Source organism: Streptopelia decaocto, assembly GCF_964273445.1.
Source record: "Streptopelia decaocto genome assembly, chromosome: 2".
In the NCBI taxonomy this organism is placed as follows: Eukaryota; Metazoa; Chordata; class Aves; order Columbiformes; family Columbidae; genus Streptopelia; species Streptopelia decaocto.
The window spans coordinates 87,885,343-88,462,058 of record NC_138655.1 but is presented as its reverse complement, the minus strand read 5'-3'; the positions used below and the strand labels follow the sequence as shown (position 1 = coordinate 88,462,058).

The following is a 576,716-nucleotide window of genomic DNA, read 5'->3' as shown; positions in this document are numbered from 1 at the left end:
CATCGACCCGGCCAGCGAGTTCATGTTCGAGGAGGGCTCCTTCCGACGGCGGCCCCGCGGCTTCAGAAGGAAATGCCAGGCGCTGAAGCCCATGTACCGCATGATGAACGGGCTGGGCTTCGGCGCCTCCATCCTCCCGCAGGGCTTCGACTTCCAAGGGCCCCCCGCATCCCTCGCCTGCCACTCCAACGGCTACAACCTCGACATGATGCCCAACGCCATGGCCAGCGGCTACGAGGGACTCAGTGGCGGCCACCACGTCCCGCACATGTCGCCCAACCCAGGCTCGACTTACATGGCCAGCTGCCCGGTGACTGCCAATGGGGACTACGGTCCCGACAGCAGCAGCAGCCCCGTGCCCTCCTCGCCGGCCATGGCGAGCGCCATCGAGTGCCACTCGCCCTACACGAGCCCTTCGGCCCACTGGACAGCCTCGGGGGCTTCGCCCTACATAAAGCAGCAGGGCCTCCCAGCCGCCAACGCCGCCTCCTCCGGCATCCACTCCAGTGTGCCCTCCTACTCCTTGGAGCAGGGCTACCTGCACCAGAGCCCCCGCGACGACCTCTCAGGTAGGGACCCGGGGGGCGGCAGGGAGCGCGACGCTGGCGGGGCTTTCTCTGGCGACGAGGTTTTCGCGCGGGGGAACCCTGACCTCCACGACGCAGGAAAAAGAGGGATATTGTCTGCGAGAGGGAGAAAAATACGCGTGGGTTGGAGCCATTCTGTTTTGGGACAGGGGGTATGTCTTGGGGGTCTGTGAGTAGGACCGCGAGCATCCCTCCTTCTTGTCCAGAACCAAGAAGGAGCGCTCCAAGGAGAGACAGGCTCCTTCCCGGCTTCGTCCCGACTCGCACGTCCCTGCCGGTGCCAGCGACATGTGCGCCGTGGCGGGACGGGGGGCAAGACCCGCCGCACCGGGCGGCGGCTTGGCTTAGCGGGGAGCGCCACCAGGCATTGCCGCCGCCTCGGTAAACCGCGGTCCGCGGAGACGCGTCGCAAGAGTAATCAAAAAAAGGAGTTAAATATTATCCCCTAAGGTCTGCGGGGAAAAAAAAAAAAAATAAAAAAAAGACAAAATACAAAAACAAAGCCACGAAACTGCTTATCTTGAAAAATGCTAGAGAGATTAAAGCAGATCCAGTGTATTTCTGCAACCGGAGGAAAAAATTTTCTGGTCTCTGTCTCCCACCCCCCCGCTCCTCCCGGCCGGTGATTACAGACAATGTCTGCTTAGAAAAATCCGAGCACAAAAATGGGTAAAAGATGTTGGGCTCTTACGGGGAAATTTTCCAAATAGCCCTTTTAAACGTGGGTCCCGGAGGTTAAGCAAACAAAGACAGTCTGGGCTGGACCACACCGAAGAGGATTTTAGCCTGACTTAACCCCTATGAGAGCGGGGTCTTGTTCAATTTTATGGGAATTTCAACAAGTAACAAATACAGGCGACCCTCAGCTCTCAGTCCCCTCCCGCCCCCTCCTTGGGCGCCTGTCAATCACTCCCCTGTCCTTCTGCGAGTCGCGCAGCCTGCCCCGGCCTCCCCACAGCCTGCTGCCGCCGCGGGGAGGGAGAGCTGGGAGCCCAGCCGCTGGGGAAGCCGCTTTGCCATCACTGAAGAAGGGACTTGGGGTGTCAGGGAAGAACAAGCGGTTGCAAATTTTCCTGCCTTAAAACAAAAAACAAACAAAACCCACCGCCTAAATAGCCCTGGTGTGATGCCTGGGAAGTGACGGCCCGCTGAGAAGTGGCGGCTGCGGAGCGGGTGGCTGTCTTGCCGGCGTTTGGGCGCAGTGAGGGCTGGGGGAAAGCGGTGCGTCCCCACAAGGTCTGCTCCGTGCCCACGGAGTTTAGGGTTAAACTCACTTTTCGGAGATTCAGATAGTCTTTCCACTTGGTTTTGCGGGCCGGAGACAGAGGCCGGCGGATTTAAAAGGGCATCCCCCGCCAAAATAGGTACCTTTACCGTTAGGAAGTTCTGCTTTGCTTTGTTGTTATTGCTGTTGTTACTTGGGGTTTTTTTTGCTTGTTTGTTTTCTTTTTCTTTCTTTTGGATTTTTTTCTCTGTTTGATTTGCTCCTTGAGGGCGCCGCGGCCTGCAGCTCGGGGCCCACGAGGCCATGCGTGGCGCGGGAGTGGGGCTGGTCCGGGCAGCGTGTCTGGGTGGCAGCTGCACCCTTCTCTTGACAGAAACGCGAGTGGCAAAGGAGATTCCTGGAAGATAAATTTTCATTTGAAAGCAACCCGAGAAAAGCTCTTCGAAACAAAAAGCAGGAGAGAAGGGTTCTGGTCCACCCGAAGCCTCCGCCGCGGTTTCCGAGGATGAGGGCGTTTAAACCCGAATTATTTCTGTTCAAGGACGGATATACACCCAGACAGACAGATGGACGCTTTCTTAATGCCGAGGCCGAGCGTCTGTTTCCAGCAGCTCAGATTTAATGCCATTTTGCAAAACTACGTTTCTCCGCTTATTTTCTAGAGCTTCACGATCTGAGCCCCGGGCTTTAGTGGAAGCCATCCCCATTCCTTGGTTAACTAAAAAAAAATACAACCTTTTACTTTTGTGCATGGGTCCAATTCTCATTCGTGTAAAATCTCTGTGGAACGACCGCTTTAGCAGACTGAAAGGAGATGGGGAAAACCAATTCGAGCTCCTTCATTCGTAATTATTACCAGCAATAATCTTTCTCCTCCTTTCCCCACAAAAGGAGTAGCAAGTGAATTTGACCTTTCCCTTTCTCTTAGTTAAATGCAAAGCAAATTCGGTGGCAACCGCTTTTGATCGGTCAATAATCCTCTAATCATGACAGCGACAGGGCGGACTTAAAACCTTGAATTTGCATCAGACCCAAGAAAAAGAAAGGAAAAAATTGGAAACAGGAGGCTCGGTTGTGCTAAAAGGATTTTGAAGCTGGGGAGTGGGGGGAGCTAGATTTTTTTCGCACACTATTAAATCCTGCTAAATGATTGAATCAGGATTGTAATAAAGTGCCCCGGTTTATGGCGAGCATACCAGCAGGGTTATTAGAAAGCCGAGGAAATCCAGCGAAATAATCACTTTTATAAAGTGAGCTCTGCGGGGTGAAGGAGGGGACAGCGCCGGAGGACACGGGCCCTGCGCGCCGCCTGCGCAGCCCCGCGGGCCACAGCCGAAGGGGTCGGCTCCGCTACCCTGGGGAAACCAGGGACGTTCCCCTCTTTTTTTTTTTTTTTTTTCTTTTTTCCCTCCGCCCCCTCACTCTTCTCCTCTTTCTTTTGCTGCATTTTTTTTTAATTGAATCTCAGTCAGATTTGACGGGATCCCGCTAGCCGAGTTTGACATCCACGCATCAAATTAAATCCCTCTCTGGCTCTATCCTGCAGGCCTTGTTCGGGCTCCCCTCCCCAGCGGATCCAGTAGGAACCCTGCCAGACTGAAGATCCCAGCATGGCCCTCCAGCGCGGGTTGGAAGGGAGGGTGGTTCTTTCACGCGGCCCTTGGACCTAAAAGCTGCCTTAGGCTGTGGGAAATTAAAATAGGAATTTGCGAGGTCATTTACATGTCGGTGCCGCGGATGTACTTCGCTTCTTGTTGTTGATGAACCCTAGGGTGTCCTCGGTCTGTATCTCACGTTTGTGAACGCATACCCGCGTATAGACGTGCACACTCGTACACACATATACATCAATAAATACACTAGTCAGCACACAGTGGATCGTGGTTAGAATTCAGCCTGCAGCCGTTCAAGTCAAAAGCAAAAACGTCCCAGAGACGTTGGGAGGATGGGCGGGGTGGGGAGCGTTGGAGACGAGGGAGCAAAGATGGGAATCAGATTCAAATAGCTGCGGCGCATCCAGAAAAACACTCCAGTCGCATCCTCCTCTCGCACACACGCACTCCTTCATCTACCCCACGACAGAGGCTGACCTAACCCCGTACGCTGCCAAACAGGCAGGGGGGCAGGCAGCAGTGTGTGTGTGCCCACACAGGAGGGGTGCCCTGCGATATGTGTGCGCTCGGGATGCGGCCACGCGTGTGTCCGTGGGCATCCGCCTCCATCTGCTGTCCTCTCCCCAGCCTGTCTGCCACACGGTTGTGTAGTTTGTAACGTCCTTGCAGAGCGGGCACGGGATGCTCGTACAAGCACGGGTACGGCGCCGAGCCCACACGGTGACGATGAGGCACGCCGGAGATCCACTTTCCCTTCTCGCTCGGGTCGGTGGGACTCGCCGCTCTGTCTGCCCTGCAAGTGGGGCAGGCTATGCGCCGTCGGAGCATCCAGTCCACTGTCAGGACAGCCAGAGAGGAGCTCCCAAACTTTGCAGGAGGAAGCCCAGACGAGGAGAAAATAAGTCGTGTGTCAGTCCTGCTATAGGCATCCTCTCCTCTGCGGGTGAGGGAGAACGGGCTGCTCCGCCCGGGCAGAGCTACCAGACTTCTAAGCATCTCTTGTTATTTCCTTCTCTTGCAGTGGGATTGCCTCGCTACCAGCATCACCCCTCTCCAGTGTGTGACAGGAAAGATTTTGTCCTCAATTTTAATGGCATTTCTTCGTTTCACCCTTCCGCTAGTGGATCTTACTACCACCATCACCACCATCAAAGCGTCTGTCAAGACATCAAGCCCTGCGTGATGTGAAGGCAATGCCCCAACAGAGACAATCAGGTGGCATAGAACAGAGTCGAGGTATAGACGGACCCACGCCGATTAAATATAATGTGCACTCTGATAGCATTGATAGAACACGAGTCACTTAGCAAAATTACCTAAGGAAGCAGTGTTTTCGGTCCCACTCCATCCCTTGAAGGACACGTACAGCCGATAGAACGGTTCAAAGCTCTTCCTAAAAGAAAAATACCTTATGTAATGTGTTGGCTTAGGTGGGACCTAAGTGTCCTTATGTCAGGTCTGACCACCTTAATAATAAACCTCCTTTCTGTGATGTCCTAAAGAATCGAGCTTTGAGAAAGGGAATAATTCCATATATTTTATACGAGAAAGTGGTTTTGAATAGGAAAAATAAATCTAGCTCAGCACCTGCGAAGACTCCCCCTTTCGTTGCTGTGTTAGCGGGAAATTTACTATTTTTTTCTCTATTCTCCTTTTTCCTTTCCCTAAGCCCCACCAAGGACACTTTGTATGGAATTCAGCACCGACCAATTGATATTATTAAACCAGTATGGTTTAGCCCTTTCGTGTATAGACTTTAAGAAGAGTTCATTCTTTTTTGTTTTGTTTTGTTTTGTTTTTCAGTATTGCAGCAATACAATGTTTTGGTTTTTATTTTTACAAAAGTTGTTTTCTACCACAATATTTTTTAAAGAAATATTTTAAATAAATCTCGTGTATACTCACACACTATTGCTTTAAAAGGAGAATATATTTGCACTTATGTATACTTTTTACAGTTTGCCAAAATATTTTGATGTACAAATTTTTTTTTTTTTCAATAAAATGTATATAAATGACCATGCACTGGACAGGCACTTATTTTCCCTCAGTTCCTTGTGGGAAAACACTTCGACCCTAGGATCCGAGATTGTTCAAGCTGCAACCCCAAATCCTTCAGCCGCTGGAGGCAGAGGAAAGGAGAGGAGAGAGCAGTTGACCCGAGGGGGCCAGTGCCGTGGTCTCTGCACTGCACCCCCTCCCCCACTTCCTATCCTGCTTTTGCCCGCTGCTGGATAGACTTTGAAATAACCGGGAGAGTGGACACAAAAGCATCTGGAGCTAGACTGCCTACTTCTGTCTTGGAGGGCTCCTCCGGGTCCCAAACCCCCTCCCCACTGTTTAAGGACTATGTCCAGGTGTCCCCGCGTCCCCGTCCCGCCTGCCCACGCAACTCATCGTAGTCTCTCTGTGCCCCGATGGGGTTTTGCAGGTGCGCGGTCAGGAGCCCCCGTGCAACACGGGATTGCACCTGGTAGCGCACATCACGGTGGGGTGGACGAGAAGGATCCACAATAAAACCGTGGCTTGATAAGTGTTTGGGGAAAGGCACCGAGAATGGCATGACCAGTGAAGACGGAGGGGAGTGGAAAAAAAAAATGAAAAAGAAAAAATAAAAAGAAAAAATAAACAAAATAGAATAGCAAAGGGCCCCCAAAGCACTCCAAGCAAAACAAACCTTGTCCCCGAGATGCCACCGTGCCCGGCGGGGGCTGAGCGGCCGAGAGTCGGAGCCGGGCGCCGGGAGCCGCTCGCCGACGCCTCCGGCCGCGCCGCCCTCCCGGCCCCCGGGGTCTCCCGAGCTGGGGGATGCCCGACAAACCCACCCAAACCCACGCCTCGGCCAGGGGTGTGCACGGCCCCGGCTCAGCCCTGCGCGGCGCCGCCGACGGGGGCATCTCGCCACCGCCCCCCGCGCAGCCCGGCCAGTCCCGCGGAGGGGACAGAGGCATCCCAGGTACCCCAATGCGCCCCGCAAGCCGGGGTACCCCCCACGCCTCCCCGGCTGTCCCCGGCCCCGCGGCCAAACGCTGAAAAGCTCGAGAATTTCAGTGAGATGGTGTATGTAAATGTGTACATACGTATATACATGCATGCGTTCACATATATACACACATGCGTAGAAAATGATATCTATGTAATTATATATAGAGAGATAAAACTCTTCATCTTTTAAAATATATATTTATGCTCAAACATGCCCTTTTCTTCCCTGAGCTTCTCAGGGCCTGTGATAAATTATAAAGTCAGTTTCGGAGTTTGCTCCGACCACAGTGCTGTGTTTACATTCTTTCCGAGGCAAGCCTGCATGGTCGTAATTTATATCCTAAACACTTGAACGTAACTTGTTTATACAGGAATGACAGGACCTCAAAGAGAAAAAAACTGCCTGTGGCCTCCCCGGCGGCCGAGCGCGGACCGCCAGTGCCCTCCAGCGGCACAGGCCCGACAATGGCCGCCCCAAAGCCACGGGCTGCGGGGCTACTTGGCACTGCGATTTATGCGTGTGTGTGTATATATATATATATGTATGTATATATATATATGCATATATATACACGTATATATATATTTTTTTTTCCACCTTATGAATGCCATTGTATCCCAGAAAACGTGAGCAATACTCGCACTAGCTGTTTTCCTAAGAAAGGGGAAGGATTTGCTAGGGTATCCTTTAGTTTGGGGCTTCTGTGTTCTCCTGTAATGATTTAGGACTATTCTTGTTTAACAGAATAAGATTCCCTTTTCCCCGTGAAAACTACCTAAACAAAGGGCGTTTCAGAAGCAGTACTCTTTAGACATCGCTATGTTTCCAGGTACTGTGAGAAAAAAGACCCCAGCCTCTTTCTTCTCAATTTAGAGGTGACCAGCATATGATAGAGAGGAAAAAAGTGGCCAGATTTTTAAGTTAATTTGATCTGATTTTGTTTTGATGTTTGATTTAATTATAATACCTTCTACCCTAGGAATTCAGCTCTTGTTTAGTCTAAAGTCCAGTGGCCACAGAGCCAGTGAGAGTAAAGATGAAGAGCTGTGCCACTGTGAGGGCAAGATACTTGTGTTTTAGCCATACAGTTTAAAATTATTTGCATCTTTTTACATTCGTTAGTAGTCACTGGACACACTCAAATACTTCATATTTTGGAAAAAGGAATTATTTCTTAGAGATCCCACACACTGAGACTTGTAATCATAGCAGCAGTGATGCAGTACTTGACTCTGAGGCTCCCAGAGACCTACAACATGAGACAAAGATGAAATTTCTTGTGCTAAAAACCCCCCAGAAATCTATATATGTCTATTTAGCCTGAGCATTGTGTAAGAGCCCAGTAAGGCATATCCAAATTTGAGTGTGTATTTTCTAGTCACCCTGTAGTTGCTATGCAAAAATGAGCATCAGGTGGTATCAAACACAGGAAGCTCCATCTCTCTGCAGCTTTCTTAGTTCTTGCTCTTTTTTATGATGATGCTTTATTATCTTCCGCTATCATTTGTTATCTTTTCATTCCTTGCCTGTTAATATGTCCCTGACTGCTTTGTCTTCTATGTGTGGATTGCAAGATGCCTAAGCAACCCCTTGTTTTCTTTAGCAGCACTATAGTCAAAGTAGCACCCAACAAAAACTGCCCACCTCTGCTGAGCCTGAAAATATGGTCACCGCTGGCTCTCAGCTTAGAGCTTCAGCCTGTACAACCACTCTGTCCTTATAGGTGAGCACAAAGGAGGAAGAAAGCAGATGGCTTCTAGGTACACTTCTGGTCTAGCCCGATGAAGAGCTTGCGTATCCAAAAATCTGCTGCTATTTTTTTTTTTCCCAACCAGATCAGTTGGTCTAATGCATTACTAATGTGTCTCCCACAAACTTCACCTCGCTAATGACCTCAACTGCCACAGCTACAAGAAAGCTACAACTACATTACAAATACTTAGTCATCTAGACTGATGGCGTAGCTCACATTTGGTGAGGCACGGAGGCAAATGGATTGAATGTAGACTAATCCAAACATTGCCATTATTAGAGCACACTAGACAGAGTTTCCGCAGGATGGGAATGAAATCACACTGGAGCGCCTCAAACAGTTTGCCGGTGATCCACTATAATCTTATATATATATATTTTCTCCATTCTCTGGTTTCATCACAGTCTTACTGCCTCAGTGGAGGGATTTTGCTTGTGAGGGTGTTTATGTTACACAGAAAAAAAACACTCAACCACTCCAAAGCTGGGATCATTTGAACAATCAATTTAACACTGGCAAAATTAGCCAAATACAGAGGTATCTTATGTGGGATGTTGAATTTCTAGCTGGTAGTTGACCCAAGCATTCTTTAAAACAGTCAGTTTGTTTATCTCACTAAATCCCCTTGCCCATTATTCTATTAAACATCAGATTAATATCTTACGCTGTTTTGGGTCAGCTGGCAAAGTACTTTTAGCCAATACAGTGTTTCCAGTGTAGTGTGAGAGTTTTAACCTGCTTTGGAGGCCAAGATTTTACTCAGTAACAATAAGCCTAATTTTATTGAACTAGAAAGATTTGTTCGTAACATATGCATGAGGTAATATTTAAATAGGCCTGTTCAATAAAATGCTAGGTATGTCACTTATGCCTCAAGAAAGCAAGGTACTGCTTTCAATTACAATTTTAATATACCTGAGCATGTGAGCACTCCCATTAAAGTCAATGGGATTATGCAGATGGTTAAGGTAAAAAGTGCTTTGCTGAAGAAGGATGACAGGACTAGAATTAAACACTACAGGTTCCTCCTATATGCTGCAGCTGAGCCCTGTATAGAAACTGGAATAGAATATACCTGATTCATATACAGGATGAAAATTAATTCAAAACATATTCCAACTTTGAATAGAGATGTATTTTACAAAACCTGCTGGCATTAATCTGCATGAAATACTGCCTTAGCTAATAAGAACACCCGGGCTTTATTTATATATTGAGCCATTTGATAGATACAAATGAAGAAAGAGGTAAATAGAAGCCAACATATTTTTGAATAAAAGCCCAGAGGTTCTCTCAGAGTTCAACAATATTTGTGTCTAGATTATAAAGAATTCAGAGCAGCTTCATGTGACTTGCCAACTACTGAATAGAGCTCCAAACCATCTGTAATATTAAACAACTTCAAGCCTCCTTTTTATGCTTGTTTTCATCCAACAGTGATTTATAGAAATCTATTGGCTTCTCCATTGGTCATTTCTGAAGACAAATATGCTGAGAGGAGGAGGAGGTTTTAAAATTTGTTGGGACACCACTACATGCTGCATCTGGAATTAGAGGTATTTTAACAGTGGATTTAGATTTATTTAGGAGATTACGGAGAAATGTTAACTGTGTTACATTGGTTATTTTAACCATTGCAAAATGACATTGCAGTGCTTTGCAAAGAACCGTTCAGCTCACAGGTAATTTGATGTTTTCAAGGTTATTCAAAGAGACTGAGCTGCTGTTGAGGAACTGATAAGGACAGATTTCTTGGACTAGATCCCCACTGGTAACATTTTTCCTTGCAGTAGAGTTGCAAACCATTAATTCTTACTGTCCAAATATAGGCAGCATTAGTTTAAATTAGAAGTTTTATAACTGATTTAACTGAGCTACTGAAATCCTTTATGTACACAATCTTATCTCATTTTCAGAGATCCTCTTTGGATTCGTTTATACCTGTTCTGATTAACATATACGAAACACATTTCACTAGATGAAAAATCTCTTAGTTTTATTTTTTGTATCATCTTAAATTAGTTTAAAATCACTCTCTGAGACTGGATCTCATGCACAGCAGTTTTCTGGTACGATGAAAGGTGTGATTTAGTTTAAACTGCATGACTGATGCTTATGGATGATCCATCACTGTAATCCCTCGTTTACACATGTACGGCTGCAACCTACACCAATATGACTAACTTTAAAGTAGTATCGACTCCCCAAAGCTGATTTCAACTAAACAGGACAGTGTCTGTGGCTAAGCAATCTTTGTGTTAAAGGACTGCAGCTTTTCCCTGTGAGATAGCTCAATGATAGAACCTGGATCTAAAGCATGAACATATTGGAAGCTCCTGGACAATTTTACTTCTGGAATCAAGGCTTCAGAATCACACCTTGGGCCTTCTTGCATTCATGTTTTTTTTTCATATAGGGGTTTCCCTGACAGAGATTTGTTCACCACTGTTGGCTTGCAGAGCATTTGCTGGTGGCTTAGGGCAGGTATTTGGTTACAGGACAGTGCCTCTCATCCTTTGTGGTGGAGAGAAAATGAACAAAAGGGAGATGGAAAATGCAGGGAAGATTAGAGTCAGCAGCATGATTCACTCTTTTAAAAAAGGAATAAAATGCTTTCAACATTAAAACTGCTGAAACACAGAAATGTTTCTAGCCTCTGCCACGTCTCTTCTGGCACATGGTCTCTTAGTGCTGGTAAGGCTAGATGGTCTCCTGGCCGTTAATGAAGAGCAGAGTTGCTCATTAGAGAGGAACACCAGAAAAGCACTGGAGGAAGTGTACTTCAATCCCAGGTGACTTAACAGGCAGAGCTGTAACAGAGAGAATGCAGATACCAGGGAGCTATGTGAGAGTTCTCAAGTTGGGGTAATCATTGATAAAAGAGGTGCAAGAAGAGGGGTAACTTCTGCAGCCATCATCGAAAGCTCCACTATGTAACTATGAAAGACAGAATTAAGTCCCTTAAAAATAGGCATTGACTTCCACTTCTCATATCATGCACTAAACCCTGCTTTCACACATGAGAAGTTCCCCTCATTGCAGTGTGCCCAATTTTCCCTTCTGAGGCAGAAACAGGGCTGTACTGCAGTGATTCACAAACACTTGTATGCTGATCTGGGAGCTGGGACACCTAAAAACATTAGTATATTGGTTTCATTTAGTGCAAGGCAGCAATGAGAAGTGGACAGGAAAAAAGCAATAGCTCAAGATAAATGACCTTCAGTAAACAAACAGAGGCTTGTCCCAGGACAACAGAGGAGCAAGGGGTAGGAGGAATTTGGCTTGACTCCCCGTTGAAAGTGTCCGAAGTAGTCTGAACAAGCACAACCAGGGTGCAGGACTCAGCCAAGTTACTCAGCAGGCTCAGAGGCTCTGTGAAGAAAGCAGTAGGAGCTGTTTAGGGAAACCTCTCTGAGACACAGGCATGTGTGAAGCAGCCTAGCCTTGCTCAAGGTCCCAGCAGTAGGCAACATGGAGACAAGTGCAGATCTGGTAGTTTTTAAAATATATTTTCTTTCTAAAAGCGTTATATCTTCCATGAAAATCAACAAACAGTCTCGATTTCAGAAGGCTACTTCATCCCTGTCTATTCCCAGTTGCAGGATCCCCCAAAGATGGCAAATGCCCAGCGCTGTAGGCACCCCGGGAGGTACAGCTGGCACACTGCATGTCACTGCAGCCTCCAGCCAGTGAAGCCTGGTCTTCCTTTCAGGAGAGGAAAGAACCACAGCTCTGTGCTTGCCCTCAGCAAGACCATAATGAGCACAGAAATGGAGCTCAGCTGTAGTAGTTGATGTCTGATGTCAGTGTGTTTGTGATGTGAATATGCAGGAAGGTGATGACAGCAGAAAGAGTCTAATCTGGCCAACTGAATGCAGAGTGGTATTCCCCCAGAATGCTTTAGCTTTACATGTCTGATATTTTTCAACCTTTTTTCACTGTCCCCTCTCACCTTTACATGCCTGTTGATTACCCCAGAAGATTCCTCCCTCTGCCAGGCAAGTTTTCGCTCAATCTTTGGACACAAGCCTTGCTCCCATACTACTTCAGACAATGGTCTTTGTTACCAAAAACATGAGGGCAAGAAATGGCCATGAATGATTCATACATTGCTCCTTCTGTTCTAATATTATAACACCAGATATACAGATTTCTGCAAGCCTTTGACATTTCCGCTACATTTTTCCCACTGATTTCCTCCTTATTGTTACAGATGAATTGCTTGCCCTGCAGCCCTACTGTAGAACCAGGGCTTAAAACTATCCCTCAGTAAAAGAAATGACATCCACATATGCTTCTTTCCCAAATACAAAAAGAAGTACTAGGATTCATGAGACTTTTTCTTTTACTGTAGCCTGCTGATTTTCTCCTCCTGAGTTCTCATTCCCTAAAGAAAATACCAGAAACTCTCCAACTCAGTTCCTGGAGGAAGAAGTCAAAAGAGAAGATGGCCACAAAAGATGAGGGTAGACTCATAGTAACTCAGCAGATCAGGCCACCAGGAGGCATAGGGAAGAGGAAAAGAAGGACAAACCTAGTATTTAGCCCAGCAGAGCTGGGCAAGTTCTTCTGTCAGCCAGTACTGTGTTTGATTAGATCATTCTTGGCCCCGTCCTTCAGAGGCAGATGTGATCAAAAGGCCATGATGTCATAGAGTAGAAAAGCACCTGCAGTAGGCAGCTGACATTTGTCCATCCCAGGTCTACTTTTTCAGTCACCACTGTCCATCATAGGGGGCTGGCTGCCTCCCCAGGGATGGCTCTAAGAGCAGTACAGAAGGGCATGAGACATCTGAATAGTTTCCACCTGCCCATAGTTGGTTCTGGATCTAAGTACCACCAGGGTTCCCAGGCAGGAACCACACTGCAAGGGTGAAAAACAGAAAACAGATGCTCATATGAAACAGACCATCCTATCCAGAGGCAGCTCAGGACACATTTATTAGTCTGGAGCATGTACCATAGCAAACCGTAGTTGTCCTGCGTGGAAAGCCTTTGATAATTGGCTGCTAATGGCTAAAAATGAAGCAAACCCATAGTCCAGACATGCTTTAGATATGCCCAAAAAGACCCATGTGCTGGCAAACTCACTATTCAGTAATTCATTTCCTGTAGGCTGCTTAAAACAGCCAGAGCCCTTTCTCACTATTTAGTCCTTTGAATGCAGAGTAAAATAAAAACAGAAGAAGAAACATGCAGCTAACAAAAGTCCCAAGCTCAGCAAGCACTTCAGGAGGTACTTGAGCACGGAGAGAGCAGAGAGAAGACCCCCCAGAGCTGGGAAAGCCCCCACTTATAGCATGTGTTTTACATAACCTGATCTGTGGAGATGATAATAAATTCCTTTCTTGCCTGCTCAAATGTCATTCACAAGGTCGATTTCTTCTACCAGAAAGAGAATCTGACACAGCTCTTTCACACCCATACAGACACAGGCAGTAGGTAGAAGCCTAGGAAAAAGCCATCTGCCTCATAAAGTCCACATTCTTTCATGTTCTTTCAGGTGGACTCATGTCAGTAAGGAAGTATAGCAAGCTTCTCATCAGTCCACGTGGTCCAGAATCCTGTGTTTGAAAGCGGAATAGAAAATTGGAGGACTTAAAAAAAAGTGGTAAGGTGTCTAGCATCCCCTGCTTGCTCATGGTGAAGTGTCTCTGGAGAATGTGGTTGACATCCTGAATGTCATTAATTGTTTTAGAAAGATCAGTTGTTGTATCTAATTTGCCAGGGCATCCATTTCCCCAAAAAAAACCTTGACAGTCTAAGAACTGCATACCAAATTCAGCATGAATTTCTTTTCCAAGCCCACAGGTGAGTGCTACACAGACAAGAAGATACTTTTCAAGCTGTTCTGCTCATTTCACCAGCACCAGATGCTTCAGAAGGTGCAAGAAATTTTGCAACAGTCAGGTGTGGGATAACCTGCAACCACACCAACCACTCTGACAGGGAAAATTGCACTCAGCTTTGAACTTAGCTCTTGGCCTCTCTGGCATTCTGTGCAGGGGAGTGCCAAAGGCTGTTTAGGTGGTATTTAAAAGGTTGGGTTTTTTCTGTCAATTCTGTCTGTGTTTCTTTTAACTTCAATGCCAAGAGAGAAGCTCCTGATTAATCTTAATTAGTTTTTTATTAATTTTAAGTGGTTTCACCATAACTGCTCTTTCTCCATCCTGAGGCAGTTAACCATCTTCAGACTTTCTGGCCCCTAGCATCTTATTGTGATTCTTCTTATTTCCCACCTCGCAAGAAGTGCAGTCTTCTATAGCACAGACATCAAAGCTCATTGTCAAAATTGTTTTTACACAAAAAGTAGTCAAAATAGGCCTCAGAGGAAGAGTGATGTGGCTTCTTGGAGATCACTGTTCTAGGAGAACATGAACCTTAACCTCAGCATGCACATTTCTCTCCATTAGCTGTAAAAAAGTTCAGGTGATGGACTCAGGTGAAGACATCTGCTCTGTAGTTAGGTGAGATGAATCCTGTCCATGATGTCAGGTCCTGAACAACAAATAATAGACAAGATTGCACTACTGGCTTTTAGCATGATGCTGTACAGTCCTCATTGCTCTGCATGTGCAGTGCACAGCTGCACAGGGAGCAGAATTTTCTATTAAGCTGCCTTCAATAAATCCCAAGTCTTTTTCCAGAGCTAATTTCACACGCTCCCAGACATTTTGCCTTCCCCTCCAGTACATCCAGTTTTGCATGTGCCACCGATTTAGCTCTGTCTGCCATTGTATTGGTCGTTCACCTGCTTTGGCTAAGTCCCACTGACATGCCTCCTCCACTGAAGTACCAAGATTTGACTAACATAAATAACTTCACTGATATTTAGACATTTCACTTCCTTATTCCCATTCCCCTTTCCAGGCTGCCAATATCTATGTTAAACAATACCAGATTTTGGCACTTCTCTGCCAACCTTTTTTCAGGGGGAAAAAAAAAAAAGCCTTTTATTCTCATAGCCAGTTTTTGGTTCATGGCTCCTCATCATCTGACAGTCTTATTTTATTTAGCAAAGACCTTTCCAAAGACCTTTAATAGAAGGACAATGGATGCTGAAGTGCAGAATTTTTTTTTTTTTTTTTTTTTTTTTTTTATGGTACAGAAGTCAGGCTGGTAATATTTTGATGTAATTGGAAGATTAGTACCCAGAGTGCATGCAAGGCATTTCAAGCTCATGAATAAACTTCTTCTCATCTTAGTTACACTAGTGCAAACAAGCAAAAGCTTTATTAGTTTTGATTGATTACTTGGGGAGAGCTAGCACAACTGAAAGAAAGAAATACTATAGAAGTTTTGATAAGTTTACTGTCTGATCAGATGCTATATTGTAAATATACTAAGCTGTATTTGCCACTAACAATTTTATTCATAAAATCACCTTGTTCAGGGCACTGGAAATATACTTGCAGATATCAGTATTTTGTTACTGAATACATCTCTTAGTAATAGAACCTGACAGTGATCTTGAGAACCAGGTAAGAAGAGATGAGAGTGAGAGACAAAACCAACCAATAAGAAGACCTCGTAGAAAACAGAAAAAATATTTGGTATGAGATCTGGCGCTGTGCCTCTCACAGAATCACAGAATGTTAGGAATTGGAAGGGACCTCGAAAGATCATCTAGTCCAATCCCCTGTACAGAGCAAAGTAAAGGAGGTGGGTAGGAAGAAACACGCTGCAAATGAAATAAGGATGATTGTAAGATGCCTCTAGAAATGGTAAGCAACACCCAAGGGACTGGGAAGCAGCTGGTCCTCTCAGTGCTGACCTGTTTGGCCAGTGAGTTGGTATGTCAACCACCCCATCCAGACCCAGAGCTGACAGACACTCCCATCTAACACCGTTTCTGACAGAAGGATAGAGAGCCATGTCCTGCCTCTCCCAGCCTGAGCACCAAGGTGCCAAGACTACATGGAACTTGCCTGAAATTTGTGAGGGAAGAATGAAGCTTAAGTCACATTCATGTGTGTGGGCCTTCTTTTGTTATTTTAACCAAGTTATTGGAGCAGCGTGTTCCTGTTGGTTTTTAAACTTGGTTCTGTTTTGAAAAGACCAAATGGTGTTGCTGAACGCATTGTCTGGTTACAGAGCTCTCGAGAGGTGGGCATTCCAGCTGAGATCCAAGTCAAACCAGCCCAGCAAAACGAGTCATGGGGAGACCCAGGGGTTTGAAGCCAGGGATCCAGTTTGAAAGGAGTGGGCCCAGTCTGAAAGGATGGAGAGTGCAGGGCAGGCAAGGAGGAGGGTGACTTTGCAAAAAGTGAGCCAACAAAGAAAGGCTTTTGACCTATAGAATGGGAAAAATACATGCAAGATCAAGGCTGGGAAGCATAAATGAATTCAGCTGCATAAGAAGTAGATAAAAAAGGACGAAAGAGAGGTGGCTGGAGTCACTCTCACAAGGAAAGAGAGTGGGAAATCTGAAGCAAGGAAAGCGTTAGGCAAAGGGCAGTCTAGGACAGAGGGAAGCCAGAAAGGCTGAAAGAGGTGAATAAAAGGACGAACCTGGGAAGACCTTTCTGAACGAAAGAAGGAAGCTAAGATGGCTGACCTGTGGGGTGGGAAGTCTTTCCTATTTGGTACACTACAGGAGGGAAACAGCAATCAATCCCTGAAAGCTCAGCCCAGAAAAGAAAATGCAGAAATGCATGAAATGGAAAGGCTGCAGGGGATGGGGAAAAAAGAAATATACATGGGGATGAAAATGATCTGTCATTTATCCTGGACAGGTGATTTGCTGTTTATCCCCTCAAGCTTTTTGTTGTTCTCTCTCTAAAATATTTTTAGGTAGCTGAAATTATTACTACAAGCATATCAGCTCCTTACTGAAGCTCACATGATTTCTCTGCACAGAGGGCACATGGAGATCTCAATATATGATATCTCTGATGAAAAGCATTTTCAGCTATCAGATGGAAATGAATTTAGCTCACACATGGGTAATATTTTCACATTCTTTCAAAGATGAGCTTTAGCTGTCCTAACTACCTCAGTATTCCTGTTTCCCTTATACCTGTAGTCTGTCTGTAGAGATAAAGTCACTGAGAAAGAATATAGATTTTCTCCTTCAGAAAAGCCTTCGTTTTGTCTTATCAGTGAAATAAGTACATCCTGTGCACAGAGGCTAAAAAAAATTAAAAAGTCAAAGTTCCTTGGGACCTCACTATTGGACTAGACTGCCAGAATATTATAAAATGGCTTAAGTAAATAAATAACATTGCATTGTCCAAAAACTCCTTCTTTGGAAAGTTTTATATCCAAGCTCTTTATGCAGTAAACGTAACATTAACATCTTCCTGGTCCTTTAAAATGTAGTCCACTACATTGCCATAAAAATGTGGGGAAATGATACTCCAGAATTATTCCAAAGAAGGAAAATATGAAACATAATTTGTTACAGCCATAAATTCTCATGTAAATGTCAGCAGCCAGTAGATCCAGGACTTCAGGGATGGCAACTCTCCTAGTAGGAAAGACGGAGTGTTTAGTTGGAGGATGTAAAAATGCTCATCTGTGGCCTTTGGACAACCAGTACCTAGAAACTGCCTCCAAGCCATAGAAAGATCCCCATCAGGATTTAGCGTCACAGCAACAACCATCAACAGCACGAGCAGTCAGAGTGGGACACTGCATGTTGTGTCTAAAGGTGAATCTCAGCTTTCATCTGGGAAGACCCACGACACCTTTCCTATGGGAACCACCACTTCAGCATGATCAGCTGTCACTCGAGTCAGAAGCTGGCTGCCTAAAATTGAAGGTTGTTTGTCAACCATCACTCCCAGGGCTTTTGGGATCCAGAATATCTCAAGATGCCCAGTTTGGAGAAGAGGACTGGTTTGACCTCAACTTGGCTGCTTGGAGCAGAGGTACAGGAGGAGCAGCAGGGCAAAGGCAAGCAAGGTTTTGAAGCCAGGAGCCAGTTTCTGCCCTTGGGCTGACTCCTTGTGTGTTTTTCATTTGGCCAGGCCACCATTTTCTACGTGTGTTCCCTCCAGCCCAGAGAAGCAGAATCCTTGCGTCCATGGCCACTTGCATGCTTTTCTCCTTAGGTCTGCTCTGCCCTCACCTCAGCTTGTTCCCTGGTATGCCTGAAGCGGCCTTCGCCTCTGCAGCAGGCTGGTTCAGATGCAAGACAGGAGGTCATTTATAACATAAAGCAACATTGAAGCTGGTCCTCAGAGCCTGAACTGTGTTCAGTTGTAACTGCCAAAAAGCCTTGGCTGACCCATACACACATGCCTATCAAGGAAGGCCATGATATTATAGCACTAAGAGCTGTTCATGGTTTTGCTAAGGCAAATACTTACAGATGTGTCATAGTTAGAGATGCTGTTTATGTTTAAAAATAAAAAATAGGTTATTAACAGGATGACCACATTCTCAAGGTGAAAAAACAGAGCACATATCCAGTGGAAGGAGAGATGTTAAACATGGCTGGAGTGAGGAACTAGGATGCTATTTTTGTCTTCCTTTTCTCATTTCTCATTTCTTTTGCTTCAGGCCTCTTCTCTTCCTCTCTCTACTGCACTCTCAGCTAAATGCGAATCCCTTCCCTCACACCTGCTCTCTGTTCCCTCTCTCTACAAGTCCCATACCTGATCCCAACATCACAGCTTCCCAGCAGTACCAGGAAGTGGCAAACAGAGGGGATGGCCCACAGTCACAGCCCGCAGCCCTTTCCCAGGGCTGATGCTGGTGCTGGCTCTGCCAGCACAGCTGGCCCAGCTCTCAGGCTGTGGCCAACCTGTTTTATAGGTCAAATGGCATCTTTGGAGCAATTATCCTGGAGGTGCCTTCTAGACACTTTGCATTAGCAAAGCATAATCTCTCTGGGGCAACTTAACCTGCATTGGAGAATGTGCCTGACCACACAGTATCATGCCATTGACTTTGAAGTCAAATTCCTTGCTGATTACTCTTTTTTTAAAAAATGCTAAATGTTTACAGGCAGTAAGGCTGCAGTGCTCAGTCACTACTGTGGTTCTTTCCCCACACACTGAAAATGACAGAGAATTTTTCATTGAGGACCCTTTCATGTTAGTAGGTGCACAAGAACATCAAGGGAGCATGGGGTATGATGTTTTTTTATTTGCTGTAAAGATACCCCAAACTAGAGCAAAGATCCAGGGAGAGCTAGGGACAAGAGGAGACACTGTGAAGGTAGGTGATGTAGGGAACACCCTTTGGAAGGTTTTTTGGGCTTGTACAAGTCTCAGATGACTTTTGGCACTCAGTGAAAAAGGTCTTGTCTGAATCAGCCTGTTACTGATGTGAACAACTTGCCAATCACGTCAGCCTTAGGCCCTGCCAGGCACCCAGGGTCATGTAGGCAGAAGAGTTGTGCTCCAAATCTTCCTATTGGAAAGCAAATGGAAAGGTGAAGCTTTAGGGAAGAATTGGTCCCTAAACTCTAGAGGAGTGATCAGGTGCTGGTCCTGCCACTGTCTTCACAGGATCAACCTTTCTATACATTTAAAAGCTATACACTTAGATGTGATACCTTAGAAAAGAAAGGAGTTTTGTTTTAATTATCATTCTAATTTCTGACCACAGAATCACAGAATCACAGAATGTTAGTGACTGGAAGGGACCAAGATATTTTAAACCCAGTTTCCTCAGAAAGTGAGTATAGCCTGAGTTAAGATATTAATCTTTTTATCCTTTCTTTTCCACTTCCCCTTTCTGCTCCTGTCTAGGGTGGCTCTGCCTGCTTCAGCCTTTCTTTTGATTTTTAAAAACACAGATGTAAGCAGATAATGAGGCCACAGGAGGAGGATCCTTCAGGATGTCTTGTTTGGTTTGGAAATATTTAAATGTCTGCTGCATTTCCTTTGAGCACAAGGCAGGAGTCTGTAAAAGAGCACTGCTCCTTCTGCTACCCACTGTACTACTAGGGGTGGGAGACTGTGCGTGCATGTAAGCATGTGTGTGAATGTGTGCATGGGAGGGTTTCTAATGTTTTCAGCATGGCTCTTTTTCCTGGTATAATGTGAAACATTTCTCTAGGTCACATTTCCCTGGAGGAAAAGATTTTAACTCCAGTAATTCAGGTGAAACTTGGTCTTTCTAAATAACCTGCCAGTTGCACATGATTGCAGCAAATACATAATTTTCTAAATAACAGTGGTTTGAGGAGTGATTTTTTTGCGGTTTGGATAGGTTTAGATGTTAGTGGCCATTCTGGATGATGGTTGGTTGTTTTAGATTAAGAGATCATAATCAAGATGAAAATTATGTTGTTTTGTTATGTATAAAGTGGTGAATGGCTGCTAGGCAAATTATATGATAAATCTGAGGATCGGAGTCAATCAGCTTTGCTGTGAGGGTGGCACAGAACAGGTGCCTGAGAGACCCTAATACAAAAAGAGAAACCTTCCTCATTTAATTCCATGAAGTCAAAACTGCATGTTGCAGGCTGCTCTAGACTTTCTGCTGGCAAACACCTCATGGCCTGGCTACCATGGATGGGGCCTGGGCAGAGGTGGAATACAGCTCTGATTAAAAGGCAAGGATCGGAAAAGGGCAATTCATGGCAGACAAACATGCACAGAAGAACAATGGCTTATACCACTGAAGAATAAATAAAACTAGTATCTGGGGGCTTTTCCTAAGGTATGAAGTTAGTCACACATGAGCCATGCTTTTTCTGGATTAATCCAAAGGTAGCTGAGGTCTGTAGAAAATATTAATAATAAAGAGCTACATACACAAATATTCAAAGGAAGTTGTATTATTCATGCTAGAAAGAGCTATGTCATTGCAAAGCATGAAAAATCTCTTGTTGGCTTCACTAAACACGTTTGACCACTACAGCCCAAAGTTAGGATATACTTATAAGTATGAAGAGCAGTAGATTAAATCTGCAACAAATAGAAGAGAAAATTGCAGCCTGATCCAAGAAAATTAATCAATGTGAAAATACCTTAACCATGACAAATACTTATGAAATTTTGATTGTTTTGGATTTTCAGAAAAAAGATTGTGTCAAAGAAGCATAAATTACAAATACTATTGCACACTGGCATTGGTCTACATACACTATTCCAAAATGTGCATTTAAGTCTCATCTTAACTATGAATTTTTCAGGTGCACTTTAAAATATCAGTCTTTTATTGCCTGTACTATTGTATGTTATTTTGAGCATTGCATACTGACATATTGATGGGTTTTGAACCCACCATAAAAAATTCTCAGCTTCCTTTTTTAGCTTACATAACAACAAGTTTTCAAAACAAACTAGTGGAAGGATGAAAACCTTTCAAATTTTTTAACTTAATTTCTAAGGACACAATAAATATGATGAAATATTTGTGACATAACTTGTTATAAGAGCGGAGAAACTGTCATGTAAAGAGCATTTTTTTCTATTTCAGTTTATTGGGCAAACAGTTGTGTGATGCTGCTGTTAAAAATAGTACTACTAATACAAGTTTAAAGCAGAATACCATGAAATGCACTCTACAACCACAAATGCATTCCAGAATACTATTTCTAGTAAATATGTGTCTTGGGTTTGCTTTGTGGGCAAGTCAAGATTGGGATGAATTCATCTACTAAGGATGGACATTAGATGTAAGAACAGTGAACACACATACGCATACAAGCATACACACACTCACACACATATATAAAAGTAAATATTTATTAAATGGATGTCTCAGTGTCAACCCTGCTCTATATGTTGACATGATCCTAGTCTAGAAGTCACAGCTCAAAACAAAACAACCTATGAATACTTGACCTGGAAACAGTGAGAAATTCTTTTGCAATTTACTGATCTTCTAACATTTAACCCTTACCGTTTCCACTTCTGGCTTCTGGGTGAATGGCTGAGAGAGAGCTTGAGTGGCAGCAGGCGAGATACGATATAATTACGTATCTCCAGTAGATAACTACCACTGGGGAGCAGGGCCAGATGAAGTAGGATGTGCTCTGAACAAGCAGAGAAACAACTCTTACAGCACATGCCACTCCCAGAGGGAAAAAACAAAAGAAAACCTTTGAAACAGCAAAGATTCTTACATTCAAATTGCTCCTTTCCAAGTCTGTAATTTCTCAGCTAGGTCAAAACAGAAAATGAGTGATTACTGTTACAACTGGCATACACTCTGCACTTTGGCTGCATTTAAGATACACAACATTTTCCAGAGAATCATGTCAGATAATTTGTCTTGTGCATTTTAAGCTTTTTTCACATGTCCTGAAAGACATAAGCAATAAAATACCTTAAGGACTGCAGAGGCTGAAGAGGGGAGGCAGCTTGGGCCCAGTGTCAGGGCACCCGGGTGCTTTTCCTGGCTGTGCTGCCCATCTATCATATGACTCCAGATGGGTTGCTTACACCAATACTCCCCAGCTTGGCTGCATAAAGTTCAAAATCTCTTTGGCAAGTATAATTTCCAATGTCAATATTGCCGTTTATCTTCACACAGGCAAAAAAAAAAAAAAAAGTGCAGCTAGACGTGCAAGTCTAGATTGACAGGCAGAAGTAAGCACTGTGATTTGCAGAACTAAGCTCCCATGGGGTCAGCGTATGGCACTGTACCTGCTTGCAAATTTGTGTTGTCTAACTTGCATAGTTTTGGAGGCGTAGTGTAAGGAGAGAGTGTTCTTGAAGGAATTTCACAGCAGGAACCACCCTTACGTTCTCACAGGACCCCACATTCCCAATGCCCCAAGAGTCCAGGCTGGTCATCTGCTGAAAAGGGGCTCCTTGCCCAGGCTACTTTCTTATGGAAAACAGATCATGAGAAGGAAGTATTGAGTACTCAATCTCACCTTGTGTTGAATCTGAGTGATCACACACACATAGAGAAAACCGGATGGCACTATTGAGTTCTCCAGAGCAGACACAAACTTGTCTTCCCCAAGGGGAATCCTGTCTCTCCCCACTGACTCCACACACTCTAGGTACACTCAGCTTCCAGCCTCAGCACTTATTCAACCTAGGCAATGAACCTATTTCTTGTCTGCGTGTACCTTACCTACATTCTAAAGGGCACACCAAATAGACCAGTATTTTCTTTACTCCAAAGTAGGTGATATATTCTTCTCTTTCAATGAAATTTGAACTGTATTCCCCCCTCACTTCTTCTGTTCTATCAAAACCAACAAAATTATTTTAGATAATTCCCAGTTTAGTTGATGTGTGATCACACTTATAGAAGCAACCACATAAAAATATTAAACATTTTGATCTTCTTGTAAGAGCATTTTTATGCACTTGCCAAACATATCTTCTACTCTTATTAAATTCAATATCCTTTCACTCTGTCATAAATCAATGATCTTTCTCAAGATAATTCCTTTTTAAATTCAGAGTCACAGACATTTAATTCCTTGGCTTAAAGTTAGTTACTACTATTAACATAGAAGTGGGAAGAAAATTTTAATTCTACTTTGATAAACAGAATTTCTAAAGTGTGGTTCTAGCCAGAAGAATGAATAGAAAAATAAAACTCTGAGTTTCACTGTTGTGGTAGTCCCTGTGAACTCTGCTCCATTTACCATCGTGGCAAATTCAGACCAGCACTGCAAACTAGAGTTGTCATGTTCAGGGAGTGGTGAATCTTTAAGGTCAGAAAGGACCTGACACTGATGGTCAAGGGGCCAATGAGGGGAGATGCTCTGCTGGACCTGTTACTTGCAAATTAGGAAGAACGGGTCATGGATGTGAAAGCTGGGGGCATCCTTGGCTGCAGTGACCATGAGGTGGTGGATTTCAGGATCTTAAGAAAATGGAACAAGGCAAAAAACAGCATTGCAACCTTGCACATCAGGAGAGTTGACTTAGGCATATTCAGGGATCTGTTTGGAAGAAGCCCATAGACAATGATCTTGGATAGCAAAGGAGTCCAGAAGAGATGTTTGCTTTTCAAGGATCACCTCCTCCAAACTTAGGAGTGGCCCATCCCAACAATTCAGGAAGCAAGTAAAACCAGCAAGAGGCCTGTATGGATGAACAAGGAGATCCTGCATAAATGCAAACATAAAAAGTAAGTGTGAAAGAGGTGGATGAGGGGGCAGGTGGCCCAGGAAGAATACAGAGACACAGTTTTAGTGTGCAGGGATGGCTTTAGGAAAGCCAAAGCCCGTCTGGAGTTGAATCTGATGAGGTACATGATGTGCAACAGCAAGGGGTTCTACAAGTGTATGAACAGCAAAAGAAAGACTAGGGAAAATGTGGGTCCACTGCTGAGTGGGCCACAGGACCTGGTGGCAAAAGACATAGAAAATACAAAGATACCGAGTGCCTTCTTTGCCTTGGTCTTTATCAGTACGACTGGCCTTCAGCAATCCCAGGTCTCCAAGACTGATGGAAAAGTCTGGAGCAGGGAAGATTTACTTTTGGTGTAGGAGGATACTGTTAGGCAATATTTAAGCCAATTGGACCCACAAAAGTCTACGGGCCCTGACAGGATGTACCCACAAATGCTGCAGGGTATGGCAGATATCATTGTGAGGCCACTCTTGGTAAGCTTTTAAAGGCCATGGCAGCTGGGGGAAGTTAGAAAAGACTGGAAAAAAGTGTCATTGCTAGCTTCAAGAGGGGCAATAAAGATTTGGGAATTACATGCTAGCCAGCCTCTCCTCAGTCCCTGGGAACATGATGAAACAAATTATCCTGGAAATCATTTCCAAACACATTAAAGGCAAGAAAGTGATTGAGAGTATTCAGCATGGATTTATGAAGGGCAAATCATGCCTGACTGACCTGATGGCCTTCTACAACAAAGTGATTAGCTTGATGGATGAGAGAAGAACAGTGGATTTTGTTTATCTTGACTTTAACAGGGCTTTTGGCACTGTCTCCTGTAACATCCTCATTGACAAACTGATGAAGTATGGATTAGACAAGTGGACCGTGAGATGGAGTGAAAGCTAGCTGAACTGCCAGGCTGAAAGTGTTGTAATCAGCAGCACAAAGTCCACCTGGAGACTATTCACTAGCGATGTGCTCCAGGGTAAATGCTGGGTCCAATACTGCTAAACATCTTCATTAATGACCTTGACAATGGGATACAGAGTGCACCCTCAGCAAGTCTGGAGATTATATAAATCCAGGGGTAGTGACCAATACACCAGGTGGGTGTGTTGCCATTCAGAAGGACCTTGACAGGCAGGAGAAACAAGCCAACAACACCCTCATGAAGTTCAATAAAGGGAAGTGCAAAGTCCTGCACGTGGAAAGGAATAATCCCATGCACATGCTGGGTGCCAATCAACTGGAATTGGTGGACATATGACCAAGAATTGGAGCCAACTTGCTCTTTCAGCCTACGGCAAGTTAAGAAGGGCACTGCAGACTGCTGGACCTGAAAGTTTGCAAGAGAAAAGTTGATCAGCTGAGTAAGAAGGTACTATTTTAAAGGTTCTTTTCAAAGTAAAGTTATCCTCTCTTGAATAGAGGTTGACAACCAGAGGTTGACAAAGTTCACCTGTCTGAGAAGCACTCCAAGGGTGGCTGGCCAAATCCCCTTCTCCCAGTTTCCCCTGCAGAGCCTTCCTCTGTCTCCTTCAGTGCCCTGGAAAATTTCCCATGCTCAGTAGTTGCAGACCTGGAGCCTCTTGCAGGGAATGAAACGTTGACTAGACTCTGTGCACTGGTGATGTGCCTAAAGATCAGAAATTAACTGTCTGATAGGGACAGCACGTATATATTGTTTTGTCCAAAGGTTGTTTTACCTGCCTTTGAGAGCTATATATCATTTCCCACTCATCAGAACTGAGGGTACCTCTACTATTTGGAAGTATGTTGTTTCAACGTATTTTTGTGGCACAAAGGTACACCCTAACCCACTGTGGAAATTACTACAATAGCAGCTCACATTTTCACTCCTCATACTGTACTTTAAAACCAAGATTTCGTATTTCTAGCACTCTGCCATCCTGGTTTGGCTGGTCTCTACCACAATACTAATTTTAGCTAATCATCAGCATTTTTCTTTAAATAAGCCCACACTAACCAAAGTGGTGAGAGAATGAAGCACACAATTTCTTTTGTAGCCCAATATCTCCATCTTATGGTCATGCCATGTATAAGTGCTAAGCTTTTCAGTATTCATTTTACCACGACTTTTAATGGAGACTTCTGTGTAGCAGGTAATACACAGCTTAGTATTTTATCTGAAACAGGTGGGATGTTATTTTCAAAACTTTTAGGATTTTGAACAGGATGCTACTGCTGAATCTTTTCTGAGGGAAGGGGTGGTTTAAATTACCAGTGACTGATACAATCCCAGTCTCTGCTCTTCAACACCAGTGCTGCATGTCATAAGAAGACAGAAGCTATAACAGACAATACCTACCCATCTATGCACCAGCAAACCACAGATTTTCATCAATGTGCCTTTTTTTTCTTTTATTCCTGCTGTGCGCCTCTCCTCCCCCTGAAAAATTCCTAAAGGAAAATTAGGTAATGCAATATTAACAGTACATTTTCATTAATGCTTCAAATCAAGGTCACAGGAGACCAGGCAAAGACAGAAACAGACACATTGCTAAACTCTGTATAGTGAATGGTCTGTGTGCTTTATAGCTGTCCTGGATCGGCTGCTCATGATTTTCACAGCCTAGAAAGACACAACTGAGTAGACAACAGTGGAGATCTGCAGGCAACGAGCCTGGCAGGAAACAGCTGCTGCTAGAGAGACGTGACAGACAACAACACTGATTGCTCTCCCAGAAATGCACTCCAGATGGTGATATGGCACGCTGTCATTCACTGAGAGCAACTTTCTTTGTATGGGGCTAGAATATCAGCTCCTGCCTCCACTGAAAAAAGGGGTATGAATATGCTGAGACCTCAAGATCAGATGGAAGTAAAGAAATCAGACTAGCATACTAGCCAGACTGTGCCCCAGGAAACATGCACTACACATCAAACTTACCTCTATTAATGACGCAATTGATAGTACACCTCTATGTGTCACACAGTACCCCTATTCTGACACTGAATGGCAACACTACTTGATTTCCTGCAGAGGAGAAAAAAACCAAACCAAAACAAACAGAAAAAAAATCCCACAGTGATATTGAGCCTAGCTAACCTCAAAACATCAACTATTTTATTTACCCATCTATGACTGTCTTGGCACAGAGAGGGTCAGAGAATGTGCAAGTAAATCATGTCAAAGAAAACCAATTCCTGCCTCAAAGGTTTCCTCTAATCAGAGAACCAGGCAAGCAGCAAACTCTCCTTTGCTTACATTGTCTGCTTTGGACTGCTGCCTCTTCACATAATTCTGAACAGCAAAACCTGCTAACCACACTGCATCTCTTCCTAAGACCAAACATTTCCTCACACACAAATTAACTCAAAAGCCTATATTTATCAATACCACCTGGCAAAATCTGCAACAACAGCACATTTTGGTGTAGAAAAACTAATAATTTTGCCAGATGTGTAAAGCATTTTGTGTCAGTCTTAATGCAGCTTAATGATAATGGCAAATGAACAGCAGCCCATCCAGCCTGTCTACCCACTGCAGCTCTTCTGTTGGGTCAAGTGAGAGTCTGTCACCAAGCATATTGTCAATACTGCCTCTAATAATTTATGATGGATGTGATGCTCCTGTAATACTCAGTTGTTGTGTTTTGAAATAATGTCTACTTTTTTCCCAGACTGTTCTAGTTAGCTTTATTCCAAGCACCATTGCAAAAGGAGCACAGAGGGAAATCGCATCATAAGGAGCTACACAGGTCCCTGCTCTCATACAGTGACTGTATGGGCTCAGGAGTAGGAAAGGCTCTGTAAGTGGGATGTAAGACACATGCTTGCTTATTTAAAAAAGCACCCAACTACTGAAAATCTATGCAGTATGAATCACATTGAATTGAAACCTGTCCAATCCCACATAAGCAGGAAAGACTACAGAATATCATACCATGGACTGAGGGACCACACCCAAAAGATGCAAGTGGCATACACCTGTTATCAGCAATGCAGTCTTTCCTCTAAAATGAGACATCGCTACCCAAGCCATATAAACAGAGTCATGGCAAAGTGAAGGAATGGGAAGCCACTACTTCATACTTTGCTTTGTCCTGTATTTTTCAAGGAAAATTAAATCCCAGCAGTCTTTATTTAGTCCAATATTTACCAAAAAACTTGCTTTGGATTTGTTGGCTAGAGTAAACGCATGGTGAATGCCAGAATTTGCTGCTTTCCCAGGTCTCTGCATAGCAGCTTGGGTTCCTACTGCTCTGAATGCTGGTGTGGGACCATTCAGCCAGGCCAGCATGGCAGTCCAGGTGGGACCTTCTCACTCAAGTCACTCTTCATTATGTACCTGTGGCTGACAAAAAATTTAAATGCTCTGTGCATTATTTCTGGTCATGTTGTCCACACTGTGTCTAACAATGCACTTGGCAACAGTCAGGAGTAGAGCTGGACCGTTGCAAGATTCCTTTTTAAAGGAAAACAAAACAGGAGACTCAAGTAACATAAAGTGGAATAGAAATAAAGAAAAGTAGATCTAAAAAAATATGAGAGGCACGAGAGAAGAACAGTTGTCCTTATTGGTGTTTCTCAATTGTAATACTGGTAAATCATAACGTGATGGTAAGTTCCAAAATAAGCTCACCATACATACCACAATCACAAACTAAATCGTAGCTGCTACACCCACACAATTAAGCAAAGTCCTTCAGCTTAGTTTCCAGTATATTAATTACTGAAAGTAGACAGTGGCCATTTACCACTGGGAGGAAAGCTGAAGCATTAACTCACTTTTGCCCAGGTACATGTTTTGAAGCAAGACACCAACCACCTTTCTTTGACTGCATCAGGAAAAAGAGGTAGCTGAACTTCCTAATAGATAGTGATGGTCATCATCCCATTTCCAAATTAGGTCTGATTTTCTTAATTCATTATCTGGAAGACTCATCTGGATCCCATAACACAGAGTCCTGCAGTCTCCCTGCGAGGTCAGGAAAGATTTTGCAAAGTTTATAACTGGCGTACTGCACGGCAAGATAAAGCCCAGGAGAGTGAGTTTTAAGCTTACAATAGGATAATACTTGCATTTAATCACAGCACTTTTCCTTCTGATCCCAAAAAAGTTGTTCATAGTTTCTGGTCTGAATTGAAGGGCCAGTAAATAAATGCATTTTCCATTTTTTTGTCGTTCTTTATTCTCGGTCTGCCTGTAGCATCCCCACAAAAATGCTCAGGAGTGCCATCTTCACAACTTAAAGAAAATTAAGAATGCTGCTTCCCAGGAACAGTGGACTATAAAATATCACTGCAGAGATAACAGAACAGTGGAACTGCTGTATATAATAGTACTTGTAGTGTCATAATTAAGTCCTTTCCCTGCCCATCAACAGACAAAACTCCAGCCTGTGTGTCTTAATACAATGTGCATATCAGTTCAGACTGCCAGAATGATACTGTTAAGGCAGATACATCTTCCACATCTTCCATAGTAAAAATGGCTGTATAATCAACCATTTCATTTATCCACGGGACATTCCAGAGTTATCTCAGGAACAAAAACAAAACAAAAAAAAGATGTTTTCATAGAGAATAAACATCCCTGCACCTGCTCCAGCGTCAGTGGCAGCAGGATTCTCACAGATGCTGCTTTCCTTAGAAGACTCAAAACGTGTTTGAATGCTGCTTGTGATTTCAAAGACTTTTAACCTCACATATCATTAAACTTTCTGGGCATTTAACTGGTAATACTGAATTTTGTCTTGCAATGCTAAAAAAAGTAAATAAATAATATGGAAAAGGTAAATTTTAAAGTAGATGTGTTACAAGATTCCAACCACTCACAAACTCTTGCTATTACAGAGAAGGTACAACTTTTGTTCTACTTAATAAACAAGAGATCTAGAAAAAGTTAAGTAGAACTGTTGAAACAGCTTTCTTCTGTGAGGTCTTACAGCTCCAGCAAAACATGTTTGTGGAGTAAGATTAAAACTGCTCCTTCAGTTCGCAGTACATTAGAGAGAATACTATGTGTGCATCATACTTAAATAAAACATGAGGGATGCAAAACACAAGTAAATCTAAGGAATGCCCCCATGTTCAAAGAACAATCACCATCATACCCCTGAATGCGAGAAGTCATTGCTTTCACAACTGCTGAAGCAGCATTTACAGAAAAGTCTTTCCCCAGGAAAAAACAAGGTCAGCAGGTAACTCTGAAGGGCAGGGGCCATGACCACACACTGAATCACCAAGGGCATGCAGCTGAGCTTTCACAAGGTTTCTCAGCACCTTCATTTACAATGGTGAGGGTCAAGGGGGATTTGCCTTCCAAAGGGAGGTTTTGCTGATCACTGGTGTATATCTGAAGCTGAATCTGCTCAGTTTTTTACATAAGAATTGCTTCTGTAGTCCACAGGCCAAGCACCATCATTGCACTAGTCCTGGGGCAGAGGGGACACGTTTGTCACCCCAAGCGATGCCAAGGCCAACCTCACAGCAGCACCAAAGGGCTGCCTGTACAACCTGAGTTCTTATACAGGCCAAAGGACATGGTGTCCAGCAAGGAGCCACCTTTCTGAAGGAGCCTTGGGAGCAGCAGAAAGAAGATTCTGAAGAACTGGGATCCATTAGTCCTTGTCTTGACATTACCCACAGAAGAAGGACATAACCAGAGAAATGGGCCACACTGTCCTGCCATTTTTGAAAATCCCCTTATGTCCTCTTGGCTGAATCATCTAGCAGGGAGCTGTAGGCAAGGCACAGCCTCTTCTTTTTGCTCCCCCTGTCTACATCCCCACATTCCCTGCCCTGAGGGCAAATCTGACTTGAAGGCTGGATAAAAGGCACAATGTTTGACACTGGGAGACTTAGCAGTACACAGTCATCCCTTTACAAGCAGTGAAGAACTACAAATAGCTCAGGAGACATACAAAGGATTTTTCAGGAATATAATTAAATATAGATTTTGAAGTTCTTTAATGGGACCTAAAGCAAATGGCATTGTTTCCACACACCTAATGTGTGTTTTGCATTAAGCATTAATCACCATCCTTGAATATTTTGGCACAAAGAATTCCTGTGTTTTCTAGACACATGTGTTGATGTTGGATTTATAGTTAAGATATTCTAAAGATTAAGTGCTCCCCTTAGTGTTAGCAATTTAGAAGGCACATAGCTATTTCCTCTTGCCTAAACATGTGATGATGCAACAGCCAAAATAAATACCTCCAAACACAGCCAGGTTGAAGGGCCTATAATATCAATGAGACACAGCTCAATATAAGTAAAATACTGCTTATAAGGGGTTGGCTGGATTAGAGAAAAGAAAAAAAATGTAAGACTAAATCCAGTATATACTCATAATACATTGCATAGGAAAAGGGATAATTGCAACTTAGTTTGGGGAAATTTGCAAAGAGCTGTGTTTAAATTAAAATTATTAAATACAAGCAACATAATTACACCCATAAAAATAAAATAATTCAAAAAGCATCATCATTACTGAGTTATTAGAGCTAATCATATTTATAAACCACCGTAACTCTGCCTGCCACTCTTAGAGAAGCACAATACTAAGCACAAAATCAAAAGCTATGCTTTGGTCCAAAGATCCAGTCTCCTGCTTGGACCATTTGGGCCTCCTTCCATGTGAAGGAAATGCCTGCTCAGCACAGGGCCTCTGAGGTGGCAAGAATTCAAACCCTTTAAACTTTTCTACCACATAGTGTGACTGGCATGTCTGGAAGAGAAGTAGGGAGGAAGGCAATAGATTATGGCAGCTGGGGTGATGGCTTGTGTGGTGCAAAGTTTCAGTGATGCAGCCACAGCCACTCTTCCTCATGCAAGCCCAGGAAAATAGGGAAGTGCAGAAGCCATCAAGCTGTTTTCCCTCCCTTGCTTCTCAACACCTTAAGGGATGACTGTGGCACAGGTGAAAATCAGCACTACAGAGCTTGGTATTGCAGCAAAAGGGGTAATGGTGGCTATACCAAGTATGAAAGCAATGGTGGTACTGGTTTTGTACTGGCTTCATGCCATCAAATAAGGTGGAATTGCTCCTTGCCAGCCCCAAAGAGCAACTTTTAAATGGTTGCATTTTATGTAATAGGTGGCCTTTCAAGAAGTGATTTGGAGAAGGAAATGGAGGGCACTGACACACATTAATCAGAAGGCAGCATGGAAAGGGGCCCTGAGGCAGAAGTGGGGAAAGCAGACAAAAGGAACAGTCACAGCAGATCACCAAGGGCAGGAAAGAATGCAGCAGAAATAAAACCACTATTTTAGGCAAGGTATGAAGTGCCAAGGGCTTAAGGAGTTCAAACACCTCTGAAGGGAAAAGAAGAGATGAAGACAGCACAGAGACGCAGAGCCAAGAAGTCAGGGAATGAATGGTACAAGGTAGTGAGCTTGCCAGAGAGATTTGGAACAGGCCAAGGGACTGGGAGCAAAATGGACTGTGCCCAGAGACTGAGATGTGATAAGTGGAGCTAGAAATGACCAGAGAAAGGTTTCAGGTGTTGGCAGAGGGGATAGCAGGAGACTATTCTTGTTTGAGCGCTGGGGATGGAAAGAAAACACAATTTACAGCAGTCCAGAAGCAAGTGGAAAGAGAAAGCTCCCACTGAATAATACTGTCATTTAGCCACTTAGAAACATTCCTACTTTCTTTAAAATGAAGGAAAAATAAGGAAGCAGGAACGTTAGGGTAAAAAGAGAGACAAGGAAATAATTCAAGATTAGAAGTGCTCAAATAAAGTGCAGAAAGGGGTTAAGTGAAGAAAAGATACACATATATGCAGAAAAAGACTTAGAAAAGAGAAAGACCTTTTAAACAGCAGGAATAGAGATACCGGCAAAGGCTTATGGGACATGTAAGCTTCTTGCCCGGTCTCTGCCACTAGATGCAGCCCATGCTCTTAGCTGTATGGGCACTGGGTGGGTGCATGGTTGCACATACCTGTGCATCCTCTTCCCACTCCCCTTTCTGTATGTGGTGGCTGTGCCCTGCTCCACTTAGGAACTGAGCTGTGGCAGAGGTCGTGTGTCCAAAATGCCCAGCATGGTTACCCAAGCATGCTGCTAAGCACTGGAAAAACAAGAACAACCCACAGAAAAAGGCAAACCAAAATGGATTTTAACGTAGAATCTCAGCTGGAAACCTTAGGCCAAGTCTTCAGCTCATATGAGCTGGGGTTGCTGGAGATGCTTTGACTTACAGAAGTGCTGAGGAGCTGCCCCTCTGTTCCCATTGTTAGTGGGAAAGAGAGTGTGTATTTCTATTCTGTGAACAGACTCTGGGCCCAGACCCTCACCAAGAAACAAACACATCACTGTATTAACAAAGAAACTTCCCACTAGCAATTCAATAATATAAAATTCCATATATTTTCTTTTTAAGTCTTTAAAATAACTACTGGATGCAATTTTCTTCAAATCCTGCTGTCTCTCCATCTCCACTTTGCATTTTCCCTCCCAGCCAGGATGAGGTCTTAACAGTCACAGTGCCTCATTTTTAAATTTCTGTTTTCTGATTTCAAGCACATGTTTTCAGAAGTAACCTTTTTGGCATCCTCCTATAGTCAGATTTAATGGTGTGTTTACATTTTCATTTAAAATGTTTCCCTATCTTAAATGAGCAAGACAAATAGTTCATCATACAATGGCTTTCATTTTATGGTGTTTGTGTGCCACTTCGTATCAGTGGAAATGCAGACATGTTTCTTCTTCAAGCATTTGAAAATAAATAGTTGATGTACATCTGTTTAAGTGTAATTTGAACCTGTGGGTTTCAAACCAAAAGTAAAAAGGAAAAACAAAACAAAAGAACTTTGTGTGCGTGTGTTTGGGTTTTTTTAAGCAAGTAATAAAGCAAAATTCTCTTTTATTTCTTATTCCCTCACGTAACTATTAAATCCCCCCAACATTCATGAAAGTCTTTCTGAAATCAGTCAGTTGCTTTCAGTCCAATATTTCAATTTATTTTATCTTTTTTTTCTCTATGGCTCCTTAGGGTTCTGTTATGCTATATATTCTTCCTTGCAGTGCATATAATATTAATTCCCCCATCAAACGAAACCCTGTAAAATGTAATTTTCCCCTACAACCCCCCACCCCCCCAAAAAAAGCTTTGAGTTTTAAAATTAAAATCCAGCCAAGTAAACAGTAAAGCTCATTTTCCAGATTGGTGACTTAGAAGCAGCCCAATTGCATTACAGCTTGTTCCTGCAGCAGCCCCAGCAGCAGCTGGGAGCTCCACTGCGCTTGGGAGCAATGGGAAGACAAGATACCCTCACCAGTTCTTGCAAAAGCTCCCTATGTCACCACGAGCAGCACAGCCATGGACCTGGGCTCTGGGAAGACCCGAGAGAGCAGGAGAGATAGATGTGCAGGTGAAGCCTGAACTTTCCTCCCTCACCAGGTCTGTTGAGAAAAGAGCAGGTACACAACAAGGCATTTTCTTCCCCTGAAGCAGCAGTAGGTCAAAAGCCCAGCTGTTGTGCCCACAGCAGACATTTCCCCCTGCTCCTTCTCCCTTGCTAAGTCAGGATAAATGAGCAACCTGAAACATGATTAGAAACACTAATCACCAACCAAAACTACTCTTGATTCAGCAGTAGACTTAGAAGTTGAAGCAACCCTGGGCTTTTTCTCGCATGGCACCTTCTGGCTGAGTTTTGGAGGTGGTGGTTTCCCAGGGTGAGGTTGTTCAGCTTTTGCGAATAAGAGCAGTCAGGTCTCAGACAGTCTAAATATCCTTCTAAAGGAATGAGCACCCTACAGGGACAGGCTGAACAAAGCTTTCATGACCCCTTTCTAACAAAACCAGCCTCTGACTCAATTTTTGGCAGGAGAGGGAGAAAGGAGGGATCCTTCTGAGACAGGCTCAGTGGGAGAGCTTCGGCGAGGGAACATCAGAAGGACCTACCAGATGGATGCTTGGACTACATCTAAAGCTTTCTCACATTTCTTTTCCTTCCTCCCCACCCTCCTTCCCCCTGCCATGGACTCAATTTACCTCTTCCCTACACGTCTACAAAGTGCCTGTTCAAAGGACTGGGGATGGTGGTGGATGCCCACACGTGCAGGCAGAAGCACAGCGACTGATGCTTGACACGTGCTGGCTGCTGCAGGAAAGGTCCTTTGAGTGCAGGGCCCGGCTGCAAGGCATGCTGGTGGGAGCAGCTCACAGCATCCCAGGTACATGGTGTCCATTAGCCCTTTGGACCAGGTTCATCTGGGTCCCCTACAACCAAGCCTCCTCCAAAGCCTCTTCAGGCACAACTTGGGTGGAAAGGGACCCTGTACAAATGTGCTGCCACCAACAGCCAGACACCACAGCGGCAAGACACAGGGCGTGCTGCTCAGATAGACATCCCAGTGCCCCCCTTTCAATGTAGTGAAGGTGGTGGAGCGGAAGCAGAAAGGAGGAGTGGAAGGAAGGCTCTGTGTTGATTGCAGTGGGATTTGGCGTTGATTTAATGAGGACACAAAATCATTCCCAGCTCTTAAATTGCCATGGTTTCCTCTTCAACTGAATGTTGGTATTCCTTTAAGATTTCAAGGCAGCAAATATAATTACAATATGTGTTTGATAGCATTCTAGTTCTTTTCCATGTCATTTACCTCATTAAACTTTATTCTCTCTTTTTAGAAGTAAAGATTTGACTCTTCCTCATATTGAGGGTATTATTTTGCTAACAGGCCAAAAATCATCACTTTGCCATTTTGAGCAGATCTGTTTTCTCCAGGTTCTTGGCAAGAAAAAAATCTCTTGCTTTAAAAGACTGCAAAATGTCCTGTCTTGTCTTGTTTTTCCATTGGGAACAAATTATTTTTTTATGTATGCTTTGATGTTGAAATAAAAGGGTCTTTAAATACTATTTCACTGTACAAGTTATAAAAATGCTGTAATTTCCTTGTTATTTGTCTTATTGGAAGTAAGTCAGCGACAAAAGCACAAATATCATATATACAGAAACTTCCTAAATACCCCTTTTATCCACAGTGCTGTGTTTTATTTAAGGCCTCCAATTCTATTGTCTGTGAATGAAACTCCATTGTTATTGTCTACATGTTGTTATTCTCACTCCCATTCTGAGTACAGATATTCACACATTTCTGCATTAACCTGGTCATTATGCAGCAATCACATCCTCACTCAGGCATGGATTTAACAGGAAAGGCTGAATGTGGTGGGGGGTGCATGTTCCCAATTATGTGTTACACAAGTGGCTGTTCAAGGCTTCTGTATTTGGCCTTACCAACAGTAACAGTCTTAGATAATACCTCGATTCAGAGTTGCTAATGTCCTACTTGTGACTCCAGTGGCAGTTATGCAGCAAAAGTCAGTGGATACACGTGTGAACATTTACAAGTTTTGCATTAAATCCTACCTGGATGAAACCTGCACACAGCATGAATTCAGCCCAGCATGAATGTCTTGAGTCATGAATGCAGTTCATGCCAAGAAAACTGCAGGCTATGAAGAACACCTTTTATGCAAAATTCAAAACACCAACTCTTATAATTCACTTGCACTTACATAACTGCATTGACTCCATGAAATCTTCTCCCCACTTAGTCCAGCAGAAGCAAGAGAAGGATGCGGCCTTGCTTTTAATCCTCATTACAGGGCTGTACAGAGGTTTGTTCAGACCTGACTTTAAAATAACCCAGTGCAACAGAGAGCGTGTTGTTCAATTACCCCTATGACACCATTCACAGAACGTGTTAGCACTTCCACTGCCAAAAGTCAGCATGCCTCCCAACTGAGCCATCAAGTGGAAGATGGCTCATTATAGGAAGAAAGGCAATCAGACTGCTAATTCTTAAATAGATCTTAATGAAAGGCAACAAAAAGACTGTGTCAGGAAGAACAATAACTACCAAAGGAAGAGGAAGATATACCTTTTATTAACTTTGCTCAAAACCACAAAGAGCTCCTCTGCTGTAATCTGCTGCTATTCATAGAACATAGGTTAACTCCTCAGACATTCATTAAACAGCGTGATACATTTGTACTGTTGACAGTACAAGTCAGTAAATGTTGGACAAGATGCATGGTGAAATCTTTTATAAATTATGGTTAAGGATATGTATTGATCATGGGCATAAAACAGTCATTGAAAAACTATGACTACCTTAAACCATGGAAACAGGACTGCACATGCTGCTGCAAGACCAAACTGTGAGAAATTCAAACAAATCTTTTCTTTGTTTTATGGTTAAGCTTGTTTCAGAATAACTTTGGAATTAAATGAAATAATCAATCAAGATTATCTCACATTCAGCTCCACAGAAAGGCCAGAAAGGTATGGCTGTAAGAATCCATAGGAGAGTAGTAGAACAGGTAGAGTGACAGATTAGAAATATTTCTGAATGCTTTGCCTTGCTCTACTCTTGGAAATCACACCCTGAAAATAAAACCTATAGGCAATTATGTACTACAGGCTACAGGGGGCTGCCAAGGAGCATACAGGATCAGCAAAGGTGGAGAGTTTTACTCTAATCTGCATTTGAGATCAATAGACACAAGATCAGTGTACCAAGGAGGAAAGACATTTTATTCTTGGCTTTTCAAATACTCTGGATGAAAGACCAAATAATAAAAACTTAGCTACGTAACAAGTAACTCTATATTTTACAGGTCTTTAAAAAACACTTAATAATGTTTAACTAGCAACCTAAGCCTGGTTTGAGTACTTTGAGTACAAGACAGAAAACCTTTCCACAGCCAATTCTAAACATGAGAACCTGAAATACAAAAGAACTCCAACAAATTTCAAATTGAGAACAACGTTGCATTGTCAGGGACTAGATTTAATAGGTGCTTTTTGTATTCAGTATCCCAAAATCTACATGTCTCTTGGCTTCCTGAGGGGCTGGGCTGCATCTGAAGCAAGTAGAGGCTTCCAAATTTGTGGTAAGGCAGAAAAATTCTAGATTTCCAAGTGCTTTAGCTCACTGAACGGTACTGTCTCTTCTAGCTTGCTCAGTTTTTCTCTCCCTTTGGAGGGAACTTCAAATCCAAGAGCAGAAGCAATTTGCCTGATCTCTGGACTTTCAGTTGACTTTACCTCAGCCTTTCCCCCTGCTTTCTTCATTTCCCATCTACAAGGGAAAGCACCATACTCTTACAGGCAGCTACCATCAAGCTACTCAAAAGGTACGAGTTTGTACTTGGTAGCTTGTACTGTCCACTAAGTTGCAGCATAGGAAAGAGCTGGAGCTGCTTGTCCTTGCTATTGTTCTTTCTCTTTTGCTGTTTTTTATCTATTTTTGGTGCTTAAAAGAAGCCTATAAGAAAGATGGGGACAGACTTTTTAGCAGGGCATGGTACAACAGGACAAGGGGTAATGGTTTCAAACTAAAAGAGGGGAGATTCAAGCTAGGTGGGAGAAAGAAATTTTTTACTCATCGTAAAAAGGTGGTAAAGCACTGGTCCAGGTTGCCCAGAGAACTGGTAGATGCCCCATCCCTGGAAACATTCAAGACCAGGCTGGGCAAGGCTCTTAGCAACCTGATCTAGTTGAGGATAACCCTGCTCATTGCAGAAGGGTTGGACTTTGAAGGTCCCTTCCAATCCGAACTATTCTATGATTCTATGATCTCAGTTGACTGACTCTTTTATACATCATAAATGTCTGAGACCTATCTTATACATAGCATTAATGCAGAAATAATGTTCCCCTGGAGTGCTTGAGGTATCTTCTGATACCTCTGCAGGCACTGCTAACATCTTCCAGAACTTGTGTAGGCTTCCAAGTTTGGAAAAGCAGGACAGGCTCTGCAAGCAGCATGACTTCATGTATCTTCCAGTAAAGTGAGGATCAGGCCCAGGAAGGCAGTGCATTTCCTCTGGAAAGGAAAGCCCCCCAACCTCTTTTGCTATAAATATACTAGACTTGTGTGCTTTGTTTTGATACCAGTTTCCTAAGGAAACAAGGTCTATGCAGTCACACTGTGTCTGTCTGTCTGTTTCTGTTCCCCGCTCCAAACTCTCATCATTCGTCTTGACCAGATTTGACAGTGGGGGTTGCAGTCTGCAGTACATTGAGCTTTTTTGCTACCTTGGTGACCAAGATGAGAAAAGCATTTGTTGTTCTTTATGTCTTGCCTAAGAGAAAAGCTTTATCATATGCTTTTTCTGTCTGAGACAGAGAATCCAGAAGAGAAGACACCTTGTGAGACAGGTTAGCAGGAAACCAGGTTGTGTTAGTTCCTCTGCTCCGGGAACTACGTGCTTAGTTTAATCTCTGCAGGAAGCATCCAGCATAATAGATACCACGCAGGCTGTGCCCCACAATACCTTTTTGAAGCTGGACATTTCAGTTTTCAAAGGTTACAGATCTTTTTAGAGATAAGAGAGGGTACTGCGTTAGTCTTCAAAGGCTGAAGAAATTCTGATGTTTCTTTGTCACCCATCTGCCTGTCTTCATGATGTCTTCACCTTCTTGGGGCAAGAAGACTTCAGGGTGCACAGGTGGATCTCCCTTTCACAGGCCCCCCCCTGCCAGCACAAACCAGGCTTGACTCCCATGGCCTGGCAGATCATACAGTCCTTTGCACTTCTGCAGATTCAGTGGACGGCGGGGGACCAGGCATGGTAGTGATTTGTATTCACTTGCTCAAGTGAATTCAGCACAAATTAGAGGAAAATCAAACCTTAAGGATCCAATAAGAAGGCATTTTATAGCCATTCTGCATAGCAGTGAAAAATGCACGTAACATGAGGCAGTAAGTCTGCTCTCCAGGGAGTCTTATTTGTGTTACAACCTTCTATTAATCATAGTGATAGCATTCTTCTGTTCTGTATAAGCATAAAATTGTCCCCTTTTTTGGTTTAATGATGCTGCTTTATCTATTGCCTCTGCAGCTACATGTAACAAGCACAAAATCTGTACTTAAAGAATGAAACATATATTAACAAGAAGAAAATACCATAATTCAGAATTGTGTTACAGGTTCCATACAGGAACTTATTTCCTCTTCTTTATTTAACAAACATCATGTAGACATGTCTGTCTTAAGGCAGACATGATTATTCATTGCAAAAATGACAGCTATTTTTATGTAAAGCAGAAACTAATGAAATAAGAAAATGTATTGAGAGATTTTTGGCTACACATTTTTGGATTGAGAGTGTGGTGTTCATATGGCAGCTGCTTGCCTGGATACTGCCTCACTGATGGCTTGTGGCATTGATTTATTGACATGCCCAAAGTAGAAATTAAGGCATCCTCAGGGGAGGATATCAACTGACCTGTAAATTGGAACATGTGTTTTAGGTTTTTTTGTTGTGCTTTTTTTTCATTGTTTTTAACAAGACTGCTGCCACTGACTTCAACATTTTCCATTTAACACAAAAAAAATTCTTCCACATCTCAGATGTATTCAGACCACTACAATAAATTAAGACAATGGACTCACCTTGACTTCTGCCGGTGGATTATCTAGCTCCTGTGGTTAAATTATTTTTTTCCTGAACAGCAGTAGAAAGAAGAGCTACCTTTTTTTTTTTTCACCAACTTTTTCCAAAGTCAAGATTAATCTTAAGTAACAAACTATGAGGTCAGTGAATACTGAATTCTAGCCAGGGTATTAGCAAGTTGGTGAAAGAGCATCCTCATGAAGCTGTCTGCCACATCTGCTGATGTTCAATAACAAAAGAGGCTCCCCAAAGTCCCTGTCTTGAATTACTCCTACACCAGATTTCTACCATTCAGTCAAATTTTATCTGAGTCATTTACATGCCCACTCAACAGGAGCGTGGGAGCGGCAAACAAAGGGCAGGAATCCACCGGGAGCCCGGCCAGAGTGAAGACTGACAGGCCACACTGGGCCCAGATGATTAGATACTACATTTTCGTAACAAAATTGTGAGGCAAGGATGCTGCCTGTCTCTATGCTGGCAGAGTTCCTCCCATGACGGAACCTGATACTGTGTGGAAAGAAAATGATGATGATGATTCTGTCATCTGGGCTACTTATGAAGCATCTGCTAGGCATTTTTGTGGCAGAAACAGTGTTTCTGGAGCAGCAGAACCCTAAGCCAGGATAACGTTTAGGGGAACAGTTCACATTGAGGAGCACAGTTTCCAGTGGGTGTCAGCACCTGGTCACCAAAATCCAGCCAAACTTCAGCCAAACTTCAGCCAGTGCCCACAGGAGGCAGCATGTACATTCCACTGTGTGACCATCCCACATCCCAGCGCTGGCTGGCAGACCCTCTCCAGCTCCCTCCCACAGCTGACAGGGTACCCTTGCACCAGGAACCATTGCAACCATGTCTGCACCACAAATTTTGGCTTGCACGGGGCGCTGGCAGCTCATCAGCAACATGGTTACTAGCATGATGTGCCTGGGGTCTAGCTGAGAAGGATGCATATTTGGTGGCAAAACACAGTGTTGCAGCAGTCATCATCCCAGGAAAGTGCTTCACGGTACTTGCACTCTGTCTTTTATCCTGGTCATCTGGCCTCATCAGCTGGGTCAACTCCTGCACCCACATGAGAACACAGGAGAAAACCACCTAGAGTTTCATTTTTTCTTTCTGATGGAAAGGCTAGTCAAATCCTCACAACCATGTTTTCCCTATTGTTTTTTACTAAACCCTTTGCACACACAGCTACACTGCCTGACTACTCTCAATTACCTTAATCTGATTTTCAGGCTCTGTAACATATGACTATATTAGCAAGAGTTATTTTACTGAAAGGTTGAGTTCTGGCATCACTTTACAATTTCACTGCTGGCAGATGTGCTAGTTGGTCCTCATTCCTTCCAAGTCCTTCAAAATCTGAAGGAAAGTCCTCTCTCTTTTGAGATTCACTGCCTTTGCACCACTTGCAGTGCAACACAGTGGGAACATGAATTGCTTCTAGCAACTGCTTTGACATGTCGTGCAGTCTAACTTTATGGTAAATACCTCACTGGCCTTGAGCTTCTCTTCCCACTGTAGAGTTAGTGTGTATATGTAACGAGGAAATTGCAATAGCTTTCAGATAATGTTCAAAACCACGTTCTGTGAATTAAAGGATTTATTATTTTCCCTTCAGTTTTATAGATGTCTATAACTGTACCCACACCAGGTATTTTTTTGCTTCCACTGGTGTGGTTTGTTCTGAAAAGCAGCCATTTGAACAAGCACTGGAACGAAAGCATTTTATTTACTCAGTAAGCTCTGGATGCGTTTGAACTGAAACTAGAGTGAAAGGAAAACAATGGCCTTGATCTCTCCTTCAGCCACCAAGACCAGAAGGCAGAGGAAATCCATGACCTGTTCCTAGATCTCCACCTCCAACATCAGACAGAAGAAAACAATTGCCTTCATTGGAGACCCCACAAAGAATAAAGCTGTAACTAAATAAAATTCTCATGCCAGCAACTTTGGGAATTACTATGTCGTTATTGTTACAGCAAAATCTCCATTGACTCCCAAGGACTTTCATGTGAATGGAAAAGGGCCTGGAAAAAAAGCTTAGATGACAGCAGGACACAATTCCTACATTGCTTCTGTTGTCGCTGATCCAGGGCCTGGAGGTTCAACCAATGTTTTCTCCAGCCTGATGACACTAGGCTTTCCTTGCTGTTTGCTCTTGATTTTCACAAATGACTACAGCCTACAAGGATGGGCATGGCACAGACGTTGGTACCGCAGTGCTCATGACTGAGTGGATGCAGGACATTAGGGTCTGAAGAAAAGCTCATGGCAAGCATCACATGTCAGCTGTTATTCAGTCATTATACATCACTAAAAAGCAAAGAAAAAGTCAATTTCACAGCTATTCAGACTTTGTTATTCTAATAAAAGCCACATCTTTACCCCAAAAATGGTTGTGCCATTTAGAGCCACAGCTCCAAATTTGGCCTCCAAACGCAGGGTTTCTAAATATCCAGAATAAGTCTGGATGGCTATGCTTTCCAGTTCACAAAAACAGTTGTCAAGGCTCCTTGCAAAGACTTGTACCCTCTCCAGCTCTGTTTCAAGCCAGCCAGCTTTTGTCAGCTCCAACCCAAGCTTCTCTGAACTTGCACGAAGGCTGCCTGCTCTTCCTAAATGGTGTGTGGATGGATTCAGACTGTCTTGTGGTGAGAGTATGAGGGAAACAAGTGTAACTTCCTCCTTGTAGAAAAGAGACTGGAGAGATTTATTACAAGCTGATGTAAGAGAAAATACTGGTATCACAGCAATGGCCATGCTGCTGGGATGGAAGGCAAAATGTGCTGAAGGGAGGAAAGGGGGAATGCTCTAATTAAAATATTTATAATTTGTAGGTCAGCAATAAAGGTATTTTACTAGTTCAGAGCATCAGTAGGAGTCAAGAAACTGAAGCTCTACCCATGATTTGCAATGTAACCCACAAACATTTAACTTCTGCAACACTCAGCTCTCATACTTAAAAAGAAAAAAAGAAAGAATTAAGAGCAGTAGGAGAAACAATACACTAATGCTTGTAAAGTTCCTTCAGATATTGGCTCTACAGTAAATTAAAACATAAATTTTAATGATCTCTTGCTTATTGTGAGTGAGATAGACGGAAGCAAGGCCTCTGGGTAACCTTAAGCTATTGCTTTCATTGCACACTAACAATTTATTAACATTCTTTCATTTTCATTTCCCAAATCCATTGTAATTAATTCTTGAACTTTTCTGAGTATACACAGACTTTTATTTAAAGAGAGGTGTCCTCTCCCCAGCAGGCCCAGAAATGCTGGCCTGTGACTAGAGAGGCAGGTTTTTAACAATTTATAAAATGTTCTTCTACAGTTTTAAAGAGATTTCTCAGTCACCTCTACTTCAAAAATTCTCCTCACTTCAGCAGCAGAAGGTCCCTGGCCGTACCTCCCGGCACAAGCCTGGCAGGCGTGCATTTATGTGCTTAGCCTTCACTACGAAGCAGAGACTGCCAACTGTAGTGTGCTGTACTTCATTAAGTAGTAGTTTTACGAGGTGGACTGCAGCACACGGGGGACAGGCACGAGACCACCAGATTTATGGCGTTTCCATGTCGAGCTGACAGTGCGGCATTATTCACACACAAAAGCCATATTACAAGAATGTTAATGTCACAAGACAGCCCCACAAAAAAAACAAACCAAACCAAAAAATGCAAAAAAAACCAAAACAAGGTAGGAAATTCAGAGGTAGGCATTAAACTCCAGTATCCATCATAGCAACATTAAAATCGTGAGTTCACCTCTGCCTGGCTGCTGGGGTTTTTAATCCTTGTCTGTGGGTTAACAAGTCTGGATTTTAAGGCTGCAGAGGTGCTGGGCTCCACCACCCATGTGTGGGAGGCAGGTACCCATCCTACCAACACTGGCTCCTAGCCCCCACCCCCAGGACATCTAGACTGACTTCTTAGAGCAACAGCCCAGAGAGGTTATGATGCATTCAGTAGCCAGATGGATATCTATCAAACAAGAAGGGAAATATGGAAGGTCTTTAAACCTGTTTTTAAAATTGCTTGTCTGTCTTGCCTATGTCTCCCACCAATGAATGGGTCCTATTTGTCTCAGTGGGAACTACCATTTCAGAGGTATTTTCCAGGAAAAGCCCAGAATTATCAGGAAAAGTTGGAATTAAATGGCTACAGCATAAGCGAACAGATAACTAAGGTTTTGTGTACAGTCAAACTTTTAAAGTTCTGGATCACAAGGAAACTCAGACACCCTCACAGTAACATTTTAGACCTGTTGAAGGGATTATTCTCTTACTTTGGCCCAACATGATATTAATCCTGGTGATTATGGGCTTGTAGTGTCAGCTCCACATATCCATAACTGATTCCCAGTCCCACAGAGGAGGGCAGGAACTGATATCTCATGGGCATTTCTCTACAGGGTTCTGTTCAGGAGAAATTACTCATGAATCCCCTCTGAGAGTGAATTATGCTCACCAGAACAAGGAACTTTCTCCCAAAATTAAAGTGCTCACATGTAGAGTTAACAGATGTTGCACTTTAACCTAACATCTCTGCATTAATCTATAATGTAGATGAACTCAAAATCCTGATGGACACCAAAGGTTGGATTGCTCAGTCCAGCCTCTTTGCATCCTCACAGGACAGAGGTACACACATACAATTTTATTCTGGCTGCCAGGGAAGTCTTCTGACATAAACCAGAGCTGCCTATTGCTCAGACCAGGGAGGGTTTCTTGGGGTCAAGGGGTACATGGCCTCTGGCTTTCTGGGGCACCCTTTACCATAAGTCCTTTCCCACAGCAAGGTCCTCTGCAACACAGCAGAAAGGGGCAGCAAGAAACCCCCGAAGCAGGCACCTCTACAGAACAAAGGGTCTTTTGACTTCTCTGATATGGACTAAAGTGGCTCTATGCTACCAAAGGGTCCTGAGCCACTAAAAGAGGCCTTAGATCCAGCCCCAGACTGCAATAATGCTATGGTTTGACATCAGTTCTGGGCTCCCCAGTTTAAGAAACATAAGCATTTACTGGAGGGAGTCCAGTGGCAGGCTACGAAGATGATTAGGTGCCTAGAGCACATTTCTTATGAAAAGAGACTGAGAGAGCTGGATCTGTTCAGGCTGGAGAAGAGAAGGCTGAGAGGGGATCTTATAGATGTTTATAAACATCTCAAGGGTGGATGTCAAGAGGATGGGACCAGACTCCTTTCAGTGGTGACCAACGATAGGATGAGGGGCAACAGGAACAGGCTGAAGCACAGGAGGTTCCATCTGAATATTAGGAGAAACTTCTTTACTTTGAAGGTGCCAGAACACTGAAACAGGCTGCCCAGAGGGGTTGTTGAGTCTCCTCTGGAGACATTCAAGACTCGCCTGGACACATTCCTGTGTGATCTGCTCTAGTTGAACCTGCTTTAGCAGGTGGTTTGGAGTAGATCATCTCCAGAGGTCCCTCCAAATCCTAACCATTCTGTGATCAAGTAGATTTGCTTCAGCAGCCCAAGTTTGATTATCTCACCCAAGAGCAGCGTAAGGTCATTGTAGTGTGATAAGGAAACACTTTGCACTTTTGCACTGATGCTGTGACTTGATCTTGTTTGCTATAATCAGGTTTAATGCTGTTCCAGGGAAATTTGGAAAAGCTCAGATTTATTCACTAGCACTTGCTTTCAGCAAAACAAATCCAGGATTCTGGCTATAAGTATCTCCATTCTGGCATCTCCTCCTAGACAAAATTAGCCCCACTGCCAGTCATTTTATATCTGTCTCTTGGCTGTCCTCTGCTGACCTGGGAGCTCTACAAGGCATGATGAGGAGTCCACACCTGTCACACATGTCTACAGCATGGCCAGCTCCCTCACCAGACGTGCACTCACAGCTATACACAACATTTCGTCCCTGTGAGGTGCCACACAAACTGCTCATCCAGAGCACCTTCAGAAGGCCAATAAGCTCCAGCAAAACACAGTGCTAATGGGACTCACCCTCCTAATTCTGGCTCTTGAATCTAAACCTACTCAAAGCCAATTCAGGTACCTCCCACAAGTCACTCCACCCAGGTGCAGCTTCAGGACTCATCCAAACAAGAAGCCATTTCATGCTGAGACCATCAGGCTGACGTCAGCACCAGAACAGCCCCATGGCAAGGAGAAGCTATGATGCTGCTGCCCACCATGTCTGTGTCAAAATGCAGGACCTCTGGCAGGCGGAAGAGGGTCAGGGTGCTGACAAAAAGTTCTGTAAAGAAGCAGGGGCTGCTCGTGTAAGTTGGAGTCACTGTGTACAATGTCCATGTACACACTATACAGTCCTTGCTGCTCCCACCATTCCCTCAGACCAGAGCTTGAAGTTGTGCTTCAGCTCACAAAAAAAGGCTTACAAGACAAGGACAGTCCAGTGAAAACTCACTGCAATAATGAAAACAGGTATGAGTTTTACAAATAAACAGACTGTTGGCAGAATCTGGCCAAAGCACAACCATGACAATTTGTCTTCTGTGAGACAAACTGACCAAAGAGGACTTTAGTGAGCTTTACAGCTAAAATCCACTGCTCGACCATTAGAAATATTTTTCTCTAGGTACCAAAATTGACTTTAACTAACAAGTTTGTTTTCTGGAAAACCACATCTCAGCAACTTTGGTTTTCTTCTTTAAAAACTGAGGATAAAAACTTCTTGAAAGAATTGGAAGGCAAATGTCCTGCCCTCAATGTGATATTTTGGTACACATTTTGGAGCAGCTCATGTGCAGCTCTCAGTGCAGCTCAAGACCATCTCAGCATTTAGTCAGTCCCATCTATAGCAAAATGAAGATGACCAATGAAGGTTGCATACAGATCTGGAATCATGGGTGGATCAGGTAAATCCAGCAGTATGATGAGCTTTTAAAGTTAGATGTTGTTTGGGGCCATTTGTTTCATATCACAGGACTGAGAATTTATAGGTCAAGCCCCTCTAAAGTGTTTTAGGTACCTGACTTCTGTCAGTCATTCTTTCCATGCTTTTCTTTCATTAACAAAACAAGGTTAATTATGTTCAGCCTGGAGAAAAGCAGGCTTGGGGGAACCTCATCAATGTATATAAATACCTGAAGGAAGGGTGCAAAGAGGATGGAATCAGGCTCTTCTCAGTGGTGTTCAGGGACAGGGCAAGAGGCAATGGGCACAAACTGAAACACAGAAGGTTCCCTCTGAACATCACAAAACACTTTCTTACTGTGAGGGTGACTGAGCACCAAAACAACAAGGCTGTGGAGTCTCCATCCTTGGAGATACTGAATAGCCGTTATAGTCTGGAAAATAAAATTTGCCTAGGGCAGGGGGTAGAGTAGGATCAGCTAGTGTACAGGATCAGTGCAAGTGTGCAAAATAAAACCCATCCTGCCCCAAAACAGCCAAATCACTGCATGAACACAGACATGGGCAAACTACACATCTGCACACCTCAGGCTGCAAAACGACAGAGAGAAAAACAGCAGCACCACAAATACAAATGAAAACTGAGGATTGTTGGTATTCATGGACCCGTCACCCTTCATTACCTCTGCTTCCCCAAAGCCTGCAGATACAGCTCAAAAATAATTTTCTCCCTTACAGGCAATACTTGGGTGAAACCCCGCAGCACCGAGCCCGGCGGCTGCAGCCAAGGAGCAAAGCACTAGAGGGCACCAGCAGGATAGGGCCAGTCCTGCTGCTGCTGGAGCCAGCCCTAAACAGGAATTAAACACTTTTTTTTTTCCCTTTAAAAAGAAAAAAAAAAAAAAAGAGATTTAACTCACTCCCAGAAAGCAAAACATGTCCCTGTCCTGCACAATCACAAGGGTCCTTTTGTTAAAGAGAAAAGCTGGGTACAAAGTTCTTAACAGAGAGATTTTGCAACTCTTCACAGCTCTGTAGAGCAGCATATGATACTCCAAGCACAGAGCATGAGGGGGACTTCAGACAGCCCAGGTGGTACAGCATCCCTCCAAAGCAGGAAAACTGCTCATTTCACAGAAGTTGAAGTTCATAGTATTCAGAAGTTGATGTCAGGAAAGGCAACCAAGGAAAAAAAAAAAGAAGAAGATGCAAGATGGAGCTGTTAGCTGGTCACCCTCTTTTCCCCTCTCTGCTCCTGGAATGTACATCAGCATCCGCAGCAGGTGCTGCCCTGACACCCTCAGGACCCAGGGCTCCCCCCCTGCTTTGGGGCATCAATGGCACTGGACGTCCCACCATATCTGCACACAAGCAGAAGGACCAACCACCCCAGAAAGTCCTGTGCTGGCACCCTTTGGCTGTCCATAGGGACCTCCTGAGCTGCTGTCACCTGTTCAAGGTGGCTGCTCACCACTCCAGGTTCAGTCCAGCCACTGTGAAGCAACCCCTGTTTGTCACCACACATCCCCAGCTGAGCCACCTTTGTCAGGATGCTACCGTCCTTCCACAGGCATCACCTGCACTGCCAAGTCTCATCTTTTCTTTCTTTACATATTTGCTCTCCGTGTGGGATATCAGCACCAGGAATGCCAGGCTTCTCCATCCTCACAGGAAAGCAGGAGGGCTGCGCTGGCAGCTGAAGCTGTCCCCCCTCCTCCCCGTCACTTCCAACTTCCACCTTCAGGGACCAGGAGTGGGTTTATAAGCTCACTGCTGGGCCTGGGCTGAGCAGAGACTGCCAATTGTACTGCACTGTACTTAATTATGTAGTAGTTTTATGAGGTGGACTGCAGCACACCGGGGACCAACATGAGACCACCAGATTTATTGCACTTTAACTTTGAGCTGACAGTATAACAGGCTCTAAGAGGTAAGTACTCAGTGCTTTATTCACTGATCTTTTGCCCTCTCCCTACATTTTCATACAAGGCTTCAGAGCCTGTTTGGGACTATGGGAAGAACCTGGAACAGTGAAAAAGAGAATGAGAAAGAGAGAAAGGCAAGCAAGGCAGAGAAAGAGACCCAAAGAGCAGGAGAGGGATGGAGAGAAAGAAGGAGGAAAGACAGCTGCTTGGTGCAAACCCACAACCAGCTGCTCCAGACTCTGTAGCTCTGGGTTTTTATATTGTTTTATTTGTCATGAAATCACAAGCTAAAGCCTTGTCAGCAGAAGTATCTCTGCTGGAAATGTTAATGGCTGCATCCCTGCAGGATCCCTACCTCAGCACCGTTTCATAACAACAGCAATGCTTATATTTTAACAAAACAAGAAGAATAACACTTTAGGAGTTTTTGCTTGGGAACAATTGGCCATCATCCCCATCCTACTGAAAAATTACCAAAGAATCACACAGAGAGTTACTTCAACAGGAGCTCTTCACCCACATCCTTCGACAAGACAGACTGGACTTAGCCACATGTGCTCAGGATTTGGGGGAAAGAAATACAGCCTGGTTTTGAAACGTGGTTGGCTATATACACCAGGAGGATGGAAAAACCATCATACACTATTTTTTTTATCTGCACTTGTGCGGTATTTAAAATATTGCTTTGAATTTATACAGATTTTCAGTTATTGGACGTCAGATTTTTAAACCTCACTGACTCTCAGCCAGATTGCCTCCGTCTGCATTGAAAGGAGCCATTCTTCTTCTTCTTTTTATTTTTTTTTTCCTTCACTGAAACTGGAGCCTTTCCCTTCCCGTAACTTTCAGCTGGCCGAGCCATTCCTAGATCTCTGCATTTTTCACTTTTCAGCCTGACCCCCAGGACTTCGGGAGACTCATAAGAGAAGTTATGTGACACATTGGCTGCAGTGAAAAGCTGCGCAGATGAAGGGGAAATGCTACAGATGTTAAAAAAAAAAAAAAAGAAAAAAGAAAAAAAGAAAAAAGGAAAAAAAGAAAAAAAAAATTTACATCCACAAGGAGAAAGCAGGGTGAAAATGTTTAGTGAGCAATAGTGTTAGCTACAAACTAGTGGAAAAACACCAAAAATATAGCAAGGTTGTACGGTGTAAGGCAATAAAGTACATGTACCATTGTTCATTATACCTACTTTTTTTTTTCCAGAAAATCACTAGGAGCAGTGTTCTAACTGTTTCAAACCTTTTTAAAAAAACAAATTATCAAGGAATAATCACATTATTAGAAAATAATCTAGTCAGGGTAAAACTGTAACTTTAAACTAGTTCAAATTAACAGATGTGAATTGTTACAGACACTTTATAGGGAACAGCAAATTTGCTTGGAAAAGTAAATATATAACATTATTGAAATGGGGTTAAAATTATTAGACTGCTGTAGAAAGCTTTAAAAAAGTCCCAGGACATGCTATCAAATATGTGATCACACAATCCATTAAACTTTTCATGAGACATAATGTTTGAGAAAGTTTAGTAAAATCCCCAGGATGTGTTATGGTTTTTCATATTGATTCATTGCAAAAATACTGTTGAAAAAGGAGGTCTTAGTTTATATGTTACCATGCGTAAAAGATTCACAAAATTAATTTCTCAGCCAAACACAGTGAAAACACAGCCTTGAACCCTACATAGCCCAAATGTCAAAACTCACATTTTTGTCCGTACTTTTCGAGGAGCAAACACTCTTAGATGCTATTCCACCTAGAAGAAAGAAAAACCTCTCCATCATACTGACTTAATAGAAGATAGAAATACTTCCAGGATGCTTTTTAATGTAAGGTTTTGAAACACTTCTCCATTAAAAACCTGAACACCAATACCATAATTCTACTTTTAGAATTATCTGGGGAAGGACCATCACTGAACCTACCATAAGAGCAAAAGATGAGGTGCTTTTAAGCTTACAGAAAACTGATGTCAAATTACTGCCAGGATATTTATATTGTAATGGGTTTGGGCTGGGAGCTGCCTCTCACTACGTGTTTATATCGTCTGTAGCACAAAAGAACTGATTTGTGTGGGGCACCTGGCTGGTATAGGAATATGAATGATGAATAGTAAAAATAAACTAAATGCCTTGACAGGTGATTCTATTTCACTGTGAAGTTTTATGGCAAAGCTGCATATTTAATATTCTTCTGTCTCATGTTTACATGTTTTTCCTTTTTTCCCCCCACAGATCTGCTATTAATGAAATATAGATATATTTTTTAAAAAGCTAAATGTTTTATATTAGCTATATAAGAAGTTGGCAAACAAAATAACCTTCAGTCTTTGCAGGTTTCTTATTTTATACAACTTTGCACAGATTACAGTCACAGACACAGTTTTACAGGAAAAAAAAATAGAGACGACAAAGAAGACTGGAACAATTGACCATGAAAAGCGTTTTTAACCAAAGATCATTAACAGACATTATTTAACTATCAGTACGCAACAGATGAGAAGCAAAATCTTCTAAATGGTGGTGAAAAAATCTTAAAATTTCCATTCAGCAACTTCACGTGTGAAAAAGGCTGTGCTGCACCTTGCTGTTGGACCCTTCTGTCATTAACACGCATTAACGTTGCCCAAGCACACAGAGCTCATGTTGTATCAGCTCTGCATACCAACCCATGTACGTAGGACTTCATACCATCACAACTGGAAGATTTTACCTATCCATCAATGGCTAGGAAATGCAAGATAAGCAGACAAAGGAAAACTCCAAAGTGCAATTAGGTAATCTTTTTCCTTACAAAATGGTTTCTTGTGCTCGGAAGATGAATGGGACTCCAAAAAGCATGCACCCTCTCCTGTCAGTAGCAAAACTTTTTTTTTTTTTTTTCCAAAAGCAGGCATCCCACAGCTTTCAAATTCCTGGGTACAGAGGTCGCACTTCCTGTTGAGAGAATCATGTTGTTGGCCATTCCTATCATCCCACTGCTACTTTGTACCCCTCCTACGCCTGTCTGCTACAGCAACGTGTTGTTTCTCATCTTCCACTTGTCCTGTTGCACTCGCTGGGACATTTGTGAACTATTTGGATCTGCACCTCAATGAGATCTTTCAGCACCATCTATAAAAATTAATTGGATGAATCATGCGCAGAGGCTATATGTTTAAGGCATGAACACTGTGTCTCCCTAGTAATTTTTCAACCTGTTTTCCAATTTCAACCAAGTTTGACAGAGGGGCAAACACCTCCTGAGACTCAAAGTTCCCACAAGCTCCATGAAAACAGATATCCAAATAGATGGAATTGGCAACACAACTGTAGGAAAAGCAGTAGGCTTGGCTCTGCTCTCATGAGACCAGAGTAAACCCTGCAGACACCAATCTGCAGGAAACCAGGTTTTACTGGGTCTGCAGCTCATGAAGATACTTGATTCAAAGATTAAACATGTCCATGCATGAGTGGTGGGGCATCTGCACTGTGCTTTTCCTGCTATGGCTGCATGAACAGCAAGGTCAGGCTCACACTTTCCATTTCCAGAGGTACACTACATTGTTCAGCACCAGAAAACATGAAAATATCTACTCCTGCAAAAAGGGAGTGAATACATGTCTGTTGGTAGGATTTGGAGGAGCCCCAAGGTGACACTAGGACGTGCACCCCTTCCTCTTCCCACCTGCATGTGGCCTGACTTGCACTGCTGCCCAACTTAGCCCAGCAGGACTCCAAGTTCAGATTGCTCCTCCCTAAATCCTGCTCTCTCTGCATCGTGACCAGGTCCCCAAGCTTTCTCCTTTATCCAGATCCATCCCCAGGAATTCAGGAGATATCTCCAGCAAGAAGAAAACAGAGCAGACATCCAACAAACAAAGTTCTCTGAAAACAGAATACGTAGCAAATATCACATGGGCCAAGGCATCAATGTACAAGTCTCCTGGTGACATCTTGTAATTCTATGTTCATGTCAATACACCCAAGCAAATCCCACGCTAGAAATCAAACACAAGTATGTGGATCATCGCTCACAAATTCAGGCCTGTTTCAGGTCAGACCTTTGTTCAGTGGCTCTTCCTCCCCACTTTTCTCAGGACTATTTTAAACACTTTTCACTTTCTAAGACCTTGTTTCTTCTGTCCATGCTCCTGAGGAGCTCTCTCCTTTTCCTCTGCCAGAGAAATGTAAATTTCCACAAATGATTCAGTAGCAAAACTCCTCTGCACATCAAAATCAGTTCAGCCCTTTATTGTGGACAATACCTGTTTTGGGGAAGGTGATGGCTATTATTCCAGTCAGCTCATTTTTTAATGAGGTCTAACTCTTTCGAGTTTTCACTTTTTTAAAATAGCTGTGGAGAAGCAATTGTGCCTGAGCCACAAGACCATGCTGTGTGGTCACTTTGTAAATACACCCAGCTTCACAGCTGTCTAGCTAATTGTACATGCAGACCAAGACATTTTTGTATACAATCACAGTGAGAAAGAATAAATCAACTACACAATTATAGACATGCTCTTCTTCTCCAAAACTGCCCAGAAAGCTTTCTTCTACCTCTGTGCTAGTGTTTTCTGTGACTGCACAGAAAGAAAAGTATACCTTACAGAAGAGAAGTCATCTGCTGCATGCATCTCCATGATTCTAAGAATCACCTCTACCGTACACCTATGCCATAGGAAGAACTGATCTCTGGGTGTTCACCTCCAAATCCACTCATTTTCCACCCTTTACCTAAAGGGGAATCATGGTCCCAGTTGCATGGATAAACCAGAGACCAGAGGGAAATGCAGATGGGAGCAGGTCTGACATTCTAACAAGCAGGAGGCAGTGGTGATCTATATACCCTTGTCAATACATTTCACAAGGAACTGCAAGTCGCTTCAGCAAAATATGACTCCTTTGATACCTTCCTGTTTAATTTAATACAGACTTTTAGTATCCAAAGAACCCCACTGCTTTGAAATGAGGAAACTCTGTCAAAGACTTAGGCAGTCAGCCCACAGCTGGCAAGCAGAGTTCAGGGGCATAAAATACAACTGCTCACTAGGCTTGCACTCAGAGACAATGGAGCTTTTAAAATTAAGGCTTGTATACACAGGCAAATTTATCAGCCTAATTATACTGGCATAATTAGGCTGATAAATTTCCTTGTGTAGACAAGTCTTGAGACTCTCAAACTCATAACTAGGCAGGTCTTTCAGAGAGAGAGAGAGAGAGAGGGAAAAAGAAGGGGGAAAACCAACTCCTGGAATATCCAAGCAATAAATTTTTTCTCACTCTCTTTTTTTTTCCCTCCAAGCGGAAGGTGCATGTCACTTCCAAACTGAGATCTGTATGAGATGTTGATAGGCATGTTTTTAGACAAATTAGAAACAACAATCACAAATAATCCTTTAACAGATAGGGGTCTGTCTCTGGTGTCAGACAAAACCCTTGGCATCAACAGAGCTCCATGAAGCAGGCCATTTTCAGGCTTACAGTTTAGAATATAGACTGAAGCAGATTGTTCACTTTTTAGGACTGTGCCTCTGATGTGAGATTCTCAGACATCCTGGTCCCTCCACAAGCATTGTGAGAAGCCCACGCTGTCGAGAACAGCGGTCCAGACATGCCGAGAGCAACTCTATTGTTAACTCTCTTCCTTTCCATCCCTCTCTTGCCAATCTTTCCATACAAGAGTATCACGTAACTCCCCATCAAAGCTGCCAACTCCACAGTGACATAGATCAAACCTAATCTGGGAACAGTGTGAGGCACCTGACCAAGACAAGTCCTCTCTGGTCTGCGTATGGATAGGAAGAGTCTCTCGTCCCAGGCACCTTCTGCCTTTTGCTCTTCCGAAGCATCCTTGTGCCTTGAAATACTTATTCTGTGACAATAAAGGTCATGGCAAGATGAAGAGTCATGGCAGGACAGCCACACTGAACCTAGGCCCAAACCCCTTCCTAGTAGAGAGCACTGCCTGCACTCTCCTTGCTTCCCATCATTTGTGATTCCAGCCCTGTTATTGCTAATATTAAGTGACTTGGGCTGCATGAGAATTCTGCCAACACAGCTGTTACCAAAGTTTATCTGGAAGTGCTGACTTCAGATTCTCATAATCTCCCTCAAAACAACCCTCCAATGAGCTCAGAAGATCCAGCCTTCAACTTCAGCCACTTCCCCATCCCATCCTTTTATCTTCTCCCTGTCTTCAACTTTCATCTTCTTCCATACTCCTCCTAGTCAGGAACACAGGTTTCTGCCATGCCAATAGCAAAGACTTTCTTGATAACCTAGCTTCCTTCCCAGTCTCTCCCTCCCCTTTTTCACACTGGTGTCAGCATAACACCTAGCAGCTAGGAGAGTTGGGGCCCACATTGTGCCAGTCACTGCATATGCACATAGTGGAAGACAGACCTGTCTTCTCAACCTTACAACATAAACAAATAATGCCAAAAGAAATGTTATTCCCATTTTACAGATGGGAAACCAGGACCAAAGATATTAAATGTCTAGCCCTAGGAAGTCTGCAGCTGAGGCAGGAACTGACCCTTCGTTTCCTGAGAGCTAGCATTCAGTGTCTAATCGCACATGATCCGTCTTTCCTCTTTACCTCCCTGTAGACACGAGGAATTTGTGCTCTACATCTCCACATGTTTCTCTTGTGCTGTACTGTGCGCAGCCATACACACCTAGATGGAACTCCTTAATAAATAATTGGATGTGCGTTCCTCCACTTTTCCTTGTCAACCCATGCCTCCCTTATAGCACAGGAATGAGGCTTTCCTTCTTGTATTCCCAGTGCAATTATCAAACAAACTTTCCTTCTGGTGTAGTCTTCCCACACCATGGACACTTTAAGTCTCATATATAAATCTCTTTCATTTCAGCAGGTCTCTCTCCTGGAGAATGACATTCAATGATGATCTTTTTTTCAAACAGCTTCGGTCCCCTGTTTCCCACCCCCATCTGGTGGAAGCAACTTTCCGCTTATAGAGGAAGTCAGTCTTTGATTTCATAAATGATTATAAGAAGATTTAACATCCTCAGGAGCACAACTATTTTGATTAGTACATTTTTGCTCCAATTCCTTTTCCAGCTGTCCATTTCTTGACACAAACCCCAAGATAGAGAAATCCTTCAGAATTCACCTGTAGACACTACTGCTGTATAGACAAACCACTCACTCTCTTGATACTTCCACTCTGGCTCTGTGTAACACAGCAGAATAAAGCAGGGAACTATCAGCACACCCACCAGCTGCTGGTCTCTACCTCAAGCCCTGGCAGGCAGTTTGCCGAGTACGGATGTGTGTGGGCTTGTTTGCTTTAGTTCACTGACCTCCACTTTGTTACTGCAGCCCTACAGCATGTCGAGGCTGCCACCAAGAAGAACAACTTGTGTTAAAATGCAGGAGAACCAGACAGCTCAAGACTTCATAGGAGTATGCATCTGCTGTCATTGCTGCAGGTGGGCTGGTATGAATATAATCTTACAGGCAATGTCCATTTGGGCACAACCTTCTCCCTCTTCTCACTGTGGCCCACTGAAGGAAAATATCAGATGCTGTGTGCACAGTGCCATAGAGGACTGGAATTTTCTGTCTCCAAAGGCAGATTTAAGCCGTAAGATATCATTTTCCCGCCGCTTTCAAAGACTTTGTACCATTTTTCCTTTCAAATGTGTGTGCACATGTAAAACAAGATGGTAACAGGAGGGCCACAGTCCCAAGTCACCCTCTGGTGCTCTCAAAGGCTTTCAGAAGCTCAAAGAGCTCTCTTTAAAAATCAGTAAATGAGATTCTGGTTCAGAAAGACAAGCTACGTAGAAATGTTCTGCTTAGGACTTTTCAAGGGTGTTTCTTGCTCTGCCATGAAGTCCAAAGGGGTGGGATCAGAGTAAGAAATTGTTTTATGATCAGTCTTCAGTGGCTTACCCTGCCTGTCAGCAGCTGAGTAGCTTCATTTCAGCAGCACTAGCTGTGTGAAACAGTGCACAAACAGTGAAGCCAACTTCACTTGTGAAGACCTCACTCCTTTTTTAAACTATCATCTTCCAGATTCAACCTGTTCTCCAAAGAGTCTCTTCTGAGATTTGGGTTGCCCAGCTGCACTTTGCAGGTAGCATACCCATTCAGGAATATGTTGACTAAATGCAGCCTGCCTACATTTCAACACCACAATCAGTACAGTCCCTCTCAGACCTGGTTAGCCTGTTTGTATTTGAGCTGGTGTGCTTGGAGACTCAAACCATTACAAGCCTTTCCTTTCCATAATACCATCAGCAGCCATGTCAGTGACTGTGGCTGTTGTGCTAGGATGCAGAAATAAACTTCCCCATACTACACAAATGCTTGGATGCTAGGGCCAGAGTGACTTATTAAGATCATTTTGTCTGACATCTAGATCAACCTGGTCTATAAGATTATGCTAAGTAATTCATACCTGAAGTTCAATAGCTGTGGTTGTACAACAACCACAATAAACATGCAATCATGGAAAATCTACCACAATCCTTAGCAAGTTATTCCAATGGTTAATTACCCTCATTGTTAAAAATGTGCACCTGGTTTTCAGGCTGAAGCTTCTTAGCTTCTACTCCTGGCCAACACATATTTTTTGTTACACCCATGTCTACTGAACTGCAGAACCCATCATTGCATTGCTGATCCTACTGAGTTATCTTTAGCCCATAAGAAGTGACTTGTTTGAAAATTAAATAAGTAGAACACTCCTCACATCTTTTGCTGTCATGAGGGTTTTTTTGGTTTCTTTTCACTCTTTCAGTTGCCTATGTAACTTTCCTCTAAACCTTCTCAAATTTTTAATAGCTCCCTTGAAACCAGCTGTGGAGTTTGCTGAGCTGTACGTGGTTCTCTCAACGTTCACAGAGCTAAACTACCTCCTTAGATTTTGTTCCAAAAATTTCCAAATGCATTCACAAGGTCCTTCCAGGCTGCCATGTATTTTTGACGAGCCCTAGAAGTTACAACAGCATTTCCACATCTTTAAGACCAAACCCATGTTAAGGGACATTAAGATGAAGCAACAAGCCCTTGAATCCCCACATAAGAACTTAGAGAGAAGCAGTCTCACAGCAGGATGATCTGTTGCTCCTATTGTTTCCCTATGTCGGCAAGAGCCTTCACAGTGACTGTCTGCTAATTCAAGCTCATAGCTGCCAGCTCACTGGAGCTTTGCTGTTGTTTCAGAGTTTTAGCTCATTTCTTTCTATCTGCCACTCAAATGGCCTGAGGAGAGACAACATATTCCAGAACAGCTTTCCTTTTTAATCAAAAAGCAATCAAGTCTGCCTACACATAGCTTGTTCATGCCCACAACACTGACCCTGCCTAGCAGAGCCAGCAGAACTGACAGGTCCTAGAAATAGCATCTGAATTTGCAGCTGCAGTATCCTTGTAATAACACATTACAGAAGGACCAACACCTTTCTGAAAGGATGCATGTCAAACCTGTGTTTTCCAGTGGAAGGAAACAATCCTATCTCAGCTTTTTCCTTGGCAGAGCATCATTGACTTACAACTAACAATATAATCCATCCTTCTGCTTTGAACATCATGACTCTGATCCAGAGCTTAAGAGTTTGTCCTCTTTTATCCCCCTGCATTACAACAGCACTCTCATATAACTCTGTCAGTCTTTACAAGCAACTTCATAACCTACTGATTGTGCAAGTAAAACCCCAACCTGTGGTTGCCTCTTAAGCAGAAGAGCTACCCTGGTCTGCCTGCATGGGCTGTCTTTGCTTAAGGAAGGAAGAGGGGAAGAGAAACACCACCACACCCCAAACTCTGTCTTTCTCCATACACAGTACCACTGCTCTCAGAGTGTTAATAAAGAAGGTGTTGAAAGAGGGGCTCAGCCTGAGGCATGCTCAGTAGTACACTTGTTGCTTGACCCACCTCCTCATCCCAGGGATTAATTAGGCCTAGCCCCTCCCTGTTAAATTGCCTTTCAGGCACATTGCTCAGTCTTCCCCCTCCTGCCTCCGGCAGATTCACTCACTAACTTTTTATTTCAATATTCATGTTTTCCAGTTTGTAAGGCCCTCCACTGATTTTCATTAGGCTGCCCCAAGGACTCTGCTCCAGCAATGGGATTGTGGGAGGAAGAATGTCTGGAGTGAGGGAGGATGAGTGCAGTTGTCTTGGGTTGGGAAGCTGGAGCTTCCAGTCTTCTCTCTGTCCACTCTCCAAGACTTTCCCATGATGCAGTCCCAGGTGAAATGTACTAGCTGGGCTGAGAGACAATGTGACCTCTTGTCAGGTCCTGAGGATGCTCTCTCACCACTGGGTGCTCGTTTGAGAGATGCAACTTCAGAGGTCCCCAAGCAGTGGTAGGGCATGTGGTATTTGGCTCCAGTAAAGGCCTCTGGGCTTTGAATCCTGCCTGGGAAAGGGGGAGAGTCTGACAAATAAACCTTCCCTGCTTTTTACCAGCTATCTGGCACGGTGCTTAATATGTTTGCTGCTGCCATTCTTTGTCTTAAATGCCTTGTTCTTTATGTGCATCACCTATGAATCAAAGCCTCCTCACTCAGAGCTGAGAATCCCACTTTGAGCTCAGCAAATCCTTGGCAGAGTTTTAACATTTGCTTCTGTCTCCATCCTTGGTTCATTTATGCCATCTCGATAGACTGGAAGCTCTATGGGGTAATGCCTGCCTTTTGCTATATGTGTACAGCCATAAGTTCAGTGGAGCCTTAATTAACATCTCTAGATGCTGTTGTAATACAAAAAATAAATATTAATTAGTAGGATCAGCAGATTCACATACCAGACATATTGCAAGACACGCCCCCGCTATATTTATACGTGCTGATATGTGAATGTGCCTGCAATGGTTAATACCACTGTATATTTGGCTTGTCTGCACACTGTATGTTTTTCATGTAATATCCTTTCATAATCATATGTCACTTAATATCCTGACTAAGACAGAACATTCTGTAACACAGTAGAAGAGTGAAATGTAGCACAGATGGAAAGATCAGATGACAAGTCTCTTTTCCATTTCTCTTAACTTGCTACTGTGGCTACCTGTGTTTTAAAATTCTAAACCATCAACAGGTTCATTCTTCATGTTCGTGATGAACTAAGTCATAATTATGGCTATCTGATTTTTGCATGTGGGTTGCACATTCCAAAGAAAATCCATAATGGAAAACATAATTGCAGTAACAAGCACCCTACAGGGATGCAAAATTCCTCCAGAGGATCGTCGGAGGTTAATAGGGCTCTTCTTTGCACGGTTCTGCAGACCCTATTCATATCGACTGAGCACTTGAGGGAAAGCAATAAAATTACCAGCAAAAGCCCAGGTTCCTGCCTATTCAGAATACCATGCTAACATCTAAAGACAGAGCTCTGATTGTATGGCTGAGCCAAACAGGACGGCTGTTTTTAACACCATTCTAACTTATGGTAACCATTAACTACAACCTGACTTCCCATTACAACATACCACTGTGAACACCTATTAGCAGCTAATTGAATCATCTAAAAATGGTCATAATTCAAATCTATGTTAGTATTTTTGTTATGTTTCTTACAGCTTTTGCTGTAGTACAGGAGAATATGCAAATCAAGGCTCTGTTTAAGAGCTAATGGTAGGATGGAAGTTGAAATGGAAATCTAATGGAGTGACAAAGGGGAATAAAGCCATATTGTATTTTTGATGTTACCCATGAGACATGATAGGAGAGACTAATAACAGGCTAACAAGGCTCCCTATCTCTAAACGTTTTCCAGCTGTGAGACACTGAAGAGCCAAAAGACCTCTCTGAGTCAACACCAACAAATGCATATACTCACATCGTAATTTTCTGCAATTTCTATTCATAATTTCAAGGCTGTATGGCATTTTTCATTCTCTTTTTTATTTAAAGAAGTAAAAGTATTTCCTCTCAGAGGCATCACGGGTTGTTTTTCAACCCACTATATCCCGCAGTCTTCAATTTTGTTGTACTTCTTTAAACCTGAGTATGTTTTTATTACATTATGAAAGGCAACAAAGTACTGTTTGCACAACATTATTGACAGGTTTGTGCATATTTGCTGCCAGGGCTTTTTAATTTAACTTAGAGCCTAATTTCTAAAGAACTTTTATTAAATGTATGGAAAAGTTGTTAGCTGCTCTTTTGGGTTGAAATATGACTACTTCAGATTAGCATAAATTAGCTTGAACAAGAAAATCCATTTAAAGCATCTACTCAAACTGAAAGAATATATTTCACCAATTGTATAAGAACTGTTAAGAGCAGATTAAAAATGTACCACACTACAGGTAGAGGTTACTGCCTCTCCAGGGAAAAGGTCTGCTGTCTTCTGCTGAGTCACAGCAATGTGGTGCTTCCAGGCCGTTACAATGCAAAGTAAGGCGCAATCACTTAAAGCTCACTCAAGGTGTCATTGAGGTTTGCATCACTTAAATAAATCCAAAGTGTGTGTATGTGTGTGGAAATAAATTAGACAAAACTTTTGCAGCTCCCTGCAACAATGCAGGACTCAGCCACTGTCAAGTCTGTCTAATGCAAGTATCTATTTGCACAAGGAGGTGTGAATTTCCTCAATATGTATGTGAAGCACCAAAATGTTCCCATTGCACCCCTTTTCCACATTATCCACTGGTCAGCCCAGAAAAGGGCTCTTCAGACCGGCAGGCTTGGCTTCATTGTGGGACCCAATGCCTGGCTGCCGAGGTTGGTGTGAGGTGTGACCCACAAGCTGCAGTCTCTCTGTGGGCTCGCACATCACGTCCATCATAGTGCCCAGCCCTTTTATATTAATTAGAGGGGTCATATACTTACGTCCCTCATCATCATCCGACATAGACTGCTGCCTGGTTGGAATAGCCATCAGTTTTCAACTGATACTAAAAAAGTTTGAAATCACCTGCCATTCATCAGACCATTTCACATTGGATTAGCACAAAATGTTTTGTTGGATAGGGAACAGCGGTTTCCCTCTGCAGTGAATGTATAATAAGAAGGATGTGTTTTACATGGGAGAGGGGAATTCTTCCCCGCAGACACACATGTGCAGCACTGCTGGCTTTCTTGGAAGCTGCATACATACTTCTGAACAAACAAACAGCCATCACATCACTTCTCCCAGGCTCAGAGATTGTGCTAGCTTTCTCCAGCAAGCTTAGTAGTGTGCCAGAAATAAGCAACTGAGCTCTTATCCAGGCAATCCAAACAACAATATTTTTAATGTCCAGCCTCCAGATCTTTGATTCAATCCTTACTTCAAAAATTATGAAATTTGCATTTGTTAAAACTACCAGAATTTTCGGGAGCAAGTAGCATGGGGAAGGTAGTGGCTGGGGCATGTGTGGCAAATGCCCTCTGGCTGCCAGATGGGCTTGCACATGTTTGTGTGTTTCTCCCTGGTTTCATGAAGCCTCTACTGCCCTTGTCACCACCAGAGCTCTAAGACATTCTTCCTCTGCTCAAGCCACAGGGACTTTATCTGGTTTTAAAACAGAAGCCCTTGCACAGTTGTCCTTCCCATGCCAGCACAGTGCAGTTAATAACCAAGGCATCTGTGCTGCACAACAAAGACATGATGAAGTTGCCAGCACTGACCTACTGAGCAACACAGCAACAGCCTAGAAACATGTGTCAAGGAGGAACCTGTTTGCCCTATAAAAGCTCTTGGCATTGGGAAAAATATCCTTATCTCATTTCCTGAACTGTAACAAGCTACCAGCATTTGCATTTTTCATTTCAGCATAGATGGTAAAAAAACAGAAACAAACAAATAAAAAACCTCAAACATTAAACAACAACAACAACAAAAAAAAAACAAAACACAAAACCAAAGAAAAACAAAACAAAACAAACAAAAACACCTCCTGTAGCTAGGAAAATCGAGGGCAGCAAACAGATTGTGTGCCTGTTGCACTCTCATTCAGTCTTCATTGCACAGAAGAAAGGAAATTAATTTTTTTTTTTTTTTTAAATCCTCAACTCTGACCTACTAAGCTTGTGGGTCATGACCCCCATTTGGGAAAAGCTGCACTTTCTCCTCTTCCTCCTGCCTGTCTCACACACACACACACATACAAACCCCATGAAAACTTTACCCTAATGACAAAACAATGCCTGAAGGAATGTGTCAAATATAAGCATCCAAATAACAGAGCCAACAAAACATGTCAGTCTCTTAATTTCAATTTCAAACATAGGTTAATATTAAAAAAAAAGTCCCCAAAAGCTATATATTTTCAGTAGACAGCCAGTTCAGCATTAAGTAAATTGACTGAAAATGACTGAAAATGAAATAAAATGACAGCACCTGAGAGTAACCATTAATTCTACATTCTTTCCTTTCCAGGTCTTTATTCATTTTTCTTCCCCTTAACATAATACTTGGGTTTTTTCCTCCCTCTTTTTGATACTATCTTGGGCTATTTCTTTACATCTCCTTTCCATATATGCTTGCCTTTCCCCTCATTTTCTGTGGAGCCTGACTCTGGGCTCCCCATGGAGCTCATTCACAGTCAAATGTTTCTTAGTCAGGGAAACCTTCCACATCATCACGTTTGTCAGTGCGGTTCCTCCAGCTTTCATTATACCCTTGGGCTAAGGACCATGTGAGCCCCGGGTCTGGGGAAAGGAAGTTCACTCTTCCTGCCGTCCATGACAGCTGCCTTCAAGCATCCCAGCTGGATTTCTTGAACCTAGAATGGGAAAACTCCAGTTTAGGTTCAATCCATGAGTAAATTTCTTTCACCTCTCAGATAAAACATGCTCTTCAAAATTTCTGTCCTGGGTCCATTACTGGGGTCCTGTTTAATGTTTGCAGAGAAGTACTCTTTGCCGAGAGGTAGCAACAAATAGAGACGTACCTTGTGCTCAGCCCTGGCACACCCAGATACACCATAAGTTCAATGCAGGGATCTTATTTACTGACTTGTTTTACCCTTCACTTTCTGCATCTGTATGGAACTGCCACTGCTGCTTTGAAAAAGAGCAAAATGTTAGATAGCATCCCTGAACAGCAGTTCAATTTCCTGAATAAATTTCATTGAGAAAAAATGTTCCTGCTTGTCATGTTACTGAAATATTTTGGCTCCATTCAAATTCTCAGTCCACTAATACTGATTCCATAATATTTACTATCTGGTAACATTCAGGCTCTTGGTTCTTCCCATCAATGCTGATGGTACAGAAGTATTTTTCTAGGATGTTACTTTACTTGACTTTCTAGCATGTTACTTGACTACATGCCGTGTTCTCTGTTCAGCTGCTTTTGGAATGCATTTTTCATTTAATGCAATTCAGATTGTTCGTCACCCTCACTAATCAAGAAACACTGAGTTTTCTAGCCTACAAAACATCCACTGGCCCATGAAAAACCACGGCCATGCAGCATCACACATGCTAAGAATGTATTCTTGCCAGTCCTAGCAGGGACTCACATGCAGGTGCAAGTCAAACACTCATTTTGGCCCTTTTCACCATAAAGCATTAAATCTTGAGATCCCTTAATACTCCCACCCAGCCTCACAGCAGGCATGTCTGAAGAGACATGAGTGTAAGCATCTCATAGTGCTGGTGAGGCACTTAGTTAAGCGTTCCCCTTTTGGGCCTCACTTTTGCTACTATGCACAATAACGCTCAAGGCTATGCAGCTGCACTCCAGTTCATGCAGGATCAGGTTCCCCTGCCCTCTTTCTCCTGGCTTAGCACTTTTTTTTTTTTTTTTTTCCTTTTTTACCCTGTACTCATGCATGAACACTTCAGAGCACAGAGCACCATTAAGCTCAAAGAGAACATGCACGAGCACTTCGTAGCTCTCCACATGGCCCTTTTGCCAGACTTTCCCTTCAAAGAGGCTGCTCCAAAAGCTGACTGGAGCCAGCGAAAGTCTCCCCGTTGGCCTTGGATCAGGCCCAAAGCAAGGGACACAATTAGACAGGAGCAGAGGCACTAACGAAAGGCAGCTTGCTTGCCAGCAGACAAAACTCAGGGAGTCCTACAAGTAGAAAGCTGTATTTGAGGGCCAAACTTGCAGTCCTTTGAGAGACAAGCCTCTGCACAGGGGGTGCTCTGCCAAGCAATCTGTGATCTTCGTGACTTCCACTCGAGCAGCGTGCTGAAGCGCTCAGCCGTAGCTTTGAGCTGCCGAGGTAAAGACAGTGTGTGGCAACTGCCTCGCTTTTTTTAAACCCGTCAGATTTATTTGTTCGATATATATTTTTATTGTCTTGTTTACGCTTTTTATGAATCTTATTATTACAAAGCATTGTTTTTAAATGGCAGTGGAAAATATACCAACTGAAGATGTTTGGGAGAGTCAAAAAGAAACCCAAATAAAAGCTTGCATCCAAATTTCATGAGGAAGCAAATGGGTATTATTCTTCTTATTCCCCTTTTTCTTCTGCATGGACCAGTCTGCCCAGAAAGAGATGTCTCAGAGCAATTCTCTCCAGACCTCTAACAATAAATAGGGCAATACAAGAGTATTCACAGTCCAACAGTTCATACTGACCGTTACTCAATAACTTGTGGTGTGTTAACACCACACAATACGAAATAAAGTCCACAGTCAATACAAGTTGTACATAGCTCTCCATTTTTCATGCTGCTCTTTTTTGAAAATAGCCTCATCGTAACAACTTATCTACCTAATTTAGATCTCAGTGCTTTCTACTCACATTAACATTGGTTGCAATGAATACAAATGTACTATCTCATCTAAAAGAAAATCCAACAGATCCTTTTATCAGACTTGTAAGATGATATGTTTGGATGAAGCGTCTGGCAGAGTCCTGCCAGAGCTCTGGTTTGTTTAACATTTTCAGCAGTTATCTGGAAGCAGAAGTAGAAAAAAAACATTAATTATATTAACAGTTGACATCAAGACTGGGGGAGAAGAGGGAAAACAATAAGTTTATAGGGAAAATGGAAATCAATTTACAAGGACTTGAGAATTAGACAAGCATGATCCAAATGATGTGAATTTACAATTACTTTATGTCAGCAAGCAGACCGGCTTCTTATCATGTCTGGATAACCTAATGCTACCTTGGAAGATACTTAGCACAGAAGGACAATGGTAATATCTTGCACCCAGAAAATGGATTGTCCATCCTTTATACAGTATTTTAAATGCTGTAGAAATTCATAGAGATCTGGAGATCACAGAAGGAAAAAAGTACTTACGTCTGAACAAGAAAACAACACAGATGACAGAAATACTGAAACCATTATTGCATGTGCAGTTTGCCCCTTTAGCCTAATGAGAAGAATTAAGTTCAACTATTTAATGACCACAAATCATCTGCAATGCTCTGTGCTGCTTTATTGTGTACATAAATTATGGGTTACTACATTAGGTGTAAAACACAGTTTACTGCAACCCAGATTTATTTGCATGTGCAAAGGAAGAAGACAAAGCTAGACAAAAGCAGCTGTCATGCATGACAAGATATTATAGCTCAGGACTATCGATTCATGACAGGGTCTTTGTGCATTGCAGACTGGGCTGTATAGGTGCTGGATGCAGAATTAAGCCTCCCTGCTGGAAGAGCTTTCCTCAGCACTGTGAGCTCTTGCACTATGAGCTACTGCAAGGTCCCAGAGACATGCAGATATGGGGTGAGACGCAGTGAGTATTGTGAGCCTCTGCCTAGCTGAGGAGAACCCAGCACATCACGGCTGGTATGCACAGGAAATGGACCCTGTCCCGTACCCAGCTTGAAGGCCACCAGACAGACATCAAGTTAATGCCTGACCCATAAAATGCCTACAAAACTTCCTTACTCTGGCTGCAGCCTATTATTTGTCTCTGGCTCCCCACCACCAGCTCATACTCCCTTTCTCATATATAGCCTGGCTTCCCAGTCCTCTGTTTCCAGTGACAATACTGCAGTGGCTCCTGTCCCACGCTCACTCCCTTTGCCTCTCCCTCCAGCCTCACACAGGCTCCCTGCCTCTAGCAAAACCCCTGAGCAGATTCTGGTCTTTCCCTTTCTGCTCTCTGCATCTGCAAGACAAAAGTAATGATGATGTCTCCTTTCCTCCAAAACATGCTAGATCCTTGTCCCAGATATTCATTTCACCCTTGACTAAGCACTAGCTGGAAACCAACACATCTCTGAATATTACAGGTTATTTATGTTCCAGCTTCTAAGATACTCTGTACAGTAAATATAGCAATACAACTCTGGAGATGTTAAGATGATGAAAGTACAAAAAATATGTCAAAACTTAGGAACGCAGTCATGAGGGTCAAGGCATGACACAAGTGCCTCAGCACATTTTGGACAGAAGTCTTGAGCCTAGCCTCATTAGGTGGATGTTCTCAGAAACCTTCCTGAGGTGCTTAAGCAGGGATGGCACAGTCAGGTTTCCAACTTGGTGTCATGGGCAAAGTATCCCAGCTCTGCCCTTGTCTATAGGAGCACCTCTAGGAATGTGATAGCACCATGAAAAACTCACTCCCTTTATGATTTTTTTCCTTCTCATCATTCTGTGAATCAGGCAGGATTTGTGCTCATTTGCAAAGATCCCGTCTTGGCAAGGACCAGCTGAACACACTCGGGCTTTGGGCATCTCTACACTCCCCCTATTAGTGTGTTCCTAAGTCTCACCATGACAGAATCTGCCCCCAGTGTCCCACCTCTCTCTCCTCCAAGGTAACAAAGCATGAAAGTCGAGGAGGTTTACTGACATATCTGCTTAGGTCGTTAAACAGCTAACATGCTCCATGCTGAATTCCAATATGGCACATGCACATTCCATGCTGGGTTATAGTCAGGCTATATCCATACCAGTAAACTAGACCATTATCACATTAGGACCAAATATCCAGGCCAGCTGACAGACAACAGTGTACTAGTGAACTAGTCTCCTAAACAAGGTGGCAGCAAGCAAACTAGCTACTGGATATGGTCCTTGGCACACTCCAGTTGCTAGATCAGGCCAAAAAAATGGTCAGAGAGAGCACCAGCTGCAATGGGCCACGTTCATGCCAGAGCATGTGCTGCTAGTTCACTAGCATAGACAGTCATCTTCCAGGACTCAGGAAGGCTGCCAGGAGAGCTTGGATTTACTGACATGGACTCAGTCTCAGCACCTGTCTTTTCCCCATGTGACTAATAACACAACGACATCCCAGAATATGGCAAACATGAAGCTAAAAAAGGTTGAGATTGAATCTTCCGTGTGTAAGGTGGAAAGGTCCGTGCTGAATATTTCCTTCCTACTCGATCTCCCCAAGGTGAGCTGAGACTGATCAGCATATTTGCCTTTATCCAAGCTGCCTGAGACAGGTACAAAAATATATTTTATTACTTTCTTCAGTGCAATTTACTCAGTCTTAATATTACTTCTGATGTTTGCTCAGATTCTTCAAGACTGCTTCACACACAAATTGTTCTCAGTGTAAACATGTTGTTTCTAATAACATGTTTTAGTAAATGGCATTCAGAGTTTGCTTCCCAATCCACATCAAAGTTTAGAAGCATCTGAATGTTGCTTTAGGTATAGACTTTAAGGACAAAAAGCTTCCTTCCGAGGCCTGCAGAGTTACACATAAAACAAAATACATGGCGGATAATAATTATTGCCCTCATCCTCTTCACTTCATTGTATTTCAGGAGTGATTCTTTCAACATCAGAGTTGTCTGCTAGCATTAAACTAGTATCACAAGAGGAGCAGTAGGTCCATAAATGTGTCTGACTTTACAGCCAGTTCTGACCATCTTCTGGCCTCATCCAGCTCCAGCTGTGCCCTCCACAAAGGGTGCAATCTCCAGTCCCCTTATCTACATGTCACTGCCAGCAATTACTGTCCTGTCAGCTCAAGGGAGTCATCAGCCATCCTTCCTACATTGTGCCTGAGTACCTCAAATGGTTTAAACTGCAGGGCTTACCTAAACCAATCCATTTTGACTGAAATGATTCAGGGAGCTTTTACTTAAGCAAATCTTCCAGGAGATGGAAAGGGACCTTCAGAAGGTAGATAGCAATCTGGAGTTGAAAACGGCAACATCTCCCATGAATGCAGCTCTTTGTAGAGCACCTTAGTTATAAACACAGAGCAATAGCTTTGGAACAGATGCTAAGCAGGGATAAAATGTGTGTGCCTTGTGTCAAATGCAGACATTAAAAGACAAAGCTGACTGTATTAGGTGCATTCCCTCTGGCTATAGCTTCAGGGATTTTTTTTTTTTTAAAAAGGAGAGTATGATTACTTGGGAGGTTCAAACACAGACTCTGATTTAACCTCAGCACTTGATTTTCACAGGCAAAGATTAAGTGGAAAAGAAGACAAGTCACTGAACAACTTCACCTAGAAGGGATCTCTGGAGATTTCTGGTCCAAGTCCATGCTCAAGGCAGAAGTGACTTCAAAATCAGATCCAAGTTCTCAGAGCCTTATTGCATAACTAATGTCTCTAGGCAAATGTCCTTCTCTCACTAAGTCCTTCTCAGCCCAGCTTTGAGGATCTGCCCTTCCCAGACAGCAGACAACTTGCCTGGAGGACCACCTCCTGCACCTTCCTACCACTTGGGGTGGAGGCGGTGAGGAGAGGAGGTGCAGAGCAGGAGGGCACACCTGAACCCTGTTGCTCCCTCACATCCCTTTTGCCACTCTTCTGAGCCTCCTCTGGCTTTGTTGAGATGCTGCTTACCTTCCCTCCCACTACCTGAGCTTCCTCAGGCCATTGCAGCTGCTCCCAAGGAGACCTGAGCCTGGGGGGGTATGTGGGAAGGACAAGAGCAGACCCCAGATAAACAGGGCTCAGTCTTCCCCTCCCTTCCTGCCACAGCACTGATAACACTTGGCATCACAAATAACACATCCATGATCTGCTCATTCCCCTGGCTCCAGTAATGGCTCAGGTGGTTGCAATGGCTGAATAAAAGGGTTTAAGGCAGGTAGGAGAAAGGGGAATGCATCCAAGGACTGACAGTTTCTACCTGCCAACTCAGACTTTACTGACAGAAACCCCAGCGATGGTTCAGCCCAGCAGGGAAAGTGAGGGACCCAGAGGTGATGGTAATGCAGTCAAGGAACATAACCTCTTTTTAGGCACAGAGGAAGAGAAAAAGGGAAGATGAGCAAGCCTGAGACCCCAAAGCAGCATCTTATAGATCTGCCTTCTCTCTTCCCACATCAATTTCAAAATATTCTCCTTGAGCTAAACTCACCCCTCAGAGTGGGAAGTGGCTGATATAAGTGTGAACAGAAGTGCCCATGCTACATGTGGCGGTCTGCCACTTCTCTCCCCTTACAGTCTACCCACATGCTGATCTGCCATTTGTCGCTATAACACCATTTGCAGCTCAGAATATCTCCATCACTTACCTAGCTTATAAGCTCAGGAAAACAGTAAATGTGGTGCCAGGACTCTGCTTGCTTGCTTCTATCCAGCACTATTGCCAATATAGCTGGCATAAATGGATAAAGGGGAATCCCACTGTACTCCTAGCCACTGAAATCCTACAACCCTGTTGAAGATGAATGTACTTCTTGAGGAACTGGAAGACAACTTGGTATCTGAAACCAAGTCCTATTCATCTGTATTTCAGACTAACATGACACAGTAAAGTCACAGACCAGACTGAAAGGTTTGGATTTGTCTGCTTGCTGCTGGCAAAAGAATTGGTGAGTAGGTACCACACTACAAGCCAAATGCTGCATTGCTGACTCACGCACAGAATGGGATTTTCAAAATACTTAAAGAACGCACATCCCAGATGAAAAGAACACTTATACCCACAGCCTCACTCAGAGTTTTGTTTGGCTTCAATAGCAGGTAGGGACAGAAAGTCCAAGTTCTCAGACTCACACATTTGTGTCCTGTCACATAGACATTTAACCAAGGGAAAAAGTCACCCAGAGCCTTAAGACACAACCAAGAGTCAGCAATAATTTGTAACAAAAGACTGGTCACCCTGACTTCTGAGCAGCTCACAAATGTGGCTATATTTTGTCCTTACACCAGTGTCAAGAGACAGGGAGGTATAATCGAACGGTGGACACTGGAGCACAGACGAAGACCCAATTTAAGCGGAAGTCACAACTCTCTCTTAAATCTTCAGCATTGGTCTCCTGACTTCAGTCTTCTCTGGACTCTTTTTTGACCTAGGACGTAGGACAAAGCAGCTGTGCAAGTGAAAACCAGAGTACTGTAACCTTGTACACTGAGTACTATCAGCAGCAAAACTGCCTTGACAAGTCGGGTGTGCTCTCTCACACTGCCAGATCCCAACTTAAGGTTTTATTGGTCAAAAACAGAAGGAAAAAGATAACAAGCCACCTGGTCAGCAGGTACAAGTGAGTATAACTACATTAACATCTCACTAGGTATATCATCAGTAGGCATGATCCTGTTGGAGGATAACCTACAAGTGGCTATGTAGTTTAAAACATTTTAAAGAATGAAACTGGAAATACTTTTCTCCTTTTCTCTAACTTGCATTATTTTTAGCTCAAATTGACATATACTTCGGACTATCGGTTGAACAGTGAATTCAAAGATGACAGAGACAGAGCAAAAGCCAGAGTTTCAGCCGTGAAATCAAGTCCCATGGGATTATGGAAAAAGACAGGACTGGAGGGTCAGCTGGTGCAAAGGGCCTTCAATCCTTTGAATCCATCAACTTCTACCTTCTGAGGAAGGTCTTCTTCAAGCCCCTTGTGGACTGTTAGGCACCTAATGTTAGGGTCACAAAAAGTTCCTGGGCTTAACTAGAGCTCACAGTAGCACTGAGAGAGAAGAGAAGAAAAAAAAAAAAAAAAAGAAAGAAAAAGAAAAAGAAAAAGAAAAAATCTAGAAATCTAAGCGAAACCTTTCCCATCCTGCAAAATGCAGAAAGGACACAGAAAGAGCACAGAAATAGAATAAGAAATAGCCTCCCTTTTCACTGCCAGTGGGGAAGGCTGAGAAGAGATCACCACTCCTGTGACAGCTGAAGTCTCTAAGAGATGCAAAACAGCTTGTGGCAACAGACTGAAATTGTCTTGCAATATCTGTGTCCTCATGTTGCCTGGACAGATGATGAAACCGTATTGCATTAGCTCGGTGGCTCATGGTGGGCATTGTGCTATGACTCCGTGGGCTGCCAATATGCAGGGCGCTGCCTCTCACCTGTGTTGCCTACATCTTCAGGGCAGAGTATTGGGGCCAGTCGAGGGCCAAACTTTCACCTGGCATAAATTGGTGGACCCTCATCAGCTTTCCTGGGACCCCATTGATTTGCAGCAGCTGAAATTCTGGCCCCTGCTTATGCTTAAAATCTGAGACAGGCTTTCGTTGGACACAAAATAATGCTCTTTGGGACACTCTGAAAGTCGTGCTGTGTGCGAGTGAGGAGCTAAACGATTCCCAAGATTTTCTGCGAGACATGTACAAGCACACATAGTGCATCGAGTGCGAGCAGGCTACACCAGACAGACAGACACAGAATACGCTCCCTGGGATGTGCCAGGGTGAAGAAGAGTTTTCTAAGTCACTTCATTTTTACTGGAAACTCTGCACCAGTCCCCCCACATGTAATGCACTGTGCACTCCTCGTAACCAGCATTGTCTGAACTTGTGGTATTTTAATAAACGTTTCTGCCAAGCCAAAGACGCTCTAAGACACATCACCTTTGTCCAGAGGAGGACCCCAGCTGAAATGAAGTCCAGAGAGTGTGACCTCTGCTGCAAACCAACACACAGGTATGTTAAATGAGTTCCTATTAAAAATAACTGCTCTACGTACTTCCTGGAGTAGAAGGGGGCACAGGCTGTCTAGAGAGTGCACATGAGGGTGACAGATCGCAACAAAAAATCCTTTCACTGTATGCAGAGGAAAATGAGGCGGTACAAATGAATGCTTCTTTTTTATTTCATAGGGACAGGTTGGCAAAAGTAGATTATTGGGTTTGGGCTGCACGGAAAATAATAATTTTCTCTTTTTTTTTCTGAATCCTGATTCATCTTCATTATTCAGTCACTCAAGCTTCCTTGGAAACAGAGTGCCCCTGAGTTATTATGGCAGTCATAGATGAATTCAGCAGAAAAATATATGTATAATAATGAAAGAAAGTAAAACTGCTCTCCTTGTGCAGCCCTACAGAGAGACAGCCAGACAAAAGCATGAAAAAATTGACTGTCTGGCCAAGAATGAAATTGCTGGCAAGTCTGGTTTCAACCCTGCTATTAGCTTTCTTGCAGCTGCTTCAACTACCCCAGCAGTATGGAGATAAGTGCATTCTCTGAAGTCCTTTTCTTTTAATTTGGGATAATGTATTTATTTGCATGTTAGCCTACTTCTGATTAATACCTCATCTGAAAGAACTTAGGAGCTAACAGTCAGCCACCATAAATAAAAACAAACAAACAAAACAAACAAATTAAAAAAACCATACACAAGGGAAAAAAAACCTCTCAGAACTGTTCCTGCATTTAGGGATGAATGTCGTGCTTCCTCTGCGGGCAGAGCCCTCTCCAGCTGCATTGCACATGGGGCAATTCTGCTGTGCCAAAGGGGCAGGACTCAGGCAGCTGGACAAGGGGGGAGGCTCTTGCAAACTCCCTGCTGCTGACTTGTGCAATGGGCAGAAAAGAGGGCCTGGGGTGGATCTGCATCCACGCGACTCCTACCCTGATGCCGCAGCCACATCAATAGCAGCGGGGACTGTGAGTGCAAACGTTACATTTCTTCTGTGAGGAAAGGGAGTGCCCAGAGTAAAGGCTCACGTTTCTGTCCCAGGAAGATGGCTACTGAGTGCTGATGGATCCAGTCAAGGGAGGTCACTCTTTGGGTCCAGACCTCAGGAACGTATTTGGGACCTGATGTCATGATAAGGCATGACATTATGCTAGCCTTCAGACTCGCCTGCCTCACAGGCATGTTAAAGTTTTTTCTCTTCAGAGGTGTAAAGCACTTCTGTTGCAAGCCAAGTAAAAGAAGGTACTGTCTAAGGGTGGAACATAAAAGGTTATGGAAGATTTGCCAAGAAAGTGCCTGTGCTTTTCTCATTCCAAAACACGGTAGGCTTAAAAAAAAAAAAAAAAAAAAAAGTATCAAAAGGCACCCAACGATTGTTTTTTAGGAAACAAAAGAAACACTTATGGGTTGGCTTTTCCAAGTTGCTGCATTAGTAGATACAATAAACAGACAGCTTGTTTCAGATGAGTCACACGGCAGAAGAGGAACAATGACCTGTGTGTTTCTCCAGTAAAAAAATATTCATTTTTCTCTGTCAATAAAGATTTTTTAAAATATAATTGCATTTGGGCAGCCAATCAGAAGGGTGTGGCTATCAGAAGATCACCCCCTCCCCCAGGGAGTCAAATCTATTTGGCAGAGTGTCAGAATCTCAGGATACCCTAAGGCAAGCCACAGCATCTTAAAATAACTTAAACACACCTCATGTCATGCCTGGATGTTGAATCAGCCCAGAGATGTCAATCACATACTACCATTCACAGCAGAGTCAACTCAGTTGCTATGATCCTCACTTTTGAACTTATAACTTCCCTTCACAGAAATCAGAGGCGGGTGTGGGTATATGTGTATATTTGTGTGTGTGCTTATGTGTGTGTGTGTAATTCCCCAGTCTCCACAATAACAATTGCACCCTTCGAGCCTCCTTGTTGGGAAACAACCCTTGCAGAACAGCAAGTTCATCTTTCCCAACAGCTAGTTGCTGAAAGGAGGCAGCACAGCTTGACAATGGCAGTAAAAGACAGCAAACCTGGGCCTTCCCCTAAGAAGTTTATTGGGCTTTTGCTGCCAACAGGCACACTGATGTGATTTAATTCCACTGAGCTATTCTCAGCTTGGCCCCTCTAACTTGTTCAGAAGTATCTGCTCGTCTCAAAGGTGTCAGTTCTCTGAGAGCTTGGCTTGAGACACTAGGTCTGGTTTTCAGAGAGTCTAAGGTTCCTCTGCTATTACATTATAGGGCACTGTTGCTGCTGCTGTGGTGGTTATTTATCTGCAATGGAACAGTATCCCACAGATCAGGATCCTGCCGTGCTGGATCCATACACACTCTAAATCCTTACCAACTTCAGTTAACTGCTCAGCTTCTCAGGAGAACAGTATCTACACGCAGCACCCGAAAATTAGAGTTCAAAACAGATACTATTTAACAAAGTGTCTGCCATACTCCCTCATACCTTATTTTCTCCATCTGTAAATTAAGGGTGAAAATACAAATCTGTGTAAAATACTTGGGGATGCATACACAGGTGCAGAGCACTTCGTATATGTAAGGCAGTGCTGCATTGCATTGCTTTTGAAATTAGGAGCTCATGATCTTGTTCTCTGCTTCACCTTGCTGTCATGGGACCCCTGAACTTGCAGTCTAGCAAATTGCATTTATGCCCACTGAAATAGGCTCGAGAATTTACTTGAAAATAGAAAAACAAACAAACAAAAAACCCACACACAAAAACCCCCACAACGGATTATTTTGTTATTATTTCTGGGATAAGAATAATCATTTGCTACATGTTAGGGCAAGACACGCAGTTTCAGAAATTCGCTTCACGCTTTTGTTCCGCGACTTAGAAGCCCCCAGGTTGAAGAACGTGCCTTATTTTTTGAAGACCGCTAGGTGGAAGTGCTGCTCCATCTCAGCCTAGCCAGCCCGAAACGCTCTGAAAGCGGCAGCCAGGGCCGAGGCAGCCCTTGACAAAGTTTTTTTCATGGGGAAGAGAAAGATGAGAAACCAGAAGCCTCGGTCCCCTTTTTTTCCGAAGCTGAACTTCGGTTCCAGTGCACACAGTATTGCGGGAAACATATATTAAAATCAATATATTAATATAATGGAATCAAAACAACAAAGCTTGTGACAGCAAGGCATAAAACCTGGAATGTGCCTTCAGAAGGAGAGACAGATGAATTTGCCAAGCATGCCATAACACAAGCTTTTTATGAATTATTAGTAATTTATAATGCACTTTTAGAGGAGTGGGGAGAACCTAGGAAAATGAATGGGCTTTCTTGGCTTTTCTCTAAAATGACAAATGTCTTTTTTATTCCATTTGCTCTCTCCCAATTCCCAGGTTCCAGCCTCTGCCTATTAGCCCACTTAGCACAAGGTAACTCTATACCTCCTTCTTCTGCTCTTCCTGAAATGAATTAACTCCTAGAGCAGCTTTCCAGGGTAGCACCTGTCAGAAAGCAAGCTTGGGGTCCTAAGTTTGTCTGTCCAAAGCCATTTGCCCTGCAGCCTCACTCAGAGCTGACCTAGTAAAACCAGACAAACAACTCGCAGCGATCTCCCTCCTCCCTGCCTCCTTCTCCCCCTCCCCTGTTTGTGCCCTCTGTGCTCTTGCTCTCTCCCCTCAGCAATTTAAGTTTGCTCACTCTTAAGCCTGGGACCACCAGGTATTTCGTATGTCCTGTGCAGACCAAATGCAGAGCAGGGTACTCCTGAAGGGAGAGACAAGAAAAATGGCAACACAGGAGGGTTAAAGGCAGGCTGAGCCTAGCAAGAATCGTCTAGACTTTCAGTCTCATGATTCAGTGTGTCTGATGTAAAACTATTTAAATAAGAGTTATGTAAATAATGTGGCAGACAGATAGATTATTTAATACAATCAAAGTGAGATAAGGCCCGGGCCCCAATCCTTCCCTGAAGTAAGGCTGCTTTGTGCCATCCTCACAATGCAAATAGCCCTGAGGCTGGAAGACCCAAACGAGGGAGGATCACCCCAGTGCAAGGGCTCAGCCTCCCGGCTTACAACCAGCACAGCAGCTCCTACACAGCTCCTCCATCCCTCAACCCAAGCAAAAGGGAATTCATAAGAAAACTTAGTATCCAACAGGTCTCTGCTGCCATACTAATGCCTCCATGCCACTGTAATTTGGAGTCACTTGGATCAGACTTCCTCTGAGCTACGCTGGAGGATTTGCCTTCAGCTGAGCTAGTTGGGGACTGTGACTGGAACAGAAGCAGAAGGATAATAAAATGAACAAACTTTTTCTTCACCTCTTTGCCTTCTGGCAGGGTTAACTTCAAAAATAGAGTTGAAAATGGCCCATCATGTAGGGTAGCACTTCCCTGTCATCTTGTTACCACCTTTAGCATATTCATCTGGGTTTTACCCACTTTTAAACATCCCGGGGCATGTCTGCACCACAGGAATTGCATGCAGGATAGGCCCAGCTGAGCTAGCTTCAAATCACCTCACTTGGGGACCGATAGCAATGTAAACACAGGATCACAGGGCTTGCTATGGGCTGCAAAACCTGCTAGAGAAGACAGCCCTGTGCACAAAAAGTCAGTGCCAACAGGTCCACGAGAAGTGCGAGGCTGGCTTGAGTTTGTTGACAGGAGTGGGAGTTGTTGCAGTGCAAATGTGCCTTTGTGTAACATGATTTCCACCAGTTCCCCTAGGACACCCAGCTTCACCCTCATTCAGTTTGTTATTATTTCACAGTGAGGTAACACCACTTTCTTGACATTCACCTTCTCTTTTCCTTTACACATATAGGCCTGACTTGACTGTCCCTAAAATCAACGTGCAGGCAAGTTTAAGTAAGGACTGCGCTGCTGGCACTTTCCACACTACCACACCCTCTTGCCTCTTCCCATTCAGGTCACTCACATCTCTTCTAACTACACCTGTTTTTTTCTCTCCTCCTTTTTCTTAAGTTACTTAATACCTGCTCAATCTAATCTTCTCATCCACTTTGAATAGGACCAACCAGTTCTGCTTCCAGACATGGCCTGACCCAAGGATAATCTTTGCGGTTGCATGACCCTGTCAACTAAGGACAGTTTGTTTTGTTTTTTTTTTAAGCCAGAAGAGCTAAACCTATCAGGGACAGGTTTATTCAGGTATAAATATTCTCCCTATGGATACAACATAGCCTCCCTCCCACATGGCATTGCAGGGGAGTTAAAGCAATACAAATGAAGCCAGCGCTGAACTGTTTTACATACACACATCAAGAACGCATGGCTTCTGCACACACACAGAACCAAGGTGAGCATACATAGGGCCTCTCCCTCTCCGTCACAGTCCCTTAATGGTAGGCAACAATTTAATGCATCTTCTTTCAGCTTGCAGATGACTGTAACCATCTGAAGGCAACTTGAACAAGGAACACATTTACTCAGACTTCCTCCACTCCTACCTTCTACTTAAATTAATGTTGGAGTAGATAAGGCTGGATAGCATTTCCCTTCCCTTTTTTAAACCTTTCCTCAGTTTAAATGGTCTGACTCATCAGCAACAAAAAGATGACAAAATGTCTATTCTCCTACCCCCTCCCCTCCAATATTTTGGCATGATTTTGCTGTCAAATTAGGGTACTCAATCCATGCCAGCTGGAAGAAAAAAAAATGGGCTCCTAGCACACTCATTGTATATGATTAGGATTTCGGGAGGGTGCGGAGCATAACATCATCATAGGCAGAAAGTGAAAACAGCCAAAGGAAACGCCTACACTCTTCCTTCACAAAAGCTGCTTGTTGTGTCTGTCTGAACAATTGTTAAAAAACCTGGAGGGGAATTAGAAGGAAAAAGATAACTGACTTTATTAAGAGCAAAAGATTGATTGAGAAATTGATTGTACTTAATTGGAACTGTGCAAGCAAGGGAGAGGATTTCGGGTTGTTTTTTGTTGTTTTGGGTTTTTTTTTTTTCCCCTGGTCTTGCAGACAGTCCCGCCACAGAGCTGCACAAGCAGAAGACTATGTTACTGAGCTCAAAGCTTAGGTTTGCTCCTTCTCCCAAGATATGGCTTGCCTGGAAGGAGCTGGCTTTGAGAGTTGACCCCATCCACAGCACTTCCAATTGCAATATCAAGGCCTTAAAAAGGAGGAGGAAAAAGAAGGAGTCACGAGGTTAAACTTCAGAGGTTGGCTTGTGCACGTATTTCTTTCCAGAGCTTTTTTTCTTCACTTCTAAGGTGTGCTCACATTCATAGGGTGTTTTTCTCTGTAACTATAAGGTCTAGAAACTTTTTAGTTTTTGGGGTTTTTTTTAAGAAAATGGTAAGGTTCACATCTCACCAATTCATTTCAGGAATGGAGTCCTTAAAAGAAAATGGTTATCCAATTCATAATAACGAAATCTGGAAGAATTACATGACTAAACCTCACCAGCCAAAGTGTCAGAGTGTCACTGTTATACGGCATATTTTCACTGAAGAGAAACTTAGTTTTCTGGAGTTATGCACATAATAATGAAGCTGCAGCACAAGAGAGATCTAGCTCAGTTTCACAATCTTTCCCCTCAAAACAGTGCTCAAGGGGAAAATGATAATGTGCATGAACAGTTAAAATAAAAGCAAAACCCAAGCTAACCTCTTTGAATAAACCAACTCCTGTTAATGTATTGTTGTTACCTTACAATATGTATTATCTTAATTTTCCTCTTAGGCAGCAGGAAGGACAGATATTCATACTGCACAGATAATAGTGTGATTTTCAGTGAAAACGAGGGTTCCAGAAATTAGGTTTGGATTTGCTTTGTTTAAAATCAAATCACAAGATATGTGGGCCTCAGACTTATCTAAACAGTACAGTCAGTACACAGACCCACAGAGTCTTTGGAACTGGGAGAGCCCAGACCAACACAGCCTTTGTTTGCCTGTGTGATCACTACATTAATTAATATAAAGTTCTTTTGCCTCTGAAGGCAAGGAGCTGAGCTGGATGTTCAGGATACTTTACCTTCCCAGGTGCAGGCAGCTGGTACCGTGTCGAGCTATGTACTCTGATGATGTATTTCACATCCACTAATCTCATTTGCCTACTCTAAGCAAGATCAGAGGCTTTACCTGAGTACTTTTGGATAAGCAAACTCATTTGGTAAGAAAACAAAATAAGAGAGATGTTGCAAGAGCAAGTGGCCAGTTTTTCAGATAACGGATGGCCACAAAAATGGTAGGACTGAACAGCTGTCTTATATCCTTCCTCCTCATAAAAAAACATCTAAAAACAAAATCATTAAAAGTAGTCCCAATTTCTCCACTACCTCTTCTAGTCTTCCAGCCTGAGACAAGAGCCACATAGATAGGACCAGAAGGCTGAGGCAACTAATAATATCTTTTACACTGAGTCTTTCCATAACAAGTTCCATAGGACTGAGAGGCAAACCAAAGGAGGAAGAACCAGCATGGGCTCATCACTTTTTGTCAGACATATATCTCCTGTGCCAGCTGCCACAGTTGCCAGCATCCTACAAGCCTCTCCATAGTCACCTTCTTTTCTGCCCACCTGCCAGGAGTTACCGCTTTGCTGAGTCTGTCAGCTGAGCTGCTCATCTGAGCACTCCCTGATCCATTCCAGTCAAAACAAGCCAGGTCAGCTAAAGTGGCTTACTATATAGGTCTTTCCTAACCTGGTTCACTAGGAGTGAAATGGGTTGGGAAACTGTAAGGTGAGCAATTCCACCAACAGACCAGAGGAGTCAGTAACCTCCAGCAGGAGGGTAGCAGCCAGTGATAAGAAAAAAATCAAGTCTGGCAGCCAAAATAGCCCATGTCATTGAGCCTTTACAGACCTACTTGCACTGTGCCCACCTTGCACAGGACCACTGGAACAGTCATGCACATGATTCCCCTCTTTTTGCAAATGGACACATCACTCTGCAGCTACAATTACCTGCAGCCAGTACTCATCAAGTGCTTTGAAGATTAAAAGCATAGATACAAGTGTTAAATATTGTAATTATTCTTACTACATAACATTGCTGCACTGAAGGTAGGGAGGGGTTGTTTTTCCATGTTTGTATGTGGGAATACCATGACAGCTGCTCCTTTCTGTTAAGTGAATTGCTGCCAAGAACCTTGATAAGGGCTTGTGCTTGAAGGAAAAGGACCGAGTCTGGGAGTTTTCTTGGAGTGCTGCATACCACAGTGAAATTAAACCGTGCTCTTACCAGGCTTCCACTGTCAGAGCTTATTCCTATATGTGCTGATTACCCTGAGCTGCCTCTGGCTCCACGAGGAGCAGCAGTGACTCTCGGCAGCTTACCAGGGCTTGATCCTACAAGTAGCACACGGAAGGAAACATGCTCACCCGAGAATTCGGCTCAGACAAACAACTTCTGAGTAGTCCCACAAGCACCAAATCCCCAAGTCTGCACTTCTGTTTTATTCAGCTCACACCTGGGGCTTTAGGACAGAGCTATTTTTGAATGAGGCTGAGGCATCCAGGGGTTTGGGCTCTTCTTTCTATTAAGGACACCTTCTGATCTTCCAGCACTGTAAAAAAGGGTGAGCCTGAATGTGGTTTCTGTATACACTACACAATTCCTCTGCAGGGTTTGGCATTGCCATCACTTAGCTCACATGGCCAGGAGGAGTAGCTGGGGTAAAAAAACCCTGAGTTTAGTCCATTTTTCATTATTCTCAGAAACAGGTGGGAGAAGGTTTTGAGAACAGCATATAGTTCATTACTGCCTTGCAGGTGCCCCAGATTATGCCAGGAGTTGGGCTGGCACCTAGCTGGCTCTAGGTAGCCAAGCACAAACAAGGCTGTGCTGAATTTGGGTCATGTCCAAGGACAAAGCCATGAGTGACCACTTCAGTTTGTGGCACAGAGTGAAGTGCATTCCTGTGTACCTCTGGGCTCCGTGAGACAGCATGTACAGCTGAGGGCTACAGCATTTAGACAGGGAGTGCTTCTCTGCATGTATTGGGAGTTTACCTGAGCTAAGGCTGAAAAGAAACCATATGACTTGCTGTTTCCATGTCTCATCCTTCCCTCATCCTGCAACAGCCCTGACGAGTTTTGAACCTCTCTGCATGAGAGGGCAAGCAGACCCCACACTCCGAGAAGAAATGATTCTATGACCCATCTCCTTCACACTATCAGGCAGCTTTTGTGAATAGGTGGGAACTAAGAAAGCCTGGGGAACACAACTCCTGCAAGAGCAAGTTACTCACTTTGCCTCCCATTTCTGCACTCACACACACAGGCAATCCTGAAGAGGTGAAGCCACAAAAAGGGTGGACAGTTCCTACCAAAACAGAAACTATCAAAGTGAAGCAAGCACCTGAAAACCTCTCAAAGAGAATGGGGCATAAGCACAGGAAACAGCTGCAGCTGATAGCATAAGGAGGAGACGTAGACAGGCACCAGGCTGACAGTACCCAGTTCAAAAGGTGTTCAAGTACCTACCCTGAATCCTAAGGGGCTTGCAGGGGCCTGACACCTCCGTGAGAACCCATGGTACGTATCCACTATCTTGCTCCAGCCCCACAGAAGTCCTTGTCTAATTTTAAACCTACCAACAGCAACAGCACTGATTTTGGGATCCAGGAGATCATTTGTGGCATGCTCTTGTAGCTTCAGTGTTCTGTGTAGAAAGATTTGTCTGTAGTCTTTCTGAAGGGGTGAGAAGGACAGAAAAGCATTAAAAATATATATTCTTTCTATAACACTTTTAATTTCATTTGGTGACATGGGAGAAGGTAGTCAAGGATGGAGAACTAGCAAAAAAAAAAAAGCCTGGGTGTGTCACAGGGGAAGGGAAATATTGTAGGAGGAAGTGTAGGAGGTGATGCAGACAAGCTCACTAAATTGCAAGGCAAAATGTGGATTTTGTCCCCAAGCAAAACACCTCTGTACTGCTGTCAGGTCAAGCTAATAAAGACAGCTCTTTAGAGACTCAGCCGTCTGTATTTCCTCTCTCACCAAGAGGAAAAATAATTAATAAGCAACTTCTGTCTGGCAATCAGCAACTATTTGCATCATCATATATGGAGATGGCAGCCTTCCTGATTGTGAAACACACCTCTTTAGCAGTGGAGCTTCTGCTCATTCAGCCCAGTATGTAGCTGCCATCTACACTGCTGCACACAACTATGCTCAGAAGGGACTGAAGGTGGGCAGCACCCGCTGTACGGGCTATGAAGTGAAAATCACTGAGGTTTCTAAAGTCTTGGGAGTCTGGCCACAGGCATGAAAGCCAAGTTCCAGTATTTGCAGTTTTTACAACACAGGATTTGCAATAGCAGTGTTGCTGGTGAGATGCAAATTTCCAGTGAATTCAGTAACTAATAGAACAACTTCCTTTGTTTACTACGTAGAGGATACAAGAAAATTAAGCTAATCTGGTGCTAGCCCAACTCACTGTTAAAAACACTTTTGACAAAAGCTGACCTCTTTGCTCCTGCATAAATATTAGCAATTTGTTTGCGCATTGTTCAGCCAGTTTCGTAGACAGGCAAAGAAAAATGAGCAAAGAACTTATTCGGTCATTTTTTTTTCCCCACCAATTGTCAAATAAATTATTCACAAATACAAGCTTCCATCATTCATCTAGCACTAGACTAAACACTTTCTACTAAACTTGGTTTTCAGCATCGTGTTTCAGTTTATAGTTACATTTTTCCCTGGGCAAAGTGAGCCAGTCATTAGACAACTCTCATAGGTTTCTACTAAACATGCTTGATTAAGTCTTTCAAGAAGGAGGAGATGGAGGAAATTGTGCTTTAAAGTCAATGGGAACATTTCCATTCATTTAAATGGAAAACGCACTGGAAGAGATAACATTATTTTGAAGAGTTAATGAGCATACTTAACTCTGAAAAACAAAACAAAACAAAACTCTGCCACCATTGCACACTGCACTTTCTGATGAACAGTTTTCAACCTGAACAGAGTAAGAAACTAATCTTTATGCTGGAGCCACCCAAAGCAGAAGCTTTTCCTACCAGCACCCCATGGTGCTACCTAGCACATAGTATATATACATGAAATCTAACAGCATCATCCAAGCTCTAGTCTTGCTCACTCTCCAGCAACTTCTTTCAGTTCATTCACCATGGTGGTGCTGAGTTGGCACAGGTGTTTGCCTTTAATTTCTCCAAGCCAGAGTCGCAGCTGATGCAATTCAGCAAAATGGCTTGAGGATCTGGCCTCATTTGAAAGGGAAAGTAGAATATGAAAAAGAAAAAAAAAAAAAGTCAAATATGAATCTCGAACATTAATTCAAACATGAATTTCTGGACTGATTTACTGCATGCTACACAGCTGTGCAAGGTCAGGGTGACACACACACAAGAGACCTCTGAGATGAAATAACTGCATGAAACTACTACATTTGGAATTTCTATGGGTACACATATTGAAAAGTAGGCACACCTCAAGAGCACACCCTTGCTGCAGGTCAGCAAGAAAACTCCGTGTCATCTTTTTCTTCAAAGAGGTTTAGACTGTTGTTGCCATTCCCCTAAATTTAGAAGAACAAGCGACACTATGTACTTATTCAGTCTATGCAAATCCGTGATGAACACCACTGAAGGCAACACTTGTGTTCACCTGTGCAGGGAGCCATTGTTTTAACTGAGTGGTTACCATAAGCCCTTCTCTTCCAAAGGGAATGGTCTATTTAATCCCTCGTCAGATCAGTTTCAGGTGAATCCGCAAAGAGTACCCCCAAGATAATTATGCTTATTAATTATTAGCACATCAGCTCAAGGTGCTGGACACAGGAGCTAGACAGTGTACAAATGTAAAACAGAAGGCAGTCCCTACCCTGCTGAGATTACAATCTTAAAAGTCATAGCGGGGGGAAATAATAGACAAACAGGCTCAGCAAATGTTGAAAGCTAGAGGTGTGGTGGAGAGCTCGCATTCCTTCCTTCATTCAGTGTGTAGATGCAAGACAAGCCCAGCCTCTGGAGGGAAATAGATGCATGAAGAGACACGAAGATCTTCTCATGGTCCAGGGAGGCCACCCCTGTCCACTGCAGCCTCCTTTCACAGACCTCTCTCCTAACCAGAAGAGTTGCTTTTGTTGTGGCTGTGCCCATGGTGAATATTAAGAACTGCACAGTGAGATGTAGGCCTAACACTCCTCTCTCCTTCACTCAGCACGCTTGACAGGTTCAGCTCAGGGTTTTCAAAAGGACCAGTGTTTGGAAGTCTTGCTGTCTGCATTTTTTTTCCTCCAGAACCTGTGCTTCAGACCTTCAGACTCAAGACCTGAGTAACAAAGAGAGAGTCCATGGCTTTAAAAGCTATGTGACTACTGCCAAAACCTGTCACCTCAAGTCACTCCATCCAAAAACCATGAATGAGACTCTGGCCAGAGCTGAGACCCGTAAAATACAGAGGTATGTAGTGCAGAGCTGATAAGGACCTTCCTTTCAAATTTATCCCAAAGCCCAAGACATTATCTATTGTATCAGGCCCTGCGGCTACTTAGACGCCACTCTGCCTACTTTTTGGATCTAATTGGGATTTAGGCTGAAAACAGGTGCCAAGGTGCTCTGACTCAGGCAGTTGTGGGCATGCCCAGCAGCAGAGCTACCGGTGCCTTGGGAACACGCACGTAAAAGACGGAGGCACCGACCAAGGCCGGATGCCTTCAAAGTTAGATAGTTGCTCAGCGTGGGGTAAAAGAGGCATTGCTGTGATTTTGGGCTATGTGGTCTGAACCCCACTTATGCTCTGTTGCAAGTGACGAAGTCCCCCCCTGAAGTTGGCCCTTATACAATCCATCCACGTTTCCTCCACACTGTTCTCTCCATTTAATTTAAGTGCACCTAATCAGGAAATCTACCTAATTGGAATATCTCTGTTAAAAATCAGGGATGCTTACTAACAATGACTGCATCTTGATCGGGATGGTAATATCACTTAATTGGGATGCCTTCAGGTATCTTAGTGGTTTGGGTTTTTTATGTCTCAAGCTGAAGCTAGTCTTGTCTGTCTGCTCCTCATAAAACAGCTTTCAGTTCCTCCTTAGTAATGATACAGGCAAACGATGATGTAAGTTACTTTAACATTTTTTGCTTCTGGCTGTTAGTTGGTGTAGGAGGGGCAAATTACCTGTTTTTGTGGGTGTTCTTGCCACAGGGATGGTTACGGTAGCTTCAGTCTCCATCCCATGCAAACCCTCCTGCTACCTCTGTGGGCCTCCCTGTCATGCCCAGAGTGCCCAGAAGGCTTCAGTGAATAGGGAAATGCTGTTTTCTGCTACCTGTCTGCCTGTTGAAACTGGGGGGGAAGCCACCAACGAAAGTGTCCTACTGTGAGTGTTCTGTTTGTAACTTACTCTTTCAATGTTTGCAGCATCCACAACTCTGAGAGCAAAAATGTGTATTAAAAGAAAGCTGTATATCTTCCTATCCACCCAATCAACCACACTTATATCCCACAGTTGTACACATGCAGTTATTTTTAAATATGAGTCTCAGCTAAGAATCTCTGGCTCTCCTTAGGAGCTATCAAGTTAAACAGAAAGCTTATTTTTTGTAAATAATCCCTCAAGTGTCTTTTCCTTCATGCTACACCATTTTAGAAGAACTGTATTTGTATTTATCAGCTGAAGCACCTCTAAATTGATTGTTTAACACTGGATATAAGTTTGCAATTTCTTCTGCTTTGCAAAACAGAGAAATTGACCTCGTTTGGCTTAGCTAGTGCCGTCCTCACAAGCAAAGATTAGTCATGTTGCCATCACAGTTGGCCAGCCAGTTTCACTGGGACAAGAACTGGGGCATGTGAGGTGCAGTGGGGCAGGTGGTGTGCCAGACCCACGCATCCAGCACACAATGGTTGAGTAAAAGGGGCTAATGCCATCTGAATGAAAAATAATGATCGAAAGCTTTGCTTTCATTTGGTTTTCAAGAACAAAGAAGTCTGTCTGAAGGAACATTGAAACACATACTGCCAGAACTCTTTTCTACTTCAGCACTAATATTCTCTTTCAAATTATGCCTACCAGCCTTTTTAGAGATTTTCAGGAATGGTACTACACATGGCCTTGTGGAGGCAGGAGAGAGGGGGAAAGAATAGGAAACTGCAGAGATCACCTGGGAACCGAATTCTGACCTCTTTACCTTTAAACGGTACACTGGTTGGTTTTGAGGACAGAGCCTGACTAGAAAGAGGGGTTTGTCTAGGGTCACAGCCCATGGGACTCCTGCAAGTTACACGTGTTTGTTGCACAGGGCACATTTGAAAATCCATCTTTTATATGCATTCCATGTGTTCATGCAAAATAACAGATACGTCTTGAGAGCTCTACTTTTTAAACTATTATTTCACCTCTTTTGATTATACTTTACTTTTTTGCAGAAAATATTGTTTTCTGTATGCAAACAACTATAATGTGTTATTCCCAGCAGTGCGCAAATAATTGTGCAAAGAGAGCATTTATGGTTTCATGAAAGTGTGTATGAAGATATCCAAGTTTTACTACTTGTATTGCCATAGCTCCTAGGAACCTGAAAGGAGACTAGTTCTTTGGTGCGATTGTACTTAATACGCATAAATGCCTTATAAAACTCTGAAAACCATGCATGCATCTAGCTATGCATATATATTAGTGCGCGCATGTGTGTATTTACACATCTCTATAACCGTACAACTGTGCAAAAGCGTCTGCCTCTGGTATTACCAGTTTTATGAAGCTGTTCTTCGGAGGTTGAACACATCAGTAATTAGACAGCAAGGGGGAGGTTAAAAAACAGAAGTACTTTTCCTGGAAACCAACACTTTTTCATTCGCAAGTTTTATTGGCAAACCTGGCAACCAGTAAAGACATTCTTTGGCAGAGGGGAAGAAAATAGTGGCCTCGGTGGAGCTGGCATTGTTCTAGCGCTCACCTCCGACAGAAAGACGGGTCCCGAGAAACCGGCACCGCGTGGCCGCACTTCCAGCAGCTCAACGGCGGCGAAAAGGCGGCGGGAAGGGTTTGGGTGGGTTTTTAAATCCCTCTTCCCCCTTGGAGTGCGCAAAGGAGAGAGCGCGGACGCTCTCTCCGCGGGGGAGCCGCTCTGCGCGGGCAGTGCACCGACAGGTGACGTGCCCGGCGGCGGCAGGAGGCTGCGGGCGGCGGGACCCGCGGAGCGGCGCGGAGAGGCGCGGAGCGGGTGGCAGTGTCACGGGCGGCCCGGGAGGGGGCGCCCGCGGCCCGCAGAGCGCCTGAACGCCGCGCAGGTGGCTGCCGGCCGCGGGTGCGGTGCGGTGCGCGGCGGCAACGCCGCACCTTCCCCGGGGGATGAAGCGGCTTTGTGGTGTCCCTTGTTTGTGCGCAGTCCCGCTCAGGCACCCGCGGCCTGAGGGCCGGGAGGGGCGGCCTCCCCCCGCGCAGGTCTCCGCGGTGGGCGGGGGGCTTTCGACTTTCCCCCGCCAAGGGCCGCCTGCAGTGGGGCAGCGCTCGGGCGCGGCTCACAGCAGGGCTGCGCGCCCTTACCACTCTAACCCCTCTCCTCACCCCCACTGATGCCTCGCCCCCTCCCGAAAAACCTCTCAGCCCTTAAAAACGAGTGTTCAAAAGGCAGGGAATAATGTATCCAGGGGCTGATCTCTATCTGCTACCTAATGACTTGCCAAGTACTTATCACTTCCCAGACTAGGAACTGTCGCTTCATTCTAATGTAAATAAACCCTTTATACAAATAAGTCTCTCTCTCTCTCCTCCCGTCTACTAAGGCAATAGGTGGAGATGGAGCAGGACAGGGCTGCAAAGGTTCATGCTCCCAGTTTTGTTGCTCTGTATGTGTTTTCATCTATATGATTTCAGAGAATCCAATGGATTCGGCTCCCCTCCGCCCTCGCTACCCCTCCCAGAGAAAGGAAGGAAGGAAATAAGGGAGGAAAAGGAACACAAAAGGGACAAGGGACCTTGGAAAGTAAAAGAAAAAAAAAGCCATGTCTGGCTATCTTCTTGTCGTTTTAGGAGAGAGTTTTTAACACCCCCATTTCCCCAGCTGTTAGTATTTTATTGTGAGATGCTAAAGCAAATTAAAGGTTTCTTATGCGCTTGCGGTTTTTTTTTATTATTTTTGTTTTGTGTGTGTGTGTGTGTATATATGTGTGTGATAGTACTCTACCTGAATAACAGAAACAACACAAGTCGTTTCCCACAGCCTGGTTTTTGTTTGTGTTCCTAGTGCCGCGACATCTCTGAGACGCAACCTAGGTCACAGAGACGAATTATATGTATGACTGCGGTAATTGTCGTGGGAAGATGAAACGCGCGGGCTCCGACATCTTTATGGTCTCGTTTCTCCCTTGTAAATTAAATACAAAATTATTTTGTAGATACCAAATGTGAAATTAAGGTATTTTTCTTGTGAATTAGACGAAGCCAATGACCGCTGCGGCGTTTACAGCAAAGGATAGTTTATTTCTCATTCAAGAACGAGAGCCTAAAAGAAGACAGAGGGAACGGAGCACTCATTTTCGTATTGTGTTATTTATGTCTTAAGATAAAAGGCGCCCTGGATTGGAAAACTACCTCGGCTTATTTATGGAATTGTCAGCCCACGTAAATAAAATAACAATCACATCTGTTTGCTTAATTGAGTGCCACGCAAACAGACTTTGCATTTAGAGCTCAGTTTAATTGCACAGGCTGAAATTGCAGAGGTGCTGGATGGGAAGACGAGGGAGAGACAGGGAAGGATAGCTGTCACCTACGTCCAGCGGCTAAGAACAGAGAGGGGGCTTTCGGCACAATAGATTTTTCTATTGGTGAAGCACATATTTGATACGATCACTTCCCTCCCTGCGCCTCGAAAGGATGTCAGCAGTTTTCTCCTGCGGTGTCGACCGCTGTTTAAGGAACATGGAAAGCTGCATCCTGAGATGCAAAGACCCGGGCTGGGTGGCTGGTTTCAGAGTTACAGGGATACTGCTGTGATGTTGGAGCCAAAAGAAAGATAGAGAAGCGAAGCTTTGACTAAATCTAAACATAAACAGCCCGGGGCTGGAAAGCGGTTCACCTCCAGGTCTTTGAGAGAAGAGGACAACCCACAGCGGATTGTTTGGGTCCACCTTGGGCTTTGCCCAGGTCAAATGGTAGCCCCTCCGCCTACCGCTCCGATGTCATCTTTCTTTCTGACATCTCCGTAAATAAGGTTGCAAATGACCACACACGCGAAACTTCGGCGGGTTTCAAGAAAAGCGCAGCTCCCCCTGGCCTGGCGCTGCCCGTCGGGGCTTCTGTCCCGCTGCCGGCGCACCTCGCCCGGCTTCGGGCAACAGGCGGCAGCGGCCGTGCCCGCTGCCCGGGTGTCCGCACGGACGGGGGGTTGACGGTGGCCACGGCTGTTGCCGTCCTGCTTCGTTTCGGCGGCAGTCTCGGATGAAGCGGCTCTCCCATCCGGAGGCCACACGGCAAAAACACACGGCGGTGGGGAAAGGCAGCTCTGTAGTGCGGCCGGGTGAGAGTAGCCCAAGCGCCAAGTGTCCTTCTGGGTGGTATCCAAACACACCGGGGGGAAAACTGATCTTTCTGCCTCCCCTAAACCCGTTGTTTCTCCTCAACACGCACACATGCAAACCCCAAATCACTCTGTGAACCTTCACAATGGTGACTTTTGTGCCTCGACTAGAGAAACCAGAGTCCTGCTGGTTTGAGGTATGTAACTTAACACACGTTAGTAATTGCGTCAGGTCGCAATTATAGCATCAGAGTGGCTATTGCAAAATATATTAGATGCAAAACACAGCGGATTAATGGCCCCCCTTCCCTGTGCTGAAACTTCTCGTTGTTACTCCAGCCTCTGCCTGAGAAACAGCTTCGCTACCGTAAACGTTGCCCAGATAAAATGAATTAGTCAGTAAAGGGTCCGGCTCCCGGAGCGGCACGTTACGGCCGCTCATGGGAGCGAGCGGGAAGCCCATGGAAATTGTTTTTAACGGCAGGTAACACCGTGGGAAAACCGGATGACCTGGGCTGCATGGAAACGTGCTAAAATGGACTCTTTTCTTTCAGCAAAGCAAGAAAGTTTTTGAAAAGATAACGTGTTGGAATTGACATCTACTGTCTAGTCCAGTGCTTGCACATTTATTAATTCTGCCGTGGTGGGAGGAAAGGGAAAAACGTGTAATTAGGCAGGAGCAGGTGAAAGATTCCAGACGATGAAATTCAACAGGCTAAACGGGATAATGTATTCACCATTAAAGGACTGACATTTACTACTAAAAGGAGACCTGTTATGTTTGAATATGACAAGGAGCAGATATTAGGCTATATAAATTAACTCCTTCACATTACTTGCATCTTATTTAAAACACTTTTTTTTTTTTTTTTTAACCAACGGTTTGGTGTTTCAGAGGAAAAGCCATACCTGCTAAAATACCACCAAGAAAACGATGCGCCTTTAACACGCTCCGAAGACACGATCCCCAAAGTAATCGATCACAGTAAGAAGTGAGGAAAGGGGGTTTTAAATCAGTGAATCCAGAACAGTTTTTTGACGTATTTGTAGTGTCACAAGATCAGGGTAGGTAATACATCTCACAAACACACACATGTCTTTCCCGTACAAATTCCACACCTTAAAATAGATTTCAGCTTGTTCCTTTCAACTGATCTATTATTAACGCTAATGAAGTTTCAGAGGCATAGGCTGCAAAATGAATGAAGAGCACTGGGTTGCATTTCCAATACTACTGTGCAGATATGTATACGAGTCTCCTCGTGCTCCAAGTATATATAAAAAAAATCCATTTTAAAATATAACAGAAAATTAAAAGGAAAATTTTAAAAATAAATAACCAAGTCCTCGCTTTCTGCTCCCTTTGAGCTCCCGTTAAAATGTTACTCTGATTAGAGCTCAAATATTCTTTCAGGTATTTAGACAAAGGCAAAAGCAACGCAAATAAAATCTTCACAACAGAACCGGCCAAACGGTTTAAGGAACATTTTATTGTACTCTTTTTTGTTTTTTGTTTTTTCTTCTGACACACCTGACATGACGCGGAGTCCACTCTGAAGCAGATTAGGAACAAAAGTATGCCGTCTCCGTCTTAAATAAATAAATAAGTAAACCAAGGACCCGCTTTCCGTAACACACCCCGTAAGGTCTGTAAAGATTACCTGAACGGTCGTGCTAAAGAGCCCCGTACAAAAAAATGCGCCCGTGTTTATAAACAACCGAGGCAGCGGGCGCTCGCTTTGCAGACGGAGAGAGGAAAGCCCTTGATGGCTGATTAATAAAATGGAGCTTTGGAGGACTCGTCAAAACCTTGTCAACCGGAGGAATGCAATCTCTTCAGAAGCGTTTGGTCAGGCAGGCGGGCAGCTGGCTGCAGGCAGGGTTCTGCTGCCGGGGCAGGGGCATCCCACCCCGCACGCACACACACATACAACCCCCTCCCCACACCACACACACACACTTTCCCCTCCGTTCCCGCGGGCGTGGGGGGTGGAAGGCAGCCGGGGTGAGGCAGAGCCTCCTGGCCGGGCAGGGCAGGGGAGGGGACAGACGGACGGCAGCCTGCGGCGAAAACAGACCAACGAAGGAATAAAAAAAAAAAAAGAGAAAAAGTTAAAGTGTGGGAGAAACACGCGTGGTGGAGCACGGGGAGCCCGCGTGGGTGGCAAGAGTTCCGTGGGAGCACATATATATATATATATAAATATATATATATATAATATATATATACACATATACATTGGCGTAGAACTGCACGTCGTGCATGTGCGAGGATGATCGCGCGCGCACAAGGACACGGGGAGGTGGGTGGGCAGGGGACGGCAGGGCTTGCGCGGGTCGGCGCGCAAAATGCGCGGGTGCGGGCAAGTCCCCGCGGGTGCGCAGCGGCCCGAGCGAGCCAGGGGCTCCGCGGAGCTCAAGGCGCCCGTGTGTGCCGGCAAGCGTGTGTGGCCGGTCCCCGAGAGCTGCAGCTCCCAAGGCTGCTGCGGAGATTTTTTTTTTCCCCTTCTTTTTACCCTTTTTTTTTTTTTTCTCGCTCGCTCCTTTTTTTTTTTTTCCCTCCTCATTCAGAGCCCCGGGTGTCTCTCGGCTCTCATTGGCCGCTCTGGCTCGGAGGGGCGGAGCTGGACTGCCTGCAAAAGGAGGAAAAGAAAAAAAAAAGAGAGGAAAAAAAAAAAAAAAGGAGACCGAGTGCGGAGAGGGAAGAAAAAAAAAGGAGAAAACTGTAAGTGCGTAAAAAAGTTCTCGCCGTGGTGACGGATGCTCAAAAGTTCAGGAGTTTTTCCGATGCTTCCCAAAGCAGCCCGCGACTGAAAAAGAGACTGAAAAAAAGCGAGAGAGAGAGAGAGAGGGAGACTTTGCACTGGGAGATCTGGAAGGTGGATTTTTTCTTCTGCTGCTCGCTTAAAAAAAGCCAACAAAACATATCCCTGTACTTTTGTCCCTCCTTTGCAGACAACTTGTTGCAGATCCCCGTGGAACAAGGAACTGGGAGCGTGGGAGCCTCTTTGCAAAGGTTTTATTTTCTTAATACTCTTTCTTCGTTTGGAAGTTGCTTTCTCCGCTGCGATTACTTTTTTTCTCCCCCGTTTTCTTTTTAAAGTAATTTTTACTCTTTTTTTTTACACCCCCCCTCCTATTTTTTCCCTTTTTTGACATTTTTTTTTTCCTCCGTGTGAAGTGCGGGAACTTGCCAGTGGGTTTTCCTGGGCGAGGAAGAGGAGACTTTCGGCGCTGCCGTCGTTATTCTTCCTCCCTTTTTCCGCGCTCCGCCGGGGGGGTGGGGGGGTGGGGGTTGCCCGGCCGCCCGGTCCAGCTCGGTCCGCGGAGCGGCGGAGGGGTGGAGGGGGAAGGGACGCGCTGTTTGGTCCGGCGGGGAGGGTGGGGGAAAGCTGACGGGAGGACATGCAGGCTCGCTACTCCGTGTCCAGTCCCAACTCCCTGGGAGTGGTGCCGTACCTCGGCGGAGAGCAGAGCTACTACCGCGCCGCCGCGGCGGCGGCCGGCGGGGGCTACACGGCCATGCCGGCCCCGATGAGCATGTACTCCCACCCGGCCCACGAGCAGTACCCGGCCGGCATGGCCCGAGCCTACGGGCCCTACACGCCGCCGCCACAGCCCAAGGATATGGTGAAGCCGCCCTACAGCTACATCGCCCTCATCACCATGGCCATCCAGAATGCACCCGATAAGAAGATCACCTTGAACGGGATCTACCAGTTCATCATGGAGCGCTTCCCTTTCTACCGGGACAACAAGCAGGGCTGGCAGAACAGCATCCGCCACAATCTCTCCCTCAACGAGTGCTTCGTCAAGGTGCCCCGCGACGACAAGAAGCCCGGCAAGGGCAGCTACTGGACCCTCGACCCCGACTCCTACAACATGTTCGAGAACGGCAGCTTCCTCCGCCGCCGCCGCCGCTTCAAGAAGAAGGACGCCGTCAAGGACAAGGAGGAAAAGGACCGCCTGCACCTCAAGGACCATGCCCCGCCGCGCCCGCCGCCGCCCGCCGCCGCCGAGCCGGAGGGCGGCCCCGCCGGGGGCAGCGCCGCGCCGCCGCCGCCGCCCGTCCGTATCCAGGACATCAAGACGGAGAACGGCACGGCCTCACCGCCGCAGGCCGTGTCCCCCCCCGGCGCCGCGCCGCCGCTGGGCGCCGTGCCCAAGATCGAGAGCCCCGACAGCAGCAGCAGCCTCTCCAGTGGCGGCAGCCCCCGCAGCACCCTCCCGTCCAGCCGCTCCCTCAGCCTGGAGGCCCCCGAGCCACCGCCGCCACCCCCACCGCCGCCCCCACCGCCGTCCCACCACCACGGCCCGGGCTTCAGCGTGGACAACATCATGACCTCGCTGCGGGGCTCCCCGCAGGCCGCCGCCGAGTTGGGCGCTGGCCTCCTGGCCCCTGCCGCCGCTGCCCCGCGCACCGGTATCCCGCCCGCCCTCTCCCTCGGCGGCTACTCGCCGGGCCACAGTTCCGTCTACGGCTCGCCCTGCAGCCAGGCGGCTGCCGGAGCCGCCGCCGGCACCTACCACTGCAACATGCAGGCCATGAGCCTCTACGCGGCGGCGGGCGGCGCCGACCGCCCCGGCCACCTGCCCGCCGCCGCCGCCAGCCCCGCCGAGGACCCACTGCCCGACTACGCCATGCCCACGGGCGGCGGCGGCAGCGGCGGCGGGGCGGGGGGCGGTGGCGGCGGGGCGCTGGGACACGGCGGGCTGAGCGGCGCGGCGGGCGGCCACCAGGAGGGGCACCACCCGCACCCGCACCAGGGCCGCCTGGCCTCCTGGTACCTCAACCAGGCTGCGGCGGCGGCGGCGGCAGCGGCGGCGGCAGCGGGGGAGCTGGGTCCGCTGGCGGGCGCGGCGGGCTACGCGGGGCCGCAGCAGGGCTTCGCTGCCGCCCCGCGGGAGGTCTTCGAGGCGCCCCGGCTGGGCCTCAGCGCCTCGCCGGGAGGCGGCGGCGGCGGTGGCGGCGGGGCAGGGGGAGGCGGCGGCGGCGGGGCGGGGGGCGGCGGCAGCTGTCAGATGGCCTTCCCCGGCAGCCAGCCGCTCTACCGCACCTCCGGAGCCTTCGTCTACGACTGCGGCAAGTTCTGAGCGCCCCCCCGCCACGGGGGGACCGCGGGGACACCGCGCAGCACCGCGCCGGCGGCCCCTCCCGCGCCCGCGGAGCGAAGGGAGCGCACGCGAAAAGGTTTTGTACAGAGGCAGCCCCAAAGCATGTCTCGGTTTGTTAAAGGACAGTGTTACTCCAATAACACGTAAGTTTTTTTTTTAATTGCTTTGAGAAATACTTCCCCTCCTCTTCCCCGTCCCTTAAGGTATTGCCATGCCCCGTGTTTAAAAGGGGGCGAAAAGTCCAGCGTAGAGTACCAGCTTCTCATCCCCCCCTCTACTTTTACAAGGACTTGTTTTAAAATGTAAATTGCGACATAGTAATTTATTTTTAATTTGTAGTTGTATGTTGCGGACCAAACACCTGAAAGTGTTTCCCCCTTCCCTGAAAAGTGACGTTAAAATTGACTGATACGCTGATTTTTTCACTATATATAAAAAGGGAAACTGTATTAATCTTATTCTATCAATATTTTTCTTTTTTTTTGAAAATATTCTGAAGGTATTGCATTGTTTGTTTATTAATAAATTACCATTCAGTTGGAATGATCCTTTACACGTCTGTATATTTTAATACTTTCATTTAGAGAGCGAGAGAGAGGGAAAAGGGATTTCATAACTAACTTTGTCGCTGGAACAGCTCGTTCCCCTCTGCACAAATTCCAAAGACCATTTAGGAAGTGCCAGGTCGAAAAATCCCTTTTCAGTCTCTTCTGCAATATGTTCCACTTAGTCAGCTCGCCTTATCCGCTAGGAAAAAAATACTTTCCCATGGCAGCTCTGAGTTGGCAAATAAACAAACACGTTTTCTTAGCAATTAATGGGCAAGACCTGGAAACATTTGACCATACACAGTAGTAAGACAACATTATGGCTTTTTAAATAATATGCCTATGTAAGGATATATTAAGCGATAACTCGGAGGTAGAAGTACATGCACTAGATTCCTGCCCTTGTTTAACTGTGTATATATCGAGCTATCGATCTGTGTGTGTGTATTTTAAATGTATTTATAGATAAGATTTACCTATGTATCTAAAAAAGGATTACGTATTTATTTATAGCTTCATATACACATTGCATATGTTTCTAAACTCCAGAGTGTACACGAGATGCCAGATATTCTGTAGTACATATATTCCTAAATATAATGTAAGCATATATAAATCACTGCTTCATAGAATTGATAGCAATGCACGCAATCACATCCATGAAGCCACTTCTGTAATACATTTTCAAAATGCTATTTTATTTCAGAAAAAAAAAAAAAGAAAAAAAAAGAGTAGTTGGATTAAAGGGTGCTTGTAAAGTCTAACCTGACACCTTTATAGCTCCACTTTACTCCTGTCCTTTAGGGACATTACTGGTCTGTTGGTAGTGCCCTAATAGCTCGAGCTGTAGTTTTTTAGAAATAGTTTGTGTTGGAGAATTTTTGTTTTTTCTTATATAGTTGTGGGGTTTTTCTCTGTCTTTTTTTTCCCCTTCTCTCCTTGCTTCCCTCCTTTTTTCTTAAATCAAAAAAAAAAAAAAAAAAAAAAGAAAAAAGAAAAAAAAAGAAAAAAAAGACAGGCTAGTAGCTGAGTGCTGCACAGACTGACGTCTTGTCAGATCAAGAATCTCACCTTCTGGACAATTTGCAATTAAGAACCTACGGGCAATGGGCATCACCTTCCCCCTTTGTAAATAACGACCGAAATGCAATAAATTCATTAACTTGAAGGAATCTGCCTTGTCAGTCAGACTTGGGAGGAAGATTATTTGATTACAGATATTTAAGGCCTAAAGTTTGCTTTCAAGATAATACAGTTTGTTATCAGTATCTCTTATCTAAAGGCAACACTTAGCAGTAATTGCTATTGCATTGTTAAGGATTACACTGTAAATAAATACAGAGGTAGTTACAGTTAAACCTTATTACCTCACTTTCGAGCGGCGCTTCCCCTCCAAAGCAATACTCTAATATACAGAAAACACCTTCAGCAGATCGAATGAACAGGGGGGCTGTCATTTTGTAACGTAGGCTTAAAATCTGTTTATTTAAGTATTGCGTAGTCTTTTTTTTTTTTTTTTCCGTGCTAGTACCTCTAAAGAGATTACCTGCCTTATTGATATTTATTTGTTTGCTAAGTTGGATGAGAGAAACTCAAAACCGTCGTCCGGTTATGGTTAAGTTGAAGCGAAGGAAGAGCGAAGCTGAACGCCTTCTCTCTGGGGACACATTTTAATCGCAGCTCCCTATTTTTCACCAGTAAAGGGAAATCAAATGTTACCTGTTCCCGATCGGGCTCACCTTCTGCTCCCCACCGACCCTGACCCGGCACAGAGCGGGGGTCAGCTGAGCTGGCGGCTCCTGTCTCCCCTCTGCTTGTGACCGGGGTTGCCGGGCCAGGAGCACGGCGGGGCTTTCACCGCCTCCCTCCTCCGCTCCCCCTCCTTGGAAAGGGGAGCCCCGGCGGCGATAGCTCCCTCTGCCCCCGGCAGCTGGGTTTACCAGCGGGGTGGCTGCACGGTAACGCCATTCCCTCCTCACCCCCAACCGGTATTTAAAATAAAACTAAAAATTAAAGAAGGGAGAGGGTAGAGAGTCGATTGCATGTGCTTTTTGCCTGTTACTTTTGTTGCAACCAGGCGCCGGCTTTCCTGTATTTTGGGCTTTCTCCGCCGTCCCCAGCGGCAGGGCGTTTGTGGCGAAAATAAATCGGAGGGAAAGCAGTTGCTATTTCGGCTTGTTTAATCACGCGTTGCATTGTCAGTGGTGCTGCTTGGTTAGGGGACCTGGGGGGACTGTGCGGAGCTTGAACAAGTGCTGTGTATAATTACTGTTAATGCTCCGGCCGCTCCAGGGCGGCCCGCTGCCCTCCGCGGCCCCGGCACCGCGGGGCGGCCGCGCAACTTACGCTCCCCGCGGCCCTGGCTGCAAAAGAGGAGGGTGGATGGGGCTCGTCTGGCCGTGAGATAGCTCGCAGTCAGGGAGGGGGCGAAGTGAAACGTCCCGCTCGGCTGCCAGGTAGGTAGTGGTGGGATCCTCTCTTCCCAGAGGGGAACCCTTTCCTGAAGTGACGTGCGTGGTGGCGGCGGAGGTCACCTCCCTGTTCTCAGTGCGACGGGCTGGCTCACCGCACACGCGTGCATCAGATGGGTTTTAAAAATTATTATTTTATTATTATAATAATAATATTTCCCTCGCGCTCCGCAGAGAAATTGTTCACAACGAAAACAAGATGGGCAGTGCTGTGAGTCCCCGCGGTAGGCAGTGAATCTTGCGGGCCTGACAGCGGGAGGAGGCCCGCCCGGTGCGCAGGCCGGTGACACAGGGTCCCTGCGCGGCGCTGCGCGGAGGTGGGTTGGCCGCGCCGCGTTCCGCCGGGCCGGGGTCTCCGGCGTGACACATTGCTGCTGCTGCTGCTGCTGGGAGGAAAAGGCCCTGTGGGATTGCTAGAAACCTTCCCAGGATGGAGCAGAGCAGCGGGGCGGGCGCGGAGCCGGGCGTCCGCCTGCGGACAGCGCTCCTGCCTGCAAGGCACGAACTGCGGGCAGCGGGGCCAGCACGGGGCCCTCGTCCCTATTGCGCTTCCCTCCCCTTGCGAGCAGGAGGCAAACCCGAGTGTCCTTTCTGACCTGTGATTGTCTCCCAGCAGAACTGGGCCTGCCCTGAACGCCAAAGAGATGCGGTCCGACCCTGCGCGGAGGTGGGCACAGGACGTGCGCCCAGGCAGCAGCTGGAAGGTGCCTCCCCAAGGCCTCTGCATCTTTGGTGGCAGTCCGTACAGCGAACGGGGACACTCGGCCCCATCCTTGCCTGCAGAGCGGTCCATTAGGTGACAGGTTAGCACGGCACTTTGTGTTGTATTTTTAGCTCAAGCTGATTTTTTTTCCCCAAAAAAAAACTATTGCTTTGCTCTTCGTCTAGGGAAAACACCCTTTAAAAATTTTTAATTAATATGAGGAACCTTTCTGTTTAGCTGTTTTTGTTGGTTTCTTGTATTTGCTCATCTGTCACTTACTTAAGCTAAAGAAAACGCAGAGAAAAGGAATATTCTCCCTTCTAAGTTTTCTTCTCGGAATTTCTTAAAGCGAGTGACAGTTCATGTTATGTTCTGCAAAGGTCATAACCAAAAATAGCAGATAAGTTCATGCAAATAGCTGAGAGGACATGGATTAAAACCCCTCCCCTACCTCTACAGGCCAGGTCAGAGAGAGAATATGGTGTTGTGGATGGCGACGTTAAGGGAGTGTTTCCAAACGGGCATTTTACGATATCTGGGGCCCTTTCTGAAAGCCGCCACGTTCGGGAAAGGCTCTTCGAAGTCAGCACGGGGGTATTTTTATAGTCGGGTTTAACTTCATAACGTTTTTGGTAACCGCTGGAGTTGCATCGTAGTGACAAGCCGCCTGTATTCGGGCTGTCCTCCGCTTTCACCTCCACAAAAATACGCTGATTAGAGCGGGGCAAGCTTAAAGTTTCGCTCTGGGTTCTGGAAGCTTTTCTTGCTCATTGCGGGGGAGTCGCAAACTGCTGTGGGTTTTAAGGGAGGCAGCGTGGTGCCGCCCCGCAGAAAGGAGCGGTCGCGCACGGTCGGGCGCTGAGCGCGTCTCGGCGCCCACGTGAAGATGAACGTGAGGTAACAATGCTTTATTACGTCGTATTGATTGCGTAGGCAAAAGCGTGCAGGGCTGAGGCGCGCACATGGCTCCGCTGCGCACAGGCAGGTACAGGAGCACTGCGGTAAAGAGCGTACAAACGCTCCTCCATCCTCTTCCCAACCGTCACCCATTTCAGCGGTAACCGCTAATTGAACATTATCTTTCAATGAATTTCGCTTGTAAAGTAATTTAAACCCCTCGCCGTGGTCAGTCTGTTTTCCCCGGTTCCTTGTGTCGGCCGGACATGTTGGCTAAATGCTTCGTTCTTTCTAAGAGGCACACATTTTGGAGTGGTGAAGGGCGTGTGTTTTGGAGCTGTTGAGCCCCCGGGATGCCGGAGGCCGAACTGTCGCTGAGCGGGCCGCAAGTGACACACCCATGCGCGCAGTCGGGCCAGTGCGGAGGGAGAGCACAGGTTTACGCGGCAAGCTGCGCAAGAGGTTCTCCGCGTCGACTTAGCGGGCCTAAAGTGTGGCGTAAAGGAGCTGCTCGGTGCTCCCCTGGGACATGCATGGGTTTCGGTCAGAATCTCGCACACAAACTCACGGGCTGAGAGGATCCCACTTACTCTTCCCGTGTGGTGTTTTGTTGTTGATTTTGGTGTTTGTTTGTTTTTTTTGGTTGGTTGGTTGGTTGTTTTGTTGTTGTTGTTGTTGATATTGTTTTGTTTTGTTTGGGTTTTTTTAATTATTTTTTCTTCCCCTTCTACTTCGCCTCCCCGTCGGCTTGTCTGCATTGTGAATACGCCCCAAAGGTGGTGTGGTGCCGCGGTGAACGTAGCCCTCCTGCTTTAATTACGCTGAGGCTCATAAAGCCATTCGCTTCTTTCCAAAGTAATAAACAAACGTCGCGTTAGGTCAAGATTGATGGTGTCCATGCAATAAAAACGGGCCAGGTCAGGAAGGAATAAAATTCAATCAGAGCTCGCGGAATCATTTTTCAGGGGACAGAAAGACAGAAAAGGAGACGGGCTTCAAGGGAGACGATGTCGCCGTTCACAACACACCAGCCGGGAGAGAGGAGGGCGAGGGTTAACGAGCGATTGTTTTTTATCAAGCGGAGGCTAATTGAACGAAACAATAGCCGCATCGGCGGGGGAGGGCCGGCTCCTTGCGCGGGGGAGCCTCTGCGGGGCCAGCCTGTAGTCCCGCATCCCGGCGGGTACCGGGACCCCCTCTCAGCATTCCTGCACTGTCCCCCCGCGTTAAAACTTTACACACGCACCTGGGGCAACGGGCAGGTCATCCGTGCCCCAGTCTGGGGTCTGGCAGCGCAGACAGCGTTAGTAAAGGGCCGGGTGCTTAGAGAAGGATGGCAGGACTCTCTCATTTTGCAAGAAGGCGCTCTAAAAGGCCTGCTTGGAGAGCCGGAAAAGCAAGCCCCAGCTCTCAAGGGTCACTCCGACGGGAGCAGGGGCCCTCGGTGTGATTTGCATCTAACGTCTCTCCCCTTGGGTTTAGATTGGTGGGAAAGCTGCTGGCGTCCCAAGATTTGGGAACCGGCTGCGGAGCTGTTATTTGCTGGACACCCGGCGGGCGGTGGGGGGTTCGTGGAGCAGGGCCGCCGCGGGGCCGGGGTGTGCAGGGAGGAGGCGGCAGCACAGCCCCACAGGGAAGCTCCCGTGGTCCGAAGGGCTCGTTTTCGTCCTTCCCCAGCCTCACTTGCTTCACCAGCCCGCCGGTGTTTTGTGCTCCGCGGGCCCGGGAGGCAGCCGGCAAACTCTCCCTCCCTCCCAGGCATGGTGTTTGGGGGAGGGTTTCTCCCTCGGGCCCCAAGCAAACACGTCTGTTGTGCGTACCTCTGCGACCTTCTAGGTCCACAGCTTGTGTCTTGCTTGGTATGCGTGTGCCGCAAAATAACTATTAAAAAGCACTAGGATGGTGGGGAAGGAGGCCCGGGCTACCGGTAAAAGCTCACAAGCTCTCCGGCTAAATGGGAATTGGGTGGTCGGCGATTTTTTTGCCCCCTAAATAAACACAGCTTGAAACGACTTGGGTGGGCAGAAGGGAACAATTTGTGAGCCAGAGAGCAAGTGAGCTGGGCAGGCAGCCGGCCTGAGACGTACCTGCTGCAGACTTTCACCTGACCTTTAGGTGTCAGGGGGCTTGGTTGTGCAGTGTATTACCCCAAATTCAGGTCAGCTGCTTTAGGCTGCGTTCAGGATAATTAACAACAATGAAACCCCCAAACTGGAATCCCCCCTCCTTTCCAGCCCCCATCACCTCTGGGGAGAATGCAGGAAAACCAACGCATTTAGAACCATTAACTCTTAAAATAGCTGAATTTCCTTCAGTAGAAAAAACGCAAATTATTACACTCATGAGTTCAGAATATTTATATATTATATGAATCGATGAATAAACAGGTCATATCGCTACAGCCGTTCGTCCCTCGGAAGGCAAGCTCTTGGTTTAGAAGGAACGTCACAGCCGTTTTCCCCCCATCGTTCCTGGAATTTATTTACTTGCCAGAACATTTAAGCAGCCGAGTTTATTTTTTTTAATAAATATTTGAAATAAGAAAAAAAGAAGAAAGTTTTTCATTGAAAGATAATGTTAAAGTACTGATAATATCATTCAAATAAGAAGAGAATTGTTTAAACAATGTCGGTGCTTGCAAGATTGCCCAGTATAAATACATTCGCTCTGCCTTTTTTATGCGAGTTTCTGCTGGAACTCCTTTTTTTTTTTCTGTATATATGTGTGTGTGTAGGTATGTATGTATTTCCCCGCTCCGATTGTGTTCAGTTGTTCTGCAGCTGGTAGCTAGCGGAGGGGCAAGTCACCGTGCCAAGCCACGTCTCCCCGGGACGGGGGTTCCCGGCTGCTGCGCTGCCGTTGCGGGCTGCACGACGGGGCGCACGGCGCAGACAGCGGGCAGGAGCAGGGCGAGAAAACTACTCGCCTCTTTCCTTTAGTGAGGATTTATGAAAGTACTTGCGGCCAGCGCTTCAAACCTCGCCTCTCAAAGATGGGATGGCTTTAAAACCGAAGAGCGAATTGCAGAAAAATTACTGCTTTATCCCGACGCCATTCTCCGCCCCCCAAGCGCTCCTCCGGGGGGACGAAGCGGGGGGGTGGGGACGGAGGGGACGGAGCGCGGAATGAACCGGTGAGAGCTCATTAGCAAAGCAAAGGTTGCAATTAGAGTCTGCTGCTGCGAACCGACCTCTCCCCCGCTCGCCTCCCCTAGCCCCCATCACCAAATAATTGCAAAGTATCTGTTGATGTTTCTCTTCCACCCGTCAAAACGTTGGAGGTCTGCCTGCTCCAGCGCTCCTTTCTGGGATTGTTGTGTCTGGAGACAATGCTCCGCCAGCGAAGTACCAGAGGTGAAAGAGGGTCACGCGGGGAGGCAAGGAGCGCGGCCCTGCGAGGCGGCTGGGAGCCTCCTACCCCCTGCAAACCTGCCTCCCAGAAACGAGCTGGGGGGCGGGCCCGGAGCTGCGATCCCCGGCCGGCGAGGCCGGTGTTCCTCTCCCCGTGCTGCCCCGGGGCAGCTCCGTTACGGCCGAGGGAAGGGAAGAGGATGTGACCCTCATGTCCGTCTGGGGGGACGCGGCAGCTTGATGTGCAACGGGCTGCGGGGAAGGCGCTGGACTCCTCAATTCCCCAAGTTACATTTAAATTTTATTTTTTAAATACACTTCCAGAAATCGATCAGTCTTCCATGCGCGATCAGAGCTGGCCGCGGGGCTATTTCCGATCACATACCCATCCCCGCGTGTGCGTACAGGAGTAGCGGGTCTGTTCCTTCCACCGCCACCCCCCTTTCTTTTACCCTTTTACCCTTCAGGCTGATGCTGCGAGCAGGAGGTGTATTTTTAGATGGCGCTGGCGGTTTTGCTCCACGACCCCGAGGAAACCCCCGTCGCTTTGTCTCGCCGGCCTTTCGCGCCGGGCCGGGGAGGAGGGCGGCGGGTAGGCCGGCTGCGCCGCCGGCGGGCCCTGGGGCAGGGCTGACCCCCGCCCTGGCTCTCTTGTAGAAGTCGCGGGGGCTTGTGCGCTGGTGGGCGACCTCATCACAGGCCTCCGCCGTGCTCCTTGCACCCTGCGGGGATTTTGCAGCCCACGGGTGGCTGGTGGTTCCAAAAGCCCCTGAAAGGCTTCAGATGAGGGAAAAACAATTGGGGGGAAAAAAAAAAAAAAAAGGGTTTCGTGACGGTTTTACCTTTGGCAAGACAGGCTCCGGGGGGTGGGGAGGAGGCAGCGGCCCGCACGGCGGAGGCGAGGGGCTGAGTTACGGCTGCGGGATGTGGGGCGGCGGCGCTGACAGGCGGCAGGCGAAGGGGAGCGCGCCCTGCCTTAGCTGCTCGTAACTCCCGGCGCTGCGGAGCGCGGAGCCGCAAGCAGGGCCAGGCCGGCTCTCCCGAGTGGGCCCCAGCCCTCCGCAACCATCTGGCAGGAGCTGGACCCTCTCTCCGCTCCCTGCACGCCTGAAATCCCCTCCTCCCGACAGGGCGCACACCCGGGCAGCCCCACCACCCAGCGCTGCCGTTACCATTCCGCTTCTCCCCGTAGTAGTAGTGCAGGGGTAGCCTTCTCCGCTTCCTACGACGTGGTGGGACAGGCTATCCGGGCGTTGCCCTCCAACCCCCCCCCCCGCAGGCTCCCGGGTTTGTCCCGGGTCCGCGCTCCCTTCCCCGGCCCCTGCCCGGCGGGCGGCCGCTCGCTGGCCCCGGCGAGCAACCGGCCTTCCCCTGGCAGCGCTGCCGCTCCGCAGTCGGCAGATTCGGGCTCAGCGGTGCTTGGGCGTGCCGGGGAGCCAAAGCAAAACCCACCTTGCCGGCTGCTTTGTTCGCTGCTGCCGCCGGTGGGTCGCTGGGCACGGTGGGCACGGGAGACTGAGGGCGTGCTCCGTTATTTACTTCTGGAGCTGTCCTTCTAAATTCACGAAGCTGTAATGACCCATAAATGAGACATGAGATGGAGAGAGGAGAGACGTGTCTTTCCGTACCTGCACGCACTAAACGCTTGACATACACATTAAAACGATGTACAGCACTCTCGGCTGCAACTGGTGTCTTATGTACATATATAGATACCTCCTTTATAGCCGTGGGTTTTTTTTTTTTGTTGTTGGTTTTGGTTTTTTTTTGTTTTGTTTTTTGTTTGTTTGTTGTTTTGTGTTTTTTTTTTTTTTAATTCGTTTTCAATAAGTGATCTCGTGGTCATTGCAAAGAGCGGTACTTACAGGAATTCAAAATTGGGCAGAAAGGTGGTGGTGAGGAAACCGAGAAGGAGTTCAGATCTTTGCCAAATTGTAAAAAGCAGAGGGGCAGGACTGAGACATCGGTTTTGTCCTGTCACGACCAGTAGTGCTTTTTTTCTTTTCTTTTCTTCTTTTTTTTTTTTTTTTAATTCTTTTTCCAAAGCAGCAAAAGACATCCAGCACAAGGCCACCGCGGAGGGACTGCTTGGTCTAGAATACTTTTTTTCCTTCGCATCCCTTTTCCCGCTTGCTCCTCAATGCAGAGACCGAAAACGGCGATTAAAAATGCTTCTCTTGAGTGCGCCACAGTTAGAGATGCCAAAGAAAAAACCCCTGAGGTCGAAGGAAAACTGGCAGCTTATGTAAAGGTTCCCAGCCCTTTTGCAAAGATGTGTGAACTAATATTCAGATGTACCAGCAAGTCTCCCAGTGAATCACTGTAAGCAAAAAATAGTTCCCAGCAATATAAAAATATCTTCCCATAAAAGCGCTTTTTATTTTTATTTTATTTTTTTTAAATTTCGTGCCCCACCAAAGATCCACCAGCAGCAGCCTGTGACCGCTTGTCCGAGGCGCTGCAGGGGGAGCAGCCATCGGTGCGGCTGGGCAGATGGAGCTCATCCCTTCCCCTCTACCACCCGCCGCGGTCCTGGGGGTGAGGGAGCACCGCTGGGCACGGGGGGAGCCCCTTGGCCGTGGGGGTGTGCGGCGGCGGCGGCAGCCCGAGGAGTCGTACCCGTTCAAGAGGAAAAACACCCCAGGAGGCTTTATATAAATATACCCACGCGTGGAGGTGCACACGTGGGGCTGGATGGCAATGTGTGCATGACTCCGCGCACAGCCCGAGCCGCAGGGCGGGACGGGGAGCTCCAAATCTCCCCACGGACGGGGCGTTCGCGCCCCGCTTGGAGTTGGTTTGTGCCGGACGCGTCGCGGAGACTGTGCATAGGGGCTGGAGAGCCTCACACGAGTGGGGCGCTGCTTGGAGCGAGTGCGACAGGGACATCTCTCCCTTTCCGCTGCTCCCCTTCCTCTCCACCCTGGGAGGGCGTATTCTCCGTGCACCTGTAGGAAGAGATCCCAAGTAGATGCTGGGCTCCCGCGTTTCTCTTTCCCCGTGTGCTGTGGTGGCCGCCCTCCTCGCTCCCGCGGGGACAGACCCGGAGGAAGCGGCTGCTCCGGCTGCCCGGGCGCGCACCGCTCCGCGCCCCTCAGAAACCCAGGGCTGCGGCCACCAGCACCTCGCACATTTTCCACTTCACCTCTGGCAAATGCCTGCCCTGTCGCGCCAGGAGCACAAAGAGCCCTCTCTCTTCGGCAGCTCGGCTCCTCGCAGGCTGCTCCCGAGACCCGGCCCCCCTGCACCACTTCCATCACGAAACCGCTCCTGGACGCAGCCGGAGCTGCTGTCCCCAGTTTTGCGCTCAGCCTCCCCACCCTATCGCTCCCCTTTTAACAGCGTTGTCTCCCCAATACAAACAAAAAAGCAAGAAGTGCACTCGGAGAAAGTATTTCTTCCCTTTGCTCATTTCGAGGCATACAGATAAAATATGGGAATAATTGGTGGGTGGAAGATCCTAAACCAACGGGAAATGTATGGGCTCGACAACCTCTGGATAACCCGGGTACCTTGGCACGAAAAGTGCAAAAATATTTACTCACCTTGAAGCTTCTATTTTTTTTAGCTTTTTATTTATTTTGTTTTTATTTTTTAAATCATCTTTTGAGACGGTTCAAGCTTCTGTCCGAGGTCTAATTATAGTAAGCAGGAAGAGGATGGAAGGGGAATGGGTTGATTCTTGGGGGGCAAAAATCAAAACACCCTAAGCTGCCAGACTGGGAAGGTGCTGGACAAAAAAGGCCTTTTGTGACTCATGCACACTCTGAAATGAAGATCTGAAAAACGCTTACAAGCCCCCTCTGACTGGTTTGAAAGTGATTCCAGCAATTAGGAATTAATTTGGCATGGTCAAAAGGCGATTTCACTGCAAGTTATATCAAGTTATCCAAACTTTTACAGAGTTCAAGTGGTGGAAATGGGCCGCTGGGGTGGAGGTAAGGCTGCAGGAAAGAAAAGGAGTGTTCAGGAAAGGCAGAAGAGGGGAAGCTGTGTAGCAAGGATTGGAGGGGTGGCAAGCCCATGTTAGTGCCAGAAGTTTGCTGCTTTTGTTGCTGGAGGAGCGGGCAGGCAGGGGACTGGTGACACTTTTGTTTTTCAAATGGGAGAAAGTACTAAAAATGTGCTGAAAGTCCTAGGTAATAGAAAGATGAGTTTTAATTCAAAAAAGGAAATCGGGGGCTTGCTGGCCCATCAGTACTTCAGGTATGTTTTCAGAGAAAGGGGAGTGACTCCTCCTCACTTAATGGCAGGAGCCAGAGTTAGTCCAGGCAGGGCTGACCATGGGATGATGTGTGGGGTGAGAGGCACCGGGAGGGTGTGGAGGGGTGCATAAAATCAAGCTTTCACGCACAGTCAGGGCAGCAATAAAACCACCACAGGAAGGGTGACTGCTGAGCCCAGCCAGGGCTCACGCATTGGGGTTGTTCTTCATGAGCTCCACGTCAGCGTCCACCATCTCCCTCACCAGCTCCTGCAAGGAAGGAGAGTGACAGATGAGGGCTTCAGTGCAGGGGATGAACAGGCAGCACCCTGGAGCATGACAAGCCCCCTTGACACCCCCGCACCAGGACAAGGAGGGGACAGGGCTTTGCTGGGCTCTTCCTGCAGCGGCCCAGGCTCTGGAGCAGCAGGACTCACTGGAAACTGGCCTGTTCAAGTCACAGCCTATGTCTCCCAGCTGGCACCCCTGCACAAGCGCCCACTCTTTTCCAAAATGCTGATAACTGCCAGGCCCTTTTCCAGGGAGGGCTGGCAGAGTCACCAGGGATGTCTTGTGCTCCCACGGCAGCTGCAAGAGCAGCAGCCCAGGAGGTCACTGAAAATAAGATTTCTTGGTGTGTCCAAGTCACTCCATGCAAAGGTCCCCCTCCTTTCTTCCCCTCCCTGTGGATTGCTTTTAGGGTACACAAACACACGGCAGGTACAAAGCATGCCAGAAAGGCCACTCACATCAAATGTGACTCTTGGCTTCCAGTTCAGCTTTTGTCTGGCTTTGGTACAGTCTCCTTGCAGAAAATCCTGTGGAAAAGAAGAGAGAGCCCCTGTGAGAAGCATCCATCTTCCCTAACCTGGTGTCTTCCCTGTTGCTCAATCTTTCCTGTGAGCCAAGTACGGCTGGAGCCACCGTTGGACTCTTCCAAGGACAAAATATTTCTCTTTAAGATGCGATTTTAGTGGAAGCTTGTATGCCTGTAAATCACCAGGAGGCAGCATCCTTTCATCAGGCTATTTCAGGCTGAAAGAGTTATTCTTTGTTTTCTTGTGTGCATGGGGTTTGAACTCCAGTGTTACAGCTCTATAATGGTGAACATTTTGCAAGAAGTTGTCATATGTCTTAGTCATGCTATTGAATGAGCTGTTTCAAATTCTTTCCCCCCCCATTTGTTTAAATAATGTAAATCACAGAGCAAACACGACAACTATTCTCTTTCAAATAAAAACGTGATCACAGACAGATGATGCTGAATGACTGTTATGAATACGGGTAACCACATGCAGCAGTAGTAAACATTCAGCTTTTGAATGCCTACATCTTTTTTCTAGAGTATTTTGAGCATCTACATGGAAATAAAAATCTTAATATCTCACAAACTAAAATAAATTATCTTGAAAACATTACAGAAACCAAGACTTTGGTCATATTCACTTTACTGTTCAAGTATTCTTAAAAGTGCTGCCACACCGAAACAATCCCACAACCAGCTGCCAAAAATAATGTAACAAAATTAAACAAAGAAAAACCTCCTTTGACTGTATTTCTAATTGAGTGAAAAAACTTGACTGCATCTTCTTTTAAAATTTGAATAGTGTTTAAATAGTTAGCTTTTCCCAACTGTATGTGTTGATTTAACAAAATATATCACCTCTCCTCACAAACTTCGTTTCTCTGTAGCAGTAAATGCTAAAATGATATCTGTCTAGCTTTAAAGAAAACCAAACAAAACCAACTCTGTTAAAGAACAACAAGGCTAATGCTGAATTCCGCTCTTGCATTTGACTTTATGGTGGTACCAGCAGGCTTTTCAGAAAAACGCATGGACTGTCTGTCTTCTCCCTCCCCCCGGCTCTGACCAGCGGTGGAGCTAACGAGCATTTTCTGGCTGTAGTTTTTTTATCCGTACTGACGGCACACTACATTTTTTCAGATGCTATCTTTTGTGCATGTGTGGTTCAGGTCATATTAACTTCCAAAACCACCTCATCCCGTGCAGTAAAATGTAAGAAATTCTCCTTCATAACTGTGCTCCAGAAAGCTAAACAGCTTGCTTCCAGGAGCAGAGGAAACCCACCAAAGGAAATATTGCACCGAAGAAGGGGATGTGGAACAAACACGTCTGCCGAGACTATTCCAGGCAGCAGTTTTACTAGTTCAGTCTTCAGGCTAAAAACATTTCAGCCTGCCTTCAGAAAAGAGTAAACAGATGGATCAGAACAAAATGATATGAAAATAAAAAAATGCCATGATTTCCTTAAATTACACTAAATTATTTCCTACTGCAGCCCTATAATGGGGTTTTTAGAAGCTGCAGCAGACATTTGAGGCCAAGTCATGCAAAACCGCATCAGCTCGAGGGATCCCCTGGAGGGTCGTGTGAATATGGATTGCAAAATCTGGTTTGAAATGGGAAATACTCCCACTAGCTTTGATAAAATTTGGATCAGACCCTAATGTACTCATGGAGGTATGCTTTTTATCTGGAGTTGGGTTAAATTTACGTTATACATGTGTGTATATATGTGCCTGGAAACCAGGAAATCCTTCTTAAAATAATAATTTCAGTATAAAAACAATTGCCTTTTATTCAGTCCTAATTCAAGTCACTAGCTAGAAGTGTTTAGTACCACCTAGTTTTACGTCATAAAAGCCATATAATAAAACTCAGAGTTTCATTTTTATAAATGCTGTGTAAATCATAATTTTATGTCCACAATCCTTATATCATAAACATCATTTAAAACTGAGCCTATCTAGGATACCGGCTTTCCATTAGAAAGAAAAAAAAAAAAGGACCGGGAAGACCAAAATGAATTGCCATCACCTGCTGTATGTAGCTGCATTCTGCTTTGGAACAGCTTGGGAGCAGTCTTTTAATTTTATAGGACAAATGCTTTTTGTTAAAACGGTTTATCTAAAAAAATACTTTACCTAATTCCAGCCCTTCATTCAAAAACATAAACACTCAGCTGCTGAATAGGCCAAAATAAGGTTGAGTGGAGAGGGTTGCAAATCAGTAAAAGTGAAGTTACTTGCAGTGCTGGATTACACATAGAGATAACTTAAGTAACGATGGTATTAAATCAATTTCAGTATTAAAAAAGGTATTTTTTCTTTAAAAGTTCACATGCTTTATTAATGATGCAGGAAAGGTATTGTAACATAACCTGTGAGCAAAATAAAAGAGAAGATTTAATATATATGGTAATACAAATTCCCCATCTGACTTAGGTTAAAAGATTTTAAATGGCTGTTGTGAAGAAGTTTATGTGCTTCTGAAAAACACGCCTTTTAGTTGAATTTACTTGAAAACAACATTATGGACAAAATGTCACTTAGTTAAAAAGTGCCTCATAGAAGTTACTAGTGCCTTATAGAAGTTACTAGGTACAGAGATCAAATGAAACCATAATATTAACACTATATTACATTGAAATTCAAAGTTTCATAGTATTCTTATTAGTCAAAATTTCAACACTGAATGGAAATGGTGACTGGAACAAAGCTATTCCTGATTAAAGGATTGTATTGCAGTCATGTTTCCTGTATTTTTCTACAAGTAGCTCATAATATGAAAACAATAAGGTAATTACAATAAAATAAGAATATTAAAAAAAGCTCCTCTTGGAACAGAGCGACTGCTTGTTTATATTATTCAAGTCTTTTACTGAAATCAGAGATGCATCTGTGAGGCTTCCAAAAGAAAAAAAATCCACAAAAAACCCGCAACCCCAAAAATACTCTGACATGCCAATCATGAAAGTATATTGATTTTTCAGTGTCAGGGCTTCACTTTCTGGAGGTACAATCAGATCAGAAAGCAAAGAAACAAGAGGTTCCACTGGAGAAAACCTGGATTCTTTTAGGGCATGTGTGGGGTGAGATGGGACACTGTTCTTGAAAAACAGCTGCTGCTGCTGAGCGTACATTACCCGGTATCTTTCTTACTGATGGAAAGGTACCCGATGAAATGGCACCACTTCAAGTTTTGTATTCCTGCAGGATAACTTTTTCTGTGGCATTGTGCTTTACATACTGACAGGAAACCAAAGCCCTTTGACTCCATGAAAACCCTGAGGATTTAGATAGTGAGCCGAGAGTTTGCAAACCTGCAAACACTGATTAAGGCTTTCTGTTGTTTTTACAGTATTCAGATCATAAACATAAAATTAAGTCTTTGCTTTTAGTTATTCACTTTGGGAGGAACAAGCCCTTATTCTCCATGCAAATACAGTTAACATCAGTGAATAGTAATGACAAGTTTTACTGGCAAGCCAGGTTGGAAACAACATTCAGGTAAATATTTAAAGGGCAGGAAGACAGAAAAGACAACAGTCAAATTCTTTGTTGCCACTTAATATGAGAGTAAACTCTCCTATGGCTTTATGTGCACCTTCCTGCCATAAGACTGTCTCTCAGAGAAAAGAATGTTTTTATCCAATGCGAGTTTTTCTGTTTTATCTTTTCTGTAACTAAGGGTACATAACTGCATAAAAATTTCCCCATTATTACTAACCCTGATTTTATGATGATTTGTTTTTATTGTCTGAATGCACATACAGAAATGCACATAGATAAGCAGAGAGAGCAGAGAGAATTTTTTTGTGCAACGTGGTAAGGCATTTTCAAATTTGCTTTTAAAACCATGAGACAAAAATGTGAAATATTTTAATGTAAATATCACATTTCCCAAGCTCTTGTTCCGAGTGTCATCATGACTCCTATTTTGACTCACACAGTAATTGATTTGGTTTCACTGTGCAGCGTATCACTGTCTCATTCAATTAACTTTAACTCAAATTTAAAGCCTCAGGACAATGTGAGAAAATGGAGATAGCATGGCCTGAAAGAAGGCCAAGGCTTCCTTTAGTCTTACAGCTCAGCTGATTCCCTTTAAATGTGCCTTCACTGACGCCAGCACCGAGCGCCAGCTTTTGCTTTCTCTTGCACCAGAATAAAACTGAGATCAAATCCTCAGTAAAACACCTGCGATGGAATTGTGCCCATCTCCACTTGCTGCAGCAGAGACAAGGCTTTACCTCTAAAAATAAACAGATTTGACCTAAGGACACAACAGTTTTGCTGCATCTGAAAAGCATCCAGGGTTACATTCACAACCAGCACGACCCCTTGGAAGATTATTTGTTACATCAGAGCTCCCATAAGCAAAGAGCACAGACCCAGCTTGGTGGAGGCTCTGGCTTGCGTGTTAAGTCTTGCACTCTTTTGCCTGAGAAGTTTTATCAGGAAGGATTTCAAGAGTCTAGGGGCCAAAGTTTCCTTGCCTGTATTTTATTTTCCTTATTTCCTTCTTCAGACTGTCGCCTTTCAGCTTTAATTCATCCCATTAAAAGAAAGAACAATAAACATAGCTACTTAATTAGACAACATTAGCTTGCTGTTTTGCATTCCCACCATTATATCTCAGTAATGTGTATATCAAAATTTATCTTATGAAACAGTCTCCCCTTTTGTGCTCTTTTTGGAGAATTTTTCACAGCAGTTTTTAGTAAGGGTTCTCATAGCACACCTCAGTAATGTCAGGCCCACAGTATATCTTGATACCTACTGCAGCTCATTGCTTGGAAAACAGCCTTGTTAAAGTATTTGCTGCAAATAGTCAGGAGACTGCATGCATTGCTCACAAGGCAGTTCTTCTACTATCTGTTATCCCCCACTCCCTAGTGTTCTCCTGTACTTGCCACCAGGCCCTAGGACGTCATGTCTTAATCCAGATGCAACAGTGGAGACCAGTTTTGTGACTTCAGCTAAGCTATTCCTTGTGCGCTCTGTTAAGAAAAGTTGTAAGACTAAATCAGAGCTGTAGAGCCTGTAAACATGCACCTTGCTTTTCCAAAATTCAGTGCATGGTTCAGCTAAGCTCAGATCAAACCCCAGGAGTCACAGGAATAATCACTGCATCTGCTGTACGCTGCTTTGTAAGTGCTTATGGAGATCCAAAAGACAGAGAGCACTGGCTGCGTTTATTTGCAAAGGGTAGTGTTTGTTATAATATCGATAGTAACAGGGGAAAAAAACCCTAGTATAAAGCAGGAGACTCCTATCTCCACAGTAAATATGAGGAGATTGAGGATAAAACATGTCAATGAGCAAAGCCTAAGCCTAAAAAGGAACACAGTAAACATCTTTAGGAATTTAAGAAGAGCTGTAACATGTTGCTCAGTTTTTATTTTTTCTTTCCACTGTTCTTAGAAAAGCAAAGTTGTTGAGCATTTAGGGTACCAAGGGAATAGAGGAATGCCAGTGAATTTGGTTCCTGATCTAAATTTGTTTTAATGCAGCATGAACAGACTGCTTTCCACTCTTGGGTCAGCAGTCTTTTGCAGAAAGACAGTATTGTTTGCAAAGAACCACAGGAAAAGGCAAAAGCAACCGACAGGCTGAAACTCACGTATAACAAAATGCCATTTAAAATAAGAGGCAGAATGTTTTTTTTCCCCTAGTGTGTTTTCCTATGCAAATCCCCTCCCTATTCAGAAAGATCAATTTTTACTAAAACCATGTTGAAGCAGGACTTGAGGAAAGGGCTGATTCTGTGTGGTGCTGAGCCCCCACTCGTTTAATGGACCTCAGCAATCTGCAAGTTCCCGGGCACCTTTAGGGTAAAGTTTTATCTCGGGATTCCACTGTACTCCAGCAGTAAGGTGTCAACACAAGCCACACAGTCAATAAAACTTGAGCGCAGCCTTTGCTTTTCTGCCAGGAACCAGGGGCATTAGAACAGTGCCTTTATCTTATCGCTTTGATAATCTTTAATTTGAGCTGCTTCCAAAGGGTTAAGGCAAATGAACTCAAAGCAGCAATAAACATTAGGGTGATAATAACAGTAATGGAACTCCTCTCTCTCCTCCGCCTCTTCCCCTCCTTCGCCTGAGCCTTTTCCACTTCGCTGCTGCCTATCAGCCCAAACCGAAGCTGAAGCCAGACCTCTCTTTCAATGACAGGGGGTGATAAGGGATGTGAAGAAAACAGTAAGCTGTCTGGTCTGTTCAGGAAGTCGGGGACGGGCGGTATTGTCCACCAGCGGGGCCACGCGGCGGCCGGAGGCCGGGAACAATGCTCCACTCCAGGGAAATGGGCTCACTCAGTGCCAGCCCTGGCAGCCCCACTGACACCCCATATAAAATGGTGAAGCAGGGGTAGCTGGTCTCGGGTGCCTCTGAAGCCTTGTTGCCCGGCCCTAATCACTTTGATGGAGGCGGTGTCCCGGTGCGTTGAGATGTCACTGGGAGGAGCGCATGTGCGAATCTCAGCCAGCGTGCAAGCACGAGTGGAGCTGCAAGCACAAGAGCCCCTTGCTGGGCTGAGTCTTACTCAGATGTATTAACTTGCCAAGTGAAGCCTAAGAAAACATCTTGGCCAGCACTGTCCCTTGAGTGAGATAAAATTCCTCCCAAATTACAGCCCGATATCCCTGAAGCCAGTGCTGAATTCCACTCGCTTTGGATCTGCAGCTGAGCTCGCTCATCAGAAGCCATCCCACATGGGGATCTATGTAGCTCCGCACCAGGGCATCCTGCTGCATACTATCCTTGTCCGAACACCTCTAGTTACAAAGCAAGCAATGGCCCACACAAGGGTTAAAATAAAAACAAGGTAGGATAATTTCTGATTCTGAGTACGTCCCAAATGTATTCTCCAGTGTGCTTGATAGTGAAGGAAGTCCAAGCAGTGGCCTTTCACATGACATCATAAAAGCCTAATTTATCACCAGCCACCAAACATCTAGAAAATCATAACATCCTTTCAGGAAAACCATGTGCAAAATAATCAGATTTACTTTGATGAAAGCTTTAGTGCTTGAGCCCAAGTAGGACACTACAAAGAATAACCCTTTGCAGGTACTGGCATACAACAAAGCAGGTCATATTTAATGCTTCAAACTCATACTTTATCCATTAAAGGGCTTGTGCATTTCCTGTCCATAAACAAACGTATTCCTACTCTGCATGTGTGTTCAACCAAGGCTGCTAAGACACCACACTGGTGACTGGTAAGTCCAGGCAAGGTAGCCAGCTGAATATTTCCTTTACGGATAAAAAATATGCTATTGCTGGAAATACAGGCACTGTGCTCCCCACTTGCTTGTCTCACAGTCCCTTGAAAAGGCGTTAGGGATGTGGGTTGAGTATTGCCACGGCAGCTTACGGCTTTTGAAAGAGTGCTCTGCAAGCCACAGCAGCCTCTGACAGCCTGAATTTCAGAAGCATAAATCTGGTAGAGTGGTAGATTTACTTCTCCTCCTCCTGCCTTTTAAGTTCATTTCATGAAATCCTGAGAAATGTTCCTAAGAATGAACTGTTAAGCATATCCACTTCGTTTTCACTGGAGAATATCTGAAGCTTTTGACTATCTGTATTAGATGTTGTGCATATTGCTGTTTCCAGTTGGGACAAAAGATAGTTGGGGTGCAAATATTTATCATCAAGGCTAGTTGGAGGGCTGCTATCGCATTATTATGTTAACAGATAATGGGGAAAAATTGAACTCCATTAAACTGGAACTCTATATATGAACACAATAAAGCCCTCTCAGCACACTCAGCATCACAGCTTCTCTGAAGCAAGGGGTGCATTCCACCTGACAACCTCCAAAACACTTTGCAAAAGACACTCTTCTCTGTCTATCCAAAGCTGTCACTGTTCTGGTTCTTCTATGTTGTTATTTTTTGGTGGCAAGTGTAACCTGACTGTCTTGACGGGAAAATACTGCTCAGCAAGCAGTATATTTCCATAAAATCAATTGGTTTCACGTTTGCAAATATAAATCAAACAAATCCACTTTTTGTGTTGATTTGATAGAAAAAACAGACCATAAAGCAATTAGTGAATGGCTACAAATACCAGATACATGGCATTCAAGATTTTATTTTCTTTCTTTTTGCCTGCAATGTAAGTTGGTTGTTGCATATTAGAAGATGCATAGATTCCAATAGCCATTCAGTTCACTGATCCTGCTGCTGAATAATCTGACCCTTAGGCTCCTGCTGGTCAATGGCCACAGGTTCTTCTGGTCTGACTGGAAAAATAACCGGATTTTCCACACCATTCTTGGTAGATTGTTGTTGCATGTTCCCTGATCTTGGTTAATAAAAATAACTTCCTATTACATTTCCTGCACAGGAAAGCCTGGGAAAAAAAATAGTTTTCCTATTCCATCTTTCACTTTCTCTCAGAGCAGACATCCAACCCACCACAATATCTTTCAAGAAATCAATACAACTAATAAAATACTAATAAAATATTTTATTTTTTTAAAAAAAATCAAGATTTTGTTCTCTTTCATCCTTCCCTTTCCTTGGCTTTTTAATTTATCTAATTTTCCTTGCTGTTTAAATATTCCACATTTTTTTGACTAATTTATTTTCCTGTAAAATCTCATTTCTCTCTTTTTATTGTAAGACATTTTTCTTTCCTATTTATGTATCTCCCAGTTTCTCTCACTCAAGATCTTCCCATTTCTCTTTTGAGCATCATTCTCCTGTTCCTCACAAACATCCTCTTAAACTTGGCCGCACTTCCCCATCTCTCCTTCACCCTCAAAATATGTCACCTCACGCTGAGATTTTGTTATCTTCTCCTCATTTCTGCTATGGCGATCTTCTCACTTGAACGTTTTTCCATTTTTTCCCAGGTGTTTTCTGTGCATCCCCACAAACTTGTTCCTCTTTCCAGTGGTTCTCCATCACATACCAGAACCAGCTTTCTTTTCACTCAGGTTGTGAATTTTGTGTAGAATATTTCAGGATTTGGGAGACAATTTATATTACCACTAACACAGCAGAGTTTGCTGACAGGGCTGAAACTATGTTGAAATAAGTTTTTAAAAAGCAAAAAAAGATCTCATAAATCTTACAGTGCCAGTTTCAGTAGAGGTAAAAAGCGGATTCTTTTACTGCTATTGCAGTTCACAGTAGTTGCCTATAAAATTCCACAGATTTGGCAGTGCATTCACCATATATACTTTAAAGGCATACATAATATGCTCTGTTTCTTTCCAAACCATCACCAAATGCAAATACTACTTCTTGAAATCTGTCCTCTCAATGACCTTCTTTGCTTAAACACTTTCAATTAAACAAGAAAGGAATTTTTGATCTGTTACCAAAAAAATCTTTATTATTTCACCCTGCAGCAGTAAAATATGAAAAAGCATTCTAGAAAGAAAACAGCATTTTCTAATGGTCCTGCCCTACTTCCCAAACCTTCTTTATTCCACAGTTAAAAGGCAAGCAAACTACTCAGACATACACAACAATAGGCATGGGCTCAGAATACTCCAATGTTTCCACCTGTACAACGTTTAAAATGCGAGATGCCTCATTCATCACTTGAGTCCTTTACAAGGAAAGTGTCTCTTGAGCCCATTCACACAGGAATTGTCTATTGCCAAGTTTTTATATGAAAGACAGACCTCAGACAAGCAATCCTATTTTTCATTCACATTTTGGCAGCACAGAGACGCCAGGTAAGGGTTCCGTTATACATTGCACAAACACAGAAATGGCAGTCCTTTCTCTCAAAATCTATCAAAGTCAATATTCTGTTAGAATTCATCTACAGCTCACATCTCTTTTCCAGTGCGAGTCACCCATAAACTTTATTTCTTGGTTTATTTCACTTGATGTATTCCAACATAATGGGCAATGTGTAGGAACACATAAATCCATGAATGATGGAATTATAATGTATCTGCTGAGAATCTAAAGAGCAGCTGAAGAGAGCTAGATAAACATCTTGGCAGCTTCATTCCACTTGTAACCTGAGCAAGACTTCAACTAGATGTAATACCACCAGACAAAATGGAACTGTTTCACAGCAGCACTGCAATGACTATGAAGGACCTCCAGAGAACAAAGATACCGATTTTATATAATTAAGCAATAGGAATGACATTACAATGGCAAGAAAGCACTGTCATCCCAATTTTACAAAGCTGGGAAGCAGAATGATTTGGGGACTTGACCAACCCCTTGGAATGAGAGGAAGAAGCAAGAAGAGAACCCAGGCTGTATCCCACCACTTCTTTCTGACATATAGCCTACTACAGATAAAACAGCTGAAGTATTCACATCACAGTGCATCTGGCATCATTTGCCCTGAGTAAATCCTTGCCGCTGATTTGTAGTGAGCAGCCCCCCAGCAGCAAACTACTCCAAGTATGAGTGGACATAGAGCACCCTGATGCAACAGGTGACTTATTTAACCACAAAATTACTGTTTATCTAAAGTTTAGCTTCTATTTCTGCCCTTGGATTTTCTTTTATAGCTTTATTCACTTAAAAATCAAATACTCACTCCAGTAATACAGGGTATTTCAAAAAGATGCACCCAACCGAGAGGCATTTGGGATGAATTCAACTATTGTCTCGATGTTTTCCATACAAGAGGTGGATAAGTCATTAAACCATTTGTAAATTTTTGTGTAATTGTAACAGGTTGCCATCATGAAATTTGGTCCATGTTTTTGAAACATCCTGTATTAAAAAAAAATATCACTTGCTCAACTTTTCCCCTCCAGGCCCCTATTATTGACTTGGAAGTAACAGAATTAATGAGTTTATTGGTTTGTCTTCTGTGCTCTAAAGACTTAATTTTCATATTTTCAAAAATTTTCTCTACATATACAAAGTCAGAGCAAAAACTTAACATGTCAAAAACTTGAGATTTGTGTAATCACAAGATCCCATAACTCTCTGGTTTATGAAAACCATCAAAACACCAAGGGCTTTTTTGCAAATATTGGCAACACAGAACAAACAGAAATTTATTTCACTTCACTGTCTTTCAGGCAGGAATTCACTCTGTCCTTTGCAAGGAAGGACACTGCAGTGCACTGATGCTGTAGCCTAAAGCAGAATGTTTTCCTTTGCCTTGATTTCATTTTCACTCCAAAAGACATCAGACTTTATCAAAACTTTTCAGAATACATCATCCTGTGCGTTTTAAAAAGAAGAAATATAAAAGCATTTGAATGTGTCACAAAAGCTGCTCCATGCTTTATAATCTTTTGCCAAGGTATCCACAAATTAATAATTAAATATCCACTTACTATTAAAAAGTATCAGAAAACATTTCACGTTTTGATGATGTACTACTACCTGTTCAACAATGCTACCCACAACATCTCACTGCAGTAGCACATAACTGAAGCATGGAACAACCAAAAGCTTTAGTAACCAGAAAAACTCAAACCAAAATGATACTACAACTTCTAAATGAGTTTTACAATACACTAGCACACAGTATATGACAGAACTGCTAATTACTGTGGTCTTGCGGTTTGATTTGAAAATATAAAGACCGAAATTGTTCACTGGTATATAAAAAAAGGATCATATTAACCTAGTTGGGCTGTCTGGCAGTTTACACTAAAAAAAAACCAGTTGGATAAACCAACTGTATCTTTTAAAATTAAACCAGTATGTATTTTAATAGCATATATTGCAGTAAAGTCCCATTAACTTACTATTCCATGCAGGCAGTGAACTGAGAGAGCTCTGACTTTTCATAGCACCTTTTGGCACTATTTATATTTAAATAATAACAGTCAGGATCATTTTCTTCAACATGCAAAAGAAATTCAGATCTAATCAAGAGACAGCACTGTCTCCTGACACTGCCTGCTCTATGCTTGCTTGAGCACGTAGGCAGCAGCTGGCACTTCCACAGCTTGATCATTACTATTGCTTTTCAAATTATGCCTGTCACACAGGTTAGGAAAACATGAGCAATTAAACATAAACAGTGTCATAAAATAATAGTAAGAAAAAAATTAATAATCATCCGAAAGAGTGTTTTGGGCACCTCCCTAAACCACCTTGGATTTCTGCCCCTTCTGCTCAGACAGTTTTCCTCTGTGTACTTTTTAATTATTTCCTTCATGAGTCCTTTAAGGCAAAGAAGTTTGTCGAGGCGGGAAAAAAACCATGTATTAGAACTGATGAGAACAGCGATATGCAAAAAAGAGAAATACCAATTAAGTATTTTCTGAACTACTGTAGCCTGGTTTTGAATTGCTTATGGCAAAAGCTTCTGCCTCACTACAGCACTGCTAGTGCAAGATGTGTGTATTTTAAATGCAAAATTTCAGAAGCTGCTCGTTCCTTACTTGAACCATGCACCCCAGCTGGTCACTGGGTGCAGTATCTCTCTTCTGGCCCGTGAGTTCAGGATACAAGGTTCAGTATTTAAACCATATGCAGATCAGTGCAGAAATTCTGCAGTCCTGCAGCCCCCGCAGTACCTGGAGACATATGCTTCCTTTTGCTTGAATAATCAACAACCAGAATAATTCCTAGCTCAGTTACAAAACCAGCATAAAACAACACAGCAATAAAGATTCAGACTTTGGACCATATTATTAACAATCCTAAGCAGGTTGTTGCAGCCTATTTTTGTGCACACGGTTACTGGAACTGAGCATGCAATTCTGGTAATTACATACAAAAATGACCAGCTACACGAGTAACGGGACATTTGCCATCCGCAATCATTACTGTGTAGGAGCTGTGTGAAATGTGTGATCCTTCATGTTAGCAGACATGCAAATATTAGGTAAAAAGAGCATAATTTTCAGCTGCTTTACATCCAAAATAATTATTCACGTATCTAACCAAAAGGTGCAACAAACTCCTTTTCCTCCTACTTGGTCTGTGCTTTGTGTGGGTATGAATTAGGCTGAATACAATGTAGTGAAGACTTGTGCCTTTCTACATTAGAAGAAAAATAAGTGCAGCCACATACATAATGTTTAACACATTCAAATCCACATTAAAAGCACTTTTAGAGATGGTTCTTGTTCTCATTAGTTAATTTTTGCTCAGGTGTGTGCCTTAAGTTATGTATTTTCATACAAACTTCAACACATTTCTGAAATAAAGCTCTTCTTCCCACAAATCTAAGTGTTTCACTTTCTGTATTCAAGATTAAAATTATTTAGCTTACCACATCATAGATCCTAACTAGTGTACTAAAAGTATGCCAGCAATTCAATACGCGTGCTCAAGCTATCTAACAGAACACTTTGGTGGGGAATTTCCATTTCTGGGGAGGAGGGACTTGCATGTTCATGTGCAAACTCCAACTGAAATCAACAGGAACCTGACCAAGCAGTGGCTGAGTGGGCTAAATACACACAATCTTTGTAATGTTCATCATCATTGCTGGTAGCATCCCACCAGGCCAAACTCACAAATTTGACAGTAGGATGAAATGAACCGTATCTGCCATTGTTCTTGCTCTTTATATATGTCCTTTATTTAGTCCTCTTTCCACTAGCTTGACACAAAACCCACTAAATTCAACAGCAAACTCTCTCCTTGACTTCAGGCTTCAGTTTAAGCTCTTTTTTCTTGACATCAACCGATAACATAGGATGTGTACCCAGCTTGGTTCCTCCTTGGACTAAACATCTGCAGTTGTTCTCAGTATCTCCAATTAATGATTCTTTCTATATTCCCTTTGATGTTTTCACCATTACTTTCCTCCCCATCTCCTTAAAGGCTCCACCCCTTGTCTTCCTGTTCCCCAGCCTGGTGCAATCCCCATCTTCTGCTTTCCCAAGGCTTTTCTGCCTTTCACATATATGAATATATACTTCAGTCTTTGGTCACATCTCTGGAAAGGGTGTTCAGTTAAGTTGTCTCTCTCCAATAATCAGCTTTCCAGCAGGGTTGGCTTGCTAGGACTGGTAGGACTAGGGCAAATTATACTCAGACTCATTAATTAAGATATAATAAACTCCATTTACTATTTACCCATGTGCCATATCTGACAAAAAATTTAAAAAGTAAAGTATATGAAACCAGGAGATCATCTGGCTGGTTTAGGGACCCAAAGTCTTTCTGGGAAGGTCACAAATCTTCAAGATATCTCTGCGCATTAAGTTTTGCACTTGGATTTCTAATTCAGCTGAAAGATGTGTAAAAACACATGCAGTCAGACAGCTCCCTGGCTACACATCTAAGGAAGCTTGAAGCATAAGTTATTACTTCCAAAGTCAATTGTAACTTATGCTCACTAAATTGGCTCCAGATCCACCCTTTTCAGACAGTAGTATAGGAATAATTTATTCTTTTGGTGAAAAGCACCCATTTTAGCTAAACCACACCCCCAGCTGGGAGTCTCACCAGCAGAAGTGCCAAAGGCAGAGGGATTCAGAGGTGCACAGGGCTATTGGAGGCCAATGAAATGGGTGAATAAAGTACAGTATGTAATAGTGCCTGTCAGCACGCTGAAACGTATAACCTCTCCCTAGCACAGGGCGTTTGCAGCACAAATCCGAGAGGGAAATTTGTTCCTGTGGTTCAATCATCACGTTAGACAAAGAGGTTTCCTTGCTTTTAACATCCAAGCAATTTATACCAGAAGTCTTACGGATCGTGGTGAAATTATTGCAGCTTTCTGGGGACCTAATGTTTTGATCTATGCCCTCAACCTGTCTCTTGTTTTCTCCCATCAAGAAAACACTGTACATAAATACTGCACTAGGGGTTTGAAAGCTGTAGTTTCAGACATGTAACCCAGATGCCAAATTAAGAGCCTAACCCATGCAGAGATACAAAAATCTACATTAACGAGGAGCTTTTCTCTCACTAATTACACTGGAAACCTGAGTTAAATTAATTCAGCCCCTCCCAATGGCAGCAGTGACTTGGAGCAATTTAACTTCCCTGTGAGAAATTGCTTCACTAGCTATCTACAGAAACACTGACCTACATATCTTGCAAAGGCTTTTCTTTCCCCAGGTGAACTCCCGCATCACCAGCTATCCAACAGGAACCTCCTCGTATGAGAACTTTAATAGTAGCAGCTGCTGAAAGCAAGGGAACTGCAGAAACACACTTTGTTGCCAAACTGTGCATTTAAATGGAAGGAGGAGAAACAGATGGGGAAATCATTCTTCAGACAGTGTTTACTAGCACAATCAGCACCTGAGGCAGCACTTATTCAGGTGCTGAAATTACAGAGGTAAGTTTTATGATGAGAAATCTATTCCTCATATGACAGCTATATTTTTCATCAAGGATCATAAAAAGCAGATGATCCATCAGATAACTACTTGATTGTAACGTGCATCACAATAAAACCGTCAACCTTCTGTTTTGTTTTATGACCCTGCTTACATCTGGAATGCTTTCAAGAAGAATGCTGATGTTTGCTTTGGGTACAAACTGACTCAAGGCACTTCTGGATTCCTACTTATATGGTAGTAGATAATAAGAATAATAAAAAATGATAGCAAAATTACCTCCAGTTTTGCTACCAGGAAGATCACAATATTATCACCAATATAACTTTATAGAATATTTTTCTTGGACTGGACCATAAAGAGGATTCTTAATTGCCTAACGCCTTTGTCTTCCTTCTCAGTCAAACAAAACTATTTCTTTCTGTCCTCTATTTTCTCTAACATTACAGATTTTTCCACAACTACTAATTCAATAATAGTAATGATAGCAATAAAATAAGTATTTGTAGTAACACACAAAATTCCATTTACCTATAATAACAACAGTGATTTCTTATCTTTACACAGCATTTGTTGTCAGGTCATTTCTAATTCTTAACCTCTTAGAGGCAGACAAAAAGATGAAACTACTTTTCCAAGGTTGGAGAGCAAGAGTCAGGTAAAATTCCTGATTTATCTTAAGAGTGTATAGTGGAAATATGAGCTTTGCTGTAATTCAACACCCCAAAGGTACACATTACCAAAAGCAATTTTAGAAAAGACTTGTAGATCTGCTCCTGAAGATTCTTGTGATCTCAGCAGAGTACTAAAATGGGAAACAAGTTGTCCTTACTGATGTGAAGTCTGCCTCTTTGCTTGGCAAGGTTACAACCCCATTACACAAAACAAAACAAACTAACCCTCTGGTCTTGCACAACTCTGCCAGGAGGGCTTGCAAGTTCTCTGGACAATTGAGGTTGCTGTTAAATTGTGGGGTTGATCCATCACATGTTGAAATCAACAACACTGAACCATAGCTCAATATTCAAATCAGTTCTGCATGGAGGAACAGCATTTCTGTAACCAGCCAGGACACTGTGTCACTTCATTCTTGACCTTAACCAAATGGGTTAAAGCAATATACACTTCATATTGCCCTGCAAAAGCTCATCTGTGCTTGGTATTAGTGAAGATTTTAATTCGTTCCAAGTACCAGACTTCAGCTACTTTTTTTTCTGTCTGCATGATAAAATTCAGATGTTTTAAAAAGATTCTTCCCTGCATGTGCCCACACAAGCAGCAGCAACAGGGTTTCTGCTAAAACCTGACAATGAAATTTGCCTTTGAAGAAAGACCAAGTATGGAAAACTTTAGTGTAAACAACAGTTGTTTCAGAAAATTATGAGTGCACCAGCCTGGAGTAGGGGAATTGTAAAAGGACATATTTTGCCAGCTCAAATTCAACAGACTCTATCAAGCTCCCACCTTCTTAATGCACCATGAGTACAGACCCTTAAAGTCTCTTATTGTAGAATCCAATCTCCTCCACTGCACTTATGATGGTCTGACCCACCCTTCACCTCAAATCTCACCCTTCCTCCAAGTGGCAATACAGAGCTGTTGAATTTGCATCTAGAATCTTATTTCTGCCCCAGGTGATGAGAAATCCTGGCTGTCCCTCCACGAGGCTGGTGGAATCACACACCCTGGACTGAGCACCAAACTCCCACTGTGTTTTGCTCAGTTACACAAATGCATTTTCCTTTTGCAATAGTTCCAATAGAGATATAGCCATTTCCTAAGGGGACTCTAAGAGGCAGATATCTGTCCCCAAAGCCAACTGTGGCCATGTGTCTGCTGAATCACTGAGATACTTGTGCTGAGTAGCTAGAAACAGAAAAGAAGGGACTGAGCCCACCTTTTTTCCTTGGTATCATACCCTACAAATATAGGAGAGCAGCATGGAGGAAGAGAAACAAAGATTAAATAATGGAGAAAGGTGCTGTGCTCTGGATCCATAAGGACAAAATGAGCAGGAATACTGACTGCATTTACAAAATAAATGGGATGTCTTTTGCAAGTTCTCACTAAAGGTCCTAGAGGTGCTTATATCTCATTAAGATGATGAAAGGAGCTTTAACACCTGCCTGGTTGTGCGTAAACAATGCCCCATCAATACCTAGATCAAGCTACGTGTAATAAAGTAGTTATTGGATAGAAACATACACTGGTGGGGTGAGGTAGAGCCTGAATTGTGGAATGGAAAACAGACAGTCAGCAATACATCTTTCCTCCTCCTTTTCTGATTAAAATTACAGTATTTATACTGAGGGATGTGACTAGAAATGGGAAGTATAAAAAATGCAATTGATGTCTTACCTGTATCCACAGAAGGTAAGCAAGATGTGTGCAAGTGTTGCTACTGTGTTTCTAAGATCTTCAGCTTATCTAACAGGACTACTATTTCATCCTGCAGATGAAGCATTGCTATTTCAAATCAAGAAATATTTCTATTTAAAAATTCGTATATCTTTGCAAGTTAACCACTGAAAAATAGGCCTATATTTACAAAATCAATAAATACATTGGAAGCACATGCTTTTAGATGTTTCTGTTACTGCGAGTACCAGCTATCAGAAAAAAAAAAAAAGATAAAATTAGCCACCTTCCCTTTTCTTTAATATGGTTATTAATTTTTGTATTCCAATAGTTCTCTATAGTATGTAAGCAGTGTCCTCATGTGTAGGAAGGCAGAAGCTCCTCTATTTTATACACAGAAAATCTTTTTGCCAGAGAGTCAAACTGGGATTTCATGGTTGTTAAGGAGCTAGCCTCCATTTATCTGCTTATGTCTTTAATTGTTGATCCAATAGAAGTTTGGATCCTCTCTGATCAGCGCCAAGAAAATGGAAATAAATTTGGATATTTTATCAATCAGGATATCGCCTGATACTGCATGCAGCTGGGGAGGGTCCTGCACCTTTCTTTTAGTATAACATTAAAAATCTCTCTTTCATGATAGTTAATTTCAATAACAGGGCCTACATTTCAGTATCTTGAGATTCCGCACAAGGGTTTACTATTACACTTTTCCCTTGAAGGCCATCTTCCCACCTCTACAGCAATATCTCTCTACCAAACTAGCCTAAAGTTCTCATATTTTAATTAAGGCTAACTGGATCCGTCTGCTGTGTGACTTATGGGTTACTCTGAACCTTAGAGAAAAGTCCATACCTATGCCAGATCTCAGAGATTTCATCCCTGCTTTAAGAGAATGCTGTTTTCTGTTAAAGTTTTATATAATGGAAGTTTACATTTTAGCACAAATGTTTCCACAGTAGTGGAGAGCTGAATGAGACACTTGACACATCTCTGCCAAGCAGCCTAAAGTCAAAGGTAACAAACGTAAGGGCTGCTGCTCTCTGCCTCACAGCTTATTTACCCTTATTCTTGATACTGAAAGGTCAGTCCACATTTTTACAACTTACTACACTTTTGTCAAGGCCTAGATCTGAAAGCATGCTTTGGTTATCACAGAGATCATTGCTGTCCTTGTGCACTAGGATGGGTAGTGTTTACAAATGCCTGCAAACGGAGATGGGAAAGACTTATGCCAAGTAAGTGTTTAAAATGGACATGACTTTTCATTACTGGCAGCCAAAAAGAAGGCAACATTTAATAAGCAGGACCTGTGAGTGGGGGGTTGTGTGTGGGAGGAACAACGCTCAAACAATTTGGAGCTTATCATTACTTTTTCATTAGCAACTGAAGAATCACAGTATCATTTTGACATAGTTTGGCCACTGATATATTTTTAACTGAGGCATAAACACATAATATCGTATTACTTCAACTGCTATTATAACATTTCATACAAGTAACTCCTGCTGATTTAACAGTGCTTGGAAAAAAGAATATAGCATTTGTCTCCATGGAATAAAATTCTTAAAGATCCTGGCAATTAGATGAATGAAGCAACAGAAGCAACAAAAATACTGAAAGTGCTAAATAACTAATGGGAACCAAACTCAAGTATCTTCCCCCGTGCCAAGAACCATAGTGACCTGGTCTTGACTTTTGGCAGTTCTGCCTTCAACAGAGCTCCTAGTGGTTTATATTGGTCTAAAAATTAGGATCTGTTTCCATGAGTTCCGTCTCGTTCTTCTTCCTAAAATGCAGTTGGAAGCAGCAATGAATCCAAATAAATTGTACATTATGGGGGTACCAATGAATAATTTGCTGAAGGTGTGAGAGGTATTTGGCACATCCTGCTAAATGCCTTGGTCTGGATAAATCATAGGTGAAGAATTTCAGGTCTCTGTCAAGTGCTGAGCTATTCCACTCAGCACTAGAGATCTGCCTTCCATACTGTCCCAAAGGCTGAAGTCCAATGACAAAACATGACAGATCCCTCCATATATTTAAGCAACAGAGAACAATGGTAAGAGACAATACTGCAAGATAGTGTTGCATGCAGGGAGTGTTGCTGGCCTTGAAGTCACCTCTTGAAGTGTGGTAACACCCTGGAGTGTCTCTTGCCATTGTATCATTCAAATATAAATTGGAAAAAAAGAAACTCCAGACCTTTAAAGAATTTTTTATTTTTTTTTTTTTTTTTTTTTCCCCTCCAGTGATTCCTGTGCAATCTGCTCTGGTGAACCTGTTTTAGCAGGTGGGTTGGACCAGGTGATCTCCAGAGGTCCCTTCCAACCCCAACCATTCTGTGATTCCGTGATTCTGTAGTTCTGTGATTATTAGTAGAAGGAAACTGGTGGAGAAAGGACTTTGATTTCTGCAGCTTTAATTCCCTCTTGAGTTCCATGTATGTTCAAAAAGGTGGCATCTCCTGAAGGAAAGGCAATGTGTTAGGAGATTTCTCACCTAACAGTCACTTCATCTTCCCATTGAACATGTCCCGCTTTGGGGTCATCTGCAGACCACTGCAGAAAACTCCCTAAAGCAAAGTAGACTTTGGTCACTTTTACCCTGTGTCACTTGCATGGTCTTGTGGCTCTGATCCACCACAAAGCTTATACTAGTATTAGTATAAACCCTGAGGTGAATCTAGCCAAGTATTTCAAATGTCTTAATTGCACTGAGCAAATATTTTCAGATATCAACCTAACTCAAAAGTTTTCCATGTTTGATTCCAAATGAATCTTTTCTATAACAGTGTTTATATTTGGCTATCTGCTGAATCAAACCAGCAGGTTTCTACGGAGCTATGCTGGGAAGGAACTTGGCTCATTCTCTTTAAAATATATTGTGCTTGAAAAGATGTGACATGTCATGCCAACTGGCTCTATTTTATCTTGAGCTGTTTCAGATAAATAGGCCCTGTTTTCTAGGAGGCTGAAGTACATCCATTGGACCACAGCTTCACAGGAAGTGGAAAAGAAATGTTTGCCTTTCAACTGCAGCCATCTTACTGTGTTGAAACTCAGACAATCTGAATGGTACTGTAATCAGAAACAGCAGACACACAAGTTTAAATAACATGTCAGATTTGAAATAGATGTGCAGTGGGTCACTTTGATTAAGAGAGCCATATTTCACCTGTTAGCAACTGAGGATTGCATTCCTCATTCTTCTGCAAAGACAACCCTGACCGTGCCTTATGTTTGCCAAAATCATTACTGAGAACACCTACTCTGCAAGAGGAATACTGCACATCAACTGGAAAGTAAACTGCTGCTTCATTGTGGGTGTCCACTGCTAAACACTTGGAAAGGCACAGAGCATGAAGCCCCCATTGCTGTGAATAGCATCGTTATCTGATACAGCAACACGTGACACAACCGGTCATGGACAGGGAATAAATGTTTCATCAAACACCAAAAGTACACCTAATAAAACTAAATGCTGAGATGTCTGTTTAAGTGTGATTTTTAAATCAGGCTTTTAAGAATGTGATGAGCTAACTTTATTTTGCTGACATGACTTGCTTCCAAGAGATGAAGGTTGACATCTTTGTCCAAACACCTACGGGACTGGTGGATTTTGCTTTAATGCCTTTGCACAGTCAGGAACATCTGACATCATGCGCTACAGAACCAGAGCTGAGTACCATGACTGCAACAGGTCCGGATTTTGGCTTGATTTCAAATACAAAGTTTGTCAGGCTTTCAGGTATTTCAGATACATTATAAACTGATCTTACATGATATGCTATTTCAGGAGCTTAAGCAGTTAATTGATGCACCAACTTCTTCCTGAAAACTGATTCAAAATTGTATGTAAAGATACTTCATGGTACAGGTTGGCTTTTTGAAATCCTTAAAGTCATTTAAAGTGGTATCATTTCTTGTTAGGTTTAAAAAAAACCCAAAAACCAAACCAAACCACAAACCGATAGGTCTTCCATTTAGCAGACTACACAAACATTAACATGAGCGAAAGAAGAAATGCACTCTGTATCAGAGTCATACGAGGATACAGGCATGCACAAAGGTATAATCAAAGTAGTAAAATGATGCAAGCATGTTTTAGCATATTTCTGTTTCACTTGTCAGGTTTACTAAACATCAGCTGTATATGTAATGAAATACATTGCTTGGCTTCAGTCTTCATTAGCTACACATACTTCTTAAGAGTATCAACAAGTCAAAAAGCCATAGTATCATGACAGAAAAGTTACTAGCTAGTACTTACACAGTAAGTGGTACCAAGAAAAGACGTTATTTACCTGAAGCTGTAACAGGTCAATAGTGTTCTTTACAAGGGGGCCCTACGCAGAGTGGAAATTTTACTTATGTTTACAAAAGTATTTAGAGTTGATAGAAAATAATTTCCCATAATAATTATTTTTATGCTTCTTCAGTTTTCATTTGTAAATAAATAATGAATGAAAGTGTGTAACGTACAGTTGTCTGTGGACTCTCACCTATTAGCCATTAACAGATATAGAAGGAGGCATTCTATTTACAGAGAAAGTGCTTGAAGAAAACGGACCTAAATTATTTAATTGTCTTTGGCATGAGAAAAAAAGATTGCTGTGAACTCCAACATTTATTTGCAAACATGCTGGCAGTCCTGTATGACTATTATTTGTATGACATCAGCATGATTTTACATTGTAAAATATATGAATGAACGACTTAGCATATAAAATAGTCCTAAGATGTCATTAGGAAGCTATGACAGTCATCCCCCTTTTAATTTTCCACAAAAAACACCGACAGCCAAAATGGTTTTGAGGCAGACGGCTATGAAAACAGAATGGCAGTGGGAAAGCCCTCCTTTTGAACTCGTGTGAGATAAAAGATAATTATACTGGCTGCACTTTTTTTTTTTTTTTTTTTTTTAACTGCTTGCTTAGCATACAAATAGTGTAGCTGAAATTAAGTTTGCTGTCACCCTGGTAGGCGGACAAATACATTGGCTGTAGAAAACATACAGTTTCTGGCCTGTCTGCTTGGATTAAGATGGTTCATTGCATGTTGAGACCTGCATGGTCTTTGGGACACACCTTTCTGTTAATGCCAAGGGTGGCAATATGCTCCATTTCATGTAAATATGATACAGCCCTTGGGCTTCTGGCAAGCCACCAGGGCAGCCCACAACTCTTTTATGAAGATAATACTACTGTGATATTCTACAGAAATCAGTCAAAATGCTGCAGCTACTTTAGAGGCAACTGTAGCATGTGGGATGCCCTAATCTAGAATTCTTAAGTGTGATTAAGATTTATATATTTATTGTAGCCACATGCACATACAAATAAAAGAACTGGAGCAATGTCACTAACTTCTCCTAACTGAAAGCTGAAATGAAAAGATGAGTGCAAAGACTTGGAATTGCATTTTAACTATACGGTGTAACAGGCTAGTGGGACCACTTCCACCACTAACAAAGGAGTCCAGTCCTGCAAATCTGTCTTGCTTACTACAGTTTTCTGGTAGTCCGTATGTGATACTGGCAGGTTAATAATTTCTTTTTGCTTATTCTCCAGGAAAAGCCATAAGTTTCTGTAATATCACAGTGGGTTGTCATGGAAATTAGCATACTACAAAATGCATATGGCAAACAACTCAATTTCCAAATGCTATGTTCAACAGCCAGATGTATTAGCGGATTTGGCAGCATTTGCCAGCTCCTTTGCACATGAATAATGCTACCCACATGGTTTAAACAAATGAAACCAGGATAAATGAGATTAATTTGGCAATAGCAAATTACATTCTGTTTAAAGATATGAATAGGCCTGTACAAAATCCACATGCTTTTGTATATTTCCCATATAATTTTAATGAACAGAAACACTACAGCAGACTATTCAAGAGTACAGGCTGCAGTAGACCCAAGTAGCTGAAAATGAGAGGAGTGTCCTAGAGTGAAGGTACCTTTCCAAAAGCCTGAAGACCACAGACAGGCATGTCGCAGGGACCTGGCCCAAGGAGAAAGAGCAACCATGAACCTGTTGCACAGCTCATGCCACTTTGGAGAGGAAAGACCTGTGTCTTAGAGCAGTCTTAGTCAACATGCCCAGCATGGACTGAGGGAAACATAGAGCTGGATTAACCTGCTCTTGTAGATTTTGTTACCTATCTAGCCACAGCTGGAGATACTGGTTACTCTCTCCACTGGAAGGCAGAATCTGTTGTAAACATGATGTGAAGCCCAAACAGGTTATTTCTCGTATCATCTTCTTTGTCCACCACATGTTCAAACTGGTCCTCCAAACTCCATTTTGTCCTCAATTATTGCTATATAAAGTTAGTGTAAGCATGGCACTTCAGCTATCAGTGGTGGACAGTGAAGATTTTTCGATTAATGTAACTTTTTACTTCAGTGCCACAAATATTGTTAAAAATGTTTCTGTTCCTCTCTCTCAGATCTTTATGTATCTTCCCTTTAAAGAAGTCATGTTCTCTCCTAATCTTCCCTTGTCTGTTTTTGTTTCCTTTGTTGTATATCTCTTTTCCACTTGCAATATTTCTCTCTAAATCACCTCCATTTATCTACTCCTCTCCCTCATGTGCCTTTCTTTTACCACCTGTTCCATTCACCCTACTGGGACTTTCAGACTCTTGCCATTTCTCACCTTTCCCATTTCTCTGAAGGGTTTTTTCACTCCCCCTTAATGAATCATAGAAGCATTTGGTTGGAAGAGACCCTTGAGATCGTCAAGTCGCACCATTAAGCTAACACTGGCACTAAACCATGTCTCTAAGAACCTCATCTCTACATCTTTTAAACACCTCCAGGGATGGTGACTCCACCACTTCCCTGGGCAGCCTGTTCCAGTGCTTCATGACCCTTTCCATGAAGAAATGTTTCCTAATATGCAATCTGAACCTTCCCTAGTGCAACTTGAGACCATTTCCTCTCATCCTATCACTTGCTACTTGGGAGAAAAGACCAACACCCTCCATGCTACAACCTCCTTTCAGGGAGTTGTAGAGAGCAAGAAGGTCTCCCCTCAGCCTCCTTTTCTCCAGGATGAACAGCCCCAGTTCCTTCAGCTGCTCCTCATCAGACTTGTGCTCCAGACCCCTCACCGGCTTCATCACTTTCCTCTGAACTCTCTCCAGCACATCAATGTCTTTCCTGTACTGAGGGCCCCAAAACTGAACACAGGATTCAAGGTGAGGCCTCACCAGTGCCAAGTACAGGGGGACGATCACTTCCCTGGTCCTTCTGGCCACACTATTCTTGATATATTCTTATCCACTGGGACTTCTTCTCTCACCCTGGTTTTTGTCCCATCACCGTTGCATAGCAAGACTGTATGCTAGCTACTCCTCTCCCAAATACAAAGCCTTCAATATGGGGCCTAATGCCAGTGGAGGCAGAGAGAGTATGAAGGCTGCCTTCTCTCCTTGGTCCTTCACCTAGGAAGAGACACTTGGAGCATAAAATAAGAAAAGGGTCAACAGGCTCTCCTTACTTGGAGCTGACAGCATCCTTCCTGCAGGTAGCTGCATGGCACCATTCACCACGGGGCCAGTTGCAAGACCATCCACCACAAGCTCTGACTACAAAGAAGGGTAACTGAGAACACAATTACTCCCTCTAGTGATGAATCCCTCCATATCTTTCAGGGCTGGCAAGACTTGGGGATGGATGATGGCTTCCTTTGATAAAGTCAACTAGCTTGGAGGCAGGACAGAAGCATCCTTCTCTTGAAAGAAATAATAGGTCTGTTTCAAAGGTTATCACTTACCACCAGGAAAATTACATGCTGGCTATTTAAATACTTCTTCTTGAAATCAATAAAAAACAAATAGCAGAAAAGTGATGTAATTTCTGACATTGTCACTGTGGAAGCCCCCAGTAGGAAGTATTGTAAACGTTTTCCCAATTTGTTTTTGTACAGGCCTAGGAATTAAAAAGAAAACTTTAGTGTTTAACGCTTAAACCAAATGTTTAATTGTGAACATCCCCATAGAGTCACACTGCAGTGTGGACATAGCAGTTAAAAGCCCAGATTCCTTCATCTTCCTGTCGTTGAATCTACAGTATAACAAAAACATTTTGAAACTAATGTAGAAATAGTTCTAACTGAAGCATTAACATAATTTACTTCAGTCGTGTTCATCAGGATCATTTATGTCTTACACATGTGATGTGTAAATATTCACCCTCCCTACACATATACAGTCGGATTCTATATATTATATATAAAAACACTCCCTTACAACGTATGATTCTTTGGTTTAACAGATGGTATTTTAGCTTTTCCAGTATGTTCAAAAGAAGTTTATACATTCAGAAGTATGATGTATATAATCATTACTGCTTTGAGTAGGGTCTCATCCCATCTGTATGAGAAAACACACTACATGTGCTAAGCTAAGCACTGAACACTACTGAGACAATTCAAAGCTGTGGAAGAATTGTGAGCCAAGCTTTGACTGAATGTTTTCTGTGCTATGAGAAAGTGGTTTACTACCTTATTTATAATTATGCACAGTGAAATATATGTATCCAAAAGAATATGTATACAAAAGAATGTAAAATGCTACCTGTTACCATGTACAAGAGCTGGTCCTGTAACAGAGTGTGCCTTGGACCAGGAGCAGGACTATGCTACCCCATGATTAGAGAGCAGGTCTGTTCTGCCATTGAGTAAGTTGCCTGGTCTCCTTGGGTTCTGATTCCTCAAAAGGAGTAAAAAACCTTATCAACCAAACCTGTATGTTGAAGTTTCTTACTTAATGAATGTCTGAAAACCACAGAGATTTGCTGGCTGCCAATAATTATCTTATTTCTGTTTGGCATGAAAGAAAGGTGTCTCCACAGAATACAAACTGAATATCAGTAAAGCCAATGTAAACACACAACATGGAAACAATTCACACGCATGCCCAGAGAAAAATATAAAAATGCTTGCCCAGAGTAAAGCTTGTGCCATATGTGATTATAAGGACTTGTAGACTGAAATTAGACAAAGTACTCTGAGTGTATTCAATATTTGGGTCCCACATTGGCTGTTATGGATCTTCTTAATGTTGTCATTCACAGACGGCTCACCCACACGTGCTCTTTGAGACAAAGATGAGTATACTCCTTTTTTGGGTGACAGATGCAACTGAGAATCTGCTTCCTTGTTTTGTGTGCAGCCAAAGAAAATTTCATGGGACCTTTGTTGAAAACAGTTAGGTCAGATAATCACTGATCTGCTAGGCTTTAAGTCTATACTGCCTCAATGTAAGAAATATACTTTGGAACAGAGACAATGTTGATTTTCTGTACCAAGCAGTTCCTCTAATCAACAGAGAACGCCGTGTGTTGGCTCAGATTCATTCAATTCAACTTGAAGGTGTCGGCAGGGTGGAGGGAGCATGCTTGATGATCCCCAGAAATAACACATCTCATTTAGCACCATCAGAAGCCTGAATATGTTGAATAGGAATTGAATATTCTGACGTTTTACTGGAAAAGTTAAAGACTTTCCACTAAGTGAGTGTAAACTGTGATTTCTTTCTAAATCTCATAACATGCAGTGATTTTCACAGGAAAAAGAACGTATGTCAATGACATGCCACAGCATTGCCACATTTCAAGTCCCCACTTCAAAGCAGGGTGTTACAGATGTCCATTGGCAACAACCAGTTTCACTTTCTTTCCAGTAATGATTATTGGAAATTATTTTGGCAGAAATTTCCCAAATTCTTCAGTTTGGGCCAGACATTTAACACAGAAAATTTCATCCAGTGTGGATCCAAGTCTAGAAACTTTCTCAGAAAAGAAATAAAAATGATATGATATAGGAAATTTTTATAGGACAAATAAGGCAGAAAAAGCAATATGTTTTTGTTGACAAACTTATTTCGCTTGCAAAACCAGACATATTCTATATGCAAAAGCACTCCTTTGGGTCTGAATGAAGATCAGCAGGCTAGACTTGCCTATGATTAAAATCCCTCAGGATGTCTTTGGTACCTACGTTCTCCTAAAAAATATATATTTTGGGGCCTGCCTGGCAGTAATCTTGAATATTTAGGTTGCCACACACCAACTAGGTAGTAGGAGACAGGAAATACATAATTGAACATTATGCTTTCCCACATTAGTAGAGCAGTCCCATTCGTTATTCTGTCTAGCCCATTTCCTCAGCGTTGTCCTGGGTCACTCGGCACTTGCTGAAAGTAATGTCTGCCCAGTGATCAGCCACACACGTCTGCACTAAGAAACCATGAAACTTTGTCCTGGACCTGACATCCCCCCCAAGCCCTTCCAATGGACTGCACTCCTTCCTTCAAGGAAGACATCTCTGTCCAGGTTATGCTGGAGAAAGGCTCTTCATCAAATGAATTCATAACAGGGTTGATCAAAGTCTGGCAGCCATATCTTATCTATCGGGGACCATAATTCAGGAATGGAGCTGCCCTTCAGTTTGCTCCTCCCCATCATTAAATTACATTCAATCACTGCACGGAGAATGCAGCCCATGCGCTCGCAGCCAGATGTTATCATTACAGGCCTTTTCTTATAAACTGATGCTGAAACCCGAGTGGTTGATGAGACTAGCTAAGCAGTTGTACCTTTGACCTGATTGCATTAAACTTGCCCTATCAATTTAAGCTTAGTATAAACACCATTTCCCAGAGTCCCTCATGACTTCAGTAGTGAGAAGAAGCTGACTAAGCCTAAACATTTTTTAACAGCAATCTTGTCTTACAACACCAAGGGGATTTGCCATGTATCTGGGGCTTTATAAAACCATATGAACATGCTGAAAGAATTAAAGTCCTTTAAAAAAGCAAAATTGATGGTGACAGTCCTTTTAGAAAACTAGTTTGTAGAATGTCAGCACAAGAGGAGCTGGAAACAGGACGAAAATAGTTTAAAAAATACAACAGATTTGTGTTTGTTTCACGCAGTTGTTCTTGAATACTGAGATTTAGAGTATTAGGAAAAATCTCTCAAACTGAATTCACCACCAATTAAAAAGAACTTCCCCCCCCGCACTCCATTACTCAAAACCCTTTCAGATATCTTACTCGTCTGAGATCTCACATAAAACATTGAGCATCTTTACCCTGCCATTTCAGATTTATTTTTAATAAAGCTTGGTCTATTTCACATTGAGGATAATTCCATTAATCCTATCAAAAGTTTCTGTGGAGCAGCACATGAGCTATAGCATATGGTGCAGCATATGGCCAACAAAGCTTGGCTTAGCTGAATAAAGGGCGATGTGTTTATAAAGGTAAGTAGAAGAATGAAAGTAACATCACACTTAAGTCAGCTGTATTGTTGGCTATGGAATGATATAGCAGTGGTTTGGTACTGCAAATATTGGTAAAACAATGAGAGATCAACCTACAGAATGTGGATCTTCACTTCTCCAGGTTGCAAGTGCTCTGGCCCTGATGCAGAAAAACTACGTTGAGCACAGGAGTATTCCTGCTAATTTTAGCAGAAGTGCAGAAGTAGTCAATGGCCTGCAAGACCAAACCTCAGACTGAGAATTAGAAAACAAGAAAAAAATTAAAGAAATATCCAAGACTCCACTAATTTTAAAACAGAAGCTTTGTGCTGTCTGTTGGCTAAATTAATGTAACAAACCAGTCAGTGGAACTGCTGCTAGAAGTGCAAAGAGGAAGAGCATTAAGCAAAACGTAATTATTTCATGCTCATGGATATTCATGTAGAACATGACTCAGAGCACTGAAAAATGAAGCAAATAAAAACCCAACAAAATGTTACTAACTTATTTTACTGTTTTGATTTCTAAAAAAGTAAGAATATGCACGTAAACCCCAAAAAATCCTCAAAACAAACATACAATCCCAATCCAACCAACAACTACTGCTACTTAAATAATTATGGAGAAGTTTTTTCAAGTATTAATTTACCCTCAATTACTCTTAGCAGCAGCAGTAGCAGCATCTGACTTGTTAAATTAAGCAAATGCCAGTATTCCACTGAGGGAAGAAAATGCAAGTAAGGAAAAAAGGTGTATAATTTTATATAATACAGAGGAAGAAAGTAATCTAGAACTTGATGCTGAGTTCTTTTGTGATTCAAATTAAAGCAGGGTCTTTTGGTGCAAATAAGTAAAGTACACACTTAAATTACAAAAACTAAACCCAGTGTTAAAAGAAGACTTGCAGAAATTGCTTGCCTTGCAGAAAGCATCTCTGTTTCTCTCTTTTGGGGATCAGATGTGACAGAATAAACCAGTGACATTGACTCTATCCAGAAATAATAAAAAATGGAAGAATTATCAACTCTTTCTTGCAAACATCGATTTACTGAGCCATGCTGTCACTACAAAAGATATTTCCGTCTCATAGCTTACAGCACAATGTAGAAGCATCTGAGTAGCTTTCACCCTACATTTGCTATTAAGAGTGTTCTAGCTGTGACATGATAGGGCACAATATAGGATAATTTATCCTTCCAGCAATAGCTACGCTGGAGAAGGTACAGCGGAGCAATAATAAAACATATAAAGAGGGGTGGCAACTGGTCACAAAAGGGGAAGTCTTAGGTTGGTATTAAGTAACTGACGGCGTTTGTCTTAATTATCATTACAGGCACTTTCTATAATGTCAAAAATATTACAGACAAGCTGAATAAAGTTTGTGATGGCTTAAATTTGAGAAACATCAGTACAGAGGAAGCTCAGGTTAGAATGAAACAACTGGCTCAGCATGAAGGCTGCCATCATAGAAAGGAGTTGAGAGTCAAGAGGAAAAACTTGAGACAATTCACTTAGAGACTAGAAACAAAAGGCTCATTGTATTTTGAAATAAGTGGCGTAAGGAAGAACCTAGAAGTACCTGTTCATCACAGGTGACTGTGAATCAGAAGTGTGATGCAACCATGAAGGGAAACACAACCTTAGCATGCATAGTATGAGGTGTCTCCAGACAAAGTAGACGTGTATTACTGCTAGTATGAGAGATACTGATTTTTGTGTCTTTTATTTCAAATACTGTGTAGTATTTAAATACTACTCTTGATAGTGTTGTTAAATGAAAACAAACTGGAATTGGAGCATACACAGACAAAACTTACAAGAAGGGTCAAAGGGTGCAGAAACATCTAAGAACACAAGGATTAATTTTGTTTGTTTAGTCAACCATACTAAAACTTGGGAGGTGATATAACTGCATGCTTTACAGTCATTTGGGAGAAGATGTTATTGCATCACCAAAGGAAAGAACTATTTAAGTGAAGGCCAGCGGTATAAGAGCAGATAGAGCTTGCCAAAAATGCCATCACGGTGGGAGGTTAGAAGAAAATTCCAAACTATAAGATCAGGAAGGTTCTGGACTGCTGTACAGTGGGATTAGCTGGGGCTAAACATCCTCATGACTTTTAATGTGCAATTAATGAAAAGGGTTTACAAATGTAATACCTGCACCAGAGGTGAAATGTAGGTGTCTTCCAACTTGCTGTTAACAGCATGGCTATAACATGAGCGTCAGTATCTGGTAATGTTCTTATTCTTCTTAATGATTTAATATCTTAAATTTATACCATACATTTCAACCCACAGGAACCAAAAGCACTTAAAAAATTGCAATTGATGTGCAGTCTGTGAAAGAGGGCTTCATTCATTGCAGAAATAGAGTTACAACACAGGTGACAGGGAACAGCTGTTTAAAGTGTGGTTATACTCAAACTATAAAGTATTTACTTTTCATAATAAGGAAGACCAAAGTGGTCTTTTGGGGGAGAAGATATTTTCACTGGAAAAATGCAAGCACCCTGTGTTTCCTATTTTCTTCTCCAGGCAGGGGTTCTGCTGCTGATGTCACGGAGGCACAGAAATCCTAGTAGAATGAAGACAAAAATATTTCTCCCATTCACGCTTCTACTACCAATGAAAATAATTTTGCTATGTGTAATGTTGCAAACCTATCACTACCTTCTTATTTTAGGGACTTTCCTGCCTTCTTCAGGGGTTACTATCTCAGGAAATTCATTAGGTCTTGATCAAATTTATCCCTTTAAATGAAAAAGGATAGTGAAGTATGTTCATGCAGGATTCCCCAATGGGTGGGACAACTGCAGGCTACCTTCCTTGCAGTGCATGAAAATCCCCAAAAATCAGAATGGACCTTTGCAGGCTATATACAAAGGCTTGGCCAGCTGTCAAACCCAAACCTTTAAAAATCATAATTTATGAGCAGAATGATGCTATGGTCCCTCCAACTTGACTTTGGGATTGTTTTGATTTGTCTGTGTTAATAAAAACTGATTCTTTTTTTTTTTTTCAATGAAGGCATGACCTATAATCACATTGGGTAAAATACGGACATGACTCTTAAGACTTGCCATGTGGCTATCTTTCACCAAAAGTGGCTGCAAAGAAATGTGTGAGCTTATAAGAGAAGTAGTTGAAGAGTTTAAACTTAGCATCACCAGATTCTGCTTGGCTTTGGAAAACAGTCAGGACATCACATTGGTCATTCCATTATCTGATATAAGTGAAAAAAGACACATTAAAGTTAGTTCTTGGTAAAAAAAAAAAATCCCAGTGCAATTGTGATTCTTTACAGCTATAAAACAGAAGTAACATACAGAAACTGAAGAGAGAGGACTATTGTTACTGGTAACATCTGAAACAACAGGCAAGTTACTAGCTATCATAGACTCAAGGTCTGTTTTCTGGAAGCTGCAAAATGAGCAGCAAAAACAACAAAAAAGAAAAACTCTTCTTGAAGTATTTACAGTAAAAGCTCAGCATACTTGAATGTTCAGAACAATCTGAAATCCAGATAAGGAGGAATCAATACCATGTCAAACTTGGAAATAACTTCCTAAAAATAAGCCCAATAGGGTCATTTCACCTTTAATTGTAAGGAATGAAAGTTTCTCTACAGAACAGCTGAAGTAGTCATAGATGTGTCTCTTTCATGGCTTTTTTCCTTCCCCCCCACCTTTATTCTGCATTCCATAGTTCCGAATGGAGAAGTCATCCACAGGTCACACTACTGCCTCTGGTGCAACTTAAACAATTAAAAAAAATGTATCTTCACACTGGCGACGTGCACGACCCTTGTAGGTTGGATTTCCATGAGCGGTTACTACCTGAGCTTCCCCTTGCCACCTTGATCCCCTATCCACTTCTTCCTGGCTCCTGAGCTCCCAAGGCTGGTGGGCTCAGCTGCTGGGCTGTCACAGCACTGCTATGAAGCCTGTGGAAATTTTAGACAAGCTCTCTCCTTTCCGGGAGGCTCTCCACCCAGTGAATACACAGCCCTGAGATGACTTCAGGCTATCAACTCACCTGAAGTATCTGACACGGCCTTCCTTGTAAGAAGCAGTAGTTGGCAGGAGGCCCATAAGGACGGTAGTAAGCACCGTGTCACTCAGCAGATTAACAAGAAAACTCCTTACAGGAAAAGCACTTGCTTGTTTCAGCTCAGCTTTCTCCTATCACAGGGCTTCTGGGGCCTCAGCCAGCCTCTAGCAAAGGCCACGGCGGTGTCCCAGCAGCCCTGGTGGACACATGCCCAACCACGTCTCCTTTTTCTCTTCCTTGCAGGACACTGAGTCAAAAGCAGCAACCTGACACTTCATGCATCAGAAAGGTCCCTTTTGTCCCCTGGCCCCTTTTTCTACCAGTCCAGGTAGAAATGGATAAAGAACAAGACCTGGTGGCTCCGTCCCCAGCTCTTGGGTGCCTCCCTTGGGGCACTATTTCTCCATAACGCTTTGGCTGTTGCCAGATAGAACTGTGGACTCTTGAAAGATCTAGCTGTCCTGTATTTTATAGCTGGGACTCCAAAAAAGCAGGATTTTGGTAGCTTTGCCAGGTATATCTGTTCAGCTGTCCTGGTGAAAGCTCAGCCCAGCTTAGTCAACTCATGTGCCTTTGAAAACACAGAAGTGTGGCAGGTTGCATGTGCCCAGCAGAGATCTGATAGGGCTGAGCAGCTTACATTTCTGGACAGTCCAACCTCCCTGAAACATCTCACATACTCTGGGTATTGGTTAGACAAATCAAGCAGGTAACCTCTCTCTCAACATATGAAGAAGATAGCCAAATTAAGATCCTGAAATGCTTGCATTACCTAGCTTCAAAATATTTGTCTTTGTACATTAATAAATTTCCTTTAACTCATGTGTGGTTTCTGTTTTTTTTAATTTCTGATTTTCCTAGTGTATAATACTCTGTGTATACAGACAGATAGGCAGTTCCTGTTTTGTAAAGCAAAAGATTTCTGCCTGCTCTGCTTGCATTGAAAAGAATCCATATTCAAGAAGGAACTGGCAGCCAATTCAGTTCGTTGGTTCATAATATAACTGGACTGCAAGGGGAAGATAGGAAATCAGTGATTTTGCCTAAGGGAACAATCTTAAGTATAAAAAGAAGAAAGGTGAAAACCAGTCTAAAGACCTTCAAAAAGCCTTCATTTTTGAACCAGAAAAAGAAAAGGAATCACAAACCATCAATTACTGGAGCATGTGAATAGTATTTAGAACACATTTTAAAATTTAAAAAATGAAATACCTTGGATCTAATTTTAAACAGGTTTTGCATGGTGTAATACCATTGATGTCAGCAGAATAATTTCCAAGTTATAAATTTGTTAACATAAGGTTAGTGCAAGGTTGCAGTACACAGTGGATGAGAATCGCTTTGAAAGTACAGTACGAGATGGAAGACTATATGCTAATGTTGAATAATCTGCTAGGAGTTTATTTGCTTTCTGCCGACACAGCCAAGCTACCTATTAATTAATGCTACCACAGAGACTGTCATCTCCTAAGGCATAAAGCAAACCAGTAATATTCTAACATTATTAATAATTAATATTCTCTCTTATGAATATTGTTCAAATAAAAGGATGTTGTATTTTAATACATATATTTACCAAGACTGTGTAAAATACAAAGCACCTATTTTACTTGATGTTCTTCTGCCAAACCCAGACAATGATTAGTAAATACCTTTGAGCTGATGAACAAAGATAGGGGGTCACATCTCTAGAAAGCAATAGCAACCTCCTCAGAAATTTAATTTGGCTGTAGTTCAAAAGCCAATGTAAACAGCTTGGACACCCATCTTAAACAAGGTTTATTCACACTTTCAGCCAACAAGAGTTGATGAAACAGTCTTATAACAGTCTGGTTTTGCCTTCTCAGACACGCACACGTGCAGAATGAATTGTTAAATATACAGCAACAGACTTGAATCAGGCAGGGTCAGGCAGCACCTCTCTACCATAGGCATCAACTGGCTGGCTGTTTTAGAGGCCGCTGGCTTGGCTGTCTAACTCCTTCATGGCTTTGGGTAGCTGCAGGAACACTTCCAGTTCTTGCAGACTTCTACACTGAACCAATGAATTACCACTCAAAATAAAACCTTGGCAGAAATACTGAACACTGGAAAAACTCCTGAGAGACAAGTTGGACCATGACCTGCTGTTCAGCTCCAGAGCCTAGAGGTGATGGCTGAGCATGGGACAAATACTAGGCCACAGAAACCAAATTAAGAATGGAAAGTGGAACAGAGGCTCAAAGCTCAGTTGTTACTGATGTAAACTAGGGCTGCAATCATTACTTTGGAATGAGGAAGAAGGTGGAAGGACTACGTGTCCACCAGTGCAACAACAAGCAGAACTGGGAACAGCATATTGACCTTGCAGGGTAAAACATGTACAGGAGCAGGGAGCACAGGGCAATCTTGTAGGCTGGGGTGCTCACAAAAATGTCGCAGTAATTAAAAATACATAGCAAAGAAATCATTAACTTATGTAAAGTGAGAGGGCAAAGCAAAAGAACAAATATCTGATGCCAATGCTATGGGAGTAAACAGTAAACACATACATGACAAGATAAACTGAAGAAGAGACAGGCTCATATGATGTTTAGTATAATAATTTTTGCATGGTGGCAATGGCATTTAAAATGAAAGATAGCTGTAGTCACAATAGTACATATAAAATTAGCACTTCGAGAACTGGAGGACATGTAAACAAAGGACATTTTGAGAACAACAAAAACTGGCACATCTGACATGCCAATAATATTACAGAAGTCAGGATGTTGGAATACGATGAAAACTGGAGAAGATTTTTCCTTCAAAGAATCATTCAGAGAAATATAAAAGACTCAAAAACATAAGAAAAAGAATTAACTAATAAAGACTAGAGAAAAAATAACATTCTCACAGAAGATCTGAAAAGGCCAACAGTATTATTGGATCAAGAGTACTACAGTGCCCAACGTGATACACTAGATCCTAGGGAATGAAAAATAAAGAGAAATTTAAGAAGCAATGGATAAATATGTTGAAGAATGGCATGCAATACAAAGGTTCAGAGAGGAACAAAGCTATAAATCTGATAGAAGCCAGAAAGCAGTGGCAAGATTTCATTTCCACCCACCACTACCACAAACAGTAATTGAAGTAAACAAACAAACAAACCCCTCTTCAATTATTCAGACCAGTTAATTTAGAGTTGTTTGTTTGTGGCAGAAAACTGAGATCTTTTCTTGATATAATTGAAATCGTGCCAGTTAAAGGTTAAATCCTGCCTGCTAGACATAATTTAGGTTATGGAGAATCATGTTACATGTCTCAGAGAAAACTCAGGCCTTCGAACTTCCCTCAGAGATTGCATGGCTGGCAAGGGTAAATCATATTCTCTGCTGCACTCTTCTTCTGAATTCGTGCTGCAGCCCCTGCTTCGAGAACACTGCGATCCCAGGTTTTTCTGATGCCTCAAGATCTTGTGTCCCCTGCAGTACAGGGGCTGTAGTTTCTCCTAGCACTTTGATGGTTAAAATATATTTATTTTTATGATTCCTCCATTGTATTTCAGTGTTGCCCTAAGTTACCATTCATAATTATTTTCTCCCTTCCTCATCTTTTCTATAGGTAACTGTACACTGCATATGCTGCAAGCTCGTCAAAAATAAATATAATGTCAGAATTATATTCAATACTGTCTTTGATTGGAGCACCATACCCTGGCCTTATCAATGACATCAAGTTCCTACTTCGTGATTTCTCATTCCTAGTTATTGACTTCTGATGCATATCTGCTTTTTGCACTGAGAGATGGTTTGGTGAATACACCTCAGTTTTCTTGTGAGTTGCTAAAAATAGCAAAGAATATCTGAGTCTATCTGGCAGAATCACCCCATTCTGGTGACTAGTCCATCTGAGAAATCTTCTTGCAGATAAAAGAACAACTCCCGTATTTTCACAATGGACTTGTTAGTGGGCATGATTCACCATTTCCCCATTCCATCTTTATGCCAGTGTAATTATGTTGATAGGGGTTACATCAAGATAAAACTGAAGAGCATAATGCAAAGATGAGTCAGATCTCACATGCTACAAAATGTAAAAGTACCGTTTCGTAGCAGGATTATGAGAATTTGGAACTTGCTTATCAGAAAACACGTGCTTCAAAGTGATTCCTGATCGTTTTGGAATTGCCATTACAAAATCAGCATAGGTTGGTTCCATTGTTAGTCAGATTGCAATTGGGCAGGAAACATGCCAGTGCAAACCTCCTGAAAGATACTTCACATTTACTCTCGAACAATGAATTGGTCTTCCAGATGGAAAAAAAATGCAAGACTGACAATGGACTACATTGTTCTTTGATGTTGCAGCATGGACAAATCACAGGTGTATTGCGTAAATACCTGTCAAACTGACAATTAATATCAATTAGGCTTTAATCTGACATATTACATTGGGTGCAGCAAATACAAAATCTGTTTAAAGTAGATCGTAGATAGGTACCCTTCAATTAGACGTGAGAGAGGAGGAAATTCTACTCTCTGGGAAAGCACAGCATTTAACTCCTGAACTGCTGTAGATCTCTATTGATTAAATTAATCCTTGAGGCAGTGGCCAGTACAGAACTCTTTTGAGTGGTAGCAATTTCAAAAGTGTAGAGTGGCATTTAAATAGTCAGAAGGAGATGTTCTTCCTACCTCTACATATACACATACTCAAGTGCACAGTGTTTATCAGCTTCTGTCTTTGACACATAAAAAGGCCAGAGTAGAGGAAATAAGAGAGAGAGAGAGCTCTCTGGATCCAACCTCCTGAAACAATCACTTTGGAGTCAGAAAGTACAAGAGTACTCACAAAGCTACACAGGAGGTGAAAACAGGCACTTTGATGATGTGTCTCAGAGCTGGAAACTGGTCTAGAAGAACATACATTTACATAGAGAAGACCTACAAATATGGTTTCTCCAGACTAGGTATGTATGTGTGAAGAGCTCCCTGTATGACCATGTTTGATACTCCTCTGTGATTTTTTCAGGCCTTACAACATTGAACAGATCCCTAAACCACTACAATGGGAATACAGTAAGCTCTCCTCAAACTGCAAATACTTCACCAAAATTGACCCACAAGATTATGCTACAATGGCTTGTCCTGTGGTTAATCAGACACAGAGGTAAAACAGACAGTAGATTCTCAGGAAGATTCACAAGCAAGCCACAACTGCTGTCATTACTTAATACCTCAAAACCTCAAAAGAAAGCAGACATGACTAAAACATTTTGTGGCATATGAAGAACACATAAATGAAGCAAAAAGCACATTACTTGTCTTCCTTCTGGAGAAAACATCTAACCCTTGCAATACTATTTCTATTGTTTCAGAGCTTTCCTTCATATATGCTGCACCTGTTTGCCCATTTTGAATGAACCTTCTCACTTTATTTTATTTATTATCTTGTGTATTGCCTCCAAAATAGGATGCCATCTCAATTTTTCTACAGCACTATTTGTTTTAGGCGATGTAAAGCTTTTCTTATTCATGGACTTTTCAGAGAGCTGCCTGAAAGAAAATGCTCACATAACTTCTCATTAGTCCTGAAATATGCAGATAGAATTCTGTCTCTTGCCAGCTACCAACACAAGCTAAAAATTTCATTGACCTGACATCCCGCTAGGTATGCCTCAAATTCATGAGATTTACAAGAGCAAACATTAATCAGGATGTCTTTAAATCAGCAGATATGCCCTGTAACAGAGATTTGCAAAAGAATTACACTTTAAAATAACTCTACTCTCATTTAATAAACATTGAACATAATCTCAATAATTTTAATCAGGGCTGCATTAATTATTATTGAAAAGTCTCTCCTTTCATTTAAGAACATAAACACTGGCTCTTCCATCCAGTGATTTCATAGTCTGAGATGATGCTACACATTACTTTTGAAGCCAAAGATGGGACTGACTTTGTATCTACCAGATGAGAGGGAGTGAAAGAGGAAATACAATGGAAATATATAATAGCTTTATCTTCAATTTAAAGGAAGGAAAAAGGGAATGTGATTCCTGGCAATTAATTGATAGAATTTATTAGATAAAACTAGATTTAAAAAGGGAATAAAATAAGAACTTCACACCTGAACAAGAAAGCCACTGCTATTCAATAATATGGGACTCATTTTCAGATTTGTGTTTCCATAACAGAGGCTAAATTCTGCTCTCTTTGCTTATGCAATGAAGTACTGTTGACTTTGGTGACCTCCTTATGTGAAGGAAGTAAACCTCTGAAGAGGTTTAACTTATGTCATGGGTAACTCAGACAATCATTGTTCTGACAGTGATTATGTTAACAGCATTACCGCATGACTTCTAGTTCCCCTGCTTTTGGTACATACAGGCTTTTATTCACCTTTACAATAAGCCTTCTACTGCTGCCATACGGCATAGTATCTTTGACAAAACATTCAGGAACAAGAAAATCCCTCTCCCTTCTTCTACTTGGCATTCCTAACTGCACTGTTGACTTTCAGTCAGGTAGAATACCTACTGAGATATTATTTTTTCAGCTTTTTAGGATGTAAAGCTCTGGGATTTCCATACAACTGCCAAGGGAGAGCATCTGCACCCCTTGCACTTGTGAACCTGAAAAGCATTGGGTAATTCCTGGTACCACCTTTTGGAGACATCCCTACTGCAGCATTTGGAAAGCCATGGGAGAAGCTTTTCTTTTCACTTTGTATTTTCACAAAGCATTTCAAGCTGCTGTCCTGACATGTCTGAGTGAAGCAGAAGGAGGCCTCCTGCCAGAGAGCTACCCCGTGGTATGCAGCTGCCCGCCGCTCCCTGCTCCGGAGCTGCAGCGATGTAGTCAGGTGGCTGGCTGCAGCCAAGGGTGTGCTCGCCTTCCAGAGTGTAGAGATCAATGAGAGGACAAGGAAGGAGAAACAGTCCATCACTTAGTTGTGTCATAAATTCATATGGAAAAAAGAAAAAGAAGAGGAAAAGAGGAAGAAAAAGAAGAAGAAAAAGAAGAAAAAGGAAAAAGAAGAGCAAAGAAGAAGAAAAGGGAAAAAATGAAAGGAAAAAGGAAAAAGAAAAAAGGAAAAAGAAAAAAGGAAAAAGAAAAAACAAAAAAGGAAAAAGAAAAAAGAAAAAAGAAAAAAGAAAAAAGAAAAAAGAAAAAAGAAGAAAGAAAAAGAAAAAGAAAAAGGAAAAAGAAAAAGGAAAAAAGAAAAAAGAAGAAAAAAGAAAAAAGAAGAAAGAAAAAGAAAGAAAAAGGAAAAGAAAAAGAAAAGGAAAAGAAAGAAAAAGAGAAGAAGAAAAAGAAAAAAGAAAAAAGAAAAAAGAAAAAAAGAAGAAAAAGAAAAAGAAAGAAAAAGAAAAAGAAAAAGAAAAAGAAAAAGAAAAAGAAAAAGAAAAAGAAAAAGAAAAAGAAAAAGAAAAAGAAAAAGAAAAAGAAAAAGAAAAAGAAAAAGAAAAAGAAAAAGAAGAAAAAGAAAAAGAAGGAAAAGGAAAAAAGAAAAAATGGAGGACTTCAATAGAAGCAGACGTGTCTTAGAGTCCCCTTTAAATAAAAACCCCATTCAAATAAACAGTGATCCTCCTAACAGACATTTGCATAAATAAGAACAGTTCTAGTTAATCTCAGGGTCCCAGTCCTGGTCACATTGAAGATAATGACCATATTTTCAGTAAGAGTAGTAGCAACTATGTAGTATTCCCAAAATCCTTGCTTTTCCAAAGCCATCATTATTTCTCTTTCTGTTCAGTTTCTCTCAGTATTATTTTCCAGTATAATGACTATGCTGTTACTGATCAAAGTTGCACTAAAAAAAAAGCTAAGCCACATGTACTTTATAGTCTTTAGATGTTAAATGAAGAGAAGTTACATGATACTGCACCATGAAAGCAGTCTGATGGAAACAAAACTCAAAGTTTTGATACATTTGTTAAAGCGATGTACAGCATAACTATTATTACTGCCTAATTCCATGGCCAAAAGGTAACCTGAGGAGGATTCATACCACATACCTCACATGAAACATGAGCACAAGTCTAGGTAATATCCACCCTTCCACCCCATGAAGAACAGAAATTCTAGGATTCCCAAAGGCTCCTGAGTTTTGCTAGTGAGCCAAGAGTCCAAAGCAAATGGCATTTCCAGGAAATACAACACAGGACAGGCAGTCAGGCCTGATGCCATTCCCCCCCTTTGCCATGACTGTAGCTGAGGTATGCCGTGCATTAGCCATTGATGGTAACATGGAGAGAGAGCAGTGGGAAGGCCTGTCACAAGAAGGAAAGAGGGGACTGGGTAAGTTTGGGGAGGAGAGGAAAGGGCTTCTTCTGGGCAAAACAGATCAGGGTCCACCTGTCATTAACCCACCAAAAATACAGCCAGATCCTTGGATCAACACCATGATACTGTGTAGCCATTAACCATTTTTACAACATTATCAGCACATAACAACACCATGCAAAGACATGAACAGTGCACCTGACTGGCCTCACCTTAATCTGAATTACTGTGTTTATATTACTTTTTTTTTACTGTAGTACTCATATTCTGAGTCCTTCAGTTGCTGTGTGTGTCAAGCATGAGCTACATTTTTAAACAGTTCATCAAAAACATCAACAGTTCAGCACAGATGTTCTTTTATGTACCTTTCCACAAACTATGACATATATGTCAACTGGGTTATTTTACAAGACCTCTGTTATTTGGGTTATTTTAATCCTTGCTCCATAAGCTTCTCATAACTTCATCTGTGACTTTGCCAGTTTAATTAGGTAAAACTGCAAGAACTGCCCTTCCATGTTTTGAACAAGAGATGCTCCTGTTTAACTCGGGATTCCCCAAGAGCTGCTGACACTGCTTCTGCAGAGACCTACTGTGCCTAAAGGCAAGGTGGTCATCTTATTGGAAACTGCATTTTCCTTTGAGGCGTCTTTTCCTTAGAAGAACTTAATCAGATGCCCAGACTATTGATTTTCTTTTAGCTGACATAAACTAGCCAAAACGTTATATAATTTTTGACTGTACAGATCTAAAGACATGATCCGAAATGATGGATTTAAAGTAGACATCCACTGAGCTGAGCAGTGGTTCCCAGTAGAGGATCCTCGCCCACACCAGTAGCTAACTAAAAAACATTCACCTAAAACAAATTCACATTCTGAAAAAGAGTTTGGAAGGAAACGTGGTTAAAGTTGTTACAATTAAGTTCCCTTTTAGCATATTTTAAATACACTAGCAGGTAACTTTGAGCTACTTAACTGGTATCACTAGTTCAAACGTTCACCTATTCTGTGGTTTTGCATGTACATCCCACATCCCTCCAAAGCTTTTAACCTTTTACTAGTTATTGTTTTAGAGGAATGTGATACATAAATTTAAACATGTCAGATACAGTGTTCAACACTTCTAATGATCTATTACCCTCAAATTATTGAAGTCCCTGAGGAAGTTTGGCAGACGTCATTCAATCATCAGGCTATCATTACTATGTTTTAGCTTTAATCTAAAGTGCCTAAGAGCTTTGTGCTTCTTAATTCATATTCTATCACTCTTAGGGAAAAACAAAAACGGTGGGAGGATGAGTGGAAACAATTCACCTTAACTGGCTTACAGTTTGTCATATATGGGGAACAAATTTTAGTTTTCCAAACTAGATTACTTGTTCTTGTTTTAGCTATGAATGTATTTCCTCTAAAGTTCTAGTGATAACTCAGTAATTTACTTAATATATATCTGGATTATGTTATGAAAAAAATAACATACTATGGTAACACCAAGGACTTAAAAAACCAAGACTTGTTGATCAAAGTCTTCCACATATGTGAAAAGAAGTGCAAAGTTAACAGCTTGTGCACAAATACATTATTATTTATGATTTTGTTTTACAGTACCACTGCATTATTATTAGTATCTCTGTTTCTGATTACCTCTCCCAGGCAATTCAGAAGCATAATATTATTAAGCAACAGTATGGCTTTATGATTACCTTACTGTTGGGGTACTTTGCTGCCTCTGTTGAAGACAATATTCAGACTGTTTATTATAGGCAATAATACCTCAAGCAGTGATTCAGGATGTCTATTTTCCAATGTCCTAAATTCATCCAGGCCAACGTGGGTGTGTATGAGCGCAGTTGCACTTCTGTGGGCTGGAATATGTCCAGTTTGCAGCGAAATGCCATCTTAAGATAGGTAAGTGCCTAAATATAAGGACCTTCATGCCCTATGGCTTATATGCACTGTGGGCATGCGCTGACCAACTGGAAGCCAGCAGATAGCAGTTGCTGTGGCCACAAGAGATGATACTCAGATTGTAACAGCTGAGTAGTTACAATGCATTTCAAAAGACATGGGAAATCAGGGTTCAGTACCCTTAACTTCCCAGGCAACCTTGCAGTGGGTAACATTTTTCTTATCTAATTTGAACCATTTTTGCTGCAATTTAGGCCATTATTTTTTGTCCCATTCAGTCAATCCAGAGATTGACTCCCTTCAACTTTAGAGCATCCTTCTAGCTAGTGCAAGACCTACCATGTTTCCTCTCTGTACTAAATTAATTAGTACCCCACCTTTCTTTAAAACTTACATTTTCTAAACTTTCAGTCATTTTTGTTACTTTTCATTGCATCAATCAACCTATGTCCTCTGCAATGTAGTGTGCAAAACCAGACACCCTCCTGTTGTTGCAAAACTGGAAACGATCCTGCACCTTGCCAGCACTGAGTAGAAGGATCACAGAATCACAGAATGGTTGGGGTTGGAAGGGACCTCTGGAGATTATCTAGTCCAACCCACCTCCTAAAGGAGCTTCACCCAGAGCAGTTCGCACAGGAATGTGTCCAGACGGGTCTTGAATGTCTCCAGAGAAGGGAACTCCACAACCTCTCTGGGCAGCCTGTTCCAGTGCTCTGTCACCCTCAAAGTAAAGAAGTTTCTCCTCATATTCAGATGGCAAATTCTGTGCTTCAGCCTGTGCTTGCTGCCACTCATCCTATTGTTGGGCACCACTGAAAGGGGTGACATCTATCCTTGAGATATTTATAAACATTGATGAGATCCCCCCTCAGCCTTCTCTTCTCCAGGCTGAACAGTCCCAGCTCTCTCAGTTTCTCTTTGTAAGAAAGGTGATCTAGGCCCCTCATAATGTTTGTAGCCCAAAGGATCACTTCACATTTTAGGCACAATATTCCTGTTCATGATTTCTAGTAGGATGTCTACTTTTCCACAATACTGTGACAACACTGACAGTTTCAGATGGCAATCCCCTATGATGTCCCTAAACTCTTTTCTGGAAAATGGCTTTTTGAGTCTTGTTTTTCATCCTATAGTGGCAGATTTGATATTGACATTGATTTATGCACAGTATTCTCCATGCATTCTCATTGTATCATACCCTATTCATGTCAGACCATTTCTCCAATAGTCAAGATCACTTTGAACTGAGCCCTTCCTTATAAGTTAGTGTCAAGTGGCTTTTTGGCCTTGAATGTTAAGCTAATCCTATCTAACGCTTCTCCAATTCAACAAATATGCCACCTATGCCATCACACTGAATATACTGAAGAGACTTTCGTAAAATCCCATTTGAAACTTGTTTGCAGATTGGAAGTCTATACAAAAGCAGAGTATTGCTTAAATATTTCTTTGTATAGATCTACTTTAAGACAATACAACTTCTGCAGTAAACCCTGTTCCAGCCTACACCCTCCCCTAATCGCAAATGACTCAGGATGCCACTTAGTCAACCAAAAAACAGATTCTGGCAAAAAAAGAGACAGGATTTATTTTTTCTTGATGGAGAACATTCCTATGCAGGGTAGAAAGCTAAGTCAACAAAACAGTACAAAAGCCCCGCTCTTGCCCACAACTATCATTTATATACAGACAATTGACACCAGGGTGTGATTCTCAGGAACGGCCCACTGGATTTGGCTCCCAGCCAAGCCCAAGGAGGTACAAACACCTTTCATACACTTTGTCTTCCAGAGCAGTGTACAAACAGGCGATGCTTCACAGATCCTCTCTTGCCACCATCACTTCCTTTTAAACAACTGTCTTACTTTGCTCTCATAACAGGTATACACACGCAGCCTTGAGACACATACACACACACACACACACACACACACACACACACTCACACTCACACACTCACACAAAAGTAACATGTTGAACATGGAAGATCTCTTCCTGTGTCCATTGCAGATAATGACAGGGTTCCCACTCACCTGACAGAGAAATTCACAGAGCCCTGTAAAGCTAGCTTTCATGTTTAAATTGCAATCGAAATGGAAAGAAGACAGCTGTTTGTGTGTTAAAGATCAGCTTGAACTCCATCTGCAGCAATTAGAAAGGGTACATTGCAAGGGAAAGAGAGAAAAATCCAAGTGCAAACTGCTTTCTAGCAGCAAGCTGTGTAAGTCACGAGGATCTCTGGGGTCTTCTGGTTTCCAGTACTTTTTATAATGATTCAATTAATTGGAAATTAAAGAGAATTGAGACTTGTTATTTGAGTTGCTGAAAATCGTAGAAAATAAATTAAAATAATGGGTTGGATGTTGTTTGTTTTTTTTTTTTTCCTGTAGGTTGATCAGTCTGAGGCAGTCTCTTAAGGTTGCTTCCAGCATCCAGTCCCTTTCAAGTCTTTTTGTGTGTGTGTGTGTGTGTGTGTGTGTGTGTTAAATTATTGCATTTATATTTTCAAACCAATTAGATTGTATTATAGGATTAGATTATTGGGAGGTGAGGCCTATTTGTGGCCATAGAGAATTTATTCACATAGAGTGTGAATATAATTTACATTTGACTACAATACTTCCTATATGTCCCTTCATTTGTCATGTTACCTTTGTCTGCATTCATAGCATAAGTTCTTTAGGGTGAAGACATTCTTTACTCTTGCCTTGTGTGGTGCCAAATACATTGCCGGTACTTAAAATAAATAGCAGTAATACAGGCTCATTATCATGTGATTTAAGCCCTGGCAATCTATACTTGATCCAGGAAAGCCAGTTTTTTTCTGACACTATCTGTGCTATCTGGAGAGGTACTGTGCTAATACCTTCCATGTGTGCTAAAACAGCCCTTGCTAAGAAGGTTTTCATGCTGGCTCTGAGTCTGATTTCACATACGCCATTTCACACTGATGTAACTGTTTTCTTCAATACAGTTGCACTTCATACAGGGCCTTCTCCCAGTGACCCTCCATGAGCCAGAGGGAAAATGTGAACCATTGTTTCTTGGGCTAATGTGAACAATCTTCATGTGACTTTATTTTTAAATATTTTTTTAAAATAATAGATGCTGCAGTTTTGTGATTACTTTCCAAACACCAGCTTCATATTTCCTCTGGGGCCTGAAGAAATTTGCTATTTTTTTATTATTCCACTTCCCACCCAGTGCACTGGTAATTTAGGCAAATTTTGCCTTTGTAGTATTTAATTTAAACAATTGGAAATGTGTCTGTAGTGTGTGGATTGTGGTGGAGCACAAACATGTTTGCAAGAAAATAGGCTTTACAGTGCCTTGGGTGCCCTCCGGCCACAGGCTCCCGAGACAGGAAATCACAGCATTAACCCAATGATCAAACCACAGACAGCAGCATCTATGTGCCACAAGACTCCTGGTATTCTAAGCGAAAGGCAGAGGCAAGGAAAACAGATTAAAATACAGAAATCTGACAAGCCAGAAGAAATTTGTCTCATGCCCCTCTGTCTGTGTGCACATATACAGCCATATACAGATTTATACAAACTTATCCTCTTCTATATGTAAACAAATAGGGATGGTATAAATACAAATAGGTTTTCAACTTCTCACAGAAAAACTGCATTTTGAAATTATTCATATTACCTTGTGGTGTAACAGCATATTCTTTAGTAGTGGTATAAGTAATATATGCTCTGAAGGGGCAATGCTTGCAAGAAGAGCTTCTTTCAGAGTCAATTGCATTACATCAGTCATGGCCACATGTGAATGTTATTTGTGTATGTATTCTGAAACAAAATAAGAGGGGGTAGACAAAGAGATATTCCTCCCACACCCTGCATGCCAGAATCTCGTTTCCTATCCTCAGCTGGTGCTCAAGCATCTGACTCCAGCAATAACAGTCTCCCACTGAGATTAAAGCACTGGCAAACACAGCTTATCTTGGTTAATGTATACTTAAGTTTTGTGTGTATTTTACATACATATATTTACATATATAGGCGCACACACACATATGTATATATTTATATCTCTTTCTGCCTCTACTGATACACATATTGTGTTTATACACGTTTGTAAATATGATATGTAAGAAATCTTTTCCAGAGAGGAAATAGTCCCTGGGTGGGAAAACACTAGTAAATTTGAGTCCAAGCAGATATGAAATTTGACTTCAGCAGCTGCCCCTTGCTCTTCTGCAGCTCGATGGACACAACCGGTCTCAGAGATCTCTGGCTTCTTCCTGCAGGGAATGCTGGGCTCTGTTCCCGCTGCAGAGCTGTGGCTCCCACCTGGCCCATCCTGGCCGCTCTTGTCAATACTGCTCATTGCTTCACCTCATACAAACTGTGCCGAGGATGTCATAGAGCCCAAAAGATTCAGTGACCAAAGGCAACCAAAGCAACAGACCACATTTTTATGGGATCATTGAGCAACTGGGCCTGAAGTATGCAGGACAGACCCTGAAGATGTTGCTTGTTGACTAGTTTGTTCATCCTTTCTTGAGGCATTGCAACATTTACCAGATTTCCCCATGGGGCTAGTCATACTGATAAGTATGGTTCACTTAGTGATCCTCTTTAAATTTAAACTATCCTAGGCAGACAAATTTAGCAAGGGAAAAGAAAAGAGAAAGTGATCCAAATTTTGTGTATCATAAGCAAATAATTATTGTGGTCTGTGACCAGTAGAAGATTTAGTGGGACACAATCAGCTCTCACTTACTCCAGAGTAAAGCAATAATAATGCTCCTGAAAAAAAGAATAAAAACCTCTGCTAGCAAATGATAACTCATTAGGAGTACAAAAATATAAGTACATATGCCTATGCACGTATAGTTGCAGTAATGAAGGGTTTGTACTTCGGATTTATGTGACACCTGTTCATTACCAGAGAAAATTAATTTTCCCTGAAAACTAAATGGATCTGTACAATGCATGTACACTGGTGCTTAGAAGACACAAACAAACCAGGAACTTTCATACAACGGAAATGCTAAAACTGCCAATTCTTACTATTGCATCATTTTGGCACAGAAAAAGGGAAGGATGTGATGTCCATAAATAAAAGCTGTTATTTTAAATCTACTGAAAACTCAGGTATAAATATATACCAGTGAGTCAGAAAAGTCAGATGAAAGCAGGTGGAGTTTGATCATGCCCTGTTTTACGGGCAAGCCTAAGCCTATCAGTCCCTTGAAATGGTGACTGTGCTCCCATTTTCTTTAGATGTTTCCCTGAGCTTGGCCACTAAGCGAAGCCTCATTCTACTCAAACAACCATTTAATCCTGGCAACAGTATGTTCACTTCAATGGGTATCTGTTGGCTTAAGCACAGACCAAAGTCTGCTGTGGGGAAAGCACCTAGGAATGAAACCTGTGTTTCACCACTCATGAAAATTCCTAATTCGAAAAACTCCTGCCCACTCATATTTTCAAGAGAATTTAGATGTCTATGAGCTTGTTTTCTGTGAGGCTCTGAAACTGAAACTTGGCCTAATGTAGATTACTTTTCTCCACTGAAAGGATTATCAAGCACTGAAACAGGCTGCTCAGGGAAGTGGTTGAGTCACCATCCCTGGAACTATTTAAGAGACGTATAGATGTGGCACTTAGGGACATGGTTCAGTTGTGGACTTCGTAGTGTTAGATTAATGGTTGTACTCAATGATCTTAAGGGTCTTTTACAACTTAAATGATTCTACTTCCTCAGGACATTTGGGAACAGACTTTCTGAGGGTGTAACCTGAGCAGCTCCTTGGCTAATATGTCTTTCTGTGATGAGTACCAGCAGAGAAGCCTTCCACCCACCCACTGGTTGGATCTGTTTTCTTCCACTTGGTAGTACAACAGATTTTGTCCATTAGTCTGCAAAGGTGAAAAACCATGACAAAACTTTTCTACTCAAAACTTTTCAGTTTGTTCATGTTAGCACCTCAAGCCAGCCACAGCACTGGGAAAAGGGACCTTTAGCGGTAATTCTCAGTTCTAATCAACCTTGTCTCTTACAAGCCCTACAGCTCTTCCATCCTTTGGGATGCTCACAACCTACTTTGAACTCAGCAAGCCTGCTCGTGTAGAGAAGTACTGCCAAGTTAGCCTATGATGTCATCTCTTTACACAGCTTTTCACAGGGTTTCCTTAAGGTTCTGATTCTTCAAGTGATAAAGTGAAGTTGCCAAGGAGAAAGGCCACATTGAAGTGAAAATCCCAGCAAAGATATGGGAAAGATGTCTGGCTTACATACATGGAAACTGAGGGGCAAGCACAGAACTCAGAAGCAGACATACTTGGTTGCACCTTCTGAAGGCTGGAGGTGTATTAAACACAGCCAGTCCTCACAGTTTGCCTCAGTCAGATCTGAATTTATCAGCACACCACAATTCAAGTAAAGGTTAGCTTTAACTTTCATTCTTAAGATTCGTGTTGCCCCTTGAACAGCACTTCATTCTGGGCTGAAAATGCAGACAGATATGCCTCAAACACTGTAATTTTACATTGATGACTTAATTTATTTAATTCTGAAAACTGGAAATCTGAAAATATTAGCACATTTAGAGAAATAACTGGATTAAAGCAGTAAGGGCCAGCAGGGATGGAAGTTGTCTGTCCTGTAAATAAATCTTAGTGACAAAAGCGGAATGTGTGAAAGGCATTTAATGCTGCTTCTTTGCTGCAGCCTAGCCATATGAAAGGGAACTTTCAATTTTACAATGGGCTTTGCATCATCAGAGAAATGATGGAAGGGAGTGGGAGTGAGAAATGAAGCTTAGCTAACTAATGAGTTAGGGCTATCCGCTGTTTTTGGCTGAAGAGCTGTTGCTCAGTTAAATATAGCGGTTATTCTCCTGGCAGTGCAGAGGTGAACACCTCATGAAATGAATTAGTGACATTCCTATGGTTTGATTTCTCATGATCTGTTAAAATTTTAAAACTTATCCCAATTCCCAGATCTTATTTTTTGTGCCAGATTCACCAGACAGGAAAATATTAATCTGCTGAGATTTTTCAAGGAATTTTCTACATCTAGGGATGCTGAGAATATGTTCCTCCAGAATCAAATAATAGCAATACTGCTCTCTTCCTTGCCCTCAAAAACAGTTTTAACCTCTGCAAGTCTACAGTGCTTGTACCATTCAGTCTCCAATAGCTTTTGAAGGACAGGAGTGGAGTTAAAGCTATTCCAGCTCTTCCATTAACACATCCCTGCACAAACCTTATTTCTCTTTCCTCCCTTGAGGCTAATAAGAATCTTCCCTTTTTGCTAGTTCTTCTCGGTGCTCAATCCAGCAGGGGAAAAATGTTGTCTCTGCAGAACAGGAGCACTGCAACTTCAGTGAGACTCCAAGTGAGTCCTGCTTGGGACTTTCTGTCACTGCTTTGACTGTCACTACCCTGGAGTTGCCTCACCCCAGGGAGAAATTAGAACATGCAGCAGGATGGGACAGCTCAACATGCATCTCTGCAGGCTGGGACTTCAACACAAGTACTCACATGAAAGGAAGGACAAGGTGTATGTGATACAATATACTGAATAACGGAGGGGCAGAATGAGCTCCCATTTCTGTGCTCAGAACCAACTTCAAGAAGTGTCAAAAGAAAATGGCTGAGTCTCTGTAGCTGTGGCAATCTATCATCCCATGGCTGCTTTGGATCCTAAGTACACTAATCTGATCCCTCCATATTGTACAATAAGGAAAAAAAATGTAATAAATATGGAAGAAGTTGACGCCTAAACACTTTCAGGAGGAGACCATCCAGTACAACCAAGTGACACTCTAACATTTGCACAACTGAGAGGAGGCATAATGCATTTAATGACAAGGTTCACAAAGTTTGCTCAGCCTGTGGATATTTTCTGGGAAGAAGATTTCTCTGAATGGACTGTGTTAACAAATCTATCTCAAATCCTTATGCATGCCTTTAAAACAGCACTGAAAAACAAATGAAAGAAGGCATAGCAATTAATGCCAGCTAAAGATCCTCAGATCTCTTCAATACTTGATTACACTTTGCTTTTTCATACTTAAGGTGATACTTAAATGCTGCCGTCCATATAACATTGAGAATTGATACAGAGCAGTAGCCAGAGTGACTTTTAAGTCAAACATGTCCATCTGAAAATAATATAAAAAACTAGCTAAAGGTTAATCCTGATAACAACATTTTGCCTCCTCAAGGCAGACATGATGTTATGAATGTAAAATTTCCAAGTTTTGTAGGGTGTGGGGGATTCCTTCAAACTGACGCATCCTTCCCCTTGGGCATTGTCAAATATCAAACTGAACTGAGAAGCCAACACTACTCTTCCTACACTAGACAAACTCAAAAGAGAAAAGATTCTGCTGGAAACGTTGATGTTAAGCTCTGCCAAGAAAGTGTGTTTTTTCAACAAAAAATGACACTCTTTATTTTCTTTGTCCCAGACAAGTAAACAAATTATTAACTTGATTATTTCACATTTTGGACATGGCACAAATCACAGCTTTGATAATGAAAGTTCCCATTCACTTTGGAGGTTTTAGCTTGAGGAGCCCCATTAAATGCATAATAAAATACTTGGGAGCCCATAGAGGGAATTCAATACAACAAATACCTGGAGCAAAGATTATAATCTATTTCCCCTTCTGAGAGTCAACAAGACTAAAGACTGCCCACTTGATTGTGTCCCTTTCCTCAGGGCAAGTCAGAGATGCAAGTCGTATTTACTTGTTTGACAGAAAACACAGGAAGAAACAAAAATAGTCTGAATTTGCAGTCTGGATGGGTCTGGTGGCAGATGTGGTGGGCTGGTGGTATATGGCATTTCTTACTGTCTGACTTTGCATGTGTTGAGGCTAAGAGCCCAGAGTCTGGACCTCTTTCTGAGCAAGTCAAATTATGCTTAACCACATAGCCACACTGCCCCATTTGTGACCTCTTCTCCTAGATCTGGAACGACCCACACTCTCAGTAAAAGACAGTTAATTGCATCGCTGTGATAATTTAGCCTGAAGACTGCTGGTAAGTAGAGGCTATCAATTGTGTTGAAGTATGACTGCTGCTTTTTGTGTTCCAGATTACTATCCACCAAGGATTTCCTAACGCTGTTGGACTCAAGCCCACATACGCAAAGACAATCTGAAGTGTTAAACAAGATGCTTGAATTGAATCGTAGGCTCTTGCTAAGGCCAATGCAGATTATTTCCACTGAGGAAATCACCTCCTTTCTTAATTGCAGGGAGGCATTTTACTTGCTCATTTTACATCCAATGTTTGCATCGCACATGGAGATAGCTGTGAACTCACAAGTGTAAAGTAAGAATTAAAATGTTTCCAAGGTTGCAAAGACCACAGTAACTTAATAAAAACTTGTTTAAGAAGCCAAGCATATGTTATGTTACACTGATCCTAGATCAAGAGTTTAGGACTGAATAAACAGAGAACTTTAAAGTCACAAAAACCTTCTTAAATTAAAAATTTTGCTGAAGCAATAATTATTGTTTTTCCTTCCCAAAGAACATTTTTATTTTGGAGAAATATTAAGCCTTTCACTTCAAAATGCGAGTAAGTTGGACACTGAAAAACTTCAACCAGTTTAACTCTGAAAGTGTACAATGACTCTTCCGCTTGTCTGCACAGATGTCACATTTCTCCATCCCAAGGTCAGAATTGTTACTGAATAAAATAATGGTCTTGTACTATTCCGTGTCACCTAAGTAGAATTGGTTATTCTTGGCTCATAGCACCCCCAAATAAAACATCAGCATTTAATCAGAAGAAAACTGAATCATACAGTCAACAGAAAACACCATTTATTTGCCACCTTCATCACTACTGAAGAAAGTCATGCTTGGGCAAGGTTACTTGCAGTAAACATACTGCTTTCCTTTATCATGTCAAAAGTGCCTGGCAGTCAGTACTAGCTGATTTGGAAAAGCAAAGTCACTTCTGACATTGAATAGTGTAAGACTGGTGAAATAAAATACTTGTTTTCCAAAGGATGAAAATTTACAGCTAAAGTAAGCCTTTGCTCAGTGTCTCTGTCTTCCCACTGATCCTGGCTGTGGGGGAGTATTTATACCACAACCCTGCTGAACTGCAGAGCTTTTCACAGTGCTCTAGCTTTGCTGGCAAGCATTTCAAGCCTAAGGGCCAAGACACCAGCCACCCCTTCCTTCCTCTGTGAGTAACCCTGGAGGGGAGGCCTTGCTCACAAATTCCACCCTGAAGCAGGACTCACAATCCCAGGGATATGTCTACAAGTCTGAGGTCCAGCATCCCTCTAAGCCTCTCCTCCAATATTAGGATGATTACTGTCAGCTATCAAGGTGGGACTGAGTTTGGGATTGAACTAAGCATGGAGTCACTTGTTTTTTTGCTTCAAAGCTGACTTTTGATTGGTCACGGGAAGTAAGTGAAAGCATCTGAATGGCAATGGAGCTATAGCACTCTTGTAGTCACACAGAAGGGGACAGCTTTATAAACCCATTCTTAGAACCAACACTTCAGAGCAGCTGTACAGTAATACTCGTAAGCCTTCTAAGTGAAGCATTTAATCAGAAAAAAATAGATGAAGAGGCAAAGGTTTACAAACGAACAGGACAGGACAGTGTGTGTATGTGTAAGACCTTCTTCAAATTAGATTAAGAAAATAAAACACATTGCAACTGCAATTCCCTTTCTTACCCTGCCCAGAGGTGGGGTGGGATTCCCACTCCCTCCCCTTGCAGTCACCCCACTGAAAACCCTCACTGAGGGTCATAAAGCATTTTTTTTGAGAGCATGAACTCTCCAGGCATTGGGATCCCTTTTGTAAAAATATACCATGCAAATGAAATCTAGGCTCTACTGAAGTCTGCTGCAAGGATTTCAGCCTCCACCTGACTGTGATCACTTCTGTACTTTACCTCTTTGGCCTCTGTATGCTGCAAGGTGCTCTATGACAGGTGCCAGCACCATAGTATAATAAAATCAATTCCACTTCAAGAACCAATGGCTCCATTTGCAGTTTATGTCAAGTGTTAAGGGATTTGTTTCACAGCTCACATCCTACAACCATGTAAATTCAACGTATTTTCCTATGAGGACGTGCACATTTGAAAGGCTACCTTCTCATTCTCCTCTAACAATAGTTACCAAGGTTGTAATTTCATTAATATTTTAGCATGCTACTTTGGCAAAAGATTACAAGCAGGAAGGGTAAATAATGGGATGTATTTAATTTGAAGATGCCAAAGTCCAAAATCCTTGTAGCTGGGTTATAGCTCATAGCATCATCAAATATTCCCTAGATCTGCTCTACTAAAACACAAATATCAATTACTTTGTTATTTTTGAGCATAACACTAAGGAAACCAGGCAGGAAAATGTAGTAATAATAACCACTCACAATTATCTGTTGCCTTTAACATTTTCTGTTGCTGAAGCTGTCACTGCTTAGCATCTTTTTTTAGCATTCTACTCGTTAGCCCATACCTATAAAGAGAGGTATTTATTTTTAATAGTGCTCCCTATTAAAATTCCCTTATAAAATTCTACAGTCTTCTACGCTAACAGTCCCTAGCTCTCTGTTTTACAGAAGTGTTAGGATAGTGCTCTGGGCAATGACTCAATAGTAGTGGAGTACAGGAGTTGTTAACCTGAATCAGCAAGGCTATAAATATACCCTAACACATTATTTAATTAAAAGAACGGTAAACTTCCACACATCTGTGCTTCTTCACATAACCTTCTGCAAATACATGCAGATAGGGACTTTAGAGGTGGATAATAGAAATACACACCAGAAGCAGAGAACCAGGTAGAAATATTCACATTGCTGTTGATTCTTCCAGAGGGGAAAAAGTTTTCTTCAGTAAAAAGCAAAAGATTTTGTTTTACTTTCTATGTAGTAAACAGCAGCTTTTTATATGTGCTTTCAGTCTACTCTGAAGCTGTGTGAAAAACCCTGTCAAACAAATCTGAGAAAGTACCAATTTGGCTGTGAAGTTCTGTCATTTTCTGTTTTGTAGTCTTGTCCCTGGCTAAGCATAAGAAACTGTACAAGATACAGATTTTGTAGCTCTTAAGAGAGTGTAAGAAACACTTTCCAAAAGGCACTGGCTCTTTTGTGAACCCCTTTTTCCCTATTTTATGACTCCTCAGCAACTCAGCTGGTTGCAGACCACTTTGTAGAGCTGTCCTTCCAGCTGGTGTTTGCCTCATGACAGAGCTGCACATGGATTACAACTCCCAGCAGCCACCAAGCACTGTTTAAATGGGATTTAAACAGAGAAGAGAGAAAAAGCACATGTATGTGTATGGCACACGCATCTCATCAAGAATGAACATCAAATCAAGTTCTGTTTCACTTACTTACCAATATGGGGGGGGAGTGAAGTAGAACTATATCTTTTTTTGTTTCCTTTTTTTTTTTTCTGGGTGAGCACAACTTGGGATTCTTGGAGATCTTTTTAAAAGGATCTCCTAGAATAAAACCTAAGGTTCTGGTTTTGCAGGATGAAGAAGACACTTGCATGTTCAGCTAGCTGGGCAGCAAAAGCAGAAAGCAGCAGTAGGCACTGGGGAGTAATGGCAGTGGGGAATTTGTGTTCTGGGGCAAGAGACTCATATTTCTTTTGGGGGAAAAAAATAAAACAGAAGTATTTTCACTCTGAAGAGATGTAACTGAGTAAAAATGCAATGTCTAAATACATTTGAAAAGGCAGAACTGATTGATGACAATTGTGTGGAAAGAGGAAGGAAAATACTGGAATGACTAAAGAGGATATAGGAAGATGAGTGGTTAGATGATCACAATGCAGAAAGTTAAGTGGAAGGCTAGGGAGAATAATAAAACATGAAGACATTTTATCTCCATAGAGAGGTATATTCTCTCTGTGCACAAGCACATGGTGAGAAGAAACAGGACAGGAGACAAGCCTCAGCCCCACAAAAATACTGTACAGTCTCCATATGACATGTGCCAGCAGCAGAATTAAGATGATACCTGAGCCTTTGCTCAAGTAGTTTGATAATAATAAACTTCCCCTGTAAATCCCATTTTAATGTAGAAGAAGTATAAGAAGGTCACAGTGTAAATGAAAATGAGTTCTCAATCTCTCTACACAAAACCTTCTCAACCTTTAGTGGCAGAAAGTGTATATAACTCACTCAAGAGGACACAGCAAATCTGACGTTAAACCACCTGAACCCTATTCCTGAGTTTGCCATTTTTAGTACAAAAACTACAGGATACTTCTATATGGATCTATTAGATAACAACTGCATCTTTTTGAAAGAAGAAAAAGGTACCATACAATCCACATAAGGGCTAGATGAAACCACATTTACCTCCTACAATGTTATAGTCATTTTGACTATAATATACATATTTTAAAAGTATGCCACCAGGAATGTTTGTAAAGATACCTTGCAACTGCTGAACATGTGCACTTGTTTGAAAGGTATTAGCAACACAGTTACCAGTATAACATGTGTATGATATAGCCAACAAGCCACTAAATCATAAACTTTTTTCCACATGAAGTCTAAATTCGTAAAGTTGGCTAATGAGCTGATAGTGGAGATGATGGCTATATGCCAGATATTCTCATTTTATTTGGATCTTCCTTTAATTGCAGGCACATGAGCGCTTTATATTTTAAAAATGTGTCAGTACAAATACATGAGTTTACAGTTGCAGACCACTAATTTGAAACTGTGATGCAAAGAAAGAAGGGTCTAAAATTTCAGAACAGGCTCCCATTGATCCACCTAAGTGTGGAAAGTACAAATAAAAATAATGTAAAACATTTAAAGATGGTATCCAATAAGTTTCCAGTAAGAGGATGAGCAGCTTGAGTCTCAGGGCACTGAAAATTTGTCTTGTTATCCAGCTAGTATACTTGCTTCAGCCTTTGCGTGCAGGTGGAATTCTGCATTTATGAGTCAGAATCATAACAAATGTAATAAATAGGTTCCCACATATATTTCTCTAAAATCTTAGTAAATATATATTGGTGATTATTACAGCTTGTGTCTGAAAACTCTGCCATCATCAAGGATCTTCCTTGCTCTAGCTGTGCTGCAAAAAAGGACCAAAAGAAATTCTCACAAAATGTTCGTAATCCAAGGCCATGCTGCATATTACTGAACTAGCTAACAACATGAAGCCATATTGCTACCGTGACAAATGCAGGGTTTTATATGAGCTAATTTACCCTGCTTCTGCTGCACTGAAGCATTTCACACTCCTGCAACTAGATTGTTTCCTTTACTCAACCTAACTCATTAGGTCAAGTTGCATGCATATGCCCTCAGTACATGAAACGGAGTACAAATAAATAGAGATACAGGACAGTGCAAGGAGACAACAACAAACAACATCAGGACAAGAAATCACAGCGCATCACTAGTATAGTGATTTTGGAGGGCAAAAAAAGAGTTTTCAGGAGGTATCTGAGGGTACAAAAAGAAGAATGTTTGCTTTCTTTGCACCAGCCATCAATGGGATGCTTTGCAGAGGGGGCAATAAAGAAGCAACAAAACACTCGTAAGCTCCCCCTCCCTAAAGCATCACCTCATTAGGCAAAATAAAAATGAATTTGGGGGATGAGAACAAATGAAAGCAAAACAATATTTGGGACATGAGCAAATTATTTTGTCGGAATGCTTGGAACTTAGTTTTGGAGGGAGCCATTTCCATATCCATGCCTAAAGCCATGTGAATATACAACACTGTTTGCCAACATGATATTCAATGTATTCATTTTAGTTCAAGTCCACATGAGGTCTATCAGGCTCAAAGCCCGATGTATTCTTCTCTTTTTTTTTTTTTTTTTAAGAAGCCTAAACTGTATATTAGTCCTTTTCGTAGTGCTAGGCTTAACTGTACAAGTGTTTCTGGAAGTGTTTAATAGAACAAAAGTATGTAGGAAAAAAAAAAAAAAAGAAGAAGAAAAAACTGCAGGCACAGCTGATGTTTGTGATTTTTTATTTTTTTTAATAATCATTTTTATGTTGCCTAAATCCCTAAAGTCAGTGTCTGGACTCTGTCTGGAGGCTTCCCAAAAGTCACTGCTTGTCAACACCCTTTCCACAGAAATGAGTCTGTTGTTTACCTCCACCAGTGTATTGTCAAGTCATCTCTTCTCATTTTCATTACAGTTTAAATTGGTATCCTTATAGAAAAGTCTAACCCTCTCTTTCCTTATCCATGAATCTCCCTAATATCTGAAGCCCATATTAAAATAATTTCTATCAACAGAATGCCTTTCTTCAAAGTGCGTCTCTACTGAGATAACTGTAAATGTTTAGATGGTACTGACTGTAAGAAGGTCAAAATTTGGCCAGTTGATAGCAATGAATGCAAGGGAAACCCCAAAAAATCTAACTGGATATTCGTTCACTTTGAATTCTGATCCAAAATGAACATTTTCCTGTGAAGAAACTTGCTAACAATCTCCTTCCTCTGTCTCAACAACCTACTCGTGGCTTTTGAAAGAGAGACACAGGTGTGATAAATCTGCTGGAGTGTGCCAATCTCCTGAACTGTCTTTGACAGTTCACACAGGATCCCTGAGAAAGCCCTCACATCACCCAGTGTTTGAGGCCATTCTGAATATACCACGTCTTGTGAAGTTTTGCTCACTGGCAACTGCAAACAGTGTCAAGCTGTGTTATTGGCAGTTAAAAAAGGGACTGGAAGAGCTGAGGGACAACACAACTTATTCAAGCTTTACAGAAGAAAAAGTAGTTGGTAATGAGGTGAATGTTGATACGCAAATGAACACATTTAGGTCTTTTTGTCTCTAGCAGTCACTGGCATCCATTGGTGTTCGGAAAACAAGTCACTGACTACATGCCTCTTAGCACTGTGTATATTCCTTCAGCAGAACTCTTCCTCTTGCCACCATAAATGGGACAATCCTTGGCAGTCCCAGCCAAAAGCAACGGTGACTCCAGCTGCTTTGTCACATTTCTATATGGTCCCTCCCAGCTCAAAGTCCTGGTAAGTCAAACCCAGGTGCATGAATAGCAGCTGTCCATGTTGTCCCAGTGCTGCAGCTAAACCTTTCAGTCATTTGTCTGTATGTCAATGTACAAAATGCCCACTTGATGAACTCTGGCATATGATGCTGATTCTCACAAAAACCATAGCAAGTATATTAATTGCCACGTACCCCTGCATGTGGATAGTTTCTCCCAGAAGTTTCCACCCAGCAGCCATGGCCCTGACACCTGCTTCCTCTGCAAGTGAATCACTAGCTGAAGTAGCTGTTGGATACAGATGTTTGCATCCAGGGTATTCTCAATCACAGCAAGCTATGCTATCAAAGGTATCAATCCAGGCATTAGTCTGGAGTAGGAAATCCTTCACAAAGCCATATTTAAGAACTTAATTAAGTCAATAATGTCTTTTATTTTATTTTTTTTAACTTCATCCAGCAGCTAAGCCAAAGTAACCACTAACTGTGGTCACTAAGACTGGAAGACAAAAATAAGAATATTTCTTGTGAGCTTTCCAGCACACAAACTGCCTGTCATCCATCACCAACTCCCTTTGGCTGTTCTTCAAGCGCATATGAGTCTTCACTGTTGTGAATCTCTACAGCTGTGAATAATGCACCTTCCTGTGTTTGTGTTTTCACTCCCATGTCCACCTTCCCCTTGCATTCATTATGCCACACAGTTATTGAATTATTATAGACGTGGGTGGCTTACCTTTAGGGCTAGTCACATTCTAATAATGTCAGCTTTTTGTTTACAGTGACTGAGGTGTCCGATTCTTTTAGGATTTACTTCATCACTCAGGATTGATTTTGGTCTTTATTTTAAAAGTCTAGAAGCCATTCAGAAGGCATCTAACAGATACAAGAAATGCAGAAATAATATCAATAGGCACCTTAGGGAGGAGACAGAGAAAGAAAGGTCAGGAAAAACACCTAAATATTACCTTGGATACTCATCTCCAAGCCCTTTCAGCCAGCTACATGCAAGACAAAAGACTGCTGTGATCTTATAGGATTAGCACTACAGAAGAATTGTTTAGAGCAAGGAGCGAATGTCACAACGTGATCAGTGGCAACACTGCAGTATAAGAAGAGGCCCCAGTAGGTTTTTTTCACTGCTATGAAAACAGTGCACAGAGCAAACTTGGCCCTATCATTCACCTGAGCTTTTCCTAAAACCTCACATTTTCTCTGTTTCCAATTTCACCTTCATAACCCACTTTTTAATCTCCCCCAACACATGGAAACAGAAACCAGGATCAAGAGGGAAATGCTGCCAAAGATTAGAGGTTTGGAAATTTACAACTGTTATCTAAGTGAAAACTATAGTGGGAGCCAATTGCTTTAGTCAGAAGTCCTTGTTATTGTAAAGAAGCTTTAATATATGTTTTTGCTTTCTAAAGCAGAAGCTGGAAGTGTAGTATTTTATGGGTCAAACAGAAAAAAAAATAAAAACAAAAGCAATTCAACGCCTAGTCACCAAATCTGGAAATTTGTAAAACTAAGGTCTGCAAATCTCTAACTTGGTAACAGATGTAGTAAATTATAAACATGAACTTGTCACAGATTACTGTAAAAGAACAGGCAGGAATCCTATTTTAAAACACATTTTTCTGTTTTCATTATTGTTAATCTTCCTTTGCCCTTGCAGCTATTCAACACAAAGCATGACTGCAAAGTAGTACCATTTGAGCAATCTGGAGGAAGGGGGAAAAAAAAAAGAGTGTTTTCAAAAATTACAGAACAGTGTTCCAAAGAGAAAATTTGATTTAAAAACTCCTTTCTGTTCAGCAGTCAAGTGGTCTGTTTTGAATTTCAATGGCTATCTGTAGTACTGAGGTTTCTGTGTCATTGCATAGAGAAAAAGCTGACAAGGAATGGTGCTGTCTTACTTCATTCTCAATCACAACCCAGTAGATAAAGTCTGAAGTCACAAGTCAGCTGAGAGCTCTACCAAGACTATTAAAATGTGCTGGCAAAGCTGGAAGGAAGAAATTTAAATGAGGCCTGGTTAGATTTTGAAAGGGATGAGTGACTGATCCTGTTTTATGTTATGCCAGACAATGCTAATAGTTTAAACACTAGCTATGTCAAGTAAGAAATAGATGTATTATCGTCTGTGAATTATTAAAATTGACTTCACCTACTCACCTTCAGACTTCTCTAGCTGAAAGGAAAAAAAATCAAGAAAACAAAAGTACTGCTAGGGAGGCATGCACTCTTAATCTATTACTAATGTCGTCTTGAATCCTGTTAATATTTTTCATATTGTCTGCTTTGGTGAGCTCAGACACTATATGTGAGGAATGAGCAAAAATTCCAGCTGATCCTAGGCATAAAGCGCTTTAATGTTTAAGCCTCCCCTGCCCTGCAGATAATTACTGTCTCCTCCTTCACTCATCCAGCTGGGACATCAGACAACTTGGGGAGCATCCAAGACAGGCATGAAGAACTATTTCCTGGTTCACGACAAGTACTGTAATGTTTATGCCACAGAGATAATTTTCTAGGGTTTTATTAAGCAACAACAACAACAACAACAACAACAACAACAAACTTTTAAAAGTTGTTTAGATCTACAAGGCTCAATTTCCCCTGCAACTCAACCATACAAGCTCTCCTTGAACACAAGGGAAGTATTAAGGATACTAAAAAATAATTAACAACGTAAAAGGTTTCTAAGTTCTGATAAGGTCAGAATCATTGCTACAGGTTTTTAGTGGAATACAAGGATGAGACATGAAGATATGGAAGATGATTAAGTACCCATCAACATCATCATCACAGGGCAGCAACAATAACAAAGGTCCAAGCTCTTTATGCCTCCATCATGAAGTTGTTAATTTACAAATGATTACTCTAAGGGTGATAGAGGGGAAAGGTGAAGGCTTATTTATTTTTTAAACAACCACTTCCAAACCACTTTCAACCATTTGGCCCTTTGAGAGAAACTGTAAATGGTGAAGGACAGATATAAGCCTGAACAAAGACTTCTTGTGAATTTTTTGAGGAGACAGAAAACCTTTAGGATCAATCTAAAAGAAAGCTTGACTACCCCAGAAAAGTACTCTCCTGCCTCCCAAATTAGGCTTTCCACAGAAAAACTGAAAAGCCAGTTTTGATCTCTTTTTTTTGAGCAGAATACTTTTTTGACTTTTTTTCCCCATGGGTAAAGTTAAAACATTCCACATTTTCTAGGGGAATAAACTTCAAATAAATAAAGAAATAAAAGAAGAAAGTGAAAGAAACTTACTGGCACTTTTGGACAGTGAAACACTTGAAAAACCTGAAATGAAAGGTTTTGGAGACAAATCCTCAAACTCTCCTGCTTCCTTGGACCTTGCTACCACTTTATGCATTTCTCCTAACCTGGTCTATGTGGCCCTTTCACATTGCCCTGGGGCGTCCCTTAGAGGAACAACTGCTCCCACTCTAATAACACCTTCAGCAACATTAAAGTGATACATCTTTTCCAGGAGGCAGCATAGAATTTTGAGAATCAGTGGCTTTGAGAACCATCTTTCAAGCAGGAAAAATATTAGGTGCCATAACATACCCAGTCTCAAGACAGCTATGACTCCAGCAAATGACTGACTGGAAGACTTCATGCTGAAAAGGCTGATGCTGACCCAAACTCAGCAGAAGCTTCTTTTAACAACACCAAAACCATCTCATGGCTTCAAAGATGAAACACATGAATGCTCTCTGGCTGTCATCTTCCTTTGTGCACCCACTCACCCATAAAATAAAATACAAACAGCTGAAGGCACGCAAGTGCCTGCGAAGGCTGAAGAAATTAGACAGGAGTCTAGCTCTTAATTCCAGATTTGCTGAAGGAAACCTCACCTCTGTCTCATATCCTCTGTATTCAAAAGCCATTTTTATTTTCACATAAATCATGTCATTTACAGTTCTGTGCTGCCATTCTAAAACCATTGCAAGAGTTGAGTTGGCACAGCACACTTAAAAGAAAAGGTTACAACGTGGTGGGAAACACAGTTAAAATGTGAACAGTATTGTTAACGTATTGCTTGACTTTTAAAATCCCATTGTAAAATAAAATAAACAGCTTCTGAAAGGGAGACAGATCTTCAGACATGCTCCCACTTTTGAATGTGAACCAGCAATCAGGCCTGTAAGTGACCTCAACCACCTCTGACACTGAGGTCTTTAGAAAGCCCTGGTGGGAACAGTTTTGTGCTGAGCTGCTCTGCTAGCATTCCAGCCTCACTGAGCCCTACAAAATGAGGTCTGAAACACAGTTCAGCTCTTTTGAATGTCTGATCTAATGTAGGAAACGGGGAATAGGCGGTAGGTGGTGGAGACCGCTGGCAGGAGGGAATACTTGGTAGGTGTGACAAATGTGTCTTTGGTGATCCCTGAGGCCTGGACTTCTGTCATGGCTTTTGCCTGATCCAGGCTTTTCCCCACCCCCCGCGACTTCCCTCCAGAGGCTTTGCATCTCCCACCACATGTGCTGGAGTACAGGGAGTGTTTGTGTGGAACAGGCATAGGACAGGCACTGATAAGAAAACAAGGGATGGTCCAAATGGAGGAGGCCAAATGGCAGGCCAAAAGAAGGAGGAGGCAAAGGTGTAAGAGGTGAGAGAGAGACGTTCTGTGCATGAATAAACATGAATAAGTGTAGAGGTGGTCATAGGACCCCCCACTGCCAGGAAAGCAGAGAAGAATTACGGGCAGGAAACATCACTGCAGGAGCAGTTGATCAAAACTACAAACTGCATGAACTTGGTCTAATTCCATCTTGCCTGTGAAGCCACCCTAAGAGAACCTGGCTAAAAAAAACTGTCTTGAGCTATTTCAGCATCTCCATGCCCAAGTACTGTGCTCACGTACAATAAGGCAGGCAAACAAGAATAATCAGCTGGCACCTCTTGAGTTCTCACAAACATTTGGGCTGGCCACCTCATTTCCCATCACAGATGAATTGCTCTCCTTCATATTAAGATGCAGCAATGCACGTAAGCACACTCTTACTTCCAAGTATGGAAACTGTCCCTATTAACTATTCATGCCCTTGAAGTGAAGCACTTGCTTGGATGCTTGTCTGAATCAGGGCCTAATTAAGGAGGTAAACAGCCTTCTGTCCTCACTCACCTCTTCCTCAGCCTTAATCCTCCAGTCACCTAAATTTAATTTAAAAATCTGTTTTCAGGAGTTGAGCCTGGATCTGTCACATCCAAGATTGTCACTAATTGCTATGTGTCAACAGCGTTTAGAAAAATGAGCAATGAATTAAAACCACCAACCTTTCTGCTTGGATGACAGCTTTATCTTTACACACTAGTTTTTCAACAGGGTTGCAATCTCTTTACTCACCCAGAGTGGAAAATTGCTTTGCCCAAAGTCAGTCAGAGATTTCTTCAGCTAGTCCAAACATTTCTAAAGAAAAACTACTGATCTTGTAAATGAACATATGGTGCAACACCCAGAGTACAAAAGCACTCCAACTTAGACCCCAGGAGGTAAAGACACCCTCTTCCTCTGGCTAGTCTTGTTGGATAGTTGTGGTATTAGGGGATCAGAAAGCAGACTCAAAGAGACAGGCTGATGTTCTCAGGAAGATCAATGAAGATGTGAAGGTCACAGATGACACATGGCTGATTTCAAAACCTCAGGAATGACAGCAGGGAAAGAGGTGGCGAAGGAGGAGGGGGAACAGAGCCAGCTGTAGAAGTTGCCAGAGAAATATTTTGTTGGAGGCACAGCAGAGGAGGAGCAAGATGACGCAAAGACAAGCAACTGAGTGAAGCACAGCGTATGAGGACTGCAAACAGTGGTGTCCAGAGGGATTCCTTTACTGGATGTGCCTGTCTAATACTGATGTAATGAGCTAGTTATGAAGCAAAAAATGAGAAATGTGTGTGGGAGTGTTGGAGGTGCACATATTAGGTATCTGCTCCCACAAGAAAGGAGGTAAGCGAGGGCTCCTGCTAAGAGTCTCTCAGGAGGATTAAACAAGACAGTGAGCAAGACTGGATACGAGCCTGCTGAAGCTTCTCAGGTTTGGTGACATATTGAGCCGAAAACCTGATAGCAAAAATGATCTTCCTATCTTCTAAGGAACAACTAAGATGAACAAAATCAGAGCGAGATAAAAAAGTAGAAAGCCACCTGTGGAGGGATGGTTGTGTCCACTGGGAACTGCAGCAGAGCACAAGGTCATCAGGCTCTCCTCCTAACTTTGCCGCTGCCTCATGATCTCAGTCTGTCTGTCTGCTCTGCCATACATATTTTTCAGAAGCAGAAACACAGTGACACTATTTTTTTAAACCTTTTTCACATGCTTGATGAGAAACATTTAAGATATGTTAAGTGCTCAGTGCCTTGCAGATGTTATACAGAGACAAGTTCCTACTAATCATTATCTTACTTAGCTGAATTGGACATGTATGTTTTCAGAGATGCCTCCAAAATGCCTGTATGTAAGGCCTTAACTAAAACAAACCAATTAAAAAAAAAATCTACGGCAGGTTTTATTAGCAGGAGGGACAAATAAAAGGAAGAGCGTGGCAAAGCAATGCAGAGATAATGTTGAGTTTGAAATAACAAAAGATATAAACAGTTCGTCTGACACAGCAGCAAAGTCATCTTCAAGGAGAATTAAGGACAACAGAGGTAATAATTTACCAAGGCATTAGTTTTCAGATGTTGACATACATTTTCAGAACAAGGAGGAAAAAAAATATATGAGAAGACTGTCAGAATTATGACAACTTGCCTGACTGCTTTACCTCACTGTCTTTACCTGACTGCTAGTGAGGAAAATAGGAAAACCATCTGAAGATTACTCTTCCTTGAATGCTCCCATTTAATTTTCATGAGTATTAATACAGGCCATATATTGACACTGATGAGCAAAAAGATCCTTGAGGAAGGGAAGCACGTGTTTCCTCATGCAGACATCTGAGCAGTTCACAGTCACAGGCGGCTCTGAACTGAAGAGTAGGAAATGAAGCCTGTATGAAAACTAAAGTGGAAGTGTGGGGCATTTAGGGTTTTGTGATCACGGTTTCATTAGACTTTAAATGCTCTTCAGGGCAGGAACACTTAGAGGAGTTCAGAAATGTTTTTGACTTTAAGAAAGCTGACTTTGGGAGAATGTGATATGCCCCAAGGAATTTTTACTGGAATCCTATGAAACATGGGAAACGTAGAGCTGAATTTTTAAAAAACATCTGAAGGGACTGAAACTTAAAGCCATCCTGCTTAATTCCAAGTAGGAAAAAGGGCAACTGAGGCCAAATGCAGTTAAGATGTACAGTTTACTGTAAGCAACAAATAGAAGACTTCAGATAGTTCTCTTATATATAAACATATATATATACATACATATATCTGTAGATATTTAGAGACAACAAACAATCCTTTGGAAAGTAAACAACCTAGTCAGGAGGGATACAGAACATTTTTGGAGTTATAAAGAGCAATTTTAAAGAAAAAATTCCAGGACAATTAAGTATCTTTTGACACTGCCATGATTTTTTTCTCCTAAGCATTACATGGAATTTAATTTATATCAGTGCTAGAAAGGACTAGGAGAAAAATCCTTAGTTGCTTAAGGCATATAACAAAAGGAAGATGTTGGCAAGTTAGCATGCCCTTTTTTCTTTGAAGAAGAATAATAAGAGGCCATATGACTGCTTAAATACTAGCATCACATTGTGACAGAGTTTCCAGCGCTTGCTTAAAGAAAATTTCCATTGATGTATGTACATCCTCAGAGTTATAGCCATGCCAGCTCATAGCAGATGTGATGCACAAATACAACATGCAGTTCCTATCCTAGGCAAGCTGTAGGACAACTGCAGAAACAGGTGAGACAGAAGGGGAAGGATTCCCTGTAATACATGCAAAGCACTAGATTCAGAGAAAAAACAACATTTACATGATGGTTGAAAGATTTTTTTTTTTTTGTTTGTTTGTTTCCTTTAAAAAGCAACACAAACTTCTGAGACATATAAACATCTTAAGTTCTGTGACGAAAGGACAGACCAGTGAGACCTGGAGTTAGTATTCATTGTTGCGGAAAAGGACAATGAAATGAAGCAAGATCCTATGGAGCTGCTAGCTTAATATCTGCCATGCAAAAATAATAGAGACAATTTTACTCAAACGCCTTAATGGGCATAATTTGATTAGAAGCAATTGTGCAATTCTTGGAGGGAAATTTCTGCATACAAATTAATAGTAATTATATTGCTGAAAGATAAGAAAATTAAAGATGGGCCTTAATTCTCTAAAAATTACGCAGCTTCAGGAGTTGAGAGACCTGATGCTTCTGACATCCCATGCTGCAGGGCAGCTTGTTTTCAACTGACTGAGGTGGCTCATTGAATTTCAGTTTTAACTTTAAAAATAAATTTAAAATTAATTTTAATATTATTTTTGTGAACACCAAATAGATTATTTAAATCCAAATATAGAATAAGTTGCTTGCCTGCAATATGAACATTCTGATTATAACAAAAGTAGAAAAGACTAGAAGTATCTACATTTTACAGGAGAGTAAAGTGTGGCAGTAAGTTATCGTTATGTGCCTAGGGCAGTGAGTATAAAATATGACCTTATCAGCCATATGCTAAAAAAGCCTGCAAAATGTGTGAAAGCATCTTTCATAGCGTATCAGTTTCAGTATAAAAAGCAAACTTGTCATGTAAGTCCTGTGAAAACTGCTGATTTTAAGAAAGGCAGAAGTAGTAATTTTTCCCCAATTCTTGCAGCAGATTAGAGTCTCCAAACACAATTTAAAAAGGGTCAGAAGAAATACTGATAGGAATTCGACACAAGCCAAAAGAAATGGCACCAATAGGTTTGTAGATGGTAAGATGCAAGGAGGGAAGGGAAGAAATAGGCATTAGAAGCATTAGCAGGAACAATTCCCAAGGCCAGTAAATATCAAGGGGCCCCAAAGCAGTCAAAAGCAGAGTGAAGAGATTTAGAGTCAAGGCATTCAAAGGGTCTACTTAGTTTCACCAGAAGACAGTCTCACATTTCAAGGTTTCTTCTTCAGTACAGCTAAGCTTTTCAATGGGAGGCCTTGACCCCAGGGATCACTAACTGAAGAAAACAAATGTGTTTTCAAATGAATGTGTTGGCACTGTCAGAACTGACTGTACACAAGATTAAATGATATTTATTTTCACTTTCCTGAATACCATGTTAAATTTTAGAGAGACAGACAGACAGAGACGTTTCCAAATAAGACATGAGAATCTGAGCATCAGATTTTCTGTGTCAGCTGGGATTCAACAGCAGAATTCCTGTTAACTGATCTGGCTAAGCCTCCTTCCAAAATGTCAGCCTGAGGCTTTCTTGCCTTCAGCAGTCTTAATGATGGTGGCAGGAGGGGACACGTGTTGTCAGTCCATTTCAGTTCTCTCATTGCTTTTCCTCGCTTTCTCATGATGGATTGGATTTTGGTCTGGCATTTTGGAATTGCACACATGTAATTCTCTGACTGAAACAAACTGAAGTTTGCCTGCCTTTGATAAGAAACAAAAAAAATCAGAATTTAAAAAAAATGAAAGTGATTCTGAGATGCTCTAGGAAGGAAACTTTGATTGCAGGAAGCATGTGCCACAACTCCTCATAGAGGATTTTGCTCACTGTTCATCTGCATATTTCTTAAAACAAAGGTACTTCAAAACTAATTTTGTACTTCTACCTACATCATGCTTGATGCTTCACAGCTTTCCTGGGTTCCACAGGAACCAAGTAGGGACTGTGTTAAATGCAAGGCAAGATGGGAGAAGTTGAAGAGAGAGATGGAGCGCAAGGGAAGGTGGCCCATGAGAGACCAGATAATTTCTGATAAACATCAGATGTCTACTGAGTTTATACACAGCACTATTTCAAGGCCACATTCTACTCTGTATGTGAACATATCTCTATGCACATGTATGGACCCACTAGCAATTGTATGAGCATTCCTGAGGGACCTGTGCTTATGCACTGCCCCAAAATGGAGAAACATATAGGAAGCTGAATTTAAAATCCAGAAATTGTGTTCCCAAAAGGAGACCAATAAGGACAAAGAGGAGACCACGGGCACTGCTCTTTCCACAGAAAAAAGTCTGAGCACACGAATATGGTGGAACTACAGCAAGGGCTTCAGAATAGCTATGTACTACCCGTGAATTTTGAGGAGTGAATATGTACTTGTTATTAAGAGCTATGACAGAGCAGGAAAGTGGGTCTCACAAAGCACAGACTTGTTGGGTCAAGTGTCCTTTTCCTGTTTGGCAAGTCCTTTTGTCTCTGTGTTGTCCTTATCATCCCGACACCTTACCAAAGCACAGAATGACAGACAGCTCTTAATGACTTCCTAGCGTTTGATTCTGATACGCATGCCCAGCCCTTTTTTTGCATAACACGAAAGTCTCTGTTCACCTCTGAATTTCCACTTTAGAAGCCATGTCCACTTCCACACGTGCAGCTCCCCACTCCCACTCTGCTATCCGTGTCAAGACAAATGAGCTCTCATCACAGCTTGCTTGAATCAAGCAGCTGAAGACAGCACTTCTGAACGGACAGACTGACAGTCGATGCTGCATCAGCAGCTGGCGGGGCTGGTATCACCCTCCCCAGGAGAGGAAAACATCCTCTCCTGGACACACCCACTCCCACATCGCACAATTGGGGCTATTGTTCCCTGTGTCCAGAAACCAGGTTCAGTGCTGTACCTTCTCTGGGCATTGCCACCATCCTGCCTGACTTGAAAATATTGTGGTTTGTTTTGTTCTGGTTTTGTTGTTTCTTTTCTTTTCTTTTCTTTTCTTTTCTTTTCTTTTCTTTTCTTTTCTTTTCTTTTCTTTTCTTTTCTTTTCTTTTCTTTTCTTTTCTTTTCTTTCATTAGGGTATCTGAGCACAGAGGTTAGTGGTTTGGTCCTGCCAAACCACAAAGATACTAAAAGTGTGTGCTAGTTGAACACCCCCAGTAAACTTCACTGAGGCATTCCTGAGAGTAGAGATGTGTTCTGCAAGTGAGCATTTACTGAGTGGGACTCTGCAAAGCATCTGAGAAAACAAAGCACATGTGCACTCCTAAAACTGGCATTTTGTGGTACACACAGTTGCAAAGATCTAAGCTGAACAGGAGATACTCACTGGATGGAGTTGAAACACTGTTATGGAGACACAGAAGGAGGTACTTTAGAAATCAAGCCTGTTAGCACCCACCTTCCTCTGCCCTCCCTTCTTGGGGCTGGAGGAGAGGTGACCACATACCCCTTTGGGACCAGTTGGTTTACACTTTGTTTTGTTTCCCATAAGGTGATGTCTCACCCCCTTAAGCATCCCTTCTCTGATTCAGAGGGGGTGGCTGAAGCAGAGAAGTGTCTCTGTGACAAGACAAACCCACTCCTCCTGGGCAGTGCTGCCTGTTCCCAGGTAGCTGGCTGTGAAAGGGCCAACAAACAGGCTAATTTGAGCTCTAAAAGCTGCCAGCAGGAGCGCAATTAAGCCATTTTCACAGACTGCTGGCCAAATGCAGCAATTTATTGGCTGAGTGATTGGATTATTCATTTGCAAAGCTAAGAGAAAGCATTTTCTTACCACTTCAGTTGGCCTGTAGTACTTGTGATTGACTGTCACATGAATCTTGCCAGTCTCTTTGCAGCGTCCTACTTCATTTTCATTCTTCCCTTCCCACCTGTAAAGAAGATAAACATTTAATCAACCCATAATTACTTTAGTGCTCTGATCTTACCAACATTTGGCCTGCTTTCATTTACTTGAGGCTGGTGTCAATTCTCCCTGCAGGACAGTATAAACTCATTAGCTATAGGAACAAAGGCAGAGTTCAGACTTGAACAGAGCAACAATGGCTTTTGAAGTCTCTTTGTTTTGGTTTTTGATTCAGTGAAAGGTCTAAAATACAGGACTTCCAAATTAAACACATAATGCTAGGGGAAAAGAAAATGTCCTGATTTCAGAATGTCTCATGTATCTGCAAATAAATATGACAGTGAGGCTTTTCAATTGTGGATTGATTCAAAGTTGGTTTTTTTTTTAAATATTTTTAATTCTTGTATTTTGGCCAATAGTTTTAGGAACTCTTTAATCTGTTAGTTTTATGGATGTGAAGCTCTGTTTGAATAGCATTAAACTGCATAATTCAATTTGTACTTAACTAGGAAAAGCAAAACAAAACCATTTCTTGAGTTTTCAGTCCTAGCTTGACATGGCACTTTGCATGCATGTACTGTAAACAGTACTTACTACCTGTGAGCTGAAAGCCAGTTACTTTGTCCAAATTTGTTTCATATGTGTTGAACAGCTTGCAATTTGCTCTAACTTATATGATCTGGTTGTGCCGTGAACCATTTTGTCCTGGTCTGAAATTTTTGGGAGCAACAGAAGAGGTACAGTTTGGTGGGTGATGAACTTTGCCTCTGGAGAGGCCAGCCTGCAGCCTGGAAGCCTCAAGATGATGCTCCCTCTCAAAACAAATGTTTCAGGTGACATATGTAGGAATGTACGTTGGTGCATCAAACCTAATCCATTGAATGTACAAAAGCTAAAGTTATGATTGAAACTTGATGCTTTCCAGCTTTCTGCCTCAAAGTATATACCATGGGGCTCTGAAACTGCTTGGCATAAAAGTGTAGTGATGAAATACTTTTTTGTATTTGAATAAAATCTATATATTTAAATCATCACTGTGGTTTAGACTATTTAGCCTTAGTCACCAGCAATGAAAGAGAAGCGCCCTTTGCCTCCCACCTACTAATTGTACTGCCACCTTTTGGGATTTTGTCACAGATTTGATTTCTTCTTGCTCTCCCCCACTCCCGATTAAGTCCCTCAAAGAATTTAATTCTTTGACAACCTCAGCCTTCATTTTTGAGTTTCTAGCCCTGAGGGCTAAGGAAGAAAGTCTGAAAATGTGACCTCTGTGTACTCATGAAGGTTAAAACACCAAAAGGCAGAAGGAAATACCAAATGTGCATTATTACTAGGTTTTAAATCCCACGACTTTTTAAGAATAACTCATAACTCAAGCCTGTAGGATGCTTGATACTGGGAACACTTCACACTGAAATAATTTCCAACAGATAATAGCCACAGTGAAGTCAGTTGTTAATAGTCATGCTATGATGCTAAAGGTGATTTATAATTTAAATCTTCTTTCTTTCTTTTTTACAGTTGCTCTGTTTGAAGCCTGAACTGCAAAGTTTCCATTCAGAAGCCAAAACTAACATTAGTCCCTCCCTTTAAAGGGCAGAGGGTAAAAATGTGCAGGACTCAAATGAGCTTAATAGAAAACTAACCGTCACCAGTAAAACAACAGGAAGCGTTTAGATCAGGAGACGTCAGTTGCTGTTGGAGGTCACTGAGCAGAGAACCCCATTTAACACCCAACAGGCTCCAGAAGGCTTGGCCGAACCAGTAAAGATTCACTTAATGTTGCTATCGAAGTTATATAACAATAGAAATCACTTAAGAAGAAATCTCCACCCATTTTGTTCAGCACAGTAATGTGAAAAGTTCACAAGGAAAAAAAGACTATTTCTCATTGTGAACAAAGTAGCATTTGATAGCTGCATTTTTAATTACTCCTGGCACCTAGTGCTCACAGCTGGGGACACCACAGTGCTGATAAAAGGGATTGCGTGGGGGCCAGCCTGACACCAGGAGCAAGACATCCATTTTGCTAACCAACTCCTCCTCCCCTCTTCCTCTAACTACAAGGGGAAAAAAAAAACAACACACACACACATCGACAAAACCCCCCTTAATTTGTGGTAAAATTGCAGTCAGAATTGTTAACTGGCAAATGTAATGCCAGATTATCCTGAAACAGGAGTGTGGTGGAAGAGGTACAGGGAAGCCTCAGGTTGCTGTGGTTCTAGCTCCAGCCAGCAGGACTGCCCAGGTTTCTGCTCCTTAGGGAAGATGCCAAAGTAGGCAAGAAAACAGCCCTGTGTAGTTTGGGAGAAACACAAAGCATCCCTGGCTAGACAGTTTGGCTAATCAGGTTTGGACTACATGTACAGAGGATGGGCAATGGATCCCCCTGACTCCCGGCTGGTGCCAAAGCCCAGCACTTCCAGGCAGGTACCTGCTGACTTTTCATAAAACGCTGGTCCTAGAGCCTGCAGGCAATGAACCTCTACAGCAGGGGTGTCACATTCATTTTCACCGGCAGCCACATCAGCCTTGTGGTTGCCCTGAAAGGGCTGAATGTAATTTTAGGACTGCATAAATGTACATACTCCTAAAATTACATTCAGCCCTTTGAAGGCTGATGTGGCCCCCTGTGAAAATGATTTGACACCCCTGCTCTACAGTGAGACCATTGCTTGCCTCACACTGAGGAGCTTCATCCTCTCACTGAAGCAAAGGATGGGTTTGCTCTCATGGCTGACAGCATCAGCCATATGCTGGAATGCTCTGCGCTCTGATAAGGATGCATGAGACCATGCATCTGCTACTGGCAAAGGGGGTTTGATGCTTCCACGTCAAGTGCCTCACTGTTGGAGATGGGGCCTTTGGGATTGCTTAGGACAACAGTTATTGTCAGCTCTGCTGGATATTATTACTATTACTGACCTCAGAAATTTCCTTAAAAATACATTAATCGCATTTCAAATGCATGTGCAAATTTACTTGTTTAAAAGGTTCTTCACCTCAATGGCTTTTACATTCTGGATTTACAGCTGATTTGATTGCAGTTAATTTAAGGCTAATTCCATATCTGCAGATAACTAACTGTTATAATACTTATTATTAGCAGTGATGAATGCTTCTTTTCCTCATCAATTCTGGAGATTCCAATTATTTTTCATTTCTTGTAAGTATTGAGTAAGACAGCAAGCAGCTTCAAGCTGTAAGGTCCCCACCTGGTGGGGTGTGAGGTGGGCAGGGAAGGACACAGGAAAGCCAGGATAATCGAGGGGGAGGAGTGGGAACAACACTGCAATGGAACAAATGGTCCAAATGGCTGTAATTGAGAAGCAAACAAGGCAAAGTACATATATTTTTGAGGTGGTGAAGAAATCAATTAAAAATGAAACCTTTTATAAAAGATCAGATAAACTGAACAAGTATATGCATTTCATCTTCTTGCTTGATCTTTACACAGAAACAGAACAGATAGCATTTAAAAAAATATTAAAAACCACTAGTAGCTACAGCTGCTCAGTCTCTTTACAGAAAATAAATGTATCACATATCCCTTTTGAATAAAATATATGCCAATAGAAAATATTTTCACATTTGAAAATGAACAATTAATGGAAAATAAAATTTTAGGAAAATTTCGCTCTTCTTCTACAGCTAATACGAGATACCATTTGTGGAGACTTCTGGGACTTGTGGCTAAACACACAATTAAGCCAAAGCACTTCATTCTGCTCTAGCACTTTATAAACAGTAAAACTGACACCATATAACAGACCATTAATGTCTTTTGCAAGTAATCATTGCAGGGAAACTTTAAATATAACTCTTCATATGTGCCTCTGTCACCAACTCAACCACCAACCTTGGCAGCAGCTCTGATGCATCAAAGCAATCAAGAATATAGGCATTGCTCAACCATGATCTCAGGCTTAAATCTAAAGAACAAATATGCTACCATAGAGGGATGTACTTAGAAATTTTTTCAAATGCTCTGATGAATCAGCTCTTGAGGGTTTGTTCAGTGAAAGAACATAATTAGAACATTGCTATTGTTGTTATTATATTCCCAGCATTGTCAAGCTCAAGTTCCAAAAATCTAAACTGTGATGCCCCACATTATGAGACTTTAAAAAAGAATATATGCTAGGCTCCCTATTTTTTTTTCAGTTTATTTAAAATCTTTTGAAGCTCTATACCTTTACTTCAAATTGTGAAAGTTGGTGTTGAGAAGAAAATGTGTTCTCAAAGAATATTAATGCTTCTGTGAAAATCAAAACATTCTGGAAATCATAGTTTTAGTTTCAAGTAAGTTCCATTACTGTCAACCTGAAACAAGACTATGTTAACAATATCTAACAAAGATGTTTTGACATTTTCAGAATGGAAATTTTTTATTTTATTTCTTTTTCTTTCAGAGTGGCTTTAAAAATTCTGTTGAAGTTATTATTTCTTTAAAAGGAGGACAGAAGAGAAACAGAGCAGTCTAGCTTACCTGAAACAAGATATTTTTCCAAACTGTATTTGTGAGAACTATTTTCATTTCATTTTTCATTTCATTTGGGGGTGGGGGTGGAGGGGTGCGAAATGAGGAATTTCCCATGAAACACCACATTTAATTCTCACCCAGTTTTCCTATAGGAGAAACTCTCATACCTCTTTATGACATATGAAATTAGATAATTAAATTGTTAGAGTCTTCAAGCCTTAATTGAGTTCTGAAACAGTTACTAGGTCTGCCTATAGATAAAACCTTGTATCAATAAGAAAGTAATAAAATCCTGCTCAGCTGGAAGAGTTAATTCTCCAGCTGAGGTGAGTTAAATGCCCCCCTAAAACATATATTCTACAGTAAGAGTGGTGATAAAGTTGTTGCAGTCCTAAGTGAGGACTCATGCTTGTGGGGGCTCACCCAGGCCAGCATTCTTCACTGAACTGGCCGAGTTCCTTTCAACCATCATTGTTCAAAATGTCTCCAATTTCTATGTGATATTTCGTTCCCTTCCCCTTCATCTGAAAGCTTCTGATTTTCTGAGCTGTTAAATACAACAAATAGCACCACCCAGCCAGCAATTTTTGGTGAGCAAAAACCAGACCTGGAAATAGCAGCTGTTTTGATGATGACTTTCGATGGCTCCTCTTCCACGTCCTCACAGCACTATATTGTTGGCTTTACATTCTTACAGCAATCCTTCAAATTTCATGTTTTCTGTAACCCAGCCTTTCATTATAAGGTAAAATAAAAAAACCCAAGCCACAGAACCCCTTCTCTTTCAATCTCAGTTCAACATTCACTGTCACTGAAGAGGCCACTGTTCCACTTCTGCTAGTAGTTCACCTCATTAGACCTTATAGCTTACCTGCAAACTTTCTCTTTTTAGGGTGATCTTTTGTAAGACCAACTGCAATATTAGTTAAAATAAAATTTGTATGTAGACTCAAATGATTAGAATAAAATATTCATTTTTACTGAATTAATTCTGATCCTGGAAGAAATGAATAATATTTCTGTAACAAATGTGCATGTGTTTTTATATGAATAAAAACCACAATAAATTTTTCCACTGCTTGAAAAGTTTCCTTCCTTTCCTTTCCTTTCCTTTCCTTTCCTTTCCTTTCCTTTCCTTTCCTTTCCTTTCCTTTCCTTTCCTTTCCTTTCCTTTCCTTTCCTTTCCTTTCCTTTCCTTTCCTTTCCTTTCCTTTCCTTTCCTTTCCTTTCCTTTCCTTTCCTTTCCTTTCCTTTCCTTTCCTTTCCACATTTGCAGACAGCAGTCTTTGTAGCACTCTGCAAATAACTCTCAGGGCTTGTCGTGGTTTCAGGCTATCTTTGCAATCCTGTTCTAATTTAATAAGATTAATGACAGAAAATTAGTCAAGACAAGCATTTGCCTGTTTCATTTACCCTGCTGTAGTTCTACTTATAGGAGTGAAGTGTTTCCCCCAAGTACTACTTAATTAGTAATAAGTAGAAGGGAAAGTAAAAGAAAAAAAGGGTAATCCTTATAGGGGGAAAATATTTGTAGCTCTGAGGCTTTCCTGTTTGTACAAAGGACTGAATTCAAATGATTCAGGGGACTATATAAATATAATTTGAAATTTCTTCCTTGAAAAAGAAATGTTACAAGAAAAAAACCACACAAGGTAGAAAAAACTCAGTGTACACAGTCAGTTTCAGAGAATCATTCTTATTGCAGCTGTACATTTCATTAAGTACACACATGTAATAAAGTTTCTCTCTTATTTTGGCTAGAAGACACAGTCCTAACATGTGCTAATGACTGGAGACAACAGAGGATTATGTTATCTTTTTGGAAAGACTTTTTAGGCTATCCTGGATTTTCAGCTGTATAAGTTAATGTGAATTGTTAGGAAGATAAAAAACCAAAACAAAAAATTTTTTTTAGTTGGTTGATGGGGTGGCCAGGATTGTTTTTCTTCCTATTCTCTACTGCAATATCAAGATGTGACAGCTAAGATTTCGTTACATTTGCAACTTTTCCTGCCAAAGCACAAAGTAGGGATGGTTAAGAACCCTTGCTCATGCAACCTGTGTTCTCAGATGCACTATGAGGTGTGCCAGGTTCTTGTCATGACACCTCTCCTGGTCCATCAATTTTGAAAGGTGCATTGTGCAGCAATGCTGGACATTGTACAGCAGTGGAAAGGGGTGCTGGAAATTTCCCAGGTAAGTTTTTGAGATTGCAAAATTTCATGACCTGCAACAAAACTCCCAAACAACTCAACTAAACTTTGAGGAAGGGAGTTAGGAAGAAAGCAGCTGTCCTCACAGGAACTCATTTAGCAATTGCACTCTGGTGTGTTGGTTCTTAGGTGCCTCATAAATTGTAAAGAAACAGATCAATGGGACTCACCAGTGGTGTCCCACAAAGTTAAAAGGGAGGATTTTGCTGCCAGGCTACTCCCTGAAGAAGAAATATTGAAACTGGAGGAGGTGGGAGTAGAAAGCCCTTGAGGGTTTCAAAGAATGTGAGAGGTTACCACCAGCCTGGTCAAGAAGCCAGTGAGGGTAAGGAGATCATGTGTGTGCTGTAAAAGCATGGGCTGGGCCGACACCTAGAAAAATTATGGAGGTTCTTAAGAAAACTTTACATTTTACATCAAGGGCAATTTGAAAGATGAACGACGGCTATGGGATGAGTAGTGGGTCTGTTGTGACACTACTCTCACCCTGGAGTAGGGGGAATGAATGGCTGATTTATTTGGCTAAACTCTGTCTAAAAGGATCAGAATTTCATCACCACCAAAATGATCAGAAGCAAAATTATCATTAACACCTAAAGTGTCCCTTCATTCCCCATATGTACAGCTATTTATATATCACCTGTAAATGGCTTAAGGGGTTAATAACTTATTCACTGTGAAGAAAAATTTCAGAAGGACCATGGGGATTAGCAGGCCAAGCTCCATTTGTAAAGCAATTTACGTTCCTAAAAATTCATGTCACTAGATGTCATGTGGACTCTTGTACAATTTTTGAGAATTATTTTTATTGATTAGTACAAAAACCCACAACTATGCCCTTGTACACACAAAATACCTGTCCTACCTCATCACTTGGAGTAATAGTGTTGAGTTTCCCTGAGAGAGAAACTTGTGACTGATTTGATCCAAACACTGACTGCAGTAATCACCAATTTGGATGATATGAAGTCCACCACGTGGAGTGATATGTGAGCAAAAATTAAAAAAATAGGACACAAAATTTTGTGTTAGGACCAACTAAATCTAAAGTAAGCCTTTCATATTCTCTCTATAACAGAAGCTGTTCATAAAAGTACTTTGACTTTTATTTGTGTAATTGTTCTTTTCTTTAGGCTTAATTTGTTTTCTGAAAAATACGTGCTGGTTTGTCAGTCTTGGGAAATGCTGAGACTTCTTTGGCCACACCAAAGCAGGGAGTTGAATTTTAAACTAATGGATAAATCTATTGACATCAAAAGAATCTGCGATGTTGAGAACATCTGCAAATAAAGACATTCAGCTAGGTACTGACCTATATGTTTCATTTTCTGATTTTAGGTTATCAAAAAAAAAAAAAGTTCAACAAACATTCATTCTTGCTTTTGCAAACAGCACTAGACAGGGACAAAGCAGTTCCCAAAATCACAAGAATTCTTACATAAATAGAGCAACTGAATCCACAGCATATTTGTATCAATACTCATTAGGGAGACTTAGCTTATAAAGACAAGAAATAAAAGTATAGAAAAAGAGGGGGAAAAAAGAAAGACAAAGCAATTAGTAGAGATCCTACTACTTCCCCTTTACCCTATCAAACCTCACTACTGTTAAGGCATATGGGACAATGTGTGATCATACAAGGACACCTCACTATAAAGAGATGCTAAAAATACAGAGAGAAACTTATTCCTAAAACTGAGGTTTTGGGTTAGAAATTCTATTTACAGAGTCTCTCTCTCCCCCAACAGATTTTTTTCTGGAAGTTGATGCCAAAAATTGAAACCAGACTAAAAACTCATTGAGGAGAAAATGTTATTACCTCCCCAGCCACCCACTGGCTGTTCAAATAATACGGTATATATCTGTGCACTTCTGCATATTTATTGAATTTGTCAAGTTTTTGTTCCCAAGTAAAACTTATTGGCCCTGTCAAAAGTTCACCAGCTGCACAAGTGACTTTGATGGCCTGAGGAACAGCCCTGGCGCTAGCGTCATGGAAGAGCCTGTGGCTTTCCTCTCCCTTTTCCAGCTGAGATCGGTATGTTGATGCATGGGGCCCAGAGAAGATACAGAAGGAGGGAAATTGAAAAAATAATAAACAATAAAAATATAAATTACGGAAAGCGCTCACCAAGCCATCCTGGTTTTATTATATGGCCTTGAGAAGGAATTTTGTATTTTCAATCAAAGTATGTGGAATATGCATTGTAAAGATTCTGCACCGACTGCTCAACATTTTTATGGCTTGTTAGGAGAAGAGCTAATAGGAATGTAGAGTGGGCTGCTTGCAGTGTGGCTGATGGGCTGGCACACAGAAAGAACAGGCTTGGCAGGTGTCACCTCTTGAGATCACAGAGGGTAGGAGCAGGACTGTGGGGATACTACAGATCCAGGGGTGCAAAATAGAGAGTTGGGCAGAAAAAACCCTTTTTCAGCAAGGTGATGAACAGCACCCTGGTACTAACGTCATTGGAGTGGCTTCTGTTCCCCAATGTAAGGAGTGAAAGGGAGAACAGAGAATGAAGACTTGGAATATAAAATCAAGATGTACTCACTAACATGTTTTTTTTTTTTTTAATGATATAAAGGGCAATACTGGATTTATCCGTTGTGGCAGTCATTCATGCCCAGAGGATTGTGCGTTACAAAATTAGAAACTGAGAGGGAAAAAAGAAGAATGTAGAGAAAAAATGCTCTGTAACACAGCAAACAGAACAGGCTAGAAATGTTCAAACCATGGCTGCTATCTCATGTTTGTACTTACACAATGGTTTTGCCAATGTGCTTAAACGACTTCTCCACAAATTCACGGACACTATGGACCTCCCCAGTGGCTATGACGAAGTCCTCGGGCTCATCTGTTTGCAGCATCAGCCACATGGCCTGCGGAAAGACAAACAAAGTCAGATTCAGTACACATGTACATGATATTATGTTACTGCATTTTTGATTTGGAGATAACTACACACACCCCAAGCTGGGGAAATTAGCACTTTCCTAACATGGTGGCTGTTAACCAGTTCAGTGTAACTCTGAAAAGAGTTGAATTATTTCTTATTATAGAAAAAGATGCTGTATTTGATTTTCAATTTGTTTCACAGCAGGGATTTCTGCAGGGGAGACTTTAATATGTTTACTTTTGAACACTGAGGCTTGGTTTACTGCTCAAGAGCATGGATTCGCTTGTTTAAAGCACTGCATGAATTGACACAGATATGGGGAAAAGAACAAAATCTTGTAATATTTCAATCCAAAGTGCTGTTGTCTGTCTGTTATAAAACAATGTCAAACAGACTGAATCATGAAAACATGCATCCTTTTAGGTCTTTCTTCTGTCATGTTTGTTTTGGTTGAGATTTTAATTAAGAGTAAGTAATTAAAAAGGTAGCTAAGAATAGCCAACAGTGTATTTAACCAAATTAATCTGTTTTTCCTGCTGAATATGTGCTGAATGTTACATATTAAAGCACTGCAGCAGAAACTTTTTATGCAGGAACACAGAAAACACTTCTAGAAAAGTGAGACAACCATTAACATCTCTTTCAGAGAACTGTTTGCACAGTGGCAAAAATGCAGTAGATTTTAAAGTAAAAGTTCATGGGATTGTCAACATATTTGCATTTCACGGGAGCAGATTTGCTTCCCACAGCAATGTCTTTCCCAAAGTCCCCTCCCACAAACAAGTAATGATGGATGAGCAACATCTCTGGGGGCTGGCCAGCTAAGCCAGCATGAAAGCAAGAAAGCAGATGGAAAAAGTGGCAGGCAAAGACATGTGTAACCTGTCTGTGGTATCACGGCAGGTACATTTTAGTTTTCTGATGTGCAAGCTGCTGCACTAGCAACTGGACTATTCAACTGCCGGGAAGCTGTAGGCAGACAGAATAATTATTACTTTAGATCAATCAAGATGATGTAAACACTTCATTTCCTTTGGAGAGGAAAAGGGAATACCTGTATGACATGAACCTCATTTAATAAATAACTAGAAAAGGAAAACAAAATAATTCAGGTTTGTCTCCATATGGTAAAAAGGACTGTCATCTTCTCACAGTGTAATCCACAACGCTATTTGCATTGACCTCTTCACATCAGCTTTAAAGAAAACAACTTTAGTAGGTCCCTTGGTGGTAGTGGATACTCTGCAAATCAGATTAATAAAAGCTTTGGGACAGCTCGCTTTCTCTTGGTAAATACCACCTGAAATATTCAATTTCCTCCCCTTATTCTTAATAAATCAGTGTCCAGCATAGCAAGGTGATACATTCCACTTAAATGTTTCTATCTGCAAGTAATTTTTCTTCCCAGTTATTATTTTATGCATCTTCCAAAGTTTTGACAAGATTTTATTAACATGTTCCTTCTGAACCTTTCTGCTTCTTGAACGTGCGTGGAAGGCTGGGTTTTGGGCAACTGCTGTGTAAGTCCTTGACATTAATTGTGCTTTAGGGATACGACCTGCTGGGCAGGACAATGGCAGCAAATTTATTTTTCCTTTCCAGGGTTGAACATCCTAGACAATGACGCAGAAATACCCGACTGGCTGATGAAACTCCTCTTGTGGGGAGGAGATGTCTTAACTCGTATCTCTCATATGGGCTTTCTTGGAACACTGGGGTTTCCCTGCTGATTTGAGAGGTTGCCATAAATCACCAACTCCTGTTTCTTCATGACTGGACAAGCTTGCAGGATTCACAGTAGTAACAGCTTCACAAAAAGGTAAAAGGAATATCTGCTATAAAGTAAATCATAGTTCTGGTTCTCCTAGCCTAATCCCTGATTTCACAGACCTTCTGCTTTCATTAAGCAACCCAGCTGAAAACAAGAAACTTCCTCATATGAAAAGGCATTATTTGAGTGAAAAAGGATTTCCAAGGTTAGACAGTCAGTCAGAGTAAAAATTTATAGCAGTCCTCCTCCTGACTTTAGTGGATGTTTGCTGTGCTTAACAAAATCAAGGTCTCGCCTGCCTTTGTTTGAAATGTACACAGCATAACTGATATAGATGTAACGATCAAACCTCACTTATTGGTAAAAATCACTTCCCATCTGCAAACGCCACACAGGTTGACTGAATATGTAATATTAGCATAAGGACCTTCTGTTTACAATGCACTTTTGTAAAGTGAAATTAATATGTCTACATAAAAGGAGGATCAGAATTACAATTTTTTTAACCATCCTTCCACTTTTAAACACCTCGGTATTGTAATTCATTGGACACAACTTTAGATTGTGGGTGGTTATGCTGAGACATTCAACATCCAGTGAGTATTTTGAATATTTACACATTAATTTTGTGTATTAATATGAAATAGTGTCAGAAGTTTCTCTCTACTGTAAAACATGCACTACATTGAAGTGATGGATACAAAATATTAACAAAACTCCAGCCTTTGACAATTGGTCCCACTGGGTTTTATACATTTGGATGTATCATCTCTTGCCTACCATTTCAAAGAGCAAGCAATCACCGTCTTAAAAATACAACTTAAACCGCAGTAAGTTTCTAACGAGTCAACTTAGCAATTATCAAACAATGAAGACAGAGTTGCTAAAAGCAAGTTTTGCCTCAGCTCCTACCAGGAAAGAATGTTTAGATTAATTATTACTCGAGAATCTATCACTGCTGGTTCTTCTATTTTTTCTGGCATTCACAATTGTTGGCACTTGCAATTACCTCAATCAAATCAGGTATGAAAAATATGAACATGCTAAAAATTGCAAACAAAGTAAGTGATGGTTCTGTTTTGCTTTGAGGAAGGCGACCAAATGCTGTTGCTTTGCATGGGTCTGTATAAAAAAATGCAAAGGCAAGCCAGAGGATAGAAAAATCCTTGAACAAGCTCTGCATTCAAGTCTTTATTTCCACAGGTACAGCTTGTGAAACCAATGAGAAATCTGTGTATGAGCAGTAGCTATATGCTTTCCCTACAGCAAGCACCAGGAATGTGCTTCCCCCCACATCAGACTAATAAAGGCCCTTGACCTATCAATTTCTAGGCATTTCCTTTAAGAGTTCATATTGTACCAGACTCTGGGCTGAGAATGAGAGGAAAGGGGGACATACAGCTCCAGGTTTATTTGTCATTACTGAATGGCTTACTGGTTTTAACAGAGGGGAAAAGCTTTGTTTAAATTTCCACTGAAAGTAATTAATGGTTATTGACTGGCAAATGAAGAACAGGTGACACTCTGAATTAGAAGATAAATGATCTCATGTTCTAGCGTGATAATGGGTTAGTAATTGCTACAAAGCCTCAGCCTAGTGCGTCCCATCATAATGCTAGATCATGTCCAGAACACAAAGGCCTCTGTGTGAGAGGTATTCAGCCATTCACCTCCCGATACAGCTGTGGAGTGATTTGCTCCATTTATTCTCTGATGGACTGCACAACTGAGGCAAAAGTTCACTCATTCTCACCTTCCTGTTCACATGCTGAACCACATGACCCATGACATGGCTGAACTGGGATAAAATCATTGCCCAGCTTTGGCTCTTGGCTATCTTTTAACCATCGCAAGGTCATATATTTTAGGAATTTTTGTGGTGCAGAAATGGAGAATAATGGATTTTCCTGTATTTCTTTGTAAAGGCTTTCTTTGGATGAGCTGACAGCAAGTAAGGAAATTACTTTTTCCAGTTCTACCACCCTCTCCTTAATTTTTTTGCTTAATCCAGTTAACAAAATGTGGGCAAATGTTGAAAAGGAGGAGAAAACTACTTTGGAAACAATTCAGGCTTTGGCTTTCTTGGAGTAAGACTATTTCTTTAATGGCAAATGTAACAAAACATATTTTTCATATTTGAACTCTTTTTGGCTCTGGTCTAGTGAATCACAAAGTCTAAGGGCAATACTATGTCATCTACATTCAGAGACAGAAACCTAACCAGAGAGAGATACATAGCAAGTCTAGCAAGCGGACACACTTTTATGATTATGTGGACTAGGATATCTGTTCTGCATGCCTGAACCACAGCCTCTGCCAAAATCTTTCCTCTTTCATCTTTCCCCTCTTCCTTCTTCTGTGTATAAACCCTTGCCAGAAGTCAGCACCACTTTCAAGCAACATATTCAAAACATGAACCAGTCTTCTCCCTGCCCAAGTGTCTTTGCTTACATAGTATTTGCACCTGGGCTACTTCAGGGGAAAACCCAAGCTGGACTAACACAATTCCCCTATAGGAACATTCTGTGCATGCCACTGTCATTATAGTTGTGATGTGTCTCCTTATCTTGAGCATCTGGAGTATGTTGTAGATATGCTTCACCATTAACTTCCAGTCCAGCATCCCAGGGAGAAAACATTTATTAACTGGGCTGTCATCCATGGATAACAAAGACTTAGTAGTTGAGGTTGTTTAACTCTATATATTTGATACTTTTCTTTCACTGTCTGCTCTAGCACTGTATATTGTTAAAACGGGCTCGTAATCAGGTATCTGCCTGTTTAAGAGAAAAAAGAAATGCAAATCCAATTTTCTGAGACTTGAAAGTACAACCAATGGTTTCTGCTCTAGAAATAAAAAAACATTTTTCAAGAGCATGAGTAATACCTTTTCTTGCGTCTCATGTGATGCAAGACCCACACCAGATATGACTGAATAGACACACAATGTGATATATGAAAAACATTCCTGTTGCTACTAATTACTATTGACTTGCACTGCTACACAGCATTTTTTCCCAAGCCCTATACTGTCAAAAAAAACTTTCATACATATTTCTAGATATTATGCACAGAACTAAAGAAAAAAAAAAAGAAATCAAACCAAACGAGTTATGTTTACTTTAGGAGACAGAACAGACTGTTGCAGCCTGATGCAGGGTGCATTGTCCATGTGTTTCAGAGACAAAGAAGCAGATGCTGGTGAATGTCTAGCTCTACTTATCAATGGCAGAGGGCATGGGTTACCTCAGGACTGTCAACAATCAGGGAGCAATTTCTGACTAAGTCAGAAAGCACTACCACCCAGAGACACCCAAGAGTACATTATCACCATGTATAGAAATTCTGTCTTTACAGTATTCCATACTCTACTGTCTAGAAGTAGGAAGAAGAATTCAGTGGGTTGGACATGGTACTCTCTAGTGACTCTAAACCTAGCTATCCTGCTGGGGTCACCACTGAGAAGTAGAATTGAGCATTTTGGGCCAAAGCATGATGAGCCTTTACAGGGATGTGGCAGCAAAGGAGAACCTTCTCCCCATATGGTGACCACAAAGACCTGGCATGACTGCTGTTCCTGCATGCATCATGAAGAACTGTTCCCTTTGTGCCACAGAAGACAGGGCTATTGTAACACCTCCTTCTCTGCATTGTCCCAAACTCAATTGCACTGGCATGGAAAGAAGCTGCTTGGCATCCTCTGTGCTGCACGACATGGGGAGATGTCATGCCCACACACTTCCTGCCTGCTAGGATGTGAAGCAGTTCCAGATGCCATCACCCAGCTTCTCCTGACACAACCCAGCTGACTGGCTGTGGTTTCTCAAGCTGCTACAGAAATGATCACAATTGATGATCGTGCCTTAGAGAAGTGGACTGGGGACATTGACTTGGAGATCTGAACCCAAACTGACTTCCAGTTTATCTATTTATTTACTTTTGTAGGGGCAAGGAAGGAAAAAGAGATGCTACAATGGCTGAGTCACCCACATCAGATTGACTTCTGAGACTCTTAAAAGTCTAGGTGTGTACTGGGTGTACCCGGTAGGCATGACAGTGCGTTATATAAGGAGAATATATAATGAGACAGCAATACATACATATAATACACAACAGATGAGAAAAAAAATCTCCTTATGCATGTTCTGCACACAATAGAGGCACAGCACACATGGCTGGAAAACACTAATGAAGCTCAAGGGCAGCAGAAAAAGTCATGCGATCAGAGTAAAGTATAAGCCAGCCCTGCCTGAAAGCCAACACAAAAGCATTGAGTGTAATCCCATGCTCCCTGCCACAACGGGAGTTCAGTCTAAGTAAAGACTGTTGCTTTAGTACTTGTTTCTGATGATGTTCTAAGGCAAGGCAAGCACGGCAGGGAGACTCTTGCCAAAGAAAACCACAGGGATGTGCTGCCAGGCATGCTGATACTCCCAAGAAGCCCATGACAGCAGGAATATGGGAGTATGCATAATCAATGTAGTCCTATGCTTTTTTTTTTTTTTTTTCCCTGAAATACAATGCCTCTTCGGTTAATCAAAAAGTAAAGGTGCACACCCAATGAGCAAGAACCTTACTATGCTGTTAGAGTTTGTATTTGAAAGGCAAACTGAAGTTCATGACTGAGGTCACTGTCTATCATTGCAACAAGAGTGACATTTTTCATAATCTTACAGCAAAAGAGGTACTACCCAAGAAATGCAGGACACATGCTTCTTCCTTTCCCCTGAAGAGTCATCATCCTGTTTTCTCAGATCACCAAAAATCACAGCATCAGTGCAAGATCTGTTGCTAAGGAACCTCCCTTCATGAAAAACCTTTCTGAACACCATTTAAGTATCTATCAGATCTCATCAGTTTAAATATATTTTTATATCCTTCTTCCTTAACGGTGTAATGTTGAACATAAGGAACCTGGTGTCTGTGTACAAAGCTTTTGCATTAGTGTTGTCCCTTCTGCTCATGTAGAGGAGACATTCACTACTCATGGCATGGCAGCTGCTTCCATTCAGAAGAGCGATGTTTGCAAACCATAGGCAGTTACAGCACCAACAGAAAAGGTATAAAATGAGAAGCGATCCAAGACAAAAAAAATTTTCCTCTGAGAGGAAAAACACATAATTTGATAAAAACAATGGAAAATTCACATTAAGAATCCCAAGGAAGTAAACAAACAACAAAAATAACTTTTACTGATATACATATTAGAAGTCTCCTAGGCTATAGTTACAGAGATAGTATCTTGCGACTCATTTTATAAACTTTCTCACAGATTTTCAAAGTTACAGTTGGTAAATTGCCACAGCAATTTGAAGTATGCTTGCTGATTTAGCCAAATCCTATGGTTTGGCTTTAGATGTGAACTTGTTCTGAGTTGAACTGTGTTCAGATCCATGAGTTTTTTTTCTTTCAAGTTAAAAGGGTATAGTTGATATACTTAAAGATAATAATCCAACAATTATAAAGTTACTAAGATAATAAAATACCTGATAATCTTTGTGGAGCATCTTGAATGAAAACAATATCAATGTCTTCTGAAACAAAAGCCCTCACATCTGTAGGAAATACTGTCTAGCTTTTCTCTTGTAAGCAGATAGGCCAATTGTTTTACAGATCTCAGTGAGGACTCATGAAACTTTAGTAGGCAGTTTTATTAATAAAAACCACAAGAATTATAATCCAGATAAACCTTAAAGGTCAGCCTTCCCTGTTAACGCAACACGATGTTTCTCACATGCACCTCAGTTGAACACAAAGTTCTCATTGTGTTAACAAAAACTAGATTACTGCTTCCTTTTTTTCCCCTTCCTTGTGTCACTGAGTGTCAAAATATTGTTCTTTCAATACATAGAAGTATTTGTATACAGTTTTATAACTGATCTTTAGTTGCTAGCTAGAGGCAAGAAAGAAACAGTAAAGCTGCTTATTGGGAAACCTCACCAACAATGAAAATTAATATGGTCCTTTTTTCCTGCCAAAAAAATCTGAACAAATTTTTTGGTCCACAATGGCTTGTTTATTCTTCAAATGGTTAAATTGAAAGTGACATGTGTGACACAAAGTAATTTAAATGAAAAGATACAGAAAGGACGCATACATGCTCTGTTTCTTTCGTTTTAATTTTGGAGGATATTGTCACAATTGCTAACAAAGGGGTGCCTTAAATTCTGTTTAAGAAAAAAAGGAAAGAAATTCAAAGTTAAACAGAGAAAAATGTGAGAAGTTTGAATTATAGAAAGTACATGTGAGTTTTAAGCACACGTACTTACAGACAAGACTATAGAAAAAATACGTTTCCCAGGCTCCACCTAGCAGACAATTCTGAAAGATATATGACCCAGTTCCCCCTCCCTTTTTTCTTCCTTCCAGAATTAATTTTCCCTGCTATTTTTATACGAGTGAAAGACAAAATACCTTTTCACAAAGAAGCAGACTCCCATTTGACAGGATTACTCACTGCTAAAGTAAAGGGTTGTACCCAGGTTGCGGTGAGGGCAGAGAAGGCTTAGGAATCCATGCCAGGAAGAACTGACGGGTTGGGGCCATGATCTAACCACAAGAAAACAGACTAGGTTTTCAAGTCGAGTACTGGCATGTTTACTGGAGCAAAATGATCAGCCCCCAAATAATGATCACAGTGTAGATATTGATCACAGAATGTTTACAGTGCAATATTTGACTATGAAAAGATCCTTGTTCATTCTTCTGACACCTGTTTGCCTCCTATTTCTTTCCTGGATTGCTGAGACATTAGCAGCTGAGCACAAGCTGTTGTGCTTCCTTTGACAGAAGTCATAGGAGCAGCATGACCTATAGATCAAAGTACTACCTATTTCAACACAATCAAAAATGCTGTTATCTTTACCATGATTCTGGCAGTTGCTTTCTCTCTCCAAATCTTAATTTCCTTTCACAGAATCATAGAATGTGACGAGTTGGAAGGGACCCACAAGGATCATTGAGTCCAACTTCTGTCCCTGCATATGACAACCCCACAGTTCACACCATGTGTATGAAGGTGTTGTCCAGTCTCTTCTTGAACACTGTCAGGTTTGGGGCTGTGACACCCCCCCGGGGAGCCTTTTCCAGTGCTCCACCACCCTCTGGGTGAAGAACCTTTTCCTCATGTCCAACCTAAACCTCCCCTGGCACATCTTCCTGCCATTCCCTCGGGTTATGCTGTTGCACTGCCTCTTCAGGTTGCTAGACTCTTCACTCAAGGTTTGTAGGTTTGCAGGGACCTGCCCAGTGTCTACCCAGAAAAGGTCCCTGAGTCAGGTTAAACCACTAGTAGTACTGTAAAAAAATGCCAAGAACAGCAGAGAACTATCAGAGCACAGGCAGATAGGCTCAGAGAAAATCAATCATTACTTCATAATGTTTATACACGTTTGAGGGTATAATCGGAGAGGAATAAGAACAAGCCTTTAAGATAGTGAAAGTAACAAGGCAAGAGTACTAAGATAAAATTAATGATTTTTTTTTTTTTTTAGAAAAATAGGAATGTAGAGTGAGTTAATAACATAAAAATAACCTGATTTCTATTTTATAAATTACATCCTTACCGTCCCAGTTCTCAAATTTCCAGTATTCTTGTTTCATGCTTTTGAACACTAAGGCATTTTCTCCTCAGACTGCTACCAGTTTCCAAAGAATGTTATGGTCCTGAATAATAATCTAAAGCAATTAACTTGAAATGTTAACTCATTCTGAGGAAAACATTTACTATTCATTGTGTTCTTATAAAATTAGAATTACCCTTGTCTGAATAATCTGTGTAAATAAGACCATGCTACCTTTAACATATAATCGACACTTCACCTCCTGATTTTATTCCATTTTTCATTCCACTGGAGATGGAGGTAAAAAAGATATTCACCTATAAGTCATCATTACTTATGAGACAGTGGTAAAAGTACATATCAAACATGGTTTTACTAACTATGAAAAGCAAAGTATCACCTGAAAAAGTATCAAGATGTTAAAGTAATCTTATTCCTGGTTCTGTGGAATTTTTCTTTTCCTTTACCACAACATTTCAGGTGACAAAATTTTGGAATTTGATGCTAAATTATTTTGGTTGAGTACAGACAGAGACAAGAGCACAACTTGATGCCTCGAGGATATGGTAACGCAATACAGAGGGATTTATTTTCTTTTTTATTTTTACCTCATGTCACAAGTTCAATTTTAGGCCAACAGTACCCAAAACCACCACCATGTGCTACAGCAGCTTATGTAAAGAGTCTGGTGGTTTTAACTCAAGCCCTAGGACAGAGGAATCCACCTCACAGATTTGCTGCTACAGCGTTAAAGTTACTGTTGCTCTGACCATGTTCCTTCATGCTCAGGGTTGGATACCAGCTCATGGTCTATGCCATCTCAGATCAGGCCATGGGAATTTCAGCTAGAACAAGTTAATGGTAAAATAATTCCAGAAACAAAGGGATGTATTTTAGAAATCTGGCTGTGCAGCCCAGATGTGAAAAGGCAACAGGAAGATTTATATGAGCATGCTCAAAAATACACTTGGAGGGCACTTTGCACTGACCTTCCCTTGGCTTGTTCTAGTCATTCTGATTACACCATCACTAGCAATTACTACTTCTGCAATGGCAGTTACTTGCACCGAATCCTAAGTCAGGGAAAGGGAAGGGTCTGCATTAAAACTGTAAATATGGCTGCTCTCCATGGGCTAGTGTCAAAATGGAGTAGAAAATTTTATTCAGTTTGTTCCCAGCAATAAATACAGTCCTGGCATCCTGGATAAATCCTTCACATAACAGCATGTGTTCTTTTATGCACCCTGGGAGCGATTCTATTTAAAGCCATGGAATTGTGGGTGTGAGACTGTAAGCACATCCACTTACCCAAAACAAAATTAAAACCTGTCTTATATTAGAGTCAGGAGAGCTGTTACAAAAAATGCAAACCATATGAAGTTTTAAGTATACTTATGTTTTTTATCTGTCTCTGTGTAGCATATACAATTGACTTTCACTGCCTGAGATGAAGTGCTGACAAGTGTTTTACCATATTATTACAGAATACCCCAGTAGCATTATCACACTTCAGCTTTTGCTTGCAATAAATCACTGCTACATGCGTGTCAAAAGTCATCGCTCATATCACATCCAGACAAAGTAAGGGCCCTCTTTCCCCAATGGACATGAACGAGACTCTATACACACTAGGTATTCTGCCATTAAAACTGGAATAACTCCCGCAGGCCAGACACCGGGAACAACGTTCCCACAAACATTACTTGGCGGGGGCCAGAGGTCTGTTCTCAGGCAAATAACAGTGGCACAGGCATGAGTCATTGCAGAATGCAATGGATTTATCACCACAATGACATTATCATCCCTTATGTGCTGGTTTCCATGTGCAAGTCCCTTTTCTTTTTTTTTTTTTTTCTTTCTTCTCAGAGATTTATAACTCAACTGCTGAAACAGGCTGGGACAGAAAAAGAACACAATTTCTGCTCTGCATATTTTTTTTACTAGCTATACCATAAAACATATTCTAATTGCATAGGTCCAGATTTAGGTCCAGCCTGTTTATTTGTTTCAGTTTGGACAAAGCAAATGATTAGCAGACACCATCTCCAGGGTCCCAATCTCAGCAGTGAAAATGACTCTCTTTGTGGCCTTGACTAGTAATCATATCTCCTAAATTTTGCGCTCTGTAAAACTGGAGTGATAATATTTATGCAACTAGAATGCTGTAAGAATGTTAAGGGTAACACAGACCTTTCAATTTGAAGTGCATTATTTGTTACAGAATTAGATGCCTTTGGCTGCACTTTTATAGTGAAAAAAAAAATATTTTTCCCACTAAAAGGTTGGGAATGCAAGCATTTTTCCTTAATACTAACTAGCTCTGGACTAACTAGAAAACAAATTAAAGGAACAAGGAAACCCAAGAATGAGAGTGCACGGGAATGATTATGAGATTACACATTCCAAAACTCAATGAAATAGATATTTATTGAAATACAGCACATTTCTGTTGTGATGCAAAAGTTAAGTAATAACTACTCAGGTGATCAAGATACTAATAAGCAAGCTACAGTGGTTTCTTGGTGTCTTTTTATCTCTTGTCTAACCTTCAGAAAATGTAATTTTTTCCCCTTTTGCACAATAATTGAGGGAAACCTGGAAATAAACTCTTTGAATCTTTCTCCATACAAATGAGCTTCCTCCTGCAAACCTGCCCAATTCTGACTTCAGATTAGATTAAATTTAATTAATTTCTACAGCCCGTCAATGTGTAAGTAGCTCTCTGATACTGCAGCATTTTCTACATCAGAACCAAGAGGTAGCTGTAAACCCAGGTGAGAAACAAAGTGTTGCATCAGCGGTGAAGCCACTAAACTTATTAAAACTCCTCATGTAGTATTCTTCCCCTTTCCAGCACAAAGAAAAAGACTGAACAGTGAGACCATGTGGGAAGGGAAGGAAATAAAATCATCTAGCTGCACATCCCAGAGAAACATCTAAAGCTTGAGACCGTGGCGGTCAGACCTCCCTTGAATCCTGCTCTCTCTAGCTGCCACCTCTCCTCAGTCCCCATGCTGACCCCCTGAATCAAGCCAGATGGGACTGGCGGAGACATGTCAAGGAAGTGCTGAAAAGGTGACTTGGGTCTCTGGCAGCTAGTCTGGAGCTCGTTTCTATGCGAAATCTCTGGGGGCCGCTGCTTTGCAATTTCTCAGGAATGTTTAATTCTCCTCATCCCTTTGCTGAGTCTCTCTGGAGAGGTCACGGAGGCCTGTGACATCCCTGGAGGGCACTGCCTAACTAAATTAGCATGAGATAACTTTGGACTGTCTTCCAAACAAGAAAATACAAGGGAGAGAATTTCATTAAAAGCAGAAGACTAGGTGATCCAAGTTAATCCCAGCCCAGAGCTGCTGCAGAAATGTTCTCTGTTTATATTTTGACTTTACTCTCTGTCACAGAGTTCACTGACTATAATGGAAGCTGTGTTAAGTGCACAACTTGACCTCAGTTGACCAAATCTTAGTTTCATAAGAAAGACAAAAAGTGGGTTTGGCGGCTCTAAAAGGTTTGATCAGTAGCTTTATTGCCTGTTTGTGTGAGACTACGTAGGGTGCTGAGTAAATGGTAAAAGATAAACACTGATGTGCTTCTCTCTTTATATGAGCTTTTTAATCAGGAAACATGAACTCTTTAAAATGCAACAGTATTATAATTCATACATATACGTGTGTAGGCTTAGCATTCACTAGCAAAGCAAATATAACCAAGTCCCAGACTTGCAATTTTTTTTAAAGACTTGTGTACACAAAGTTTTGTTTAGGTTTCCTCGGTGGATGAAGGAAAAAAAAAAATACCCCAGGAAGTAAAAAGAAAAATACAACTTAGAGTGAGGGAACACCAACATCTGCACACATTTCTGCAATAATGTTTCCTATGCAACTCAAGGGCAGGGTAAGACACAACGGTAGCTCAACACACCCAGCTATATTCCACCTCATTTTCCAGCACTGAGAGAATCATAGCCAACACCACACCAAATACCTCCAAACCAAGGATTTGATTCTCTGTATACAAATAGGATGGGGAGTGAATTAGAATTTTTTCACTCAGGCTGAGATTATAATTGCTGACTCTAGGGAAACAGGAGATGAACTAAAATGCACCCAAAAAAACCTCATTGCCTGAGCTTGGTCTATTGGAAAAACTGAGTTGGTGAGACCCAGGAATTCACACTTCAATGTATTATTAAATATATTGGTAGTAAGAAACTGACACCTAACTTAGTGCAATATGAATTAAAACCATATTATCCTTACAAACCTGAAAGTAGAAATCTTTATTAAATGCTGTTTATAAGCCAGTCTTGTATAACAGCATATTTTGGATATATTGGGACAAATACTTCTGAGAAGACAAGAAGAAAAGGATAAGGTACAAAAGTTCATGCAGTTCACATTAAGGACAACCCAACATGCTCTCTCCCTTCAGGAAGGAAATATTAGCATGGCCTCTTAGCTACACACTGAGAGCAACAATCTGCTGGAAAACATGACTTCCAGTTGACAGATCTTGGGGCACAAATAAGCTAAACTAGGCTTCTTACTCTTGTCATAATTGTCTCGTTTTCACAGAATGACTACTGCTTTTCCATGGGTTCCACTGAGTTTGTACATGCACAGTTGAAAATCAAAGCAAATTTTCCTGTGTAGCTTTTCCAGAAGAACTGAGTGTCTGTTTAGTAAGTGGTTTTTCTAGTCAAAGATGAAGAGATACACCAAAAGAGAAAGTTACAGCATGGGAGAGAAACTGGAGAAAATGCATGGAAATTAACTTTTCCTTGCACAGCGAGTACTCCTTCCCCCCTAATGTTTATTTCACCAGCAGAATCATACACTGAAATCAGGCATGTGGCCCAAACCCTGCCTCATGGAGTCAGTAAAATCTTTGCTATAGACTTCTGTGAGGATGGAATTTCATTCCAAATGTAGGAGCCTATCATGGCCAAAGGTGAAAAAAGGGTGTTTTACACACAGGCTGTGCTTTTCTACTTTTGTGCCCCTTAGGTAACTGGTGCAATTAGATCCCTATTATTATATACTGGAAGGGCACATTTGGCACTCCATGTGAGTTTATGTACTTTAAAAAGTTTATGTACTTAAAAAAAACAGAGGGAAAATTTAAATATAAGTTACATTCTTTCAAACTCCAGACTTTATATATAAACAGTTCAGAGCTGTTGTAGTCTGGTAAGTGAATAATTATGAAAAAAAAAAAAAAGCATGTGAAAGATATGATAAACTGGCAGAGAAAGATTGCTACATAAGAGTCTTACCTCTTTTTAATGCCAGAACAAGAGATAACAATTCATATTTGCATCCAAAAAAATAATCAAACTAACTTCAAATATTTGAATGATAACCACAAGGAAGGAGACCTAAATTTATAGCTATAGGCTTTTGTCTTTATTGTAGGGCTTCCTGGAAAGGTGCAAATAGGAAAATTAATCCAAACAAACTAAAGGTGTGATCTCAACAAATCTACTTATAACTGCATTAAACGCATCCATTGTCAGAATGAGAGTCCTCCCTTTTATCTACCTAAATTCAGAACATGTCAGTCCTGAAGACAAGCCCGCACTGGGATTTGATGCAACTAAGCTGATCTGCTTTACAATGTCATCCAGGCTGACCCATCAGTGTACTGCACTGTGAGGAGCAATGTGCATGGTGAGTGATAACTCTTGGAGTTCTTACTATAAACACCGATTTTTTTTGCTTGTATTCAGATCTGAAGACAGCTCAGCTTGTGTTCTGCTTCCTCTCTTCCTTGTGTTCTTCTACTTTCTCCTTCACAAGTTTTAAATGGATACATATAGTCTGCACTGCCGTAAATTATCAGCAACGGTATTTTGAAGTATTTACCAGATAATCTGTTTTGTCTCCTGAGAAAGCAGCAAGTCAATGGTGAAAAAATCCTTCCATTTTCAAATATGCATGCACAGAAGGACATGCATGCATGCACACTGTGTATCCACCCTCATATATCATATGCATATCTTATTATGTCAATTATTCTTTAACCTGCTTTCAGTTATTTCTGGGTAAAGGCAGCATAGAAATCTAAAACATTTTCATCATATCTGAGCTTGTATGTACCTTAACAGAACTGACCTAGATAGAGAGGAAGAATTTTGTCTTTATGTCGCAGGGCAAAAAAGGAAGATACTTTTTTTCGCAACTCCTCCAGCAATTCAATGTCTGGAAGAGCAACAGGAAAGAAACCATGGTGACCTCTCTGAACTTATGGAAGCAGCTGCCAGCTCAGCAGGAGGAGCACTGTGGATGGACGGTAGTACCTAATGCTGGAAGAAGTCTTTAAGCCAGTTTTCTCTCTCTTTTTTCACACCTCTACCCCTAAATTACACAAATGGAAGAGCAAGAGAGGACTTTCAGAAATCTGATGAGTCAGCTTGTTATTAGACTGCATAAAGAAGTTGCCAAGTTAAAGTTTACAGTTATCCATACAAAATCAAAACAATATAACTATTGTATTGAGCAAGCAAGGCATAATTTTAAGATATGATTTATGTATTATTTCAACCTTCTCAAACACTTTGTCTCTCAGCATACTGATGTTCTTGCTCTCTGAATTTAAACTTCTAAAAATAATTAGACTTCTAAAAAAATTTAAACTTGGCAGATGTGAAAAAAACTTTTGTCTCATATGTAAAGAAAAATAACATGCAAAAGGAAAATGCTGACTTCTATAATTCTAGTTTTAAAGGTACCTTTGAAAGTCTTGTAGCCTGTTTTCACAATGGAGTTGAGCAACAACTCATTTCCTCTACCTTTGAGAAAATGAAGTTATTAAAAGAAGAGCAAGTAAAGTAAACAGAGAAGGTGAGTGGAATTATTATTTTTTAAGATTTAAAGTGTGAGAATGTCAGTGAAACCAGAACACAGCTGACATCCTGATTCTGAGCACTTTAACACTCACATTTAACTTTAGGCATCAATGAGGTCTCATGCACATATAGGTTGGGGAAATACATACTCTTGTACCAACATCACACAGAGATACCACATGGTACTGAATCATGACAGGTGGTCAGTTAAGGGTTTATTTTTTGTTTCTCCTGTTGTGAAGCCAATGGTGTTGGTGGGATTTTTTGTTGTTGTTGTTTGGTTTTTTGTTTCTGTGGTTGTTTTTTTTTTGTGTTGTTTTATCTGGTTGGTTTTTGTTTTGTGTGTGTGTGTGTTTGGTGGGGTTTTTGTTTGTTTTGTTTTGTTTCAGCCCAAAATCTAGGACAGTCAAGCAGAGGCCCTGGTTTTGCAAATACTTCAAAATGTAGGGTATACACCAAACGGGGCTCTGCCCAGAAGCTTCATCAAACTCAGATCTTTAAAGAAGTTGCTCAGGCTCTGGTGCTTCAAGCAAAAGGCAGAAGAATAGGGAGGGGGAGGAGAGAAGGTGAACACTTTCTGGCATCTGACCCAGGTTTAAAACTATGTTTCATTTTCTTAAACAAAACCAAAACACTCCTCCAACTTTGGGAAATCCCTAGAAAAACAACAGAAAACATTGTTTCAGAAGGCAATTACAGTTGCTAAAATGACACATCATTTATGAATTAAAGTTCTTAAAAGAGAGTAAACTAATTTTTAAGGACAACAGCAAACATGCATTGGACCTAAATTTACTGTTCCATTGGCACTGTTACACTGGCATTGAAATCCTTGAAGATTTGCACTACTGTAACAAAAAGCAGAGCCAAGCCCATTATTTCTCTCAGTGACAATGAAACACTATAACTGTGCAAAAGTCTTAGTAAGCCACAGAATGAATGATTTAATCAGTAAAATGAAAATATAGACTGATCAGAAAATTCCTAATAGTAGTATGAGTAGTAGTAATAATAATGATAATGATAACTATGTGACCATACATTACAGGCATATATTATTCAGCTTCAAAAGGATGCCTCTGTCTATCAGTTGTATAAGCCAAGAGTTTTAAAGTTATCCTGTTAAATGATATCTACAAAAGCACAGAGCTCAGCAACTGGATATGTGCCATGCAAAACTCCTGTTGTTAATTCGTAAATTTACAAGGGCTAATGTGTCCAGTCTAACAGCATCCCAATAGTAGCGATATGGAAATCAAAATAGTAACCACTAAAAATCAACCAGATCACAAGTCAGACTTAAGACTGTATGTTGTAATTAAAAACTCATTCTTTAATATGTGGTAAAAGTAAAGTGTTTATCATCAAAGTCAGATTTAAGGCTTTCCCTGCTGTCACTTTTAAACATTCCAGTTTTGAAAGCAAGAGTAAAAAAACTTCAAACTGCAATTTCCCCCAGTCACATCTACTGTACACTAAACCAAGTTCACCATAGAAAACCTTTCCTCTCCTGTTACATATTTAGTGTAAAATAGACACATCATTAGATTTTTAGTATTGTTTACTGATGAAACAAGATTTTTGCACTTTACATGCACATGGCTGCATGTCAAATAACTCCTGAATTCCTACTGGCTTGTTTCAACTGAAATTTGGCAAAGAGACAGCTGTACCCAAAATATTAAATGACTGCAGGTCTTGCTGAAACAGGAGTTGTCAAGGGGAGACATACCCTGTCAGACCACTGAGGGAATGGCCAGACCTGAATGTAACACAGAGGAAGGAGCTATATTACAAAGGCTCAGAATACATTAGAAACTTCAAATAGAGGTTGCCACTTATTAGGTGCTAGAGACCTAAGCATGTGTTATAAAACAAATGGCTTGCTTAGAGAATTAGATCTTCAAAAAATTAAGTTCAGATTTGCCAGCTTTGGAGCAAGATTTACTGTGCAGGAACACGATCTTTGATTTTTTTGTTTCATTTTAAATGCTGTTGTCTTGCATAACAACTAACACATAATAATTGCAAATGGGCAGGCTGAGGTTTGCTCTACATATCTGAGCAGCAATATGAAATATTGTGTGAGTTTCCCCATCAGCTGCTCCTATCCTTACCAAGGCAAGTGCATGGGATGCTGGCAGGGAAATTCTTTGCCCTTCCAATCAGGTGGATATTACAGCACCAGTGTCCCAAACAGCAGATCAACCTGGTAAGAAGCTGAGGGCTGACCGCGGCTGGTCTGGAGGGCCACAACAACAGTAAATTGCTTCTCACCAGGAACAAGGGTTAAACCAGGAAGCACAGAATCACAGAACCATTGTGGTTGGAAGAGACCCTTAAGATCATTGAGTCCAATCATAACTTAATGCTGGCAGTAAAACATGTCCCTGAGAACCTCATCTATATGTCTTTTAAACACCCTCAGGAATGGTGACTCACCCACATTCCTAGGCAGCCTGTTCCAATGCCAGACAACCCTTTCTGTGAAGAAATGTTTCCTAATGTCCAATCTGAACCTTCCCTGGCGCAACTGAGGTGAGCTCCTCTCATTCTATCACTTGTTACTGAAAAGACCGACACCCTCCATGCTACAACCTCCTTTCAGATAGTTGTAGAGAGTGATCAGGTCTCCCCTCAGCCTCCTTTTCTCCAGGCTGAACAGTCCCAGTTCCCTCAGCCACTCCTCAGAAGGCTTGTTCTGCAGACCCCTCACCAGCTTTGTTGCCCTCCCATCTTACTGCAGTTCATGCCCAGGTCTGCTGACAGCATCTACTTGCTGCCCTAAGTCAAAGCAGGACTGCACATCGATGGTGTAGCCCCAAATATGACAACAGGTGGACACCCAGCTCTCTGCTTTTCCAAGGGAATTGACATATACAAGTTAGTTTGATCAAGGAAAAGATAAAATGTGAATGCTGAAATATAGCCCATTCAGACCATTTTTCATTTCCTAGCACTCTCTGATGAAAACGGTTCAGAGAAAGTATTAGCCTTGTGCTCCCCATCTCAGCCCGGATGTACAGAAAAGGTCTTGGTGACAACAGTTCTACGGGTTGTACCCCTGCCTTTCGCTGCAGAGCTTGTCTGGAAAACAGGAGCCTATGACATTCTTCAGCCACAAGAGGAGAATAACTGTCTGCTAAAGTCCCAAATAAGCTGTCATCAAGGCACTTGTCGTAGGTAGGCCATGATCTTACCAGCAGGTATTGCTGCTCAACTGGAACACAAATTTCTTTGTACATATGCCAAGACATTTCATGTCTTAATTGATGTAAAAATGTCCATATATGGAGGTCTCTAAAGGAAGCCATTTTTTCCTTGTGCTCCTTTCTAAATACATCTTCAGTTATAACTCAGACCCGGGAATGACACTGAGGAAGCAGCACAGCACAGACACTTGCTAATGCAGCCAGATTATTGTGGGCTATTGGGCAGGCAGAGACAGAGAAACATCGAAGAGTATATCCCATCTTTGGGCTAACAGAAAGCTGGCAGATCTTCTATTTTATATCACATTGTGGTATCTACCAAAATCCCTTTGAAAATTTTTACAATTAGATTCTATATAACATTTTACCATACATCAACAATGTGAACAGAAAGTTTTTATAGCTGTTTAGAACACTACACTATATTAGTCCTATGAAAAGCATTAAGCCATCATCTTTCCATAATAATTTCACAAGTAGGATCATAAGCATTTTTCTTCAGATGCTGTTTGTGTGTGTTCAGTTTGCCGCTCCATGCCATTAAAATCATACAGATGTTCTTACCTCTTGGTAAATACTATGTAAATTTGTTCCTATTATTACAGCACTTGCTAAAATGAGTATAATAATTAGGAGGCAATCCTTACTTTATGAATTTTCCATAGTAGGTTTGATGCTCCAAGATAAATCTCCAGTTCATCAAAATAGCTGTGTATGTTCTTAATTTTAAACATACTCTTACTCCACCACAATTAAGCAAAAAACTTAAGTACATGTTTGTTGCTTGAAGGGGTTTAAATCTGTTGACTTTAATTAGATTTATGTCCAGACTGAAGTTCTTCCCTGAATTGAGACCTGTGAAGTAGCATGCTTTGAAAGGGAAAATACTGAATGAAAACTAAGAGAGACTATTCTGATTATCATTTTAAAATGAAATAACACTTTACATTTTTACACACTCTGTATGCTTTAGCTATTTAAGACTGACATCATCACCCATAAAGATAGTAAATGGTTTTACTTTATTTTATATTATCCAAATCCATTGTAAAAAATCTCACACTTATATCAAGCCTCATAAATAGCAATTCAAACTACAAAAAGCAAACTCTTTTCCTGTGAATTAGTCCTAGGAGAACAGACAGAAAGGCTGTTATAGATAAAATAATTCTATGCTTCTTACGCAATTACTTGTGGCATTTCAGGACAATGTCTTTATGGACACATGCATATATTTTTAGTGGTTTGGTGGTAAGTTTTCTAAGCACATACCGTATTAAGCCTTTGTAACAATTTTATTTTAAAAATGCATTCTAAATAATGATCAGTGAAGCAACCTCCATAAGAGAAGTAGATACTAATCACAATTTGAAATCAGACAGACAGGAAATTGCCACACCCTACATTAGTGAATGCATCCAGGTCCCATGGCAGTTTTTATAGTAAGTTTGGATTGTCTATGGGAAATGAAATCATGTGCCAAAGCCAAGTAAACCCAAAATTAAAATTCACAGTAATGTCTCCCAGTTGCATTTATAATCCTGCTTATTACCTCTTACATCATTATGAAGTGTTCTCCAGAATAAAACAACCCACTGCTGCGCTATGTATACCACTAATACACTATAGGCTGTCCAAGTTCTTCTTCGAAGGCCAAAAATCACCCACTCAGTTTTAAAAATTGTGCTCAGGGTCATCATTAATGTCTATGTGGTGGTCAAACTCTGGGATACCGTGTGCCTTGGAATTATCTGCTGCTAATTCCCAGGCTTGTTTTATCACAAACCTTCTAATTCACTTTTAGACATTATATTCTATATAATTCCAAGAAAGTTATCACTGCAATTACTTGTTGTGGTGTTTCTGGACAGTGTCTTCATGGACACATACATATATTTTAAATGACTTGGTGCTTTTATTTTACATGGATTTGTAATACCTACCATCTCTCCAAAGTTCATATTCAGTGGTCTCAATTCCCTTCACTGTTATTTGCAAGAATGGGAATTAGAAACTTTGATCACCTGGCAAAATCACTCACTCAAGAAATTAAACCAAACAATAGAACTAAGTAGCCTCAATATCGTTTAGCAGAAAAATGGCACCTGCAATCCATTACTGAAAGAAGAACTCAGTACCATAAAATGTAGTGATCAAGTTTTCAGATAGTGTAAAAGATGTTAGTGGAGAATGAAAATAGAGTAAGTTTATTTTCTTCTGGCTTCTAACTTCATTTAGATTTTGTAGTTGGCAGCATGTCAGGATCAACAGGCTTCCGGCAGGAGGTCATTATTTTAAAACATTAACTCCCATGTTAATGTTTGATTTTGCTAATGTTTAAATTGGGATATATTTCTGAGCAGGAGAATGAAGGGGGAAAAGGATCACACACACCGCTTTTTCTACAGGAAAAGAAGCCAGAGGTGGGTTACAGAAGAAAAAAAAAAAAAAAAGAAAAAAAAAAAAAAAGAAAAATCACCCAAACCCAATTTCTTCCTTCCTTTGTAAGAGACAATGCCTGCTTAAAATTAATTGCTGACATTACACTCAACCTCATCTTTAAAACATACCTACTTAAGCTAACATAATGTAACACACATAATACAATTCACGTGTGTAACTGCTAAATCCAAGGTACAGGAAAGGTAGGAAAATACAAAGAAAGGCTTTAGTGATAACAAACATTTTATTGGGCATAGCAGTCTTTGCCAGATTTCTGCTATGCCACTGTTTGAGGGAGGGTTCCTGCAGTTTGGCAGCCTTGAAGATGTGTGTCATCAGAGATGCACTGTTCTGTAAGAGACCTAGATCTCAGCCCCTGACTATGGGAGGTCATCAGAGATGCCACCACACTTTTAATGAGAAAAGAGGTATCAGCTCCTGGTCAAGTAGTACCTGGGTTGAATAATTGGCAAAATGGCATAGGGAATGTGGGAGTGCATAGACAGAGATGAATCACAAATAAAGGCAGATTGTACAAACAGAAATTCTTGCCTTTTGGGTTACCGTCAAACTTAGCTCCATAAAATAGCTGATGATCTTCCATAAGTTCACTAATGCACTCTTCAAAATAAGAGACTAAATTTTTAAAGAACCTCTGCTGATTTTAGTGACAAGGCACCACGGGATTCTGAAGCATCTGAGTTGGATACCTCAGGCATCAGAGCACACAGGATCCAGTGTGTGTAGCTCCCTGCTATGTCATCCACTCCTGCAGCCACAATGATCCTCATCTTCCTTGCAGTTCTGACTGCATTGCATATATTTCATTCTCTGTTGATAGTCTTGTGTAATACTACTGTCATGACTTAAAATTCAGTTCACACCTCATCTAGTTTTCACATTTTTTCATAACAGGAAATGTGATTCATACATATCTTTAATGACATGTATCAAATGTAAACCACTAAGCTGTTGCAATAGCAAAGCCTGGGCATCAAAACCTTTCCAAAAATTCAGAGTGGTTTTACAGAAGAAAGGATTTCATGTCATGGTTTTCCAGTGACACTCAATGGGCTCTTCAAGGATACCATGTGTCCAGTATTGACATCCAGCTACCAGCATTAGTGAATGGTTGTCCTCTGCAAGGAGAACTTTGATCAGAATTCCATACTTCTTTTTACATAACAAAACACCCTACAGAGACACACTAAATTTAGATACAAATGAGGTTTCACAGGGCTGATGTTGCTCAAGCACTCTTACAGGCAATCTAACCAATAAGAGACTGTACAAAATAGCAGATTAGAACAACTTCTGAGATGACACAGATTATTTCCATTAGTTTAGTCAGCATAATGCAAAACACAAAAACATACATTACACTGAGAGCAAGAAGAATAAATATTATAATCTTCTTTCTTAGTGCCTAAAAGTAACAATGCAGATTTTCTTTCCAGGTGTGCACTTGCAAAATGAGGTGGCTGATTGTTCATTGTACAAACCAGTGAGAAATTACAAAAATAAAATTAAAAAAATAGAGATTAGATAAATACAGAATTCTGTCATTTTTGAGGACTTTAATTGCCAGAGGTATAACATTAACAAGCTGTCTCTACTGTAAAATAATTGGTTTGCATGAACGCATTTTGTTAACTAGTCAGTAGCTCAATTACTACTTTGTTGTCTTGGGTCTAAATAATGGAAGCAGAAGTGTAACTTAAAACAAGAAATATCTGTCAAGCAGGAAAGCTCAAAATGCCTTTTAATAACGTACCAGAGAGCTGCTTTACTGTGCTGCTGCTTCTTTTGAACTCCTAGATAATATCAGCTGAGAAACATTATACTGTTCTATGTACATTTCCCTCATCACCAGAGTATCTGAAAAGCTTCCAGTAGTTCATTAAGCAACATGACTAACCTCTCTCATTTGTGGTTTCTCCATTCTCCCTCTCATCCTCTCCCCAAGGGAAGAGCTCTGTGTGTGTGTGTCTGCGTGTGCAGTGTTTTGATTTGTTGTGTTGGGGTATTTTATTTTATTTATTTTTATTTTAGATTTTATTATATGCATGCTACTCTGCATTTATAACAGAGAAATACATGGTTTTACCTCAATTTCTGGCTTTGCTACTTGCGTATTATGGAGTGTAACCTGAATTCCTTGCCCTATCTCTTTGTTTCAGCACACGCTACCCTCCTGCTCTTCCATACGCCTAAAGGACATAGAGCAAGTTGATGCAAAGTATAAAAGAGATCAACTAAGTCAAAGAAAGAGAGTGGAAGGGTGGGAGAGAGGTTGCATAAATTATGCAGGCCATGACTTCAGAGGTGCTGGAAGGCCTTGAGTTTTGTAAGATGAGCGACCACAAAAATCATTTTCTGTGCTATTAAAGCAGAGAGTGAGCACATGAGAATCCTCAGTAAGGCTGCACATGGATTTGCAAAATTTGTCTACTCTACATGAGGTGCGTATGTAGTTTTTTTTGTTCCTGCTATACATTTGCGGGAACGGAGATGGCTTTTCACATATAAAATGCAGATATGAAAAACTTCAAAAAATTAAGCCCATCTCTTTCCCTCCATTAGGCTAGCATATGCGGAGCATACCCCTGTGCAAGAAGAGACTACATCTTGGTAGCATATGTTTCATGTTTTTAAAACCCAGACTGAAAGATATTATGACAGGTAAAGTATTTAAGCTAGAGATAGACTATAATGGGTATTGTGGAAAGCTGTTTCACTTTTATTCATTTATCAATTTGGTATCAAAACAAGTTTATATGCAAGTCTAGCTGTAATAAGCAATACAAAAATGCCCTCTATATCTGTAATGCTTTTCCCCAGTACGTCTTGAAAATTGATATCTGTTATTATTTTGTTGATGGGGAAAGTAAGAGAAAGGAAAATGAGAGGACTCGTTCAAAGTCAGTCAATAGGTCAGGGCTGCGGCCAGAGTGAAACTTCATGGTTTGTACACGCCAGTATACTGGTCTGTTTCCAAGGCAATGTAGTCACACAAAAGTCTGCTAATTCTACAAAATCTGTTTTACAAAGAAAGGAAAAGTTACACTAATATTTGCTGGTGTATGCACAAGATTAGCTTTTTTCTTTTTTTAAAGATAAACTTCTGTTATCAAGTTATCAGAGATCCAGCCCAGCACTATCTGCTACATGATTTCTGTCATTCAGAATAGTTGCAGGTGACTTGAGACCCCTTCCTCTCAGGTGGAAGTGGACAGCTACCAAATGATTGTGTCTTTAATAATGTGTTGAGGACACTTCTGGAAGACTTACTATCCCAAAACTTAGAAAACAAGAAAGCCAGAATAAAGTCTAATCCATCTTAATACAAAAAAGACAGGGAACAGGCCAAAGGTCTCTGACTGATGAGCACGAGCCTTACATGCTGTGAGACTCCAACCAAACTCTCCAGGGTTTGCCTGCTGTCTCCAGACAGCAATGTGTCCAGAAATGACAGCACAGAGCTGAGCGCCAGCTGTCATTGCAAGGGTCTTGCTGAACCTTAAAATACTCCCTGTATCCAGCAAATGCAATTTCTGGCGTAAAACTAGCCACTCAATTCCCATTCAGCTTCCTGCTGCCAGTGAGAGGAAAAGTTGGGGCCAATTTTTCCCCCTCAAAGTGGCTTCCTTGCTTGGGACTTAGCAAACAGAGTACAGATGCCACCAAGTGCCACTATAAACTCAGTGTGGCTGTTTCCCATAAGCCAGCAACATCATTCTAACACTGCCTGTTTCCAAAGAACATGCAAAAATGGTATATATCTTTGCAAGTTGCTTAATTGCTTAGGGATTTTTGGCTAAGCCTTCTGATAATTCAGTTTGATTTTTACCTTGAAACAGTTTTGCCTCTGAGATACTCTCCTGGTCATAATTTGTTATGTCAAGTTGTTTATTGTTGTTGTTGTTGTTTTTCTTTTTAATAAGTTTTCTTGGCCAAAATCCTTTTTTAATGGTTTTAAGCTGCTGCCACTTATCTGAGAACTAAACACAGTTAAAATTAAAGATAGCTGCTTCTTAGGACAAAGAGGGAGTTTGATATGCAGCAGGTATGATGCAGACTTCCACAGCTGGCTTGGGTCCGGAGGATTTTTTTTATTTTAACAATAGAGACGTAATCATTTTTCCTACAACACTTACAACACCTCCACCACTTACACGTTCTTTCGGTCTGCACAGACTGCAGTGGGTAGGCCAATTCTGTCCTCTTATTTGCAGAACAGACTTTTGCACCTAAAGGAAAGCATAGCACTACCTCCACTGAAGGTATCAGGAGAGGATGTTACAAAGATGACAAAGAAAGTACAAGCCCAAATGACTGAGTGGAAAATGTGTGTTGCTATAAAGCAATACAATAATAGATGCAAGAGCAATTGTTCTCATAAACAAGTAGGCAGAGAAAGGTTCAAACTATCCTGACCAGTGGTGGTTTTTTGTTTTGTTTTGTTTTTTAAGAAAAGAAATAACAAGTTAAATATTGTCCAGACATTTGCTGGCTTAAGCTTTAGGGCCTGTGCACAAAGTATTCACACTGGGACTCCACTCTTGTCTCTCAATAACATTATTTCAAACTATTGAGTCGTGCTGCCACTGGGAAAATACGCACATTTCAACAAAGAAAAATAAATTGCATTTGTGTTCTCACTTCAGCTCCCAGTTTCTTGCTGGAGTGGTGCCAGGTCAGTGTTTCAAGGTGCTGACTATCTCTTTCTAGCAAACCAGAACAGATGGGACAGAGAGCTAGGCTGGAACTCAGCAGCTAGATGCAAACACATTTAAGGCCCACATCAGAGCAAGGCTTATCCTCTCCACTTTGAGTCCCATGTATTTCAGAATACATACATCTAAACACAGCAGCTAGGAGGGAACCATGACACATTTGGTTCATGCATTGCTCCATGTTTGGAGACAGCTGGGAAAAACAAGGTTTGCTTCCCTCCTTTACCACATGCAACCTCAGCAGAATCCCTCCACCTCTCTCACATATAGTTTCCCTCCAATAATCCCCTCTTTCTGGGATAGTTATATACCAAAGGCTCCATGATGTCCTGATACTAACACTTCAATGCCATGTAAATGAGGTGGGCTTTATAATTTGTGCCTGTGTGAGTGCACTTCATGTCAGTGGACCCTGCCGCTCTGCCAGCTTTTAGGAGAAGGGTACAACAAGCATATTTGTAAAAATAACCTTAGTGTGTATCCATGCAAACTGTTCACAGAAGCCAGTTAAATAAAACATGGCATTTGGTGGCTGTGAGCAGTGAAGGGAGGGAGGGTGTGAAACATGAACCTGATCGGAATTGGGGTGCAGGGGTGAAGAGGGTTACAATTCACATTTGCAGAACACTTTTTGAATACCAAAAGCTTTCCTCTTTATAACACAAAAACTTCGTTCACTTCAGTTCACTCACCATGAATAATGAACTGGGGAATTAAAAGCTTTAAACCTGTTAAAGAAGTAATATTAACTTAGGTATAAATATAGCTGAAATAATCCAGACAGTTTTATGACCTTACACCCCCAAATGAAGGTGAAACACAGATTTTTTTCCCCAGGAATAGCAGTAAACACAGCTAACAGATGGAAGACCTGAATGGAAATTTCAATAAAGTGGGCCACAAAGAAACATTTGTAAGTGCAGGGGTGCTCACTTAAAAAAAAAAAAAAAAAAAAGACTAAAAAAATGGAACTTTGTTTTATTTTGATAGAGTGCCAAAACAGTACTGCATTCCTTAAAGAGCAGAATAAAGGATCGAGTTAGACTGGCCTTCTCAACACCTCAGCAAAAGCCCCCATGGGTCTCATTTTGCTAGGATGACTATTTATATGACAGGTAAGGGAATAATTTCATTGGATTCAGTTACACTAGGCTTCTGTGACCTCTGGGTCAAAAGAGCAAATGCAAAAGTGACAATGTGGATAATTGCCTGCTTAGGATAATGGAATACTGATTGAGGGTCAATTATTATAACACCTGAAAGATAAATGAGCTGATGTGAAAGGTTCAGCAGAGATAGCAAACAAGGAGAACTGTCTGCATGTACCATGGCTAATAATACAGAGTACAGACTGCTGCATTTGATAGCAGGGAAGCATATTTCCTGAGCTGAACTACTGAAGCCAAGCAGTTTCCAAGTCCTAAAATATTTTAGTTTGTAAAATATGCCATAAACCAGAAATTCAGCTCAACTGCCTAAAGCTGCAGGATTAAAGTAATATTATTTAACATGCTACCCAATTAATTTCCATTATAGCCCTTGTCTGTGCCTCACGTCCCAGACTCGTTCTTTCTTCTGTCTCCTGAGTGAACTTTCTTCCATTGCTACACAAATAAAGAAAACCAGCTTTGACATTCATGTTTCTAAATCCAAGCAAAGAGAAAACACTATTTGGGCTGCTACTGCAGAGGGGCACTGTGGTTCACAGGATTTTTAAAGAACTGAATTTTGCCCATAAAATCTTTTGAAACTTGTGTGCATGTGGCTAGCCTGGTTACCTTGCTCTGCATTGCTTTATGGTGGTGTGATTCTTAAATGCTCATTCATCACCTTGGTTTTCTTCTTATTTCTTGTGCTCAGGAAAAGGGGAAAGGCCCTTCTTTCCCTCTCTTTACACAACATATTGTTTGGGTAGGGAAAAGGCATTTTCAAAGGGAAAGCACAACAGACCCCTCTTTAGGTTTACAGTCCAACAAGAGATCAGTCACTCTACTGTCTGAAGGCAGATCACCATGGGCAGTGTTTTGAAAAGCAATATGCTTAGAAACTGTCTTCCATGGAAGTGTACTGAAGTAAATAGACAGTTAGTGTCCAGACACCTAAAAAGCATCCTCTGATGTGCAGAATGTATTTCCAGATCATTTGTAAGCCCATCTTCTTGTAGCATCAGACGAAACAGCAATAAGAATCTCATCTCCATGAACAGCAGAGCACTGTTAAGCTGCTCTCAACATGAATATTCATGGCTCAAAAGCATGGCACAGCAAAAAGTGTTATTTAGAAGAAAAACCACTCAAGTGAGATGAAAAGGACTCAGGGAACCTTCTGTAATAAACTCACAGCTCAATGTGAGCATCTCTCAATTTTCTTCTTTAGCAGCACATGAGGGCCTTGACTGCACTTTCTTCACAGCCTCTGTGTGAACATGGATCTTGGGAAAAGCAGAAATAATGTATGTCTGGATCTCTATAACACTGTCAATAGAATATGTTAGAATACAACAAGGTGCTAAGGAAATGAAAATATGAAACAAAATCACCTTCAAGGGGAGCTGATCACTGCCCGAGTATACTGCTTGGGGCTGTCACCCAGCTTGGCTGCAACAGTGTGGATCATTACTGTCCCCATCTGCCAGATACCACTTTTCCCATAGTATCACAGTATCACAGTATCACAGTATCACAGTATGTTTGGGATTGGAAGGGACCTCAAAAGATCACCTAGTCCAATCCCCCTGCTGGAGCAGGAACACCTAGGTGGGGTCGCACAGGAACATGTCCAGGCGGGTTTTGAATGTCTCCAGAGAAGGAGACTCCACAACTTCCCTGGGCAGCCTGTTCCAGTGTTCTGTCACCCTCACTGAGAAGAAGTTTCTTCTCAAATTTAAGTAGCTACATGAGTGTTAGTCTCCCAAACTCATAATGTCATGTTTTAGCACAAATCTACCTCTGTAAAAAATTCAAGCTACAATAACTATAAATGCAGTAGTAAACTCATTTCCACTCTCCCCGCCCCTGTTTCCATCCAACTAACATATCACACTGTTCCAGTTCATTTGTACTCATCGTGTAAGCTGGGAAAATGTGAATGACCAAGACCATGAGAGGAACTTTATTTATTTGATGGGAACACCACTACCTCTTCTGAAATACTGTCGACTACAGGAAGAGTATCTTTGATGCTGACCAGGAGTTTCAAATCCACAATGAAACTCCCTTATCTGCAAAGTAAAGGATTAAAACTAATTGACTTAAGAGCCCAAGTGTCCCACTAGAAGGACACTAGTAGGAACAACAAGGATGGAGAGTAAGTCATATGACTTTGAGTAAGAAAACAAAACAAAAAAATCCCGGCCCTGGGCCACTGATCGAACACTGTCTCACAGTGACTAATTTCTGACTAGAACCCTACTGCTTTGGTTTTCCTTTCCCTCAGACAAGATGAATCACTGTGTGCAGGCTGTCAGAGAGAAAGAGAAAGCATCCTTTTCCTTTAGCTGCCAAACCCCTCATGATTTTCCTGTATGACAACAGTCAATCCAGCAATGATGAGAGATTTCTGAAACTCCTTGAATTCTTCAGTACTTAAAAGATTATTGGGATCTCTTCCAGTGTGGGGATAAACTAGCTCTTATTTCCAGTATGTCGTGTTTTCTTTTCAACTGCATTTAGCTCCTGCAGGGAGCATACCTCTCAAGCGTTCCACATTTTAGGAATGTCTCTCATTTTAGTCTCAAAGCTATTTATCTTCTTGCAGATATGCTACCTCTCTGTTTTTATTATTTAAAACTTTTAAGAGCAGGAAAAAACAAAACAAAAACTTCTACAAGCTGAGCTTACAGAAAAAGCCACACACTTAAATGAATAAATCCCATAATGTTTTCAGTTCCCATGCAAACCTATGTTTTCTCTCTCTTTGTCCTACATTTGGGTGCTGGTACTCTAAGACACATACAAAAAGGTTTCTAGGACAGAGATCCAGTGCAAGTTTCATGGAGGCTCAGAAGTTCAACGCAGGACTCCCTCATTCCCCCTACCCATGTATGAGGGACCCACATAGCCACTTGGGCTATCCTGACAAAGCATCCTCAAGCAAAGCTTGTTCCTAAAACCAGCTGTGATGAGCCACACTGAATATTTCAAATTTGCTTAAGCTGTGCTAACTGTTAAACATGGGCTTGAATTACAGGAACTGATTGCTATCGTAAAACATTGCAGAGCCCTCTGGAAAGCACCATGCAGTTTCATTCTTTCAAAGTCCTGAAGGGCATTCTTGTTCTGAGGCTGCTTGTACAACATAATCAAGCTTTCAAGAGCAGCTCTGTGCATGACTACTGTGTAACATCCACCAGGTAAGATATGGAAAGTGACAGTTACAATTACATATATCACTTGAAAGAAATGCTGCTGTTGAATGAATAGAAAACCAGGTGTGAGAGCAACACCTTACATTAGCACACCTCAAAAAATTATGAATCGAACTTTCTTGCAACAGAGAGACAAATACCTTAGCCCCAAAAGGGACCAGCAGTGATTTTGCAAAGGATGAGGGAGTTGGCAGTGCTCTGATTTGGTGTAGCTCCCTTTAAAACAGCCATCCTACCTACCAGCCTGTTCTAAAAAGGCCATTGTCCTGGAGAAGTGGGATATGGAGGAAGCTTGTAAAACCATAGACTTGGCTGGATCTCTCAGGGACAAATGTAACATCCGGTTCCACACTTTGTTTTTTTGGGAATGTTAGATTCTGCCTCCTTACACCTTACTTACTATTTGTGTAACTTAAAAGAGATGCCACTTATGCTGAGGGCCTCGGCACAAGGACCTGGGTCCACAGGAGCTGGCCCTGAGGTTTGCCATTTGGACTGGTGTTGATTTCCTGGCTTGATAGTTCCTCTGCATAGTACAGATGTTGCAAAGAAGCCACTGGCTAATGTCAGCCTGCCTGCACAGAAGAAGCCTCATCAATCTGAGCAAGCTCAGATTCTCAAGAGATGGCCAAAATATCCCTTCCACAGGAGGAAATCTCATTAAGTCCAAATGACTAAAGCTTTTATCATTCTATCAGAAAAAAACACTGAAGGTATCTTCAAAGAGATTCAATAGAGATTGTGTGGAAAAAAGAACAAACCTGCAGAGTAAAGGAAAGAAAATCTGGAGTGACAGTGAACTAGAAACCTAGCATATGGAAGTATGGATGGCTAAGGAAGCAAATTAATCTTTGGCTTTTTTAAATGGGAAGAATATCTGCCATTTAATTAAGAATGAAAGAGGAACATGATGTGTTGTATACAAAATCCAACTCCAATGAGTATCTTCAGAAGAGGTTGATAGCAAACACATTTGCAGTAACAGTCAAAATAACTAAGGTAGATCAAGTGCTGGAAAGCCAGCAGGAAGATAGAGGAGATGTTCTGCATAATAGAAGTAAATTCCTAATGTTATCCCATCTTCAGCTAACTTACATAGCTTGAAAGATGGGAATAAATCAAAATAAAATAATTTTATCAGCAAAGAAGTTGATAAATCTACTCTGTAAGCTGGCAAAGTTCTGAAGAACACTCATGAGGATGTAACTCACTAGACGTCAACTAAAATAGCCTCATTTTTGAGGGTTTGCTCAGTATGCTGCAAAAGACAATTGCGTAGTGTAGTTTTGGAGAAGACTTTGCGGAATGATGGAAAGGTAAAAGGGGCTTTTTCCTTAGGGAGCAAGCTGGGAAAATTCATCCCCAATAATGATTTTAATACAGTTGGGCTCCATTGTTATACTAATTGTCATGATGTCAGAAGTGTTTTGTTTTTTAATGATTTCCTCTTCTTATTTACATTTCACTAAATGCAAACATTCTGGGATGCTAAAGCTGAGATATCGAAAAGGACATTACAGTAATTTAGATAGTACTTCCTGGAAGGAACCTAGAAAAAGTTGCGAAGAGCTGATGAGATGTATGTACAGGAAGATGGGAAAAGACCTTTGAAAAACATTGGTTTTGTTTTGTTTTCTGTGGCTTTTGTCATTGATGTTTTTTTTCTCCTGGAAAGAACAATTTTGCAAGCATCAGTAATGTTACTGAAGACATAACTGAAGCTTCACAGCCTGTGTGATTAAAAGCAAACTTGAAAGTAGATTCCTAAACAAAAAAACATGCTGTATTTATTAAAAATTAAAAAGGACTGAAGTCAAACAGTGTTCAGATTGTTTGTAGACAGGCTGCCAGTCCTCTCTGTTTTTCCCCTTTTTCTTTGTGAACTGTTCATATGTTGTTACACTGAACAACTAACATAACCATGATAAAATGACAGAGAAAAGATGCATGCCTGACTCAAATGAGTCTTGGAGACACACTCACACTCCTTATGTGAAACCAAAAAGCCAACTGCAGGCTGCAGTCAACCGTGAGAATTCTCAGTCAACACCACCATAAACAGCACATGCACTCTGACAGCCCTCCGAAGCTCCACCATACCAAAACCAGATCTGTGAATAAAGAGAGACATCCTGAACAGCATCCTAATTCAGCTTTGGCACTGCAGCTTAATATTTGGCATCAGTGCTGGCCCCAGGCTCATGTGACATGATAACTTTCCCTTCTCATTCTGATCCTTAAAACCATACACACCACACTCACATAACTCCTCAGCTTCTTCCCAGCCTGCTTCCTGTGACCCTTGGACGAATGAGGAACCCAGAAGACAGGATGGACAAGTGTGATGGGGAAAGGAGGGTTTGCCTTGCCATGTCTTGGAGAAGTCAGGAGAATAAGCTTGAATTGAACACCTGAAACCAAGTTTTCTGTTGTTTTATGTCATTTTATGGGTTTGGGGGTTATGGTAACTGGGAGAAGAAGAAGCAGCAGCATGAAACATCACATTTCAGATGAAGAACTAAAATTAACATCCATAGCTAAACTCTCTGATTAAAGGGAGGCTTGCAAGGAAAAACATTAATTAGCAGGTTAAACGAGTGCTTCAGACTTTCAAGTTTTATTACACAGATTACAATGAAGTCATCTTTCCTGCTGTTCTCTGCGAGGTTAATATGCACAGAGATTAAAAAAAAACACGAAACAACTGGTGACCTACTCCTGCTTGGATGTGCCACACAAATGTTGAGGAAATGTAGGACGCGGAAAAAATGAATTAGCAATGAAGGAGACAGTGACAGCAGTAGAAAAGTCTTCTGAAAAAGGGGCTTAAGTTTTTACTGAGAAAAGATTAGGGCTCTTTTCTTCTTTCTTTTTCAAAACATTATATTTAAATAGTTTCTGAAATAAATAGGAGATTGTAACATCTGAGATGTGGAAAGTATGTGGTCTCTATTGAAACATCTGCAATGGATAGGAAACTTTAAGAGAGAAGGCACAGGTTCCCCAGCCATGCTGTATACAATTTTAATGACACAGGCATGCCAAAGGGGAGCAGACCCACTGATAGATAGTGACATACTAACTTATACTTCATGCAGAGTTTAATCTGCCATACCAGAAAATGGATGTCCAGTTTTTCCCATAAGGAGAAAAACATTTAACAATAGTCATTTACTTCAACAGGTCTGTATCAATCCCCTTCCGTATTTACAGAGAAATAAACCACTTGCTGTTTAGATAACATTCTCTTCAGGCCAGGCATAGCTTATCGGAGCTGCCTGCTGTGAGCTGAGTCCAGGTTACAAACAATACGCTTTTACCAACTTTACTGCCTTGAAATCCGACAACAAAAAGTAAAGCACAAATTAATTTCTGAGTTTTTCTTTAGCTTTCCTCAGCCTAGCTGGGAGACACTTGGCCCACTTATACTAAAAGTGAGAGAGAATGAGAGTGTCAACTGGTTCCTCCAGAAAAAACCCTAGCCATGGGATGGGCATCCTGTCCAGGAATTTAAGCAGTCTTTTACCATGGTGTGACGTACTCTTCGGATGGACTTTTCATTCACTTAATAGCATGCACAGAGAGAAACCCAGCAGAACTTGGGAGCAAGAAACTCATATTTAGCGCCACTCTGCTCTTTCATTTGCTTGCCATTCACTCACCTGTAACTTATCCTCCCCTGCTGACTTAGCACGTATCACTGTAAGTTCAACACATGCTTCAGGCAGGTGAATCAGCTTTTTTTCAGTTCCTCTGTATTTATATGCACATGGAAAAATGCTAATCTGGTCACTCACCTGCCTTAGAGGACCTGTCTTCCCTGCCTGTCTCCAGGTTTTGAGAAGCCTACCTCTCTCCACCACTGACACCTCTATAATGTATCTCAGAAAAAGAAAAAAACCCTGGATTGAAATTCTGGAAGGAGGGGTGGGCTGGGAGGTCTCTAGTTCTGCTAGCATTAAACCAAAAACATGTCACCTTTTCTGTCAGGGAAGTCTAGCTCTAAAGCCCCTGGAGGTCCTGCAGCAAGAGGTGCTACTTCAGGGCAAGGTACAGGGAGTGAGGACAGCCACTCTGTATAGTTCTTCTCCCTTCTTCAGCAAACAGCCCAGTCTTTGCACCTCCTGTATGAGACTAATAAACTATATAAAATATAAAAATTACCATTACCAAGGGATACATGAATAATCTGGGGATTTCTCTGCTGGTTGTCTAGTGGCTTGGTGTGCTGTGAACCCACTGCTTTCAAAATTATAATCCTTTCACTGAATGAGACACAATTAAAAATAATATAATATTTCAAAGGACTAAGTGCTCCCATATGGAGATCTGTTCTTGAAGTGTTGTAATTTGCCAACTATAAATATGCTGGAATTGTTTTAATGAAATATCCTGTGTTATTATGCAAGTACAGTATTGTTTCCATTCACACTTCTGTTCTACACAATTATTCCAGATGTTCTACCCACCATCTCAATATGTTCTTTAGGCAAAAAAATGTATGTACACACGCATACATATTTAAATATGTATGTGTATAAACACATATGTGCATAAAAATCAACTTAAGAAAATAAAACCTAATATTAAATGTTTTTACATTTAATAGACATTCTCTGGGCATGTCTTAATCTTCTTTTTACAAACCTGCAATCATGTAATTCAAACCCTTAAACTGTCATGATCCTAAGTTGTAATATAAACAAGAATAAAAGTTTACTAGAAGGTCAAACCTGTCAACTATGAGCAAGAGAAAATACAAAGATGCAGAAGCAGCAGAGAGGTCAAGTGCTTCTGAAAAAATTCAGGTACTGTACCTCCAAGTATATTGCAGCAGTAGGTGACTGGTTACTGCTGTTTTATTTAATAAGACTTCACATAAATTCCAGCTGCTAACCATGTGATAAGTCCATCTCAGAACAGAAGGGCTTCTATTCTCCTGCCACGGTACAATCCTGACTTCCACCCACCTCTCTGGAAGTTACAGCTCTACTGAGGGCTGAATAGATCCCATGGACCATTTTCCTGTGTTCACATTTGATTATAATACGTGAGCTCTGTGACTGAACAATCTTCAGATTTAAGGAAAAAAACCACCTCATTTTATGTAACCCTATATGTGGTATGGTAATAATCCTCAGGCTTGACTGTACAGCAATTTTCTCAGTGCTTTAGTGCAGTGATGGCACTTTTTTAGAACAAGAAGGAAGAGAAAAAAAAAAAGAAAATACACTCAGGAAGAAGAAGAATGAGATTAAAAGTTTAATATCTCTGACATCTCCTCTTGCTCCTTCCCCCATTCTCTTTTTTTTTCCGCTGTATTTCAGTTGTCCTGCTTTTTATTAAATAACTCTTGTGCACTTGAATTAAGGGTCCAATCCTTTGCAAAATGCTGAGGACACTAGACATTAATCCTTTTTCAGTAATTTAACATAGGCAAAATACTTATTTTCTGGGCAGTCTGTGCAGCTGTTCCATAACTCCTACTGCAGCCTCAGGTGCTGGTAGGTTCTGCCTTAGAAACAAGTATTTCCCTATACAAGGAAGAGGAGGTGGACTGGAAGATCCACATGGCAATTTGTTGTTCAGACCTGGCACTATGTGGCTGATACGCACATCAACGGAACAGGAATAGGGGAAAATAAACCATGCAGAAGCTGGTTGATTAGCCAGGCATGATACTCTTTTTTGCATTTTTTCCAGGGTCTGCACAGTGAGCAACTGCAGACCATGCAGTGGCCTGGTGAGGACACATGTGGGGAAGGGGTGGGAAAACTGAAGGAGGCTCACTGAAAGGGTGACCACAGTAGCTTGGGATGATTATACAAATGGCTCTACATCTTTTGATGTTTCCTCTTTTCTAATAATAAGATGGTCATCTGCACGCTTTGCTTTCTGAGAAACGCTGCTTCATTTCTCTCCCATAAAAACAGTCTGTTTCCTCTCAGCAAACAAATTAGAGGAAGAGACCTACAATAACTTACAGTATATTAGACAGTTATTACTGTGCAATGATATAAAATTGTGATTATACCAAGTGAGAATTTTGGTAAAATTCATATACTGGAAACGGAACGGTAAATTCAGGTTTGGTACTGCATGTCTGAAGTCAAACCATCCGGGGCAACATATAAATTCCAAATCCCAATCACCTTACTCATTCATGTAGTTTCATCATGATTATTCAAGCACTGACAGTGTGTTCATGCCATAATAAATAAAGAAGATGAGAAATTACGAGGCTGACTTGTGTCAATACGACAGGCACCATTTGGTCTCCTGTGCCAATACATCATAGCGAGACTGTGGGTCTCACTATCGTGACCTTTGCACGTACCGAGCATTGCTTAGAACTGGAAAATGAGGACAGAGAACTTGTTAGTTTCTGCTTACCACCCAAAATATGAGAGGCAGAGCTCTGTTAATGGGACCTATCTCACAGAGCTGATAAAATTCAAGAGTTCAACAGTGTCACAGCCTGGCATCCGCATTAAACCTTATTTTTTATTAGCTAATGCATGTGTTACATTTTAATGGATGCTAATGTAAATAGATGTGCTTATTATTACTTTAGTGCATTCACAACAGCTTAATAAAGCATTTTTATTGTCATCATTTACTGCCACATTCTTTTCGCGCTTAGAGTGGTGTAAGTCCAAAATAGCCCCCTAGAAGTCATGGGTTTACCTAGGTGTAAATCCATGGTTACTTTAGATGTTTATCAGCCTGAAAGGAGACTCTGGCTCATACAATCTAAATATCACTTTGACTTAAGCACTGCTGAGTTTAAGCAGACTGTAACCAGACACCAAAGAATCACTGTCGATCAGGATGAGAGGAGTAATAATTTTAAGTAGGGGAGAACTCTATTCCTTTATGTAGCCTTTTGAAGAAATTATTTTTAAAAAAAGATGTTTTGCTTCCCCTATGAAGTAGCTATGAAAGGAAATTAACTTTCAGAAGGCTATCAAACCATTCGTCATCAGCTCGCGGGTCCTCAGTGCCTTTTACTTACTTTACACTTGGGAAAGCAAAGTCTGCCACAGTCCCTTTTCTCTCTTCATTTTGCAGATCAACTATCAATGTCATTAACAGTCTGACACATTGAAATACTGAGAATTTTCATCCCAGGAAGGGTTTGTAGATGAGAATATGTGATGAAGGATGTGGGGAACACACAAACCACTGCTGAAATGCGACTGCACCTTAAGTGGGCACAGCTAGGTACAAGAGGCTGAAGTGATGTCAGAGACAACATTATGGCCAGAAGAGAGAAATTAGGGGACCTTTCAGAGGTATGGGGAAAACCAGGAAGAAGAATCTAAAGCATGGGAGATCATACAAATGTACAGCTGCAGCTATGAAACTGGCTTAACGTTTTACAAAAGGTGATCAGATTGTAAGCAGTCAAAAAAATGTTATGTACACATTACAGAAAAAAATAGGCAACTCTAGGAACACCGTTCGCCTGAGCCAGAGCTGGTGTTCTGATCAAGAAGGACTCAGTGACAGAAGATCAGGTGCTATGAAAGATGCCCCCTAACTGAAAGCACAACTCAAGTTCTGCAGTACACGCTTCTCGAAGGACACAACCGACCACAGCTGAGCACGAGACCTGAATGGAGATAAGCTCAGATTGGCAAAGTCCTTAAGAGTATATAGGGAGACAGATGCTGGAACAAATCACCCCAGCACAAATGAGGGTATATCTCCATAGCACACCATCGGTACCCTGGTAACAGCACATACATGCAAAACTGCACAGAAAACGCTACATTGCATTTATCGCAGAAAAAAACCCCTACATGGAGGCATTTACCACAGAGCAGCTGAAATGCTGTGAGTATCTTCTGGTAATGCATTATATATCCGAGAATGGTGTTTTCCCCAAAGAGTTTTTCCTTGTGTCAGCAAGCTCAGACAGGAGAATGTGCTTTCGCTCTAATCAGTCAGGGGTGCTTTGTGCCTTTTTTCCACCCAAGCTCACTCAACTTAATAGCTCTTGCTTAGAAGACTTCACCATGACTCAAAATTTATGAGGGAAGTTTTCTAAGGTAAAAGGGCAAGCAGGTGCCTGGTTTCCACTGACTACCAGCACCTTGCTCCTACATGTGCTGTTGAACACCTCCCCAAACTGGCTTTGTGAGTGCCTGTGAAAAGGAGGTTGAAGAACAGGCAATCCAGCTGGCACCTGCTGCAGCCAATATGCCCACAGAGACATGAAAAACTTTTGCAGTGAGCTCCCAAATACCCTCTGGATTTCGGCTTCATTACAAATACAAATTTCAAGCCAAGTTTGCCAAAAGGTTTGCAAAGATCTATGTAACTTTCTGCAGACTTAGCCCAAATTATGACTCCAGGTGAAAGCCATGAGAAAAATTCATGGTTATTGTTTCTTCCCAAAGCCAGGCAATTGCTGGCAGTTTGGCACCAAACTAAAAAGTTGAACTCAAAATGCAAGACAGGAACAGTAAAGGAATATTTCCTATCAACCTCTGCAGGCTAGAGCTACATATTGTTACATGCCTAGTAACATCAATTTGGAAGGCAAGGATAATAATGAAATACAAAAGAAAGACAGGAAGCTGGGGTGAGAATCTCCTGATGTGCTAATTAATTCTTGATTCATTCTTCGGCTGTAGGCGTATAAGAAACTGTTACGGAATTGCACAAATGTCTGTGCAAGCTGTGGGCCCAGATTCTGGTTTCTATTAATCTGGCAGAAACCTTTTACGCTGACTATGGCAGAAATAAATTATTTAAAGTGATGTAAACCTGTGAGGTGCAAACATGCCTTACCATTGACAGAAAAAAAAAAAAAAAAGAAAAACCCACAACAAAAAACAGAACAAAACAAAACCAAACAAAACTACCAATTTTTCACTATTTTTTAAAGTTCAGAATCCTGAATGTAAAGTAATGTGAAACAATGGGAAAAAAAGCATGCTTCCAACAACATTCTCAGTTCACTGAGCTCAGATTACTTTTAGGGAAGCTAACACTGAAGCAAGACTGAACCTAACTTTCTTTTCCAGCATTTTTCAAATGTAGCACAGGAATATTGGACAGACAGACAATGTTGGAAATCCCCAAACGCTTTCAGTTCAGCATCTTGGGGACCTATACACAGTTCCTTTCCTTGTTGGTGGACTGGGGCTGCACATCTCATCAAAGCACTCATGTTGATTACAAGGTCTTATCATCCCACTGCAGTCAGTCATCTGTCAGCAACGCAGAAGGTCGCACCTCTCATCTGTCAGTAAGTGATGAGTCTGAGGATTTCTTCAAATGAACGATCTCCAGTCCCAAATGGAAGCAAGCCACGGAGCGCTGCTTTGAACAGACCATTTTCCTTGCATTCCCGTTGTCACACCACCAGCGCCTCGCCTCTGGAATGCCACAGAACCCTGATTTAGACCTACTACTGGTAGCACGACTTGGAGACTGCCCTGGCTGCAATGTATGTTGCATCAACACATGCAAATAGTCTCTTTGGCAGAAAACCTAAATGCTGCTATCCCACAGCACAATTAACAAATCCAAAGTGAAAAATTTTGTATCGATTCCGGGCTCTCACACCCACACAAGTTTTTGTGGCTGTAGCTACTGAAGGTCTACCTCTTCAAGGAAATACTCTGTGCCTGAAACCTGTGCTGCCTCAGAGGCACATTTCACTTCCTCAAAGGCCTACGAAAAAGCCAGCTTAGTTACGCCCACACAAAGCTACAATCACTCCCTAAGTCTTTGGGAATCCTGGCCTTGGCTTGGTTTTGTACAAAAGTTCTTGAGAAGGCTGCCATTAAAATGGAGCATCCACTTTTCAGACACCCAAGCTGGGGCCTGAGGAAACAAATCTTCACTTTTCTGTGCCCAGACAGAGCCTTAAATATGACTACTATGTTTCAAAGTACATGAGCACACCCCACAGTAGTATTTTGCTCACAATATCAAGAGAAAACATGTAATTTTTTCACAGATTTGGCAATAATAATTTCCCAGGAGCATATTTTACCATAGCACAATACAATACTTCTTTCTTGCAAAGAGTCAGTTGTGAACTGAATGACTGGAAATGTTTTCCAAAATGCCTACTTAAAAATACTTCCACTGGATGACTACTGTTCAAATAATGTAAACAAAGGTTATAAAAGGCATCTTCATAACATGGGGTATCCTTTAGCAGAGTCACATGTTTTCAAGCCCAACTTTAGGGATGGTTCCTGAGATTAATTTTAAGAGCAAAAACAGGTGGTGTGATGTCCTTTATTTTTTAAGACAAAAAAGGAATGGCCAGATAGGGAGCTGCATACCACAGAAGTCTCTTGCATTATATAAATCTACAACCTCACATATATATTGAACCATACCTAAGTAAAATGAAGCTACAGGAAAAAATGTCTTTTTCATCTCTCATCTGTTTCATAAATATGACACTACCCCTCCCCAAACCCACAACTAAAAAAACCAAACCCACTGAAGCCAATCTCCCAAAACCCTGGGTTTGGATATCACCAAGAAGAACCTCCCTGGTAGTACTTTTTGTCCCCATGGCTCAGCAGTAAGAATTCAATCACACATTCTGGTTTTCTCCCATGTCTGGGCAACTTTCCAGAACTTCTAAGCTCAACAGACAACTTTTAGTCCTATCTAGGTTGCATTCCTTTGTGCTACTCGTCTGTTTCCTCTCCGTTGACATTTGCACAAACTACAAAAGCAATTGCAATGAGAGATTCCTTCACAAAAAATGCTGCTGCAGTGCTGTCATTACAAACACTGAAAAACTGAACAACAAACAGAAAGAATAACAATAATCTAGGAATCCAGAAGACACAAATTTGCACACTGAGTACAGATACAGCTTTTTTAAACAACTGAGCCCTCATTTTGAATAATTTCTAGTCAGAGACCTCCAGCACCTCCTCACCTGACCAGATGGAAGGATGCAAAAAATTGTTCTACCAAGTTTTATCTCCTTGTCATCTGATTCTTTTAGGATCTAACTAGCCCTTGTATAGATATGAAAAGGTAGTGTGCACATAAGCTGACAAAAGACAGAAAGAAGGAACAATCTTATTTTTATAAGAGGGAAGAACCTATATAACTCAAAAGAAGATGTTATGTAAACCCAATTCTTTACTTTTGAACAGCTCTAGAATTTTGGAGAGAACAAAAATCTGCACAGAACCACAACATAGCTAAGGAATTTTCTTCATCTCATGATTCATCTAGTTTTTCATCTTCTACTCCTCCAGCTTCCTTATCAGGTTTCCATGTGCCTGTTTCACTTTTTAAAACTCCAGTCATTACAATAAATACCATTTTGTTTACAAACCATGTGCCTAAAACCTGCTTTTTTTTACAGCACGAAAAAAAGACCAACATAAAAAAAATACATTTCTCTATATCCATTTGCTTCTAAGATACTTCCTACTCTTTGCAATGGTTCTCTTCTAATCCAAAACCCTTGAGGCATTTTTAGAAGGTAAATGAGTGATTAGAGGCATTCTTACTGTAATTTATACACTTTGTAAACTCTAATTGTTCTGAGTCAAAGATTTCATTTTTCCTCAAGTGCCAAGTTTAGTAGGCTTCAAGACTTACAGTAAGATGCATCCAAATGGTCAGGCTTTAATAAATTCTGGCCCACCTTGATGTGTGCTTTACTTAATATTTTAAATTGCATAGATTACAGCTGTTTGAAAAAATCCCAACAATCTTTTTGATTACAGCCTGAAAAATGTTTTTCATCAAAATGAAAATTACATTTTGAATTTAAAAAATCTTTACCAACTCTAAAGTTAAGTCATTTCCTTGGGTCTTTTTAGATGCTTCTAAAACTTGATATATCTTATAGCAAAGATGAAAGAATACAAATAATAGCTCGAGTAATGTACTATTAAAATCAAACAAACATACAGAAACAGTTGCATACGTACCAGTTGCATACAGATTCACTGACTGCGTGATGGTGTAGCATAACATAGGGGTTTCAGTGGCACCATCTTGGAATGACCCATAAGAGCTCATGTATAGCTACTTATAAAAATTTTGACCATTTTAAACTCAGAGCTAATAAGAAATCTTCATACTTTGTCATCATGTACTATACATATTCATGCACCAACAACCGAGGAGAAAACTCTGCAGGCACGATAAAACTGTGCAAGTCAGCAAAACTAGGTGGTGGCTCTACAGCAAGAAGGAAGTAGTCTGAATGGAAGAATTGTACATATAATTTATGTACATAAACATATACTATATATAGAGAGGTGTAATAAGCATATCTCAAACTAATATGCAGGAAATGCATACAATTTAAGTTTTTGCTTTAGGTACAATATACTTTTCTTTCTAACTACTAGGCAGCTGAAATCTTGTTTCCTCAGCCCAACGTAATTTCATGGTTAATTTACAGAAAGAGAATACCGAAAGACAGTCTGAAGAGGCAGAAAATTTAGATAGTATAACATTAGTACAGGGACCTACTACTCTGTTGTTTGGCAAGCAGAGGAGCCTGTATAGTTTCTACCCTTCAGTGTATCAGAGTAAGATTCCAGCAAAAACACATGTTAAGGGGGGAAGAAGGGAGGGCTGGGTGTTCAGCTGAATGAACTTACTGTTACCTTTTTTTTTCTAACATAAGTCTTCTTTTTCCCTGATACTGTCTGAATTTGAAACATCTAATTTAATCCATTGAAGGGCCCCGTCTTCCTTTTATTTCCTGTCTGTACTGGAGCAGTCGCCTGTTTCAATTATGACTTTCTCCAGCTCCTACATTTTTCGTGCTCCAGCTGGCTGAAAGTGCACTTCCTTGGAAGGTAAAATGCACTAACTGTGCTGATCAGAGACTGATAGCTGCAGAGCCACAATATGTAATAGCTGAGCTGATAAGAGGAGGGGTTAACAAAAAAAAGCCCCAAAACATCTCAACAACAAAAAAGCTCACGCCTTTCCCCTGCTCCCCCCCAATAATTTTTAACCTAAACAAAAGGATACTATATAGCTGCATGTTCAGTTTAGGATGCATTTAAAATATAAATACATAGAACTGCAGACTGCTTGCATAAATTCATACTTTTATGGTAAATTTCATCCACTTCTATGTATGTGTGTTAAATGTTTCTTTCCTGCTTTTCTGTCAGTTAGTGCTGACTGGGGACTAACTTGGTGCAATTATTTCAAAGAACAGGATTGTGGGATTGATATGGCACTACCGCAAAACCCTTTCCAGCTAAAAATAAGATTGTTTTGTAGTCAAGACGGAAAAAAAAAAAAAGTCTCTCGGCCGTAAACACCAGTGAATGTATTTTTTCTGCTTTATGAAAACCACAAATCTTTTTTTTTTTCCCTTTTCTTTCTTACTCACAGGGCAGTTTAATTACAGTTTAATCTCTCTCAGTAAGCACCCCTTGAGACCTTATTGTCCAAGTACTGTATTATCAGTGCTACAGCTACAATTTACTGCAGTAGGTGGGGGCTCCCTTTAGGAAGGCCAGAAGGTACCAAAGAATTCAAAAGAAAAAAAAAAAGAAAAAAAAAAAGTAGTTCAGTTACTTTATTACAAACTAACAGTGTAAAGCTTTACTGGACCCTAGAGGTACTAGTTCAATAATTAGAGGAACACTGCAAAGACGGTGGCCAACACTCCCCCTCTCTGACACACTTGCGTCACTAAATCTGAAGGAAAACTTGAAGTTGACAAAGTTGTTCAGTGCTGCAGTTGCTGCAGCAGCCTAGATACATGGGGGTGGTGAGGGCAAGGGAGGAAGTTAATGAAGAAAAGCAGGTTGTTAGGTATGAAATGCAGAGCATGGATATTTTGGTTTATAGGGCAGTATTGAAAGCAAGCAGGAACTAGTAATTGAAAGAAAAAAAAGTCTACAGACCTTTGCCAGCTTCATTTTCAAGTGAATTTGAAAGCATTTCCCTGAGATGTGAGAATAACTTTGGATGTAAAAACCCAAATTTAATTCAATCTAGCAACATGACAGACATCTAAACAGCTAGTTTCTCCTGCTGTTTGTACTGGTACAAGCACTGTGAAACAAATGCAGCTGAGAAAAGAACTGGTTCAGTATGAACTTACTTATGCTATTGAGAAGAGCATAGCTACCTGATCTTTGAGGTAGGGTTTAACTGTAGGTCTGCATAGGCAACCAAATTTTATCCCAGGCACACAGCACATAAACATGGTGTAATGAAAGCTAAGTGATGCACTACTAATATCCAGGAAAGATATTTTTCTAAATATTTCTTGTTAAACACCCCAACTCTATTTTGCCCTGTCTTTCACAATTGTTTACTGCACATGGCAGGAACTTATTACCAAGCACACAGATATGATACGGTATGTAGACAGTGACCTAAAGGGAATATTTATTTCTGTGCAGTGTAGTAGGTTATGGTTACAGCTATCAAGCTGTTTCAGTTGCTGATTTATTCACCCAGAAGGATAGATACAATATTTTTCTAAATGTGTTTCCTATTAACTTTTCCTCTCCCCTGCCACGGCCACCCCCTTTCAAGATTCCTAAAATGGATAAAGTCTCTTCTTTTCTCAGCCACAAACCAAGGTATACTGTATATAAAAAGTCCCTCATCCTTGAGGCGACGATCAAGGAACAGGATATCCTGGTTAATACTAATGCGGGAAGAAGGCTTGCTCATTCTCACAGACTTTTCAACCCACTGGTGCCTTCTGAACCAGCCTAAGGCACGCTTTCCTTTTCTTCTCTGGGAAAAAAAGAAATTTCTTTTTTTTTAAAAAAAGCAGAAATTATTTTAAAAGCAATATCTGCCACAGGATGAGGCAGCAAGACACTGCAAATTCATGCTCCATGACAGGAGATGCCACATTGGGTGACATCAAGGAGCCATACCCCAAGTGCCGCATGTTTCCAAAGAGCCGTGCTCCTGTAGAATAGAATCATATAATAGAATAATTTTGGTTGGAAGAGACCCTCAGGATTATCGACTCCAACCATAACCTAACTCTAGCACTAAACCATGTCCCTAAGAACCTCATCTAAATGCCTTTTAAACACCTCCAGGGATGGTGACTCCACCAATTCCCTGGGCAGCCTGTTCCAATACCTGACAACCCTTTCTGTGAAGAATTTTTTCCTAATATCCAATCTAAACCTCCCCTGGCACAATTTGAGGTCATTTCATCTTATTCTATCACTTGCTACTTGGGAAAAGAGGCCAACAGCCCCCCATGCTACAACCTCCTTTCAGGTAGTTGTAGGCAATGAACAGGTCTCCCCTCAGCCTCCTTTTCTCCAGGCTAAACAGCCCCAGTTCACTCAGCCACTTCACATCAGACTTGTGCTCCAGGCCCCTTACCAGCCTCATCGCCCTCCTCTGCACTTTCTCTAGTACCTCTAGTAGCTCGCACCACTTCTGGACAGAACTACGTTTTGAAGCAAATATTACTTAAAGGAATAATAACAGCCATGATGACAGAAAATATTCAAAAAATCTGTTTGCAGAATGTAAAGAAGCTTCCAAACAACCTGCAATTGCAGATGACAAAAAACACCCACAAAACCAAGCCACAGAAATAGTAAATGATCTTCTAGCCCCTCCGCTATTTCTCACAGAACTGGTCTCTCCAGAATGGAAAAGCAATTTATGCAAAGTGAGTAGTACACACCAGTGCAAACTATGCATTTTAACACATACAAACACATAACTCCCCGTTTCAATATCCACTATCTTGTTGTCTCCTGACTTCTGTTAAATTACCACTGATTAAGATGGATGTTGAGCAGATAAGGTTTTTAATAACTACTTTTATTTCCCAGCGTAAATGTTTATGCAAGTAGCACAACACCTTGTTCTTTTAATGCGTTTTAAGGTATTATGCAAATAGCAAGATCTAATCAATGACAAACATGTTAGCCACATGAATAACTGAGCAGCCTTTGGTCTTACACAGACACAGGTGGGCCTTGGTTACGCTTGTTTTATATTGGTATAATCTCACTAATTGAAAGGGAAATAATACTAATTTATATCCATATGAGTCAGGAGGGCAACAAGAACCACAATCATTTAAGCATTAAAATAAAATAACCAACAGAAAAGCTTTTCCTGCTAGATACAAATCACTGTGAAAGAAATAAAGCCAAACTTATTTACCTACACACACAACTATGAACTCATGTAATGAGATTGTATTAATTCCCTACAGTGTTACAAGACTTCCTTCCAGTGAGTCAAACAACTTTATTAGGAGAATTTAGTCAGGGAAACAAAGAAATTAAACCTCCACAGTCAGTTCAGGAACAACACTAAATTCAGTTTTGCTTATAGAAGGATGGTTTTGCAGTAGTAACTTTTTTTTTTTCTTTTTTTCTTTGTTTTTACCCTCAATGCTATATTCTGAGATTATTTTTATGCCAGTGTAAGCCACTAATATTTCAGCCATTTTCTCCACTGCCTGGACTGACTAAATACCATGCCCTATAAAAGAGAGATTTAAATCTTCCCAGAATAAATGCATGTTATTTCTCACACTGCCTCCTTCTTCACCCAAGGTTTCTACTATAAATGGCTGGTTACAGCCCAATCAAGAGCATAAAAGCAATTGAAAAAATACAACTATGAAGTAAGTGTAAAATATTAGTGTCCAGACATGGAAGATGTATGCAGGTACTATGAAACTTCCACAGCTGTATGGGCCTGGAGCTCATGTGGTGCCACAAGTTTAACAGGACCCACTACCAATAAGAGTTCTATTTGTTTAATAAATTACATTCAAAAGCACAATAGTCTGGGCTCTTAGCTGTAAAATTGCCAAATATTGTCAATGACTTCTTTTTGGTTGTAAATAGTAAAATAATGTACAACTCATTAGATTTTTGATTCCCCATGCATTTCTTTCTAACCATTACTCAGAAACATAAAAAGTGACTCTACATGACATTTTATAGAGGTTATAAATTGCTATGAGGAGATGACATGGAATAAATTTGTAGGCAGGGTGAAAGGGACCCAGCCAAGCCAAATGTGTAAATTAAGAATTCGGGCAAAGTGTGGGGCTACATAAAACAATACTGAAATCATTAAGATAGACAGATAAGGATTAACTACAGCAAAAAGAGGTTTATACTGATGAAAAAACACTAACAGACCTCTCCACTGCAGACAGATAAGTTAACTGTGCCTGGTAGTATATAAAAATCTTAAAATCAAATCCATTTCAAGTAACTTTAATGTCCAAAGTAAGACTAATTAAACCTGGAGATGCAGCGTGCAACAGCCATCTAATTTAGATGAGGCAAAGATGCAGGATTTTCTACTTAGTTTTTTGGCAGCTCTACAATAATTTTACTGGACCATAAGGAAGATAAATGTTTCACTGGACAGTGTTCCCAGATCTCCTTATTTCTTTTAAATATAGGAGCATTATTATTATTATTATTTTTTTTTTTTTAAAGACACCCATAACAATGTTTTGGTTTTTTTAAATTTTGATTACACATTTACATATGTAATCAATATATGACAAAATACTTTGAAACTGCCCAAAAAGGCTTGCAGGACTCATCACAGTCATCACATTTCATTTTTAGCATTAGGAAATTAGGTAGAGAAGCTTTTCCTTCACTGCATATCTCAGTCTCATTGAGGGATGCTAACATTCAGAGGATACTACATGGCAATTTTTGCAACCTTGTGAAATTCTGGCTGCTTTCCACAGGCTAGAATTGCCTCAGCTCCCAGGATAAAATCCTGAACCTGTGATCATTCTTTCACATTTTAATGGAGGTCAAAGACAACAGTGGCACATCCATGAGGTTCAACAAGAATAAGATTTCACCTCAGCAGCTGAGACACTCAAGTCACTTGCAGCGTGAAGTGCTGATGTGGGTCTATTTGGTTCTTACTAAATTGACTTAATGCAATGCAAGGCTTGCCAGAGCAACAACTATGTTGTCTCCCATGTTTCTCACAGAGGCCTTCAAAAAAGAGGTTTTGCATGCTCCATCAGTGCAGTATCAAAGACCTCTTTGCTAGAGCTGAAGCTGGCATCTCCTGTCAAAATGGCCCCATATCCCCAGTGGAGCAATAAAATTTGATTCCCCATGCAATTCTTTCTAACCAGTGCTATGCAATAAATGTGTACCTGAACATCTCGGTATATACATTTCACTGCTGGGACAGTATCTCCACTAAGAAATGTGCTAATTCTTTTGGACAAAAACCACAGTAGAGAACTGTGATATTTTTGACAGCCTCTTCCATGACAAAAGCCTCCATCAACTAACATCCTGACAGCTGTACTGATATAAGAATAAAGCAAGATAAAGTTTTTATGGAGAAGGTATAGATTAGAGAAGCCAAATGATAAAACCTGAAAAAAAAACCCAAGTGTTTTCACACATAGAAGTCTTTTTTTCAGGTCTTGATCTACTTCAGTTAGTGCAACAAATGGTTCTACCTCCTCCTTACAAACTACACCTCATCTAAAAGCCTTCAAACAAATGCACTGTCTCATGCACTCTCCTCCTTTATTAAATAGGGGGAAAATGTCTCACAACACCAAACATTTCCCTCTGATAAATTAACATGGCACAGGAAAAGTGGCCCCAGTGCAATCGCAGCAGCAGGGTAGGCTATTGGCAGAATATCAGGCTGAATGTCAGGAGATGTTATCCTCTGTGTAGCCCTGCCATGATTTGACCTTTGGTACCTTTCTAACCATTCCCTCTTTCATCCTTTATCTCGCCTGTCTATAACAGATTGACAGCCCTTTGGGGCAGAGTCTACTCTGCCTACAGATTTGTCTAGTGCCTAACACAAAGGAATCCCAATCTGCTTTTAGCACTGTGCAAACACACAACTAAAAATGCAGCTTCTTCCTCTGGGACCCTGCAATCTCAGGCAAGAGGCAACAGAGAGATACATCAAACACATGAAAAACACCAGTTAACTCACAGCTCCAGCTGGTCTGTCTGAAAATCAGAAGCTGGTTTGCTTTGCAAAATATGGCTTTTTCCTAATTCCAAAGGCCCCCATTAAAAGTCTCAGAACTCTCCACCACTGGTCATTTTTCTATCCTCTTTAAGTGAAAATAAACCAACTTCATGGTAGAATAAATGGGTTCCCTTCTCAGGAGACTTTTATTGCTTATAAATTCATGTAGTGGAACCCCAGAACTGAAAATGGGATATGGCCAATCTTTTTCCATTTGAGCAGTTTAGTTTCAGCACTTACTTTTACTATGTTGGCGGTTGTTTTAATCTGTTGTCTCTTAGATCTAATCTTCTGAGAACAAACTATCCTTTTGTTGTACATGTTGTGACTATAGACCAGAGATCCTAGATTAGGAGATAGGTCCCAAAGTACTACCTCAACATAAAAAGGAAAAGACAACAGTTTATAAACAAGCTCAGTGAAATATCAACCGCCGTTCTTGTCCATATGGATGTGATAGGGGAACTACATTGGGTTTCTGTCACCTAAAAGCAGACACACAAGCATTTGAATTCCCAGTGAGCTACAAAGGTTATCTAAGGAAGTTTAGAAAGCCCAAGATATCTGACAAGGGAGCTCATGAGGAACACATGATAGATTCATCCTAAGAAAAAAAAAAAAAACTGGAAGAATATCTGGTGTGAGCTGGGACGTTTCCTGTGCTTACACATTTGCCATGAATCTCAACTGAGTCAAGGGCAGCAATAAAGACATTTCCGAGGGAAGAATTTTGCAACCTCCTAGTTGGTTAACATATTTTTCATGTCTGAATGAACTGGGTTCTGTCACTCTGAGACTTCAAAAAATCAGGACCTTGTAGAGCTTGCTAAATGACATCTCTCTCATTCATGAAAAGTGTAATCTGCTGGGCCAGTAAAGAGCTATAAATATAATTTTTGCTCTGTTTCTTTTTCATATTCCTGGCTCCTGGCCACCTGGATTTGAATAAATCCATCACCGGAAGATTCCACATGTTTGCTATTTGAGCAAACATCTGTTGGTTAAGCTGCTGTTCCCTTGGGAGTATGGCCTGGCTGCTCCACCAGTCATTTTGGTGGCTTCGTTTCCCTTGTATGCAAATGCATGTTGTTTCTATTAGCTCTTTCCTTTTCTCTCCAGCTATGGCAGAATCCACATTGCACCCTGACGTAACCTCAAAAGCTTGGTGCCCTTTTATTGCTCTGCTTAGCTCAGTCCCATTATTCTTTTTGAGGATTGCTAGCTTGTTGATCAGTCTGCTAAGGACTTAACTATTATTTCTTCATCAAGTATTTTCAGAAGGATTTTTCTTTTTTTAATGTTAGGGAACGGTCTAGAACAGAAGTCTTTCTGTCAACATAATCCCTCTTTTTTTTTTTTTAATTAATTAGGAGGACCTAAGGATGTGCCACCCTCAGTCTGCTTTCATGACTGCTCCTAAGATCTTTCTTCCCTCTTATGTTTCTCCACCTTCTCTTTTGTTTCACTTGAGGCTTTTCCACCTTATTATCTTTCTGCTCCCTCCTTTACTTTCCTCATAGCCTAGCCTTTCATTAACCATCTTCCACCATCTGAAATAATTGGTAATAAAATAAATAAGAGTTGATTACAAAATCAACAGTTGCATAGCAAATCCCAAATGAAACACACACACACACACATACATATATATGTCTTTCTGAGCTATAGCTTCAGGCAGTTTGCAGAGTCAGGAAGAGTGTGGAATTGGTTATAGGCTGTGCATTCATGAGTCATTTCACTGGTCTAGACACCGCTGCTTAAAACTTTCTTCTGAAGATTCAGCTGTCTGCGGATGAAGTTAGTCCCTGTGTACAGGGAAACACTAGTTTTATGGTAAAAGAGATAGGGCCCAGTGAGAAGAAAATGCTAATTTTATTCTTCAGAATGATTCTGTCCTCTCTTCCACTGAATAATCTGTATTTACTGTCAACATGCAATTTCTTTCCCTACGCATTGTAACTTTTTCACATGTGATTGTCCATTTGAGAAAGCTCTTCTGCAGAGGATTGCAACCAAGTTTCTAAGGATGAGATATATAGAAGACCCTGTTTCAGACAATAGATCCTCCATCTCCAATTACGCAGCATGATATTCGGTTTAGAAACACACTGGAATATTTGCACATTAGAACTGGTTTGAAAGTGCTGAGATTGTCTTAAGTGAAGAGAAATTTTTTAAAATGTGATTTTTCTCTTCATGTGGAAAAGCTGGTTATTGTAATTTCAATGACTAGTATTTCTCAGAGCTGCTTCTATTTTATTTTAAAAAGCAGCAATGGCCACCTTCTCTTGACACCTGGAAGGGAGGAATCCTCACAACAGGAGTCCCAGAGGGGTCCTTGGATCAGCCTGCATGGGAGCAGTTGCAAAATAAGGCCAGAAGCAGTGAATGCAGAATTCGGTCCACCAATCAGTTCATCAAAACAAACTCTTATTTGAGCTTGAGGAAGACCAAGAGCAGGATTTTATCTTTGTTGAAGAACTAGAGGGTGTTTCAAAAAGATGGACCAAATTTCAAAGACAGTGAGTTCAAATCGGATCCATCTTTTTGAAACACCCTGTATTTTTCTGTTTGTAATTTTTTTGTAGTAGAGCAATATCTGAAGGAAAGCAAATCAATTAACATCAGTTTCCCTTTTACTTTTCCTTCTACTTTCAAAACTTCAGCTTTTGTATTTCTCAGGTGGGAGAAGCAAACCAGGGGGAAAAAAAATCCACTTGGGATTCACATTTCCTCTAGCTATCAGAAGACATCTGGTAGCAGCTTGGAAAATAGGGCTCGTGCATCTGTATGAAGACTGAAGCAAGAGTCTCTGAGACACGTGTGTCCCATTGAGAAGGATGCTTCCCTGCATGATTCCTCAGATTCATGGCCTAATCTGCTGTTCAGCAGGGAGGGAACTGTATCCAACTTCAGCTGATGTCTGCTTGTCACAGTTTCCTATAAGGAGTCAACAGCTTTGTCTTTCTGGAGGCTCTCCACGTTTCCTCTTTTTCACGTTAAGTCGCTTTCTGGCAAAAGGTCTTATGATGGAGCAGAAAACTGCAAGAACCAGACAATTAGCTGAATTCCACAAATGACTGAGCAGGCAAAAACGAAATCAGAAGTCTTCACCACAAGCAATGCATTTCGCAAGCAGAGTTGTCCATTAAGCACTGTGGCCACCTGGGCTAAACTGCAATGAGTGCTCACTGCCAGCTGGCCTTGTCATCACTTTCCCTCTGTGGGCCACAGGCCATACAGCCAGAGGAACAGACAGATGATAAATTGCAGAAGAAATTAGAGGACCTGTTGTCCCAGCAATTGAATTTTTTCAGACCAAATAAATGGACATTTTTCTCTTTGAAGGAAGCAAGGCAGCACACATCTGCTTCAACATAAGAGCAAGAATAACTGGAGAAAACTCACACCCTCACCAGGCATACGGGGTGTGAGGGGAAGGGGGGCGCATCCATCAGTCAAATGCAGCTGTCTCTGCTGAGGGCAGGAAGCTCTGGTGACTGGCTCAAGGAGTCTTTTTCTGAATTTTTACTAGGTCTTATAGTATTTTAAATAAGACCATGGTGTCCGTGTGAGTTGAGCAGCTTTAAACCTGTTTGGCAACATTTTCCCTCTCCACCCATTTAGGACCAGACTCAGCAAAGCATTTCTGCTTGCCCTTTTCTTTAAAGGTCTCATATATGTTCTCTTTGAACTCAGCAGACTATTCCTATGCTTAAATGCTTTGCTTTCCAGCTGGAGCAGCACCAGCTCAGCACTGACATGATCCTCCAAGGGCTGCATGGGTGTAAGCATACCTTGCCTGCTGGCATTACTTTAGATGGACTCTCAGTCATCCCTACCAGCATGAAAAGTCATAGGGAAGGCAGAAGAAGAGCAACTAATCTTAAGGGTTACAGTTATACGTGCTTAATTGGTCACTACTCACACTACACCTTACACTGCTGTCAGACTGCTATTTTTTTGCCCAGTCTTCTTTCTTTGAAAATGCTTTGGCAGAAAATCTCGCTGAATGGAAAGAGACGCAGAAGCAGCAGGGCCAAACTCCTAGAATCCAAATTCCTAAAAGGTGTGTTATGGAATGAAATCTTAGAATAATAAATGAGCATGGCTGCTTTGGAGATACTTCCCCACAGCTTGAAACGGAGATGTGGGAATGTCTACACTTGTACTCAAGCTGTTTGCATGTACATTTAGTAGAACTCTAATATTTATCACTCGACAGAAATTGGGCTGATATTAAAGCAAATATATCTAGATAAGATTTATGCCCAAATCTGCTTCTACTTAAATTGTTTCTAAAATATGAGTTCATTCACCACATGCCTAAAGCAAGGACCAAAATGAAACAGCTGGTGCATGGACCAGAGGAGGGAAGCACATGCTTGATGAGATGTGCTGCATCAGCACTCTTTTACATATGAATCTGCACTAGTGAGAGCTCCGACACAGACATCAGTGGTGTAAACTCAGGCTGCTTCTGCTCCTCTGATTTCATTAGAAGGTGAGACGGGAAGCCAGAGAGCACAGGAGGAAGGTGCCACTATCATCCCCTCCTGACACTGAAGCATAACAGAGAATTCAGGCCAGAAAGATTCATACTCATTGCCAAATGATGGACTTGCTCCTGCTTCCAGCTGAAATTGATGCGAATGATTTCATCCCCAACAAGACTTGTTCACTCAGAATGAGCAGAAATCACCTCATAACTCCCTTGTGGTGGTGAGATTTACAAAAGAGACATAAAACGTGCATAATACGCCAGGTTCTTATTCATGTAAGCAGGACTTAAAACCTGGCAAATGGTCCCAGTAAGTTCACGGGGCTGCTTGCCGAGCAAGACAAGCCGCAGGACAAGAAACTTGTCTCACTTCTTGCCCTAAATTATCTTGTACTGTTTCATTATTCACAGCATGCCTCCCCTCCCCATGCCCACCACTGGTAAATCACTGGCCAATTCATCAGATGTGCATGCTGTTCTACTATATTTAATAATTATTCTCCTCAAAACATCCACCACCAACAAAGTTTTTCCAGGTTACAAGTAAACCACCTGCTGAGTGACCAAAATGCTGGCCCAAAACTTCAAACACATTCCATTACTTTCATATGTGAGTAATTTTATGCTCAGGAATAATGTCACATGAGTCATAGTATCCTTTGAATTCACTGTCTGAAGGATCAGAGCCCAGAAGTATCCTCAAGTTCAATAGTTGCTATGTTTTCCTCTCAAAGAAAGAAAGAAAAGAATGCACTGCCTGTTTGACTTTTTCATGAGGTAAGATGGCTAGAAATACTGAGGTTTTTTATATTTGATGGGTAAGTCATAACTAGAAAAATTTACCTTGTACTTGGAAAATTTTCCCCTTTTTTATATGGATAAGAAGTCTTCACAAAGAACAAATTTGATTGCTTTTCTTTAGCAGCATGAAACTCAACTCAATTTCACATATTAACACAAAAGCAATTTTTCAAATTAATTCAGGCACACATTTAACTTATAAGTGATTTTGGTGTTCTAGTGGAAAGAGTTAAATACATTTATGATATAACATACTGGAAAATCAGAACTATGCATGCTTGTAACCACCTTTATTTATTTATTTTTTATTTCCTGACACTTATTTGACAAGCTGGAATAGATCTTACCCTATTTAAACTCACAGTAGGTGTAGCTGATACTTCCTTCTAAAGAATTACTCTTCTGGTAGGTGTCTTCTCTAATACATAAATATTCAGTGTTATTTCCAGACTCTTACTACTACAAGTTCTACTGCAAATTTCAAAGCAGAAGTGAGAAACTGCAATCAATGGGAAAAAAAAAAATATAACAGTATTGTTCATGTGAGAAAAACATTCCAGCATGACCTGCCCTGGCTACAATTCAAGTAAGTCTTCAAACACGCATTTAAGTACAAGCACAGGTGTTGTTGTAAATAGGAAAGGGGTAGGGTACCCCATGAGAAACAAGAAAACTCTGCATTACTCAAAATTAGAAGCACATAGACTCCCTTCACCTGCATTTTCACCAATCAACACCATTGCAAATACAGAAGCTGGCCACCTGGGCCTCTAAGCCAGCCAAGTCTCCATAAATCAGATGGCCAAGTTGGCCAGCAGACCATCGTAAGAAAGCTTCAAGGTTTAGTGACGCAGTCAGAAGGACAGCCCATGCTACAGAAACCACATGCCATGTCTAGTCAAAACTACTACACAGCAGCCATTCTTTGCAAGGGTTATTCTGCTCCTGGCACAATTATGCTGTTACCTGTAACAAAGATATGACTTATACGTTCATTAGCCATGCATTCTTTTTAATATCTCCTTGACAAGCAGTAACGAAAATAGTTATAATTAACTTAGTTACAGGATCCAAAGCAGTCTCCTAAACCAGTCATCGGGAACACACCTCACAGCTTAGCTCAAATATGTCTGGACTCTTTCAAATACAGAAGGGTTGAAAAAATCAGCTTTGCAATGTGTAATACCTTGAACCAAAATAGCTTTCCTTAAGGATTTGTTTTCTTCTCTTTCACCACAAAATGTACAACACAACTTGACAAAAGGAAGACTCCCCTGCTTAGGATAATGACTTGTTATTCAAATCTCCTGAGCCAAACTGCAAGAAGGACTGCCAGGAATGAGAAACAATCTTGAAACAATAGTTCCGTGATTCTGTGATTTTTCTCATTTCTTTTCAGAACTTACATTAAGTATTTCAAGAGATACATACTTCTAAATGCAACACAAAATAAACACACTTGATCCTTGCTTACAGGCTGAAGATCCTGCAAGAGACAATGTGCTTCAGGGCAAAGTTATGGTTTATTCTGACACTGGCAATTGAAACAATATCCAAAACCCATAATAATTACAAACGAAAACTCATTACAAACATTTTATTTTTAGTCTAACTGCATAGATTCTGCTCATTTTTGGATAAAGTTCTTACAAGCCGACATTCACCAGTAGCCCCAGCAGGCATGCCTAATCAGTCCTAATACTCAGCTGTGACATCAGCTTTCAGCCTGAAAGGGATGATGTTACTGTCCAGTGGATGCTTCCAAACTTTTACAGCAGCCCATAGGTTCAAGTCTGGCACTGACCAATAACTAGACAGTTGTATGAGACAGGCACACTGGAAGTTATTTACAGTGATGCTAACAAACACTAATGTGAACATACACCAGGTTCTGGAGGAGGCACAAGCAAGGACCATTAAAGTCATGATTGTGGTAAAGCTGAAAGAAAGGCAGCGTGCCAAACACTTCCCATTTCTCACGGTGTTTTTCTCCAAGGCAGAATCTACCCTCATGTTAACCAACATAAACTTAATAGGCTGAATAAAAATGTTGGTATCACGCATTCCAGATGTAACACATGCCAATTCTGTGATGCAAGCCCAACTGATCTTTTAAGAAATGATGGAAGGACAGGGAATGACTAAATACCCATCTAGCATTCTTTTCCTTAAAGCTAAAAATGACCTTCCAATAGAAATGAACTTTTGATCAAATTTAATGATCAGCTGCAGCTACTTTTTACCTAGGAGAGAAAGGAAGATGTATTTGGAAATAATATAATTTGCTTGTCTAGATGTAGTATTTGAATGCTGCCAGTTCCCAGGGTTTTCCTAAATTTAATGATTGTTCAACACAGCTTTTTTTGAATGTGACATCCTCTGAAATTTGTACATATTTCTGGGTTTTAATCAGCGCATTGCTGGATCAATTTTTATGTGTTTAATACTAGTTATATTCAACGCTACTTTTTCTTGTCTTCTAAGGCAGACTAACTACCAAATACAGACAAGAACATGACTTCATAGGTGGCTAGTAGGCTAAATTATCAGATGAGAGGTAGCAGCAGAACATATGATCAACTGAATATCAAATTAATTCAAGTTGTCTTGCTCTTCCCAAAATTCAGGCTTCACATTAAATAAAGGATTCACATTAAAAAGTATCTTTAAATAAATAGCTATACTACCATGGTACCCCTTCAGCTATGTCAAGTCAAGGTATTGTACCCTATGCAGCCTTCCTGGCTATGAGCTGCACCATCAATACCCAAGTTAGAGCAAATATCACATTAATTACACCTCCATGCAATTTTAATGCCTTCAAAACCATTTTCAAACTAGGTCCACATTGAATGAACAGCTAAATTTAAAATACATTTTCTTTTCTGTTGATATTAACAAAACTTAAGGTGGAGGAGAAGGGCCTCCCTTTATGCTCCAGAGCCCAAGCTTAACGCTCTCATGTCATATGGTCCATTAACACTTGTAGTAGATAATAACAACCTTAAAAATCAATACTTCATGCATATATGCTAGCATGTAAATGTTCTACACAAAATGCAACAGTGCCAGGAAGAACAAGTACCTGCGATTTAAAAATTGAAATTATCTGCTTGAGCTGGGGCAGAGATTTGCACAGAGGCAGTACAAATAAAAATGCAAGACTCTTGATTTCCGTCTTAGCAACAAGTAATGGAAGAATAAAGCATGTTCAGATCAAACTGCACAAGAACTTATCTTATTCTTCCCCTTTGGTCTCAGTGGATGAAGAGAGATTTTTGTGATCATCTAGAAAGCTCTTGTTACTATTCTTTGCAGACATGTTACATATACTTTTGATGGTTGTCCTATAGCTGCTATTCTGTCTTTGTCTCCTTCATTTATTGTTTGTCTGTATCTACCTGTGTTTCTATTCCTTGTTTGTAAACTTTCTGGACTGTATTTGTTCTTTTGTATTGAGTTTAACAGTGCAAACAATGGAATTTGGTCCAGGAATGGGTTCCCAATACTACGGCAAAACAAATAATAAATTAGGCTGACTGAGTAGAATAGTGAACTGAACAAAGTTATCTCCATGTCCAGGATGTGGCCCATCAGATGTAATGCAAAATGAGGTAGGATATTTTACCATTCTTTACAGTAAATTATTTCTCTACCCTCTGTAAAATATGACTCTTAAATTGTTCTCTCAGAAACTTGAGAGATTTTCCGGGTTATGCAGGAAAAATCCATATGAAATGCTTAGAAAGTTAAAAATTTTATAATTTTTGAAAAATAAAAAATTGGAATGGAAGCGGCCTTTTGAAGTACAGTCCCATTTTTTTTTAAATGTATGTCCGAAAAGATCACTAATATTACAATGTTTGTGATAGAGCCAAACTTTACATGTAGTCAGAATGCAGTGGCTCAGAGATGATGGTGATGATGTTGGTAACAGTTGTAGGTAGCAGTTGTGGGAACTTGATGATCAGGCTAGGAAAAGAGGTGGGGTAGCAAGGAGGGGAGAGGGAAGATATGGAGAAGATGCAGGAGGAAAAGAACTACGTATTTTTTGATAAAAAGAACAAGGGTCAGACTTTATAGACTATAAGAGATTTTGTGAGAAAGTAAAAGAGGTAACTGTTCACATTCCAAACATTGTGATATATAAACTGTGCAACCATTGCCCATGAATAGCTCAGCTGTTAACAATCTTTTCCTTTTTTTTCTTTTTTTTTTTTTTTTTTCCTTTCTTTCATTCTTTCTTTCTTTCTTTCCCAAGATAATAATCAAGCTTCATGCCAAGCAACTTTTCTCCAAGTGAATGATATTTTGAAAGTCTGGTCAAAACATAGCTGTGACATAATAAGTTTTTAAAGAGCGCAAATGACTCTGAAAACATCCCAGTCTGGGTTTGAAAGAAGACCCAATTTATAACCCAATTAGGAAGAAAGCACTTTCAGGCTTTCACTCTAGTGGAATTCTCAGAGGCTCTCCCAAAAAAAGCCAGTCCTGCACGCACATCTGTTTCCAGTGCAATGCTGGTATGCAAACTATTGTCTATTGGAAGTGTGTTGTGGTAACGTTTGCCAGGGTTAAAGACTGGGTCAATTTGATCAAGAAGCTAAAATTAGCTTCTGTGTGTTTTCCTGAAAAGAAAAAAAAAAAAAGAAGAAGAAGAAAAAAAGCAACTGTAAAGCTCTTTGTTTTCCTTCAAGCCTTGTTCTCAAATTTCTGTTCAGCTGTGTGAACTACTATAAAACCAATGGTTCCAAAACCTACTTCTTCCTTACTTGTTCTTTTCAATTGATGCAACAACAGGAGCAGCTATTAGCTTCTAAAAAACCAAACAGTCTGATTCCTTATTTCATTCATCACAAGAGTTTAAAACTCAGCAAGGCACTCAAAATCCCTACAGTAAGACAGATGCAAAAAAAAATTTTGTCTAGTGAAACTAAAACAAACGGAAAAATTTTAGCTCCTAACAGAATTTAGAAAAATACTTTTTACATTTCTGACAATGATATAAAATTGCACATGTTTCTGGAAAGGTTTAGTGCTTTGTCTTTCACTCACTTGCACCTTTAACTATCCATCACTTGTATCTACTGTAATACAGTTCATATACACAGGAACATTTTTATGTCTATTTTCAGAAGAAAAACAGCAGCTAATTTATTCTTAAAGCATTTAATTAAAGGAAACTTCTTTACATGGAAATATTTACTAAATTAAATACTGGTAACACTGTGTCCTTTTATGAAAGCTTTTAATTAAAAATATTTTAATTACTTAAAGGTGAAAAAAAAAATCACACTAAAACTGTACCTGTCACAGATCATTGGGCTCTACCTTTACTGACTTCAGAATAGCAGGTTCAGTTTTGAAAGAGGATCTCCCTCCCTCAGAAAGTAAAAAAAACATGAAGGAAAAATAACCTTCACACATTTTTCTTATACGCACTCTCTAAGTGAGGTTCCTACAGTGGAAACACTTGAAATGTTCATTTTAAAGGTTTATAAAGACAAAGGTGAGGATGAGAACATATAATAGAATTAAAAGAGCCCAGGAAAAAAAAAAAAAAGTCAATGAAGGCCCTGATCCTGAAAATAATGTCCCATGAATACTTTTGTAACTATGAATAATCCCAAGAACTCCAGTGGGAACTACTGTACCTGTGTAAATGTTTTTAAGTTTGGTGCATCAATACACAGAGTATAACAGTAAAAAGCTGCTGTAAATATTTACTGGTTGGAATTTCTGTGAATTAGGAGACAAAAACTTTATTCTCTAGGATATACCACCTTAAAGAAATTGTGTTTAAACTGGCTTGAATTTTGTTAATATTGGTGGTCACAAAGGTCCAAGGTATCAGACTTACACCATGAGAAAAATCAAAACATTATTACATTGGCTCTGGGAAATAAATTACTGGAAGTGTCTTTTGTTTCAGCCACACTGTACAAAGCAGCCTGTGACCAACACAGTTTCTTTGCTGTAGATTCTCTTATATCCACAGAAATCTCTCTTCTTTTACTAAAGACTAGCTAATTTTTTAACACTTAAAAACTGATAGGTTCTCATAAGGCACTGTGGAATGAAGTGTTCGTTTCTGAATAAGCAGTAATTTTAGAACTAATTTGCTAACTTAGCACCAAAATGGCAAAATTAGAAAAAAAAAGCTAGCTTGATGCATTATCAGTTTTTAATGGGCTACCTTGAGTTTAGCGAATGTTTTCTATTTAATCAGCTATAGATGCAGAACTAAAGCAAAGTTAGTTGAGCAGAAAATGGGTCTTTTTGAAGATTATATGCTTATTACCAGGTCTTTGATTACCTTTGTTTTTGCATTACTTGCACAGATTTGCCTACTTTTGTTGTTCCAAGAACAGACTTGTCCCACACACACAAAAAATTTCTATGAACTTTCCTATAGTCCTTCAAAATTTACAGGAAGTCTGTCTTTTAAAGACAGAGAAAGCTTAATAGGCAAGAAGTTAACATCTACATTTTCTGGATTTCAAAATGTATATGCTACATTTTTGTATTTTTAATTCTTTTACTCTACTTTATGGATATTTAAATCTAGTCTACAGATGTGATATGATATCTATGTTACTGTCATCATCCTTGACAAGATAATTAAAAAAAAAAAAGACAAACACAACACACACATACTAAAGCTTCACATCTATTCTAATAGACTGGACTGAGAAAAGTTTATTGGTATCAGAGGTAAGGATCCTACATATGATATTGTATTTCTGCTATTTTCCCCTCCATCTCCCGATAATAAACAATAGTTTAATTTTCTGCAAAAATCTTTTTGTGATGAGAATTTTATGGTGTACCTTCCTCCATTTCTTAGATACAAGTTATACTCTCTGGAGGTGATCACATAAAGTCACAATATTCCTAGTAAAATCAAAGGCCACTTGCTTAAGAGCTTAAAGCATCTGGCTCTACATGAAAGGCTTTCATGCAGAGTTTTCCCATGGGCTCTCTGGGCCACAGATTTTAGCTGATGGGAGCTTCTCCTTGGGAAACAGATATACAGGCAGCTTTTTACTTTCATGGGAACGTTCACTGTGTCCCTGGATTTATTGGAGATAAGCCTATGAAAGTTAAGAGAGATTGAAGAATTCTGCACTGTAGTGAGTTCAACTACATGCAAATACAGAAATATAGCAATATCTTTCAGTTTTGCAATCAAGATGAATTTCAAGCAAGAGATGAACTTTATTTGTCCTTTCTACACCTGGGTCTAGCTCAGAAAGAATCCTGAAAAATATGTGTACCATCAGAGACCTTTAGAGCTGGTTTTAAGAAAAAGAGAGTCCATCTTTATTGAGATGAAAACAGGGTGTAGCACTGATAGAAAGCCAGGAAACCAAATGCACTCTTTCACATTTTGGAATGAGTTTGTGTACACGAGTGATGTACAACCCATTTTCCAACACAGTCTCAGTTTATATATCTACCTCCAACTGGGCTAAGGAAATCAAGGGGCTTGCCCGTTTCTTCCATTGATCTCATCACTTCAGGTCATCTCAAGATCTTTACTAGTTTTCTCCAGGGACTGAAATCGCTCTCTGGGAATGGGACCAGAGACAGCCGTGGGCACCCAGAGCACTCCACGGCTGCTCAGAGAGGGCAATGCATCCTCCTGCACAACCCAGGCACTGCAGTTGCACAGCCAAAACAACACGGTGGGATTCATCAGCTTAAATTCATGGAGCTGGCACTCAGGTGTTTTCTGGTTGTACACCCTGCTGCTCATCTGTCTTGAGAAGTATGCTACACCAGTGAGTTTCTAAGACTAACCATAACCTTTACAGAGATTTTTCAGGATCATCTTTTCTTCTAGATGACACAAATCAGGTAGTTGGATATGCAAGCCTTAATTACCATTTGTGAAAACATTTTTTTCTACTGAACAGGGAAGAAGAAACCTTAAAACAAGACCAAAATCTTCGCTTCTGCTTCCAAATATACTAGGCTGCCTCAGAAGAACTTACCCATACACACAGACCTTGTCTAAGCTTAAGTTAGTGTTTTAGCTAACAAGACATTCCCTCATGTTTTGTCCTGCATTTCATTATACATTGCCTCTTTTTCAGCTACCGAAGAGTATGCAGCCATTATTTGTTTTGGATAAGATACCTTCTTATTGTGCATTTCTCATTGTGTGCATTGCCCTGTTATTAAGGAAATTTGAAACAGCCACGTGCAAAGTAACAGGGGAAATCTCTCAGCTGTATGTCTCATCCTACGAGTGCAATTGTGTCCACATTATGCAAGCTGACTATTATGTTATTACAGAAATGTTCTTGTTCAAATGAAATTCAGTATTTTTTCTTAAAACAGGCAGGTTATTAAAAGACAGTGTTTTGGCACTCATATATAAACACTAAAAGGAAGAAGGAAAAAAAAAAAGCGTTTGCTAAATTGGGTGTTTTGTATTTAAGCAAAGTAAAACACAGTGGAGCACCAAAGGGAAAGCTAATGTAAACCCTGTTGAACACCTTCTCTAATAGTACTATTTGATCAGCTCCTTGAGAAAAAAACATTCTGGAAAAACATTACGTGTGCTCCCCGGCCAAAAAAAAAAAAAAACAAACAAAAAACAAAACCAAACACAACAGACAAATAAAAAAACCCAACAAAACCAATCCAAAACACAAACAAACAAAACCACAAAACAGAAGAGGAGATAGTTATCACTTTTTAGGAAAAAAAGTGAACATTTTCTGTCTCCACAGGCACAATACAGATCACCCATTTACACAGTAAGGTGTGAGGGCCACACAAGGAAGGAAGTCTCCAGCTACTGAAGATCATTAACAGCAATGAGGGGGGCCGCTGTCATTTGCTTTGGACTAGTTTCTCTCGATACTCGTACAAAGGATGGAAAATTATCAGCGGCACTGGGCCCCTGCACAGGTCATCCTACAGCTGAACACACAAAACGTTGTGCCATGAGAACAAATGCCCTGGAAGGAGCCAAGGGGTGGTTTGAGCCCCTGCGTACATTAATCACCCTGAATGTGGTCTCACGCTGGGATTCACAGCCAAGACAGCCAGCAAGGTTGACTCCTCTGAGAAGGGGAGGCATCAGAACAATATTAGAAGCATCAAATGTCCTCCCTTTCCCCGGTATGGAAAGCTCATCTAGGAGGTGTCAGGATAAAACATTAGAGCTGCAGTTGTACTTAAAGACATGAAGGAGTGATTCACTGTTTCATGGCACAAGTGGAGGAGGAGGCTGCAATAAAAACTTTTACAAGGTGAGATCTAAACCTTGAATGCAGCACAGGATTACAAAGCCTTTTTTGTCTTTTCTCTCTCTTTTTTTTTTTCTTTCCCTCTCCTGAGACAGCTGAGTGTGTTGTAATTAAACTGTAAATTTCTTGAAATGAAAGCACAAACGATTATGTTCCTGACACACCTGCTTTGTGAAAGTACCTACACACACTCACGTGCATTTTTGTTGACCTGTTCTCTTTAAAAAGTAATCCAAAAGACTTAAGCAGAAAAAGTAACCTGGAAGCTGCTACACGTGAATGGCCACCTTTAAATTATTAAGTAAGATAGTGAAAAAGACGGAATGAAACAAAGATAGTGGCATCTCCTCCACAACTCCTGGGGAAAAAAACATCAAGAGCAAACGCTTGGTAAATATATACTTCTGAGAAAAAGTAATTATTAAATTTTATAAATATTAAAGTACAACTGTGCTGATATATTAACTCTTTACAAATATATGTTAATTAGCATTTCTTGTCTGAGTAATTTTTTGGAAGGTACTAATAATGGTAAGACCTCTGATAGGATTACTCAAAATTTAGTAGGTCAAGGAAGAAATACATCTGCTTGACAAGACATGATGAGCCAATAATAACACATTAATATTTCACATATACATTCTATTCATTCAGGAACTGTCATATAATGACGGCTAAAAATTGAAGGAAATAATCACAAAATGACAAATTACATAATCAAAGCACTAAATTTTCACAGAAAAACAGAAGAACCAGAGAAGGAAAAAAGCTTTTCCTGTGACCTGAACATGTTCACTCCTCCAGCAACAAATTCAGGATTTTTTCTCATTTCTGCTGTTCAAGCAATTCCAAATTTCAAACAGTCTTGCCCAAATGTAACAGAAGTTTAATGTGAAGCCAGATATAACTCCCTGACACCCACTTAAAAACCTAAAGCTAAAATGTGATGAGATCTCACTTTGAACTCTCTAGTATAAGCATTTGCTGATGAGAGAATACGGCTTTTAGGGCTATGTAAGACTGCTGAGAGGTAGAACTAAATCATACCATTCTGTACTTCCCTGAGTTGCTTAGGGTGCTCTACAGTGTTCATTATGGTTAAAAAAAAAAATAAATCTCATATTCAGCATTCATTGCATGCATGCCATATTTCCCCAAGATATGTACTATACCTACTTTTGGCTTCATGGCCATGTCACTCAGATAAATAGAATATCTTATTTTACACAAGACACTCCTGCATCTGTTTTCCCCACTTAGATAACCTTCCAACATCTTGGCTACAAACAATTACGTCAATTTTTTTCAGGTAATCTCAGAGATTTCGAAAAATAATTCTGTACGTAAGCGCTGAAACAAAGTCAGGCCTTGAAAAATTCATAGGTATTGAAAACCTTTCTCCTTTCTCACTGTGGAAGTTGGGAAGGATCACTTATAAGGCTTGCCTTGTTCCTGTGCTCTTTTTCCAGACTTCCATTATTGGTCACTGACAGTAGGAGGGTGTTAGCAAGATGAAGTTCTGGTTTGAGCCAGCACAGCAGTTCCTATGAATAGTTAATATACTGTTGAAAGTTCAGTATTTTCATACTAGCTACTCTCAAGATTTCCTTGTAATCCTCTCTGATGGCACATTTCTCCAATCCTTCTCACTCCATCTGTAGACCAGCTGGAGTCTTAACCTGATATATCCTTGGTCTGATGTTTCTTTAGCATTTATATCAACTGACTCGCACACAAAACTTTTGCTGACTGTTTTTATTCACCTCTCTGTATTTTCCCTCTGGGTAGGAAAGCATTGGCACTTCATGTCTCTCACTCTGCTGGTCTTGGTTCAAGCAGGTTTTCAGAAGGCAGCTGCGGAAGCCAAATGACTTTCTTTAACTGCAGTGAGTCTTGCTTGTACCTCCTAGCAAAAAACAAACTCTCTCTCTCTCTCTGACTTTTTGTGTTTCCTTCCTGTTTCCACTTAATGTTTTTAGTAAGAACATTCCAACCTTTTCAAGCTGTCACTTGCTGTGGTGCCAGGACCAAGAAGACTTAGTGGGCCTAAGCACAGAAACCTCCTTGATGAATAAAGATTTATGGGTTCCAGCTGAACTCCCCTAGAAAAAGAAAGCTGCTTTGGGTGATTTAGGACACCTGCTGTCCCTAAGTCCAAAACCTGTTCCCAGCAACTGTAAGGACCCAGACTCATCTGACAGAGTCGTCTTCTCCCTCTAAATGGGAATTAAGCACCCTACAACAACAAAGAAGAGCAGAGTGCAAGGAAAGCCTGAGATAAACAGGAATTTTAACAAAATGGAGAAAATACAAACCAAGAGATTGAAGTGGTATGGATTGCAGGATTGTCATCCTGACAGAAGGGAACAAGCAATTCTAAAATTACTTAATTCTTTTAAAAATAGGACCAAGACAGAGATGCACTGCAACATTTTCAGACTTCAGAATCTCTCTTTGGGTGTGATTGCTCTTTCTCAACATTCTGGACTTTGTCTCTGAAGACCTTTAAAGGCTGGAGAACTGTCCTCAAAGTCTGAGTTTGAAATGACAAAGAGTTTCAGAAGAGGGTCTTGGCCTCAAGTAGTTTGCAGCTGGAGTTTGGCAACCATCAGACCATAACACATACTACATCTGTTGAGTAAAGTTTTCAAATTAATAGATGTAAAATGGTAGTGTGGAAACAAAGCAAAGCTAATGCAATACTGATCATCTGGCCCCTACATGATGACAGTATTATGTATTTTAATTTTACGAGCCATACAAATACTATTACATATTTTAAAACATGCTAGAAAATAAAAGTAATTACACTATGATGGTGACAGTTTATTGTTTGCAGGTGCACAGCACTGGAGGGTCTGGATCTCTGGAGTAACAAGTGACAGCACTGGCAGATACAGACAGCTGCCAGTCATCTTGCCTCAACGAGAGAAGTACCCTAGAGATGATGCAACAAAAATGATGCAACAACCAGAACTGAAAACCACAGGTGTAGACTGCATAGTAGATACACAAGAATCCAAAGCTCTAGGAAACATCTTTTAAAAAAAAAAAATTTGGCCATCCTCAAAAGGATTTAGCCACAGGAAATGCAACTACTTTGCCTGGTATTGTAGGATTCCTACGTAAAGCTATCAGGTTACAGTCAGAAATTGCTAGGCAAGTGTCATGTATAGGCTGAGCTGTCACAGCCTAGAAAGGCATGATTATCCCACACCTGATAGGAGAATTTCCATGAAGTATGAACACTAGCAACTCCCCCTGTGAAGTCCACCCTTGCAACAATTTGTCCTGTGAACAACAGTCTGTCTTCTCACAGATTTATAATTTTTAATGTTCTTCTCCATCCCAGTTGCTTCCTCACTCCTCCAACAGCTCCTGCTCTACTTATCTTCCCTATAGGACCTCCCCAGGCAGGAGACAGGTGAGAGCACAAGTGTGCCTTCTGACCAGGCAACTCCTGCTAAACAGAATGGACAACAGCAAAATTGTACTTACCATTCCCTCACTGGGGCATTAATTTAAGTTCCTCTCCCTTCCCCAGCCACTGATTTTTCAGACTTAAAGAAAATTAATTACCTGTGAGACTCTCATTTGAAATTGTCTAGCAGGTTCAAAGGTCCCCAGAGAGGAGGAAGGCACGGAAAAACAGTGTGATTGCCTAAGCCTTGTTTCCTTAGGAAACCAGCCTAAACACACATTCAAATGAGAAACACCAACTGTAGGCTTCCTCTGGTCTGGTCCTTTAATCAGTAAATATTAATACCTACAGGGAAACAGAGGGGAGTATAAAGAAGTTAATTTCCATGGAAGGTTTTCACCTAGATGGGGAACTACTGTTCTTGGCCTCTTTGACTAATATCAGCACTGCTACGTGCTGCAAAAAGGTCTTGCTTAGAGCATACTTACAAGAAGACAATGTGCTCTGAAAACAGCTGGAAGAGTAACTGGCAGAAATCACTATCTTGTTCCTAAAACCTTTTTGCAATGTTAAAACTTTCCCACTTTACACCAGTTTCATACTGGTGTATGTTGTTGTAAAGTATGCTAAGCCTTTTGAAGTTGAGAGAGGGAAAGCAACACAAAACAGTGGCCTCAGGAGAGACCCATCCCAGAACCACCTGTTGATCAATGTGTAGAAAGCCCTTGCCCATCTCCTAAATCCAGAGTCCACAGAAAATACACCAGGGGCTTGAAGCTTAGCTCTTCAGACATGTCCTTTAAACATTTTAGTGGTTATTCTCAGGTGGTTCCCATGCATACTTTTTGTTGAAGCTGTGATACTTTTGTAGAAATATTTTCCTATTTTTGGACCAAAGAGCATACAGCTCTACAGACCACAGATTGGAAGTTTCAGGTGGCGTGTGGAAGACCAGGATCAAGTAATTGCCTGAAAAATTATTACCAAGGAATAGATCTGTAAAAACCCATTTTAGAATATCCAGTGTTATGGTGAAATGTACTACTGTAATGTGGGATTGAACTTGTAGGTCACTGGTCTAAAACTGGTGGTGCTGGTAGAGGTAATGATGTCTTAAACCTGTTTTGTTTTGGTTTTGACTGTCACTGAGATTGGTATGTTCCTGCAAACATCTGATTTAGACAAAACAACTTTTTTTTTTTTTTTTCTGTCATAAAGTATTTTATCAGAAAAATCCCAAACCAATCTAGTAATTGGAAATTGTAACACAAACCAATACCTTCTCACTCCAGAGGGTAAAGGTAACACTTCTCCAGCACTCCCATGATCCCTGGGGCAGAGTTAGAGGAAGAAGTCCAAGACGTAATTTCATTCCTCCAGGGCTCAGCGCTGTAGTAGTAGCCAATCAATCTGCTGGCTCCAAATTTAAATTAATATTTAAATAAATTATGGAAATTTAGAATAAACATGAGAAGTTAGAGATTAACCACATTGGTTTACGAGGTAGTGAACAAGAGCATGTGCCATTTTTGCCTTAACAGGAACACACCCATCAGATTATTTAGTTCAAATGCACACAGAAGCCAGAAACAGTTTTGCCAAACTCCTTCTCTGAACCAATCAAAATAATGACACTTTTTCATTGACATGAAATGACAGGAGGAGGGATTATTCCAAGGTGGGGCCATGGAAAGGGGAGTTATTAAAGTCTTTGTATAAACTCATGGTTTTTCACTGAACTTTGTAAATTTCATCTTTTTTTCCTCCCATAAATTTCTATTGACTCTACTTGTAAAACCCTCATTTCCACCACAGCCATGCCTTAATTCAGAATGGAAGACACCTGAGTTACATAAATCTGTAATACAAAGTAACATTTTCTGTGTAAAGTAAGAGCTGTCATGAAAAAGGTAATGAAGAAGAATAGCTCATACAGAGAGCTCTAATGCTATCCAGCTGCTGCTATATGGCACTTGCTGATAAGACCTTGTTTTAACTTTACAATAGAGAAAGTTTGGGAAAGGTTAAAAATCAAAATACAGGAAGTAAAACTCTTTATACTTCATCTGTTACATTTCCTCTTAAGTAGCCTTTATTTTCTTACATAATTTAGTTTTCCACAAAGAACATATATATGTGCCTTTTGTTCTAATAAAAAGAGAACTAGCATTTTAAGATGTGCTTTTTAGTTACATGTTTTTAAGCTGCTTTCCTAATTTTAATGGGAGTTTTAAAGGAAAGGATTGTGGAGGAACGGAGTAAGAAAAAAACATCGGAATTACAAAAAGCATAGTACAATTCACAGTTATACTTTCTTTTCATGTTAAGGTGCAAATGCGGTAATATGGTGCCTGGCCACAAAACCTAGGATGACCTTGATCAGAATCGGACTAGAAACAAAAGTGAAACCGAATAAATTATTTTTGTTTCCAAGAGGGGAAAACCAGCAAAAACTGTAAAAATTCCCCTAGAGAGAACTTGCAGTGTTATTATTTCAGTGACTATATCATGAATAGTTGGCACTTCAAAATATACCCAGAATTAACCACGTCTTCAAGTTGCTTACCATATGTTGCAAGCATAAACATACATCAGTTTCTCTCTTTTTTTTTTTTTTAATTTTTAATTTAGAGAGGCCAGAAGAGGCACATAACTATCCTACATGCCAAAACCAACGCAGGCTGATAGCGATTACCACAGAGCAATGAGAAGCTCCATTCTCCCCTTGTAGAGCATGTGTGGTATCTCATTAGAGTTAAATATGTAGGCTGAGGGAGAGCAGACCCCCGAAGAACCAAGCAAACTACACTCCAAAAAGGGTAGCATGCAAACCCCTTCACACATTGCGACCATTTACTGGTAAGCCAAACTAACCTGTTAATACTATCCTTTAAAGTGTTTTCATTAACCTCGATGACAGTCAGACGTATTGCCAAATATTGAAGTCGACATCAATAATCTCTGAATCAAGCACTAGTAACATCTCCTCGGGGAGGAGTGGGGAAAAATGTTGTTGTAAAGACTCTTAATGGTAAACCTCTGCTAGCAATTATTTCAAGAGACAATGAACATTTGGCAAAAAAAAGCTGAGGCAGCTTTGTTGAGGCAGCTTAATGATATAGGAGCCAAACAGTTAAAGTGAAGCCACGAAGCTGTGCAGACGGCTGAAACCTTCCTGTTGGGAGTTCCTTTCAGAAGGAGTGGGAAAGGAACAGTATTAATAGCTATTGCTGGGCTGCACTTTCCCACACGTCTGGACAGGATCTCCACATTGGCTTTTGCCTTTCTGAAAGGAAGACCTGAAACGACTGCAGGCGTTGGAAAACTCTGGGCCTCACAAGGAGGAAACAGGAGGACCTGAAAGACAAACCAGGGGCTGTGTCATGGATTACGACTGCCCACAGCTGAATGGCTGTAGAGGAGTAAAAGGGAAGGGGGAGAGCGGGGAAAGAGAGAGGAACAGCAAGGAAGAGGAAGAGAAGAAGGCAGCAAGAGAGCAACGTTAGGGCTGATGTCAATGACAGGTCGCTCATCCCCTGAGGAACCTGGAGAAACTTTCTGTCCCAGCAGGAAGCTTGCTGTTATAGAAAAGGATCAAAAGAACTAAGAAACCTCAAAACAAACAAAAATCTCCTAAAATAATAATTAGAATTTATCAAGTTTGTTAAAAATCACCTCACACCACAAACTTCAGTCAAAGTTGTTGTTCTCAAAAAGCTTTACCTCTGAGAGGCAAGAAAATACAAACTGTGTCCTCTTTATTACTGTAAGTAGGAGGTTTCTGCCAAGAACAGTAGGGAGACCTGCAAGCACCAGGGATTTCCTTATATTTATTCATGCTGACAGTAAGTTGCTCTGTCCTCGCTGCCGCTTAGATGACTACCACACCAGTTAACTTAGTCCAAGTTAGAACTGTCGACCCATGATGCAGCACAAGCTGCCAGAAGGAACTGAATTAGCAGCAAAGACCAGCACCACCCTGCTCCATTACAAGTGTCAGTCCGGGTTCCAAGTCACTCCCCTATCTCTGCCATTGCTGGTCAACCTGCTTAGGAAGAAGTATATTTGAGATTTTTTGTAAAGTGCCAGAATTTTTTTTTAACACTAGATATAACCCTTCAGCTGGCACTTTATATATATATATATATATATAATAATCTATTACAATTACACAAATTTGGCTTAGTTTGCCTTCTTCCTCTCAAACTCAAAGATTACTAAATCTGTTTGGAGCACATGTGAAAAATTACACTTTTCATACATGTGTAGAGTCATTTGCCTTTCCACCCAGATAGATCATCCTCTGTAAATCGAACATGATTACAACAAACCTTTGGTGATCTAAAAATGGACTAGAGTCAATGGGATAGCAGGCAGGAGCAGAGAAGTTTTACTTTCAAGCTTCTCAAAATAATGGGGTCTTAGCTGCAGAAATTACTTGCTTTGAAGATGGGGTGTGAGACAGTTTTGGGGGCTACCACACCACTTGACTAAACATTTTGAAAGCTCTTTGCTCTGTTCCAATATTAAATAATGTTCTCACCTCTGCCCTCAAATCTTGCAAATGAATCTTTTCTCCAAGCAGACCTTGTGTTAGGCACCTACTTCTTCAGACAAACATAAGAACTATGGAGCAGTGAGTCCTGCTGAGAAGAAACTGGTATCTCATTTAGGTGATCACCTAAAACACACCACAAGAGACTCTGCAATTAATTAAACCTGCATCAGATGCACTGAGTATTAGTTTCCAGTACGTGAAACGACATTAGTTATCCACCATGTTTTTAAGTGTATCTTGAAAGTTCTAAAATGTTCCACAAATGCAAGGCCTTAGCAGATTACCAAAGAGATGTTGTTCAAGAGAGGATTATACAGTGGTAAAAATCTGCTTGGGAGCAGGGCACGGAAATAAATGAATTTGCCACAACCATTAAAATGCAGATATATCTATCCATGTTGCTTTCTAAATGTAAAACAACTCAGAAAAATATATTACAAAGCTACTTTTCTATTACAGCTTTAAGTTTTCCTTACATTGAACTTCAGGGAAGAGTTGAGGACATTGTATCATGACTACATTCACTTTTAAGATTCAAGCAGGAACAGCCTAAGGATGTTTATTTTAAATAGTGAAATGCTGAGTGAAGTAAAATGAAGTCACTGTAATGATTAGTGGGCTTCTTTTTAACATACAGAAGATTTAGTTTTGCTTGGTATTGTGATGTCTATGAGTAAGCAATCATTCTACCTATTACTATTATGTTAACAACTGTAAACCACCTACAATTACTAGCATGATCCCTAACCTCTGAGAGGTGGTAATCCAGTATTGGTTGTTAGCTGTCAAATTTATTTCCCTTTGGTGAAATATACCCTGGATTTAATTACCAGTCATTCTTGATACTTTATGGAGTTGAGCTCAAGTACTGTGACTCTGACATTTAACCCATGACCCTTAAATATTTACCAGCTTTACTGGTTGTGTACAATTATCCCTTCAAGTATATCTCAGATCCATCATTCTGCCCCTGACTCACTATTCCAGTCATTCTAAATCAGATACATCTCCTCCCTCACAACAGAAGGGGAATGTTTAATTTCCACTCTGAAAAACAACAAAAAAATATTGTTGTACTGAATTGTGTGGTGCAGTCAGCATCTGCTAACTGCAGTTTTACTGTGTTTGAGGATAACTTGCATCAGAGGGACAATAAACTCAGCTGTGTGCAATGTTTATTAACAGGAGCATCAAACAAGATTTCTGTTACTGATTATGGGCTCACTGTTCCTCTTCGGTAACAAGAGTGGAGTGAGGGGTGAAGAACAATTCTCTGACATGCTTAAATGATGACACCAAGCCCACAAAAGCTTTTGCATGAGGTCAAGTTCCCATGGGTGAGAAGATGACAGTACCAGGGAGCAGCCACACTTCAAACACAAATAACTGTTCAGAGCTAATGCTTCTCCAAGTTGCAAAAACTTCTCCAGATGCTTCTCTGTAGCAGATGGGAAAGAGGCAGCTGATGGCCCTAGAAAAGCCACCCATGCAGGGGCTAAAGGGTAACATGCACCCTCCCAGAGGTGAAGTCAGCCTGCAAAGACTCCAGGTTTTGGAGCAGGGTTTGAAGCAGATACCTTTGGCCTTTCCCTGACCACTGCAGCTTCTTGGTTCTGTGCAGAGCTCAAAAGAGAATTCAGACAAGTAAAATGCTGTGCAATGGCCTGGGTATGCTGTGCTTCCCCCAAAAGGCTTTTGAGAGTTAGTACAACATGATCTTCACTTTAGAAAACAGGGATAGAAGGTTACTACCCTGTTTCCCCCAAAATAAGACAAGGTCTTATATTAATTTTTGCTTCAAAACTTATTACTTTTTTACATGTATATCTGCCTGGACACTATTTAAATTGACTTTTTTTAATGAACTGTAGCTAGGGTTTATGTTTGGAGTAGCGCTTATATTTTGAGCATCCTGAAAAATCATGCTAGGGATTCCTTTCAGGTATGTCTTATTTTGGGGGGAGAAGGGTAGATAATCTAAAAATTTCCTTTGCAGAAGCAGCCAGCCTAGTTTAACTCCCCTCTCTGCTGCTAGTCCTGCTATAGGCCAGTCTAAATCTAAAGAACCTGGCCAACAGCACAGGAAAATACTGCCCAGCTGTAAAGAGGCATTTTTAAAGTGTAACACATGGCAGTTTACAGTGTTTGCATATGTACGTGCACATACATAGCTTCACAAACAGGATCCGAGCCTGAAAAGGTTTACAGTTACCCTTGATTTTACTCAGCATGAGTTGTCACCTCGAGGGGAATGCTCACATGGTGCAGGATTAAGCAGACATGCAAGTCTCTGTAGGGCAGAGACACTGACATACACAAGCTGATTTATAAGCAGTGTTTCATAGATGTATTAGCTTGAGAGTATTTCTTTAACATGGTTAAGCAGCAACCTGGCTCAAGACTCCGCAACCTAAGCCCGTTGCTTTCCCTCCAAAGAACAAGACATTGCACAACACATGTATTAAGAAGTTTGCAAATTAAGTATTCATTTCCATGTAGTTATCTTACTTCCAAAACGGTTTAATTTGCAGGTAATTTGCAAGCTATACAATGTTTTTTTTTAAAAGCATGATAGTCTAGATGCATATTACTTGTACGTATTACCTTTAAATTAAAAGCATTTGGTATAATTTTTCTTTTCTTTCATAAATAAATACATAAAGCTTGCTTATAATAGGTAAATGAAATGCCGCATGGTTCTCAAACACACACATATACCCCCCACACAAAGGAAGACAACAATGTTTATTCAGCATCACTGGAACATACCAGAGAATTCAAACTCAGATATTGTCTGTTGAGAGTGACTATTCATTCCTCCCTTCAGCTATTTCCAAAGTCCACAATAAGGTTCAAAAAACCATGGAAGAGGATGACTCTTACTCTACTGATTTAATATTATTTTCCTTTCTTAATATATGGCTTCAAGGAACTCTGTTGTATTTAATATCGTGGTTTTAACACACAGAACATAAAAATTTGGACTCTGCACTAATAAAATGTATGCTGTACACATACCTTTACATACGTATTTTAAGGTGTTGTTCTGTGATATGATCCTGTAACTCTCATTTAATGCTTTGGGAAGTAGAAAAGGACATGTTTGTTTCATATATATAGTTAAGAAACTGCAAGTATTTATAGGATCAAATCCTTCAGTTGAACCATACTTCCTGCAAACGCTCTCATAAGCCTTCCTCTGAGAGCAAGAAATCATAGCATGGAGGACTAGAAAAGCCCATAAAAATACTAGAAAAAAATACTGTATTTCCCAAACAAATTTTTGCACTCATCTCAACAGTAGTTGGACTAATGAAATGCATGGAAAAAATCCCACAACAAATATGGCATCCTGCTAGATAAGTGCAGCATGGCTCAAATGCTGCATGACTCTCTCTCTTATCCACAGAGGAAGTCCACTGTAAACCAATGTTCATTATAACTATAATTGCACTGTGCACTTCAGAACTTTAAAAAATCCCTAAAACTTTAGTTGCACTTCACACAATTATAATTGCATCATATGAATGACACTTTTCATATCTATGGGAAAAACTAAAGTAAAAGTAAAAATAATTACATTATTCCTTTTAGACTTCTCCAATTTTAGCCAGAAATAAAGACTTCTCTCTTGAAATAAAAAACAACCCTAATTCATATGTTGTATGTCAATCCCATACATGTTTATGAACACAAGCTATAAAGCATTTTAAAAAAAAGACAAAAGGAATTTAATCTTTCATCAACGGCTTCCAAAATTATTAGTGGGCAATAATACCTATGAGATTATATGCCTAAGTGGGAGAGGAGAAGAGAGAAGTAAGTAGTAAACCCAAAGTGAATACATAACACACTTCTGTAGCTAAAATAAGCCTCCAGTGTTATGAAAATTAAGGAAGAAAACTCTAACAAAAATATTTTTTTAACAGAACTGCCCTTTTCAGAGATATAACACTAAGAGAAGTTTAATCTTAAAATATCTGATACGTGGCATATATATAATTTTAAGAAAGGAGTAGCATCCAACTTACATAATGATTAGAGAATTATAGAATAATTCAGATTGTAATGGACCTCTGAAGTTTATCTAATCCAAACTGATCTAGTCATATTGGCTATTCAGACATTCTTCCTGACATCCTCTGTGCTTCTGATTTCTGTTGAAACCATCTATGCTACGTGAATCTTCTGGCTTGCATTTCACACTTATCAGGATAATTTACAATGTGCTGATACTTTTCTGGAAGTCTAAGAGATGCTTCAGACACAGGAATATAGGAATATATCTTCTGACAATGTATGCTCTGGTTTTTTTCTGCAATTTCAGGATTTTTAATATAAATTTATTTATGGAACTACTCATATTCAAAAATATGTTCCAATGTTTCTGAAATAACTTAGCTGTTCAGTCAATAGTCTCCATCCCAGTATTGTTCTGCATGAAACTTAAACATCAATTTGAAGAAAAAAAACCCCTAATGAACTGCATAGTATTTGCAACGTCTAAGTGACCCACTACTGAGAATGCACACAAAATCAGGTCTCTTACCAAAGGCAGCAGAAACTGCTGTTAAGTGTGATTTGCTTTGGTTCACCTTAGCCTTGCTTAAAACACAGGTAAAATTCACGAGTTCTGCAAAGTATTTTGCATTTCTACAGTAAGAGAGTGCATGAATAGCTGTAATGTAAGTAATGATCCAGAGAGAAGTGTTTTGATGAGTTAAAATAATAAAAAAATAGTCACTCAAATACAGATCAGTTTGTCCATAAACTCCCATAATAATGTTCCTTATTCCCCATATATATAGCTGTATGTTCAATCTTCAATTATAAAAATCTAAACTATAACATGTTTTGTTTTTTTACAGCTGGAAGAAATTCTTGACAAAGAGCAGAAAGTAAACATTATAGCAATGCTTGACTCTGGATAGTACACAGATCAATAGCTTTGCAACTGAACAGTGTCCATGTTAATTTCAGTGATATATTAATTAACCTTTCTGACATCTAAATTAATTACTTCATGATGATCAAAAGCATGAAAGCAAGCATGGGGTCTCCAACAGCAATACACTTTGAATAGCATTTCATTCTAACAATAAGGAGATTGGCAATTTTTACTTTGCATTTTTACTTAAAGCAAAGATGAATCCAACATTGAAGCAATCACACAATGTCTTGAGTGATGCAGGGATGCTAAGAGAAGCATAAAGATCTACTCGAACTTCATTAAGAACAGAACCATTAATGGCAAACCAAGCTCTGTGATGCTGGTGGGAACATGCAGCAGTGTTGCGAAAACTGCAGAATGGGTAGCTCAGAAGCAGTCTCTCATTCTGGCATTACAAAAAAATCAGTGCAGTTGGATGCCCACCTCATCTTTCCCCACCTCCAGTCTAACTTAATCAGTAGTGAAAACTACTGTCCTGGCTTTTGTAAGTACACCTGCATCACTCAGCCATTGCTTGTACACTCACTAGCTCACCAAGTCCAACCAACTATCTGCTGTTCTCTGATCATGTCGATCACCTGAGATACAAAATCAGAACTGAGGCAACCCTTTGTGTATCCTTTCTCTTTTCTTATGTTATTAGGAATACTTTAGGATGCTCAAATAATCTCTGGAACTGTCTTAATAGGAGTTAAACTAACAGCAGGTTTAAAGACGAAAAGCTTAATGAAGTAACAGAAAAAGTAACGTTATATGAGCAACCTTCAATGTGGGTATAAAGAGTGGAGAAATCACAAGTGAGGAAATGTCCCATTTGTCTTCAACCAACCTAAACCAGTTTGTTCTCCCACAACTTTCAGTGCAACCTATGCTGCCACAGGATCCTCCAGGGAAAAACAGAGAAACTTGACAGAGAAACTGGGAAGAGAAGATGGTGTCCTCAGCTGCTCCAGAGCACAGTTTGTCTTGTGATTGTCACCACTACTGACATTGTATATGAGCCAACAAAGCTGAAATGTGGGTTCTCTCTTTCTAGCCTCCAAAGTCACCTGATGTATCAAAGCTAGAAAGGCTCAGGGGACAATATCTACAACCACATCTTCTAATTATTCGTTTTACAAACTTATTCTGTCACCTGGAACAGCTTACCACATTTTGGAAAAGGTTATCAGGCAGAGTACGGGTGTGGAGATCAAGGCTGCATACTAAATGCAATGTACTACCTTTGTGGTGAAAAGGTGAATAGTGTTGTATTCTATTCTCCAGACTAAAATGACTCCAGAGTTTTAGATACCAGGGGGCAGCCCTATCCATTTTCCCCCAAAACAACAAGCCAGTCAACAAACATTCACAAGTAGAACACACAGAAATAGTTTTTGGAATTGATGCCTCTGCTACATACTGACCATATTATAATCTATTGCAAAATCTGTTGTCTTCAAGACATCATAAGGAAATACCCAAAGAATTCTTGCATCTTCCAGCATATCCTTATCTGTCAAACAGAACAGTAATTATTTTCCGGTCTTATTGAATTCAGTTTTCTAAATGACCATTAAAAGGTTCTGATGCCACAAAATCTGACTGCAATGACAGATTATTACAAGGTCACTAAACAGCCTGTCTTGAACTTCCTGATATTTTATAAACTATACTGCCTTCACATGAACGATTGCAAAACTGCTTTCAACAAAGAACTTTTCAAGGTCTTTTGTCTTTAGTAGTACAAGTGCTTGGAGAGAGATGGTGTTCTCTGAAAAATATGGGGTTTAGTTTTTCACAATGAGGAAGCTGAATCTTAAAGAGCTTTTGTCCCTGCTGAAAAGCCTTTGAATAAAGTGGAACTGGCTATGATCTCCTGTAAGTGATCCCTGGATGAAGACTTAACACATATCATAATGCATTTCTTCTTAACCTTTCCACCCTCTGCTCTGTGGTTGTTAAATTCTTCCAGATCAAATCAGGCAAGTGACAGCAAATGCACTTTCATGCACTTTTGACTGTATTGTAAATGAAGAATGTCTGTCAAAAATCAGTACTTACAGTGGTAAGGATACTTCTGTCTTAAAATTCTTCTCCATTTTAAATAAAGGAGGAACCTCTCTAATGTTGAAAAGTCCACCCTGAGTGTCATATTGTCAGATTGGGTGATAATGGCTCAAAATACTATGACTCACTAAAAAGTTGTGTGTGGGGTACTGCACCCTCGCCAAATCTGGATCATTCGTGTTTTCTGTCTTCTCCACAGAAACTAAGATCCTGACATGGTGAAATGCCCTTTTTAAGATGCCCATCTGTCACTATAAAAATAAGAAAATGAAATTTCAAAACTATACTTATGTGTTAAGTGATACTTTCATCTTGGTCAGTTTTCAATTAATTTATAATATTGTTTTGTTTATCCAAATGGGAGCAGAGCCAAGCCCTCAGTGCATCTGATGAGCCTCACAATAACCCCGAATGCACCTGTTAATTTTGCCTCTGGGTAAACAGTTGAAAACTCCTCAGCTATTTCCTCAAGTTGTGTGGAAACAAAGAAACATGAGATTAATAAAAAAAAAAAAAAAGAAAGAGCTAGATTAGGGAATTGGAGATGCATTAATTTAAGAAAGGAACAGGGTCAAACTAGGGGCTAGGAGGCTAATAAGCACAGAGCACACAGCAAGAAAGCTCACAGCAGGGTAAGAGTTCACTTAATTTATTCAAGCGATCTATTCCAGACGCAGTAAATGATACATTATTGGATCCAGACCTGCAACTGCTTACTAAGACCAACCTCACTTAAGTGTCATTACCCTCCCCTTTAGAAATATTGCTGTTACCCAAACCTGTTCACAGTGAAGGCTTTACTCAGCTGGCAATCCACTAACTTTTGTTCTTTATGATGCTCCCCCTAGTTCCCCCTCTCTGCTGTGGGAATTAGGCATAACAACCACCATGCTAACCGCAGAACACCCAGGTTGATCCAACTCTATGAGATTTTTAGTACTTTATTACACCGAAAACCAATCCCATGGATAGCAGACTATAAACAACAGCAAATGCTATATCAAGCGAGCAGTAAGTGGTTAAGGACTTAGAGATTTACTAGGGCATTACAATCAATCAAAGTCTCCTTCATACAAATTACAGAAACCTGAAAAAGAAAGCAGATAAACACTTATCATGGAAAATTTTAAAGGAACTTCAATTTTATGTCTTTTTCTTTGAACAAAAAAAATGAAGGACAGATGGCTTTACAGTAACAGACTGGCTTTTTCTTTCTGCTGAATTATGATTAATGCATTTAGTAAGCAAGAACAAAAAGGAGCACTTTTACGATGGCAAAACTTTTCAGTAGTTGGCTGTTGCATCCTTAAGATTCAGTGATCAAGTTACGTAAGATTCCAAATACATTAAATCTATATGGTGCAGACAGAAAATGTAAGGACTGTGAAGCACACAGAAGGCACAAGCCTCTGCTTAGTGGGACTTTCTTCTGTCCTTAGAAACCTGGTAAGGTCACACTACTTCTAACTACCTGTCTTCTCATCCCAAAGAGACAACAGGCCCTTCTGGTTATTCAGGGAGGGGCTCTAAGATGAAATGAACCACAAGCCACTGCAGCTCTTGCTTTGTGTTTAGGCAATCTGTGAAGGTGGACAGTACTCAACCAAGTGAAGATCATAACCCATCACTGCATCATGGAGGAAGACAATGGTGCATATTGTACTGTGCTTACAGATTACACTGCAGGTCTGCCTCCACTTGCATCTGCACTTGCACTTGCATCTGCACTGTATGGCACTCCAATGAGATTTCATAGCATGGTGAGGTCCTTCCATTAGATGCCTGTTTTAACTCATACTTTCCACTTGGTTCTGTCAAGAATGTTCTTATGCTGATAGAAAAGGAAAGGCTAATCAGCCATGAAAAGGTAACTGCTGCAAAACTTACAAAGTTCCTCCTGTCCTCCCTGAGCCAAAACTAAGTAACACTTAGCTTGACACCAAACACAGAACAGCTGGACTAGTGAGGAACTGCTGAAGGTTTAGTTTGTTAGAAAGTTAATTGACTGAAACTCATATATTCAGCCATTTGCTTCCCATGTTTGTTAATTTCCCACACTTAATAGCTTTTGCAAGCTCCTTTGGATTTCTCACTGGGAGCAATCAGTTCTTTATCTCTGGAAATTAGCACCTCTGGAAAGAAAACAATAGTAACAGGCTGCTCAACAGAAGCCTTTAGCATGGAAGTGTTATGTATCTTTCAGATTCTGTGTTCATTTGCACAACTGATTGCAAGGCTAATAATGGTGTTGGCCACTAGGCTACTTTATCTCTAGTGGAAGACCAAGGGCTCTTCGTAATGCTTAGAAGAACATATTACACCCCTCCCCGCCCCGCCCCAACTTTTTGGTCATTTTGCTCTGCTATAAAATGTTATAGATTACCTATAAGTGTTTTGATAACAGCTTGACAAAACACAAAGTTTGTCCCACTATGAACTTTCAAGAGAGTTCTGATCTGGGATTTTAGGTTGGGAAAATCTAGAAAAGATAAATCCCAAAGCAGGATTCATATCTGTCTCTGAATGTAAAAGTCAGAAACAACGAGTCATAGGACTTTGCTTTGCACACCTCTAGGTGATAGCATTAATAATTGTAGTGCTGATAGCAATTTGATTTTATTGGAAATACTGCCACTACAAACCTTTAAATGGCCCCTGCAAAAGCCATAAAAACATTGATAATTGCAGTTTCTAGATTTGTTTGTTTATTTGTTTCATTGTTACTTTTGATCTTTTAGCATTCAAATGTTCAGCCTTTTCTTGGAGATCTCAGAGGCTGCAAAGTAAAAAACCTAAGATCTTGAGGTAATCATTCAGCTCCAGGAGCTGGGGCTTTAAGAAAACACTAGATATTGAAAGACCCACACTGGAAACACTGTGTGAGGCTTGGGTTTCTCTTTACATGAAGTATTGAGGAAAAATAGCACATAAAAAAGGTGATTAGATCAACCAGTCAGATTTATAAATGTAAGTGGATTTAAAATACTCAAAATATATTAGATTGATAAAGAATATTAACTACATCTGATATATCTGTAATGTACAAAAAAAATAAGATTATGATATAGAGGTCCAAACAAAAGCCATTAATTTCAAAATCCTCTGAGTTTGTATGACTCACATAAGGTAAATTTTTAATTTTAAATTATTTTTCCCTTCTGATATCAATGCCAACTCTCCCCGACCTCTTAACACAATTAACAGCAGACAATGCCACCACTGTTTCCAGAGCAAAGACATAATCTAGGAACATGTAATATAACAAAGCTGTTTGTGGTTCTACAGTTAAAGGTTATGTCAGCATTTCCATGATAGAAACCTTCTTTCAGAGGTCAGTAACTCTTCTAGAAAAAGCTCACTCTGTTCAGAAACTTGGTGCAGAGCGTTCCTGCCATAAGACACATTTTTTCAGGAAAACTTAACTACATGCATGTATGTCTCTCTCTCTCTCTATATATATATATATATGTATCGGGTAGCTACAATGTGACCATAATTAGGGGTGCAGGATGGTCTCAGCTTAAAGTCAAACTCTGTTTCCTCTCTAACAGTCAGACATACAGTGTGACTCAAAAATTGTTAGGTCTTGTCCATGGCTTGGACAGTTTATGGCAATATGACCTTACTTGATCATAGGAGTCCTACTATACAATTTCACTTTTTGCATCTCATTATCTGGCTTTTGAAAATGCAACATTTATGGGACCTTTTAAAAATTTACAAACAGGGCTATGGAAATGAACCAACACTGTACGAAATTCTTGACACTGAAATCCTGGGCTAGTACCTTTATCAGTGACCTGGAGCAAGAGATGGGGTGCTCACTCATCAGATTTGTAGATGACAACAACATGGAGGAAATAGCTGATATTTTTTGCCACTCACAGGAATCTCAACAACGGGAGGAATGGGCCAACAGGAACATTGAAAATTCAACAAGGTCAGATGCAAATGAGACAGATTAATCAGCTGTTGAAATATGGCATGGCTAGCTAGCAGCTCTGCTGAAAACAACCCCAGGTCCTGATGGCCAGTAGGCTGAACATGACCCAGCATTGTGCCCTGGCAGTGTTGAAGGCTAATAGCATCCACGGCTATATTAAAAGTCCTATAGTCAGTAGATCAAAGGAAGTGATAATTCCCCTTTACTCAGCACTTGTCATACTGCACCTGGAACGCTATGTCCAGTTTTGGGTCCAACAAGAAAGATGTTGAAAAACTGTATTGCGTACAATGGAGTGCTGCCAAGATGGTCAGCTGGAGCTAGGAAAAATTTCTGCGATGAGGCGAGGCAAGCAGTAAAATAGGATACACAAGGAGGTTTCACAATCTCTGTCAAGACCCAACTGGCCAAAGCCATGAGCAACTTGAGCTGAAATCAGTGTTGACCCTGCCCTAAGCTGGAGGTTGTATTAAGACCTCCTGAGATTCCTTTCAGTCTGAATGATCCTCTGACTCCACCCTGAAAGACACTGGTGAGACTGGGACTTCACCATCCTGACCCACATAATGGACAGTCATGCCAAATCCAAGCTGGGGATCTTTGGTTCATGAACATATCTTTCTCATTCTCCCTTTACCTTTCTCCATATGCTTTTCAGTCATGCACTACAAGGTGGAGGATTAGTTAGTGCACAAGTACTAGAGCCATCATGGCATGTCTACCCCTTTATTAATGTATGCTCTTGACTTGGAAATACCACACTCAGTAATGAGGAGAAAAGGTTATTTGTATCTCCCAATTTTAAACACCTTAGTTCATCTCTCCTTTACAGTCATACTGGGTGCCTGATTTAGTATTTTAAAATCACTTTGTAGATTAAGATCTCTGTCTTTCCTTCAACCAGGAAGGGAGAATAGGGAGATCAACCAGTGCATTTTGCCATTTAGGCTGTATGTTGTGAATCATGCATAAGTCTTTATCTTCATTGTCCCACAAGTCAGTGATTACACATGTAACAGTTTCACACTTGAGTGTGCGTCTCCCCTATTTGTTCTATCCAACTAGGGACAAATATGTGAGGTTTTTTTAACCCTGAGAGTCCTACAGGCATCACTGACATGCAGGCAGTTTCACAAGAAACCTTTGGGCTGGTGGCATGGGGCAACAGGCACATTTACCAACAGATCACCTGGCTGGTAGGAGTATTCAGTGTAGCACTTCCTGAGATTGAGGCTGAACTCCCTGACACAACCACAGAATTACTTATTTGTATTACTGTGGCATGACCCGACCTGGGTAGGCTACAACCCTTGCCATAATAGTTCGCACAGTAGTCAAACATGTATGAAACAAAAGGCCTCAGATAGATGAAACCGATACAGAGTTTTCTTCAAGTGGCAGTGCTGGAAGAAGGATGTAGAAAACAAGCTTAACTGTCAAGACAGGCAATGATTGCCATAGATCAGCTGTCTAACCACTGTGACAATTCGTGTTGGCACCACAATCTGAGATTTGAAGCACAGAAGTGATGAAAGAGCTTTGAGAGTGTTTGCAGTGGGCTCCTCCCAGGCTTGACCAGTCACGTGGGAAGGAGAGAGGTGCTTGTCTGAAAATTTAAGAAGTGGGTGCTGAATGTGGGTGTCAAAAGCTGGCTGCAGGCAGGAGTCGGCCAGTTGATAGTGAAGGAGAGATGACAGATAGGGTGAATACAGGACATGAAAGGCTGTGAAGTAACACTGGACTGACATGATAGAGGAAAAGTAGCAAGCAAAGCTCTGTGACATACTGAAAGCAGCAACAGAGGGAAATGATCTTCCCAGAAATGCTTAGAGTGGATATACGCAATTTGGCACATCACATTCACCAAACCCACAGAAAAGGATGTGGCCCCACTTAAGACATGAAATTATGACAGCCTGAATGTGCAAGCAGATGGACAGAAATGAGCATCTCTTAAAGAAAGGATGCACAGAGACTCAGCAAAATGTAGACTTAACCTGATGCATCCCAATTTGTCCACCTCTTTGGCCTGAAAGCTTCCTATGAGCTCATTTAAAGACTGGATTTCTTTCCTTCACTGCCCGGGAGAAGACTGTAGTCTGATCTGTCTTCTTCACATAAACCTTCACAACATCATTCCTTCAAAAACCCCTGTGACAGGTCCAAGTAGTTTGGCATGATAAAGGCTTGACATTGACATATATTTTCTTGGCAAAGTAGCAGTTTCCTCCTTCATGTGTGGACGCTAATTTATTATGGATGAGTTCCCAGTCCATTCTGTTCACTGCCATTTGTGTTTGTGTACACATGTATCTTTTTCTTTTATCTGACCACTGAAAAGCTTCACATGCATTTAGTCTCTATTCACCCCCCTGTCTATACATTAAGAACAAATTATATCCACCAAGATACACCCATATACTGCAAACTTTGGACATATGCCAGAGTGTGCAGTTGGACAAACTGCTCTGGCTGTTGCTGATCTGAATGCTCAGTGCATTCCTATTCCTTTTCTGTCTGGGACAGAAGTTTCCCCCAGATGCACTGGTTAAACTGTTTATTTATTAAACAGGATTCTGTTGCATTTTGAGATTTCAAAAATAAAAAGAGAAAGGTGGTCCCAGTTATTCCAACAGAAGTACTCACAAGATTTAAGACCAGTGTGCATCTAAGCTTCTAGACAGGTTAGGCAAAATATGTTAAGACAACAAAATACAAGGCTTTGGCAGAGTTCATCTCAGCTACCAGAGATTAGGAAAACAACGATAAATATCAAAACATAGTTCAGTTCAAATTGCTTCAATATTCTATATAATTGGAACAATACAAAAATAGTTAAAACAATAAGTAATTTGTTTATACCAAATGGAATTAGTTAGGTGATAATTCTTATAATACCCGCAACTTTGCAACATTTTTTTAGATGAATTATTATTTGTTGATAGTGAAGCAGATATGACAGATATGGTGAATATAAGACATGAAAGGCCTATGACATTACAAGAGTTTTCCCTGAAAAGAAGCTATGAGCCACACAGTCTCATCCAAAACTTGATCCTACTTTAACTGGTCTAGGACTACTGTTGTCATTACTGGTACAGGGTCAAGATGCCTATGTGCATATACTATTATTGGGTTTTTTAAAAATTTTCTTACCATCCACATGGAACAGAACATGGAATAGAATATTCTTTTTAAGTGGGCAGCTTTAGAGAATGACATCCCAACCCTTAGCTCTGTGTAGCAGCCAGTCAAAAACAAAGCCAAGAACTGTTACTTTGATAATTTACATATTATTCATTCAAAGTAGTTCTGAATTGGAAACATAAATTACACACAGTAATGTGTGTGTATGTATATATATACACACGCACACATATGTTATGAAATTCTTAATTGCTATTCTGAGGCCTTTATAAAAACTGGGGACTAGGATTTTCATGTAGCAGGTGTGGAATATCACTGTTACTGGGTTTTGATAGACTGAGGATGGACTGTAACCAAGTTTCAAGACAGGGTCATGGATGGGTTGTCTACTACTATTGCACCATGTAAGTGCTTAGCAGTCAGAATTACATGTTAGGTCCCCGTGGATGTTAGGGCCACACGGTCTAACAAGGCACCGTACCCTTCCCACCTAAAGAGGGGGTGAGAAGCTGAGAAAACAGTCAAGGGTTTCCCACTGGGGGAGCAGGGTGAGAAGATGCTCTTGAAGACAGTTGTAGCAGTAGCAGAAAACCAGCCAGGGAATTAATGAATAATTTAGGACAAACTGGTGAGGAAAATTTTAGTAAAGCGTGTTGCAGGCCTTGTGGGGTGGTGCAAACAGCTGTGACATGGCCTGAGCAATGCCTCCAAGTGGAAGTTCTGGTCGCTTCTGGGCCCATACTGGTGCCTTTGGCAAAACAAATTTCATTAGGCTTTACACAGGGATGCAAGTTCCACCTTCAGTGCTTGCATATCTAAGGTATGCCAATCCAGTAAAAAAAGCACTGGCTTTCCAGGAGCCACCATGGTCTATAGATGGAGGTCCCCTTAGAATCACTAAACATGAGAAGTCATGACATGGCAGGCTCCACAACATGGCTACTGTAGAGAACACTAGGAGACAGGGCTTGTAGACAGCAAGCAGTGGCTCTGGAAGCCTTTTAGGTCTATATGTCCCCCAAACCCATCACCAAGGCACCCCAGTGTGATTTCATTTCCATCTAATAGAGGGGCAAAGGAAACTTATAAAGCAACAGGAAATAATTCATTCACAGTCCAAAAAGATTTTTTAAAATAATAACTTACTCCTTAACATGGTGAAATAGTAGAGCATAGAAACTAAAATCAGAACAGTGACTGCACTACAGAAAAAGCACCTGCTGACAGCGAGCACCAGGACACACCCATACAGCACACCATTGCTTGTCAGTATTAACAGGGACCATTTCAGGAGAGGAGCACTGCTGGAGAAACATCACAAGTATTCAATGAAACACAGAAGCATTCAATGTAAGACAAGAGTCAAACTGGTTCCTTCACCTCTATAATGTTGTCAGTTTCTAGCAATAATTGCAAGTACACCAGAATCTCAGTTTTCAAAGTACATAATCACAGAATCATAGAATGTCCTGAGTTGGAAGGGACCCACAAGAATCATCGAGTCCAACTCCTGTCTCTGCACAGGACAACCCCACAGTTCACACCGTGTGTCTGAGGGCGTTGTCCAGTCTCTTCTTGAGCACTGTCAGGCTTGGGGCTGTATCACCTCCCTGGGGAGCCTGTTCCAGTGCTCCACCACCCTCTGGGGGAAGAACCTTTTCCTCATGTCCAACCTAAACCTCCCCTGGCACAACTTCCTGCCATTCTCTTGGGTTATGTCATGGGTCACCAAAGAGAAGAGATCTGCTTCTACTCTTTCTCCTTCCCTTGTGAGGAAGCTGTAGACCATAATCTTTAAGGCTTTGTATTTGCAGAAAAATATCTGACACTATGAACCATGAAGACTTACGAATCAGCAAGAAGACAACCCTGAGTGATATTATTTTTAAAATACCCTTATCTTTAAGGCAGTATAATGATTTTTGTATTTTTATTCTGACTCCTAGCTTTGAAGATTTGGGTGCTTCCAGTCACACATTCATCTGAAAACAGAATGTTGCCATTAAAAACAGTCTGACATACAGAAATACACCTTTCTAAATCAGACCTTATTTTAATATCCTATTTTAATTTTTAATTTTAATATCCTCTTTTAATATCTTATAGGCCTATTATAACAGGCCTTTAGCCTATAAGGCAATGGTAATTCTTTTCAGCACACAAGGATTTCTAACATGCCTTTAAATGTTTTTCTGTGCTATTTTGGATGCAATTCTGAGATACCAATGTTTTTAAAGAGTTTTGTGCTGCTTGTGAAAATCTTTAGTCACCAGAGAGATAACTTACAGGTAATGTACTTATTGCTAATGTCAAAGTCATACACAACTGCTATTTTATCATGTACTGTTTATTTTTTAATATTGATGCATAACTATGAAAGGATGTATTTCTAATCCAGTGCTGGGATTGCCATCCTTACTCAGACCATGGATTTGAATATCCCTGTTGAGTACAAAACGCAAAAACAGACAAAATGCAGCTATAAAGCAATGTAAGCCCTTAAGCAATAATAAAACACAAAGAAAAGTACTTGAGATGTTACCCCTCATTTCTTGCAAAGCAAGCTCATATTTAAGTTCAGATGGACCAGGTTAACAATCACTATTTTTAATGTTAAAATGCCCTGGGGAAGTTATAAACTCACCAAATATGCTGTTAAACTTACTTTATATTGTGTGCAGCTGTATGGCTTCATACCAGTGACCAAACTTCCTAAATGGGCTAGTGAAGTAAAAGACGCTCTCCCTTCCCCCTTCACACTCTCCCCCCCTAACAATGACTTACTTGTCACAGAAATTTAATTTATTTTGGTAATATGTCAGGCTACTATTCACTTTAGACTTTCCCTACCTCTCTTACCCTACATTTTTGCATCTGGTAATATCAGGATGAAGGAGCAGATAAGGCAGGCAGAGTATTAAATCTGAATGACAATTTCTCCCATTATGGCAGTCATTGCTATGAAATACAAAGGTCAGATTCCAGCTAATTTTGAGTTATGCTATATGTGCTTCTTAATACAGATTTATTTAATATTCTCATCAGAAGCCTTTCTCTACAGCTCTCCAGCATAATTCCATTGAACTAATTATCAAGCTAAGCCCCAAATTTCTGTGCCCCCCCCACCCCCCATAGATCAGCCCTACAAGCCTGCAACATTGATTTCTTGCAGTAAATGTATTTTCCTGCAAATGTTTCTGTAGCCTGTACTGGAGGTCTTAAAAGAGGAGGTCTGGCTTGTGGATTTGGATTTTGTGAACTTAACAAGGAGGCTGTTATGAAATGGAGCTTTGGCATGCCATGGCTCATTGGCAGTGATTAATTGACTGACATAGTTTCACATGATCCATTCTGACATCTAGACACAGACCTCACCTAGGAAATCACAAGTGGATATCAATACTGCATCACCAAACTTAACATCACAAACTCTTTAAGGCTATTTAAGCTTCACTGGCAGAAATGGCTTCTTCTGAAGTCTCAGCTAGGATATATGGCCACCAATGAAATACTTACTTAAAAATGGATTTCAAACTGGATAATAAATAGTATATCCATGGAAACTGAGCAATAAGGAAAGTGTGCGTCAGGCTGAAATGTCGTTAAAAAAACCCCAGACTCTTCAGTAAAACTGCAGACTAAATACAAATTAGCAAGATAACTGCTATCAACAGTGCAGCAAAGGGAAAATGCCGTTCCCACTATGGTTTGAAAATCTGTATTAATTTTGGCCACTAACAAAATATAATTATTTTTGCTATTTATTTTTTGCTCAAAATTCATATAATGCATTTCCAAAGCTCTCAAGACACATCTAAAGCACAAAAATAAATATAGCAAACCATGTTCTAACTAGGATTAAAAGAGATGCTTTCTAGATCAATGGTCAACTTCTGTTAAAGCATAGAACACTTTATTTTGTGACATTATACTATAGCCATGTTCACTGTAAAGAGACAGCTGTCTTATTCAAGAAGAACCCTGATTAAAACCAGATTTAGAAAAAAAAAAAAGTCAGCAAGTTAAATATACTATTAGTGCTTTAACTTGATGGGATTAGAAGCCTATAAAAATCTTCACATAACATATACATATTTGTTTCAAAAGTGACTCCCTGGATTTCATGTACGACATCAATCTGTTGTCCCGTCCCATTGGACAGTGGGCTGTTGGCAGAGAAGTGAAGGAGCTGGGCGATGTTAAGCCACAACAGGTCATCCTGTCACTAAGTAAACAGCGTTGCACAATGACATCAGAGGAAATGAAGGGATGGTAAAATAAAGGATGGCAAAAAAGGTACAGCTATTCCAAGTTTGCCTATGTGAAAACAAGTAATATGAACAGCTACCATAAAGTTCAGTGCTGAGAGCTGTTTGTCAGGCCAAGGGTTGAGGTGGAATCAGGCTTTCAATCAAGTGAGCCAAGGGGCACTAGTGCACAAGGGATGCTTCCCAGATCCACACTGACTTGATTAGCAATTTATAGGTAAATAAGGAAGGTAAAATTTACATTACATTAATAGTGAATAAATAGTTTAGCTCGGAGCTGCTAGTAATGCAAACCGCAAAGATCAGTGTGTTGATTCTTTACTTCGTAAGCTTCCCATGACAGGTTCTGCATAATATTTAGTATTTATTTATTTTTAAGGTTAGCAAAGCTTGCATAGCAACAAACACACCACAGACCTCAGGTATTACTGTGAATGGCTTTTGGGAATACTGATCATCTTCCTTTGTTCTGGGTTTCAGCTGCATCAACATCACTGGAAATGGACTCCCTCATTCCCACTCCCATGCTGTTCAGCGCTGTAGTCATACAAAAATGTATTCATGCAGTCCAGAAACCACTTTCAGCCTATAGTCTTTGCTTAATAAAATCTACAGATAAAGGAAACTTATTTGCTTTAGAATACCTTTTCTTTAAAAGAGCAATATTTCATGGAAATGTATCTGTTTCAGTGAAAATATTCAGGATGGAATTTCTAGTGGGTGTGAGAAAGAGTTCGGCATCAAAATGAACACAAGTCCCAAAGCTCCTCTCCCCTCCCTTAAAATGAAATTGTTGCTCTCTGACTAGCCTTGACTCTGGTGGAGTTCTAATGGGATAATTGCACATTTGGAAAGCTAAAAACACAGAAACCAGCACATTAAATTAGATTTAAAGCATCTCTCAGAAGGGAAGATTATGGCTATCCCAAAGTCTAGTCATCATTTCCATGAAATAAAATAAAAAGCCCCAATCAATGCACAAAAGTGGCGCAAACTATCACTGTCTCAAACTAGAAGGCAATAATAAAAATATGAGAGGAGGCACATACTCAATCAGGCCCTACCTATAACTGAACTACATCTATCAGAGCAAATCTGAATCTGCAAGCAGGCATTCAGGTCAGTAGAGATGGAAGCTTATGGAGCCCAGGTTCAGGCAAAAGTTAAAGCTGAAGACTCACAGTTCCCTCTGAGGATAATGTTACAGCACTGCTTCTAACATTATACCATTACTGTATTGTACGTAGATGTGAAAGTACCTGTATGATGTGTGGAGGAAGGATATCAATCTTGAGTGTAAAATAGATCTGTAAGAAGGCCAAACAATCAATCTAGCCTATAAAGTTTGCAAAGCCAAAAATAATTCATTTAGTTTGATGACACAAACTCTTCCCCAGATAACAAACTTCATGTCCTTTGCAGCTGTTGGAACTTTGCAATGATCAAAAATCAAATTTGGATCAGAAGATATTGAGCAAACTGTAAACACTAAGGGTAATACTACCTGGCCAGTGAAATCCCTGCTGAGGGCTACTGTGCAGGCACACAAACATATGAGAACTCTGTAATGTGCTCAAGCAGTAGCTAATAAAAAAAAAAAAAAAATCATTTATGGAAATTTCTTACATGCTGTAAATAGCTCTTGCATGTTGCAACTTGTTATAATTTGGGAATTTCACTGGCTATCTCCCAGCTTATTCAGGCAGAGTGTGAAAAGCATTGTGCAGGAGAAAGTTACAAAGCCCTTTAGAAAGCAGTGGCCATTTTTTCCATTTTCCAATGCATAACAAGTAGAGAGTCTCACTTTGTTAGTACTGAATATAATCAGCAGTAATGAACAGTTCAGGCTGGTTTTGGTGTGACTCCTATTGCTCTCACCTGTCTGCCTGATGTTAGACCACCCCTGCGTGCCACTGCCAACACAGAACGATAAAAGATGATCTTGGCAAGGACTGTGCAGTTCTGGGGTGGATGGATCCTGCCACCTTCACAATAAAAGTAACCCCCAAATCCAACCTAACTGAGATAGACAAATGGGGACAGAGGGCAGGGATGTACCCACTAAGTCTCTAGTATAAGAGGCCTATTTTGCTGAAGATGTGTTCCCTGCAGTCAGCCAGGCATGAGGCAGGCTCCTTCTGCCATGTATTAATGCTTACACATTCATGAGCACAGTGAAGCACAAGGTAATTTTCCAAACTATCTTCCTCAGCCTACCTGTTCCTAGAGGTAGGATTTCTCTACAGAGGATAAAAATGTAGTGACATTTGGAAATATTAAACCAATTTGATTTTAGACAAGATGCAGCAGAAAATTTTCCATATATAGCAGATGATTTCCAACTCAGTACAGACTGGACCAGGAGGAAGATAGTGATGACAAGATAAAGAGTGGCAATTCTACAGAATACTGATTCTTTATTTGTCAAACCAGTGAAAACAGTGTTCCATCTGACAGTTGAAAGTACATCCATTCATTAAACTAGCTCCAGCTTCTACAACAGTATTGCTCTAACTATAAACTGTCAGAGAGAGAAAGAAGAAATTCTTAGTTCATTGGCTCCTTCACTATATACAATAACCATGAGCAAAAAGTAATGGAAAGAGATATGCAAAACAATTTCAGTATAGATTTTACACCTCTATAATGCTTTTCAAAACTTAGTCCATTTTATCTGTGAAATCAGCTTGACAAACACTGAATCATTCAGTTTGAACCTAGTTACAAGGAATCATAAGAAAAATATACCACCATCATTCTTTTTTAATATTTGTAAAGGAGTATCGTATGTGCAGTTGCATGTATTTAGCAGTTATCTGTTCCAAAATCTTGATCCAAGAACATTTTTTCTACAGTTAGTTAGTTACAAAAGCTTTTCTTTTAAAATGTGTACTCCAGTTCCTCCTGGGACTCAGTAGAAGTAACTCACTATATGATTAGCAAAGGTCAATCACTACTTCTGCTTGTGTAACTTCAGAAAAATCAATCTGTTGAAGGTTCATGTCTAAATGTGAATGTTTCAAACACAAAAGTCGAGTCAGATTGTGAAAGTGGCATTTGCCTATAGCAGAAACACAGTGGCTGTAGTAGACGATAGTATCAGCTGATAGACCATCACCTACAATTTGAATCCTTCTGAGCAGAAAAGACTTTGCTAGAGAGACTAATACAAAACATTTAAACCAATACAATCTACAAATACTGCCTACCCCAAACTCTAAAATTCATCAAGATGATAGAGAAGATATTCAAATGCAGTTCTGCAAAATAATGCAAGAATGCATGCACAGTATCTAGATGGATAACAATACAAAATACTCCTACAGGAACCAAGTTAATTAAAATAAATATCTATTCCTTGCATAAGATAAATCACAATATAATATTAACTTGACAGTGTGAATAGTGTAAATTCAAGGAATTACTACTTCACATAATAGAAAGAAAAATGAGGAAACTCTGATTTTAGACACTAAACTTAACAACTTCCAATTCTTATCTCTAGGTCTTGATAACCTTTGTTACCTTTATGGCTTTCAACTATGTGTACCTAGGACCTGGAAAATGAATCAGATTTGCCCATTAGTCATTTTCTGGTCTTCGAATGTTAAATCATACTTTTGTTTATTCTAACCTTCACATAAAAACCCTTCGTTAGAAATGTACAGTCCAATGTTTTACTCGTAACAGGGAAAATGAAAAAAAGTGACAGGTAAAATTAAATGTTTCAGATGTTTTCTTTGGAAAGCAACATCTCAACTATTTTGTGGAGGAGGATAAATGAGGCGAGATCATTTTAACATACTACCTCAATAATATATGCAGAGTGCCTCAGGAAATGTAAGAACTGTTGGCCTTATAAATGAAAAATTAAGAGGAAGACAACTATTTATTTCATTAGTCATCTATATTTCTACTTAGAATCGTTGAATAACCTGAAGGCTCCAGCTGGCTAGAGATTTCTTGTGATCTCAGAAATCAGGAATACTTAACCCAGCTTTTAAGATAACATTCACTTGATTTTTCCCTCAAGTCACAGTTGTATAAGTTTTCTGGAATTTTAGAATATATTAAGATATATCTGAATTGCTGTTATTTTGATTTTCAAAAATACACATTAGCTTTCTGGGCTAGAAACCCATTTCCAGCATCCAGCCATTTCTACCATATCTCTCCAAGAGTAATTCAGGGAAATAATCTCTCTCTTTTTTTCTAATACTAAGAATTTCTCATTTCTCACTTCCATTATTTGGTATATTTATTAATGTAAAACACAGTACCCTCTTAAGTGCATTCATCCAGTATTAAAATCTGATGGGCTCCTTTGCAGTAAGAACTGTGACTGCAGCCTCCAGTCATGTGAATTACTACTTGATGGGCAAACACCTTCAACATCTGTTCATGTCTTCAATTTGATGCTTTCTTTGTGAAATTACTGATCAAAATACAGTTAATCTTTTCTAAATCTCAAAGAAGCAGACTGTGATAAATGGTTTTGCACTCAGTTATTTCAAATGATCATTGCAGGCATTGTGTTTTTAAGGACATATATTTTGGTTTTAAATCACAGACTAAATATTGCCATGTCTCTTCCATTTTTTTTGTCACAAAAATATGCTAGTCAGTAATGCAACCATCTGAATTAAGTCATATTTGGAGGAGTCCAACATTCTGATGAATCTTAAAAAGGAAAAAAAGATGTCTATCAGAGCTCTTAAAACAATACTGATTTAAAAAGTCCACACCGAGTAAGCTTTGTCCTTATGCGTTTTAAAGGTACATTAATTCCAAATTACTATTCGAAGACAATTTAGGAATTAGTAAATGTTGATGATGATAACCCATATTCAGAATATTTTGTCAGATATAAAAAAATTAAAGACTGATTGTATCAAACTTAATTGTGCTGGGAAAAATATAAATTTCTTTTTGAAAAGCTATATTCTACACTACAGAGAGCCTCACAAAATCATGGCCATGGTCAAAAGACACTGTACACACCAATATGAGGTGAAACTTGGTAGTAGGTGCCTTGTGTAAGAAAAATTAAGATGACTTCAAAGCAAAAAAAGGAAAACATATTCAATGTACTATGAGCAATAAACTCAATATTCAGTGATGCACCCAGAATAAATCATACAAATTTGCAAGATCTGGCCCTGCAAATCTCCACCAGGTATTTTCCCTCATAATCCCACTGAAGTTGCAAGGTCGGTTCTTGAGCACAGAATTACAGACACTTAAACTCTTTAGTATCCTATTTTTACAACATCTAGTACGTCCCAAGACCGAAGGTGTCTGCTTCTAAAATCTCACAGGGGTTGGAATCAATGATCCTTACAGGTCCCTTTCAACTTGAGATATTCTACGGTTCTATTATTTCAAACTTTTTACAACACAGGAGGTTAGTGTAAGGAGAGAAAAGAAAATCCAAACCAACTGAACTTCACAACACATTACACAACCATAATAATACAACATTTACCCAAACAAATGAAAGCCAAGAAACAGAACAAAAAACTGTTAATGATCTTATTACAAAAAAATGGGAAGGGCAAACCTTAGGACTTTTAGCACCACCTTTAAAATGAGAAATAGAGTTATCAGCCATTACCTCCACCAATACCCACTAATTTAACAAACTGGAAATTTGATCTTTACCTTAGGCTCCACTCTAAATCTGTGAAAAAGATTCTGGTCAAGACCCGGATAGTGAATCTCCTGTTGTATTTTCAGCATGACGTTTTTTGACAAGACAATGAGCACAGTGATATTCTATACACTGTAAATTCAGATGATCTTTCTTTCGTACTCCCTCCCCCTTTTTAAAAATGTGGTTGTTCATGTACAATTTCTTTGCTTTCTAACATAACCGTGATTTAACGTTTTTTTTGCTCCTATTTCAAATGTTTGTGCATTACGGAGGAGTGGGAAAGTTAAGTTTGGAACGATTTTTCTTTTAGAAACTTGATACCATCTGTTACACATTTTTTCACAGCTTTAATACTAAGCAGTGGTTTTAACAAACTTTTGAGTGATTATTATCTGAATAACGCCTATGTTTGGGATCATATTTTTATGTTTTAAAACTAGAAGCAAATTGTGCCAACACATACTTGTTACTTTTCTTAACACACAGCCCTCTTTTAGCTGCAGCTTTGTTCTGCTCCTCTAGCCCTTCCTCCATATCTGTGATTTTTTCCACTATCTTCGTATCCTTTTTACACTTTATTGTGGGCTTCTTTTTGCTTTCTCTTTTACTTTCACACCAGCCAGCTTTGGGAAAACTGAGAGTGAAAGAATGAAAGTGTTGTGAATCATACCTAAAAACACCTGGTAAAGGTTTATTTTATGACATCAAATAAAAATGCTGAAAAATACCTGTCAAACGATTTCTTTTTTTTTTTTTTTTAAACCAGAAAACCAGAAGCTTGAAATACAGCAAAGCAAAAAAGAGGTGTAAATTTACAAGAAGCTAGGCAACGGTGATAAAAAGCAATTTTGCAAAAGTTAAAAAAAGAAAAAGAAAAAAAGATTAAATGACATTAAAAAATATCCAAGTCTTCATTTGATTATCTTTAATCTAATTATAAAAAGGAGCTGCTTAGTTCCCTGCATAACAAGGAGACCTTAGATGGTTTAAGCAGAAAAAACAGAGGCTAGCGCAGCAAAAATAGTGCTAAATTAAAGCACTTGGAGGCCAAGGGCTTTGAACCTGGGTTTAAGCAGTCATTCCAACGTTGTGAGGCAGGGGCTACAGAAGTTTGGGCTCCTGCTAACAGAGCCCTCATTGTTCCAGCAGGCAGCTAGAAAAATGCTGCTTTATATCTCCTCACACCACAGGCCCGGCACACAGAGCCTAAGAGGAGAAGGAGGCTGAGGGTGTGCTATCCATTGAAAAGCTATTTTTCCGCTATAAACTACCCCATGCTCCAGCCCTGGCTCACCAACTGTGCTAACGGGATATTATGACGGTGCATAATTTATAACTGGAAATTTCTGATTTATGTGGGATTAGGGGCATTTGCGTGCCCGCCCTCCCAACCTTCCCTCCTTCAGTCAACCCTGGGCATGGCAAGGTGAAACCTTTCAAACTGCAGAGGCAAGGCATCCACCGCGCTAGTAGATAAACATTGCACAGTTGAAAGTTCAGTTATTCCACACCTGTTTAATGTGTTTATTCAGTAATTAAAGATTAATGCTTATTCCAGACCAGATAAATATATACTGTACACATGCATGCATTCTGTAGGGAACAAAGATTTTACTGTATTGGGCTACTTAAGGGTACTGAAATGCACAATTTTAAAAAAACCTAAGCCATGTCACATTTAGGCCGTGCTATAAACTACATTGCATACATTTGTAAAAAGATGCTAACAGTAGGTTAGTCGGAAGAATTACTGAAGACAATTTAGAGACAAGTCACTATTTATTCACATGGCTCATAATTATGGCTGTTTGCAATGACAGCTACGGTTCATTGCTCTTCTGCAGCAAGCTCAATAATAGGCCTATGTGATGATGTTTGCATGATTTAGACTTGCTGAATCTGTACTAATATATATTAGGCTGAAGTGCTACAAAATATTTTGTTTTTATATGGGTACATATATATATATATTATATAAATATATACTTATATATATATAGCTACACACAAAAATATTAATACATATACACACACAGAAATTATATATACCTATACCACACAACGACTGAGACAGCCTTTTCCTTAAAAAGTGTCCAGTTTACATACATCCATAGGGGAATGGAGATACTGCACTCATATCCTGTTATATTGTATAAGAAGCTCTACATGAACCTCTCATAAGGCTCTTTTTTGAAAGATCTGTTTTCCTGTCTATAAACTCACTATGGAGTGTACTGTGGAGATTGGAAGCAACATCTTTACAGTCAAAAGGGCCATGGGAATAGCTGAATCATGGCTGTCTGCTGAATTAACACCAATTACGCTAATTCTATAATTTCAATTTATGAAGTAATCAAATACAATTCAATTAACTCTCCTTCTTATAAAGTTCATAGACTTACAATCAGAAGCACCTGACTAGTAAAATATTTTTCAATTGTATTGTTTGGGATATTATTGTACTCAAACCTACAAGGCCTGTAAAATAGTATGCTTGTTTACTGGAACTAAACTGGTGCTAAGGAACACACCCTGGTAATATATTTTAGGTGGTTTTATTATTTGTAGCTCCAAATCAGAACAGCACCTAATGATGTTCTTAAGGTTAAATCAATTGTTCTTATGCAAGGCTGAAAGAATATACTTCAGTGGACTTAATCATCAGCCTGTTTAACCCATGGCTTTGTGCTTGACTCTACTTTGCATTGGTAATGCATGCAGTCTCTTTTAAGGAGGAGAGTTCAGCCAGTACTCCCTTTTTTTTAAGCCGCTACTCACTGCATGACCTTGACCTTGCTCCCATTTAGTAATGGCAGAAAGCTGCATACACTTGGATGGGGAGCAGGTCTAGCTCTGTATGGGATGAAGAGCAATCTCCAACAAAGTGCTCTCAGCCCACTCACCAGCTAGCAGAACGGGAAAGGGTCAGGACAATTCACTTGCAGCAAAGATATTCCAAGCTTGTTTTTCAAATTATTTTTGGCTATTACTGCCGGTGCTGAATGCAGTGCCTCTCACAGAAGCAGTATACATCTTGCTTTGTCTACTGCTTTCCAGAATAGCATGTTAAACAACTCAGTTTTAAGACAATGCACCCCAAACTGCAATGGCATAGACTTTGCATACATGTAAAGTAGGTATGTGTTTATAGCAGTGTGTGCAGAGCTGAGTATAGTGGTCCTTCTCAGGGCCATAAAAATAAATATAGGAATAAAAATAATGACATCAAAGCCACAAAATTACAAACTGAAATCCAAACAGCAGAATTACTTGATGTTCCGAATTTTGGAAATGACAAGCTTCCTTCTATCGCTTCAACAATGCAGTGGCCAGAAAGGGAGACAAACAGAAAGAAATTGCATATCATAAAAGTCCTGACCCACTCTTGGCTTTCACAACACTGCTAGAATGGCACAGAACATCAGTAACCAAAGAAAAGGTGTTGCAGATCCAAGTCTCAAATAAAAGTTTTAGGGCACAGAATCACAGACTACAATAGAAGGGAACTCTTGAGGCCATTTGGTCCAGCACTCTGCTCAAAGCAGAATAACTTCGAAGTTAACCCAATGTCTTGGTTAACGTATGCAGACTAGAATAATCCAGCTATTTAAATATTGTTCTGGTCAAACAGCAATGTGTATCTTTGCAGAAAACAGAACTGTAAAGGAATAGCGTACTATGTGTTCACTTAGAATAGCAAGATATTTTGTTTATTTTAGCAAAAACAAAACTTGTTGTATGGTCTTTTTTAACTAAAGGGCAAAACTGAAGTACTATTATTATCCTTCAATGATGTATATTGTTAACCTGTATTACCCCTGTAACAAAAATCGTGTTCAATGCAATTAATTTGCATGGAATTAGCGGTGGGTTTTGGTGGTGTTTTGATGGTAGTGTTGTCTGGGGGTTTTTTTGTTTGTTTGGTTTTGTTTGTTTGTTTTTTTTTTTTACTCCCCCCATCTCCCTGTGGTAGTAAAAGGATTGTGAAAATATAAAGCCTAAAAAAAGAATGAATTCTAGTGGGCTTGTCAGTAGATCACATCATAGTACTGGTCGTGTACATTAGATGCGGCTGTAAATAGGAAAAGCACATGAAAAGATCTCCAAAGGTCTTGATTTTTGGATGTACTTGGATGCCAAATTTGAGCTGTCTTATTGAAGAATATCTCTAATTTTAATTCTGCCTCAAAGAGATTTTACTTTTAGCAGCATAACAGATTACATTTTTAAGTATTTTTAAAGGCATGTAGATGAAATCTACATATATATGTATCTTAAGGTAGGATATGTGCCTCACAACCAGTCATTGCTAAATTTATAAGCCTCGTGTAAATGCAAAAATCCACTTGTAGAATATGTAGGCCAGAACCGAAACATATTGTTATTAATTAATTGAATACCATAAAAATGTCTCTAACTGTCAAACTACGAAAATTTAACTATAAAAGGAACACAACAAGACATAGCACAAAAGGATGCTGAAATCAGCTACATGCCAAATTCCCCATGAATGCACTTGGTACTGTTTTCCAGGTCGGAGAGGGCAGGAAAGGACCTACCTAGTCCTGTTAAGCTAACAGATATGACAGAAAACATTAAATAAATAGAGATCTCTGGATTAATAGGTATACTCCTCCTCCCTGGGCAAATGCCTCCTATTGTGCCTCTTCTGCAGTCAAGCAACACTGAATTAAGCAAAATCCTGAGGTTTAAACAGAGAAATCACTCTTCACACAAGAGAGGCAATTTGAAAAGGCATTTAATTACTGCAGCCATCAAAACTGTAGTGAGGTAAAACTGCAAGGGGAAAGAACCCAAGCAAACCAAAAACCAAAACAAAAAAAACCCAACCAAACAAATCACAAACAAGAAAACCCAAAAAACTCCAAACACATGAACAAGTCCAACCCATAGCAGCTGGGAACTGTTTGTAACTTCTCTGTTTCACTCCTTTAGACTTTCTGGCATTTTTATTGCCTGTTATCCCAGTGATAATATGTAAGCATGCGGATATATTAAATAGAGAGGGGGGAAAATAGGGGCCACATAGAAAGCAGCAGACTTGCAGTAACTGATAAACATCACTCATTTTCTAATAAGTTAAAAGATTTTTTTAGAAGTTCAGAAGTTAGCAAATAAACTGTAAAGATCACACTCAGATGGAAAGCCTAAAGGGAAGTTTAATATTTGTAAGAGCAAGCATTCAAAAATCAGTGCTTTAAGCTTCCCTGCCCCACCTTGCTCATTTGAAAAAAAATGAATATACATGCTGAAGTTTTTTGCTTCTGTTTTTCTGTGCTTTCAGGTTTTGGTCTATAATTTTGAGTGCCATAATCCTCCCCTCTTCTTTTTTTTTTTTTTTTTTTTTTTCTTTCAAAAGGCAACTGGGATTTTCACAAAATCGCTCGACTCCAGTGCTGAGGTTTTAAGAAAAAGCAAAAATGCACACACTCTCCTAAGCAAAGAGAAAAGTGAAAAAAAGATGGAAATGCCAGTGTTTGGTTAAATATGTCTCTCTCAGTTAGAGCCAGATGTTACTATAGCTCTAAAAAGCCAACAAAAGAATGATAGACCAGATTTTGGTCAAAATTAAAGGATCTGGACACATTGCTTTGCAAATGTGAACCAGCTAGAATATTCACCACGGTTATATTTGTTTACTTGCTCAACTAATGAAATTACGGAAAATTCTTTCATAAATATAAGCAATTCTGGAATGCCTGAAAGCGGGCTTTTTGCCAAACTAAAAGGTAGATAAAATAAAAGCAAAGCCTTAAATAAACCCAGGCCACATGGGAAGAAGTTTTGATCGCAGTGGCTTCACAGGTCCCAGCATTTCACTGCTGTATAATAAGTCTCTTAACAATGAGGAGAAAGCTATTTTCATTATTCTGCTCAATGTAAAATCAGAAATGCAGCTTCAGTCTCTTTGTTGATGGGAAGTATCTTTAATCAGACAAGTTGTGTATCTCTCATTCAAACACTCTAAGGCCCAAGGTAATAACACAAGTAAGGCAGACACTGAAAAGTCCTCATTAGTTGTCATCAGGGCTGCCTGGAGCTTTATCTCAAAATAACACTAAGCTCCCAAAGCCCTCGAAAATTAGATAAAATCCCAGCCTAGCCAAAGGTTTCCACAAAAGTCTTTCAGATTAAGTCCCCAAACCCTTGTGCACCAAAGCAAACAAAACACCTTTCCCAGTTTTCCGCAGGAAAGAGATAAAAGGTACAGTAGAATAGTTAGCAGCCCAATGGGCTCAGCAGCCTCCCTGGGAATGCCGAAGACAGTGGTGCAAGTCCCTGCAGCATTTCCTGAGACCAGAGGGCTGAATCTCTCTCCCTGGGATCTGCAGCAAGTAGCACAAACATCAGCTCATGAATTAAGCCCCAGGCTGGTAATCATTGGCCTCTTTTGTATACTGACCATAATTCTTTTTCTTATCAAAACTGATATGCACAATCCATCAACAGCTTTCCCTTGATGATGAAACAACACATCAGAGCAACTTCTCCTCACCCAGCCGGCCAGCAAATACCTACACACTGGGAGAGGCAAGAGGACAAAGAGCTGTAAGCAAGCCCCTAGCTTGGAAGTCTTTTGCTGATCAGCTTTGGGAAAAACAACAATGCCTTTAGAAAGAGCCATGGGGACCACTGAGGTGTTTGAGACAGCCACAGGACGAATATTCTCTCACATGAAGCAACTGCAGTCGCCTCTGCTGAATTCACACGACAGAAAACTGACTGCCAAGTTGGAAACCAGTTTAACAGCATGAGCACCTCAAAGTTCAAATAAGAGGAATGCAATAGCAAGGGTCACTGCAGGAACAGGCTTGTGAGGGACTAGTAAGGTTTATTAAACACCACTCATCACTCTTCATTTAGCACAATTGTGGGAAAAGAAGCTTTTATAGCGCAATGATCCAGTCTACAACAGCAGTCAAATGTGCAAGACAGGTCCTGTCCCTTGGGAAGAAATCACCCTTTAGCTGTGAGAGAAACCACATTTGCTTCTTTGGCAAAATGCTGGGGACTCTCCTCCCACGTAGAAATCAGACAAGACTCCTATTTAACAGAAGATGCCAAGAACGTATTAATATATATACCTCACCGTTCTACCACATTCTTTCTAAAGGCATCTCTAACGTTACATGTGCACAACCACTTACAACAGTACCATATTTGTGCTTGCAAATTGAGTAGACCAGCTCCCGACAGGCATGCATATGGAAACGTGCCACCTAAAGCGTGCAACCAGAACCAAAACTGAGGCTCAGAAAAAAATATGCCCTACATGTCTAGATAAGCTGTAGAGAAAACAATCTGATTTATTTAAAAAAACCCACAACCATATTTCTGAAACTGCTCATAGTTTGCAGAGAAGATACTCACTTCAGACTTCAACAGAGGATGCAGAATATTTTCAGTAACTCAGAAACAGTTTCCTCTCTTTTTCTTGCACAACTATTCCTATGTAAATTCAAATAAAGATATTCTGCTATAAAATTGTACTCACTTTTAATTGGCTTCTCAGAAATAAAATGATAATAATCTTTTATTAAAAACCTGAAGAACACATTAATGCAATGTTTGTTATGCCTCAGGAGGTAAGTTTTGTGTTTTGTGATACCATTTTTTGTTTTGTTCTTTTTTTTTTGTTTACCTGCTGCCCTGTTAGGCCTTATTATTTTCACAAAGATCTGACAATCACGGGGTCATATTAGCTGCTTGTGACAACATTCAAAAAGGGCACTATATATCACCAAAACAGCTCACAAACTGGCTAGTCACATTATTTATTATGAGCCACACATGTGACAAATTATTTAACTCAGTGACTCCTAATAAGTCAAAGAGCAAGCAATTAGCTAACACAGTATGAGGGCTGTTTGTGGCGATTTATAGATGCTCTCAAGCTGTCACAGCACTTCAAAGTACCATTGGGGGGGGAACCTCTTAATGACTCACTTGAGATGACAAGCATTACACAGCACACATGGCAGCGATGAATTTGGCAGTCCATTCTGTTACTTGAAGCTTCCTCCCCTTCCCCCCACATCTGTTTACATGTTTGCAGTTTGTGTTTCTCTCCTGCAAGTTGCTCGTCACTGGAAATCGAGGGAGGCACTTGTGCTCCTTTGCAACAGAGCAAGTGCTGTTCAAGGCCACTCTGTGGGTAAATCCTCAAGACTAAAAGAAATGCAGAGAGCTGTATGACTGTTAACTAGGAGAGATACTGCAGGTCAAATTTGCTGGTTGCATACATAGCTGCTATTTCTAGCTCACAACTGGAACAGACTGAACCTCATGGATATCGAGGTCCACTTAGCTGGGATTGCTCTTTGCAATGATTATTCTTTACAGTGAACCAAACAAGGATGTTTTAAGGACATTTGAACAAGATGACCTCCAGACATTCCAACCTCAACCATTCTGTGAAACCAAAGATTATAACTTCAGATTTACTCAGGATCTGGGAAAGATCCAAGCTTTAGAGCTCAGATCAGCTTCTAAAGCCTAGTTGCTGGCTTTCTCTACTGAATGACAACAATTAGTAGCTATTTTGCATTTTCTTCTTTGCATCCAATTGACAAAAGAAGATACTCTGTGTTGGAGAGTGGGAAGGTAAGGAGAGGTGAAAGAGGGAACTCAAGGAGGGGGTAATTAAATCATTACTTTGCAGAAAAGTCAGGCAATAAAACAAAGGTCAAAGAGAAGAGGGGAAAGATAGAGCTTGAAGCCACCATTACCCTAAAGCTTGTACTTGTAGCTATGAGAGCATGACATAGCTATGCCTGATGAAAGACAAAAATTAATCAATTGGAATGAATGGGTGACACTGAGAAAATACAACGTGCTGCCACAACAAGATGTGACTACTATTTCAGGAGGAGAGGATAAAAAAAGCAGATGTCAGACCCACATTCAAAAGCAGTCACTCAAAGCCATCCAAGCAAAGGCTCCCCCACACTATAAGACATGTAGCAGGAGCAATTAAACCTCTCTCTGCCACACACATTCCTTTTTAAAATGCAACGAGTCATTGACTGTGCTTTAGCATTCCTCAGCAGCCACAGCTGTATTATAGCAACTTTGTTATGCTAGACAGCTTGAGGGGAAAGTACCTGCACAGAGGAGTGTTAACCTCCGCCTTTAATTGCACAGTGACATCATCAATGAGATTTAACTTGTGCTTTTGACATATCAGATTTTCAATGCAAACGCTTAATTTGGTACACCATGCAAAATGTTTAAATCATCTTCAGTATAAAAATCAATAAAGTTTTTATCAGGGACAATGCAAGTCTAAAAATGTAATTAAATGTTCATCTATCAGAAAAGGTTTCTATTTCCAAGCCTGAATTTGCATATTGAGACTGCTTTAAAATGTGGGAAGTAAAAGTTAGGAATTATTTTAAGGTGTGGAGTTTGGATGACAGGAATACCTGTATGAAAGCTGTTGTACAAGAATGCATTTTCCAAAAGTACTTTGTAAGTACTTCCCAGTTACTGGGCGGGGGGGAAGCAACACATTTAAATCTTCATATAATAATATAACAATCTCCAAATAATATGAGGTGGATTTTTTTTTTTTTTTGCCACTGTTCACTGCAGTCCTTAACTACCTGACATTTCATCAACTTTCTGGCAGCTTGTCTTTTTTTTTTTTTTTTTTTTTCTTCTGTTATCACTTCATCTTTGTCAAGGTTTGCTTTTCTTCCCATGCATTTATGCCATACTGCTGAGCTTTTCAGAAGTTACAAGGTAGAACTACCTAACACTGTACTGAAGATCATTTTACTGTATTAATGTAATAACTTATCAATCAAATTTTGGATATCCAGGTATTACTTATTCTGCTGTTCTAACTTATAAAAACTGTTATACTCTGAGGGAAAGGTATTTCTAGACAAGTCAGGTTGGGGCCAGGGGGAAGGCTCCAGTTTGCAATAGGCAGAAGAATGGCTAAGTAGAAAAGAGGTAAGAGAGTTTTTTTTGAAGTGGCACTATTAAAACTGATGGGTTATCAGCTCAACTGTTTGACAAAAACCACAAGTGGCAGAATACAGATTTCATGTGCTGCAGCACATGACCAGATTTGTGATTTCTGTTGCCAGTTTCAGGATATTTCGTGCTCTCCTTAGAGGTCTTCCTCCCAGAGTAATGAGATTGCAGAGGCCTCTCAGCTTTCTTCTTAAAAGAAATAAAAATAAAACAGCAAAAAAATATTAAAGCTTCTCTAGTTCCAAGAGAAAATTCAAAAGCAAAACTTGAGTACTCCCTGAAAGCTCAGAAAACCAAAAGGCAAATAAATTAACACTACTCTTTTTAGGTTAAATAAATTGTGAGTTTTTTTTTAATCTCCTCGTTTTGAAGGTCTACTTCACTTTCCACTTATTTATTTATTTATTTAAACACAGGGGAGGAATCCGTGGTGAATGTAACAAATCATAATATCGTGGGTAACCTCACACTCCTCACATGTACTTTTCATCGGGATAACTATTTCCAGTGAGACACAAAATTTAGTCATATTTTTAAATACCTTCTCTTGAATCATCATGACTGCTTTTCCCCAACATCTGATCTCCTAGTCATCAAGGAAAACAAACAGCCTTCTTTTGCAATCCTTTTCTAATCTGTGGAGAAAAGGACTAATAATATAATGGTCCCTATTCAGTAATAGTCAAAATATTATTAGAATGCTAAGCACTAGGAGAGAAATCCTTCAGGCTTTCCTATTTTCTGACAAAGAGCAACAACTTTGACTAACGTACGTAAAGTGTATTTCTGAGGTGAACAAAACTTACCTCTGAGCTTTTGAGATGTTCATACTTTAATAGCAAAAGATAGCAAGCATGTATAGAAAAGTGAGAAAATTTGAGGGGAATTGTAGATGGCAATGGCCAGGTGGAAGAGATGATTTTATACATGGATAATCACTCCATGCTTAATTTGTGCTTTATATTTTGCCACTTTTATTTTGAAGGTATTTGATTGTGTTCTTGGTGATTTATTAGCAACTGTAACCCAGCCTTATCCTCTGAACTAAGATTTAGTGCATGGATTAAAACCTGTCACAAAATAAGATTGTGGCTGAAGCCTTTTAGCCAGGGTACAGGGAACAAGTTTACAGTGATGATATCCCCAGCTGTAGGATTTACAGTTAGCAACAGAAAACAATTGGAAACATACAAAATTGTGCCATAAGTCTAGTGGAGTCTTAATCTTCTGAAATGAGCTTTCGTGATTGCAAACCACCAGTCAGGATATTATAAGGTCACATTTCCCAGTTAATACATGAACAAGAACAGACTAAGGTCTCCTCCCCATGATTAATGTGTCTTGTCTTGCCAATGGTCCTCTAAGGAGAATCACTGGCTGTAGTCAGCGGGCTATTCCTCATGGCCCAAGCACCTACATCTTCTGCCTTTGAAGTGGAGCAAAGAACAAGCACTTCACAAAACAGATACTTCTATTGCTTCTCTCCATCCTATCAAAACTAGCCATCTGCATTTGAATGCAATTAGATTTGCATCACTTATATGTTACCATTTCTTTCCCTCTGATCAAGAATTTTTTTAAAGTAAATTTCTTCCTTTATCCCATTTCCCCTCAAGCTTGTTTTAAAAAATGGACAGTCCTGACTGTTAACAGCATCTCACACTTTTTGTTCCTTCCCAGATACACTATTCTGATTAAATTGAGTCTTCATCTTTCAGTAACCCCCTGGATATTTTTCACTCCACATGTTCCTGAAGTGCAATGTCTCTATCCAATGCCCACTGATCTCCCTTTCACACTGCTGTGTTTCTTGGCCTGCCTGTCTCAAATTACCAGACTGGTATGTCCACTGGATATTTGTCATAGCAAGATGTTATATGCATATAGAACATGCATACCTTGAAGATCAGGGCAAGGAGACAACAAAAGCTATATGGAAAGCATTGTTAAATTATGTTAAGGACAGTATCTGGGTAAATTCATACCACTATGGATGCATCCTGAAAACCTGAAAATCCTTAGTACTGCAGGAGAAGCGATTCTCCTGCACTGACATGATGGATGGCAACCCAGCAAATTGAAAGGGCAAAATAGTAGTCCCTCTGGTCAACAGAGACAGCATTTAGACCAAACAAGGCCTCTCATTAGCCAGTTGGCCCACATTTGAATGGCTTGGCTAGCTTCTAGCTAGATGCATCATAGAGCCATGTTCCTTTTTCTCTCCCATCAGATATGGCACTGCTTCCAAATACTCCAGGACAGTCAGCCACAAAAAACTTTGATTTGGCTACCTCTGTGCTGTGCAGAAACCAGTCAGGCTACTAAACTACAGTAGTGAAATGCAGAGTGGCTGCATAGGAGTTTATTTCCTCTCTTTATTGGCTCAGGCAGGGCAGGATCTGCATCTCATCTGTGACAAGACTTGCTGAATGCAGCTGTCCGTTGTCAGAAGGACACCCTGCTTATAAGAAGTCATTGCTGAAACGAAATGTTGCACACAGTGATCTGGTGTTCAAATGGGTGTTGCAGTCAAGCTTGTAGAGAACGCTGCAAATAGTCTCTGAAGAAAACTCCATGGGTTTTGAATGCTTTGAATGTTCCCTGCTTCAGCATGCAGACAAGGTTTAGGGTATTACTGAGGTGAAGCATCCTACTTAGAACAATGACTGCTTGAAGTCAAAACACACAGAAATCACTGACAGAAACCTAATAATCTAATACAACCCCATATACTGTGTTGTTACCTATTCTCTTCTTCAACAGCTCAGTGTACAGAAGGGACTGTCTTCCTAAGAAATCCTGCCAGGTCAAACTGAAATCTGAGGATTCAGATTACACCATATGATCAAGAGCATCTGCTTTCATCTCAGGCACAGCAGGGATAAGGCAAGAGTCATCATTCAAGATTTGAAAAATTAATCAGCAGCTAGTGTGGCACAGTGAGCACTCTAGTAGAAATGGAGACAGAATGATATCAGCAAATTTTGTTTTGCCTGTTTGCTTTCCTGCTTGCTTTTTTAATAAAACAATCTGCAGGGTTTACATCTATGAGTATGTATGTGCGTACAAACAAAAGTAGGCAAAGCATATTCCAGCTCTATACATGGAAGAACGTGTAAGAGAGTAAAATCAAATCAGTGTCAATTAACAGTAATTGTAGAAAGCTCTTGTCACAGAAAGTGTAAGTCCTTGAACACTGCAGGATTCTTTGGATCCTAGTTATATGGAAGAACTGCTTTACAAATAATAGAAAGGGACTATACAGTTTCAGAGCACACTGTAAACACACCTGCTCTCTCAACCACACAATTACTGGGCTAAATCCCAAGTTATTCAGTTTTCTTTCAAACAGATTTTCATACCTTTACTTACTTTTTAAAGTTAGGGGGTCCATTTATAGGTGGAGAACATAAATATGGCAAACACCACCCCCCCCCCCAAAACAGAAGAAAGCAATTTCAGCTACTGAGCTGTACTACTTAGAAACCTGAAAGATTCCCATTTGCCCAACAATCACAGAATTCATTCTGCTATAAGACAACATCCCTTTTCTCTTCAACACATTTATGCTGATGTTGCATTGGCCCTTTGAAGGTTAATGGCAGTCTTTTTGGTCTCATTATGAATATTATGGTACTCCTGTGCAGTGATCCAACAAATGGCTCCAACAAGGGCACACATTATCTTTTAGGTGCTGAGAGTTGTCACACTTGTGCAAGATCTTTGCAGTAGCAGCAAAGAGCCTGAGACACCATTTGTGTGGGGATTCATTTCTTAAGAAAGTAAAAAAGGAAATAGGTGATTTCAAAGCAATGTCTTTTCTTTGGTGTTGAGGATTGCATGACATCAGGGTCCTAGGAGATTTCAGGACATCTCTCATATAAGTTTGATTGGGTTTCCAATCCTGAAGATTTGCAAACATTTAGCCAAAACTCCGAGTCAACATGGAATAACCCCAGAATGGCAATTTTCAACTTAAAATGCAGTGATAAGGGACTACATTCTCATATCTTCTTAAATATTGGATTTCCAATACTGCTTGTACAGGTAAAAGCTAATTCCGTATACTTTCTAAAGAAACAGAGATGTAGGTTATTTAGTTCTATCACATCAACACTATTCAAACCTAGACTTCCTGCGTTTTTATGTATGGTAAATGTGTCAACACAGAACAGTCAATTTCCCTTATAATGCCTGATAAGCATTAGGTGTATTTAAAAACACACAATTAAAAAACCCCACAAACTCCTCCACAAAAGCTTGGATTGGACCCCTTGTGCTTCAGGGCATAAATGACACTCTAAAAGAGGGAAAGAGAAAGTAATTTCCCCTCAATACATTTAATCCACAACCGTCCACTCCAAGTTTCTCATAGTTTCTCAGTAAGCACAGTGAGCTAGCAGCCATCAGAGACACTGGACTGAGCAAATCCTACATTTAAATATATGAGAATTTGTCCCTTCAAAAGTCTGGGTCAGATCTGCTGTACTCAGCGATGTCAAGAAACTTTTAGTTTTGCTCTGTTTTTAAAGAACATGAGCACACACATGCAGGTCAGAAGGATTTGTACTGCAATCTACAACAGTTTGCAGAGCAGATTAACTAGATTCTTCCCTGCTGAAAGGATTATGTAAAGATTAAAACATTTAAAGCAGAGAAAAGCGTGTAATACATGAGGGTAATTTACACTAAACCCACTATTAAGGAGATGAAGACATTTAATTAAAAAAAAAAAAGACAAAACCTGAGTCACGAAGAAGTGAGATGATGTCCCTTTAAATGAGGACGGCCTTCAAATAAAGCTGTGGTAGAAGTTATTTCTTCACCAAAGTGGCATTTTTGCCAGCAAGACTCTTGGCAGCCTTTAAGGGTCGACACTAGCACAATTTACCAAATATGGTTGGGAATTTGAAAACATTGAAGATATTAGCATTTGTTCCTGAGTCTAACATAACACAGTCCAGTCTTGCCACCAGAGCCTATAACTATTAAGTGATAACTTAAGCACTGGAATGCAAATAATCCATTGGTTCACATTAGTGTCATTTCCATTTGTTGATGTTCCCAGTCCCCTTCAAATCCTGGCAGTACCTTACTTGACTTCTGAAGGGAACAATCTACAGGAAATGTACTAAAAAAAAGTTAAATGACGAGAGCAAAAGTCAGCGGTGGTTTACTTATAGAGAAAGGAAGGGAAAAAAAAGAGATACATTAGACTACACAGTCCAGAGTTACTTGACCTCAAACTGATCGCTGTTAAATTGCTTGAATTGAAGTTAGTCATTTACCTACTGGCAGCTACTCAAGATTTATCTTTACAGGCTACAAGGTTGTACCATTTGTCCATAAACTCTCCGCCAAATGTTAACTTTCAAAATACTGGTTTAACTGAGAAGTGTAGGGAAGCTTTGCCGAAGTCACTGAAAAATTAAAGTAAGCGTATAACAAAACATTAAATACTTAAATAATTTGGCACCTCTCCTCTGATAAGTTAAAAGGATGCTCTGAATACTTAATGGATAAAATAGAACAGCATAATAATTTTTAAGGAACAGTCTGAAATCTGAAGTCATCTGACCTAGAAATGTCATAACAGGCATCTGTGTTGGAAAAATAATAAGGGTCTATAATTTATTAGAATACACAAGACAAAAATTAAATTATGGTGGAGATAAGCTTTATGCTACAGAGATAAATGCAATTACTTCTCATTTTAAAGAGAAATAAGAAAAGTTGCTCTGGAAAAAATGAAGTCCTCCTACACTGTTAACTACAGCTTTAACTAGCACATATATCAGCCTAATGTGTCCACACATCCCAGCAAAGAACTGCAACTTTTAATTTAAACCTGCATTCAAACAGATACAAGAAACAGGAAGATTAGCAGTAAAGAAACCCCTCATAAGCTAAGACTCCAAACCTGGTTTTCAACAGATTTTGTTGTTGTCATCAGGGTATTTTTTATTTAAAAAAAAAAAAAAAAAGAAAAAAAAAAAGAAAAAAAAAAAAGAAGAAGACAATGAAAGAATGTGATCTTACAGAAAACCTGTCGTGCCTTCTAAACACTATATTTTTATGGAGAGTGAGCAGCTGCAGAAGGACTCCAGCACTTTGCTGGACTGGATCCTGAAGCTATGCCCCAGAGACCATCAAATTATTCCCATAATACTCTTTGCAGCTGACTTCATTTGTTTCTTATCAAGGTTGAACAGTGATGCAGGCAAGGGCAAAATGCAAGTAAAAATGAAAGACGCTGAACTCTGAAGAAACAACATCTGCACAGCCTGGGATCTCCCTCCCATAATGTGGCCTAGGGGAGCATTAACCAGAGGCAGGGCATTACAGCCCAGCCCATGGCAGAGCACCTTAGCTGAACCACATTTGAAGATGCCAAAGTTAAAAATACATCCGTACTTTTATATATTTCCTGAGCCAGTGCTCACTCCAAAGCCTAACAGGTCAGACAGATCTCCATATCTGAAAGAGGTACAAGTGCACACTTTGTAGGTCCAGCACAAAATGTCCTCAGAAACAGGCAAAGCTCACTTTTTTTTTCCAGCCATGTGCCATACTGATAGACCCAACTATTTATTATGCCATTCCCCCGGGCATCGGAACCAAGGAAAACTGAAAATCCTGAAGCCAACAATGAAGTCATCAGACACATCAGCCTCTTCTAAGACATTCCACTGCATGTTAGAAAAGCAGTGTCTGCCTGGAATTTTTTGGCTTTTTTTCTTCTTATTTAATTTTTAATCAGTACGGTAACAAAACAAGCATTTCCGCATTTTCAAGTGTCTCTGCATTTTCAAAAGCAGCCCATTATTTTGGGCACCTCAGCTCCTGAAGGCTCAATGTCACATACCGAAAAGGGACTCCATTTCCTGAATTGAAAGGTCCTCACCTTTTCAACAGGCAGACTGAGTCTGCACACCAAAATGAAAGCATTCAAGATCTAAAGCACTAATCTCTTTGAAAAATAAAAATAAAATGTTGAAGATTGTTAGATTTATGTTCTAGAAGAAAGGTAACTAAGCATATTCCATCTGCCCTTTCATAAGACCACTGAAAGTCAGCATCTGCATTTCCAAGATGCATCTCATTCCAAGCTCAAGAAAGGGATTTTCACAGCTTCTGTGGACATCCAGTGACTTTATTAAAAAGAAATACAGATGGGTCTGGATATCTGTTAAGAGAACAGAACTCTTAATGGCTGAACTATTTTGATCTATAACTCAGAAAAAGATGCACTTCCCTGCTCTCTCTGCAAGTATATCATTCACTTGCAATTCTCTCTAAAGAAAAAATAAAAAATCAAGTGAATGTGATGCTCAGTGAAAAAACTCAGATGTGAAAGATGCCCTGAAATTACTGCTCCCATACTTGCCTTCAAGCAGCAATTCAACTAATTTCAATTGAATTTCCAAATAAGCTGGGAATGCTAGCAAAGACCTAGATTAATCTATATTTGCTAGTTCAGTCAGATAGTGCTATGCAGATGAAACAATAACTTTTGATTTGCAACATGAAGTCTAGATATTTCAAGAGGCATTTAAAAAGATTTTTTTTTTTTTAAATGAGCTTGGTACACATTCACACCTAATAAATAATGTCTTAATAAAAAGAAAAACAGAGATTGTTGTAAAACTAGAATTTTAGAAAAAAATCTAAGCGCTCTCAGATTAGGTCAATAGTTTATTTGCGTTAATGGGAGAGAAATACTTCAATTTTGTTAAACACTTACAGTTTTACTCAATTTACTCAAGAATTACTTACTCCAGAGTTACTACTTCCTTTCCCTTCTTCCTCCCTCTCCCCTCAAATTCCTAGGAATTATTTTAATATGATATCAACACATTCACTAAAAAGCTGAAAGTAACATTCTCATGGAAAAGGTAACTCTGCCTGAGAGATCTGAATGCCTCAATAGTCTACGTAAACTTAGTTGTGACGATCTTTCTAATCTATGTTAGCAATTATTTTTAAGAAACTGTGCTTAATGCATAAGGTATTAAATCAAATGATCACATACATTTTGTATACAGCCTTGTAAATTGCTTTTCTTGTTTCCTTTTGGCTTGAAGACACTATTCAAAACATTTCTAGAATAACTAAACCATATTTCATAGATAAGAAAAGAGGGTATGTGTGCCTCAGTAGAGAGAGAAGTAGTATGGCAGTGTTTCAATGCCAATGTTTTGAAATTCTTTAAGGAAGACAGGAAAGGGTATTTGCCCACAGAATTCAAGGACTCTCGCGTTTCCATTTCCCCCATTTTGCTGTCACATATCACAGCTAGAGCAAAATGTTAAATTCTAAGAAAGAAGACAAATGGGAAAACAGAAATTAACCCCATAGGAAAATCAAATTCTCTTTCATTTTCATGTGCTTATAGAAACAGAGTCTGGAGTTGTATGTAGTTTCAAGATGCAGATCTTAAAAAACAAAACAAAAAAAACAACCAACCAACCAACCAAAAAACCCACCAAACCACAAACCAACCAAAACAAAATCCCCAATATCTAAGAAATATTCTGTATAGAATTTCTGAAATACTTTTGCTGTAAGCACTTTGTGTCACAGCAATTTAAGGTATTTGTGATAGAAAGTACAAGGTATTCAATGGCAAAAACATAACTAATGACTTATTAACAAAACTAAAAGAGCATTCAAAAGCACATAAGGCTGTGGCAGAGTACATAAAGCCATAAACTCACAATTCTTAAATAAAATATATAGCTACAACTTTGCTGTAAACAAGGTTTTCAGAAAAAAAATGTTAAGAATCTTCTAGCACCTAGATTTTAAAATGAAGTGAGTTTGTAATTTAACATCATTTTATCCTATTCTCACACTGCTTCTTTCAGAATAATGTTTTGCAGTGTGCAACTACCTATCTTTAATTAAAGAGCAAACAATGTTTGACTATTTTTTATTGCTGCTTTGTTTTTTCTGGATTGAAACATCCCTAGTATTCAATGAAACATTACACAGTGCATCTTCTACTGAGAAAAGTTCCTTGGAGATTCTATTTCAGAAGCACCAGAGGTGAAGCAGCCTTTTGCTTTCCTTTGGCCATGTGAACATGAGGAGAAAAAACTGCTGAAAGAAAGAAGCCAAAAACTGAGCTGGCAAGATCCATGACAAGCAGCTGAAAGAGGGACCTTGGGACAACAATTTCGTCATCAGTGTCCAACTTTTTTTTTTTAACCAGCTCTCACATTTTTTCCCCATGACGAATAGCTGTTTCCAGAGGTTGCCTCCCACTCCTCCCTCTGTCTCTACGCAGCAGCCCTGTTCCATGTGTCTGCAATATTCTACTTTTTCATGTATTATTTTCTTACCCTATTTTCTTTGTACTCCCTCCCATTTCTCATGTCTTTTTAAATGCCTCATGATGTTCATGCTGCTCAGTCTGGCTGCGTAAAAGTGTAAATTCACTCAAGAAAGGACTTGCCATGATCTACTTGAGGAGTTCCTGCAGAACTGGGGCTCTGAATGTAGTTCTGGGTCCCAAGAGAATGGGCAATACATAAATTAAACAATCTATTTAATGATCTAAAATGTTTGCACAATCAATAATCATACTTCAAAAACAACTCAGTAGTAGGCAGCTTGTACTGAGAGCTTGTTGAGTGACAAGGAGATCTTTACAACATCTGGGGACATAATTGGATGATGAGAACTTTTGAAAACCTGTCCTCAGTGCTTTTCCCTCCCTGAAAAAGTGCAGACTATCTGCAAATAATTTTAAAGACACTGATTCCCACAGTGCAGTCGTGCGGGTCAGCTTCCCAAAGATGACACTGAAGTTAACAACCAGTATGAGTCAGCTGTTCCAAAGTGTCAGTTGCCCCAGCACTTTTGCAGCAATGTGCTAGATGTCCATATAATTGGGATTACATGGAAAAAAACTTGGAGATCATCACACTAGACATTTTTGCAAAACTACGTTTCTTCACTGATGTGGAGAGTTACCAACATCCTTTACACTATAAAGGATGCACAATAGCCAGTGTCTTCTCCCCAAGTGCAATAACCAAAATAAACACTGTTTACCTACATAATAGTTCCATATAAAAATCTAAAGAAATAAACCTACATAAATATTTAAGGTTCTCTTGTTTTAGCATATCATATGTTCGTAGTTAATTTTTTCAAAACTAAGCAGGGCACAAGGAATTTTATTTTTAATCCTGCTTTATTTTAGAGATAGTAATGAAAGTTACCACTATCATTTTTACCATGAGGTTGTACACTTATGCCAAACAAGCTTTTTGTTTGGATGTTTGAGGGTTTTGTTTGTCTTTGATGGAGAGGGAAAAACTTAAGCACGTACTTACCATTAGGCAGAGGCATAAATCCAGTTCATTGGAATGCTCATCTACTTAGCATTACTAGATGATGGTCGTATCTTTTAATTCCTTTTTTGACTCATGATACAGACATTCAGATGTAGTTGTCATGACCCTGAACTTCAGTTTTTGCAGCTGACACCTTCTGAAATGGTGGTGACCAAGATTTTAGAGGCAATAAGAGCTTTAGAAGGCAAAGAAGGACAAAAAAGTGCATGCGGTGAAGGTAATGATGCACACAGGCACACATTCGAAGGTATTAGTTAAATTGTCAGTAGCAGGCATCAAGAATTCTCTTTCCCTTCCTCTGGAAGTCAAATAACACTTTCTAACTAAAATTATCCAATGGACCAGATTTTCCTTTCAGATGTGCATTCTAATCCTACGAATATATGCAAGGTGTTGGGGAAGAAAATTCCACCCACTCACACAAAAACATATGAATGTAGCTGAGGATGTTCATACAAAAAACTGCTTTTCTTCCTCTCTCTACTGATGATATTTTTGTGACTTCCCTTAGCCTCAAAAGATACATGCCTCTCCTTACCTTCACTAAGCTGTAAATTAGTTATTTACAACTAATAACAAATTTTGAAAGACTGTGATTTTTTTAAAGGATTCTACTGCAAAAAACAGGAAATAATCCCTTTTTCTTAAATACAAATATGGTCTTATTGGACAACGTGTTATGTGGGCAAATAAGTCTCCTGCTCTGCTCCTTAATTATTGTGATCTATATACAAGATCCAAAAGTATTTACATAATCACAGTGTATATGCATTCTTTTCTTCTTAGCTGCAAGACCAGGCTTTCTGATTGTTGCCTATTTTGGAATTCTAGGTTTGCCAAAGGACTTTCATTAACATGTCTATCTCTATAAGCTGCAAGACATGCTAAGGTTTTCTATAAAAGCACAACAATAAATCCATGCTTAATCAACCCTTTGTTGAGCTACACACACATGGACACTGTAAAATACAACTCAGATCTAATGGCAGGACCTCTGTTCATAGCTTCAAGTTCAATGGTGTTTAAGACATAGAAGTGTTACTATTTTTTACCCTTAGCTGTGTAAATATGAACACTTGATGCCTTGGACTTCTTTGATTAGACATGCATTCTCACCACACAGCTGCAAACCTTTTTTTTTTTTCTTCCTACTATTACTCCCAGATAAAACCAAGCTATTTTGCCTCAAATACTAAACTCAATCCTGGTCTTCACTGCCAGTTCACCTCCAGCTGCCTGTACAGAGTTTCACACTAAGCCCCTTGTTTATATCAGTGCTGCAATTAAGCCCAGGCCAAGAAGAGAAGTCCCTCAGAGGGTAGCAGAAGTGCAAGGCTAAGAATTGATTTTCAACTCCTGCGATGTAGCCCATACACACCCTTTTGCCCTAGGAAAAAAAATCCCCAGTCAGACCTCCTCATGCCCCACCTTTTCGTGTGTGTGTGTTTTGGTTTTATTTTTCTTTCAGTGGCCATTTTTGGGACATTTTTCACAAGTTGAATCCTGTTTCCAAATTGGCCAGTGAAAAGTTTTAGCCATGCTGAAATCATTTCCAGGGCTAAATTGGGAAACCTGAGGCAGCTGGGCAATCTTACAGCTGGCTGAACTGTGGCTTGCAATAAAAGGCAGTGTGAATAAGGTATATTGAAGCTAAATTGGATTCGTGTGAAGGGCCGTTTATTCTGGAGGGGGGCGTGGGGGGAAGAATTAATGAACAGAAATTAAATTAGCTGAACGAGGCTTTTAAAAATATACTGAAAAATACCTGACCTGCTATGAACCTTATAACAAAGCAGGAACTTTGGGCTAGCAGGACTGGCTCAGCTCGGTTTCATTTCCCTGCCAAAGGTACAGATTTCAGAGGATGTACACCACTACTCACACTGATAAGAAACCAGGTTTTCAATGGATGGGACAGACTTTATTTCTGTAACCTGAAGTCAATGCAGCACAAAGTCACTGCTATGGGAAATCCAGTGTAAAACAATATGTAGCCCAAATACAGAGGTCATTGTCACTGATGAAAACATTTAATCGGCAGACACCTAGAGAAAAAATAAACATGCCTTTTCATCCTTGTTAAAATTCTCTTAACTAAAATAAAAAGAAATTGCAGAATACCCTGTTTTGGAAAGATCATTAACTAATCTTACAGATATTAGTATCATAATTAACTAGAATAATATTTTACTCACGCTCTCTAACCTAATCTAGGACTCCTTTAAATGAAAGAAATGCTATATGACTATAAAGTGGCTCATTTCAGAACTAGAAGACAAAATTTAGTTGAGAGGATTTGTTCTGGTGTTGTGTTCTGGGGTTTTTTTGTTTGGTTTTTGTCTGTTGTTTTGGGTTTTGCTTGATTTTGGTTTATTTGTTTGTTTTCCTCTAGCACAAGGAAACAGTCAAACTGAATATTCCTGAAAAGCTGGAGCCACTTCACTGATATAGTTAAATCCATCATAAAAGCCACCTGGCTGTTACAAGGTTTCCCTTTGAATTGTAACCCATATTACATCTAATATTTATATCCATTACAAGGTTTAGTACTTTCTCTGAAATCCTGCAAATTCATACATGTACCTCCAGAATAATAGTATCTGTAATTACCTATAATACTACCTACTGATGTGACAATTTACCACTTAACTACCATTCTTAGTGAGCTTGGCTTCATTACTATCTCTGTGAGGCAGCCAAACTGTCTTCCTTTTACAGATGTAAAAACTGAGAATGAAGACTGAAGGAAATCTTGCTTAGACATTTCTGATACCTTATCTGCAGCACTCCCTTTGGTGGCCATGGTATCTTAAAAATAGAAAAAAAACTCTCCTGAAAAATATGCTCAGGGATCAGATGTTCATAGTCACATTTGTTGAGGAAAACTTCCTGAGACACCAGTATTTTGTGCCATTTTTTTCCCAAGAATGAGAGCTTTTTAAGGTGGAGTGATGGTTTGCCTGTTTCTCCTCTTTTCTTGCCAAGAGGTGCCACCTTCCCCCTCCACCTTCTTCTAACTATGAGTCATAATATTATGAACTCGATGATGGAAGAAATCAGATTTTCCATCACTCCACTGTAATCTTGACCTTGGTATTATTCATCATCCTACCAGCCCAAATTCTTGCCACAGGAGAGAGTTCCTCCAAAGTCAGTCACAATAGAGGTACCTACTGTATATCTGGAAATAAAAATATAATTTTAGTGTCTGCAGAGTGACATCTTTTCTGCTATACAAGTGCTGGGGGCACAATGACTAAATGAATTGTGAGCACCACAAGCCATATCAGCAGCCTGACAGACTCCCTGCACATTGTGGTCACATCAGGTCTTAAAACACTTTAAGTAAAGAACGGATGCTCTATAGATATAACTGCAGGTTGAAGTCTGGAATCATAATTTAATCAAATAAACTGGGTGATACTGCACATGCTAAACGTATTGCAAGTGAGAATGGGTCAAACTTAAAATGTCTGGATTTTATTTCGTTTCTCAGTGGAAATTTTTCCTTTGTGCATTAAGTTATTGCTTGGGTTTTAACAGTGGACAGGAAGGAAAGAGAATATGGTTTCTAAGGGGTTTCACAGCAACTTCTATTTACTGTATCGATTGGCTCCTGTGGTCACTGTTACCCAGGTGCAGCAGGCAACAAATGCTTCTAAACCTTACCCCTTTCCCTGCCTCGAATGCAGTTTTGAAGTTTTCGTGCTAATTTCTTAGAACAAAGGAGCATTCCAGGCAGGCTTTAGTGTATTTGAGGATCAGTGAGGGTGACAGAATGCTGGAACAGGCTACCCATGGGGTTGTGGAGTCTCTTTCTCTAGAAATGCTTGGACACATTCCTTTGTAACCTCATCTAGGTGTTCCTGCTCCAGCAGGCAGATTGGACTAGATGATCTTTTGAAGTCCCTTCCAATCCCTAACATTCTGTGATTCTGTGATCCCTTAATTTAAACTCTTCTATATCAGGTACCCAATCCGATATGTCTAGGAAGAAGGTAAGGTATCAGGCAGTGTATGTTGCAACCTGAAGGCTACAGAACCCTATTTTGAGGTGAGAAGGAGGCAGCAGAGAATAAAGCCTGTGACTAGTCCAGTTCTGTGTGATGCTCTCAAATTTGTGGCTGGTATACTAAGTTAACCTCTAGTCAGTTTAAATGCACCACAATGCAAAAAGCCCAAATAGACCCACTGCACATTTCTTTCAAATAGCCTTTCAGTGTAGATCATGTGCTGTGGAGACTGTGGGATTGAAATCAGCTGAGCTCTATTGCAGGGCTGTATAAATTCACATTGAGAGCTTGAAATAACCACTTCTGAAGTTTCTCTGGGTTTTCATGTCGTGAATTCCAAATTTTCTTCCCCTGAGTAAATTCCAGTTAAAAAGAAATTGAATTCATAATAACCTGAGCCAAATGCAAATTTGTCCAAAGCTGGAACCACCACATGCAGTACCCTCGATATGTGCAACGAGCATGTGTGCCATGCATGGCCCAAAGAACAGTGCAGAAATGTTCAGTCTGGGCTGCCTCTCTGTTTTTTAGAAAGGGCTCCACTACTTTCCAAGACAGAATAGTTAATCCAGTAGACTTTATCTAGCAAGGAACCCCTATGTGGTCTCTTATTGACTGAGCTGACTGCCAGGTATTCTGTGCCAACAGTAAACTGATATTTAATTCAAACTAGTTTTATCAGTTTATTTAAAAAAAAGAATCACTACACAACCAGCATCCAGGGGGTCAACTTCCACAGCACTGCAAACAGACAATAAAAACTGCTGAACAGACCTGAAAATAGAGAATGAGGAGTCTCCTGGCAGCACAGAGACCTCTGAGCAGCATCATTGTCCTCCCCAGCTTCTGGAAGAGGCACAGTGCCTGCAGGGTGGGCAGGATGAAGAAGTGAGACATACTTGATACCCCATATCACCTTGCTACCAGAATGAGTCCAAGGGCCACAAGCAGCTTGGTGGTGGTGCAGTCCATAGCCAGCCTGACAGCACTGCTGCAAATAGAAATATGCCATTGCCCGTTCTTTATAACAAAACCAAGCAAATTCTGGGCACAGCCAAGGATCCTGACTGTATCTTGAATGCTATCTATTCATAAGAAGAACTTACGTGCTGAAAAATTACATTATACATTATGAACAGGATATGAACTAAACCTAAATTCAGTATAAAACTTTACACCTGGGCTCAGACATTACTTGTCAAAAAATGAACCAGTTTGGGGTTTTGGTTTTTGTTTGTTTGTTTTTTTGTTTGTTTGTTTTTAATTTCTCTTTTCAGTGTTAGGTTAAAAACACAAGAAAACACACTCTGGTAACGGAAATACCAAGGGACCCCTAATTATAATAACATGAACAGGCAACACTGTGTAAAATTTCTGAAACACATTTAAAAAGCCAAGTTACTAAATCTAAACAAAGTTAACAGATCTACTTGTATATTTTTTCTAATCCCTGCATGTTTCATTATTTCACACCCAGGACAATTTTCATCACATATTCTCTGTTCTGAAAGGGACTTTTTTCTTCTTTTTTTTATAAAACACATTACAATTGAATGAAATGCACTGACATGTTCTTCTTTTTTTTTTTTTTTTTCCCATCCGAGTTACCTTCCTCAAACTGTTTCAAAATTTCTATTTGTGAAAACATTATTACAAGAAAGGGACTCCTCACCACCCACTCAGCTCCCAGAAGCCCAGAGAACAAACTAAAGTATATTGTTTTTCTAATTTTACACTGATGCTCTTTGGCTCTAAAAAAATGTTCCAGGTCTAGTGTGCATTTTAAAGACATTTATAAAGAATTAGCTCAAGCAGTGCCAAGAGCTAACTTGAAGCTCATATTAATTTTTTAAAATATGGCATATAGGACAAATAATTCGCTAACTACTTTTTTCCTCCCTTCCCAACTTTCATGTTTAAAACACTCTCTCTTTTCTTTAGGACAAAAAAATTCAAGGGCTGTGGAGTAACCTAATTTCTATGGCTTTTAACACATATCATCAATACTATGGAATTCTGATGTTAGAAATATGAATAATTGACCAAAAGACCTCAGTCAACTTGATTTGAAGCAGGAACGTGTTGGGTTTTTTTTTCTTTCTTCCCTCTAGCTAATGGTGAATTATTATATTAAAAATATATCTTCCAACTTCAAAGAAAAGCAAAGCTGTTATAAAACACAGGCGTTCAGAATTAAGTTTGAAAAAATTTGACCTTTTGCACACAAAAACTAACACCTACATGAATGAAGTACTGTAGTAAGTGATGATATATGATGGATCATTTAAAATGTGTGTATGGAACCATGCACATTTTTTAAGGCAGGGGCAGATGGTGGTTACAGCACATCCAACATTTTCCAATTACTTTGCTTTTTCAAAATACATCCAGCCCATAAAAGTATTAGCAGAAACCTTGTGCTTCATAGGAGTAATACTTTTCAAATATAAAAACCTGAAAATATATTCAAGTTCAAATTTAAGTTCAAAAAATATCTTCAGACAATCCCCTTCTCCCTCTCTTCCACAGTTTAATAGATTACAAAGGAAGAGAAAATCTTAAGGTGCTAGACCCAAAGTTATATCCTAACATGTTAACCAAAAATTTATCCCATCTTCTTAAGTAGGAGATAGGAACTAAATGCAAAGAACTGATCCAGCCTGATCTTATCTGAAGACAGAACTGATAAGATGCAGGGGTTTGGTTTTGTCCAAATTCCGACAAAAAGGTAAGTAACTTGAGACTGAAGATAAAATGAAATCTTCTACCTGCATGAAGAGATTAAAAGCAAAATGGGGAAAACAAACACGACACTATCAACACCTTTATGTAATGAAATTAATATTTCTTACAATCTTTATCCGGTTAGATAAAACTCTACGATGGGATTTCAACAAAATGTACATCAGGCAAACGGAGCAAGAACATTTTCAAAACAAAATAAAGAGAAGAAATATGTTGGAATTGGACCTCAGTGTGAAGGGAAACAAAAGTTCACAAAAAGAGCTCCTTTCCAAGTTAGGCTGTAAACCAGGAACACATGGAGAGAAGAAAAGGCTGTTTGTATTGTTCCAGGGAACTGGACCAAGGATTATTCTATAATTGCATTAAGCAAATACAGTATAATATCTTACATAGTGAAAAGTTCAGAGACATCGTAGGCTAAGTGACTGATCACAATACGCTGAGTCCTGTAAGCTGTTAATTCCTTAATTACTACAGTTACAAGCATTTTACACCAACATTGATGTGTTCTGTAGGAAGGAAATGGGGAAATAGTATTCTGAGATATTTTCACCTTAGGTACAATTTTTTAATACATTCATTTTCAAATTCAGGTCCCATTGTGCCTATATTGAGGACGCTTGTGAGTTGATGAATTTTACACAATAAATTTCTGAATCTAAGACAAAAAATAGTCTTCAAAAACTGTTACTGAACTGACTAAGACTTGTTTCAAGATGAATATGAGTTACTACACCAAGCAATTGCCATACTCTAGGCATTACTTATGCCTTCCAAAAATCACATCATCATCATCATCATCATTATTATTATTATTATTATTATTATTATTATTATTATTATTATTATTATTATTATTATACTTACTGACAAGAAAACTCAGGCAATGCCTTTCTGTCGGTTTTCAAGTCAACAGGTACTACCAGGTACAATGTCATCAAGACTCTGAAGAGAGACTGAGGAGAATTTGTTTCTCCTTCCAGCACTGCAGAATACTTCCTCGGTGGCTATAAAAATAGACCAAAATCAATAATGTGTCTCCCAAGAAGTCTGATATGTGTATATCCAGGACAAGATCTGCTACCATACCTTTATAAAGACCTATCTGCCTCTAGGCTGTGGGGAAGAGGGGAAGAAGTACTGTACTACTATAATTATGCTGATTTAAGTGTGGCAGATTTCTACAGTAGATGCAGCTTGACCTAAAGCTCCACTTGCCTTCAGAGACCCACCATGAAGACAAACCTGCTGCACAGTACACACAACTTGCTTGTCTGTCTGTCTCACAGAGACACACTGTCCGGGCTAACAAACTTTCTACCATCCAAAAAGGATATTGAGAAAAGTCCACCCATAGGTTAATGGTTCTGTGTCCACCTTACCCTGGAGAGTTATGCGGCCATCCTAAATTAGCATAATACTATTGCCCTGAATTGGATCCACTGACTTGCATCAGTTGAATAACCAGTTCTCCAAGGAAGGAAGGAAGGAAGGAAGGCAAGATTTGTTTCCAAAAGTGCTAAGGACACATTACATCCCTGAAAGCCAGGACACACTCCTTGTGCAGTTCGTCTGGGCCCAGTTCTGGGAGGTTCAAGATTCAGCATTATTTCTCACACTAGAAAACTGTCATCTTGTCTTCTCTACTACTCAGCTCTCTTTAGTTTTGCAAGTATGAAATAAAGAACATCCCTGGCTGGCTCCCAAAGTGGTCTGAGCCTTCCCAGCAGGAAGGATGGTGACTGGGATGAGAGGGCCCCCTTTACAGGGAGGGCAGACGTGGGGAGAAGGGGGGTGGGGTCTTAGGAGAACAGATAGGGATGCTAGGGACCACCCAGGAGACAGAGAAAACATGGGTTAAGGGGAAAGCTGGGGAAGCTCCTGAGCATGTACAGTAGCTAATTGTTAAATTTTAACCACTTGGCCTTTTAAATCTTTTTTTTTTTTTTTTCCTTTCCTTTACACACACACGGAGCAAAGGCATAGCTCATGTTCAGAAGTAACAGCTTGCAAAGGCATTTAAAACTAAAGCAGATTTTTAAATTTAGCACAGCCTTCTCAGTGCTTTCTAATCCTGGCTCAAAGGCTGAACTTTTTAAAATTCGTTACAAACAAAAATGTTAAGAGGTTCTCAGACTTTGATGGGCTTTGCTAAATTTAAACTCGGTAAAATTTTAATAGGAAATTACAGACTGAAAATGATATAGCCATAAAGAAAGACCACAGTGGAGCTTCTTAATATGCGTTTCTCTCTTGCAAAGCTCTGCAGTAGTAGTATCACAACACCTACCTTCCTGTGCAATCAGTAAGTATCTTTCCTTGGGCACTCTCTGGTCCAGGCTTTCCCCCGTATTCCCAAATGTGACTCCACAGCAGACCCAGAAAGGAGAGGGGAGCTGGAGTGCAGGGCCACGCTGGACACCTGAAAGTCACCTATTGTTCCCAGAGGCGGGCAGCCCTGCAGCCATGCAAGGCATGCTGACTCCATGCTTCCAGAAGGAATGCTTGCATAGGGCTTGCTCTCCACCTTCCAATATTCTGAGGCACAGAACACTGTAGTTTGGTGTTAATTGGGTAAGCCCCCCATTTTGATTAAAATAAAACTCCAGACTTTTCCCATTCTACCTCCAGTTACTTTTTGTTATTGTTTAGCTAAAATAAATGTACTTTGATGGTGGGTCCTTTCTTCACTGCACTAGTGCTCCACAAGAAGTCTCCTCCCTTCTTGTACAGAGGGCTCACTCTACACATGCGTACGGGGACTTTATTTCAATCCAGGCCCAGACACCCAAATCTTGCCTGACCTGTGCTGTAGGCATCCTTTCGTCCCACCCTGTCCCCTGCTGTCCTGGCTCACTCATTGGTTCACTTGAATCATCCCCAACCCCTTCTTTTGCTCCTGACCAGACCACCTGGATGGACTCCAGACCCGATTAATTACCTCACTTTGGGTGGAGCTGTTGATGGGACCTTGCCACCCACACCCAGTTCTGCCCATCCAGCTCAGATGCTGCAGGACTGTGCCTTGGTTGGTGAGGGTACTGCCTGTGCTGGGGTCACTGTCAGCACACAGACTGTCCCAATCCTGGTGCAGCCCTGTTCCTGCTGCTCCCTGACACCAAAAACCACTGCAACATGACAGGGACCTTCTCCTCAGCTCTCTCTGGCATCAGAGAAGTCACCAGTTAAAAAAGTCCTGGTGTGTTTATTCTTTTAGCACCTGTAACTAGTAGCAATAATAGCAGCAACAGCAGTGAAATAATGAAGAATTTGCCATCTAAAACAGGTATGGAGAACACATCAAAGATATGAAGCAACATTCATCTGGGGCCATGGGAGAAAAAAGAAATAAAAAGAAGGAACTGCTATGGGAAGAAGCAGGGTATGAGGCGGACAGTGTAGGCGAAGTCTGATGAGGAAAATGGAGAATGTCTCAAAGTCAGGACTGTGCAGAAAACACAAAGAGGCTGTGCCAAAAGTCTTGAGATATTACCAGAGAGCTTGAAGGTGACTAGAATAATGTTGAAAGACTCCTTCAGAGACAGGACCATGCACAAGAGAACTTAACACAAGCTGTCCCTTGGTGAACTACGGAAGAGTGTGCATACAACCAGTGTTGCAAGTTTTCTTGAGGCACAATGAATCTGCAGAGGAAAGGCATCATGATCACTGGGTTTCTCCTCACTGCTCAGGAGGACGGCCTGCTGAAGAGCAAAAGCTATTACTTGCCAGCCATCTGACATCTGTGCTACAGCCAGGGCTGGTCACGGTTGTGCTTTTCCAAGGTGGCACAAACACACACCTACAATGTGCAACAAGGACAAGGCACAGAAGCACTGTGAAGCCTGCCACTAAACCTCCCTCAAACCCCAGCTTTCAGCACACCTTCTTGGGGCCTTAACAGAAGAACTGTTATGCTCGTGGCTCGCATTTTGTGGAAATAAGACATTAATCTACCTCTCTTGTCCAGCTCCTTATCTTCTCCTTTTCTGCCTGCTTTGCAAGGTGGCCCTCATTTATTCTGAGCAGAGGCATCCCATGGCTAGGAATATTCAGAGTATCACAACTGACTGCAATACATGTAGTGATTCACCACACATCTGTCACCACAACAGACTGAAGAGCCTGACATCCCAGAACCACTCATCCCGGTCTATGAAATTTTAACACCGCATCTCATCAGAGCACATACACATACTCATTACTGACACATAACAAATTCAAAGAAACTGAAACCAATTATGACAATAAATTTTGGATTAATCTTATTCAGGCAAATTATTTAATTTCAATTGTACTTCTACGCCCACAAAAGAGAGTTATCGTAGCCATATACCATGTCCCACAACTGAACTGCAACACTCTTTCAGTGCTCATAACTTTTTTAAAGGACACAAAATTTAAAATGTTTTCTATGCACACTGTTCAATTAAATCACTGTATCTCTGGAAATGAAGTTGGATTTTTACAAAGGCCACACATAATGCAAGAAGCATGCAATTTAATTGTTTTTACATATTTATATTCAAATATTCTGAATTTAGACACATGTGTGTTTCCATATCTGTCCCTATCAGAGCCTCAGAAATCTTCAGCTAAACTATTTTAGTCAAGACGACTTTCAGGAATTTAATGTAAAACAGGCACTGAGAAAACTCAGTCACTGGGCATACCACATATATATATATTTTGACCATAAAAAGTGCAAAAGTTCACTCACTATGCTAGTTTTATCCCACTCCCGATTAATGTTGAACATTTTAACAATTATGTTCTCTGCTGCTGTTAGAAATACACACACGCCTGCTTTGTATTTTTTTTAGAGGTGCTCTAGCATAGAGCTTGTCTTGTTTTCTGCCACCGTAGATGCTATAAAATCATGCTTGATTCAGTTTACTTCTTTCCTCCCCTCCCTTCTTCTCTTTTCCTCAGCCTTCTCCTCCTCCATGTTCTTGGGTGGGCAGATTCATGGGGAGACTTGGTTTTTAGTATAGCCACCACCAGGCAGTTTGCTACTCTCCTGAAGCACATCTGGGCTTTATATCAGGCCTTTAATTAATCCTCAGTGAAAGCCGAGCTATGACATTTTGACTGGGCAGGCTCCAGTTTTGGACAGATCTTGATTTATTGCGACTGAGTCTCGACCTACTTTGATTTATTTCAGCTTTGGGGAGGAGGGCAAGCACTGAACAGAAAAAGCACTGTTGGATGCAGAGCAAGTGATGCACGTAAAGGACCTCCAGAGTACTGTGGCCCAAATGACAAACAGCTCAGACCATTTGCAATAAAATTAAAACAAAAAAAAAGCCCAAGTGATGATAAGATATTGGTGAAAGAAATCACTTAAAGCAACAACAACTGCCACTATAAAAAAAAAAACAAACCAAAAACCAAAAAAACCCAACAAATAATAAAAGGCTTAGTGAACTAGGATCAAACTATTTGGCAGAAAGTGCCAACAAAGGAAGCTTATGCCTTATCTCTAAGTAAACAATAAATCCCTGGTCACTCATTAGTGTTAATCATGCCTCTCATCTGCATTCAGCTAAATACAGAGAAGCAGGACCAATGCTTTCCTGATGAGCCGCTTTCAATGAAAAGGATGTTCTGCTATTGTCTGCCAACTTGCCTTGGGTGGATGTCCTTTTGCAGGTCTCCCTCTCTAACTGTACTGTGCACAGCATACAGTGTGCCAAGTCTTCTGGACAGTGAGAACAAAGATAACCGGAGCCAAACTATTAATCTAAATAAAGCAACAAACATCACAATAATAGAAGCCACTGCATAACAAATCCAATCTGCTTAAGTTATAAAGCTTTATTGTTTCTATGGGCAGGCTTACTCTCTTAGGTTCTGTTTTAATTCAAATTCTGTTGGACAGATGACTTGGCAAGTTTATTCTGAATACTACTGTAGCTACTTCCAATTAATTTCTATTGTGTGAACATGCAAAGAAACTCGATATCTTAAAAATTCTAATGAAAACAAGTACTTTTATTGTTTTCCTTTAACAGCTTTTGTAGAAAAAAAAATCAAATACCCTGATTTCTCCTTCCCTCGTACTTTCTTTTCACCAATGGAAATTCAGATTTTGTTGGTTTTTTTTTCTCCCCATTCTAACTATGGGAACTAGAGGATTTATGGCTCTATCAAAAGAGGAGAGTGAAGCTCAGCAACTGAGAAGCAAAAAACTTTTAGTCTAAACAAACTGGCAATTTTTATTTGTTGACACCTATCAGGCTCCACTGCCTATCGAACCTCGAGCAGAAAGGATGTTTTTGTAGATGAGTTGACACCCATTGCTATTACCACTTCCGTAACACCTCAGATGATACCTCGATAGTCCCCACATGAAGCCTTGGGATGACAAATCTTTGCCCTCTTGTTATTCCCTGTAACATAAGACAGAAGGATAAGCCATACGTGCACATGCAGGCAAGGCAGTAGGATTTTAATCACCATCTGACTTAAAATGACTTGGATTTTCTTCTAATTGAGAAGAAATTACATGGGTGTTCTCAGTCTAATCCATATCACATTGACTAGTTTTATCATCAGTAAAAAAGTTGCATTTATTTTAGATGTGGTAGGCCTATCTGTGCTGGTAGGCTATACAGGCATCCTGTATTGTTCCCTATTTGGGTGGGCAGGTTGAGCTGGCTTCCTGTGCACAATACAAAATCACTAATTCTGCAGAAATGCAGAATATTCAAAGGCCAATAGATGAGATCCTAGGAAATCAGTCCCTCTTAGCTTCAGGAACAGAAGTCAAACTAGTGTTAAGGACAATTCTCAAGTCAAAGTTTTCTACTGAATACATCTTTCCCTCACCTCTCTTCACTCTGTAAGAAAACAAATCATCAAAATCTAACACAAATATTTGCTATTTTCTATGTTTTTGTCGTTGCTGTTTTTTGGGTTTTTTTGTTGGTTTGGTTTTTTTTTTGGTGTGTCACTCAGGTTGGAGAATTTCAGGCTTCTCTCACAGACAGAATTAAGCAGGGGATGAGAACATAGCATACACTTATCAACCAGGGTCTTAATCCTCATCCTGTATTGCCCCCACAATCCCCCCATACGAGGATGCAGCGTATCACCATCAGCTGTGCTCCTCTTGTGTATAAATTTGTTTTTCTCTGCCACACAGTGCTGCTTCTAGCTGCTACAGAGTTGATTGTGGGTGGGATTCCAGATGCTAGCTTTTATACTGAGCCTGAACACCACCATTTTACTCTTGTTTACAAGCAGTTTTATTTTCTAGCCTTTATCTGCCTTCACGAAATATAAAAGTTTGTGTGATTTTTTTCCTTCCAAGAAAGTGGGATAACACTGTACGCGTCAGCAGAACTTTCTAATACCAACCCAGCCAGAATTTGCAGTTATAAATAAGTAGGCTGTTTCAGTGAAAGAAACTTTATATGAACCAGCATCCCAGTGAAACCTTATATCAAGGCAAAATGGATAACTTTATGATACAACTAATAAAACTATCAGCTTAGTTAGGAGTCAACTGTTTTACAAACAACTCCAGAACATAAAAAACTATTTAAGACATTGTTAAGATAGTGTTTTCAGAATTTGGATTTTTTCTGTGACTTGAAATATTTATGAAACATTGTATTTAAATGATCAGACTGCTATAAATCAGTGCAACTAAATGCCTACCATCAGCATGCAATTTAATTACACAATTTGTTAAGAAACCTCATATGAATAAATTAAACCAAGGGAACTGAGGCTTGTTTCTCTTTACCACATAGTGCATTTTAAAGGCAAATGTCAAATATGCATAATTCTGCTATTATTTAACATTATTTTCTGTAATCACTCCTAAATGAATGTAGCAACAATGATGATTAATTTACTTTCATTTTGGGTGAACTTTTTACTCAAGCTTGTTCTTCTTCCAGCTACACTTTTACACACGTGCCTGCTGGTTTTACACTGACCTTATTTAGATGTGACCTTGTGAAAATCAGCAACAAAAAAACCTTCTTTAAAGAAAGTCCAATTTACTTAATTACAAGGAGTGGGCAGTTGTGCACCAATTTCATCATTCTCTCATACTTGAGGCTGAAAACTGACACAGAGTGGGCTAGGTGAAAACTCTTTATTACACTTCCTGTTTATATTGGTAACACATTAAATGGAATTTTAATGTCTCCTGAGGTCATTTTTAGAGCCAAATTTTGGCTGTCCCTATCACAGGTGTACTGAGTAACTTTATGTGGGCACAGAGCCTCTTTATCTTCTGCCATCCTCCACCTCTCCATGCATAAATGTAAGATGCAATGGGTGAAGTCAAGTCCCACCAAAGTCAATAATCGTATTATTAGAACAAGGTTTCACTCCAAAAGAATTCCAGCAGCATGGTCCACCCTCAGGCTTCCCAGGAGGGCAAGGAGGGAAAGCACAGCCCCCTTGGGGCTTGTGCACTTCATGCGTGTGTTCTCAGCATTTATCACTATCTGGTCAAACACAGTATTTTAAAAAATGTTTTCTTAGCACTCATATTTGTAAGATTCCATTAAAATGCTATACATTATATGAAGTTTTACATTAAGTGTGCTGGGACCATAAGAATTTGTACAAACCTCCAACCAACATCAGTTCTAAATTGCTACTCACCTGGTCTTCAAATACTTTAAAAAGAAAAACAAAATCTTCTAGAGATGATGCGCCGGATAGCACAGCTAGCCTGGAAAAGCTCCTCAGAAGACAAGCTCCTTTGTGCTCCACCTTGGCATCCCTGGAAAGCAGAGCACAGCTGGGTCCTGCCCCAAGGCAGGCTCTTCCTTGCAAAGCAGTATCATTTCTGCTGCCAGTACAACTCATTCAAAAAGCCACATTCCAGCAATGCATGCCACAGTTATGGCATGGAAGTCACTGGAAGTAGTTTGCAAGGTATTATGGGCTGAAATAAGACATCCAATAAACATATAAATGGAACATGTACAAATAGGAGCAATGGTGACTTCCTTGGGTGCAGCTTGAATGTGGCGCTTACAACACAACCTCCTCTTGGCACTGGTGTTTGAAAGCAAGGCTGCTGGCAACCAGGAGATGATGGTTGTGAGAGGCACAGTGCCCAGCAGCAGTCAAGCACCTCTTGGGCTTTCCCTTGTCAGGAGACAGACCTACCACATCTTAGAATCATAGAATAATTTTGGTTGGAAGAGACCCTCAAGATCATTGAATCCAACCATTAACCTAACACTGTCACTAAAACATGACTCTAACAATCTCATCTACATGGGTTCTAAACACCTCCAGGGATAGTGATTCAACCACTTTCCTGGGCAGCCTGTTCCAGTGCCTGACAATCCTTTCGGTGAAGTTTTTCCTAATATCCAACCTAAACCTCTCCTGCTGCAACTTGAGGCCATTTCCTCTTGTCCTATCACTTGCTACTCAGGAGAAGAGACCAACACCCTCCATGCTACAATCTCCTATCAGATAGTTGTAGAGCACTAAAAGGTCTCCCCTCAGCCTCCTTTTCTCCAGGCTAAACAGCCCCAGTTCCCTCAGCCGCTCCTCATCAGACTTGTGCTTCAGGCCCCTTACCAGCTTTGTTGCCCTCCTCTGCACTCTCTACAGCACCTCAATGTCTATTTTATGATGAGGGGCCCAAAACTGAACACAGGATTTGAAATGCGGCCCGACCAGTGCGAAATACAGGAGGAAAAGTACATCTGTCACATAGCCTACAGACCATCCCATCTCATGCCTTCTGATACCTTTCCAATAATCTGAGATCCTCTTTTAATTTGGAAGATGAACAGTTCTACAATGGTAGTATTTTTAATATATATCTACCTTGGACATCAGTAATAATACTGGCAATAAAATGGAAAGGGTATACTTAAAATATTTTTCCCTTGTCAATTATTTCCCCTTTAAAATGAATATGATATATTAAAAACCTGATGCTTGATGAATTTAAAACACCTCAGAGGAAGAGAGAAATTCCCACCAGACATGAAAAAGGAAGGTTTGTCTGGAAATAAATGCAGCATAATAAATTAATGGTGAGGGGGAAAATATGTCTGTATTGCATGAGGAAAAAATACTGCATTAGTAACACAAAGCATTACTTTTTCTTGTAAAATAAGGCAGACTGCAGAAAGATTGTACGATTTGTACCAAGTTTTCATTATGTCAAAAGAAATGTGTGTCTGGTATTATAGCATCAGGGTTGCCTTGATAAACAGTTTTAGTATAGAGCAACATCTCACTTGTTAGAGATTAAGGTAGCCAATCCTCTAATAATGCAATTTGCCGCTCCTTAACGAAATCTGTAAAGTACACTTAGAAGAAAGAAAACCTCTTCTGCTATTTAAAAAACAAACAAACAAACAAAACACAACAAAAAAAAAACCAAACCCATTTGCAGATCAAGAAATGACAGCACACAACTAGCACTAGAAATAACAGCTTCTAAAAAGTACAAAGCTTGTTATTAAGAGCAAAGTTAGAGAATAAATATTTTCATAATAGTGCCTGTTCTTGTAGTAGAAGAACAACCTGAATGTAAGTAACATTGGTACAATGAGAAGTCGGCTCAACACTCCCAGCACTCCTCAGGACCCAGTAGTTTGGGGAACGGCTCACAGCAGGGGCTCCTAGCTGGAGGTCACGGCTCTTTAAGATGTCAAAAGGTTGACTTTGCCCTGTTATTCTCATGTTGTTGAACAGGAGAGGCTAGACTAAGCAAAAATGTGCCTAAACTGCATTCAACTCTACAAAAAAAAAAAACAACCTAGCAATTTGTCCTTGCAGACAGGCAACATTTCATATGAATAGTTAGCGATTCCCTGATTTTGCTTCCTCAAATCCAATAGCAGACATCCTTTAATCCCACTGCACAACAGAAAATGTAGAAAGCAGATACATGGGCCCACTCACTTAAACTCCACCAAAATCCTTATTTCAGTAGCAACAATAAAATGACCACCAAGCTTTCTAGCATCAGGAATTGCACTGTGTATCAGCACAGCCTGTGGATAAGGACAGCTGCTGGGCTCCCCTGCACCACTCAGCCTTGGGCTGCACAGAGGAGGTGGCACTGGGGGGGTCTGAGGGAACCACCAGCTGTTTTGCACAGCCCTCATGTAAGCTGCAGGCACAGGATAATGGCAGGGATCCACTGTTCACTCCATTTGCCTCTTCCATAGCTGCAGGCAAATCCATCCCAGCCACACTGCTGAGCTGACTGTGGATGGGGGATAAGAAAGCACCAACATTGCTCACCTACCTTGCAAATGTAATGCTTCTCATACTCCTGAGGAAACAATTGCTCTTTTTGCAGAAATCACATGGATTTTGAGGGGAAGAGAAAGAGGAGTTGAGCTCATGACAGCAATAATCTTTCTTTACATACTTAACCTGGTAACCAAGTCAACCATCCCAAGGGAAAGCTTAATGTCGGCCAAAGGCGGCCAACTGGAAAGTTCAGCTGCTCTATCTTTGGACCATTTATGTTGGTTGTTAGGTCAAGGCTTCATCCAAAAACACCTACAGCTAAAATTCAAGTATTTCTGCTACAACTAGAAGTGGCATATTAAGTGCACCCTGTGGGTTTGGGGAATGTTTCCCACTCAAACAATCAAAAAACAGTGCTTTTTTCCATACCTTGATCAGGAAAGAACAGTCACTCTGCTGATAACCAGTCTTCTTAATAATACACAGAATATTAACAGTTAGAGTACAATAATAATGAGCCCTGACATTTTAATTTATCTTCTGAAATATATCTTCTTTCAGTGGAATGACCTGAAATTGTTGGAGGGCTATAATCTTTGGTTCTGGGAATGCACTGCCCACGATGTTTTACTGGCTTCATTTCAAATGAAAACAATTACTGTATAGTGAAGATGTTACCATACAGACATAACAATACCCTTAACTATTTTTGACTTCCAGTGTAAATTGAATGATTATGGGTTTTAAAAATGTCCTCATTAAATTTTAATGATCTATTTTAAGGGATTTTTCCCCTTATTAAAATTAAAATCAATTGTGTTATACAGCTTTCTCAGAATGTGGTGCATTACTCCAAGATTCAAATAAATCCGTACATAATAGATTATTTAATAAAGAGAAACTATCTGGGTTATTACAGGTGGGGCTTGTAGCAGTACCTGTTATTAATGTTGCCTAACATTTACCAATAAAAGACGCTGCTTGCTGTTCTTTAAAATGTTGCCAAATATCATCTGACTGAATAAAAAATTTCTGAGTTCAAAGGCAGACACACCTGTTGTGGTTTTGTTTGATTGTTTATGTTTTTGTTGTTGTTTTGTTTTTTGTTTGGTTTTTTTGTTTGTTTTTTTTTTTTTTTTTCCCTACTCATGATACTTGTGATAAGGAAAAGAGCAAAGAAAGGAAGGAAAAATGTCAGTTGAAATTATTCAGCTGATTAAATAATACATTTCATATGTATTAATTCCACCATGAACCTCAGCACTTTTTTCCATCTACTCAACAGTTTCCTTGTTGTATAGTAAGTATTTGAAATTTTGCATTCAGAGGGCCAGAGAATGTTTATGTGAACATTTCCATCAAATTTGCCCTGAACTTGCCCAATTCGTAAGTTTTGTGTGGGCTAAAATGGGAAAAAAAAAAAAAAAAAATCATGGTTTACATAAACTCAAGAGAGACTTGTGAAACCTTTCTGTTAAATTTGGTGATGATTTATGGTGAACATGCTCCCTCCCATGACGGGGCAGTGGTTTCCCTCCAGGTGCAGCTGCAGTCTCAAGCGGGCTGTCTGGTGTCCTTGCTACCTGGGTCCAGGCAATCCCATCTCCGTCGTGAGATTCATCTCTTTCCCACAGTCTCATCTGCAACTGCCCCGAGTCAAAACCACCACAAGACTAACTGGAAGGTGGAACAGATAGTTTTTTTTAAAGTCTGGTTTGTTTTCACCCTGGTACTATTTTGCCACTTGCTAATGAGTAAACATTGTCCTGCAGCATGCACTGACATGATACTGCAATGACAGTATATATACTGCGTTTTATAGTCTCTCTGCTGGCACCCATATGTTTACTTTTGATCCCATCACAAGTATATGTATAGCTCCAATACATGGACTCTGTCACAATTTTACTTGTTCTTCTACACATTGACAGAGTGGAAAACCAAACTAATAAGAAAACAGCATGCATTTAAGGTTACTTCTGAAAAGTGTCTTAATTTGGTATTCCATGAGAAGAATACACTGCTAAAGAAGAATTTGTCAGGAGGACTCTTGTAGTTGTGTTATTTGAATAGATACTGTATTCAAGCTTCAATGGCATAATAGATCAGTCTCAAAAATAAAACAACAATACATAATTTATCAATCTGGAAACCTTATACTTCAAAGAAGCCTTATTCTAACCTTTCCATCACTCCAATTGAATTGTAAGACCACCACTGTAACAAGACTACTTAGAAAACCACTGGGGTGGCCTTGATAATAATAGACATATCATTGTTGAGGCACAGGAAACTAAACCAGATGGTTTTGCTGAGGGAAGCACTTTTTTGGCTTTGTAAAGACTAAAAACACTGATAGGTCAAACACAAAAGTGGTGAAAAAAAAAGCTAAAGGAAAATTTATGTAAATAAGACAAAAAATCTTTTTTACAGTTATTTTCCACTCACAAAAAAATGTCTGCAATAAAATTAAAAAGAAGAAATGGTGCTGTAGTTCTGAAATAGATCAGGATAGTTTTCTGAAAGGAAAAGTTCTGACAGCAACATTTAAAGTAGGTACTGCTGCTGGAAATCCATATCATATGATGTGCATTAGACAAAACACCTACACATTGTAATTACAACCTTTTCTTTCCTAATTTTCATGTTTTAAATATGGAGAACATTCATGTCTACTGTAACATGTTGTTTCTTGTTCAATCTCTTACCGGCAATCATGCCAAATTTAAAAGAAAATAGCACATAGTACACCTCTTAAAATACTTGAAATCAAAACTATTTTCCACAAAACAATCCATGCATCTACAGAAACGTATATACATTCACACACACACACATACACAGGTGGAGAGTGTGTGAGTGCATGTGTTTAAAGCATGCTTGAATTTTCCCACTTATGCTGAAGTTGTTTAGAGTCACATTATTAACAAACTTGAGCATTACTGGAGATTTATAACCAAAAGCCACAAAGAACTTTGTTTTGCTTCTCTTTAATGCAGACATTATCTACATAAGTGAAATTAAGATGACCGTGCATTACTCTGGTATGAATTGCAACTATTTCTAAAACTCAAGAAGTCTAAGCAACAGGATAATCAGTTCAGTTGATCGCCATATCAGAGCAGGTTGGATATAATTTTAAAATCAATTTGGCTTAATAGAGCAAATAATTATGCCAGCTCAAGCAACCTGATGGAACAAAAAGGTTGTCATTCTGAAATACATAAAATACTCTTGAGCACCTGAATGGCTCAGAAAACTTTACCTACATTCTCAAAGTCCAGTACTGAGAGTTTAAAATTATTTCTTAACTTCTGTTAGAAGTGACACTAAGTGAAAATAAGCAGTAATAAGGAAGAAAACATTCTTCTCTTCAGTCCATAACAAAAGGGTAATCCTCATTTAAAAGCATGCCTTTAAGTTCATGAGTCAATCTCAGAACTAATGCAAGGTATTGATAGTTACACATACAGATATAACTGACCTTCCTTTTATAAGCGACAATCCTCAAACAAAGCAAGACTCTCACAAGCAAGTATTCCACTGGGCTGATAAAAGGATGTGTCAAAAAAAAAAATCAAGTCTCATCAGACTAAGGTAAAATACATTTCAAAAGACCAGACATCCTTCACAATTCAAGAAAACGACAAAGCAAAACTAGAAATTCCTTTATGAACAGTCTTGCTGGCTGAATACTTTACTTATGCACAAGAGTAAAGTAAAATTTTAAATAATTCTGTCTGGCAGGAGTTTTCATAGTTAAACATATACACAAACATAGAAGAAGGGATTTCTCACAACAGAAATGGTAGCAGCTGTCTCTGAGGGTCAGGCGCTACCTAAAAATATGGTAAATAGAAGAATCAGGAATAAAAGACCAGGTGATGCTGACTGGAGATTTAAATGCAGAAGATATTACTGTAGATTAGATTTTACTGTCTCAACTTAAACATGTGTAAAATGTTTTAAGACAGTAAAAATGACTGCACATTTTCTTGTGCACTTTTTTCACAAAGTAAGAATCAGTATCGGTTAAAAAAAAAAAAAAAGATGGAACATCTCTTTAAACAGTTTCTTAATGTGTTTGGTTGGACTGTACAATAACTTACTATATTATTTATAAACTGTTCTCTTTAAAAAAAAAAATATTTAAATATAAATTAATGGAAGCTAATTGCCATACATTGCAGTGGTTCTTGATTTCACCATGAATTCATGAATTAATTGAATTTGAACCAGTCATGAGTCCTCTGTAACTATTGCTTGAATTAAGTGGATTTCTATTGTAGGCAAAAGAAAATATTTCTGATCTGTATGAATTCTTAAAGGCTATTAAAACTGTTACCTTGGACTTTTCTTTCTTAAGGTATACATTGACAGGTTTTTCACAGCATTCTTCAGTGCTGCATCTATGGTGTCCCACAATAACTAACAAGTATATATTATGCCAATACACTGGTGATTTGTTGAACAGACACAGTTAAAACTTCAGTGGAGCAGCAGTTCCCCTTCTCATATTTCTGCTTTCTGCACAACACTGAGGTGCAGGCAGTGCAACTGCAGAGGCAACCTGAGCATCAGTGGATGGTAAAAAGGAGACAGAAGGAAAGGAGGAAAAAGCCTCAGCTGATGAACCTTAATAAAAGCAAACTTGCTCTCTACCCAGAGCCACTTTTCGACATGACTATGTCCTATTTGTTAGCTATTTCCTCATAACTTTACAAATAAATGTGTCGGTTACTTCCTCAAGAGCACTACTTGAAGGTTTCAGTTGCATGTGTACCTTCACGACTTCATTTGCAATATTTAATATGCAGGAAATGAAAAAACAAAGATGTAAAAACAAAGACAAAAAAAAACAAACAACAACAGAAAACAAACAAAGACAAAAAAATCCCAATCAACCAAACAAAAAAGCACAAAACACTAGTGATGTATTAATGCACATCTTTTTAATGGTTCAAGTTAAATGCTTCTGAGACTCTACACATATTTGAAATAAGACTCTCGTATGAGTGTTTGAGGAAATTTGTATGGTGGCTTGTGTTTTATAAATGGCATAGAAATTAGTCAGACTGTTATAGCCTGATATTGTACTAATATTTGAAAATATCTAGCAGATGGTTTACTAAAACTTTCTGCAACAAATAAAAGGCATAAAGCACCATCACAAAACAAAATAGCACACAGAAGATTCATATATCAATAGCGCTGTTTCTCCTCTTCCAACTCAGTGGCATTTACAGTCACCTCTAATACCATCTCATAAGGCTTGTGCTAGATAATAGTGCAGTAAAAATGGAGAAAGGGGGAGTAAGAGGCAGCAGCAAATTCTGCAAAAATGTTAAGATTACTAATATAATTTTAGCATAAAAGTAATAATCCTCCACCCAAAAAATTTTCACTGCCTACTTATTTCTATTTTGTTCTCTGCAAACGCTGAATGGAAACCTTTCCTTCTAGTGAGTTAGACTTCCCGGTTTTCATTCCCCAGCATAATGCCGCTGTACCAAATTTTCACTTCCTGAAGGTGGCAGTTCAAGTCCGAGCTCAAAAACCTAATCAAACACATACTCCAACTGCTCTCTTCTGATATGAACCTATGTTCAAACATCAAACTTCTGAATCATCTGCTACTAAAGCTGGCCTCAACACACAGCTAACACTGAGCACGCTGGCAACCCATCCCTTGGTGGGCACCTATGTGCTTCAGTGTGCATGCACTTCCATGCTTTACTGTGTACAGAAGCATTTGCCCAAAATCATTGTGGCAGTCAGATGAACGCATGTGATCAAAGCTCAAGAGTCCTGACTTCTGCTTGTGCTTTGTAACCACCAGACATCCTCCACTCAATATGCACAAGATATGATCGCTCCACAAAGTCAATGGGAGTTTGGTCACCAGCTTTTATGAGATCAGGAATTGACCCATAATGTTTTATAAAACAACAGAAAGGAATGTATTTATGGTTTTATTATTATCCCTAATAAGGAAATAAGGAGAAAGAAAACACAGTACACGATCTAGTTTATACGCACATGTGTTACTTGTATTAACATCGATGGGATTTAAAAGTACATATGGAGAGGATAAGACATATCCTTATGTGTTCAGCCATATGCTTAAGGAAGCTCCCCAAATGCTTGTAAATACGATCATGCTTTCTAACGTACTATGTATTTATTTGAACAATGTTAAATCTCTAAGCTCTACTTTCCAGCCCATTAAAGCCTCAAATAATTGTTTATTTCCAGTTTAAACTTACTCTATTTTTTAGCCATTAGAAGGCTGCCTGTAACCACAGTTCCATGATATTCAGGGAATTAGAGAATTGATAATGACTCTCTCATTATGTGACAGGGTACCTCTCAAGGATGAGAAATACTCAAGAGGAACTATATTTTAGTGAAGAATTCTTTCCAGAAGATTTTGGGACAGGCCCAAAACTGAAAGGTCTGGAATGCTACTTACACAACAAACATGTGTTTGTGCTGTAGACCTTGGACAACTACATTCCTTCTGGAGGCCAAAGGCCTTGAAATCCAGTCATTCTTCTGGAAAGATCTGTTCTCATTTCCTTTTTTGTTTTTAAAGGTTTGAACCCTGGATAAGGGTCTGACCCACTAGGCACAAGAAGGTTATTCTGGATTTAACTTCTGGAAAAAGACATCAGAATTCATCCCATTATTTATGATCTCGTGCAAGTTGTCTCGGAACAAGATAGCTGAAGTATTATAGAATATCCAATGCCTGTTAGCCAATTATGCTCATTACATTCATGTAACTGATCATTCTGTTTGGCTTATCTTTTACTTCCTTTCAGTTGAGACTGGGTAACTGACTTTATCAACACTATTGACTATAGTTTCATCCATTAAAAAAGATGATTGGGATAGTTTACTGGCTTAACTGTTTCCACTAATGTCGTAGCCACAAATATAAAACAATGGTCATGGAGGCATAGTCATGACATCCATGGTGCCCTTACCACCTTACATGCAAATGCACCACAGAACCAAAAGTCAACTTTACTTATAGCCAGCTATGAGTAATCACCTCCTTTGCTTACTTGCTGTAATCCTTTCGATGCTAATGCAATATAGTTGTTTACTTTTTAAAATATCATCCAGAACAGAAGTTTATATTGCAGTGTTATGATTTTGTTTTCTTGCTGTTTCTTTTTAGCTGTAAAAAAGATTTGAGAGTTCAGCTTCTATTTTACCTTTTAAATCCCAACTTATGATAAAAATCTCAAATCAGACTTTTTCCTACTGAAATACTTCTTACTTTGTAATATAGAAAACCAAAACAAACAGTCATCATCTTTTTAAACTGCATCAATGAATGTGGAGCCAAATCCGGTTTCCCAGCAAGGAATTATTAAAAGACAGAAATAGTCCAATGACCACAGGAAATCTTTAAGTACCAAAATGGGGACAAAAGTCTCCTGGGGAAAAGACAATATTTCCTACATGGTCATTCATGTCTCCTTGTAATACAATACAGGGGTATTGTTTGTTTGTCTGCTTAAGTAGATTCATAGAATAAAATTAGAAACAAATCCTGACTACAAAAAGATTTCAAACACTAGATGAAGACACATTCTTTGCAATACCTGCCATCACAACTATGTTGTAATGCTTCTTTCCAACGTATAATCAGATAGACCTTTGGATCATTAATATATACATAATTCTTGACCCATTTTAATAAAGGCCACCAACCTCCAGCAGGATCTCTGACTTCATGTCATATTGCATCTTGCTTCAATCTTAGTATTGGTCATATAGTTTATCAAAAACAATAGGAGAAATACTCAAAAATAGATCCACTTTATATTCAGCCCCCTCCCCCAAGGAATTTAGTCAAGGAATGTAAACCCAAAGATTTATTTTTCTGTTCAGGTCATGCATGGTGTAGACTGCTATGTTACTAAATTCCCTAGTCTGAAATCAAGAGCAAGATAAAATTAACAGGCCTCAATAGGTAAAAACATCCTGAGATGGCTCTCCATGGACCCTGACCTGAAGTTACAGCAATAAGCATTTTTCCCCACCATGAAGACAAATTTAAAAAAGGTCTATAGCTTACCTCAACATAGTCCCTGGCATGTCCCCAGTCTCTCTTAGCATCCAGATTGCCCAGGCTGAAACAATCCAGCTGTCCGAGGTGAATCTTTGCTACCGATCGGCTAATTTTTCGAGTAACAAAGTTAGCTCCTGGAACAGAAAGAAAAGGTAGTATCAGCACAGTCACAGTGGCAGATAACTGGTCACAAGAAACACTTTGTGTAGCTCAGTACCTGGTATTTTCAGTTTTTATTCACTTCCCCCACACCACCTAGAACCACTCCATCTTTTAACATTTGAAGAGACAAAGAAGGTTCCTGTGCAAGTGTCATGTTAGCTGCACTTTCACAGCAAACATCTTTCTTTGTGGGACTTCTTAAGCATTCCTCATTTGCTGCCTCAGTATTCAGTCCAGGCATAAAGCCAAAGAAAATAATTTGGAATGTCAGTTCTTAAACACAAAATGCAAAGGGTTACATAAAGAAGACAGACATCTTGGACCACCCTGAAGTTTTTTGTTGCCTTTTTTTTTTTTTTTTTTTTTAAGGAATGCATACATCTAAATAAATTCATTTATTAATAAAAATATCTTGAATCTATCCATATATTGTAATGGTTAAATGCATTCTTCTTTTCTAGATTTTGGGCATTCTTTGTCCCCCAAGTTCCATGAGATCATGAAATTGTGATTTAAACTTTACCAGTTGTAGGCTGTACTTTATTTCATCATAGTTCTGTGTTTTGTTCACTGTATTGATTTATAACATTTGTGTACCCATTTCTGCTCCCTGTAGAGTTGTTTTAAATAATATTTGTTTCTAGTTATTTTCCTACCTTGATTTTTAGCTTATGAAGGCTGTGTTTCTAAAACATGGTCAACAGTCTCCTCAAAAGCACGAAGATTTTTATTTAGACTGTGAGTTCAGGCTAAACAAGCCTAATGATATTTGCAGACTAATGGGCCACAAAAATTAAAATTACATGCCTTTTTAATAGCCAAAAAAGTATGATAGATTGGTGACAGATGATACCTTATCAAAATGGAAAGCAGGAAAGTTAGTGGAAATCACTGCACTTGTAAAATACCCTTAGCAAATTTCGGAGGCCCTAAGCAGCGCAACCTGTAGATTCAATGTACAGTAGTATGTAGTATTTTCATTATGGAACTCCACTCTTGAGATATGCATCTCAATATTTTCTGCTTCCTGTCACACAAATGATAGGCTGCTGCAAAATTCTTAAATAATATGAAGTGTCTTTTCCAGACTACTAATTTTACCTATAAGAACCATATGAAATGAAGCAATGCAATAATTCAGATCTTATCACAGGATTGGATAGAATTTAAATTTTCTGTCAACTAATTTGAATTCCAATTATTAGCCATTTAGAATATATTATCAGTTTGCACTTGTTTTTTAAAGGATGTAAACTGTATAATTTCCATATTCCCTGAAAAAGTGTTCATATATAAGGAAAACTTACAAAACAGTGTGATTTGCAAAATTTCAGTAATAAAAATACACTGCAGGGTATTTTTAATGGAAATATTAATAAAAAATTGGAGAAATGAGTCAATTTCCAGCTGGAAGCACAGGCCCTACTCCAGACTGCACTTTGTGTACTCAACAGGAGAAATACTATTATCCCAAAGATAAACCAGCGCACATTACAAGACTGATACTGTGATGCTGCTATTGCAATTTCTGAAAGCAAAGTCCTGTGGTTCCCTGTTCCTGGCTGGACAGGCTTGCAGTGAGAGTGGAATTTTGGCTTAACAGAAAACAATGACAATGTCTTGGGCTTAGTCAGATGGGTACTTCTCCAAATATTGTTTCCATTTTTTATGTTATCAAAGTGCTTTGAGATCTTCACACAGATTATTACTAATTAACTAGAAATAGATTCAGACTATTACACTAACTTATTAGGATTAGCTCTGAAACTTCCTAACCTTCTGCACTGAAATAATTTCAAATAATTTTTCAGTACATAACAGTTGAAGGTGTAGCTTTTCCCTAGGCTTTATGTTCCAGACTGCAACTGACCAATAAGCAAAACTGGCTGCTTTCAACGCTGCATTCGCATTTGCAGTGAAAGCAATGAGAGTTCTAGTCATCATCTGCATTAAAGCAAGTTTTACCATCAATCTATATGACTAATGAATGTCAGCTTCCATTTTTGAGTAACTGCTTCCTCAGCATAAAAGTATATTAGGAAGAGAGAGAGAGGGAAGGAGGGGGGCAAAGAGAGAGGGAACTTCTGTGCTATCAACTTAACTTGAAATGCATGGAAGATACTGCACAGGAAAAAACAGGTTCATCTAGCACAACACAGAAAATATTAGTAACTGCAGTCTTTTGCAGAGTCACTGGTAACATGAGAGAAACTATCTTCAAAGATCTTCTTCAAGCAAAATAAGAACGTACCTCAAAAGGCAGAAATGAAGAATTAAAGAGTACCACAATGAAAATGAAATCCTTGATTTCCCAGCAATATTCCAGTAAGGGTTCAGCAATATAATACCAACCACCTTGTTGGAAGTACCTCTGCATTAAAGCTGTGAAAGAAAACTATGCTACTGTTCACTCTGAGAAATGTGATTAGAAATTTTTTGTGCAACCAAGGACTTAATGACACATTTCAAAGGCATTTAAATTATATGGTTCATAAATAATATTTAAATACTGATTCTCTTCAAACACAGTATCTTAAAATATCCCATTACACTGTATGTTTGACCCCATGCCATTAAATGCACATCATAACTAGAATTAAGCTGATGCCCACTGGAGTCATACAAAATAGTTAAGGCTATGTCAGCATTTCCATTATAAAAGATTGTCCTAGGGGTTTGCAACTGGGCTATAAAATCTTACTTTGGCCTGAAACTTGGCAGACGTAATGTCTCTTTCCTCAGGAATGATTCTATCTAAGGGTCTGTGTGGAGTGCTACAGATATCTTCATATTACTGAATAAAAAGTACCTTTTGAGACATCAATATGGTTAGCTTCCTTCCTCGGGAGATATTGAAGACACACCAATGTTGAATCTACATGAGCATTTTCCTCCACAGAATGGTCAGTTGGTACCAGGAAGAGCATCAACAGAGCTGCTGGTGTGTAATCACTTCACCCTTTATGTTGATTTTCATTGGATCAAGATGATGCAGCAGCCAAAATGCCACCATTTATCACAGCTGAATAAGGCCTACATTATTATGCTACTAACATTACTAATTCACATGGAAATGTGTTGGTGGTAGCAAAAGAAACTAGCTTAGGTTGGAGGGGGAGAGGTCAGAGCTCCACATTTCTCTCCTGTCTTTGTACTGCTTCCTCAGTTCAGAGGGGTTTTGTAAATCACACCACCCTTCTCACACCTAGTACCAATGTGGAGTGTTCAAAACACTATAAATGTATGACTTATTTGAATATTTATTCAAAATGTGCAAGGGTGGCACAGTTCTGGGACATTACTATCCTACAGTAACCAAGAGGAGAGTCATTCTTGCTCCCTTGGTAGGGACAAACATGCTGGGCTAACTGCCTTGCAGTTACCTGTGCAGCAAATACAACCAAACCATGATGGGCCACATGATGCTCTGTTTTGCATTGCTACTGAAAGCACTGGAGTTGCTGTACTGCAACTGCAGCCATCTGGACAGATATTGCAAAGGATGCTTTGATGAGGCTGGACATCTCAGCAGTTTCAAACAGCCTTGATTGAGAAGTGCCTAACAAGTTTTTGCATTTTAAAAGGGGCCTTAAACATGAGTTTTCATGATATTAACAGCTGATTCAGGAATCCTAGGCATTAGCTTAGATTTGTTTTCAAAACCCAAGCACTCCCTCTGAGATCATTAGCATTCCAACAAGAACCATAAGGTCTGATTTACAAACCCTATTTATCCTAGATATGATTTTAAGCAAGGATTCCTCTTCCAGCAGACCTGATGTGTAAAACATACGACTTGTCAGCAAACCACTATAGAAACAATACTACAATAAAAAGAAATAGGAGAGATATAACACAACAGCTTCAGTTCTCCAGCCCAAGCCTGTCGCTCACTGCACTGCCTGGCTCAGAGTGGAAAACAGCTCACACAGCTCATCCCTCGAAGAAGTATGCTGCCTACTTCTGGCAAAGATATAGTTTTGATACATATTTAAAACTATTGCTTTAGGAAGCAGGGTCTAAATGCACCAAAAGTTCCAAAGCTGGATATGTTGAGAAAAAAAAAAAAAGGATCTGGGTCTCTGCCTCAGTACCCCATGCCTTTTATGAGCACTGTGGTTTCACTCTTGGTGTATCATCAGGAAGCTGGCTGTTTGAAGAAGGTGTTTTTCTCTAGAATCTGTGGTTTATAAGAGGCAGAGAAATGGATGAAGTAGCTTTAAGAGCCACTGTTAAAGTAACTATTTATTTTGAAGAACCCTCATTTTCCAAGCTCTCAAGGCTACATACAAAACTCAACACATGACAAAACTGAGGTGTTAGGAATACTGTTATCCCTATATGTCACTAGTTGTTTCATGCATAAGAAAATCCATAATTAATCCTAGTAACATCATAGAATAACAGTCAATCTTAATAGTATTTAACAGCAATACTTATCTATCAGCTGAGATGCAGTCCTAGCACAGTCTATCAAGTTGTCCCAACATATTTTTCTGTGTTTTGCATAAAATACAATAAAAAGGTTTCTGTCTCTAATCATGCTGGCCAAGAAAAAGCATTTGTTGTTATGTGTGGTTTCAGTGTTTTTGTTGTTGTTTTTGTTTGTTTGTTTGTTTGGGGGGGCTTTGTTTTGTTTCTTTACTTTTTTCTTTTCTCCAAGTTTCTACAGTTCTGGCATAGATTCTAGTGGAAGCCTAACATGTTCAAACACTTTGTGTACCCAGTGTTTCTACTAACCCAAAGGAACATATTTCTTTTAACATCTATGTGTTGTAAATGTTACATTTAATGAGATAATTAAAATGTTTTGATTGCCTGAAAATCCACACTGCTCGCAATTTCCATTCTCTGAGAAGCTTTTCCATTTTTGTAACAAGCTGAAATTAAAGAAAAAAACAAAGCAACATCCAGTTTTTCTAAGAAAAAAAGTCTAATGTCTCCTTTAGCTTATACTGATGAAAATCAATAACAATTATTCTGAAGTCAGTGGAGCTATGTTGGTGTAAACCAGATGAAAAAATCAACTTACAGATCTTTAAATTAACCTTCCATAGTTTGGGTTTAAATGGAGTTTTAAAGTGTATCTTAACGAAAACAACTGATACAATACTGCGTTTTGGTAAAACTAGTAAAGCAGTTATTTATCATATGTTAAACACTCATGTATTTTAACTGTGAATTGACATTCAATTTAAAATAAGAAATTGTTCTTCTTACAACAAAAAATATAGAAAATAGAAACATCACTATTAAAAATTATTTTTTCCTTCGCAGCTCTTAATAATATCCTGCAAATTTTACACAGCAAGTACAAATACATTTGGATGAACTTGCCAGAAAGTCCACAATCAGATTTTTGCAAAATAAATGTGATTGTTGAGCAAATCATTTTAAAGTCATGCACTGCATGGGTAACATCTTCCTGACCTAAGCAATAAAACATTTTATTTCCTGAAACATGACATAGAGCACTTTAATCCTTACATCTTAATCCTGTATAGCATAGCTGGAAATACTTTGCTTCATCATATTTCCAATCTCTTTCTCTGTCCTTTGAAATGGTAACAGTACCTTAAGGTAGTGGGCTTTTCAGATTTTTAATACATTTGCAATGTTTTTCAAACATTTTCAGTTTACATACCCCGAACGATTTTCCAACAGACCTGTGAGATGTCTAAACAGGAAAGATAAAGCTACTGATAATAGGGTTGTTTCTAAAGGTTATTCTTCATCAGCGCCTGGGAAACAATCACATAACTGTAAACTCCACAGATCACAGACTGAAAGCAATGGTCCAATAACATGAGGATAAAATTGTCCTTCTTTATAAAGTGTTCTTCATCTGGTATTACTTTAAAATATGTGATCTCAATAAAATGGAGTGGTACTAATTCCTTTAAATATGTTATTAACAAAGTCATTAATAGGCATATCAATTGAATTACTTCTTTTGAAGTAATTCACATTTTGAACTTTCCAATCCCCAAAGTAAAATGTGCTAAGTCTGCTTGCACTCATTTTCCATTTGCATCACACTTTTTGATGGAATTTCTTTGGTAATGGAAAATATGCTACTACCTGTATTTTAAAAATTAGGAGATTGAGGCAGAAAGGTGAAAGTATGCAGAGGTAGGAAGTATCAGTAGTAGCAGGGCAGCACACTGGAGGAGACTGATGCTCTTCGACCCAAGAGCACCTCTGCCGCCCACATCGACTTGCACAACTGAGAACATTTGGACAGCTGAGGGCAGCAGGAGGTCACATGAACTAGTCATGAAGGGAACAGAAATTAATCGTCTTTATAATCTGAGGGGAAAATAAGACTGAGAGAGTATTTTGAGGAACAACAGGGTGCAGAAGTTAGGAGGCAACGCACAAAGTATGGAGAATTTTCTTTTTCTTGGTGGGTGGAAAGATAGCACAAAGCTTACATGGAGGGACAACTAATAAGCCCCATAGAAGATGTGCATGGAAGTAGGGTGACAGACCTACCAACCACCACCAGAAGATGAGAATGAGGGGTAACGTTGTCATAGCATGGTGAGCCACGCTCCCCTGTGATTCAGTGGAGCTAATCCTCCACCAGGATCTGTCATCACGGCTTTAAACTCTTCACGAATGTTTTGCATACAAACAGATACAGGTTTCCAACTCCCTAAGAACAATGACAGGATGATTTCTATGACTACACAGCAGCAGTTCTCCAAAGTGACTGTGAAAAAATGACTTTTAATTAGTGGATAATCTGCATGTGTAATGTGTAACACAAAGTTATTAGAATTCACATTCTAAATCCCCTTATTCAGGACTAATTATGCACATCAGACCTATCATATGGGCTTGTTAAAAGTATAGGGTGACACATCAGCAATAACTGCTGGGCAAAACGTGCTATTTTAGTATATTTCCTCTGCAAAATTTTTCTTAAATTAAAATATTTTCCCCTCAGGAACTGTACACTGAACAGGAAGAGGTGAAGCATCAAAGATTCTTATAAAGGAAAAACCAAACATTAATACTGAAAACAATATGTAAAAGTGTTATTCCTGTTCCCAAGTTTATGCTGTTAATGGCACTTCCATAAACAGAGCAGTGTTTCGCTTACAGAAAACTTAACCTTCTGCTCCAAACTATTCACTTTGATTTCTTAATCACAGTTCATATACACTAAATTTTAAAACAAAGGTAAATGGCTTTAGCCACTCTGATTTGTTAACACTCATTTAAGCTGTGTTTTTTAAACAGTACAACTAATGTTATTGAATTAAACCTCTCATTTGAGCTGTCACAGAATCAGACAAGCCCTTGCATGTAGGAGCTATGGGTAAGTATGAGTGTGTTTGCTCATCAGCACAGACTCTTCATATTGTTTAAGCATGTGTAAACAATTGGGGTGAAGTACACGGTTTGCTGAACTGGTGCTACAATAGCTAGAAATGTATGCAACCAAAAGGAAAATCCAGAACTTGTACAAAATGAAAATATAACGCAGTCTAAAGAAACTTGCATATAACCCAGATTTTAACTTACCTTGTCAAGTAACTATCAAAGTTCAGACATCTGTGCCCTTAAATTTAACACCTCTTTCTTTTCTCCCTGTCTTTCCCCTCCTCCATCCTCTCAGCAACCAGTAGCACATCAAAAAAGAGGTGCTGTTTGATGGTTCAAGCTGAGACATTGAGCTGTTACCCTAGCACTCCCTTGAGATGAAGCGGGCAAGGCTTTTAATCTTACCTGGTGACACATGACTGACTAATACAGTTTCTGGGACCTTCTGACCTCTGAGGGACTAAGTCTCATCGGTTTCTTAGCCTCTCCAGGTGGCTGGGACATCAGCTTGTGGTGGGTCACTGTATAATCGAAGTTTTGCAGAGGTCTTCCACATCTTTCTGTGCTAACTTTTCATGTGCAAATTTCTGAGTATAAAATGTGGCATTTCACATCAAGTCAGTGGTAAAATGAACTTTCATTTACTTCTGCTGAAGGCAAAAGAGACTGTAAAAAAAAGCTAGCCTTAAAACCAATCACAGTAGCATACAACTTTGCTGAGTCAGTGCTGATGTATTTTCTTGGAGAGAGAAAAATAGTCTAGCTATAGCCAAATTTGAAAATTTTCCTCCCACACAAACTAATAAGCAGTTCTAGATGGGTTTGACACTTATACAGTATAACTCAAGATGTTTCCAAATCCATGTATCTACCTTTTGAGCTGTGTTGCTCAACTATTTTTCTCTTAGGACTTTCTTCCAGTTAGCTTTGCGACAGTGGTAGTCTTCAAGGCACCCTTTAGAAAGCCCTCAATACATCATTTGGTAAATGTGTTTCAGTTTTCGTAAACCACCCTTTGCTATAGAAGCCACCAAGAGGAGGTCCTGAAACACAGTTGAACTGTATTTCCAGGAAGCTGGAAAGAACCATGGGCAAAGACCTCATTGAGAAATAACAACATGGGGAATATAAGAGCAAGGAGGGAAGGATGAAAAGAATTCTCTGCTTCTGTAAATACAGGAAGCACAGGTTTTTCTAGTACTTGAGCAAGGCACATAAAATGCAAGGTGCTACATTTCCTTCCATCTTCTGTGCTAAGACTAATTAGATTCTCAGCTAGGATGTGGTGAGAAGTATATCTCCAATACCAGCGATGATCCCAACAGTTCAGTGTACAAATCATCTATTGCAATAATCTGCAGTCTCCAGTATGAGGATGAATTGTTCCAGCTACAGATATCCCTTCAGACTCATAACAGATTAATCGAGTAAGTGCATGGCTCTGACAGAAGAGTAAAAAAAAAAATCTTCACAGTGTGTTCTGTGGTGTCCAGTCAAGACAGTGCGTGAGATCAGTTCATGGTGCTCAGCCCACTCTGCCTGCCCCAGCTGTCCCCAGTTCCACAGCTCTGTTTCTGCATTGGGACAAGTGGGACTGCTGGGGACAGAACAGGACATCACGGGAAGTCATTATCTTGGATAAAACCAAAGCAACACCCCTCAAATGTAGTATTTGAACAACGAACCCCCCTTAAACAAGCTTCAAAGTAACTATGCCCAGAGCCGAGGGCAGGGGGGGAACCCAACCCTAAAGTAAACTCCCAGCCCTAACAGTTTAAGAAGAGAGTAGGAGGGAAAGAGACAAGCTGACAATACACCAGGAAGAGCACAAGCCAACAAAGACAGCACGTCCCTCTGCTCCTGAAAGACTTGGACATGTTTGGCCTAGCTGTGTTGACCTCCTGTATTCTCAGAGCCAATAAAAACATTATTTCACCTAGCTGTAGTTACTGCTGGTTGCTTAAACTTCCCATAAAAAGTTATGTCCTTATTTCAGAGCAGGCTGTGATTGCTCTCAGGGGACCCTGAAGTTAAGCAAGGGTGCTACGTCTTCCACACCCAAAGCCTGAACTGGAAATGCCATCAGGCAGAGCAGCAGCTCTCCCACAGGCAGAAATGATACATCAGGAGATTGCATAAAAGTCATCGCTGAGAGTGACCCCCCCTCTAGGACAAACCTTGGGCACGGTACTAATTTCACTTCAAAAAGAAAAAAGCATCGAGCAAAGAAATGGACACTCTATTTACTGAGAAAATCTCTTGAACCCAGGAAAACAGTAAAATTATAGCAGCTTTTTGAAATGTACATACATTTCAATGAATATTCGCTTTTTCTAACATTGCCACTGAAACTGAATCCCACTTTTGCATTCTTTCCATGTGGGAATAATGTTTCTCTAGTGTAATTAATACTTAAACTAAATAAAAATAAATATGCAGCTATAAACCCAGAGAACTCGGTTTTCTGGCAAGATAAATTGGTGCAGTTTCACTGAAGTCAGATTACTTAAGTTTAGAAAGAACCGTCCAAACTTAAACAATTCAGCATTAACACATCCAATTGCCACAAAAATTTTGCAAAAGAAAATGTGAAACAAAACATTTAGAAAGTGATTAAATGGCAAAAACCAGAACATTCAGATAAAATGTCCATTTACCACCATTCAACTTATCATACTCACTACTGTTTTTTAATATCAGTATTTTAAGAACACTTTTTCCTTTGTGAACTCCTGAAATTCATTGTTATTCGTTTTTTTGTGGTATTTGCCATTTAAGTTAGTTTACACTTCCTCTAGGAACAGAAGAGGCAGTCAGATCACCTGCTGTTCTGAGATGCCTATGATACTTGAGCACAATGGGGTGAAACCAGGACAGAAAGTTAACCCAATTCTGAATTTCCTGTCTTTGTGTTTTCAGTGGGACTTTTCACATAACTTTAATGCTTCCATGGGTAGCTGTGTATGCTTTCAGAAACACATGCAAATACACACACTCTGTACATGTTCAGGAAGAAAGCTGTAAATTCTAGCATTTAAAGACTGGATTATGTGTGCCAGTGTTGTTTTTGAATGCACAAAGATACAGTTTCATGAAATACCTCTAGATTAAATACATATAGTAATTTTTTTCATAATAGGATTGCCACCTTTGCAGATGATAGACTTGCTCTGAGAGCAGAGACTTCTGTCTTGTGAGATTTAGTCACTGCTGCATATTCCTCTTTGTGCTTGACTATCAAGCACCCAAATTCAAACAGATCGGAATTTTATTTTGAACATCAACCAATCAATCGAGTCACGCAAACCTATATTTTTCATGTCTTAGTTTTTCACCTCAAAATGGGGATAAAATGCCAATGTTTTACAGGAATTTTAGAATGTATTTTGATATTTGTGAAAAAATGAGAGAGAAGTGCCCTGGAAAAGTCAGAAAGGGATTAAATCATTCTCAGTGGAAGCTTGAAGAGTGGCCTTGAAAGGGGCTCAAAACAAGTCGGCTGTCAAAGCACTCCTTTCTTGCCCTCTGACCCCAGAGATTGAACATCTAGTTATTCAGGTGAGAACTCCTCATACTCTAAAGGGAATAAAGAATGGTGAGCCTGTGGAGGTAAAAAACAAAAGTGCAAACAAGAATTTTATCAGAACACGTAGGCACAAGTCTGACTTAAGTTTGTGGAGGCACCCTTCTTCCAGTCATTACACAATTTTTGAGCTAACCAAGTTTGCAATATTCCTCCCCCGACTTCACCGTTTTCACTATGTATTCATATTTACCTCATGTCTTAGGCCCACACTAATATCTTTGGATGATGAGGAAGACTGTAACTTCTGTGGCCACATAACACAGCCTTCTTAAATTTCCTGTTGCAGTCTAGAACCCACTTTCAAAACTGGAAAAAAAAGAATTTTAAATAGCTTCCCAATGTACACTGAAGAGTTTGTCTCTCAAAGGGCAGTTTATCGAGAGGCTCGAGGAGCAGGGAGGGAAATCACTGAAATTTAACCCTGAACCCCATGTGAACCCAGGGACTGGGACTGCATATTTTCCACTATCCTGCCATCTGCTGCTTCACTGCACATGGTAATCTTTGGCAACCCCACTGAGAGCTGCCTGGGCTATGGCTCTGTTCAGACAGGGTGTAGAAAGAAAAGACACTGAGAATGTCATGGCTGGCTGACCAGACTACTGAGATCAGAGAGATTATGCCTCATTTGCTCACCAAGCCCTGCCAAAAGCAACACCATTTAACTGCAGGTACTCAAAACCCAACAGGCATGTTTAAAGGAATTCTAGGCTTAAAAAGAGGACCATTCATAATATGCTTTTGTTGGGGATACTGTGGCTACCACCTTTTGGCAATTATTCATGAGAGTTTTAAAAGAAGGTTTACAGTGCCCAGTGTTTCAGGTACAAGTGATATCTGGCAGAAAGTATATTACCTGATTTACAGGACATATGTGCCTGCATGGTAAGTCAAGGCAGGAATAAACAAAAGGGATTTAATAGCCCAGCAAAGAGAGATAAACAGAAAAAAACATAGCTGTTATTTTAAAACAGCTACAGTCTGTTTATCTCCCGGCTGTGAAATGCTGCACAGTATGGGAGTGTGAGGGTTTGGTACTTGTATGCATAACCCTCATATGTCATCTCATGACAACAGATCTCCCTTGAGCTGCAGCCAAATCTACATTTGTTCCTCAAAGCACCCCCATGGGCTCTGAATGCAGCAGGCGAAGAATCAGCTCTCAAACTCAGATCTCCTCTAACCACACTGTTCGAGTAAGGGCCACAAGCCTTTCAGTGATAAGGTATCAATGTTTACCTGCAGATTTTACTGACTCTTTGAAAACGATGATTGCAAAAGCTAAGGAATATTTCAGAAGTGTCTTTGAACTACTAAGGGATATTTCCAAAAGGGTGTTAGACCTGCAAGAAAATTACTGTAGGTAACAGAGTTACTGTAGGAGTTGGAATCACATCATGCTGACACCAACTGCATGTTATTAACATATCTCCCCCATCCTCTTTGCTTCTGCCAGAAGTACCAGAAATTAAGATGTAATTATCTATGTGTCTAGAACAACATCCTGCCCTATTTCTTCACTCAAACACTGATCTTGCAAATGACAGTGCCTTCTCTTCTATCTGCTTGGGAAAACAAAGGCACTTCAGTAAGATAAGCTTCTCCAGGGGCTGCAGAACTGAGGCTGGCAGATGTCATCGTTGACAAATGTTCTTCTAATTGCAAAGGGACACTATGAAATTGTCCTCTGACTTGGAATAGACAGCCGCTGTCACCCTCTCTTCTTCCCTGCTGCTCTACTGCCTACACTCCATCTGCCTCACAGGGAGATTGGAAAAGAGAGACAAAAAGCCACATAAGAGAGGAGGAAAAGGCGTCTCTTTCCAAGCTCCAGCTGGGCTGGAGCCAACAGGCTCCATTATTTTGATGATTCCAGGACCCTTACGTCTCATTTCATCCCTGCTTAACCAAAATGCACAGCAGAGGTGGGAACTGTCTACATGTACAGAGGGAGCTTCTGAAATCCTTAAGATATTCCCTCATAGAAATGGCCCTTCCCTCTGACAGCTCGAGTCAAATAATCTTGATCCCAACCCCTGCACTCAGGTAACTCTCGTGGCTGGCAAGGGAGTTTTGCCAGTGCTGAGCTTTGAAAACAAAAGGCAAGGCAGGATCAAGGTGTTAAAATCAGTAAGGCAAAGAGAACAATTGTGATTTCCGAGTTATTTTTCTTTTGATACAAATTCATAGCTTGAAAAGTAGGTTTGAAGTTAAAAGGTAACCATTAACATCCTCAGTTTAAACTTCTCTCTGCTGCTGAGCTCCACTGAATCAGAGCTCCCAACTCCTGCTCTCCTTCTTGACTCATAACCTCAATGACAGCCACAAAGCCAGGCAGAGCCACTTCATAAAATGTACTAAGTGAAGCAACTTTTAATAATAACAAGGACTGGCAGGTAGCCATGTTAGAGGAGGAAAGACCTAGTAGGAACGTCCTGCAGCATAAAAGTCTCTGTTGTTCTCATTACTGTAAAGGAAGAAAATCTCTTTAAATGCTTTTGACTCAAATGATCATTTGACAGAAACAACGGACAAGACAAATGGCTGTAAAACAAGGCAATTGGATTTCCTACTGCGACAATATCTTACTTGGCTCCCATGACACAATTTCTCTGTTATTCTGCCTTGCCATGGTAAAGTAAACTTACAGGCTACCCAGAAAACAGATGAGTGTAATCAGTCCTTTATAAATTATATCCCTTCACTCAAGGAAAGCAAATAACTTTGCCTCCTCTATAATAACTGTTTCTAATACTTCATTTATTCTTTAAATTGTTTATAAAACACTTCAAGAGAGGTTAAGACAAGAGGGCAGCAATAATTGGAGATTAAGGAGACTCTCTAAGTATTTTGCGCCTATGAGTAAACACTTTGGCAATTGTTATGATACAAGATGGATCTACTAAAAAAAAAAAAAAAAAATCAGCTTATTTATGATTTTCTTGAACACACATGTTATTACATCTGAGAAAGAGTCCTCATCTTTTCCACAACTATTCCAGTTCAAGTTTAAGCAGCTGCAGAGTTGGCTCATATCATGTGACAGGCAAATAAGAGTAGATTTAACCTGGTGTTCTATGCAGGAAACCTAAAGGAACAATGAGCTGACGGTAACTGACCTTGTGAAGTTTTCTTCAAGTCTCCTGAGGAAACAGAGGCTTTCCTCCTCAGAGATAGATGTGTTAAAGCCCACAGAGTCAGAAATGGGCAGAACTGAGCCCAAAGAACAGGGATATGAGTTTACATGGAGGACTGGTGTCTTTGGCAGGGCGGGGTGGTCAAAGAAAGGTTTCAAACTAAGGGGAATGTTGTGTCCTTTTGCAGTCCTTGTGGCACAATTCAGCCCACTCTGTTTTTTGTTCTTCATATGCCCATGCACAGCACTACCAGTGGTCATGGTACTGCTCTGGAAAACAGAACTTTGACAACTGTCTGCAACTTCATCTTTTGAGCTGCCAAGTGTCACAACTGTGCAGATGCATAATGAAACTGAACTGTGACACATCAGTTAACACCAGTCAATATCATCCATGCTTTGTAAGTACACACGGATAAAATGATATTAAATCTTTAAACCCTCAACCCATTTGTTTCTTTTAAAATAGTTACGATATAGCATAGCAGGAAAAAAAAAAAAAAAAAAGTGCAAGCTTCTTAGTCAGGTTTCTGCATAAGCCAGAACAGGCTGCCAAATAAACCACTTTTGTTCCCTAATATCTCACCCACCAACTAAAACAAAACAAACAAACACCTCCCTCCCCCCACCAAAAAAAAAAAAAAACACACACAAAAAAAAACCAACCCCAAAACAAGTTGATGAAAAAGAAAAAACAATCACATTCTGAGTAACTATGCAGCATCAATAAACTTAAACGTGACTAAAATAGTAGCCAACACTATAGGCATACTGACTTACTAAAATGAAGTTAAATTCTTAAGTTATTCTCAAGAGTTTCAATGGAACCCAGTAAACAGTATTTTATTCATGACAAAGTACTCTCTTTACGCATTTTATATGATGACAAGGTTATAAAAATGCAGGTTCAAGACTCAGATTTTATATTGCCACTCTTCCTTCTCTTTTTTTTTTTTTTTTTTTTTTTTTTAAAGATCCACATTTCTCAGATCTTTACTGGATCTAGACACAAACATGAGCTCTTTCCAAATTACTTCAGCCTAATACCAAATCAATACCATTTATTCCCACAATTTATTTCAATCCCAGTAAAATCTTTCTCATTGAACCCTCATATTCCTTGGCACTACCTATTAGTCAAACACTGCAGCACTGTACGTGCACATGTCAATCAGGAGGTATACTGCAACCAAATAAGGCAGCTTACCCGGAGTGAAGCGCACAATGTAAATAAGTGGCATTGAATTATGAAAAAGCTGTTACTTTTTTAAATTTTATTTTTCCCAGAGTCAAACTGAACTGGAAATTGTTTTAACTAATCTTGTTTTGCTTTTGAAAATGGGAACTGAACTACAACTGTTACCTGAACTGAAGTCTTTGTTTGTCCTTGGTTTGGCTGGGATACAGTTAAGTTTCACAGGAAGCTGGGAGGGGACACAGCCAGGACAACTAACTCAAACTGGTCAAATGGATATTCGATAGCATATGACATCATTCTCTGTATAGAAACTGGGGGAGCTGGCCAGGGGAGGGTATTGATGCTTGCGAGCAGGCTGGGCATCAGTTTTCCAGGTGGTGAACAACTGAATTGTATATTCTTTTCTGACAGCCCATGAGTTTTACCTTTCTTTCCCCTGATTCTTTTTCCTATAGCAATGGGAGGAGGGAAAGGGAGAGTGAGCCAGCAGCTGCGTGGTACATAGTTCCTGGCTGGAGATAACCATGACATGAACCTGATCCAGAACTGAACCAAGAAGAAAATACATGATTATTGGATGAGAATAATTGCTCAACAGAGAATTTCCCACAGGAAGTTCACTTTTAACTTTACATTTCAAAATTTTGTATTTTTCAGCTTGAACTGACTCAGAAATACCAAGGCAGATAAATAATTATTGATCTGACCAAACTGAACTGACCTGAGTTAGGGTCAAAGAAAAAACAGATCTGAACCAAACCATTTACTGGTTCTTCATGATGTTTTACTTGTTTATTCAACTATTGGTATTTGTCAAGCATCACAAGACCATGTTGTTGTACTACAGAAAACATTTTTCTTTCATTTTAAATGAATTGTATTAAATTCAGAAGTTTTCCCCAGAAACATTATTTTAGACTAAAAGGGAAATTAGGCTAAACAAACATTTCCAGGTAGCTGCTGCCTACATCATTACACAGTTGGCTAGTTCTGCTTTTAGAAGTAGGGAATTATCATGTCCTCGTAGAACTATTTCTTAACACTACGCTTCTGTCTTAAAACCCTTCTGTAGAGCACCCACCCTTTCAATACATCAGTGTCCCAGTACTTTGACAAATCTGAATGCTTTTGTTGTCATTTAACAGCAGGTTTGAAAATCTGATCAAGGCAACTGAGCTATTATTCACTTACTGGTAATAACTTCCTTTTTAAAATCAGTAGAACCAGAGTCAGAACCTGTAAGCATCAAGATGACTCTGTGTGTATTTGTAGGATCACAGCAATAACACTCTGTGTGCTAAAAGGCAGAAGCACTCAACAAGACCTTGCTGTGCATCATGTGGCTGCATAAGCCTTTCTTTCTAGCCAGGCTAAAGAATAATATGAGGCATTTCCCTTAATCCATCAAGGATTAATATTCTAACTTTTCCTCTCTTAGTACTCTAGAGGAAAAGCATATTTTCAAATGTGTTATAATTTAGAGGTTTTTTTTTTATTTATTCAATACTAAGCCTTTTGTATTAAATATTAAGCTACCTGATTTTAATCCGTAGAAACAACATTAAGTTTGAATGACTCCTCATATGCATGATCAATTTGGACAAATTCTGCTTTTAAAGCATTTTTCCTGAATATACTAATTATTTCATCAGACTTCCATGTACAGGCAGACATTTTCAAGTATCATCCACATATTCATACACATGCATAATTTTGGAAAAAATGAATGAACATTCCCTGATGACTCTGTCGCTTTCTTCATGGGTGTTGATGCCTGGTTATCACTGTCTATAAATGTGACGGTAAACCAGGTGATGTCACCACACCACCAAACCCACAAGAAACCTGTAGAACCAAAGTGACAGGAGACACTTAACTTAGTCACAAGTAGACCAAAGTTGTGCAATAACTGCAGCCCACTAATGAACTCAAACCCAGAATTGCTTCAACCCACGATTTCAAAACAAAGAGCTTATTTTTCCTTTAAGTGCAGTTTAAGATTATGATACTTTTCTCAAGAAAAGTATCATTATGAGAACACAAGTAAAAATTTAACCATGACCTGTTACTTAACAGTTAGTTTTCTGACACTATTTGGCAATAGCTCTTGGATTCACCAGCACAACAGAAACTGTTTCCAGTTCTTTAGTAACACCAGCACTTTCAGAACTAGGCAGCAAAGGTAGTATTTGCCTACTGTTGTTGTCACATGAAATCAAGCTTTCAAATTCCCAGCCTGGTTACTGTTACACCAATCTTGCTCTGTTTTCCTTAAATGACCTTCTTGCATGGTCTCTAGGGATCAACAGATATGCAAAAAAACTAAGAGTTGTATATGTGTGAAACACTTTTTTTTTTGTGTGTGTGTGTGTGTGTGAAACTCAAACAGGTTTACAGAAAAATTCTTATTATTTGTACCACATGCTCATTTTACTAGTTAATGGACTCATTCACAGTAGCATCCTCACCTGAAGACATGATGTCCATTGTGTATGATTTAAAGAAATGGATTTGAGACTATGAGAACATTAAAATGCCTTAGAAAACAGAGTATCTGGAACTTGAGGAAGACTGCAAATAGAAGCCATGAACCTAATGTTGTAAAGACTGTGATGCTCAGCCACGCTGAGCTGAAGGCAGAGACACTCTCCTAAATGTGCTTAGACTTCAGTAAAGCCTTTGACACTGTATCCCACAGCATTTTCCTGGAGAAGCTGCAGCTCATGGCCTGGATGGGTGAACTCTGCGATGGATAAAGAACTGGCTGGATGGCCAGACCCAGAGAGTTGTGGTGAATGGAACCAAATCCAGTTGATGGACAGTCACAAGTGGTGTTCCCCAGGGCTCAGTTCTGTTTAATCTCTTTATCAATGATCTGGATGAGGGTAAGTTTGCAGATGACACCAAATTGGGTGGGAGTGTTGATCTGCTGAAGGGTAGGAAGGCCATACAGAGGGATCTGGACCAGCTGGATCATTGATCTGAGGCCAACTGTATGAGGTTTAACAAGGCCAAGTGCTGGGTACTGCACTTGGATCACAACAACCCCAGGCAGTGCTACAGGCTCACGGAGGAGTGGCTAGAAAGCTGCTCAGTGGAAAAGGACCCAGGGGCCATGGGCAGGAGGGGGAAGTTGATTGACAGCTGGATGAATATGAGCCAGTAGTGTGCCCAGGTGACCAAAAAGGCCAACAGCATCCTGACTTGTATCAGGAACAGTTTGGTCAGCAGGACTAGAGAATTGATTGTGACACTGTACTTGGTGCTTGTGAGGCCCCACCTCGAACCCTGTGTTCAGTTTTGGGCCTCTCACTACAAGAAAACATTGATGTGCTGGAGAGAGTTCAGAGGAGGAGAACGAGGTTGATGAGGAGTGTGGAGCACAAGTCTGACGAGGAGCGGCTGAGGGAATTCGGGCTGTTTAGCCTGGTGAAAAGGAGGCTGAGGGGAGACCTTCTTGCTCTTTACAGCTACCTGAAATGAGGTTGTAGCATGGAGGGTGTTCATCTCTTCTCCCAAGTAGCAAGTGATAGGACAAGAGGAAATGGCCTAAAGTTGTGCCAGGGTAGGTTTAGATTGGATATTAGGAAAAAAAATTCTTCATAGAAAGGGTTGTTTGGCATTAGAACAGGCTGCCCAGGGAAGTGGTGGAGTCATCATCCCTGGAGGTGTTTAAAAGGCATTTAGATGAGGTTCTTAGGAACACGGTTTAGTGCTACAGTTAGGGTATGTTTGGACTCAATGATCCCGAGAGTCTCTTCCAATAGAAATTATTTTATGATTCTGTGTAAGAACACCAGCATTTTAATGAGGACATACCAAATATAAAGGAGACCTGTGGAGCCACCTCCCATCCCAATTGCATGATAAGCACATACAATTTTCACCAGAAGTTAGATGATTCAAATCACTACCTGGAAATCACAGTGTATCGGGACAGGTTATGTCCCAGGACAGAGAGTGGTACACTATTCTGCTACTTAGAAAAGAAGAAGTCCATACATTGCCTAGTGTTCAGCCTTACAGAAAGCATAGGTTTGTCCATAATACCTGAATGACTACCCCAAAACAGCACGGCAGCAAACCACACTACTAGCACTAGTCTGTCCCATTCCCCTATTAAAGAAGAGACAGAAGAATTCTGCCATCTCTTATTTTCCTACAACATACCCAGCAGATATCTAAAATTAATGCAAGGATTTGAGAGAAGGAAGTCACACTCCTGCTGAAAAATGCTTTAAAATTAACAATTACGAGCCTGGTTTTCAATGACAGATGCATGGATTATTTATGCAAGCAAACAGTGTGGAAAGAGGAGTATTTGCAAACTCAAATGGCTGGTAAGATCACAGGATTTGCTTTGCTCAAGATTTGATGGCAATTCAGCACAAAAGCTTAAAATAAAGTATATTACTGGTACCATCCCTAACCAACAAAGTGCTTAAGACCAGGGCTACTTTCAATTTACTCAGTTTTCAAGAATTATATAAAATTTGGGAAGTCTAAGGACCATTCCTGATCTTTGAAGGTGCACAATGTCTCAAAGTACAATAATGGTAAGAAAAGATCCTGTATTCTTTTTTACAGTCTGCAGCAAATAGAAACTCAGTGTGAGAGGACATAGCACACTGGGCAACTGAGGCATCCTTAATAGATGCACATGTCAACCAGTAACTCAGAATATGGGCCTGAGGTGGGGTTGAGAAGAGAAAGGTGTCAAAACAGCATGCACAAAGATGACTTAGAACTTAAAAGCAATAGTTTCAAAAAAAATTTAAACAAATGTAAAGTCAAATATTCCTCTGTGTTACTGATGCTTTTCTCATGTCATCTAGATTTCTTTTAAGTCCAAAACGAGCTCTGAATTTTCCAGAGTCACTCTGCCTAGAGTTGGGACTACTACAGGATTTTATTTTAAAGTTTCTGGCAAATATTCTCAGTCCACCTATTAAAGTATAATTATGCAACAAATAAACATCTTCGATCTCTCTTAACTTTTTTTTTTTTTTTTTAATGTAAATGATTTTTTTAGAAGTGTGCCAACTGGAAGTCTGACTTGCTTTGCTGGATAATTATTTCTCTACTTCTAAATCTATTCACATGTCATGAAATCAAGCACTCACCAACTAAAACAAAAAAATATCAACATTCCTGCAGCATTTCTACAGCAGTGGCTCTCAAACTCACATGTCCTAGGGCAAAAATTTAGATAGAGAAAACTTGATATTGTATTCTCTCTGTTGGCTTCAGTTTAATTTGTTTTCTCATACCAAAGAGTAACCCTGAGGGGTTTCATGGGAAACCTGCTAACTGTGACAACTTTGTTTTAACAACTATCATTCTACGGGGATAAGATACAATGCAGATCAAAATATGCAGCTGATATTGCAACATTTAAATAGCATGTGACATCAGGTTTAATTACCATAAATACTTGTAAACTGACAATACTCATGCTTTTGGACATAGCTTGCCAATTGGTGCCTAGCAATTAAGTAGAACACATAATTAAATTTTAAGTGTCTATGAAAGGTAAATCCTTGAAAAGGAAATATTTTATCATGGTTGGCTAGGTGTGCACTCATTTCATTAACAGTGTGAGAAATGTGTAACTGACATTATATACAACTATAAGTCTTCATAACAGAGGTCAAAATCTGCTCAAAAAATACTTGCAGTTAGATGAACAAGACTGACAGTACTCAGCAGTCTGTCCTGCTATTGAGATTTGCAGCTATTTCAAAGTGACATGGGTTATGTTTATATATATAGGGCTTTAATGTACCCTCAAAAGGCACATAATGCATTTAATGGTCTAAAGTAAAAATAACTATATGTGCAGTGTTTGTCAGTGCACTTTTGCTTCGTATTCTGGACACATCTTTCTTGGAACTTTCAGTAAGGACTTCGTGCAATCAAGGCAGAAAAAATAATTGTTCCTAAGTTCAAATCAAGCTCTGACCAAATGATCTGGCCCTAACCTCCTCTCTGACCTTGGATAAAGTAACCTACCTTCCTATGACACCACTATAAATCCTGATGAATCTTATCAGAGGTGACATCTGATTACATCACATTTATCTGCTTTCAATGAACCCAGAAGACTTTATTAAGGAATAATAAGTGGACATCTCCTTCTGCAATATTTTTTAAGTCACTAATGGTGGAACTGTTCTATGGGAAATTAGAGTCTCTCTTCTTCAGTTCCTCATATCTTAAATGATTGAGTGGGTTAACTTCAAATAACTTTCTCTGAACAACATGCACTTTTAAAGGATCTGCCTTAAAATATTTTTTTTTAAATATGCGAGAAAAATTAAGAAGAGTTCCAATGAGAGGGAATTGTAACCCTTTGTGAGAGCTATTCTAAGAAAAACAGGATGCACACTGCTGAGAAAATGTTTCAGATACTAAGCTGGGCCTGGTAAGTGTGGCAGTCACTGCACCGTTGCAGCATGCTTGTCCCTGGCAAGCGCTGTATCTATCAGCAATGCACAAGTGTAGTACTCGTCCAAGTTGTGTGTATGAACCTGCTTTCGAGTCTCTCCACCTGGTAGAAAGTACTGCCCAAAATTTAAAAGTTGCAGAATAAGGTCTACAGAGTCTCACGTGCTTAGTAACAGCTCTGCGGAGACACCCAGCACTCTTGAGATGAGCCATAAGCAATTTATAATGGTTGTTACTTCATACTCCCAGGGGAACACTGGCATCACTAATGTTGGTTACATACTAGGAAGCATACTGTATATTTGAGAGACTTTACATGAACAATGATAGTCAGAAACAAGTCTACAGAAGTTTAGGAAATAATTAGCACAATAACAGTTAGTAAAATACTAAACATTCACTACTTATCAATTATCAACAATGCAAGATAGATTTGTTTATGCAACTTACCTCTTGAAATAATGATGTGACCTTTGTGTGATTTTTTTTTCCTTTCTTGCCTCTGACTATTTCAGAAAGACAATGACATTATTTAAATTTGAGGAAAAAATGTAGGAGGAAATTTGTGTGAATCGCAACAGAATGAAATAATCATGTAGATGCAACTGCAAGAAAAAAGCCTCTAGTAATAAAATAAAAAATTACAGAAGCAGTTGACTGTGGTTGACTCTCCACATCTGGTGAAATTGTGTCCTGCAGTAGGTCATCTTGTCTTAGACTCTGGGTACACCTGGGCTATAATTTAACCATGCAGTCAAAGGTGGTGTTATTCCCCAGCTAACCTGGTTTCCTTCAGAAAGGATCTCACATGCAGCAGCTTGGACTGAATCCCAACAGAGTCCTGGTGTTGGGGAGCAGTGGACTGAGGCGCGCCTTTCATGCATGGTCTCTTACCTATCAGTTCCTGGGGTCTGAGATGACTGCTCTGTATGTATACCATCTCCTAAACTCTCCCCTGATGATCCAGCAATGGAATACTTGGGTTAAATGGATTTCTGGCTGAAATGACTATGGCAGTTGTATTCTTCTGATCTTCTGCAAACTCCACATTCACTTTAAGCTAGTTTGTAAAACACAAGATATAAACCTCCCAATTCTTGCCTGTATTTTGTTCCCTGTTGTCATTTATATGAATACAAAAGAGCAGAATGGTCAGATTTTCCACTGTGTTTTGACCAGGGATAAATAAATGTAAAAAAGGGAAAAAATAGGGAAATAGGCACTTAAATCACACTATTTCTAAAAAGCTTACTACAAATTTGTGCATTAACAAAGTCACAAGAACACTACAGGTAAAATACACGTTCTGATCACTCAATTTCCCAGTGCTGACTTCCATATCTTCTGTAACATTTCATTTCAAAATGTTGGGCTGATACTTCATTAGAGAAAAAAAGTCTGCAAATTCTTGGTTTAAGAAACTAACACTGATATCTGCTAATATAACTTGAGAAATTATAATAATATAACTAATAAAACTTCTAAATTTAGTAGTTTTGACATTTTGTAAATTGTGTGAATGCTCTGCTTTTCTTTTTTTCCTTTTTTATTTTAATTCAAATGTTGAAATTGATCATGGAAAATAGCAAAAACTGTGACCTACTTTCTTCTCAAAATGGTATAAGCCACCAGAGAGCACATGATTTAATGACAAGAAGATACATCTGATAAGATAATAATTCGCTCAAGGAGAGATCTGGTTTGCAAATGCAGCTGTTCCAAAAATCTAAGCCCATAGGCAAGAAATTACTTAGTTTTTGTACGAGCTATATCCATAATGATTTAAATAAACTGGTGATAGACCCCAGAAAACTGCATCAGATAGAACTGGGCCTCCCTTTGAGATTGAAAAAAAAAATATACTAAGAGATGGTAAGGATTCCCACAAACTATTCTTGCAAAGATTGAGTCAAAAATATTTCAGTAGAGTGTTCAACACAGCATCTTCCTTCGTTAGTGACTCACTTGAGAAAAATATCTATATAATGATGTTTATGAACATGATTGTTTTGTTCCCATATGTAACAAGTTCCATGGTTCCCAGAGTGCTTGGATGCCCATAGATAAGGGCATGTAGGAATGTTCTCAGCCTTCAGTTCTTATTTCAGAAGTCTAGCACTGCTTTTAAAACACAAGCCCACTCTTATTTTGGTGTGATTGCACTACCCTCATCTATCAGTATTGGCTGGTACTAGGAAAGTGACACCAGAACTCAAGATTAAGATAACTTGTTAGCAGCATAAAAATCTCTGTATATTGTGATGTGCTTTGATCAGTACTATCTAGTCAGGTTCAACATCAGTAGAATTAACTGAATTCACTTATTTTTTAAGGTCAGGCCTTTTTCATAGGAAAATGTGTACTCAGGTAAAATAGCAAAGAGGTATCACCCAGCAATTCTCTGTTATTACAGTCAATATTACTGCAAATCCATCTGTCCAAGTAGACTCTAAAGCCCACATTTATCCCCACTGACATTTGCAAGTGTAGATAAGAAAACACCTGCATGGATCACTTAGCAGGATGAGTCTCACAGCAGGGAGAAAAAGCCAGTAAGAATGCATGTCTTCAGGACACTGCATGCTTTCTCTGTTGAAACATGCAAACTAAAAAGCATGAAATGATCTTGGCTGCTATATAGGACACAACTGTCTAAGTGAGTCCTTTACATTGGCCATGGTACCTTGCCATCAAGTTTTCAATATGCTAGGCAGATGATCCCTGATGATACTAGCCAGCCCCTGTTCTTCTCATCCAGCAAGGAGTCAGCAAAACACAAGCAACACTCTGCTGCCTTCTGCTATTCAAATGTACTCCTAGGCTGGGAAATTTTGTATTAAATGAAAGGAGTATAGCTCTGCACTGAAAATTTTACACATTTATGTCTTTCACAGGCCTAAACTTATAGTACGAGCACTAGCAAAAGCTCTTAGTATTTCCAATGGTATTAGGCTGACCAAGCTCTTCTTGCACAGAACATGTGTAAGGAGACTAGCAATTAGTCTCCTCAACCAAAAAAATTAGAAAGGGAAATCTGGCAGATGTTGGCTACATCTCTATGGGAGATGCATAAGAGCAGCTGTTACAGTAGAGATTGTAGGGATTTCTTGTGAAAGTCGGTAGCAGATGTCACCATCTGCTTCTGCCCTTTCTATGAAATAGAGGCAAAAGACTGAAAGCTTGTTAAAAAAAAAAAAAAAAAAGGTAACAACAAAAAGCTAACTCAAAAGATATCCAAGCTTATTTACAGTGAGTGGCAGATCCCCTTACCCTCTCCCTCCTGGCAAAACTGTGATCCAGAAGCACAATTAAAGCAAAGAACACTCCCCATTCTCTTTAAATCACGATGTCTTTTCATTTTAATCTTATTACATGTACTTTGACAACCTTCAGCCTGCAATCTAACACCTAGCCATTTCCTCCCCAGCTGAAAGAGATCATAGAAATGAGCAGTTGTATCCTTTCCCTCTGGCTACACAGCAATGGTCTGATGACAACTGCTTTACCAGGGCTGGTATCAGACAAACAAAAATTCTCTACTGAATGACCTACACAATGATGTCGTGTGGAGGGAAAGTATTTATTACTTAGGGGGAAGAAAAAAAACACCACAAAACAGAACAAAACAAAAACAAACAAACAAAAAAAACCACCCAATCAACCACCACCAACAACAAAAACCGAACAACAAAACCAAACAAAGAAAACCAACCACCAACAAAAGCAAAAGCAAAACTTCTGTTGCCTTGTGTCAGGAAACATGCTGTACATGTTTGTACATCTTGGCAGATAAAGATCAGATGAGGCAAGCAATGAAGTGGTTAACCAAATCAGAAAGTTATTTCAGACATCCAAAGACACATCTTGTAAACCTGAGAAAACTTACACAGACTGAGGAGAAAAAAAAAGCAAGGGCTTGTCTGAGAAGAAACAAATGACACTGTCAACTAGTAGTTTGCTCTCTCACTAAGAAAAGAAGGTATTAGTGAGATCCAGAGCCCAACAAAAGAACAGAAATCTTTCCAAAGGTGTAAAAAAGCCTTGGATCAAGCCCCAGCTCTCCTGAAAACTAGACTTACTAATTGCCTCACTCTTCCCCTGTCAAAACTCTTATCTTACTGAACTGAAATACTTTTCCAATATTGCTATAGGCCAGACATTTCCACACTGGTAATACTGGGAGCTACATTTAACCACCACCAGAAACTTACTTCTGGCCACCACCTGCCCTCTTTGGTATCCCATAATGTTGTCATTAGGGGGGAAAAAAAAAAAAAAAAAAACCACGAAAAAATGAAAAGGAAAAAAAAAGAAAAAAAGAAAAAAAGAAAAAAAAGAAGCAGCATTCTGGGAAAGTTTTTTTAGGTTTTCATTTGTTTGTTATTTTTTGGAAACAGAGGCCACCTTGTAGCTTACTTCCACTGTAGAGAGCATTTTGCTTTTCAAATCGTGTCATACTTAGACAATAAACTTCAGAACTGCAAGATCACATTCTCCTTTGGCTTTTTTATAAATCAGGGAACACTTGAGGTATACCTGGATAAAAAGTGATGAAAGTAACTGAAGAAACCAGCTTTAGCAAGGTAATATAGATCTTTTCCCCAAAACAAGCAAATTATGCTTATCATACATTACCGGACTATCACTAGAAGTAGTATGCCAGAGCCTCAGCTGGCATAAATCAATGTGACCCTATTCACTTCAGTGCAGCTGTGTTGATTTATGTGAGCTGCAAAGTACGTACTTGTTAAAAAGTGACTGTTCCTTCTTATAAAACTATAAAAGTGACTAAGAAATGAAAAGTATTAGGTATAATATAAAGAAAAAAGTAGAAAGGAAAGTACTACAGAAAGGCTCGAAGTAGATGTATATTTTATTAAGATTAGTCAAACATAACCACTCATATGAGATTTTAGATAATATTCTCTCTCACATACACATATCTCTTGAGTATCGACCTGAGTATTTGTGCAATTTAATAATGATGTACTATTGCCAAATTAAGATATAAGCCTTAGACAGTGGATTCAACCAACCTGGAATTTATCAGTGTGGTGTTTTTTTTTTTTTCTTAAGTCACTATGGCTGTCAGAACATTAAACATCAGACTTAAAAGCAAGCCCACACAGCAAACTTAAGTGTTCAGATTTACAGTATGGTGTCACATCTCAAGAACTGCTCCTGTTACAGTCTTTCTCTTACAGAGCAAGATAAAAGTAGAAAGTCAAATGAGTTTCTCAAGGCCAGCACTGCTCTCAGCCCTTGGTAATTTTGAGAAATAGGAAACCTCTCATATTAGACTTAAGCACTCTTTACCCTTATGAACTCTGTGTAGACTTCCCTATTATTATACAGGCTACATGAGATTAACTACTGGGGCTCTTTTCTGAGTTAAAACCAGGAAGGCTAAGGAGACGAATTGGTATTCTGAAATAAGAGGTGTATATTACTAAATTCCCTTCTCAGTGAAGCAGCTTTTGAGATTAGGCAGTTCTTATTTTCACTAGACTCATGTATCACTGCCCTAGCAGTATAATATCTGAACACCGTATGAAGAAAGATCATGAAGCAAACTGTTTACAACTGTCTGTTCAATTCAGCCTTGGTGACCAGCTGCTAACAGCCACTTGGCAGACAACTGCAGTTCATCATCCTTCACCATGAGCACTGGTAGTCCAAATACAAATACTTCTGTATTTGATCAGAGTCCACAATACAGACTGCCAGGTACCAGAAATGCATTCTGTTCATCCTTAGCATTGCCTTACAGTGCAACATATCTCATGCATCCCTGCCTACAAGAAATATGAGAATTTGTCCCTTCACAGCCTTTCTCTAGAAATACATTCACTGTAGGAAGCTTACAGAAATTTTCAGAAGTATGATTAACACTTCAGATACAGGGAAAAAACATGCACTATCTGTCTGGACAGATCCACTCTGCACCTCAGTAAGTAGCACTGCCACAGCCATTTGCTCTGCACTGATTCTGGGACATTAAGTTTTTTATGGACAAGATGCACTTAGTATCATCATCAATGGGATGTTGTAGTTGACCAATTCAGCATAACATTAAACCAGTTGGAATAACTATATAATCATATAATAGTTTGGGTTGGAATGGACCTTCAAAGGTCATCTAGCCCAACACCCCTGCAGTGAGCAGGGACATCTTCAATTAAAACAGGTTGCTCAGAGCCCCATCCCAGCCTGTCCTTGAATGTCTCCAGGGATGGGGCATCTACCACCTCTCTGAGCAACCTGGGCCAGTGTTTTACTGCCCTCATAATGAAAAAATTCTTCCTTATGCCTAAACTGCCTCTCCCCTCTTTTAGTTTAAAATCATTATGCTTTGTACTGTCACAACAGGCCCTGCTAAAAAGTCTGTCCCCATCTTTCTTATAGGCCCCTTTTAAGTACTGAAAGGCCACAATAAGGTCTCCTCAGAACCTTCTCTTCTCCGAGCTGAACAACCCCAACTCTCTCAGCCTGTCCTCATAGGAGAGGTGCTCCAGCCCTCTGATAATTTTTGTGGCCTCCTCTGGACCTGCCCCAACAGGACCATGTCTTTCCTATACTGAGGGCTCAGTATGCAAAGGAATAAAATATGTACTAGTTTATTCAGGTATTCACAATCTCTGAAATTAGTAGAATAAAATAAAAAGGCCAAACCATAAGGCATTTTAAAACTTCCATGTACGTTATCATCTCTGCATAGAAAATAGAATTCCTCTTTTCCTCCCAAAGCACTTTTGTACGCTTCAGAAACATTAGGAAAGTAATGAATGACTATTAAGAAACAACCTCAAAACTACTTTTCTTCAATTTTCTTGTCGTATAAATTGTCACACTTTCTCCCATAAAACAACTATGCACTGGGCTGAAGTTACAGTTGCTTTCACGGCATGTAGTCTCGCTAAGGTGAATGGAGACAACCAAAACCACTTCTAAGACTAGATTCCTGTTCATAGCATAAGGAGGTTAAAACTGCTCCCAGCACATATACACAACCAAAAGTATAGCCTGAGACTTTCAAAGCACAGGCTTGGGTTATCCACAGAAACACTGAGTGTGTTGAATAGACTTCAGACTGGAAGTTCCATTGCAGCAGTGTCCATGGTGGAATAAATGCCAGAGGGATCAAAACAGCAACAAACACAGAAGTTTTGTCCCTTCAAAAGAGCACAAGCCTATTGAGAAGCAGCACAAATGGTAAATGTTTTCCTATAATTTCCTTCTAATCATGTTGCTCCTTAGTGTTACCAGAAATCATGCCAAGCTAATATTTGTCATTGAATATTTCCCCCATTCTTTATGTTGGTCAGAATGTTTTAATTGCATAACGATAACTGAGAGCAATTTGGACATCAGTTTACAATACAACAAGAGTATATCATGGCGAACTGTTTAAAAGAAAGCAAAGTATTAGGTCTTCCAAAAAAAAAAAAAATCTACTGAATCTGATTTATTTTAATTTTGAACTTGCACTGCCACCTGGTTCAGTGAAGCAATGCACCAACTTCTTCCACCAAGTATTTGACGCATCACTTACTGTAAATGCTGCCTGCCCATTGCACTATGAGGTTTTTCAGCTGTGACTCCTGAAGACTAAAATCAATATTTAAATCCCATTAACACTGACTCCTTTTTTCCTCCTTTTTATTTTTTTTCAAGCAGAGTTGCAATTATGAACTATTTTATCTATGTAAGTATGATTAAAATTATTATATTTTTTTGTCAGGCTATAATTTATACAATTGCATTCCTGTAAAACTGTAATTTATTTTTTATTTAGAAACAGATCACAATAAAAGGCTTCTGCACTAAGAATCCAGTTTTCTGTGTTAATTTAAAGTTTAATTTTAGAGTGTTTTTTACAGTGACAGTAATTTAAGGGCAGAGGAAAATTGTGATTGCATAAGAGACTACTTTTAGTCAACCATAGACTCTTACTCAAACTAAATACCAGTATTAATTCTTCATAAAGTACTGGAAGAGGAAAAGGGATGATTAAGTGGAATTTAAGCTGCATTGATATTAAGGATTACATGGAGATGCATTTTAAAACCATACATTAAAAGCCATCTTGTCAGAAGGTATGGGCCATAATCCACAAATTTTTCAAAATATACCAGGCTATACCACTCATTAGTCTCATGAATTTAGACAGTCTATTATTTCTGCCTCTTAATGTGACATTATACGCAAATAGAAATCTTGCATACAAGTCACACCTGAAACTGCATCTGTTATGCAGTTGCCCAACTAAATGTTTAGAGAATCTGCCTTTTTTCGTTTTGTGTTGTTTTTTGTTTGTTTAGTTGGTTGGTTGGTTTGTTGTTGTTGTTGTTGTTTTTTACCATTTTAGCCTTAACTTACTTATTGTCAAGAGGGAAAGAAAACTAAGGTATGTTGCAATGTTATTGCAGTCTCTTGTGAGAACTGATACACAAAATCAGATACACAAGTCTCCCTTTAGCATCAGGTGGCTACAAAATGGAACATGATGCTTGAAAGGGAAAGCCGCTCTTTTGAGGACTCCGAGACTGCCAAAAAGGCTGCATTAAACGCCGTGAGCAGGCTACAAGTCATTACACTCTCCCTGCACAATTTTAGCAAGTTTAAATGAACCTGTGGACGCATTGTTTCATTTTTCTGGTCACGTGTATGCAAATTTGGGAAGTTTCACATGGATTTCCTAACCTCTCCTGGGGCTTTCGTGATTGAAGAGGATGCCGTTCACTGCAAAGAGATTGTAGGCCTCTCTGAAGTTCACCACAATCCAGTAGGCATACAGTTTTGCTGCTCCTACAAAAATAATTTTAAAACATTATATGTATCTCCTCTGCTCGTACATAGCTCAGACAGACACACATAAACATGTCTCACGTACACAAGGTGAAGTCCACATTTCAACAGTGGAGTGCATTTGATTCATACCCTTATATGTGTCACATTCCATATGGAAAAAATAACCAGCTCAATAAAAAGCAGCTGAATGGGAAAATTCTCCTTTTCTGTGCAGCCTCCTAACTGCCCAGGAAATATTAGGGCACTTTCTCACTTGTTATCTTATGCGTACTCAAGCATAGCACTTTTTCTTTTACAATATAATTAACACAGCCAGAGCGTGTGAAATATGCCACTGTAGTGACCTCTGCTAATAAAAAAAAAAAAACACCACAAAACAAAACAAACCACTTTGGAGGAATATAAGTGAAAATCTAGTGCCTTAGCACTCAAATTGATTTGAAACTTTATCACCAAAGTCCTCCATGCACATTGCTTTAATAAGTGTTTCAAATTTCATGTGAGTTCATGAAGGAAGAAGTGAGCTCTTGGGACTTTTTCATTTAGGCAAGAAAAAATATGAAACCTTATCACTTCAGTGGTATCTCACAAGCCTTTGTGAAGGAAAAGCCACCCTTCCCCCCCTCTCTCTACAAAAGCTCTTTACCTTTGAGCTGAATGAGCACCATCTTGAGCAGTGAGATGCTAATTTCCAACCCCTGGGGCAATGGCAGCAAATACTTTTTTATATAGTAATTCATAAAGGTATGTCTCTCGACATGTCTAGTCACTTTAGCTCTATCGTCATTCTAATCTCACACCCAAATGACTTCAGCCCTGAGACATGATCATGGAGAACAGACGCTACGCACACACATCAGCAATTCTCACCATAAGGCGATCTTGGGTAAAAAGGGGTGGTCTCCTTTTGTGGGATTTCTTGCACTTTTCCAAAAAGTTCACTGGTGGAGGCTTGGTAGAACTTCACAGAGTTGATAAGGCCACAGGTCTTAATAGCATCTAGGAGGCGTAAAGTGCCAACCCCATCAACATCAGCAGTATATTCTGCTAGGTCAAAAGAAATCTTGGGGAGAGAAAGAAATACAACAACATCAGTATTACTAGGAGAATCAGAAAATGCCACAATCATGTAAAACCAAAGTAATACATCACTTGTCACAGACTAGCTAGACACTTCCATACAGCATAGATGCTTAGTTTACAAAAGTACCCTCAAGGGATTTCTAAGAATAAACAAGTAGTTCTATAAATAGCAGAACCAAAAGACTGGTTGTTCACTGATCTCTCAGGATTATTTTCCCATGTGAAGTAAGGGGTAAGCCTCCCTACAGCAGGAGCAGTATCCAGGTCTCTCTCATCTCCACAGTTGCCAATTTTCACAATAATCACTTGGGCTTAATATCTTTAACACACTTGAATTTAGTTAAAGTTATCCAAAATATCTTTAAAAAAATAGGTTAGATGGACAGCATGAGTACATTAAAATTTCTTAAAAAACCTCACAGACTTTAAACACAGTCCGAAGTTTTGCATTTAAACATATATCAAAACAGAGAGAAGCTTAGAATGACCTGCTCTCAAATGAGACTCCCAACCCCACCTGACTAAGGTGCATCAGAGATGTGCCTTCTGCACAGAGGTTAGGAAGATGATGAAGTGGGAGAGCAAAGGGTGGAGGTGTCTAAAATAAAGCAGTCATCTACTACAACTGACATATCTGTCAAAGTATGAAGATAAAGTCATTGGTGCTGCTGGGCCAAGACTCCTCTTTCTCTCCCTGGTCCAGTAGTTCTCAGTTATCTTTATGATGAACTTGATTGTGATAGGCCACAAGACATGCTTGAGTATAAGCTTTCAGAGTGTATAAAAAAAAAATTAATTCTATTCCTTGCAGTTGCAGAAGAAAAATAAAAACTGTGAAAAGTAAACTGGAGGTAAGAGATGTGTTGTGACCGCCCCAATCTGTTAGGAGGAAAATAAGGGCCCAGAAAGGAGTTCACTCTGCTTGCTTGATGGATATGGACTGATTGTTTGGATGTGTCAACAGAGGTCCTGGAGTATGAGGAACTTTCTCCCACCAATCCCCATCACAGAGACAATCTTGCTTGCTGTCTTCCATCCTTCTCTATCCTTTCTTCAAACCAGGGTTTTGCTTCTGTATGTCAGGTTTTTTTAAAAAAATTTATCCTGTCAACATCTTCAAAAAGGAAATTAGAATGGATCTTTAGAGCAGCTTCCTTCATCACCCTGAGGCAAGGAAGAATTACTCTACCAATGTTCCCTCTGACTGACGATCAACTTTCAGGAACAAGCACTAGAGTGATGGCAATGCTACAATCTTTCTATATGATCTAGGCTTGAGGTGAGTGAGATGCTACCGAAGTCAGATGGTACAAATCTATGAACCCCCCTTCATTAGTATTCAGTGATAGGGTGACTAGTAACAGAGTGGAGAGTAAATGACCATAGCTGGATAAGCTGAGTTGTCACATCAAAATCAGTGGGAAACCTGTCACCAGGTGTTTTTTCAGGCTCTTTGCAGATTCAGACAGATAGCCCTGTATTCATTTCTCCTGTTAAGCCACTTTCCCTATTCAGTAATCACTAGAGGTTTAAGGCTTATTTACACAGCAGATGAAATAAAAATAATTAGATTAATTTGAATTTGCACTTGTGGTTAATTCAAAACAGGTATGAAATAATCTAAATTGTGTTACTGTGCTCCAAAAGAAAAATGTTCTCACATAGTTTTGACCTGAAATAGCTAATGGTATGAACAAAAACAAACATCACTTTTTAGGGGACTTTTTAACCAAAATGGGAAAAAAAAAAAAAAAAAAAAAGAAACCAGATACTTTGGCTTGTTAACCTGGTATGACCCAGCTGAAATTGAGCACTGATCTACTGAGAAGTGCTGAGCATTTTTTTGTTTTAATCCATTTGACACAAAGATGACAGCCACTTAAGGTCTCTCAGCTTTTCTGTCAGAGTAACTCTTGGAAAACCATCTTAATGAATAGGTGATACAGTCAATAATGAACTAATGGACATAAATTAGTATATTTGCCATATGGCTACCATCTTCACATATTCACAGTAACATCCTAGCTCTCTAAGTAAAGGGAGAACACTTACTAATTGTAGCAGAACAAGGAATTTACCTGTATTAAAGTATTTTTTCTAACAAATAACTTGTTAAAAACATCACCCCAAAATGCAAATCTTTGCTTACATGTTCTACTACAAGGGCAAATTGCACATGTAACTGAGGTGGTCTCAAATCAGAGATCCCATATTATGAAACCTCTTAAGCAGAGTGAGCAATAAGCCTGTGGCAGCAGTGCTGGGGTTTGCTCTCCTTTGCTGATGTGAAGACCAATTTCACAAGTTATGCTTTTCCCTATTGCCTTACAAATGACCTCAATCTTCACCTAGAAAAATCACTCCCTGGGGTGTGAGGTAATTCTGCCTCCATGCTGGCTGGGTCCGAGTGTCCCTGAGCAGAAACTGCCAGCTTTGTGCCTGTTTGGTGGTTTTGTAATGCGGACTATTGCTCACCAGGGACAGGACTCAGACCGCTAAACTCTCTTCATTTTTGAGTGTATGTTAGACTAGAATGGCCTTCACGAAAACAAAAAATGATTTTATCCGCAAAAACCTTCAACACCAAAAACACAGGACTGTTAAGACAATCTGTGCAGTTTAGGGGACAGTAACATGTCAAACACAGATAAAAGCACACTGGATTTTAATTTGATTCTAGTTCAAAGTTAACAACATAAAGGAGTTTAATAAAATACTGGATTGATTAAGTAGTTACAAATGAAGCAGGACAGAGTAGAACAAACTGCCAAGTTATCCCCTACCACATTATTTCCCTCTCCTTATACATGGGATTTTGTGCAAGATTGGCATGAAGACTGAAGTGAAAAAAAAAAAAAACAATAATGCGTGGACATCATTAAGAGGGATGTGCAGGAGAGAACTGACATGTCTGCAGAACACAAAAAAGACCAGGGTCTGAGTTATAAAAAACAGCTATAGAATCAGAGTCAATAAATGCTAGTCCCAGTGGGACTACTTGAGCAGGTAAAAATTTCATGGAAATGACCATAAAGGCAGGTGTAGGAAGGCTGAAAACAAGCCACACTTTCTGAATAATTAAACATTTATCTAGTGGAAAAAAAGAGCTTAGGTAATATCAACATATGAGAGCTTTCAAACAGCCTAATTTATGACAACTATCTTAAATGCGTGAATTAGGAAGCTCATATCCCTGTACACCAATAAAGACAGTGGGAAGAACAGAAAGCTTAGAGGAGATGGCCTTGATTGTGCTTTGTAGAAACTATATACACTAGTTTTTTAACTTAGTTACCTAAGATAGATGCTCCATTCTAACCTCAAAAATCCCAAACTACCAGTTACTGTCAACTGCATAAAGCAAGATATACAACTACCAACTTTTTTTGAAGACAACACCAGGAGTTTTTGTGATGACTGGAGTAGGGAAAAGAAGCTTCTTTGCCTGGTAGAAACTTTAAACCTGAAAGTTTTCTCAAAGTGTATTGAAGGCACGGACCCAATACTTCTTTACTGTTTTTGGACAGACTTTGTGACAAAGGAAAAGCATGACATACCAACAAAGCAGACATTGTGTACTTGGAATATGTTATTCTGAGTACCCTGGCACTCCCTTCCCACGTACAATGGGGACAGCACGCTTTTGGACTTGACATAGTTGATCTCTGGAGATACTGTGAATGCGCATGTTTAACATGTGTCTATTTATTCCATTCAATAAGTAATGACAGCAGTGTATTGTTAGCAGTGGACAGAACAATATGGAGACACATGAATCCTTGGTTAAATGTACTTAAGTTCCAGGTTCTCATCCCTGAAGACCTTGCAGAATTGCCTTAAAGAATATTAAAATGGAATCCTTAGGTACATGGGACTTTTATATGCTGAAAATATTTAAGGCTGGATTCATCCCCAATATAGTATATTGCAAATATATTCTTGGGCAAGTATAGATTTCCACAGCAAGGCTTACCCAAAAGATGATAAAACTTTCTTGACAAAAGCATGATTTTACTAGTTGTGTCCTGCAATTCCAGGAATGTTACAACATGAATATACTGAAATATGTTATGTCTATTCTTTCACGTGGTTCCAAGAATGACAACAAGTTTTGTGAAGTGATTTCTACTTTCTGAATTTGAACTCTTACCTCCCTATTTCTTTCTTTCTTTATAGTTGCCAGATTCAATCTCTACAAGAGATTTGAATTTAACAAAGCAATGTTTTAAATATGATGTTTCCTAACTGATCATTCAAAACCAAGCTTAGGAAGGTCTTTAATAAGATTTAAAAGCTTACTGAAAACTATCTAAATGAAAACATATGGGTCTTAACCTCCACAAGAACACATTCTTATCATGTCTGTGAGTACTATATACAAGCTTACTGACTTAATAGTACTTGTTTCTGACCAATGCATTGTCAACAGTGGTGATATTCTGGAAATACATATCAATTTAGCACACACATAGGGTTGCCTTTGTGAGATACTTCTCTGTTTCATCATTTAGAACAATCCAACAGATGGACTGCAATCATTAACTATTACCTTTCAATCAAAAATAACGTGCTGGCAGAATATGCTTCAACACTCTACTGAAGGAATATAAATAATGATTTGAAATTTCATCTCCTCCTTACAGCCTTCTCAGTTTCAGAAGATGGGATTTCTGGAAGGTTGATGTTATAAGAGTGAAGCTTATGTGAAGCCCCAGGAGGAAATAGGATAATATAAAAGAAAACTGTTATTCTTTCTCTGTAAAAGCAAAGGTGGCTAACCTAACTATAACATTTAAATAAGCATCTTTGCTCTATTGAAAAAAGCTACAGTAGATTCTTTAGATTTATCAGAGTACAAGATATGTATCAGGTCTCTAAGTATTGAGAAAGGTTTACACCTAAGAAGACAATCAAGTGGAAAATCTGCTCAGAAATGTTTCAAATCTCACAAGTTTCACAGCGGTTGCTTTTTTGTATTCTTTAAAATCAATTATGTTTGCTTTGAATATTCAGTGTGCCTTCATCTGCCAATAAAAACCACTGGGATTACTTATATCATCTCAGTAAACAAACTACTCAACCCCTAGGAACAGGCATTTAAAGCATAACATTCCAGTTGCTAAATCTAATACAGACTATGGGCCAAGCATTCCTATAAAGTCCTAACACACTGGGGGAAAAATCCTAGAGATTTTAGCAAATACAAGGAATTTAGAGGTGTGGCGAGTTATCAAGGGGACAGATAAGAACCTAAATATCTATAAAAAAGTCAGCTAACCTTCTAGGATAATATGATGATTCCTCTTCCCCTCAATTCCTTAACTTGTAATAAACTATTAACTCATTGCCCTCTCACCCAATAAAAGAAGTAATTGAAAAATGCCAAAATCCCCCAAACAACTAATTTTTTTTTTGTTGTATAGAAAAGTAATCAATGCAATACCTCTGAACTGTTTATTATTCAGCAACACTCTTGATATCTTAAAGCCCTATTCAACTTCTTAGCTGAATAGAAATTGAGTGAAAAAATAACATCTGGAGTTTTGGAAAAAAAGGAACATGCTTTTTGTAGATTTATCTTCTTTTCTATTTCTCTCCCTGTTCTCTCATTAATAATACAGAAAAAATAAAGTAACCTGTATAAAATTAGAGTAATTTGACAACATAACTACAAGTAGAGAATTAGCAAGAAAAGGTTTTGTAAGTGGAAGCAGAAGTCAACGCTTTTTCCTACAATTCATGTTAACCCAAGACATTCATAATACTGCTGTAGCAAGAGAGCTTGTATAACTTGGATGCAAAGGAATAAGTAGTGCAGCTGATAAAAGACCTGCTTCTCTGCCAGTGCTTATGGAGAGGTCCCAGTGGTTGAATTCCACTTCAGCTCTATCACACTCTGGACTGCAGGCTGAGTGACCAGAGAGACTTCTTGAAGTGGTTAGAAATTTGGTTTTGACATCAGCGGACCAGTAGTTCACCTTCACCACTGAGTGAGAAGATCCAAACCAAAGTGCAAAAATAAGCTACTGGCTGTTTACTGACTTTAAATGATCCTTCATGATATCCATGTTCTATGACCTGCCATAAACCACAACAGACTCCGCTTCAGGGACCAGTTCAGTCTTATACAAGTAACTCCAAAGTGCTTTTCATTACACAGAAAAAAGCAGAGCTTGAATGTAAGATTGCTCATTGCCCCAAACACATACACATGCCTTTGCACCCTTAAAATAAGCACAAATGAAGCAGAGCTGGCTTTATTCATGGCTCCCCATTTTTCATTTCTTCAAGTATATCAAGCTCTGGGAAAAGCATGTGGGAAGAAATGGGTGGGATGAAGCAGAAGTCGCACAAAAAATGTATAATTCTAAGTTTGAAAAAAGATAGGATAACAAGAAGAGCAAAAACCTGCAGCAAATCTGGTGAAGGGTCTAGAGCACAAGTGTTATGAGGAGAGGCTGAGGGAACCTGGGCTGTTTAGCCTAAAGAAAAGGACGCTGAGGGGAGACCTTGCTTTCTACAGCTATCTGAAAAGACGTTGTAGCGTGGAGGGTTTTGGTATCTTCTCCCAAGTAGCAAATTATCGGATGAGAGGAGATAGCCTCAAGTTGCATCAGGAGAGGTTTAGACTGAATGTTTTGAAAAAAACTTCTTCACAGAAAGGGTTGCCAAGCATTGAACAGGCTGCCCATGGAAGTAGCTGAGTCACCATCTCTGGAGGCCGTGTAAAAGACATGTAGTTGAGGCTCTTGGGGACATGGCTTAGAGATGGTCTTGGCAGAGCTAGGTTAACATTTGAATTTGAATATAGAATCATACTGTGAAGGGTCTTTTCAAACCAAAATGATTCTATGATTCTATATCTCCAAAGGTCAGGTGCTGTAGAACCCAGAAGCAACTACTGCCTTTCACCTGCACAGTGAAATTATACTGGTTTTGCCCACACAAGATGCAGTAGGAGTGCTGCTAGACTGCCTGAAGTCCCCAGCCATCTTGAAGCTGAACTACTCTGCAGCAGAGCCTTTCTTAGTGGCAGCAACTCTCTTTGTGTAGGTGAAATACTCAAGGATTAGGGGTAAGCAGCTCCTAACATTACTCCACAGTGTTACTTATGGTAACTTTTGATGGTTTGGCTTGAGTAAGTTTTCCTTGTAACTCTCCTCTTAATTAATTTCAAATTCTCAATGCAAACTCTCTGAACTAATATTTAAAGAGAAATAGCTTGGCATTATTAAAACAGGTTTCTTTTTTCCATTTTATAAGTAAAAACTACTAGAAGTACTTGATTTTTGCTGGGGAAAAAAGAGAAAGATAAAATTCAACACAAAGTAGAAAATAAGCATGGAGAAATACTCGCTCAGTAGGTAAGGTTTTATATTTATCAGACTAGTAGGGATTGATAGCTGGATTCATTGTTTAGTTTCTTTAACATGCAGCTCCTCAGAATTCCCTGGCAAACTGCAGGTGCAGTTATAAATCCAGCTCACAAGGTCATCATGTTCACCTTTGCCTTCAAAGCAGCCCACTGGTAGATGCCTGACCAGTTACAAGGTATAGAAAAACCACCATTATTTTTTAAATTTTGATAGCACAATCCTTAAATTATAATACCCATTCCCTTTGAGTCCATTTGAATAAAATAAAGTCTCCTACATCCCATACAATTGTCTTGGTTACTGACTATTGACTGAAAGGTCTGTTATGGAATAGATCTCTGAATAGAGATGATTTATAAATTGTTTATTCTTCTGCTTATTGTCTGGAGAATTTAGTGTATTAATTTAACACAATTGCTTAAAAGAGATTTGCCCAGAGACAGGTCAAAAGGCAATGGACACAAGTTGAAACACGTAAAACTACACTTTTGTATTAGGAAAAAAAAGTTCACTGTTGTGGGTAGTCTAACAATGAAACAGGTTGCGCAGAGACGCTGTGCCATCTCCACCCTTGGAGATACTAAAAACTCAACCAGACATAGCCCTGAGTTGCCTGCTGTAAGCTGGCTCTGTTTTATGGAAAGAGTCGGTCCAGATGACATTCAGAGATTACTCCCGAACTAAACTATTGCACAATTTTAAAAAGACAGGGAGATGGGATTACAGCAGTGTGTTTCTGTATTTGGACACATAGCACCATCCAATGAGTAGAAAGTGGATGTACAGTGTGCAAGAACGAGGCCTGATCTCGTAGAAAATCTGTGATTTTTACTGAGGGAGTGGAGAGTTGTTCATGGCAACTTTTTGGAGGCACGTAGGCTAACTTGTTATTCATCATATCTCCTCCACAAAAGAGCTTGAGATAGAGGAATGCTCAGATCTGAGAGTAAAAAAAATACCAAAGTGGAGGAGGAAAAGCAGAAGGGATATCACAGAACGTGAGACTCAGTATGGCCATAAACCTTTGTCACAAAAATGTAACCTCACCATTAGTTTTGCTTATCTTCTCATCCATTTGTTATTAATTTGACGGAACTAGGGAGTTGTCAGGGTTATATGATGCAAGGGATTTATCTTGCAGAACAATCTCCATCCCACTGTTCAAAGTCTTTAGTTTCAAATTACAGAGATTAGAAAAGAAGCTTTTAGAAAAGAAGCACTAATTCTTTATTCCTTTTCAGTACAATTTTGTTCAGGGATATTTTCAACAATATACATCTTTACCCAACTTTTTAAGCCCAAGGCACAGGCAGCAAAGTCAGGATGGGCTACAATGTTTCAAATTTTGTAGCTTCAGTGGCTAGTGACACCATAATACCTTAAATGTCTCATACATACTGAAGTCCAGCTGTGCCAGAAGCTTTAAAAGCTATTTAGTAGAAAGACAAAAAGGGGCAACTTGCAGAGTCACTAGAGAACATTCAAAAGGAGATGTAAAAAGATAGCCAATTCATTTTGCTTTATGTGTACCAGGGGAATAGAGAGCTATGAATAAAATGCATGCAGGGAATGCAGTCACTTTGGAAGAAATAGCAGCATTTTTATTCACTTTTGCATTGGAAGAAATTAATTTAAAAATACAGGTTATTTAAAATTCTAACGTGACAAATAGGTTACTATATATGTATATATATGTATATATATTTTTTTACTTCCAGTGCCTTTTAAAAAAGTTTCACCCATGCTTCCTTAATGCTTTCAGAACACGTAGAAAGATACTTCGCACAGAAGTGATAAAAATCTCATCACAAGCAAAAAGAAAGAAAAAATAAACAAAACTGACAAAAAAACCCATATTTTCAACACCTTATGATTTTGATAGACTTTCAATGGATGGCAAGACATATATTGAATTAAAGCAATAATCTACTGTTGCACAGCTTTATTGACAACAAATAGTATCTGCTCTCTTTTCCTTCATATCCAACCAGACTGCAAAACACGACTTAGCACAACGGATCCTCCCAAATGTTGATACAACTCTTATGTTGCCTAGAAGCTAGAATTACCCCAGTGCTTTGCAAATTACTACCTTGTCTGACTCTTGTAACTCCTACTGATGCATAAGGTAAAAACTCCCTAGGTTTATGTGCCCTGCCAGAAGTCTCGCTTTTTCAGCCAGAGCAAAATCATATATTTTCATCATTTATTATTTATCACTTAAGACTACATTCCAGACTGCAATTCCTTGTGCCAAATGACATTGTTTTAGAAAGCTTAGAAGCAGTTCAAACACCTGTTTCTCAGGTGCTTCTGAAGTACCAGAAATGCTCCTCCCTCTGTGAGGAAATAAACTTACAATAATACTTCATATAAGGATTTTTGGCAGATTTGAATATGGATCTTTTTTCATTATAAGGGCATTTAAGCTGGAAATAAGATGCACTGAACATATGCAGAACATCTGTAAAATAATTTCTTAAATTTTTCAAATTAAAGTAGAAATTTAAAACTTGCTATCAAATTGGGTTTTTTTTAACAAAAAATATTTGGTTTGTTACTTTGCCTTCCCTTCCCTGCACATTAGCCACTGATAATTGTATGACCAGTTCTTCAAGTTATATTTTCATTATTTTGGGTTTGGGTTACTGTGCTATATTAACACAGTAACTGATGTAGCACAGATATCATGATAAATAGATGAGAAAAATCACTGACTGCTGAGTAAGTCCTATAAGTCATTGCAACCAAGCTGGGCACACTCTGAATGAAGCATCTGTAGAGATATCACACTTACTTCATAAAAAAAAAAAAACCCACAACATTTTCTTTAGTATTTAACAAAAGCTTTTACCTCTCACTGTATGGAAAACTCTAATTTTTCATCGTCTAAAATTAAAAGCGATTTCCCCTCCTCCCAACATCAAGAATTAATTGCTATGCCCTTCCTCGCAGCTAACTGGTGGCTGAAAGAGTTTCTAAACTTCACAGGGATATTACAAGAAAAAAAAAAAAAAAGTGAATGTATCACTTATTAATGAGACCATAAACTCAATTAGACAGACTGCCCATAAATATGCCTGACTTGGCCACTCAATTTGAAAACTAAAGGTACAGACACAGCCAAGTCACTGCAAGAAAGCAGGTTAATATTTCTCTGTGGAGTTGAGGTAACTCTATCTGGCAGCACTCTTAAACCGCAGTAAATGCAAGATAAAGCAATTTATCTTAGCTCTCTTTTGCTGTCAGCTACTCTAAAATCAAAGCACTTCACTCATCACAGCCTTAGAGTGGACAGGCACCTCAGCTCTGACCACACGTTGCAGCTTATTGAAGTGTGGTGCTTCAGTTGTGGCTGAGATTTCACATCAGAACTTCAGGGAGACAAATGAGAACATGAAGATTTGAGGAAATAAATAAGCATATGTATGCACACACACAGAAAAAATCATGACTTGTTGTCTTGGGCACAACTGTCTAGGGAACATCCTCTGCCCTGATGCACCCAGGGAGGTGCAGAGCTCCGAGTCCAACACCTGCACCAGTGTGGCAAAGGAGATGAAAGTATTCTACCTCAGCAGACAAACATCTGGCCCCATTCATGCACTCAGTTTATTCTTAAAATACTAAAGTCATGTTCTTCACAAAGAGGAAAGTACTTTCCTTAGAGGAAGGCACTATAAAAGCTGACACCTTTTAAACAAATGCCATCCCTTCAGAACTACTCCTGGTCCACTCACTCTTCTTTGTAAGCCCAAATTCTCCCCTCATTCGCCACAGGTACTAAAAGCGATTAGTACAATGTTACACCTCCACAGACCTAATTCTTCTTTCGGGTTTGTCATAAAGCAACCAAAACCTACATCAGTTTCTCTTTAGCTAGAATGTTTTCAGCGTACCTCAGAGTACATAATTAATTTCTGAGGCCTTTGTTCATTTTTACTGTGTGTGTGTGTGTGTGTGTGTGTGTGTGTGTGTGTGTGTGTTAAGAATTAAATTGGGATGGCTAATTGCATGGGGCAAGTTTGGGTGGATGTGTGTGTACTGACAAAAGACTCCCACAGTCACCACCTTCCCAGTTCCTGCTCCAGTACTCTAGCAGGAATGACTGAGAAAATGAATAAACATTCAATAGCACATTAAGAAATAAGTAACCAGGTTTGGGGTCTTTTTCAGTTTTTTCAAATAGCGCAAATAATTTTCTTTTCTTACAATGCATAAGGCCATCTTCTGTGAAATTTCACTCCAAAATCTTATAACAATGACAATTCCAAAATAAATCTCTGGTGCTTTTTTTTTTTTTTTTTCCTCCACAAAACTAGCAGCATTCTTTCCCTTTTACTTGTTCTTGAGAACAGCTGACATCTAAAGAGATTCTTTAAATAAAATAGGCTGAGGTTTGTACTTGCCCTGAAAGAAAACCACTGAATCCTTTACATTTATTAAAATTACAACCAACACACCAAAAAAAACCCCACCCCACCTTGAAATGCTAAAGTAGGTGAACCCTAGTAGACGAACACTAATACGCTTACCTGTAGTGCATGTACAAACACTACATATGATTAATTTTAAAATCAGAGTATTAATAGCACCTACAAATACGGTAGCTGATGATGGCTTTGTTGGGAATGATGTAATAAACCTGCAAAAAGCTTTCAGTAAACTCACAGTAGTAACACCTAATTTTAACATTCTATTTCAGGCAAGTTGGGGACAGCAAGAATCGCATACCTCAAAGTGGACTGTCATAATTCTTCATCCTGTGTAGGAAGCTGCAGGAGTGGAATGCACTATTTTCACCATTGCTAGCACTCAGATTTTAATGTGGTTATGATACTTAAGAAAGCATGAATCTACGTCTTCTCCAGTTGCATCCTTTCAGAGAGAACACTGCTGTTTTCTGTGATGGTGGGTACTCTGAATTCCAAGGTGATACCCCACATAAAATGTTCTACTTAATCAACTCAACTGCCTCAGAGACATGTGGGTGGCTAGCTAGAAAGAAACCTGTGGGATGAATTAGAAAAAAACATGTGTCTTGACAGGTATGTGGGGCTAAGGGGGAAAAGGCCAAGGGGCAGAGAGTTTAAAGGGATGAGACCCACTGGTTAAGCTTTTTTATTATATTTTTCTTTTCTGAACAAGCAGAATGATCCTCTCAGGAAATAAATCAGTCTGCTAGATTTTCTCCTGGCACCCCCTTTGTCTTTATTCTTGTATTTATTATTAACTACCAAAGCCTCTTGACTACAATTCTTAGAAAACAATGTATAGGCATTAATTTTAAAAGGCATGTTTGGCAGTCATGAGGCATGGTGATCATAAATCAAAGCAGAACATTACAACTGATTTGCCTACTGTAACCCAGAACACTAACCTCATCCTTGTTTTTCCCCTATCTCTTGTGTTTGGACACAGAGAACAGGGCTAGGTATAATAGCTGCTTTTCACTTGAAAAGTAAGATAAACCATTCAGGAAATAGGGACATGGTAGTCAGACAATCACATAAAACCAACAAGTCTGGGAGTTTCCTCTCTTGCCCCCATGAAGAAATACTGTATTAGTTCAGGCCAGCTGACTGTCGCCTAACACAGCATTGAAATTTTTGTCTCTTGCACTGCTAGAAGGGACAAGAGACCATATTGACACCTACAAGACAGTGCTCCTCTTCATCTATACCAGAGTGTGGCATTCAGTGTGCCAGTAAACCCCACCTCTGAACAGGTTTGAGTAAGACTTGACTGGCATATAAAAAGCTCCATCAGCTTTCAAAGTGAATTTTGCAGCCTCAGGATAAGCCACATTGGAAAAGCAACTTGGAAGACAAGACCAAGTTGCCAAAATGTGTTGAACAAATCATTGGAAACGATCAGTGGGAACATCAAATTTCACAAATAAAGTGAAGTCTGTAAAACTGTGTATGGCTGCATGTTATTTTTAAAAGATATATAGCTTAGGCAAATGCCAAGTCTCTATTGTATGCAAATATTTTATTTCAATTAGCACTTTTCAATCATGCTTTTTCTTTTCTGAATGACTCACAGATATCTCAGTCAAGAAATGGCAGGATCATAAGCACATGCCAACAGGGTGCATTTATCTCACAGAGAGATAAACGTGGAAGAAAGCATGTAAGTCTATCTCAGGATTTTTTCAAACTGTCTTTCCTTCCAAACACATTTTCTTTACATGCCTGCAGATTTCTGTAACACAGCATACTCAGCTTCCATGTCCTTCCAAACAGGCTGTATTCACAAGAATTTAACTGAAACTAAGGAAATTGTGTTTCCAGAGCTTGTCCATCAGGCACCAAAAAATGAAAAAAAGAAAAAAAACCCACAAGTTCCACCTACAAGTTTTATCACATCGTATTAAGCCGAAGAAGAGGTCACAATACTAACTTGCCTGCAAATGCGAGTATGAAAAAGGGTAATCTTTAGAACTTCTACACACCACTGAGAGAGTCCTGCTGCACTGGTCATTATGAGCAGTGATTGTCCATGAGGGAGACGTGTTGAATAGCTGTGAAGTACGGCTGGGTGAAAAAACACCACAAGTTAAGATATGTGATTGCACACGACACTGACATAAGCTAAGAACGCTATGTCTCATGGCTGCAGTAGGACTTTTAGCTAATTTCCAGAGTGCTGACCCCAAGTTGCTTTGGGGCTCTGAGCATCATCACCTGGAATACATGAAATTCTGTCAAGGAACCACAAGAACGTGGGGAGAAGCATTCTGGTGTTGCCTGTTAGCCAGAGAAGGAAAGGAAATTGCTAAAGTGTCTGGAAACATTTGTGAATTTTCGATTCTGTATCACTAGTATATTCTGAAGTACCTGTGCTGGGAAGGCTGAGAAATGTAAGTAGTCAATGTTGATGAAGAATTCTATAATTTGTGAAAAATTAAAAAGTTTTGGCATGAAAGCAAAACCTCAGCAAATGTTTCCATTTCTGTAGATTTTCACACCTCTCATGTTGTGAGAGTGCTCTCTCCGCACACAAAGTTAAGCTGATGTTAACTGCCATTGCATCTGAAAATATGTATTTTTTTAATATCAGTTAGGTTCTAGGCAGTAATCCCTTTCTCAGAAACTGGAAGATTTAAATGAAGTCATGGTTGCTAAGTGCACTATTCAGCCATATATCATGTTCTCAGAAGTACAAAGAGTACTCAAGGGTGAAGGGTTTTTAGGATAACGTACGATTTCTGCATTAAATACAGAACTGCCATTATATCATTTTAGCATCTTGTCAACTTTTTTTTTTTTATTATTATTATTTGAACAGCAGAGGGAGGGAGAAATAAGGAGGTTGAATGGAATTAGAATAGTACTGCTTGTACCCTGGTGAATATTAGGGAAATGATAAATTATCCCTAAGCACATAGACTGATTTATGCAATAAAAAATAAAATATGGTGGGGTGGAGCCTTCGTGTGAAAATCTCATCCTTGGACAGCTATAAGGTATGAAATGCACCCAAGTGTCTCAAATCCCTCAGGGCTGCAATTATCTTATGATACCACACCCTTGAGTACTGTCTATTTTGCTCTTTGTTGAGTGGGAGGAAAAGGAAAGGGAAAGAGGTATATTTCTGATTATGAAAAACAGAAGATTGATAGTTTACAATAGGGAATAGTTTAAGCTCAAACTGTTAAGAGTTCTTATTTTTTCCTAATTAAGAGCATGAGCCAAAAGGTATCACATCTCATATCAGTATGATAAACAAACAAAAACACAGATAAAGAAAAGTCATTAAATATGAAAGTCAAAGAAGGCCAAATATGTACATAAATCAAACTTGTCAGTAGCTTTCAGTTAATATAGTCACAGGATTAATAAATGCAACAAACAAAATGCTATTAAACCTCATTCTGCAAAGGGTGTTACTCAGAAAATTCAGATAAACTGTGTTATCCTTAGACCTCCAACGCTGTTTGATAATACTACCTGCATACAGCAACTACACTATTTTTTTTCTGCTTGTAGTGCTAAAAGATATCATTAGAGAGTACAAAAGTTTTATACTCTCTGCATTCTCTTGTGGAAGGCTGAACTCTTCCTAAAAATTAAGTGGATAATGCTAGAAAGTGTTTTATTAAAAACATTAAGAATCAAACCATTTATAATTCTCAAGCTTTACTGGCTATACAAATAATCCTTAAAGAGACTTAGCTAGCATGTATCTAATTCAAACTAATTGGTATCTACTTACATCTTCATTGTATGGAAATGCAGATGCAGACACATTTTTTTATGCTATAAGCTTGCCAAATATATGGAGAAAAGAGCTATTACACTTGTAAAGTATAGCAATCTATCATCCTAACAACATATTTACGGGGAATTTTACCCTGTAGAATGAGAAAATAAATAATGCATTTTCTTCCTCCAGTGAAAGAACACATAGATACTTGATTCACTTTACTGCACTGATACTATTCACTCTCTGCCAGCAGACAGTAACACTGTGCATCATCTTATTACAGGAACTTATCATATGCAGGTATGAGATCTAATTAGATACTACGTCAAAAGTATATAGCTATCTGATCCTAGCAGTCTTGTATATCCCCAAGACTTTAGTTCCCATCAATATTTAACTACCACTAACCCTTTTGAAATGATAGTTTTCCACAAAATTCTAAATGCAAAATCCATTCATTAATGTATTTGTATGATATTCAGTATCTGAAAAAGTAGTATGCTCATAAAATTGTATGTAAAGACTTCCCAGTATACAATAGAGAAACACACACTGCATCTCAGAAGTCTGTTACAAATATTTATTATTTTCTTCAAACCCACTAGAAATGACAAAACTGAAGCTATTTTAAGAACATATGAGATGCAACTCTTGTTCTAAAATGCACGTCTTACACAGTACAAGCTTGAGTTCAGATTAATTCTTTGTCTCTTTAAAATTTGCACATTCATCCTTGAAATCTCTCTCAGCTGAAAATTATGCTGCCTGCACTGGGAATTCTCACCTAACCTTAAACATAAAGGAAAATTTACAGTTCAAGACAGTGGAAGAGGGGATAACAAAGTTTTTAGCTGTCACACTATTTTTCTCACACTTCCTTTTGATAGTCATCAAATCCTTGAATGAAATCTTTCACTGGAGCTGAACTATGACTCCATGATGTTACTCCTATTGTTATAAGACAGGATGACTGCCTTGTCAAATTGGGGCTGAGCTTGTAAAATGAAATAGGTATTTCTAACACAATGAGTCTACAGTTCATCCATCATCTCTTCACAACTCTGTCTGAAAGAGGAAAAAATGTGATGTACTCTGTGGAAGAGATGAACTAAAAATCTCACAGCTGGCAAGTCTGAGGTACTGTTTTCTCAGTAAAGAGTAAGGCCACATACAGAGAAACTGATTGACTGCTCACCAGGTTCCTTTCCCTCTCACTTTACTGCTTTGGTCTTGCACTTTACAGAAACCTGTAAGTAGAGGAATTTGGTTTTTGTGATTTGATTACTACTTTTATTTTTTTTTCCTTCAAAATTGTTATAAAAATATGCATCTATTTAAAATTGGGGTTTGACATTTATTTATGACATTTCGGTATATTTTGACAAAAGTAGTTATCTGAACTTATTAAAAAAATACGTTTATGATGTATAAAAATATATTTCAGCTCCCTTTGCAATCTGAAGTATCATTTTTATTTTTGCAACAAAAGACTGCAGATATTATCTCTGATAACTAGCTCCAGACCTATTCAGCATGTTGCCCAGACTGTAAGTCTTCTTTAAAAGTTTACATTCATATATAATATGGTACAGAACAATAAATCATCAGGCTCAAATTCCTCTAAAGTTTCTTGTGTGTCTTATTCTTTGTGTTTGTATCAGCAGGCTTTTACTGAAATAAAATTAATAAATTATGTAAATATAAATAACTTCAGTTTAATCAGAGCTATTGTGTACACACAGATTCAGCAATGTTGAGAAGTTCCCTATAGACACAGGGTTTCATCCTGGTGGAGCTGCTGGTTGGGTCAGGCTCTACATTTGTCAGACTTCACCTTTTTAAGGACAAGGAACATGATCACCAAAAACATAGTATGTTCACATATGGTATCATACTATCACATATGATCAAAAAAGCATAAACACACATATTAGGGGTGGTTCCATAACTTCTAAACTCCTACTGCAATCTGCCCTCACAAACCCATTATTCTCTCCCCAGTTAGAGAAATTAGCAAATCTGGATCCAGAGCCTGGAGCCATTAGATCATGTTTTGGCAGACCTGGATGTTCACAGAGCTGGTTGGGCATACAACCAGCACCATGCATTGACGGGATACTGCCAGCCATGTTTCAGAAACACAGAGCTTCACAGTGGTAGGAATCCAGTACGTAAATAAGCGTGCTATAGAAAACACATACAGCTACATGAGAGCTGGAGTATTTTCTGGAATGTGCATAACCTCACCATATCAATGCATGCACTGAAAAAAAAAAACCTTATTTCCATGCTGATTAAGTAACTCCTCAACACTAGGCCAAGAAGAACCATCAGCTGCTCAAAATTGCAGCATAAACCTCAGAGAGGTTGGAAACAGAACTATAGCAAGGCTTTTATTAATAGGCATGAAAGGGGCACACTCCACATGACTTTACCCATCCACACCTCACAAAACAGTCTTTCCTTTTGCTTCATTCAAGTCCCGAGAATTAAAAAAAAATAACAGTGTATTGCTTCACACTAGTCCATCATGGCAGCCTATTGCATTCTGGCTGTAGAAGTGTCTGCTTTCAAATTTTAAGCCCTCACGGCAATTATCCTTCCCTCAGACTAAACCTACAGAGCATATTTCAAAAGAAGTTACATCTAAACACAGGGAATTCAACAGTGATCAATGTTCAACAGGCCTCAGTGGCAATAAACTATTTACTGCCTTAACCTTTCAAGTTTGCACAACTGAAGCGCTCAAGAGCCCTGTGATGAATTAGCTGAAGTGTTTGGTGGTGAGTCGAACAGGCGCTGGTTCAAATCATCTGTCCAGCAGCACTGCCTGCCTTACAGACCCTGTAAACAACAGCTGGGTGCCAAAGCGAGCCTCTTGTCCTCCCTTCTGGAGTTCCACTGCCCATCTGTAGTTTCTGCCAACTTCCACTATGTCCACCACTCCTAATGGAGTCCTTTTGGAAAAAAAACAAAGCACATCAAAAGCTGGGCATGATCCTAATAATCTTTTCATTATCTGCCTGATTATTACCTTACAGAAGACATAACATAGAGAGGATATCCAAGCGCATTCAGCACACTCACTGCTACAGTAGCTGATTTAGATCTGCTCTCCTCCTCTTGCAAGATTGCCAAAATAAATTGAAAGGGAAAAAACAATTGTGCTGATTGCATTAGCGTCGTTGTCACCAAGGCTTCCCACCACCCTGCTGCTGAAATACAGCAAGAGTATGTACACTGCACCCACTACAGATGGCTGAAGACAACTAAGGCTTGGCAAAGTACTTTTGGAAAGCGTGTCTTTAAATAAGTTAGTTGCTTGGTTTTTTTAAAATAAGCTAGTTTTTTATAAATTTCAAATGGATTTACTTTGTCTATAACTAAAATGCAAGGCTAGCTCTTTTCTTTTAAAGTTGTTATTGTAATTCTGGGATTATTAGAATGGGGTTTTAAAACCAGTGAGACCTCTGTAGGTTTTCTGTTTTTACAGTTTCAGAGAATTTGGTTTCTGTCATCATTGCTTGGGAAAGAAAAACAAACAACAAAACAAGCAACAAACAAAGAGGTGTTCTCTACCTTGTCCTTTCAGTTGAAACATCTTAAGATGTGTTTTTTCTCTTTATGTAGATGTACGCACGTGAAACCTGTAGGCTAAGACACTACAATATACACAGCACAGTTAATTCAAGCTTTCTAGATAATCTACGGAAATACAGAGTCAGGTTTATGTTTTGATTTGCCATATGAAATTTGGAGATATTTTTCTTTTAATTTCAAAATGAGGCAGTATTCTTTTGTTAAACATAATTGAAATGCTTTAGTATGTAGCATGCTAGGGTAAGAATCTGGAAGTAAAAACAGAAACATCAATAACTGTTTAATTTAATATAGAATAAAACATGAAAAAACATAGCTGTCATTATTTAAGTCTGCAGTTGAGAACACTGAAAGAAGCATCAGCTATTCTGACTGATATATACATCAATTTAGTGATAACATGGTTACTAAAAGAGAAGGAACATTTTTTTGTTGTTATAATTACTGTCTTCATCAGTAACAAGTACACACATATAGCTAATGCTACGTACAATCCTCCTTTTTCCAGTCCTGCATAACACAAGCCATATGACTTCACTCAGTGATTCTTAAATCAAGCTGTATAAATAGCTAGTAGTTATTTATATCTCTTAGGCAAGCATCCAATCTTGATTTAAGGACTGCAAGTAATGGAGAATCTTTCACATCCTTTGGTAAGCCGCTCAAATGCTAATTGTACTCACTTTTAAAAATTTGCACCTCTTCTCTAGATTGAATTTGTTTAACTTTAGTTTTCAGCACTGGATCTCTGCATAATTGCCTGCAAGGTTAAACACCCTGTAATACCAAACATCTTATTCCCTGTGTGAACAGGATCAAATAGCTCCTTCACATTCACTTTAATGAGGCAACTCTAGTGGTCTCCTAATGTCATTTACTGGGAAGGCTGTTTTCCAGTCCTAAAAATCACTTTGTTCTCTGAGTCGTTTCCTATTCTCAATATATTCTGAAATGTGGAAGACTTGAGGTGTTCTTGTATCAGTTTATATAGGCAATATTATTGACTCCCTATTTCTACTCAACAGTCTCCTGTCACTCTACCACCTTCACTGTTTTTCTGTCATGTCGCTGACCTGTGCATTGTTCAGCACCCACTGCAACCTGTAAATCCTTCCCCAGTTTCTGCTGTCCAGCATACAAGACTTTGCCCTCCCCTTTATGTGATCACGCTGCTTTCAGAGACAGAAATGGCCATTTCTGCAGAGGATGTAGCCTGGCTCTCACATCACTTGGACCCTAACCAGCTCCTCACAGAGCCACCCTAGGGTATGCCTACTTTATACTCCCAAAACCAGGGTCACTGGGCATTGCCAAGCCTGAGACAAAGTCCAACCATACTCACCATCTTGGGCAGAGCAGCAGAACCCTGCTGTATGCCACAGTGATGTTGGACCTACCAGCGCTGCCAGGCCGCATACAGCTGGTGAGGTTTTTGGCAGTGATGGTGGGTGTACTGGCGGGAGGAGGCAGCAGAGATGAGGAGGTGGCTGAGTCATTGCACAGCACTCCTCAGCACACCAGGAGGATGGGCAAGCGAGTACTGCATCATGGAAGCAACGCAGACCGTATTCCACGGGACAACTAAGCTGCTGCTGAGGTTCTCAGGCACTCAGAGCAGATGCCCATGGGGCTCTGTAGAACTGATCTCTCCCCTTGGGAGTCTCTGTATTTGCGTTCCCCTGTATGCCTCACATCACATCAGAGTGCCTCAGTGCCTTTTCCTAGACTAGATTTTGTATCTTACCCCAGCACACTTACCTTTATCAACCCAAGGTGAAATACAGTTAAAAGAGGTGTTAAACTAATTTGACTAAAACTTTTTTTTTCTTTAGAACTTAGAAACTGCCATCACTTCTATTTGCAAACTGCAAAGCAACTCAAAGATTATAGCAAGTTACTAATGAACAAAACACTGGATTTATGAGTGGCAAACCTATTTGGAAGCCTGATAACAAGATTATAAAGAAAGAGATAAAAACAGAATATGTGAGAAGAAATATGAAATGTCACAGTATTAGGTTAGAATTCTGCTTTATTTCTAATAAGTAGTAGTTTTGATGACATCAGAAAACCATCTGACAGCTAATGATTCCTCAGCACTCACCTTTCCAAAAAAGAGGAAAAAAAAAAGGCTTTCTGGTTGTGCGTATGGGGAATTGGATGGTCTGGTTAAAGAAACTACTAGTGTTGTTTCTCTGGGGTTTCCATAAGAGACACTAGCTAACTGGAAGTAGTGTTTCCTTGTGATTTTTATATTAAATATTGTGTTGGGAAACTTCTTTGTCTTTTAGATTTGTGTACAGAGCAGATCCATTTAAAATGCAGTTCCTGCACTGTGACTCTGCATTAAAAACAGGGGGTTACACTGGTACTTGGAAAATCTCAGAAAAAGGACCTTGAGCTCAGGACCCCAGGAATATGCAACACAGCAGCAGCGATGTACACAGCTGCAGTTGGGAAGTCCAATTTCCAGGTGGATGTGACCCCTCACATGGAGTAGACCTTAGGCAGAAGTCAAAGGCACATTACAGTAGGCACTGGAGCTTTCCTGGCTGCCGTGCCACACAAAAGCTGTGAGACACAGCTAAAACCCTGCTGTGCCTCACCAAAAAGGCCAAGTGGACAGGAATAAGACTTCAGCAAAGACAGCTGCATCAGGCTAACCTCTCTTTCTGGCTCTGCTGGCATCAACTAATCATCCACTCACAAGCTGATGTGCTTTCAAACCTCTGGAGATGATTTGCCAGATTAAGCTGCAATGATGAAGACAGTTTACCTTTGTCAGCATCTTTATCAAATTAGGGACCTCACTTGGATTGATCCAAAGTGAAAGTGTGTGGGGGGGAAAAATTTCCTAGAATAAGCAGATAAGATGAGCCTGCCTCCCAGGCTTGTGTTGCAAAGTTATGCTCCTGCATTTATCTCCTGAGTGGCATCATAAAAGCCCTCTGTCTAAGGGCAGAAAGAAAAAGCAGATGAACAGAAATGGAGCTCCTGAAATTCATTAAATTTGTCACAATGCCTTATAAGACCAAAATGTTCAGCAAATCTGCTCCAAATCCTGCTTAAGTAAAGTTTTACTAGAGTTCAGGTCAATTCTGCTGTCTCTGTTCCAATTCCATCTAAAGAGAGCAACACACTGGAAATATCTTTTTCACAACATGAAACCACTTAATTAGAGAGTTAACGGTAATTTGAAATCAAATTAAAGGTTTTCCCAAGCACAAGACACCTTACACTTGCACTGATGAGTTCCTCCTTTCATGTGTATTAGCTTAATTGCAACCATATCTCAGGACACACTTTTGCTAAACTTCATTATAACAGTTTAGTGACTTACAAGACCCTCAAAAGGAAAAAAAAAAAAAAAAGAAAAAGAAAAATAAAGTTTGACAGTATCACAATATGAGTTAATGAGAGTTAAAAGACCCCCAATAACAGAGACAGCCATCTGGGTTTGTTGGAAAAAGGAAAGTAAGTCATAAAAACACTCCTTTGGCTCATTTTGGGACCAAGCATTGTAGGAGTGAAATAATAAAAAAATTGTTTTCTCCTCATTGGCTTTATCTCTCTGGCATGAAAAGATCTGGAGAACACAAAGTAAGTACATTTTTGGATGTCTATAATGTGGCTGAAACCCATTAAAGTTATTGTTCTGTAAATATTGTTATACATAGAAGGCCTTGATTCTAATTTACTGAAAACAACAGCACACCACCTTTGAGGTACATGGTAGAATAAACTCCAAGGAGAATGTACAGATACACACACAAACTTATATTTGCATATACACATATTTGCATATACACGTATGCATACTAGCACCTATCAAACACATCCATTTGTCATGTTCTCAGAGCTGCGTAAGTCAAAGAACTTATCTGAATCTAATAATTATTTTGAGGATTTTTAGATAGTATCATCCAAGTTAAACAAGAAAACAAATTTGTTGATAACAGTACTGTTTTCAAACCATAATATACATTGAAAAACATAGAATATCTACTGAACTATTTAAATTACATCATGTAATGGAAAATTTTAATAAACCTATTCACATATTTTGCACATCATTCTTCAAAAATATAAGTTCAATGAAGAACAATTAACCTTTAACTATTAGAGCATTGTCTTCTGAAAGAGATCTCTTTCCACAAATGAACAGAAGAGAGGGGAAGGGGTAGAAATCAGACTTGACATAGAAGTTTCCACAGTCTCAACATCCAGCATCTGCTTTGGACTTTAAATATAGATACATCTAAGAATACATAATGATTGTGTGTTCCAAAATTGCAGCAGGCAAGTTCCATTAGCTCAGAGAAAATAAGTGCATCTCTTGATACTTTTGAGCACCTTTTGAGCACTACAAGACAGGAAAAACACATCATGTGATGAGTAGGAGTTTAATTGCTCCAGTGTTTTAACTTAGCCTGTATAAATACAACTCATTGCATTGTTGTATATAGTGTGAACAATAATTTATAAAGAGTTTCCTAAGCTATATTCGGAAAGCACATTACTAATTAATAGGCAAGCTTCACTATACACTATCAAAGGAAAAACAGACTAATTTGTTGCTTTCTAACATGTGCTTAAAGTGACAAACAACAGAGTGATACCTGCTAAACACTGAAGCCTACCCATTTTCCTCAAGCAATGCCTGTTTGCTCAAAGACCCCATCTCACCTCTCCCAAGGGGCAAAGCCCTCCGGTTGCCCAGATGAGAAGGCAGTGCAGAGGTCCAGGACAGATACCTGCTCACTGTTCTTCCCTTGAAACACTGTGTGAAAGTAATCCTAGCATCAGCCAAAATCCTGCATCCCCCAGAAAAGTCAAAAGAGAAACATAAAGTACCCCAGGTTTCTATTTTATAGTGCAAGCTTATGGAAGAATCCTTTTGTTCTCTCAAGATCCACAGAGCCTCTCAGCTTTCCAACTGTTTATATAAGTATCACTTTTCTTTGCTTGGTGTAAAGACACACTGTTTGGGTTGACATATTAAGATCTTAAATATACAGCCCTGGAGGTAATAAAATTTGGCTGTGGCTCTTCTCACAGTGCCACAGTAAGCTGGTGACAGCCCCAATACTCATGTGTCAGTCACATTGTTAACATCAATTCTCAGAAAATGGTACCAACATTCACTTGGAAATTCGAAGAAAAAAACAGTCATAGAAATGGAGAGCATAGCAAGCTTCAGTAAAGAGAGGAGAGAGGAAAAGTGGATGCAGACTGAGACTTCCTTAGGCACATTGTCCTTTATTTCAAGATGGGAGAAAACAATTTCGGGGGCATCTTTAAAAAAGAAGTAGATTTTTTTTCTTTTGAATTTTATTTTTTATGAATTGCCTGCTTTTCTGAAGCATTAAAGTGATGGCTGTTACTCTGATACCTGGCAGCACTGACACTGAGAGAGAAAGGAGCCAAGTGGTGGATGCCATCATACTGAGTGCTAGTGGCAGGAGACCTGATATAAAGATTCGGAAAGCCAAGAGGAGCCTTCTCCCCACCTCGTCACTTGTTGGATCAGACCCAGGGACTGCAATGAGCAAACAGCCTGTGCTATTGACATGAGGTACACAGAAAAGAAACCACGCATGCACAGAGCAGCTTTGTGATATGAATGCAAGAAGCTGGTATCATGGGGATAATCTCGTAAGAGCTTACTTCGAGAAATGTTAAAGAAGGAGCTTTGTCTTAAGATTCTTGGAAGGGTTCTGATGCTGAAGTAATTATTGTATTTTAAGCAATAAAACACTGTATAACGGTTACTGTATCTACAGCATATGCTACAAGACACTTATTTTTTGTGCTTGGCTGTAATCTACTACACATTCTACAACTGCATGGGGACAAATAACCGCTTAACACTTATTTGAGGGCATGTGTGTACTCCAAAGCTTTAAAAAACTATGGTTTTTATGGTTTCTAGAACACAGGAAGAAAGCATCAACAAAGGTTTCACATTTTTTTCTGTGTTTCCATAAAAAAAAAAGAAAGGGAAGCATGCTCATTGAGGGGCTCTGCATGAGCATGCAGCAGTGAAAGCTACCATGGCAATCCAGACGGAAAATGCATCTCAGTCTCCATGCTGCTCCTGCAGCTTATGACTTGCTGAAGGTGGGTGGGCAGAACTTGGAGAATTTGGCACCTGCATGACCAGAGTCTGTAAAGTTAGCAATTTGGCTGTATTATGGTGATGAGGAATGTTGAATAACATCATGACCAAAATTGACTCTGCTTAGGCCAGGCACACACACATGTAGCTTTTTCCTATGTTCTGTACATCGTATGTCATTTCTAAGGGGTCCAAATACCAGAGGAAATAAGTGCTTATCTGTCAAGGAGTCAGGAAAACAGAACAACAAAGGTGGAAGGGATTTAAAAAAATTCTTTTGCTGTCCTACCCCCAACTGAGAAGAGCTTGGCGCTTCCTTTTATTCCCAGCTGTTCCTAGTGCATTTGGCTTTAATCAGGTGCAGGGCAGGAACTCAACATCCTGTTGCCTTGCTCTGATTAGGAGGAGTCAAATTCTACAAATTGGCAGATTTCTTTTAGTGTTCCTTATTTGATGAATCATTTGTTTCAAAGTATTTGGAAAGGGCCATTACAGAGGCAGTGGACCCAGCTTGTTACTATTTCCAAGTCTATTTATAACCACTGCTCTAAAGAGTTTCAGCAGAATGCAGTTTCTTCTCCTTTAGCACACAGAAATAACCATCCTGTTAAAGCAATGGCACAAAGGAACAGTGATAAAAGGACTAAGGCATCTGTAATGGGCAACATGCTGATAAAAACATACAGAAATGTGATTTAGAAGCTGTACCTTTGACATTTAAGATCTTCTCTTTAATATCCATTCTAAATAATCTTAGTTCAAACATTTAAGCAATTTAATCTATTCCTACTATCAACCTTGCCAACCTCACTTCTTTTTTTTTTTGTCAAATATTTTCAAAAAGTCATGCTCTCTATCGTTTCATTTCACTCCTTTTTTATAAAGATTTTGCAGTCATAACTGTTTGAGCACAGCCTGCTTTCTCATGCTATTAGCAGTAGCAAACCTGTAAGTCTAAACATTTAACTTTTGGAGATAGTTATCAAGTCAGTTGATACAGTTAAGGATAGCACAAGAGCCATTAAAAAAGTATTTTTTTTGTCGAAGGATAATTGCTTCTCTAGCTGAAAGTATATGACATTTTCCCTCCTTCAGCACTGAAAATAACAAGAATGACAAAGGAATGACAAAGGGATAAATATTTTACTACCACTCCTTTTCACTTTTCTTTTTCCTCCTTATTTAACTTGACAGAAGCCAGCCAAAGAAGGATTGAAACTCCACCCTACCCATAAACAGGATTTCCTCTTCCTTTCTTTCTGCTTTGCATTCTCTCACTTTAAAAATATAAGATGTTGACCAGATCAGAAGTGTATTAGATTTAGGAATAAACTTTCAAAATTACCCTTATTACTTATTAAAAAAAAAACCAAAAACAAAACAAAAAAAAAACCACACACACACAAAAAAACCCCAAAACAAACAAACAAAAAAACAAAACAAAAAAACCCACAAAAACACAAAAAAAAACCCAAAACCAACAATCAACAACAACAACAAAACACAATAAAAACCTTTCTCCTTAGGGAGGACTCACATTCATTAAGGGAAGTATAGAAACTACATATATCTAAGTTTGACTCTGATACTAGTTTGGGTTCACTACAAAGCAAGAAGTTGCTGGAAACATCTATTTTACATGTTACTCAAAATATCGGAACATTAAAGGTCAACTATAGTGTACTTTGTTTCCAGTTCTGATCTACTTCTAGTTACAAGCTGCTGCCCAGTTTTATCATAAATCATATGTTTTACAATTTAGGATTCAGACCATCATCTGTCACGTGGAAGTCTAGCTCTTATGTTTGTAAACAGCATCTCAACCATGAAACGCAATACTTTACAATCAAAACCAGACAAAAGGGCTACAGGTATCCTTCAAGAAACCAACAGCAGCTCACAGGAAGCCAGCTCCCAAGAAGTAGATTTGTCTGCTGTTGCTGAGTGGCCCACACCTGCTAACCCAGAAACCCTTGGAAGAAAACGTGGATTACAACCTCTTATCTGTGGCCCTCTTTTGATGAAAAGCAGCTGCAATAGAGAGAAAATGATGACCAGCAAAAGAGCTGGAAGGTTTTCTAGCTCCTGCCCAGCTCTCTCAGTTGAGTCTTTCATGTTTAGCAAGGCTCAAAGTACGTCATGGGGTGAAGAGGAAAGCAGCACAATGCAGTCTTTCAAAGAGAAGCTCAAATAACTTTCAATACATGAATTGTGTCTGGTCCTCACTATTTCACATGCAGGGACAAACAAAGTATGGAAAAATCTTCTTCCAGTGCTTCATCCACAACTTACTGATAATTCAGAACTGCAGAAAGCCTTTTGGAGCCATGAGAACCTTAACACAAATTGCTACACGAGAAAGATAAAGATAACCTGTACATGACGCTTACAACCACTGTCCTCTTTTGTTTAAGGAACAACTATTAAAAGGAACGGTGGTTGTCTAGTGCTGCCAGTCTTCAATCAAGAATGAAATTAAAAAAGCTATTTCATCAAACCCCACTGCAGACCACTTGTATGTAAACTTTAAAAAGTCAACTTCAAAGAAACTGAGAGCGGCATCATTTCAAAATAACAAGTTTCGCACCACTCCTTGCCTCCCCCCCATCGCCCCACCCCCCATTTCAGTGTGAGCAAAACAGCCATTCACTTCCATTAAAAATAATCCCATTTATTCAGCTCAAATATAGGGCTGGTCAGAAATAGAATAGCAGATTAATTTTATTTACTTCTCATTTAAGCTCATATGTTCATGCTACATAAAGTAGGTAGCTAATTTTGGTATTTTTCTCTTATTCCAAGTGTAACATTTCCTTATTTCAAAGCCTACAACTGATTTCAGTGAACTGATAGATAAACAATATCCAGGCTACAGTTTACATTAAGCTCTCAGTCCCAGGATTTACTCTTGTCCTGTTGTGCATATCAAAACCAAGCTTAATTACAAATTACATTCCCAGTCACTTTCAAAATGTGCCTGAAGTTCTTCACAGGATAAGGGTTTTATCTGGGCATTCTGAAGCTCCGAGTATAAATAGAAAAAACACCCGTGACTTCTTAATTCCAAGGGTGTAGGGGAGGCAAGACTGCAGGGGTCTGACTTCCAGGGCTGGGGTAGGGCCTTAAGAACAGGAGGGAGGAAGCAATGGCCTTAGCATTTCTATGAAGGCTGAAGCAGAATAAAAGATTTGGGAAGCTGGTGCTACTTTACCTTCTTTTTAACATGACAATACAAAGTGCAATTAAAACGTATTATTAGTCTTATTATTTCAAATTGCATTTTTATTAAAGGTTTATTTCCTAAAAGATATATTAGAAGAGGTTTGGTGGGCTTTTTTTGGTTCATATTTTTTAAACAAATGTATAACTTAGCCATCAGTACAAGTATGTATTTCTTCACAAAAAAAAAAAAAAAAACCTCTCCAAGCCTGTACATGATTAAATGAACCATTACAATATTTACTGTCACATATCAAAGGGAATGTATTCTCCAGAGTCATCACAATGCATTTAGAAAATAAATACATTATTAGATAACTGTACCATTTTTTATAAATCTGTTTTGCCAGCAGACTGCATGGCCTCTATGAGCTAAGACAGTTGGTTGGCTGCGTTTTTACATCCCAGAGCATTATGCTAATTCAGTTCACAAGAACTCCAAAATTATTTAAAATCATTTAAAACTAAAAGTACTGATTTTTATAGTTCTAGGTCAAGTTCAAGTCCAGTGTATGGGTGCGATTTTGTATACACTCTACAGCAGGGCTCATATTCTTTTATCAGCAGCAAGAATAACTATTCACTCCTGCCCTGATTTAAATGGGAAAAGCTTTCTTGTTTTCTGATTCACTGAAGTAAATCATACCAAGAGCCAAGCAACACTTCTTCCAATCATAGAACAAGCCTCTAAAAACTGAAGTTTATGCTGCAATCACCAGCAGTCTTAGCTGCACAAGCTCAAATAACATTTTTAAGGATATGTATTCTGAAAATAGTTATGGATTTTCTTTAAGATTGTGGGTAGTCCCTCTGAAACCTTTGTGTGGTTAGAGCTAAGTGCATATCGTAATGTTGAATTGTTGCACAAATTGATATTACTTTTACACATATAGACAACGTAAGATCCAAATACAGTGTCATTTCATGTCTTAATTTGCTCCATACTAAACAAACTGCCTACAGTGAGTAAAGCACTAAGTCAGAATATAATAGTCTTAAGTCATACAAGCTAGCAGCTAGTCTGAGTTGGCTTTTTGTTTCTGTAATCAGAAAGCAAAACTAAAAATATCTTCTACTTTAAAGCTAAAAATTAAAATTATTGCAATACAGCTTCAGAAATCATAGCAAATTGTTTGATTAAAATATATATATATATATTAAAACAATCCCCTGAAACATCACAGAAGACACAAGTTCCTCTTAAAGGAGTGCTAAAGAACATTTTCCTTAAGGACCCCATATCACAATCCTAAGAATTGAGAACAACAACAAAAAAATCTTCCCCTCCCCTTTTTTCCTTTTCTCCTTTTCCACTAGAGCAAAGGACATCAAAAGTGTTAAGGTCATTAGCCAGTTGGGCTTTGCCTTGTACACATACATTCATTAGTCAGACAGGATCTAATAAGATAGCTGTCTTAACATCTTTCTTAGGGGTGAAGAAAGGACAGAAGGCACATGAATTTCCTTTGCTACTAGCATCTTAATAACTCCAGAACAAACACTCAAACTTCTTAAAGAGACTTCCCTGCTTCTGCAAACAGCAAATTTGCACTACTGCAATCAAGTAAAGATCTCACTCACAACTTTATCACACCAAACACCTGTTCATAAATGTCCCTTCCAAATTGTGCATGCGTAAGATGGCTGTTCTAAAAGGTCCACCATTGTCATCCAAGAAGGTTGACACATATTTTATCACATACAGGTTGGCCACAAAACCAGTCCAGCAAACACTTCGCTGTATTGAGGCCATAGCAAGTCCTATTTCAAAACTGCATCCTCTTTCACTAGGGCTCAGAAAAACTTGCACAAATTCCATGGAGTCATACATGTGTTTTTCCATTTTCATATTTTAGTTTTTCAACATAGTCCTGGAAGGTCAGCATCAGGACTCAGCTGTGCCATGGACTTTCACTGCAATTTTAGGAAAGTCACTAAAAGCAACAGATCAAGTGTTTTGCATTTAATGACACCATTCCAGGTGATTGCAGTGGCTATAAGACTTCACCACCAATCACACTGGGTCCTCAATATTCCCCAAAGAATATGAAAAAATGATTTTCTTCCAGCTTCTCTTTCCAGTGCAAGTTGAAACCATCTTGTATTTCATTTTTTTTCTTTTTTATACCTCACACATCTCACCTGTAGCACCTTTATCCCTGTGAAAAACATCCTGAATGCTTGGCTGCTAGATACCATACACTGGAGAGCAGATCCCATCCTGGTGTACCCCCATAGGTAGAGTATTTCCTGTGAAGGATGGGCAATGTGGGGGTTTGAAGGAAGCTTTAGCATGCAGGTTTCGCACTTCTGGGGCAAGTAGCTTAAGCGCCAGGCTTTAAACAGAAAAGTAGAATATTTCAGCCAGGTTGTTAAAACTATATAGTCACTAAAATAAGCAGCAGAAGGAGGGGGTTAAGCTCTTTGTCTGATTCAGCATCTAGAGCAAGGTCCCTCTCTGCAGTAACTCACAAGATACCTACTGAGACCCCCTCCCTGGGCTCAAGTCAGGAGGGGGTAAAATATTTATCAATTTGCATTACCACTCCTCCAATGTTTCACAGGTGTGAACAGTCCCACTAGAAACTGATGGTATCACTCATGATAAGCATATGCACGCATCCCAACAAATCTGGGACAGAAAGGATCATCATTGCACAGCAGAAAGCTCTGGGAGTCCCAGTCAACTCCACATGCCCTTTTAAAAGCTTTTTAAAGAAAGCATTTACCAATTGCCTACAGATATGCTCTGCAGGATAAAGAGAGGGTGAAAACCTAAAAAAACAAACAAACAAAAAACCAAATCGGAAACCAAACAAACCCCCACACACCAAACCATGACAAATTGACAATCAAAACCACCAGTAACAGTCTGGCAAATTTATGGAAAATGGCCAAATGGAGCTAACAAACTTGCTGATGTGGAACTAGGGGAGTGTGGGATTCTCCAGCTCAAACACCAGGCTTTCCATCAAGCACATAGTTATTAAAGGGAGAGAAGACAAGGAAGGACCGTAGATGACCACAGTGCTGTTCCCTGGGAGGGGAAATGGGAGATAGAGAGGGAGGAGACAACAAAGAAAGGCTTTTGAAAACCATAGAGTATAATGAAGTAGCCAGTAAAGAAAATACCATTACCTTTTAAGTTGCTTGATGTTACAATAAAAACATGAGGGATCGATTAACATAGCCTCTTGTTATAACTTACAAAGTACGTAACAGCAAAAATTGGCTTTAAGATTTTGGCAATGGCTCATGGATTTCTTCATATTTCATTTTCCCTTCATTTCTGGTTAGTGAAATACTGTATCTGTCATTGAAGAGAAACTGCCCACAACCTAATTTCTGTCCAATTAATTTAATAATGCTATAAATCCAGAGTCTGTGAGATTAATACCTCTTCTACAGCAACTGATTTGTGATACTGTCAGGAAAATCAAGCACACACAGTTCATAGAAAGAACAATTTTCTGTTAAACTCGAATCTAATAAAAAGCAATAAGCAAAAAGTAAACCTATGCAAATAGGTACTGGAAGCTACATTTGAACTTTCCAAAGAAACACGGCACTATTACCTGACTATATGTTGGAGCTTATATACAGAAAAGGTATAGATCTATAATTTTGTATTTAGTTAATTATGTTTGAACAATTCTTGGTCATATGGATCAAAGGCAATTAAATATAGTATTTTATTTGTATAAAGGATTTGGAAATCTATGGGGCAAAGTTGTGCCCAAATACAGTTACTGCCCTTCAAGAACTGCTTGAATAAGCCCTGCTCCGTTACTCCCTGGAATTCAGCTCCCCAACAGACTACCAAAAGGCACAACACACTCAACTTAGCTTTCATTTATGCTTTATAATCAGAAAATGTGACACGTTTCCAAATTTAATTAGCAAAGAATAATTTTTTTCTGCGTTTCCAAAGACACCTCATGTAGCTGCACTGCACAGGGAGTCGACTAAACAATGCAACTTACTAGCACAGGACAAAAGGTCATTTGGAAGGGATGTGCCTTTAAGGACTTACAAAGGCTTCATCCTCACTCCTGTAATAAAAGAGGAAGCATATCTCAGTAAAGGAAGGATGCCCACTTTAAATAAGGAAATGAGTTTGCAGGATGTACACATGCTGCTTTCTATTAATGATAAGCAAAGTCTACAGAAAAAGCAATAGACTTCTTCAGCTTTGGCAGGAGTCGTCTTCTTGTGGATTACCTGTTAAGAACTTTAAAATAAACAGACTGCAAATAAGTGTCCTCTGCCCTTTTTAAAAACTGATTTATGTATGTGTAACAGGGATTAACAAACATTGGTTATTATACTCTGCAGCAAGAGATATAATTACTGACCGACAATTTTATGTGTCGGCCAGAGATGATAGCAGTGGTTTGAGGGAAGAAAAATTACTGGTTCTAATAACTGACATTTTCTTCTTCAAGCCAGACTTCACAACTAGAGAGACTAGCCAGACTTAAGGTCTTCTAAGGATTTGCAAATTTCTCTCTTTAAGCTTAATAAACCATCACAAAGCGATTATTATTTTCCATTAAAAAAGATGTCATTTGTTTAAACATTTAATAAAACCAGATTCTGCTTTGCAGCAAGGATTGAATATCTGACCACAAATTTTAAATGAAAATAGAACTTATAGACTGTTTTGCTGTACTCACATTTCACTCCTCTGTGAGTACATATTATTTGACCACTGAAGCTCAGGAGAATGCATATCATGCATACAGTTCCAGACAAATTGCTTTAAAACTGCAAGGGGCACATAAGTAACAATGTACAGAAATCTTTAATAATGACGTAATTAGTTTAAAATATGCATACACACACACATAAACACACACATTCTTTAAATAAATATGTAAATCTATTTATATGCACATTCAAATTTGGGTACAAGGGTAAGCTCAAAAGCAGCTCATTGCCTTTAAGAAAAAAAAAAATCCTAGTTAATGCACACAATCAAGTTTCCCATTGCTGTTTAACAATTCCTGGATTCAGTGTTTCCATACATTATTATTATTATTACTTCATAAAACACTTAGGGTTTCAAAGGATGATTTCCACACCATTCTCCCCCTGAGTCTTTAAGAAGACCACAAATTCTGGCTGGCTTAAAACATTGAGCAGACATTGCTCAGAACTGGCTTACAACTGATTGGGAGAAGCAGGCATGCTCATTCACTGCCAGTTGGACCATCCTGTCCAGCTGGGCCCTATTCTTGCTGGTGCTCACTACTTTATTTTCTCCAAGGTACTCAGCATATCCAAGCTCAGAGCTAATTAAGCTCCTTAACAAATGGTACACACTGTTTCCAAGATGAACATCAATGGACCTAGTTAAAGCAGAAATTCATCTCTCCATAATTGGCCAGAACAAGGCTCACACTCCATACATCACAAAAAAAAAGAGCCTTTTTCATTTTTATTGGTTGCGTTTGTTAAACTCTTAAGATAAATTCCCTAGTCAGTTTTCCAAACAGTAATAAGCTGCACAGGAAAACTGTTGTGGCACAGAGTTAGGAACAACTGCACACCAGAAAGGCCATAATCCTTATTTATCCTCTTCCACCATGTTGCAGAAACAAGTGTAAAAAATCTCAGACCCATAGACACAGACACACACCAGGTAATAACACATGGGACTACTGCTAGCTTTTTCTTGGGTGCCAGAGCCTAATAGTTCTGGTGAAGGAAACACCTTTTTTGGCTCACATGTGATACTCTCATGATATATGAAGACATTTTGGTTTTAAAGAAACGGTCTGAATAAAACTTCAAACCATCTACCTCTAAAAAGCAAAAGTCCCATTACATGAAAATTATTTGTTCAACTAGCCTTGAAGGTGTCAATGTTTCCATCATCACACTCATGTGTTTAATGTTTATTATTCAGCTGCAAAAATCTGCTGTTAGCCTGAAACTTGGCATAAAACATTTTTGAAAAATTCATTGAAAGTCAGACAGCGTATTATATTACATAAGTGAGGCTTTTAAAGAAATAATTACTAGGATAAAGCTCTTCTGGGTGTTTGTATAATTCCAAACCAAACAATTTTCCTTAAAAGTGTCTGTAGGTATTTATGGGAGAGAAGGAAAGAGGGAAATTAAAACTGACCCAGCAATTTCATTTATAAATATAACTCTGTATATATCTTTTTCAATCAAGCATTTGTAAGGATTTTCAGCAAGCAGACTTTACACACATTTATGGCAACCAAATGAATATGGATAGACCACAACAGGTCCCAGGAGTTGTTGCTGTCTATTGGGTCAATAATATGCAAACTGAGAAGGATTTACAAGCGGGACCATAATGGCTCCTCAGGACCCATTACTTTCTGATGGGTAAATAATACATGTTTTCTAAACTATTGCCATGCCAAAATATGTGTTTGCCCTTAAGGCTGTAAAGGTTCCAAACAAACCAATAGGATTTATCAGATAAATAATGCACTTACAGAAGCAAAATACATATTTAACTAAACAAATAATTCAAATAATGCAAATAACAGCAAATGAAAAATTAATAGAGATGCCTCTAGATATTGTACACATTTAGAAGCTTATTGGAAACCAGTGAGCAAAAAACCAAGGGACTTACAGTAGCTAAAACCACAATAAGTTAGTAGAGATGATGGAAATTTTCCCTCTTTCTTAACATATTTGCAAACAGCTGTCTGAAATACCTGTCAAATATCAAACCCATATTCAGACAATTAAAGTAAAAGCTATTGAAACTGTGTGCATACAAGAAGCAACTATAGATGTTACAATCTTCTGGGGTTCTAAAAGCTGTCACACTTCTCGAGTGGTCTGCATTTCATGGGACATCCTGTTATTAAGCCATTTTCCTGACCATGTCCCAGGACGCTGCTCTCACATCATGCTTGTTGTCTCTGGACTGTCTGATCTCCTCACACTTTCCTCCCAGCTTTGACCGAAGCATGTGAGAAAAGCTAGGAGGGAAGCACTGATCAAAAGTGTGAGAATTAGCCTAATGGTGTTGGGAAATGTTGAACAGCGATCCCAGAGCTTGGGAAGGGGAGATAACACACAAGGATGGTGCAGACAGCACCAAGAAGGAAGGAACAACAACAAAACCTGAAAGGGAAGAAGCTGGTGGCAAAGACAAAAGGCAAAGGAGGAAAGGAAAGTTGAAAGGCGCACAGACAAGAAAAAAAAAAAAAATAGGAGCGGAACAAGACGTCCTGCATTTCAGAATTTGAGATTCTGCAGAGTGCAGAGAAACCTTTGTCTCTCCCAGAAGCCTCAGAAATTGTGGGACATGGTTGAACAACAAGCACAAATAGAGAGCTCAAGTATTATGCAACACCAAAACCAAGCTCAAGAAGTACTCTAATGGCTCACCTCTACTTTGAACATATATTTTCTGGGGCATTTTAAACACAGAGGTAGTTCTGCTTGTTTTACGCTACGCATTTGGTAGTATCTGATGACAGGAACGAAAGAACATGCAACACATCTTTAGCTCACATAGGCACAACACATGACATTATTGACAAATTAAAACTAAAATTAACCAAGTTAGAAAACAATGGCTTTGAGAATAACAGGAAGAATCAACCAACAACTATATTTAATAAGAACCGAAATAGCAGCAAGGACCAAAAGATGTACTGTAGCAGGGAAAGGTGCTGTGGTTGAAGATGGTGTGAAAGGAGCAGAGGTGATCAAGCCTCAGAGCCTCCACTTCCAGAAGAGCTCTAACTTTAACTGGCAGCAGGCACCTAAAAGAAAGCTGCAGTGGTTGGCAAGGAATTAGGTGTTATTTTTGTCCTGCAGTCCAGGTAAACCTTTACAGTTTGGGTGAGGAGAGGATAGATATCGAAGCAAGCCAAATACTTGAAACAAGGCCTGCATTTAGTCACAGCAGCAAAAATGTTCTTCTGTTTCTCTTCGACTGTTTGGAGACCACTTCCTAAAGGGAAGGTGGCAAAGCTTGTATCATTACCCTTTTCAAAGAGGATCCTGCTGAATAAAGAATTTCTTTCATATCTGCAGGAATGATAAAATGAATGAGATTCTCCAAAGGGCACTTTGTAACACTTTGTTTCTTAAATTAACAATAAATCTTGAAACAATAGACCTGGACAAATCATTGCTTGATCATTGCTCCAGATACAAAGGAAATTCTACATTCAATCTCAACTTCCTTCAGCAACATTAAAATCTCACCTTTGACATTCGACAGAATATGAAAGCAAATTTTGTCTCTATTTGAATTTAAAAAAAATTAACACTTTCTTTACACTGGAGGGCTATGTTTTTGCAGCTAAAATAATTCATACTTTATAATAAATTACAACTGGCGATGCATTGGGAAATATACCACTTTATGTATTTGTCCTGCAAAATGTAAGATGAAACTGTTATGTTTTGATTTAATGCCACGCTCTGGGGTATAAAAAGTTTCAGTTCAACCTCCAACTCCCACAACCAGCCAATAGCAAAAATCAGCAGGGCAAAATTAAATTATAACATTTCCTTTCTGAAAAATGTATTAACCTTTTCTGGACAGCTCCTAAGTTAATAAGGTGTTAATAAAACCCCAGGTGTCTTGATGCAATGTCCAAGCATATCTCTCCACCATCATAAAGGATGACATGACAGCTTAACACACCACTAAAACATGGCAGACTATGGTTTGTTTATTTTCAATATGTACCCATTATCAGGCATAAATGAGTTACATCTATATCCTATAATCAAATCCTCTCTTTACAATCAGGGAGGCAGAAGAGATGATTTTCTGGATCCAAAGGTCACTTAGCTAAAACTCAGGGTTCACCAAGTTGCATTGCTGAATTGTTTTGCAGTCGCCATGGCTCAAGACACACCTGCTATCACAACACTTATTTCCCAAGGCTGTCACATGGCCATCTAAATACTCAAGTCACCTGATCACTGGGATTTACCCTCATCATTTAAGGTATAGTTATTTAAAAGCACATTTGCATATTCGACAGTCTCTATTCCTCTGAAATTTCTGATGGGGCTATGCCAGCCTGACCCTCAGAAGAAAAATCCTGCCCAATCTCCATCGATGCCAGTCACCCACTGTTTCTTCAAATTATCAAACAACAGTTATTAGTCGAACAAATAACTTAAAAATCAAGTTTGGCTCCTGCAGTGAGTCCTGGTTTATCATCTTTCTTCATTGCCCCACTTGCTTCCAATTTCCTGCCTGGGACTCACTGTAGGGAGGACAGACTCTTGTCCCTCACCTGAAGATGATCCTGTCTTAATCCCATCTGAGCCACCCAGACTCCTCATCTAGTGACCAACTGGGATATTTTCCTTTATGCTTCATTTTCAAAGTTCAGGATATGTGTCAGTTTTAATTGTATTATACGTATATCCAGCCTAAACTAAGTTTTTATTAAAATCAGTAGCTAGAGTTAGTTACATGTGCATCAGACTAATTTGTCAAATATTAATACTTCTTAGACCACGTCCTTGCAAAAGTTGTCTAATCATTTCTACTGAAGTAGTTATGTCTCACCAGTAGCTGGGTGGGGGATGTTGGGAGCATGCATTCCACAAACACTTGGAGAAGTTACACTGAGTAAAATAATCTGTACTGAAACAATGTTTTAGGAAGTCTCTAAGTAGCATTTTGCCAGCAGAAATGACATCTTTCTGGTAAGTGGTATTACAATAGTTAGATGTATCTGGGCCCTTTTTTTGGGTACAGGTTTTATAGCACTGTATCCTGGGTAAAACTGTAGCAAAGTATTTCCACTGTAGCTGCGTAAATATATCCAGTCCAGATTTAGTCACCAATAGCCTCAATCACTGTTTCAAGCTGTTATAAGCATATTTGCACGTTCTTCCACATTTAATAGAATACAAGGTTTATAAAGAATCACATAAAATAGTTCTGACAAATTCCTTGGATGAATGTAAAATGAGTATTTTAGAAGGTTTTTTTGAAAGTCTTCTGCCTCCAAGATATTAAAAGAATGTTACTTGTTACACCTATATGGAAATTGATTAAATAATCAGTACTACAATTAAAGTTTTCCACTCTTCCACATTTCTTATTAATTTATGTTCTTTAAGGGAAAGAATGAAAACACAACCTGGTAACAGAACTCATTTGCACAAGTGGAAAAACTGATACATAACTCATTAATAGGATTTTTCACATTTCTGTCGAAGTAACCAAAGTAAATTGTTTCTAGACTTCACTTGTATCCCACGCAAATGCTGACATTCTAAACAAACTGAATATTTAGCACTCCCTCCCCTTACTCTATCCCCAGGAAAAGCCTTCTGATGACAAACAATCCTCACATAGAAAGGTAGTTTTGGAAAGTCATCATAGAACTGTTCCAGGATGAACTGTGAACCACAGCCTGAGACTTAGCTTTGCCATCAAGATGACTGAACAGAAGGCATTCAGAAGACTGTAGCATCGTGAGATTCAAAACGCTCACAGTCATGCACGGATAATCTCCTCTTGGGATGCCTGTGGTCTGCAAGGTGAAGCCTTACGCTGTAGCCTGCCAAAAATCAGCAGTTTGTCAGCATATTTCACCTGGCTGAGAGACATAAAAGCCTAAGGAGCTTCAGAGAGATGCTGGAGCCAAGCCTGGCCTCATCATGGCTCTGGTGGGATTTGTCCTGGCAGAACAGCATTCCCCTCCTGCCACAATCCTTCTGCAATTAATAATCTCCAGAGGACTGGTGCAGCTTGGAAATTTTACAGCACATCTATGAGCTTGAAGTGAGTGTACAAGGTAAGAAGGGGGAGGAAAGGGGAGCGGAGCAGCAGGGTCCAGGGCAACACCTCAGTCCTTACTTTAGTGAAGACTCTGGGCACTGTGGGCACTCACTGAGAATGAAGAAATTCTTTTCAGCAAGTTACATGAACTTTGCTTGGAAATAATCCTTCTGTATTAACCTCTGGCTAATACAGGAGGTGATTAATAAATATCCAATGCCCAGTTCCACTCCACACACCTCCCTCTAGCACAGAACTGAAAAAAAAACCCTTGCTACTCCCGTGTTTTTTAATTCACCCTAGACCCTCCTAACTGCTGGGTGGTCTGTTAGTCTACCCTGCCACCTCAGAGGTTCACAGCTGCTTGGGTTTGGGTTTGCTCTGCTGATCCCCTGCCTCTGTTTTCTGGGGTCTCCAGGCCCAAGAGCAGCTTACGGGAAGCTCAGCAGTTCCACCATCACACTGGATTTTGAAGAGCAGGTGTCGTATTAAACCTTTTCTCCACAGCTTCCCCCACTGCTTCCATGCATTTACAAAGGGCTAGATTCATACCCATGAAGGCTAGATATATAAGTTAGAAAGCAAACACTGAAGGAATCAGCAAATTAGTTTCCCCACTCTAAATGTGCCCTGAACCTGCCCCTCAAAAATTGTTCAAACTCAGTCTACCTTTGAACCTATTTTTATTTTCTGTATACACACAGAGGAAAAACAGAATGGAAATAAATAGAAATATAGGCACACACATTCACACTCTGTATCTTTATTAGAGATATACCACTCACAGAATTAGTGATTGATCTGGTCTGCTATACTAGCACTTGAAACAGATACGCTGACACTTTCCAGAAGGGGGAGATGGCAAGGGCTACAGGTTTACCAGCAAGCACAAATCCCCATACTGGTGCTCTGAAATCCACATTTTGGCTGTTGCATATTTTAAACATATACACATGCTCATACACTTAACTGTGATGGGGAAAATACCTTTTTTTTTTTTTTTTTCCCCTTAAAAAAAAAAAAAAAAGAAAAAAAAAAGGCAAGCAGAACCTTGCAGCTGCATTTGGGTTCTTTTCCCTTAAAGCTCATAGGAAACTAACCCCAAACTCAAACAAGCCCCATAATACAATGCCGTTCTTGTCATGAGCTTTGAATCAGCTCTGCAGCACATAGTGTATGTATTGAAAAACAGCTGTTGGGTGACAGACTGATCGCTGGGAAGTTTGAGTTGAGTGAAGTGGTTAACCCACATCCCTTCCCCACTGATAAAGTGCTTTGATAAGCAGGCCATACTGGTAAAAGCTAGCAAAAGAGCCAGGGCTGAGACTTTCAGGAATGAATGTAAGACTTGTTTGGTGGAAGCAACCTGAATTTCTTGCACAGCCTCCTCCCGTTGTTGTTTTTTACCCACCCGTTCCCCGTTACTTTTACTACGTGTTCCTTCTTTCTGCTTGCAGCAGAACCAGTTCTTTGATATGTCAAAGCAATATCCTGTACATATGGGAAATAAAACCAGAAAACTCTGCTAAAAAGTATGTCTTACTGGAACATTTATAAAAGTGTTTTCTGCAATTGAAAACATTACCAGTGGCAGCATTAAAAGGTCTGTATTCGAACAAGCATGTCTGGACTAAGCACAAGGAAGAAACACATGGACTTATTTTATTTTATTTTTTTTAATTAACAAAAACTAATTCAAATTTAAAAAGAGGGTTTTTTTGAGGGATTAATTTCCCAGCTTCAGCTAATCACTTTTGGAAATACAATTTATAATTAAATACAGATGTTGTGCAGACATACAAAAAACCTATTCCTCTTTTCACAAATCTTACATTAGAAAGGTCTACAAGCTAAACTTACTATAAAAAAATCCTACTAAGAAAGATATATTTTTCTCTTAGCATGTCACTTGAATTGTTTAAACACTTCTTACACACACAAATTTATATAAAGGTTCTATCCGTCCAATACAATAATGTAAAATTCCAGTTCAGTTGGAAGTGAGCATATTCCAAACTCTCCCAAATAAATGATTACCTACATAATAAGGCTGAAAGTTTGCTGTACCGGAGATATACACTGGCACACTCTGAATATTGTCCTTCCAGTATTCTGGTCTTGGTGTCTCTATAGTTCTAGCACCCAACCCCTTTGAAAACTGGAGAAATAAATTACCTAGCAATTGTTGCTTGACCCCAAAAGAACCATGTTACTGCTGTAACTTAGTTATTCAGCTGGCTTTGAATCAACATGCATGCTGCCCTACATGTGGAATAAGACATATTCCAAGACAGAAAAATAAAAGTTGTATGCTCCTACAAAGCCTTACAACTTAACACTAGATTTTCTGGTGCTAATACTGAGTATTCTACAGAGATAACACTAATGCAAAATCAGCAGGAACTATTTCAGAAAATTTAATAACTCTGCAGATACAAGTTTATGAGAAATACTTCTAAAAAGTTATTTATTTTTTCTTAGCATTTTGACATACCACTGCTTGATCAAAGTGATCAAAAGTCATATTTCTCTCTGCATTTAATTCAACAAAGAAACAAATAATTTCTAAATATCTACACTTAGCACATTTGCAAACAGGTCAGAAGATTACTAGGTGTGGAATACATCAATACAGGTAGAATTCTGAACAGCCAATTAGGAACTCTCTAAAAGAAAAATCCTTCTAAGTAACCTCTTCACAATAAGTAGCTAACCAGAACTGGTTTAGTATAAAGCATGTTAATTTTTCAGGAAAGCTAAGTAGATCTGTAAATGAAGAGTAATAGTCCTCCCTATAGTTTAATTACAAGCATATTGTTCTAACATTCAGAACAATTACAGGTTTTGTTTTATTCTGTTATTACCAAGAAAAGGGCCAATCATTTTACATTTCAAATTTTCTTAACTATCTTCATTAAAAACACAGTGTGGCAAAACCAGAAAATGTTCTCTTTTGCAACAGAATAGAAATTGAAAGGACCGGGTTGTGTGCAGGCCTAAATTGAAACTGTTTTTTTTAGGCAAAACAAATCCCCATTAAATGGATTATTATTATCAAAGCCAGACGATTAATAGAGTTAATGTTATATTGCAGAGTAAAAGAGGTCTCACTGTACAGCCTGCAATACCACAAGGTTCTAAATGCTCCTATTATCTACAGATGGGAAAAAGACAATTTGGCTAAGGACATCAAGAAAAAAACTACAGTCCCATACAAAGGATCAGAAGAATATTAAAGTCTACTAGGGCAAAAAACATCCCTCAAACCTCAAACCAAACTGAAACAAGAAAGAAATAACACCATTTTCAGAATCTCACTCAAAACTCTTATTTACCAACACATTAAATAATTCACTGTAAACACCCATGGTTTAAACCAAGGACTTGAAACTTTGCCTTTAGCCAGCAGAAGCAGGAGGGCTCCTAGATGATAAGGGAACAGACTAGGGATAAACAAAGGCTGAGGAACTTCTGGTGAACTTTGTTCTGTGTTACCCACACATAGATGTGGCCCACGTGGCTGCTGAAAAGTTAGTGTTGGTGTCCATTTCATTGATTTAGCCTTTTAGAAGCTGTTTTTACATAGAATGTACCTACTAGAGTATATATGCTATAGGTACAGTATTTGCAACACCCAGTGAAGTCCAATTTTTCGACTACACTATCTTGTTTTGAAGAATGTGATCTGTTTCAGAGATATACAGTGAAAAACTGGTATGTGTTTAGAGGGCTACAACACAAATCTGAGACACATGTCCTTCTGGTTTCTGAGTGCTTCATGGTCTAGAGAAACTTCTCATTTCAAAACAAGCTTAGAAAAGCTCTGAAAGGATGTTGCCAGAGGAAAACTGAAATATTGCTGTAGCCTGGATACACAAGCTCAAATTGAGCTGGTATGGATTGAAAAAAAAACAAAACAAAACCAAACCAAAAATGCACTGAAGTTATAAATTAACATTTGCACCACAAATCCTTGGACAAAGAACCTTGATAGCAGACTTTGATAGACAGAAAGCTTGCTAGCGCAAAGCAGAAGTCCACAACATCACATTTCTGTTGTTTCCTGTGCTTGTGTTCATTAGGTCAGCTTTAAGAAAGCAGCACCATCTCTGTTTTGCAGCAAAGATATCCTGAAAGCTGCAGCAGCTGCAGATCTGTCCCCACAACACTGACCCATCACAAACCCACTGACATGATGATCCCCAATGCTCAGGCATGAAAGGTGACTCAGACTTTACAATAAAACTTACCAGAGTGAATTCTCTGACCCTCCTCCACCTAGTCCTGTATATTTTTTTTTTAATTAAGACAAAGAAATAAAAATAAAAATCACAACCACTGCCTTTACCCATAATAAGGAATGGGTCAGAGAAGCGGACAAATTCTGTGCAGCCATCCCAGAGTTTGCAGTAGGAATGAGATAGACAAGTAATTGGTTTCTTTCACTGCAGTGACACAACTTACCCACATAAAAGTATAGTTTTCTGTAGGTACTTTATGAGGTTGTATTATGCTTGAATGAAAAGCTCTGGTTCAGACTTACGCTTCAAGCCTCTATGCCGTACTCTCTGACTTCTTGTCAACTGTCACCTATTGCTTGTTTTTAATTAGATTTTAAATTCTAGGTCAGGCATAGATGTGTTTGGCAAACTGGGAACAAGGTCCAACAAGATATTCTATACCTTACTGTATAGCAAATATTGAAGGGCTTCATCAGCTGCTTATAGGACAGCCCATACTAGTAGGCAGGATGCTGTGCTGTTCTTGGAAATGCTGAAGTGGGATGACCAGATGGGAAGGACAACCACCAAACTCTATTACTCAGGGAAGAAAATTAGTGCTGTCATGCAGCAAGTGCTTGTATACCTGAGATAGAGTGAAGACTGAGCAGGAGAATGGACATTAAGGTCCTACTCCAGCCCCATGTTCACTTGTAGAGACGCAAAGGGAGGGCAGAGATACCTATCGATGTTAAAACCAAACTTTTCTGTAAGAACCCTGTTCTCTAGGCCCTGTGGGCTGGTTATGCCTGTAGCCTCCTGAAGTACTCACATCAAACCACTTTTGATCATTAAAATTTCAGCTTTTAACATAAAATATCATAGTTATTGCAGGACCAAACCAGAAGACAATTTCCATTTCTTCTTACAAATGCAAACATGTTAAATACCTAAAACAGTGCTAGAAGTTCCAAATGAAATCTCCCTTCGGGAGGTCACAGTTTAAAGGCCTATTTTCACCAAGACATTGGATTTGACTTAGGATTTGATTAGTCAGAGTCCATTGTGATTTGGGGGAATATATTGGTATGTAACTTGCAAATCAATGGCAGAGAGTTGTTCAGGATCTTTAAAGGAAGCACACTAGGCATGTACTTGTATCTTTAAGGATTATATTCTGTGAAAAATACAGCCTGGGAACACGTAAACAGTAGAACAAAGCAGAGGCCACTCACAAATTTAAAAGGTAGTCCCACAATTTAGAGTACTAGTCAGGTGACCAGCAATGCACTTGACCAGCTTTATGTGATTTTTCCTATTGGACAGCTTTCTTGTGAGATTTTTTTTTTTCTTGGACAGCTGGTCATTTTGCTATCAAACTGATTCAGTGTCTTCCACAGAGCTGGGAGTTGAGTGTGCTGCAGGAAAGTTACCCAACATAGGCCTACTCTTCCTTAAACAGAAAATGCAAATACTCACATTATTATTTAAAAAAATAGAGAATAGCTCAGAACTAGAGGACTACAGATAATTCTCCAATTGCTGTGCCAGCAGTGGAGATTAAAAAACCAACCAAACAAAAACACATGAAAACCCCACAACCTACACAACAGCAGTGTGTGTCCCCTTCTCAGAGAAACTCCTACTAACGCAAAAACTGCATGGAAAAAAGTTAAGCAGAAATTGAATCTCTCAATATTGTCCCGTCTCAGTATTTAATAAATTTTGAGGGACAAACCTATGTAGCATGCAAAATTTCATCTCTCAAAGAGGCAAAATATTTAAGCAAAAATCTACTTTGATAGTTCTCAGCCTATATTATGTTACCCCCCCCCAAAAAAAAAGTAAGGCATGTTATGAAGCAGGTTTTCCATTATGTTAGTGGAGAGCATATCTTTCAGCTGCCAGTTTTGAAGTTACAAGTTTTAATTAGTGACAATACTATGCTTGCATGTGAAGCCTGCCCTCTACACATCATCTTGCAAGACAAGCCTCCCTACCACCAATCCCACCTTTGTTTTCCAAAAGCCAAAGACAAGCTATTTACCTGATTATTCAGACAATAATAGGTTTTAGTCCTGCAATGATTACAGAAGAAATAGGTAGTAAACAAAGTCCAAACTTGATAGAAGAAGGATTTCAGTCCATTTTCCCACAGCACCTTTATGACATGAAACTATGTTGCAGCTTTACACATATTCAGATGGAATTAGAAACCATTTGTTTTAAGAACAGCATGCAGAGATTGTGTAAAAGCTATAAAGACCTACCCAGAGACACTTAGCAAATTATGTGTCAGCATTGTGACATAACTGTTAGGATGCCCACAGGGACTTCTGGAATTAAGACTTGGAGAAAAAATATTGTATGCTCTTAATGAACACATAGAATCAACCAGATTGCGTGAAAGATGCAGTCTCAAAGATACGTATTGCTTCTTAAGCAATTAATGATTAAGGTCTTTTTACACTCTTAATCGTTCATGTAGAACAAAGGGCATGTTCACGTTCATGTATAAAAATTCCACTGCATCAGTATTTTACATTGTAGAATAACACAAGTTGGAAAAGACCTGTAATACTGTGAAAGCAGGACCAACTTCTATTGGGGCAACCACAGCTTTGTCCAGCTATGTTCTCAATATCTTCAAACACAGATATCTTTGTAATTGGGATAAATCTTATTTCATGTCTTTGCAAGAACTGGAGAAAGATGTAAAGTTAGCTACAAAGAAAAGGAGAAATAAGTACCTATAAAACACAAAAGAAACACTACTTGCAATGATGCCAGGTCAGTTCTAAAAAAATGAATATTGACTCTGCAGCCTGAGGAATATCAGCACTTTTGGTCCTCTGACAACATGCACCTGTCAGAAATTTCTTTGAAACTTCAGGACTCTGAGTCTCATCAACATTATGTCCAACTCATTGAACTCAATCTGACTTGAAAATGCTACCAAAGCAATTGTTTTAAGCCAGTTTCCACAGGAATAATGGGTGCCAAGAAGCAAGGGAAAAAAAAAACCCCTCAAACTTACTGACTTTTATTACTCATCAGAAAAAAAAGACTGAAGATTATTAATGATGTTACAGCCTATCATAACTACCTACTTCAAGTCTAGATCCTAGATTCTCCAGGGTACTCACACACCTAACTTCCATGGAAATATGATTATTTTTACAAAGCTGGGTCTGCTTTTCCCAAGGTTTTGTAACATGCCACCACAATACAAAGGTTCTTTTGCCTTGTCCTTTTATCATCCATACAGTACTTGATTTAAACTTCCCCAAATGATTACGGCTAGATAGGAAGTAGCAGCGTGGAAAAGAATAGAACATCTTTCACAAAACTTAAAATTAGTGAAAAAAGAAGAATTTCCCTGTCTACATTCTACTACCCTTGGCCTTCTACAGTAATTAAAATCCTGCAAATTTTATTAAATTCCTGTAAAAAAAATGGAATCCTGTAATTTCAATGAAAAGATGAGTCATTATCTCAGTTAAGATAGCAGAATTTCCCGTTGGAAAAATACATGCAAATAAATGAGTCACAGCCCTGAAATTATCATTTTCAGTCAAGAAAAGAAAATATTTGCTCAATACAACAGTACTATGCTGCCACTTTACAGTGACCTCTAATTCCTGTGCAGTTTAAAACTTACTTTACTTCACTGCAGGGAGATGCTTTTCCAGCAAACACTAACATGGATTACCACTACTACATCCAAAGCACGAAAGACATTACTTCTCCCTTTCCAAGGGAAATCCCAGACAGAATCCTTTTTAAAGCAGGGGTGGGGGAAGATGAAATCAGCCTTATACCTTTTAATCAGCCTTTTAATTCTGATACATGCCTCCGTTACTGGCAAGGCATACCACAGAGAGTATGAATGGCTTGTGTTTGTTACATTTGGAAAAATTCCAAGGATTTAAAAAAAAAATTAAAAATAAATTCAGAAGAAGTTTGAATGTGTAACAAAGCTGATACCAAAGTCACACCCCAGATCACTGCCCCTATTTAATTGATATTGGCCAGAATCCATATAAAAACATAGATCTCCTGGCTCTCTGCTCTACAATTTGCTCTGTTCAATTTGAAATCTGTGTTTTAATTCTTCTAGCCAGAGAAACATTATCATATCAGAGTGAGAATAACTCTGCAGAAGCTCAATAATAGCATATTTTCAAAGCCATCCTCCCTTTTTCACACCCCAAAAGACATGTATTGAATTACATATCTACTGTAGGACTAGTGAAATGGTCCTACATTTCACTATGAATTTAAAAGGTAGGGAGAGGAATACAAATAGATTTTTTTTTTTAATGGAAAATTCGCAAAAAGCAATACCAGCTGTCTGGCAGCTTTATGCATTTAGGTATGCAGGTTTTAAAAGCACACTTACTTTTAAAATATGGATTTTTAATTTTTTTTTTTACAAGTGTAAACTAACAAACCCTTCTAATCAAATGCAGAGCAGTAAGTAGAGTATTCAGTCTTTGCATTTATTCACGTATTTTCTTTGAGTCAGAGAGTTATTACCAAAACTGAAATATAAAATTTATGCTGGTATTAATGCATGAGCAGCTGCTTTTTTTTGACAGCCAAGAAAGGGTTATGCAAAATATCAGCCCTGTTGTTTTAAATACATCCCTATTGTTTTAGATACATAAAAAATATAACTACCAACAACATTAAATCAATGATTCAAATTTGCCTATTGCATTTCAGTTTATGTGATTCGTTTTATAGAATATGGAATTTCTTTGCTGTGAACAGTCGTGGGTATAGTCAATAACAATTAATTCAGAGTAGCCTGTTTATCTGACTATTGTTTTAAAAATTACTGTGTGATATGGTGAAAAAAATAGGCATTTCCACAGAAGAAAGCGACACAACTTGAGAAACATACTCCATATTAAAGGCATCATACAAAAATTTTTAGTCTTTCCAAAACTGATACTAAAGGGAACCATGACTCTTAGTGGAAAGTAAAAAAAATGCTTCATGTGGGATTCCTTGGAGAAATAAATATATTTTTGTAAGCTTCCTCTGGAAATGTAAACATCCATAAAGGCCCAGAGTTTCAAATGTGTGGATGCCCAATGCCAGGCTTGAAAGACACAAGAGTAATTTCCAGCATTTCTTTCTGCTTGTCCTGCAAAATTCATTTAATTTGATCACTCTGGAATTATGCTGAAGTAGGTGAAATCAGAAAGTGACCCTATGCACAAGAAGAATGACACACAGGCTTAGCAAAACCAACAAAATGTGTTCTCTCAAGCCATTCATGACCTTTGCTACCAAACCCAAGTGACATTGTACAATGATAGGAAGGCCATAACTAGTGAGCAAAGACTCATTTTAAACATAAAATGTCTTAATGCTATTATTAAACGGGTATTAAATTTTATATCTAATCCTTCAATGTTTATTCCATTATTTAATTTATTGCATTCTGCATTTTCAGTATGGGATGCCAAAGGCTTAACTAGTTTGTGTAAGGAGGAATGGAAAATAATTTTTGAAGTTATGACTTCAGTAGTACCAGTATGAATTAAATTAATAACTAATCCAATTATACTATTTAACAAGTTTCAGACAAAATCTATTTTGATTTTCAGAATATATGCATGATTACCTAGAAGTGTGCACACATCACCAGATCTCCATATCACCAAATAACGAGTTTGTTACACAGTTCATAAACATGACTTAGATGGTTTAGAATTTAACCAGGTAAAACAAATACTTCTAGGGCAACCAACAGGTCTTTGTTGCTATTATGTGTTACATAGTATAACCATAGTACCTACATTACAAAAACATAAACCCAAGTGTCATATGATTTGGAGAAAACAAACAAACCAACCAATGAAACCTTGTTCTCTGTTTTCTCTGCATATTAAGAACAACTTTAAAATTCAGTAATTACCTGACAACAACTTCTTGCCCTTCCCAATCTGCCTCCTTTAAAGGTCAAGACTTTCTGTGACCTCAGCCTATGCAAGCCTCCACCTACAGACATACACAGGAAAAGCAAATCCTTGTTGCATGTGGTACCAGAGAAAGACATTCAGTTCATAGTCAGCAACTGCAAAACTAAAAATCTGCCCTAGTCAGGATTTCGGAAGGGCTATCAGGGAAATTCAGTTGATACACGAAGCCAAAAAGGATGCAGAGAGCAAAATAACTTCCATTCTAGCACACTGGCAAACAAAATTTTTGCAGTGCTTACAGTGTAATAACTTATAATCTAGTACATAATGTTGCCTTTATGCATGCCTCTCTCACAGGGAATTTTTGTAGGTATTAAGCATTAGAAATCCATTTCTTAGTCTCCCGGTGTACAACAATTACCTTATTGTCACTTGGTCCACTGTGCATTGTAAGTGTGATTTCATGTAACAATCTTGCTGCATGCTGTCATGTCTGGCTATGACGACTGTACTATTTGCGCTGTTCAAAATCTTACCTCAGGGATGACAGATTCCCCCTCCCGTCTTCCTCTTTCCTCGTTTCCCCCTCCCTGGATGGCAGGACATTTTAATCCAGGCACCCTCACAGCAGAGTGATGACATCATGACCTTTACTTACATTCACTGCCTGAGATGCAGAACCTGACCAGTGGTTTTAGGTGTTGAAAGGTATTGCTGGTTCACTTCAATGCAGGTGTTTCAGAACTGATATATCACATTTACAGGGGCAGACTCGGTAAAAAGTCAGTCACTTAAAATATATACATTAAAATGTGCTTCTAGTCATCATTTCTAAAATGTTTTCCTCAAATTCTATTGGGAATAATTTGAAAGGTATATTTTATGCTCAGAAGCAATAGGCCACCAGGTGGTTTTAACTTTTCCTGATTGGTTTGTTTTCTATTCAGACTTTGTTTCTCCATTGGTTTAAGTTCCACAATTTAATGACAAGGCAAACCAGCCAAGGAAAAAGAAACATTCTAAGAAAAATACAGAGAAATAGCTAACATTTCAGGGGTTTGGTATGAAACAAAATTCCTTTTTTAAGCTACTATTATCAAAGGAGATATATTCTTTTATCCAACAGCAACAGAAACCAGGATCTTCAAGCAGGTAAGAATCTTGCCAAAAAACATGCTGCAAAACCTAAGAACTTTTTATGAGAAAGTTCAAGGTCTGGATTCACATTTGTCCAAAATCCTGCTGAAGAAGTGGCAGGGTAGACTAGATTAGTAGATTACTATTGGACTAGTATTACTAGACTAATAAAGAAGGAAAATAATAATCTCATCTATTTTTCAAATTGTGAGTAAATCGCTGCTTTTCATAGAGATTCTTACTAAACGGGAATAATTAATGAGGTCATTTTGAGGATCAAGTCAACCTCTTTCAAAAGATTTCATTAAAACCAGTGATAAAGAAAGAATCAAGTGCTCAAAGTGATTCCTGTATTTTGTCCTGAAGCCCTATGGACTGCAAACCATGGATGGTAGTAACAAGTTGCCTCTCTCTATGAATAACTGGACTGTTCCAGAGTGAAAAAGCCTAATGCAAAAAAAAAAAAAGAGAACAAGACAAAACACACACGAAACAAACAAAAAATTCTAATTAACTTCAAGTATTGATTTCTAACATAAAAATATTTGAGTCTGAAATTCCAAGGTCTTGAAAGCATACCTCTGTTTTTGACCTTTGCTTGAACAAAACAAGTCAGGGGATTTACCATGAAGATTACTGTACTTTATCACACTATATTGTCATTTGTTATTCACAAACAAGGGAAACAAAGGTAGGCAATAAAATGTGACAACTGCATTTTCAGGCAAGTGACAATGCAAAAGATCAAGTTGACAGAAAAGTTGGTGTTTTCTCAATCCTTGCCTATTCCTCATTAGTATTAGGATGTTATTTCAGCAAGAAAATCTATTCATAATTAAGCTTTCCAAAGTTACATCTTGTTTTGGAAATTGATCTGTTTACTTGATAAACAGAAATAAATCAACAGCTCCAAAGAAAGTACAATCCACAGCCAAATGTAGTCAAAACCATACTGCATACCAAGAAATGGTTCACACACTCTCAGACAAAAATTAGGGGAAGGACATCAGCAGGGGTAGACTGAAGTTCTCCAGCGAGATGGCAGTTCCGCCATCTAGATGGCACTACCTCAGTCTTCTAAATTTGAACAACCCAAGTTCCCTTTAATACCCTAGCAAGTATTTTACCTTCTTCATTGAATATGTATGGAGCTTAGGTACCTGACATTCATCTTCTGATTCACTCTCAAGTTAGAAGACCAGAACAAATGAAGAGGGCTACTCCCCACTCCATAATATTATCAAGCAACCGTTGCAATGGAACTGCAAGGACACACACTTAGGACGAGTTTTCTAAAGAATTTAAGCATCTGAAAGATTTAGGGCTAATTTTGAAAGTAATCATGACTCTACTAGAGCTATTCTATTTAACTAATTGAGTGGGATTTCCGTTTTTTTAGTCAAATCTATACAAGTGGGAACATTCCACTTCAAATGCCCAAAGATATTTCAGACTTGATATTCAAGAAGTTATTATTCAGCATTAACTGCTTGCTGTTATCACTGCTGAAGTTCATTTCAGACTACTTAAATCAGAAAGGCCATAATACAGATTTTGATTCAATTCTAGCTATTCTATTGTCCAGGATTTAGAATTGTAATTATTTTGTTAAGCCACACAGTAGTCTTACTCAATATTTTAAACGTCTATATGGCTGAATATCTCTGCTTCTACAATGTCAACAAAAAGTTTTGAAACGTCAGACTTTTTCCATAGCTGTCTCAGGAAAACTTCATGAAAATAACAGGGTCACTCTCATCCTTGCATTGATATTTTTGGGAAGTACAGACACAATGTTATATATTCTTTAGAAAGTCTTCTGCTGAGAAGAGAATCAGGTTACATTTAAGAAGTGTTACACGCACAGTAAACAATGTCTGGGATCTCATCTTGGAGAAATTCACCAGTATAAAATTAATAGGAAACTTGCCACAGGGGCATGGCGGACTAAGATGCTACATATTTCATTGTTCTCTTACCTCATAATAGTACTTCACGGTGTTTGCAGTTTATTATATTTTGATTACTTGTAATTTTCTTCTTTTCAATACAACTGTTAAACTAATATACAAAAAAAAAGAAAGTTTCTTCTCAACAGGTATCTCCACCCACTCCATTGTTATGATGAAGTTTCCAAGTCAGCTTTCATGCCCAAAATATGCTGCCATAAATTAAATATGTACATAGTCCTCATTGAAATAATTTGTAAAACAAATGTTAGAGGACATATCCTAATTGTTTTTATTAAAAGCTTTCTAATCTGGTTTTAATATGTTACTCCAGCTTTAAGTCAGCATCTTTTCCCGCATTCAACAGAACTGTGAAGATTTGCGTGTTTGCAAAGATGAAACCTAAATTTCTATTTCTCGTGCTCTTTAATTTCAGCTTCTTATTTATCGGCATTATACACATTGTACTGAATCATTTAGACACATTTGCAGACATAGGGAAATATTTTATTTTTTCAAATTTATATTATCATCTTGTATATTTGTCTTTCCTCTTAGTGATTTTCATATTAGTATGGCAACTTCAAATGTTCTTTTAATTGTTAACATACATACCACATATATAACTGTATAGCATATGTACTATACTCTTAGCATAAATTGCATGGAAGAGCAACCAGACATCCCAGCTGCTTCATTCCAATACTTAAAGTGTAACAATTTCGTTTCAAATTCACTTTCAGTGGTCAATTTTTCCCCACTTGATTCTGTTTTTCACTGCAGATTAAAAGCAGCTGTTTCTTGTATTTAATTTATTTCAATGAAAGCCAGAAAAGATTTCTGTACCAACTGATGCAGCAGCAATATGCTGAGATCTTTGCCCAGTTTATACAGCACATAGATTTCCATGCCCTGCTAGTTCGAGCACTTTAAAATCATAAAAGGGTTGCACACAGCAGTTAAGAAATGCATCTTAAGTTCAAGCACTGGCTTATTATATAGTAATTCATTCACTTGCTTTTGTCTTTGTGAGGAGGACTTAAAAAAGAACATATGTGAAAGTGAAGGTAATGAAGAGAGGACCACCAGACATAGTTATTTGTGATATTCATCCTGAAAAGCATTTAGAGTATTCTCCTGTTTTGTGGACTTTAACAACAGCAAATGCTAACAGCAGAGTGTTAAGAGCACATGAGTGTTCAGCAGAGGAACAGCAAAACAAATCCCATGTTTTAAACATTAAGTTAGATTTCAAATCTAGGTGAAGCACTTTTCAGGCATTGTAATACCATTAAATTTAAAAGCCGGAGTTACTTTTAACAGATTACAGAAATTACTTTGAGCAAGTCACAAAGCTATACAGTTCTGAGAAACTTTGTAGTCAACTTCTGAGTGTTAATCTTCGCCAATACTTTTAAAATTTATCTTGAAAAGATAATATCAACGCATACACATTGCTAAGGCCCAGATATTTGAAGATATTCAGGAACCTATCAATAGAAATTCCATAACTAATATACCTATCTACATTTAGTCTGAAATCGTAGATAAACAGGATTTATTAAATGGTTTACAGAGTGACCATCCTAAAATAAAGTATCAGAAAACTGATGTGAGACACATCCTAGGCTGCAATTGTTGAAAACCAGCTATGCAACAGCTATGTGAAACAGCAGTAAAAATAGATTATAAAAGGAGCAGACAATTTCACAGAAGCTAAATTTGTCAATGGCAATTCAAATAAAGAGTCTGGACACCATGTTATGTTTAAAAAAAAAAATCAACCGTTCACTTACTGCAAATTTCTTTTGAATTCAGTGACCTGCCTGGCCTGGGACCTCTTTCCAATTCCTTGCTAACTCAACAATGTATTAATTTATTTCATGCTGCAGATACACCAATTATTTACAAACCCTGGATTAAATCCATAGTATCAACATTATCATAACATCAGTATTCAGTCTTGACATTCAGAGATTCAGGAGAGACCAGGTTTTCTGTTTCTATATTAGTGTCTGCTTCCCATATTGCAAACCAATAAGTTTCTGGTTTGCCTTACCTACTCAGGGCTTGTACTTAACTCACCGAAAACTGGGTTCTTGCTGTCACATTTTAAGCTTTACCTTCTTTCTGTTCATAAGTTGAGAAACTGAAGCAGTTAACATTTCCCAGAAGTCTTCTACAGCCTAGGAGTTCAATATCCACCCAGCTCCTCGGACAGTCCCTCGCTGCCCATTCTGCTTCAACATTTGAGCACTTTTTTTTTCTTTAAACCTACTTCTCATGTTTATAACATTACAACATAGCCTAACATAACCTGAACACAAGGCATCCTGAGTAGGTCATTAACACCTCACTACATCACTGAACTAAAACTTCATGGTTTGTTAATTTTAACAGAAAACTAGATCTTAATTTTTATCCCTTTCTACCCCATATTACTTTGCAGGTTCCAAAATACCAAAATTATCCAGGTAATCCATCACTTTATGCCATGTGTTTTACCTGCCTGAAAACTTGAAGCTATTAAAAAAAATGGGAATGGTGCTTAATGCAATGCCAAAAAAAGGAATGCAAGAGCCCAGCCCTAGTATGGATGTATAAATTTGCATTCATATGAAACTGAGGTTCACCAGAAGCTCCTAGAGCACTTCTAGACAGATTTGCTGTTGCCACATGGCATGCAGGCAGGGGTTGCAGTCTGTACAACATGCCAGACCACTGGGCAAGCTTAAAGGTACCTCAATGGGTGATCTCACAGAAGCAGGATTTTTGGCTGTACTGGGGTCCAATGGAGAAGCAGCTGTCTCAGTGCTCAGGGAAAACTAAGTAACCTGGTCTCTTCTTTTTGGAATTCCTGACTTACAGAAGACTTCTCCTTTGACATGTCTTTTCAATCATAGTACGCAACAGAGAACTCAGTATAGCAACACTAGCAGTCTAAAGAACCACATAATGAATAAAAATAATGACAGTACTTGGTCAAGCTCCTGGTGGCCAACAATTCTTTCCTACTTATACTGTTATAAAGGTGACATCATAGCTTGTTTCCTGCTTGGATACTCTTGCACAGAGATAACAAATGTGCCATCTGACAGTACCAAACCCAAAATCAACTGTCTGACCCCAACAAAAGAAAACTCCAAATACTTAGTAAACAGATTCTGAAGTTGTATAATTTGGACTCCTTTCCTCTTTGTCAGACTGTAGGTTTAGAGGTATTATTTTAATAAATATTGCTGAAGAAAACAGAATATAAGTATTTTATCTATGATGGTATATTCCAAACTAATGGCAAAAGGGGAAAAAAAAAGCGTACGCACCTAAAGATAATGGGTAGTTTACTATGGAAAAAAAAAATATACAAAAGGAAAACTTTTTAACTCCTGTTGTACAATTAGATTCAGAAACATGTTGGTCATGTAGGAAAAAGCCCTCAATGCCATTTATAAGGCTAATTCTTGCAGGCATGTTCCAAGTCCAATAAAGAAGGTTAATGCTACAATGGCAGTCAGAAACAAGCAAGTCAAAACACAATCTAGGAGGAACAAAGCACCCCATACAACCCAAATTTCAGCAGCACTAAATAATATCCCACCTGTCAGAATGTCAAACAGCTTGGCATGTTTCCATTACAAGACAAAAGTCACTTTTGTTTGTGTGTCAAATGTGCTCTGAGCAAAAGGGAAAAAAGATAGAAAAGCTTTTGGAGAGTACAGACAGTTCTGAGAGGTTAAAAAAAGGCAACTGATAAATAACAATCATGCTCACCACCTTTGTCTTTATGTTCAAAAATAGCATTTTGGTCAGCCAGATGTTACAAGTATAGTTACAAACACACGTAATGAACAAATTTAGACATCATTGATGCATGGAAGATAACACCAGGTGGAACATACCCTGCAACTTAAAAAATTATCTGCAGTTTACAAATGGGATCCAAAGATAAATGTCTGTATGTTAATACCTAATTTTCCATTTCTCTAGGATTTTTTTGTCTGCTGATATATTTCCCCTATGATCAGGGAAGAGGGGCAGGGCAGAAAGAGGATGGACTATGTGATTTAGTGTTGCTTTTGATCGCCTTATATAACTTCACAAAAGAAACTGTTTTTTTTTCCTTTTAATAATCTGTTTCATTTATTTTAAACACAGACATTGAACTTGGACAGTGACATAACAGATCACTTTTGTCTCAATACAAGATGAGGTGCTGGCAGTCTGTCACTGCTTTTAAAACTCTTAGTTTATTAGTCTCTAGCAATGACAATAATTACTTTTTTTTTCCAGAGCATAGGGTGTCAGACTACTTGGTTCAGGGGACAAGAAAAATCAGAGTTGGAAAATGTAAATGGAAAGAGAGATGGCAATACTTCACCATTCTGTCCCTGGATGTCAAAGAATCTTTCAGCTGAGAATTTTAAGTCTCATCATGGGAGACAAGCAATATTTAATGATGACAGTCGTTCTTAATTAGAAAACAAAAGCAGCCCCTGTCCCAAATTCATTACATTAGTTTACAATAAGGAAGAAAATTAACCACAGGAGAATACAAAAGAATTTTTAGAATTACAATAAAGCATTTTAAGTTACCAAAAGTTTACTACACTTCGGTTATCCTTGAATCACGAAGAATCCTGTGGTTGCTCTGTCTCCTTTACCTCAGCCATAAGCCCCCTGTCAAAGGAGTGGGGAGGATTATCCCTGTCCAAGAAGCCTCTGAAAGATGCAGCAGAGAAGCCACGCACGCAGCTACAGAGGTGCTGCTGCATATAAGGCTCTAAAAATGTGCAATGTAAGCAGGTTTGCAGAGCAGCTTATAAGAGAAGCTTATAAGAGAAACCTTCCTTGTCTTTGAAGTAGCTACCTTAAATTTTCCTTAATCTGGTTTACTAATTCTGTAAATTTACCATGGAAACATAATCCAGAATCCTACTCTGCAAGACCTGGAAGTATAAAGCAGCTTCGTAAACATGCTAACTGGCGTGATCAAATCCGTAACCTTTCCAGTTGCCTACTGTAATTCTTAGATTGACTTCCCTCTCTAAAAGGCTACTTATTCTAACAATTTTAGGTAGTATTTCCCACTGCTGTTTGAATCACTTTTGAGTGGTTATCCAAAATGGGATCAAGATTCAGAGTGCGAGATTCACAGAAAAATATAATATTTTTATTTGTGGAAACAGAAAAAAATACAAAAATACTTAATCAAATGAACTGTGGAGTACTGACTTCATTCAACAGAAAACTGAGAACTAAACAGACCTGAGATAATATTTAATATTACTTCAAACAGTCTGTTTAAGATGTTAAAGATAAAAAAAGTAGTTAAAAAGACAGAATCCTGTAAATAAGACAATGGTGATCCTCAGAAAAATGTCATTTTAACAGAAGAAAAAAAAAAGCTTCATACCTTGCAAAATAATTGGGCACAGCTTTGGCAAGTTCTTAAAGCAGCTACACTTGGATGCTGGAGAGTGTAAAACACAGTTCATAATATACTACAGAATATTATGCAAGAAAGCATGGATTCAACAATTGTGCTCAGTAACAAAATAAGTCCTTTCACCTTTTTAGCTGGATGTTTTGCCTAGAATATTTTAAGAACACTGGCAACCAAAGGAACACTTCTGGGAAAAACTCAGCATCAAATACCTGATCTCATGACTTTATCTCCTGTGAAAAGGCAGCATGGAGGCAGCAAGAGGACAGCTACGTCCAGTCGCAGCCATCAAGATGTTCTCACCTACTTAAATAAGATAATACATTCTATATGAATTAACACAAAGCCAAAGCTCTTCAATCTTATAATTGCTGCATAGGAGCCACATTTATGGTTGTTTTATTTTATTGTTAGTATTATTTAAGATCAATAGGCAACTTATATCACTAAACTAGATGAAAGGTATTTGGAATCAATGAGATCATCAACTATCTCCTAGCATTTACTCCACTCGAAAAGAAAACTCTGAAGATTTAGAAGATCTTGACAGACTGATTAAAAAAAAGTAATTCTTGTCCAAGGCAAGGTAGCCTTTGTGGAATTAAACTTATCTCATGGTGGTCTCAGCCAGAACGAAAGTTCAGCTGCTCTGGAATTCATGCTTCAAATCAGAAGAAACTCCCATGGCAAGACACAATTAAATTGCATTAAAAAAATATATATTTTTAATAAACTGTCACGTTTATTTGCATACACTCTCTTATGTAAGCACATACTTGTTAATTAGAAGGATCCTAAATCAAATAGTGTTGTGGTAATCACAGGAAGCCACACTTCTCAAAAAAAATAGGAATAATATACTGATACCCTAGCTGGGTCAGGAGGCAGACTAGTTGCTAATACAGTGCAAAAAGTACTTTGGAACTGCTATTTCGAAACACGTTAGTCTTTCTATTTCTAAATGGAGCTATATATTCACTGCATGTAAAAACATGTGAGAAAGTGAAATCCCTGGCCCTACAAAGGTCATTGCAAAGGAGCATGGTGAGAGAGAGGGGAGGGAAACCAGAGGAGAAAGGCGAGAGCTCATAAAATGTAAAGTTTAAGGAATGACACTGGAGCACATCCAAGATCAATCTGCATTCAATTTCATAATTTTTGGGATAAGCAGCAGGTCCTTCACACTGCATGGAGTAAGATCACAAAATGCCAAGAAAAACAGGCATAACTCTTTCAAGATCATTCCATCAGGGTTTTGCAAATGAAAACAGATTGAAATATCTGGGGGGGAAAAAAAAAAAAAAAGTAGATGAAGAGAACAAAATTTTCACTTTGCTCCTCTCTGACCACCAAGTTGAATCAACTTCCCCTCATTTCACACAGATCTTCTAAAAGACAAGGAAAGAAGCTGGCAAGGGAACACTCAACTACCTCAGCTAGGTGAAAAACTGAACAGTACATTGGTCACCTTTTATATGAGCCTTCCCAAGATTGTATTTGCTCTCTTTCTGTACTTTTACTATCAGAGGCTTCCCGATCTTGCAACATATAGCTGACAGTTGTGGTTTTTATACTGCAACGTTTATATTAGGCTTTCAGTGCACAGAGAAAATGAACACAACTCCCACCTACAGCCACTGCTGTTAATTTACACACATGGCGCATGAGTGCAGGATTCACAAGAACATCTCTGCTGCACCCCTAGGCTCCCGGGAGGCCCCTCTCCAAACATCTCCAGCTACATTCCGTCTCTGTGGTATCTCAGTGGGGTAGAGCCAGGGCTGGCTTTAGGCACAGGCGGTAGTAGTCTAGAGTTGCAGATTGCTGGAAAACAGCAGAAAAAACCCATGTGAGGGTATTCGTGCCCATAGGTCACATTATGTCAGCTGGTTGCAGAGCCAAGTGGGCTGCTACGGCCCCAAAGTGAGAGGTCTGGATGAGGCAGCAGCTCTTCCTGGCTCCAGGAGAAGATGCAGCCATCTCCCATACTCATGTGCGGTGACAAAATTAATTCATACTACACCACACAAATTTTGCACTGTCTCTGGTAAAAAAAAACAAAAAAACAAAAAAACCCCAAACATACATGTAAGTCCTCAAAGAAATAATCAAAGGACAACAGGACCCAAAATCATTACAGAATACACATATTATACATATGTACTGATAAGACTTCTCTTACCTGGTTTAAGAACACCATTGTTTATTTCCAGGAAGAGTTACATACTATCAGCTCCTCTAGGCTTTATGCCTTCTCTTAAAATTTTCTTAAAATTCCAGCTCATGATGGACAGATCCTCAAAACTAATTAGAAATATGCTTCTAATAAAAGCCTTCAAAGTTTTAATCAGTTATAGTTATGATATCCCCCATCCCTGCAAATTTGTACTCTTGTGATTTTCAAAGTTTGCCCTCTTTTAATCAGTTTCACAACACTGAACTGCATGCAACTGTCCATATCATAACAATTTAAAAGGCGAACTTATATAAGTGATCAGAAAACAGAAACAGCTGATCAGTCCATGTCACAGGTTTTAATATAGTTTTCTATTCAATTCTATCAGTTTCATCCTTGAAAAGGAATTTTAAAATAGGCAACATATTTTTCAGTCATGGACCTAGTCTAAAATTGAAGATGTCAAGAAATCTACTTTTGTTGAAGAATTTCATGACTTACCAGCTGTAACTGTCAAAAGAAGCACATGTCTATCTATCTCCATTGTTTCTCAGTCTAGAATCCTTTGTCAGGATTCTGAGACTGTATGATATCTTACAGTGGGCTTGTAGGACTAAACGTATAACCAGAAAACACAAATAACAACCCCAGCAAGCTAATGGAAGTCAGTGGAAATGTATGATATGCTAAAACAGTCAAATAATACAAGTTGCTTTATAAAGTTTAATTAGGAGCAGACCTGTGACCACAGTTGATTTTTTCATCTCAATAAAAGCTTTCAAAATCTGTCAAGGACACACCTATTCCTGAGTGGTCTCAGCTGCTTTTGAGAATCAGGGGAAACTCAACAGGTGTTTTTGCACAGAAGACTGAGGAAAAACATACTTCAACAGATTAAAATTTAATTATTAGCATTTTTGGCAACAAATAAAACATTTATCATATACCTGTGAATACAGATAGTCCTTTTTAAAGAAGCTATGACATATAGAAAAAAAGGTGTTCCAGTAGTAGAGAATTGAGTTTGACTATGCACATAGCATCTGTTAAGAGTTTAGCAGATCTTTGTAAAACATTAGTTCCTTCTAACATTACAGTGAGTAGAATATCACCTCAATTTGACAAAAATAAGGTTTTTATCTATGATAGTTTGCAGAAGAGCAGTGCTGTGCACACTGCCTCAAGAGAGGCATGAGCTACCTCTTGGCTGCATCTGTTCTGCAGATGTGGTACTGCTGCCTTTTACCCATCTTAGAGGGAGCAGCCTATAGATCCCACAGTGTGAAATCCACCTTGTCCCACACATTTTACCACCAGCTAAATATGCACCCTAATGTTCCCATTTTATCTCAGTGATGTGTGAACTTCAGTGACGGCCCTTTTCCCTTTTCCATTACACCTCCCCCTCAAACAAAAGGAATGGAAAAGGAAGAAAACTATTGCTAACAAAAGTTACTGTTTAAGGGAAAAGCAAAGATATGCAGGGAATGCAAAACTCACTCACCCATACAGTGAACAGATAATATCTGGTAGAACACTTGTATTTACCTAATCTGATGAACATTAATTGTGCTGGTATGACTGACACAGAATGACAGGTGCTTCCAAGCAGCATCAAGAAACACACTTTGCCATATGGCAAATTTACTCTTTTGCAGATGCTAAAATGGAAATCTCTTTACGGTATCTTTGAACATCTGTAACTTTTACTTTGCACATTAAATAAAGGCAGTTTTAATGGAGCATTCCATCTGGTGTATTAGTAGTAAAATCATACTTGTTTAAACACAACAGTTTTGGCTGATGCCTCAATATCATTTTGTCTTGTTAAGAAGCTTATATGTTCTTGTTCATCTGCCATCATGCAAAATACCTGCCAGACACCCTCCTAATTCTCTTGGCAGTATTTTTCATGAATGAACTCACCAGTACATTTCAAAGTGATGTTTTGTTTTTAAATCACAAGCACAAAATTGTTTTAAATTTCCTACATGTCTCTTTACATACACAGAGGTTCCCTCTTCCCATATATATAATTCAGCAGGAGAGGGAGGTGAGTGTTTGTTTGGGGGCTGGAGCTTGGTTGGCTCATTGGTTTTTACTTTTTCCATGCATCTGTTGTGGTTTTACTCAAAGAGCCAAACATTTAAGTAAATTGTGGTGTGGATCATTAGTAGTATTACAAGCTTACTGCTTACTTGAAGAGAAAAAACTATGTAACCTGACATAATCTGACCACTATCAGAAGACCATAAAATGCATTTTTCTAATGAAAGGAAGGTGTATGCACTCCTCTACTCCCACAGAAGTGTTTTCTTCATACCAGCTTGCTTCTTGAATGGTAACTACTGTTTTGTTTTGATTTTTCAGCTGAGTGAACTGTACCAATAGTTTCTACCAATATAGAAAGTTCAGGAGTTTTAATTAATAACATAATAATTAATTGGTACTATAATTTACATCACTATATTTGATTAAAGACAAAGGAAAATATTTACAAACTTTTAAATGAAGCTTTCACATTTGCTGGTGAAAAACATTTTAATGCTTTATCGTTTAAGATAACTCTGCAACATCTGTGTGTTACAGTTAAAGGAGGGATCAGCAGTGCAGAGCAAAAAGGTCTTAACTACATCTTCAAGAAATGAGACTAAGGGACAAAGCAGTTGCTGCTGCTTATTAAATAGAGCCGCTCAGATATATTAAATTAATTCCTTAGCACACTGCTTTCCACACTCTGGCTTATAAGTCTCTGCTGATCTACAAGCTCAAAGCTGATGGTCTACAGGACCATATCTCATTTAAATGTTTTTAATTAAAACCTCAGCAGAAATGCATACCGTCTTCCATGAAAAAGTCAAAGGGTAAACAGTAGCCTGTTGGTACAGAAACCATGGGAACCATTGTCCCAGCACAATGTCAAAGGGTACCACAGCAAAATTTTCACCTAGTAGACCGATGTCATTGCAATTTTAAGAAAAGATTGGGCTTTATATCAGACATCCAGGACTAGATTTTCCAGACCACCTTAGTAATAGCGATACATGATGGTTTCTTGTACATCGACTAATGGTTGGATACTGTCAAAGTCTCTTCAGGTCCAGTCAAACATATGACTCAGTAACAAGCCAGGTATGCAAGAAAAGTTGTGATGCTCATTATTAGTCACTGCAAAAAAAAAAAAAATCTCAAGAGACTGATAATGTCCAGTCATAACAAACCCCCTCTCCTTTATTTAGCTTTCCAGCAACTGAAACAATCTATTTTATTGAAACCATCTCAGGTGAGTTACTAAAAGAATGTTTTGCCTGCTATTGTTCATAGACCTTTACCTTAGTGTCACAGCCAGGGAAAAAGTCTGCAATAAACTCCTCCTCATTCACGGAGACAGATGACAACAACTACTTTGCTCTAGAAGTCCTCAAAAAGGACAGAATTGTCACCAGAACAGTGAAGAAGCAGTCCACTTTCCTAAGAATAACTAGAACAGGGGAAAATTGAGTAAATCAGGAGCTCTGACTTTTTGCAGTATTTTTTAAGCTTTGTTTTGCTGCTTAAAAAAAAAAAAAAACACCAACCAACCAAGCAAACAAAAAACAACACAAACCAAACAGAAAACAAGCAAACAAGCAAAAAACCAACAAATCCAATACAAACCCAAACCAAAACATACTAACAAACCCTCCCAGAAAACACCACCAAAGAAGAATTACAAACCAAACTAAAATGCATTCCTCCCCGTATCTACCCCCCCCGCCAAAACAAAACAAACCCACAATCCCAAAGCACCATTCAAACAGTACTATAACTCTTCAGGACTGCAATTTAGCTCCCTATTGCTTAACTAAAATGTCTTCAGATTTAAGAACAGTTTGAAATTTCTTCCTTAGAGCTCCAGGCAATGAGCTACCAAGTGCCAAACTGTTCTACTGATCCTTTGAGCAATAAGAGTCTTACTACTAGCCAAAATAAGGACATGAATCCTACCACCAAGAAGTGTATTCAAATGTATTTCTAGCCCCAGACTTTCCAACTAGCTACCGCTCTTCCCAAAAATTAATATAAATGTGTGGATTCATCTGTGAAATCTTGATGTCACACCAGCTCTTCCACAGCTTAGGAGAATGGAAACCAGAGTCCCTTACCCTGCTTGGTTGGTCCTCTTGCAGGATTTATGTGTCTCGTGCTGATTTGTTGATTTTGGTCATGGCATTGGGCAGCCACCTATTCCCGATTCCTGACTGCAGTCACACCATTCTCTGCTTCTGCATCCCAAAGCAGCAACAGCAGACACCACCTTCTCAGAAAAATACTAGACTACATGGGCTGAGAGAGAAAGTTTCTAACACAGTTTTGCTCTAGTGGTTGTAGAGCTTTCATTAGGATGACAAAGGGTGTTCTGGTGGCAGTGGCACACCACAAAACCAAGTCAGGTCTTGTTAAATTTCCATTTGTTCTTTGCCAGATTAGTAGTGAGTGCAGAGGTGTGGAAGTGCTGGCAGAGCTTCTGCCTCAACTGTATCTTCCCACACCCATCTGGAATAAGATGGTGAAAGTCTTCAGGAACTTCAGAACCACTCCTTGCACCTCAGTACAGCACAGACTGGACTCTTGAGATTGGAAAAAAAGCAGCTTTTTTAAAACTTGAATTTTGGAGTATGAAGTAGCTGCTCTTAGACATGTACAGACAACACATACAAAATATTTCTTTTCAAGTCCATATCTCTGGTAAATATCAGTTTTTCCAACTCTAGGAACAATTGTCAGTTGTTTGGGTTTTTTTTCCTAAACTAAAAGATCTGTCATTAATAAATGAAAACCCTGTGGGGTTTTTTTGTTGTTGTTGTTTGGGTTTTTTTCCCTCCTCTTTCCTTTGTTGATGATTCTACCATCTCCAATGCATTTTAAGCTTTAAGTAAACATCTTAACATTTAGGTAAGACCAGCATAACACATCAGGTTCTCATAACCCAAGAGCTGCCTACACGTTGTTCAAGTGAGCACTTTATCTGGAATTTTGCTAACAGCTCAGCATCTGTATGGTACCATGCCATTGTTACTGACAAATAACGAGGAACACTCAAAGATTCTCCAAGACAATTTAAGAGAAAAAAAATAAAGTCTGAATAAGCTTTTGCAGATGAATAACAATTGCTTGCATATTTCAAACACAAGAACCAAAGAAAATAATTTTCAGTCTATTTGTATACACCATAAATCAGCTAAATAAATCATAAAAGAATGACAGGACTTTATACCATGAATTGAAGATTTTAGCAAGTGAGCATTGCATCATCCTGAGTATCAGAACCTCAGCTTGCTCTCATTTTCCAAGAGTCAATGGTGAGGAAAGAGTTAAAAATCAGGGCAGCTACTTTTAGCCTGATATTTTAGCTATTAGAATATGTTCCCTACTAATCTCTTTTTTGCTCCTAAGTATTTTTTTTGATAGTGTTGATTGTTCCAAGGCTCCTATCTGCAAAACTCTAATGAAACTACAAATAGTATTTAAACCAAAGGTTGAATTATCAAGTATTTTCAGGATATAGAAAGCAGGAAACAGCAACACATTATGTAATTCAGCCATTATATACTGCCATAATAAATATTTAGAAATTCCAAGACTCTCTAAAGAAGCCTTTCGTGCACAGTATCAGCATTCATCCCTTCAGGGTGTAACATGCAGACTGCTTCTCCACAGGGAGTTTTATCTTATTTCATTTTTGTACTGCATTCCACCTCTATGTCGCCAACCAAATTGTTTCCTGTTTTATTGTACAGAAGACCAAGAAAATGTTTAGTAGTTACTATCTACTTTTAATGCATACTGATGAAATTACCTAGGGCATCTAATATATCTACTGTTATTTAACTGTAGGAAGTCAACAGGGTCACAGAAGGTCCAAAATACCATATTTTTACACCTAATTTTTATGCCTAATATTTAAAAACACTTTAACATTTATTGGAATTGCTTCATTTCCATAGTAAAAACTTGGCATTTATGTTTTTATAGATGCCAAATGCTTTGTTCACTTAAGAACGGGTGGTGTCACAAAGTTCAGAGGGTACTGTTTAATTTCATTTTTGAATAACAACATTGCAGCCTTAGCTACATTACAACAATATATAATTAGGGCACAATGTTCCCCTTCTGAAAACGGACAGTTTATCTAACCAGATATCATGAAGCACACGTTAGGATTTTTTTTTTTAATTTTTAAAATAAAGTTATATCAAAATAACAGTTTAGTCTTGAAATGCTCTACTCTCACTTGTAAGATATCAAATCTGAAATAAAAATATATTAAAAAAAAAAAATCTGAGTTTAACTGTGATAAACTGAGTTACAGAGGCTTCCCACTTCCTAAAACAGTTAATTAGACCAACTAGACTGCAACATATAAGCTCCTGAAATCTACAATATCAACGTTATGAAAAAAACAATGTCCAACAAAGCTTTAGCAGTAGTAACTTGTGGTTTTGATAAATATGACTCACAGAGAAGCAATAATTAAAGCATGAACCCATAGCTCTTTCTAAACAGCATATAAGTTAGTCCATTACACTAAGGAGCAATAGACATATCAGGCCGCAGTGCAGAGGCCTTAAACAAGCTCGTGCCTCCTCTGCATTGGGGATGTTCACAGCTGAAAGTGTTGGTTTTATGTCTGTGCTTCTGAGAAGAGTCCCTGTCATCTCAACTGCCTGAATTAACAATTACTATTGGTACGCTAAACAAAACAATGTCACTGCCTGATAAAACAACTAATCTCTTATTTTCTAGTCTAAAGAATAGAATAGTTCTCCTACTGACACTGGGGTGAGAGAAGGAGTGAGAAACCATCCTTCTCTCCTCTTATCAAGGGATGAGGCTCTGGCTATGATCAGAACACACCAAGCAGAGCGCTGATCTAGTCAGGTACATCAAGTGCTATATCATAGAATACTGGATGCATTTGTAACACCAATGGAGAAGTACACGCTTGTCCTAGGCAAAAAAGAAAAAGTGACCATAAAAACAAAACAACAAAAAAACCACACACACACAAAACCCAAACCAACCAAACACCAAAAAAAAAACCAACCAAACCAAACCAACCAACCAAACAAACAAAAACCCACAAAAACCAAACCAACCAACCAACCAAACCACACACACACAAAAACAAACCCAAAAAATTAGCAATCTCCATGAGCTTGGGGTACAACCCTGTAATGACTGGACCATGCTAATAACAGTGCCTGACACAGTAAAAAGAGTTATCACATTGCAATGTCTGAATTATTCCCACAGAACACAACACTTGAAAAATCCTAAAGCATTTATTTTTCCAGAGCAGTTTCATAAACACAACCTTGTCATTACAATATGCAAGTATAATTTATAAAGTGAACCATGCAATACATACTATGACTAAATAGTTGTAACACATACGTTCTGGTGGGGAAGCATATGCACTTCTGAGACCAGCCCATCTGTGAACCTCTGCGCTGCAGCTCATGCTTTGAGGTAGGAAACCATAAATACAAGTTGTTGTTTTCTTCACTTCATGTACAAGATGAAAGGTTCTTACAAAATACAAGCAGGATGCCACAATGACAGATCTTACAAGAAAGGCAACTTGGAGGATCTACAGTCCTTGCTACATGGACCTTTATACCTATATTAGCAGCACAGTCCAAAGTTACAACCAACACACCATCCTGCCTTCTTGATGCAGTTAAACTGCTGCTTTTCACTATGGAAAAAAAGCCATTTCTTAAAATGCAGATGGATACCCTCTACTGCGGAAGTTTGCTTCAAAATGAGCTTGCTCACAGAACAGCAACATCTTAGCTACAGATGTGCTGGAACATGCCTCAAAGGCATGGGTCTGTGAAGGAAGGACTTGAAAAAAGTTTTTTGGATTTTGAATTTTGAAAATGGAATTGGAACTTTGGAATTTGAAAAAAGCAGATTAGAAGGTTCTGGTTTTAATGATTTTTATGCATGAAGGCACTCCTGGTTTATGGGTAAAAGGGTAGAAAGTCAGTTTGTATCCACTGTCAGCTGCTCAGTGAAGATCTTAACTCATCAGAGGTGAAGCAGGATGGTGGTTTGTAGGCGGTAAAACAGCCTGAGAGCAAGTAAACAATTCACACCCGACATTGTTTTCAGCTGTCTGAGACACATACTGCAATTTTTTTTTTTTTTTTTTTTAATAAATTCTTTTCATAGGTAGGGAATTAAGAACTCTGCACTATGGGGCAAAGCTACTCTAAATCCAGTGGTATTTAGCCAGGAATTACGCAGTAGACCACGGGTGTCAAACTCATTTTCATCCGGGTCGCAACAGCCTTGCAGTTGCCTTGAAGGGGCCGAACGTAATTTCAGGGCTGTACATGTAAATGTAACTACTCCTACATTTATACCGTCCTAAAATTACACTTGGCCCTTTGAAGGCAACTGCGAGGCTGAAGCAGCCCCCAGCAAAAATGCGTTTTACACCTCTGCAGTAGACCTTCCCACTTACAAACTTTATAATCAAGTTATTTAAAAATAAAAACTGAAAAATATATAAAACTCTACACATAACTTCTTCTTAAAAAAAAAATACAGAACAACAACAACAAAACCCTAACAATGCCACCACCACACAACAAGATAAAAATACTATTCCTGTACCACTCCACAGGAGGTTGCTGTTTCTTTTTTGATTTCACAGAATCACAGAATGTTAGGGATTGGAAGGAACCTCAAAAGATCATCTAGTCCAATCCTCCTGCTGGAGCAGGAACACCTAGATGAGGTTACACAGGAAGGTGTCCAGGAGGGTTTTGAATGTCTCCAGAGAAGGAGACTCCACAACCCCCCTGGGCAGCCTGTTCCAGTGTTTTGTCACCCTCACTGAGAAGTTTCTTCTCAAATTTAAGTGGAACCTCTTGTGTTCCAGTTTGAATCCATTACCCCTTGTCCTACTCTTGGTTGTCACAGTTTGTATTAAATATAAAGCCAAAATCAAGAGGAGCAGTATTACAGTAAACAGGCTGTGTTACAAGCTGTAGAAGGCACTGAAACAACAGTTTACTTAGGTACCAACATCAGATGCGTTACACACAAGTTTTTGAATGCTTCGGATCTTCCTTTTCTGAGTATCACCCAAGAAACATAAAGAAAAATAATTCCATCATCTTCTATAACATTAACAATATATGTTAAAAAAAGATTCCTCTGTGGCAACTATAGTATTAAAAAATATCTGGAGTTGAACTTGACAACCTTCAAAGGTCCCTTCCAACCCAAACCACTCTATGATTCTATGATTTTACTTAATATATTACCACCAGCAGCTTCCTGGCTTTCCTTCCATGTGAACACCTATATACAAACAATTGGACTTTCCTGACCAGGGGACTACACTAACCTACAGCTACCTTTTATTTAGGTTTAACAGAGACGTACAAATTTATTAAAAAATTTGAATTTAATTTAAAAGTTTGGTTCTTAAAGTTGCCTGGAAAATATTTGTATTCCAGGAACAAATAGCATAGCCTAGGATCTGACTCTTGCTAAGAACTGTATCTCTGCACTGATGGTTTACAGACACACAGCTGCTGTGGAGTTTATCTTCTTCAAGGTGAGGTCCATGTCTCCAGCACTGGGAATGAAGCCCAGATATGCCATTAGTAAAAAGAGAAACATTCTCTGAGTTGACTTGGTACTAAAAGGAAGATCTAGCTCAAGGTGAAGACATACTCTGTTGCTGTGTAGTTATAATGAGCTGTGGTCACAAATCAGCAGGACAAAGCCTGTGCCTGTAAAATGCTGCAGAATTTTCTGATGCAAGACACTTTTCTCCTTTTTTTAAACAGTCTGACAGAGGACAAATACCCTGAAAAATATTCTCCATCCTCCATTATCTTTTAGCCATCCTACTTCTACCAACAATCTTTCTTTGGATGCTGATTTTGCCTAGACAGATAAAGCTGCAGGATAGTGCTATTTACATTTGTCTGTTTTGTTTGGTTATTGATTTGTTTGGTTTTGGTGGTTGGTTTTGTTTTGTTTTTTCTATACATATATAAAGACCAGTATTTCCAGTATTTCTCACTGGCCCCTACAACTAATTCAGAAGGACGTCAAACAGCAAAGACAGAAATTTAAACCATGGAGAACACTACATATATACAGCAGTTAAAATAGAGTTTTGGATTCGAAAAGACTGACACAAGGCATTAGCCCTGAGGAGTTTCTGTTGACCTTTCAGATCACCTTGTTGGTAACAGAATTATTTAGTGATCAGCCATATCAAGGAACAGGTATAGCAGAATGCTGCTGAGCATGAAACCACCATGCAAAAAGCATCAGCCCTACACAGATTTATTTTGATGTTTGCAGGGTATTTGTTTATTAATCATTAAAAAGAAAAAGAAAAAAAGTTGAGAACCAGACACCCACTTTTACTTCTAAATGTGACATGATGGAACATTTTCCTAACTTGGTCTGAGGGGAGGGACTGTGTGGAAAATCAGTTTCTCTCTCGAAGTGGAAACACGTCCACATGGCAGATGATTATGTTCTTTTCCAAATTTCACTGTATACTGTTGAACATGCAGACTAATAGGTAACTTCCCTCCCATGGGTATCATTCCCACTGAGGAAGTGAGACCTGCAAAGCTACCCAGAAGCAAAAGTAGGCTGCTACAGATCACCGAGCTTTCAGTATCTGTATATTTTGTGTTTTTACATCTTATTATTGTTGCAGATAGTTCTATCCACTAGCCCTCCTGGGATAAGGTTTGGCCTATTTTTCAAAAGCAACTTGAAGATTAGGAGATGGGAGCAGATGGTTCTAGTCAAAACCTTTTTAATCAGTTCAAAGTAGTAATATTTTCACATACTCTCCATGCTTACCAACCATCTGAAAAAAAGAAAAAGAAAAAGAAAAAGAAAAAGAAAAAGAAAAAGAAAAAGAAAAAGAAAAAGAAAAAGAAAAAGAAAAAGAAAAAGAAAAAGAAAAAGAAAAAGAAAAAGAAAAAGAAAAAGAAAAAGAAAAAGAAAAAGAAAAAGAAAAATTAAAAAAAGAAAAAAAAGAAACTTTAAACAGACTAATTTATTCAGTCTGGCTTTTGTACTTTAATTTCGTAAGTTTTGACAAGTAATGAAACAACCTGCTACACTTGTACCATTATCATTACATTTAGCACATGACATGAGAAATACTTGAAATCTTTAGCATTATTAATATATGGAAAATAGCTTTGATGACATTCCAAGTCATTCATTGGTGCCACACAATGCAACTAACTGTTATAACAATGCAGTTCAACATGCATAAAATGTGGTATCTAAGAATAAAAATTTAATAAACATTTAACAGAGCACTCTTTTCTGCTATCCTATTTCTATCATTTCATATGTCTTTTGTATAACAGTTTCCCATGTAGTGCTATAAAGAAACAAACCAGGGAAAAGAACACGAAAGTTAGGAGATAAAATACATCTCATAAATAGTTAAAAACAACAGTGCAGACAGTATAGCCTCCAGATTTTGTTGCCTGTCAGGCAAGCAATTTCTCACTTTAAACACAGTATTTTGAAAATAATTACAATATGCCTCTGTGTTAAGAAATACAGTAATTAGAACCCTGTGGAAACTACCATTTTACAAAGATGCTTTAAATCACAGTCATTGACAAAGTAACTATCTTCCCATTGCCCTCTAATTTTCAATCACAATTTCCAAAGTAAAGTTTTTTAAAACTAGTTCTAAGTGTTACATGACAGAATGGGCAAATACAATAATATATGTACTAATAACAATTTCAGTAAAGGAAACAAAGTGTGGGCAGGCCGCTACAGACTGTTAGGGAAAAAAAAAAAAATCTATACACTTAATTTTCTCCTTATTTATTCATAGGTTATGCTTACAAATAAGCACATCTGTGCTTCATTTTTAAGATGCATGCACTTGCATGAAGAGAAAACATTTTAAACTACAATTTTATAACATACTGACAAAAATGACATCTTAAATGAGCAGATTTTATTTTGCAAGCATACAGTGTCTGATGTTAAGCAAATCTAATCAGGTTGTACAGGTTGCTTTATATAGACTGAAAGCTAAAGAAAAAAAACCATTAATTCATAAAGATCAAGAATCTACAGACACCACAAAGGTTAGGCAAACAGCAGTCCAATTAAAGCCAAGAAAAAAAACACATTAGAAAGCTTAGTCTGAAGTGAGGTCTCTAACAGTGTATTAGAAGAAGTGAATCAAAGATATATTTCCACTTAACTGCTTCATTTAAATTATGTCCTAACATTACAGCATGATACTGTCATCCAGAAAAGATGTTATAACAACAGAAGAGCCCACCTAGGGTTTAGAAGATAGCTTAAGTAGCTGTCTCCGTTCTGGAGGTATTGGAAAGTATATTCGATACAACAGATGGAGATTAATACACAAATAAATCCAATGGCAGCTAAGCAAAGGTCTAGTGACGGCCAGGTTTCCACACACCCATGTGCACCTTAGGATCTTTACAAGCTTGTCAGCATAGTGAATGAAAGCCACTTCAAAAAGCTTAAAAATTACTTGTGAAGTTTTTACTCATAACAAAATTTAATTACATTATGGAAAGAATTCCTCTTCAAATATTAAAGACAAAACGTTCATCCTTCCACACCCCACATAAAACCAAAAGTGCCTGCCTACTTAAAAAAAATCCAACCATAAATTAAAATCTAAGCTACGTTTAATTAAGGTTCGATTGCTTCCTTGCCTTGAAACATAATTATGTTTTCAATATATTTTTCTTGTGACCTTCAAATCTTTAAATTATTTACAGTATTAGAAAGCCACATGTTTCACTTTGTTAACAGTGCAGTTCGTGAACATGTTAACATCTAACAGTAAATATGCGTATGCAACATGTCATTAAGAAAGATACTCCTCCTGTAAAAATGTTAACATTTGCTTACAGAAGCAAAGTCAACTTTAATCTATACTTGCTGACAGAAAGGATAATATATCGCAGGCAATTCTGTTTTGTCCATGGGCCTCACTATATTAAACTTTATTTTGCTTCCCCACTCCCTTACTCTTTTGTTTTGCTTTAAAGCAAACCATTCTTGGATTAAAAATATTTCAGCTTTATTAAGGAAACCACAGAATCAATGGAAAAATTGCCCTGTGAAAGAGAACAGGTTTTCATGCTAGATAGTGTTACATGTATTTTTCAACCATTAAATTGCAACAATATTACTGTTCTTAGATTACTAAATCTACACTGACACTATCATAAATTACTCCTATTGATCAGCTGCATGTCATTATTGTGAAATTTTGACTTCAATATGACTTGATGCTAATCATCAGATTTCCAATTATTTATTTTAAGTTGAAGCACTCGAGAGAAAGTTCAAGTCATTTGCTTTGATTTACTTAGTATAAATAAAGAATACCCTACACTAATATTTATAGAGGAATTCTAGTTCAGTACCTTAACCACAAATGTAAGGCAACAAATTACAAGTAATAAACTACTTATACAATTTAAACAAGGTTAACAGTACGCAATTCTCCAAAAACTACCCAAAGTTTTGGTCTGACTTGTATGGCATTCTTTTAAATCTTAATTAGCATCCCGCATTTACAGTCCAACTTTCTAACACATATTTCTCATCACTGTAAGCTATTTAATAAAAATAACCCAGTAACAAAGTAACACTATTAAATGCAATCACTCACTGGAATTTGCAACATTCAGTAATGATACTCTGATACATCTATCTAAATGTGACAAGAGAAAAAATACACAACACCTCAAAATACTGATATATGAACAAAGACGAAGTATTAGACACAGAACACTTACAAAAACCTGTGAGCCTTAAATACTCCCAAGCTCTGTAGAGAACCCCTTCCAGCGACCTAAGTGGCATTCAGATTAGGCCTCATGACAAGTCAATCAGTCCCATTTTCTTTCATTAAAATTATTGCAACCAGCTTCAGGAAAATCAAGTATGTGAAAAAAACCTGAAAGGTTTTACAGAATTTCTTATGTATCACGTTTGAAAAGAATTCTCATTTATCAGCTATTTACATACCATGTTGTTTCAATTAAGTCATACGTTTTGAAATCTGCAGGAAGAATTATATACCATTTTATTTCAGATAAAATGTGGAAGGACTGCTACTATAAAGTTTATACATGAAAGCGTTTACAGTATAGAACAGATCAGTATCATAAATAATTTGCATCTTACATTATCCTTTACTCAACACAATTTTTAGTCTCTATTTTTTTCAGTGGAATTGGCATTTTAGATAATGTAGTTTCAGTAAACTAACTGCATCTTTTACTAGCCCCATAGACTTAGGTGTGCTGAATATATACAATGTTTTCAGGAGCATTTTTTAGAGCTTTGCAATTAAATTTTACTGCCCAGCTAACTAAATACACAGGTTGCATATGCCTTGTAATTAAAATACATCATTTCTGGAGGATGTTCTTTGCCACAGTGGAGTTTTAGAAATAAGTCAAAGGAAAAATATTACACCAATATAAAATTAAAAAAGCTCCACAGAACTCACAGCTCGTTACACAAACATGCACACAAATCTTAAAAAAAAATCAAGAATATTAAGCATATTAAAAGTAACGCTTCAAACTTCTAGCATCCTTTAATTTGTTTTTACATCCTTCTGTGATGCTGTATCCTTTGTTCTGATGCTATGCCAGTGAAATTGCATCACTGTGAAGCAACATTATGCAATAATGTCTGGCTAAAATTAAAATGGTATTTCTCAGCATTACATAGTTACAGGAAAAATGCAGTTCAGGCATTCACAATGTGATTATGCAAGCCAATATAATCAGTAAATACTTAATGAAAAAATAAGGCAATGGAAAGCTAGTATGAAAAGCTGTATAGGAAGGCAAACCAGCAGTCTGATCCTCCTGTTGCTGTAACTACACTTTTTGGGGTCTGAGCCTATTGCCAAAGATGTTCGATACAGCTCTGCTTCAAAAAAAAAAAAAAAAAAAAGAAATGAAAAAAAAAAAAAAAAGAAGTTGAGGAGTTCCTCATGCAATGACAGACTGTAGTAAATTAAAAAAAAAGGGGGGGAAGGGGGGAGAAAAAAACAAACAATCTGCTTTTATGTAAAACATACCTAACTTCTCTGCAAAACCAGTTGCATGTTAGGGCACAAACACCGAGAGAGATGTTCTCTCTCTAAGTTACAGCTCTTCATCATCTCCGAAGAGAACGGAGAAATTTCCTGAACAACTGTTTTCTGCCTGCTAAAATCTAGCACAGCAGCATCACAATAAGATTAAACTTAAGCAACACTATTTAAACCAATCTGATTCCTAATTCAGATAGAATATCAACAAATAACAGATGTACATTGTTTACAAAGTAAACGCTCATCTCATTCACAGGAGATACTAGGTTAAGACGCAATCTTCTATACAGATTACCTCAAGACCACTGCTATAAACAGAAAAATGAACACATCAAGTGATTCTAAACATCCCAAAATGACAACTTATATTTTTTCCTAACCAAGACCTTCTTCAACACAGCTAAACTGAACAACTACGTCTATTCTTAACATCCACTTTTTTTTTTTACACTTGCTACACAGTAGTAAAAAAAAAAAAAAAAAAAAAAAAACCAAACCTCATTACAGTTCTGCAACTTACATTATGTTTCATCTTCAATTTCTAAGTGTTCAGGGAAAAACAGAAACTTGTGTCCACAGACTATTGAAACAGCGGAATTAATCCCTGATGATACAAATGTGTTCTCTCACTCCTGACCACACAGCCATTCTAAATCATAGGTTCTGTGAGCTTAAATGTGCACATCTCACTGTAACAGTTCTTTGACAGAAATGTTTTGTGTGCTTTAAGTTATCTCTATACTGTTCTACACTCTAAGAAAATAAGCAAAACCATTTTTATGGTAGAAGATATTTTCTCTTGTTTTGCATACCTATAAAACATACCGAGTAACTTTAAGAAGCACAGTGCATTTCTTCCACAGATGAGGGAAGTCGAGAGGATACACATACATTTTTAAAGCTGCATAAACCACAATGCCAAACTTACACAGAACAAAGGACAAATCTAGCATTACTCAGCAAGAAGACTAGAAACATGCACACACACATACAACCCAACAGTCCTAATAATCCTAAAGGGGGAAAAAAAATACTGCTTTGTTATGCAAATATTCCATTTCAAAACTGAGAAAATTAAATGATGTCATTCGAGCTAACATCCTTACCTCAATGAAAGAGAGGCAAGAGACAACAACAACAATCCCTCCCTACCAACCCCCTTGCAAATATTTGTTTCAGTGAGGTTTGGCTTAAATAGGAGTCTGTAGCACTTGGCCCCAAGAAGAATTACAGAGAGAGTTTCGGAACTGCTTATTTTAAAGTTAGCATTTGTTCTGCCAACCTAATTATCACAATAATTAATGCAATGCATGTATTACTGTGTATTCACAGATTTCTTTTCATAGATTCCATTTCTAGTGATTCAAACAGCAACTTAGTAAATGGTTTCTAAAAATATAAAAACACAACCATGTTATTTCTTCCAATAATTTAATTCCCTGGAAGCATCTTCAGAGGCACAAGAAAAATCTTAAATCATGATATATCAAATGAATTTAATACTTAGCAACAGAAAAAATGGATTAAGATAGCTTCATATTATTACTCATCCAACAAATCACAGGCATTTCCTTCACTTAATAGCAATATTTTACCAGTGTTCAAATAGCAAAAATTGCATATAATTGTTATAGCAACATTTGTCTTAAGATTGTCACTTTCATTTTAAGACATTAAATAATAATAAAAAACATACCAAAACACATGTAGAACCACTCATCCAGCAACATGAGCAGTAATTTAACCACAACGAAAAAGCTCCAGAACTCAGAGCTATTATATTAGCACTTTCTATAGTGTATGATAACTGATGCTGAAAAATACCTACACTCCCGCAGACCTGCATTACTCTCTGATCTCAGTAAATTGTAGCAGCTAGCATCAGTGGCAACACTTCAAAGTGAATCAAATACACTTTTATTTAAACCTGTAAGAAAAAAAATTACATAGTGGTTTGGTTTTCTTACAAGCCTGCTGAGCAGGGTCAATAACTAAAATATCACTAAAGTATCAAATTTGAGAGAAAGAAACATTATTTGAGAAACAAATTTTTATCAAAATAGAAACCTGCCAGGTATCACCACGCTGTTGTAACAATTCTTCAGGCAACTGGGTTAAAAAACATTTCTTTATGGAAAGTAAAACCCTAATGAGGTCCATCAGAAATATAAACAGTAAAGCTAATGTTCAGCCAGGTTGGTTGCATTCAGAGCTGTAATAGGAATAAAATGTTCTGTAACTTTAAGACAGCACCCCGTATTGACTTTTTCAGCCTTGACATAATTTCTAGACTCCTCTAGTCACACTATAATAATTTCTCAACTTCTTTTATATCCTCCTACTGTGATATCTTAAAATCCCAGGACTTGAGCAATCATGGACACCAAAGCCTTCAATTCCACCTTTTATTTTGGGATAGTCCTACTACAAAATTTTAGATGCAGATGAGCATACAACAAAATATGTTAATGCCTAGATGACTGAAGCTATTTTGCAGTCATTAATTTTGTACTTAATAAATACTAAGTCAAATGCTGTGCTACTTTTATTAATCAAACACTTCTAGAGACAGATTTGCAGCTTGACTCATTTTAATAGCAAATCTAAATCTGGGGATAAGAGCAGAACAGACTGCAGGTCTTTTTCTAAAAACATTGACATTTGAGCAAACCTTACCAAAGAATGCTTGCCTGACTGAAGACTGACATTTCCTTTCTCTAACTCACTTAACTGAAAAATAGGCAATCTGGCCGACTCCTACAGTACCCCAAGGCAGCTGTATATCACTTTCAGTTGAAACTTGTGAATACTTTCTTTTTCTTTCTGTCTCTTTATTTTGACATGCATATTATGTTAGCTGATTTCAATCATGTTGCATGAGTGGATGACATACCTTAGAAGATTAAGTTTTGCCACCTGGGACTATTCCAGAAATTCAGTACTTTACAGCATCTCATACCCTTCTTCATCCTCTATGCGCCCACATTATCAATAGTAGCTTTCTTTCCTATTTTATGCTTAACAACAAGTTGTTCAAGGCTGCAGTTGATACAAGTCAGCTTGAAGTGTCATTCCCCTCTCATTCCCATTACAGGATGGGGCTGCTCCATTGTGTACAACACTCTGCTGCCACCTATTTGACAGAAGAAATACAACACTGTGAATGCCGCAACTGGTTTTGCCTTCCCTTTCCCCCGGCTTTCTTTTCCCCTGCAACAGCTGTTAGGAAAAAAAAAAAAAGCCACACTGTCGTAGAAGTTTTTGATCACTCCTTCCCATTCACACTCAGAGGCAGAAATCACTTCAGTAATTACATTTTCACTTAAGTATAGCTACAATTACAGCAGAGATTTGGTTGTTGAAAGTAGAAAGAAAATACACGACAAACCACTCTCTCCTCTTAAAAGGGACTCCAATTTAACAACTCTCTTCCATTTATAACCTCAAACAAGAGGCCAGTTCTAAATTTTGCTTTAAAGCAGCTATATAAAAATTTGTAATTTAATTATGTAGTGGAGCTCATTGAGGGCTTGATTTCAACAGCTCTCTAGACCTAACTGGGGCCATGGCACTCAACAAACATGGATTCACCAGCCGTCCCCCTTCACTACAGCAGACCTAAGATTCAGAAGTCAGTTAGGAAGTCAAATTACGGAGCCTTAAAGCAGAAACCACACACAAAGCATGAGATGAAGGAGGTGGTACTTTATCCGTCATCAGGGTCACAAAGATAAACACCACTTCATTCATCACAGCGTTCAGCCTGCTCTGTATGCAACCGGACAACACAGGAACAGCGGCAAAGAAAAGTCCCTAACTTGCATTTGTAAAACATCATGCAAGAGACACCCACCAAAGCTGCAAAAAACTCAGAAAGGAATCTATAACCTTCAGTTACAGATTCACGAAAGCATACATTCTGCTCTTTAATTACCAAGCCATATGGAAAAGTCCTATTTCAGGGCTCAGTCTGGTCCTTTTCACATCCTCGATTAAGTACTCAAATACTTCGTTGTTTTTTTTTTTTTTACTCGGTTGCTTTCCCAATATGCTATGTTTAATGTAAAATAGTGGTAGAAATGTGCTTCAGCATTTACCCCGAAAATGATCCATGACAAAAACAAACAAACAAAACCACAAACAAAAAACAACAACAAAAGGAAATATTTAAAAAGCAAATATATAGCAAGTTTTTCACACAAACTATAAATACCAAAAAGCATACAAACTCTTGTGTATTTTTCTATACAGGGAGAATAAATACCCTGCTTCAGAGCAAGGGTATGGAGAAAAGAAGGGGCTTTGTTGAAAGAGGGAGGCAGCAGGTAAGAAGAAAATGAGACAGGTGGAATAGGAGGGCACAGAGGCAATACCAGCCTGCAGTAGAAGTCATGAGAGATCTTCTGTGCTGTTAAAACATACCCATAAACATAATACTTTCATTTTCTCATTGGTATTGACATAAATAGTACTTGGTTTGGGCAGCAATTCGTTAATGCTTGTATTTGCTAATACATATTTGTACCACTGAGTGCATTATTGCATTGTTCTTTTTATGTATTCATAACATTGGCAGCCATAATACATATATTTAGCTATTAAAGTTAATCTGCTTAATAAAATTAATAGTTGCACTTCCTTAGTAACACTTGGTTTTAAATCTATTTAGTCTGACAATACAAGCTGCAATTACATAGATTGTGTAAAGTTGCCATAAATATTTAGTGGACCAAGTGAAGAGACACATGAAATTCCAATTGCTAGCTATTACTGGAATTATCTTTCTTTCTAGGCCACACACAAAAACTGTTTAAGTATGTTAAAAAAAATTGCCCAGAACAATGCCCAGAATAATTCACTAATTCCTTTTAAGCAATCAGGCTTTCGGTAGTTTACTTAAAGAGTTTAAGCCACACACAGCAGAACAACACATACAAGCATTTGAAAGAAATACTTGAGAGGCTTATTCTGCCCTCTGGTGCACTCCATCCCACAAGGACATAGCATCCTGCACAAAACCCGGGAAAGCATCCGAGCAACTCCAAAAGCTTGAAGTTAAAGCAGTTAAAGGGTCTGCCAAGCTACATTAAGACTGCTTAGTACCTTACAGGATCATACTCTGGATGATACCAGCATGAGCAAAAGCAGTAAAGCATTCTGAAGGACAGAAGGTAGCCCAGCTAATTTTTACTCCTTTGTAATTACAACAGAGACCCTAATTGCCCTGGCCAATAAGGACCAAGACCCCATTGTGTAAAACACTGAGTAAATACATAATTTGCTGGATTGCATGACAGTTTTCCACTGAAAGTATGTTCATGAGGCTGGTGTTACGAGCTTCCACCACCGGTAAACTGATGACAGGAGACAGACAGGTATCCAAGCACACCACAGATCATGGTACCACAGGCCCATGCAGGGATTCTACACTAACCCGGGAGCAGTAGGTTCTATATTTATAGTCTTACTCTAGCACAAATCAGTTATGGAAAAATCACTTTTTGGGTAATAAAAGGAACCACCATGCATACTAAATTAGAAGTAGTTTGATATAATCTTGAGACAATAAAATATTCTATAAAACATAACTATAAAATTCTTTAACTCCATAAAATTAAGGTCTGTTAGGCTTATTTTTGCCTGTGAATAAGTCTTACTACATCTCTACAACAGTGCTGCTAATATTCTTTACAATTAATTAAACTAGATCTTCTTACACTGAACAGTCAAACTGCTTGTTTTAAACACACACACAAAAAAATCCATTAATTTTCTCACAAGTTGTGAGGTTTTGTTCCATTCATAACAAGCTTAAAACCTGTGGCATAATATAACAGCACCACAATGCATATGGAATTATAAGAACCACAAGGTACAGTACATAATATATATTATGCAAGCTCTAATGCACAATTCTAAGCCTTGTTACGATTGAAACAGTGGGAAAACTTCTTAATTAATTCCTTGAATTATTTAGCCTGCAGTTTCGTCTAAGCAAGATTGTATCAAATTAAGAAAAAACTATTTTTGCCATGAGGAAGCATGGCAGGATCAGAACCAAAATGGATAAGTATGCAGCTAGCAAGAAGTAGCATCATTAAGATTACTGATTGATATTTACGTGTGATTTAAAAAAAAAAAATCCACTCTACAAACTAGTGGGGATCCTTCCTGTCTAACACATGAACTACAATACCAAAACACGTCTCCAGCACAAAATAACTATTTTCAGAACTAATCTACCAAATAGGCAATGGCAGCAATCACTAGAAGCTATTTACTTCAATGTTATTGAGATGGTCAAATAAGCCAAACCAAATTAAAGGTTTTCAAAGTAAGGATCCTGAGAGAGAGCTGTTCTGTAAGGAGGGTGCATCCCAACCTGGCTATTGAATACCACAATGATGGACCTTGAAAGGAACCTGGAACTCAACTATCAGGAGATTTCAGTTCTCAGTTCTGGCTTACTTCTGGGACAACTTATTTAAGCTTGTGCCTTGACTTCCCTCATAGCCAAGTACTTACTGGATACATCCACTGGAAGCATTTTCTTCATATGAGACCACCTCATACTGACACTACTCTCACCTACATAGACTTTCTCATAGAAGACTTTCTGCTATACTAACTGCATGGATAGAAATAAGATGAGGGAAGGGCACTGCCCCTGTAACAGGAGAAAGTCAGCAATAGATACTTTTAGTTATTTGATTCACTCATGTCCTAAACAGAAGGATACCAGCTTGCATGCCCATGTCCCAAACACTGCCTTCCTCACCATTAAGTTGCACAGCACCATCTCCCCCCACAGCAATGGTTCATAACCACAGGTACAAGTTCAACAAATAGAAGTATGAAATCTTACAACTCCAAAGGAATGACGCCACACACCAAGACATGCTGGGGGCTGACAAGCCGGGAAGGAGCTTGGCAGAAAAAGGCCTGGGCGTCCTGTTAGACACCAAGATAACCATGCGCCAGCAAAGAAAGCCAACATCATCTTTAGCTGCATTATAGTGTGTCACCAGAAAGTCAAGGGAACCGATCTTATCCACAAAGGGCCACAAAGAGCTGAAAGATTGGAGCATCTCTCATATGAGGAGAGGCTTAGAGAGCTGAATTTGCTTAGCCTGAAAGAACACTCAGAGAGGGATCTGACTGATGTGTATAAAAATAGCTGATGGGTGGTTGGAAGAGTAAAGGTGACTGAGACAGACTCTTGTTAGTGGTATTGAGTGACAGGAGGTGATACAATGGGCACAAATTGAAATACGGGAAATGGCAGTTAAAAATATGAAAGTTTAGTGGTGGTGGGTGTTGTTTTTTTACTGTGATAGTGATTGAACTGCACAGGTGAGGGAACAGGGTGCTCAGAGAGTTTGTGGAGTCTCCATCCTACTCAAAACTTGACTGGACATGGTCCTTTGCAACCTGCTTTACCTGACTCTGCTTTGAGTAAGGGGGTTGAACTAGACAGTCTCCAGAGGTTCCTTTCAACCTTCAGCCCTTCTGTGGTTCTATAAAATTATATGATATAAACTTTTGCACGTTTCCCCTCCCTACAACAATACCACTTTCTCACCACCCAGCATGAAAGCTATAACTACTTCAGGGTGCAGCAGAGATACAGGTGAGCACAGGTTTTTACATAAGTTGTAATTTTCTTCTCTGGGTTCTGAAGACCTTGTCGCTATCTTTTTTTTTTTTTTTAAATCATCCCTGCTGCCACTTCATCTTCCATGCAGCATGAAAACATAGTCACATCAACAGGCAGGGGGTTGAAATCAATTAGTAGTTCACCACATGTTTGGTTCACAACCATTAGGAGTAAGCATCTGATACAGATAAATACACAGAATAATCAGAAACGAGTAAGTTGTTTAATTTTGTCAGCATGGGGAAAGAGGAGACTAAAGGCCTTGCAAGACTGAGGCCTTCTCTTTGGAGAGCACAAAAATAAAGAAGGTAAAAGGGAGGATCTAGAGATAAAGCTGAATTCAATAGACAAGTGTAAAGAGATCCTTACTCAGGTGAGGGTTTATATGCTGATTTTTACATTTCACCTTTCAGCTAAGAGTGTAGTGTTTGCTTCTTAAAATGAATTCTTGCATGACTCCAAGCACCCATATGTCTGCAAGGAATTGAAACTAAATAGAACCTTAATATCCCCTAAAGAACAAACAAACAAACCCAAATAAACAAACAAAAACCCCCACCACACACCAAGCCTGTACACATCTGGCAAGGTGAAAAAAGATACCAAGCATTTACTGGCTTTTTAAAATGTAGTTACATGCAAGTAAGATCTTACTGTACAATAATTCATCCATGTTACATATGAAAGGAACACATAACACAGAAAAGTCAACCCATTATTTTTGTATCTCATAAAACACATTTGCTATAGAATTTCTGACAACAAATGCCAACAGTAAGTAGACAAAATAACCTTCTACTACCCAATACAAAGTAGTAAACTGAGCAATTGTGGCTATCTGCAATATGGCCAAATTTGACTCAGCTATTTAATAACATGACTACTAGCATAGCAATAGCCATAAAACTGGAGCCACTTCTTCAGTCCTACATTTAACTGCTCAGTGCAACAGAAGTTTCAAGTGCTGTAAGCAAGTTTACTAAGGTTACACTGCCTTTTTGCTTCAGAAATCTAAAAAAAAAAAAAAAAAAAATTTCAACTCAGTTCAATACAACTCAAACCAAAAGAATCTTACAGCACCATCAAATACTGATGAGATCACTTCAGAAAAAAAAAATAGTTCCAGGTTCATATCTTCGTGTGCGTATCCGCTGAAACACTGTGAAAGAAGAGACCTTTATAGAATTTTGGCCAACCTACCATTTGGATAACTGATTTTCAAGACATCCAACAGACAGAGGGATATAAGTATATAGTTATGGATAACATAATTTAGATTAATCCATCTGCATGCTACCTATACAATAATAGATTATTACTATTTAGAATCAATACATTGCAAATAATCACTCCCATGAAACCTAATTAAATGAAAACAAATCATGGTCATCGCACCAGATTCCTAAAGCACCAAAAGCCAAAGCAGGACATTTAAAGGCTGGTTAGAAAACATGAGGCTAAACTGTTTACTTAGTAACTATGAAGTGAATGTGCTACTGTTTTCTGAACATCCAATGGAGAAGGCTACAGTGCTGAGAGCTAATCCCCATTTCTCACCAAAACAGACAGGAACGCACACTGGATAATTTGTTCCTACTGATGATATCATTCTGTTAAGTGTACTGTTTTTAATAAGGAGCAAGTTTCAGTCTTCTCTCACTTTCTCCCATGTACAAGATCAGATCAGCCTCTCAGTGACCTACTTTATGAGTCATAGCCCTCACTATTTATGATTCAGAAAAACGTCTTCTCTGACAGTATTTCCCAGACTACTGTGGGTTCATTCCAAGAACCAATTTCATCTCCATTGGTTTCCTACAGGAAACCAGACCAACTTCCTATTATTTTATTTTCCTTCATTTCAGCACAGCTCACATAAACTAACTGGAAGCGAGAGTGATAGAAAACTTTCTTCTGCACAAACACAAGCCAATACAAACACCACCAAAAAATATTGAAGACGTAACTTGTTCAAAGTCACCAGAATGTGAAGCAAGCTAAGATTAGAAGTCTTTCTCCCTCCTTCCCAAACATGAGGCATACAGGCAAAACCAGTAAGTTTATATAACTAAAGTTTAATGGTAAGAGTTCTTCAGGTGTCTGGTGAAGACATTCACCCCCTAACAGGTGGCCTAGTTCTACTCCCTCTTCTAACACTGGAAATTGTTTTAAAATGTTAAGCACTGTTGGACTGCTTTTAAGTCCTATAGTTCCCGTAGTTAAGTCCCCTGAACACCTCAGTCAACAGACTTGGGGTGCCTAGGTTGTCTCCTCAACTACAACAACAGAAGTATTACTGGAGATGCTAGGAAGCATAATAAGCAGAAGTCCATCTAGACTTCTAGTAGGATTACTTAACATTGCTTAAGTATTGGCCTGCTGCATTCAGCCTGGCATTTAAGAGCCATTTTGATGTCTCCTAATTGTGCTGCAACACATTAGATATCCAAAGGCCAAGACTTGGGTCCAGCTCTGAATTGGCTCAAAGTGTTCATGCAGCAAGATACTTGAGCTTTCTCAGAGCCCATGGCAGCGTCATGTAAGACCCTACATCTGCATCACCATTATCCCCTTTCACACCATCCTAGTGCTGTGAATTGAGCTGTTGGCAGTTACTGCAGCCACAAGGGGATAGTTTGGGACTACTATGTTAGTACCATGCTAACATCATCCAAGGGACAGATGTAATTTCACTGGAGATTGTTATCCAAGGCACTAGTTCAACAAATGCAATGCTAGAACATCTAGCTCTGGACTGTAAATACCCAGCAAGGTTTGCTACCTCAGGTTTCACCAGCAGTTAAGCTGCCCTTGGACTCATGTAGCCTCGTTCCTATACTGCTGTACCTGAGCTAATAAACCCAACTAGTCCCATGGTTAGCACAGAGCAAACTGGATAATTCACTCACAAAAGCAATTTAAAGGAAAGATTATTCTCCTTTCACCTCTATATTCTGCTGGTTTTCTTGGCAATAACTGCAGTCTTTCTACGTTATTTCTTCTTGCTAAGGCTTAAGGGTTGATGGGAGCAACACATTGCTTTCTGTAGAAAGGCTGACTTTCATGAGACTTAAATGCTCCTTCAGTTCTCTCTTCAAGAGGGGCCAAGGAATATTACCACTTAAGAATACTTTCACATTCTACAAAAAAAAGGACAAAGCATATGGCTGACAAACAATTTATTTCAATGACAATTTGCTACTTGGCCATCAGTTTCAGTTTGTAATCACAAAGTGAAGTACGAATGAGGTTTTTGCAAGTAAACAGAGCTCACCTGTTAGTAAAACAAGCTTCTCCATCATAGAGCAATATAACATAAAATATGTAAAACATAAATTGAAGTTATTTGCTCTGCTATCTATATTCTTTGCTTATGATGCAGCAGTACTTGCCAGGGTGAAGCTACTTATCTTCAACAAGTCCTTTTTGTTTCAGTTTCTATAATGATTTTTCCAACCAAAAACTCCAGAAATCTTACAATACTGTAGGTTGTAGCAAAGCTGTTTTCTCTATTTTTAGGTCAATCCTTCAAAGCATATCACCTGCATGAAAACTGGTATAGGTGAAGCCTTTCTGGAAGTGGTGCTCTTAGATACGCATACTGGTTATAATGCAAACAGGATAATGTGGTTTTAAGCACCATTTGGCTCAACAACACTGTATAAATCCTCCAATAGGATCGATCAGCAGCAAACTACAACAAAAGTTGTTTCACATAGTAGAAAAAGCAGATTTCTAAACCTGCAAGTTTTGTTGACAATTTAACCTCATTATTCTGACATCTGAGTAAATATTCAGTAGCAAGACTCATGCAGTAATTCTGCACCACAGCAAATACAACTATCTTGATTTAAGGCAGTGTTTGCCTGTCAAAATTAGCAGTTCTTAAAACAGCTATAACTGCTGCAGTCTAAAACAATCAAAGCAGTAGACCACCACCAATGCACATTCACAATTCTCAGTGCTAGAAGCTACTCACCTTGACATGGCTCTGTGCTCCCAGGTTGTATATCTCAGTGGGTTTGACTTCATTAATGATCTTCACCAGGCAGGTGCTGTCCGTGAGATCACCATAGTGCAGCTTCATGTCTTCAGAGTTTAAGAACACAGAGTTAATATATTTTAGTCCCAGAACAATGTGGCATTCTTGGTCCAAATCCTATTCCAAGCTTAAAATCCGAGTTAACATTTATTGGAAAAAGTTAAGACATCACTGGTTGAACAAGGTTTTGCTTGTGTGTTTTTGTTGGGTTTTATTTTTCTTTTCTTCCTCCCCACCTCCCCCCACCTTGCTTTGAGCACAAAATATATTTCCCTGCAGGAGAATTTCTGATTCTCTTTTCAATAATCTGATCTACCTAGAAACATTGATGTAATTTATTTGATAGTTTGCATTTCATTAACTCACGTTGTATAAATTAGATCAACATCAGAATTTCAGCCACAAAAAATGTTTTATTTTAGTTTAGGCTTCCAGTATTTCACACACAAAGGTTTCTAATAACTTCTTCAGCATACATTGATAGCTTTCTCCTCCTTCCCAAAATGTTCCATGTTTAAGCTCCTCACTCAGAGTAATTTCACAACACAACAAAAATCCCTAAGGTATCTACAAGATGAACATTTAGGTAACATTATTAATACATGCAGTCTATTGTACTGTAATGTTTTTCATTTGAAATATATAGATACACACTGGAAAGGAATTTCAGAGAACACTGTAACACTGACAATGAAACATGCTTCATTGACAGTTACATATCAAAATCTCAGATGTGGTTAGATACATCAGTCACACAGCTGTTACTTATCTTTTCCTGACTGATTTACTTTCTAGGTAAGAGCATGAGATGAGCTCCTGTCAAAATTAAAAGAGCAGGTTGCAATAGCTTATCAACTTGTCTTTGGTTTCAGACCCTGACTTGTCAAGAAGTCATGCCAGAAGTGAAATTCATTCTGATAAAACAGGTTTCATTTCCCCTTATTAAAAAAAAAAAAAAGTCATACTACCACACTGCTATTTACATATCTATTCAATAAAAAGAATAATCTTGTTATAATTATTGATGAATTAGCTGTTTACATTTACTTGCTGTATCTATATAGACTTTAATTTGATGATTTTGACCTTAATAAATTTATGTTTATATTGTCCTATCTCCAGGAAAAGAAGAAATTCCTATCTCAGTAGAGTTTAGCAGTCTTCCCATTTGACAAAGGTTACCACTTTGGGGGAGGGCTGTATTATCTACAGATACAACCAAATACCTTTTTTTTTTTTAATTATGAAACCAAGAAATACAAGGTTTATTACAAGAGACTACCATATGAATACACACCACATTTTTTTAAACACTGTAGAGATATCTGAACTTTGTTTTTGTTTGAGCTGTTTTGTATTTGTTTGTTTGTTTTGACAGTTTAAGGCAGCATGGAAGCAACAGATCACGCAGTTCTCAGGTGTTCAACTTTCACATTCCTATTCAACAGGTACTTGAAGCTCTTCAGGGTGATAAAGTGATATAGACAAGCAGGTCACAGTATCTTCTTGAAATCTGCTTTTACATCCACAGTGCTTGAAAAGGACAGCTCTGAAGAGACCCAGTTCAAACTGTGGCTAACAGATAAGGGAATCATAATGAATTTTTTTTTTTTCAAAGTTAACTGTGATTTAATGTGAGGGATGGCAAGCAGGTTATCACACTTTTTGTGCATATACATCAAGTATCCATGGTGCAGGCTACCTTAATTCCTGCCACCAGTTCTATACAGGCTGTGCCAGAACACCACCACATTTTCACTTGTGGGGAATACAACCGTCCTGCTTCCCAAATGAAATGCAGTTCATTAAACTAGTGTGGGCCACAGCAAGCACAAGATCCCAAACAGTTATAGGATAAAAATATTTAGTTATTGGTGTTAAGCTGCAATCCTCAAAACTGTTGATGTCCAGACCACCATAAAAACTGCTGCATTTTCCTTGCAACACTAAATAGAGACGACAAGCAAGCACCATATAACCAGTTTCTTTGATGGCATTTACCACCTTTTTCAGGACAACTCTGTGGGCTGGTGGGAGCAGGAAAGAACTCAAATGTACTACCCTTTCTGTACTGGAAAAGAATGCTTCTCCAGGGAAACAGGAGGCCCTCTTCTTCCTCTGCTTACCTTGGCTGCGAGTTAAACAAAATCTCCCTGCCAGCTGAGCCAGCCTTTCAGAGAGGATGGAGCAGAGGATACTGTTACAAGAACAGGATCAGGTGGCAGCAACTCTGTAGGAGCTGTAGGGTCTGAAAAGCAGCTCTTTCCTCTCCAGCCTAAGAAACAGCTGAGCAGGGAAGAGGTGCCATAGCCAGGATCCCTCTTCCAACACCAAAGACATTCAGTTCTGCCACCATCCCCAAGCCAAGACATCAGGCTTAGAGCTTCCCATGGGAAGGTGGGCTGGGCTGAGCTGGGCAGAGATACCCTCCCATGAGTATCTTAAGTTTAAAGCTCCCAAAGGGGAATGCCATTTTGGTCTACCATCAAGACTTCAAAGCTTCTTGTTCAAATGGCTTTTTTGAACATGAGAAGGGCATGAAGTATTGTCCATTTGACGACCCATGAAGAAAAGGTCTTTCAAGAGTAATAGAAATGGTCACTAGAAATGGGGTTTGTTTGGTGCAAAGTTTTATAAACACAGATTAAAGATGAAAATCTGTGCTTTAGTAACGTCATGCAATCTAAAAACCTCCTTATCAAGCAATAGATGGAAGGCTTTCTTCAGGAAACACCTTGTTTTCCTTCTTGTTCTCACTACATTTTTTTTTTTTTTCAAAAAAGGTTCACTGTCTATGAAGATCATCATCTCGCAACTTGTAATCACTTACTCATGGGAAGAACACACAGGGCAAAGACAAAATTAGGGTTTGCTCACACTGACCACTATTGCTTCTTTGCTTCCTTCAGTACTGCCTGGAAACTCATTGTTTCCAAACAGTTTCCATGGAGCAGCCTTTCTTGAGATTCCTGGTCCAATTCTTCCTTCTCCTCCCATTCATATGGCTGCATTCCTCAGTTAAAGAAAAATGAGATTACAAGTGGGGAAAATATTTGAAGTCTGCATTCTTGTTCCTTTCTTCTATTCCTTTCCTTAAATGTTCATATACATGTTTATTGCAATCTACATTGTCTTCTCAAATCACTTTTCATATTCACAAGGTGGTCCTCACAACGCATAGTTTCCTGTTTGAATTCTTTTGCTCCATTTTACCTTGTGAGCCATGAATGTAACTCAAGGAAAATACAGTTCTTATATTGTCCTTGACAGAAGCACAGGTTTCAATATTCTTCATGAAGATATTTTATTCAATTTAACCCCTCTCTCAACCAGATATTTTAAGGAGCAATGTACAGAAAGCAGCAACTACTCACATCAAATACCACTGAAGTCATGTCAGAATTTTTTTTTTTTAATTACAAGCAAAGATCAAATGAGATCTAAAAGTTGCATTATATACTACAATTTGATAAAATTAGGCTCTGTTTAACGATAGTGGCAAGTAGACTTTGAAAGACATGAGATTTATTTATGGCATGGAGGTATTTAGTGTTAACAATACCTTAAATCAGACTATTTAGGACAGTGTCAGTTTGCACAACACACAATATGCATAGTATAGAAAACCATATGGTTGTCAAAACGTTCAGTCCTTTTGCTGAACTGGAACTTCTCATTAAGTGACTAGTTAACCTTCTTTAAGGCAAAATACTCCAACAATTTTTGCAAGGTGTACACTAAAGGTAATAATTTCAGCTTTCCAAATTATCATCAATAATAAAGAATACAGTAAATCATCAGCAAATTTCCAAGAGCAACGCCTTTCCTCCAGAAAAAACAGGTGGTAGTTTCCTTGGGTCCAGAAATTCAGAAGATCCAAACATTCATTCTATCATCAGTAAGAACTGATCATGTCTAATTCGTGCTGTCATACAGGCTGTCCTCAAACCTTCACCTCCATCAGGCACTAAGAAACTCATAAGGAAACAGAAGTGGAGTACTTAAGATAACTGCCTCAAAAAAAAAACCCACACTTCACTATTCTGCTACCTCAGTTTTTTCAACCTCACAGAGCTTTTTGCAGGTCCAGCCACTTTCTAATGGCTACTGCCTAGCTACGTGTAAACTGTATCAGCATTTCTACACAACAGAAGGCACCTTCCTGGACCCCTTCCATATTTTCCCCTCTTGGTAACTCACACACACATAAGAGTATCTATACTTTGTGTCACATTTTCAGAGAAAGATTATCACTTTTCTTTCTAAAACAGAGCAGTTAGCTAACATAAGCGGAAAAAAGGCAAGGCTACCTACCAAGGTTTTTTGTTTGTTGGTTTTAAATAACTAACCCTAAGTCAAGCAGAGCTTAAAAATAACTACATATTAACAACATTTAGGTTGAGGAAACAGATTCACTTTTTGGTACTGGTGACCTTTCTCCACCAAACATACACCACAGACTAAAGGAAAAAAAAAAAAAAGATAAATATAGAAGAAAAATCTTACTTCCTTCAATGTGAGCCTGTGGGTTCTTATAGAGATGTTCAATCCGGCCTGTATTAAAAGAACTAGACCGACGAACAATGCCATGCACCTGGAGATTGAACAAGGAAAAACACAAGATGAAAGTGGTAAACGTTAAGAGGAAAGCGTTCATCATCATCGTCACTGTTTTCAGATACACGGGCCTAACCCTTATGTCAGATTAGAGCTTGTCTCTGTTCCTAAAGGAAGACATTTATCCCAATCATAACAGAATACCCTGGAGATGAGCTCTGATGTTGTCTTATTTATTTTAGTACCCTCAAGTGGTTTCACCTTCTCCCTTGTTGACACCACTAGGAGTCCAAGTATCACATACAACACAGAAAACACTGACTTGCCCTAGAACATCATCTCCTAGTGAGAGAGACTTGCCAGTATTACTGGAGTTGGGGAAGCAATATGTGAATCCCAAGATAATCCCTTCTCCCTGGTTGCAGAGAAGTCTTTCTGGAGCCAGAGATGATGGGCATGGAAAAAGCAGCAGCAGGAGACTGGGCTAGGGAAAAGAAAGAGTGGGCAGAGAGGAGAGATGGGAAGGAAAAGACAAGACAGGGAAAGAAGTGGCAGGAGCTGCAAAGCCCAAAGATATTTTAGAAAACAGCTGTTATTCACTTTTTGGAGTGTTGGAAGAACAGCCAGAACAGTCAGTGCTGTTTTGTGGACTTGATGAGTCAGTGTTCTCTAGTGAGTTATGAGACATGCAGCAAACCTAAGGCTGAAACACAGGTTGAGAATTTCCTTTAACCAGCCACAATAAAAAAGGTGTTGAAAAAAACCCCACTGGTTCTGACTAGCATTAAAGAAAAGCCTATTTGTGTCTAGTGCATTAGAGAAATTGTTCAAACACTGATCCCGTTTCCTCCTCATGTAAGATAGCCCCATGCATTCTACCAAAATTCACGTTAGCTTAGGTTACCAGATACAGAGGTTGTGATTGCACAAGTGAAATCAAGCTTCAGCACTTGACTGTCCTCCACTTCTCCCTGCCCTTTATTTCTGGAAGTGATCCTTACACTTTAATGCATCCTACACTTGCTTGGGTTGGGCCATCGCTTCACACTCACTTCATGTTAACTGGTACCTGCAAGAATATATCAGCAGGAAAAGAGAGGGTTTGGGGCTCTGTTTGGGTTTGGTTTTGTTTGGGGATTTTTCATTTACACATATCACAAGCTACAGATATTGACACAGAAAACACTTCTAGTTCCATCTCAAGTCTGAAACTTAACTGAGTAAAAAGGTATGACAACCACAGTGAGACCAGTTTGTCACTTTAAGAATGGAAATTTGGTGGCAAGATCCCTAATAATAGTTGAATAGCTTCATCTTCATAACTTGCAAGTCAAATTTATGATAATTTCCCTCCATCCCAGCCACACAACAGGCTTACCATGTACTTTGTTCGAAAATCCAAATCCTAAACTTTCCAAAGCTGAATAAATATTTGCATTTTGAGGATCAATGGGGAACTGAGAAACATGGCCTTCCAAAAGAAATTTCCATCAAATAATGAATTTATGAAGACAAATTTTCAAAGTTATGTATTAAAAGCCCTATAAAAATAATTACTTAGAGAATGTGAGGATAATTGAAACAGACATAAGGTTTACAGAGAAACACTTTACAAAAAGACACTTCCGTAACCACTTTTGAAAATATGCTGGAAATATTTTTGAGTACTCAAATGAGCACCTGTTTTGCTGAGGAAAAATTAGATTTTGCAGTTTTAAAGCATCAGGTAGCTGTGGAAGCTACCTGAAGTGCTCTACAACTCTTCTAGCGTAATTAGATATTTTAGCTTAGCGTCCTGATGAGAGACTTCTTGAGCTCTCAATTATCTATCTCTGAATGAAGTCATGCTGAAATTCAAGTTCACACAAATGATTGACCAATAAGTTGAATCTTGCCAGCTTGAAGCTTGATGAAAGATGGTGCTTGCAAGACCTTTGTGTCAGCTGAATGGCTGTGAGACCATTTGACTAATGAGGTGTGATAAATGCAGTCACCCCAGGCCTTCAAAAAGATTCAGCAAACAAACAAATCCAGCATCCAGCAATAACAAGAAAACATGCAAACCCAGCTTCTCTTTCTTTTCTTTTTTTTTTCTCTTTCTCCCACTCCTTTTTCTGGTATGCACACACAAGAGAAAGAAAACCTGCCAAATGCTTAATCCATGACAGCAATGTTACCATAAAAAACTTGATGAAAGGTACCTTTGTCTGCATGGGACAGGTGAAATGCAAACTTTGTGACAAGCCAAAATGTGTGCAAACTGGTTAATCTAGTTAAGAATGTAAGATCAGTGGATTTTTCACAGTAGGGTTTGATCTTTAAATAGATTGAAATTTTTTAAAAAAGTAAAATGAAACACCTTAGTTAGGAAGGCAATAAGTTATCATGTGTACCCCTGTGTTCAGTTATTCAGAGACAGGTTTCTAACTGGGAACATAGGAAAGAATTTCAACTAATAGGTGGAGAGTTGAGGAACAGAGTAAAAAACCTCTACCCAATTATTGCAACCTTTCTATTGTGGAAATGGCTATATTTCATTTTAAACGTGGTTAGCAGTTCCCACTTTCATTGTGGACTGGGAGAGAGCATGTGTTTTTGACTTAATAGTTGCAGAAGCAAACACAATGATATCTCTCTTCCCCAAATGGAATGGAGAAATAGTAAAAATAATCCATTTACAACACTCAGAAAACAACACCAATAAGCAGATCAATCAACAAAGCAGGAGAAACGATGGAATAAGCAAGACAAGATTAACTATGTGCAAAAGCATGAAAAGCACAGACTGGCTGAGAAAAGACTTCTCACTAAGCTATAAAGCAGTATTACAACAGAAGTGATAAAATCCAATATTAGAACAAGCATTAGCTTTCACTAAAACCCCAGAAAATACTACACTGTGGGAAGACTAATTTGACTGTCCCTTTCCTTCCATTATCACACATTTTGGAAGCATCTTTCATGACTGAGAAGACAAACATTTTCACATATATGTGAAAACAGTTCAAAACCATCAAATCATACCATAATAAAGTGATTGTTGCTTTGCTGGGCCGCAAAAGCATGATATTGCCAGGGAAAATTATGCAGCAAGCCGTAAGGAATCAGACTCCCTTTATTTTAAGGAAAAGGTAAATGAAAAGAATATAATTAATCCAAGAGAAGGGGTATATTTTGGGGTTTGGGGTTTTGTGTTGGGGCCTTTTTTTGTTTGTGTTTTTTTTTGTTTGTTTGTTTTTTGGTGTTTTGTTTTGTTTTTTTAAACAGAGAAAGCAAAATGCAAGGTTTTCATTGCCAAAGTATAACTGCCAAAATAAAGGAGCCTTTAGTGTGGACAGAGAGAAGGGGAAAGAGAACAAACAAGAGAATCTTATTCCTCTATGTAGTACATTGCATCATAAATTATTCCCTAATTCCTTACAGTTTTGGCTCACACAGGTCACTGCTTATCTGAGTTGGCGGGAAACATGCAATGGAGCTATACCCTGAGGAGAAGAGGGAATCCACCAGTGGACATTAGATGATAAATAGTACAATAAGCTGGCATGATTACAGGCCATGTTGCACATTCCTCTCTGGAGTTTTGATTTGTTATCTAGGGCTGGAGTGGAAAACATACACAGAAAAGGACAGAAGCAGAGGAAGCTGGAGCTGCAGCATCCAAATGGCTCCATCAGCCTGCAGCCAGTCACCAAGTCACTCACCTCATAGCCTTTTTCCAGCAGGAACTCAGCCAAGTACGATCCATCCTGGGAAGAGTAAGATATAGGAAAATGTGTTAGAAACACAGTGAAGGGGCCTGGGAGATTTGAACTGGTTAAGGTCTCAAAAAGGGAAGAAAAAAAATTTGCAGTGAGCTTACCAGGTAACAAGCATATACTTTGATTTCTCCAGATTTGTACACTGACCTAAAATACTATAGATGCTTTTTAGTTGATTTTAGATTAAGAAGCAGTATATTTTAATATAACTTGCTTACAAATTCTGGTTGAGAACTATCGTCTCTTGAATTTCTTCCCAAGTTCCATTATAAAGTGCCTCGGGACCTCATTCCAAAATATCCTAACCACAGTTATTGAATTTGAACTATTTTGGAGACAGGGAAGGAAAAACATTCTAGAAAAACTGGTGCAAGCTTGGCATACTGTGCAAACCAATGTGCCTCTGTAGCACTGTGTCACACTCACATCTCCCTTGCACATGCAGTCCTTCCACAAGCCTTCTGAAGCCAGCAGCAATTCTGCCTGCCTGACCAATTGAGTTTTCAAAAACATCCCTATATTTATACTACAAAATATGAGCCATTTTCACATTTTATATATCCTTGAGGGTTGAGAGTTTAATTTTTTTGTTTGCTTGTTTTTGTGTGTATGTGGTGTGTGTTTGTTTTTTTTTTTTCCTTCCTTCCTTTTAAACCCTTGTAAAACTTTAATGATTAAGCTCTCAAAAAGCAAATACTTCAAAATACAGGCTACTGCATGTTTTTCTGAAGTAAGATGATTTTCCAAGCATCACTATTGACAGGATTATCAAATACAATAAGTGATACTATCCTTATAAGTGTGTACACACAATCACAAACAGAACAAAATTTACCCCTCCAGAACTGTGCTCAATTATGAATTCAGCGAATATTATCAATGCCCAAAGAGTTTGCATATTTTAACTGATATTTTTTAACTGGTTGTTCCTTTAATATGGCAGAGTACCCTACCAGAGTCAATTGACTTGCTACAGAAAGACCATGAAAACATGAGATGCCGCCTCTATTATGTGGTTCTGTTCTGCTGTGGTCATGGCCAGAGACACGTAAGTGCAAAACTAAACAGACGTCTCTTTGGTCCTCTTTTTAAAAGAATGTTTCTCCAAAGAAAAACCTCTCTCAACTCAGATCAAATGAGCTTTTCTTGTCTCAGACAGCCTGAGAATAAAATCAGAATGCACTAGGAGGCCCTAGAGCAGCAGGACTGCCAGTGGAGACCACTTACTGCATTGATGGTAAAATCATGCGCAAGTCTGTGCAAAATGACACGGTGTGAGTGTATGAGGGACATGTTGCTGGATGTTTAAAACTGCAGCATTAGAAAAAAAATTCATGACTTCAGGGTATGGATATTTCATAAAGTCTTACACAGCCTAGAAGAGCTTGAAACCAAGAAAGAAAGTCTTAGCTTACATACTTCTCCCACTACACATATATGTGTGTTTTCACATAACATTACGGTGCCATAATGCAACAGCCATCGGTCCATGACACCAGATGATGTGGAACATGACAAACCACGTGTGCCATGGGATCACTGGAACAGTATGTGTTTCTTCACATCAAATGAAAAGAACAAGACTATCAAAAGCAGAAATTCAAAGACTATGCAATGTAAACTCTGGAGAAACATGGGGGCAAGGGCAGGGATGACAACTACCTTTAAGGTAGCAGTCATCATTTTCATTAGTAATTCCTCCAGCATTTAGCAGAGGTGGATCAGAGGAAAGAAAACTTCCCAATTGTCCTTGGTTGCTCAGTCTACAAAAATCAATCAATAAATAAATATGTGAGACCCACAGAGTGTAAAGGAGATGAAAAAAAGAAAGGCTGTGATTACTTAGGAAGCTGATGGGAAACAGACTTGACTAGGATTGAACCCTGTCAATAAGGTCTTGTTCTTCTCACCCAGGCCGTTGCTCAAACTTTCCAGTCACCCTGGAACATTTCAAACCAGCAGTGGCACTCACTTCCTCTGCACTTCCTTTCCAGGTCTATCAAGTGATAGGGCAGGGCTTTACAATGAGTGGGAAACAGGCAGCAAGTGCGAAAGCTACTGGTTTCTGGCTCTAACACAGCATAGCTGATTTACTGTCTGGTAATCACACACAATGCAGATTCATGCTGTCCTGCACTGTGATACTGTATCACAAACGGCCTCCAGGTTTCATGTTTCCCTTCCTTTTCAGTGCAGCAGCTGTCAATGCAAACAGCAATCAGAACAGCAATCAGAGTGTCAAAGAGTTTGCAGCTTGCAAGGATAGTACAGTTTCCATCTCTATCTAATTAGGTCAAGTAGTAAAGAATATTAAGTAAGTGCTATTACGTGATTTAAACATTTATCCATAGGAGATTGCATTATGAATATAAATTCTATTATCAAAGTTATTGATTTCCATTTATGCAACAAACAGAGCTTTCATGATTCAGGAATCACTAAACCAGGAAAGGAATATTAGAGGAACTGGGTGAATAGCAACAAATCTCAGTTTTTGTTAGGGTTAGTAGATTTTGCTGCCAACCATATCCAAATCCATTCCTGGTTTGCATCTGAGTAGGAACGGACCAGCACGAAGTGCATGACTTGGTCCCATCCACAAAACTGGAGATTGGGAGGCAGGGTCTTCCCTTTCACAAGAAATGTTTAGAGTCACCTTGATCCTATTTCACTGAGTGCTGTACTCCAAGACTATCAGTCTAAATCATGTTCTCCTTAATATTGAAAAACAACCAATAACAGCTTAGGTGGTGGTGAGCACATGCGACCAGGAAGGCATTACTATGCCCAGAGCCCAATCTGATCATTGAGGTAGTTATAGGTACCCTACTCCCCAAAGTCAACCACAAAAGCAAGGTGAAAAAACACAGTCTATAAAGATTAGAGTGCTTTGTTACTGTGTTCCCTCCACTGGGAAATATGATACTTTAGAAGAGCTGTCACATTTGAGACCTTATTTTAGCTAGGGTACAGTACCCAGATGCTGCTATTCAGGTTATAACAAATGAACAAAACCTCACAAGACAGAAGTAGGTCCTTTTGTCTGTGGCCAAAACACTAGTATTGAAAGAAAATAGCCTATAAACTGCCTTTAAGTAGGATTGCGTAAGACCTGGCTCTTCATAGATATGTCAGATCACCTTCAACAGTAAAAAGTTTAACAAGAATGATTAAATAAACCACCTCAGTTAAAACAGTTCCTCATCAGCACATGCTGACATATCAGACTTGAAGAATCACCATGCTATCTTCAGCCAAATAGTACTCTGAAAGCACATACGAAGAATGATACTTCAGCTGGCTTCCAAGACACAGCAGCAGGTTTCCAACTGCAGCTGCCTTACAATATGTCTGTAAAATTCCCAGACAAAGGAAAACAGCCTCATAAACTAGAGTGAGACAACTTTAGGATGCAATATTTTATATTTAATATAGTAGTTAATGTCAAGAACTTAAATAAGCTCTGACACACTATCAAAGAAAACCTTTTCCAACAGAGTGAAAGAAATTGAGACATAAGCAAGAGCTAGTCAGTACTTTGCCACAAACATCTAGAACAAAAAAAAATATCAAGTTTGACTTGATCCATGAACAAAGAATCAGATGATTTATACAGAAAACTAAAACCAGTGAAATAGACTGTCTAACAATCCAAATCTCATTTATTTTTAACTGTTCTACACAAGGAAATTCCATTTGCAATGGACTAGTTTTGGATTTATATTGACACATGCAGAGAAGGCTATAAAAGCAACTACAAATGCAAGACATCTTCATCCTCTTCCTTTGATATGGCCAGTTCCAACCTCCTTCCACAGAGGTCCTGGATTCAAGAACTAGATTATGTCCCACCTGAGCATTCATAATCTAGAGGACTCCCTCCTCGCCACAGCTTCTTTCTGCTAATAAAGAGGAGTAGAAGAAAGCACTGGATGAAGAAACAAGGGAAAAAGAGACCAAGAGGAGAAGGAATAGGGTTCTTTTTATTACTATTTCTAGAACTCCAGGAGAAGGAAAGGAATTGCAGACCTAACACAAGTGATGTAATTGTATGAACACTCTAACACAGAGCAGAAAGTGCTTTCATTACAGGGGAAAACATAACATTTCAGAAGAAACTACCCCACAGTATGGTGGTAAAAATGAAATTCCTTACAAATACGCAATGTCAGGAAATCCCAAAGCCTTGCAAAGGATGGTGAGAAATTCTGCTGCAAGATCACTAAAGAAACTGTCCACCAACAGCCCAGCTCTCTAATTTCTGAAACAACAGAGCTGCTAATATCAATCAGAATGCCAAAGCTGACTCCTAGCCACAAGAAACACGGTCCCTCAAAAGCCACCGCTTCATCAAATAACACAGCAGCTGAGAGGGCCTGACTACCGTGCCATCTCCCATACTCCTCCTGCCTGCCCATTCACAAATGGGTTAGCAATAAAACCTGAGAACATAAAAACAGAACACATCCACCATCAGATACCCTGTTTGAGGGCGGTGTTGATTTTCTATATTTTTATGATGGGCACGTATGATGAAATATCTGTCCATTTGCTACATGCTTTTAGTTCTGCCCTGTATTTACGTGTCACAAATACCAAGTTTTCAGACTTCACTATTCCTTTGGAAAAAAGTGCCGTAATTCTCCAAATATCACATGAAAGACCAAAGTTGGTTATACTTATAAAATTCAAAATCAGGTAAAGCTAGTGCCATGTCCTTAGGAACAATACTACAAACGTGAGCTCATGGAAGTTTATAGATGGTGTCAATTATCAAGGTAATTCATAGCAGTTCTGAATTCCTTTTGAACTACAAACTATAGCTGTGTGCTCTACTGAAGTTAAATTTCGATTGGTACAACTAACCTGTTTGGGGGATGGTGTGTGGAGAGAAGAGGAACACATTCAGCCATAGGACATGTTTTTCATTTTTAAAGGGATGTTTCTGCAATAACATCACCAACAATGCACTATCACTGTTTTCCTTTAGCCTTGCTTGAATTAATAATCTATACATCCATTAAAATACTACTAATATAAGCAGAACCAGTGCCACTAGTAGCCTTGCACAATAAGTTGTTGATTCATCAAATTTTAAACTTTTGCATAGCTACAAGCTAACGTTATTTCAGTAACATACTAAGCTGGAATATGGTGACAGATCTTTTGGAGCAGGGTACACATGCCACTCTGATTTTAATAACAATTCACAATAACAACTATTCATTTGTTTGTAGCACTGCAAAATACCCTTCCTTCCTTCAGAAAAAAATTTCTAGAGAATAATACAGTGTAATGTTATTTTTGCTGAAAAATGCATACTTCTAATCACTTCCAGTGATTTACAGAGGAAATCAGTGATTTTTTGCAGCTACTATAAACAGAACAGTGCTGCACTTTGTCTCAAGTCTTCAAGGCAATACTCGAGGTAAAGCATTAAATTGTCCATAAAAAATTCTCCATACTGAGAAAAGGAAGAATTATGAACTCTGAAGTATTTTACTGATTTATTAAAGCTGCCACCCTCCAAATGCAGTAGTTATTTTGCTATTTTGATTTGTATTCTGGCCAAGTTAGAATAGGAAAACAAGTGTCCTTTTGTTCCTGCAGTCAAAAGGCAATAAATGAAAAAAAAAAAAAAAAAAAAAAAAAAAAAAAAAATATCGTTCTTTGTTTTAAAACATTACCCACTTATTTGAAGGGGTTTTGAAATGCATTAACTGTAGTACAACAAAAAATAATCAGGAGGAAAAGTTATCATTAGCAACAACAACAACGTTCTAATTACATTACACAGTTCTTTTTGCAATTAAGAGGGTTTTTTTTTAAAGTAAAAGAACAGTTGCTTTGGAAAAGTGAATCACCCTGTTATTTCCTAATCTGTGCTCCATCTGACCTCACACACTATTCCAGTGGTAAACTATTAAGTTATATTAAGAGCTGCAACTGCAGTTATGGACAAGAGCAACAAGTTTTTCTTCCTCCAGTTATGTTTTCCCAAAACAACATTATTCTCAGCATCAATATTTAAAGCTATTCTGTGAACATCAGCACAGACACTTCATCTAAAGGACAAATCTCTGCATCACTCTAAAACCAACAGAAACAGAATAAACGCTTCCAATTCAAATTTGCTCCTTACCATTAGGAGAGGCAACCAGTTAGGAGTTTTTGCTTAATTTTAGCCAACAACAGCAAGGTATGTCCGTGCAATGCTGCTGATTTTTTTAGTGTTGATATTAAAAATTATAAAAATCTTAAGCCTAAAACACATGATATTCTAAAATAATCAAACAGCTTGTGTCTATCACACACACAACACCCCATCCTCCCCCCCAAAAAAATCTCAGCTTGGGAAAAACAAGTTACATCATCAAACTGAGCATACTAAGGTTTTTTCCTGATTGCAGGAACCTGTGACACTTAATGTGTTAATTCCAACTATGCTTACCACAAATCTCCCAGTGATGACAATCAGGTGCTTGATTTTACAGAAAATAATAAAAATAATGCCCCTAAACTCTCAGGCTGTGTGCTCATTCAGACACTCAAAATAACTACTGGTTTTCAGATGTGTCCAAAGAACTATTTTTATAAGGAGGAAAAGTATCAGTAGAGAGTTTTTGAAAATTTTAAAGAATATTTTTTTTCTGAATTGATGCTATAACCCGTAATTTCTTCAAATATGAATGCCTGCAGTATACTAATATAAAACAAACCAGTTGTGAACTCTGAATTTGAGAGAAACCTAGCTATATTTTTCTGTCTTACTGATGAAACCACACGGGTCAGAGGAATGTGTCTACAAACATGGAAATGGAAATGCTATGGACAACAGTCCACAAGAAAACGAAAACCTCTACTTATAGTGTTTGTAATGGGAAATCCATAACAGTTTTAAAACCCACAAGATGATTGTTTTGCCCATCCCTATTTCCTCCTGCTTTCAAAAAGCTACTGGTGTCAGACGTTCTTTCATGTTTCCAAAATAATAACAGCAGCTCCAATCATCAGCAGCTGTGAGCATTTTGGACATGCCCATCCTTGAGTACTCAGACCAACCCATCAGCCAACTAACACCACTACGACTTGCTCAGGGGGAAACGCTCAATCTGCAACAAATGCAAACTAACCCCAAATACTAGGCAGTGGAAACCCAAACATGCAGAACCTGGTTGCACAGGACTAAGCTGCAGGACATTCTCACGAAAGAGCAATTTTGACCTCAAAATTTGAAAGTTCAGAGTTGTCACAGTAAAAAACCTTAAAGCCCAGAAATGGTTTTGGAAGAAATACAGTGCCTGTTATGCATAAGACAGATTACTGATTGTGTGAAGTGACACCAGGAAGAAAATATGAAATCTTAGCACGCCATCTTTACCTTTAACATCCTACAGAGGAAACCCAAAACAAAAGCAGTAAGATGACCATTACTGTAACTGGGGTGGCCACCTGAACTTATGACCATGGCTCAACACACATCCTACCAGAAATAATGGACCCACCTCACTCCCAGACAGAACTGCTGATGAGGTTAAAGCTGCTTTCAACCATTGTAGTGCCAGCCACTCACACTGATGTTCGGCACTTTCTACCCTACTATGCACTGTCTAAGTTTGTTACTTTAGGTTTAGCCCAATATGTTGTTTCCTAACAGGGCGTAAGGTCAGTTATTTGAGAGAAAGCAAAATAAACATCACACTTGCTATCTTGCTTGCATGAGACGGAAGACTAAGGAAGGGGAGGTAAATGAGTGTAGACAGGGGAAAAGGTTTTTAATTAATTCTTTTGTACTCAGATTTACATATGGATGTAACAATTTAGTCCAAAATATTATTCGTTTACAAAGAAACACACAAGCAGAAAGCAAGCTGTTCCAATTGGAGTAGAGAAGCAACATGCAGTAAGACAACATTTATTTTTAAAAATGTTTGCATGGTTAGAAATTTGAAAATGCAGTCAGGAATGCTTGATTGGTATGTCAAAGATTTATCAGCTCTCAGTCTTGCAATATTTGCTTGAGTGGAAGAAAAGCACTTATACTGTAATGAGATTGTCTGAAAGCCGTAAGAGCAACCACTTTCTTTCAGATTTTTGAAGATCTAGATCACTACTCTCAGGTATTGCCTCTCCTAGACAGCATGGTGGGAGCCCAGTTTCTACTGGTCTGGCATTTACTGAAGCACAAATAGATTTTTCAGGGATACAATTAAAAAAAAAAAAAAAAAAAAAAAAAAAAAAGAAGCAAACAGAAAAATCCATAAATCACAACACCAAAACCCTATCACAGCAATAAGCTTCCTGATGCTTTGTGATGAAATAAAAAAGGAAATATCCAATTGAAGTTTCAAAATAAATAAGAAAACCCCCACAGAAATCCCAAAGCTAAACTCTTGTGAAAGAATATCAATACTTGGACAAAAATGTTACATTTTAAATGACTGTCTTTACTTCGCTATTTGTATCAGCTTTTGTTTGCGAGAAACTAACAGAAGAGTAACAGGAGAGAAATGTAACAGGACAGCTCTTCAGAGTTGTTCCCTAATGCTCACTCTACACACATATAACAGAAGCATGTTATGTTTTTAGAGTCCTAAATGCAAAAAGCTACAAGTCAATTTGCTGAAAAATAGCAAAATAATAGGAAACTTAAGATGAGTTCTTCCTATGCCTTCTAAAACACTGTCCTCACACACACAAAAAAAAATCCAGAGAAACAACTAGCAAAGTCAAAGACACACAGTCTACAAAGATTTTAGTACAATGCTTTTACCCAACTTTTCCAAAGATAACACTTGCCAGAAATCCATGTTTTGCAATATGTTTTTCTTATGCCAAGAAGCGGCTTCACATTTTGTTGCATATTTTTAAGTGAGAGTAAATATGCTTCAAAAGTGGGGGGGTTTTGTGGTTTTTTTTTGGTTGGTTGGCTGTTTTTTTTTTTACAGTCTGGGATTTATTTTTTTAAATACACAATGTATGTTCTATAGTATAACTGTAAATAAATTAAATACATGGACTCTTTGGTAAAACCTGATTGAATTAACTGAACTATTAATTCAGACAGTGTCTACCTTCCTCTGTAAGCAAAAACAATTGTTAGTGGAGATGCTTAAGTACATAATAAATGCACTCATGTTCAAAACATTTAAGCATATATCAACTCAAATTGGATATTAGACCAAATACCTCTGTTCCACGTGGCTGCTCTTGCTAATCAAGTGCTCCAATGCCACATGGACTGAGCTTCCTGGTGGCAAGAAGCCAAGCAGGATAAGGATTATCTAGGTGATAGCAAAAGGATGCAATGTTTTTTCAGAGAAGGTTGCAGAAGGTCATCCTTATATTTACAGATACCGTACAATGCCTTGTGTACCAAACTTCACAGCTTTCCCTCATCAGCTTTGAAAGGGGAAAAAAAAAATCCACCCGGTTTCATCAATTGCCAAGGTTCTTGTCTAAGGGGAACTAGAAAGGGAAGGCAAGCAATCACGTTTGCTTATCCTATCCGTCAGGAACAGGATTTGGAATAGATGACTACTACAAAACCGACAGAAAAATACCCATTCCTTCAATTCATACAGTATTAATAATCACCTGCAGTTTGAGTTAGCAATAACCCCTTGTATCACCCTCAAGCGCAGTTATCAAAAGAATTCTTTCAGCTAGCTAGCTTTCATGAACAGCTTCCTAATTAAGATTAGGACAGAGACAGATCAAGGTAAAGCAACCATATAGTTTAAATATTTCCACATCAGTTCTGTTCCAGTGAATTATGCAGTTTTGCATTGATCTCTGAGAACAGAAAAACTATTTAAAACTTTCACAAAGAAGCCTTTAAAAAACATCAAAACAAATTACTTTAAAGAGCTTGTCACAAACATTTCTTACTTTAACTTCTTTCATTTGCTGTTGCATAAAACCTGAAGCTAGTTAAATTTAACCAACTTTACAAGCTGTGGAGAAACTGAGTACATAGGACACATTCTAGTCATTTTTGTCTGTATTAATAGTAATTTCCTCTAATCTGAAGGTTTCTTTGCAGTTCATTTGAATCACTTTCACCCTAGGAACCGCAGGAAGTACTATGGAAACCTCCCTGTCTCTCTCACTTTGCAAACTGTTCTGTTACATTTATTCCTGGTTATGTTAATAACAGCTTACCAAAGCCAAACACCACAGTCTCACAATCCTAGTCATTTCAAATTTATAAAATCTTTAATTGCCAAGGGACGTGAGGGTACTCTTTTAACTGAACAAACAGCAGTTTTTGCAAAAAAAAGCAAATTTGAAGAAAATAGTATCTAGTTTTTATTACAAACATCACTACCACTTAAAAACTACAATATCCTATTTTTAAGAAACACTTAAAACTTCCATAGCAGGCACAGGAAGAGAACTCTTGGGTTTATTAAACATCAAATGTAAATATAACAGCAAAGTGAAAGAGGGTCTCATTTTCAGAAACATAGGGATTCAAAACAGCCATTTCCTTTCAGCAATTCACTAAGCCCCCAAGGAGAAGATTATCAGATATGTGTATACAAAAGCAGTTGCTAAAATGAAGTACGTGGGTCCTCCTTTTAATGCTATTAAGAATCACAGATTAACATCACCATGCAGCTCACTATTTGGAATAGTCTTTATACTTTATATTTGCAGGTTCACCTGCCATCTGGCTTTTGCCTGGGCTAAGCAAACACCTCCAGCAAATAAGTACAACAGACAGAAATCAAGAACTTGCACCTTATACCTTACGAATCTTCTTATTTATGCATTGAATCACTACAATATGCTCAACGTAGACAGAAGAAGGAAGTTTCCATACTGAACTACATCACACATGGAAAATCAATTTGAGCAGCCCTTAAAGAGTTCTTTATCACTGTATCAACTAAGCTACCTGGCAAACCATTTGTCATTTCCTTTTGCCTCATTCCAAGAGAAGGGGCATCATACATTTTCCTCTCATTATTCCCCTTGAGGGTTATCCATTATTTAGAAAGCTTGAAGAGGCATCATAATAGGACTGTTACTTAGGAACCTGATTATATGACCTGTGCCCTGATCAAACTATAATACACAGTACCCGTTAGATAACCGTCCTCAGTCTTTAGGGGCTGATTGCATTTATTTAGAGCATCTGGAAATACACTGAACAGTGTCTCAAGGGTGTTAGTGAATGTTTTTGTACTAGTGAACATGCTGACAAGCAGTGGGTATATGCCACCAGACAGTTAGCTTAACTATTCTATTCTATCCTCACGGAGAACTCTGCTTAAATGCACCAACAGGCATTTTGAAGGAAGTTATTTGGTTTATTGCAACCCAGAAAGAAGCCTACAACAAATTGCTGCGAGATGATGCTAAAACTCCACCTTCAGGATCCAAGGCATCACAGCTACACCCCTTCCCTCCCTCTCAGAGGGCAGTCATGCTGCCTGATGCACAGCACTACATGTCATTCACTCAGAGTTGTGATTGGTACTACAGTCATCTATGCCATCTGCTATGTACAGACCATCTACAGATGCAGGCAGTCCTCCAGCTACACACATGCTGCTTCCATAGCAGAATTCCAATTAAAAATTGTGGCTTCAGGTTTGCACATCTTGTTTGTCAATATTGCTTTGTTTCTCCAAAAACAGCTTGGCAAACTGACAGGCTAGAAGGATGCAAGCAAGTGCAAAACTGCTCCTGTTGGCTGGATGTCTACACAGCAGTCGGCCACATGTTGCAATTCAAGCACTCTGTGCATGTCTGGATGACCTGTGATGGGAATATGAATTTTTCTAGATGTTTTAGAAAGTTTGCTTGTTTCTAAAGATGATAATAGTTCTAGATCCACAGGGAGAATATTCTGCTTTTTTTCCAGACATTTCTACTTTATTCAATATGTTGGTTTACATGAAGGGATGTACAAATTTGAAAGAAAATATTTCCAGGTATTACTCACATACTTCTGTAGGGCAAGCTCAGCCTGGGCAAACTAACTTAGCCAGCAAATGACTACAGATTACATCAGAAGGTAAAAAGGGGGGATCCCAGGGAAGGGGTTGTTGTGGTTTAACCCAAGCTAGCAATACAATCATGATAGGTGCTCACTCACTCACTCCCCCACCCCCACCAATAGGGGAGAAAATCAAAAGGGAAGGGAGAAACTTGGATTAGGATAAACATAGTTTAATAAAATAACAAAATACTAATACACTACTAGTATATATATATATAAAATAGAAATAAAAAATACTCAAAGCAATTCCCCATGAATTCACTGAGAAGTCAGTCCCAGGAAAGCAGCACGCAGTTCCCAACTGCGATAAAGAGGAAAAAGGCAGAAAGGCTCAGAGGCCTCTGCAAAATGGCAAAAGCCGGACTAAATGTCCCGCACCAAAAACTTCCCCAGCTCCAACAAAAAAGTGAAGAGAAGAACGGAAGAGCAAACCAGAGGCCCCCACTCTTAAGTCTGAAGAATGACGCTAATGGGATGGAATACTCTCATTGATCAGTCTGGATGTCAATCAAGCTCTGCCCCCCTTCCTCAATATCTCACACCTGTGGGCAGAGCACTCAGAGCATCCTTGGCTCTCAGACCAGAGCAATTAAAAACATTAACTCTGTGCTGGGGTGTTACCCTTGTTCTCAAACTAAGTCCAAATAATATGAAAAATAAAGGTTTCTAATTGCATGAAGAAAATTAACCCATTTTCAGTCAAACCAGCACAGGAGTGTACAACTACAAGGACAGGCAGGCAAGGAGGGATGCTCATCCTGCTGAAGTACAACAGAAGAATTTCTCCAGAATTACTGGGATGGGACCAGCAAAGGTTGAGCTTGTTACTCTCCTGCTGACATGTAGGAAAGGTAAAATAGCGAGTTACGGTGAGAGGAGTTGTGCAGCTCTATTCAGATGGTGAATGTTATGTTTTCCCACAACTATTGTCACACTTTAATTTTATTCTGCTACTTTTCTAAAATTGAAAGTATTTCCCCAAAAACGTGATATCTATCTAGCAGATATCTATCTAGCAGATATCCATTTACTCATTGTTACTGCATTGCATTCTACAAGGATGTCAAGCTGTATGTTTCTCCATGCACTGATGCTTACAGACACATGGTACATGCAATAAACTTGCATGTAGTCAGTAAAAAGCATTTCATGTTATCTTGCATAAGAAGTTTTCTTAGTAGTTTGTTTACATAAAAGCAATACCTGGGCAGAGCAAGAGCTCTTGAACAGCATCAGGGATCATTTGTGCACAAACACTTCATGCACGGGGTCAAAGGCACTTCTGATTTATAACAATTCAGTTTTCATTCAATGACACACAAAAACACATGGATATATTCCTCACGGGAATATATCACCTGACAGCTTAGTTATTTTATGCTTCATTGATGCAGAATCCCAATGACTGCATTAGCATCATGCTGCTTCCTGCCCCCTTTCTTGAAAGCTAGTAATTTGTAAATGATCACTTCCTTCATATTTAACTTGACATCAAATGGGCAGAAATTCACCATGTTGAAACTCATTGGTCCTAATGACATTTTGTGGAAGGTGGTCAGGAACCAAGATGGAGCACAGGGACTGGCAGTCCCAGTTGTCTAAATGAAAAATGAACAGTATACTAGTAACTTGTGCACTCTGTTTTACAATCTACAAGTAATCATGCTTTCCTTAAGTTTTACAAGTTAATAACAAAGTTAATAACATTGTTGTAAGACAGTTCTTTACCTTTTTTGACCTATGTTTATTTACAGCTTGAGGAAAATCCTGATAAAAATGCATCTGCAATGTAACTGGCTAGACTAGTAGTGCAAGATACCAAAAGCAACCCTCTTTCTTCCATTTCTAATGCACAGCAAAGCTGAGTAAAACAAATTACTCTTGCTGATGCCATGCAGATAAAGTGCAAATTGCAAAGTCATTTCCATAATTTTTGTGTCATTCTCTAGAAAAGACCTAAACCTCTGAAGATGTTGTAAAAAGAGGTAAAGATTTAGTTGCATTGTCCCTTGAGTTTAAAACATGCAAAGAACAGCCCTATGGGGCCTCAACTTTTGCCTGTGGCATGATTTGTGTTTGATCTTACCCAAGCAACTTAAATTTGGTTTTAAGCCTTCCTTTTTGTCATAAGCATAAGATTAAAACATAACTTTGCTTAAAAAACACGCTCAAATATTATAGCAGTATATGCAAATATTCCTGAAAACAGGTTTCAGGAATGAAGACTGATTAGCACATGTATACAAGCACATGTCCCAGCAGAAGCTATTAGGGAAATTTTGATAGAAGTGGGAAAGGAGGGAAGTTTGGGGTTTTTTGTTTGTTTGTTTGTTTTGTTTTGTTTTTTTAATGCAGAAATAATAAGTGGCACATTCAGATGTGTTCTTACAGAATCAGAATGAACACACTGTTGTTAAGATTGCTACAAACAGTATAGTGGTTGCACCAATATAATTTGAATTTAATAGATTTGCTGAAATCAAGAAGAAAAGGTTCACTAAAAAATGAAGAGGCTATTAAGGTAATATAAACCTTACCAGCCTCTATTGGATTCATCCTCCATGGCTCATTCAAGGATTATTCAGCTAACTGACCCTTGACAGTGTTTTTGTGAGCATTTTTAATTAATTCAATTTTAACAGATGATTTTACTGACACTAATAATATTTTATAGATAGAGCGTGGAAACAAAGACAGACCTATGGGGTAAGCGAGTCAGGGAGCAGTACTAAATCAACCAAAAGGCTCGGAAAGAAACCTTCAGCTTCCCTGTCAGCAATCCTTGAGTACATTGTAGAACAGCTGGCAAGACTTTCTATTGCATCTCATCACTTCTTTCTCTGGCCTTCACCTTCATAAAATTATTTCCTCTTGATATCATCAGACACACAATAACTGGGCTAAAAAACTAAGCTTGCTGTCTGAATGAATCCTCCCACCTCTTTTCTCCATCTGTAGTTCAAGCCTGTACAGGAATATTGCAACATTTCTGGAGGGTTTTCATCACCCTTTCTTAAGAGAAGCAGCTTTTTTTTTAATCTCTCTTATGAGCAAATTGTCAATATCCATGAATTGGGAATACTTTATTAAAATAAACATGCAAGAATTTATATAGCTCTACTGCTGTATATGCCATTGTATGCTACATTTCTTATGCCAGTAAAACTTGTTAAGGGCCTAGTATATCGCATATAAAAATGCTACATGTTATTACCAAAAGGGGACTGGGAATAGAGAGAAGTTTGAGTACGCTAGATGCTGAATAGGGATGCCATATTCTTAGAATGGCTCTCATTCACCAAGCTTTGTATTGTCATATTTTGTGTTCACAGAGAAAGAGAGTTATGTAATACTTTATAGTGAATTATGGGGAAAAAATGTTATGGTGTGAACTATTTAGTTCCATTTTACTTTCACTACGTTGCATGATTTACAAGAAAAAGAGAACACAGAGGGAGAAAGTTTAGAATGTATTTTAAATGAACCTTTATCTTTTACATAACTATCCTGAACTCCCCTTAAAACTTCAGACCCATGGAAATGCTTTGCAGGGCTTTAATAAGAAAAAGGCTATATAAGCCCAGCCACACATTTCCTGTTTTGGGAAAGAAAATGATCCAAGCTGCTTTAAATTCACTTATGTCTCACAAATTCTAGAACCACAACCAAGTTTTTACCAGTCTATGAACTACAGATGCACAAAAACAATCACTATTACAGAAAATTCTATACATGATATGACTCTGCTAAACGCATTTTCAATATTTACTGCAATGTTTAATCAAGAATACTCCCAGTTGCTCGAAGAAGAGGGCTTGGATGTTACTATTAGTCTTTGAATTATCATTTCATTTCAAACAATGTAAGTGCGAGAAAAGTATTTTGTCCTTCCCAGCTGCTGTTAAACAAATAAGAACAGTTAAAACACTGCAGTATTCCAGAAGGGTATATATCAGTGGGGTCTCTGAAGGATACATGTCTTCATACTTATGAAAAGCACAACCTGAAAAGAGACCAGTGGAAGGAAAAAGGGAGTGGGAACCTGTGCTTTGTTTTTTTAATAGCATACAGAAAGGGTTTTACCCCCAAGCCCCACAAACTAGGTAAGAACCAAGAAGCGCAGCACAAATACAATCCTTCAGACTGAAAACCAGTAATTTTTCAATGCTCACTAGCAATATTAGTTAACCTGAAGACATTACTTCCTCCTTCCCCTAGCCTTACACAGGCAGACCAAAGACTAAGATCAAAACTTAGTCCCAGAATGTTAAAACTCCAATCGGAACAAACTACTTTCAGATAAAGCAATCAACTTCATATTTCAAAGTATAATGCAATACTAGGATAACACTGGATTTTCAGTATTATGGTAAGCTGAATTATTTCTACAGACCTAGGGTTTCACCTCTGAAAAAGTCTAGAATTAAAATACCAACACCACTTCTTGCAACTTGCAGCTGAACAGCAGAGCACACAACGTTGGTTAACATGGACATCACCAAGACCCAGGAATGGAAACGCAGAGCACAGCACAGTTTAACAGGTCTAAAGCAGAGGCTGCAAGTACCTTCCTGCATATGAAGGAATATGAAGTCCTTACTCTATTTTAAAACTTGAATAGACTTGACACAAGATTATCTCACATGCCATGGAGAGCATGACAGACTTCAGAACCAACATCAGATCACAGACCCCCAAAACGCTTCCCAGATAATCCACTGCATTAAAAAAGTAGGTGTTCTCATTTAAAAGATGCATACGAAGGCCACATCACTCCATTTTGAAAGCAGAGAAACATTCTTCAAGATCCCAATTTAACCAATCACCCACATACTATACTACAGTTAGTTTCTATCTTTATACTCGGTATTAATGGAATAATGCACCAAAATGATGAGTCATCTACAGGTAATCGACCAGCTATACCTTATTTCATTTCATGTGAATGGCATTTGTTTTGTTTTTTGTTTGTTTTTTCTATTTTCTTCTTTTTTTAAGCACCTTTCCTTCACCAGTGGCAGAGCCTGGACTGGAAAAGGTATCACTAGACAATGAGAAACAGCAATTCTTCGCTGAAGTGTCCTTAAAACTGAAAATGTTCACTTAGAACTTGATGTGACACCTTTGGTTTTGGCACAATATAACTATAATTCATTCAGTTTGAAATCACAAAAAAACAATTTGCAAGTCAAAGTTTAACGGTAAATTAACACTTGAATAAAAAATAATTTAAAAAAACTACATTAGCTAAGCTACTCTTTTGTAGACATCTTCTCATACCTACAAATACAAAAAAATGCAACTGCTGTTGGAGAAAGAGGACTAACTCCATCAGCCCCCACCCCAACTGAAATATTTTCTACAGGAAAGTTTACTCTCATTGCTGCAAGCTGATTACACTCATATCTTTCCTAAATGCTCAGCTGTGCTGGCTTGTATATGAATACAAAGAAATCAAACTTGTTCAACAAAAGAGATCTGAAAACTTCAATATCATTCTGCTCCAATTATGGTACAAGACAGGAAAACTGGCAGAGTGAGGGAGGTCTAACCTGGTGCAAGACCTCTTTGCTAATTTGGCAAAAAAGGAAATGATAATGCTGGATCAGTTCCAAGGACAGATGAACTCCAGCTTGTAGCTGACAGTAATTAAAAGTTGGGTGGACAGCTTGCAACAAGGAGTCCACAACTCCTTCTGTATGTTCCTGGTAAATAACTCAATCATATTTTCTCAGTTCCTACAGAAGACTGACTGTAATTTCAACCTACCTGAACCCAGACTGACAGCATAGGCTGGTGTCTCACAGGAAAAGGTAAGCTTTGTTATTGTTTGGGGTTTTGTTAGTGGTTTTTTGTTTGTTGTCGTCTTCTTATTGTTGTTCTGTTTTTATTTTGATGGCTTGTTGCTGGTTTTTATTGTTGTTTTGTGTTATTGTTCTGTTGTGGTGTTTTGTGTGTTTTTTTTGCTGTTGTGGTGTTTTGTGTGTTTTTTTTGCTGTTGTGGTGTTGTTACATCGCTGTTTTGTTGGTGGTGCTTTGTTCTTTTGTTATTTTGCTGTGGTGGTGTTTTGTTGTTTTCTGGTGGGTTTTTTTTGTTGTGGTGGTGGTGTTCTTTTTTTTGTTGTGTTGGTTTGGTGGCTTTGTATTTTTTTTGTTGTACTGTTGTGATGTTGTTTTGCTGTGTTATTTTGTTGGTGGTGGTTTGTATTGTTGTGATGTTTTGTTGTGGTGTTGTGGTGCTGTGTTGTGTTATCATGTTTGTCATTGTGTGGTCATGTTGTTGGGTTTTGTTGTCGTGGTGTTGGGTTTTGGTGGTTGGTGTTTTTTTCTATTGTGTTGGTGTGTAGTGGTCATGTTCGGGTTCTATTTTTTTGTTGGTTTTTTTTTTTTTTCATTGTTATGTTGTTCATGGTGTTGTGGCATTGTTGGTGTGTTGGTGGTGGTGGGATAATGTTCTGTCGTTTTATTGTGGTGGTGGCAGCGGTCATGTTGGTGTTGTGGTGGTCATGGGTGGCTGGTGTTGAGATGGTGTTGAATTGGGGTGGTAGCAGCAGCAGTAATGGGGTGGGGTTTTTTGGTTGTTTTTTTTTTTTTTTTTCCCAATTAAGAAAACCCTATGCAATACCAGTGGTTTTTCATGTAACATACCACTTACTGGACAATCTATCCTTAAGAAAAATGAGGTTTTAATGGAGTACATATCATACCAATTGTTCTCTTCAAGCTTAGTAGAGCAAAATTATTTTGAGCTCTAGTAAATAAGCAGTTTGACTCAGCTGTCATTTTTACAATGCTAAACCAAGCAAATACACAAAAACCACCAACATTCTGTTTATTGTTAATTAGATTTTCATTGCAGAGTTTTTTTTTTTTTTGGCCCTTAACCCTAAACAAAGTCACAGAATCACAGAATGGTTGGGGTTGGAAGGGAACCCTGGAGATCATCTACTCCAACCAACCTGTTAAAGCAGGTTCACCCAGAGCACATCACACAGGAATGTGTCCAGGCAGGTCTGAATGTCTCCAGAGAAGGAGACTCCACATCCGTTCTGGGCAGCCTGTTCCGGTGTTCTGGCACCCTCAGAGTAAAGTTTCTCCCCATGTTTAGATGGAACCTCCTGTGCTACAGTCTGTGCCTGTTACCCCTCATCCTATCATTGGGCACCACTGAAAGGAGTCTGGTCCCATCTTCTTGACATCCAACCTTCAGATATTTCTAAGCATTAATAAGAGCCCCCCCTCTCAGCCTTCTCTTCTCCAGGCTGAACAGACCTAGCTCTCGCAGTCTCTCCTCACAACAAGAGACTCCAGACCCCTTATCACCTTTGCAGCCCTCCACTGGACTCCTTCCAGTAATTCCTTGTCCTTCTTAAACTGGGGAACCCAGAACTGGATGCAGTACTCCAGATGTGGCCTCACCAGGGCAGAGCAGAGACAAATAGAAAGACAGGGAGACAACAGAAAAATACAATTCAAACAAAGCCTAAGAGAAGTTTTCCAGAAAACATGTCAAACTAATCCTGTTTAGTGTTTGATATCTTATTATTAGGAAGCAAAGGATTCTTATAGAAAGGACCTATGAAAGCAACTGTCTTGTTGCGAGTAAAAAAGTTAATGGTTTTATTAGAAACATATGCTATAAGGTTTATCTGTTAGGCAAAAGTTGCCTTCTTTGTGTAGTGTTTTTAAAAAAGTGATTGAATCACTTGCTCTATGACTTAGCCACATGCCAGAGTAGCATGCATAATACCCTTATGCAAAAATTATTCCTATGGTATTAAACAAGTCCTTTGGAAGGGAAGTTAACATCATTTACAAATCTGCCCTTGGCCATCATTAATAGTAGCCTAGAAAACAAGATTTAGCAAAGAACTGAAGAAAAATACTGAGCTCTGAAAGCAGTTTACTACAGAATGAAAGCCTGAAGATTTAAGGAACATTAAATTAATAGAAATGGTTGATTTGCTTGTTCAGCCTGGAACTTATTAAAAATAAGTAAAAACACTATTAGAGGAATACTCAAAATTGGATCGACTGACTTGGGGTTGGTTCTACCTGAAATTGAGCCACCACCTCTTTTCCCCTACCCCTTCTTAAAACAGGTTTTTCTAATACCCCTCTGAATGCAAATATAAGTGAGTCAAGACACACAGTCAAGATTCTCCTTTTCCAACTTGTTGGAAGGTACTTATTTTACTTGATGAGTGAGATTCAGACACAGCATGCCTTAAGTTACTACTTTGCTTTTATTACTTACTTTGCTGAAACAAAGGCTCATTTTGATATCAAAAACCTATGTCAGATTGGGTCCTGTTTTATAAACACACATCAACAGATGGATTTCCTAGACAAACTTGATGGGATGTAACTTGGCCCCTAACTATATTATTCAGAACCTACATTTTATGGCATAGGATTTTTTTTAGAAGTATGTTGCAAGTAAACATCAAATTCACATTAGTGACTATCTTCTCCAAGCATCTTAAAATGGACCAACAACAAATATTGCCCAAAGCCTTCAATAACCCACAGAATAATATATCTTTTTTTTTTTTTTTGTCATTAGTTGCCATGATATTAGGTCATATAATCATATGAGCTTGATAACTTCTAATGTAAAAAAGAACCTGCCTTCTCTCCTAAGGAAGAAATAAGAAAGAATGACAGGAACTCACTGCTGAGAAACAAATGTTACCACACAAACTGGAGTTCAGATGTCCTAAATAAAGTGTGCTAATGTGTCCCAAAGATTTTAATGAAGATCCTGAAAGAGGAATCGAGATTGTATGTGTATGCAGGGAGTATGCAAAATCAAGTCCTCGGGATAGCGGGGTAAAAAAGATAGGTACTTTTTTTCCACCATGCACCACACAATAAGTTGAGTCTCCTTCTTCCATGTCCTCTGTGAAGCCAAACATGAAAACATCAGTTCTCTGACCCTCCTCTGTGCTTGAAGGTTACAAAAATAGGAAGGCAATGTCAAGTCTGATGTTTACTAAGTTAAGACAAGCAAGAAAAACAGAGGATAAAAATAAGAAAAGCTAGCAATAGCTGGGAGGAAGCTAAAACTTGACTAGATTTCAGCTTTCTTACTGGACTAGATGGGAAGGATACAGTTATGCTTAAATGTAAAGGCACTGCAGCAGAAACAAATGCTAGAAGGAAATGGTTTTCCAGTGAAGGGGTGCTCAAAATTTCTCCTGAGAACAAAACAGAGAATGAAAGGCATCTGCTAACTGTTGGAAGAGTGGAGAGCCTGAACTGGTCAAATGACTGCTGAATCAAAAATACGTTTTTATCCTTCAATTTTAACTTCTGAGGCTTCAGTGGTGAAGAGCTGCCACTTTTTCTTTGGTTTCAGACACTGTACAGGGCCTGCCATAAACTATTTCAGAAGCCGAATATCAGGCTATTGCACTGATCTATCTAACGTGCATGCACCAAATGACATTATAAAGAAACTTCAGTTTTCACTATGGAGGAAGTTGATTCCTCCCTACTTTTTTTTTTTTTTTTTTTTTTTTCCCCTGGGACTCCTTAAAACACCAAGGTTCACATACTGGAGGTGTTTACACCATCCAGTCTTTTTCATCTAGATTGTTCTTCCCTTCAGACAAAGCTTGGTATGTCTTGAAAAACTCTGGAGTTCAGAAAAGTTAATTAGTTTATTAATTTGTTATAATAATTATTTATTAACAATTTATTAGCAATGAACAGTACCTGTTTACATCCAGGTAAGAGGCTTCCTATAAATTTACGCCCACTCCCACTCAAAAGGTTTCACAAAAGTGATTATTTTTCTTAAAGCTTGCTTTGCAGCCTGTTTCAAAATGTTATTTTCAGAGTAAAGCTTTCTGCACTTAGAAGTTAATGGAGATGTATTGAATATTAAAACATTCACTAGCTGAAATAAACCAGGCTATCCTGTGAAGAGGAAGGTGAAGGGAGAAAGTTTTTCTTCCAATGAGTTTACTATTGAATTCCTTGAGAATATAAACTTGCAAATTACTTCCACATTGCTGATCCTAAGCAAGTATTCTAACTATTCTATGAATGGCATAAACTGTATCTCCCCAATGGAATTTGAATAAAAAGAGAGGAGAAAGAAACCCACAACCCACACAGTAGCCATTGTTTGACTACCAGAAGAGGAAGCCAGCACTGGCATAACTCTTAATCTGCTGAACTACTCGTTTATCATGATTAAATTTAAACTAAACTATCAGACTGCTTTGAAGGTGTATGCTAAGAACATTAAAAAAAATAATTGTCAGCTTCCAGAAAATAGCTCCCAGAAGACTAAATGAAGATTGTAGACACAGCTTTAGATGCAAATTTAAATGCATCTATGCCTTACAAGGCCAAAAGTTAGATTTAATAAGGAAACTTAAGTCTTACTAAAGAAACATATGTACCAAATTAATTTTTTTTATCTCTACATAAAAGAACGTGTTTTGCAAAGAGAGGGATTGTTTCTGAAGCTGATCCCACATTTTGATAAAAAACTAATATAAATATTATTAGTTAAATTTTCACTAAGTTGGAGGTGTTGGAGACAAGGAAACACCCATCTAGTCAACCAAAACAAAGATTCATATTCAGTAACAGCCGTATTCAGGGAACAGTATTTTCTGAACTACTATTCTCAACTACATCAGCAGGTGAGTAACATCTTAAAAGCATTTATTTGTATAAGTCTACTATACCAAATACAAAGGATGAAACACTTCCCACTTTTTTTTAAGTGACCAGAGTTTAGGAACCTATACATATGCTCCAAAACAGAAACAACCAACTGTTCGGTGACTCATAGCTGTTAGTATCAGATTTTGTAGTTCAGTAGAGACTTTAGGAAAATAAGACAGCAAATCCTTACACAAAATTGACAGGTAAAGAGACTTCATAAAATAATCTGGACCGTTCTCAACTTTACTTAGGAGGTTTACAGTAATTACACTCTAGAAAAAACACAACTAGCCTTGCTACTTGACAGCATTTAATTCTACTGCAGGTTACACTTTCCACCTCATCCTTTCAGGGGGCAGTTTCCAGTGTGGCACATGGTGAGGTGACAAGCCTTAGGAATGACTCAGTTCAGGAGGAAGGGAGGAGAGAACCACTGCTCAAACACACCAGCGAACAGAGACATAAAGCAGGGTTGTTTGAGTTTATGACCACAAGCAAGTATTTTGGTTTTCCTTCCCTCCCACCCCACCTCAGTCAGTAATCAGACATGTTTGTGAATGTAAATTAGGAAACAAGAAACTTCTGCCCCAGCAACAGGTCTACTCAAGATATTATGAAAGAAGTTGCTAATTCTAATCCAGCACCAATGGGCAAAGGCAGACATCATGGTAAACACAATCACCTTAAAGTCTGAATGCGTACTTAGAAGGGATGGAAGCAGATAAGTTTATCCTATGCTGTTGACCCTTTCCTGCAAGTCATCATGCAAGTGGAGTTTCTCTCCCAAGCTGGAGGAAAAATTACAACACATATACACACAGCCCAAGAGTTGGCTCTTCAAAACTGAATGGGCTGAAGTCCAGTAACATAAAACTCAAATCAGCACTACCTATTAACGCACACAGTCAAAAGACACCCAGAGGAGCACCAAGGGATCTGACCCACTTCTCAAAAAAGAAAGGGAAAGAAGACAAGAAAGAAAAAAAGGCAGAGGCTGGCTAATCTTGGCTAGAAACTTAGAAATCAGCAGAAGATGGGCTGCAATTTTAAAGAAATTCTGGAAGAAGACTGTCTTTAGAAATCCTGAATGTTAGGGAAAGCCACCTTGAATTTCTGTTTCTAAATTAAAGAGGGCTGCTCTAAAGAAGCTGAAGCCATGTTGCTGCATGAAAAGAATGAAAGAAGTCACATGGGTCACAGATTGAACTTGCCTCAAATTGCAGGTCGTTGCATGATGAACAAATCTGGAAGGGACATTGCTGTGGCCCTGTGTCAAGCAATGTTGAATGAATCACTTCCCAGCTTATTTTGGAGAATACAGATCAAACAAAACATACTTTGGGGAAAAAAGAAAAATCTGCTATGGTGTCTGTCTACCCAATTGCAAGGAAAATATCCTGATTTCCAAAGCATCCATGTAACTCTTATACCTTTTTCACAGCTTCAGTCAGGTCCCCACAAGGTTCATCAACAGCAGCAGAAAACCTCACCCAACATTACATCATTCTCTAGTACTGCATTAGAAAAGAAATCCTTTCCCTGTAGCTTCAGCTAAGGAAAAGTAGAAAACTATTTCTCATTCCTACGGAAGGTCATTACAGAACTTCTCCAATCCTCATGAATGTTCACCAAGTGTTCCTGTGACAACTTTATAGTCACTCAAACCTCTAACTTACCTAGTCAGAATGTGTCTCATGAATGTGGGATATTTAAAGTTATAGCTAGATCCGAGATCCCAGAACTCCCTTTATAATCTTTTTTGCCATTTCTGAAAACTTTCTTCAAAGAACTTAAATATGTACTTTCAGTTGAATCTGAATTTATTCAAACATTGCATGCCATGCTAAGACATGAATTGTGAGGTGGTGAAGATTATACAACATTTTGAAGATAAGGTCATGGCTCAGAAATTTGAGTTAACAGGCTTTACAGTGTGTGACCACCAGAAGGCATTCCAGGACTGAAGGACTGCCTTGAGAAAGATTACTCATGAGGACTACACCTGAGCAGCCCAACGCGGAGTTTGAGTATCATCCCCAAACTGTACTCTGGTTTCGAAGTTTAAAACTTGTCTATTAGGCACACCAATCTTGACCCTTTTATTCTAGCCTTGAACACCCCTGCTCCTTATGGAAAGTTTCTAGGATTCTAATTACTCTAAAGTCTACATCAATTCGTCTTTGTTTCTGGTAAGCAAGAACTTTTTTTTAATAGTTCTTTAGTATTCCAGACCAATCTTTTCCAGGACTACTACTTCCAGTCTACAGTCATAATTCCTTTGGGTTTAAAATTAATTTGCCTATTCTCTCTATCTCTTTCTCAAATTATGGTCCATCAGTCAACTCTCACCCATTCTTACTCCTGAGTCTGGCTGCCCTTTTCACACTGATCACTCCCAAAGAACCTTTGGTGTTCCCAGGACTGCAACCTACTACCAGGCTCAAGACATGACTTCTTGATCTTCAAGTTTACCAAGTATAGGCAGCTGCTAATTTTAGATCAAATCCTGTCTGAACATCACTATTTTCAGCAGCATTTCCCAGCTTGGGGTCTTAACTTTCTTTGAGCTCTTTCAGGGACATCCAAGTGCATCAGGAGACTGTGGCAGGAGAAAGTACATCCACCTCTTTGCAGGATCAGCCTTTTTATCTCCTCCACTGCTGTCACAGTTGCCACCGTTACTTTCCTTATTCTTGCAAACCTGAAATCCAAGCCTTCCCTGCAAAACCCAGCTGACAAATCCCTCTTCTCAGCAGCCCAGGTGTTCCTCATGTTGGCTTCCTCAGGTACTGCTATTACAGCTCAGGAACCACTTTGAGCTGCAGCAACAGTAGCTTCCCCACATGGTGCCAAACCGTGCACAGGCACCAGAGGCAACAAGCCCCAATTTCTGCTCTCAGACAGAGATGGCGGCAGCCACCTCCCATCCTTATCAGCCACATGTGTGGACAGACCTTCCTTGATTTCCTCCATGCATCAGTACATGCACCATGCACAGTATGCGAAGGAGTGTGCAGAGTGCTAATGGCATGTGCTACTGCCTGATGAACATGGATGCCAAAGCAATACCAAGCAGGAAAAAAATACTCTATTACAGTTCAAGCCCTTGTTTTTTACTGGTGTTATACAATAAGCCTGTACTCCTCTGATGGTTGTACTAGAATCATTCTCTTGAATAGCAGTCTGGCCCAAACAGTTCAGAACAGTATATTTCTGACTTATAACAAATTAATCATTACCCTGCTAACTAAAATGTTACAGGGATCAAATGTAAGCCTCAACCATTATTTAGCATAATTACTCTTATTAACAGATGAATTTGAAATTGCCCCTTTTTTTTTTTTAATTATAAAGTTATCAATCTTTCACAACAAAAAAACCCACAATGTTAGAGAAGTTTACAGGGATTGCTTTGTTAGCCATACAAATACCATCTATCAAGTTTACCTTTTCATGTTACTTTCATCTAGTATACATGAAGATTTGTGATTTTTTAAGTAGGCAAAAATAATATATTTTCTTCCTTTTTCTTTCCTATTATCCACAATATTATTGTCAACATAATTTGCATGTTATATCATCTCAATTATTGCATTAGAGGAGACAAGAAAAAAATCCTTCAACAGAAACAGTTTACTTGCTTCTACAGAACCATTCAGCACTTCCATTTTCCTAACACAAACTAAAAAGAGATGAAGAGCCATGAAATTACAGGCAGATAGCTGATGTTCTTATAAAACATTTTGTCAGCATTTCAAGATATTTAAATATAATTACCTACATAGGTATACAAAGGATCATTCTTCTCTTACTCTGCCCTTCAAGAAGACAGACCAAAGATAATAACTTAGATTCAACTATAATTTAGACAGTGAGATTTAAACTCCAGCATGAACTACAGCTATCCCATTTGGTTGTATTAACCAGCCTTTTGATAAAACAAATGTAATAATTAGAGACCCAGCCACAATCCCTGTTAAAGACCTTTTGATATCACATCTCTTCTAGGTATATATGAGAATTCCTTGTAGTGGAATAGTTCAGGTAGAAGCATCAAAATTAACGACCATCTGATATTGTTTCGTGTCTCAAGCACACAAAGAAAGCCATCCTAACAAAAAGTCCACACTGACATCAGAAGAAGAAATTGTAAACTGCCAATCCTCTGATATCAGTAGGATTTGGTTTGTTTTTTTTTTTTACCCAAACTCAGGCAAGTAGGATTACAGGTTTAAAGGTAAACTTTTTATAATTTACTCCAAAACCAGGTTAGACTGTTCACCCTCTCATCCTAGAATGTAATAGCACAAACACATAGAATCTCCAAGATCCACAGTACTTGTGAATAGAATGTCACATGCAAGATGTGTAAGGGCATCAGCTAGTGCCCAGAGCCTGACTCGAAACTTAATGAAATAGATAACTACAGGGTATTGGTTTTCCATACAAGAAGAAGGGGTAAAAGTTATCTGATCTTAAAAATTTCCTAAAAAAAAAATATAAGTAAAAAAACAAAACACCATCAAGACAAAAACAACCAACCTACCCTTGTCAAAACTTCCAGTTCTTGGCACAGAAATCTGTACTTCACATATATTTTAATATTTTGGGGTACCTTAAAATGAGGAACAGTAAAGCAAAACATTTTTGCTTGTAAAATTAACTGCTTCATGTCTATAGCATCAATATTTTGAAGCAAAGTCTTTAGAGACCAGGCAGAACCACCTGATCCTTCAGACACAAACACTCTTCTGTATTTTCTTTTTCAATGCACACAAGCAGAAGAGCACTATTTCAGAGGACTACCACTTTAGCCAGAAAAAGATGATATAACACAACATAACTCTCTGTTATTTCAGATCATACATCATAAATATTTATCCACTGATAAGTACTTCTCAGGGAACATGGAAACAAACTACTTTATAAGGAGACTTTGTACTCCAGGTGATACGCCTCGTCTTTTAGATTCTTCCCACCTCTCCCAGGAACACATGACGTCTAAAAACATCTGCTATTTTTAGTAGTGATGATAGTGGTGATACAGGTTAATGTTATACAAAACAATAGCAACACACCAGAGTCAGCTAGGTTTTCCTACCAGGATGCTAGAGTTAGCCTGCTTACCCAAAATCAGAAACAACTTCACTACTAAATAAACAGTGAATGTTTCCTTGTAGGAATGGAAGGGGAATCCCTGTTCTCTCCCTCACTCCAGCTTTTTCTACAGCTTCCTTTCAAGTGTCATCATTTTAATACTGGCTCATTTCAACACCAGTTTTTCCTTTCTCTTTTTTTTGCCAAAAGTCTTGTTCTCCTTTAGCTGACAGAGTAGTGGCTAGAAAAATATTCCTTCCTACATACTTGCAACAGAATACACTTACCACACTCACATGACTTTGAACATATGAAAACTAATTAGGAGCAATGAACACAGAGTAGACTAAAACCCAAATATGACAAATTTCAGTTTTAGGGAAAAGCAGATTCTAAGCTATTCCTGCCACCTTTCTTGGTCTTCAATCTAAGAAAAAAGAAAAAAGTTATTTCACCAGAGGTGAAAGATTTCAGGTTTCCATAACAAGGAGGAAAGCATGATTAAGCAACATCTGTGAATGAGATTAATTTTCTATTTTCTCTTAAAAAATAGAAAGCAAAGCAATTTTTCTGTTATAATGCAGAACACAAGTATGAGGCTCTGAGGTTAAGAAAAAAGCTGAAGTAATTTTAAAATAACATTGCCAGAAGACTTCAAGCATTTCCTTTCTCATTCCAGGAGCTAGTGTACAAACTATAAACCCCACCACCATCCTGGCCCCTATACATTCAAGCTTTTCCTTCACAGAAGAAAAACAGCTAAATAGTGCACATATGCAGGTGCCAGTAACAAGTTAATAAGGGGTTGTATCTGCCTCCAATTTTGGGTCATTCAATCTGCAACACTGGAGATGCTTTCATATTACCTGGTAAGGGGAAAGGTGCAGGGACAATATAAAATGCCACCACAACAACATTGCCTTTTGCCTGGAGATAGCAGTGGCCTTCAGCAGAATATTCTGGTATGCTTAGATGTCAGGTATCTTGAAACTATTGGTTATTCAAAATTTTAGGCTTTGATTCTGACACTTTTTCTCAGAAAAATTGGTTCACTTAAAAAAAATTAGTCTCCTTATTGGTATCAAAGACAAATCTGCTCTGAATCTAAAAGTCTCCAAGCAGTGATTAAGGAGTACATAGATACACTGCAAATCAATGAATTAAACTGATACATTAAGATCATTAACATTTTCATCCAGCCCTGTGATGAATTTCAAGTAGCCTGACTAGCAGGGGTCTATTCAAGGACTGTATGTGCAGGGGCCATAGTGGCTGCTAACCAAGTTGAGAAAAATGGAGGGAAGGGTATAGAAGAGAAGAATGACTTTTCAGTTTAAATTACATACAGTAAAGCTGTATTAAAATTCACTGTTATGTATTGTAATAGGAAGAAACAGCAATTTGTGGCTTGTCAGATGTGTAACCATTATTAGTGCCAAGCAACTTTCAGCTAAAGAGATTTCACATTGGAGGGGTGGGGAAGGAAACACTTTCTACCATATCAGACTTAAATATAAAACCATTTTCCTTTCATATGTTTCAGCTGAAGCTTCTGGCCAAGCTTGAAAACTTATGTTGAGAGGCTGCTTCCCTTTATCCCCATTAGAGCCTGTACTTTGCTCTATCCTGGGCAAGTAACACAAGACTCACCCCTCTGTGGGACAAATATGGTTACATCAGGGCAAGTACAATACCTGACTTTCCTTGCCTGCATCCTGAGTGAGCATCTAAAATAGCCTAAGCCTTTAACCATCTTACAAATCCCTCCATTAAAGGCTTGGGTTGGGTAGAACTGGCCACGTCAGAGGAGGAAGAGCTGTGGTTTAGTCTAGACACAGCATTTCCCCTCTCCTTTACAATAGTCCTGCTTCCAGCAAAGATCCTTCAGTCGTTTTGCTACGCAAAGGAGATTCAAGAGCACAGGGCTGTGAAAGAAAACACAAACAAAAGAAAAAGCAAACAAACAAAAAACCTGAACACACTGCTATTTTAGAAAGGAAGATGTCAGAAGAAAGCTATGAGCAAGCAGCTGTAGTACAATTTGGTATTCATCAAGTTTCCTTTATTCAGGTTTTGTCTCTGTTTAGAGAGGGAGCACTAAGCATCCTGGACCTGCTATTTGAGATCAGTGTTAACAGCCCATTAGAAGGGCAGACAAGCATCCACATTTAACCAAACAAGTTCTACCTCAAGGGCTGCAGTTCTATAAAACTACTGTCAGCTTCCAGTTCCCTTAAGGCCAATCGCTGTTTCTTGGCCATTCAAACATCAAGAGTGCCAGAGCGATTTGTACATCCTGCATTTGGCTGAGGCACTACAACCATTCTTTAAAAACAGGGACTGCCCTGGAGAAAACCTTACTGGTGGGAGGAAAGACTACCACAGCATGCTCTGCAAGGGACGGCTGTATTGAACCACCCTGGGCTGCTGGGCTAAATGTCCTGCAGCTACCTGCCAGCAAGCTAGTACAGGGCTACGTGAGCTCTGCCATCTTCTGTGCATCTCCCAGAACTTTTAAATCTTTCCATAGTTTGAAAATTATTTATTTCCAGATGCAAAATTAAACTAGAAGAATTGGGTGATCTTCATCTTACTTAAGTTCTGACTACAGCAGAAAGACTTCTATTCAAAAATAGTTCTCACTACTGCTGGATAAACTCCAGAAGTTAAAACAGATTAGTAAGCACTTGTTTCTGACTCTACTTCAAAGCATGTCATGTCAATGTGATTAGTGAAACATGTCCATCATCATCTTATATTAGAATCACAGCACAGAACTTTCAGTATCCAAGATACCTTTGCTGTTCCTTTTTAATTCTTGATTTTAATCGCACAGGTTTTAGCCCCTAATATGGCAGTCAGTGTAAGATATAATCACTTCATTACACTGGTCATTTGCCACAGCTACAGGAAGAACATTAGTTTCATTTTCTACCAGCTCTGAATCCTGAACAACAAACTACAGACCAGAACAGTTCAAGAATTAGGGGGTAATTGTATGACACCTGTCTCTTTCAGCCAGACTTGTTCTGGCCAGCATTCTCAGTCCCAGAAAGACCAGCAGTTGGTTGACAGTCAGATATAGGTACTGCTTTTGTGTTGACAGGATGACATGACAACATGGAAAAGTGAAAGAGGTAACAGAACCCAGGACTCCTCAGCACAACTCTGTATTTTCACAAGACCCATGAGACATGCATCTTAATACTGGAAACATCCAGGTTTTACTGAATCTTCAGCATTCTCTCTTCCTTACCTCAGTGGCAAACCTACCTCTCCTTGGCCCACACCAGCATCATTAGGAAGCATTAGCTGCTATCAACAGGAGATGAACCTGCATCCATTCTAACTCAGGCACCATTGCCATTTTTGTTCTAGCATTCCTATTGGTATCCAAGCCAGAAGGAAAAATGAGTTTCACTTGGTCCTACTGGAAATTGTGTGGGCTGAAAGATCATCTTGTTCTCTGAGAATTTCCCATTTTTATTTCAAACAAGGTGACACTGTTATAGCTAGTTTTTCGTCCCAGGCATATTAAGAAGATTAGGATCCCAAGTATCATGTTTCTTTCTGCAGCCGCATGGTCATTTGTACTTTAACTTTTGGAAAGAGGTTCACATTTCATTATCATAAAAGCACTATTTCCATTATTCTCTCCCTACAAACATTAAACCAACCCCTACTTTGAAGGTCTTAAGAACAAAGTTTAAATTAAAATTTCAAAAGTGAGTAACAAATTGACTAGAAATGAATCAATTCCAAAAAGTGTGACGGAAACACAAATCTGCTGTAATAGCATACAGAGCATGTAGAGAACACCTTGCTGTCTTATGCAACACGGAGCACACAGTGCCACAGTGAAGTATTCCTCAAAACTTGATAGCAGGTTGCAGCACTATGCATAACAAATGTTTTCACGTTAGTGTTAAACTATAGTGAAATACTGTGGTGTGAAGTCAACCGAAAAACTTTTAGAACTGCCTGAGGCACTATATTGGTGAGCCACCTCGTGGCATATTTGTTGCATTGCAGAGCTACATGCTAGAGGATAACAGGGCTGTGATTTGCTGGGTCTATTCAAATTCAGGCAAGCAAACAGAAAGCACGTAAGTTCAAATACAGCATGAAACAGCACACCCTTAGCAAGGAAACCATGAATTCTGCAAGTTAAGTTACAGAAGATCAGCCAAATGCTAATGTCAATTACATTTTTTTAAGCATTTGGTTATTCCAATCAATAGCTTCTCACAAAGCAACCTGCTATGCAAGTTCTTAAAAACCACTTTCAGGCTGTGCATATAAAACTCCTTACAGATGAGACAATTGTGGTCATGCTATCAACTGGATAAAACTCAGCAAGATTAATAAATTCTTCCTCTAAATAAGTTCAAGAAGAGACATTCTTACATTTTCTGAAGACTCACTGTAAAATATTTTTACTTGCCATAGTTTTCATACACTTTCATGCACTACCTTCAAAATACAGTCCTATAATCCTAGGTTTGCTGTTAAATTGTTGGGTTAATGCAATTTAACAAAAAGTGAAGCAAAGCCAGAGTATAATAAATATGGGTTTTCTAAGGCCTCAGATTAAAAGGAAAGCATTGCTACTGCAGAGGAACCCTAGGCACTAGTGAATCCATGGAATACATGCTGACCAGCTCTCTAAACTCTGCACACATGGGATAACTAACAGTTACTGGCAGGGCAGGCACAGCACTAGTTACTGTGGGTCAGCCCTCAAGTAACAACCTATTTTATTCTACAGTGATTTATTCCCACTCCTAAACTCTGAGACAGTACCAAAACATGAAGCTGGTTTCTATACAAAGCAAGCATTGTGTGAACAGTGGCAATGTAATCTTCTCACTGCTCCACTATAACCATTACTTCAAGAGATCCTTTTTGGAATAATTATAGTTTTTCATTGTTGTCCCTTCTGACACCTTGGAAAGCCAGCAGCTTTTAAGAGTTAGTAAAGCATAAGAAACCAAACAAGTCTCACACTCAAAGACATTTTAGATCCTCGTTTACCACTATACAGCACCCACACTGTTCAACAATTTCTTCTGTAATATAATTACATATAAGGTATAAAGAAATATCAATATGTTAACTACAAGCACTTTAAAATGAGTTCTGAGCCTCAAAACACAGCAAAACCCATCAGACAAGATCCTGGCAGGATGCAGCACACACCACATCTGGACAAACAAATGATATAGACAATATCAACACAGTACCAACAAGTCATGTTCTTTCCATCTGCCCCAAAAGTCTCAAAGTAATGGAGATTTACAAAGCCTTAACCAGCTTTATAGTCTTTTCAGAGGCATTAGGAAAGTACTAATAAGTAGTATTGTTGGGATAAGGCACACCAGATACTTCACTAGAACACCCATACAGCTGATGGAAAGCAAAACCAAGATTTATTTACTGCCTTAATTGTTTCCCACTCTATCCTTTACTGAAGTCATGAAACCACAAGTCCTAATCTTGACTCTAGTTCCTTAATAGTCCTGAGAAAGGTGGAATGTAGATAACCACAGGACAAATATAGAGACGCCCTAAGAGGCTTCCACCCATTTCCTACCACCATCTTCATTTTACCCACTTCCTTCCCTCCTTTACCAGAAAACTTCCTACAACTTTTAAAGTTTCAGGCTTCCCCACTTTCGCAGTAAAAATGAAGCAGGGTTGGTCCTGGCAAGAAGATACATAATTGGAAGCTGCAATACACATTAGCTTAAACCATACAAATGAAGAAAAGAGAATAACCAACTCAATCTAAAAAAAAGCTTTTCTCAAGCGGTGGTTTGAAAGCTGTTAAGGGAACAGCAGTTTAAAACAAACAAGCAAACAAACAAACAACAAAACACACACCCACAAAAAAACACCACACACACACAAAAAAAAAACCCACAAAACAAAACAGGGAAGGTCTTTGAGTTTACTTGAGGGCAGTCCCAGCCATCTTCAGTTGCAAAATCTCATCCAGCCGCATCACCAGAGCTTCCAAAAGCTTTTCACATAAGCTCAATTTACAGCCATGGAATTCTTCAAAATGCCTCTATTTGCAACATAACCTCACTTAAAATAGCCAATTTGGAATATTCATATAATCCCACGATACAGATATCTAGATCTGGGATTAAACTACTCAGGACAAAATACACCAAGCTATTTAATCACTTTATGCCCTGTTTCAATAGGAGGAAACCATCTGTAGTGTGTTTGTGAATTAAGGCTTTAACTACAAAATTATTACAGAATGCTTTTTCTAAGGCTAGAATACATGTGCTTCTACATTTTCAATCTGTACCATGCCAGTTATCATCAACATTCTGAATCAGTGTGGTTTTAAAGACATGCACCATGATCATTGCCATTCACACATTCACTAACTGAGGCACCATTTCTTCATGCCAAGCATCCACAGCAACATCCACACAACTACAAACTAAAAAAAAAAAAAAGCCCTATAGTTTTCTTAATATCAACTTTGCACCTTATCTTCCCTCAACAGTTCTGGAGTGCGGAGTCTGTGCAGAGCCACAGACCTTTACATCTCCAGAATCCCTTGGCTTGGAAGACAGGACGCCCTGTGGGAACTTGGCAAAATGCAAACTAGTTAAAGGGCAAAAAAATAAGAGCCCACCTTTCTTTGGCTTCTTTGATTTACATAACATGATAGACAAAGTAATAAAGCAAAAGAATTTGAGACACTCTATAAGCTAAAGATGCAAAGAAGAAGAATTAATCACAACAATAACAAATCTTCAAGGCAGGTATCCATCTGCTGCATTTTCATGAAACAGCTCTACCTGCTTATAAAGATTTGAGAGTAAGGACTACAGTCAATACTAGCACAGTCATTTCACATTTAATAAAAGTTAAATAGCCTTGGTACCATCAATCCAAGATTTGTACAAACAGGATCACATACAATTTAAGCAGTGAACAAGTAGAGATGTTTCTAAAGATCCAAGTTTTGCAAAGCTGCAAATGGCATTACAAGAATTAGTAAACTTTGGATTTTAATGTTTAAGTTAAACCTGAACCTGCTGATTTCTCATGCAAGCAGAAAGCTTTAAGAGCTTTGTGCTGATATTCAATACTAGATCTAAACAACCCAAGAATATTTCAAAAATGGCAATGCATATTAATTTAAGTAAACACTATAATATATCAGCATGGCATTCTGCACTGGTCTTGCTCCTAAAATAATTAAAAATAAAAATTAAAAATAAAAAAAAAAATCAGTGAATATTGATAGAAGGCATATTTAGAAAAATTAAAGTGTTAGAACATTAGACTATCACTATTTTTCAAAGCACTCCCCCGTCTTTCAGTTAACTATTGAAATAATGGTATGAAATGCACTGAATAGGGTTTGTGTCAAAAGGAGTGAGGACTATTCAATAACAATAGAGAAAAAGAAAATCCTGATATGTTGGTAGACTGCCCTCAAGTTAAAACCCTTCAGCAGCCAGCTTCTGAATCTCAAAACAAGATTTAATTAACATAATATACTCATCCATCTATACAATCATCACCCAAAACCAGGATTAGGTTTAAACAGCTTCTTGAAAAACATATCCATGCCTCGCATAATAAAGCCACAGGCAGGCAGTGTGAAGGGTGCTTTCGGGCAAAGCAAGAAATTAGTTTTTAAATCTGTAACTCAAATAATACTATTGCTCAGGAAGGAAAGGGCTCATACACACAGGGCCTCTGCACAGAAGCAATCAGGCAACACAAGAACGCTTGTTAGCTTTCCTAAAACAGCTGATTCGCATCTCATCTGCCTGTAAAGTCTCTAATCTAGATTTAGAGAATATTCAGCTCTCCTCAGTAAAAGGAAATGCATCCCCCCTGTCTAGACATCCAATTTAAAAAGAGAGCAATGCTTTTTCAATCTCAATTAAAGAACACGTCAGAAACTTTTATCTAACATTTTTTAAACTCATACAGTAGTTTTATTCATGAAACCAAACCTGTAAATACAAACGAACTATTTATCTCCCCCTTAACTGCAACAGCATAGTAAATTTAATGACCTGTTTCATGTAAAAATGACACATAATCCTATACTGTAGGCTTTTGCTGTTCATGGTTACATAAATATTTATCCTGCTTAATTTATTGTGTGTTGTTAACTTTTTTGTACACATTACTTAAAGCTACTACTTTTGTTCCACAACTAAGATTTTTCTTAAACCCATTTGGTAGAAAATTATAATTTTACAAAGAGAATTTCAAGATGGACAATTCTTTGCAACACTACTCGCATACAATAACAATTCCGGATATGAAACCTCTGTCAGCAGTGATGTGGGGTTCTTTGGGGCTGAAGCGTTAATATCAGTTTGCATTTGCACTTGGGTTGAGAAACACAAACACTCAGCACTGAAGAGTTAAAGACAGAAAAAAATATGCACTGCAAAGGGACTACCTGAAACCCAACAACTCATATGGCTGTACTTTTCTAATCATGGCTCTGCTGTTGCTATGGAGGGGCATGAACTACTTGAGGTTAACAAATAAAACCTATTGACCTTATCAGAAGATTTTAGATTTTTTTTTCTTTTTTTTTTTCCCCAGAAATGAACAAAACAGGAAACCTATACTCTGAAACTATCCTGAACTGTATATTCCCATGACAATGAAAAACTAGTTGATAATGGCATTCACCAGATTAAGCAATCTGATCAACATTACGATCAATCAAATCATTAAACTCAGGGGAGCAGGGGGAAGCTGTGTTTGTATATTTAGTATTGCTTTGTTTGGTTGGGTTTTTGTTGATTTGGTTTTGTTTTTTCTTTTAAAAGCACAGAAGGAAGAATATGACATAGCATGCATCATTTCTTCACATGCATGCTTCAGAAAAGTAACAAATAATTGGACAAAAGCAATATACAGATTTCTCCATCAACTAGAAAATAATCTAACAGTGCTAGATGGTGAAATGACCACAGATCAACTTCCAGAGAATATTTTCTCTATTGTCGTGGCTTCGACCAGCACCTTTAAGATTTTAATCTCTCACTGTTATTTTTTGTTTTAACATATCTACTGAATTCATGTGAAGTTAAAGGAAAAAAATATTTTTTTAATTTCTACTTTACAAGTACAATTTGAGAGAAGCCAGTTGGGCTGGCATACATATTTATTTTCAATTAAGTGTATTAACACTGAAAAGTAGTTTTATTCTAAAGTAAGGAATACAGCAATCTAGAAACAAGTTTTCCTTTTTGCAGATTATCCAAATACAACCGATGTGTAAGTGCTGAGCAAGGGAGCTGAGGTATAGCCCCAAGTCAGTGCATTTAAGAGCAGCTCATCAGGCACATTTATTACAGCAGTTTCATCTTCATAAAAATCTTTCGCATATAAATCTGATGAAACAAAGCTCAAACTAGAGACAAGCTGTTTTATAAATACAAATGGTAGGATAAATTTTAGCAAAGTAAAATCTGCCCACAAGGGACCTGTCGAATATGTAATTTCTTTTAAAGCACCTTAACTGTTTTTGAAACTATATATGGCATTTAAACTAGTCCTTTTACTATTAAGACCATGCCTGGGTTCAACACTTTGTAGTATCTGTTACATTGCTAAAGCACTGAAACGATATGTTTACCAGATGAGTATCTTCAAGATGCAGCACAACTAACCTGCTAACAGCTCCTGGATTGTTAAAAATAGCAAATTAAGAGGATCTTTATGATAAGAATGAAAAATACCACTCACACTAATGTAATTCTGGCCACAGATATGTATCTGATTGACAGAATTGCATAAGGTCTAAGGTATTCTTTCTGCTAAACAAGATAAAAAGAAAGAAGAGAAAGTACAAAAGACAAAGCACAGCCGTCACGCCTCCCAATACAGAATGCATATTATAGTTATTCTGTTTTATCCCCGTACTTGCCAGAGTTCGTATTCTTGCTCATGTATCATATTTTTCAAAACATAGACATTTTTACAGTCCAACTTCAGAAGCTTTTAACTGAAAAAAGCAAACAAGAAACAAACAAAAAAGCACAACTCGAAACTAAATGGTTTAGAAAATTCAGTTCAAAAGGCTGTCCAGTCTCTTCCTATATTTAATAGGAGCCATATAAGGTAAGAATATGGAGCACTTACACTTACTGGCAGAGAACTGCATAGGAAAAAAGTTCTCTTAACTGAAGTTGTCCACAGCTTCCAGCCTTGAGACAGTAATTTAGTTTTAGCAGTTACGGTATTCAGGGAGAAAAACCTCTTGAGATTTTAGAAGTAGTCAAAGTTATTTCCCTCTTCTATGAAGAAGTAGTATCTATCACGGTGTCTCTCTAATACTACAGGGATTATTACTTGGCATAGAAACAGCTCTACTCTTGAGCTAACTACGGGTTTTCTGATAAAGCAGAGGGGTTTTTACAAGGAAAACTCCAGCTAAATCAAACTCTACATGTGAACATACTAGAGAGAACTTTCACTGGGAAAAAGCACTGTTGCTTTGTTGAGCACATGGGTTTGTTTTGGGTGTCCACTCACCCCCCAAATCTTTGGTCTTGCATTTCATAAAGGGCGACATCCCTAGTCTGACAGATAACAGAGTCTAACAAATCAAAGAAGCCTTCAAAGACTGAAAGTCTGACCCTTACTTAGTGACAAGCAAAGCCACAAGTTTACCTGCTAGTCTGGATGGAGCATCACAGCTGCTATACAAGAGATGGAATTATTGAAGTGTACATAAATTATCTGAAGTAAGAATACAACCTATCACCCATAAGAGCTCAGGTGGGTACCCTAATCAGTGGGCAGCAAGATTATTTTTCCCTGTCTCAGAATATACAAGTAGCGTAAGTTTAGTTTACTCCTAAAGAAGTTTAATAATGAGTAACTCTCTCCAATAAACTTTCCATTGAAGGACTAAGTTTCAAAGCTATACAACTCACTATGGCTATATCAACACTTTTGTGTACGGCCCTTATAGACAACCATGAAACACAATATTTACTTGTTTAATCAGAGCAACTAGTACAAGCAAAATAACTTCGACGATTGTGTGAAAACTTGTTTCAGAGGTACTTTGGTCAGAGATGAGTATCAAATTGCAAGTTTCATTGAGAAGACAAGAAGTAAATGCCTAGCTATATCTTACAATTTCAGATGCCTACAAAGATGCCTCCACTTCATCAGATGGGAACCACCAAATTCCAGTTTGCAGACTCCATACAAGCTATATCACAACACAAGCAAAAACACTTCAGCAGAAAAATACAGCTGATGCTACCACCCACACCATTCTTTGTGGTTTAATCAAGTTTGATTCACATTTAAAAGCTCTCCAGTTTTAACCCAAGTCCTAGTGCATATGTAACCACAGACTAATGAGATGCTGTAATAGATGTTTCTGTGATTTAAAGTGGGCATTTCTTGGAGTAACTTTGAGATGAACACACTACAATAGTATTTAAAGGCTAAATGGAACAACTAGCCTCAAGCATTCCTAGGAGCTCGTCTTTTTAGACTACCAACAACAACAAAAAAAATCTTACCACAGTGCTGCATCTCCTCAGTATATAATAATACATTCCTTCTGTGTAGATCCTCCGTAATAAGTAATTGTAACATCAGTCTGTATAGATCTGTGAGTAAATTGACCTTGCAGACTGTGTGGATTGCAAAAGTCCCATCCTTCCTAATGACATTCAGCCAATTCAATCTGCTGGACGTTCCCTGTTCTAGCAGGCTCTAAATTCCCATAGTTCACAGGAATTTCTCAGGCATGTAGGAAGAGTCATACTAAAATGGACATGCTACAAAACCAAGTAATGGGTGCTGAGTATACATTTTAAACATAACAGGAACAGTATTTGTAACAACCATAAAGAAATTCATATCCACCACTGAGCTCAAATTCAGAAGCTATGGTTTTTATTTAAAGGCCTGTAACTGTAAGCATATGAAAGGTAACTGTAAGAGTACTGAAGATCAAGATCTATTAAAAAAGCGTTAAGAAAAAAAAGCTTTTTTTGTAATCACATCGAGTTTTCCTTCTCAGCACAGAGAATATTTCATTATGATGGATTTATTCTAAGTGCTTTCAAAGACCACAAGTCTCTCCAAACACTTGAAAAAGAAAATACCACTTTTGCTGTTTTAATTACAGAGTACCTGTTACCTCAAAAACTGCTAAATGCTCAGTTACCAGGAGAAAATAACTCCTAACAAGTCAAAACATGTTTAGAGCCAAAGAGATCTCCCACTTTTGTGGAAGTACAGGACAGGAAGTGCATTCCCTCATAGAGCAGGAGAACAAATTACTGAGTTCAGCAGGATGAACCTGAAGATGTTCAGAATGGTTAATTTCTCCTTGAGGCAGTAAAAGAGAAAGGTTAAACTGTTCTGTGACTGGTCTTTACTAATAATAGCTTCACATTATCTGTACTTTAACTGTGACAAAATTCCAGAGTCCAGTATATTACAGGTACGTTCACGAACCAAAGTGATGATGCATAGTGGTACAATATCCAAAGTAAAGAAGAATTGTGAATAAGGCTACAGAGTAGTTCATGCTGATCACTGCTCTTGCTAGTTTAGATGCTTTTAAGACTCACACTCACTAGTAAGGGACAGAGCTCTCTTTCCATAAGTCCCCTGCATACAGACACACGCAAGAGAAAAACACACAATTAAAAAATACTAGACTTCTTATGCTCTAGGACTTCTGAAGGTGGCCTCCATCCCCCGCCAATTTTGTGGCATAACTGGAGTCTTTCAATGTCTGTGAAACCGAAAATAGTACTTTCACTCTGTGTTAAATTCAGTACAAAGTGTTTCCAAGCTGAAAATGGACCTCTGGGATAAAGTAAAATGAAAAAAGATGTGGGGATCTGAATAATGCCACATCACCCAATTTCTCATCCCGTTATATTGAAAAATACACAACTTGTTAAAAACCTTAAGGGACAAGCACAAAAGAGATCTTTTCTTGATACAAAAAAACTGCAAGAAAATGTAAAATTGTAGAAGCCTATCTCGTATTTCATTCTGCAAGTTGCTTTCCTTTTAACACACATAAGTGAGCCTTCTCTTCAAAACTACCCTCTGCTTTTCAAAACTCTTTATCCTCCAATGCTGTATTCTGTTAAATGTTGTCAATAACTCCCTTCAAGACATTATTTCAACACAAGAGAGTGACAGTAGTTTGGTATTACTGAAATAAATACAAAACTTAGTTCAACCTATACAATGAGGTTCAAGTTTTTATACTGTGTGACTCATCAAAGCAGTAATCAAAGTCAGTTGAATTCTTACAGGATCAAATTTAAATCAGGAAAAAAATTAAATATTTGAATCAGTTTTTAAGTATTACCTATATTATCTCATTAGGATCCTGTCCCATGCTTTGCTTATTAAGAGCTTGCAGTTTATAATTCTGCAAGACTTCTAGATTAAATAAATCTATTTGCAACAGTCTGCATTGTGTTGCACTATCATATCACAACTGAGAGCACAAATAATGGAAACCAGGCAGCGAACAGTAACCAGCATAGCAGGGACATTCATTCCCAGGTAAGGCTGAAAAAGTAACAGTTAATAGCAAGGCAACGAACAGACTGTTCACTTGATGCTTGATCATACTGTAAAAATCCACCATGTTATATTCTTGAGTTTGCACCTAGAAGTTAATTAAAAGTTTTTCTATGAACACCTGCCTATATGCTCCCATCTGTTTCTGTACAGAAGTTTTGAGTGAAATCATATTCCTTGTGCCATGCTGGCATCTACGTATTTCAGTATTATAGTTCATGGTTCTGCTAACAACTCATAACAGAAAAATCAGTCTAGATAACTATAATAGCACTTCCAGAGAAAACAAATCCCTTTTTTAAGTTGGAGCCATCTAGCTTTCATTTACAAGTCTTTATAATATACCAAACAAGTTACATGCATTCTGCTATTTTTTTACCATTTTATGTTTTGTCTTACTAAAACTATTCAGAAGTCTTATTGTCAAAGCAAATAAGAGATAAGGACAAAGCCCTCAATTCCCTCTTTCCAAGCTCTAGATTAAAGGTTACAAGTTGGTTTGATGAACAACTGTGACCCAAATAAAATCTTGGAAAAGGTTCTGTCATGCAAAGCAAGAAACCTCACTGCAGGAAACAAAATTACTATTACAGTCCTGTCACAAGCTTTACATAAATACAGATAAAAATATTGTTATCAGTATTCCCTTGTTCTGTTGCACCAATCTTCTATGAAGAATGCAACACATTCAAGTAAAATTGGAAGGTCTCTTTTTTTTAAATGGATCTAGAATTCCTTTCAGACAACAGAAAAGTTTACACGTTTGTTTCTAAACTAAGAATTATTTAAATGAAATGTATACCTTTGCAACTCTTAAAACTCCAGCTTCTGATTGAGATTAAGAGTCAAACTCAAAATTAGTTTTTATGAACTTTTAAAAACAGCTTTCTAGCACTGATGACATTCTCTAGGATGTTTCACAAATTGTCCATAGGAAGTTCCTCTGCTTTATCAAAATTGCAAGATGAAGAAAACCATTACAATTTCCAGGTCATTTGATTAAATTACAACCTGGAATTCAGTCATTTTTTTTCCCAGGGGAATTAAGTTACTAATATTTTGGTAGCTCTGCTATTATATTTCTAATGATTTCATAACTCTAGTACACTGATCTGTACACTGTCAGCTTCAGGTGCTGTACATCACCAATCTCAGTAATTTAAGTCATTTAGTCAACATCTTGGCTGAGCTACTTCCTCAAATCAAACTATTTTATTAAATAAAAGTGTTCAAAAAAAAAGCAAAAAGACACTACAAATACTTTCTTAAAGATTTGTACATTTATACTAAAACTTCTACCCTAAAATATCTACTATCATTACAACTATTTAATTATAACGACTTAGTCTCTCTTTTTTTGTGGAAAGTGTTACCCAGCCACCTGGACCTACAGCATTTCTCCCATAGGACTGAACAGGTGGTTGAACCCCTAATTTGTTTCACTTTACTTTAATGTTTTCCAAATACATACAGCAGACTGTGAACAAGACTATTATTGAGAGTACCAGACACCTGCCATTAAAAGACTTCTCTTTAGTTACAGATAAGCTAGCCAAGCTTAAACAGCTCAAGGTGACATTTTCTACACTAAGTTTTGTTTGCCTCTTACTTGAGAGAGAGGTGGGTATTGACTATTCCTGAGGAAAATAAACAAACAAACAAAAACAACATGGCAGGAAAAAGGCAGGAGAGAATGTTGTTTGGTGTTATGTAGAGATATTCGTAACAGCTCTGGTGTGGGGATTCAGCTTCAAAGATGACCCCGCTTGAATAACTAATTTGCTTTAATTCCTGCAGGCTGCTGGCTGTAGGACACACCTCTCAGAGTGCGAGCCATGGAGAGCAGGAAAACAAAATGCAGAGGCTGGTTAAGGTAGAGTAACTGACTTGTACAACAGAAGATAAAGCTAACAATTTACGGCCTTAATTTCGTGCCCTATCCCCACGCCCCCAAATGCACATACCTTATAGCTAATTAAAAAGAAAAAATAATTTTTCTGAAGAGTTAAAAACCCCATGTTCTAGATTTCACATTTTATCCAAAGCAGATACATTTGTAGGGTTTTTTTAAGCTTGATTTTAACACAATTTAAAAATATGTACTGAAGTGTTTCTACTTAATTAAAGCCCTTAAAAATTACTTGCACTAACACAGACTAAAGTTTGCAAAAATTAAAGCAGTGCATTATTGCTATACATTTGAAAGACTAGGAAATCCCCAAACTGGAAGAAGTGGCTGGCCATACAGCTAGGATGACACTATTGAAATCTCTCACAATAGCTTCTTCAGCAGGTGCACATTTAATATTTTCTTCACTTGAATTTATTAAACTTGTTAAATTGAATAACAAGTTCTTTCAAAGCTAAGAACAACTTAAATAGAAAATCTGGAAGAAAAACAAGTTTTCCAGTCTCTAAAACATGACTAAAAAGATCTTTCACTTGATGGCAGGAAGATTTCCACTCTGAACACCTTTAAAAGTAGCAGAGAAGGAAGCAAGACATGGAAGAAGCTCCTGTCCATCACATTTAAAACCACTGGTGATTGCCCAAGAGTTGGTACCTTCCCTTTCTGTTGTTTTTGGTTGTAGCCCAGCTCCAGAGCTGGAAATCATATCTTAATTCCTCTCCCCCAGGAGAGTTCAACCTAAGCAAAAAGGTTTCCAACTGTTAGTGCTTAGTTTATTTTAACTGAGTCCTGGTTGGCCCCAGCCACAGGAAATTATTATCATGCAGTAAACACGCAAACAAGTATTAATTCATAATACTAAAAAAACAAAACAAAAAACCTAGTATATATATTAACACTGTTAAAAAAGAGTAACATTCTCCTGGCTAGGAAAAGTAATACCAAAGGTAGTCTACAACCCATATTTAATAGCCAGCATTTTTCATGGTGTGCAGGTTGGAAAATTAACTCATTTTCTAAAGGACTGATGAATACAGAAATAACAACAAAACCCAAGAAGATTAAGTATACGACTTCAAACCCAAGGCCCCTAACTGCATGATTGCAACTCTGATTCAGGTCAATATACAGCCCAGTATTTAAGGAACAGATATTCCAGTTTACCTCCCAAATACCCACTGTGTGGATAAGGAAAAAGTAAGGTACAGGCAGCACAGGAGGACATGTTGGCATTTATATGTGGAAGAAAGTATGTCCATAAACAGAGCCACCTTTGCCTATAACAGGACCCCTAGTTCATCACAACTATCAACTGCTCTCATATGGAAAAGCTTTGAATGAAACACATAATTAGATCACTCATGAAAAATTCCAGCTCTAAGGGATTTCAAAGTAGCACTCAAAGAAAAATTAAACTAAACATCTTCTGGTGAATAAGCTACAAAGCACCCAATACAGGAAAAAAGACTACAGTAAATTCATATTAATGCCATACTGTGGGAAAGTATTCAAATGAAGGAAGCCATCACCACTTTCTAAAAAGCCACAGGTTTTATCTTTAAGATAAGTGTGGTTTTGCTCATCCATGAATTCACGTTTAAATTATTCTTACAAAACTGTGGTAAATTAATGTTACAAAGCTGCAGCAAATGTAATTTGCTCTTCTACTGTGTTTTGATTATACTGCAGATCATCTTTTTAAAATTTTACCAGTATTACCAAAACCAAGCCCAAATAAGTTCGTCAGCTGACACACACATCTTCAGTGTATTAAAAAGAAAAAAAAAGGGGAAAAAAAAAAAAAAAGAGCTCACATATCTCATAATGCAACTACAAAAAGACTTGCAAATGATTTTCTTGTTCCACACTACCCAGGCCGGTTAAGACATTTTGTTAAGGTTGGTAATTTTCTTACAAAACTTGCTAAAGAGTCTGGAAAAATAATGTCAAGAACATAACCCTAGAAATAGAAAAATAAAAATCCCAGCCTAAAAATGTAAAAACAGTGTTCGCAGAAGTCTCCCACAGTGAACCTACTGTATTATGTTTGGTGGAATTTGGCATTTTCTCTAGAGCCAGTCAATAACAGGAACTCGATCATAAATGCCCTGCTTTCCGGCAAGCACAGCAGCCTCAGCTGTGCAGCCTAATGAGTCGGGGCACACCAGCTTCAGTAACAGCTGGCAGAAACGTCCACCAGAGGTGGTTAAAAGTTTTAGAGTTATTTTTAATAAAACCAGAGTCAATTCTCTGTCAAAGCAAAAAAAAAAAAAAATCCTCCCGTTTCTCTCATCGTTACTTATTGATCATGCAGCTCTTCTGCTAGAGTCCTTGCACTTAGAGCACTGCATATCTGGTGCAAGTTACCATGCTCACAAATACATTTAACTGATTTTGAAAATCACTAGCCTTTCAAATGAGAACGAAACTGAAAATAGCCAGTTTTCCATTACCCTAAAGATATTACCTGATGTCAGCAGATTACTTAACCTGTTATATTCTTCTTATGCCTTTTTAGTTCTTAACTATGTTTTCACATGGTTCATAAGGCAGACTCAGTTTATTGGCTATTGAGAAGACTCCTATGACATTCATAAGGTAAAAAACATTGTTGAGGAAGCACTAACATATAGCTCAGTTTGTACACCATATGTGTAAGAATCACTTAATATCTAATTTAAGAAAGCCTTTACATGAAGCTCCCTTCCCACAAAAAAAAGCTTGCTCTAAGTCTAAATATCTAGAATTTTGATTCTTACTGAAAGCAAAAAATTATCAGTAATCTTAACATATATATACATTTTGGTATTTAAGATGTCATCTTAATTACAATTAAAGCACTGAGATCATTTCCTATGAAAAAGCTGCTCAAGTTTATTAGTTTAGTGGGGAGTTTTCAATCTCAGTCAAACTGAGAATCAAGATTTAGAGCAAGGGCATTTTCTGTGGTTAAACAAAGTCTTACACACATTCAACATACTGCAGTCACTTGATTCAACATTATAAATCTAAAAGAAATTTCTGAACAGTATCAAAACTGATTCAACACCTGTACACACACCTCATTTCATTTAGGGTAGAAATGCCTGTAGCAGTTTGGGGCCCTCAAATATTTGTGTGGCTAAAATCTGTGCTCATTTAAAACAAAACAGTTTTGACTGACACCTTTTTGATTAGTGTATGAGTTCTCTAGTTCACATTTGTCAACTTTCAGCAATTGGCAGGAGGGGTTCAAATCCCTGCCTTCATCTGCACAGTTACAGGGAAATAACCACATACACCAAATTTAACCTAGAAAAGTAACATTTTATTTTGTTACTAAGCTGACAGCTCAACACTTCAACTGGAAGATGGCATCACCTACAAGTATGTCCAAGTCCATGCCTCATGCTTAAGTCGAGGCAGATCCCTATGGGCTCCCTCCAGCCTCCCAGTTTGCATTAGGCCAGTAGCCAAAATAGAGCAACGCAGCTCCATCCACTTCTGGCAGGGAAAGTTTCAGACAAACTTTTGCAATGGCACTTGTCCTGTCATAGTGCTCTGGCACAAAGTATTGTATTTGCAACCCCAACAACACCATGGGCTACAGCATCATGGGAAACAGATACCAGAAGATAACATGTAAGGGAGAAAGACCCCTCAGATCACTCCCACAAACCATGACTGTCTCCCTGACCAGAGCTCTCCAGACACCTTAGAGAGGGGTTTGGCAGAGGCTATTTCTTTTTGCAGAAAATGAGTGAAATGAAAGTGTGCATCAAGATGCCTGCCTCATTGCTGAGAAGATGCGAAAAATAAATGAACATGCAAGCTGAGGGGAAGATCCTTAGCTGGATGCAATATCCACCTTATTGAGGAAAAAATCCTTGCTCTTTCTCTCCCTTTCTTTTTCACCTCAGCTGGAAGTTGCCAGAATAGAGGGTCCTCAACTTCTAGAGACAGATAAAGAATTTCAGTGCTTTTCTGCTCTTCTGCTGACCACAACATAATATACGCATATATTATTTTGTACAGGATTTTTGTTCTTTTGATAATTACATACAAGCAGCTTTGAAATATTTATTGAACATGCTCAGGGTTTCTATTGAAACAAACATTTTAGAGAGTAACTTCCAGGCTTAATAACATGAAAACTGAAGACTTGCTGTTCTCCATGTTTATGATATGTAAGAATGAGCAATGTTGCAGTCTCAAAAATATGAAGATACTTAACAACAGTAGCCCACATTTAAAACGCTTGGGAAAAATCCAACATATCCAACATATTTATGTTCAAAACTGAAAAGGTCACTACTAAGAACCCCAATACACAAGGTGACAGTCACTGTACTGCAGCACAAAGACTGTATTTGCCATAATACACCCACACATAAGAGAAGGAATATACCACTGTAGCACACATGGTGCTTACAGACGCTCTGTACTTGAATTGTGACAATGTCTGTTTCATTTTCTGAGTCCTTTAGAAATCGCAGTGAGTCATTGCCTAGCAATAAAAAAATTGTCACAACCTCAGACAGCTCTCTGATGGAAAGACTTCTGCTTCATTTTAAACTTCAGTCAAAACAGAGCATTAGATAGCTTCAGTCATGTCAAATCAAAATGTTTTTTTAAAAGATTAATTTAAACATATAGGCTATCCACATGACAGAGACATATATGACTCCACAGTGACAAGCCATACAGAATTTGAGGGGTTTGTTTTTGAAATTAATAGCTAACAAGATGTTCTCATACTGTCAAATTCAAATGGCAACAAAACACTAACTCCAAGTATAAAACTCCACTCTTTCAACATCAGAATCAGCATTCCACAGGCTATTCTCCTCTCAAAGACCAAAATTTAATCTTCTTCACATGCAGAAAAAGGAAAACAAATACAATTACACTTGTACCTTCATCAGTTTCCTGAATAGTAAGGAAGACAGCATTTCTCCATGGTCAAGAGCTTCTTGACTCTAATTCCTTGAAGAAAGTTGTCTGCAATGAAGCTAAGGTTGTGAAAAAACAACAGTAATCACAAAACCACTTCTTGTGCATTGCTGCACATCAGTAGCAATGGCACAGTTCTTAGAACTGAATTATTTATCCATGAGAAATCCAGACTGTAGGACAAACTGCAAGTAAAAACTAAGAAACCTTGGCAAACCAGCGTGTGAAAACATGCCTGGAATCCCTCTGTATTCCAAATATTCCATACAACCCATTGCTTAAGTTTCCTGTTTAACCCCAGTGTATTGTGCTTGCATGGCAAGGTTTCAGTAGCAGGGGGGCTTCAGGAGTGGCTCGTGTAAGAAGCTGCTAGAAGCTTCCCCTGTGTCCAATAGAGCAAATGCCAGCCAGCTCCAAGAAGGACCACACATCTCTAGATCTGCCATATTATAAAGTACTATATTTTCTTATCCTCAATTGTCACACCAGCTAGCCATAAGCAAACTCTTCTCAATGAGCCTCACCAGAAAAATAGCTCTGTTCATCTGATGAGTCTGAAAGTCCATATACCAGCACTGCAAACCTTGAAGAAATAAAATGCATAAGAAAACTGAAAATACTGCAAGCATATGTAAGAATAAAGGAAACTAAGTTTTGTGTCTTTGTGAAGAAAACAGAACCAGAATCTTTATAACATGTATTGTGTTTTGTGTCTTTGTGAAGAAAACAGAACCAGAACCTTTATAACATGTATTTTCCACAAGAACCAAAGCGAATATATTTTTTGACAAAAAATAAACACATACTTCTATTCTTCATCAGGGTCCAAGATATTTAAAAATTGTTGCCACTAAGCCAAAGCAATACATTCCTTCTCCAACAACCTCTTTTGTGTCCAGATGAATAAGATACATACAAAATTTTCAAAAGGTAACATTCAGTGGATGATTTGATATATTATTTCAAGATAAATTTTCTGCTTGAACAGAAACCTTATCAGCTCCTGAAACTACCCTTTGAAGCAACGGTTCCACAGTTCCTTATGCATGGAAGTAGTAAGTAAATCTCTAAGTATCTGGAAAACACTAAATCATAATAGAAAAGAACAAAACTGTTGGCCAACAATGTGGCTTTTTTCAAGTATGCAAAAAACTCAAGTCTGGGAATAAACTGGCAACTTCAAGTCCCAGAGTAGGACGGATAGAAGCACCATCAATTACTTTGCTCATTACCCAGTGCTGCATCACCACATAGCACACCAGCTGTGACACAGTGAAACTCTGTTTAGAAAGACACATACTTCATAACTCTAGATATAGAGAGAAGACTGCTCGTTGAGGAGGTTTTCTCCCTTCCTACTCAAACTGCGAAGCTGAGGGGCTGACAACAGCTCTAAAGTTAACCATCAGTTTTTCTGAAAGGTTGGACAGGGAGGGAGGAAATAGTGGCAGCTACAGCTGCTCAATGACAGTGATTCTGGCAACAATTTTCCTAAGAACCAAAACGCAACCCATAAGCAAGCTTCCTTGAAAAATACTTCCTGTTCATGAACAGATGCAGTTTCATTCACACATGCTTCCACTGAAAGGCACCATCTCACCTTTAACCGCCATTACCATTGCCAGCTATATATTTCTACTATTTTCCCCAGCACTAGTACCTGTGTGGCCAGCCAGGTCATCCACATCTAACACGAACCAAAAAACCTCGAAAGTAGGTTTTTCAGCTCGATCAATTTTCAGTAGTCCTCATCTTTTCCTAGCTCTTCATTTAATAGCACCCTCCAGCATTAAACATTATCTTCCTCTCCCTGCCTCTAGAAACTCTCTTGCATATTCTGTTGTGGCAGTTGCACACCCCAGATGAGATCCAGAGCCTTCAATAAGGCACCTGATAGCTCTTTAACACCTTTTGTGCCCCACTGTCCCTGTCCCCACATACACATCTAGGTTGGTGCTGACAGTCATGTTGTCCCCACACTTGGGGGCAGGGTGACTTCACCTCCACCAGGCTTGGGGGCAGGAGGGGTGGGAGCCTCAGTCAACTGACAAGATCCTCAACAAAGGAGGTGCCCAGAGAAGCTTCTGGACCATGTTGTAATGCCCATAGCCAGATCTGACCAGGCTTTAAAATGGGATCCTCACCGAAGACCCCCTGTGAGTGGTCTTCTCAGAGCAGTGGTATTATGAACTGCGGCTCCCTCCCCTTAGACTGAAACATCGTCTAAGGAGACTCCCTGTGATTGAGAGCACCTCGCTTCCTCCTGTGGTGAATAGTTGTTTTTTTCTGCTGGATGTACCCTTGAGTGAGAACCCTTGCCTAATCCAGGCAAGCCATTATTTCTTCTGAGTACCCTCTGGTTTTGTTTCTTGTGAGTGAATGCAGGCACACTGTGGATCCTCATTATTCTTATGTGGATGTACCTCAATAATCTCCTCAACTGGTATCAGAATCTGTGTTATGAGCTGTCAGAATGCTAAATAATTTGTATAAACCCTGTTTCTAGTCAGTTTATTTGCTATACTTTTCTGGCTAGAATAAAGTCTATTTGGAGCTGGTTGTCTGCCTAAATTGACTTTTGGGGTGCTTCTGTGACACCTGTCTCTCAGTAGCAGAGGATTTTGGCTTTGCTGAGCTTTACAGCAACAACCTGAACCAGAAGATAGAACCAGAAACTATACCTTTAGGATTTCTCCTCCTCATTCTCTGCTTTCCCCTCACCTCCCCAACAACATTTTCCACTGGATTACTCAGCCTTTTTACCATGTAATTAATGAACTAAGTGTGGCTAAATGTATTAACAAAGATAGCAGTATGCTAGAAGTGTTAGTTCTGCAAGGCTGGTCTCCATGCTAATTCAGCCATTCCTCCTACAAAATATCTTAAAAACCTAATAACAACCTTCAGCTAAATCAAGATCAAATACTTCATTACCTAAACTGTTTTAAAGTGCAATTATACACGTGCATGCTACAGTATCTGATGCATCTTTGAAATCCACATTAAAGCATTATCATTTGCAAATAAGCCTCACATGCATTTTTCAGATGTCAGTAAGCTCAGGTACAGACCAGGGAGGAAGATAAGCATAGAAAGATCTGTACCATACCATGTTTGCTAGCCATGTTTCAACAGCACTCCCAGAACGGTTATAACTGGAGTTGAGCAAAGGCTTGTTTGCTTTATAGATGCCAGGAGCCACACACAGAAAATTGCTCACTTTTGAAACAAGTTACTCTCAGTTCAGTTTCTCCAGAGGTCAAGATAATTATGTCCTGGTGTATTATTGCATTAACCGGCACTGCCTGGTAGGGGCAACATGCCAATGCTCAGCTGCTTTAAAAAGGGGCTCCACAATAACCATACAAGGAAAAAAAAAAAAAAGGTTTTACAGTTCATTCCATAGAGAGTGTTTCACCAAGCTGTCTGAAGAGTGACTATAGCCACCTAAACTGTTCCAGATTCACGTCCTATACAGTGATTCCTTTGTCCTGCCTAACCCCACCACATAGACCAGGCCCAAGAGGGGAACAACAAAAAGCCCTAGAAGAGGAAAGCTGCCTTCTGTCATTTGCTGTGCTAAAAGCATGTCCACATACACACCCAGCAACAGCTGAGGAAAGCCTTTACTACTGTATTCAGTTCTCCTTGACAGTGTCTGAAACAGAAGCATACAGGTTTTTCTTCACAGTTCTGACATGTCTGCTGTTCCCATGAAGAAGGCAATGCTGCAGCTACACTTCCTATGCTGTCCTGCCAGGAGAGCAGCAATGGCAGACCAGCAAAACAGAAATACATTGGTATTTTTTTTCCAAGGAGACTGACAACAGAAATATCAGGTCAAGTGAGGCTGCCCACTACCACAGGCAAGCCAGTCTATCTGCTTCCCTTCCCAGCACAAAGCTGCACTTGAAGAATTCAAAGCAATGAACATTTTCAACATATGGATTTTTATGACAAAAAACCTCAAAAGGAAAGAGAGTCAAAAGGTCTCTCAGCAAAAATTAGTCCTGGAATTAACGTGATTCATTTGAAAACTTACCAAGTGTTGTCTTATAAGAGTTATTATACATGAACACCTGTAAGGAGCCAGCTATTAATAGTACCAATGAAACTGTCACACAAAACCAAAGAAGCACTACTTGTGGCACTACGGTTAAGGCTGTGTCAGCAGTTTGATTTTCATGACTTTAACACCCAGCTGTAAAAACGGCTTTCAGCAGAAGCAAGCATGTCACGCCTGTATCCATAGGGAGCACGGTTTGTTTTCACTGGGTAAAACGCAAGAGTCAACTATATTTTAATACATAACCTCCAAATAGTAAGATCCAGAATTTGCAAGTTGTTTTTGCATATAATCATTGCCAAATAGGAGCACACCTTAAAAGACAGTTTGGTAAATACCGCAGGACAGAAACTTGGTAGAGGGCTAGAAACTGAGAAATAAGAGTGTGTGATTTTTCTGTTTTGGCATACATTCTTCAAGAATTAGAAGTATACGAAAGAAACTGTGTGCTAATATGCATTTCACAGCTACAGATCTTTGCAACTTGGCCACCATTTGCTTAAACACAGAATGGCTTTAAGAGATTTATGTTTGAAAAGGCGCCATTTCAGATTCTTCAAGCAAGGAAACCAAAGCCATTCTCATATGTTGAAATTCTCTCAGAGAAAGCACTTAAAAAAAAAAAAAAAAAAAACAAACATCAAAACCACCCCCACTGAAACTCAAGAACTACTCAGGATCAAACTGGTGAACACCGAATTACTCACAAGATTTTAGACCTTCATTAGGAGTGTGGGCTTGTACTTCCTTCAAAATAATCTCTTTTTAATTGATTTTTGGCCACCCTTTCCCTTTTCCTACCATCCATGGCTATAAACTGGCCCCATCCTGTCATTCAACACACAAGCCATACAGTAGGTGCCAACATTTGTAAGTAATTATAGGGAAGTTTTACGAGGGGATCATGAATATCTTAAGTTTACACTGAAATGCCACAGTTTCAGTGAACCAATAGACAAAAATACCTGAACTCTCTGGAGAGTTTCAGAAGTAAACCCATCACAATTTTGGCTGGAAGCACAGTTTAACACCAAAGTCACAGTACACACATGATATAGAGCCATGTAAGACATCACTGAGGCCAAGCAAAGCAGAAATCAAACACAGCAACTGGTCCCTCAAACAGAAAGACCAGAGGGTTGGGGATTGAGACAGAGGTGACAAGGCCACTGCAGTGGTGCTTGGAGGGTGCTCAGCAGGCAGGTAGTGATATGGAAGCACCATTCCTCTTCAGATCAGCTCCAAAGCAGCAGTCTCACAGTAGCAAGACCTGTAAAAGCACTCAGTCTTTTTAACTGCAGATACATGTATTTACCATACAATAAGCTCTTCTTACTAGGAAGAAGAAACAACACCAGTAATCAAATCCTGTCACCTTTGCTTATCCTAGAGTGCTCCAGATAAATGTTTCCTCATTGCAAGATGAAGTGCTACTCAGGCCAACACAACCATAACCATCAGACAGCCACCCTAAGGACCTTTCACAGTCAGCAGAGCAGACATCTGTATAGCCGTGCGATTCATAACACCAGTCTTCTTATCCTAAGGCAGGCACGTACAGTTTTTCAAGTCGGCCTGCAATTTCTTCATCAGGGAGAGGGTTCTCACTCACTTAGACAGCTGCCTAGCCAACCTCCCAGGTGTAGACACAGTTAAGCAAGAAGGTTCCCACCTGAGATAACGGAAGGCATCAACAGTAACATGGGCTCACATAAAGGAAGTGAAAGGACTTAATTAATTAGTGAAAGTTCACCATCACATTTTGAAATCATAGCAAGTATTTGCAAGAGAAACTCAACCTACTCAGTGTCAAGAGTAAGCTGTGTCCATCACTGTAAGTACTAACTACAACATTAAATTATGGGGAAGTTGTAAAATTCAAATGCATGTGCACTCTCTCATATTTCCTGCTTTGCATACCTTCACATTGACTAAGAACATGTACCAGCAGAAACTTAAACCATTACTTTACAGTTCATTCAGTTTATCAAAATCAATACAGCATTATTACCTAGGGAACGTTAGTAGGCAAATTGAGCAGAGCCACAGCCTTTAAGACAAGTCTGTGCTATACTTCCCTTCAATCAAACAAGAAAATAGATAGATGTGAGATCCTAGCATATGACTGAAACTTGCAGCTTGTGTGTGACAGAGCTAAATTGTACTGTAAAAAAGAATTAGCAGTCAGTGTTTCCACATCCAAGTTATGTTCCCATTTGAAGCAAGTCCGATCTCTCATTCTGGTTAAACAAGAAAAGCAACAGATAATGTAAATTCTATCTACACTTCACAAATAAAAAAATTGCAGCATAATAATGCATTACCACAAAGGTGTTTTTCATAACACAACTAAATAACGATGCACAATAACTGCAGGAGTATGAAAGTACAAGGAAACTACCAACTGTTAGGAACAGAAATGCAAGAAGTATCATTTTGGGCAGCATTAGGACTCCTGTTTTCTTCTTAAATAATGAAGAACTCAAACTAGCAAAAAAATTTTCTAATTGTATAATGCAAAAAAGGACTGAAACAGTTGCACTATATATTCAACTAGAAAGAGCTGTAATAAGAATATAAGAACATTTAACACAAATCAGGTGACCTTCAAAATTTTAAGAAATCAAATACATGAAGCAAAAACACACAGTTACATATTTTCAGTCTCAGATCAGTTGAGAGTACAACTATTTCCCTAAAACAGGCTGGCAAGGGCATAAATTGAAGTTTAATTATTAGTCTATATGACTTCGTTGCTTTCACATCTTCAAGAATAATTCTCCAACTTCGTTTCACTTTCAAAAATAAAAGGATGTATGCAATTGAGCCTGCAGACCTACAACCACAGAGTCCCTGCTGCTGTTCCAAGGCCAGAGAGATTCTGAAAAGGCTCTTGCCCTGCCCAGCATCACTGCAAGCATTTTGGGGGAGGAACCCACAACTTGTAAACAACGATTCTATAAAGTTCTGCCAGTACAGACCAGGCTTGGGCTTCAGGAAAGCACCGCTTGACCAGTAACAGCGAATTCAGCACCAGGAATGCTGCTTTTGAGTTTTGTCTTAAGCATTCTCATGAAACACACACACCTCACAAAGCCACTGGCATGGACAAACCACCTAAAGCATGAAAGAATACAATATTTTGTATGCAGGTCTGAAAACCTCTATCGCTTTTATACTATAGATCTTGTAGGATTTTAATGGCATTTTAATTTCAGAGGCAAACAGCATGCTAACTTTGGCAGGGATACACTGACAGACTACTACTGTGTAATCATGGGAAAAGTTACACTGACAAGGAAACCACAATTATTTAGTTGTATGAAGTCCAGAAAGCGTAGCCAGAAATTTCAGCATTTCAAAACCAAACCTGCTCCATAGTAATGCTTATGCTGGTAGAGAACGATATTGGTGCTAAAGGCGACAAGAACGCCAACCAGCAGCCAAAGATAGAGTGGTTGTTCTTTATCTTTCTAAAAGAGAAATCACAATCAGGAGGAAGCTAGGGGTGGTCACCTCCAGTACCACTGGAGAAGCCAGACATTGCTAATGCATCTAAAGAGATCCTGGATGCATGAAAAAAACGTTAGGAGAAAAAAAAAAGCAAGCAAGCAAAACCATCATCCATGACAGCATGTCTGCAGTTTGACAAGCAGCAGCCTAAACAGTCAGGTGTTGTATCCCAGTTCCCAAACAGTACCAACAGAAGTGTAGTTAGAGACTACACTAGCAGCCAGAATGGGTTGCAGCATATCAAACTAGAAGCATGAAAATCAGAAACAAAGTATGCACAGAAGCAGTCAGGAGTATTTCCTGCCTGACTTCAGATTTTGTTTTTCCTTCTAAACATATATGACATTCTACATGCCTTGGAAAAAGCTTATTTCCATTCATAAAATGGTAAATATGTTCAAGCTACTTCTGGCATGGGTTCAGACATAATAGGATACTAATAAGAGAATTTTCTACTCTTTTCAAGTTGCTACATGATGGGGCAGGATTGATTTAAGGCTTCCATTGCAGTGCGGTGACATCCTACGTCTAAGTTCCTATGAATACATAAGACCAGTTACAGTAGATCTGACAGCATACCTTAGCCACAAGCTTCAGCACTATCCTTGAAGGCAGAGCTTTAGAGATTTGTATGCAATATAGATAAAGAATATTATCTCCTCAGAGGCCTAGAAGAATGGAAAAAGCCAAGAGGCACATATTTAATAGCTATGCAGGTGTCAGATATGCAGAGACAAAGTAAATTCTTGTTACAGGAAAAGCACTCAACTAAACATTCAGCATGGCATTTTTTTTCCTTCTGCATTAAATGTCACCACAGGCTGTAGGAATTCTCCTTTGAGGAGAATTCTGAAGCAGTAATAAATGGGTCAAACAACAACTAAAGCAAAGCCCTACAGAAATCTTTCATAAAATTTAACTGTATCTTACTATATTTGATAGTCAGATTTTTTTCCAGAGGAATATTTTCTTCCTGCTAATTCAAAGGTGTTCAAACACAGAGAATGCAGCACAAGCTAGTGGCATCTCACATGTAAGGCAAGTACAATTTTGTGGCTGACATACCTGTTGGATCACTGTACTTAACTGAACTTCACTACAAATGTGTTGTGGTATTGTCAGCTTCTAACTGACCGATTTGATGGCACAACTGAAGCTGTGCCATTATTCAATGCAATAGAGTTGTCTCAGTGCACAGTATCAAATGCTGTTCAGTGTTACTTACTGCTGAACTAACTGCAACTAGATCATAAAATCAACAGATATTTCCTTAATTTGCTTGCTGTCAGATGAGATTCAAGTTACAAAACAAAATTCATGTCTCCCACATTAAAAAACAAAAAAACAAACAACACTTTAAAGGGAAATACACCTTTAACAGGAAATACACCTGAAGAAGGAAGCCTGCCTTAGGTATACTACTTTGTATGTATTTGTGAATACATGAAAAGAAAAATTGTTGCAATATTTACAAGGCATATGAGGAAGTTCAGTTGCTTAATGACACATATAACAAGCAGAGGTGATAACAGATAAGCTAGTTTACATCAACTTGTTTGGCAGGCTTTACAAAAGCTTCATTATACATTTAGATTGTAAAGCCTGTGCACACCCTAGAAATATAACAAGCTAAATAGACTTTCCAGTAACAGTTAGAGGAATCTGGAGAGAATTCCACTCTTCCACCCCACCTCCTATAGCTTTGCCTAACTTAAAGTTTTGGACATAACTACATCCCCCGGTTCATATACATATGACCCAAAGGAACTTCTTAGCTAAGGTTCAGGAAAAAACAAACAAACAAAAAAACCCAGTGAATTCATATGAAAGAAGCAAGGAGTGACAAGTATATTAAGAAAAAAATATTTTATTTTGCTCATTTAGCTAAAAAAGAAAAGTAGCAAGAGATTTAGAATACGAGAGCACACACTGGCGAGAGGGGAAATTATACATCTACCATGCTGCTTTTGTGTCATTGTTCACCTAGTGCTTCAAGGAAACCATACTTTTCAAAATAAGCCTGAGTTGTGCTAAGTCTGAAGAAGCTGGGATAAGTTGCTAGAAATTGTCAAAGTCCTTCCTGCCTCCCAGACTAAATGAAAGCATAGGTAAGCGCAAAGAAAATCAGTCTCAGTACCCTTCAGAGAAATAAGGTGTGAGCAACAGAAAGCACCACTAGGATGAATACCAATATCACAACTGCACTGAAAAAACCTTTTATTCAGCTTCCTTGCATTACAGCAATCAGAGTGGTAAGCTTTGATGTGTTCTTCACACAGGTCATCAGCAGGTTTAAGTACTCCATTTTCCTTGTCCTTCTGCATAGCTATCTATTTTCTAAGAAGCTCACTTGCTGGTGTGGAAAGCTCAACAGCCAAAAGAACCTGAAAGAGACAATCAGAGGACAAAAAAAAAAAAAAAAAAAAAGAGCAAAACTTACTGGGAGAGGATGAAGTCACAAGAAAAAGCTTTTCATAGGAGCTTTCTCTTCAGTTTGGATTTGCTGTAGGTACATAGAGAAGAGGATGCTTCAACTCTTTAAAAACTTAGGAAACAGAAATACAGGTTCTGTCTACACTGACAGTCACCAATTTAGAAAAAAAAAAAGCACACCACAAAGACTATGCAAGTAGCATGCTGCTGGCAATAGGATGCTCTTCTCTCCTTGTCAGCCAGGGTAGCTACAGCAATAGCCCCCCACAGCATCAGAAATTTTCATGATAAATGTTGCGTGGAGGAAATCAAACTGAGCACCATGCTTCTATCTGTTTCATATCTTAGCACCATTAACATGAACTTCATTGTTTTATGTTTCCCAGAACACTGTCAGTATTTTATTGACTTTCGCAGCAAGTACACATCACAGAATACAGTACCTTATGACCCACTTGATCTTTACACTGTTTTTTGATCCACATCCTGTACATATCCTGTTCAAATATAAGGAACCAGATTGCCTGCACTGGTCCTTGAGTTAATACCTGCCAGCTGAGCGAGGCTACCAGAACTTCCTTCTCTAGTGAGCAGCTAGAGAATAGACTTCACTGGCAGTCAGAAACACTGAGCAAAGCTGTGCAAAGACAAAAAAAAGGGAAGTTAATACACCAAGGCACATATTAATTAATTGTGCATCAGCCATACTATTTACCATTAATGTCTCCTAGCTCACTTATGCTTGAATACCACCACTAACTGCGCTACTCTGGCAATAAAGACATTGGAATACAGCTGGGTTCCTCCAGGCAGGAACAGAGAGTAGGCAATATCCTGGACTCCCAGTTCTTGGAGAAGACAACAGCCCTGCCAGTCTGCACATATCATTGTATACTATGAAATACAGATGAAAGAGTAAAGCATTAGACCATGTACTTACAGATTTCTTTGGTAAGAGGTCAATACACTAGCTAAATAAGACTATCTGGTAACCCTCCTCCCATCAAAGCTGGACTCAAGACCACCAAAATTCAGGCATCTTTATGAAAGTAGGACCTCTTTTCAGAAAATATTCTAGTCACCCATTTCAGTATTTGTTATACTACTTTTCAGTAAAATACCTTTTTCTCAAGAGTTTTGGATGAAACTTGATGGCAACACTTATTTATAACCTGTAAATGGAAAGACCTGGAATTATATTTTAGGGAAGCTTGGGTTTCATGCCACAGCGACTATTCATTTGCTGCAGAGTTTTCAACAAGCTGTTTATGCCATCTTGTCACAAATTGCAGGTGTTCAACTTCTGATACTGTGGAGGACTCACAGAATCATACAAGTTTATGATGGAAGGGGCCTCTGTGGATCACCCAGTCCAAGATACCTGCTCAAGCCAGCGTCAGCTAGAGCACGATGCTCAGTGCCATGTCCAGTTTGGTTTTGAATACCTTCAGGGACAGACACTCCACAACTTCTCCGGCCAGGCTGTTCCAGTGCTTGACCACCCTCATCGTTTAAAACATAACCACCCAAACAAACAAACCCACCACACAACAACCAACACACACCCTCTCAAGTTTAAACGAAGTTTCTTGTATTTCAATTTGTGCCCAAATTAGCGTCCCTAATTAGTTCCTAGAACTAGTATGCAGGAACATTACTGTTCCTAATTAGTCCTCTGCATCCTCAAACTGAGATAAGGATGTTCAATGCATCTGAATTTCTCACTCAATACAACTCTTCTTTATTCACAGACAGCAATTAAAATAGAGTACCTGGTTTCAACCAATATTTGTTTAAAGGAAGAGGCAGCAATACTAATATTTAGCTTTAGCCAGAAACCAAGACAATATTTGTTTTAATGGAAAGGCAGCAATGCTGTTAGTTTAGCCAGTTTCAGCAAAAACTATCCTCCTATTCCTATGCAGAAAAGCAATCCTTTGGATTTTATCCTTCACCCGGCAAATTGATGTCCTCTCTCTGGTACAACAGGCTACAAATGTTTCTCTACATCTGCCTTCCAGGTATACACGCACCCCTCAATTACAAAGGTTCCCACATCAACACTTGGTCACAATACTTGGAAACAGTTAAACAATTTTTTAGAAAAGATTCTCTTTCAACTCTTCTCCAAGAAACAAAGTTCTTTTAGCCACAGAGTATCAGATAGTTTTATAGTCACACTCCATACCAGCTATTTGGGTTTTTTTTGGTTTTTTTTTTTTTGTGTTTGTTTTTTTTTTTTTTTTTAATGTTAAGCAATGAGTCATGTTCTCGTTACTGCTAGTTTGCCCCACAGTGTCTGTCTTGCCTGGTTTCATTCTCAACAGTAAATCTTGTTTTCTCAGTATCTTTCACCCCCCTTCTCAAGACTGTTAAGTCTTTCTCAAACTATATAACCTATAACACCTGCATAAAACTTACACTACACACGTGTAGGGGTCTGGTGGGTTACAGGAATAGCAAAGGCTATAAGCAACTGATTGAACTTCCAATACAAGGAACACAGAGGCAGGCCTCATATTCTACCTACATCAAAAAGAATGTTCTTGCATTTCTGCACGCACACTCACTTGTCATCATTATTTAAATGACCTTTGGGTTTGGTTGAATTTCTGAGGCTGCTACCTTAAGTTTTCCCAAATAGCAGTTGAATTTGACAGAACGGCAGGCAAGAAAGCAGAAGCTGGTGCTTGTATTGCTGCAGCAAGAGCTCTCACTAGGCAGAAACACAACTGCTTTCCTCATCTACAGTTCGCAATAGCCTCTGGCCACGTATTGACACGAGTTCTAGTGCATCCTTTAATTTAAAACAGAGCTTTATAAGAGCTTGTTGAATGATCTTGGTCTACAAACTCTTACCTTGCTGTTTCTCCAAGTAAAGCAGGACAGCACCAGACACAAAACAAACATTATTCACTGCTGATAATTCAGTGACTGAGGGGGGAAAAGTAGAAACATCAACATATAACCTCGTAGTTAGCGTACTTCTTGGTATTTCTCCAAGAAGTCAAGCACGTAAATACTCTTACAGGCATCTGCATACAAAAAGACAATCAGACTGACTGAAGTGTAAATAGACTTTCAAATGGAATTTTAACTGACATTTAGTCACAATGCCTAGAAAACAATGCTGTCAAAGCACTGCTTTAGTATCTCCCCCAAATAAGAGACAAGACATATCTATATAGCTAAAAATAAATTTGTTAGTTCTACAAGTATCTGATTCAAAATTCCCCTTTTTACAGGGTAATTCTTCAAGGTAAAGTTTGAAATGTCCAGAACATCTGTTTTGCATTGTCAAAACACTCTCCCAGTAAGAGTCATGTTCTGGTTTTGTAAAAAAGATATTTTCATTTTAACATACAAAACAGACCTGTTTAGTTTGAAATACTTTTCCTTAAATGAAGAAAAAAAGTGCTATGCATCACTCACAAATACCCTACCAGCAGACCAATACCTACATGATACTTCAGAAATGTTTTATCCACCCAACCACATCAATTGCCTCGCTCTGGAACTCACTTCAGCAAAACAGTGAAGTGTGGTTCATCCCACTGCTGTGGTGTGAGAAGGGAGATACGGGAAACCTCAGTACTGCAAACAGAACATACAAACACCACTGGCTACATGCTTGGAGTCTCTTATCAGTAATGCAAGTGGTAGAACAACATTGATTTCCCTCTAACCTCACACGTAAATGCAGAATTTGTAGAGTTTCATTCACCTGCTTTGATTTCATAGAAAATAAGGTCCAGCACTTGCAGCCAGAATGTCACCTAAGCCATGATCATACAATTACAGAACTGGTTTTCCTTTGTGGCTTCAACAGGCGCATTGCAAACTCCTGTTATTTGGCCAAAGGTCACAAAACCACCTTCCTATCAGTAACACATCCACCTGCACAGTAACTACTTGGGAAAGAAGAAGTCTGAGCTCTAGCTTTCACTTCCTCATACGTGTACATTTTACATATGGTAATTAAATTTAAAGACACATAGCAATAGGACTTTCACTCAGGAGGTGGGACATGCGAGTCTGCCTGTTCTCAGGTAAGAAACAGAATCCAGGTCTCCTATTTCTGGATGAGGCCTTTCCAAATAAAATGAAAGCTATTATATTGAAATAAAGTAAGGGAGTGAAAGAGGGGCAAGGAACAAGTACTATGGTGACACTAAGTTCATCTAAGAAAAGTGGGATGAGTACTCCTAGTGGCAGATCTCAAAATGATGGAGGACTACAGGATACCAAAAGAGGCCACCCTCAACATAAAACTTTCATCCTAAATCAAGAGTTTGTACATTCTTGTCACTAAGGCACCCAGCCTCACTGCCTTTCAGGTATCCCAGGTCTTCACTAGTTCTGGTTCTCCACATGTTCCAACACTAATGCCTGGCAAAGGCTAAATTAAGACAGAATAGCTTCTTTGAAAACAGAGAAAAATAACATAGAGAACATAATACTGACAGAATCATGGTGGTGTAGTTACAGGCCTCTAACTTACTACCTCTGATGAAGAGAAACGTGCTTCTGTCAACAAACTGGAAGACTGTTCACACAGCACCAAAGTAGTCCTTGGGAAAGCTCTGACTGTGCTCTTGCTACAAATAAACATCAAGCAGAAATGTTAGTATACACAGATTATTAGATTTTCCTCTTCTCAGACATAGTTATATGTCCTTGTCAAACAGCCACTCAGAAGGGTTTCCTTAACACACTATTGGCAGACTGTTGCTAACCCATCAGAAGTGAGGGCACCAAAGAGTCTTGTAAGAACACACAAGGACATAAAAAGGTAAAACATAAGCAGCAGGTGAGCATTCAAAGCATAATCCAGGTTCTCTTGGATAACGGATGAAAGCTGCTATAATACTATATTGTCTCTGGATTTACTCTCTCACAAAAGCTCTCACAAAAGGTCAGGCAGCTCTTCTACTAAAAACAAAACAAAACAACAAAACACACACAAAACAAACGTTGACTAACATTATCTTGGGGGAAAAGAACAACCTGTTTGTTTCAACATGTACTTTTCCACAGTCCTCATGGATTTTTAAACAATCCACACCAGCACCTCACAAGTGGATCTGAAAGCCTATCAGGACAAGTCACAGTTGAAAGGGATGAAGTTCTTCCACGTATGAAGATGCCACTGATTAAATGCAAGCCATAAAGGAAAAAAGCTGTTCGACTGAGATTCTAAGCATGAATGCTTACTGTGCAATTTTACCTACTTAAGAGGTTATACCAGTCACAGAAAATACAAACTCCAAGCAAAAGTCATTCAGCACCTTCCAACATGTAGGCAATGCAGGAGCAGAGCAGTCTTTTTCCAAGTAGTGGGCAACATCTACACTGCAAAGTAAAATGTTCCTGAAATACAAGTAAGTATGTGCATGGCAGCTTTCATTCAGCACCTGCTCACCAGCAAAGACACAACAATGCAGACCTCTGCATGGACAAACAATCCAGCCAAATATTCAGACTACCTGTTGAGACCATAGCAGCAAAAGCTACAAACTGCATACATCAGCACTGCTGCAGGTCTCACCAGGTTAAAACTCACCACTGGCACATCCTTTTTCACAGTACAGAAGTTGTTCCAAGGGAAACTGTGAATTTTCTTTCCATGAAACCTTTCTCCTGCACCTTCTGATCAAAGCATCAGGACTCTGAGAGCATCATTATCCCTACAAGCAACATAGCCAAAAAATATGAGGCTGCAATGAACGCACATGAATACAAAACAAGTGGCTTGGGGAGATGCTTTTCTTAACCATTCAGATTGGGGTATAAAGCAGGTACTGACTGTAAATGTGTGGCTGCCCAGTATGCCAAGGAGACAGGTGACAAAGAACTCCTCTGAGTGACAAGCCTGCTCAGACAAAACCCAACTGCAGGTTGCCTCACACCTGCAGTGGTACCACTGCATTACTGCCTTCATCACTTCAGACCATCAGGATGAAAAGTCCCAACACTGGCTCGTTGTTCTGTTTTTTACAGGCATGGTTCCTTTTTCATTGATGCTCACGTCACACCTCATCTCAGTACAGGTTACAATGACTTCTTAGGAATTCCTGGTAAGAGTTACTACAAAAGAGTCCAAAGCTGTGAAGAAAGAGCGATGCACCCCCCTCCTACACATACACCTCTAACCCCCAGCCCTACCCACGCGTGGGGGAGGCCAAAGAAGCCTTTTACCTCGGGAGGGTCTGTCCGCCCCTGAACAAGCCAGGGGCTGTCAGACGGAGCCGCCCCACACCGCGCAGCCGGCAGCACGGACCACAAGGGGACGCGGGCAGCCGCCCCGCTACAAGGTGCTTCAGAGGCTGGAAACGTACCGGAGGGGATGTGGCACCGGTGGCCCGGGAGGGGTCGCCGCTGCCGGCGAACGCGCCCGGCAGCCCCACGCCAAGCCCTCCGCCGCCACTGCTCCCACGCACGCCCTCGGTCACGGCTGCCCACGGGTGCCACACGGCGGGTGTCCGCCTCCTCCGGGAGCCCCACGACACGCGGCTCCCCACGCGTGGAAAACCTAGGACGGAGGGGAGCCCCACCCGTACCTGCCCGGTGATGCCGGTGATGAGAGCCACCTTCCTGCCGTCCATCCCGTCGCCGCCGTCTCCCGCTGCAGCGGCGCAGGCACACGCCCCCTCTTGTGCCATCCTGCCGGCGGCGGGCGCGGCCCAGGTGCGGAAACAGCCCGAAGTGGAGGCGCGGCCGCCGGGGGCAGGCGCACGGCGCTGGGGGCGGGCACAGAGGGGAGCACGCCTGCCGCCCCGAGCGCTACCTCTGTTGCTTCGGCTGCGGCGGCATTTCCGCGCTAGCTGCCCGAGGGCGCTCCCGCCCCGCCCCGCGGCGGCCACAGGTGCAGTCCCGCCGCTGCTGCCACCGCCGCCACCGGCCCAGCCACGCGCAGGCGCACATGCGCCAAGGAGCCCCGGTTCGCGCTCCGCTTCAGGCAGCCCTCCCCTCGCCTCGCCCCGCCCTCCTCGGCTCCGCAGCCAATCAGAAGCCCCGGCACTACCTTAAAGGTACAGGCGACGCGGCTCTCCGCTTGGAAGCGCCGGCGCGCCGGGGCCGAAGGCGGGTGTGGTGATTGGCTGAGGGCGGGTAGCGGCGGGGCGTGGCCTGCGCGGAGGATGCCGCCGCCGCGGAGCAGGGGAGATGCCGACTTCCTAACCGCGTGTCGGGGAGGAGGATGCGGCAGCGGCGGCGCCACGCGAGAAGAGCAGAGCGGACCACGGGCCCTCCCCTCCCCGGGCGGCGCGGAGGGCTCAGCGCCCCCTGTGGCGTGGAGGAGTGGGTGGCGGCGCTGGAAGCACCGAGTAGCGGGAATTAACGTGCCGGCGGCTGGTGGGGACCCTGGGCCCCCGTAGCCCCTGTGCCCATCGCTGCCCTGCCGGCTGTCCAAGACATCAGAAAGCAAACCCGGGAGTGCCGCAGCTGCGGGTGCAGCTCCGGGTCAAAACGCACTGCCTGTGAGGCACGGGAACCTCCAGCTATGAGGGAGACAAAACTGCGCCAAGCTGGTCCTCCTGAGCTTCCCTACTTGTGGAAAGGCTTGTTGGTAAATGACCCAAAGGCTTCTGGAAAAGGGATTTATAACAAATATCTAATCTTCGGGTGAAGCACTGGATCAGCACCCTCTGTTACTGAGACAGCATGTCACTCTATCATGGAATCATAGAATGGTTTGGGTTGGACGGGACCTTCAAAGGTCATCAGTCCAATCCCCCTACAATAAGCAGAGACATCTCCAACTAGATCAGGTTGCTCAGAGCCCCGTCCAGCCTGGCCTGGAATGTCTCCAGGGATGGGGCATCTACCACCTCTCTGGGGAACCTGGGCCAGTGCTTTACCACTCTCATTGTAAAAAAAATTGCTTCCTCATGTCTAGCCTGAATCTCCCCTTTTTTAGTTTAAAACCATCACCCTCTGTCCTATCGCAACAGGACCTGCTGAAATGGGTGCCCCCATCTTTCTTATAGGCCCCTTTCAAGTACTGAAAGGCCACAATTTGCAAGGAAGGAGGGTCCTGCCCACATTTTACTGTTAGTCCCTGAAGGCCTTCACACTGGAGTTTCCTCATTGTGTGCTTGGATGGTGGGACCTCAGCACAGGCAGATAATTGTATGACTATAATTTTACTGTTATTATGGCTTATCATGGCATGTGGTCAAACATTACCTGGTGTCATTAAAAGCCCATAATTCATTTAAACAAACAAAATGTGGAGTGTTGGGAGGACACTGCCTTTCAAGTGGAATTGTCTGAAATTCTGAATTACTTTTTGCTCATTCTTCCACATGCTCACAGTTTAAATCACCTTGTTGCAGCCTCATTGTGATGGAATGAAGAAACTGCATTATATCACTATTACTCTGTTGCAAGATTCATGCCAGTCATACTATTTCTGCGTCTTGTTTCTGAAGCCTTTTCCTGGGCACATGCAGTTTTATAAGGCTGGCAATGTTGGCTACTACTACTGCAAACTGATTTCACTCCACTAGTGATTGCTGTATGAGTGTATAATCTGAGATTCAAATGAGAAGGTATGCCACAATTAATATGAATGATGCTCTCATAGTTTTAAAATTACACTGGAGATAAAAAGCTCATAAAATTCTGGCAGTTTCAGGACGCCGTACACCAGAAATAAGGCACAAAAGTGTTTGTTTGTTTGTTTGTTTGTTTTATTTAAGAATTTAGGATTTGAGATTAGAGTGAGTTAGGAACAAGTTTTCTTTGTTTACTTTTTTATATAGATCATTCCCTCTCCTGCTAGATCAGAGATGCATAAGGTAATGCATGAGTTACAATATTTAAAATTGTCCTTTATGTGGCCAGATAAGCTTGTCATTTCTAGCTTTTGCTGGCAGTCCGTTGAATGTACTCCAAGGTAAAGCTTGTCTCTTTATGTGTTCTGCTCTAGAAAGCAGTGAACAGGGCTGACAATACAAGTCCTGAAGCTGGGCTAGAAGAAGAGCCCTCATCACTGGGGCCACCACGTGCAGCTAAGAGGCTTTTTCTGACCACTTTCTCCAAACAGGATTTCTCCTTTCCCACAAGAACTATTTTTCAAATGTAGCATTTTCCTTGACTGTTATTGCCAAAAGCTGACAGGGGAAGCCAGTTCACACCTTTCATAACTTGCCTGATTAACCAAGTACATCAGCTGAATGACCACCTTGTCCTATGGTTGTACTCTCAGGTGACAGGCACCTTGGGCTTGTCCCCTGTTCAGAGCAATAGCTTTCTCAAGTGATCCAGAACAAAAAGACTCTACAATCTGTGTTGCTTTTGCAAGGGGAGCATCTCAGTCGGACTGTGCTGAGAACACTTTAGCAGGGTTCATACTTGTATTTTTGGTCAATACTAATACTAGAAACAGGCAGATGAAGCCAGACAGGATGTAGCCCAGTTCAGGTTCCAGCTGACTGAAGGGAAAAAAAAAAGCAAGTATTTAAGCTGTTTAAATTTCTGTTCCATTTATAAGTCTGGCAGTGGTAGCTGCAGACACCACTAGCCAGCTACCATAATCCTGCGAGGTCTGCTCCTGGCATGCACTGAGGCACATTCCAGGCTTAATGCACAAAGACCATTCTGTCACCAAAGTCTTCCAAGGTACATTTATGGGAGAGACTGAAGGCTCGATTGTGGCACAGGTACTAGATTTTAGCTATGTTGCTCTACTGTCGACAGCAATTTATGACAGACTACAGCTGAAAACTGGACCAGCAGCCCCCAGGGACCCCAGGATTAATATTCACTCTGAGTGTTAGCCTACACTGGTGTCTTCATGCTGCCTCCAGCACCTGTACCATTGCATGTGCTGCCTGACATACAGCTATGTCTGCCCACAACATAGTCAGTTTTTCACATGTCTGTGTGGACCTGGCTCTGGCCTCTAAAACTGGCAAGGCCCTCATGTGAAGAGGAGACAGCAGACTGACACACATCTGCACCTCCAGCCCCCTGGGATCCCTGTAAGAGGAGATGCTTGTATGAGCATGGGTGTCCAGTAAAAAGTTTTATGCCCAGCAAATAAACAGTCTTACAAGCTCTGAGGAGATAAAAAGAACAGCATGTGTGGCATTAACTGGAAAGCTGCCACCTCAAGAACTAGGGAGAAAGAGATAGGAGAGACATGCAGAAATTAGTTTGGTGGTAGTGGATAAAAATATGTATCACAGGGAAAGAAGGATAGAAAGCACAGCTGATTGAATTCAAACTGGTTAAACTAGGAAATAATGAAAATGACAAGGAGGAAGCACAGAGGGAAAATTAAAGAGAAAATAAATGTTGCTGAGAGTAAGGAGGAAAGGAGTAATACCAGAAAAAGGCTAAATTGTGTTAGATTACAAAAAACACCATCTTAAACGTTAAGGGATACCGTAGTTTAGCCCCAGCTGCCCCCAACAGCATCTAAAGCCACCTGCTGCTCCCTCACTTCACCTCTCCCCCACCCCTGGTGGGATGGGGAGGAGAATCAGAAAACAAAGACAAAACCCATGGGTGGGGCTACGACCGGTTTAACAGAAAAGTGAAGAAATACGAACAAACAGTAACAACAGCAATAATGAGAGAGAGAGAGAGGCAGTAACTTCAGAAGTATAAATTACTGATTTGAAACACTTATGTTATTCACTGTGGGACAATTACATCCCTGGTATTATTTCATTAACAGTGTCACCCATGCTAGAAATACTTTTTCCACGTTACTTTGATACATTTTGCTGCAGGAAAAGTTGATGTGATACCAGTATATCTTGTTCTGTACAGGGGTTACAAGTTATCACTGGAGTGAGTTGAGCCCTCTTTCTCTGCATCACTCAGTGCAACAAAGGGAAAAACTGATCATTTGTGTCTGTCTGAGGCTCTTGTGAATGATCCACATCCAATAGTTTAAGCAACTTCTGCATCAGGCTGCTGTGAACTCCATCAATGCAGTGTCCAGTGATCAAAGAAGAACTCTGTCCAGAATATGTTGCACTTTGCTTACCTTCAGCTACCAAATACCTTTGATCCTGTCCCTGGCTGTGACATTCACAATGGCATCTAGGGAGTGTTCAAAACCCCACGAGGGCTGGTTTGGAGGCTGCAGAAGGGGAGCCAGAGGAGGACAAATAGTGCATCTGAGCACACTTTCCTTGCTGAGGAGGTTTTAGTTGATACAGGCAGGCAAGTGAGGGGACTGTGGTAGGCCTAGAAGATACTACAGAAAGAGTTTATTTCTCTTTTCCTACTTCATTGTTTTAAAATAATGGCAGAAAATGATTGTATTCGTTGACTTCACAGAGCTAAGAAGCTGTGGAGAGGGATGTATTCAACGAGGGAGTGGCAAGTCCAGGGGAGATCCATCACAATGTGAAAGAAGGCACAGATGTTGGGGTGAGAGTAAGCAGTCGTGTGGCGAAGAGCACCGGATCTCATGGGGAAATAAAGAGAAGTGGAGAGTGGGCAGAGACAAGATGGTAAATGCGGGGCAAGTCTCATAATTGTTTTTCTGACTGTTGGCTTGAATATTTGAAGGCATGTGGAGTGACCCACAGCCATGATGATGGGCAGGTGGAGCAGAAACAGGATGATTCAGGGGATAGCTCTGGACAGTGAGCCTCAAGGCCAGGGCCTGGCGATAAGCAGCATTTTGGCATCCCTTGCCTCTCAGGTGGTGCTTACGCTTGTAAAAAATGTTGCATTTCAGACCCCTTCCCACAGGCTGTCATGCTTCTTCCAAATAAGAGCTTCTAGTGGCAAAGGCAGAGTCATGAAAAGCTGAGACAGTGCTGCAACTCAGCATTACAAAGCGGGGGGTGGGGGGGAATTCCTGGCAGTACTGGTTCCCAGCTGGAGCTCTTTGTGCTCAGCATTCATGGCCTGTGCCCAGCCCACAAAGTACTTGCAGCCTCCTTCTCCTCTTTGCAAATGCTTGCCTGCTAACTTTTGAAGGGGTGGGTAAGATTGGCCAGATCTGCTAACTTCTTGGCAAAGATAAGTCCTTTGAAAGGCACAGGCCCAGTTCCTCTTGGTGCTGTCACAATGTAATTTCTACAGCTGCCTGCGCAGCATGGTGTTTCAAAGGCAAAGGCAGTGCCCATGCCACATTCCTGTCTCACATGTGTCTCCAACACTACAGTGAAATGATCCTACCCTCCAGTAAAACTGATGGAAAAGCAGCATCCAAGCTAAGCATTGTGCCACCATTTGTTTTCATCCTAAAGGTTTACACCTGGAAGTTTTATTCAGGACTGGAACAGGACCATAACCAGGCACACAGATCTCTAGCCTTCCTGTGCTTGGTACAAGAACAGCACTGGCAAAACATTTTGGGATGTTGGCAGAGGTTTGTGCAGGCTTTGTACTTCTGGACCACTGAAAAGGCTGCTCTTCAGCCTAGCAGAAGGGAAGAAGCCTGCCCATGTTCAGTGTTTCGCAGGGGAAATCTGGGACAGGCCTCCTCCTCTCAGTCTGGATGGCATTTTCTGTGTGGTCAAGAGGTTCCTTGCAGCAGCCGTGGGCCACGTTCGACAGCCTCAGGCACCTGGTCAGGGCTGTGGGGAGCTGGAGACCAGCCCTTTTGCAGCATCACTGGAGCAGGGGCTCTTGGCCCTGGTGGGGGCTGACATGGGGTCCTAGGCTGTCAGGAGGGTGGGGGGAGCCCAGGGGCAGGCAGGGACAGACAGGCCTGTGGGTACCCTTGGGGCTTGGGCAAAGCAGCCAGGGATCCAAGCCAAGCCTTAAGTCAAGAAGAAATATTGTTTGTTAAAAAAGAGCATGGCACTGACAGTCTCGTACCTCGCTGCTTGTGGTCTGCAAGCCAGCCAGCCCTCCATGCAATGTGTTCCTCAAGCACACGGAAACAATTAACAATTGTTGCTTTGTATCTCAGCCAGAACTAGAGGTACCTAGTTATGGGCATTGTTTCTGTAAGAAACACCAAATAAATGTCCCTTTTCATTCCCAGAAGGGCGTAAAGAGCCGTGAGTACAAAAAGCATCAGGCCCAGCCATGTGTTTGGGTACATGATGATTGTCCCTTACAGCTTTGCAAGCTGGTGTTAACTGGACTGGAGCCAATGGAGTTAAAACACCTGAGAGAAGAAACAGGTTCCTAACTGGAAGGAGAAGGAGAAATCTCTGTGCACGACTGATTAGAAACATTTTTAGCCAACATTATTGTTTCAGTATGTACAAGGAATCATGAGACCTTTAGGGGACATGTTTGCAGCTATTTGAGAAGAAGTCCAGTGGATGAAGTTTCAAAAACTATAAAAGCCTAATTTTTCTACAGCTGACAAGCATCTCTTGGTATTTTAGAGAAGGTCCTAAACAGTGAATCTGAATCCCAAATGTTACTCCCCCCATGAGAGTCATCATATCCTGTACTTCCAGCAGGGTCACAGTGATACATGCCTTAAAGAATAAATGCTGTCAAAATAATTAATATGTTTGGGAAAAAAACCCCAAGAAATCACTGAGCCTGACTGGAGTGAGGAACCTAAATATAAAATTGTGGCTGGCTGGATTTGGCTTCATTGTCCCTGGAGAGAGTATCAGAGAATGAACTAAAAGTTGTGATGTGATAAGCTTTGAAAGTCTACCTAAAGAAAGAGAAACTATTAACTACAGGAAGGCCAGCTTTTTCACAAATGCCACTACTTACACTGCACATACACAGTTGCACTTTCATATCTCCATCTGCAGCCCTGATGTGTGACAAGACTCATCTCTTTATTGCTGACATTTTCTTTATGGGGAGTAAGTTTGAAAAAAGTAGAGTTTGTACCCCGGTTGAAACAATTTAGTCCACTCACTAACACTAATGAGGACACCAAAGACTGCTTCTCTGGAAAGCCATCAAAAGATAGTACAGGAGTTCTGCTCTTTCTTCTGGCCTTACATAAATATAGTCTGATACACACCCAAACCTTTATTTAAATCTTGTCCAAAAGACTTTGAAGAAAGGAGAGGAGAGGAGAGGAGAGGAGAGGAGAGGAGAGGAGAGGAGAGGAGAGGAGAGGAGAGGAGAGGAGAGGAGAGGAGAGGAGAGGAGAGGAGAGGAGAGGAGAGGAGAGGAGAGGAGAGGGAAAGGAAGGAAAGGGAAGGAAAAAAGAAAAGAAAGAAGAAAAGAAAAAAGAAGAAAAAAGAAGAAAAGAAAAGAAAAGAAAAGAAAAGAAAAGAAAAGAAAAGAAAAGAAAAGAAAAGAAAAGAAAAGAAAAGAAAAGAAAAGAAAAGAAAAGAAAAGAAAAGAAAAGAAAAGAAAAAGAAAAATAACACTGCCCCTGCATTTCTCACACTATAAAAAAGACCACCTTGGGAAAAGAACAATGCAATTACAGTGTGATATGGTGTCTGTTAAGAGAGTTCACATGAAGCAAGAGTCAGCTATTCAAAGAATTAACTGAAAAGAAGCAGTAAGTGAATGTCTGTACCTTGTCACTGAACTCAGGGCTATAGCAGAGAGCAGTGAAAGAAGTAGGTTGTAAAAAATTTTAGTGGAGAAATAAAAAAATATCACTGTCCCCTAGTCTGGATTATTCTCTTACAAGGTGGGTCAAAATATCAGTGGTTGCTTTTCCAAGTTGTCTCTACAGTCATAGAACAAATCAGTAGTGGAACATAAGAGAAACCCAAGATATGGACCAGAGGGGACTCAACATTGCTGGAACTGTACTTTTTGTGGTTGGCTAGATATATGCTATTCACACACTTTACATAGTCCTTTGCACTGGATTTGTGGCTAAGTGGTAAGGTAAGAATTATGTTATTTTTAACATATGTATTTCAGGTGGGTAAAATCTGTTACACAGTTGTGTGTACTCGGGATAAAGCATTCTGTCATGAATTGTGACAAACCAGGAAGAGTGGTACATAAAATTACTTCTTTATTGCCCCTATTGCCTGCATTAACTGTTTACTAGGTGCTGACAGTCAGGCCCCTGTGGCCCTTCTTTTGGTTTGTCACAAAGGAGTGCTGGCTTCAAACCAACAAAGAGAGGAACATAGTAGAGGTGGTCAGAGTGGAATTTGGGTGCCAGTGATGGGCAAATGACAGAATTCACATTTCCTTAGGACTGGAAAGAGGGAACACCACAGTAAAAGCAAACAGGATTTCAGGAGGATAGATTTCAGTTGTCCAGGGGGTTGTTAGGTAAGATTTCCTGGAAGACTGATCCAAGGAAAAGAGGGAATTCAAAAAGAAATTATGCAATGTTAAAGAAGTTATATTAAAGGTGAAACTGCAAACTTTCTAGGTGCAGAAGATGGTCAGGAAGCAGAGTAAGCGATCCTTCTGTATGGCCTTGCTGCCCTCCAGCAGATTAACTTTCCCACCCAATTTGGCACTGTCTGCAAACTTACTGAGGGTGCACTCAATCCCCTCATCCTGTTCAGTGATAAAGAGATTAAACAGAAGTGGCCCCAGTACTGAGCGCTGGGGAACACCACTCGTGACTGACTGCCAGCTGGATTTCACCTCATTCCCCACAACATTTCGGGCCCGGCCATCCAGCCAGTTCTTTACCCAGAGAAGAGTATAACCATCCAGGCCACAAGATGCCAGCTTCTCCAGGGAAATACTGAGGGAAACAGTGTCAAAGGCTTTACTGAAGTCTAAGTACACAACATCCACAGCCTTTCCCTTACCCACTAAGCAGGTCACCTCCCAGAGTCAATACCAAGGAGTCCCACTGACTTCAACTGCCAGGCAAACTCTCAGAAATGGCAGTAGCTAATCCTACTGAAACCAAAGTTTTATTCTGCTCTTAGAGCACTGTTTTTATTTTGGGAGGATGGGATTACGTATAGGTAGCAGAACTACAATGAGAGAGTAGGAGACTGAGTCCCATAGATTATTCTTGCCTCACCCATTTTGCCACTTTGCTATTGCGTGACACCACACTGTTTGTTCAGCAACGAAATTGACAGCTGAACAAACAGTGGTGACAACCCCAGTTTCAGGAAGCAGCAGGGGTGAGGCTGGGAGCTCTGGGTGAGAGCCAGGCTGGCCAGGCAGCAGCCTCACTGCCAAGGGGTACAGTACTACAGCACCAAAAAAACAAAGGGCAGAGCAGGTCCTGTGGCAGTAACCAAGGTCTAATTCACCAGACAAGTCTGTCACAGTGAGGCAGAGGAGAGGTCAAGCCAGCAAGTCAAGTCTGCAAGTCAGAACCAGTATTCAGATCAATGAGGCTTATGGCCAGGAGCAGGGACCAAGAGTGAGTACCTCAGCCTTAACAGAGCTTCTAAGTGAAGGGAGCCAGGACCCTGCTTCCCAGAGCTTTTTCACACCCATCACTTCCCCCAGCAGTGATCCAAGGCCTTCCAGTGGCACCAGATCTGAGTTAGCCTCAAGCACCAGCTGCCAAACCCCTGAGGAGAGCAATGCCTTTACAATCCAGATAAAAGTATCTGTTGCTCACTTGAAACAGTGCCAAAAGAGCAAATTCCCCAGCACTCCCTCAGAATGACCCACATTGCATTTTAAAGGCCAACCATGTGCTGATGTAACAAAGGCCACTGGTAAGCTGCAGCCTCAGGGAAAAAAAATCCCAAATACATATTTTTAATTTCAGTGACTGGTTTTAACCAGCTCTTACTCTCAAGGCTATTGCCATAAGGCATGAGGATGTATTGGGGTTTTGTTTGTTTGTTTGTTTTAAAGGGCAGATTAACAGTGACATTTCTGATACCCTCATTTCCAGCTTTTGTAGGCTCCAGCGACCAGATCTGCTCACCACAACTCTCTTTACAACACATTTTCTGTATTGTAGACTTCAGTGCTATGCCTGTAACCTCCCTGAGTGTAACTGAGGTTGTTACCACTTTTCATTAGTGGAGCCGCTTGCCCCCATTAAGCTCTCCAAAAGCAGAGGACCAGCAGAGAATCTGGCCCAAAATGTTCAGGATTTTTATTTGTGTTTTACAGTCTCTGCGTGACTATGGAAACCAACATTTTTTCTTGGTTAACTGTGATGAAAGGTTTGTTTGGCAGTGCTTGAGCCATCATGCTGAAGTGTTTGACTGTGGACTTGGTGACACAATTGGCCCCTGTGTACAAGGAAGTGAGAGCATCAGCTAAGCCTGTCCCACCACTGACTCTAGCAACAAGTCTGACAATTTCGGAGACTATAATTACTTGATCATCTTTGTCAGATGCTTTCACTGACTCATGGGTTAGAGACTTATGAGGTAGTGTCTCTGCTTTCTGGATCAAATTAGCCATTGGGATGGCTGAGCCAGATTGTTAGCAGAAGCATCTGCTTAATTCTAGTGGTTAATCTATTTGAATCCCACCCTGTTCACCATCCAGCCCATTTTCCTTTCTTTCAAGGATGTTTTTGAAGAGCTGTTTCTCTGGCAAGGCAAACAGCAGTTGTACAGAAATCCCTATGGCTTGGGTAGATGGGCATGCTTTTGTAATCATGCTTGACCTTTCACACCAGGATATTAAACTCACCGAGTCAAACAGGGGAAGATATTTCATCAGACTCACAGAAAGTTCCTGTCACCACTTAGGGATGAGCACTCTTTTGGCCATTGGGAAGATTGAGAACTGAGGGACAGAAAGAAGGGAAACAAAGCAGATATACAGGAAAAATCTGATTAATCAAGGTGGATTTTCTGTGTCACACATGCAGGGACCTCATCCAAAATGGTACATAAGCTTTATTCTCCCTGATAGCAACTGAGCCAACATTCATTTAAATGCAAACCTATATCAGGTCAGATGCTGGCTTTGTGCAGAATCAGGCAGGGGCTCCCAGGACAGAGTCTCTGGACTGGCCTTAAGCTGCTTGGGATAAAGTTTGCATTTTTCCATTCCCAACATCACCTCTGCTTTGAATACCTGGGGATGTTTCTGGTTGCCTGCTGGCAAAACAGCACTGGAAAGAAATTTGTTAAATTAGCACTTCTTGCCGCCAGAAAACTTTTTGACTGCAAGGTGGAAATGTGAGAAACCTCCCACTCTGCACGCAGGGCTAGCACATTCGGCTGCTACGCTCCATTGGAAAAAATCTGCTGTAATTTTAAACAGAAACCACAGAGATCTGACAAAGCCCGTAGGAGACTCCTGGAACTTTTAACCAAATTGTTATTATATTTCTAAGCTGTTTGACTTCTACTATTAGCCTACATTATTTTTCTAGTAAAGGCTTTATGCTGATATCCAAACAAACTTAACAGGTACTAGGATGGGATGGCCAGCAATGCACAGTGTAGAGGACAGAATCCCTACAGAAAAAATATTTACATTTTTTGAGCATCTCCATTTTTCCAAAAAGGATTTTACACCCACATTTTTACCATGTTTTATTTTGGCAAATTTCTGACAGGTGCAAATTCCACCCATGGAAACAGAGACCTCATTTAAAAACTGCAAATTATATTATTGACTATAAATAATGAGGTTATGTGCATCGTCTTTTTCATCATAAGAGGGCAAGGTATCTTCCTTTAGATTCATTCTCCAGGTGTCTCAGTCCTCAATGCAGCTGGCACAGTCGGGCTTGCTCTTTGAATTATGGTGGCTGTACATGATTAGGGAAGAGTTGCAAGCCTGGACTCCACGTCACACCTGATGTAGCAACCACAGCAGTTCAGATTTATCACTTTCTGAACTCCATGGGCTTTGAATCAGATCCTCTGTCAAGTTCATCAGAGAAATGATCAACAAAAACTACAGTAACCAAAACACTGCTCGGCAGGCTGAATAAAAAGGAATAAATATAGTCACCTCGTTTAATCAACCTAAAATTCAGTGTAGTAATTTAAATACTAAGCCTGTGGACCATGAGGTGAGAAGCAAACTATTCCAGTCAATAGAAAGACATTAATTAAGCTAAATGGCTTTCTATCAAGCCTTTACTGGATAGACCTCTAAAATTTTTCCTCCAGAAGTTCTGAAGTATATTTTTGTCTATCCAAGCTGTAGGGAAGCTAGAAAACAATACCTGGCCAGACCAACAGAAGATACATAAATATGGGTAACTGCAATACAGTGCGAGTTAAAATCTGGTTGGTATATGGCTGAAATACTTCAACATGTTTAACTGTAGCTTGAAGACTGCTCTCCAGTGGCTGTTCAGCTGCACTGATTCACAACTCTGTGCATGGAGGTTCTGCATGGTTTGTAGTGTTTTCTGAAAATAGTATGAAACATATCCTAGGTGGGGTATTGGTAACATAGCAAATTACAGCTGGAGTTCTAAACAGATTTAAAGCGTAAGGTATGAGGCATAAGCCATCCCACTTCTTTTAAAAGGAGAGTCTTTGTTTTTCCTTTTTTTAAGAGCACTCAATTGACTTGTCAAAAAGATGTTTGTACTTTTAAATCTGGATATCAGCACAAATAATTTAATTTTAGCTAATTTATTAAATAACATAATTAATTTATTGTGTTAATAAAAGACAAAGCATTCAAATCGACTTACACAATGTGTGTGATTCACTTTTTCAATCTGATGGTTTTGAATCTCATTTTAACACCAGCCACATCTTTTTTTCAGTTATAATAGCAATGGTTTATATTGCTGTGTTAATTATGTGAGCCTTTAAACTGTGGTTTGGAAAACATTACACGTCTGAGGTATTTGTGCAAATTAGGGGATTAATAACAAGACCTGGTTTCTTCTTTTTTTTTTTTTTTTTTTTCTTTTCATGGAAACCTTGAAAGGAGATTGCATGCATGAGACAGATTTGAACGAGGATTGGTGTGTGTTTGTGTGCATTCCTCTCCCTCCTCTTTCCCGTACTCATCTCCTCAGCGAGATACGGATTATGTTGTGAGTCTTGCCAGCTGGATAACAGGTTACATTCTTGCTCTCTTGTGGGACCATATCCTCCACACTAAAACCTAATTCTCAGATGCTAAAAAAGAACATACATGTACCAACATACACATTTAATCACATAAACAAAAGTAATAGTTTTCTGCCTCTCTATCATTCAAAAAAAGATTGCTTGCCTTACTGGAAGCCAAAACACAAACTGTGTTTTAGTCAAATAAAAATTATTGAGCTCAACAGGGCAACTGAGTAAAATTTAACAGCCTGTGACTTACAGGTTACACCATATGATCTAGTCCCTTTTGGCCTCCAATTCTACAAACCTAAATGGAATTTAAGCCCTGCATATTTATTTTTTTTTTAATTAGAACATTGGTGAGACTGGAGGGGCCTATCTAGCTTCAGCCGCATGTAGGTGTGGATGGCTGGCTGGCTGTATTTTTCTTGGGTAAAAGACTGCCCTTCTGCATTGTATTTGGCTTAATTTTTGAGGTGGCTGGATATCCAGTTCAAATACGAATTGGCCCAGAATTAGTTTCCATTTCTTATCCTTCCTTCTGCTGAAACAAATAAAAACTGGGATTCAGCTTGCAGAGCTCCTGGCTTTGCGGGCAGGGTCTGCAAGGCCACTCACTAACCAAAGAGCACAGTACACATGAAGCATGCAAGATGAATCAAAAAATTCTTTGGGATATTAGTCTGACTCAATACTTCCAGTCAAGAAAGTTACTAATTATTTTCAAGTAACTTTTGCCAGACACCACTGTGCTGGCTTAATTGCTTGTATGCTGACTCAGGAGTGAAACCTGAGAGACATTTTGAGAAGATCCCCACAGAGAAGAACATGAAAACAGATCAAAGCAGATATTGAAATACACACTGTATTATTTCCAAATGTAGCTTCCAGTCCAACTGACACAGCAGAAATACTGGCAATAATGAACTTGGCTTTTTAAGTAGCCATCAGAATTCAGCCTCTTACCTGGGTCCAGTCAGCTCTTGAAATCATATTTCCAGTTACCTTGCTCAAAAACTGAGACAGACTTGCTACGTGACAATCATTAAACATCTAATTTGGCTGTAAGGCAAAATATGCCTGATGCAAAGCCTGCTCAGAAGTTAATGGGATACTTTATTCATGGAGCCGTTCATTCATGACAGTTCCACCTACTTAGCAATAAGCAAGTGAACAAAATGTTTAAAGACTTGTTCTGCACTGCTCATGCTGATACATGTCCTCTATTGAATATGCTTCTCTGAAAACTTCTCTGTTAAAACTGCTACTGTAGCATATTGAGGATGCCATAAGCAACACCTAGTGCTTCCTTCAGTGTGGACTTAATTCTAAAATCAGTGTCAGGTCATATTTTACATAAACCCCCTGGAATTATCACCGGTCCCTTCAGGACTGAGCCCTGTGGTTCAAACAGAATATCCTATATTTACTCTTTACTTTTTTCCATGTGGAAACAAAGAGCAATTTGAAAACATAGCTGCAAGGCAGCTGGAATTTTAAGCACTGAGAGAATGCTAAAACTTCAGTGTTCTGAGTAGTATTATAAAGTCAGATAGGAAAAGAGCTGGAAGCCATGGTGTAGTAAAGCTAAGACTTTGGAAGCTTAGAAATTTCTGTCACCTGTGAAAGTTGGTAGACTGGATACATGTTTGCATCCTGACAGCAGCATACCAATTGGTGAATTATCTGGGTGTAAAGCTAGATGCAAGCCAGGTATTTACCTCCTTCACTGCTAAAACTGAATAGTAGCAAGTAGGTAATGTTCTTCCATTCCCTGATTTTCATCTCCAGACTATCTTCCCTTCCTTCTTGTGCTGATATCTCCTTCTATGCAAGCAACTGATTTGTCCTCATGCCCACACTCTTCCTCCCATGTCATGAATGAGGCAGCTACCTTGCTCTGTAGCCTGCTCACTATTGGGATAGGGAATTAGGACTATCTATCAGGCCTGATCCCTGTGAAAACCCACTCAGTACTTTTGGCAGCCAACCACTGAAAACTACCCTCCAATGGTAGTTTATTATTAGTGAGTCTTCTGTACTAGGCTACCAATCTTTACAAGTCATTTTGACAGATATTTGAGACAATTATAATTACACTTTTGCTCCAAAGCAAGACTTGTCTTTAATTACAAGGAACTGCCAAGAATGCCCGGTCTTTAAAGCTAACGGAGAATACATTAAATATTTAAAGAATATCAGTTTAGTAGCTATTTGGTCAAGCTGCTGTGGAGCCTCAGAGGATCACTGAGGGTTGTGGGTTACTTATCTACAAGAAATTACATATCTGTAATTTGCAACATGGGTAAATAATGTGTGACTAGTGATTTAATTTTTAAGAGTGCTCAGAGAATAAGACAGAGACTTGATTTTCAAGATTACAGCTGAGACTGAAAAAAAAAGTAAAAATAAAAGACTTCTGTTAAAAATCAAACTCACAGTGTAGTTAGCCATTAGTAGTCTAGTATCCATTACATTTGGAAGAAATATGTAGCAGCTTCTATATATGCTACAAAATAACTCTTGATATTTGTGCAGAAACATAATTTATCCTTAGTTTAAAAACCACATGTTGCTGTGCATAGCCCTTTCTATTCACGCTTGTGAATATTACTGAGACAATATATTCTGTTTGACTCAGAATTTCATTACAAAACAATGTGTCAAACTTAAAACCTTCATAAGTAGATTTTTTTTCGTCTTGCAATATACATTGCCTATTAAGAAATATTTTCTAGCTCATACAATTTTCCAAGTTTTTCATCTACATACAGTTTGAAAAACATTAAAGTGAATGGTATGGCAAAGTGAAATGATAATATTGCAGATGCAGCCATGAAATTTTGGATTAATAATTTTTTTAGGAGTCCAAGTAAACTGCTCTGGAAAGAAAACTAAGGAAAAACAGGTGGTCCAGCAGGATTGAATAGGTGATCTCCATCTGAAGCCTCCAGCAGTCTCTTTTCTGTGAAGAGGTTAGCAGGAAGTAGAGATGTGATGATCACTGTAGCATAAAGCTAGACAGAGAGATTTTGTATAAGCATTTTCTGAATGGCATAAATGAATTAGGAGCATATGTTCAATATGACATTCTGTGATTCTGTGATTCTTCACTAAAATAGCTCCCTGTGTGGCCAGCAGCTGCAAGGCTACTGGTCTTGGAGTCCTAAATGACTTTTGAAGATGGAAATAACTTAGATACCGTTTAAAAGTACTCCACACATTTAAGAAATAAATAGACTTGGGCTTACACAAATGCTTAAGGAAAGATAGGCAAGAAGAAGTACCAGCTCCATTTCCTTTTCAAAACAGCAATAGTCTTTCCTACATACTGAGATGTTGTTACTTTATGTTTTATCTAAAAGGCTGACCATGGAATAAGCAATGTTTTCTCTCAAGTGATTTGTAGCAAAGGTCTAAACTGTTCAATACAGAGGATATGGGTTGATTTCTGCTCCTGTAACTCATTTGCCAAGGCTTGAAGGAATGAAGCTTAGCTCTTTAATGGTGTGCAGAGGTGTTACCAGCCCCCAGCTTCCTTGGAATTGCAGTAGGCGATGGGCATTCAATGCACAGGCTCTTCAGGAATCCTGGCAACAGTGAATGCAAGTGGAAATGCTGAAGTCTGCTTCTTTGAAGGGGTAGAGGGGTTAGATTTCAAAAAGAAGCTGGATTTCCCTTACTAGTGGGAGGCTTCCAGAGGAAGAAGGTAGTCCTTTGAAGACTCCTGTTGTTTATTGTATGGAAGTGCCACCATGGTTCATTGCTCACAGAACTTCTCACTTCAGCATTCTACTCTTGTCCTCTTCCTGCTCCGCAAATCTTGGTATTTATTTATTTTTATGCATTTAGTGCAAATGGAAATGTTATGCTCCAAATCTTGTTATTTCAAGATTTCTGGCAGAGCAACATTAGACATAAGACTGAAATTGCAAAGTAGCCAGGATATGCCTCTTTCTGCTCTTCAGGAGTTCTGCTAATTCTCTGCTCCTGACAGGTACTGTATCCATCAGCCACTCCAGAGAAAGACAAGACTGCAAAGCACAGTTGCCAAGGAAGAATTTGTCCCACTCTGCAAACAAGAGACAAAAAGATTTACAGGTTCATTATTGCCATCGTGGCAAACTGTAGGTCCTGCACTCTCAGAAGCAGACCCATCACAGAGTTAACATCTGATCTGCTTTTGTGGCAGGAAAAAAGGTTCTCTCTCCTTATACTTTGGTGTGACACCTGTATCCCTCTTGGGTCAGAGAAGCTGGGTTGGTGGGAGATGCTTTTTGTAGGTATCAAAAGAAGTTCTTCCCATCTTCCAGAGGGAAACATCCTTTTGTTGTTCAGCTTCAAGATATGCCACAGCGTGTGATAGATTTGTGCAGACCTTTCTTTGGAGATCTGGATATAATGGGAATTTAGCTAGTGCCTAAGAGAAGACCTGTATAGACAGAGTTGTGTTAGAATTCTGCTCTCTCTCAGAAGTGTAAATTACCATCTTATATTTTGTTTCAGTTCTTATTGTTTGTGGCACTAGTATCTTGAATAGGTCTCCTCTGTACTGTTGAGTAACCACAAAAAATATAAGTTCAAGCAAAAAACACAGCCAAACCTCTACTGTGACATTGTTTGAGGTGATATTTCAAGTTTCAGTTTGTATATCCTTTCTATGTTTTGCATACTGTTGGAATGATTTGATCTCATTGCCTATATCCTTTCATCTTGTGCCATCCGAATACAAGTTTGATCCTGCGTACTTTCCTACATACCTTCCTCACAGTCCTTCATGGCAAGCTGGACATATTTCTACCCCTTGCCTTCCCAGAAAACAAATCAGTCCTGCAATACAATTTAATTTTGTGTGGACAGGAGCTTGGCCAGTGCTAAAATTTGTAGACAAGCAGGAATTCAGCGGTTAAAGAAGGGACTGTACCCTCAGTTTTTCACCAGCCAGCCATGTGAGACTCATCCCTGGGGCAGAGTATATGACACCAAAAGGTGTAATAGCTGCAGGTGGGCACAATGTCTCAGTGGGCTTTGGCCAGCTTCATGCCTGGCCTGGGCACAGTACTGCTAGGAGCTTCATCTCTGATACTGCTCCAGGCCCTCGTTGCTGATGGAGACCCCAGCAACTTGTGGGTCCTTTTTCATTAGGCGCAGCACCTGAACTTGGTCAGCAGAGGTGTCTGTTGAAAACAGGGTCCATCAGCAGTCCCAGACAAAGCAAGGTGATGAATGAGATCCTGGGTCCATGCAGGGGTTCCAGTCAGGAGCAGTAGTAGACAGGGCCAGACTCGGGGCTGGAGACACTCTACAACATGGCTTTGAGACGTCTATTCAGAAGACAAGTTCCTACAGCAAAGGTCCAAGGTCCAGCCAGGAGACATTGGGAGGCAGGACTGGAGCCTGGCAAGCCTCTGATGCTGTTCAGACAGCGTCTAGGTGCTCAGGCCTGAGCAGAAATGGGGCTCCTCTGCCATGGGCAGAGGTGTAGGTGTAGGTCCCCACTGAAGCTTTTAAGGCTTGTTGTTGCCCTGGTCAGGGGACAGAATTAGGATATGGTCAAGGATGCTGTGCTTTGCATCTGTGGTGTAATGGCTAAATTACAGCTTTCAGAGTCACAGTGGGCATGATTCAGCTTCCACATAAACCTACTGCAGCTCACAGCTGCCTAAACCTGGGCGTCCCAAATACAGAGGTACACCAAACTAATGACCACTGTGGCAAACCTTGGTGCTAGATGTCTTCTTGACCAAAAGAAAGGTAAGCTAGTGATACTGACATTACAGATTTCTCAGCCTCACTTTCCCATTCTGGCATACAAATAGCTGTCCTTTGCAAGTTTCTTCCTCACATTTTTTCTATTACCCCATTTGAAATGGACCTAAGCTTCCAAAAATATACCTAAGTCTCAAACCCAATATGAACATACTATTAAAGCTCCCATTTTTCCTCCCCTGCTTCCTCTGTGTAAATACACGTGTTTTTATGTTTTTTCCCTTTTCTGCCACCATTCTGATTGCTTGTAAAGAAAGGGTGTTTGCCAGGGTGAACAGGAGTTTCCCCATCACCTATGGGAATGGTGAGTATCTAAGCTGGCTTTACAAAACCCTAGCAAATCAGAGAATTTCCTTTTATCTCCCAAACAAGACATCATGCCAAAAGCAATATACAGACAATGCAGTACTTCTGAAAGAGGGCTCACTTTGGTATGTGACACGAAGGACAATATCTTTAAAAGTAGCAAAACACAGATAAGATGAATTTGCTCATTTCTTGGGAATTACCCTTTCACAGAAAAGTTCATATTAAGGTTTGTGAGTGCGCTGTGTGATAAAGTCAACACTCCCACCTACTGGTCTCATCTACGAAAGAATCTTTTTTCCTCTTTTTCTCCATTTTTCTCATTTTTACCTTTTTTCATATTTTAAATTTTTTCTCTTTTTCTTTTCCTTTTTTTGCTCCTTTTCTTTTTGTGTTTCTTTTCCTGTTTTCTTTCCTTACTCTGTTTCTGTTTTTTCCTCTTTTTCTATATGTTTTGCTTTTCTTTTTTTTTTCTTTCCCTTTTCAGATTGAAATTCCTATTATATTTTCCATCAAGGGTTCTACAGATTCACACAGGTGGAAGTAACTGCCTCAGTAAAGGCATAATATTGCAAAATGCACATCCTCAGAATGACATATTTGTTCTTTTCTGACACTTGTGAAATAACTTATGGGTGCCTTGCAGTTGTGAGGGGAGCAACTTTCATGTAATCATTGTGTTCTGATAATGCAGAACTGACAATGTCTTTGAAATAAGACAAATCACCCTTTAGCTCATTTTCTCAAAATCTGAAAATCCTGCTTGTCACTCAATGTAAGTAAGGTAAACAATATAATTTGGGGAATTTATTTATTTATTATTGTTATTCAGTGACAGTCAGAATCTCCCATGTTTCCTACTTCATGATTCCATGGTGGCTCTCATTTGTTCCTAAGGAGCATTTACAAGTCTGAGTAACACACATTGCCTGAAGAAGGGTGGCAGAATGCTGACTCCAAGCAATCTTATTTACTTAATTGACCACTTAATTGACCCCCCTGACTTTGTTTTCTCTTGCAAGTAGACACATTGAATGTAAATATGGCCTATTAAGACTGCGATGCCCCACAGAAATTTTTTGCTTCAGTTACCTCAGAATCATCTGTTCTGTATGCTTGCATGTTCATAATAGTGGTAGTTATCCCAGCTGCAAGACAATGAGTAATTCTTACTAAGAAGCTCAGCTCAGCAGAAATTCATTTTGCCAAGTAATCCTTACATATGCAGGATATCTCCCCCACACCTTCCTATGTACTGTTCTTATTTTTTGCATACAGTAATTCTTGTGTGTTTTGATTTTCTTCACTTCTGGTCCAAAAGCCAGTAAAAATACTGAGATACTCTTTACATGAGGGTAACACAGTATTTTACTTCAAAGCACTTCAAATATTATAATTCTTTTATTTCCTCATTTTTGTAACTCTTACGCTATTACAAATTATTTTTAGAAATATGAGAAGAAAAACAGAAACATGGTCTTAAAAATCTCTTAATAACTTGTCTGTAATTTAAAAGTAACTACTATAACTGGCTCTCTACTATTATTTGTGTTACATTTGGAACTATGGGTTCCAACAAGGAAGCACATGGGGATGAAATGACTTGCCCAGATTTGCAGTGCAGCTAGAGCCAAACCAGAGACCAAACCCACAGCTTAGTCCCAGACTTATGGCCGAACCTTTGGACTATGATGCTCTGCTACCAGCCAAGAAGTACGTTTCCATAGGCCTTAATAGCTGGTTGTGTGAAACCAGCGACGCTTTGGTTAATGAACATGTTCAGAGCACAGTGCTGATGCCTAATAAACTGTTTCATTTTGAATACTTAACTGCCTGTAGAAGGTGGCTTAATCACCTGAGAGCCAGCTCTCTAAAGTAATTTAAGCATCTAAATGCAGAAAAGAGCATTGAATGGGATTTTCACAAGTATGTCCCTGTTTCTCTCCTGTGGGATATTCAGCCAGCAGCTTTGGGCAGCTCAGTGCTTTTCATAGCCCATTCCAAAACAGGAACTGAAGTTTTTACAGGGAAGAGAGTGAGAAGGAGGCCTCCATATCACAAGTGTGGTTCACACCCTCTGCCAGGGCTCATGCATACCTCCCCATCTCCTTTACCTTGTGGCTACCCTAAATGCCAGGTTCAACTCTGCTAGGATTGTGAAGATCCATGTTTTGACCAGGTTATGCTGTTAACAATTCACTATGTGTGGGCTTTCCTAAGGTGCTTTGAAATTCATGATGCCCATTTTCTAACCATGCTGTTTCCCCTTGGACAGCACTGACTCATCGGAAGGAACAAGAAGGCTGGTCTGCTCCCATCTCATCCACGGTTCTGGTGTGGTTTTTAATGGTCTGAATAAATACCACAAGCAGTATGTGACATCCATCCATCCTTGCTTCCCACTGTCAGATGTAGGAACTGAAGACATGCATGCCCTGCAGGGATTGCTCGGGGATTCACAGGCTCCAGTGCTTCTTGTCTAAATGCAAGTGCCTTTGGTGACAATGCTCATGCAGATATGATGTCAGACTCACATGGACTTATCCTCTTGTTGTCACTTTTACACAAAAAGAGAGATCAGCTCACCACTGTCTATGTTGTGATAGTATGGCTTCTTCTCGCTGAAGTAATAGTTTTGTTCTGATGCAATAGTGATATGAATTGTTCTTTCATATCCTTGCTGCCTTTAGTAACTGTTTGGACACCAGCATTTTAGTGACCCAATACAAGTGGTCCAATTGTCCCACCAAAAATCTCTAACCTGGATGAGCATTAAAGAGATCAGTAACATAAGAGTGTTTGAACTTCTCACCAAGCAAGTCTTTCCTTGCCTCTGTTGGTGTCCATAGGTCTGCTGGTACGTATGAACTGTGTGTAACTCTGCATCGCTACTGGGTAATGGGGGTTCAGTCTGCTGAGCGTGCCCAAGAGCAGGGAGGCTGTAGAAATATTAATAGCATATGAGTTTTAAAGTGCTCCAGGATGAAAGGTATCTTAAAGGCAAAATATTGTGTTTTATTTGATAGTCCTCCAGCTGTATTAGTAAAATACTGGTTAGCAATGTTCATGCAGATAAGATTTATCATGGTAAGATTGATTACAAACTTATATTTATTGTGCTAGAAAATGAAGATTAATCAGTCATACTGTCAATCCAAATTAATTTCCTAGCATTTTTTCTTCTGAACCAGGCAGCCCCCTGGAAATACACATTTCTTAACCAGAAATGGCCTTCAGACTTAGCCCTGATGCCAATTTTAAGCTCAGCTTCATCAACTATTTTTTGATGCTTTGCAAAGCTCCAGCTATTTCTGCCCCAGTTGAAAGGGAATCCCTGACCATTTTCAAAGGAAAGAAGATTGCCTGGGAATATTCTCTCATTCAAAGAAAGACATTAAAAGCCCTAAGCTTGGAATATTGCTGTACAGTTGGCCTCCCTACTCATCTGCTGTACAGCAAATTTTTAGCTCAGTACTTTGAAGAAGAAATATATATTGAGATGTGCATATTCCACCACAAACCTTTCTTTGTGAGACCACAAGGTTTTTTGCATTTAACTGCCAAAACCCAGGAAGAAGTTTCCTGGTTCCAAGAAATCCAAACTTCACAATACAAGCATGCACAGATATGGGTCACAAACAACTTTGACTTAATCTTTCATTGACTTTTTGGAATAACTGATGCATTAGCATACCTGTGGTTCTAGATGAAATATAGTGGGGTTTAAAGATGTATTTTTTTTTCATATGACTCTTAGTTTCAGTGAATCTAAATCACTGCATTTTTATTTATGGAATTTAGGTATAACTACTGGGGCTATCTTGAGGTGGGAAGTCAGTTGCCATTGAAATGCTAAGGCAACCTAGAGGGAAAAAAACCCCGCATTTGAATATATTATTCTTTATTTTAAATCTGCCCAGGTCTAAAACCAGCAACTTTGATTACCTATATTATTTTAGAAATGTTAAATTAAATAAAAAAGACAAGAGACTGTGAAGTTAATTGCTGGAACTGACACATATGAAATTGTTTAGTCTTGAATCTGACAAGGATGTCCATCAGTTTTTGGTAAACAAACATGGTGGGTATTATTTCTAGACAGGATATGTCAAGTTTTATTCATGGGGGCATCTGCGAGGGCTCATTCATCAAATTGGCGAAGGTGTAAAGGGTTTTAATGACCTCCTAAATCTCCTTCTCTGGCTGTCATGGCTGGATGCCTTCCAAGGTCAGCCACCCAAATAAGCAGGTTCACTTGTATTGTAAACAATCATAGATCAGACTGAATGATAATCACTGGTGGACCCTGGAGCAGAGAGAGCTATATATATAACAACACTTTCTTGTCAGGGCAGTACAGGTCAGCTGTGTTTGTTCATGGACATATTAGACTTTGGTATTCCTGAGCCTCTGCGTCTTTTATAGTGGTCTTTTTTTCCCATTGTATTTGCTGTCTGGACAGGATGTTCTACCAGAGGAAGTGCTACTTGTGGAAAAAGCGTCAATTAGTTGTCCAACTGACCCTCATTGCTACTAACTACCTGGCAGACACAAGGTTGATTTACTTATTTAGATATGAACTTACGTTTCTTTGCTATGCAAGTAAAGCACTAAAGCTTAAAATTTGCTGACTAAAGCAGGCAATAATGCAAATTTCCATTTCCATTTTTCATCAGCTATTTATCTTATATATGAAATAGTTTTTGAATGGAAGAAACATTTAAAATGGCATGGCTGGTCAACAAGGTTAATTAATTGCTGTGTTGGCAGCCAGCTTTGTTTGAGAAGGCCAGGATGCTGTAATCATCTGAGACATTCAAGGTTTTGTTGAGGAGGCAGGTCATTGAAAAAATACAGAATTTTAAATGAAGTGTCTGATAAATAAAAGAAAGGAGTAGAGAGTCTTCTTAGAAATCTAGTGTAAATACCAATAATCAGGAATATGATACATTAAAACACTTACATGTTTTGGGTTCATTTATTCAGAATAATCTATTCCAATGTATATTAAAGCAAACATTAGAATACCACAGGCAGTTTCTAAAAGACCTCTTGGTCCCTGGGCACAGTTCTGGCAGGCAAAGGGAAGCTCTGCACACAGCATGTGTTATGAACTGCATTTGATTTTATAGCTTTCCAAAAAGCTATCCAAAAAGGAGGTTAGTTGTTTTCTTGGGGTTTTTTCCCCTTCCTTTTTTTCGCAAGGGGTCTCAGCCACCTCAACTGTGTGTTTTTCCTCACCGAGTTGACCCAAACCAGGGAGGTATTTGCCAAGAGGGTAAGCAGCTCCCAAAGGCAGTGACTAGAGTGCAGAGCTTGCTCATCTGATTTGGAATCCTTGAGCTTTTGCTCACTTCTTTTTACTGGTCTTCTCATTTTCCCCCCACTATTTAAAATTCTCTTCCGCCCTCCTTTGTTTCTTTATTACTGCAGCAGCTGAATTTACCACTGTACTGTGGTAGTGTCAATGCAAAATAGCCTACAGACATTTCTCAAGCAACGGAGAAAATAAGCAAGTGAAAACCTGATATGCAGGCAAAGCCATTAGAATCCCCACACCTACTTCAATGGCTTGGAGAAGAAAGATCCTTTGTGAGAAAACCAAGATCTATAAAATCACAGCAGGATCTTCCACCTGAGTGAGTCTCTGTGGAGGGGTGTCAGTAACTTGTCCCTACAAAATTCACCCATGCCTTTGTGTAGAAGGAGATATTTCACCTGCTAAAGAAAATTCAGTCACAGCATCAGCTTGAATGAAAACTGCTGAAATTCTCAATGACATTACTGGTGGTTTTCATCCATAGTTGCCTAAATGTCATCTGTTGTTACCACATCTGAGAAATGCCGGTGGATTCTTGTCCTCACAACACCTTCCTCACATTGGGAGGATCCTGCTTTACAGACAGGACACTGAGGTGCTGGTAAAACCATGTGCGTATGTGTCCCTTCACTGCTCTGCCTGTGGCGGCACAGAAAACACAGATATCTTGGTTCTAGTGAAGCTGCGTATGGACCAGACCTTCCTCTCTGGTGTAACATGAGTGTAGTAAGGCAACCTCAAGCACCTCAGGCCCAGACTACCACAAATAAAAATTATTTTGCTTTCAGAAGGACTGCCAAAGGGAACTCTTTAAGAGGATAACCCTTCGATATGGCTTCCATTACTCAGGTTTTGCTTGCTCATTTTAAGCAGAGTGCATTTAGGAGCATATGAAAATAACAACATGGATGAAATTAGGAAAATAAAATGCAATTATTTGTTGTTTGGTCTTACATATGTTTCAGCTGAAATGTTGCCAATGCTTGGGTTCATTAGAGAACCCCGAGTAGAATGAAACCATTGAGACTTTTATGTTAGGCTGCAAGGCTCACCTTACCATAGGCAGCAAAGTGCGTGTAATTTTGTAAATATTTGGAAGACATGGCAATTCCTGCAACATGGTGCATCTACTAGCTATATGTAACACCTCAACACTGGTCTCCTGAGGCAATTTTTGAAAAGCTCTGGTGTTTACTTGGTTCTGCTGTGTTTATGACAGTTACACGGTTTTAAAAATTGGAACCAAAGGGATCTTCTTCCCACACAGCTACACTTGCAAAGACCAGAAGAAAAAAAAAGGTGCCAGAAAGGGTGGAATGTAGCTGTTCTTTGCCATGAAATGTCGGCTTCATCAGCACACACTGTCAAGTCACTTTATTATAATTCTACTGCGTGGGTGTGTTGTTTGCCGTTTTGTCATTGTTTCATTGCAGAGCCTTTTCCCTCAAGTCCTATTTGAACCATCTGTGGTTTCTGTACATTCTGAACTATACAATGGAAGAGTTTATATTTTTTACTGAGATTTAAATGAAAATAAGTAATTCTATTTGTTTTGCATTGTTATAACCCAAAACCTTTCAGATGTCTCATGTAATTGTATGAACTGCTTAAAGGCAACACAGGTTGCTTGCCAAAGATTTATAATGCCTTCAGAAATTATATCATTCTTATGTTTTGGGGTTTTTATTTTTTTTTTAATTATTATTATTTTTTAATTATTCTTAGTTGAAGTGTGTTTCACTAAGCGTTTAAAGAACAGGGACTTTTGGGTAAATGGCCAGACAATGTAACAAGGCTCGGTTTTAATAAACTACTCCATCTCCATGCTCTGAAGGTCAAATTGGTTGGAAGACACACAAATTCACTAATAATTTCCCTATATGGCTCATTTATAGTGTAGAATCTAAATCAGAAATATTTGTAAATCTAGATTACTTCTTTAGACTCTTAACAAATTTAGATATGTACATCATTGTTATGACATCTCTAATTACAAAGCCCTGCACCTCATAGTAGATAAAATCCCATTGCCAGAATGGTATGGATCCACCTGCGGTTAATGTCACTTTTAAATATTGCTGCTGGTGTCAGTGGTATGAATCTAGACCCCCAAACCCTCTTCAGAGTCACCTGAAAGCTCACTCATGCTATTGAGAATGCCACCATTTATAGAAATAGTCCAAAATCTCCTACACAAAGTGTCATAGCTTAGGAATGAAAGTTGAATAAATTGAGCTCAACTAGGGAGGTTTCTCTTGTGACTGGGAACTCAGGCATCCAATAAAGACAGACATGTTAAAAAAAATAAATAAAAATCAATGGATCTTGTTTCATCTAGGTTTACAGACTGTACAAATTTGCAGGCTATGTCTTCTGGGTACCTATGGTTTTGGCCTCTGAATGTACAGGCCTAGGGAGCAAAATACAGAATGCTAGCCTGTCTCTTCTGGATATATCAGTCTTGTGCACTTTTCTCAGTTGCCTTCTCTCTATACTAAAGTATTCACATTACTTAAAAAGCACAGGAATAAGACAATGTCCTAACAGCTTTCTCCTCACTTACTTTGAAAAGTGAGAAAACAGATCTGCCATCCTGTGCCTGCCAAGCTGAAGTTTGGTTCTGGAACTATTTGTTGAGTAGACAATGCTCTAAAAATGTAATTTTTCATAGCAAGAAATATAACACATACACATTCTACTCTGTCTGCACTTCTTCTTTTCAAACACAACCACAATCGCATACATACTGCTCTCCAGAGGCTCAATAATAACTATTGGATCTTGGGCCCTTTCAAAAGCCTGGCATAACACAGGCAGCCTGTGTGTGCTCATACATGCACGCAAACGTGGAAGACATGAAAGTATCTCAATTTCTGTTGATTCCTCACACTTGCTTAATTATGTACCTTTGCATTTCTGTCTAGTTGCATTTTCTCCACTTGCTTTGTACCCCCTCTATGCTAAGGTAAATGGGGTAGACAAAGTGCACGGTACAGTGGCAAAGGACACCTAGAATTGTGAAACATAAAGTTACATTTTGGTACTTTGGACTTATGTCTCATGTCTTCGTAGGTAGTTTCCCAAAAATAGCTCATGGAATTATGAACCATTACAAGAATGGAAAAAACTACATAGCTGCTTGTGATGCCAGCAAAACTGAAAGCATGTCATCAGTGTATACTTAGTAGATATTTATAAAATCTGGGAATTTCCACTTTCCCTATTTCATAACATATTTATCTTTCTGAGCACCTCATGACTGAACATTAAACACCACAACTTGCTGAAGTGTATTTAGTGAAAGAAAGTTCAGTCCCAGCCTACTGCTACTCAAAGATGAATGCAAACTTGGTGTATGACATGGCAACATGTGAAGTGTACCTGAAGTGCTCTGATGCAGGCTGTATGCCCCTCACTCATGGATGTATAGGTTCTTTTCATATTTCTTTCTAGCTGCAGCCTGCTGGTAGGCTGAAGCAATTACGGGTGTAGAAATTTGCAGGGGGGAAAAAAATTACTCTAATGAATGGTCAGTTGAAATTTCCCCCAATCATTGGTCAGTATATTTAAAGAATTACTACAGTAATTTTATTTTATGAGCGTGAGTCATTTTTCTGTTTTTAAAAAAGTACTTCACTTTGTCCATCTCTTTTAGTACATTTCCATTTGGTGTGGTTTGGCTGCATGAAGAAATGTGGCAGCTGGTTACTTTAAAATATTTAACAAAGCGCCAGATTCCTCAGCTCTGGCATACCTGTGGACCACATATACGGACATAATTGCAAACATCTGTCCACCCACCCATGTAACAGCTAAGAGGAGTCATTTAAGAAAAAGAAGGCTAAAATAGTCATCCTTGAGGGTGAAGAACTGCAGAACTACCTATTTGTATATTTATTTATTCATAATATATTACCAGTTAACGGTTTTCAGAGACAAATTCCTCTGCCATTTTCACAGGAGGGCCATGAGAATGCAATATATTGCAGTACCACAATATAAACTCACTAAACCAAGCAATGATAGGTTACAACAAAAGCATGAAAACTCTAAGAGCCTTCTTATCAATTAAAGAAGGACTTTCTATGGTGTGTGTGTAACAATGAAAAGGAAAAGAAAAAGCCTCAGGGAAATGTATCTCAGAGCTAATTGTGTGAAGAATAATTGAACTTAGATTTTGTGAACCAATTAAATTACTTTAGCAGTCAAAACTGAGATTCCAGATCCAAACTGACTTTCTCACCTTCACTGAATCACATACCAGGGAGTATTGATGAGTCCTTGCTAGTCCTTTGTTCTGAACCTCTATCCAAGCTCACCCTGACCCAAGCATCCTGAATTCAATATCAAATTCAACAATGACCAGAATCACCTCAGTGTATTTTCTACCCTCTAAAACTGGTTGAGTTTATGATCTGTATTCAGATCCCCTCCTGGAAATGAGTCTTTCACAGCAGCTCGAATGATCAGAACTAAAGCCCCTGGCTAAGATTCTGCAAGCTTTGGGATGCTCAGAATCTAGACCCACAGTAAAATTTGCTAATTTATATTATACACACATCAGTTATACTCACTGACTGTCACACTAAAGCCATCTATTTCCTCTAACCCACCTTCTCAGATGTGCAGCTTAGAACCGCCCCAAGGCTGCTCTAAATATCCTCTAAATTATAGAAGGATACACAGTGAGCCGAGGGCATGTTCTGTCATTGGGTCAAAAGTGATTTGCAACCATTTTCTTCCTTGCCCAGTTATTTTATACATTCTACATGTAGACTTTGTACAAGTTAAAAAGACATAGTTCACATTTATTTCTTTCAGTGGAAGACTCTTCCTTGTACAGCAGTGCTGCCCCATGGATGAGACAAGAGCTCTCATTAGTGCATCTGAGGCAATTTAAAACCCTGCCATGTCCAGCTGTCCACCCTGCCTCACTGCAAAAGACTTCTGCCCCTGACCAGGAGGCAGTGGAGTGGAACACCCCAGCAAGGATATTCAAACCCCATTATACTGGGATTTCATCCATATGCAAATATTTTAAAGCTAAAACTGACTGCTCAGTTTACTACATATGCAACCAATCCACAATGAATTACTAAACTAAACACTAAGTTTTTCCTGCCCATTTATTTTCTCCTTCTCTTGTTGTTAGACTTCAGGTTCTCCTGAAAGGAAAGGGACATCTGTCTGAAGAAATTTACTCTGGGCAGAAAAGAGGTTGAGCACATGGCTTTTCCTGCTATGTTTCAAGGCTTTGTGAAAAACCATACAGGTGAAAACAGATCTGTCAGTGTAGTGTTAGAAGAAGCAGAACATGCATCCACAGCCTGAACAAAAGTAAAACTGAGGATGTGGTACGGTAGGGTATTTGCTTGGACTGATAATTTCTTGCTGGTCAAGGTCTGAGTGCTTTGAGTGGACTTCGTTTGCCATTTGGATGTACCTCATGGTGATTTACAGTTGATATGACACTGTGATACCATTACTCACTGTACAGCTCCATAGGCGCATAATATAGAAAACCTGCACCATGTTAAAAGGCAAGCTGAAAATCAGCTCCAAGCTTTTATTTTGTGGCACAAATTCTAACATTTTACCAAAGCCAAAATGCTGTCTCCCATCATAAATGCTACACATAAATACTGCATAATGGGAACAAGGTGTAAGCTAGAGGCTTGCAGACTTTGCTTAGTTCTTAATCGTTTGGTTTTGTTTTTTCCCATTTTTTTGACATACAGCACTGCAGTTGTGCTACTATTAGGGTGACTGAAATGTTATTTTCCAAACAGATGCAGTGAGACCTAGGTCTGTATCAGAAAGAGGCAGATCTGAGGAAGGGCATGAAAGCCAGGCACAGATTGTTACTGATCTGTCAATTGCCACTGAACTGAACTTCCACAATTGTCATTTCTGTTTGTATAGAATGGCAGGACAAACTCCACCATCTCACTCATGGATAACTATTGCTAGAACAACTCCTGGAGAACAATAATTACACCTCTGGATAGATACTGAAGCCTCTATCAAGAATTGTGTCCTGAGTATAAACTGGAGCTGGTGGGTGGGGTTTTTTGTTGTTGTTTTTTTGTTTGTTTGTTTGGTTGGTTTGGTTTGTAGTTTTTTTGTGTGTTTTTGTTTGTTGGGTGTTTTGGTTTGGGGCTTTTTTGTTTGGTTGGTTTTGGGGGTGTTTGTTTGTTTGTTTCCCTTTGCATTGGTTTAGTTATTTCAGATGCTCACAATTAAAGAAGCAATGAAATCACTGGTCAGAACTGTGATGTCAACCATGATTTAATTGTTAGTAACCATTTCATTAATAGATCCATAGGGAATAGAGTCTGTATAATTAACTGTAAACTCCGACATCCAGCTATTGTCTGAAGTCTGAGGGTTTGTGCCAATTCTCCCAGCATGTGGTGCCATTTGGAAACTGAAATCATGGCATGAGAAAGTAACTGGGCATGAAAAAGTCTGTATTCAGTTAATAACTTCTAGTGTTTTCACTACAGGTTTAGTGTGAGGAAAGCATCTTGCCACACAGAACAATTAAATTAATATGCACACACTATTGAAAAACTTTTCCTCAGTGGGTGAAGGATAGTCCTGTGGGAGCTCCTGGCACAGGACAAGGGTTCAGCTCCCTGCTTTTCAGGGACTCTTTGTAAATGAGCTGGACCCAGACTTTCAATTATTCTTGTCATTTATCAGCAAAATATCTGCTTTTTCTTTATTAAAAGTTATTTTCCATCTCTCACCGGCATGTGGGTAAGAACCTCAAGGATTTTGAGTCCTTCCAATGCAATTTCCAGAATCGTGGGGTACACTGTGCTTCAGGGTTATCCTACAGCAGAATTACTAGATAGGGCTCCTATGAAACTGTTAGACAGATACACGAGATCACATGAAAAGAACACTTTCAGCTCCTTCCTTCTGCCTCCAGAAGTGCAGGTTGGGAATGAGAAAAAGCAGGTCTGAAGGAGTTGTCTCATGTTTAACCTGTTTATTGAGTGTGATTCATACCTCGTTATAATTCTTGGGTAGAGGATGGTCCTAATGAAGAGTGACCAGTGTCCCTGCCGAGCCGGTTACCCAAAAGGCAATAGTGAGTGCATCAGCATGAGCTCAGTGCTGTTGTGGATGTTACTGCCGGTCCTCCTCTTCACCAGCTCCCCTAATGATCAGAGTTAAGTTAGAATCAGGCAGGAGCAGTGGCAGAAGTTATTTTCTTTTCACCATGCTCTGCACAACTCCTCAGTGCTCAGGGTTTGGGACAATACAGCTGACCAGTTAAGAGTTGCCTCAGGAAGTAGGTGGCCAAGAGGAATAATGACCTCACCTGGCAGAAGCAGCACCCAGGAGAGGGATATCTGCAGCAGAAGGATGTGGACTTTTCTTCTGACGTCCAGTCTCTTCACACTATGGGGGCTTTGGGCTGCATTTTGATTGTGTGGTGGGAGAGGCGCCACAGATAACTTTGAAAAGAGGCTGGTCCTGAGGGTCGACAAACTGGTTCCTCTCCAGTGTGACACAGTCCTTGACTGTCTTAGAGGAGACTTCCAGGAGAGTTTCTGCTACATCAGCTGGGTTTATCATTTGTTGCTTGGCCTAGTATATTTGTCTGAATAAGGGCTGAACACCTCTCCCCATAATTTTTGCCCTTTACTGTTTGGGAAGCTTTATTCCACACTTAAGTTTGCTCATCAGCTGGTAGCCACTTTGTGGGATATTTAATCAGTTTGGAAATAAGGTGCATAAAGGACCAGATAACAAATCCCACTATATCATGAAAATAAAAAAGGAAATTCTGAGCTCCTGTAGAGCCAAGTGGATCCACTGGCTTCAAAAGACTTGTGCTGAATAATGTTCTGGCCTGAGTTGTTTTGAGCAGGGGTCAGGACTGAGAAAAACCTCACAGGTAACCTCACCACCATATCATACATTCTCTTCTGTGGCCTCACCAACTTTGCAAGCAGCCTAAATATCTAGGTGGGGTTTTTTTTGGTGGTGGTGGTTGTTGTTGTTTTTGGTTTTTTTCTTCAGTCTGTCTTTATTATCAGAAATCTTATTTTCAGCCTAAATTGATGGATATTGTATCCATATTTTATCCACAGTCTCTTGTGGGAAGTCTCTTTACTCTAATCAGTTTTCTACTAATTGGTGCACATGAAGAAGTAACATAACTGTTTCTAGTACTTGAGTCACTGGTTTGAATAAATCAATTTATTCCTGGTTGTGTGGCCTCAAGGTAGCAGAACCACACCATGTCACCACTAGCCGGAGCCCTGGAAGAAATAAAACTGCATTTGGCTCTGGCAATTTAGTCCACAGCTTGAACATGCTGCTGATGTGACTCTACAAATTTCAGTTCTCAAACTAGGTCACTCTGAGCATTCATACCACATTTTTTTGGTATGTTTGCAATCCTCCTTTTGAAATAGGTTCTCTACCTCCTTGTCCATCTTTGCAACCCCGTTCCACCTTTTTCTTGAACACAAGTAATCGGAATTATATATTGCATTTCAGGTGAAGCCTCGAAATTATACCTGCCATAGAAATATTCCACCTGCTACATCCTAAGATCATGATCACATGCAGCTTGGGGATCATAGTCATTCTACATTTGACTGGTATATCCAGGTATGCTTTCTTCTCCTCCATTGTTTCCAGCTGTATTTCTCAAACAGAAATTATTGTTATTCATCCTGAAGGACTAGATTTCACACTTTGTGTTATTTACTTTCATTCCATTTGCATTACTTCTGTCTTCAAGGTCATCCAGTTCTCTAGTCCTCCTCTGAATTGATAGTACCTTCCAACTTTTTGTCATCAACACATTTCACAAGCCCAATCCTACTTTTTAAGCCAAAACCAGTCCTTGAGGAACTCCATTAATAGCCTATGCCCAGCCCAATACTTTCTCTCTTGACAGAGTCTGCTGTCATCTCTTCTTTAACCAGTTTTCTAGCTGTCTTAGCAGTTTCTCTACTAATCCCCCTTTTCCTTACCTAAGCAGAAACTTCCTCACAGGGCACCAGAACAAACGTTTTACTGAAATCCAGAACGCTGTATTTCCTTTGTCTAGAGAAAACAGTCATCTTAAAGAAAGCTATTATGCTAGTCTGGCATGACCAGACTATGACCAAACCAGACTAAAAATGGCATTTTCCATTTTCCTGCTTATCTTTATTAGTTCCTATGAAATCTGTTCTACAGACTTGCATGTTGTTGCAAACTAAATGACCCAAGATAACCAGACCACCTTCTCCTCTTCTTATCCCTTTTTGAAAGATGTGTATGGTGGTTTTGGTTCTTTAGTCATCTCCTCTGTCTCAAGTGTCCAGGAGGGGGAATTTCTATTGAGTTGGTGATTTCATATGTTGCCTCCCCAAAATTTCTGGAGTAGAGATTAACCTGTCCCCTTCAAAACAAGTTTAATGTGGCACATAGAGTTCTCTTTCTATCACCACAACACTAATTCCTTCTGGCCTGTGTCTCTGTCCGTTGTCAGTGTCATTGTGCATAAAGGGAAACAAAGGGCACCATGTGTCAGTTTTAAGAAAAGTCATTATTAATCTCTGCCCTGGCCTAGTCCATGGTTGTTCCCTTGCTTCTTTTGTGCTCAATTCCTAGTTACTTGGCTAAAAAAAAAAAAAAAAGGTATTTGTTTTATTTTCTCTGTAAGGTCTAACACAGCTTGACTTTTGGCAATTTATACTTTATTTCTGCACTTCGACCTCTTAAGATGCTGCTTTCTCAGTTGATTAGTCTTTCTTCTCATTCCTTTTAGGCCCTTTGTTATTATCCATGTGAATTTTAAGGTGGATTTTTATTCAGTTCCTTCCTACAAGGTCCCCTCCTACTTTTGCCTTTACTTCAGGAACAAGTTCCAGATATTTTTTGGACCTCTGAATCAAAGCAATCTCAATTTTAAGTAGCTGTTGCTTTTCAGCCTATGTCAAGAAGTGAACGTCTTCTTCCTGAGGTAATTAATCTTAATATCTTTTGTGAATCTATCATTATTACTCCCAGTCTTATTTTATTCTTAACCTTTCCCGACCAGTGCACAGCTTGAAATACCTTTGGACCAGTCGAGACTCTGTTCTGTTCCTGTACAGAGTGGGGGACTCCAGAGACATGGAACAATGCCACAGGTAGTAAAAATCATAATAATAATCTTATTTTTAAAATTATATTTTTTGTCAAAATACACATATTCACATACATATAGAGTACATGCTAATGCAAGACTAAAAGTGAACTATCAAGCCTAATTATGTAAATGACATTAACAGTACTGAAAGGAAATTTGAAAGGAAATGAATCCACCTCTTTCACAGGTCACAGAAAAAAAAAAAAACAAGCATTTTTTTCTTGGCATTGCTAAGTTGGCTAGGTGGGACTGAAAATGTGCCTTGAGCAGACCACTGGATAAGAAAGTATCATTTCTATATAGCTATGTTTGAAAAAAAGACTGTACTTAAATAATACTTAATATTTATACATATTCAAACCCTCTGATAGAGTTACTCAAAACCCATTCTCAATGTTTAGATTCTACTTTGCCAAAAAGTGAAAAAGTGATTAAAAATGTTATTTCTTCTGTTTGACATGCTGCCACTCAGAAGTTGGAATAAAGGTACTGGACAGCACTGGGCATGAAAGCACCTGGGTACTTAACAAGGTCCCCTCTTATGAAAGATAACTAATGATAGTAAAAAGAACAGTTAAATTCCATCATTGCTTTTCACGTATAGACCTAATCCAAATTAGAGCAATGGAGAAGGTCTGAACTGTTCTCCATCTGAAGAGAATTAGCACAGGCTAGCACACAGAATGCCAAAGCCCTAACAAATGTGTTATTTTAAGTAGAAATGTCTGAGGTGAAACAGTGAGCCTTGTCATACAGGGCTAAAATCTGCCTGGCCTTCAGCCGGTAGGAGTGAGGTATAGGGAGACAACCTTTAGCACAGCTGGTGTCAGGATGGGGCAGAACTGCATTTCTGATGTTCATAAGAATGCATGGGCTACACCCCTCAAGCTGTACAACAAAGAGGAAGGAGGAATATAGTGTTGCTTCCTTCCAGGCACACTGTCCAGCTGAGCTGCTTGAGTCTTTTCCAAGGAGTATACTCAAGGGAATGTGAGGAGACATCCTGCCTTTCTGAGGCATCACAACTGAAGCATTTCGCATGCACAGCATGAAACACGAGGTTCAGGGCAAGTTTGTGTGTAGAACGAGAAGTCTAGTCCCAGAAGAATACCCCAAACTAACCTGTGCATTTTCCTGAATCATTGCTCCTTATTACTTACCATGTCTTTGGGAAGATCATTATGAGCCATTAGATTATGAGTTCCAGACTCTTATCATTATAGCACCCTGCGTCATCATGACCATGTTATTTTACACAATTCTCCCTCAGTTAGGCAAAGCATTATCTTATCTAAGAGGATGCAAAGAAGTCACTACTAAAAATGGATGCTCACTACATGGTAGTGCTTTTTCAGGCATTTTTTAATAATGCAAATAGAGGTTCAGCTCTTAAACCTCCAGCAAACTCATGCTTCCCTGCCTCTACTGCCTTTTTGTGTCCTAAATGTGGAATTTTTTCCTTCTCTGAATGTGGAAAGAGAAACAACACAGACAATACAGTAAATTTCACCCTATTTTTTTTACCCATTTTTTATTTGTACCCACAATATGCAAAAAAAATATCTTGCAGCTCTGATGCTGGTGGTCTCACAAACTTCAGAGAGGCCGCTGCTCTGGATCACTCTATGGGGAAGTGTGCTTGAGCACATGCAGTGAGTTTCCTCTCCATTTTTCTCCTCTCTGCCAGAGAAGACAGATGCCAAAATCAGGAGACAAACATTTTTTATTCATATGTCCACCACCCACTGAAATTGGTGGGAGAAGTTTAAGTGCCTCTCTGGTTAAAGATAAATTAAGTGTGCTTTTAATTTAAGTGTGTTAATTCAGACCTATGAAAAGAAGAGTTTGTGTTGATCCTGCTCCCAGGCCACCTTCTACAAAAATGCAAACCAGTTACTTTGCCTGGATCCTGGGATATTGGTTTGGAATCAGGAAGTTAATTTTGTGGTAAAGGAAGATATCTTGTTCTGCACAGTGTGAAGCTATCTGCATGTATCCAGCCAAACTGCATGTCATACACATGATTTCTGGCTGTGGAAAGCCTGTACTGAGCTGCCACACAGCACCAATGGCATAGAGCACTTGAGTGACAGGTGCCTCCTATGTCTGATGCAAGTGAAGCACACATACTGCACTGACGTATTGTCACTCAAATGATGTCCGAAAGCAGGGCAAAGAAGCCTGACTGCTATTCATCTATCCATGTTCCTGATTTTATTCCTCTAAGCTTTTCATCACTTCGAAGGCTGCTGTCTTCAAAACAATGCCAAGCATAATGCCAAGAAAGCAAAGAGTGCCAAATATTTTTAATTTTTCAAGGATCATCCTAAATCCATGCCATGAACTGGATCACAGTTGTTTTCATTCCAAACTTGACACTGACTGAACTGGAACATATGTGGATACATTGTATGCACTAAACCTTCAGCTTCTCCCCAGTGCCTCTGAAACTCAAAGGGTTTCAGTGCCCATTTTTTTCTCACCTGAAGGGTGGAATAAATTTTGCATCTCATGTGGCTTTAATTTCAGGCAGTGTTAGTAGAATCTCCAGCCTTGTAGCATGGAATTGGCCGGAATCATCCCCATTGCGTCCAGGGACACTATCCTCCTGGAGATCAGTTTGCCACAGCACAGGCGCAATGTGCAGCCGATGCAAAACACTATTTGATATATGGAAATATCCAACATTTTTGCACTGCAGCCAAGATAAGCCTTTGTTTCTGCCACTTCACTGCTTCCCACCCTGTGAAGCTGATGAGAGAATTTAGCTCAAATCATGGAGTGAGTTGAAGGGGGCCAAATTCTGCCCTGGGATCTACCCACGTAACTCTGCTGAGGCAACACGACTAACAAGTGTAAGTCAGAGAAGAATCAAAAACCAGCCTTAAGCCAGCATTTCAGATCCAAGGCTTTACTTTATCCCATGTTTTCCTTTTGTGGCCCCATTTTGCAAGATGCTGAGTGACTGCAGTTCTGCTCAAGTTCAGCCACTGTGCACGAAGCTCAGTGCAGCACAGGAACCTCATGTACTCCTGGGCCTTACATCTGACTGAAAAAATCCTCAGGGATAACTTTGTAAATGCTTAGTATTCAGCCCAGGTGCCAGAGTCTTACAAAGTGTTCATTATAAATCTTATGGAAAATCTGACAGTGTAGACAAATGTCTGAACTGGAGCAGATCTTTTCTAGAAGTTGTACTTTCAGTGTGCCATGAACGGCTCTATTTTCAAATCCTTATTTTAGAATACTGGATTTTTATCAATCAGTTAGTAGCTAATTGACAGTTTAAAACAAACAAACAAGAACAACTGCTACTACTACTACTACTACTACTACAACAAACCCATAACCCCCCACCCCATCATCCGAGAGAGGAGCAGCATCAATTTTTTTTTCTTCATATGACATGTCAAGTGGATGGTATCTTGCAAGCCAAAGACATAAACACTACGTAACCCACATAATTTTATTACTGACTAAAATAAAACCATATGATGTTTCTGTATCAGTGCCTGAAAAATTAGTTGACTAGATTCTGGCAATATAAAGTGTCCCTAACACTTTTGTTCATACACATATAAAGTTCAATAAAAATGGTGGTAGATTTTTTTTAGGAATGGCTGGAACACAGTTCCCCCAGAACAGAAGTTACCTCAGCTGTTTGCCATTACTGCCATTGATGATTACTCAGAAAATGTTCAAATCATAGTGTATACAATAAACTAAATTTTATAGGTCTTATTCAATAGACAGTGAAGTAAATGAAAAGACTCAGATTAAGTTCAGTGGATTTTGGAGCTGTCTCTGTGCTTCACACCTAACATTATAGCTACACGTTCAAACATTACCAACACCGTGTATTATTCACAAAACTTAGAAATGGTGCTACCTACTTTTAGGAATAACTGTACAGTCAACAAAACATCTATCTAGAAGAAAATTGCTTCCATCCGTTTAAAAGAACAACATTGTTTAGTTATAGTTGCATACTTTTATAAGAAGAATGGCAGCAGAAATATATGCATTCTGGCTACAGTGCTCTTTTACAAAACTACTGTTATTTAACATAGTTTGATTTTTCCAGGCAACAGAGCAAAATATAAATTACCTACAAAGCCTACTATCCTAGCTAGCACATTTGAAAATAAAATATCATGATTTATATAATATCTTGTCATCCAGGGATCTTGAAATATTTTATAAATAAGAATGGCCTTGAATTATCTTCTCTTATTACCTCCACTCCACAGAGCGAAAGTGCAGTGCTTATTCTATGGAGCGACTTGCCACGTTTGACAAGCGGAGCCAGGAACGAGGTCTGTAATGGTATCGTCCTATTGCCTTTTTCTTCCATGGTATATCCTGTGACTTTCAGCGGGATCTATTAATGCACATAGCCTTGTAGACCAGGGCCAGGAGGCAATGTTTTTTACTATAGATCATATCTACTATAGTTAGAAACAGCTGTTTGTGCACAACACCTTAAAATTAAAATGATCAGAAAAGTCAGTGAGGCTGGCAGGTCTGGAACAAAAGCCCTCAGTGTCCAAGCTTAGGAAATATCTTGTAACTGTCAGGTCTTATATCCTGTAGCTGAGGCACTGGAAAGCAGCATCACAAAAAAATGCAGGGCAAAATGGTGAAGTTAGGGTGAGATCTCAAGCTGTAAGTCTTGACATCTGAGGAAGGGGTTGGAATAAGTCAGGTCTGTAACACATGTGCCTGCAGATATGAAAGTCAAGCACCCCTGCTCTGATGCTTAGGTGGTTGTGGGGTCTGTTGTATGTTCCCTCAGCATCCACCAGGTCTCCTCAGCTATGGCTTTGCCAAAACACTTGCTCCTCATTCCTCACCTGCCTGGAGCCCCCTCAAACCAACATGCAAATGCTTACACTCACGTGTGTGCACACAGTCTGCTGCTTGCCTGTCTGGTTTGCTTACATTCCCATGTGTGCGAATCCACATCAAGAAGCCAATCTGTAATAAGTGCATGAACTACAGCAGATTGTTGCTTTTCATGCCTTCTCTGGGGTTTCCTCTGAACCTAGGACCTGCTGGCTGAGCTGTTTCTTAGCCATGACAAGATACTGTCGACTGGCCCTTGTGATTAGCAGTGTTGTCCCTTGATAGCTACCTAGTAGAGAGGATAAGAGATGTCCTGTTGCTCTTCCCCCAGGCACATGTGGACGTGCCATCAAGTGGCAAATTCTTATGTTTTTTAAAGCTAAGATCTGTTCACAATTCTAGGTCATCGAATGATTGTGTTTTTTTTTTTTAGAGAATAATTCTGATTGCAGCAGGTTGGTTTGTCTGCCATTTGCTGTTAAGGAAATGCTGGTGTGATCTTCACCCCCTGCTTCACACTGGCTATGAGGACATCTCTGTGCATCCTTTTTGCCTACTCAATTTCAGATGTCAGTGGCCTCCACATGAAATAAGAGATGTGGTGTTTAAGTATGTATGAGAAAACCATCAGACTTAGAGTTTCAAAATGCAAAAAGGTATCCAGGAATTCAGGAGAATTTATAGGCTATAAATTCAAATCTGGGCTTTTTCTGAGCCAAGGAGATACAAGACAGATGCTACTGACAGGAAACAACTATTTAGGATTTTCATTCATAATAAAATATTGAGTAATATAATCACAACCAAAGGAAATCTACACATATTTTCATTGCAATTATTTCAAATCAAGTATCTCATTTTTCTCAACCTGATCTTTGGCACCAAGACAGACTTGTACTTGAAATGAAGTAGTAAAACACAATCAGACATTTTATGTAGCAATGGTAGTTTCAAATCCATTCAGCCCTAATAAAAAAATTTTGAGTTTTTGAATCCACATCACAGATTAAGTGCCTACCTGAAACAAATACCAGTTGTACATTTTTACAAGTAACACTTGATATTGTAACCTCACTGTCTGTTCTTTATTCTCCTCCTTACCCTTTTACTCTATCAAAAGAGTTGATTTATGCCATGGTGGTCAAAATTTCATTACCTGCTGTTTAACCCAGTGGAAATAAACCCTGTCTTGAGCAATCTGGAATATGTGGAAAAATCAAAATTTTCTTTTTGATCTTTTACCTTAGGATATTGAACAGAAACACCTTTCTCTCAAAAACAGCTAGTTTGTTTTTGGTTTTTTTTAATTTTTTTTCTTCGTCTTTTCTTTCGGTAACAAGGAATGGAAGATTAAAGAAATGGGTTATAGTTTATATATATATTTATTTTTTTCCATGGGCGTGCCCTATATGACAGACTGTGTCCCTGGAACACCTTGGCTCAAATGTAGTAGCTGTGGGTGTGGTGATTATTTCCTGGCACAAGGAGGGATTTCAGGAAATCACTGACTCTGCCTTCTCCACCCAGGCAGGTTCCTGACCTCTACTTACAAGTGACAAGAGCCCTTGTGTGCATAAATCCTACAGGATCCTTTAGGCAAAACCACTCACAGTGTTTGCATTGTGGGACTGTTCTCTTGAAAATATAAATGTATGCATAGCATGCCTGAGGGTACCCAGTTTTGAATTATAGAGTGCCTTGTGAATAGTTGTGGCGTTTGGTTTGAAGATACTCCCTCTGCCTCCCTCCCCACTTCCCACTTCTTATTTTAAATTCAGCTTTTCAAAAGCTTGTTTCTGAAAATATTCTGATAGATCTGTGGTGGTGTTGACTAGCAATAGCTTGGCAAAAGAGAGTGAAAGATCACTTTATAGACTTCAGCTTCTTCCTGGAATTGCTGCTTTTTTTCCTTTAACATTTTTTTTTCTCATTTCTTGGCAGATATACTTGAAAAAGAAAAAAAAAAAAAGTGTATGAATTTATTGCTATATGAGGCTGTTAAATGGTTAGTCAGAGAGATCAAAGTGCTCTCTCTGCTGAACAGGTGTGGCGTGCAAAGTGCCAGTTCTCTCCTTTCTGTGTCTAAGCCCTACATTGAGGGAATGTATTTGTTGGGCAAGAGTGCTTATGTAGCCAAGCCTGCAGAGACCCTGAAACAGAAAAAGACACTGAATGGAGAGAATGGACATGGGAGCTGTGTATCCGTATCCGGCTTATATAAGTGATCTGACAGAGTTTGTAAGTGATAATAAGCTAATTCTAACCCCTTTCCTTTCTGCACATCCAGCTTCTTCTGGGAGGTTTACAAGGCAACTGTGATGGTTCTAAGTAGATCATCATCAGGCTAGTGATCTGACCTTGGTGGTATGTCAGTGGTGGGTTGGAACAGGAACTCTTTTTGCTTCATACACAGGCCTTTTGTTTTCTTATTTTCTAGAAAAGAACCACAGAACACCCACTGTGTTCAATGCCAAATAGCAAAACACTGTATCTGTTCAACAAATGATCCTTCCCTCTTCTTTGTTGAGAAATACCTAAGTACTCTGATTAATATTGGCAAGGAGAGTGTGATGGAGAAGAGAAGACAAGGAGCAAGAGGAGTATGAACTGGAAAAGGACAGACCATGTTTTAGGCACGTAACAGAGCAAGCTTGCCTAGGGGCTGTGGCTACTGGTACCAAGTGAGTCATAGTTTAACCCAGAGCAGTGAAGGTGTTGCCAAGAGCTTTGAAGTCTTAGGAGGAGCCTTTGAGACATCTTCACCAAGCAGAGCATGGCTTGGGTCAGCACAGGGACATCATGGGACAAAACAGTCAGTTGCCAAGCCTGGTCTTTGGAAGCCTCAAAGTTTAAATGGTCTTGAATAGAGTTCTGCCTTTGTTTAACCATGTCTTGGAAAAGGAAAAGCCTGGAAAGATCAGGGGCAGAAGCAGTTGGGTCTGAAAAAATGAAGTTAGGGGAAATAAAGAGGAGAATGAGGTGCAGAAATGGGCTATGCCCTCTAAAGCATCCTCTCCTCCAAAGTCTGGGCTGGAACCCAAGATTCCTGGTCATTCCTCTGCTTGCCAGCAAGTATCTGTGAAACTCACAGGAAAAATATGTGTTTGATTCCCCTTGGATGCAGATCTGCACCACTGTTCCTCCCATACATAACACTAACTAACATCCCCATCGTAGTGATACAATTTACCACTATCATATCTTACCACTATGCACAGGGAAAGCATACACAAAACCACCCCATCAAATAAAAGGACACTATTGAGTTCTGAAGTCAAGTGCTTAAAATCAAAGAACTGTACAGACTACATTCACACCCTTCCTCACATGGATGGATTAAGATAGGGCCTTTAATTGCATCATTGCAAACTATCTTTTCCTTCTTGAAGCAGAAGTCATTCAGGCACACGGCTATTTAGTGGCAATAGTAAGGATCAACAAGCTTACTTGGCAAACAGCTATTTGATTCTTTTTTCTTCCTCAATGTACAATGTGTACCCTTAGGTCTTGTTTATTTGCAAATGATTCAGACTCAAAATGATGAACATTTCTGTGACAACCTTACCTACGGGCAGCCTGTGGTTGGATGGCAATGGGAGCTCTGGGGACAAATCCCTAAGGTTGGCTTCAGGTTCTGAGCATTTGAATGGTGAAATGGCTCTAGCATCTGCTATTACACTTACTTAATCCAGCACTGCGGGTAAAAGTGGTCATCCCCATCCCAAATTTACAGAAAATGGGTCAACAGTAAGTAATGCAGCACTGTGTGGGGATATCCACGTGTCAAGGTTTACTGCAAGACAGCAATAAACCACGACAGATGCTCTCTGTTACCCCTCACCTTCCCCCCAACCCTCTCCTTTAGATAGGAAAGATGATAAGGAAGATAAGGAGGAAAGGAGAGAGAATTAGACTTCAAGCTGGAAGGGTTTTAAAGGCTTTACTAATGCTACTAATAAATAGAGAAAATATACAAAATATACAAAACCAATTTTGAATGCCCAATATGGAGTTGGCGTCAGTCCAGCAGCAGCAGAGCTGGGTGGGTGGAGCTGGCGTGACTCCAACAGCTGCAGGGCAGGCACCCAGAAGTCATGGGTGGGACTTCACAGCAAAATGGAAACTGCACTCAGGGATGTAGGGCCTGAGGCCTGTAGATCACAGGCAGACAGGCGGGGTCCTCTCTAGATGCTGGCCATGGTCGAAGAGAGAGTGACCCTCATGATCACCCTCTTATATAGGGTGTATGATGATTATGGGATGGAATACTCAGTTGATCATTTTTAGCCACCTGTTCTGTCAGCCCTTCCTCAAACATGCACCTCTCGCATCAGAATTTTATCAGTTCTTAGTTGTCATAGCAATAAATCTAAACATGAGCTTCTTCAACATTCTGTTGGTCATCTTATCAGCACCAAGCACAGTGTCCAAGAAAAGAAATGTGCATCTAACTTCAGGAAAATGCAGTTACTTAGAAGTACTTAGCTGAAAGGAAAATTCACTAAAAGAGTACTGGTATTGTTTTTAACAAAACCAGGACACCACAACTGGAAACAATATAGTTGCATTGGAAAATCACTGCACAAAGGCTACCTAGTTCTAGCAAGGCAGTCATCCTTCTTCCCTCTTCTTCTCCTGGTATAAACCCTCTTCTTCGAAAAACAAAGTTGTTATTCTAGAGACTAATTTTCTGCACATTTAGTATTTATTTGTGGGTAGATGTTACCCTGTGCAATGAAGAAGGGGAGAATCCAGTGAGGAAAAAATCTGCATGCAAGTGTCTCCCTAATGACAAGCTCTTAGCTAATGTATACATGCAGTGTTTGCAAAAGCTGCTTAGAACTAATTTCATGTGTTCCACCTTGAATTCTCTTCAGAAAAAAGAATGAACCCGGAAGGCATATTTTCCAAAACAACACATCAGAAGCAGCTGATTGCACAAAATTTCTGTCTTCTTCAGTGTGCAAGAGCACCTGAGCCATGAACTCCTTCACTAAAAGTGATTTGGAATACATGTCAAGCATCCTCACTTCCCATCTTTGTCTTGGCCTCCCAAAAAGTTAAGAACATACATAACTTCAGGCTTCAGTGGAACTACTCATGTTTACAATTAATGGTACTTACATTACATGGGTGGAGTTGTCAAAGGAGCCCAAGGGAGAAGGGCTAAAAACTCTACTAAGCAAAGCCAGTGGGAGTTTGGCATCTGACTCCCAAAACTCTGTGGGAATGGCAGGATGTGCAGTTCCAGCTGAATAACCTTGGACAGGTTATACAGAAGTATGTTTTTTATGAGTGTAAGAAGTGATAGCCCAGGCCAGTGAGAATGATATCTTGGGTTGGAAAACCACCCCCATATGTATGATGTGTGAACATTGGGCCTGGGCATGTGAATGAGTGGGTCGGAACGTCACCCACAAGATATGCATGGGAATGTGACTGAAAACAGCCATGACATGAGTTTGGGATAACATCTTTTGAAAAAACATCCTGTCAAACCTCTCGGTCCAGCCCCATATCTGTAAACCTATAAACTGAGAACTGTTAATAAGATAACTCAGCTCAGCCTGGCTCTGCTCTCACTGCTAACAAGAACTCTGTGCCTGTGCATCTCTGCCTGTGTCTTTATGAATCGTTCTTCATCGCCGCAAATGGTGCTCTGTGTGAGTGTCTGACCCTGTGAGGCTCTTCATCGTGCAGTGTGTGCAGCAGCAACCACACAATCCGATGGGTAAATTTTTGTGGCCACACCATCCCTGGATGTAACAGGGACAAGCAGCCCTCATTGAACGTGAGAGCTGCAGGATTGTGTTAGCAGTAGAACAAGCTGCATCCCACGTACATAAGCTATATCTGCGAGTTTTACAGTACATATTACGTGCTTCTTTGTATTGCCTTTCTGAAAATCAAGCAGCCTGTCAGGAATGTGAGTTAGTAGTTTAGTCGGTTTTTGTTAGAGTTGTTTCTTTGTGGTATTGTTTGTGTAAGTGCACTGTAAACTTTCTCCTTCCACTTCTCCCACTCATGCTACAAGCCTCCTCGTGCTTACCCCTCCTCCCTCCCCGTTCTCATGGTTTTTACTTATGCGATGGGGTCAGGAACATTTTTTGAAAAAACTTCCTGTCTAACCTCTTGGTCCAGCCCCATATCTGTAAACCTATAAACTGAGAACTGTTAATAAAAGAGAGCTCAGCTCAGCCTGACTCTGCTCTCGCTGCTAACAAGAACTCTGTGCCTATGCATCTCTGTCTGCATCTGTATGACACACATCGCCACAAAACTCCCTTCTAAACTCTTTTAAAAACCCCCGCAATGCTGCGCTGAGGCCCAAGTGAGAATTTTCAATTTCATGCTAGTACACTATCATTCAGTGGTCAGATCCAATGCTATTAAGTTAATGAGGCATCCATGACCTATTTATTTGCCACGACTTACAAGAAGAAAAGAAAAAAGCCCTATGTGTAAGTGCTTTCAGCATCCCCTTGGTTGTAAACTGGCTGTTCATTAAGTGTGTATGTGTTTGTTGCAAAGTTACTCCATTTACGCCTAGACAGCACATAGAGGTTTTACATCCACCTTGTCTCTCTTGTTTGCACAACATTAGCTGCACAAGGAATGCATGCCACTGTCATTTAGAACATGGGAGATTATTACTAATTAAAGTAGAAATGAAGAGCAAGAACACCAGGAAAGACATAGGAATATAGGTCCAGTCACTGGTCCCATGTCTTAGTTTCTTCATTTGAAAATCTGGGAGTGATGATTCTAGTTGTACCTGAGTACTTATGAAAAAAACCCCAGAACACTATATCTAAGTTCTTATCACAAAACAACTGCATGTAAGTGGAAATTAACCCTTGAGTACCTATGATTTGGGTAAATCTGAATCTGTTTTCAGAAGGAAGTTGGATGATATCTTTCTGTTTTACAGACTGCCTTCTGCCAAATATCAGATTTTTGTCTGAAAACATTTGATCATTTTACCCATTCCAAAGAAAGTTGCAAGATTTGAGGGAAATGGTGGGAAAAGTGTATTCCTCATTTTGTTTTTGCTTGATTCATGCTCAGACTTTCCCAAAATAGTCACTCTTGGAAAGAGAACAACTCTGAAGAAAGTTCAGCCAAAAAGGCTAAAGTTTATGAAAATAGTAAATAACTGAAACTGGGCCTTTAGAATGGAAATGTTTAGATGAACTGAATATTAATGCTTCGACACATAGATGCTTCACTGGATTTTTGAGTCAGAAATACAGAAGACAGGAAATGAGTGGGAGAATATAACTGTTTGGTGGTTGTTTCTGGTTTTTGGCTTGGTTTGGTTTGTTCATTTTGGTTTTGTTTGTTTGTTTTTGGCATTGGGTTTTTTAACTTTTTTATTTTTTTCCTTTTAATTTTTCTTTTTTTTCTTTATTTTGCATTTTTTTTTTTTTTTTTGTCCTGGTATATTTTTTTAATGAAAACAGGAAGAAAATAGAAGACGTCTTGTTTGGTACGTGATACTGATAGAGGTGGTTTAGAGCAGTGACACATCCTTGTGCTTCTAGTGACTCATCTTTGGTGGATAAAGTGAATTACAACCGAAAATGGAAAAGTTTTGTACAGTTTATACCAAACATTGCAAAAACCTAAGGCTGCAAATTCAACAGGTCAGTTAGATTCAAATAAGATTAGGTCTTATTGCAGACAATGACATTTAACAACATACTTTAGTATCTTAGTACATAGTAAATCCACAATCAGGTACCTCTGCAGTAAGTGACTGATGAGTTAACAACTGACATGGGGGTCCAATTAATATATGCTACCTCATTGCATAGATTTTTATAGCTCCATCCTGAGGGCTCTGGCTTTTCTTAGCAGATTTCTGGCAATATTTTTCAACATTTAAGATACAATTCCTCTGAAGCAGTTATAACTGTTTCTATTAGTTACCTAATTGTTGGCGACTTAACTGAAAGTGCCATTCAAAACTGGAGAAATGTGAGTATGAAGCATTCAGCTCACTTGTACTTCCTCAACAAGGAGGAGATGAAATCAAAATGACAGAAGGTAAATGTTAAAGCAGGGAAGGAAGCATGGTATTGGGAGGAGAACAAACTTTCAAGACAGTGAAAGAGAAAAGAAAGAGAATAAAGAGAAATAAGAGAGTAAAATTAGAAAACTTCAATCTAGTATACTAAGTGAGGCCAGGAGAGGGGAAAATCTGAGTCCAAGTCCAGTACTGGCATACACTCATCTATTGCTTATGCTGCAGAACATCGCACATGAACACTGTGATTTTTTTGAAGCTTCCTAAGTGATGTGCATGCACATTCCTGTGACTTTTTATATGGAGTTGAATGTCTGAATTTCCCCCAATGGAAATGAAAATTCTGCTCAAAGTATTCTGCTACCCTGACAAGCCAAGAAGCTCACATGGTAGTATAATGTTATATAGATACAGTCAGTAAGAAAGAGGAGTAGCAGAAACAGTAAATTGGAGGGGGAGTGTCCTTCTAAATTTCACAAAAATAAAATTTTTCTTTCACCTCAAATACTATACTGGCCAGTCCAGACTTAGTATAGATTTAGGTAATCAGATGTTGATATGTGTATATATACACAGAACTGGCATATATTTTCTTCCTATTTACTATTTCTTTCCTATTGAGTAGACCAAGATGTCAATGAAAACATCACTTCTGATCTATATTTAAGTACAGCAAGCTACTGGGCAGAATAAAAGGCAACATCTTCCTGTGTCAAAAGTTTGGAAAAGTCATGTTGCAATCTTTCTCCATGTGATTGCACACAGTTCAGGGCACAGCAACTTGTGTCACAAAGCTTCATCCCTGTTATACTGGTAAAAAAACCTGACTACATGTATGTCTGACCTAGTCCTTCCAACTTTTCTCCAGATTAATAGCCATTTCTACCTTTGCCTGTGAAAGCCCTTTCCCTGTAGACTATGCTTAGAGTACACAGTTTGCCAATCACTGCTTTTATATGCTTGTATATGCCTGAATTGACCATTTGTGGTTGTGCAACTACTTCCCAGGAGAAGGAAGAAGCCACCAACACCTACAAATGAATAACAACATGCTCCTTTCCCTATTGCCTTTGATATTTTATAAGGTTCAATCCCATCCCATGTAATTTTTCTTTCAAGAGATATAGCTCAACAGGGGCTGATTGCTTTCCCATTATCTTCTCTGTATTTACAAAACATAAATTAATACAGACCACATTAACACACAGTTCTGCTAGATCCATTACAAAACCCAGAATTCCTTCCAAGACAAGCACTAGTGCTTTATTTCAGATTACTGTAAATCATGACTGGCCCATTTTGCCTCTTGACTAATGAGATGTGATACAGGAGATGACCTTTGATTGGACATACTCAGGTCTTTATTTTGACTTTTGCTGCTGTTTAATCTCTTTGCAGAAAGAACAAACACTGCTGCTAGCTTCAGCAGAAAATACTCTCCTCTCTGATGCTTCCATGGTGTTCAAAAGCTGCTGTTGCCACTGCAAAGAGGTGACACCATGCAAAAGGCTATGATCTCAACTGGTGAAAGTGCAACAGGTAGCTCTCAGAGAAGAGGAACTAAAGCTGATGCACAAGACTCGAAGCCAACAATGTAAACACTTGATTTTCACCTCTGTCTGATTTCCATATTCCAGAAGCTCCACACATTCTACTAGTATCATTTACCCTCAAAATCTCTGGAAAAAAACACAGCATTTCAGTTTTCTTCTGTAGGGTCATATTTTGACTGCTATAGTACAGAGCAAGTCCAAAATAACTCCTTAAAACCCCAGAGTCTGCAGTCAGAGGTAGAGGTTTTAGCTAGTCCTTAGAGTCCGAGAAATATCATAAGACTGAGTAGACAACTCTTCACATTCACTATGTGTTAAAGCCTCTAAGGATTGTTCTGTATTCATGAATGTCGCCAAGCAGTGATAGCATGGAAAAGAGATTGAGTGTGTATGAACTCTGAACTGTAATATGGATTGTGGTAATGATAAGAACACAGGAGGCATTGTAATTAATGCATAGATTGAACAGAATGATTGCATGTGAGTGTAAAGTCTGTGTTTATCCCTAAAGTGCTACTCATGTGCAGCTACACTGAGTACAACACTGGCCTTGTTCTGGTTTGGAGGGCTTGGTGTTTGTTTATTTTTTGTTTGTTTTGTTTTTTAATTGCATTATATGTATGTCTCATCATAACCTAGTGAAGTTGGATTTCAGAAAGTTAACTGCAGTTTGTCTGACAAGCTCACAGGCTTTGGAGGCTGTGCTTAATAATGAATAAATTCCAGGTTATTTCATCTAGTACATCAAATAAGCAAGGGCTTTCTGAATTAAATGCCAAAACTGTGTATTTCAAGCCATCTCTGACCTTACATCCTGGGATTGCACAGACCTGGCTCGAGGCTGTTCTGAAACCAAGCAAAATTCAGCTGTCAAAGGGCAAGCTCTCAGGACTCATCTGGGGCTAGGCTGCTACTTCCATGGGAAGAGGAGAAAAACAGGGTTGGGATGGGGAGTCCTGGGAGACAGTTGTGCAGGACTGGGTTTACCTCTCCTCCTGCCAACCGGGGGAGATTGGAGTAACCCAACACCACCTGGAACCTGCCTCTCCCACATCTCTAAGCCTCGCTATCCAAAGCTCTGGCATAAACAAGCCACTAGAAATAGCTGTTTTACTGCCCTGACAGGGGACTGTGCTAGACAGATGCCAACTTTGCTGATTCCTAAAGCTGGTATCAGGTATGTTAGATCTTTTTAGTGACATTCACTTCCCACTACTGTATTTCACATACATAAGATACCCAGTACCCTGGGAGGTAAGTCACCTTCTACTTGCTTTCTCAGTGCCCTTGAAGGCTCATCGTCTGAACAAGATATCCAGTTGCAGACCATCACCTACCAAGGATCCAGTGCTGTGAAACCAAATGGAAGAAATTAATATAAAGTGAAAGTTCACACTGAAAATAATTTGGAACTCTGTGTAAAACTAGTCTATAATTTTCATTGCAGCAAGTAGTTTCCACTTGTTCAGTTTTTCTATACTTGTGGCCATTAGGGACCAGGTATCATTTCTCAGACATATATGAATGGATAGACCCAGTGCGCTGAAAGAGCTCCAGCACAAGTCATTACCTTGTGTTCTTCCTACATAAACTCTCAAGCCATTTTATTTGGCTATATTACTCTTTGCTTCCCCAGCTAAAAACAATCTTGCTGGCAGTGCTGCTTTTCCTCTCTAGAAGTAGCCACATTTTAATGACGGGTGACGTGAGCTCTGCAAATACAAAGCCAAATTCCACAGTAATGCAAGAGCATGTATGTCTGACAGCAATGGATTTGTGCTTTGTGGCACTATGGCTGTACTAGGTAGACAGATCATAAAATCGTCTGGGCTGAAAAGCATTATAAAGTATTGCTAATAGTAGCTATGGTAGGTAAGTTCTATCACAAATCTGTTTAAGGTTCTCATGCTAAGTCTTGCAAAATTGCAGGTATTTACACAAATATATTTCAGAATTCATCAATAAGTTATTTGCCCTTTGTCCTTAATTACTTCTGTTCTTCCTTCCAAAAAACTGTTAGTTCGTTATTTCTAAAGCACTGCTTACATTACCAAAAGCCATGGAAAAGTGGTCATCAGTGGAATACTTCAAAAAACAGTTTTTGGTTTGGAGATGAAAGGGCCATACCTGCAGCATCAGCAGCCCTGGCCTGGAGTTACACTGCTATAAAGTGTGGCCTCAAAAGCATGCGTGTGTGGAATGACCCAAGCAGAAAAGGAATTTTTGACATGTAAACAACTATTTTTCGCCTGCATTCTTGAATATAGACCCACTATCTTATCGTTCATTAGCAGACTATTGAATTCACATAATCAGTAATAGTTTCTGGAAGCTGTTTGGCAAGCTGATATGGAAATTACTAACTCACAGCTGGGTAAGAAAAAATAGCAAATACACACGTTGTGCTTACCCTCTTCCCTACCCCCCCGCCCCCAACTCTCTTCCTTGGACACTGTGGATTTATTGCCTCACAGTATTCACAGATGATGTTTTCATAGTCACTAATGAGGTCCCAGCAGTTTTTAAACAATAACAGGACATTACTACTCCTAAGATATATTATGTGTTTTCCCCATTTTTCTCCATTTCGGTTGAATACTCAGAAGTGTGCTAGCTTAAAAATCTCCTCGTTTATTATTATTATGATTGATAGACCAGTCACATGACATAAATGACTGCTGAGGTGTAACGTTTAAATTATTAATTTGTATACAACTTTTAAATGTAATCTTTTAACATGCTGTTCATGGCTTTCTACATAAAAATGCCAAAATACTTGTTTGGTTTTTTTTGTTTCTACAATCAAAAAGGCAACGCAACAGAGTACACTTTTCAGTACTGTTGTGCGTTCATTTATCCTCCTTGCAAGAATCTGGCTTCAACCCATCACAGCTGGCAGTGAAATGCAAGGTGTGCTGAAAATATTTACTGGTAATGGTTAAAATTAATTTGTTTGGAGACCTGTGGTCTTTCAGTGGTTATTCAGCAAAAACAACTAATTCAGGCCCTGATTCAGGAAAGCATTTAAACATTTGCTTTATTTTATGCATGTTTTTAAGTTTACGCTCACTTTGGGAAGTCTGAGTATGAGGGCTTCCTTTTTCTTGAATTTGAGCTTTTATATATAGCTTTTCTACAATTAAAAAAAAAAAAGTTTAATTTAGGATAGTTGGTCTCACGTTGGTTTCTGAAGTCAGATCTAGAAGCTGCTGTCACTTGAGATCATAACGTTCAAAAGCTGTTAGAGAAGAAGTCATGTTTAATATGTAAGTATTGAATAGACTACAATATGTTCACCTAATGAGCAGAGTTTAGGAGATTAGCCTTATTCACGTAGTTCTCTGAAGTATGAAATTTCTGTCTTCTTTGCTTATTATTTATAATGCTTGCTCTAAAGTGTGAACCTAAGGAGTCTACTGCTAGACAGATATTTGCATTGAGCACCATTCATACTACAGAAACTGTTCAAGGTCCCAACCATTCCAACATCTACACACCTTTATTCTCAAACAAGTGAATATTCACAGTGACCTCATGGATATGGGAGTATACACACACACCTAAATTTAAACTTGTGTGTAGCCACTTGCAGGTTTGGGACCAAAGAAGCTATTTGGTAGGAAAAAGTAAAGCTGTGCTCTTGAAGACTCCTGGAGTTGCTATTTTTGCAATTAGCTCACACACCTTCCAAGTCCCTTAGGTCTTGCAACTCTCTTCAAAGAGCATCTAAAGCAGAGGTCCAAGTCTCCACCCACTGAAATCAACATGAGCTTTGCCAACAGGGTCCATGTGACCAGAATCCCTCTCTAAGGAATGTGCAATGTGTGTCGCTTCTTTGGATTTCATTGTTTATGAATGCAATCTGGGGATTCCCTTATTCATTTATTTTGTTTGTTTGTTTGTGCATTTAT

The 576,716-nt window shown here is 39.8% G+C and overlaps 3 protein-coding genes and 1 long non-coding RNA gene across 6 annotated transcripts in view; 2 read left to right on the top strand and 2 right to left on the bottom strand.

Annotated features, from left to right (window-relative positions):
* Positions 1–4,613, top strand: part of FOXF2 (forkhead box F2) — a gene marked incomplete at its 3' end in the record, with an annotated part of 5,213 nt that extends 600 nt beyond the window's left edge. The window contains exons 1-2 of the mRNA XM_082043784.1: positions 1–569; positions 4,447–4,613. The exon at positions 1–569 is cut by the window's left edge and continues 600 nt beyond it. Of these exons, the coding sequence (XP_081899910.1) occupies positions 1–569; positions 4,447–4,613 (736 nt within the window). The remainder of the gene's footprint in view (positions 570–4,446) is intronic.
* An 89,155-nt stretch (positions 4,614–93,768) lies between these two features.
* FOXC1 (forkhead box C1) lies at positions 93,769–129,470 on the top strand. Of its 3 annotated transcripts, XR_014183223.1 has the most exons (5): positions 93,769–95,674; positions 99,164–99,353; positions 123,489–123,711; positions 128,323–128,363; positions 129,040–129,470. XR_014183223.1 is itself a non-coding variant. In XM_082044402.1 (1 exon), exon 1 carries the CDS (start codon positions 93,822–93,824, stop codon positions 95,508–95,510), a length of 1,689 nt encoding a protein of 562 aa, XP_081900528.1. In that variant the 5' UTR covers positions 93,769–93,821; the 3' UTR covers positions 95,511–96,074. The 3 variants fall into 3 exon arrangements, 1 of the variants encoding a protein (XP_081900528.1); XR_014183224.1 differs by lacking the exon at positions 99,164–99,353 and having other exon boundaries at positions 129,040–129,468; XM_082044402.1 differs by lacking the exons at positions 99,164–99,353; positions 123,489–123,711; positions 128,323–128,363; positions 129,040–129,470 and having other exon boundaries at positions 93,769–96,074.
* GMDS (GDP-mannose 4,6-dehydratase) lies at positions 107,644–523,988 on the bottom strand. Its single transcript, XM_082044403.1, has 11 exons — positions 523,595–523,988; positions 458,739–458,783; positions 454,984–455,071; positions 450,415–450,524; positions 363,238–363,430; positions 362,260–362,364; positions 331,702–331,829; positions 188,670–188,788; positions 179,135–179,231; positions 108,454–108,522; positions 107,644–107,974 (listed from the first exon to the last, which is right to left on the bottom strand). The coding sequence occupies exons 1-11, from the start codon at positions 523,694–523,696 to the stop codon at positions 107,912–107,914; spliced, it is 1,119 nt and encodes a 372-aa protein (XP_081900529.1). The 5' UTR covers positions 523,697–523,988; the 3' UTR covers positions 107,644–107,911.
* Positions 516,546–522,618, bottom strand: LOC309435741. The gene is made up of 7 exons (XR_014183225.1): positions 522,598–522,618; positions 522,042–522,126; positions 521,539–521,632; positions 519,894–519,968; positions 518,156–518,206; positions 517,478–517,671; positions 516,546–516,985 (listed from the first exon to the last, which is right to left on the bottom strand). It is a non-coding gene; the product is annotated as an uncharacterized lncRNA (long non-coding RNA).
* Positions 523,989–576,716: the final 52,728 nt, after the last annotated feature.

What these genes read in the sequence shown, in the direction of transcription:
- FOXC1 (XM_082044402.1), top strand. Translation starts at nt 93,822, where the DNA reads ATGCAGGCTCGCTACTCCGTGTCCAGTCCCAACTCCCTGGGAGTGGTG.
- GMDS (XM_082044403.1), bottom strand. Translation starts at nt 523,696, where the DNA reads ATGGCACAAGAGGGGGCGTGTGCCTGCGCCGCTGCAGCGGGAGACGGC. An exon ending in TGCTGGAAAAAGGCTATGAG is followed by an intron (nt 455,072 to 458,738) that starts GTGAGTGACTTG and finishes TTCAATCTCCAG; the next exon opens with GTGCATGGCATTGTTCGTCG. An exon ending in ATGCCAGGGACTATGTTGAG is followed by an intron (nt 188,789 to 331,701) that starts GTAAGCTATAGA and finishes GTCTTTCCGCAG; the next exon opens with GCCATGTGGCTGATGCTGCA.